The sequence below is a fragment of the Paecilomyces variotii genome, assembly GCF_004022145.1.
Source record: "Paecilomyces variotii strain CBS 101075 chromosome Unknown C8Q69scaffold_2, whole genome shotgun sequence".
NCBI classification, from domain to species: Eukaryota; Fungi; Ascomycota; class Eurotiomycetes; order Eurotiales; family Thermoascaceae; genus Paecilomyces; species Paecilomyces variotii.
The window spans coordinates 1-460891 of record NW_021167141.1 but is presented as its reverse complement, the minus strand read 5'-3'; the positions used below and the strand labels follow the sequence as shown (position 1 = coordinate 460891).

The 460891-nt window shown below is 49.3% G+C and overlaps 159 protein-coding genes across 159 annotated transcripts; 84 read left to right on the top strand and 75 right to left on the bottom strand.

Moving 5' to 3' along the window:
- Window positions 1-2419: 2419 nt before the first annotated feature.
- On the bottom strand, window positions 2420-5564 carry C8Q69DRAFT_397679 (putative cell morphogenesis protein Sog2; the record flags this gene model as incomplete). Its single annotated transcript, XM_028627788.1, has 4 exons — window positions 2420-4511; window positions 4570-4922; window positions 4978-5089; window positions 5173-5564. The coding sequence occupies 4 exons, from the start codon at window positions 5562-5564 to the stop codon at window positions 2420-2422; spliced, it is 2949 nt and encodes a 982-aa protein (XP_028487054.1).
- Window positions 5565-7447: 1883 nt separating this feature from the next.
- Window positions 7448-8714, bottom strand: C8Q69DRAFT_135240 (37S ribosomal protein S25, mitochondrial). The gene is made up of 2 exons (XM_028625355.1): window positions 8045-8714; window positions 7448-7962 (listed from the first exon to the last, which is right to left on the bottom strand). Exons 1-2 carry the CDS (start codon window positions 8473-8475, stop codon window positions 7617-7619), a joined length of 777 nt encoding a protein of 258 aa, XP_028487053.1. The 5' UTR covers window positions 8476-8714; the 3' UTR covers window positions 7448-7616.
- A 53-nt stretch (window positions 8715-8767) lies between these two features.
- On the top strand, window positions 8768-11607 carry C8Q69DRAFT_455356 (pentatricopeptide repeat protein). The gene has a single exon (XM_028629769.1). It carries the CDS (start codon window positions 8923-8925, stop codon window positions 11389-11391), a length of 2469 nt encoding a protein of 822 aa, XP_028487052.1. The 5' UTR covers window positions 8768-8922; the 3' UTR covers window positions 11392-11607.
- Window positions 11608-11655: 48 nt separating this feature from the next.
- C8Q69DRAFT_455354 (putative RecQ family helicase RecQ) lies at window positions 11656-13959 on the top strand. The gene is made up of 4 exons (XM_028629768.1): window positions 11656-11930; window positions 11992-12110; window positions 12171-12205; window positions 12268-13959. Exons 1-4 carry the CDS (start codon window positions 11686-11688, stop codon window positions 13666-13668), a joined length of 1800 nt encoding a protein of 599 aa, XP_028487051.1. The 5' UTR covers window positions 11656-11685; the 3' UTR covers window positions 13669-13959.
- On the bottom strand, window positions 13949-17071 carry C8Q69DRAFT_135128 (putative urea active transporter). The gene is made up of 12 exons (XM_028625354.1): window positions 16797-17071; window positions 16642-16713; window positions 16450-16581; window positions 16096-16338; window positions 15772-16016; window positions 15688-15716; window positions 15583-15630; window positions 15448-15516; window positions 14978-15394; window positions 14763-14915; window positions 14388-14657; window positions 13949-14321 (listed from the first exon to the last, which is right to left on the bottom strand). The coding sequence occupies exons 1-12, from the start codon at window positions 16940-16942 to the stop codon at window positions 14040-14042; spliced, it is 2106 nt and encodes a 701-aa protein (XP_028487050.1). The 5' UTR covers window positions 16943-17071; the 3' UTR covers window positions 13949-14039.
- Window positions 17072-17795: 724 nt separating this feature from the next.
- C8Q69DRAFT_135106 (hypothetical protein) lies at window positions 17796-20307 on the bottom strand. Its single transcript, XM_028625353.1, has 9 exons — window positions 19963-20307; window positions 19820-19899; window positions 19607-19768; window positions 19385-19406; window positions 19261-19313; window positions 19037-19201; window positions 18776-18984; window positions 18217-18724; window positions 17796-18165 (listed from the first exon to the last, which is right to left on the bottom strand). Exons 1-9 carry the CDS (start codon window positions 20156-20158, stop codon window positions 18142-18144), a joined length of 1419 nt encoding a protein of 472 aa, XP_028487049.1. The 5' UTR covers window positions 20159-20307; the 3' UTR covers window positions 17796-18141.
- Window positions 20308-20461: 154 nt separating this feature from the next.
- C8Q69DRAFT_455322 (putative mitochondrial acetolactate synthase small subunit) lies at window positions 20462-21932 on the top strand. The gene is made up of 2 exons (XM_028629767.1): window positions 20462-21449; window positions 21503-21932. Exons 1-2 carry the CDS (start codon window positions 20623-20625, stop codon window positions 21678-21680), a joined length of 1005 nt encoding a protein of 334 aa, XP_028487048.1. The 5' UTR covers window positions 20462-20622; the 3' UTR covers window positions 21681-21932.
- A 3446-nt stretch (window positions 21933-25378) lies between these two features.
- C8Q69DRAFT_504069 (hypothetical protein) lies at window positions 25379-28300 on the bottom strand (the record flags this gene model as incomplete). Its single annotated transcript, XM_028632559.1, has 5 exons — window positions 25379-25720; window positions 25857-26044; window positions 26098-26415; window positions 26467-27423; window positions 27484-28300. 5 exons carry the CDS (start codon window positions 28298-28300, stop codon window positions 25379-25381), a joined length of 2622 nt encoding a protein of 873 aa, XP_028487047.1.
- A 379-nt stretch (window positions 28301-28679) lies between these two features.
- C8Q69DRAFT_455313 (ornithine carbamoyltransferase) lies at window positions 28680-30154 on the top strand (the record flags this gene model as incomplete). The annotated part of the gene is made up of 1 exon (XM_028629766.1): window positions 28680-30154. A coding segment is annotated over one exon (903 nt), but the record flags the coding sequence as incomplete, so codon positions are not given.
- A 61-nt stretch (window positions 30155-30215) lies between these two features.
- C8Q69DRAFT_134982 (hypothetical protein) lies at window positions 30216-31331 on the top strand. The gene is made up of 2 exons (XM_028625352.1): window positions 30216-30637; window positions 30691-31331. Exons 1-2 carry the CDS (start codon window positions 30330-30332, stop codon window positions 31235-31237), a joined length of 855 nt encoding a protein of 284 aa, XP_028487045.1. The 5' UTR covers window positions 30216-30329; the 3' UTR covers window positions 31238-31331.
- C8Q69DRAFT_134894 (chaperonin 10-like protein) lies at window positions 31332-33144 on the bottom strand. The gene is made up of 5 exons (XM_028625350.1): window positions 32931-33144; window positions 32471-32876; window positions 32271-32388; window positions 32193-32208; window positions 31332-32122 (listed from the first exon to the last, which is right to left on the bottom strand). The coding sequence occupies exons 2-5, from the start codon at window positions 32684-32686 to the stop codon at window positions 31426-31428; spliced, it is 1047 nt and encodes a 348-aa protein (XP_028487044.1). The 5' UTR covers window positions 32687-32876; window positions 32931-33144; the 3' UTR covers window positions 31332-31425.
- A 697-nt stretch (window positions 33145-33841) lies between these two features.
- Window positions 33842-35610, top strand: C8Q69DRAFT_455299 (hypothetical protein). The gene is made up of 2 exons (XM_028629765.1): window positions 33842-34109; window positions 34163-35610. The coding sequence occupies exons 1-2, from the start codon at window positions 33888-33890 to the stop codon at window positions 35339-35341; spliced, it is 1401 nt and encodes a 466-aa protein (XP_028487043.1). The 5' UTR covers window positions 33842-33887; the 3' UTR covers window positions 35342-35610.
- A 279-nt stretch (window positions 35611-35889) lies between these two features.
- Window positions 35890-39373, top strand: C8Q69DRAFT_455297 (DNA mismatch repair protein). Its single transcript, XM_028629764.1, has 2 exons — window positions 35890-36375; window positions 36428-39373. The coding sequence occupies exons 1-2, from the start codon at window positions 36129-36131 to the stop codon at window positions 39169-39171; spliced, it is 2991 nt and encodes a 996-aa protein (XP_028487042.1). The 5' UTR covers window positions 35890-36128; the 3' UTR covers window positions 39172-39373.
- Window positions 39374-40574: 1201 nt separating this feature from the next.
- C8Q69DRAFT_134813 (hypothetical protein) lies at window positions 40575-41191 on the bottom strand. Its single transcript, XM_028625348.1, has one exon. The coding sequence runs from the start codon at window positions 41068-41070 to the stop codon at window positions 40633-40635; it is 438 nt and encodes a 145-aa protein (XP_028487041.1). The 5' UTR covers window positions 41071-41191; the 3' UTR covers window positions 40575-40632.
- Window positions 41192-44958, bottom strand: C8Q69DRAFT_134840 (putative ras guanine-nucleotide exchange protein). Its single transcript, XM_028625349.1, has 2 exons — window positions 44290-44958; window positions 41192-44234 (listed from the first exon to the last, which is right to left on the bottom strand). The coding sequence occupies exons 1-2, from the start codon at window positions 44830-44832 to the stop codon at window positions 41313-41315; spliced, it is 3465 nt and encodes a 1154-aa protein (XP_028487040.1). The 5' UTR covers window positions 44833-44958; the 3' UTR covers window positions 41192-41312.
- Window positions 44959-54265: 9307 nt separating this feature from the next.
- On the top strand, window positions 54266-55005 carry C8Q69DRAFT_455285 (hypothetical protein). Its single transcript, XM_028629763.1, has one exon. It carries the CDS (start codon window positions 54504-54506, stop codon window positions 54846-54848), a length of 345 nt encoding a protein of 114 aa, XP_028487039.1. The 5' UTR covers window positions 54266-54503; the 3' UTR covers window positions 54849-55005.
- C8Q69DRAFT_134758 (mediator of RNA polymerase II transcription subunit 5) lies at window positions 54950-58949 on the bottom strand. The gene is made up of 7 exons (XM_028625346.1): window positions 58085-58949; window positions 57757-58007; window positions 57639-57701; window positions 57081-57587; window positions 56861-57032; window positions 56448-56807; window positions 54950-56396 (listed from the first exon to the last, which is right to left on the bottom strand). The coding sequence occupies exons 1-7, from the start codon at window positions 58725-58727 to the stop codon at window positions 55291-55293; spliced, it is 3102 nt and encodes a 1033-aa protein (XP_028487038.1). The 5' UTR covers window positions 58728-58949; the 3' UTR covers window positions 54950-55290.
- Window positions 58950-62210: 3261 nt separating this feature from the next.
- Window positions 62211-63456, bottom strand: C8Q69DRAFT_134227 (hypothetical protein). The gene has a single exon (XM_028625342.1). The coding sequence runs from the start codon at window positions 63007-63009 to the stop codon at window positions 62365-62367; it is 645 nt and encodes a 214-aa protein (XP_028487037.1). The 5' UTR covers window positions 63010-63456; the 3' UTR covers window positions 62211-62364.
- A 3055-nt stretch (window positions 63457-66511) lies between these two features.
- C8Q69DRAFT_134233 (putative aldo-keto reductase) lies at window positions 66512-68367 on the top strand. The gene is made up of 5 exons (XM_028625343.1): window positions 66512-66897; window positions 67008-67100; window positions 67175-67188; window positions 67278-67972; window positions 68034-68367. Exons 1-5 carry the CDS (start codon window positions 66853-66855, stop codon window positions 68057-68059), a joined length of 873 nt encoding a protein of 290 aa, XP_028487036.1. The 5' UTR covers window positions 66512-66852; the 3' UTR covers window positions 68060-68367.
- A 1393-nt stretch (window positions 68368-69760) lies between these two features.
- C8Q69DRAFT_455262 (glutamate dehydrogenase) lies at window positions 69761-71199 on the top strand. The gene has a single exon (XM_028629762.1). The coding sequence runs from the start codon at window positions 69913-69915 to the stop codon at window positions 70960-70962; it is 1050 nt and encodes a 349-aa protein (XP_028487035.1). The 5' UTR covers window positions 69761-69912; the 3' UTR covers window positions 70963-71199.
- An 870-nt stretch (window positions 71200-72069) lies between these two features.
- On the bottom strand, window positions 72070-75107 carry C8Q69DRAFT_134199 (putative MFS transporter). The gene is made up of 3 exons (XM_028625341.1): window positions 74858-75107; window positions 74671-74802; window positions 72070-74597 (listed from the first exon to the last, which is right to left on the bottom strand). The coding sequence occupies exons 1-3, from the start codon at window positions 74999-75001 to the stop codon at window positions 72171-72173; spliced, it is 2703 nt and encodes a 900-aa protein (XP_028487034.1). The 5' UTR covers window positions 75002-75107; the 3' UTR covers window positions 72070-72170.
- A 4724-nt stretch (window positions 75108-79831) lies between these two features.
- Window positions 79832-80662, bottom strand: C8Q69DRAFT_504056 (allergen Asp F7; the record flags this gene model as incomplete). The annotated part of the gene is made up of 1 exon (XM_028632558.1): window positions 79832-80662. The coding sequence occupies one exon, from the start codon at window positions 80660-80662 to the stop codon at window positions 79832-79834; it is 831 nt and encodes a 276-aa protein (XP_028487033.1).
- Window positions 80663-85165: 4503 nt separating this feature from the next.
- On the bottom strand, window positions 85166-87379 carry C8Q69DRAFT_455252 (isoprenoid synthase domain-containing protein). The gene is made up of 10 exons (XM_028629761.1): window positions 86916-87379; window positions 86673-86799; window positions 86576-86594; window positions 86365-86516; window positions 86272-86281; window positions 86052-86208; window positions 85896-85985; window positions 85800-85833; window positions 85499-85716; window positions 85166-85413 (listed from the first exon to the last, which is right to left on the bottom strand). Exons 1-10 carry the CDS (start codon window positions 87230-87232, stop codon window positions 85338-85340), a joined length of 1200 nt encoding a protein of 399 aa, XP_028487032.1. The 5' UTR covers window positions 87233-87379; the 3' UTR covers window positions 85166-85337.
- A 1275-nt stretch (window positions 87380-88654) lies between these two features.
- Window positions 88655-92064, bottom strand: C8Q69DRAFT_455247 (putative ribonucleotide reductase large subunit RNR1). The gene is made up of 4 exons (XM_028629760.1): window positions 91799-92064; window positions 91515-91672; window positions 90509-91449; window positions 88655-90453 (listed from the first exon to the last, which is right to left on the bottom strand). Exons 1-4 carry the CDS (start codon window positions 91815-91817, stop codon window positions 88911-88913), a joined length of 2661 nt encoding a protein of 886 aa, XP_028487031.1. The 5' UTR covers window positions 91818-92064; the 3' UTR covers window positions 88655-88910.
- Window positions 92065-93034: 970 nt separating this feature from the next.
- On the bottom strand, window positions 93035-94011 carry C8Q69DRAFT_134111 (hypothetical protein). Its single transcript, XM_028625339.1, has 3 exons — window positions 93836-94011; window positions 93616-93764; window positions 93035-93529 (listed from the first exon to the last, which is right to left on the bottom strand). The coding sequence occupies exons 1-3, from the start codon at window positions 93928-93930 to the stop codon at window positions 93240-93242; spliced, it is 534 nt and encodes a 177-aa protein (XP_028487030.1). The 5' UTR covers window positions 93931-94011; the 3' UTR covers window positions 93035-93239.
- A 418-nt stretch (window positions 94012-94429) lies between these two features.
- Window positions 94430-95492, bottom strand: C8Q69DRAFT_455244 (putative panthothenate kinase). Its single transcript, XM_028629759.1, has 2 exons — window positions 95470-95492; window positions 94430-95415 (listed from the first exon to the last, which is right to left on the bottom strand). The coding sequence occupies exon 2, from the start codon at window positions 95299-95301 to the stop codon at window positions 94666-94668; it is 636 nt and encodes a 211-aa protein (XP_028487029.1). The 5' UTR covers window positions 95302-95415; window positions 95470-95492; the 3' UTR covers window positions 94430-94665.
- Window positions 95493-96738: 1246 nt separating this feature from the next.
- C8Q69DRAFT_134060 (hypothetical protein) lies at window positions 96739-98538 on the bottom strand. The gene is made up of 2 exons (XM_028625337.1): window positions 98366-98538; window positions 96739-98244 (listed from the first exon to the last, which is right to left on the bottom strand). Exons 1-2 carry the CDS (start codon window positions 98374-98376, stop codon window positions 96942-96944), a joined length of 1314 nt encoding a protein of 437 aa, XP_028487028.1. The 5' UTR covers window positions 98377-98538; the 3' UTR covers window positions 96739-96941.
- Window positions 98539-98792: 254 nt separating this feature from the next.
- Window positions 98793-100183, bottom strand: C8Q69DRAFT_455236 (putative aspergillopepsin). The gene has a single exon (XM_028629758.1). The coding sequence runs from the start codon at window positions 99785-99787 to the stop codon at window positions 98915-98917; it is 873 nt and encodes a 290-aa protein (XP_028487027.1). The 5' UTR covers window positions 99788-100183; the 3' UTR covers window positions 98793-98914.
- On the bottom strand, window positions 100173-104296 carry C8Q69DRAFT_495754 (hypothetical protein; the record flags this gene model as incomplete). Its single annotated transcript, XM_028632241.1, has 11 exons — window positions 100173-100615; window positions 100684-100803; window positions 100911-102620; window positions 102679-102976; window positions 103032-103172; window positions 103221-103325; window positions 103389-103680; window positions 103736-103850; window positions 103906-103974; window positions 104039-104096; window positions 104263-104296. The coding sequence occupies 11 exons, from the start codon at window positions 104294-104296 to the stop codon at window positions 100372-100374; spliced, it is 3186 nt and encodes a 1061-aa protein (XP_028487026.1). The 3' UTR covers window positions 100173-100371.
- Window positions 104297-105063: 767 nt separating this feature from the next.
- C8Q69DRAFT_441578 (hypothetical protein) lies at window positions 105064-106713 on the top strand (the record flags this gene model as incomplete). Its single annotated transcript, XM_028628761.1, has 9 exons — window positions 105064-105093; window positions 105181-105393; window positions 105429-105453; window positions 105562-105723; window positions 105802-105948; window positions 106020-106313; window positions 106418-106540; window positions 106597-106620; window positions 106709-106713. 9 exons carry the CDS (start codon window positions 105064-105066, stop codon window positions 106711-106713), a joined length of 1023 nt encoding a protein of 340 aa, XP_028487025.1.
- Window positions 106714-107374: 661 nt separating this feature from the next.
- C8Q69DRAFT_455227 (ankyrin repeat-containing domain protein) lies at window positions 107375-109199 on the top strand. The gene is made up of 2 exons (XM_028629757.1): window positions 107375-109080; window positions 109140-109199. The coding sequence occupies exon 1, from the start codon at window positions 107522-107524 to the stop codon at window positions 108701-108703; it is 1182 nt and encodes a 393-aa protein (XP_028487024.1). The 5' UTR covers window positions 107375-107521; the 3' UTR covers window positions 108704-109080; window positions 109140-109199.
- A 67-nt stretch (window positions 109200-109266) lies between these two features.
- On the top strand, window positions 109267-110980 carry C8Q69DRAFT_455225 (folylpolyglutamate synthase). Its single transcript, XM_028629756.1, has one exon. It carries the CDS (start codon window positions 109543-109545, stop codon window positions 110791-110793), a length of 1251 nt encoding a protein of 416 aa, XP_028487023.1. The 5' UTR covers window positions 109267-109542; the 3' UTR covers window positions 110794-110980.
- A 642-nt stretch (window positions 110981-111622) lies between these two features.
- Window positions 111623-116184, top strand: C8Q69DRAFT_504046 (cell division control protein 15, cdc15; the record flags this gene model as incomplete). The annotated part of the gene is made up of 10 exons (XM_028632557.1): window positions 111623-111784; window positions 111846-111980; window positions 112052-112081; window positions 112155-112219; window positions 112273-112705; window positions 112757-113572; window positions 113626-114528; window positions 114585-114789; window positions 114843-115293; window positions 115347-116184. The coding sequence occupies 10 exons, from the start codon at window positions 111623-111625 to the stop codon at window positions 116182-116184; spliced, it is 4038 nt and encodes a 1345-aa protein (XP_028487022.1).
- A 937-nt stretch (window positions 116185-117121) lies between these two features.
- Window positions 117122-119701, top strand: C8Q69DRAFT_495751 (ABC1 family-domain-containing protein). Its single transcript, XM_028632240.1, has 3 exons — window positions 117122-117835; window positions 117917-118527; window positions 118587-119701. Exons 1-3 carry the CDS (start codon window positions 117450-117452, stop codon window positions 119411-119413), a joined length of 1824 nt encoding a protein of 607 aa, XP_028487021.1. The 5' UTR covers window positions 117122-117449; the 3' UTR covers window positions 119414-119701.
- A 959-nt stretch (window positions 119702-120660) lies between these two features.
- C8Q69DRAFT_504044 (hypothetical protein) lies at window positions 120661-121002 on the top strand (the record flags this gene model as incomplete). Its single annotated transcript, XM_028632556.1, has 2 exons — window positions 120661-120720; window positions 120805-121002. 2 exons carry the CDS (start codon window positions 120661-120663, stop codon window positions 121000-121002), a joined length of 258 nt encoding a protein of 85 aa, XP_028487020.1.
- A 560-nt stretch (window positions 121003-121562) lies between these two features.
- C8Q69DRAFT_133753 (FAD carrier protein) lies at window positions 121563-123136 on the bottom strand. Its single transcript, XM_028625336.1, has 2 exons — window positions 122516-123136; window positions 121563-122468 (listed from the first exon to the last, which is right to left on the bottom strand). The coding sequence occupies exons 1-2, from the start codon at window positions 122985-122987 to the stop codon at window positions 121696-121698; spliced, it is 1245 nt and encodes a 414-aa protein (XP_028487019.1). The 5' UTR covers window positions 122988-123136; the 3' UTR covers window positions 121563-121695.
- Window positions 123137-123697: 561 nt separating this feature from the next.
- On the top strand, window positions 123698-124508 carry C8Q69DRAFT_504042 (ubiquinol-cytochrome c reductase complex 14 kDa protein; the record flags this gene model as incomplete). Its single annotated transcript, XM_028632555.1, has 4 exons — window positions 123698-123813; window positions 123996-124104; window positions 124171-124224; window positions 124416-124508. 4 exons carry the CDS (start codon window positions 123698-123700, stop codon window positions 124506-124508), a joined length of 372 nt encoding a protein of 123 aa, XP_028487018.1.
- Window positions 124509-125084: 576 nt separating this feature from the next.
- Window positions 125085-126360, bottom strand: C8Q69DRAFT_504041 (putative DNA-3-methyladenine glycosylase; the record flags this gene model as incomplete). The annotated part of the gene is made up of 3 exons (XM_028632554.1): window positions 125085-125145; window positions 125216-125338; window positions 125417-126360. The coding sequence occupies 3 exons, from the start codon at window positions 126358-126360 to the stop codon at window positions 125085-125087; spliced, it is 1128 nt and encodes a 375-aa protein (XP_028487017.1).
- A 5230-nt stretch (window positions 126361-131590) lies between these two features.
- On the top strand, window positions 131591-132943 carry C8Q69DRAFT_441570 (hypothetical protein; the record flags this gene model as incomplete). The annotated part of the gene is made up of 3 exons (XM_028628760.1): window positions 131591-131648; window positions 131736-132588; window positions 132649-132943. 3 exons carry the CDS (start codon window positions 131591-131593, stop codon window positions 132941-132943), a joined length of 1206 nt encoding a protein of 401 aa, XP_028487016.1.
- A 3244-nt stretch (window positions 132944-136187) lies between these two features.
- Window positions 136188-137808, top strand: C8Q69DRAFT_525074 (hypothetical protein). Its single transcript, XM_028633597.1, has 2 exons — window positions 136188-136419; window positions 136479-137808. The coding sequence occupies exons 1-2, from the start codon at window positions 136364-136366 to the stop codon at window positions 137590-137592; spliced, it is 1170 nt and encodes a 389-aa protein (XP_028487015.1). The 5' UTR covers window positions 136188-136363; the 3' UTR covers window positions 137593-137808.
- A 1752-nt stretch (window positions 137809-139560) lies between these two features.
- On the top strand, window positions 139561-141044 carry C8Q69DRAFT_441568 (N-glycosyl-transferase; the record flags this gene model as incomplete). The annotated part of the gene is made up of 4 exons (XM_028628759.1): window positions 139561-139739; window positions 139866-140545; window positions 140603-140818; window positions 140878-141044. The coding sequence occupies 4 exons, from the start codon at window positions 139561-139563 to the stop codon at window positions 141042-141044; spliced, it is 1242 nt and encodes a 413-aa protein (XP_028487014.1).
- A 2143-nt stretch (window positions 141045-143187) lies between these two features.
- C8Q69DRAFT_504037 (hypothetical protein) lies at window positions 143188-143898 on the top strand (the record flags this gene model as incomplete). The annotated part of the gene is made up of 3 exons (XM_028632553.1): window positions 143188-143273; window positions 143533-143755; window positions 143866-143898. 3 exons carry the CDS (start codon window positions 143188-143190, stop codon window positions 143896-143898), a joined length of 342 nt encoding a protein of 113 aa, XP_028487013.1.
- Window positions 143899-144198: 300 nt separating this feature from the next.
- Window positions 144199-146082, bottom strand: C8Q69DRAFT_455200 (peroxisomal-coenzyme A synthetase). Its single transcript, XM_028629755.1, has 4 exons — window positions 145422-146082; window positions 145328-145364; window positions 144405-145273; window positions 144199-144348 (listed from the first exon to the last, which is right to left on the bottom strand). The coding sequence occupies exons 1-4, from the start codon at window positions 145953-145955 to the stop codon at window positions 144247-144249; spliced, it is 1542 nt and encodes a 513-aa protein (XP_028487012.1). The 5' UTR covers window positions 145956-146082; the 3' UTR covers window positions 144199-144246.
- A 205-nt stretch (window positions 146083-146287) lies between these two features.
- On the top strand, window positions 146288-148144 carry C8Q69DRAFT_504035 (putative G-patch DNA repair protein; the record flags this gene model as incomplete). Its single annotated transcript, XM_028632552.1, has 5 exons — window positions 146288-146477; window positions 146570-147028; window positions 147086-147843; window positions 147894-147986; window positions 148049-148144. 5 exons carry the CDS (start codon window positions 146288-146290, stop codon window positions 148142-148144), a joined length of 1596 nt encoding a protein of 531 aa, XP_028487011.1.
- Window positions 148145-148381: 237 nt separating this feature from the next.
- On the top strand, window positions 148382-149617 carry C8Q69DRAFT_133286 (putative ubiquitin-conjugating enzyme E2). Its single transcript, XM_028625334.1, has 4 exons — window positions 148382-148746; window positions 148830-148990; window positions 149066-149089; window positions 149228-149617. Exons 1-4 carry the CDS (start codon window positions 148709-148711, stop codon window positions 149479-149481), a joined length of 477 nt encoding a protein of 158 aa, XP_028487010.1. The 5' UTR covers window positions 148382-148708; the 3' UTR covers window positions 149482-149617.
- A 977-nt stretch (window positions 149618-150594) lies between these two features.
- On the top strand, window positions 150595-153474 carry C8Q69DRAFT_455189 (putative asparagine synthetase Asn2). Its single transcript, XM_028629754.1, has 9 exons — window positions 150595-150950; window positions 151050-151100; window positions 151163-151188; window positions 151264-151290; window positions 151342-151377; window positions 151450-151598; window positions 151662-152923; window positions 152995-153099; window positions 153167-153474. Exons 1-9 carry the CDS (start codon window positions 150925-150927, stop codon window positions 153207-153209), a joined length of 1725 nt encoding a protein of 574 aa, XP_028487009.1. The 5' UTR covers window positions 150595-150924; the 3' UTR covers window positions 153210-153474.
- A 298-nt stretch (window positions 153475-153772) lies between these two features.
- Window positions 153773-155552, top strand: C8Q69DRAFT_516175 (outer mitochondrial membrane protein porin; the record flags this gene model as incomplete). The annotated part of the gene is made up of 5 exons (XM_028633382.1): window positions 153773-153820; window positions 153901-153934; window positions 153989-154077; window positions 154167-154874; window positions 154944-155552. 5 exons carry the CDS (start codon window positions 153773-153775, stop codon window positions 155091-155093), a joined length of 1029 nt encoding a protein of 342 aa, XP_028487008.1. The 3' UTR covers window positions 155094-155552.
- C8Q69DRAFT_133263 (DnaJ domain protein) lies at window positions 155552-156879 on the bottom strand. The gene is made up of 2 exons (XM_028625333.1): window positions 156502-156879; window positions 155552-156355 (listed from the first exon to the last, which is right to left on the bottom strand). Exons 1-2 carry the CDS (start codon window positions 156720-156722, stop codon window positions 155662-155664), a joined length of 915 nt encoding a protein of 304 aa, XP_028487007.1. The 5' UTR covers window positions 156723-156879; the 3' UTR covers window positions 155552-155661.
- A 332-nt stretch (window positions 156880-157211) lies between these two features.
- C8Q69DRAFT_455178 (methionine aminopeptidase 2-like protein) lies at window positions 157212-159361 on the top strand. The gene is made up of 7 exons (XM_028629753.1): window positions 157212-157541; window positions 157621-157755; window positions 157825-158417; window positions 158473-158736; window positions 158790-158951; window positions 159007-159093; window positions 159145-159361. Exons 1-7 carry the CDS (start codon window positions 157502-157504, stop codon window positions 159199-159201), a joined length of 1338 nt encoding a protein of 445 aa, XP_028487006.1. The 5' UTR covers window positions 157212-157501; the 3' UTR covers window positions 159202-159361.
- A 97-nt stretch (window positions 159362-159458) lies between these two features.
- On the top strand, window positions 159459-161148 carry C8Q69DRAFT_455176 (putative sphingolipid desaturase). The gene is made up of 3 exons (XM_028629752.1): window positions 159459-159834; window positions 159912-160190; window positions 160284-161148. Exons 1-3 carry the CDS (start codon window positions 159640-159642, stop codon window positions 161079-161081), a joined length of 1272 nt encoding a protein of 423 aa, XP_028487005.1. The 5' UTR covers window positions 159459-159639; the 3' UTR covers window positions 161082-161148.
- Window positions 161149-162118: 970 nt separating this feature from the next.
- C8Q69DRAFT_504028 (MSP domain protein) lies at window positions 162119-163347 on the bottom strand (the record flags this gene model as incomplete). Its single annotated transcript, XM_028632551.1, has 6 exons — window positions 162119-162586; window positions 162654-162737; window positions 162799-162914; window positions 162980-163124; window positions 163184-163254; window positions 163308-163347. 6 exons carry the CDS (start codon window positions 163345-163347, stop codon window positions 162119-162121), a joined length of 924 nt encoding a protein of 307 aa, XP_028487004.1.
- A 1577-nt stretch (window positions 163348-164924) lies between these two features.
- On the top strand, window positions 164925-166467 carry C8Q69DRAFT_133042 (putative UBX domain protein). The gene is made up of 3 exons (XM_028625330.1): window positions 164925-165107; window positions 165208-165554; window positions 165608-166467. The coding sequence occupies exons 1-3, from the start codon at window positions 165023-165025 to the stop codon at window positions 166112-166114; spliced, it is 939 nt and encodes a 312-aa protein (XP_028487003.1). The 5' UTR covers window positions 164925-165022; the 3' UTR covers window positions 166115-166467.
- A 1-nt stretch (window position 166468) lies between these two features.
- C8Q69DRAFT_133112 (RAD52 DNA repair protein) lies at window positions 166469-168816 on the top strand. The gene is made up of 6 exons (XM_028625331.1): window positions 166469-166569; window positions 166628-166916; window positions 166981-167067; window positions 167123-167302; window positions 167355-167529; window positions 167577-168816. The coding sequence occupies exons 1-6, from the start codon at window positions 166559-166561 to the stop codon at window positions 168638-168640; spliced, it is 1806 nt and encodes a 601-aa protein (XP_028487002.1). The 5' UTR covers window positions 166469-166558; the 3' UTR covers window positions 168641-168816.
- Window positions 168817-169833: 1017 nt separating this feature from the next.
- C8Q69DRAFT_516165 (hypothetical protein) lies at window positions 169834-173279 on the bottom strand (the record flags this gene model as incomplete). The annotated part of the gene is made up of 6 exons (XM_028633381.1): window positions 169834-172308; window positions 172361-172433; window positions 172500-172639; window positions 172693-172939; window positions 172986-173154; window positions 173220-173279. 6 exons carry the CDS (start codon window positions 173277-173279, stop codon window positions 170079-170081), a joined length of 2919 nt encoding a protein of 972 aa, XP_028487001.1. The 3' UTR covers window positions 169834-170078.
- Window positions 173280-174518: 1239 nt separating this feature from the next.
- On the bottom strand, window positions 174519-176458 carry C8Q69DRAFT_504024 (amino acid transporter; the record flags this gene model as incomplete). Its single annotated transcript, XM_028632550.1, has 6 exons — window positions 174519-174553; window positions 174611-174969; window positions 175021-175225; window positions 175273-175284; window positions 175334-175493; window positions 175541-176458. The coding sequence occupies 6 exons, from the start codon at window positions 176456-176458 to the stop codon at window positions 174519-174521; spliced, it is 1689 nt and encodes a 562-aa protein (XP_028487000.1).
- Window positions 176459-177248: 790 nt separating this feature from the next.
- Window positions 177249-179108, top strand: C8Q69DRAFT_504023 (hypothetical protein; the record flags this gene model as incomplete). The annotated part of the gene is made up of 3 exons (XM_028632549.1): window positions 177249-177539; window positions 177592-178275; window positions 178338-179108. 3 exons carry the CDS (start codon window positions 177249-177251, stop codon window positions 179106-179108), a joined length of 1746 nt encoding a protein of 581 aa, XP_028486999.1.
- A 338-nt stretch (window positions 179109-179446) lies between these two features.
- On the bottom strand, window positions 179447-182107 carry C8Q69DRAFT_455156 (putative choline dehydrogenase). Its single transcript, XM_028629751.1, has 4 exons — window positions 181581-182107; window positions 181135-181478; window positions 180863-181051; window positions 179447-180778 (listed from the first exon to the last, which is right to left on the bottom strand). Exons 1-4 carry the CDS (start codon window positions 181609-181611, stop codon window positions 179651-179653), a joined length of 1692 nt encoding a protein of 563 aa, XP_028486998.1. The 5' UTR covers window positions 181612-182107; the 3' UTR covers window positions 179447-179650.
- Window positions 182108-182823: 716 nt separating this feature from the next.
- On the bottom strand, window positions 182824-183990 carry C8Q69DRAFT_504021 (hypothetical protein; the record flags this gene model as incomplete). Its single annotated transcript, XM_028632548.1, has 5 exons — window positions 182824-182875; window positions 182925-183115; window positions 183167-183657; window positions 183716-183893; window positions 183955-183990. 5 exons carry the CDS (start codon window positions 183988-183990, stop codon window positions 182824-182826), a joined length of 948 nt encoding a protein of 315 aa, XP_028486997.1.
- Window positions 183991-184924: 934 nt separating this feature from the next.
- On the top strand, window positions 184925-186806 carry C8Q69DRAFT_132862 (putative mitochondrial cytochrome b2). The gene is made up of 4 exons (XM_028625329.1): window positions 184925-185204; window positions 185260-185765; window positions 185826-186495; window positions 186548-186806. Exons 1-4 carry the CDS (start codon window positions 185072-185074, stop codon window positions 186724-186726), a joined length of 1488 nt encoding a protein of 495 aa, XP_028486996.1. The 5' UTR covers window positions 184925-185071; the 3' UTR covers window positions 186727-186806.
- A 1982-nt stretch (window positions 186807-188788) lies between these two features.
- On the top strand, window positions 188789-190315 carry C8Q69DRAFT_132751 (hypothetical protein). The gene is made up of 3 exons (XM_028625328.1): window positions 188789-189338; window positions 189406-189494; window positions 189559-190315. The coding sequence occupies exons 1-3, from the start codon at window positions 189123-189125 to the stop codon at window positions 189992-189994; spliced, it is 741 nt and encodes a 246-aa protein (XP_028486995.1). The 5' UTR covers window positions 188789-189122; the 3' UTR covers window positions 189995-190315.
- A 4390-nt stretch (window positions 190316-194705) lies between these two features.
- On the top strand, window positions 194706-196794 carry C8Q69DRAFT_132533 (putative aspartic-type endopeptidase). Its single transcript, XM_028625326.1, has 2 exons — window positions 194706-195119; window positions 195175-196794. Exons 1-2 carry the CDS (start codon window positions 194919-194921, stop codon window positions 196408-196410), a joined length of 1437 nt encoding a protein of 478 aa, XP_028486994.1. The 5' UTR covers window positions 194706-194918; the 3' UTR covers window positions 196411-196794.
- A 679-nt stretch (window positions 196795-197473) lies between these two features.
- C8Q69DRAFT_441546 (L-lactate dehydrogenase) lies at window positions 197474-198804 on the bottom strand (the record flags this gene model as incomplete). Its single annotated transcript, XM_028628758.1, has 2 exons — window positions 197474-198624; window positions 198690-198804. 2 exons carry the CDS (start codon window positions 198802-198804, stop codon window positions 197474-197476), a joined length of 1266 nt encoding a protein of 421 aa, XP_028486993.1.
- An 865-nt stretch (window positions 198805-199669) lies between these two features.
- C8Q69DRAFT_441545 (HotDog domain-containing protein) lies at window positions 199670-201287 on the top strand (the record flags this gene model as incomplete). Its single annotated transcript, XM_028628757.1, has 5 exons — window positions 199670-199960; window positions 200016-200080; window positions 200141-200437; window positions 200497-200678; window positions 200734-201287. The coding sequence occupies 5 exons, from the start codon at window positions 199670-199672 to the stop codon at window positions 201285-201287; spliced, it is 1389 nt and encodes a 462-aa protein (XP_028486992.1).
- A 528-nt stretch (window positions 201288-201815) lies between these two features.
- Window positions 201816-202566, top strand: C8Q69DRAFT_504015 (VPS4-associated protein 1; the record flags this gene model as incomplete). Its single annotated transcript, XM_028632547.1, has 4 exons — window positions 201816-201926; window positions 202007-202267; window positions 202331-202401; window positions 202452-202566. The coding sequence occupies 4 exons, from the start codon at window positions 201816-201818 to the stop codon at window positions 202564-202566; spliced, it is 558 nt and encodes a 185-aa protein (XP_028486991.1).
- Window positions 202567-208172: 5606 nt separating this feature from the next.
- C8Q69DRAFT_132508 (dual specificity phosphatase) lies at window positions 208173-210307 on the bottom strand. Its single transcript, XM_028625325.1, has 4 exons — window positions 210111-210307; window positions 209770-209991; window positions 209050-209406; window positions 208173-208960 (listed from the first exon to the last, which is right to left on the bottom strand). The coding sequence occupies exons 1-4, from the start codon at window positions 210152-210154 to the stop codon at window positions 208507-208509; spliced, it is 1077 nt and encodes a 358-aa protein (XP_028486990.1). The 5' UTR covers window positions 210155-210307; the 3' UTR covers window positions 208173-208506.
- A 5703-nt stretch (window positions 210308-216010) lies between these two features.
- Window positions 216011-218661, top strand: C8Q69DRAFT_132383 (hypothetical protein). Its single transcript, XM_028625324.1, has 3 exons — window positions 216011-216708; window positions 216850-217914; window positions 217996-218661. Exons 1-3 carry the CDS (start codon window positions 216224-216226, stop codon window positions 218549-218551), a joined length of 2106 nt encoding a protein of 701 aa, XP_028486989.1. The 5' UTR covers window positions 216011-216223; the 3' UTR covers window positions 218552-218661.
- Window positions 218662-220245: 1584 nt separating this feature from the next.
- On the bottom strand, window positions 220246-222859 carry C8Q69DRAFT_455102 (putative nuclear envelope protein). Its single transcript, XM_028629750.1, has 3 exons — window positions 222491-222859; window positions 222128-222395; window positions 220246-222075 (listed from the first exon to the last, which is right to left on the bottom strand). The coding sequence occupies exons 1-3, from the start codon at window positions 222621-222623 to the stop codon at window positions 220503-220505; spliced, it is 1974 nt and encodes a 657-aa protein (XP_028486988.1). The 5' UTR covers window positions 222624-222859; the 3' UTR covers window positions 220246-220502.
- Window positions 222860-222983: 124 nt separating this feature from the next.
- Window positions 222984-223938, top strand: C8Q69DRAFT_441540 (t-SNARE; the record flags this gene model as incomplete). Its single annotated transcript, XM_028628756.1, has 2 exons — window positions 222984-223280; window positions 223417-223938. The coding sequence occupies 2 exons, from the start codon at window positions 222984-222986 to the stop codon at window positions 223936-223938; spliced, it is 819 nt and encodes a 272-aa protein (XP_028486987.1).
- A 164-nt stretch (window positions 223939-224102) lies between these two features.
- On the bottom strand, window positions 224103-225553 carry C8Q69DRAFT_132227 (holocytochrome c synthase/heme-lyase). Its single transcript, XM_028625321.1, has one exon. The coding sequence runs from the start codon at window positions 225196-225198 to the stop codon at window positions 224293-224295; it is 906 nt and encodes a 301-aa protein (XP_028486986.1). The 5' UTR covers window positions 225199-225553; the 3' UTR covers window positions 224103-224292.
- On the top strand, window positions 225368-226946 carry C8Q69DRAFT_132265 (diphosphomevalonate decarboxylase). Its single transcript, XM_028625323.1, has 2 exons — window positions 225368-225531; window positions 225630-226946. Exons 1-2 carry the CDS (start codon window positions 225464-225466, stop codon window positions 226774-226776), a joined length of 1215 nt encoding a protein of 404 aa, XP_028486985.1. The 5' UTR covers window positions 225368-225463; the 3' UTR covers window positions 226777-226946.
- Window positions 226947-231712, bottom strand: C8Q69DRAFT_132225 (IKI3 family protein). The gene is made up of 9 exons (XM_028625320.1): window positions 230406-231712; window positions 230260-230352; window positions 229650-230209; window positions 229448-229601; window positions 229053-229395; window positions 228731-228999; window positions 228543-228676; window positions 228213-228492; window positions 226947-228147 (listed from the first exon to the last, which is right to left on the bottom strand). The coding sequence occupies exons 1-9, from the start codon at window positions 231541-231543 to the stop codon at window positions 227117-227119; spliced, it is 4002 nt and encodes a 1333-aa protein (XP_028486984.1). The 5' UTR covers window positions 231544-231712; the 3' UTR covers window positions 226947-227116.
- Window position 231713: 1 nt separating this feature from the next.
- On the bottom strand, window positions 231714-232468 carry C8Q69DRAFT_132232 (cytochrome c subunit). Its single transcript, XM_028625322.1, has 3 exons — window positions 232158-232468; window positions 232058-232090; window positions 231714-231996 (listed from the first exon to the last, which is right to left on the bottom strand). The coding sequence occupies exons 1-3, from the start codon at window positions 232333-232335 to the stop codon at window positions 231971-231973; spliced, it is 237 nt and encodes a 78-aa protein (XP_028486983.1). The 5' UTR covers window positions 232336-232468; the 3' UTR covers window positions 231714-231970.
- A 42-nt stretch (window positions 232469-232510) lies between these two features.
- C8Q69DRAFT_455091 (putative ATP dependent RNA helicase) lies at window positions 232511-236297 on the top strand. The gene is made up of 2 exons (XM_028629749.1): window positions 232511-235758; window positions 235824-236297. The coding sequence occupies exons 1-2, from the start codon at window positions 232700-232702 to the stop codon at window positions 236002-236004; spliced, it is 3240 nt and encodes a 1079-aa protein (XP_028486982.1). The 5' UTR covers window positions 232511-232699; the 3' UTR covers window positions 236005-236297.
- A 103-nt stretch (window positions 236298-236400) lies between these two features.
- Window positions 236401-237755, top strand: C8Q69DRAFT_132179 (tethering factor for nuclear proteasome sts1). Its single transcript, XM_028625319.1, has 2 exons — window positions 236401-236668; window positions 236739-237755. The coding sequence occupies exons 1-2, from the start codon at window positions 236593-236595 to the stop codon at window positions 237599-237601; spliced, it is 939 nt and encodes a 312-aa protein (XP_028486981.1). The 5' UTR covers window positions 236401-236592; the 3' UTR covers window positions 237602-237755.
- A 1557-nt stretch (window positions 237756-239312) lies between these two features.
- Window positions 239313-241209, bottom strand: C8Q69DRAFT_441535 (hypothetical protein; the record flags this gene model as incomplete). The annotated part of the gene is made up of 8 exons (XM_028628755.1): window positions 239313-239533; window positions 239720-239768; window positions 239825-239872; window positions 239906-240085; window positions 240243-240377; window positions 240451-240597; window positions 240795-241018; window positions 241191-241209. The coding sequence occupies 8 exons, from the start codon at window positions 241207-241209 to the stop codon at window positions 239313-239315; spliced, it is 1023 nt and encodes a 340-aa protein (XP_028486980.1).
- Window positions 241210-244667: 3458 nt separating this feature from the next.
- Window positions 244668-246405, top strand: C8Q69DRAFT_132117 (hypothetical protein). The gene is made up of 2 exons (XM_028625318.1): window positions 244668-244803; window positions 244866-246405. Exons 1-2 carry the CDS (start codon window positions 244770-244772, stop codon window positions 246209-246211), a joined length of 1380 nt encoding a protein of 459 aa, XP_028486979.1. The 5' UTR covers window positions 244668-244769; the 3' UTR covers window positions 246212-246405.
- A 796-nt stretch (window positions 246406-247201) lies between these two features.
- Window positions 247202-249251, bottom strand: C8Q69DRAFT_132085 (putative bZIP transcription factor). The gene is made up of 2 exons (XM_028625317.1): window positions 248817-249251; window positions 247202-248128 (listed from the first exon to the last, which is right to left on the bottom strand). The coding sequence occupies exons 1-2, from the start codon at window positions 249097-249099 to the stop codon at window positions 247524-247526; spliced, it is 888 nt and encodes a 295-aa protein (XP_028486978.1). The 5' UTR covers window positions 249100-249251; the 3' UTR covers window positions 247202-247523.
- Window positions 249252-251300: 2049 nt separating this feature from the next.
- Window positions 251301-253420, top strand: C8Q69DRAFT_455076 (centromere protein Chl4/mis15/CENP-N). The gene is made up of 2 exons (XM_028629748.1): window positions 251301-253193; window positions 253399-253420. Exon 1 carries the CDS (start codon window positions 251447-251449, stop codon window positions 252953-252955), a length of 1509 nt encoding a protein of 502 aa, XP_028486977.1. The 5' UTR covers window positions 251301-251446; the 3' UTR covers window positions 252956-253193; window positions 253399-253420.
- Window positions 253225-255074, bottom strand: C8Q69DRAFT_132045 (hypothetical protein). Its single transcript, XM_028625316.1, has 5 exons — window positions 254394-255074; window positions 254173-254341; window positions 254028-254090; window positions 253733-253971; window positions 253225-253674 (listed from the first exon to the last, which is right to left on the bottom strand). The coding sequence occupies exons 1-5, from the start codon at window positions 254744-254746 to the stop codon at window positions 253494-253496; spliced, it is 1005 nt and encodes a 334-aa protein (XP_028486976.1). The 5' UTR covers window positions 254747-255074; the 3' UTR covers window positions 253225-253493.
- A 159-nt stretch (window positions 255075-255233) lies between these two features.
- Window positions 255234-256681, top strand: C8Q69DRAFT_132016 (hypothetical protein). The gene is made up of 5 exons (XM_028625314.1): window positions 255234-255393; window positions 255445-255451; window positions 255511-255634; window positions 255690-256208; window positions 256269-256681. Exons 1-5 carry the CDS (start codon window positions 255327-255329, stop codon window positions 256557-256559), a joined length of 1008 nt encoding a protein of 335 aa, XP_028486975.1. The 5' UTR covers window positions 255234-255326; the 3' UTR covers window positions 256560-256681.
- Window positions 256682-259520: 2839 nt separating this feature from the next.
- Window positions 259521-263112, top strand: C8Q69DRAFT_399057 (dDENN domain protein; the record flags this gene model as incomplete). The annotated part of the gene is made up of 4 exons (XM_028627832.1): window positions 259521-260181; window positions 260251-262572; window positions 262639-262893; window positions 262970-263112. 4 exons carry the CDS (start codon window positions 259521-259523, stop codon window positions 263110-263112), a joined length of 3381 nt encoding a protein of 1126 aa, XP_028486974.1.
- A 1033-nt stretch (window positions 263113-264145) lies between these two features.
- Window positions 264146-266062, top strand: C8Q69DRAFT_131895 (putative aldo-keto reductase). Its single transcript, XM_028625313.1, has 3 exons — window positions 264146-265049; window positions 265159-265638; window positions 265713-266062. Exons 1-3 carry the CDS (start codon window positions 264547-264549, stop codon window positions 265756-265758), a joined length of 1029 nt encoding a protein of 342 aa, XP_028486973.1. The 5' UTR covers window positions 264146-264546; the 3' UTR covers window positions 265759-266062.
- A 1156-nt stretch (window positions 266063-267218) lies between these two features.
- Window positions 267219-273299, top strand: C8Q69DRAFT_397416 (type I 3-dehydroquinase-domain-containing protein; the record flags this gene model as incomplete). Its single annotated transcript, XM_028627775.1, has 8 exons — window positions 267219-269254; window positions 270071-270157; window positions 270340-270488; window positions 270571-270594; window positions 270693-271208; window positions 271258-271392; window positions 271451-272478; window positions 272697-273299. 8 exons carry the CDS (start codon window positions 267219-267221, stop codon window positions 273297-273299), a joined length of 4578 nt encoding a protein of 1525 aa, XP_028486972.1.
- A 451-nt stretch (window positions 273300-273750) lies between these two features.
- C8Q69DRAFT_131782 (putative pH signal transduction protein pala) lies at window positions 273751-276906 on the bottom strand. Its single transcript, XM_028625312.1, has 7 exons — window positions 276833-276906; window positions 276503-276740; window positions 276356-276410; window positions 275392-276286; window positions 274760-275334; window positions 274296-274698; window positions 273751-274220 (listed from the first exon to the last, which is right to left on the bottom strand). Exons 1-7 carry the CDS (start codon window positions 276838-276840, stop codon window positions 273815-273817), a joined length of 2580 nt encoding a protein of 859 aa, XP_028486971.1. The 5' UTR covers window positions 276841-276906; the 3' UTR covers window positions 273751-273814.
- A 427-nt stretch (window positions 276907-277333) lies between these two features.
- Window positions 277334-279025, bottom strand: C8Q69DRAFT_131723 (putative mitochondrial carrier protein). Its single transcript, XM_028625311.1, has 6 exons — window positions 278546-279025; window positions 278417-278451; window positions 278286-278359; window positions 278010-278228; window positions 277617-277957; window positions 277334-277563 (listed from the first exon to the last, which is right to left on the bottom strand). The coding sequence occupies exons 1-6, from the start codon at window positions 278726-278728 to the stop codon at window positions 277357-277359; spliced, it is 1059 nt and encodes a 352-aa protein (XP_028486970.1). The 5' UTR covers window positions 278729-279025; the 3' UTR covers window positions 277334-277356.
- A 2029-nt stretch (window positions 279026-281054) lies between these two features.
- Window positions 281055-283111, top strand: C8Q69DRAFT_427895 (putative sterol carrier protein). The gene is made up of 2 exons (XM_028628450.1): window positions 281055-281851; window positions 281901-283111. Exons 1-2 carry the CDS (start codon window positions 281358-281360, stop codon window positions 282781-282783), a joined length of 1377 nt encoding a protein of 458 aa, XP_028486969.1. The 5' UTR covers window positions 281055-281357; the 3' UTR covers window positions 282784-283111.
- A 1314-nt stretch (window positions 283112-284425) lies between these two features.
- C8Q69DRAFT_455025 (hypothetical protein) lies at window positions 284426-285475 on the top strand. The gene is made up of 2 exons (XM_028629747.1): window positions 284426-284801; window positions 284968-285475. The coding sequence occupies exons 1-2, from the start codon at window positions 284655-284657 to the stop codon at window positions 285148-285150; spliced, it is 330 nt and encodes a 109-aa protein (XP_028486968.1). The 5' UTR covers window positions 284426-284654; the 3' UTR covers window positions 285151-285475.
- Window positions 285476-286198: 723 nt separating this feature from the next.
- On the bottom strand, window positions 286199-287169 carry C8Q69DRAFT_441521 (hypothetical protein; the record flags this gene model as incomplete). The annotated part of the gene is made up of 3 exons (XM_028628754.1): window positions 286199-286230; window positions 286289-286904; window positions 286969-287169. The coding sequence occupies 3 exons, from the start codon at window positions 287167-287169 to the stop codon at window positions 286199-286201; spliced, it is 849 nt and encodes a 282-aa protein (XP_028486967.1).
- A 1255-nt stretch (window positions 287170-288424) lies between these two features.
- C8Q69DRAFT_441520 (hypothetical protein) lies at window positions 288425-289094 on the bottom strand (the record flags this gene model as incomplete). The annotated part of the gene is made up of 4 exons (XM_028628753.1): window positions 288425-288528; window positions 288610-288709; window positions 288762-288923; window positions 288993-289094. The coding sequence occupies 4 exons, from the start codon at window positions 289092-289094 to the stop codon at window positions 288425-288427; spliced, it is 468 nt and encodes a 155-aa protein (XP_028486966.1).
- A 189-nt stretch (window positions 289095-289283) lies between these two features.
- On the top strand, window positions 289284-290793 carry C8Q69DRAFT_503989 (ribosomal biogenesis protein Gar2; the record flags this gene model as incomplete). The annotated part of the gene is made up of 3 exons (XM_028632546.1): window positions 289284-289317; window positions 289380-290028; window positions 290088-290793. The coding sequence occupies 3 exons, from the start codon at window positions 289284-289286 to the stop codon at window positions 290791-290793; spliced, it is 1389 nt and encodes a 462-aa protein (XP_028486965.1).
- Window positions 290794-290935: 142 nt separating this feature from the next.
- Window positions 290936-291914, bottom strand: C8Q69DRAFT_131576 (hypothetical protein). The gene has a single exon (XM_028625310.1). It carries the CDS (start codon window positions 291714-291716, stop codon window positions 291078-291080), a length of 639 nt encoding a protein of 212 aa, XP_028486964.1. The 5' UTR covers window positions 291717-291914; the 3' UTR covers window positions 290936-291077.
- Window positions 291915-293170: 1256 nt separating this feature from the next.
- On the bottom strand, window positions 293171-294075 carry C8Q69DRAFT_441517 (putative retrograde vesicle-mediated transport protein Get1; the record flags this gene model as incomplete). The annotated part of the gene is made up of 2 exons (XM_028628752.1): window positions 293171-293764; window positions 293902-294075. 2 exons carry the CDS (start codon window positions 294073-294075, stop codon window positions 293171-293173), a joined length of 768 nt encoding a protein of 255 aa, XP_028486963.1.
- A 264-nt stretch (window positions 294076-294339) lies between these two features.
- Window positions 294340-295905, top strand: C8Q69DRAFT_131552 (hypothetical protein). The gene has a single exon (XM_028625309.1). It carries the CDS (start codon window positions 294433-294435, stop codon window positions 295582-295584), a length of 1152 nt encoding a protein of 383 aa, XP_028486962.1. The 5' UTR covers window positions 294340-294432; the 3' UTR covers window positions 295585-295905.
- A 175-nt stretch (window positions 295906-296080) lies between these two features.
- C8Q69DRAFT_503985 (hypothetical protein) lies at window positions 296081-296453 on the bottom strand (the record flags this gene model as incomplete). Its single annotated transcript, XM_028632545.1, has 3 exons — window positions 296081-296127; window positions 296218-296302; window positions 296385-296453. 3 exons carry the CDS (start codon window positions 296451-296453, stop codon window positions 296081-296083), a joined length of 201 nt encoding a protein of 66 aa, XP_028486961.1.
- A 1984-nt stretch (window positions 296454-298437) lies between these two features.
- Window positions 298438-298767, top strand: C8Q69DRAFT_503984 (hypothetical protein; the record flags this gene model as incomplete). Its single annotated transcript, XM_028632544.1, has 1 exon — window positions 298438-298767. One exon carries the CDS (start codon window positions 298438-298440, stop codon window positions 298765-298767), a length of 330 nt encoding a protein of 109 aa, XP_028486960.1.
- Window positions 298768-300868: 2101 nt separating this feature from the next.
- C8Q69DRAFT_131392 (endo 1,5-alpha-arabinase) lies at window positions 300869-302458 on the top strand. Its single transcript, XM_028625307.1, has 4 exons — window positions 300869-300886; window positions 300975-301978; window positions 302102-302295; window positions 302369-302458. The coding sequence occupies exons 2-4, from the start codon at window positions 301110-301112 to the stop codon at window positions 302419-302421; spliced, it is 1116 nt and encodes a 371-aa protein (XP_028486959.1). The 5' UTR covers window positions 300869-300886; window positions 300975-301109; the 3' UTR covers window positions 302422-302458.
- A 1078-nt stretch (window positions 302459-303536) lies between these two features.
- Window positions 303537-305014, bottom strand: C8Q69DRAFT_503982 (amino acid permease/ SLC12A domain-containing protein; the record flags this gene model as incomplete). Its single annotated transcript, XM_028632543.1, has 3 exons — window positions 303537-303917; window positions 303987-304722; window positions 304803-305014. The coding sequence occupies 3 exons, from the start codon at window positions 305012-305014 to the stop codon at window positions 303537-303539; spliced, it is 1329 nt and encodes a 442-aa protein (XP_028486958.1).
- Window positions 305015-305432: 418 nt separating this feature from the next.
- C8Q69DRAFT_131422 (hypothetical protein) lies at window positions 305433-306415 on the bottom strand. Its single transcript, XM_028625308.1, has one exon. The coding sequence runs from the start codon at window positions 305914-305916 to the stop codon at window positions 305554-305556; it is 363 nt and encodes a 120-aa protein (XP_028486957.1). The 5' UTR covers window positions 305917-306415; the 3' UTR covers window positions 305433-305553.
- Window positions 306416-307021: 606 nt separating this feature from the next.
- Window positions 307022-308131, top strand: C8Q69DRAFT_131303 (putative progesterone binding protein). The gene is made up of 3 exons (XM_028625306.1): window positions 307022-307562; window positions 307626-307721; window positions 307796-308131. The coding sequence occupies exons 1-3, from the start codon at window positions 307454-307456 to the stop codon at window positions 307972-307974; spliced, it is 384 nt and encodes a 127-aa protein (XP_028486956.1). The 5' UTR covers window positions 307022-307453; the 3' UTR covers window positions 307975-308131.
- Window positions 308132-308287: 156 nt separating this feature from the next.
- On the bottom strand, window positions 308288-310703 carry C8Q69DRAFT_427886 (putative ribosome biogenesis; the record flags this gene model as incomplete). Its single annotated transcript, XM_028628449.1, has 2 exons — window positions 308631-310703; window positions 308288-308423 (listed from the first exon to the last, which is right to left on the bottom strand). The coding sequence occupies exons 1-2, from the start codon at window positions 310652-310654 to the stop codon at window positions 308288-308290; spliced, it is 2160 nt and encodes a 719-aa protein (XP_028486955.1). The 5' UTR covers window positions 310655-310703.
- Window positions 310704-310806: 103 nt separating this feature from the next.
- On the top strand, window positions 310807-312012 carry C8Q69DRAFT_131130 (mating-type switching protein Swi10). Its single transcript, XM_028625304.1, has one exon. It carries the CDS (start codon window positions 310930-310932, stop codon window positions 311911-311913), a length of 984 nt encoding a protein of 327 aa, XP_028486954.1. The 5' UTR covers window positions 310807-310929; the 3' UTR covers window positions 311914-312012.
- Window positions 312013-313039: 1027 nt separating this feature from the next.
- Window positions 313040-314937, bottom strand: C8Q69DRAFT_131127 (putative longevity-assurance protein). The gene is made up of 4 exons (XM_028625303.1): window positions 314621-314937; window positions 314225-314535; window positions 313870-314157; window positions 313040-313805 (listed from the first exon to the last, which is right to left on the bottom strand). Exons 1-4 carry the CDS (start codon window positions 314745-314747, stop codon window positions 313191-313193), a joined length of 1341 nt encoding a protein of 446 aa, XP_028486953.1. The 5' UTR covers window positions 314748-314937; the 3' UTR covers window positions 313040-313190.
- Window positions 314938-315685: 748 nt separating this feature from the next.
- C8Q69DRAFT_131135 (hypothetical protein) lies at window positions 315686-317478 on the bottom strand. The gene is made up of 3 exons (XM_028625305.1): window positions 317321-317478; window positions 317105-317261; window positions 315686-317012 (listed from the first exon to the last, which is right to left on the bottom strand). The coding sequence occupies exons 2-3, from the start codon at window positions 317131-317133 to the stop codon at window positions 315884-315886; spliced, it is 1158 nt and encodes a 385-aa protein (XP_028486952.1). The 5' UTR covers window positions 317134-317261; window positions 317321-317478; the 3' UTR covers window positions 315686-315883.
- Window positions 317479-317765: 287 nt separating this feature from the next.
- Window positions 317766-318657, bottom strand: C8Q69DRAFT_441507 (hypothetical protein; the record flags this gene model as incomplete). The annotated part of the gene is made up of 3 exons (XM_028628751.1): window positions 317766-318110; window positions 318168-318409; window positions 318471-318657. The coding sequence occupies 3 exons, from the start codon at window positions 318655-318657 to the stop codon at window positions 317766-317768; spliced, it is 774 nt and encodes a 257-aa protein (XP_028486951.1).
- A 1315-nt stretch (window positions 318658-319972) lies between these two features.
- Window positions 319973-320984, bottom strand: C8Q69DRAFT_503974 (JmjC domain protein; the record flags this gene model as incomplete). The annotated part of the gene is made up of 2 exons (XM_028632542.1): window positions 319973-319993; window positions 320052-320984. 2 exons carry the CDS (start codon window positions 320982-320984, stop codon window positions 319973-319975), a joined length of 954 nt encoding a protein of 317 aa, XP_028486950.1.
- Window positions 320985-321615: 631 nt separating this feature from the next.
- On the top strand, window positions 321616-324281 carry C8Q69DRAFT_131115 (fungal-specific transcription factor domain protein). The gene is made up of 6 exons (XM_028625302.1): window positions 321616-321843; window positions 321894-321970; window positions 322024-322069; window positions 322153-322906; window positions 322962-323213; window positions 323266-324281. The coding sequence occupies exons 1-6, from the start codon at window positions 321686-321688 to the stop codon at window positions 324229-324231; spliced, it is 2253 nt and encodes a 750-aa protein (XP_028486949.1). The 5' UTR covers window positions 321616-321685; the 3' UTR covers window positions 324232-324281.
- A 972-nt stretch (window positions 324282-325253) lies between these two features.
- C8Q69DRAFT_398020 (casein kinase II beta subunit CKB1) lies at window positions 325254-326372 on the top strand (the record flags this gene model as incomplete). The annotated part of the gene is made up of 3 exons (XM_028627796.1): window positions 325254-325424; window positions 325503-325890; window positions 326005-326372. 3 exons carry the CDS (start codon window positions 325254-325256, stop codon window positions 326370-326372), a joined length of 927 nt encoding a protein of 308 aa, XP_028486948.1.
- A 3945-nt stretch (window positions 326373-330317) lies between these two features.
- On the bottom strand, window positions 330318-331903 carry C8Q69DRAFT_130934 (hypothetical protein). The gene is made up of 3 exons (XM_028625301.1): window positions 331364-331903; window positions 330733-331301; window positions 330318-330670 (listed from the first exon to the last, which is right to left on the bottom strand). The coding sequence occupies exons 1-3, from the start codon at window positions 331539-331541 to the stop codon at window positions 330545-330547; spliced, it is 873 nt and encodes a 290-aa protein (XP_028486947.1). The 5' UTR covers window positions 331542-331903; the 3' UTR covers window positions 330318-330544.
- Window positions 331904-336947: 5044 nt separating this feature from the next.
- C8Q69DRAFT_454980 (hypothetical protein) lies at window positions 336948-338772 on the top strand. Its single transcript, XM_028629746.1, has 2 exons — window positions 336948-337531; window positions 337620-338772. The coding sequence occupies exons 1-2, from the start codon at window positions 337282-337284 to the stop codon at window positions 338480-338482; spliced, it is 1113 nt and encodes a 370-aa protein (XP_028486946.1). The 5' UTR covers window positions 336948-337281; the 3' UTR covers window positions 338483-338772.
- Window positions 338773-340749: 1977 nt separating this feature from the next.
- On the bottom strand, window positions 340750-342091 carry C8Q69DRAFT_398170 (cytosolic branched-chain amino acid aminotransferase; the record flags this gene model as incomplete). The annotated part of the gene is made up of 3 exons (XM_028627802.1): window positions 340750-341452; window positions 341504-341801; window positions 341866-342091. The coding sequence occupies 3 exons, from the start codon at window positions 342089-342091 to the stop codon at window positions 340750-340752; spliced, it is 1227 nt and encodes a 408-aa protein (XP_028486945.1).
- Window positions 342092-342617: 526 nt separating this feature from the next.
- On the top strand, window positions 342618-345393 carry C8Q69DRAFT_516104 (kinase-like domain-containing protein; the record flags this gene model as incomplete). The annotated part of the gene is made up of 2 exons (XM_028633380.1): window positions 342618-344031; window positions 344084-345393. 2 exons carry the CDS (start codon window positions 342618-342620, stop codon window positions 345391-345393), a joined length of 2724 nt encoding a protein of 907 aa, XP_028486944.1.
- A 413-nt stretch (window positions 345394-345806) lies between these two features.
- On the top strand, window positions 345807-348736 carry C8Q69DRAFT_454973 (peptidase family M49-domain-containing protein). The gene is made up of 3 exons (XM_028629745.1): window positions 345807-346242; window positions 346358-347237; window positions 347314-348736. The coding sequence occupies exons 1-3, from the start codon at window positions 345920-345922 to the stop codon at window positions 348427-348429; spliced, it is 2319 nt and encodes a 772-aa protein (XP_028486943.1). The 5' UTR covers window positions 345807-345919; the 3' UTR covers window positions 348430-348736.
- A 433-nt stretch (window positions 348737-349169) lies between these two features.
- C8Q69DRAFT_516102 (general stress response protein Whi2) lies at window positions 349170-351284 on the top strand (the record flags this gene model as incomplete). The annotated part of the gene is made up of 7 exons (XM_028633379.1): window positions 349170-349186; window positions 349252-349745; window positions 349802-349838; window positions 349894-350029; window positions 350104-350456; window positions 350514-350778; window positions 350829-351284. 7 exons carry the CDS (start codon window positions 349170-349172, stop codon window positions 350847-350849), a joined length of 1323 nt encoding a protein of 440 aa, XP_028486942.1. The 3' UTR covers window positions 350850-351284.
- Window positions 351285-351693: 409 nt separating this feature from the next.
- Window positions 351694-353565, top strand: C8Q69DRAFT_503967 (RSC complex subunit Sfh1; the record flags this gene model as incomplete). The annotated part of the gene is made up of 4 exons (XM_028632541.1): window positions 351694-352034; window positions 352128-353282; window positions 353334-353418; window positions 353467-353565. The coding sequence occupies 4 exons, from the start codon at window positions 351694-351696 to the stop codon at window positions 353563-353565; spliced, it is 1680 nt and encodes a 559-aa protein (XP_028486941.1).
- Window positions 353566-354576: 1011 nt separating this feature from the next.
- On the bottom strand, window positions 354577-355555 carry C8Q69DRAFT_454964 (hypothetical protein). The gene has a single exon (XM_028629744.1). The coding sequence runs from the start codon at window positions 355528-355530 to the stop codon at window positions 354850-354852; it is 681 nt and encodes a 226-aa protein (XP_028486940.1). The 5' UTR covers window positions 355531-355555; the 3' UTR covers window positions 354577-354849.
- A 1254-nt stretch (window positions 355556-356809) lies between these two features.
- Window positions 356810-358650, bottom strand: C8Q69DRAFT_495682 (MFS multidrug transporter; the record flags this gene model as incomplete). The annotated part of the gene is made up of 2 exons (XM_028632238.1): window positions 356810-358428; window positions 358494-358650. The coding sequence occupies 2 exons, from the start codon at window positions 358648-358650 to the stop codon at window positions 357035-357037; spliced, it is 1551 nt and encodes a 516-aa protein (XP_028486939.1). The 3' UTR covers window positions 356810-357034.
- A 301-nt stretch (window positions 358651-358951) lies between these two features.
- C8Q69DRAFT_503964 (cysteine hydrolase family protein) lies at window positions 358952-359636 on the top strand (the record flags this gene model as incomplete). The annotated part of the gene is made up of 2 exons (XM_028632540.1): window positions 358952-359368; window positions 359424-359636. 2 exons carry the CDS (start codon window positions 358952-358954, stop codon window positions 359634-359636), a joined length of 630 nt encoding a protein of 209 aa, XP_028486938.1.
- Window positions 359637-360408: 772 nt separating this feature from the next.
- C8Q69DRAFT_516096 (hypothetical protein) lies at window positions 360409-361893 on the top strand (the record flags this gene model as incomplete). The annotated part of the gene is made up of 2 exons (XM_028633378.1): window positions 360409-361345; window positions 361440-361893. The coding sequence occupies exons 1-2, from the start codon at window positions 360591-360593 to the stop codon at window positions 361891-361893; spliced, it is 1209 nt and encodes a 402-aa protein (XP_028486937.1). The 5' UTR covers window positions 360409-360590.
- Window positions 361894-362023: 130 nt separating this feature from the next.
- On the bottom strand, window positions 362024-364105 carry C8Q69DRAFT_454958 (peroxin-20 Pex20-penicillium chrysogenum). Its single transcript, XM_028629743.1, has 3 exons — window positions 363583-364105; window positions 362724-363524; window positions 362024-362598 (listed from the first exon to the last, which is right to left on the bottom strand). The coding sequence occupies exons 1-3, from the start codon at window positions 363694-363696 to the stop codon at window positions 362479-362481; spliced, it is 1035 nt and encodes a 344-aa protein (XP_028486936.1). The 5' UTR covers window positions 363697-364105; the 3' UTR covers window positions 362024-362478.
- Window positions 364106-364323: 218 nt separating this feature from the next.
- C8Q69DRAFT_503962 (putative nuclear pore complex subunit) lies at window positions 364324-365523 on the top strand (the record flags this gene model as incomplete). Its single annotated transcript, XM_028632539.1, has 5 exons — window positions 364324-364329; window positions 364421-364536; window positions 364594-364624; window positions 364701-365110; window positions 365199-365523. The coding sequence occupies 5 exons, from the start codon at window positions 364324-364326 to the stop codon at window positions 365521-365523; spliced, it is 888 nt and encodes a 295-aa protein (XP_028486935.1).
- Window positions 365274-367824, bottom strand: C8Q69DRAFT_130565 (putative MFS myo-inositol transporter). Its single transcript, XM_028625300.1, has 3 exons — window positions 367310-367824; window positions 366956-367252; window positions 365274-366870 (listed from the first exon to the last, which is right to left on the bottom strand). Exons 1-3 carry the CDS (start codon window positions 367522-367524, stop codon window positions 365739-365741), a joined length of 1644 nt encoding a protein of 547 aa, XP_028486934.1. The 5' UTR covers window positions 367525-367824; the 3' UTR covers window positions 365274-365738.
- A 104-nt stretch (window positions 367825-367928) lies between these two features.
- C8Q69DRAFT_503960 (putative translation initiation regulator) lies at window positions 367929-370615 on the bottom strand (the record flags this gene model as incomplete). Its single annotated transcript, XM_028632538.1, has 8 exons — window positions 367929-368280; window positions 368342-368810; window positions 368867-368953; window positions 369009-369182; window positions 369240-369543; window positions 369595-369675; window positions 369735-370466; window positions 370553-370615. 8 exons carry the CDS (start codon window positions 370613-370615, stop codon window positions 367929-367931), a joined length of 2262 nt encoding a protein of 753 aa, XP_028486933.1.
- A 3051-nt stretch (window positions 370616-373666) lies between these two features.
- C8Q69DRAFT_503959 (hypothetical protein) lies at window positions 373667-376936 on the top strand (the record flags this gene model as incomplete). Its single annotated transcript, XM_028632537.1, has 2 exons — window positions 373667-373684; window positions 373904-376936. The coding sequence occupies 2 exons, from the start codon at window positions 373667-373669 to the stop codon at window positions 376934-376936; spliced, it is 3051 nt and encodes a 1016-aa protein (XP_028486932.1).
- Window positions 376937-377952: 1016 nt separating this feature from the next.
- C8Q69DRAFT_454943 (hypothetical protein) lies at window positions 377953-379367 on the bottom strand. Its single transcript, XM_028629742.1, has 2 exons — window positions 379011-379367; window positions 377953-378956 (listed from the first exon to the last, which is right to left on the bottom strand). Exons 1-2 carry the CDS (start codon window positions 379109-379111, stop codon window positions 378191-378193), a joined length of 867 nt encoding a protein of 288 aa, XP_028486931.1. The 5' UTR covers window positions 379112-379367; the 3' UTR covers window positions 377953-378190.
- Window positions 379368-380418: 1051 nt separating this feature from the next.
- C8Q69DRAFT_454939 (putative MFS multidrug transporter) lies at window positions 380419-382971 on the bottom strand. Its single transcript, XM_028629741.1, has 4 exons — window positions 382239-382971; window positions 381049-382167; window positions 380911-380989; window positions 380419-380844 (listed from the first exon to the last, which is right to left on the bottom strand). Exons 1-4 carry the CDS (start codon window positions 382652-382654, stop codon window positions 380671-380673), a joined length of 1788 nt encoding a protein of 595 aa, XP_028486930.1. The 5' UTR covers window positions 382655-382971; the 3' UTR covers window positions 380419-380670.
- Window positions 382972-384622: 1651 nt separating this feature from the next.
- Window positions 384623-386583, bottom strand: C8Q69DRAFT_495673 (hypothetical protein). The gene is made up of 3 exons (XM_028632237.1): window positions 385697-386583; window positions 384886-385619; window positions 384623-384830 (listed from the first exon to the last, which is right to left on the bottom strand). Exons 1-2 carry the CDS (start codon window positions 386317-386319, stop codon window positions 385115-385117), a joined length of 1128 nt encoding a protein of 375 aa, XP_028486929.1. The 5' UTR covers window positions 386320-386583; the 3' UTR covers window positions 384623-384830; window positions 384886-385114.
- Window positions 386584-388515: 1932 nt separating this feature from the next.
- Window positions 388516-389554, bottom strand: C8Q69DRAFT_441486 (hypothetical protein; the record flags this gene model as incomplete). Its single annotated transcript, XM_028628750.1, has 3 exons — window positions 388516-388656; window positions 388773-388911; window positions 389211-389554. The coding sequence occupies 3 exons, from the start codon at window positions 389552-389554 to the stop codon at window positions 388516-388518; spliced, it is 624 nt and encodes a 207-aa protein (XP_028486928.1).
- Window positions 389555-389856: 302 nt separating this feature from the next.
- On the top strand, window positions 389857-392079 carry C8Q69DRAFT_441485 (hypothetical protein; the record flags this gene model as incomplete). The annotated part of the gene is made up of 2 exons (XM_028628749.1): window positions 389857-390113; window positions 390165-392079. The coding sequence occupies 2 exons, from the start codon at window positions 389857-389859 to the stop codon at window positions 392077-392079; spliced, it is 2172 nt and encodes a 723-aa protein (XP_028486927.1).
- Window positions 392080-392754: 675 nt separating this feature from the next.
- On the top strand, window positions 392755-394473 carry C8Q69DRAFT_441484 (hypothetical protein; the record flags this gene model as incomplete). The annotated part of the gene is made up of 8 exons (XM_028628748.1): window positions 392755-392814; window positions 392909-393068; window positions 393331-393338; window positions 393407-393452; window positions 393848-393988; window positions 394220-394237; window positions 394276-394410; window positions 394445-394473. 8 exons carry the CDS (start codon window positions 392755-392757, stop codon window positions 394471-394473), a joined length of 597 nt encoding a protein of 198 aa, XP_028486926.1.
- Window positions 394474-395830: 1357 nt separating this feature from the next.
- C8Q69DRAFT_441483 (hypothetical protein) lies at window positions 395831-397159 on the top strand (the record flags this gene model as incomplete). The annotated part of the gene is made up of 2 exons (XM_028628747.1): window positions 395831-395846; window positions 395928-397159. 2 exons carry the CDS (start codon window positions 395831-395833, stop codon window positions 397157-397159), a joined length of 1248 nt encoding a protein of 415 aa, XP_028486925.1.
- A 2138-nt stretch (window positions 397160-399297) lies between these two features.
- On the top strand, window positions 399298-402998 carry C8Q69DRAFT_503953 (ankyrin repeat protein nuc-2; the record flags this gene model as incomplete). The annotated part of the gene is made up of 10 exons (XM_028632536.1): window positions 399298-399326; window positions 399422-399506; window positions 399579-399698; window positions 399765-399815; window positions 399868-400008; window positions 400070-400117; window positions 400177-400194; window positions 400258-402490; window positions 402548-402717; window positions 402780-402998. The coding sequence occupies 10 exons, from the start codon at window positions 399298-399300 to the stop codon at window positions 402996-402998; spliced, it is 3114 nt and encodes a 1037-aa protein (XP_028486924.1).
- Window positions 402999-403467: 469 nt separating this feature from the next.
- Window positions 403468-404325, bottom strand: C8Q69DRAFT_503952 (hypothetical protein; the record flags this gene model as incomplete). The annotated part of the gene is made up of 2 exons (XM_028632535.1): window positions 403468-403619; window positions 403701-404325. 2 exons carry the CDS (start codon window positions 404323-404325, stop codon window positions 403468-403470), a joined length of 777 nt encoding a protein of 258 aa, XP_028486923.1.
- A 696-nt stretch (window positions 404326-405021) lies between these two features.
- Window positions 405022-406423, top strand: C8Q69DRAFT_130287 (50S ribosomal protein L3). Its single transcript, XM_028625299.1, has 2 exons — window positions 405022-405995; window positions 406088-406423. Exons 1-2 carry the CDS (start codon window positions 405206-405208, stop codon window positions 406189-406191), a joined length of 894 nt encoding a protein of 297 aa, XP_028486922.1. The 5' UTR covers window positions 405022-405205; the 3' UTR covers window positions 406192-406423.
- C8Q69DRAFT_130275 (cytochrome oxidase complex assembly protein 1-domain-containing protein) lies at window positions 406258-407237 on the bottom strand. The gene is made up of 2 exons (XM_028625298.1): window positions 406668-407237; window positions 406258-406601 (listed from the first exon to the last, which is right to left on the bottom strand). The coding sequence occupies exons 1-2, from the start codon at window positions 407142-407144 to the stop codon at window positions 406512-406514; spliced, it is 567 nt and encodes a 188-aa protein (XP_028486921.1). The 5' UTR covers window positions 407145-407237; the 3' UTR covers window positions 406258-406511.
- Window positions 407238-407439: 202 nt separating this feature from the next.
- C8Q69DRAFT_441478 (hypothetical protein) lies at window positions 407440-408304 on the top strand (the record flags this gene model as incomplete). The annotated part of the gene is made up of 4 exons (XM_028628746.1): window positions 407440-407521; window positions 407602-407663; window positions 407746-408082; window positions 408210-408304. 4 exons carry the CDS (start codon window positions 407440-407442, stop codon window positions 408302-408304), a joined length of 576 nt encoding a protein of 191 aa, XP_028486920.1.
- Window positions 408305-408622: 318 nt separating this feature from the next.
- On the bottom strand, window positions 408623-412308 carry C8Q69DRAFT_130273 (JmjC domain-containing protein). The gene is made up of 2 exons (XM_028625297.1): window positions 411916-412308; window positions 408623-411851 (listed from the first exon to the last, which is right to left on the bottom strand). The coding sequence occupies exons 1-2, from the start codon at window positions 412181-412183 to the stop codon at window positions 408730-408732; spliced, it is 3390 nt and encodes a 1129-aa protein (XP_028486919.1). The 5' UTR covers window positions 412184-412308; the 3' UTR covers window positions 408623-408729.
- A 386-nt stretch (window positions 412309-412694) lies between these two features.
- C8Q69DRAFT_454907 (UbiA prenyltransferase family-domain-containing protein) lies at window positions 412695-414559 on the top strand. The gene has a single exon (XM_028629740.1). The coding sequence runs from the start codon at window positions 413093-413095 to the stop codon at window positions 414398-414400; it is 1308 nt and encodes a 435-aa protein (XP_028486918.1). The 5' UTR covers window positions 412695-413092; the 3' UTR covers window positions 414401-414559.
- Window positions 414560-415915, top strand: C8Q69DRAFT_454905 (glutaredoxin-related protein). The gene is made up of 3 exons (XM_028629739.1): window positions 414560-415064; window positions 415130-415409; window positions 415486-415915. The coding sequence occupies exons 1-3, from the start codon at window positions 415038-415040 to the stop codon at window positions 415635-415637; spliced, it is 459 nt and encodes a 152-aa protein (XP_028486917.1). The 5' UTR covers window positions 414560-415037; the 3' UTR covers window positions 415638-415915.
- A 200-nt stretch (window positions 415916-416115) lies between these two features.
- On the top strand, window positions 416116-417080 carry C8Q69DRAFT_503945 (hypothetical protein; the record flags this gene model as incomplete). Its single annotated transcript, XM_028632534.1, has 3 exons — window positions 416116-416365; window positions 416438-416949; window positions 417006-417080. 3 exons carry the CDS (start codon window positions 416116-416118, stop codon window positions 417078-417080), a joined length of 837 nt encoding a protein of 278 aa, XP_028486916.1.
- An 849-nt stretch (window positions 417081-417929) lies between these two features.
- C8Q69DRAFT_503944 (hypothetical protein) lies at window positions 417930-419435 on the bottom strand (the record flags this gene model as incomplete). Its single annotated transcript, XM_028632533.1, has 4 exons — window positions 417930-418244; window positions 418294-419068; window positions 419129-419246; window positions 419312-419435. 4 exons carry the CDS (start codon window positions 419433-419435, stop codon window positions 417930-417932), a joined length of 1332 nt encoding a protein of 443 aa, XP_028486915.1.
- A 683-nt stretch (window positions 419436-420118) lies between these two features.
- Window positions 420119-421146, top strand: C8Q69DRAFT_503943 (hypothetical protein; the record flags this gene model as incomplete). Its single annotated transcript, XM_028632532.1, has 2 exons — window positions 420119-420315; window positions 420393-421146. The coding sequence occupies 2 exons, from the start codon at window positions 420119-420121 to the stop codon at window positions 421144-421146; spliced, it is 951 nt and encodes a 316-aa protein (XP_028486914.1).
- A 318-nt stretch (window positions 421147-421464) lies between these two features.
- C8Q69DRAFT_130125 (PRELI-like family-domain-containing protein) lies at window positions 421465-422513 on the bottom strand. Its single transcript, XM_028625295.1, has 2 exons — window positions 422259-422513; window positions 421465-422202 (listed from the first exon to the last, which is right to left on the bottom strand). The coding sequence occupies exons 1-2, from the start codon at window positions 422409-422411 to the stop codon at window positions 421783-421785; spliced, it is 573 nt and encodes a 190-aa protein (XP_028486913.1). The 5' UTR covers window positions 422412-422513; the 3' UTR covers window positions 421465-421782.
- A 1496-nt stretch (window positions 422514-424009) lies between these two features.
- C8Q69DRAFT_129811 (putative disrupter of telomere silencing protein Dot5) lies at window positions 424010-425406 on the top strand. Its single transcript, XM_028625294.1, has 2 exons — window positions 424010-424440; window positions 424694-425406. Exons 1-2 carry the CDS (start codon window positions 424137-424139, stop codon window positions 425071-425073), a joined length of 684 nt encoding a protein of 227 aa, XP_028486912.1. The 5' UTR covers window positions 424010-424136; the 3' UTR covers window positions 425074-425406.
- A 267-nt stretch (window positions 425407-425673) lies between these two features.
- C8Q69DRAFT_129718 (putative NADH-ubiquinone oxidoreductase 21 kDa subunit) lies at window positions 425674-426875 on the top strand. Its single transcript, XM_028625292.1, has 3 exons — window positions 425674-425884; window positions 425962-426455; window positions 426530-426875. Exons 1-3 carry the CDS (start codon window positions 425825-425827, stop codon window positions 426552-426554), a joined length of 579 nt encoding a protein of 192 aa, XP_028486911.1. The 5' UTR covers window positions 425674-425824; the 3' UTR covers window positions 426555-426875.
- Window positions 426876-427104: 229 nt separating this feature from the next.
- Window positions 427105-427713, bottom strand: C8Q69DRAFT_503939 (hypothetical protein; the record flags this gene model as incomplete). Its single annotated transcript, XM_028632530.1, has 3 exons — window positions 427105-427239; window positions 427311-427615; window positions 427698-427713. 3 exons carry the CDS (start codon window positions 427711-427713, stop codon window positions 427105-427107), a joined length of 456 nt encoding a protein of 151 aa, XP_028486910.1.
- A 1192-nt stretch (window positions 427714-428905) lies between these two features.
- C8Q69DRAFT_503938 (putative methyltransferase-domain-containing protein) lies at window positions 428906-429758 on the top strand (the record flags this gene model as incomplete). Its single annotated transcript, XM_028632529.1, has 2 exons — window positions 428906-429159; window positions 429260-429758. 2 exons carry the CDS (start codon window positions 428906-428908, stop codon window positions 429756-429758), a joined length of 753 nt encoding a protein of 250 aa, XP_028486909.1.
- Window positions 429759-429792: 34 nt separating this feature from the next.
- On the bottom strand, window positions 429793-432052 carry C8Q69DRAFT_129676 (U3 small nucleolar ribonucleo protein Mpp10). The gene has a single exon (XM_028625291.1). It carries the CDS (start codon window positions 431958-431960, stop codon window positions 429828-429830), a length of 2133 nt encoding a protein of 710 aa, XP_028486908.1. The 5' UTR covers window positions 431961-432052; the 3' UTR covers window positions 429793-429827.
- Window positions 432053-433183: 1131 nt separating this feature from the next.
- C8Q69DRAFT_454874 (hypothetical protein) lies at window positions 433184-434552 on the top strand. The gene is made up of 4 exons (XM_028629738.1): window positions 433184-433362; window positions 433431-433869; window positions 433968-434212; window positions 434290-434552. Exons 1-4 carry the CDS (start codon window positions 433302-433304, stop codon window positions 434475-434477), a joined length of 933 nt encoding a protein of 310 aa, XP_028486907.1. The 5' UTR covers window positions 433184-433301; the 3' UTR covers window positions 434478-434552.
- On the bottom strand, window positions 434553-435846 carry C8Q69DRAFT_454869 (putative NADH-ubiquinone oxidoreductase subunit B). The gene is made up of 4 exons (XM_028629737.1): window positions 435678-435846; window positions 435432-435624; window positions 435024-435379; window positions 434553-434963 (listed from the first exon to the last, which is right to left on the bottom strand). Exons 1-4 carry the CDS (start codon window positions 435718-435720, stop codon window positions 434869-434871), a joined length of 687 nt encoding a protein of 228 aa, XP_028486906.1. The 5' UTR covers window positions 435721-435846; the 3' UTR covers window positions 434553-434868.
- A 335-nt stretch (window positions 435847-436181) lies between these two features.
- On the top strand, window positions 436182-436833 carry C8Q69DRAFT_503934 (Sedlin; the record flags this gene model as incomplete). The annotated part of the gene is made up of 3 exons (XM_028632528.1): window positions 436182-436226; window positions 436298-436594; window positions 436645-436833. The coding sequence occupies 3 exons, from the start codon at window positions 436182-436184 to the stop codon at window positions 436831-436833; spliced, it is 531 nt and encodes a 176-aa protein (XP_028486905.1).
- A 621-nt stretch (window positions 436834-437454) lies between these two features.
- Window positions 437455-439745, top strand: C8Q69DRAFT_129588 (AFG1-like ATPase-domain-containing protein). The gene has a single exon (XM_028625289.1). It carries the CDS (start codon window positions 437602-437604, stop codon window positions 439699-439701), a length of 2100 nt encoding a protein of 699 aa, XP_028486904.1. The 5' UTR covers window positions 437455-437601; the 3' UTR covers window positions 439702-439745.
- On the bottom strand, window positions 439746-441289 carry C8Q69DRAFT_129641 (malonyl CoA-acyl carrier protein transacylase). The gene is made up of 2 exons (XM_028625290.1): window positions 440923-441289; window positions 439746-440833 (listed from the first exon to the last, which is right to left on the bottom strand). The coding sequence occupies exons 1-2, from the start codon at window positions 441032-441034 to the stop codon at window positions 439791-439793; spliced, it is 1155 nt and encodes a 384-aa protein (XP_028486903.1). The 5' UTR covers window positions 441035-441289; the 3' UTR covers window positions 439746-439790.
- C8Q69DRAFT_454862 (Non-repetitive/WGA-negative nucleoporin C-terminal-domain-containing protein) lies at window positions 441259-445955 on the bottom strand. The gene is made up of 4 exons (XM_028629736.1): window positions 445476-445955; window positions 445332-445401; window positions 441966-445280; window positions 441259-441914 (listed from the first exon to the last, which is right to left on the bottom strand). The coding sequence occupies exons 1-4, from the start codon at window positions 445767-445769 to the stop codon at window positions 441589-441591; spliced, it is 4005 nt and encodes a 1334-aa protein (XP_028486902.1). The 5' UTR covers window positions 445770-445955; the 3' UTR covers window positions 441259-441588.
- A 119-nt stretch (window positions 445956-446074) lies between these two features.
- On the top strand, window positions 446075-447409 carry C8Q69DRAFT_129293 (Fcf2 pre-rRNA processing-domain-containing protein). The gene is made up of 3 exons (XM_028625288.1): window positions 446075-446433; window positions 446498-446660; window positions 446887-447409. The coding sequence occupies exons 1-3, from the start codon at window positions 446285-446287 to the stop codon at window positions 447253-447255; spliced, it is 681 nt and encodes a 226-aa protein (XP_028486901.1). The 5' UTR covers window positions 446075-446284; the 3' UTR covers window positions 447256-447409.
- Window positions 447092-449092, bottom strand: C8Q69DRAFT_129121 (purine nucleoside phosphorylase I, inosine and guanosine-specific). Its single transcript, XM_028625286.1, has 8 exons — window positions 448917-449092; window positions 448500-448860; window positions 448365-448443; window positions 448220-448299; window positions 448096-448160; window positions 447842-448044; window positions 447513-447792; window positions 447092-447447 (listed from the first exon to the last, which is right to left on the bottom strand). The coding sequence occupies exons 2-8, from the start codon at window positions 448705-448707 to the stop codon at window positions 447409-447411; spliced, it is 954 nt and encodes a 317-aa protein (XP_028486900.1). The 5' UTR covers window positions 448708-448860; window positions 448917-449092; the 3' UTR covers window positions 447092-447408.
- Window positions 449093-449245: 153 nt separating this feature from the next.
- C8Q69DRAFT_503928 (30S ribosomal protein S10) lies at window positions 449246-452044 on the top strand (the record flags this gene model as incomplete). The annotated part of the gene is made up of 10 exons (XM_028632527.1): window positions 449246-449299; window positions 449356-449459; window positions 449515-449559; window positions 449620-450044; window positions 450110-450274; window positions 450580-451004; window positions 451066-451146; window positions 451229-451344; window positions 451407-451525; window positions 451593-452044. The coding sequence occupies 10 exons, from the start codon at window positions 449246-449248 to the stop codon at window positions 452042-452044; spliced, it is 1986 nt and encodes a 661-aa protein (XP_028486899.1).
- Window positions 452045-453583: 1539 nt separating this feature from the next.
- Window positions 453584-455401, top strand: C8Q69DRAFT_129130 (putative aspartic-type endopeptidase). The gene is made up of 3 exons (XM_028625287.1): window positions 453584-453856; window positions 453952-454270; window positions 454342-455401. Exons 1-3 carry the CDS (start codon window positions 453665-453667, stop codon window positions 455304-455306), a joined length of 1476 nt encoding a protein of 491 aa, XP_028486898.1. The 5' UTR covers window positions 453584-453664; the 3' UTR covers window positions 455307-455401.
- A 94-nt stretch (window positions 455402-455495) lies between these two features.
- On the bottom strand, window positions 455496-457217 carry C8Q69DRAFT_503926 (hypothetical protein; the record flags this gene model as incomplete). The annotated part of the gene is made up of 5 exons (XM_028632526.1): window positions 455496-455963; window positions 456053-456147; window positions 456226-456526; window positions 456618-457061; window positions 457134-457217. The coding sequence occupies 5 exons, from the start codon at window positions 457215-457217 to the stop codon at window positions 455496-455498; spliced, it is 1392 nt and encodes a 463-aa protein (XP_028486897.1).
- A 555-nt stretch (window positions 457218-457772) lies between these two features.
- C8Q69DRAFT_454834 (oxalate decarboxylase family bicupin) lies at window positions 457773-459897 on the bottom strand. Its single transcript, XM_028629735.1, has 4 exons — window positions 459573-459897; window positions 458886-459507; window positions 458300-458832; window positions 457773-458231 (listed from the first exon to the last, which is right to left on the bottom strand). Exons 2-4 carry the CDS (start codon window positions 459474-459476, stop codon window positions 457865-457867), a joined length of 1491 nt encoding a protein of 496 aa, XP_028486896.1. The 5' UTR covers window positions 459477-459507; window positions 459573-459897; the 3' UTR covers window positions 457773-457864.
- Window positions 459898-460891: the final 994 nt, after the last annotated feature.

Sequence of the window (460891 nt, the reverse complement as noted above, 5' to 3'; positions counted from 1 at the left end):
GGGAATAAGACGGCAGGCCTGGACAACTGTCACCAGCATTCTTTGCAAAGGAAGCGACAGTTCCCTCCTTCATGACCATGGACGAACGCTGCTACCCGATGATAGTGTTGTAAAGCACACGCTCGGCCTTCTGAGAGGTCGAAAGCGGACTTAGTCGGTCAAGTATGAAAGCTGATGCGTGTGTGGACGCAACCTTCCGCCCCGCCGTCGCGATCGTCGGGGCTTGCTGGAGCTATCAAGCTTCAAAATAGCTGTCAGCCACGCCTGACCCTGCCCGGTACGGGGAAAGATCAAGCAACAGCATCATCGCCTACCCCAGTGTTGTCTCGAGGTCGGAAATCTATATATCCCCCGGTCCTCAGACCGTTCGAAATATATCCACGAGAGCTCATGATTCAGTATATGCTGAGAAATTTTTTTTTTCTTTGACGATCACGCTGACGGTTTGCTGCAGCGACCATCCTTGTTGACAGCCACGCCGGGGCAGACGAACCAACTATGAACGCAAATGCCAAATGCATGTTCCAATAACGTGTCATAGTACGACGGCACTACTCTTCCAGCCCGACGGTTGAACCGCGACGGGGCGAGTGGATCAACTCCACCGAGAATTCACGAGGGCACATGTCCGTGGCGGAGGAGGCATGGCCAAGTTAACTGGCTTACACTTCACAGTTCATCGATTGTCGGAGCATGCAGCGTGTTGTCCACTATGCGAGCTCAGCGTGGAAATGATCTCCACGCAATCCTTCTTATCCACTGTCAAAACCCAGAAGAGTGACTCAGATGCGGCTTCACATTGTCTCTCTTCGGGAGTTCTGCTGCTGAGCGCAATACGCATCGTTTCTTCCGTAGCTCTTGCCAGGACATCAGACTCCTGAGGAAATGCGATGGCTGGCCTCTGCTTCAGGGGCGAGGAAGATCGACAAGCACAACGGTTCCCAGAACGTCATGTCGCCATCGTCTACGGCGGCAGAAAAGCAATTCTGAGACCGAATGTGCCGGTGGTTCACGAATAAAGGGGCTGGGCTCTCAGATTCTCGGCTGTGTTGGCGCCTCACTTTCCCTTTTATGTAGCCCACGATCCGGTGAATCCGCCTCATCATCAGCCGGTGGTCGGATCCTACCAGGAAGCTCAAACTGGCGGTAGGAAGACTGGTCTTGATAGAAGCACCATAGCATCATCGACACTACTGAGTGCAGAAAGATCTTGTTTAGCCTCCTCACCCGAAAGAGCGGTGGGATGAAGAATCGAAGCCGAGACCCGGAGCGGAGATGTGGCTGAAATAGTGCCCAGACAGCATCGGGGAACTTTGAGGCTTGAGATCACCGTACTAGCGGCCCGTGATACCGGGAAGATAAAAATAATGGATGATTGGTGTTGAACTAGAGAGTCAAGGATGAAGTGAGTTCTAGTAAGGCTTCGTAACTGCGCAGGATGTTCTAGAGATCCGATCCACCGTCTTATCAGGTGACTGCCTCTAGCCCATCTCGTTCGCAGGCAAAGCCGATGCGGTGTAGTAGCTGACAGCCTCACACGGAATATCGACCTGTCCCAGTCAAATAGCGTGGAGATGTGTACTGGTCTTCTGCATATTGTGGCTGAGCAGATCATCTTATTTACCTTGGCGGGTACGATGCTTGATAAGTTGATCCAGATGCTTATCGGAAAACGTGTCTCTTCACTAGCGCTTCCTAGTCAAAATAGAGATACGGACTATGCTGTATATGTATAATTGCTCTTCAAAGCAATCCGTCGCTCCTCGGATACTTTGTAGTTAGATACAGGAAGGAACAAGAAACGAATCCTGATATCTACAAATAGACACGAATGAGTCTCCTTCTGAACACTGTTTCTTTCCTTAGTCACTATATATAAAATTGCTGCTAGAATTACAATCTCTTAGGACAACAATCATTGCAGAATCATAGCTTCGTTCAAAAATGGATGCATGCAAAGCCAGTTGCTCAAAATGGCAACCCAAAATATAAGTTTCTCCCCAGTACCTAACAACACCAGCAGAAAATAAGGATCGACTGAATACTTAACTCGCATGTAAGACCCATACTCCGTCGTTCAATGCTTGCTAGTCACACAGTGGTGATATGGAAAAGTACAGCCGTTAGTGAAACAATTGATGGGTAGAGCCATCACCTCCATACAAAACGCCTTGCAGTGTCGAAGGAAAAGAAGAGAAACACCACATGGTCAATTTAGACCCTTCAAAGTATATACCTAGGAGTGAGCTCCCCGGTGAAAAGACAGGCGCAATCGCCTGTCAGAATAAACCATAACTCTGACCAGAGAGTTGTAGGCATCCCTGCTGATGATACCCCGGCACGACATGCGTGACAAGAAGTAATGAAGGCATCGATGCCGGACGAAAATGAACAGAAGAGCAGTAAGACTAGGCTACGATCATCGCCGACTGAAAAAGGGCGCTTGGATTGGCATCGAAAGTAAGGTATCCGCTCTCTGAAACACGTCGCCTACGAAAACTCTGTCACTGTATGTGCCTGCTGGAGTAGATGGCACGGTTGCCTGCGCAGCAGGACCGAGGGCAGCACTCAATGGCGTGGCTGGTAGAGGGACGGACTGAGGCGACAGACCAGAATTTAGATGTACTTGTGACGCAGATGCTGATTGCTGATGCTGCGCCTGCTGCGTCTGAAGAGGTGGACCGTATATTGCAGGGGGGTTCGTCGAATTCATATCGGCAAGGAAAGACCACGGGGAAGCCTCAATGAGTCTTCCAGCTTCCCTGCTTGCCTTTTGAACGGGGCGTAGAGTGATGATGATATCAGGTGGCAAGAGTTGCATGCTTCTCAGGTCCCGCATATCAGTCACGAGGTCGACGAATGACTGCATGAACGCCTTGCATAATTGCCAGAACTCGCGTTGATTGCGCATGCCACCACCGGGTTCCTTCACCTTCATATTCGACAGGCGCAGGCCGAGGGCTTCAGAGACTTCCAAGCAAGCCCGGCAGCGGCGTATCAAGTTAGTCCAGATCAACCGAAGATCTTCGGACTCTCGTGATTGCTCCGCAATTTCCAGACATCGGCTGAACTGACGACGAGCAAGAGGAAGCGCCTGAAGAGCTGCAGTATAGGCGGATGTCAGTTGATAGAAAATTTTCTCGAATATCCTCTCTTCCTCCATTTCGTCTAATCCCGTTACCGGGTTGATCCGGCCGACAGTCGATGTGGAAAGCGATCCGAAGGATTCTGCGGAACGCGGTGTGGCCAAGGACAAAGGAACCGAAGTATTTACCAAAGTGTTCGATCTACTTCCGGATCGACTACGCCCGCCGTAGCTCAGTATAGCAGAATTGGGAGGAAAGCCTGGAGAGGTAGCGGGGCCCTGATAGCTCGGAGTAGGCGGGAACGATCCTCCAGAGGGAGCGGGGGAATGCTGGATCGTGGTATCACTTCGAAGCCGCCGAACAGGCTGAGGTCGATCCCGCGTGGGAGTGACCGTCGGGCCAATAAAATGCTCGGACGTGAGTCCTTCCTGTGCAGCCTCCTGTGTTGGCCGTTTATCACCCATAGTGCGGATTTGCTTCTGTGTTTGAAGGACACCAAGGTTGATGGCGGCGTTCCGGAACTCAACCAGACTGCCATAGATCGTGAGCATTAGGGAGCGCACATAGCGTGAATCGCCATGAGCAACGATTCTGCTTATATTGTTCCGCAACTGAGTGCTGACATGAGTATAGGCCATCGTACAAGTTTCGCATTCACGCTTGACAGAGTCAAGCGCCATCCTGATAAACTCTGGATCTTCAGAATCGATGTTCTCAGCATTCTCCAGGGCTTCGTTGAGCTGATCCACGTGGGTGGAAGCATTGTAGAAGACGATCTCAAGACTATTGCGGCGCGACCCATCGCCTTTGATGACATTTATCAAAGCAGAAATGTGAGGTTGCATCTGGAAGAGAGCATATAGGATCCCCTTAGCGCCCTCGATGATCGGCTCTGTAGGCCCTTCCTCATTCTTCTGCTCCGGCAAACTGGACATTCGACGGACAAAGCCTTCTCTCATTCGCTTTCTTTCGCGCGGACTGCTTGGACTGGAGGAGTTGCTGCCGCCACTCGACAAATTCGATGGGCGAGTCCTCAAGATCGAGCCATAACTGAGACCGCGCAGATGACTGTTACGATACGGGCGCATCTCGTCCAGAGTAACCAGATCTGGGTTCTTTCTGTTAAGCATGCCTAACCGCCTATTGCGAGCGGTAATAGAAGACTGAATGATACCTTCACTGTTACTTCGGTTACGCTCGTTCACTCCAATAAGAGGGCTGGCGCCAGGTCGCTGAACGCCGCTGCTCGAAAAGATGGTACTCTGGCCAGAGGCGATTCGGTAGTGGGATCTCAGAGGGATTGGCGGAGGTCTTGACAGCGACGGGGATCGTGGATCCCCGGAACCATCACCAGTGCTAGGTATGACTGGAAACCGGCTGCTCGCTCCTCGTTTGACAGGCTTTGGTGTATCGATCATAGTTTCACTTTGCGGACGTATCAGCTTCCAGGATGCCATCGACAAGGTAGTTGAAGGATCCTTACCTTGCCTCGCTACCACTTTCAGGATCTGGGGCTGGAATTGGTTGCCTGCTTTTCAGATATCTCTTGAGCTCCGCAGTGACGGCTACTTCCTTTTCATTATCCGTCATGGATGAGGTGGCTACTTCCGCCTCCTTGAGTTCAAGTACCCGACGTAGAGGATATTTCAGAGAGTTCCCGGAGACCTTCAGAATCTGCAGCTTGTTCATCTCCGACAGTCCAACCGGAAGGTCATCCAGCCTATTTTGCATAATTGAAAATACCCGCAGTGATTTAAGTTTCCGGATCTCTTCGGGAATTTTGCTGATCTTGTTGCGACTTAGATCCAAAATCTCCAGTAGTGGCAATTTGTACACCTTATCACGATGTCAGTGCCGCCGAGCAAATATAAGACACAATTACTCGACATACCCCTTTTGGAAATTCACGGAAATTGTTTGCTCTGATATTCAGGTAGCGCAGATGGGAGCATTCGGCAAAGCGGTAGGGGATATGAAATATTTGATTGTTCGAGAGGGAAAGCCTGCGATTTGTTAACTTCCGCTATATGAATGGCAGTATATACGCATCCACTATCCAGGAAGGTGCTCCGTTGGGCTCTCGTACCTCTCCACTTCATCCTTAATGATGTCGACCACTGCCTCTGGAATCCGGACGATGTTGGAATGACCCAAGTCGATTGTCAGTTTTGGCCGCACCACATCACTGACCGGCTCACTTCCAGCCAGCGACCGTTTTGTTTCCAGCAAGCCGTTCTCGACCGCGCGACGGGTGAGTTCAATAGTCTCTTCTTGTGTAAGTTGCCTGGGCCCAATGGGCTTGCGGTTGCTATTATTACTGCCATTTTCGCCATTGGTAACACTGGTTTGCGAGCTGTCATCCTCGTGGCTGGACGATCTGTTGCTGTTCGACGCCTGTAACGGATAGCTTGGCTCCGGAGCGCCCCTAGGCTTGTCTTCTTCATCTGTGTCTTCACGATACCCTCGAGGGACCCTCATCATATCATCCGTATGGGGTATAGCGGTAAGCATGATGGGCGATCTACCAGGCGACTCCTCTCGAGTACCGTATTCCTTCCCTCAATTCAATATAAAACCTTCCGTATATTCCTCAGGTTCCCAGAGCTTGTCCTGTAGAGTCGACCAGGCACAATATACTGCATAGTCTGCGATATGATCACCGGAGACGTTAAGCAGCGACTTTAGACGATTATAAACGGAGATGCCATCGATTCTGCGTATATAGGATGTTTGTAGTGGAACAGTAGCTTTCGAGAAAACAAGCCGATAAAGCACGGGTTCTCAGTGCTGCTCAATGCATCCCGCCGCGGTTGACCGTGTCGCTTTCGAACGGGGAAATGGTCCGCGTTTGGCCTCAAAGCGACCAAGGGGAGTGTCGACGAGATAAGCGGTGGTCCTTGCAACAACAGAAGGTTTTCGACTCGAAGGTTCTTGAAGAGAGGAATGCTTTTGAGCTTATGGGTATGACTCTCCGAGGAATGGACGTTGGAGGTGGAGCGTGTGAGGTGTCGCCCTACTGCAGTTAGGACTCGGGATAACGTTGGGCGCGAGTGGCTGAAGGCCAGGACTCGAGGGTTGCCAGCGCCGTCTGTATCAGACGTGATGCACCATCTGCCGCTTGCTAACGATGGTCGATTCCTTTAGCACCAAACGTTCGATAGCGGGAATCTGGGGACGGGGACGATCAGTTAGGGATGGGATAAGTCCGATGATGGGCCTGGATGTCACGACTTGCTCTGCCTCAGGAACGCAAAACGGCCGCTACGCGGCGCGCTGCTGATTGGACGGCAGAAGGCTTGGCAGGAACCGCTTAGGGTTGGCACGTGATGAGATGGTTATTGGGATGTCGAGGAGGTCCAAGGAGATGTGCTCTCTTATACAATATTAAATGACTCTTCCTGAATGTTCTTCACAGTTGGAGTTCGCTGCTCTGCATTATCCGTAATGCAGACGCTCCGTACTGTACTTGATCTGACGGACCGCTGTCATACTAGGGTGGTCTGCCCCTCCAGCTCCAAAACTGTTCTGTTTCATTTGCCGCTGTGAAACGTCTTGAGGACCTCCTGGAAGACCAATGAGAGAGACTAATGGAGACCACAGGTCGCTCTACCTCTTTCTGCACTTGCAGGATCTCCGTGTACAGTGAAGATATCCCCATGAAATGCCCCGCATCTCTGGAAGACTTCGCGACTGTGTAGACTCTTAATAGACTCTATCCGCTTCTAGCTCAGGCAATAACCCACCCCATGTGGATGTTGAGATTCCGATGTAAAGTTGTTTCCCATTGTCAAAAGCATGCTAGTTTTTAGACGGATTCTATGACATATGCCGCTGGTACGTCAGTCTCTATTCAGCCAATTAAGAGGGTCATTGTTGGAAAGGGGCGGTAGAATAAATCAATAAAAAAAAAAAAAGAAAAGAATATCGTCAGCAACAGCATTTAACTATGCAGGCGGGCCTATGCCATTTCTCACGTATCAGAATATAGGGTTCGAGTCGCACGCCTTAACCACTCGGCCACATTGACATGGTGTATTAGAATGTAACCATCCGGCGAATATGAGACAAATAAGGAGGGGCAAAAAGAAGTATTTCGTAAGCGCGTTATGTCTCATAATAGCTCCTACCGCCGTTTGAATATTTTCAAAGTTACGCGGGCCTGAATTGTATGCGAGCTTCGTCGTCACGGGCATGAACTGGGATTATTTCCACCAGGCAGGTCTAATTGTGTGATATCAGAAACTGTGACACCACCTGCCTGCATTTCCCCGGTCAACTCAACTTTGACCTCCGCAAGCTCGCTGTCAACATGGTTTCTTTCCTTCGAGCCCCATAGTGCATATAAGAACGTGACTCCGTAATCAATTGTAGAGGTTTCGATTATATTGATTTGTCCCGAGCCAAAGACCATATCATTCGATTTGACACACAAAGACAGTAATATACATGGACACGGATGTCAATCATAGTTCTCGGAAGGGCCGTTGAAAAAAGAAAGAAAGATCAGGTAGAAAGAATACAGCCGCTCTATTATGCAACTTGAGTCTTTCCATCGACAGCCGGTTCACCGATAGAGTCGTCAGAACCAGTGGCATCTGCACCGACGAAGGCTGCGGCGCGCTGATCCTGCACTTGCGCCTCCGTCTTCGCCCACGCCTTCCAGCGCTCATATTCCTGGTTCTCCAGTTCCATACCAACCTCCAACTTGGTGGGACCGAATTCTGCGCCAGTGGCTTCTGCTTCCTCCGCTGCCACTCGTCGCTCGATGTCTTCACGGAGACGGAGTTGGTAGAATTCTCGTCGTGCAATATCATATGCGCGGCTCTTCGTCATATCGGGAACGTTGTTCAGAAGGTAAAGCTGACGCTGGACAACACTGGAGAGCGGTCAATGTTAGCATCACCGACGCAATTCCGGGATAGAGAGTCCACTGAAAAAGCTTGAGGGGAATCACGAACCTCTCACCATCCAATCTCTTCCCGGGCTGCTGCAGCCGGCTCCAGTCGTATTTCTCGAAGTCCTTGCCAGAGCTCTCGATGAGGACTCTCGGTCTCGCCAGCTCCCAGGGGTGGTCCCGGAAGAACTCCTTTCGCAGCTGATCCTCTTCATACTTGATCTCCAACGGCGAGAACATGCGACTAGGCTTTTTCGGCTTTACTCGCTTTTCCTGAACCTCAAAGACAACCTGTGGCTTCGAAGTTCCGGGCAAGGTCTTCACGCGTTGTCGCACCAATTGATGTTGTAGCGGCTGGTTACGGACCAGCACCTGAGCTGGCGGAATATCACCCACAACATCCACCCATTGCGGAAGCTTTGAGATCTTTCCGGCGGCTTTCTGGTTGAGAGCGGTCTGTCGAACCCGAAGAGCTGTAAGGTTGTACTTGCCCATGGCGGACCAAGAGAGGAAGGCCGCAGGCCTTATCCCGTCGTTTGCGAAATGCGACTGTAGTCGAAGATAACTCCTAGAAAAAGCCGGAACCCTGCTGCCCGGTGTTGAGAAAAGGGGAGCTATATGCGTTGGTCGAGTTCTTGGAGACGACGATGGTCGGAGAGGACTCGAAGCATCAGCCGCGCAGTTTGTCGTGAAAAAGAGGATCGCAAATCCGCGGCTCCGATTGGCCCAAGACCAGGCTCCGCGCGACGCAGACCTGCAAAACCCCAGACATAATTTCGTGGAGCGGCCACCTTTGATGTGAAAGTCCTCGCAAACTCAATCGTCACAACGGCTCCAGTTGTTCTCAACTACTGTACCGGAGGCAGAATACTGGAATCTCTGGAGCTGGGTAATCTCGACGTTGGACATGCATGGCTGACCCAATGCCACGATGTCAGTCTCATGCCTCGTCTCAACAGCTCCGCAAGCTCGACGGGCATCGGCGTGATACCCAGGCAGGGCCTGGACTGTCCTTCCTCTCTGAGAACGCCTTCAATGCCGCATACTGAATCGCATGCCTGCAGTACCTCTGTCAGAAGACTCCGCTCTCGAGGCCCCCGACCCTCTGTCGCGTCGATAGCGGACATCTTTGTCACGTCGCTGGTGATAGCAGGATTCTGTCGCGAACATTCTCCTCGCGGGAGGGGCCTAGCGCCAATATCAAAACCCGGTTTGGACGATAGAACGCCGGATTGGCGTAGGAAGAGTACAACGAGACACAGACGTTTATCGCTTGCGAGAGGCCTGAATTATTCGAGATCTCCGGCCGATTACTTGGCTCGACGAGGTCTGAAAACAACGAGAATGTTTTCGACTCAAGCCGCACCAAGCCAAAACGATGACACTGAACGACGTCCTTGGACTATTGGACCTGATGATGGATACAGAGAAGCTGCCGATTCAGAAAGGCAGCATCCTGAAGAAGACACTGAGAACAAACAAAATGGAGATGTGGAGGACTCTACACCAACCGCACCTTTACCTGCTATCGGGAAACGAGATGTCCTGATACGTGATGAAATTTCAATGGTCGATGACCCAAGTCTATCGGGAACACCTGCTGCTCCAACAGAGATACCTTCGGACGAGGAGATATCGAGACCGGACACTATACGTACAGAATCAATTCCGGAAGCATATGGGAAGACAGCAGGGATCAATTCCCATGATCAACAGCGTGCTCGATCTGAGAAGAGTTCCTCGAATGAGTCTTATACCTCAACCTCTGCCGCCAGTCCCAAGATGGGCAAAAAGGACACATCTCGAGATATGATTGAAAACCCAGCAGTTGAGCGGTTCGTTGCTGCATTATGGGACGAAACTAAGTCGACTCAGTATATTTTCAGACTATATAGGGAGATTCCCTCACCGGGCGTGGCCTACCTTTCCAAGCGCTCGCGCGGTTTCTTGCTACGCCGCTTTGCAGATCCTCCAGATCGGCGATGGATAGATGCTCGTCGTTACCTTGCCCTCATAGAAGATATGAATGCAGCTGGACTTCCCGTTTCTAGGGCGCTTTGGACCAGCGCTATCCATTTCGCAGGACGTGCATCCGGTCGAGTGTTCAAAAGGGACCTGCGGAGGGCAATTGGCATCTGGCATCAGATGGAACGAGTTGCGGGTATAGAGTCGGATAATGTTGTCTTCAGCACCCTTTTCGACATAGCCATTAAAGCTGGTCAGTATACGGTCGCAGATCGTCTGATGGAGGAGATGAAAACACGTGGTATTCCATTCAGGCGGTCCTTGAAAGTCTCTAAGATCTACTACCACGGATTCCTTCGAGACGTGGAAGGCATCCGCCAGGCGTTCGATGACTTCATCAAGTCCGGGGAAATAGTTGATACCGTGGTCCTGAACTGTCTCATTGTCTCTTTCCTTAGGGCTGGGGAACCTGGCACGGCCGAGCAACTATACGATCGCATGATGGAGGCACAGAAGAAATTAGAAAAGGAGCTTCAGGCTGGCAACCAGCGTCTGCCACACCACCCGACTCTCACATCTGATATGCCGACTTACCGGAAAAGGATGAAGGAGTTGCGCAGGACGCTGAATTTGTCAACGTCCCTCAGAGATGAACTTCCTGAGGAGCATCGTCTGCTACAGGCCTCCCTATCAATGGCTCCGGATACGAGAACTTTTCACATCTTTCTCTCGTATCATGCCTCACAGACGGGAAACTTGTTCGCATTCATGTCTGTTCTCAAAGATATGGAGCGCACCTTCGATGTCCCTCCCCGTGCTATGGTATATCTATTTCTCTTCGAGGGTTTTGCTCGATTCGGCCGGAAGAGAAGACAGTGGTCAGCTGAGAGACTACAAGACGTCTGGAAATCCTACCTCCGTCTCCTGTACGAAACTAGAATGAGTGTCATTGACCGGACTACGTTGCGACGTGACAAACTATTGTGGGAAAACCCGTTGAGCAATAGCATGGAAGAAGAAATGAGAGAGAAGCTTTTGAAGAATACCCCCAACGAACTTTATGCACCATTGCCTTTCCGTGAGATGAACTCCAAGAAGCAAAGCAAAGAAGACGCTCTTGGCGAGGAAGACCATTATGGGACTGATGAGACTGAAGAAGACGCTGACGAGGATGAAGCTGAAGAGATGCTGAAGAATCCAAGGCAGGCTGGAGTCGAAAAGGAATTGGGAGAACTGGAGAAGCGAATTGAGAACGGTGTTTTCCTTGGACGCAGAGTTATATTGGCCATTTTGCGCGCTTTCGGCGCTTGCAGTGGGCCTTATGCTGTCATGAATGTTTGGCTACGGCTCGAACGGATCTGGCAGCCTAAGAAGCGAAAGGCCGTCGATGTTATGGCCATTAAAGACGAACTGGAGAGGCAATTGTCTAAAGGTTCTTGGCGCTGACTGCAGTAGGATCTCTGCTCAGCCTGGTGTAATTGCATAGATCTGTTGTATACGCCATATAGCTAGGAGTCTATATCTTCGTACTATATCTGTTGGCATTTTATGTATATTAACTCGCGAAATCCCATGTGATCGTTATCAAACTGGCGATAGACTAAATTAATCAAAATCATCTGGCACGAGCGGATAAAAGCACAGCATCACAGGCATGGAAATGAAACCCACACATTTCAAGTAAAGGCTCTATATCCCGAAACTTATGCGGTTCATCTATGATTCCAGCAATTCATCAAGATGCGTCGTCGTTATTTCCTGCTCAGATCAGCAATCTACCATGTATCACGTGACATCGCGTGTCCCATGTCGTGCAGCGCGTTGCCTATCCGAGCTATCAAAGTCGACATCAGTTCTTATCGAATAGACATTCAAGATCGCAGGTTCAAAAGAAGCAATGCGGAAATGCTAGAGCGTACATTCGAACGCCAAAAGGTGGATCTCGAATTCACCCTACGGCGAGTCTTTGGTAAAACCTCGTTCCGGTAGTTCAACTCCGCGTCCCCGATTCCAGCGGCCTTTTTTGTGCTGATATAGATAGTCAAGGCCTCTGCAACGAGAGGTTATACTTGCTGCTGTTGAAGGCCATGATATTTTCTTACAAGCTGCAACGTCATTCGGCAAAAGTTTGTGTTTTCAGTTGCCTGCTGTCATCAATCATGGCGGTAAGTTGTGTAGTGCATGCATCTTATCTCTCGATAACATGACGTTAATATCAGGTGCAGTCACGGTTGTTGTATCTCCGCTTCTTGCGTTGATGGTAAGTACGAAATGACTTCATTTAGGTCTTCTGAAGAATTACTCTTAATTTCTACTGCGCAGATGGACCAAGTTTCAGCACTTCAGACACTTGGAGTAGCGGTGTCAACAATAAACTCGACTACTCCTTTATCCGAGAGGAGAAATATCGTGGATGATCTTCTCTCCGGGCATCCGATAATTCGTCTCCTCTATGTGACGCCTGAGCTTTGCCTGACGGAGACGTTTAGACGGACTCTCAAAACCATGCACGCGCAAGGAGAGCTGAAACGCATCGCTGTTGACGAAGCGCACTGTATCAGCGAATGGGGCCACGACTTTCGTCCCGCATATAAAGAACTATCATGGTTCAGGCGGGCATTGGTCAATCCTCCGGTTCCTATAAGTGCACTTACAGCCACAGCTACGCCGCGTGTCCGTACCGACATTATCAATCTACTCGGTTTGGACCCGGCTACTCTGAGGACATTTAACACGCCGTCAGCACGCCCTAATATCCATTATGAGGTCAGGTACTTTGCGGATAGTGAAAACGACGAGATCTGCACGGCAAAGTCTCAGCTGGACGATCTCCTAGCGTGGCTAAATTCTATACAGCGCCGGCGAGAAGCCAGGATGTCCACGGATTCTGGAGATGATACTGCTAAGCCGAAGACTCCTGGTAAGAAACTCAAGCCAATGTCCGGTATAGTATATGCCCCGTATCGCTCTATCTGCGAAAGTCTCGCAAAGGCACTGTCGTCCTCAGGTAACCGCATCCACGCCGTGGCCTACCATGCTGGCCTCCAAGCCGCAGAAAGGTCGCGCATCCAGGCAATGTGGACATCCAACGGACCTGTTGACGCAGCGGATGATGATGATACTGCCTTCTCGATCATTGTTGCTACGAACGCTTTCGGTATGGGAATCGACAATCCTCACGTTCGCTTTGTGGTCCACTGGAACACACCACGGAGTTTCGAAGGCTTCGTCCAAGAATCTGGCCGTGCAGGTCGCGATGGACGTGCTGCTATGTCCCTGGTCTATTATGGTATTCTACAGCGTGACCGGGCCTATGAACTTATGAAACGGGACTTCAAGAATGCTATCTCGAACAAGACCAAAGATGGCCTTACGAGCACTAAGGTCAAAAGCCACCGAGCTCGAATAGATAGTTTCAAAAAAGTCGTCCGGTACTGCGAGACGACGACACGCTGCAGACACGAAATCATCAAAGAGTACTCCGGGGACCTGGACCTCGAAATGATGGGCTCGCAAGTTCCGCGGGAATACAACTCAACGCAGGCAGGGCAAAACGGCTCCTTTCCCACTTCCCCGTGCGACTTCGCCTGCGATTTCTGCAAAGAGGGCGCTCAATCCGTGACGAGGAGGAAACAGAAAATGTTGACGGATATGGAGGACTTCGAACACACAGGCGCTCTTCCACAACAGCTGTTCGAAATGATGTTTCCGGATTTTTGCTAGGCCGAGCGTTCTGCTGCTGCAAGATATGACCGATGAACTTTATCCGCATATGGTGGTTATGCCTTGGCCTTTCTCAACCTCTGTGGATATCTACGATTTTTTAGGGACGAAATGATCAATTTGATTGGTCGTTATACGGGATTAGTGCTATGGTTGACTGAACATATGTTTCTATTAAATGGCGCAAGGAACACTCACGGGCGGAATAATGTACTTATTCTCATCATATTTCATTTCTAAACATATCCACAAAGCAGAACCCTTGAGAAAGGAGCTTCACGCTCTATTCTATCTTTGAACGATACCCCATATTCTATAAACAACCCGTTAGATGTTGTGGGTATATCGAGAACCTCATACTCTCTCAACCCTTATGAAACAGAGACTACATCTATGTTTTTCGACTTGTCCTCCACCCCCGCAGGCACCTTCTCGTTCCTTTCATCGTCAACACCACTCGATGAAGACTGATCATGAGCTCCTTTTCTCTCCTCAGGTTGATACTGACCCTCCCCTTTCGCTGTAATACTCTGCCACGCGAGCCTTGCCGCTTTCAGCAGAACATCCCTTCCATCAACGATGGGATAAACAGACGCAACGAGCAGGCAGAAGAAGAGCCATATTTCCGAAACAACCGTCCAACCAGAGAAGAACTATAATTTTAATCAGACAAAAAGAAAAGAGATACATGAGAAGAGAAAGAAGATGACCAAACTCACCGACTTCGTAAAGATATAATCCCTATACAATGGCAACGGCCACACAACCCACGTGACTAGACCTACGATGACGCTGAAAACGCTCGCGATGATACCAGCGCGTTTCATTCGGTTCAGTTCTTCCGGTGGGTACGGATGCTGGACGCTGTCCAGATCCTGCGTGTCTGCGATAGGGTTCGTAGCTTCGGGTCCGGTGCTGGAAGAATCTTCCGAGTAGGAGTCTTTTACTTCGTTGAGAAGGAGGAAGACGCGCCAGTCGAAGTTTTGAGGCTGGTGGGAAGCGTGTGCGTTAGTAGGTAGTCATTATGAAAGGTGGTGTTGTGTATTTGCGTGGATAGAGAGGGGGATGGTGGGTTTGATATGTATGTACTGTACTTTGATATATGTGATGATCACCGAGTAGATAGCAGAGGAAAATGTGGATGTGAGCGCTCCCCATAAACACGGCAGTTGAGCTTCAGTCGACATGACGGTCAATTCACCAGCGTAAGCGTATGCTGTCCCGAGCCATACTGCGATGCCGCTCGCCTTGGGGTTCTAAGTCAGACTCCATCTTTAGATACGCATACAGAACGATGAGAGTCACTCACCAAACCTAGGATAGGGGCAATTGTCGCAGCTGCAGCAGACTGTTGCTTCCAGAGAATCGTAAACGCCAATGGAAACATTCCCGGACAGATGATCGTTGCTAGGAAATATCCCATCCAATTCAGGTCGATACCGCCGTAATGCAACGCTGTAGCGAAGGCCGAAGCAAAGATTCCGAATGCGATAACCGACCAATGAGACACGCGAATTACTTGCTTATCATGAGCTTTGGGGTTGATGTATGTTCGATAGACGTCGAACGAGAATATGCTCGAGACAGCTATCAGTTCGGCAGAAGTTGTACTCGTTACACACATGAAGACCACTAAGAGCAGTGAAAATGCACCTCCTTTTCCGGCGATGGCCATGACGGTGTAAGGAAGGACGTATCCGGCGTTGATCTCGCTGGTAGTCATTTTCTGGAAAATGTGAGTGATGTATTGGCAAATTATCCTGTTTCGGAGTAACGAACTCTTGGATAAGTTGGGAAGATGGGAGTGTTTTCAAGCCCGATCGCTGCTAGACCGGCTGTAGTACCAACCTGAATGGAGGATAATACGTAAGCTTATGTAGACTAGAAAAAAGATGCTACTTTCGTGATACTTACAGCCCAAGGAACGGCGAAATAAGATATTCCTCCAAGCATGTATCCTGGCTAGAAGGCGTTAGTCACAGAATTTTTGGCTAACATAACATTTCCTTCGATGCCTACCATGGTAGCAGCGGTGTCGGCAGCAAAGCCTATTAATTAGTTAGGAGACTGGCTGCTGTCGAAAACATCTCCATTCAAACATACCCTTCTGCCAGAAACTGGTGTCCATAATGACCAAAGCGAAATCTCCAAAAGAGTGGACAAGTCCAAATATAATCGAGCTCTTGGACTTGAATGAAAGTATCGAGCCTTGATAGTTCCCTTCTATGTTACGAGTCTTATCCGCAGCAACCAGGATATCGTAGAAGGAACTCAAATCGGTAATGGCTGGATTTGTGAACGTTTTGACGGTCAAAAAGCAGAGTATGACCATTACTATGAGCGTGTGGCTGGAACATTATAATATAGTCAGTGTCCCACTCTTCTCCAAAAGTCAGTCCCTAACAAGATATTTGACGAAGCACTCACACATAATCAGTTAGGAAAGTCGCCTTCAATCCTCCTGATACTGTATACACCACGACTCCAAGAGGCAGAAGAAAGGTCGACGCAACAATGTGCATGCCAGTCAATGCGGTAATAACTCCAGCAGCTCCCAGGATCATAGACGTTACTGAAAGTAAATTGGTGACGAAACATAGGAAGATGTAAATGACATGGGCCGGGGTCCCATATCTGAGTCTGACAATCTCCAAAACAGTGTGGCCGTTCCTAGTGGTTGACCCAGCTGTCAATTGCTTGAACATAGACTTGGCAGTTCTCAAGCATCTGCTTTTTTTTTTCCTTTTCTTGTTTTCGAAGACGAAGAAAGGGATAACATACGGGACCTTGACTTTAGCGTGGATGGCAAGCACTGTCATCAAAGCAATCTGTATAGAAACGCCAGCGGCGTACCAGAATGGCGCTGCGATTCCGTAGAGGTAACCCTGGGCAGCTGTCCAGATAATGGCTGTACTTTGTGCGTTGTATATTATTTTAGTAGCACGTCATTAGACAGGAGCTCTGAAGACATACGCCCACATCCATGAGGATATAACAGCGGAAGCTGTTAGCCCAGTACCAACGCTACGATTGGCGACCATGAACCTGCAAAACCGCATGAGCATCAATTCCAAACTGCGGTTCCTAATCGAAGCATATAACACATTGATCTAGACGGGGAATCTTACATTTCAGTATGATCCGACTTTTCAAGTAGAAACTTCTCCAGAAACTTATTGACGCCAACCATTCCGATACCAAAAGCAAGACCAACACCAACAACTACCCCATACCCCGCCCCTTGGGGTAATGGAACCAGACTCTCTCCAGACATATCTATATCTGGGAAATGAGGTTCTGCGCGACCAGGGATCTATTGAGTATCACCATGGATCGAGTATGGCACTTACAACACAACTACGACACCGCGTCGCGAACATCGCATCTTCTTATGAACTACTTCAACCTACAGTCCTGGTCTATCTTGCGCTGCTATGATCACACCATAAGGCTCCACTTTCGGCCAACAGCTGTTTCGAAGGTAAGCGCAGGATCGCGTCATTTCTATCAAATAATTGGATGCAGAATACCACATGGACCTGTCAATCTCGTGCTTTGGTTACCGACACCATGAGATAAAAAGACTGATATCGGACACTGCCCGAGATAACAGCTCTGGAGCTTATAAGTCCTGCACGTTTTCCGTGGTTGTTGGATCCAGGTCAATCATAGCCTTGGCTGTTCTAGAACGGTGGAGCGCACGCTCCCTCCAATGGTGGGAACCTTAGCTATTGGAATATTTTCCTTCAGTGTTAGGTCGCAAGCACTAGTGGTAGATACCTTTGTTTTGCCCGGGTAGAATAAACAAAGCCAGCGGGCATATTCCGCAATGTCAAACGACAGTATTGTCTTCCGTGGAACGCCTCACCAACTACTCAAGAGCGACCTGACTTACGAATAATACGCACCGGATGCCATCTAGGAAGATACGTGTCAGGAGAACACTCTGTAGCGGAGGACAGTTGAGTGAGAGAAGGCGAAGCCTGATTGTCGAACTGCAGCTGTCATCAACACTACTAAATAGCAAGTATCGAATACAGGTGCTTACCAAAGCTGATAGATTTCTTCATTTTGCGGAAGCGACAGATTATAAAACGAAGAGCATTACAGTTGTGCGAATGCCACAGAGGCAGGTTTTTGTTTCTTTACTATCAGTAAACACAAAGACAGGGATTTTTGGGTACCATTAAAATCGACGAAAGCGCGGAAAAATTACAAAATCAGACTCGAGTATCGGCTCGAACACCGGGCACCTGCGCCAGGCGCTATACCTGAAAGACGCATCTCGTAAAAGGTCTGTCGATTAATTGCACTTCAAGATAGTCGTTCAGATAAGGCTGTGGTACGAGACGTGGGTGGCATTAAGTACCAAGATAACCTTGTCATATAACCCTAGTGATGAACCGGATAACGTACTGGGGAATGGATTTCCAAGTTTTCCAGATCTATGGGCGAGTACGATCGACTGATCGTTTACAAACCAGGAGGTGGCGGAACCTATCACGAGTTAGTCGACGCATCATTTTCACAATTTTAGGGGGTACATACGGCATTATAACCACTTCCCCCAGGAGGCGGGGGCGGCGAGCCAGCACCAGGAGGTGGAGGTGGCGGAGGAGCTTCACTAGACGGAGGAGGGGGTGGTGGGCTTTGAGATTGCTGTTGCTGTTGCTGAGCAGCCTGCTGGTAGTACTGGTAATAGGCAAGATAGTTCTGGTATCCCCCGTAGGCAGCATACGGATCAGCACCACCATAGTACTGGGCGTATTGAGCAGCGTAGTCGGCAGCACTAGAAGCGCCAGGAGCGGCAGGCGTGCCAGGGGCAGCAGCACCCGTCGGACTGGCAGAAGCAGGCGGAGAAGCATGGTGCGACTGGCTGCCATATCCTCCTCCATAGCCGCCGCCATAGGAGTGGTGACGGTCGCCGCGATGTTCATAGCCACCGTATCTATGCTGAGGAGGGTTCTCCTTGAAGCGCTGATACTGTTCTCTCACATTGGCCAATAGATCCTCACAAAGCTCCTTGGCCGCTTTAACGTCGTTGGGATCAGGTCCTCTGCGCCAAAGGTTAGTATAAGAAAGCAGTCACTGGAATGGGTCTACGTACGCCACGTGCAGGTACATGGGCTCATCGCTTTCTCTACCGGTGCTGACCTCAGTGAATCCCGAGCCACGACCCTTGATCTGGACCTTGCAACGGGTCTTCTGCTGGATATGCTTGACATAAGCGCCGCCCTGACCAACAACCTGTGCACGAAGGTTAAATCCTGGGATGGGCTCGAGGTCGATAGGAATGCGTTCTTCGGGCCATTTGCGCTGGGAAAGTTAGCCTCTTAACCCGGAAGACGGTTATATACGCATCTCATACTCGACCAAACTCGTCACGCTCAAAGTTCTCTGGCTCTCGACGGCGGAAGCGTCGTTCATCGACCAGATTGGGCAACTCCTGTTTCATAAGCTCCTCGATCTTGGCAACGGCTTTTTCCAAGCCTTCCTTGCTAGTACTCGTGACGTGCAGATAGAGCGGCGGGTTCTGTATGCGCTTCAATTAACATCCACAATCAGATTGTTCAAGCGTCGAGGGAAACATACGGCAGCTGTGGCCATGCTCTTATCCGGGTAATAACTGCCTCTGGTGGTGACATCTTTAAAAAAAAACCTGATGAGCTTCTATCCCTTCAAAGTTGATATATAAAATGTATGGAGTGAGGCGTACCGGCGCCAGTTTCTTCCTTGATCTAAATGTCACGCAGCCGAGGTCAGCAGATGCAAAAGAGGGGATGTGAGATGCTATGGTTATGTTTGGGTAAGCTTCTGGCACAGTCATGACAAAAGTATGGGGGGGAATAACGCGAGAAAGAGGTTAGTAGGCGCGGCCCATTGGCCACCTTGCGCCAAATGCCTGGGAATATCAGCGGATATAACAGGAACTATTTACCATCTTCTGCGTAGAGCCTTTTGTCAGCGTATAGCGGTTGCGCAGATCGTTGACCTCGATATCCTTGATATAATCTCCGTCCGCAATATAGATCTCATCGTTGAGCTTGCCCGCACTCTGACTGCCAGACGGCGAGGCTGATTGACCGACCGGGCTCGCGGTCTCCTGTATGTTAGCTACATCCCTCGCAGGCCGATGACCATTCTCGCTCACAGATCGGATTGGAGGGACATCGACATGCTGAATTCCCTTCTTTGCTTGCAACTGCGCGTTGATTTTGGCGGCCGCCGCAGCTGGATCGCGGAAATGTTAGTTTTCATGACAGGCAACATCCTGGAGGGGCAACGCCGGCCTACCTGCTGCTGCTGCGGGATCCTTCTTGTCCTCCGCGGCAGGACTGCGCGGTTCCCGGCTCAGAGGGCTTCTAGTCCGAGTAGATTCAGATTGTCGCGCTGAGGGCGATCGCGAACGGCGGTCAAATCTGGATCGTCGTGGTTCAGGCTCCGTTTGATCGAAGCGGGAGCGCTTCGTCCGGCGCTCCTCATCAGCCATGACGTCTTCAATGAGCGGAAGGTAACGGGAGAGGAAGAGGGCGATGAAATATAGTCGGATTATCTGATCGTGGGGGCAGAACCAGAGCTGCCGTGATTATATCAAAAAAGTCGCATACCAAGAAGCGTGAGAGGAAGTTCAAAGTCCATGTTTAGTGGCCGGCCAAGGCGGCGAGAGACGCTAGTACGAGCAATACCAGATCTCGATACGCAAAACGATCATGGCCAATTGTTGCGCCCACTGGACCTGTCCCAACAGAGACTAGCGGTAATTTACCGGTATCGGACTTACGCGTGAGTCAAGCCGACGTCGGACGGCTGACTCGAAAAGAATCATATCTCGTCTCTTTCTCCTCCAAAGATCCTCACCTTCTTTCCCCGGTTCCCATTCCTCATTGACGGGAGAGGATCAGAGGATCTGCGCTTGCTGTCTGCCTGTCTCCCGTCACAGGCCAGCTACGGAAAATGGCTTTCCGGCGCGCTTGGACGCTGTCCTCAGCGTCTTCGTCTTTGACAGCGACCTCCGCGGCCACGTCGAAGACCGCTGCCGCCCTGCCGCGCTTCACATCCATCAGGTCTTCTTCCAGCTCGACGTCTGCACTTGCATACAAGGCCCTGCACCGTCGTGCTCCTCTCCCGCTTCCGGTTCAGGACTCGTCACCCCAGTGGGATGCCCCCGCTGCTGTGTCGTCCATCCTGTACGAGACACCTCTTCCTCCGACGAACCCTCCCAAGCGCCATATCCTGAACTGCCTGGTTCAGAATGAGCCCGGTGTGCTCTCTCGCATCTCCGGAATTCTGGCTGCCAGAGGCTTTAACATTGACAGTCTGGTGGTCTGCAACACGGAGGTGGAGGACCTCTCGCGCATGACCATCGTTCTCCAAGGCCTCGACGGCGTTGTTGAACAGGCTCGTCGCCAGCTGGATGACCTCGTTCCTGTGTGGGCTGTGCTCGACTACACCAATGCCGCTCTCGTGCAGCGTGAACTGCTTTTGGCCAAGGTCAGCATTCTAGGCCCCGAGGTCTTCGAGGAGCTGCTGCAGCATCACCGCGAAATCACTACTCCCGAGGACGGCAGTTCTCGCCCTGCTCCAGAGGGCGAGGCTCAGAGGCGCGAGCAGCAGAAGGTTGCGGGATCTCTTGATGACACTTCTGATTTCCACCCGCGTCACCTTCCCCCTAGTCAGGCTCTGCGACACAAGCACGAGCATCTCGACGCTATCACTCGTCTGACACATCAGTTCGGCGGTAAGGTGCTTGATATCAGCAACAACAACTGTATCGTTGAGGTGTAAGTGCATCTATCCCCCTTCATTCAGATGGAAACAACTAACATTAGACCAGTTCCGCCAAACCCTCTCGTATCGACTCCTTCCTCAAGCTGATCGCCCCCTTCGGTATCCTGGAATCTACGAGAACGGGTCTGATGGCCTTGCCTCGTTCCCCTCTTTCGGATCCCAACGAGGAGGTCGAGAAGGAGGCCGCTGACGTTGTCGACGCTAGCACTCTGCCCCCTGGTTAAAAAGCATGTGTCAAATATTCAGATATCTTTCTCTTTTGTATTCAGCAACTAGTAATTCATGCCGGGGATAGATCCTTCTGTTTCATCCATGTCTCGTAATTTCCACCTAGTGTAGGAACTCGGACGGTTAAGCGATCGAATACGCCGATTTTGTAGGGTCTCTCGGCTGTAGTCATTCTTTCGAAGACCCATTTATCTATCGAGTATTTCCGTCTGATAAACCGCCACAACACTGTATCCAGTACATTTGGCGCAATAGTTATAATACTATTTCATGTTATGTTGGGAGGGAACTCGGTAACCACTGCGAAGCTCCGCTTTCTTCATATGAACCATTGAAGTATATGCCTCCTTTATATATAGGGCGCAACTCGGCCATTATTTCTATTAGTCGACGAACACAAGCTACTATAGGCGAACGCTTGATCTCTACTGCTTGCCCTGACATCTTGATGGGGGCTTGCAGAAATGGGCATTATTCGATGTACACAGCCAGTTATCTAGGACCTTGAAACAAGTAGGCCATCACTAGTTATCGCGTTTCTTACTGCAAAGAAGCAGTAAGTCGAGGAGGCCCATAGGATTATTCTGGTCTATACAGCTCCAGAAGCGCCATAGCTCCGTTAACATGCTTCGTCCATGCATTAATTGATTTAGGCGTAGCGGAGATAACTACCTACCTGAGGGATTACTTAGTTATGTAGCTTCCTTCTCACATCTGAAACACCACGCGAGAAAAGTATTCGCCAATATACTTTATACAAACACAGGAGAAGAGGAGCACTAAGTATTATTATATCCTGTCTGACTTGTCAAAGGATGTCGCTGAGCAGCATTGTTGTGATTCGAAGCATTGACGTATTGGCGTCTTGTAGATAGTCTCAATGAATTCGGAGCCCGTTATATTTGCAAGACTGGTAGCCTAGCTGGACAGAATCATAGGGTCTTGGTAAGAATTTTATGATGTGAAATCGACTTCCGCCCCGGCTAATCGGTCACTCTCTTGGTCTTTTGATCAATGTGCAGACTTGCTGGCCAGTGTTGGTCGCGCCCACTGTCTCAGTTTCTGCCTCCATCTCAAGAGTCAAAGGGAATAGTAGCCTTTCTCAAACGGCTCGGTTTTACAAACCCCAGCTGAAAGGGACATATAGATACTTTCTTACGAGAAAATTGCTTTGGTATGTAGAATCTTTGCATGTTCCCGGTGTCTACATCGAATTCATGGGAGCCATAACATGGTAAGTTTGTAGTTGTATTTATTATTCGCCGAGTTCGACCATAACAGCTGATAAAAGAGCGAATAGACCGCGTTAAAATTATGATTTAGTTTCCTTGAATCATACAAGTTCATCTCGCCGAAGAGAGACGGTTTAATAGAATGAGGCCACGGCGTCAGCTGCAATGAGAAAAAAACAATACATATGAGTTACCAAGTCCATAAGAGTTTCACTGTGAGAACTGGGACACAGGCTTAATAGGAATGTGCTGTTTCCTTACAAAGGATCCATGTACCTCGACTTGCTCCCTGCGCAGTGCGCGCTTCGCAACTTCGGTCAGAGATATGTTTCACGAAATGTCTTGACCTCAGGGCAACTCCACTTGTAGACGCATGTATTCTTCACCTAATTGGACAATAATAATCTAGCCATTGGTACAAATCTCGCAGATGCCGCAGTGGCGCTGACTGTAATTCTCCTCAGCCTTGCGCGAACAGCTGCATGTCTCCGAAAAGACCTTCTCAACAGCGCCACATACGTAGTGAATAATTTTGTGACACATGTTTGCTTTCAAGCCCGCCTCTTGTAGATTCCTGATAAGGCAGCTGATTGCTTGGTGGTATTTGGTTTAGATCACGAAAAATATCAAATCGAAAATGAAGCTGTAATCACGAGTCTGACTGGAAACTGGGATCAATAGTCAGCCTAACTAAGTATCCGGGTAAAACGACGCTTCAATAGTAACTTAAGGATATATTTCAAAGACATTAGGACGTACCTTAAAATGCGAAGACAAGGTCTTACCACAGTTGTGGCTTAAATCATGGACTTAACTCTGTCGGGGTACAAGTCCACTATTGAATGGAACAAGGCGCAGTGCAAGCCCATTTATGAGGTCGGCCTGGACTGTAGCTGTGAATGTACTCAGGTCTTCAGACACAGAATACTTGTTAAGTTTCTCACAAGAAGCCGTTGAATCAATGGGGAACAGTTACAAAGTTATCGGAATGACGAAGCAGTAAATCCACAAAGGAGTAAAATCTTTATCAGTAAGAACAGTTCATGACATGGATCATAGCAGCAAATATATAGAGATTTGATATCATTCCCGCAAGTGTACCATATCGCGCTTGCCTTGCGGAACACCAACATTCCCCCGGTATATTTGAAATGCTGTGGAACTTGAGCGGCAATTGGACAAGGCATTTGCCATGTCATGCATGGGTGTCCAGCGGCTATTTCCTTATAGGAGAACAGGTGATATGGCAAACAATAAGCGCTCCCTGCAGACCCGGTTGGCTCTCGGATATGAAGATGACCAAGTTGGTCTTCATATGATCCCAGGCTTTCTTGCCATGGGCAGTAGCTCTAATGCATTGATCAAATGACTGTGCAACATTAATTCGGTAAACTTGACCTTTTTATGAGGAGTTGCCATAAGGCAAACAGTTATACGCGGGACTCATCACACTGTATCACCGCCAGCTATCGAAACCTCAACTTGCCTCCCGCTGTAACAAGTGTACCTCGTTCTGTTAGTTTGCATCGGTGAAGTTCATAGATATATAGGTCCGAGGACGATGTAAGTAGATTCAAGGAGTACTGCTAGGGCGATGCGGCGACGAAGTATCGCAATTTGGACCTAGATGAATACTGACACGGCATATAACACAGCAATATCTAGACACCGAATCGAAAATGTATCCACTATTATATTATCAGTACGCGGCATCCTCACATTATGGAGACAGCCCCCGTCAAAGACGTCAAAGAGAACACAGAAACGTGCACGTACGTAGGACAAGAGTAACACTCCCCTACCTACCATATCTATGAGTAGACGCTAGCAGGCAGGGAAGATTGAAAACGAAAGATCCTGGGGACTGCGCAGCCTCGGCAAGCGGAGATAGGCGCGTCCCGTCCGATACCTACAGAGAGGTAATTAGTTTCCGCAGAAGTTCCGGGTCAAGGGGATTGGATGTTCGGTGATGGTTAGTAATGAGGTGCAATTTCTGGTCAAAGGTGATAGAACGAGGAGTTTGTTCCAAGACCGTTCTTTCCAGCCATCCGAGACCACGGGGTGAGCGATGATAGGTACGAGTCGATGGTGCGTTGTATAGCTGCTTCGTTGATCGACGGTGTTGTCGAATTAAAAGACAAGACGAGCCACCTCAGCATCATACTAGTTACTGAAGTGACACTGGGAATCTCGTTAGGCAAAATGGGGAGGAGAATGTCTTATAGATCATGAAAGAAATTGAAGCTGAAACCGCTCCGAGGATCTGGCACAATAACCTAGAGTCTGTGAATTGGTACTTCATAAGCAATCAATCGACGCAACCTAATATTTGCCATGTCGCGGATGAAATATCCGCGAAGAGAAAACCAACTGAGCTAGATAATGGTCCTATCCCTATACTCCAATAACCCCTCCCTGAAGAACAATGGCGGGGATATTCCGCAAATCATAACGAACCAGCGCTATATCCTGACTTTCGCTCCAATACCTTTACCCTTGTATAATATAACTGTCTGGTATTCCCCCATCCTAACGCCTATCTTCGCAAGAGCATCCATCCGTAGTGTACCACCCAGAGCTCTTTTCAAAACATCAAGACCAGCATCATTCACGTTTAAATCGACAGGGAGCCTTGGAGTCTCTGACTCGCCGGGCGGAACTGCAAAAGGAAGTTGATAAAGAATCTTCGCAAGGGCTTCTGTATGGTTGTAGAAAGCTACCGCATCGACCGAAGTCACAAATACAGTGGTCTCAGCGAACGGTGAGAGCAGCGTAAAAACAGCGGTTGAAGTCCACAGATGAAACTATCAAGCATAGATGTTAGCTTGCTGTCGTGATTTAGACTGGAATGGTCAAATGTGGTGACAAGAGGGACACCCCACCGGTATACACTGGTTAGAATCGCTAGAAGGCTGAAGTAGCGAGGAAAGAAGACAGTACCGTTGCATCCTTGATGAAATGGGGTCCATCATCAGCATCAGGATCGTCATCGTCATCGCGTGGTGCACCCGGTAACCGAAGCCTGGGAACTTGAAGATCTAGTCGCAATTCGGAAAACGCTCGGCCAAGCTGCGGTAGCGCAGGTATAGTACCCTCGTGGCTCTGGAGCGTCACAGTAGTGTTCATTCCTAAGATAATTTAGTCACTTAACCCAAGAAAAATATATCCCAAAGATACCGACCTGAAACGTATTGTGACAGCATGTCTCTACCAGCTGCTATCCCATCAGTGCCATTTGAATCGAATGGATTCCAGAGGAGTTCTAGAGGAACACCAGAATTTGATCCAGGAACAACAGAGACGTTTCGCATAATCAAATGTGCGACTCCTATTCCATTGTATGACAGGAGCAGGTCAGCCAGGGGGATCATCGCCGCATACTTTGTCGGGTTCGTGAAGTTGACCATTGCCTGAACTAGAACAGACGTTTCCGTCGTGTGTAGAAGTTTCAGGGATTCGACGCGGGGGTTTATGTCAGATAAAGACTGACCGTAGGGAGCTAAAGGATGTTCAGTCGTGAGGGTCTTCAAGTCAGTCGGCCTCGACTTACGCTTCACATTGATCTTGCCTTCAGCAGGTATCTTGCGTATCAGAAACTGCCCCAATGCCGTCTTCACCTCCGCATCAACATCTGCAGCCACCTTGAGGGAAATAGGCTGTCCTCCAAAGATCAAAGCCTGTATAGCTTCGGTGAATACATCCTCATCTGTAACGTGGAGCGGTGCATCTTTGATATCGAATACTACCAGCAGGCTAGGGGGCCCGTCGGAACCTTCAAGACGGGTAGCGTTCGCAGGCTGCCACTTCTTCAGATCTAGAAATCCAAGCTTGTTTCCATGATAGAAGACATCCGCATTAGCACGCACACGGGGTATATCCACAGCAAAATTCATTTGCTCGGGCAAATTGATTAGGACATTGACGAAGGCCGATATCTTCGGCTGAGCTTCAGGACTCCCTGGCTCAGCTAGGGGATCTGGAAGGCTAAAATGCACATTCGTCATTGAAAAGTTCTTGATCAGGTTGTCAAATGCATGCCCCGCGAATGGCAAAGGTACTATAACACTTTTCATTAGGTCCACTATCCAAGTGGGAGTCTCGTCTGACGGAGAATCCGCTCCGCGAACAAAGATGGTTGTCTCCAAGCCCTGGATATAATTTGCCACGAGCAAATCCAGCGGAGAGCTCTTCTGTCCTGGGCACACTTTGGTCAATTCGACGGGTAGATTATGGATCAGTCCACTGACGTCAAGAGCGGTAGGTTGTTTTGGTTGAATATGGACTGTCTCTGTGATGGCATCGGCCACTAAGATATATGGGTCTCCTGGCGAGCAATTCGGCACCAAGATATCGAAACCAAGAGGCGGGACGGTGAGCTTGAACGGATAACTATTCAGCACAGTGGCTGAGACATCAACAGCCATTGCTTGTTTGTTTCCAGGCATCTTTGCCTCATGGACATTAAGCTTCGTGATATTGAATTCCGGAAACTGGGGCAGGTCGCGGCCTGTTTGGGAGATTAGTCCTATACGCAGGGGTAACCGTTGACTGGAACTGGACGACCTACCTGAAAATGTAACGACATCAGACAGAACCTGAGTGCCTAGACTGAGCAGACCCGAACTTAGGGTAACAGCTGCGGTCGCTTTGAAGCGTAGTTGACCTAGCCTTCCCGCCAACCAGTCGTTGGCAATCGGTCGAATGCCGGCAATATCACCAGCCACCAAATCGGTGAGAAAGTCGATGTGATTGACATGACCATTTCTGACATTGGCCTTGATGGAGGGTACATATGCGGTTCCAATAAGCACGTTACCGTACTCGGGCAGGTAGACTTGCACCTCGGATTCATCCGCTTTGACTTCCCTTGCGACCCATGTGCCAAACCGACCAAGGTCTCGAACAGACTTCTTCCGCACACGAGATGCATCCAGAACGAAATCTCCCTGCACTCTAGCCCTCACGCCGTCTGCAGTAGATGAATGGATGGACAGATTGGTAGGTTTGAAGACAACTGCTTGTTCGGCATATTCCTTGACGGCAGCCGGCGTGACAAATACAAGAACGAGGATGGCGATGATGGTCGCACTTAAGACAGCTATAGCTAGATATGTTGGCAACCGCCGGTGAGCTTTGGATTCGTCGGTCGTTCGACAAAGCGAAGAGTCTCTCGAGGCTGGCGGTGAGGACCTTGCTTCAAGTGCTGAACCGTATCGGGATGCTCCATCGTCGTGATGTAGCAGGAGGGGTGTCGATTCTGTGGATGGAATGAAAGGACTCGGTTGTTGTTGATGCCCAGATCGACTAGACCTCATAGAACGCTGAGGTGAGGGTGATCGTGACGCCCTGTCCAGCAGGGGCGCGTTTGCGTCGTCGTCAGTCATAATGGTTGAAGGTGGATTAGCGGGGTCCGACTCAGAACGAGGATCTGGACCTGTTTCAAAAGGCGGGAGATGCTTCACATTATTATTCCAAGAAACTTTGGATGATGGAAGAGTCGATGACAGACGGTGACAACGGAGAGGGACGTTGTACCAGTACCTGAGGCAGATGTAATCTAAGCCTTCTAGTACTTATCTACGACGGCCGACCTCGCCAAGCCTCTTTTGTACGGGCCCCGTAAGGTTACTGGACCTGGAGATGACGTCCCCACGGTTTAGCGGCCGCTCGGGCCAACAAGCGGTAACCGGTTCGTATTGTGTTGGTACTGTAATTATTATTATTTACCGTATCAATTGAATATGAACTTGTGTCATCGGCTCGCATCCCGACTTTGCTATCTTTCGGTTTTCTCAGACTCACTCTTGAGTGCTTTCAACCATTCCACGCAGGAAAAAAAAGCGTTACAATTCTTGCGCATCCACAATGGCTTGCAGTCTGCACGTCGCAGCACGCAATGGTCTGCACAATGTAAATCGATTGACCAGCAACAACCAGCTTTCTCGAGCTGTCCGAGCTCGTCAATTGCGACAATATTCCTCCCCCTCGACACCTCCCACCTCTCCTTTCGCTCCTAGGCATCTGCTCTCAATTGCCGACCTCACACCGGCCGAATTCGCTACACTTGTCCGCAATGCCTCTGCCCACAAAAAAGCCATCAAGTCGGGATCAATTCCGAGGAATCTCCTGGGTTCTCTGTCAGGCAAGACGGTCGCCATGATCTTCAACAAGCGAAGTACCAGGACCAGGGTTTCTACAGAAGGAGCGGTGGTTCAAATGGGTGGCCACCCCATGTTCTTGGGGAAGGACGATATTCAGCTTGGGGTCAATGAGTCATCGTACGATACCTCAGTAGTGGTGTCGTCGATGGTGTCGTGCATTGTCGCCCGTGTTGCAAAGCACTCTGATGTGGCCGATCTCGCGAAGCACTCTACGGTCCCGGTTATCAACGCCCTTTGCGATTCGTTCCATCCGCTCCAGATTATCGCGGACTTCTTGACCATTCACGAGACGTTTCCTACGACAGGCAAGGCCGGTCTCTCCAGCCTGGGCCTGGAGGGCCTGAAGATTGCCTGGGTTGGTGATGCGAACAATGTGCTCTTCGATATGGCAATTGGAGCGGCCAAGATGGGTGTCGATCTCGCAGTGGCGACACCAAAGGGGTATGAAATTCCTGCTTCCATGCTTGAAATCATCAAGCAGGCCGGTGCAGGAGTCAGCTCTCCCGGAAAGCTCATTCAGACGAATGTTCCCGAGGAGGCAGTGAAGGGTGCGGATATTCTCGTGACAGACACCTGGGTGTCCATGGGACAGGAGGAAGAAAAGGTCAAGAGAATGAAGGCATTTGAGGGTTTCCAGATCACTTCAGAACTTGCCAAACGGGGAGGAGCCAAGGAGGGCTGGAAGTTCATGCACTGTCTGCCACGCCACCCAGAAGAAGTCAGCGACGAAGTCTTCTACAGCAGACGCTCTCTTGTTTTCCCAGAGGCAGAGAACCGATTGTGGGCGGCCATCTCTGCCCTGGAGGGCTTCGTGGTTAATAAGGGAAAGATCGAATAGATGATGAGAAGTCACGGCTGAAACCACTACCTAATAACAAAACGAAAGGAAAAGTTTATGCGTAATTTTGTTTTCTAGAAATCCTGTCCAGATAGACTTGTCAGGTAGTATATGCGAAAGCTTCAAGTGTTCCTGAATCCAGTATTCTTTCCGAATGCGAATACGAATACGGCAAACTACTTGCATGCTACTAATAATCAGGTTTCTAATTGGCTTCAAGGACGAATTAACTAAGGACCCCCTCCTTGTCTACAGCAAACACTGCTTTAGCCTAGCTTTTACAACGAGGAATATGTCAATTCACTTTCGATACTACGTCTTGCCCTATGTATGTACCTCTCCTGAATCACAAAATAGGTACCTGAAGTGTCTTGTTAACTCGGACCATTGGAAAACAAGAAAAAGAGAACGGCTATGGCTGCCACAACTTGCAGAAGGGACGTCACAACAGAGCTTGTGTACTGGAAACCTGCCCCTGGCAAGGTCATTAGCACAGACTTCACCACTCCTGGCGGGGAAGAGAGGTTCAATGCTCTCGAGAGTTTGAGGACCACCCACCCAGTCACAATCCATGATATTCGCGGCCAGGAGAACGACTTCACCCTCGACCGCAATGGGTTTCAGTATATCCATCACGAAGTTCCTGGACTGAAGGACTGTTCGAATGAGGACTTAGTCGCTGCTCTCCTGATTCCAGAAACCGAAACATTGGTCCAGAAATTGTGAGTGTCTCGTCTCGCCATCCTATGAAGATATTGGACTAATCATTGGACAGGACTGGTGCTACAAAGACTATCGTATTTGCCCATCGCATTCGCTGCAAGGCAACTGATACTGCCAAGCGGGGGGATAGCCGCGCCCCAGCTTACATTGTGCATTCTGACTTCACAGTTCCCGGGGCTCTGCATCACCTCGAAGTGAATGTAAAAGACCCAGCAGAAAGAGAACAGCTCACGAAAGGCCGGTTCTGCATCATTAATGTGTGGCGGCCCCTGAAGACCATCACCCGCGATCCTTTGACGGTCTGTGACTGGACCTCAGTGGATCCAGAGACGGATTGGATGGTTAATCGACTGATATTTCCTCACGGCAGGAATGAGTTTGGTAGTGTCGTCTATAATGATAAACACAAGTGGTTCTACCTTTCGCATCAGGAGCCGTCGGAACCGTTGGTGTTTAAGCAGTTTGACAGTAAGGAGACGGGAAATGGAGGTGTGACTCTGGCGCATTGTGCTTTCATCGACCCGGAGTATGCAAATTCCAAAGCTCGAGAGAGTATTGAGATCAAGATGTTTGCATTTATGCCGGAGGGGAGTTCTTGATTTAGCAACCCACCTACGGGCAGGAGGGGAGCAATAAAATCAGGTACTATAAAATACAGTATAGTTTCTGGTTTTGAACTAGGAAGCATGAGGCAAAACGAAATGACATTACCAGCATGTACACACATATTGCAAAATGGAACATAGTCCCACGATTCGGTAGTGAGACCTCAACCTAACAGTTCTAGTTATTTGGCTGCCTCGAGGCCGGGCGTGTCCCTAATCCTGAACACATACTTGACAGCACTCGCCTTGCCAGCCTTCAGATCCTGCAAAGCTGCCTCAACACCCTCCAGGCCACCCTTGCGTACTTCATACGGATGGCCCGTAAACCAGCCTTCCGCGAGGCCCTTTCCAAAATAACGGAAATACACATAACCAAAATCCTTATCTCCCTCCCCGGTCCCCTGGCCATGCACGCTACCTACCATTGTCATGGAGAGTCTTACCGTCTCTGGGAATTCCTTCTCCGCATCCTGGTATGGTAGGACGAAGGTGGCGTTTCCATGCGGGTCAATGACCTTCGCAATATTCTGGATACTACCCTTTTCAGACACGGCGTCGAGTGCGTACTTGACTGATTCATGGCCGCCAGCACGCAGAGCATTTTTGATTCCCTCAAGGACGGCGTCATCACCATTGCGGTAGTCGACGATGGTGTCACCCTTCGAGCGGTCGATGAGGGTCTCAACGTGCGAAGCGCCGGAGCCAGCCACCACAATCAGTGGGTGGATGTTGGCCTTCACGGCAAGTTTCAGAGCGAACGAGCCCACGGCGGTCGATCCACCATAGACAATCAACGGGGTGGGAGAGCGCGCGGGGGTCCATGGGTCGGGAAGTTGCAGACGAGCGAAGAGACCAAGTGCGGCAGTCATACCTGCCAGACTGCATTGATAGCTGTTAGGAGCTTGAAGGCGAGGTGAAGTGGGGATTATCTAGGGACATAACGACATACGGGATAGTAGCAGCCTCTAAGAACAGAATCAGTATGAGTTCCAAGACAGTAGTTATGGGTCAAAATATCGATGCTTACCCTCAAAGGAAATCTTGGCCGGGATATGGAACGTTGTGTCCGCCCATGCGACCGCATATTCCGCATAGCTACCACCGGGAGCCATCATTTCATGGAAAGCAGCAACACGGTCTCCAGGCTATAGATGAATGTTATAACGTTAGTACCTGAGACACCCGCAGACTCTATAAATACCGAGTTCATAATGCACAACGACTTACCTTGAACTCCGTTACATTTTTCCCAACCTGGTGCACGATACCAGCAATATCATCACCTTGGTTGATGGTCATACCTCTCCACTCCGGTACCTTCCAGTCTTTAGGATTGCTGCCAGACACCACGACCTTGATGACGACCTGGTCATCATTTGGGACAGGGATATCGGAGCCGATAACCTCCGTCTTGGGACCGGGGCGGATGATAACTTCAAGCATCGTGGAGTTGTATTTGCCTCTTCAAGCGCTCTACGTATATCAGAAAGGGTAGATCAAGCACTTTAGGTAGATAGTTAGTTTTTTAAGGTCCACGAAAGATGTATTAGCAGCAGCAGCGGCGGCGGCAGCAGTTTTTGAGTTCACGCAATGCTGTTGTTGTAGATTTGTAAGATCAAGCTTGGGATGCTTGCTAGCTAAGTAAGCCAGTTAACTTCTTACCAATCATGGTTGGGGTGTAACTTACCACATGCTTCTCTGCAATTCGATAAAACCGCTTGCGATAGCGTCACAGTTCGATCCACTATAACCCTTTTCTGTGGATGGTACGGATCAATTGATGCAATAATGAAGAGCGGTGATAAGTTAATTGCAATAGTATTATTATCTCCGTATAACTAACACTTAGTCCTCATTTTGTACTCCAGTAGATCTATATTTGCCCCATCCCTCGTGTTCTCGGAAATTTAGACTTTCCAAGGTTCCGCATACTTACTAGTGTAGCCTAGTGGTCTCTCGTATCTTATCCATCGATCGATATGGGGCTATGTATTTTCCGTAAATTCTTTTGTTGTCAGATATGATTATCCCACGCTACGGGCATGCATATTGCTGTCCTGAATCGGAGTCGGCAGCTGGTGCAGTTTGCCGGGAGCTTACAATGAACCTCAGTAAAGTATGTCCACACTCTACCAGCTATGTACCCATGATCGTCATATATGAAAATCCAAAAAGGGAGAAAATACAATGACTATCAAGCTTCAAATTGAATAGCATGCAAAGAGTAATTTATACTACAGTCGTTTGGTTGCGTATGTGGACTTGTAACCTTTTTGTTCACCTTTTTGTTCCATACGATACCACTCACTCCATGTATTTGGCTGCTCAAATTTTTCTGCAGTTACTCCAAAGATCCTGAAAAGTGTCTGCAGTTTGTGAAATCTGAGTGGGAACCGGAGATGGTAGATCTCTACGATTTTCCAGGAATTGGTCCAAGTTCACCCTTAGATCTTGGTATCGTACTGTACTGGGAGCGCGATGATCCGCTCCACACACGTTAGCGATCTCACCTGTTCGCAAGGGGTTCATCTCATGCCTCCATTTGACGTTCAATGGGTAATTATATATATGATTGTTCCCGGTTGTGGCTCTCCGCGTAAAAAAAAAAAAAAAAAAAAAAAAAAAAAAGCAGTCAACTGGCCTCATGAGTCGATCCGATCATAGCGGTGAGCAGATCTCCTCACGACGAGGTGTCGGACCTCTCGTATCCGGGGGTGTTCATCACATGTCAGGAGTCCAGACTCGGCACCGCCAACCTTGCGGGGGGATTCAAATCGATCATGTCCGACGTGTCAGTCAGTCGTTCAGGGAATTCACTCTTCTCACGAGTTCTCTATCACAAACCAGAAAGCAGTCGGCCATGGATGTAGGTTGACTCGTCGTCTCCAATGTCATAACTGCTAATGTTCGTACCCGCAGCCACTTACTCCTGCAGGAGGCTCGTTCCGGTCGCGTCGTTCCTATCCCTCTTTACAGCATATCTCTGTCGCTCCCCTGACCTCTCGCATCCCGCTCGACGATGATCCAGAATTTGAGGATTATTTTTCCCGAGACCGCAGGGAGCTGGGATCAACCTATACACCCCAGGGTGCCGTAAAGACGTCATATCTCTCCAGCGCCTCAGTTCCGTCGACACCTCCCATCCTGTCGCATTCGCGGAGCGGATCGCGTGTACGACAATATAATCGGAGCAGAAGTGCAAACCGTGGCCCTCTCAATGAGACCAATTTGAAGGGTCTCGATAGCAGTGAGCCACTCCATCATCACCATCCCCATGACGGTGACAAGAGAAGAACAACATCATATCGACACAAACACACCAGTGGCTTAATTCACCAGGATCCAGAATGGGTACTCCGCGCGGGTCTGGCGCTTGCAGCATCCACCCGTGAGGAGAAAGGTCAGAGCTGGTTGGTCAAGCGGGACAGCTCGACGAGTTTGGTTGAGCAAGAGCAAGAGACAGTACTACCATCTCGACACGATGTTATCGGACGAAAGTCAAGATCGGGCAGAGCCACTCCAGTCCCGGCTTCGAGACGAGCGTCCCGCTCGCGTGGCGGGAGTAAAAAGGGGAGCAGAGTCGATCTTACTATGACAACGACCGACTCGACGGTGGGATGCAACTATTCTCAGGCTGTTTCTCCGGCTGAAGCCCAACATTTTGTGCCGGACTTCGTGGATGATCACGTTCGATCCGAGATGGCTTCAATGCGCCAAGATTATTTGGAGGAGTATCTGTCATCATCTGCCTCAGAGACGGATTCGGAATACGATATTGATGAAATTGAGCTGCAGCGACTGACCCGCGAGCGGGGCTTTGGCCTAGGAAGTTGGCTGGACCGCTTTGTAGAATGGACCCTTTTTGGTGTCGATGAGGAGTGGCCGCCCACTATCGCGCCTGTGGCATCAGGTGCAGAAGAGTCTGTGACTTTTCGAGAGGATGCTCATGACGGCGAAGAGCAACATACTGAAGAGGATCATCATGCCTTGTCTTCCGAAGAAGACAACCATGGTGTGAATATTGAGAAGCCAGGTGACAAGGGCGGTTGGTCCGATGCGATTTGGTTCTTCCGTGTCGTAAAGAACGCGGTGGTATGATTAGGAAGGCTTGGGAAGGCCAATGTTCCCCTGGTCCTTATGTATGAATGAATGATCAAATATTCTGCGAAATATCTCGGAGCTCTTTTGGTTTGGAGGTAAAATCTCCGTGATCTGGCTGAAGAGCATCTCACCCTGTAGCTATATTAGTACTTACGTCTCTTTACTCGATCTGCAAACATCTGCTACTTGTCTTCTGTTGTCTTGTTAATGACCATTATGAATCGCTTGTGCCACAAATAGGAAGAACTTTCTATTGACGTTCGTTGAAAACTACTTGAAACATGTCCTAAGAATAAATATGGAGATCAGCAAATCCGTAATCCTAAATTCTACACAAAGAAGTCGAAGCTAGTAGACTAGTGGATTCTTGTGGTCAAAGGGGTCTCACATCCATATAGCTTTCTTTGATGGCGACTCACAAAGCCGCAGACCGACATTGTCCATCTATTGGCTGTAGCGACCCTCAGTGGTCAAGGTTGATGGTATCACGTGATATGATGGCGAGTCCGGGTCAATCTTTCCAGCAACGACATCGTCTGGAGATCAACCTTGGTTGCTACTCCCTTTTTCTGCCCTCAATTATGAAGAGCTGGCCATTCATTGACTTTGGCTAGAAAGAGGTATTTCTCTTCATTCTACCGGACTCATAGTCAGACAAGATCCCTTTCGGGCCAGGTCACAGTCATCCAATATATCAAAGGAGCGCCCGTAGCCTTGGAAGAGGGCTCACGTCTTCCGTACCGAACTCCGTGGTATCATATACTGGATGAGATGAACAAGTGTTATGTCTCAACGTGATGCGACTATCCAGCCCTTACCCGAAGATGTAGTTGCAAAGATCAAGTCCTCCATTTCCATCACCTCTCTGAACGGTGTCATTCTAGAACTGGTCAAGAACTCGCTTGACGCAGATGCCGGGACAATCAAGATCACTGTCGATTATCAGCGCGGCGGATGCGTGGTAGAGGATGATGGCCATGGTATCCCTCCTCGGGAGTTTGAGCGAGATGGGGGGCTTGGAAAAACATACTGTATGGTACACCTCGATTTTCATTGACTAATTACTAACTTACAATTTCGAAGGCACTTCGAAATTTGAGTCAAAGAGACTGACATATGGCCATAAAGGCATGTTCCTTGCCTCGTTGGCGGCTCTCTCATTACTGACTATAACGTCTCGTCACGTTCCACATGAGAGTACGAATTCTATCATCTTCCACCAAGGGAAGCTTGTTGCTAGATTACTACCAGCTCCTCCACAGCAGGAACTGGAGTTGAGTGACCATGGCACCAGAGTCAATGTTCACGACCTGTTTGGGAATATTCCTGTGCGTGTGAAAAGCCGAGCACTGGCTCTTCAGAAGCCAGAGGAGATTGACAGGGAGTGGGATAACTTGAGAAGGATACTCACTGCTCTCATGCTCGCAAATGACAGATCCACCAAGGTGTCTGTTTCTGATGCAGTCGGAAACAGGAAGTTCAGCATCCGAGGTCGGAGTTCCTCGGTTCTTCCTTCGGAACCTGCCACACCGATGATAGATATCGGACAGGTCACCTTCTTACTGAGAAATGCCGGCTTCCTCACCTCTCAGAATGGCGGCTCCTGGGCATCAGTGTCTGCGAGCACTCCCGAGTTATCTATCCAAGCTGCTATTTCGCTCGAACCGAGTCCAACGAAACAGGTGCAGTTCATGTCACTGGGAAAGCATCCGATCTTTCCACGAAACAATGCGAACGTCCTATTCAATGAAGTTAACAGGATATTCGGCTCATCTGACTTTGGTAATATGGAATCTTCAGTCAACAGCTCTTCTGATATGATAAGACTGAGAAGCACCCAAAGGGATACTCTACCAGGGTTCAAGTCGGCAAGCAAGACCGTGGCTCGGTGGCCCATGTTCTATATACGAATTGATACACAAGATGACGATGGGCGTGTTGGCGAAGAAAGTGACATTTTCACTTCTGATAGTTCCCTGCAACATATGCTGGACGTGCTGAGTGCTATGCTGCACCAGTTCTTACAGCAGCATTGTCTTCGGCCAAGGTTTGGACGCCAAAAGAAAGAGGAGACTCAGGTATCTTTTGATACTGAGGACAATGCCCAACAAACATCTGGTCGGTCAAAAACTTCCTCAAAACATAAATTACCTCCCGGGAGAGATCGAACACGCAGCAAATTCGGCCACAGCACAGAAGAGTCCTTGGATGACCGAATAATACTTCCAAAATTCAGAAACAGACCTTCATCAAGTACATCTTTGTATTTTAGCGGCTTGTCGAGGATTAAAAGCGGGAAAGAGTGTACGCTTGATGCTATCTGTGCCGGCCTCCCTCGTGGCAAACTGTCAGCTCCTCCTGCGCTCTCTAATTCTAAAAACCGCATATCTTCTGTTAATGAAGATATTGCAAATCATGGTTCCTCTACTTTGCTGGGGTCAGAGTTTGCTGACGATCCCTTACTCGAGAGTACTCCTCTTCATCATGAGACTAGTACAGTTGATGGTACACATGTATGGGTGGACCCGGTCTCAAAGACTCGCGTTTTGATAAATTCGCGAACCGGGCAGGTTGTGCCTCCAGGCCAGTCCACGACTAAGCTGACACGGCCTAAGGAAATTATTTCTAGACCGCATTCTGCCAGTTTTCTGCGGGACAGAAGCAACAACGCAGAGATGATCAAACGCCCAGCGTCGGCACTTCCAACTGTGGGCAGCGGTTGGTTAGATGATATAATGAAAAGGTGGAATAATCCAGTGTTGTCGCGATGGGAGAGGCCGATAACTGCAGTCGATCCTGTTGCGAGCCGACAAGCGGAGAGATCCTTTCTTGACAGAAGTCATCACTGCTCAGCTTTCTCGGCACAGGCTGAAAGCTTTACACCATTCAGGGGGAAGCTTTCCAAAATTGCGCTTCAGAAGGCAGAAGTTATAGCCCAGGTCGACTGCAAATTTATTCTTATCAAGATGACAACCGCATCTGATCTGGAGGTGTCGGGGAGCGTTTTGGCCATAGTGGATCAACATGCAGCCGACGAAAGGTGCCGTATTGAAAAACTCTTCGAAGAGATTTTTCTACCGCCGGCCCTAACTGGCGGTATTGGCCAGCATGTTGAAGTGCACACAACGGAGCTGCTGCCACCAATCGAATTTGAAACATCAGCAGTCGAATTCAGGCTGTTCAGAAAATACTCTGAATTCTTTACTTCATGGGGTTGCCATTATGAGCTTTCTAAAGTCCCGGAGACGAAAGGCGGTAAAGTCTCCCTGACTGCACTTCCAACTGGTATTGTGGAACGCTGCAGAATGGAATCTACTTTAGCTATAGATATGCTACGAGGAGAAATCTGGAAGCGTGAGGAGACCGGCAAGAATATTCCCGGGATCATTACGAGGACATCGTCCGCTGAACAGTTGAGACAACAAAAGGATGCCATTTCCCCGCCGTCAGATCAGGATGAGACGCTGGCGGATGAGAAGTCATCATTCTGGGTTGACCATATCGCCGACTGCCCTCAAGGGATAATTGACCTTCTCAATTCTCGAGCCTGCAGGAGTGCGATCATGTTTAATGACCCGCTGACTCTTGGTGAATCCAGAAATCTAGTCTCCCGCCTTTCTCGGTGTGCTTTTCCTTTCCAATGCGCACATGGACGGCCGACTATGATACCCATAATGGATCTTGGATTGCAAAATTCAACAGAGGATGAGCCTGGGTCGACCAACCCTGGCAGTGATAACTTCAGGGCTAAAGAAAACAGCATTGATTCAATAGAGGGACTTGGCTTCGCAGATGCATTCAAAGCTTGGAGACATACAGTGCACTAGTCTCGAATCAGGTTTTCATTTTTACTTTGGACATCATTTTGATATTTCTGGATATAGATTATGCAATGCCGTAAGTGGGCGGTGATAATCAAAGTTCATGCATAGAACAATACAATGCAATACCCTGGAGCGTGACTCACCTGCATTGATCCCCGTGAACAACTATATAACTCAACATACTTTAGAATGTGACTCGCGTTCCACGGCATACAAATTCTGAGACACGAAGAAGGGATATCCCCAAAAGCGACGAACTTATGATGACGATGAATTCAATAACCCCGGTTTGGCTGCCCTGCGATGAACTGACCTCTCACCACAACTACAGACGATGCCAAGGCTTTCAAGCTATCAATCGTTCCATGCGACATATGTCGTCGTGTCCACAGCAACATCTGAAATGTCATAATCCGTCATCAAAGCCACCACCAACCAACCAACCACTACCAAAAACTAAACAAGCACTCCCCCTTCCTTTCCCCCAACTCCACATTCGCAATCGCACTCGTCCTTCTTGCAGGTATAGAACGCGAAAGCTAACAATAACAGGGCTTTTCTCACTTATGCCGTTGTCTAAAGAAATGATCTACGAAGGAGTTTAAGTCAACTTATCCGAGGCGCGCCTCGCAGGGCTTGGCTAGGTAGGGGATTGATTTTGATTCGCAAATTCGCTGAACACAGAGTGGACTTAAACATACCCTTCCATCCATCCATCCATCCATCCATCCATCAATCAATCAATCACAAAGTTATGCACTGAGTCAATAATAAAGTAATTAATACACTCAACAACTAACGGCCGCATGAGTAGATGAAAGAAAATACATACGTCCTCATCTTAATTTCAGGGAAAATTCCACCTATGATTCCTTTCTCGTATGTCTCCATTATTGTACTGTAATAAGATAAGATTAAGGAGTATCCCTGATGCGTATGTAGTTATACGTACTGTAGATCCTCTAAACGTCTAGGATACCTAGGTAGGTAGGTAGGTAACTTGACTCCCTAGGAAACAGGCCTCGCCCTCCTCGTCTTGAGTAGAGCGATAATCTAATTTCAAGTTTTAGTTCGGAAATAGTCCGGATATGGGGGATCAACTACCTATACTCTAAAGTATGGTAGGGGGAGCTAGTCAGAGACACACGGAGATTTTGTAGGTACATAACTTCTAGTTAGTTAGTTTTTTTTTTTTTTTTTCACCTTGACGGCCTGGCAGGGATAATGCATGCTTATTTCTATTAGGGGCCTGAGGGGTGGCCTGAACTAAGGAGATTTCGAGGTAGGGGTAACCCTGGTAAGGTGTGAACTGACTAGTTAGTTGGTTGCAGGGGGATAATTTCGCCAAGATCGTGGCCACCTTATCCGAAACACTGAAAGTAAAACAGGGAGTAATGAAGATGAGTTGTGGATTCATTTTATTGGCATAGTATGCTATATTCCACGATGATGATGAAGGCAACTCTAGTTGCTGCAATTCTGCAAGTGTGTATTATGTACAAGGGGTGAGAGCATGCTCTCGGATGATGACAACGACCATAACAATAAGGGTAATAATATCGATACATGAAAATGGCAAAAAACATACAACGAAGTCCCAAAGTCATTAACATACCAATTTCCGAGAAGAGCCGTCCCTCCTGCGAGATTTCCATGAAAGACCAAAGCATGAACCATCAGACAAAGCCAAGGATATTCTGAGACCGAAAGAGTCAGGGAGAGTAATGGGACAAGACACAACCAAAAAGAGTAAATCGAAACGTCCAGCTGCCTAGGCTCTTGAATTTTGCTTTCGCCCCCACATGGCAGACGTTGTGGTCTAAGGACAAAATGCAGTTGAGCATCCCGATGCTTTTGGCGATCCCGTACTCCATGTTCATTTTCCCAAACCGCTGTGGCCATTCCAGAAATCGACAACCGCCCAAAAATATTAACAATCCCAAGTAAAAGCGATAGGGGTATGATGCGTCAATTCAATCAGCCAGAAAATAAAAGCAATAACCCGCATAAAAAGTCTCAAGTCGTAAGTCATAAAAGTAAATGTCCAGAGAGATCACCAACAGCTCTCAGCACATTTTGTGGTCAAGATTGATTCACAGTAGACAATAGAATAAGCCGAGAAAGTATAGAGAGTGTGTACAAGATTAACTTGTAGTCGTGACCCCCTTTGCTTTGGAACTATGCGTCCAAGCGAGGAAGTCGAATTTATCTTTCCCGTTCTCCTTGAACTGGATAGATTGGCTCGATTCCGTTGTAGCGCGTTGCATCTCTCTTGGTTCGAGAACGAGCGAGCGGCGATAATAACTCTGGAAGCTTTTCTCTCCGTTAGAGCGGACACGGATGAGTTGATCCTGCATCCAGGTTTGAAGCTCTGGCACTTCAGTCAGGCGGTAAGGGATCTGAAACCGCTGAAGCTCACTAATTATCTTCGCCGTCTTCATGTGCTTGTCGAAGTTTATCACTGCCATGGCTCCATCTTCTGTTGGGAGATTTCTCACTGGCTGGTTCCCGTGATCAACAAAGGTCAAGTCAGTCAGATACGTCCCAACAAATGGGAGACATGGTGGGACGTGGTTCTGTAAACGCTGTCGAAGAACTGCATAATTCCGGGAGACATCAACAACGCCCCGCAGATGCTCCAGGCTGGCCTTTGTCTTTTGGGAGACTAGCTCCCACGTACGCTTCAGGCGCGAAATGGTAGATGAGTTAAGCGAGCATATGATCGCCATAAGGGAATCGTAGTTATTGAGGTCCAGACATCTGCTGGCGATCTTCACCCACTGTTTGATGATGACGGCTCTCTTCTTGGGCTCTTCGAGCTGAAGGATCGAATCCGCCACCAGGTTGGCGAGATCGGTAGACAAAGTCGACATGGCGCGTACGTTGACCGCTAATGAGCCACTCTTCTTCATCCATTCAGTAGCCAAAAGCTCTTCAGGAAGAATAGAGCAGAAGATCCTCGACTCCTTGATCGTGAACTGCCTGGCTAATTCCAGAGGATCGAAATCCAGTATGCTGACATTTGGACCACCTTTTTGCCACTGCCGTAACATATTAAGTTGACTCTTTGTGATGATCGGCGGTGGAAGAGGAGTGTCTGGGTGCACATATTGCGCAATGGAGGTATTCGTCTTTCCGATGGAAGAAACAAGCCGTGGTACGACGGGTCCGTGCACAGCAGAGACCTTGTCTGCTAGTTCAAGAAGTCGTTTGCCTGCAGTTGGAATGGTGGCCATCAATTTTGTCTTAGCAAAGTTGACGATGAAGTCCAGGGCAACATTGTCACAATCATGGCGCCAGTGAGACTCCAGCCAGCCTTTAAATACGTTATACACTCGGAGTCGGACAGGGCCGGCTGCATGTGGCGTATCGCCAATGTAGTCATAGCGTTCAGCAAGTCCCTGCGCAAATTCCAGAGGAGACGCGAACAGTCGAAAGGTCAAATAGAATGTCGCAACAAACATAGCATCAGGTGTTGACTGATGAGCGGTAAGCTTTTCTATCAGAGCACGCAGACTACCGCCGACGACCTGGCCGTCCTTGAACATCAGTTCATGAGCATAAGTCTTCTCCAAAATGTTCGCTTCTGTTTCCTCACTCTCCTCAGCCAACGTCGAATGGCTAACGCTGCCTTTCAACGATGGTTCTCGATGCTGGCTATGGATATCGGGAGACGTTGCTCGTGTCGATGTCTGGGACATGCCACTCATTTCTGAGTCACGGACATTGCTTTTGTACGTGAGGTTGCTCCCAGTACTTGTGACACCCCTGCTTTCAAAGCTGTAGTCTTGTTGCGCATCAGTAGGGCTGGTCTCGCTGGAGATAATATGGGGTTCCAATCCAGGGTACGGAGATGCAGTCGAGTAGACTGAAGAGCGTTGATCGGTATTAGCTGGACTGGTAGCTGTCAACCTCGAGTAAAATGACGAGGGCGTAGTTCCATCAGTGAGGGTAGGAGTAAGCTCTCCACTTGGGATCTGCAGCGGCGGCGGTGGTAGGCGCATAGACGGCTCATGCGGCTTGTCTGTATTCACTTCCATCTCGTCGGGGTGTTGCGGCTGTGGAGTGCTCATATCAGGGACTTCAAACCCTTGTCCAACAGGCTCAAGTTCGAAATCGCCAATCTGTTCGAGGACAAGGCGAGCCTTTGCCACGCAGTTTCCAGCACCCCGGACACAGTCTGTAGCAGCATCTACAAGCCTCTTTCCTTCATCCGGCATGAATATTAGCTCATCGTCAGCAGCGTTGGCTGGGCGGAAAGCATCCCGAGCTGCGTGTACCAGCTCCGTTATCCTCTCATACATCGCATCCTTTGCCTCCTCTAACAATTCTGAGCGATGAAGATCGTGCTCGCAAACAGCCTCCACGACGGAAAGCAGGGCCCTGCAAGACTGTACAGACTGTTGAGTGGTCAGAATCAGTTCTGTAGAGGAACGTGACTGTAGATGCAATCCAATAAAAGATCCGAGCACGCCCAAAAATCCATCGTATGCCACTCCAAGCCGCTCCGATGCGAGATTCCCATTCCGTGCACCTGCTGATGGCGCAGAGTACGAGACGCGATGGGAAACTGAGACTCTCTTCGTCTGGACCGAAGCCGACCGGGGTTGGAAATCGTACATGTCGGTACGCGCTGAAGAGGCCCGGCTGGCATTCAAACGACTCCTGTTGAACTCTCTCGACTCTCGTCTGTCGGCGATAGATGCCATGACTGAACTGCCTTTGACTGCTAGCGGGAAGGTGTCCGACGGCGGCGTCAACGGGGAGTCGTACAGCGAGTCGCCAGGCTGTTCTAGATCTTCCATAGCTCTGCTAAGGCCGACTTCCTCGTTCCAAACGTCTAGAAATCTAACTCCCCTTGTTACTATTTTGAACGCTTTGAGGAGCATTTCATCCAGGATATTCTCGACGGCATCATTCAGAGGTGCGCCATTAGCGACATCTTGGAGTTTCTTGGCGATCTTGACCAAGGATGATAAGTCAGAAAGTAATATTTTGCGATTCCTGCGCAGTCTGTCGTGGTTCTGCACCAAGGTAGATTCCCTTGTAAGGCATTCGGATTTTTCCTACTGCAGTTAGCAAAAAGGCACGTCAATTCCTCAGTAATAACCGGAAACTCACCAGCAAGAACCTAACGCCAGCCACCAGACCTCTCATTAAGTCCTGATTGCCAAAATCCTTCAAGTCTGATCCGCACCCGCCTCGTATGATATCCCAGAAATCTGTCAGTGCTTTCAAGAGCGGTCGCATGGGTAGCTGATCATAGGCTTCACAGTAATTTGTTGGCAACCATCCCCGTGCTCCATTTTCGAGTAATGTCCCGTCGGCCCAGCCGTTTACATGGACTGAGTGAACTAAAATAATATCGCCTTGGTCCAGAGGGAGGGTTACTGTCGAAGGCGAAACGGAACCAGAAGGGTGGAATGGATAAAACGCGCGCAAGTAGTTATGAAAGACGACTCTGTCCGTTCCTGCAGGCTCCCTCGACTCCTCCATGGAGTCGTGGGGAGTTAAGGGCGGAGTCATCTGCAAATGTTGTTGTTGGCGGGTGCCGTAGTTGTTGTGATATGTGGATGTCGAGAAGGAGAGATATGGAACCCTAGGGCCAGCTTTGCCCTTTTTCGCAATATTCAATGGAGCAACGCTAGGTTCTGTATCTTCCATGCTCTCTTCACGTATATGATGTTCAATAATCTGTTCGTCGATGAAAGACGAAGTAGTTCGTCATTGACCGCGGTGTTATGCCCGGGATAACCAAACAAACATTCTCCAAGACAAGAAGGAAACGCTGTAGAAGACAACCATCCACGGATTATCCGCGAATGTTGATGTCGATTGACTCTCGCTGATAGTTTGGTGTAGGTCGGAAGAATCAAGGTCGAGTCAACGAACGTGGAGATGGGGCTTCGTACGATTAATGTTCCTACCCTGCATGCGCATCAGTGGCACTGTTTTTCCACAATTAGATACCCCCCATGGAAATGTGGTGGAAAGCAGTAGGGGGCCACAGGATCAAGCGGGGAATGTCCCGACTCTAGGGGTGGAGGGGATGAGGAATGTTGGAGCGCGACGCCGTTTACTCACCCGTAGTTATGCTTGCGCCTGTGCTGAGGCAAGTCAAAACGATGAAGCTCTTTTAGTCCAAAAAGACAGTCTCAGTCCTAGTAAGCTTGTTTATCTCAACAGCGCTGCAAAAGAGCGATCACGTAGATGATGAATTGCTAGGGGAAAAAAATCCGATATGCCGCCAGGCGATGGTGTTTCGATCGCGGTATGATTCTAGATGTAACGAGCCGACGACGTAGGGTATTGCGGACGCCAAAGGAACGTGTTTGTTGCCCCTCAATCACGCCGCGTACAAACGAGCGGCAGCAAGGAAAGACGTCTTGAGCAAGAAACTCAACGGTAAGGATGGTGAGGAGTATGTGCAGAGACGTGTTCGAGAGCCGAAGGGTATACGCAAGGACCGCCAGAAGGGGGTCTGAGAAGGGAGGAATGAACGCTCGACGAACTCGCGGCGAAACGCTTGCCACCTGCAGCAATGGATAAGATCCCGGGAAATGCGATATAATTAAGAGGCAAGACAGATCCACGAATGAGTATGTACATACAGATCGAACGATAAGAGGAAAGACAGTAAGTAGTCAAGAGAAAGGCGACGACGTCGTGGAGCGCCAGACGTCGGGGCGGACTACTACTCTACTTTACTCTACTCTAACTATGGCACTCCGTACGCTTCCCAAACTTCCAGTTCTCCACGACAACACTGACTAGAGCCAAGACAGAAATGACAGTTGGCCCGTGAAAGAAAACGGCTCGCTGAACGGTTCGAGTTCCAGCTGTTCCAGCCCCTGCCATGGGGGTGACGAGGCAAGCGACTCAGTATCCGCCCCATAATCCGATCCCGCACGGTCAACGCCATGGAGATGTGGTTGTTCTTCAGCCTCCGCCTATCTGCGCCGGTCCACCTTGGGGCTTGTGCTATAAACCGTCGAACAGGGACAGGGTTCGATGTTATCCGCCCTCCAGCCTAGAGAGGCTAAGGACTCAGGAGGCACTAGAGATATCCCTCTCTCCAGCGGGTCATTGTGCTAAGGTTCAACTAACTAGCAGCACGAATCCACGATGGTTCTTGTGACGGACGGCGCCTCCCCTTGCCGGGGACCACTTGAACAGATACAATATTGGGTCGCCGTCGATGGGTCGCCGTGGATGCGATCTACGGCGCAGAACAGCCCAGGCGTGCTCTCTTGGGGGAGCGAAGGGCCATGTATTATTATTATTATTACGCCGTACGCAGGCCTCTCTCTAGAGAGTATGGTATTGCTGTGCCTGCATTCGCTTCCCATGCAGCCTTGTCACTGGCTTTAACTTTTTTTTTTTTTCTTGTGCCGTGTCTGTTTTTATGCCCAATCATTTTTCTCCTTCATCATGCCTTTTTCTTGTGCTATTCCTGAATTCGTTTTTTTTTTTCTTATTCCATCACCCGCCCCGGGCCGCACGAGGACCTAGCATGAAGATAATGCAGATGGGACTTGCGGAGTGATCCGTGCTCTATCTACTCGCAGAGCTAGTTGGCAAAGTACAGACAACAGTGCCCTTCCCCCAGAACCCCAGAGAAGCTCAGCTCATCGTCATGGCACGGTTGCTGAGGCAAAGGCTCAAGACTCCAGGAGGGGCATGTTAGTGACGGCAAAAGTGTGGAAAATCATATCCTTTAGAGACGGAACCCACGAGGATGAACCATGGCCCAGGCCGAAGGGCCGGGGTCCGCCCTACTACTAACTAACGTCCTTCGAACTTTCCAACCGCTCAGGGGTTTCTGTACGGCGCATATTACCCGCCCGCGTATTATCAATCACACTATTCCGGATTCCTGGCTAGGCCTCGAAGTACAGCAGGGGTTAATATTATTATAGACATTATAAGTTGCTACCGTCATTTGTATGATTCCGGACCGCGACACTAACTATTCTCATCCGGAGAGTCATGCGAATAATACCGAGTACTTTGGATGAAAAGGAGAATGTCGCCTTATTGCTCGCTCGCCTCGTCCAGTCCGGAACAACCCACAGCTCAAACACTTCATGATGTGATACTAGGATATTATGCACGATTCGACACGATAAAGCGTCGCAAGTCTCCAGAAGAACAAGGGCAGACGATTATCCGAGGCCAGATCTAACCTTTTGGCGAATTCCGTCACATGAAGACTGAAAAGTCCATTGTTCGAGATACCATTGTGAACGAGGGTCTGACCTTTACAGTCTAGGGGTCGCATTTCATTATTGACATTCAGACCGCATATCGCACTCGAGACTCCGATCGTTATTATATGGACGGCTTTTGACCCGGAAAAAAATCAGAGGAGTTATGCGCGCGAAGCCCGATTTCAGATAATGCATCAGTAATCATTCTTAGGTGATGGTAACCGACTTCGCCACCAGTTCTTGTGTATCGCAGTAGAGCATGTACTGTACCAATGCACGCACGTCAGTCTGAAATGGCGGGGAATTCGACGCGTTACTGTATAATTCCCTATCGCAAACCAGCCACTCGGAAGATTGAGCTATTATTTTACAGTTCACTTTCCTTCCCGTGACCTAATGGAGACAGTGTGGTTCTCATTGTCAATCGTCGAGACTTTGCATTGCTTTTAGGTGGCGGGTGCTCTCCACATGCCAGTTATCGCACGAGGGCCGTGTCAGAGCATGGAATAAGATCTACCGGCTTCACATTTAAGCTCTGGGGTTCGGGAATCTGCTCTGCCGGTATCATTGCCAGTCCCGTAATGCCGTCTTAACTCTCACCTCTATATAATTCAATCACCAGGTTCTCACATCAGGTATGTTTGGCGAGCTTAATGCGAGACAATAATGTTAAAAAGCCGGAAGAAGTGAGGCACGCCATCTCTTCCCTGTACAGAATATCTATGCGGTGCTCGCAATTTGTTTTTCATGTCGATGCCCAACAGGAAGCGCAAAAAGAAAACATACGATTTCACTAACGGCTTCAATCGTTCTGCCCAACATGAATTGTGACCGGTCTCGTTGACAACAATAATATCCGAGTAGAAATCTTCAGTCCTGCATCCAATCTACCCGTGACGGTTGGCCTTTCTCAACCTAGTATAGTTAGCACAGGGAACAAGTGACTGCGGAGTGTACGGAGTACTTTAGCCTGTCAGCGCAGGGTCTGATTGTGACTAATACTACTGCATGAAGGCCATTCCGGTATAACCTCCTGTGGCTTGCTGAAGATCAGCAATCAAACCCTGCTGTCGAAATGTCGGGGCTACAATTTCCTGTCTGGGGAAAATTGTGCCCTAGATACTGCGTAATAGATAGATAGTACGGAGTACTTTTCCTTCATCTTTACCGAAGAACGACCGTTATTATTGTTTGGCTAATAATGGTGTGCCAGGTGTGGTAAGCTCTCTAGCTATTCAGTTATTCTTCGAGCTTATTTGCCACTACTGGTAGCAGTATAGGCACGTGTGTATCTTTGGCAGTCTTTTTCGGCGTCATCAGAACGGATCGTCAAACGAAACACGTACTGTACGAGTTAGGCGACTGTTGATGAGATCGCCCATATGGCCCAAAGGCGCGCGCCATCCAGGAACCAGATCAAAAGTGGAAACTCGAAAAACAGCCATGCGACGATCTTTTTTTCTGGGAAATCAAGATAACCGCTAGATAGTCCACTAGCATCTGAACCGTCTGTACTCCGCGGGTTCAGACTAGCTAAATAATGATGAGTGATAGCGGTAGGGGCGAAGGCGAATCCCAGGCTTCCCAGCAACGGTAACTCGCTAAACCCACGCCTGCCGAGTCGATCCCGTCTTCAGCTGTTTTAGCCAACTGACGGACCAACGTCGTGATGTCTCCTGGAATTGGATAATCTCGATGCTCGAGGGGCCGGGCCAAGGTTCGCGCTCCAACTGACAGGGAATAATTATCCCGTATTATTGAAAAGACGCCTGCCTTCACCATGATACACATCGAAGTCGCGATCACACCGTCTCCATTATTGTACAGTACTTGACGTCGGTCAGTGATGGCACATCCGCGCATGTCAGTAGAGAGGGATCGGGAAAAAATGGCAGACGGGTTTACAGGGCTCCGTTAGACATTGTTCTCGATCGTATCGTTCGCGACATTTCGTGGGGGAAGAAGATCAGAAAATCCCAGGAAAACAACGGCAGTTCGACACGTGCTCGCGCTCAGGTATGTATGTATGTGAAACTCTAGCTCTCACAATCTCACTGGAGGTCCTCAACTGCCGCCTCTTGTTGACCAAATCCTAATAGATGATTCATGTCCCCTCCATAGCTCCATGCAGATGAATTCAGGCTCATCACGCTCGCACGGACGGTGAGCCCGTCGACTGGAGCTCAGGGCCTCTGTGAACGATAGAGGCAACGCTCGAACCTCCCCGAGATCCACGCCTGTTCCGTCGAGTAATAATTTACTCCGGAGTCCGTAGATACTGTTCAGGATTCTCTCGAACTCTGGGTCCCACACGTTCAGCTCACGCCGAAAAGTGTTCAGTGCTACGCGAGACGTCGGTTCAGTGGAGCTCAAGCCACTTGAGAAGTTGAGAGAAAGCCGCAGCCTTATGAATCAATGACTCGTGTGTAGGGTTCTAGGCCATCTTGCGAACTTAGGCTTGCTCCAGTATGGTATCTAGTATAAACTTGCAAATGCAAAGTACTATGCTGGTGCTTCTGGGATATGCCTTTGGAGGTGTCGGTCTGGATGATAAAGCATCATGTCCTGGGAAGTACGAGCCTGAATAGCGACTTAAGTCTCTTCAATAATGAAGTCCACTTCGCATGCGTAAATGGTACGCGTTGTTGACCGATGATCTCACTAACCATGACTTGTGCGCAAGGTCAATGCATAGTACAGTACTATACTATGTTAAGATACATCTGTCTACAGCATGCTCGGCATAGCGAGTCGGCAATGCAATACTCACAGTATCACCGCGAAATAGAAATAATTCTTAGCTTCCTCATAAGGAAATATTTTTCAATATACACTAATGGCACGGGCGGCTCTGGCTCATTGCAGACTTGATCAGGAAGGGGTACAAATTATCGTCCTTCTTTGTTATCGAGCAGCATTCGAATCCCGTGCCGGTTGCTCCGCGGAGACGTCGTGATTTCTGCCTAAGATCTTCCATATGGTTATCTATCCAGACGGTTTTCTATCGCTCTCATTTTTCCGGATCAAGCGGTCAATTAATTTGTACCAACAGGGGGCTTGTGCGAATGGGTTCTTATCGGCCTATGTTTTGCTGTGACATCCGCCATGACGACTACGTTCATTGCCTCGACGCCACGAGTACTAACAACGAACCAAAGAACACCAAAAGTTTTAACTAATGGTTAATCGATTATCAATCTAACTAAATTATTAGCTGGGCAAACAGTCATCCGATCAGTCCAAGTACAATGGCTTGTAGAACTGCCGACCGCATGTAATGAAATGCGCAAAATTCAGGGTTGCAATTATGCCGATATCTAGACGCTCTCCACCTGCATCAGCAACCGACGTCTAGGCGACCGCCGAACGCGGCTATGCATGGCTGACAGTAGGCATAACCATGAAGATTATTTGCTCAGTTTTAGGCTTTATTTTGCCTTGATCCGAAAATTGTCATCCGCTTTCTAAAATGCTCAGCTGCTGATCGATAGTAGGAAACCACCCTGTCACTTTTAGCCACCATAGCCAATGTCTTTCTCTGCTCTGTTCGGGGTGCATTGCGTGGTTTTCCGCGATGGAGAACTGCGCAGGCACTTTTGAAGCGACAATCCTTAACAGAAGTAGAAGAGCCTCCGGGAAATTGGATTTGGCTAGTCGTACACCGGTTGAAGGGGGCCAACTTTATTTTGGTCATTCATCGCCTAAGCTGAGACATTGATCTTGCCGAAACAGCGAACCTTCTAAGAGATCACGCAGTTGCTGAACGAGGAATTTTGATAATATCGATGTCTATCGGCTTTCTCGAGAGTCAAATATGCTAGTAGAGTCCAGAAGCTCAGACAATTCCCCTTCAATGAGTCCTGCTCTCGGTCATGGAGTAGCTGCAAAAGTAGTGAATATATATTACTTGATGTGCAGACATATCCCCATCAGGACAAGCGTCTGAAGCTATAGGGTTGTCTCAAATCTCAATGGATCGCCTACACGTGCTCATATTGTCGCTCTTCCACTTTGTCGGGTCAAAGGCACGTTCATTGATAACAACCCGATTCCTGTTGCTAAGGAGCGTTTTCGTTTTATGCCATTGACAGAAAAAGGACCATAATAGAAGCTAAGTTGATCTCCCGCCTCGGACATGAACTCAAGATTCCGCCCTGTGATATTTTTCACTCTAGTTGGCTCTTCAATGAACCCTTTGATCGATACTGTGCTGCATGGATCGCCAGCTATTGAATTCCTGGATCATGGTGGAAAGCTTGCTCTTGAGTTTCTGGGACCACCGGAAGCTTCCGAAACTTTGTTATCTTCGTGGCAAGCCATTATTATTTAACATCATATCCGTCGTATCTACCTAGGTACGAGACGGGCCGAATATCGAGGGTAAGCACCCCAAAATATGGTACCCTAGTGCTAGCTCAGAGCATATGTACTTGGGAACGGAGTTCTAACTTGACGATGTTAGGTTTCACCATCTGTGTCTAGCAAACGTTGTTTTCGACACTGGTCGAGGTAAACAAATGTCCGACCGTTATGGCCATCATGCCTTACCGGTCCTATGTCGGACTTGTGCTATCGCCACCGGATATCGCTATGCTTTTGTGATTGTCCTTCAGTATAGTTTCAGGGGATCGAGAACATCCTCAATACGATCAACCAGAGAGTATATTTAACAAAGTTCCGAAGTGGGACGCCCACTCCGCAAGGGGTGGGCTTACGACGTGCCCCGACTTGTCTACTGATAAGGTGTGGTTCGTTCTAATAATCCCGGGTCAAGTCTCCCGGTCCCTTTTTTGGGGATCTTTCATGTTGTGATACTGAAGGGATCAACAGATTGTCGTGTGTCAAACCTTGAATCTCATCACTTCCTGCGCACTGTCTTTACGACGTCACTTGCAAATCCGCCCCGTTGATCACGCCAGGAACTCACATGGAGTGTTACTTCCGCTTATCAGCAGTCGTCAATTGTCAGAAATCGGAGGAGCGGATATGACTGCAAACTATATTGGACAGGTCCAAGAATTGTCGGCTCTTCATGACCCTCATCTTCACAAATGGCCGACCATACAAAGATATTCAATCTCTAATAATGGGCCAGGTGAAAAATTTCCTGGAAAAGCCCATCTGCCATACTCTACTCTAGAGTATGGTACTGTACATGGAGTTTTGACAGACGTGTAACACGAGAAAGTCTGGCTGAGCGCCATCAATTCTCCGAAGCCCCGCCACCCCGCCTTTTATTCCATCGGAGTCCAAGGTAAACAATTCACATTGTCTTTCTTTCACGCCACGGCGAACCTAGTCTGGCCGCCTCGGCCCACAATCAGAGACGTATCGACTTGCCACCGGGTCATTAAGGAAGACTATGTAAGGGGTGATTTATATTCCGAATTTTCATACGTCCTGAATTTTCATCGCTACACGGATATGGTCTCTCTTGCATTCGCGCGAAGTGATCATGCAAAACGCCAAAATAGGACAATTGTAACCTGCTTACAGTTTACTGGTATAATACAGTACTTAGGATCTAGTGGTCGGGTTTGAACTCAATATCTGGCTTGAATGCGCGGTAGCTACTGCTTATTAGCCAGAAAGAGATATACTATTCCCAAGATATTAAATGGCCTGCATCTTCTGGGAGCCATTGTGATTATGGCTGGTTAGTTCTTGACTTCTCAATTGCATCTATGAGGGCCATGTCAATGGTCTAGATACCCCTTCTAAGGCCACTTGGACTACTTCAAATCCTAAAGATAATAAAATATATCCCTACCATACCACTATCGAGTATTATTATATATAGAGCGTCCCGCCGTAAGCATTCTTGATGAGCAGAAACAAGCAATCTCGCTAGCCGAGATAAGTTCTCGCGCAGAATAACCTTTTATATCTATGTACATAACATGATTAGCGATTTCCACCAACAGTAGGAAATGCGCAACGATTGCTGGGATAGTTCGTAACGCATCTCTTCGGAGCCGTTGAGAAAATTCGATTCGTAATAACAGAAAATACAAAATACGATCTACTACAAAAAAGGCGACCTTCTTTCTGTTGTTACAGAGTTATATGCTGTATTTCTGAATAAGATGATTCTGTCGTTACATTAATGCACAAGATCAACAGTTGCTGATGAAATCCAAAACCAATTAGGAAAATATAGATCAGCCAGAAGATCTACCATCTTGATGTTCTTATTGTATGCATCATGTGCCATTTTAGACTACGGCATGTCGTCGGATACTTTTGGTTGGTTTCTCGAATGGAGTCCAACAAAGATACTTTATATCACATACAACATGTCTGGAGTACAGAAGCGACAAAATTCGAAAATAAGATAATTGTATCGAAATACGAAATAGAGGAATCGATCAGTTCAAAGGTGCAATGAAAAGTTCGTTCTTAGTCGCATGTTTACGTTTCGGCGTGTACTTAAGGGATGATATTCCACATTCCAGTCCCTTCAAAATAGAGTAGAGTAGTTATCCCCTCTCCCTGCCGTTCTTCCCTTACCATTCCCTTCCCTTGAATAATTGATCTATCGTCAAGGCTAACTCCATACACACAAAGGGAACAAGAAATCATTTATCCACTTACCACCTCCATAGTAACTAATTAATATCCTCACCAATCTATCTGACAGTAACATACCTAGGGACTAACTAACACCGTAGAAACTCTAAACTACAATATAGTTACTATGTACTACGAAAGCAGTTTCGAAACAAACTCAACATTCTTCCCCACCTCGAGCTGAAACATGCGAAAACACCCAATTCAGTATACGACTTACATACATACCTTCAGTAATATGTGGAAAGAAAGAGGTAAACTACATACATGGTGAATGTACATGGTATGTATGTACATTTCGCGTCTCTTTTATTTTTGTCTGCTCTTTTTACTTACCAGACGCGTCGTGTTTACCTCTATTCCTGCGCTTATGTACTGTATATAATTTATTTTCTCTCTCTCTTCGGCTGTTTCTGCTTCTATCATAAAACGTAATAACTCTCTATTTATCTATCCATTCATTCATTCATTCGTCTACCTATTAGATCTCCAATCAACCAAACAAACCCCTAGAACCACAAACTCAAATACCGAAACACAATCGCAAAGCTCAAGATGAAACTCACGCTCCTCATCCTTTCCGCCCTTCTTGGCCTTTCCCTCGCTGCTCCCCTTCCCTCCGCGGAAGAGGAGAAGAAGATGGTAGTAGCGCGTCAAAACCCTCTTTCGCAAATTGCCGATATTGCGGGTGGTCTCTTGGTGCCTGTTGATATTAAGAATTCTGGAATTGATAAATTGCCGGCGAAGTTGGAGGATGGTGAGTTTCTTTTCGGGTTATTTTTTATTTTTTTTGTTCTTTCCTGGTGGTTTATACGTATGTATGCTGACCGCAAGGGTTCGTGTTTATCTAGCTGTGGAGGACCACCAGCCTGGAACTCACCCTGGGAAGCAGGGGGCTGAGTCGCCTGGGAACCTGTAAATTCGTAAAGGTACAGGGATATATTAGGATGTAATACAGAGTGTTTAAGGTGAGATTCTTTGCATCAGCAGATGATGTATACGTTTGGAGATGCTCATTCTATCTCGGTTTCAGGATGTTTAGTTGTGTGAAACGGGACTGATTGGCACGAGAAGTAATAGTCCTGGATGGTATTTTTAGTTAGCGCGGTGATTTGGGAATCCATATGAGGAACAAGCACAGTACAATTAGAGACTCGGATATAGCTATGGTACTGCAATTCTACAGATCGATGTAGTCTCTAGTCATCACCAGTAAGTGACACCGTATGTTGAAATCCTAGCATACCATATTAAGACATTCCTCAAGTAGTATCTTGAATATATAACATCACATCGCTTCTGAGATAGACAAACGTAAATCAGCCATCGTACACGCAGTTTCCTAAAACATTCCTTCCATATCCAAGTCAAGGAACTCCGGATTACCAACTCCCATATCAGCGCTGTTTAGCATGTCATCAATGTTTGCGTGGAGACCAGCTCCGGAACCATCAAGACCCATGCCTTGGCCAACGCCGTGGTCGACCCCAGCGGCGGCTGCGGCTGCAGCTTCATTGAGCATCTGATTGATGTTTTCCGGATCTTCGTCACCTACTCCCCCTTGCCCAACTCCATGTTCGCCAGGGCCAAGGCCCATCTGCCCGTGTTCGCCAACGCCATCCAGATTCATATTCTGGATTATATTGCTAACATCGAGGTTGGTCACCTGGGACGGAGGCGCCATCAAATTGTTCAGACGGCGGTACAGCCGTACGATAACTTCTGCGCGCAGTGGATCCTTTTCCGATATTTTTGGCACGTCATCATGCTGGATGATGAGGGCGTCTCGGAGGGTGAGTATGGGACATCGAGGCAAAGCATCCTTGTTAGGATCTATAGGATGATAGAAGCTTTGGTCAACAGCGAAGGATTCCGCCATCGGGGAGCAAACCAGGGTCACAGCGACATCAAGTGCCAAATCGCCACTGCCGGCTTCGGTCTGTAACTTTAGTTCTTCAATCAAAGCCGCGAGCACTCGGGAAGCACCTAGAATTCGAATTCCAGCCAAGATCTGACGATGCGTATATGAATGAGGCGTCATGCTTATCACAGGATTCGTGCTCCAGAGGACAAGGGACTGGAAAGTGTTTCTGATGCTACCCAGCAGGCCACCACTGGAATTTGTCCAGCCTTCAAGCTCGGACCGATGACAGCTTCCTGTCCTTTGGAAAGACAGATACGGTTCGAGACCGTCAAGGATGGGCTTGATATCCGACCTAGACGGCTGGCGGGTGCGAACGTCTTTCAGCTGTTCTTCCAATGTTCGTGCCGTGATCTGTAGAACTGTCCGATGGATGGCCTGTGCTTCTCCTGAGATAGAACTTGGTTTCACGAGGGAGTATAGGACCTTCAGTGGAATCGTTGGGTCGCTTTCTGATTCCCAAATATAGTTTCCTAGCCATGTAAGAGCGACAACAAGTGACGGAAGCAGGAATGGCTCCAGCAAATCTGTAACTATCAGTGAGGACGCAACGTGAAACACAGAGGGTTTATACTAACATTCGAATCCTCCCTTCAGAGTATCAAACTCGAGCTTCCCGGCCTCACATGCGCCTAGGCTTTGACTGAACAGAGTAGCAACGAGCATGTAGAATTCTTGAGGACTACATGAAGACATGGACTCCTCGCTGATTCCTTCAGCAATGAAGAGAGCCGAAATCCAAGCACCTAGGTTCTTGTGTTGAGAATCAGTCAGATCATCCAGTTTCTGGCTGCTGGGACCGCGATCCAGGAGTGTTAGCACGAATGAATTATTAGTCGAGATTCCAAGGTCATATTGGCTTAAATTGTATCGATGCTTGAAGGCGAGCACCAGCAGTAGGATGCTCCCGAATTCATCATATACAGGCTGATTTTCGCCTATTAATCCCATTAGCACTAGGTCCTACCAGAACTACCTCGTCTATTCTCACCTTGGTCTTCATCCCAGTGCCACGCATCCAGTAAGGCACATAGAGGCTGCAGCACCGTCTTCGGACTGCGGAAGAGCAGTATAACATCGAGCGCCTGGGGCCGTCGAGACAAAGAGTTGCAGATATTTTTCAACGTCATGGTCTCTTTCTGGTCGCAGAGATTGTGCATAACCTGGTCGTGTTAGCTGCCGTTCCATCTTCAGATGATACAGCGCCTTACCTCCGTGATTGCAGCGACTATTGCGCCGGCGTTTCCTTCCATCGACTCGATCTCGCCGATGAGATGTTCCGCCCGCTCAGGATTAGCATTAATCTGAGAAACAAGTTCATCCTTGACGTATTGACCACTGGCTGAAAGAGTCTGCATCGGATTTTCGCCCAGCAAGCGCTCAATACTGGATTCAGGGATGAGCTTGTGCGTAGCACAGGCAAATAGGAACTCTTGTCGCACATCAGAAAGGACCGTGTTCCCCTGCATGGCGAACATCTGAGAGAATGACGGGAAAGCATTCGGATCAACCCGGTTGAGAGCGTTACTGATGCAGAGTTCCATAGGGATTGGCTCCATCGACGCAGCCGACATACTGGCGAAAAAGGACGGTAACTTATTCACAAGGAATGATCGAAACACGAACATCGTCCGACTGGACTCGTTCCGATACATCGCGTTGGAGAGTACATCAAACGCTGCCGTAATGAGTTCTTCGACGAGCACTCCATGATGTCCCTAGACTATCGTCAATACTCGAACGCACTAACAAGTATCTCATGGACTTACCCCATAACGGTTGGTAAGATAGTTGATCAACATGCTATCATCGACAAGAGGACGTCCCACCAGCTACGTTCCGTTAGCTTCAACGACATTCGACTCCACGTCTCTGGCTAACACTTACCATGGCATTAACATAGACGTACAAACCGGCTCTCGAGTTGACCACTGGCCCATCAATAACAGAAGCTTCAAATTGCAACGCATTCACATTGACACCATCCATCATCGACACTTCTAACGACTTGGACGCAGAATCACCATAGAGATTGAACTCTTTCTGCAAGCTATCCAGCCGATTCCGCAAAGGCAATGACACCCCCGCACAAAGTGGAAGATAGGCAGAAAGGGCCTGGCCCAGTTTCACTTTCCAGGCTATGCAAACATTAGCATCAATCTCTCCAAGAAACACGAATCCTTTTTCTTCCACTATATCGGATGGTTATTATCACCTTCAGAGTTTCCCATAGCCAGCGCTTCCAACGCCTTCCCCGTCGCCGACAACGCAGCAAGTAAAATACCCAGGGACTCAAACAACGTCATCCCATCGGGAGAATTCATCAAACCACCGGTCTGATGCTGCTCGTCGACATTGCCATTATGCCACGCGACAACAGCAATGATCCACTCCGCAACAGCAGAGAAGATATTCACGGCCTCCACTGTAGTCTTGGGTGAAAACCCAGCAGAAATCGTCATCATGGCATCTTGAATAATCCGGATATCAGTCATGAGCGATGAGGATACTTTCCTCCCTTTCTTCTTCTTGATTTCCTCCCCCGCCGCCGCTGTCCCACCCGGCGAATCCCCAGACTTATTATCGACAATAGTCGAATACTTCAGCGCGGAAGAAAGGACAGTCGATATTTTGACATGGCCCAATTTAGCTAACGAATCGACATACAGAGGTAGTAGCGGGTCCCACTGGACATCAGTGACGGTCCGGGACTCGAGAACCACATCCAGCAGAGTGGCTTCGGGCAGGGGTGAACGACGCAGTAAGAGCTTGGAAAGGCTCTTGAATTCATTGGCGTCGATCCGCTGGATTAGACATTGGTGGAGGAGTTTCCTCCATTGTTCCACCGCGGTTCCCATTTAGTTGGGACCGAGCATGCTATTATTGAAATCCAAATAAATCGGGATCGAAATCCAGAGGCTTTTTGTTTTTGCTTTTCTTTGTTTGGTTCAACACTTCAACAGTCTCATCGAGATGCTATCGAAATAGAGAATATTCCAGATCGGATGGAGATTATGACAGGCTCGATGTCCTAATGCTGCGCCAGAGCTAGAGACCACAAGTACCATGCCTCTTCAGACCACATACATCAAGGCTCCGTCTGTTTGGACCGTCGGAGCCTGAGCGAAACCAGATCACGTGGGTTGGTTACATAAGCAGGTGCACCGCCTCCCGCTTGGATCGAGATCTGATCTGTTGCCTCCAGGGAAGTTCCTTGCCCCCTACTTAACTCAATTACTACTATATCATTTCCGAAGTTTAAGCATGTAGATCAGCCTGCTGGCTTATTCTTCACCCTTCATATTTCTTGTTGCTTAACCCATTTCCCACAAGTCATGCAGGACTACTCAATTGAGATTTTCCAGTTAGTGTTGCACTGATGTGCATGAGCTTGAGCGAAGGGATGCAGTAATCTAGATCCGTCTAAAATCATGTATGTTCTGTTCCCTAACTAAGCGACCTCTACATTCTGGATACGATGTACACTGTATCAGGGAAAGTATTGTTCATTGACAAGGGCTGAAAAGAGGTCACTATTAGGCTAATCTGAGGACAGCGGTAGTGCGAGCTGGCTTGGTGTGATAAGCCACAACTGCAATGAATGTGAAGGCTGATAGAGTATTCCCCAATGCTATGCAGAGTCCAACTCATCGAGGGCCACTCTAACTGCAACATGAATATCTATAGGCACCCCATGACCGTATGCCCCTGCCGATTGAGGCGTCTATAGTTCTTTTTTCCCCAAAGTACTATCTTTCTCCCGAGAGACCCATAGGAGGCAATCTATTTCCATTTCTTCATGCGAGAGCATCCTGCTAATATGCGGCTATAACCTGCATTGGGAATAAGATGTTAATAATGATGATGTCCCTGAGCGTCATCCAAAACGTCTACATGGCTGTTACCGCCCCCCTCTCACTGACATCCTAACGGTTACGCTAGGGCCAGTCCATGACTCCACATCTGATACCAAAAGGCTCGCTTCGAGACACAGTCCACTGCCCCTCCAGTTCTTTACCATTTAGCAATCTGCTGTTGAAGCCCCAAAATGAGGGTAGCCGCACGGCCGAGGCGGGTTGTTGTGCGTTCATCCGTCTCCGTTCCTGGAAGGGAGGATTGCCAAAAACGGCCAAATCCCCGCCGAGAGCATCTCGATGTCTCCAGCACGGCGGGACTTACAGGTCGATTAACGCTGGTTCCTTGATCCCGTCACTACACTCTCTCGTAGGGCTTGACTCGAAGCCCTCTTGCTCTCTCACTTGCCCTCCGTGACATAGTTGATCGTGCTATCTCCCAACGGCCCGGGAGATGATCAGCTCCTAGGACACTGCCATGATCCATCTATTATCCACAGATTCCACAGCCATCTGATTAGCGTTCCCAGTCCACTCCTGAGAGCCCCGACACGATACTTTCGGCGACCGTTTCCGTTGGAACGAACTGTGCCACGAGATGCGGGGTTCCAAAAGAGGAATGACGATCACGATATCGAGAAGATCCAGAAACTCGATCACAGGTTACTACTACTGTGCTCATTGATCTCAATAGTTGGTTCCACGGTAGGTTCGCAGAAAGAGCTGAAGACCGCCAAGTGGCCCAAGATCCACTCCTCTACTCTCTCTTGCCACTCTGCTGGCTAGTAACGAAAAGGGGATCCAATCTGGCCCAATTCCAGCCGTCCGAAATTTGCCCATGTTCCCTCTTTGTCGTCCTGGAGAGAACATAGCATATAAAGGACGTTTGATATTCGTGGTGACGCGCCCATCTGTCAGACGATACGGACTAGCAAGATTCAGGCCGAAAGGCACAGCAGCCAACTGTCGACTCCCTGTAACAGATCAGAGCCTACCGCTCTCATATGTTATCCATGAGACGGGCTGCAGAGCCCGAAGTTTGGAAAGCGGGAGAGAAAGAGGGGCAGTCACAAAATCGATAACGGATACACTTCGACACTTGACACCTGACACCTGAACCGGTAGAGGCACATGCCTCCTGAGTCGCTACTTCGCTGAGGTCCTCATGCCATCTTTTCTCCACTATCTGTGACGCGTAAGGCTCCATTGGAGCAAAATCTACAGCATGAAACGACGTGCCCGTTAGGGTGGCTGTCGTTCTTCCCCACCGGTACAAAAATGAAAGCGACTGGCACCAGTTGGGGGTTAGAACCTGCAAAAGTCCAAAGCCGGTTGAACCTTATGCGCCTACCTTGAGGTTATTCTACTCGACGACGGTGTAAGACGGGCAGTCCACCTTCTTTTGGCGGTTCTTCTATTGTATAATCCGCCGTGAGTGCCATCCTTCTTATGTAAACGGTCGAATCATATGGCGGAATGGTCACTCAACGGCCTGCTGGCAGATTGACACCGTTTGTTAGCAGGGACCGGCCCACGACGGCGGAGATTTTAACCGTTGCTCCATCTCACTAACGGCCTGGACAGTGGCCCCCATTTACAGAGCCAGCCAAGCCAGGTAATAATTTCTCAACGGTGCATACGCATCAAGCTTGCAATGATCTTCGGGCTCGAAAGGAACACTTAGGTTGATCTTCGCGTGTGAAATGTGCGCGGGATACTGGAACTATGTTTGCAGCATACACGGAACAAAGTGTAAGGTATATTTCTCCTCATAATCAGAGGCGTTGCTCTCTTGATCACTTCATCAGCGTCTCTGAGCCGCTTCCGTAGGAGGCCGGTGTTACCACTCACGTAAGGTGCAGGACAGTTTTGCCCTTAGATTCGCCGAAAGCCCTGTCCACCTGTTCAGGGGGCCGTCGTTGAGCGGGGTCTCATCTGTTTAAAACTTCACACGAGAACAAGCAGTGGAGACGCCCGTAACTCGACAAACGGTACATGTTATCCTGACTGATTTGTCAGTTTTGGGGCCAGATTGGGATTTCCCCGCCACGATGGCACAAAGCCAGAGCAGCCTGAGTGCATTCGCACATGCTCGGCTGCGTACTGCCAGAGAGAAGCATTAAGGGGTATAGTGGATTAATAAATTACGATTCAGATCGTAGTAAATAATGTCTATATCGAGACACCAAAGAAAAAAAAAGCGCACACGTGGATGTCATTCGGGGAGAGAATGGGGACCATGGTATGGAGACATCATAATAATAGAAGGACAAAGAAACAGTTCCGGTAACCTCAAATGCCTTTGTGGATACCAAGGAAAGTGGAAATCATGATATGTAATGAAAACTCATGAATGTTATAGTCTCTCAACTGCTCCAAGAAAATGCCCCATGGACAAGTAAGGAGTTCCAGCGCCGTGGATTCTGGATCATTTTCATGGCCGCCAATGCTGCCACACAAGGTGTAAAAAATAAATAAAAATAGAAATAAGAAATGCATGATATCTCATTCACAGCGCCGTTGATGAATTCCAGATACTCGTTGTCTCGTAGCAAACATGGCGTTTTGAACGCACCAAACGCCGGACCGCTCTGTAATTGTTGTCCGTGGTCAAGGAGATGGAAAGCTCGAGATTCACGTTTCATGCTCTTGAACCTCGTGATCGAGAAATCTGCGAAGATGAATCGCGGAGGACATCAGGCGCCCGCGGTCCTACCATCCAATCCTCCATGGCAAGCCATTCGCTCCAGCTCCTCTCTGCCGCCTCGATTTCAGCATCTGCGGGTCCCTGTAGTGGGCGTAGGAAGGGGACGGTCTCCAGAGGAGGTATATCATAATCCTTTTTGACAGCAGCCCATCCACCACTCTTTGCCGCAAAAAGATAATTGCGACGTTCTTGCTCGTGAAGGGGACCGATGCCCGCGGCCCAGTCATCACCAAAGAACCCATGTAGAATGCCAGGAAAATCCATCCCGGTCGCTACCAGGCGTCGAAGGTAAGGAATCAGTGAAACGGAGGGAGGCAGAGGAGAAGCAGCAGATGCCGATGCTGTGGTGGAAGAGTTGAAGACTGGATTCGGCTGTCTCTGGAGAGGTAATTGAATGTTCAAGAACGCCGAGAGGGCCTGCACCGGAACGCTGTGCTGTGCATGATCCAGGAAGTATCGCTGGCAACTCTGATAGCGAGGGTACCATTCGAAGATATCGAAATTGGCATCATCCATTCCTTGAGATGCTTCCGACAGCCCGACCATCGTCGCGGGGTCGAATGGCGGAGGGGCACTCATTAGGGGGTTGGAGGGATATTGCGGCCGCTCTGCGGGACGTCTGCTGGATACAGATCTCAGCGATTCCGCCCGTACGACTGGCAGGTGGAGACGAAGGACAGGAGGGTAGGGTTGTTGTATGTATATAGCAGCAAAACCAAAGTAGGAGGGCAGGAGCCAGTTACTTGCGCGAAAAGTAGGCTCTACCGCGACGGATCAGGAGAGAGAGCCTATCCCGTCGAGACAGGGTCGAAGACCGAGTAGAAGAAGATGGGCGCAAAATATTTCTAACTGAGAAATTCGACTGTCTGTTGGGGCGGGGATCATTCATGGATATCTGCTACCGGAAGCCGTCCGAATCGGAAAGGGGCGACGGTCCACGTTAAGAAGGAGACGTCGCATGAGGGCCAGGAAGGAAAGATGATGAGGGACCAAGAAGGGAGTTCGATGGGGGAAACAATAGAACTTATGAAGCCCGGACATCGCATCGCATCCCAGATGGTTTTTAACAAGGAGGAGCAGGCTCTGCGGAGCTGAATAGAAGCGAACTGCAGTGCATGCCATCCGGGTCAGCTAGCTTTACAAACTAGTGTAGAGAGGCCACTCTAGAGTAGATCTGGCGCTGCTGCGAATCAGACAGGCTGATGGGGAAAGAAGCAACGATGGCAAAGATGATGCTGGTCTTCCCCATCGCCCAGTCCTTCGACCGAGTGGACCCTGGGACGATCGGGCCTTCATCGCCAGATCGATATCATCCGTGCAGCTGTGGCTTGCACAGGGCTAGGGGAATGGGGATAGGATTCCGGCCGCGGATTCGCCAAGCTAGAGGTTTCGCCATTCCCACAGCGCCGGTACCCTTCTGCTTGTTCGGGGACGATCTTTTTTCTTTCTGACCGGATCGATCTGGAGGGCAGATGGCAATCCGCAGTGGGCTGCAAATGACCCCTGCTTCACGCCGGGCAGAGATCCATGATGATCATCGTCCTTGCGATTCCCAACTCGCAGCGTCCACAGACGGGCCCTTTCCACTAGTCGTAGTAGTAGATAGTCATAGTAGTAGTAAGTATGACCTGCACCATAGGGGGACAGCAAGGACGAATTCGGACTCTGAGCGACGGCGTTTGCATGGCCCTTCCGGCGTGGAACGAAACGACGGACCGAGACCGCTCTTCATGGACGACCCGGCGTTACTGAGGAATTCTGCAGCCCACCGGCCGTGAGTAAGAGACAATTAATTGGCGACCCGCCGTTTCTTGGAAAGCATTGATCTTGAGAAGCAGTGACAGCCTCAATAATGTCCCTAGCGGGCTAGTTCAATGACACCCACGAATGGATCGCCCGCCCGCTGAGGGCCAAGCAGACCGAAAGCGAATGCCACCCGTAGGTAGTAGATAGATAGTACTGTAGCATGTCTGTGTGTTCGCGAGAACTGTGTCCCTGGTTGCTGTGGGATCTACAGGGTTCAATGGTGCGCTTCAGCTGCCAGCAAACGGTCGGGGCCGTGACACTTTGACGGCAGTTGGGTCAAGGGCTGACGTCCGCGAACGTCTTGTCTGGCATGTACAGGGGAGACGACCAGCAGATCCGCCATGTTTTTCCTGCCGCAGAATCGCCGGGAAGACAGGTATGGGGCCAGATTGAACCAGATTGAATAGATTGGTCCAACACGAGGATCCCCAGAGGCGGAGCATGGGAGAGGAGTCAGTTCGCCAGATCTCCACGCTTGCTGGAGAAGCCCGGGCAGATCTGGACGGTGGACTCTTTACTCGACCAGGTAAGAGTCGTGCCGTCCGTTGAGCGGGACAAGCAGTCCCGCTCATCTCTCACCCGGTCTATCCCATGAAGTCCACCAAGGGGGATCCAACATTATTTTTATTTTTTTTTGGCTCTCTCGAGTTGGTCTAGGACTCTAAGTTAGATGTACTGGCTACATTGGCCAATCGGTTTCTCCCATTACGGGAAACGCATCCTGAGCTTTTTAATTTTTAATTTTTTTTTTCCCCTGTGGCCTAGTGTTCTCCACCGAACCGGTAATCTACAATGAGTATGATAATAAAAATAATGGAAATCATTTCACAAAGAACACTTTATGTGGTTGAGATGCTATTCCAGATAGGGCAGTTTATTCTGCGGAAACTAACTCCGTGCATCCTCCGCATACCTACGACTTGCTTTGACAGCGGACGCAAAAGGCCGCATCGCATGTCCAGGAACCGCATCGCGTTGGCGGCACTCGCCACAGTTCGGTTTCAGCTGCTGTAGAATTTTTATCTTTTTTTTTCTGGTGTGAGCGCTAATCTGAGCATCCTCAGGGGTTAAGCGGCTTGCCACTCAAAATTTCTTTCTGCATCTCGATCTTTCAAGTAAGGAATGCTATTTATTACTACTCGATCCTTCTCCAGCTTATCCCGCGGGCGTTGAGCGGTATACTGGCAAGTAAGTTAGTTACACAATGTAGGGGACCTATCAGTCAGCTGTCGCCATCACCGAACCCCTGCAAGAGAAAAAAGAAGAGACAAAAACAAAAAGAAGCCCCATGACTAAACTGCTGCTTGCATGTTTTGTCGATGGTCATGGTCTGTGTTTTGCTCCCAGGACCCGAGTCGACCACTATTTACCCGTTTTGGAAACGATATCGCAAGCCAGCAATCAAGAGTTTTTTTTTTTAAACTCAACTAGTTTCATGCAGAGCGATAGCCGAACCTTAGTCTAAATTATTAATTGAGTATGCTCAGTACTGATTCCTGAAGCAAAATAGAACGCCAGACCTGTGTGGCCCTAATTCTCCACAGCTATCGACAACATGATGCACCTTTGGCGGCTCACCACGATGCTGTAGCCGCATCTGCAGTACTAGTCCCATCGATCATCCGTGCAGCTGTGGCTTGAATACTCGAGCCGTCAAAGTTTTCAGCTGTAGCTTGGAACTTTACCTAGCCAGATGCAGACCACGTTCACTGAATGTGCCACAACAGGGAAAAAGATATTGCTGCCACAAAAGGCATGTAAGGGGCCAAATGCAAAGACTTACTTCACAATGCAGTATAGGGCACGTAAGCAGCTTACTCTGGTTTGTCTCATCTCAAGAGGGTGCGGCGGAGACACCGACTGGGAGAATATCGATAGTGCCCTGTGCGAAACAGAAGAAGATCGCACCAGCCACATAGCGATGCAGAACTAGTTACAGCCACACATTAGTTAGAATCCTCTAGCTTACTATGAAGCCACTGTGGCTAGTCGATCCGATCCGCATCCTGGAATTTTGGCCCATGCAGGTTGGCACCGCCATAGCTTACTAGTAAGTATTTGGACCTGCAGCCATCATCATCAGCCACTGGTGTTGCTCTAGCCACAGCTTCCGCCGGACCCCGAGACCTTGATGAGGCTTTTGCTGCACTGGGAACAGACAGGTCCACAGACACTCAGACACCAGAAGAATGGGGAGAATCATGTAGTTGATCGACAGAACTATTTAGTCTCAAAATTGCGACACCGCAATATCATCCATTGTGATCAGTCAAGTCCTGGTGAGTAATGCTGATGGAAATCGATCATTCTGGCAGTTCTCATAGTAACTTGGGAGTACGATTACTGTAGCCTCCCGTGTCGGGCCCAGAACTGTGGCTTGAACGCCCCACTCTTGTTCCCCTCCTCTTTCGGCCCGTGACCATGCGTCATAGATCCCGTAGCCCAGGAATCCGGCAGACTTGAACACCAGCAACTACCTACCGTCGTCAACGAGATACACCGAGCTCTGAGCTTTCGCGTAAAGTTTCTGTTCATTCATTGTTGATCATCGGGATACGAAGAATCTCGGTGCTATCTTCAGCCTCGGATCCTGCGCTTCCAGTCCGATTGGTCAGCATGGCGTCTCCCAAGAACGTATTTTCCCTGTCGACGAAGATCAAGGTCAGAACTGGATCTCCATCCCTAATTCTAGCACTTTCTCATTCTTGAGGGTCAATTGATCCATCGGTTCATGGTTGCTGACACCGTCTGCGATTGCCTGTTTCGTATAGCTTCCCAATGGCGCGTTCATGCCGCAGATCCAGCTAGGAGTCTACATGACCTCTGGGAAGGAGACCGAGAATGCAGTCAAATGGGCCCTAGAGGTGAGTTGCTGGTCATCTGGATAGTCAATGTTTCACCACTGTGGACCAGACCAGCTGACGGTTCCATTGCGTAGGCCGGATATCGAGGGTGTGTCCAGTCTCGCTAGACCAGATCGGATCCTCTTGTCGGATCAAACAAGCTGACTCTGAGGCTTCAATGCTGGAATGATGAAACAGGGTCGATAGTGCTCAGATGTACCACAATGAGAGGGAGGTCGGCCGTGCCATCCTGTCCTTCCTCGAGAAAGAGAAGAACAAGCCCAATGGACTGACGCGGGAGGATATCTTCTTCACAACGAAGCTGGCTTCCAACAATGGCTACGACGCCACCCGTCGGTCGATCAAGAAGTCTTTGAGTGTTTCAGGGCTGGACTACATTGATCTCTTCCTCATCCACAGTCCCTATGGCGGAAAGGCTCAGCGACTTGAGGCCTGGCGCGCTATTGAGGATGCCATTCTGGATAATGAAATCCGCACGGGAGGGGTCAGCAACTTTGGTGTCCGACATCTGAAGGAGCTGCTTGGATCGAGCCCTCGCATCCGTCCTGCGGTCAACCAGATTGAGGTGCATCCGTTCAATACTCGCACCGATATCACTTCATTCTGTCAAGAGAACAACATCGTGGTGGAAGCGTATGCGCCACTGGCACGTGCGTATCGCAAGAGTCACCCGACCGTTGTCGCGCTGTCGAAGAAGTATGGATGCACTTGGGCCCAGCTGCTGGTGCGATGGAGTCTGCAGCATGGATACGTGCCGCTGCCGAAGAGCACGTCGAAGGAGCGGATCATTTCGAACGCGGATGTGGGCGGATTTGAGATTGACGAGGCTGACATGAAGACCCTGGATGGGTTGGATGAATACCTTGTGACGGGTAAGTATTCGGTCGTCCTGTTTTGTCTGCAAGGTGCGTACATACTAACTAACAAATACAGATTGGGACCCGGTCGACGCGCCATGAACAATGTTATCAAGACCTTGTATTTGTGCTGGGACACGGGAACCACACTCTCTGTCACACGGCAGAATGTATCGAGTAGAATAGGGAACAAATAATAGAGACGTACATTACTTTTTCCGTCGTTCACGCCGTGCCAACAATAGACTCAGCCTAATCTCATCTCATATCTCACCGTCAATTTATGTCAGGATCGAAGACCACGGAAGGAAGGATGTTGAAATAGCATCTGATACGGGACTGAGAGCTTGATTGCTTAAAGAGCTAGAGGGGATGAAATTTATTGACTATTTATGCCCATGGACGTCATCCTGAACGACTGCTGCCTGGAGCACTGCCACCACCTGTACATAGAATAGTAGTGGCGTTTTGCAGCTCGCCTCCATTGAAGCCGTGAGCGCTGACAAGTCATTGTATTATTTGTTTCAAGCCAGCAGAACAGAATTCCTTATACCTTTTCAAAGATGCTTGCGAGCGTATTTCCATAGAAACTACCATATCAACAGTCGTTGATCCTTGTTGGGTATAAATTCATCTGTGCCCTATTTTCGACGTCTTCTTCGTGTTGAGTTACATTAATAGTATCGAATCCAGATATTCACTGTTCAAGTTTCGAGAGCAAAGTGTGTGCTGCAAGTGAACCAGTTATCAGTTGGATAATACAAAATTGAATCCCGTAAGGCTGGACGCTAAACCGGAGACGCACGTGCCCTCCCCGGACACGAGACCAAATTTCCTTCATTGAATGCGGGGAGGAGGGGGCATTCTCCGTGCGATTTCGGCAGCTTCTGGGGTGGCCAGATAAGAAGCAGCCCGAGCGAGTGGGAAGACCGCAAACAGTGACAGAAGGCCATGAGTCGCGCCGTCCGACGTCGGACGGAGAAACCTGCCCGATCTGGCCTTTCCGGCTCCGGTGGCGAGCCCGGCCAACGGGCGATGTCGGGGCAGAACTGGCCAGCCAGCCAGCCAGCCAGACGCTCGGGATGGGCGGGCGGTGAGCAGCCGGCGGACGACCCGAGCATTGCTTTACCTTATTCTTTTCGTCGACGGAAACCCCCTCTGCCCGCCCATAAAATCCCTTCTTTCCCCGCCAGACGCCCCCTCCTTTTTTCCCTTCTTTTCTTCTCTTTCTTCTTCATCTCGGATTGCTTCTTTCTGTCGTGGTCGAGTCTCTGGTCTGTTCTGTCTTGTCTTGTCTGGAAAGAATATACGTTGGTATTCTCCCTCGTGATCGTCCTTGACTTTTTTATACATACCTCTCCATTGAGCTCTTTTTTCCCCCTTCAATTTTAAAAAAAGACTTTTCTTCAATCGTCAAAATGTCGAACCTTCCTCACGAGCCCGAATTCGAGCAGGCCTACAACGGTATGTGGTTATCCTGTTCTTTTCGTCTCTTTTTTTCAATCACATTTACCCCCCCTCCCCCAGAGCCACCCCCCACTCTCCCCCACGATGAAGAAGTGAACAGAGATGCAATGACGAGCCAGACGCTGACAATCTCCCCGTATAGAGCTCGCCTCGACCCTCGAGAACTCTACCCTCTTCCAGAAGAACCCGGAGTACCGCCAGGCCCTCAAGGTCGTCTCCATCCCCGAGCGTGTCGTCCAGTTCCGTGTCGTCTGGGAGGACGACAAGGGTCAGCTCCAGGTCAACCGCGGTTTCCGTGTCCAGTTCAACTCTGCCCTGGGTCCCTACAAGGGTGGTCTCCGTTTCCACCCCTCTGGTAAGTTTTTTTTCTGTCACAATTCCGCGCTCCCGCTCTCCCGGCTAACTCCCCCGCTCTTACAGTCAACCTGTCCATCCTCAAGTTCCTCGGTTTCGAGCAGATCTTCAAGAATGCCCTGACCGGCCTCAGCATGGGTGGTGGTAAGGGTGGTTCCGACTTCGACCCCAAGGGCAAGTCCGACAACGAGATCCGCCGCTTCTGTGTCTCCTTCATGACCGAGCTGTGCAAGCACATCGGTGCCGACACTGACGTGCCCGCCGGTGATATCGGTGTCACCGGCCGTGAGGTCGGTTACATGTTCGGCCAGTACAAGAAGATCCGCAACCAGTGGGAGGGTGTCCTCACCGGTAAGGGTGGCAGCTGGGGTGGTTCTCTCATCCGTCCCGAGGCCACCGGTTACGGTCTGGTCTACTACGTCCAGCACATGATCCAGTACGTCTCTGGCGGCAAGGAGTCCTTCAAGGGCAAGCGTGTCGCCATCTCTGGCTCTGGCAACGTCGCCCAGTACGCTGCCCTCAAGGTCATCGAGCTCGGCGGTACCGTCCTCTCCCTGTCTGACTCCAAGGGCGCTCTGGTCGCCACGGGTGAGGCTGGCTTCACTCCCGAGGAGATCGCCCAGGTCGCCCAGGTCAAGGTTGACCGCAAGCAGCTCACCGAGCTGGCCACCACTGACGCCTTCAAGGCCAAGTTCAAGTACCTCGAGGGTGCCCGCCCCTGGGTCCACGTCGGCAAGGTCGACGTCGCCCTCCCCTGTGCCACCCAGAACGAGGTCTCTGGCGAGGAGGCCAAGGCCCTGATCGCCGCTGGTGCCAAGTTCATCGCCGAGGGTTCCAACATGGGTTCCACCCAGGAGGCCATCGACGTCTTCGAGGCTCACCGTGAGGCTAACAAGGGTGCCGATGCCATCTGGTACGCCCCCGGTAAGGCCGCCAACGCCGGTGGTGTCGCCGTCTCCGGTCTCGAGATGGCCCAGAACTCCGCCCGCCTCAGCTGGACCGAGGAGGAGGTCGACAACAAGCTCAAGTCCATCATGGAGGACTGCTTCTACAACGGTCTCAACACCGCCAAGGAGTACGTCACCCCTGCCGAGGGTGTCCTCCCCTCCCTCGTTGCCGGTAGCAACATTGCTGGTTTCAAGAAGGTCGCTGCCGCCATGCACGACCACGGTGACTGGTGGTGAGGGCCATCCGAACAGCACTGGTTTGCTGATCCCTCTCTTCCCTTCTTGACTTGATACATATTTTTTTTTTTCTCTTCTTTCTCAATATAGAGATATAGACATATCTCTTTCATGGACTATATATACCTCCTGTTGGCGTGGAGCCGTGTGTTTTGGCATTGGTACTTCTAGCGATATATTTTGGCCTTTCGGTTAGCTACGGAATGAAAAATGAATATAGATGATTACGATCATAAACTCGATCTTTTTTTTTTCCTGGTAGAACGTGAAGACCGATAGTAATGATATTAAGTGGTTGTAGATCCATTCCGACGTCTCAGCCATATCCAGCGACAACGCAGCCTTCGTGCAAGTCATGTGGTATCCCGCCCCAGGAATCCCAACAACAACAACACTTAACTAATTACTCACGGTAGTTAACGCTTACAAGTTATATAGCAAGACAGGACATAGATATGTATTGCACCGATATATTATGCGAAGCATCTATTCTATAAAACAGCGAATAAGAATATGATAACCATGTATGTACTCTATATACTTGATAGAATGTAAAGAGAAGTAAGTCCCTTGACTAAAAATGATTCTAAAAAAGAGAAAAACAAAAAAAAAAAACTTGTCTTCTAGTTCCCCCCCGCATGTCACGTAACTTTTAATTTGGAGAAGGACCCAAAATAAAAAAAAATTAGAAAAAAAGCTTTTCTCCCAATGCAAGTGGATAGGATGCGAAAATTGTTGTCTAATGGTAACGCCGTCGCTTGAAAGGAAAAAAAAACATAACTACACATATTATAACTAAAGTATGTATGGGTGTGGAAAAAATGAAGTGTATCGTCACAAAAAAAGAAAAGAAAAGAAGAAAGAAAGGAAGAAAGAAAGGAAGAAAGAAAGGAAGAAAGAAAGGAAGAAAGAAAGGAAGAAAGAAAGGAAGAAAGAAAGGAAGAAAGAAAGGAAGAAAGAAGAGTATCTACATTATAAAAGTCACAAAAAGGATCTGATAGATTAAAAGGTAGTATGAGAAGATAAATGGGATAGATAGACCGTTGGTATCTGAAAGCGCAGATGCAGTTTTCTGCTGTGGATAAGAGAGTTTAATGTCAGGTGTGGGACATCTAACGAGATAGGGGGTATCAATGGATAAGAAAAGAGAAAAAAGTGCAAGGAAGAGATAGGGAAAATGAGAAATGTAGAAGGATGTTTGAGGGATTTTATGTGTTTGGCCATGGTGCGAGTTCGTGCATGATGCCACCAGTGCTGGTAGAGCCGGTCATGCTCGTGTAATCGCGTCGATGGCTGGCTGCTGGTCTTTGACAATCGGCAAATAGATTCGAGTTGCCGCTGCCTCGTCGGGATGCTACTCCACCGCGAGGGGAGTCGTCCTTTTCACCGACGATGTCTTGTTTTTGAAGATGTCGTAGCGGATGATGTCGACGCAAGTATTCGTTAGGCACCGGATCGACTTGCTTGCGGGCTGCTGGGACCAGATTCAGGTACAATGGGAAGATCGCGCCCGCACAGAAAACAGCGACGGTGACACAGAACGAGTATTGGACACCGCGCGCCCTAGAAGCGGCGTATTGTGGGAAAGGGAAGACGCTTCCACCGCTGATGGCAGCGGTCATTATGACTGCTGCGGTCTTGGTGTATTGAGCGGTGCCGCGCAGAGAGATTGCAAAGATGATGCTGAAGACGCCGCTTTCGAAAACATACACCATCAATGCCATGGCAATGCCTGCATAACCTGAAACGTTCATGCAGAGAATCGAAAATACGATCATGCCGATATATGCGACAAGAAGGATCCAGCGAGGTTTGAGGATCCACTGAGCAAATGCTGTCAGGAAGCGCCCGACTGCGAACACTGTATGACCGATTGTGAGATATTCAAAAGAACTGAGACTGGAAGATTTGGGTTTCAAGTAATCCACAAGAGGTTCGAGGTTGGTAGAGACTGTCTCCTGGCCACCGACATAGCAGAACATCGAGAACACACCCAGTCCGAAGGTGAGCCAAACGACAGGAATCGGCCCAACCTTGGCAGAGTTATCATCGTGGCGCTGATAAGCTAGTTCTTTCAGGTCCTCGTCGGATGCTTCCGGGATAGGCATATAGTAAAAGACCACTGCCAGGAGCATATCAAAGAGGGCAATGGCCAAGTAGGTCCACTGAACATCCACAAAGCTTGGCGCATCCTTAACCTGCTTGAAGAGCACCTTCTTGGCAAGCAGCGGAGAAACCACGCTGCCAATAGCCTGAACACCTTGGGATATGTTCAATCGGATTTCGGAGTTCTCCTGTGGCCCACAGAGCGAGATGAACGGATTCGCTGCGGTCTCCAGAACGGCAAGTCCACAACCCACGACGAAGTTGGATACTATGTAGGCCGAAAACGAGGTCAGGACAGCAGAAGGCCAGAAGATCAGACTCCCGCAGGCGTAGATGAACAAGCCCGTCATGAAGGTTGGCTTGAAGCCCCATTTCGTAAGAACCGGATAACCGACGAGGAACGGACCGACCAAATAACCGCCGTAGTAGGCGCCATGCATGCCCTGTGAGCTCCATGAGTCCAACTCGATGACCTTCTGGAACTGGTCGTTCAAGATATCCAATAGGCCGTACGCGAAACCCAATAGGAAAAAAAGGATCGTGGTCGATGCGATGGGAAGTATGGACTCTTTATTGGTCATCTTCAGCATGCTCTTCGGTTGATTCACATTGACGAAATCGAAGAAATGAATGTGCCGCTGCACGGTGCCACCGGCATTCGTCGTGTCTGCTTCTTCAACATTTTCCCTTCGCTGTGAAGACAGCAGAAATTCCATAAATGTACTCTGCCCTGCGGAGCTGTTCCTGATCGTATCGTCGCCGCTCCATCCCGTTCCAGTTCTGCTCCCACTTCCACTGCCAGTGACGCCGGAACCGGAGTTACGCAAACCAGGTGCCATAGCTCTTGGGCCCGGAGGAGAAGGGGTCGTGGCAGCCATGTCCGCGGATGGTCTGGGAGGCTCGACCGAACCATCATAGGTAACTTCGTCGGTGTCGCGAAGCATTCTGGGAAATATCCGAGATACGAGGGGCTTAAGACTCGGGACGCAGGCGCATATCATACCAACGTTGACTTCGATAGCAGACCACATAAACGCCAGAGAAGCGTACCAGGTGAAGTCGGAATACTCCACAGAATTGTTATAGGAAGTGTCGTACGCTTTATACGCCAAGAAGCGGGATGTCGAGGCGTTCTGCAGATAAGCGATTCGAATCACATCCACGACTGCGACGAAGAAGCCGAAACTGAAGGTGAGCACCAAAATGATCTTCTGTTTCTGTGGGAGGCGCATCCTCGTCAATATAGGCATGGGGAGAACGAGGATCAGGAGGTCCGTGATGATATTGACGGGAGCAGACGAGAGGTACAGAGTGACGATGTCCGTACATGTCGCATGAGCTGGTACTGGATAGGTGAAAGCTGCGCCCACCGGACGGCACTGAAAGAGGTTGACAAACGTCAACGCAAAGCCCGCGATGTTCACCACACCCAGGGTCACATAATTGGCCCACCGAAAGAATTTGTCTGTTCTAGTCAGGGTGAGGTAGAAGACGAGGATTGATGTTTTCATCGCCATTAATACCGGGTTCTAAAAGGAAAGAGCGTTCGTTCAGTATACGCCAGTGTGGGATTCTGTGGTCGCTTCTGGTTGCATTACTTACATAGAGCACCGTGAAGGTGTATTCCGCCCGGTTAAGAACGGGCTGATCAGCCGGGTTGACATCTTTCTCGTGAAGACCTAACCCTTTCGAGGTCGCGACGAAGAGGGAGACCGAAAAACCAAGGTCGAGCACCTTTCCACGAGTCAGTCGCAAACGCGGAGCGGTTGTACGGAAGCTCTGCACTTACCCATGCTAGCAGCATCAAGTAATCATGCAACAGGACCTTCTTGACAATAGCGATCCTTGATATGAAGCGCAATACAACAATGACCGTAGCAATGGCAAAGAGTATAATCGACACCACCAGAACGGCGGCTCTGCGGCTCTGCATGTTTGATCGACAGAGACACAGTGCCCGCGGGGTAAACCCCCAGCGCGAGCTGCTCGACTGAAAACCAGGACTACTTTGTTCTCATCCGCCATAGATCTATTTTGCTATCAGATCGGAACAACAAAGTCTCCATGGTCTCCGCGCGAAGGAATCCGAGGCGAAGAATGGCCGAGGTCGCGTGAGATCAATCAGATTCTATCGAAGCTTGAGATGTCAGTGCAACACAGGGCAGAGAAAAGAACAGGCAGTGCAACGATATTGACGGTCGTCTGCCTGGAACCCGGTGCAAGAGGAGCAAGAAACCCTCGAGGCAGAGTTCTGGTCAGCAGAAGGCGACGACGGAATCCATAATAATAATAATATCAGATCGGAATGTCTTGTAGAGTACCCCATGCCTAAGCAGTGTGGTGCGTGGGTCGTCCGTTGTCCAGGGCGGGTTAGCGACGACTCTCCAGTTGGTCGGGTCCCGCACGGCCGATATCTGAGTTTGTCAAGAGAGAATTTGATAGTAGTAGTAGTAACTGATTTCTCGTCGGTGTCTTATTTGTACGAATGCAGAATGGCTGTCGGGGACTGTCGATGTGACGGAGAACCGCGGATGGCGCCCGTGTTGGGCCCGTTACCGGCGCTTCTCTATGGTATATACTCGTCGAGTAAAGCACAGTATTCTAGAGTAGGATAGGATTGTTCTTCCCAGCCAAAAAAAACCGGTTTCGTTACAGAAGTGATGTATCTATTCCTCCCGTCGGATAGATCATCAGTGATACTCTTGTTGGTGTTCCTGACCACCCAGCATGCTGGTTCTCGATGAACGAACCTCTGGTTTTGCCTCTCGCTCTTTTCCTCCTTTGCTCGCACGGACTCTGCCCTGAACGTGCAAAAAATTTCTACCGGTGGAGAAACAAGCGCCGCAACGTTAGCAGCACGCGAGATGGCGAAGTTTGTTCGACTCGCAACCAGGGAACACGGCAGTGCTTTCGGGATCAGTATCCTCTTGGCCAGTGAGAGAGAGGAGGGTTGTATCCCCCAGATGGCCGCGTATCCGAACACCCCGCGACTGGCTGGAGAAGGGACACATCACGCATTGTCCATTCGAAGCAACCCGTCAGCGAAGAAGCGTTTTGAACATGACAGGCACGGCGGGCATGTCTACCGCAGGGATACTCTAAAAATCTTGAAAGAGCTTCACCAGTGCGTGGACCGGTAATACCAGATCGTCTCGTTGCAAGATAATCGTTCATCGTCAGAATTGCGTTCGACGAGCTGTCATCCCCCACATAGGAGTGGTCCGCGTGGCATTCCCCCTCGCTACGCTCAACAGGAACCTCCTGGTTGCGGAGATGATCTCGAAGAATAAACTTCAACCCGTCGGTCGTATACCGAGTTGGAGTAAGTTGGAGCAAGTTGGAGCAAATCTCACGTGGCTGCCATCCCTCTTCCAGCGATTAATTGATCAATTAGCGTCGACCGTTCGACAATAATAATAATAATGGAGACTTTTGACAGCCAATATTACGCAACTGCTCGTGTAGTTACCGCGAAGGGAAAGTAAGCACGAGTGGCTCATTGACAAATTTGACGCCCCGAGGCGTACAGGGATCAGGACAGCTGCACACTGCGCACTGCAACGTTGGAAACAGAATGTGGAAGGAAAATTTTTCTTTAAAAACTTTTCACTTCTTATCTCTCATCTCTCTACTAAGCCATATTATTAAAGATCCATGTCGAGCCGATGCTGATTTTCGTGGCAATAGATGATTGACTTCAGCCACTGACGCGAGAGGAGATTGATTGTGTTCACCGCTGAGTTCCGGCTACTTGTTCACCGCATCAAATGCAGTACGGTAGACGGGCTGCATGTCTGGTGAAATGGTATACTTACCTGACCAGCAGTGAAAAAGAAGACTCACGTCGAAATATCTCTCTCATGGCTAACGCCTAATGATGTTGGGCTTTTCTATGCATAGGCCCACTTGACATTTGAATTCGTTCGATATCCCGAAAGAGGTGATCCCCAACGGGATACATGTCAGAAGTTAAAATATTGAGCGATCCTCTAGGATTACTAAACTCTTTTAGTAGCTAGATACACTTACGATCCGTTACACCCTGCATCAATTCGAGATCTTTGAGGAAATCATCCAAGCAACTACCTCTTTCAGATTATGTGGTCGTACTTGTGTTTGGAAAAACAGACCTGACCAAAAATGCATCTGATTACACTCTATATGCTGCTGCAATCTCACAGCTCATATCTCACTATATGAACAGATACAGCAACATAAACGAACTGATGTCTATTATCTTTCAACTTTCCCACCATCCCACGGAATAGGAACTGGTCACATCGCTAGCATAACATGCTCTATTATTATTGCTTAGCTTATCCTTGCTGTTGACGTATAAGTATTCATCGTAAAACGAGTTTAATAATCGAGTAGAACTCTATGCTGATCTCTGCATATATAACTAACTACCTCTCATATTGTTACTAGTAAAGCTCACAAGCACTGGAAGATGTATACTAATAGCGAGTTTTAGTTAGATCTCCATCTTGAAAAAACATTCTTGATACGGATCCCAGCTGACTAGCTTCGATAGCATCTCCATCGAAGAAAAGTTTCTACGAAAAGTTCAGTAAGCCCTGCGCGGAGCTTAGGTAGTTATGCATGCGACTACCTCTCCTACCTACCTGGCGTTTCTTCTCATGGAGATGCGCCAGTATGGTTCGGAAAAGAAAAAAAAAAGGTCACGAAATCATACCCACTGAGGCGCATATCTTCGTCTCGCGATCGCTATTTGACGCGACTCTTGCTACGGTAGATGATACGTCTTCTAAGCAGGCGAGGCGGATGCCATTGGACTGTTAAGTGATGGGATAACTTAAGTAAGTGGGAGGCACGGTGAGAGTATTTTATTTTCGAAGAAAGAGGAGAGTCAAAGAATAATCAACTTGTTTTGTTGGTCTCTTTGAGGATTATTTCAAGCGGGGTGTACATGCATATGAGTACAGCGGCAGAAAGACGGCATATGTAAAGATACATAGTAAGATAAGAGCGTGACTATCCTAGATATTATACTTCAAAGGACGTTAATGTCCAGCCCAGAGGAACGAGCGACAGCAAACAACGAGGTTTTAAGTCAGATTGGATGAAGATTTGGGGATAGCCAGCTAGCCAGCCAGCCGGTTTCGAGAAAATACAGCGTAAATAACTAACTATTATCACACGGACTATTCTAGACTTACAAGATAATTATGCCCATCTCCTATCAGTATGTACTGTAGTCCTTTCTTTAACCAGCGACATATCGCATCAAAACAACGACCTAAATTACCCCATTTACTCTTCAGATATACCAAAAAAATCGAATCTGAACCAGAGTACTATCTACTATAAACCCAATCACACCTCTAATATGATAAATAACACATAGCAAATCAAATCAAACAAAACCAAAGCCAATTACCTATCGCCTGGAATAGTTAACGTATGGTACGGTATAATAAACTTTCTCCCCGAAACACCGGCGCGCGATGCGGTTCCTGACTGGGAAGCTTAGCCTCCCTTAACCTTAGGCTTATAGCAAGCAGGAATTATTGTTACTTACGCGGCCCTGCGCCTCAGCCTCGAGAAAATCCAACACATGTACAATAATAAGAAGGATTATATCCTAGCTAGGTGACTAGTTATTACACTATTATTATTATTAACGATATACACTTCTCCAAGTACCTAGGATGTAATTAAGTACAGTAATACTCTACAGAAAATCAAAACCCATAGAGAGCGCATCGCTATACAAGACAAGACAAGACAAGACGAGTTGATCAGCTAGTCAACCTATCAATATTCCACTTGGCATTTATTCTATCTTATCAATATACCTGCAGACAACGTTATACTTTAATCCATAGAATGGAATGTGACAGATCTTTATTTCGACTCCTGGCTCATTATTCGCGAACAAGAAACCTAGTTAGATGACGTGACGTATACATATATCGAATTCAGATGAAAAAAAAGGGGTGTGGGTAAATATAGAAAGTACCTAGCTAAGACCGGTCATTTTCTCATTTATGATATGCCTTTTAAGGGGGTGTTTAGCTGGGCTGAATGAAAGCCTGAGAGGGCTGACGCACTGTTCGAAAGCCCCTCCGAGTTGCCGCCGATCGGCAGGCCCGGTTCCTGACTATCGTTGCCAGAAGCGCAGGGCGGGATATCTACAGAAAACTTGACGCCCGGTGTTACGACGATCGACGTGAATAGCCTACTAGAAAAAGCACTCTGGTCAAATCAGATACAATTTTTCTCTCGTATGCTTCGTTAGAACAGCCTAAGACATATTTGAACATTTGACATTGCCCTCGGGTCCATTCTCCACTGGGAGAAAAGTTCCCGAATCCCATTTCCCGGTAACCCGTTTCGTTGCGCCTGTGTCCCGATCTTGCAGGGCACTTTTTCTATGTTCCGGCCATGTTCAACATGTCCTAGAAAAGAATGACAGAAGAAGCGAAGAAGAGCCCGAAAAAGTGAAAACTGCGAGACGACGTGTATACGTCTCTCGTCGCATCAATCCAGATGCTTCCGTTTTTGTTTCTGTTAATAGATGACAAAAAAATCGAATGAAAGTCTATTCACACGGAAAGAAAAGATCCCGGTCCTGAGCCATCGAGCCCGGACTGTGATCGCCGCGAAGTCCCAACTTGGGGAACTTCGAGTAGAAGACGAAGAGTAAAAGTGTTGAATGAAAATGTCCTATACCGGCCCAGCCCGTCCAGGTTCATGTCTACGAGCTAGGTACCAGACCGATCCGTCCACAGAGTCGATCTTAGTTGATGTACCACTTGACGTCGGTGAGACGGCCCTCGGCGAGGTCAGCCAGAGAGGAGAAGAAGTGACGGGACAGGTCGATGGAGTCGCCCTCGCATCCCATGCACTTGTCGACGACGGTACCCTGAGCGGTCTTGCCGTTGTAGCTGACGGTGACGGTCTTGCCACAGTACTCCTCGCTCATCAGGCCAACGGGGAGGGCCAGAACGTTCTCGGTGAGGCCGTCGTTGGTGGTGCCGCAAGAGCTGGGGTTGGTAACGAGGGTGGCAGTGTCGTAGTAGGTACCGTCACCGGAGCAAGGCGAGCTCTCGTCACACTGGCCACTGTAGCCGCTGCTGCCGCTGCTGGAGCTAGAGCTGCTGGAGGCAGCGGGAGCGCTGGAGGTGGTCGAGGAGGAGGTAGTCGAAGAGGTAGTGGGCTGAGGAGCGGGAGTCTCGACGGAAGAAGTGGTGGGAGCTGGGGCCGGGGCCGCAGTAGTCGAGGGAGCCGCAGTGGTCGAAGGAGCGGGGGCCACAGAGGAGGACTCCTCAGGAGCCTGGCTGGAAGTAGCAGTCTGGACCGGAGCAGCAGAGCTGGAGCTGGAGCTGGCGGCCACGGAGGAAGTGGCAGAAGCCTCCGCAGTGACGGTCAGCTCGACGAAGTCACCAGCGGAGGGCGTCGGGGTGCTGAAGGTCTGTCCAGGGGCGATGGTGATGGTGGTGTCGACGGTGGTCCAGACGACATCAGTGACGGTCTCCCAAACGACGGCACGCTTGTTCAGAGGGAGAGCGGTGCTGAGGACAGAGAAGAGGGCGCCAGCAAGGGCGAGAGACTTGGAGACAGGAGCCATTGTGTTTGGTAGAGAGAAGAGCTGACGGTTTCTTCAAAGAAAGGTGCAATGCGTAGTGGTGATGTGAGGGAATGAGATCGAATCGAACCAAGCGACTCAAGAATCAATAGAGATAGATGCAAGCAGGACTGAGGGACTGAAGTTCTGCACAGCAGGAAAGGACTGATAGCAGTGCACCCGAAAGGGAGTGAAATGAAGAAACGGTCAAAGGATTGACAAGGGAATGACTGTCTGGATGGGGAGCAAGAAAGAAGGAGAGAGGCTCCTGTGGGATCCGGACGCTTAAGTAGGGAACGCGAGAGAGAGAGAGAGAGAGAGAGAGGATGGAGAAAAGAACGGGATGGCGCAGAGAGTGGAGGAAGTGGCACAGGCACAAGCGTGTCTGGTCCATGGGATTATATTGGGGCTGGATGGAGCACATCCATTGGGGCCCGAACCAGGAGCTTTGTTTCGTTTCATCCTTGTTCATTATTAATGGTAATTATTATTATTATTATTATTCCCTGGATCAACTCTGGAAGTCTTCTCTGCTCGGCTGTGTCCTCTATACCGACTCTATCTCCCTGATCACCCGCAGTGCTCGATGTTGGAATCATGAACACCTGGGATATCACACCGTCCTGGAGACGCCCTCATTGTGCCGTGGATATCCTGAACGTGGCGCAATTGGTAGAAAGTCGAAACCCTCTAATATTAGCGCCGACACGCAGCCAAAGGTACCGTGCGTTGGCTCCAGGCACGACTCGCCTGTGCCTGCGCTAGAGCAATTAAGGCCCGCGAGTTTCCATCGGGCGCTTCCCGGGGATCATGTTGGTTCGGTTCAGTTCAGTTGAACAGTTCCACTCAAGGCGATTGAACCAGATTCTCAATGCGAAATAGAGTATCGGATCCCTTTCTGTGGACTCACTCTGGACTACTCTATACCAACTCCGGCCATATTCATCATCTCGACGGCAAGAATCCCCCCTTCCTTCAGAGTTTTCTATTGCCCAGCTTCCTGGATCCCGGCAACAGTACCGAGAAGCAAGACCACTCCCTGGCCAATGTCCCTGGGCTGGAATTACTATCGTTACTCACAGGCCGACAATCGCCTTCGCGCCACGTGTATCTGGCACTGACCAAGCCCGTATCGATAAGTCAGTCTCTGCAACTGTGCAAACCGTGAAGAATCTGCAGACTCCAGAGCAATTATTTGCTGGTCTGCAAAAGCCACGAACTTCAACATCTGCTTGGCGCTCCAGCACAGGTCGCCAGCCCTAACGGCCACTCTCCACCATACCCGGTCTAGATCTCCCCGCCTCAGATTCTTCTCGCAGGCGTCCACTGCGCGATTTTGCTCTTCTTGCAAACTCAAGCATCCCTCTGCAGTCTGGAGTCAGTCGCGTTCGCATACCCACTGCGACGTGGAGCAGGCTGGACGGGAGCCCCCTCTCGATGGGCGTGGACGATGGCCCGGTCGGTCTTTAATCGCCATAGGGTGTGGCCCTGGCGGAACGGCGTACAATAAGATCGAATGAACAAGCGCATCGGCTTCGATCATCACATTGCTTGCCCTTCTGATCATTGCGGTGTTGCGTGTGTCCCCGCTGCATTCTTCATGATCCTAGAATACTCTCGAGCCAGACACTTCCTCTAGCCATTTTGACGGGGATATGGAATCATATCCAGAGTGTCTGAGGCGCAGCTGCCTCTGGACCCTCTCTGCCGTTTCCTCTTTGCTTCTTCTCTCTCGTAAAGCTCCATGGACGATCGTCTCCGTTGCCACCATGTTGTATCATGGCTTCAGCCTGCAACTGGAACCACAGGACGACTTTTCCAGGTCTAACGCTGCCACCAGTGTTCTTTGTAAGAGCCCTCGGAATCATCAACGGTATTGCCTCTGGCCTCCGTGGGAGGGCAAGTCGGCCGACGGGCGATTTCGGATACCGTCCACAGTCGACATCCGAATGCTGTCAACCTTGGTTGACGCTCAATTACAATTTTTATGACCTCTCAGACCTGAGGCATGTGCTTTCTACCAGGTCTGTCAATCCCGGGCTCTTGCCTTAGACTTCCGCGTGTGAACGGTAATTAGTATACTCTTGCGGGATTCGCATATCTCTACTTTCCAACATAGTAAGACATCGGTTTACGAGATGGCTGCAACTCGGCTCTAACGTCCGTCATGAATACTACAACCCATGCGACGGGACGGATAGTTGAACCGCGGGAATGAACACGTTCCTGCAGGAGACCTATCCTCCATCCATACACTCCGGGTGACTTCCCTGTAGCGAACATGTCCTTCTGAGGTTCTCGACTCCAGGATCATCCTTGAAACCGTTTGAATCCTCGCTGGAAAAACAGGTCCTTTGCAACTGCTTTGAAATGACTGGCTTCCACGTCAACGCTGGAATAATCCACAGCTATTAGTATTCACCCTACCCCAGCTCATTCGATGAACCCAGCAAAGGTCCAAATCCAGACACTTCGACGGCTGGCTAGACTTTGCGAGATCCGAAGGACGGCCGTCGGGCGAAAACTGGACGAACGCCTAATTCCCCATGTCCAATGGAGGGGGAGCAGTATGAGCGCAAATCTCTTCACCGTAGTCGGCCATTGCCGCTCTAACATTCCTGCAGGCGGCGAGCGACAACACGCCAATGGTGGTGTAGGCGGTGGAAGACCATGACAAAGTGGCAAGTCCCGAGCAATACGGTTCTTCGAGCAGTTGGATCAGAAATGGCGTTCGATGGAACCTGATGCTGCGATGTCTCGCCGGAAATGGAAATGGTATCCGATCTATAACCAAAAAGGTGTGGTCGCCGGCATCCAGGTGGCTGCGATCACGTGAGTATATTGTCCGCCTAAAACATCCGATTGTTTCTCACCTCGACCGTTAGATAAGCATGGAAGAAGCAATTGATTAATTGGTCGATTCGTTATGGCAGTTTTTCTGGAGGGTTGATTTGATAGCTATCAGAATAGGCAGTTGAGATGTGTAACTAACTCCGAGTTGGCATTTGCAAGAAACGTACTTGAAGTGTCCAATCGGAAAGACATCCTACCGTCTAGCAAAATAGTACTCCCATTTGACGAAGGAGATTCTTCCTGGATAATTCCATATTCCTTCCTTGCAAGTTAATCTCTCAAACAGCATAAGCATACCCATTCAAACAATATCCCATACAACCATCATGCCAAAAATGTACATACAAACCATTCGAAACCCGGGGTAGTTACCAACCAAACTCGCCATATCTACTCCGTACTCCAAAGTAAGAAACTAAAACTCCAGTCCTGCATAACACGACACGCCACATCCTAAATCTTCACAGCTTGCCATCGGTCCATCGCAAACCTGCTTCTCAGATAGAAACGTCCCCTGAACAATCTCATCAAGGACCGGCTCCGCGGATTTCGAATAATTGTACCGTAAGGAACTCCTTCACGAATGCAGGACTGAGTGGACTTATGTGGTGATGATATGTAGTTGTATTTCTCTATATCGGTGAGGATGGTTTTTCTATGTCAGACCCAATACATACATTTCATTAGTTACAGTATCGATACTCCTTGTTTCTCTCTTATAGTCCCAAAAGAAAATCAACAACAACAACCACAAAAAAACCAGAACCAAGAACACAGTATAGTAAGTAAGTAGGTAGCACACATACACCCAAAACCTACACCCCACCCCATTCCTCGCCAACCTATACCGCCCCCCCCCCCCCCTTTCCCTCTCCACCATCATCCCCAACACATCCCCCACAACTAACCCCTGCACAGGCATCAAATCCCACATCCTCACCGCCCTCTTCGAAAGCTCATACTCGCACCACCGCACCCGATACGTGCCCAATGTATCGGTCAAGTCGGCCTGGAACATGTCGAGTCTGATAGATGTCCCGGTGCCTGGGAGGAGGTAGATCGAGACGTGACTCCCGCTGCGCGTGTCGGAGGAGAGGAATAGACCGATGGTATAGATGGCGATGCGGATCGTGTGGATAGGGAGGGTGGTGTCGGAGGGGTGGAGGGGGCGGGTTGGTTTGTTGTGCATGAGGTTAGGGAGAAGGCTGGGACTAGGTGTTGTATAGAATGAGATTAGGTATGTCTATTCTGGTTTCATATACGAAAATATGACTCTGTTGAGAATATATATCGATTAAGTGAATATGCCCTTATCTTGCTTGTTGTTTCTCGTTATTGCCAGTCAGGACGGTATTTTCCTACCAAATAATTAACTGTAGAGACACTCAAAGGTCGTGTTGAATGTTTGGTAGACACGAAGGGAAAATCCCTATAGGAAGTTAAGCATTTCATTGTGTAGCTTTGTTTGTATACCCGACCTTGAATAGAATTTGACGGGAATTCCCTTTCTAGCATGTAGTTGCTTGCTTAATCCTATTATTGTTGTCGTTGGTTCTGTTCGAAGAGGATATGAGAATGTAATTTCTAGGGTACTGCTGTATTTCCCCCATCTTATAGGTTAGGAGAGAGAGAGGGGGGGATAGATACTAAAACTTAAATCAAGAAGCTTTCCCTCATTATATTCGACAATCTATATATCTGATCTTCTCATTCGTATATAAAATAGACATATATATATAATTCCCAATCCGACACAAAGACGAGAAGAAAGGAGGAAAGGCAATTAGGCAATTTCTAGTATCTGAGAAACCATTCTACTCCCTCCTCAAGGAATAAGCTTAATCAACCTCTGTTTCCTCGCGATCTCATTTCCCTTTCCAAAGTAGCGTTTCGTGTGGAAACTAGGAAACAAACACAACATCAGCAACCGTCATACCCTTCAAGTAACTAGACATAAAAAAAATATACAGAAAGGCAATAACAAACCTCCAATTCAAATTCGCAAGAACCGTTTCCTGCAACGCAGCCACGTATCTCTGCACTTGCGTATCGATCTCTTCTCCCCACAGCGGCAGTTCCACCAGCGCAACGTACCATTCTTGGTATCGACGGGTGATTTCCTCGCCTAGGCGTTGGTAGGCTGCTTCTTGGGACAGGCCTTGTTGGCGGAGGAGCATGATGAGGTTGTGTTCGTCGCCGTTGACCTGGTTTGAGTTAGTCAGTACTGGTCTGTCCTTTCTGAAGTGGGTGGAAAGGGGTTGGGGGAGGGGTTAATATGGTAACGTACTGCTTCTTTGAGGTAGGACATTGAATCATTCGTTCTATTATCCTGTGTTAGTATGCGGCTATAGAACGGGATAGTCTAAAAGCATAGGTATCTTACAGCAGAACGATCTCCGCAGCTAACGCTTCGAGTTTCTGTATAGAAGCAGATTCAAATACGTAGTCTGGCAGGTTGAGGTTGTTGCAGTATCTGCGATATATGCCATGTTAATTTTGACAGGTTGGATATAATAATTTGATGACCGCTGCTACTTACTCTAGTATGGGATAAATCGGATAAATCCCAACAGAGCCTCTATGGTGGTCGATAAAAGACTCCAGGTCATGAGAAGCCTTGATTGCTTCAGGCTCAGTCTGTTCGAGGACTTCGTTCATGTAGAATAGATGTTTCTTGAGGAATCTCTCCTGAAGACCTGTTTTATGTTGAGTTTAGTTTTCAGATTGGGTTGGTAGTAAGTAAGTAATCTTAGACTCACCTTTAGAGCACTATTATGGGAAAAGAGAAAGAAAGAAGCAAGTCAGCTTGAACTCATATATAACCTCGGTCCTCTGGAAATTGATCGTGCTACCTTCTTGATCTCCTGGCATATCAAGTCAAAGGTCAACATCTCCCCTTGCTCTTCTGAATAAGGTGCTGGATCGGGACTCAGACGAGACAGAGCGGTGTCGATTTCCTCTCTCACGATGTCTGTTTTGTATTTCAACACTCCTTCGTCGATGCCTGTTTCTGGTATGAGCGAATTGAATCATCGAATGTGTATGGGACAGTCTTATTCCTACGGTCGTCGAAGACAAAAACCTTCCGATCCCCTCTGTCAGCATATAACAACCTCAATCAATGGCAGAGCCAAGTACGGAAAAGAAAAGAGGTACCTACCCATCCGACCCAATGGCACGCGAGACGAAAAGCTTCCTTATCGGCATCAGGGGCCCATACAGCAGCGAACCAACACAGGTCTGCAGCGACGAATTTGTTGTATTGAGCGCCATCGAGCTTGCATTTCCTTTTCCAACCACACTTAGAATTAGCCCCTTGCCCATCTATCCATTGACCCATTACACAAAACAAGAAATGATCCGAAGAGAAAAATAAAAAAGAAAAGGATACTCATAATCATACACTTTAAACCACTCCTCCACCTGCGGCTTCACTTCTTCGTAGAACGGATTGACTCGAGGTTTCTGAGCGGCCCACGAGACGAACAGATCCGGTATCCGCATCATGCCCTCTGGCACAGCATCGTCTTCATTTCTAACCTCCGAAGTGGGAGTAGAGCCTAGTATCTTGGATGTAGTCTCCTGGACAGGAGACTTCTCGGTAATTGGCGGTAGCGCTGCATTGTCGTAAGTGTCCTTCTTCACTCCTCTCTTGAAGCTAAAGGCACGTTTGAGAGGATAAGAAAGATGAGGCGCTTGACGGAGATAACTTAGAGCCATTATGATTATGTCCTGAGTTCGAAGCTGTAGATATTTCTTGAAAGCAGAAAAGAAAGATGTTTCAGAAGCAATTGATAGGACAATCAAACTACACTACTACACAGGTACCGTACCATCTTTATATACAGTCTTTCAAGGACAGAAAAGAACATCCCAACAGCTCCGATAGGATAGCCCCAATTTTCAGCTTCATACGTATCCAAAACTGCGTCTTCTCTTCTTCCCAGCTTTCAGGCCCCCACGTGGGGACTGTCTGTTCTATACCGTCAATAACGATTGCTGCGGAACGAACGCTTCCGGATAGACGCATGGCCATGGAAAGGCAGCAGTCTCCATCCACGTGCATGTAAAAGAAGGGTCCATGGGTCTAGACTGATTATCAGCTATCGTTATCATGATCAGCCTCGTCTTAGGGTTGTATCACGCGCTCCAATCAAGCTGGAGAATCGAGACAATTTGGAATACCTCGATAGCCAGGGTGTGTCGACAGCGTAGTCAATCTTCTGCTATCTACATTATAGCCTCATCGATACCTAGGCATCACCTGTCCGGCTAAAATAACCTGATTGACAGCGAATCCCCTCATCCCCAGCCGCGCGATATCCCAGCATCGGAGGCTCAAAGTCCAGCTAAGGTGGCGCGCCCCTCGCTACAAGCGCTTATGCCGGTGAGCAGATAACCAACGTGCATTATTTGAGAACTGTTGGCCGATAACGACTTGTCACAGTTTTAGTCTGGCACCTATGGAGTAGTTGTGCCGAGTATCTCCCCTGTGGTATATCTCCTTCCCGATGGACCGCCTTTTGCGAAATCATATCCAGGGTCTCCGTCAAACAGAAAGGCATTCGTAGATTTTATACCAATTATATCTGACTATGATATTATGACAGACGGTGAAGAATAAATTGACGACGTCTGCAATTCGCATGAGATGATCCAAATGCAGGGTCCTCACCGAATCGCGTAAGCACTAAATGTCAGGGTCTTAGTTACCACTAGGTACCTACCTAGTTGGCACTTGCTTCTGAACCTCCAGCTGGTTCAGCCCTAAGATCCACTGACGCAACTCGCAGGTGAAAAGAAGAGGGGCGATTGGTGCTGCTGACACGATACCCGCCCTTCGTCGTCTGTAGTTTGTTGGATCATGGGATGCCGATAACTAAAATTTACTGCTGATATAATCTCCAGCCTTGCGGATGTCAAGATAGTATTGACAGTTCGGTTGCCTAGCTGTAGATGACGAATGCAAGACTTTTGAGTCAGAAAGACTCAGAATTGATATGCTGTCCGTTCAGGGACGATGGCTGCACAGCCGGAATGTCATGCATGACAGGGATCGACGGAGCCGATGGTTCAGCGCCTACAACAAGTACGTAGTTACAAAAATCAACTCTACGAGATACTGGCGGAGCGCCGGTCATTGGCTAATGTAGAACTTCTGAATTATATTCTAGGAAAACCATGACACCATAACTACCATAAGATACATACATAATGCAAGACTCTGACAGGATGTCGGGGCATATACGTGGGGAAATTTTTGCAGTTCATAACATCGGTGACAAACAGGGAAAGAAAACCAGTAAACCATCAAATTCGTCAACATGCAGATCCAAAACCCAGCAAAGCAACGCGCCCAAGAAGGCAAACGACCAAGATAGGATGATATATTTCCTGTTTAGCCGCTGCACATAATGCAAGCCTCCTTGTTCTCAATGCTGCACTGGAGGACCTTCTGGGAGTAGATGTCATTCTCGCGCTCTTGGCTCTCGTCCCCATCTTCTTCCTGGCTGCTCTTGCCGTTCACTGCAGGTGCTGGCAGCTCCTCGTCGTGGTCGGGAGAAGATGCTGGCTCAGCAGCAATGGTACGCGGGCTGTCACGGACACTGGACTGCTGGGAGAAGGGCGGGAGGGGCTCCGAACTGCCATTCACAGCTGGAGCAGGGGTGTTTGGCTGCTTCTGATCATACATCGGACGTGGGACCGCCGAGTAGGAACCGGAGGACCCAGCACCAGGCCGCCTCTTGATGTTGTTGGTCCGTGCAACATTAGTGTCGGCAACCTTAAGCTGTTCCTGGTCGACGGTGAACTGGATAGGAGCAGAAGCAGCCATAGTGCGAAGGTAGTACATGCCGGTCTTCAGACCCATCTTCCATCCAGCGAAGTGCATACTGGTGATCTTGCCCATAGTAGGCTCCCTCATGTGGATGTTAAGGGACTGAGACTGGTCAATGTACGCGCCACGGTCTGCAGCCATCTGAAGGATGGTACGCTGAGAGATTTCCCACACAGTCTTGTACAGAGCCTTGATGTCGGCAGGAATGTTGGGGATGTTCTGGACGGAACCTCCCTCGGCAATGATGCGGTTCTTCATGTTGTCAGACCACAAGCCGAGGTCGACGAGATCCTTCAGCAACCAAGGGTTAACGACCTGGAACTCTCCCGCAAGGACGCGACGAGAGTAGATGTTCGAAGTGTATGGTTCAAAGCATTCGTTGAAGCCCAGGATCTGACTGGTACTGGCCGTGGGCATGGGAGCAACGAGCAAGCTGTTGCGGACACCATGCTTGGCAATCTCCGCCTTCAGTGAACTCCAGTCCCAAAGGTCAGTAGGGGTCTTGTCCCACATGTCGTACTGAAGGATGCCCTGAGAGATGGGAGAGCCTTCATAAGAGGAGTATGTGCCCTGCTCCTTGGCAAGTTCGACGGATGCAGTCAAAGCACCGTGGTAGATGGTCTCAAAGATCTGGATGTTGAGCTGCTTGGCCTCCGGAGAGTCGAACGGCAGACGGAGAGCCAGGAAGGCATCAGCAAGACCGTTAACACCAACGGCAATGGGGCGGTGGCGCAAGTTGCTCTTCTTGGCCTCAGGAACGGGGTAGTAGTTGATGTCGATAATCTTGTTCAGGTTGCGAACCACAACCTGGGTGACTTCGTGGAGTCTGCCAAAGTCGTACTCGCCACGAGCAGCATCAACGAAAGTGGGCAGAGCAAGAGAGGCCAAGTTGCAAACGGCGACCTCATCGGGGGCAGTGTACTCGATGATCTCAGTGCAGAGGTTAGAGCTGCGGATAGTACCCAGGTTCTTCTGGTTGCTCTTCTTGTTGCACGCATCCTTGTACAGCATGAAGGGGTTACCGGTCTCAGTCTGGGCCTCGAGAATGGCATACCAGAGCTTCTGAGCCTTGATGGTGCGACGACCTCTGCCTTCCTGCTCATACCTGTTGTAGAAGTCAGCGTCGATCCGAGATTACCGAAGGAACAGATGGAACCTACTTGTGGTACAGAGCCTCAAACTCATCGCCATAGACATCAGAAAGACCGGGAGCCTCGTTCGGGCAGAATAGGGTCCAGTCACCGTTAGACTCAACACGCTTCATGAAGAGATCGGGAGTCCAGAGGGCATAGAAGAGGTCACGTGCTCTGACCTCTTCCTTACCGTGGTTCTTGCGAAGGTCCAAGAACTCAAAGATGTCGGAGTGCCAGGGCTCCAGGTAGATAGCGAAAGCACCAGGGCGCTTGTTTCCGCCCTGGTCAACGTATCTTGCAGTGTTGTTGAACACTCGAAGCATAGGGACAAGCCCGTTGGAAGTTCCGTTAGTACCACCGATGTAAGAACCTGTAGCACGGATACGGTGGACGTTGAGACCAATACCACCCGCAGTCTTGGAGATCATGGCACAAGTCTTCAAGGTGTCATAGATACCCTCAATGCTGTCCTCCTTCATATCGATAAGGAAGCAGGAGGCCAGCTGCGGCTGAGGAGTACCGGCATTGAACAGAGTCGGCGAGGCGTGAGTGAAGTATTTCTGGGACATCAGATTGTAGGTCTCGATAACCTTCTCGAGGTCATCACCGTGGATTCCGACCGCAACACGCATAATCATGTGCTGAGGACGCTCAGCAACCTTTCCATTGATGCGGAGCAGATACGATCGTTCCAGAGTCTTGAATCCGAAGTATTGGTAGTTGAAATCACGGTCATAGACAATAGCGGAGTTCAATTCATCCGCATGCTTCATAATGATTTCATACGTTTCTTTCGATATCATCGGCGCCGGCTTATTATTCTTCGGGTTGACATAGTGGTAAAGGTCCTGGATGACCAGAGAGAACTGCTTCTTGGTCTGCTTGTGGAGGTTGGACACGGCTATACGCGCAGCGAGGATAGCATAGTCTGGGTGTGTGACGGTCATATAAGCGGCGGTTTCAGCAGCCTACGCAGAAAGAAAACGAAATTAGCATGCTTCCTCTAGGCAATGGACGGCCGGAAAGGTCCTACCAAGTTATCCAGCTCAACAGTGGTCACACCCTGGTAGACACCAGAAATGACCTTCTGGGTGATAGCAGCAGCATCGACGTGCTCCGGGTCGAGACCGTAACAGAGCCTTGACACACGGGCCGTGATCTTATCGAATTGTACACGCTCCTTGCGCCCATCTATTCGCCCGATCAAAGTTAGCAACAATTTTGGTGAGGAGTAGCAGTGACGATGAACGATGGAATTCATTCACAGGGAAGAGCCCCTCTTCTGAGAGTGAGCTTAGGACCTGAGGGAATACTAACCTCTCTTGTAGACGAACATCTTGACGTCTTATATATCTCGAGACGACGAGGTGGTATTAGAGAGAATCCAAAAGGGTATCTTAACTTCGATCCGTCAAGTGGCAAAGGACCAGTAAATGACGGAACAGTGTTAAGACGAGAGCACAAGAAGAACCCTTGGATAGGGAAAGGAAGAGAAGGTTGGGAGAGAAGACAAGGAAGAAGGAAGACAGCGAGGGGCAGGACAGGAAGTTATTTGATGTCTCCCCGGGGACCAGACGCGTGTCTGGGTAGAGGGACGCGATTTTCGTGTTTGGTGCTAAATGGATTTCATCAGCAGCGATGGGTCACGTCGCTCACGTGATGTTGCTGGTTGCCACAACACTGTTGGTTCAACGCGTGCAAATGCTGATTAATCTACCAAAACAATCCTCCGAAGCTTGAATAAGCTGATCGCGGATTTCCGGCAAAGCGAAAGGAGCTGGAATTTTGCTAGGTTTGGACCTAGGCAGAACAGTGGGTTTATTGTTATTACTTGACATCATCCACACCCTGATACAGTCCGATCTCGGTGTCTAGTCGCCTTCAATTGTAGTACTAGTTCAACAGATCAGAGACCGTCTGATTGATAAGATAGCAACCAACGTGAATGTGTCCAATCTTCGAGTGCGGAAGCAAAAATGGAAGCTAAATGTCTCCTCGAGATAGTATACTCTTGCTAGCTCACTTCTAAGCACCCGAGCACTGCCTCTGCCACTGTAACAAATACTTCTGCAAACAGAATGATCTCGTCGACCCCGATACCTCGAGTTCACGGATCATCTTTTTTTGAGGTAGAAGTGAGAATCCCAGTAGATGTGGATGACGGAAGTAGTCTGAAGCGGTTGCTATTAACGCATTACTGGCCGGTTCATCTGGCTAATCTGCCAATCTGCAATTGCGGCTATCAAGGAGCTCTGAAGCCGTCTGCCCAAGGCAGCAAAGTGGAATTAAGTAGACATACAGTCCCAAACCATGGAGTAGCGGCTGATAGAAATGACCCAGGGTTGTAATCCGATATGCTTTGGAGAAGTTACTTTACTTGTTCAGTAGATTCGGAACTTAGATAACGTAATGGACAATACAGCTGTGCAAAAGCTTTCTCTTCGACTGTTGTCGGGACACGCTCTTCTTATTCGCTGTATTCGAGCTTCGTTTATCGCCCCCGAAGCTGGCAGTTATGATGAAGAATTGAAGGGATGATCAGCTCTTTACTAGCCAAGTCTGTACAGTGTCTGTCGTTGGAGAATCTATGAAACATCTTCCGCGCGCTTTGTCTCTTGTACTAGAGACAGCCGTGAAGATAAAAGAGATATCCACATCTCACATGCTATCGGACGGAGTCGCAACATCAGACATCCATTGTGTTCACAAATCTCTCCATATATCTGAAAAATAGAGGCACCATAAGGGGCAACTGAATTTACAGCATAGCAGCGAAGCCAAGGAAGACAGCAGCCGCGAAGGAAGCGGCAGAGCCAACTTCGCTAGCGGACGCCGCACCACTGGCCACGGGAGAGCTAGAACCAGACGAGGAAGTGCCGGAAGAAGTAGAGCTGGAGGAAGTAGAGCTGGAGCCAGACTGAGAGGTGGAAGAGCCAGTAGCGGTGGCACTGGAAGTCTTCGTAACAAAGCCAGTGCTAGCGGCTCCGGTGCCAGATGCAGAAGCGGTCTTAGATTCGGTCGTAGACTCGGCCTTGGAGGAAGTGATGACTGAAGACACAGCAGGCATTAATACGAAACCATCCCATGCAAATGTATACGCGACAACAACTGATATAAATCAACGTTATACATACCGACTTTGTGTCCCGCGGAAGAGCAAATGCTAGAATAAGCCTGCATCGCGACTTGGGCAGTATCGTCGCACTTTTTGGTGATCAGGGTCTGGAGCTTTCCAGATTGGGGTCCGCAGAGGCTGGCCAGATCAGAAGGGTCGGACTGATTGCTATGTAGACTGTCAGATCCCCATACTGTGACCACGGCGCGCGCCGTTGGATTCATTGAAGCACAACATACCCGACAGCAGACAGCAAACAGCCAGGCGTCTCCGCAGCAACAAAGTTGCAGAGAGCCAGGAAGGAAAAGAACAGGGTCGACTTGGAGGCGAACATGGTGATAATAGCTGCGCTGTAGGCTGATTTGACTCGAAGAGAAGTGATAAGTTCGATAACCAGAGGTTCAGTGCAACGCGCAGGAATGTAGGCGATACCGAAACAGATCAAGGACCGGGCGGGAGAAGGTTAAACGACTGTATGAAAAAAGAGTGACTGTGGTTCAAACGAATGTGAGCAGTATCGTAAAGGAAGGTGGTTCTGCAAGGGTGAAGAAAGGAGCTCTCAGGTTCAAGAGTACGAGATTAAAGCGTGTTTCAACGCCGCGCCCCCAAGGGTCCTGGCGATTCAGTAGATCCCCGGACTTAAACGACCGTTGGCTTGGCATCTTGACCCAGGAACGGACTGAATGGCCCCTGACCCGGTGGTGATTCGTGAATATACTACTGGAATTGTGCCAAGACCTTGGCATCAGCTAGGTATGGACTTTTCTCCAATTCTGATTCTGTTCGACACCAAAACTGCCATGAGACTGAATCGATCTGTAAAGAAATAGGTTTCATGCTTCCATATGAATTATATAATATTCAAAGTATAGTTAACTAACTACTTGACATCAATATTCTTTTCATTCTTGTCACGTGACATCCTGCACAACATAGTAGCCTCCTGTTGCTGGAACGCTGTCAAACAAGGATGTACTGTACATCATGTCCATTCTATAGGTCAGGAGGCTACATTAAATAATGGTCCGTCATAAAGCTATGTCAGACCCGATAAGATAACCTTAGGCCATCATGGGTCCCAAGCTCGGTCATCATTGCTGAAGATAATCTCCTGGACATTCATCCTGTTATCCACAATCTCTCGCCCGTTCACCAGATCGTTTTCTCTTGCTCGCTTGTCCGCGTCGGCTTCATCTTTGGCTATGCCGGCTGCGACATGGCGACGAATCAATCTCTTCCGTGCTGTCTCAAAATCTACCTCCACGAACCAGAGTTCGTCCATCAGCTTGGCAGCTGTGTTCCAGGGTTCTTTATCTAAGCTCAAGTAGTTCCCCTCAAAGAAGATGACCCGGGACGTCGGAGGGATAGCAATGTCATCCTCGACAGGATCCTTGACCGCATGATCGAAACTGGGAGCATAGACAGTGGGGGTCTCAGGAGTCACTTCTTCTCGTAGCGACTTTACGAGTTTCAGGAATTTCTCCGGGTCAAACGTGAAGGCTGCACCTCGCCGGGCAGCAGCAAACTCCGGATCTGGCATTTGAGCCAACTGTGCGCGTGTCAGATGATAACCGTCCATCGGGACGGCGAGAGCTATTGGGGGTAGTTCCGGGTGTTCTTTCTTGTATAGCTGATTGATCCGTTCGGCCATGGCGCGGGCGAGCGAAGTCTTCCCTGATCCGGGAATGCCACTGATAGCAATCATCAACCGAGCATTTTGTGGTGTAGACAGTACCTTCCCTATCCAATATCAACGATTAATAAGTCATTGAGGACTTCCACTAATTGGGATCCGGACGACTACTCCTGCAGAGCATCACTCATTCACTCTTTAAGTTGCAATAAAAAAGAGCAATACATGCATCGAACTTACCCCATGTCTTTTCAACCAATCTATTTACTTGCTCGTCCATGTCGAGTTGTCTGTTCGGAGGACAACTCAGAAGCAGACGGGATCGGCAGAACTGCGACTTGGCTGATAGGACAGCACAATGTGTGCACACGTTCCTTTCAGAAAAGGCTAATATGAAAAAAAAAACAATCGAATTGTACCGGAAACAGGAAAAAGGAAACAAGCAAATAAGCAAATAAAAGATAACGTCCAGGAGAATTGTGTATTTAACAATCGGCCAGCAGCGCGGGGAATAAATGAAGAATGCGGAATACGCGGGGCGGAGTGGGGCTGCACGGAGCACTGCCATCCAGTTAGGCCATGACGTTGGCCGTCTTGATTATTATTATCACGAAATGGATAAGCTAGTAACTACTATCACAGTCGTCTTCTCCACGCATAGTATACCATGTTGTCTCCCAATCCATCGCATATGATAGAGTATTGTAGCGCATATGGTACTGTACAATATCCCGAGTTGCGACCCAGCAGTCGGCGCGTGTCCACACCCTCCAGTCTCACCCCATATTACTCCAGTTCACCCGGACGTACTCTCATCCAACAATACATGGACTAGCACTGGAACTTCTGGATTCAACTGATCTTCGGTGGTGTCACGCACTTGATGCACTTCTTACTCTACTTTTTGTTCTTATTTACCTATAGCGCTAGATTACTATTCGGGAAATTAAGCGCATTGAAATGAAATGAGACATTACCCCTGGTAACTTGGAATACCATAACCAGTATCTGTCTTTTACACCCCTCAAATCCAATATGAACCGCCCAATAAATAGATCCGCGGCAGAATCAAATTCATTCATCGACATCCCGTCCGGGACTATTGGCCGTAGAAAAATAGAAGGCGGATAATACAATGGTAGAATGGGGCCAAGTATGAACACAGGACGTGAACCACATACTCTAGGTGTAAGTGGATCAACGAGAGTAGAAAAGAAAAAGAAAGAAACCAAATTACATCTCGACTCCGCCCCAAGTCGCAACAAGGCATGTCCAGCCGCGAACACGTCGAACAGCAGGGCAAGCATGAAATGAGAATGGCACGTATGATCCCCCTTTTTTGTTGGACTTCACTTCAACCAGAAGAAAACCGTTCGCCACAAATCGTACACAACACTCCATATTCCCGAATCATATGTTCACGTGACGTGCTCTCGGGGGAGGTTCAGATGCTCAGCATCTTTCCCCGAAGCCATGGACGTTCCGAGTTATCTTCTCCCAACACAGAAAGTTCAAGCCAGGAAGGAAAGAGCAGGGAATAAATCAGACAAACAACAGACAGAACCCGCTCAAATGAAACGCCAACACCCCCGGTTATGTAGACCCCTTGTCTAAGAAACCCGCTGTCTCAAAAAAACTCTCAAAAAGGAATAATAATAATAATAATGAAAAACAAGTCGTTTCTAAAGCATCCATGACCTGGACCTATCGTTCTAGAGAGGTCCATCAGGGATATCTGTGCGCGGAAGCTCATCACCAGCGCCGAGCCTGCGGCCCATGGTGCGTGACAGTCCAGCTGCAGCCCACCAATCGTCTGGGATGTCTTCCCTATTCACAAGACGGTTTAGCATGGCTTGCATCTGTTGCAGATCGGGGTCGGCGGTCTCCTGAGAGAATGAGAAGGCAACGGCAGGAATCGGAGGCTGGCTGTCTTGAGTCGAGCCTACGCCGGCAGGACGACGGAGCGAGTCTAGCAGCCGATGCCTACGGTAGCGAGTCGTCGATGGTCGTGAGCTCAAGTCTGGCTCCGCCTCAGTATCAGAATCAGAGCTTGGCCAGTCGCATGGGTTCAGGAGTTCTGGGTAAGGATCCAGGATCATGTGCATCGCTGCGGAGGAGTCCAGAGACGACGGCAATGTGTGAGAGGAGTTGGTCGAAGTGTTTGTCGTGTTTCTTGACGCCCCCGTAGAAGCAGAAGCCGCAGCAGAAGTGAAAGAAGAATCAGCACTCGGTAGCTGTACGTCGGGCGTGATGGTGGTCAGCAGTGTCTCCCACGCATCGTGCTCCTGATCGTCATCCGGGCTGAAACTGCGTTCACGATCTCCAAGGCCATCGATGATGCTCCTACGGTGCGGATCCTGTGAGTTTGCTCCATTCACAGAGCGGTGGCCGACCCGGCGCAACAACGGCATACTAGCAGCCGAATCGTCAGATCCACCCAGTCCTGGAGCGTGCAACAGAGCCGATATATCTGGATGTGGCTGGGATGAGATTGTGCTGTGATACGCAAAAGCAGGAGCGAACCGTGGGGTGAACAGGGGGTGCTCCGAATTGCGATTATTTGCAGACTCTTCTCCCGATGGGGAACGGTTCGAGAGTTCACCCATGGCCCAGAGCGGACTGGGGACCTCGAAGCGTAGCGTCGACTCTCGAGGGATCCTCAGACGTCGTCCGGGATGGCCGTGGCGTAGCGCGTCTCTCAGAATCCTCTGACCTGCCTCCCGTCTTGTGGAATCCGACACGATTGAGCCGCCCGTGAGTTCGAGGAGAGCGTCTTCACCCTGGGTTAGGCCCAACGCTGGCGATCGCGTGTGACGGCGCTCGATTTCACGATTGATCTCTTCGCTCAACTGACGGGGTAGATTCGAGCGAAAGGTTGCACCGCTCAACGGACGAATGCTGCTGCGCGATGAGCGACGGGTGGTGGCTTGTCTCCGGATCGCAGAGCGTGCGGTCGCGGAGGGGTCGCCTTTCCCGCAGGCTCTGGCCTCTGAGGGCGAGGGTTCGCGATACATCCTGCATGGCGGTCAGCGTTGGGATCCTGTTACGGCGCGTGGCATATCTATCGTCTGGCGCTGAGGCGACGCGAACACACGAGCAAGCGCCATACAAAGCGAAGCGGAACGGATCAACTTACGGGATACCCATGGCGGCAAGGAAAAATTAGAGACGAAAAGGCTCGACTTAAAATTCGCCAGGGAACGCGACCACAATAACGGGACGCTACTGAGCGGGAGAAAGGTGACGGGGGAGTTGGGACGAGAGTTGTGGTGTTGCTGCTGGAGACAGCTGTTGATGCTGAGCTTTTCACAACGACGGATCGAGGAGGGCAAAGGGAAAAGCGCACGTCGGGGGAGTGTTGGAGAGCCGCGCGTGAGTCGGATGCCAGATGGGACGGGGCCGATGCCGAGATGGCTGGAGAAAGAGAAGTTAGAATGATCAGCCTTGACGCTAAAATTAAATTAGCTGGCCGATGTGCTTCTCGCGTGGAGATCGAGTCGGTCGGTCTGTGGCGCGGGTGGCGTCGATTGCCTCTCCAGCGTGGCTCGAGATACGATATGAGCTGTATGGTATACACATAGTAAGCCGATTTTTATCCCCTCAACGTAAGTACAAAGAAACTAGATCTAGATCCTAGTCGATCAAATGAACCTGCCAAATCATCTACAGTGATCTCTTTGCTTTCTCAACTATGTGTAACCGCAACCCCTGACGAACCAACGATGTTCGCCTCTGCAACAATCGAGCCATTATCCATGATCATGTCTACTATTACAGCCCCATCTCCCCCAGCCCCAAATGTCTGGTTTCCTATCGCCCTCGCCACAGTTCCAGTAAAGTTGACCGTTCCAAAATCCAAGAACGACACTCTCGACCCTCCGCTCTGATAATCCTCCACGATCCACTCCACGGACTGACCTGTCAATGTCGCCGTCGAGTGCGGCGCACTGACTGTCACCGTCGTGCTCTGTCCAGTACTTTCATTCTGTATAATCGTCACTCCTGTCAAGGCTGACGTAGAATAGACGGCCATAATGATCACGTCTCCTGCCTCTATCGCGAGATCAAGATGGATGGCTGGATCGGGATACCATTCGTACCAGGCTTTGTATCTGGCTTCTTCGCCTTGAAAGGCGACTATGTCAATGCCTGTCTGAAGGATAGCAGCTGTATTGACGAAGCCGTCGATTCCTACCCAGGAAGAGGCGGCCTGGACGTTTGTAGCTGAGGAGGTAGGGATCGGAACGGTGATGGTTGCGGCAACGGAGGTGAGAATTGGGGTAGACGGGAGCGCGGAGTTGAGAAGTGCGACACCGGCCCAATTGTGGCTGTAGATTGTGTGTCTGTGGTCGCTGGTGATGCTGCTCAGGTTTTGGGTCTCTGGACCTGGAAAAGCGGGCACGATGGGGAGAGATTTGTGGGAGAGAGAAAGGTGATGGGTCTCCATTCGTTTAGGGAGACGCTGGTTAGGATCGGCTTGGACTTGGGCAGAGAGGCTCAGTAGCACGACCATGGTCATTACCATTGCATCGAGTGCGGGAACTGGTAGAAGTTTCATCGTCCAAGGGTAGACTGCAGAAGATAGACCAGGGAAAGGAATAAAGACACGAAAGGTCTCAGAGAATTGGTCGGGCGTGAAGTGTTATTTATAGTTATCCTAAGACTTCAGACAATGGAAGTGACCCTTTGTACAGTACATAAGCTAGACTTGGTTAGAAAAGAAATAGGGACAAAGAGATCGCCTTGCAATATACCAAGCAAGTGGCCAACGATCTGTGGGATATGACGGGTGGAATCGAACAGTATTCGATATAGGATCTGGCTCGGGATAAAGAGGACTAGTCATGTACATAATAGAAGGAGAAAGAAAAAAGAAAAGAAAAAGGGGTTTCTATGCAGCATGACTTTCCCAGCCCCTGTCACTCCATCACTGTTTCTATGTGAGGTAAACTAACTTATATACTATGATCTATAACTATCATCCCTTCACCATTTTACGTGGCAGAATCCTCCAATGGTGGGAGTCAAAGCTGGGGTTCCCAAGGTCCCAGTGCCTGCAACAGCAGCGAAGATGAGGGTAAATCTGTTCACGGTAATGTATAAACGAACGAGAAATGCCATATTAGTCTGTGTAGTTCGAAACTACCCTGATGTAGCCACTGACCAGGGAATCTCTGCCAACGAGGACTGGGAGGAAGCTAGAGTGGCAGGGCTCATGGCCGTAGTCGCACTGCTGTCATTTGATGGGACAAACTGCGCTGGGCCATTGTTCTCCGTTTGGCAGCCACTAACATAGTCGACTCGCATCTTACATCCGTTTGAGAAGGTCACTTGGCCACATTTGCCACAGTTTCCTCCAGTCTTATCCATGAGGTGATCATAGGCACTGCGTCTCATTGATTAGCATCGCCTGAATGTCATAGCTACGGTAACAGACTGGATAGGTAGACTCACGCTTGCATCGTAGTGCCTAGTAATTGGCAGCCGTCACCACTCACGAAGACTCCACAGCCAAAGCCTGCGTTCTTCCCGTCGGTATAGCATTCGCCCGTATTGCTATTGGCCTTGGTTGTTCTATTTCATTTCGAGGACCATTAGCATCATGCAACGCTTTTAGGGAGAAATGCCACGAAAAAGCAGGGGATAACAGCTGGGGAAATAAAAAGCCGTGTTGTACCTACCCGTATACTTCGGTCCCTCTTATATAGCTCTTGGCTTCATCGCAGAATTGGCGGAGATGCAAGAATACCTTGCACTCTCCGGACATACCGGAGCACGTATAGCTGACCTCTTCCGGTGATGTATTACTTAACGAGGTAGCAGAAGGCCCAGTTGATGTTGAGGTTTCCGAGCTCGTGGTTTCCGAGCTTGTGGTCTTCGAGGTGCTACTGGTTGTTGTTGTAGTCCATGAAGCTTCCGCCGATCTGAAAGCGGCATCGATTTGACTCGCCACTGAAGCCATGAGAGCCGTGTTTGTGTCCTCCATGTAAGCTACGAATGGGTCAGAAGCGTGTGGATCGTCCGTGATAGTTGTGGTAGTAGTGGTGGCCGTGACAGAGCAGGCCGTGATCGTATCGCAACTGGTAGAAGTCTTGGTGGTAGACGTCGACCTGACAGTATCCGGAGCGCTATATACGAATTCAGTACAGATACCGACTTCCTCTTCTTGACATTCTCTGTCCCCGTTTGTACAGCCTTTCCCTTTGCACAATCCGTTTTGGCAGTTGGGTCCAGAGCACGAGACTTTATGGCAATCAGGTCCACTGCATGTCCCATCGGCCTTGTTGCAGAGGACACCGATGCATCCTATGGAGATACAGCTCAATCCAAAACAGCTTCCATTAGGGGAACAGTCACGGCCAGAGCATCCCACCTTCCGACAGGACTTTGAATGACAAGATCCCTTCTTGCAGCCATCTCCTATGCAACCTGTCTCTTCGCAACGTTTCCCAAGACACGCGCCTGTGTCTTGGTTACAATCGGTGCCAGTGCATCCAAAACTGGCACATAATGGACCGGTACATTTGCCATTCTTACAGTCAGGCCCGCCACATTTGTGTTTATGGGGCGGATCAGGGTCCGAAGGGTCAGCAAAGCCACTTGATTTACCGCCACCCACATCGCAGTCGTTCATGCAAGGGCTGTCGCAAAATGTAGTACATTTCTTACCACATCCTGCCGTGCATTTAGGACCGGGAGGTGAACCTTGAGTAAAGTGCACCGTTGGTCCAACGGGAACAGTCGTTGACAACGGCGTGGTGGACCACGGCCACGGAGGAACGAGAATTGTCCGGTTAGACGTGGTGGTATAAGAGGCTGTGCTGATGTTCAGAGCCTGGAAGTCGTCCGAAATCACAATTGGCCCAATTTCAATGCTAGGGAATAGGACTGTCGACCCGCCAGTCTGGTTGTGGGTTGTGATATTCCAGTTCCACCATGGAATAACCCCTACGGTAATCGGGGAGAGCGGAATTGTAGTTGTCTCGATTATCCGCGTGATCGTAGTCGTGACTGTGACAGACCCATCTGTAGTGATTGTTGTGGTCTTAGGGAAAGCAATTTCCAAGGGAGTGATGAATGGTCCCGGGTGGAGAGTCGTAGGACTCTTCAGAGTACTCGGGGGAAAGATCACGTTTATAGGGCCAATACCGGTGACAGTGTTATCGTGGGGACCAAAGATTTCCTGGCCCACGAGGAAATCACCGGTCCCATCACTGCCTCCTTCGGGGTTGGCCCCATCCATTGATGTATCGACAGAATCCAAGTCGTTGGGATTCCCCAATGATCCGGGGCCACCTAGATCCAATGCCCAGCTGAAGAGTCCACCAAGGCATTTACCATTGGCAAAGTCCGCCTTTTGCTTTAGCGTCTTTGCATTATCAAATGACACCCTATACAAGAAGTGTTAGAAACGCGATTAGGAAAAACAGGGAATGCAAATATGCATACCACTGGTTGTCATTCCAGGTAATCCAGTTCACGCCCGCTGTTTCGTCATATTTGATCGCAGGTTCATAATCCTCCAGAATGCGGTTTATTTCATAGTCGGAGAGTATCCCACTGGTCTGAGTACACTGCCCAGGCGCACCTCCGCCAGCGCCGTATGCAGACTTATCAAAATGGCATCCAGGAGTGTTGCAGTTGGTATTGTTCAGCGTAAAAGAACGACCGTATAAGCCTAGCCCCAAGAGAACCTTTCTAGGATCAATCTTGCTTCTCCATAGTAAGTCCAGGCCTTGGGTGATTTCTAGAAACCGAATCAGTTTGTTACGCACGCACAAGATTCGATGAAGAAGGCTTACCTGTAAGATTCGTATGCGGGTTGACCACGGAAGACGTGTATTTGCTATCTCCATCCCACGTGCCATGGATATCATAGGACATAAAGTTGAAATAATCCACGTAGTCGGCCATGGAAGTAACATCGAAGCCCTGAAGGTACCCTATCTCTTGTGAGCCATTTTCAACACGGGGTCTCCCTATTCACTCACAGTAGGAAGATGGTAGCGTGGCTGTAATGCCATATGTTTTACCACACGCTTCCTTGAGTTCTTTGAGGAAGGAAACATAGTTTTTCGTGTCCGCGCTATTGCCGCCTAACACCACAAGTCTCCAGGTCAACATCAAAACATAATCGTAGAAGGTAGACTGTCACTCACCACGATCAGATGCAGCAGGATATTCCCAGTCGATGTCAATTCCATCAAACCCATGCTTTTTCATAAAGCTAATTGCTGATTTGATGAATTTAGAACGGTTACCGGAAGAACGAACCATATCAGAGAAGATCTGTCCTCCGAGATCCCACCCGCCTACGGAGATATAGGTCTTGAGAGTGGACCTTTTCTTTTTCAGCGCTACAAAATCAGCCATGTTTTTCTCATCATTGGGATACATTGTTTTGATCTCAAATGTTTTACTGTCGATTCCAGCAAACGCGTAGTACAAGTGCTATTTTCTCGTCAGCTTGATGATGCGGGTAGCAGTAAATAGGAATAATGCTCACTGTCCATGGCCTAACGTCGATGTCCGATGGAAGTAACTTATCGCACAGGTGCTGGTAATTCCAAGCTTCATAGTAACCGATATACACGGCGCTGCTTGATTCCCCAGAGCAGGAACTGAATGTTACTATTAGTACTGCATTATCAAGTCGTAGAAGTTAAGATGACATACGGCTCAGGCACAGGCTCGCAGTTGCTCTGGCATCCGCCACCACAAAAGTCTTCACTCGTACCACAAAATCTGCCAAATATCAGAGAATTAGCATCTCCAATGATCATCGGAAAAATCTGAATGTATTCCTTACCCATATTTTGAGCAGCAGACGTTCAAAGGGCAGGTCGTGTTCGCGACAGCCGCATATGCTATGTTGAGTCAATACTACATCTATACTATGCATTCAATTTGGGAGAGTGATACGTACGCCCACATTCCGCCACTGCATTGCAAGTCGACACGCATACACCATCGCCGCAGAAATCCGGGCCAAACCCACAGTAGCCACTGGTGCTACAACAACCACTAACGCACTTTGATTTCGAGGAACAGGTGCCACTGCCACCATTTTGTGCGCAGAGTGATATTACCCCCAAAGAACCCAGAAAGAGCCCTCCAAGTAGGTGTCTTTTCATCTTGCTCTATATATGCAATAGACTTGGAACAAGAAAATGATGATCCGATGTATCTGCTAGCATGAACTGGTGAAGATTCAGTCCCCAGCAGTATATTCCCCTCCTTTGCGACTTGCTTCTTGTGTGGGCGGTCCCGTGCGAAGAGAGTTATCACGGTAGTATGATCTGTCGTCTTTGATCTTCTCAGCCGGTATTCTCATCAGCTCAAAAAGGGAGAAGCAGTAACATCAGACGTTTCCTGGCAAGCGATAACTAGTATATGAGAGAGAAAGCCATCATTCCCGATCGAATTTCAGAGCTGCAATGAGATATGCGAGTAAGAAATGCCTTGTGTGTCCAAATTCAGGACGAGGGAAGAGACTCGCTCGGTGGCACCAGTTAATTAAATATTCAGAACTGGAGAGGGAAGAATAAGAGTGAGATCTACGGAAATAAAGATACGGTCTACCAGCTTCCTCCAGTCAATTCTCGACTCCCCTCGTGCAAGCCTACAAATAGGTGTGACCTACAACTAACCGCGTACTATGTATAACAGAGTATCCCTGGATAGTATTTTGTCGCCGGGTAACTGCTTTGTCGTTGATGTGAGGAAATTACGCTGGTAATCTGCACAAAGGGCACAGAATAATCAGCACCAGCCACCTTGTTAAACCTCTATATAGATCTACGGAGTCAGTCTTCATTAGGGAAATGCGCTTACATGGTGGTGGAGGCAGTGCTCAGGCTCTTTGTATGTCTCAGCGCATCGATCATGACGGATTTAGTCATCGGTTCCATGCTTTTTTCATATATTATGCCATATATTCCTAATATGTAGATTGCGCTGAATTCTCATGTCATCCTCGTTCTTCTGTGTCGCCTCTTCCACATTTGTGTCTTCCAAAATTTATCGAGCTATAGACTTTGCACGATGGTCTCCAAATATAAGGGAATTATCATTCTATGGAACCTTTTTTGGGTCATGTCATTTATCCACCTTTGGCCTATTGCACTTGCACAACGGACGAGGACAAAGCTTCTATACGATGCGGTGAGTTGCCATGGGCACTTGCTTGATATTCAGAGGGCAGTCGATACCGCAGAAACCATGGTTTGTGATTTTTTTCTTTTTTTCCCTTTTCCTCGCGTCTGTTCTATTTGAAATTTTCCGTGAAGCTGACTTGTCCGGGGAACCTTTCCTAGCTCATCAACACCATAGATAGCATTCAAACCGTTCGGGATAACCTTGGTACACAGAGAAGACATCTTTCTCCCGGTGATAGGGCAAAACTGGATATATTCATGGCCTTGTACGGAATATTTGATGAGACAGACCAGCAGAGTATCGCGACGGTTCGCCCTAAAATTGAGAGAGTCTTGTGTGAGTTGTCATTGATTATATTCCAGAATTGCAGCAATTTTCTAATGGAGTTGCTCTATAACTTGTTTCTTTATTCAGGGTATGCGAGAGAATTGTATAGGGCCATGTATGAAGATACATTTAGTATTAGTATCTTCTGCAATGACGACCATTTGGTATCAAATGGTCTGCCGGCATTAACCAATACTGGGGCTCTAGCTAAGGATGAATACGGCAGACAGAAATGTATGTTCCCCAGATACAATCCCCTTCCAAGAATTTTGCAACGTGCTAAGCCCTTCCTTCACTCTGTTCAGATATTTATAAGAGTGCCGTGGTACCTGGCATTCAAACAGCAGAGGCTGGGAAATGTGATGCAAATCCAAATTGGCAAGCTTTAATGGTAACAACACGCAACCGTATAACGGATGTTTTTACCATCTGCGCTAGGGCCTGGCCTCGCTGGACAGAACATATTGATGATTATAAGGGTCTACATGTCAGTCAAATGTTGGGCCTTTATCTGCAGAACATTGATATAAAAACGCCGGAGTTGACTCTCATCCATGAGTTCACACACAGTGAATCATTATTCGCACAATGGGTGATGGGTAAGACCACTTTCTTGTTCTACATTCAGAACTGCAGCAGGGATGCCCGTATCCGCCAGAAAATTGGTAACTTATGCTGATCATCATATGTAATGGTTTCAAAGAGGACGAGGTAACATTAGACGACCCAGCACTTGGCTATACCGGGCAGGGAGCCTATGGCTTCGAGAACATCTATCAGCTGGCTCAGGACCCGAGAACTCAGCACAAAGCACTGAAGAACTCTGGTAAGTCCAAAGCTATATAGAGTATAGACCTTCGGCTCTAATCAATACTCCCTTAGATACTTTTGCTTTCTTAAACGGCGGTACGTACCTGGGGATAAAATTCCAGATTCAAAATGAGATTATACACTGCTGATCAAATAACTGCATGCAGCTTTATATCTATCCCAGTGTAACTGGCGCGATGGAAGGTGCCAAGACCCATCCAACGTTTGACGACAATGCTTAACTAGTAGATCGGTCTTGATTTGAAATCACCCAAGGAAAAGTTAACGGCGTATTTCTTGGGTAGAACTCCCGGTTAGTTAGCCTTCTAGGTAGTTAGTTACTTGACCTACCATATGTATCTTTTGTCTTCTGTCTCCGCCGATACAAGTACTGGCCGAAGCTTAGTTCAGCATACGACCACAAACTGTATGTATTATCATAACATGGGATAACACTCTTACGAGGAAAGACTCGATAGCACAGTAGTTGATTGATAAGTCCGAGTTAAACTGTTCATTGCTACAGGGAGAAGTTGATGCCCTCATGGGCAGTGATAGTCCCTCGACGAAAAGCTGGGTGTCCTCAACAAAGGCGATGGAAAAACTCCGAATGCATCCTGCATTGAGGCCAGAATCAAGAAGGCTTCTTTTTTTCTTGCTTCTCAGAAGAGGATGTTCCGTATGACCCTGCTGGCCTCCACCTGGCAAGATAAATCGGCAACAACCAGCACCAAGCATAGAACGGATGGTGACACAAAAGAACAAAGACAGGAGAACAAAGAGGATTCGAAGCAACGAAGGGCACCAAAGCCGGGCTCCCAGATTGACAGCCCCGCTCAGCAGCCCTTGTCTGGACCTCCGCAGGCAACTCGATATTATATTATGATTCCTTCCGCCCCAGGATTGTGTTATTTCCTCACCGACCAACTGTCTTCTCCTAACACCTCAACCTTACCTCTGCAGTACCGTTTCTCTAACACCATCTGAAACTTTGACAATGCATTTCTCCACACTGCCCACTGAGATTATCCTGATAATCGCAGAGACCTCAGATTCACAGTCAACCATTAATGCTCTAGCTCAAGCAAATCGCGCACTTTATTCTTTGTTGAATTCCTTTCTCTATCGGTATCATGTGCGACGTTATGAGCCAGCACCCGCCTTAACGTGGGCAGCGCGATATGGCCAATCGAGGACCTTACAGAACTTGCTCAGAGCGGGCGCTGATATTTATTGTGAGGCATTATGGGACGCAATGCATGGGCCGAATGAGAGTCACCCGATCTACAAAGCAGCATCCAACGGTTGCACCAGTATTGTCAAGATCTTACTAGACGAGGGAATGAGCACCAGGCTGACAGATTCGAACTACGATAAGATGCTGCGGCTAGCAGTATCAGCGAACAGAATTGATATGGTGAGGTTACTACTAGACCAAGGCGTGAATCCGTGGTACAAATCCAAGGATATGTCCATTATCTGCTGCGCTGCACGGCAGGAACATTCAGAGATAGTCAAGCTGCTGTTGCAGGACGGAGAGAATCGAGATCCCTTCTCGCACGGCATCATACATCAGGAAATTTCTCGAACACTAATGTCTTATTCGGAATGCTCTGGAAATGAGGAGATTGCGCGTATGCTTATAGCCAGTGGCGCCGACGTTAATTCCATACATCACGGTGGGATCTTCCACGATCTTAGCGCCACTGCTCTGGATACGGCGGCATGGTACAGGAGAGTGTCAACGCTAAAGCTCCTTCTGGCGGCAGGGGCGAATCCAAATCTCGTGAATAGTGACAGAAAGGGCCCTCTTGCTCTCGCTGCTGGAACTGATTCTTCTCTAAATCAGGACATAAAAGGTCAAAGAATGACAATGGTCAGTCTGCTTTTCGAGTACGGTGCGGATCCAGCTCGTGCTGGAGGCGGCGGCGCGTTGCTCTCTGCTGCGGGCAGTGGGAACTATGAAATGGCTCACTTCCTTATCGACAACGGCACTGTCATAAAGTGCCCCGAATTGGATGTTCCTCAACAAGCAGCTATGGACCAAGCAGTGGAAGAGCGCGATTTTGCAATGATACGAAGACTGACAAATGTCATATGGCCCCCTCGTCCGATACGTGGTTGCCCTCGAGATATCCGAACAAGAGAAGCATGCAATAGGGTAGGGATTCCGCCATAGACTATCTATGAGTGCTTTAAAGTAGGGATGCCGAACTAGGTCATATAACCATCTGTACATATACAGCGGGAATTTAGCCAAATAATGGCCTTCATTTGCGATAGCTAGGCGTGGTAAGAGATAATCAACAGCTAAAAAGGCTCCCATATTGACTGATCGGAGTAGTGAACCAGTTAGTTACAGGTTAATTCATCAGTTTCGTATGCATTACTATGAATATAATGGGCAGACCTACGCCGCAATCCTTTGCCGTAGGAAGGTCACAGGCCTCTATACCATCACCTTATACTACCTAGGTAGGTAGGTACTGTAGGTAGGTACCTAGGTACAGTACCTATTAGAATAATCAAACCTCTAATCAGTTTGACAGCTTCAGCCTGCTTAGAAATGTCACTAATATAGAATCACCAGATCATACCAGATCATCTAAAATTACCTTTATGAAGGACTAATCGGAGGGAGGCGCTAAATAGTAGCATAAAAGGCAATCTATCAGATACTCCATATTTTGTATGCGATATATCGTTAACTACGGCGCTCGCTGCTGGATCCCGGTGGATTACGTACTTATGTTTATGCCTTAGGCACAAACAGTCATCGTTGAACCTGACCTCTGATACGCTCCGGCGCCGAAATATGCGAAAAGGACATGCGACAAATTCACGGCACCATGCCGTCTCCTATGACGAATATCATATTCAATTGAGCTCCCTGATATTCCGCTGGACTGCTGGTATCGCAGTTGAGGTGTCGCATCCCACTTGTCGGTACCCCACGCCAGACGTGAGCCATGCGCAGACTGAGTCAGAGCAGCCTCGAACAACTTTCCGCCTGGGACAATGATTGAGCTAGGCTTGAGCAGAATATCCCGTCTCCTCCAGCATACGGTGATTCCATGGAGAGCTATCCATGTGGCTGGTACGAACGGAAAAGGGTCCACGACTGCATACCTGTCCGCGCTGCTCACCGCTGGCGGCGTTCGTTGCGGGCGTTTTACTTCTCCCCATTTGATCGACCGCTGGGACTGCATAACTATCGACGAAAAGGTTGTCCAAGAATCACTCTTTCGTCAAATCGAGGAACAGGTCAAGCGACGGGACGAAAGCCTGGGGATTGGGGCCAGCGAGTTTGAATTGCTGACGGCGACCGCGTTCGAGATCTTTAACCATGAACAAGTCGAAGTTGGGGTGGTGGAGGTGGGAATGGGAGGTCGTTTGGATGCAACGAATATTCTTAGGGACGTGTTGGTGTCGGTCATCTGCAAAATCGGCCTCGATCACCAGTCCTTGTTGGGGGACTCGATTGAGAGTATCACTCGAGAAAAAGCCGGTATCTTGAAACCCGGTGTCCCTTGTGTCATCGACGGCACAAATCTGCCGGAAGCAATCCGTGTCATAAAGGACCGAGTCAGAGAACTGGATATAGAGTCCGTATTCGTCAGACCGGAGACAGCGGACGGACTGTCGTCACTGCTTCCTCGTATGTTTCAAGAGCTCGATCTTGAGCCTCATCAACAGGCTAACATTTGCTGCGCCATTGCTGCTCTGAAGATGTGCCTCCCTCGGATCCGGCCTGAACTCACAGTAGATGCTCTACTACCGGAGCTCTCGAAAGTCCAATGGCCAGGCCGCCTACAAACGGTTGCTCTAGACCCTTTGGTTGCTCGTCAGGGACCCGTCCTGTTGGATGGTGCCCACAATGCCCAATCCGCTGAGGTCCTGGGACACCACGTCGATCGCAAACTACGCCAGACTGGCCGTAATGTTACTTGGGTTGTCGCAGCATCTCGCGGGAAAGACCTCAAAGGACTATTTCATCCAATTATCAAGCCTGGAGATAACGTCGCGACTGTTGCATTTGGCCCGGTTGACGGCATGCCGTGGGTGAAAGCGGTCGATACATCTGAACTCATCACGTCTATACAAGATATCCAAGGAATTGGAAAGACCAAGAATTTCGATACCGACATCGTTGGAGCCCTCAATTGGGCGAGTACTACATCACAAGGCGGTCCGTTGGTGATAGCGGGCAGTCTCTACTTGGTCTCGGATGTCCTCCGTCTACTCCGAGAGAGTAAGAAAGATCTATAGGAGGAATAATTCACCAAATCTTTAGTATCCAGTCACCAAACATGCGCTTGTTTACTCCGTTTGGAAGAGATGTGAGGTGGCTTTTGTCCTGGCTGGAATGTGGAACAAGGGATATCCCCGCATAGAAATAGTGTACATACTACAAGATAAAGAAGAGGCTCAAGTCAAGAATAATCCCATTCACTGCATGAGACTACTACGCTAGATAGGACCTTCTAGAGCTACTCCATCGAGCTACGTCTCGATCTGTTGCTAGCGTTCCGTAGGCATAGTTTTATGGGTCGACTTTAGGGCTATCGGAGCTGGGGGAGGGAGATCCCGACTGCGTCATCTCCCCTGCCAAATGCTCACTTGCGGAGGCCGAAAGTGCTGAGACACAACAATTTGCCTGTTGGAGACATATCTACAGCACGCCACGGTCAGTTTTGAATTCTGCTCATTTCCATTTCTATCCCTGTCTAAGTGCTCGATGGGACTGACTGAATGGCCTCTCATGGCTCTGAATGGGAACAGGTCTCTGATGTGCAACGACGTGTGCGCCCGCAGAAGCTTTCACGGACGCGAGAGCAGGGGTCCTTCATATACCCCGAATTAATACCAAAACACAGTGTTCGCGTAATTCGTCTGATCTCGTGCGCATTTTCACCCGGATTCAACCGACATTCGCACAGTGTTTGTGCTTTCGTTCGGTACTTTCCTGACATGACGGCCGAAACTGTTGGTTCTCACCATCCATCACACGAGATCTACTTTGCATAACGTCGTACCGGGCGGTCTTCACTTCTGAATTCGATATTGGGAAGCGAATTTCTTTGGCCAATCTGTGGCCATGGTACCGCGCTCCAGCGATGGAGACGAGGCTCAGCCTCCGGCATCACGCACTCCAGGTACACCGGCGAAATCGCGACATCCAAGACCAGGAACGAGTACAGGCAAGGAGGAAAGGACTTCAAAGTCATCTGCCAAGGATGTCGCAGAGCTCAAGGACTACGTACGTGCATTGGCTATTGTGGGATCCGACTCATCAAAGCTGACGTGGGATAATCGTGCAGCAATTGGGTGACTGTCTGGGGAAGGGTGCCTTCGGTTCAGTCTATCGAGCATTGAACTGGAATACGGGAGAAACTGTCGCTGTTAAGCAGATCCGGCTTGCTGATCTCCCTAAGAGTGAGCTACGAGTTATTATGGTGCGCATCTACGATGCTTTTCCACGAACCCACACCAAGACTGGTTGCTGACCACGTGCACTACACTACAGCTAGAGATTGATCTCCTGAAGAACCTGGATGTAAGTCTTGCAACTCAAGGGGGAGGGGCGATAAGCAGGAACCGTGGGTCAATAACTAACCTGTCTTTCTCAGCATCCAAACATTGTCAAGTACCATGGGTTTGTGAAGTCAGCCGAAACTTTAAACATTATCCTCGAGTATGTAACGTACCCCATCATATGAAGCCTCACGATAGACTGACCGTAGCCAGGTACTGTGAGAATGGCTCCTTGCACTCAATTTCGAAAAACTTCGGCCGCTTCCCGGAGAATCTGGTCGGACTATATATGTCCCAGGTCCTCCATGGGCTTTTGTATCTGCATGAACAGGGTGTCATCCACAGAGATATTAAGGGCGCCAACATCCTCACCACCAAGGAAGGTCTCGTAAAACTAGCAGACTTCGGTGTGGCGAGTCGTACTACTGGTCTCCACGAGAGTAGTGTCGTCGGTACACCCTATTGGATGGCTCCAGAAGTGATTGAACTGTCCGGGGCTACAACAGCCTCAGATATCTGGAGTCTTGGCTGTACGGTGATAGAGTTGTTAGAAGGCAAGCCTCCGTACTGGAAGCTACAGCCTATGCCAGCACTGTTTCGCATTGTCAATGATGACCATCCTCCGCTCCCGCAGGGTGCTTCTCCGGTAAGGACCGTTGGCCTCTTTTTGCCGCAATAATAATTCTAACTTATCCAGGCCGTGAAAGACTTCCTCATGCAATGCTTCCAGAAGGACCCCAATCTTCGAGTATCTGCTCGCAAGCTGCTAAAACATCCTTGGATTGTCAATGCACGCAGGACTGATTCAGTCGTACCGAAGAAGTCTACTGAATACGAGGAAGCTGTCCGCAGTGTCCAGGAATGGAACGAGGCTCTAAGGTCCCCTGATACCGGTACGTTACGCCGGACGGTGAGGTTTGACCACAACAGCCCAGCGCCTGCTCGCCCAGACCTACATCTTATCACTCCTGCGAAGGACTCAGCATCGACAGCTGTCTCAAAGAGTACGGCGGATAAGTTTCGCTCACCCGAAGGAACGGATGACAACTGGGACGATGATTTCGCAACGGCTATCTCGCCAAGTGCGCTTAAAATGCCGCAGTTCAAACCTCAGGATAATTTTGGTGGCATGCTCTCCTCCGAGAAGCTCAAGGCTTTCGCATCGCTTGATGGGACCACAATGAAGGACATTTCGGATAGTTTTGATGAGGGAGATTCCTCTATGAGCCTTAGGAGCGCCGGTGAGGCTGATCCTCTTCAGACTATTCGACCCTACCTGCGCAAAGCTTCGGATGAAGAGAGAAGTCTCCGGAGAAGTCCTGTGCGGCATAGGCCAACGAAAAGCGCACTTCCTGCCATCACGAGCGTACCAGTCATAACTCAAACTCCCCCTCCTCCCCCTGCAAGGCAGCCTCGTCCCACTGAGTTCTATTCGGAGAGCTCCGTCGAGGACTATTCCGACCTGATCGTCGATGATGAGGACGTCTTGGAGAAGAAACTAAACGCTTTCCAGGTAAGCCACCATGTGAGGTCTTCTGTAGATACACGAGACTGACCAAATTGCAGTTTGTGGATGATGATACCCCCCAGACTGCGTTGATGGATGCTCCTGATCTCAAAGGCAGAGTGCGGACTTCCTTTGCACCTCCGGGCAACAGCGTAGACCCAAAGCCGTCGCTGAGGAAACGGCTTTCTGTCAAACGGACACGGTCATCAATAGAAATACAAAAGTTTGCTGAAAATGAGAAAGACGAGGACTTTTCAGATATCCTTGGTGCTGAGGAAGGCCTTCTGGAAAAGCCCGACAGCGATGGAGGCTCTGATAAAAGCACCTTACTTCTCAGCTCGAAGCTCTCTAGCAACTCCTGGCTTGGTGACCAGGACGATGAGGATGACCCCTTCGCTCAGCTTGAGGAAGGATTTGACGAGATGGATCTCGAGGCTAACATTGCCCGTGACAAATATGCTCGGCTCAGGAATCAAGTGGAGGGTCTTGTTAGCTCATTGAAGACTTCCCAAGATGATGATGTTCTCGCCGATATTTCCGAGCAACTACTCACAATATTCTGCGATCTTCCGGACACTAAGAACGTCATCATCAGCGCGCACGGAATGCTTCCTATCTTGGAGATCCTGGATACATGTCGTCGTCGGGATGTCATTTCTAACCTTCTGAAAATCGTTAACGCGATCATCTACAATGACTATGAAATCCAAGAAAACCTGTGTTTCGTGGGAGGTATTCCCATCATCAACGAATTTGCTTCGAAAAAGTATCCGCGCGAAATTCGACTCGAAGCGGCAGCGTTTGTGCAGCAGATGTATCAGACGTCCACTCTAACCCTTCAAATGTTCGTAAGCGCAGGTGGTCTCAATGTTCTAGTGGAGTTCTTGGAGGATGACTATGAAGATGAGCGGGACCTTGTTCTTATCGGTGTTAACGGTATATGGAGCGTGTTCGAATTGCAGGTGAGTTCGACAGACTTTCATATGGGCAGTCTCAGTGGGCTGATGATAGTTTCTAGGGATCGACTCCCAAGAACGACTTCTGCCGGATTCTGTCTCGAAATTCTGTTCTCGATCCCCTATCTCTCGTTCTCAGCAGAGTGCTCGATGAGGATGGAGAGTTGGCTGAGATTTGCGAGGGTCGCATTGCCAACATATTCTTCATCTTCTCTCAAGCTGAGAACCATGTCAAGGAGATGGTCGCTGAGAGAACTGTCCTGCACAGTAAGTATGAGGTTATTCATTGAATCAAGGCAGAACGCTGACCATTTGTCAAGGGGTCTTGAAGGAGCTAAGACGCATGACCCCTATACATCAAATTACGATGTTGAAGTTCATCAAGAACCTCTCCATGCTTTCGACAACACTCGACGCACTGCAGAATTCGAATGCTATCGACGTCCTAACTGAGCTGCTAAGATCTACCATGAAGGGCCCCCACTTCCGGGAGGTCTCTAACCAGATCCTGAATACTATCTACAACATGTGCCGTCTGAGTAAATCGAGGCAGGAAGATGCTGCACTGAATGGTATTATACCTCTTCTGCAGAAGATTGTTAAGACAGAACGACCACTCAAGGAATTCGCGCTACCTATTCTCTGCGATATGGCCCATTCTGGAAAGGTCGGACGGCGAGAACTCTGGCGTAACAAGGGCTTGGCTTTCTATATCTCGCTTCTTTCCGATCCCTATTGGCAGGTAACGGCCTTGGATGCGATTTTCACTTGGTAAGCGATACATCCGTATCTATATCTATACAGTCAACACTAACACAGTGTAGGCTACAAGAGGAGACCGCCAAGGTTGAAGAACATCTTCTGGATAACCGCCATGAGAGGCCATCCTTCACAGATGCTATTGTCAGATGCGTAACGATCTCCAAGGCCAACGCCTTTGAAAATCTTCTCGAACCACTTCAGAAACTGCTGCGGCTAAGTCCCCCAATTGCGTCAACCCTCGCTCGACCTGATCTTTTCACCCGCCTAGGGCAGAAACTCCATCACAACAAGGCTGCAGTTAGGCTTAACCTACTTCGTATTATCTCGAGCATCTGTGACTCGAGCGAAGAGCAAGGCGATCTCCTGGCACGATATGGTCTGCTCGACGCTATCAGAGAATTGGAGAACGACCCTGCTATTCTAGTACGCGACATGGCTGGAAAGCTCGTCAGATCTAGCGAAAAGAGTGATAGCATGGGCGCTCCTAAGCGCAGGCCTCCTACCAGGCGGAGAAGCGGTTCTAACAGTTCTCCGAGTCTCATATCGAGCCATTCGACGCCTTCGAGCCCTCAGGTTAGCCGATCGAGCCAGTCTAGGGGCTATTTAGATCCACGTGAGACTCCGCGACACACCAGGAGCGGTCTCAATGGCTCTGCGGGACTCAGGCCGACAAGTCGAGATGGGAGTAGCCCTGTGTTCGCCCATGGAGGCAGCGGTGGTCCAGCGGCAGCCAGGAATCGGCTGCCGCGGGCAATGTCCAGCATGTCGAACCGGGTACCCCAGGTGGGATCCCTGAACACGGACGAGTACAGGGCACCGGAGCCGTCGACTCGTCGCTTGTCGATCGTCAATTTGAACGGACGTCGGCGAAGGGCCAACGTGGACTCCGAGTGGACATGAACTATAAAAATGATTGGCTTCTGTCCATAGTTTCTCTTGCGCATTCCTTTTCTTCAGTCCCTTCATTTTGCTTGGTCTGGATCTGCCGTCCTTCTTTCATAAAGGTTCAAGGAACACACACTGCTGACACCTAGTATCTGTCTCACTGAGTTGCATAGCACAGGCGCATTGGGCGGGTTACAGTCTTTTTTTCTTGTTACTACACATCCTGAAGGGACATTAAAAAATGCTTCTGTTGTTCCATTACTTGCGCAGTGGTCCCCATACTCTCGTTTAATCCGACTTTAACATGTCAATATTCCTCTCTGGGCATGCTGTTCTGCTGGAAGGTCGACTCTTGTCAAGTCGATTTCAGTCCAGATGCTTGCAGGCTTAATTTTGTTTTCCCTCCTCTCAGATTGTCTGTTGCTTCACCTTGTTAGCCTCCCAGGGAGTGCTTTGTTGGTCTTTGTTCCCTTCGGGGGGTGCATGTATGTCCAGGACTTCTTTTTTGAGTCATTTGTCTTTTGTTCGTGATTTTAATGCCCTGTATGACGATCACGCCCACGAGTATAAAAAAAATGATTGGTGTCGCAATTCGCATTGTCACTATATGATAACTGGAGACAGTGAGCAAGCTTTCTGGATTGTAGTTAGCAGATACCGCCTGCATCTATAGCATACTCACGCAGGTTACTTCAGATCCAAGTCCTTGACATCTGACTGGATGCATGCATGCTCCTTTTTTTATTCTACCGTTGACCCTACACTTGTGATGCAGACTCTGGAATGGAAGTATATAGTTACCTATACTAGGCCCTCAGCATTGACCAAAGTTGAATGAGGTGCCACAACCAGCAGGAAAAAGAGATACCAACACAGATGGGGTCCTATGAGCCTAGCATGGCTCTCTACTTAGATTTTCCCTGACAAAATTATAAACGGAGATATGAAGATGAGCATCAACAGTACTGAATACGGGACGAGTTGAAGCCGGCATCGGCCGACGGAATGCCGACCCGCACGGTGGATCTCGAAAAGGTACGGCGAGATTCGAGAAAGGACCTGACCTCGGATTCAAGACGCAGCAGAATCTTTTCGGCTTGTGACGTTTGAGCGCTTCGTCGCATCTCCTCCCATATCTCCATCCATCGTCTCGGGCTACCTACGATGGCTGACGTCTTTCGCGAATAGCTGACACGTGGGAAGTTTCTTTTTTCTCTCGATTGTTGCGGCAAACTTTGGCCTCTTTTTCGCCCCGGAGAGCGGCCGTCGTGTCAATCATCATGAGAGCACCAGTCCGGATACCGCTGAGTGCGTCTCGTTTCGATCCTGCGGCGGTCGTTCAGCAATTCGCGAAGTCATCCTCCTCAGTCGCGCCATCAACAGGTCTCCCATTCGGCTCTAGAGCCCCGTGGACATGTCGGCGGTGCCTACAACAACGGACGGTCACCTTCTCGAGAAGTTATTCTACACGGCTTTCTGAAGGCATAAACGATGCAGGCAGACGATCAGACTCGAAGCGGTCGCGTAAGACCGTGATCAAGTTTGCCGCTGCTGGTGGCGCACTGGGCGCGGGGGCGCTGGCGTTCTCGGACGATATCAAGCATGGCTATGCGGCAGCGGAGAGGTCAGGACGAGTTGTGAGCGCGCTAGCTATATGTATTAACGAGTAAGTGTCGCGTTTCTCGTCGGGGAAGTCATATCTGCGTTGTATGTAGTTGCGGTTACTGATACGTACGTCCGTTGTTAGCTATCGAACGACCCTCAACCAGAAAGCGTCCGCATCCTCCCCCGAGGAAGGCAATGAGTTGCTGCGCGCCTGCCACAAGCGCTGTGCTGAACGGACCTTGCGAGTACTCGAGAAGAATGGATCTATTTTCATCAAGCTGGGCCAGCACCTGAGCAGTATGGGATACCTTCTGCCGCTCGAGTGGACGACCACGTTCATCCCGCTGCAAGACAAGTGCCCTGTCTCTTCCATCGAGTCGGTCGAGGCCATGTTCGTTGCGGATACTGGAAAGAGCATTGATGAATTATTCTCATCCTTTGAGTCCGCCCCGATCGGAGCCGCCTCCCTGGCGCAGGTGCATATCGCCACGCTGAAGGAGACCGGGCAGAAAGTGGCCGTCAAGGTGCAGCATCCTGCTCTAGCGGAATGGGTTCCTCTGGATCTGGCTCTTACCCGTATGACCTTTGCCGCGCTCAAACGATTCTTTCCCGAATACGATCTCGAATGGCTGTCCCGCGAAATGGATCTCTCCCTGCCCCAGGAATTGGACTTTCGCAGGGAAGGTGAGAATGCAAAGAGAGCGAGCGAATACTTCAAGAAGAATTCCAGCGCGCCATTGGTGATTCCAGAGGGTGAGTTGAGCCCCCCTCAACGTATGGTCAGCAGCTGTCATACTAATCGATATGAATAGTCATGTGGGCTCAGAAGCGCATTCTCGTTATGGAATTTATCTCTGGCCACCGCCCGGACGATCTGGCGTATCTGGACGCAAATAACATCGACCGCGACGAAGTTTCCGCTGCACTGGCACATATCTTCAACAAGATGATCTTCGGTGAAGATGCGCCTTTGCACTGCGATCCTCATGGCGGCAACATCGCCATCCGCAAGAATCCTAACCGCCGCTCTCCCAATTTCGACGTGATCCTCTACGACCATGGCTTGTACCGTGACATTCCACGGGACATGCGTAGGAACTATGCTAAACTCTGGCTGGCCGTCATTGAATCGGATGTGCCCAACATGCGCAAGTACTCTCGCGAGGTGGCCGGTATCACAGATGAGCAGTTTCCCCTGTTCGCTAGCGCCATCACAGGCAGAGACTATACCGTCTTGACCAAGAAGTCTGTGACCTCTACTCGAACTGCGGAGGAGAAAGAAGAAATCACGGGTGCGTTGGGAGACGGCATGCTCCAACAGCTGGTTGAACTACTGGGCCAAGTACCAAGAGTGATGCTCCTGATTCTCAAGACCAACGACCTCACGCGCAGCTTGGACGAGAACCTGCACACTCGCCAGGGTCCTGTTCGCACGTTTGTCATTCTCGCAAGATACGCCACTCGCTGCGTCTTCGATGAACAGATGGAGAAGATCCGCGAATGCGGAAGCATGTTGTGGCCGCGTAATTTCTTCCGCTTCCTCTACGCCTGGGCTGGTTACCTCCGCGTGGAGCTGAAGCTGGGTCTCTATGAGAGATACCTGATGCTGAAAAGTCGCCTGGGCATTTCCGCCCAATGAAGGAGACCTTAACGTCATCATTTTCATCCTTGCTTCTGCACATGCTGATGAGTGATTACTTGCTGTCACATGGAAAAAGGACGGCGCACACGTCCGTCTGCATCAACGCTGGCGTTACGAGGGTACTCCGGGGCGGTTTATATCCAGCCGCGCCCATGGGAAATGCTCTTCGATTGCATATATGATTATAATTAGTTAAATTTAGGCTTATTCGTTGTACATTGCAGAGCATATAGAGGTTAGACAATTAGACTCTATATCACTCAAATCTCACTCAATCAACCTTCTCTCACCTATGTATAAACATCCAGCTTATCTCGTAGATCGTAGCAACTAGGAATCGTAGGCAATATACTATGGCCTTTAAAATGGCTACTTAGTTGATGTCGCAGAATATCGATACCCTTGTCAGTCACGTGGAAGCACGATAGTCTGTCCTCGGCGTCGAGACATCCACTCCGATTAACTAGACCCCGTCAACCGCTGTTGGTACAACTTGATGTGAACTACGACCTTGAAGAGCACTTTATATTGAACCGGTCCGATATTGATCCCTCATCCCAACCATCCAAGCGCCTAAGTATCCAGGGCAAGGAAAGGAGGATATCCAAATCAGGAGGTATGGTATTGCGTATGCTCTTTCTTCACTCTACTGTGGTATGATAGTTTATGGCTATTCTCAGTATCTTAAGAACAAGCATAAGCATATTTTTCATATTCAACGTTTATGCCTCTCCTTGTTCATTGTTCATGAGAAGTAGAAGAGTCTAGATTGTTTGTTTTCCTTGTATGTTTACTATGTTTTCTTTCTTCGTGTGAGCCGTTTATTGAACCCCTGACATTTCTTTTGTTGAATGGTTAATTAGCATGTCGCATACGGAATAGTCGGGACTCTTTTCCTTTCTCATCTAGTATTTCGATTTTGTTCTTTTCTCTTGGTTAAACTTACAATTATCATTCCTCAACGGGAAGCTTATAAAATGAAGAACCATGGGAGCCATTAACTCGAAGCTAATACGTCTTTTCTCAGGTATTGAAAGATTTATTATCCTACTCTGGTCCTTTGAATCGATCTTATTTATCTTAACCGACCCAGCGCTGACGTTGGGGTGATAGCAACGAGGGCTGACTGCTACGAATCCTCCCTCCATCCTCTATCTACAACTAGTCTATGCCCTTCTTCCCTCGTCGCAGGGAAAGGAACACATCGCAGATAGACGATACAGCTTGTGCACCAATCTACGAAAATGAGCAATAATCAGAAATCACACCCCTCGGAAGTCAAAACACTAGGACGTAGTCCGAAGGTGAGTTTTGAGTTTTACATATTCTTCCCCCCGCCCTCTCTTTTTTTTTTACTGTTTCCTCGTGGTGGCTAACTATGGGAATAGTCCCTCACCGCGCCTTTAGCTGCTTTCACTATGGCGATTGTCCTCGGTTCGTGGTGTATTAGCTCGATCCGATCTGCACGTCGGGATGCGCGATATCATCTATCTGATCGTGATGAGGGTGCTGCTTCTTCTTCTCGAGGACAGGGCTCCGAACCCGGGTGGTTGACGAAGGCGTTGGAGGATAGTAAGGGGAAGTAGATAACTCCCACCCCGAAAGAGGAGGGTTGCGGGGTAAGGAGTAGTTTACCATGGATTGCTGCAGGCCTTTTGTTTGGTTTTATGTATATCTATTTGTCATTGCTGATTTCTTGTCCCTTCTCTTATGCTTGTTCTGGATATAAGGGTTGACAGGACCATCTATTTCTAGCCGCAATATCCGTCGCGGCCGTGGCCGGGAAGCCAACGCGTAGTACGAGGGTATACATGTCTGAGAATAGAAACCCCCCATCCCATCGACGACGGAAAGAGATTATGGTTAACTGCAGAAAGAAACTGTACATGTATTGAGGTGCTTGACGTGAAAGGATGTAAAACACGCAACAATAATAACCGGCAAGGAAAGGTAGTAGTCTACAAAAAGAGGACAATGAGTGTCTAGACTCTATGGTAATGTTACTTGGCTCCATCAGGAATCGCAACAGATGATTGGCCGAAAGATTTCAGTGCTTTTTCCGGACATCCGGGGATAAATTCCTTATTGAGAAATATGTTCCCTCTGATTGCTTGTCTCGGGCCATGTATCTTCGTCATTCCAGCACTAGATATGGCGTCAAAAAGTGCCTGAGACATTTTGCCTACTCAAGCAGATGGCGGCTATAGATTGCCGTCCCCATTTACGCTGTCTCAGATAGCAACGCTTGACTGTATCCCCTCAGTCAAGTGTCAGCTGCGTCATAGAACAGCATCCCCATCTCCTGTCTCAATTGAAGTGAGCTTCTTCTCGCCCTCGTGCTGGACCCTCTGTATCGATTTCTGCAGATATTCGTAGGTAAGCATAGTCGTCATGGCCGCTGGTACGGCGCGAACCAGATTGGTTCCAATGCCCGAATAGAATGCACGCCAGCCCTCCTCTTGCAGTATCGTCTTACACGTGCGAATAACGCCTTGGTAGCGAGGACGGTTACGCATGCCATCCGACGAGGATGGACCAGAAGGCCGACCGCCGTCTTCAGGATGGTGCAGACCGCCACGAAACGTAATCTCCTCGGGGGACGGTGCTGGAACAGCCCTTTGTTGCGTCTGAAGCCTCGTCCGTAGAACCTCATGAGGATATGTCATGGTGCTTGCGCAAACTTTGCTCAGGAACGTCGCAAGAGAAATCCCTACCCAGTGAGAACTGCCATCTTCAGGGTGTTCGCCGATACCATATCCCGTAAATGCCATCTTCAGGTACTCGTAAAGCGGGAATTGAATGGCCACATGCGTGAGTCCCAACAAGGCCGGGGTGAGTCCGGAGTAGAAGGAGCGAATACCTTCAGTCATGTACATCTTCCGAGCGGCGTCTAGTGTGTTCTTGTAATGCCATGGGGCTACGTAGCCATCGGAGATTTTGGCCACTCTCTGAGACATCAATCTCGTCTTGATGACCCAGATCGGATTCGTAACGACCGTCGAGCACGCTCCTGCTGTGATGGAGGCATAGCCACGTGCTAGCCACCAATTATCTGTACAAATGTCAGTCAACGTAATAAACGGGCTGGCATTGACCGACCTGTCTTCTCATGGTAGAACTCCCGAGATCGGTCATACACCGTCAGGTATACAGCCCAGGTTGGCAGGTAACCCATCAGCATCGGGCCCAGACCACGGTATAGACCTCGAACACCTTCTTCCCGCCATATCATCCTCCCGGTCCCGATCATTCCACGGTATAGATTCGACGGCTCTATCATCTTCCCACCTCTCCGTACAAATCCTCCCTGCGCCTGCAGCTTCGTCTTGATCACATCCAGTGGACATGTCACAATCCCCGATGCGACACCTGCTGCTGCCCCGCACAGGGGCGTAATATATGCGTGCGGAATCCGCGTGGTCCATATCTCGAAGCGCGTTAAAGAGGTCGCATGCGGTGGAGGAGTAACATGCAAATAGACATCTGAGGGAGGGTAGACATCCGCGTCTGGAACTCTGGGACCTTGAGAGCTGCCTGCAGCCCCGGTGGCATCCTCGCGCTCTTGAGACATTGTTGTACCAGGTCTCCTGCGAGTTCTTTGTCCGTCTTGGTCACCGGGGGCTCACGGACCCGAGCATAGCGGTGCTCGACCCGGAACCCAACACCTAACCCTCGCTGACAGGAGTAGAAAGATTCCCCAGTCGTAGTATTCACAGGATGACGGATCAGCTGATTGAGGCGACGATTCGATCTGCGAAACCTGGGACGTCGAGTAAATGTGCGTGTGACCTGTATGTGTCTACCCCGAAATCAGATAACGTCGTGCGGGGTTCCTTTCAGTATACAGCTCCACGATGGAGCAGGCCAGATCAGCAATTGAAAGAACTCATTCCCCCAAGATGACAACAGGGTGGTCGAAGTGCAATCCGAGAAGCCGTCGAGTGTGAGAAGTGAGCAGGAAGCAGGATGATGTAGGCGGGATGAGCGCAGACTGTCGGCAGTACAAGTGGAGAAATCCGTGTTGGCAGCCTCAGGCACCGACTTGGTCCGAAATCCCGACTGCGGCTCCGCTCGGCGCACCCGTCACGTGTTGATGCCTCGGGCATCCAGATTCCGTTTTGGGAAGCCGTCCGGCCGGGCTTTCGTTTTGCACAACCGCCAACGTCGTCGGGTCATCTTGATCTCCAGTCTGGCTGACCCTTCCCGCGATTCTTCTGCCTCTCCACCCCAACCACCAGGTGCTCAATTGGATTGATACGCCATCGCGTGACATCTATCACCATGTCTGCGCCTTCTCTCGCCAACTACATCGTCAAGCGCCCTGCGCTGACCCGCTTCCTGATGCCCATCGCGGAGTGGTACACCAACGCCGCCGGCTACAGGAGACTCGGATTGAGGTAGCTCCCCTTGGTTCCCCGGATCAACAGACAGGATTGTTCGGTGCTCGAGGCAGCAGATGCAATGGTGCCAGCAGGAGCATGTCCAATTGGTACCGTTCCGCTGCTCTCGACATCCATTCAATCCCGAATCCTTTGCGACGTTCTCTTCCCTCTTAAGGGCCCGACACTGATTGCTTCAGATTCGATGACTTGATCCCCGAGGAGAGCGAATCCGTCCAGACTGCCATCAAGCGTCTGCCCCCCAAGGAGGCCTACGACCGTGTCTTCCGTCTCCGCAGAGCGTTCCAGGTTCGTTGAGATATCCTGATTATCATAACCTGCAATCGCCGCTGACCATGGACTCTTTCCATACAGTTGTCCCTTTCCCACCAGCTTCTCCCCGCTGCTGAGCAGACCAAGCCCGAGGAGGTGAGAAATTTCAACTTTATCAGTTCCCCCGTAGCTCCAACATGTCTTCTGGCCCACCGACCAATCCCGTTGCACGAATTTCAAACCCCGGCTATAACCAGCATTTCTCGAACAACGCGCACGGGGACGATACTACGTTGATGGGGAAGCTATTTTATGACAATCCGATGCTAATTGTTCTGAAATTACAGGATGTCGAGTACCTCAGCCCCATTATCCGCGAGGTCGAGAAGGAGCAGGCTGAGCGTGAGGAGCTGGACAGCATCATTGTGAAGCGGAATTAGGAGGATAGAGTTGTAAAGGGGAGTGCGCAATGTGAATGAATGGACAGCTGCTTTTTAGATTGGTCTGCTTGGCTTTGCACTGATCGTGCAATGCTGAGCGACCCAGCCCTGTCCTGCATTCTTCAAACCATGTACCCGTATTGTACAAATCAATATCATGTCATCGTCTCATTTGTTTAGAACTGCTTTCTCTTGACAATTGTCACTGTCGAAACTGATCCCGCTTGTGGAGGGCCACCAGGAACCAAATCGTCACTATTTCTCTCGTCTAGGCAAACCGTCCAAAAATGACCCCAAGCTAACTAAGCCTACGAAGGCTCTTCAATTGCACCCAGCGTGATATCACTAACCAATATACGTGTCAAGCATTCCGTTGCTATGTCTCCAAAAAGCCGACCTAACTAGAAACAAGCAATCCGGCCGGCTGGTCAAACCCTGTCAGATATAGCATTCAGAAAAGTATATACATCATACCGCCCGTATTCTACAAGTGCGACCACTTTGTATCAGATGTGTGAAACACGCTTCCAATGACCCAACTCGGCGTCTGTGTCTAATGGGTTCGCCCTCTTTCATCTATCCCAAGGCTTCTACGTTGACCTCTTCGACGCGCCACATATACCACATAAATAAACTCCTGAACTCCGTATTAGTGCGTGTGTTTTTAGAGATTGCCAGTTTTAGACTGATTGGTTTACTCAACTTACCTATACGGGGAAAACTTAGCCGCCAATTCCAGCATGTCCTTCTCAGACATATATTTATACTTCCCACCTCCCTTGGCTTTCAACTTGCTCACGTCTCGGCCTACGAAGGCAGCGCAGCCTCTCCTATGCATAGTGTTAGAATAGGTTCAGGTCAGAGCGAAAGTCATGAGGCAAGAAGACTTGATCGGGGAAATCACTTACTGTACACCCAGATCAGTGGTCGAGAAGACATCAGTCCGTTTCAGACCAAAGAGAGCGAACATCTCGACGCTCCACTTACCCAACCCGCGGACAGCCACGAGCTTCTCAACAAGCTCCTCATCAGAGGCCTTTAGCAATATCTGCGCGCTCAACTCGCCAGTCGCAAATTTCTCCGCCAAGCCTTGGATGTACTCAGCTTTTCGCTGTGACAGACCCGCTGTCCGAAGGGTGGCAATGTCGCACCTGGCGACTTCTTCTGGGGTTGGAAACCGCAGCGTTCGCAAGACTTCGTCTTCCACATCGTCGTTGAATAGAGAAACGAACTTGTTCTTGATTGATTTAGCAGCTGCACCAGATACCTGTTGCGAAATGATGCTACTGGCTAGACTCTGAAACGGGTCGATCGACTCCGCCAGTCCCTCGGGCGAAAACATATGACAAGGGTGCTTGTCTATAAGAGGCTTCAACCGCGGCTCTATGGAAATTAAGTGATCAACTGCTTTTTCTAGGAGATTCCCAGTCGTTGCCGTCGGACGTGGCAGACCAGTCTTGCTGGGAGAAACGTCTTCTGCTCCTGGTTGATATGCCACCAATGATGACCCATGTGGCGTGAGGAGAGCTGCATTTGTTCTATGAGGGTCAACAGGACGGTCAAGAGGCGGTGGTGTGGACTCCAGTTTAGCTGTGCCGTTTGTAGACGAGGCAGCATCCTTCGTTCTGGTCTTTAGATCTGATGCTCCAAAAATAGCCGCATATGCATCTGTAGTTTCAGATGTGGCCGTCGTTTTCTTCTTTCCTGCCTTCGGGGCTGTCTTTCGTGCTTTGCTGACCCCATTGCTCTGGACCTTACCACTCTTCACTTTGGTGGCATTTGACGACGGTTGGGCTGTTGCTGACTCTAGTCCACCAGCAGCAAGCAATCGAGCTGAGCGCCTTGGAGCCATCCTAACAAATGATGAAAACGACGCTATAGGGACGACGGGTCGGAAAGCATGAGCATAGGCAAAAAGGAGTCCGACAGCCACTTTGAATGTTACAAATGTAGCTGTACTCGAAATGTGAAGTGGACGATATTGCGCGACTTATGACCTCATACTGCGAGAGATCTCAGCTCCTATCGTCAATGCACTGCACGCTCTCCTCTCATGGTACACTAGATAGACATAGTTATCAACGTCCATTACAGCACGTCGGATCTTGATGTCTAGAGCTGCTTACATGAGCAAAGAATTGCCCAGTAACGATACGAGACTCGTGACCCGTCCCCAGGCTTGGCTTCTCCGGTCGCGAAGAGTGACACCTGGGCACGGGACCATGACTTCCCAGTGGTTACAGACTTCCCATCTCTAACGTGGTAAGCAGTGATAAATAGATAATCTTAACTCACTCAAGGCCTGGGGATTCTAAGTATCAAGGAAATTCGCGTAACTCGATGTCCTCGTATGATTGGAGCCGGCTCCCCCTGAAAAATCACCAATATGAAGCAATTAAGCACAGCCCTCTATTCCTTAGCATAGCCTCCCTCATTAAAACCATCTATATCAACCTTGTGAATCCCCAGACTTTTCTTTAAAGTAATATGACATCTCCCATATCATTTAATTATTATTCAACCTCTGTCATTCTCACTATGTCGGTCCCGCTTGGTTTCGATAATATTCTCTTCATCCTGAGGAGCTGTCGCTCCGGATTTCGATTCCTAGCGTCGCCATTTAGACAAAATCGACGAAGCAAAGAGTCGGAGCGAACCTAAGAATAGCAACAGCTCTTTGGCTGATTGTTGGAAACTCCGCATTTTCTGTTACTGCGTAAGCTCCCTATGACTTATCCATCCACTTCTAAATAGAATCTCCAGGGAAATCTATAGAGTCTCAGATCGACTTTCTAACGATACAATAGACGATGGTCTCTGATAAGATCAGATCGTATAGAGACTGGTAAGCGACAACGCGATCGGTTACTCAAACACCGGCAACCGAAAACTGATTGAGGGAACACACAACAGGCGGAGGCATATGTTGATTGATCAGAGAGGTCTTTCTTTTCTCGGGTTGGACCACCATGAACCATCACCACCTCTTTCCACCTTGGCTATATAGTCTGGGAATAGGGCTGATTGGCAGGTCAATTCACTTGTGCCTTTCGCTGATCTAGTGGTAAACCGCCTACCCCAGGCCGATATGGATAAAAGTAAACTTAAAATCGGATATCCTTTTTCAAGCGCCAATACGAACAAGGATGTCAAGGATGGGCAGATGATGTAACGCAGAAGTTGTGAACGGATTATAAAACCGCCTTATAAATATCTGTGCCTGTAGTAGTAGACATTGAGGACGTGCTTTTCAATCTTCCAGCTCGAAGTTGTAACATGACGTTTGACTGTTAACTCTGCCTTTTTCTGAGACGTCGATAGGTACAGCACCAGTGATGTAGGCTGAATGAAGGCGATTCAGATACTTATTCTAGAAGAGAATAGGCCACGCGCTTTGCAGGTTTCTTTTTCCTTTTTCCTTCTCTCTTTCTTTCTTTCTTGCTTGCTTTTTCTTGGTACCCTAGTAATCTTCATCGAAATCTCATGGCATCTTGCATCGGTCCGCCCCTCATGTTCCTCGGGAACGGTAACTGGGCGAAGAATGGGACAACCTACTGAGCTGAGCCATTATTAATAGCAACCACACCCATGGTCCTGCAACAGTATCGTTCAATTGGCACCCTGTTATTCTCTTGCTGGGACCATCATCCGATTCCCCGCTAGTTTTCTTAACAGTTCACCGCCACACGAGTTTATCGGAAAATATATATATATGCGCATGATGTAGGTTGACACTAAACATCTGCATCCGGAAGGTGTCCCCAAAATCATATGATATTATGTATTATGGGCAGTGGATTTCTATGATTTGAGGTTTTTATTCGCAGAAGATCATAAATCAGTGGGTTGCAATGCGAGCGGTAGTAGTGTAAAGTGCTGCTACGCGCATGCGTCGTTTTATGTAGCCAATGGAACAGGTTCGATAAGTAGAAGGATCTTCTTGACACTTATTTCTTCTTGATAAGCAGAAGCAAGGGAGACTTTGTTGTTGACGCTGACATTATTTATTTAGTTATAGAACAAGTGAGGCATTTCATATCCCTTTCTGTTCTCGTGATCATTTCTCCCTGTGGCAATTAGAGAGAGGTATGTGATTGCGATACCCGCTGTCAAAGTACCATAGTTCACTAGGTATGCACAGTGATGATAATCATTTATAAAAACCACGGCGGGTTGATCTTTCTTATGCAAAGCTCAAGACTGCAGACTTGACATGCAGCTCGTATCATGTAATTATAATGGCGATATCTCGAACAATGCGGATTCAAATAGTCTCGACTCCCCTCTCGATGTTGCTAGGGTAATAATAATAATAATAATGGCTGGTATGGACCCCTCGTGCAATGTCGCAGCCACTTTTGCCACCACGCCTAGAACAACGTGCGTTGTTTGGATAATATCAGAATACCCACTAACTTATAAAAGCCCGCGACAGCTTGGCTTGTTGTTCGATGGTGGGGGGAGCGTCTTAGTTAATTATGGTATTGTGTCGCACCCGAGGAAAAGTAGACATTGGCTGGTTACTTCTAGAACCAAAACCCTCCTTGGACGCAGAAATATCCTTAACCCCCTGTCCCACAAAGGAATTCGGGTAGCGCCCGAGTAAACAGTCCGGATGCCTGAAGTCTGATGCTATCAAAATCGTGAGACAATCGCCGGAATTTATATCAGGAAACAATAGCTTGCAAGGTCCGGTGCCCCCGTACAGAAGAGTAGATAGACGGTATAGACGGTACATCATGATAATAATAGCCCGTCACTACTAAGAGTTCTCGATTCTGGACGCATCCATTTTATCATTTTTGAACCTGCACAGTCCTTACACATGTCTATGCATACTATAGCGTAGGAGTCCGGTACGGCCGGGATTATGGGCGAAATTCTTTAGCGTCCATAACCCCGGTCGGTTGAAACGGGCCTCAGTCCCGTCTGCAGACAAGCCTTGCTGGAAGCCTGCAAGTCGAGTATTAGCCGGCACGAGGAAAACCGGTTTGTCTTGGACGATGTATGGAGACACGAGAGCAGCGACTTCAGATCTATAATTTCGCTAAGCGATATTAAGATTGAACTGCCGAGGCGCAATGGATCTATGTAGAAGGCCAGCCAGAAATTAGAATAGACATGCAATCACGCACTACCCTCATTTTAACAGTTCAATAGCTGATCTAAGCGTATCTGGTCGTTTCTGTTCTTTCTAAAGAGGGTTTGTCCCCTTTGACCTTGTTGATCCAGTGGCAACTGTTGACTCGTTCGGAGCTGTTTTTTTTTTTTTCTCTTGGCACTGTGTGCATCATGATAATCATCTCGGGATGATCACCATTGACAAGAACAAGAAATAATCATAAATAATTACGGGGCGCGATCACAACAAAATAATAGAGAATCCCGCGAGGATCTGAACCGCAGTTTTGGATACATCTTTACACTAGTGCCTAGTTTGGTCTTGGTCGACTGGGGGCGCGGCCAAAGTCAATCAGACGGGGGCGTAGGCTAAAAATTGACATCCTATTTTCCTGACCAGACCGCGAATTCCAGTACTCGGAGACGGGCATCAGGGGATGACGCAAGCAGTCTGTGTGCCGCAACCGTGGCAGAGACAGAAGGTAAAAAAAACAAAAAAAAGGAAAAATCAGATTGTGTGATTTGTTTAGCGGAATCATGGGGAATGGAGAATCAATACGTTATCTATGCATGGTACTCGAGTAGTTTGCCTGTCAGTTTGGATCGATGGGAAAGATGAGAATACCACCACGGGATGATAAGCTATGGCGCAAGTTGTTTGGAGAGCACAGGGCTGCAATTTCGCAGTCGTACATCATTGTCGATAACGGTAAGTCAGTGGGCCTGGATTCCAGGGGACAATCTGATCGCCCACCAAGCGGCAAACCAGAGCTGGGCGTCATCATTTCTCCCTCCTTTTTCTTCTCCGTGGGGACGTCGGGCTGGATCACCGTCACAACAAGCACCAAGAGGCGGCAAATAATGGGCGATCCGATCATCAGGATCGGTCGATAACCGTCGATGGAAATCAAAAGAAGAGGTCCGCGCGGCTGGGCATCAGGGTGATAATAATAATAATAATAATAGTATGACGGCTGGGCGTCCGACGCGTGCGTAGAGAGTACCATAATAGTAATAATAATACCATACAGTAGCATGAGCCGACGAGGACCAACATACATGGCTGACATGGTTTGGTTTGAGAAACAGGGGCATGACCCATCCTGTCTGGGACTGCGCGTGGTGAGTGGCTCGATAGCAACTCAGAGGAGCAATGGGAGGCCGCATTGGCGAATCAGCGCACAGGTTGTGTCGGTGGGTGGAGCGCTAGCTGGAACGGTTCATACCATAGGAGGACGGCGCCAGATTCCCCGGCACAGGGGGGCCCATGGCTGCTGAGCGTTGAGTGGCCAGACAAGCATGGCCCCCGCCTGCTGCCCAGTCCTGCTCCTTGTCCATGACTCCATCCTCCCCCCCGAGACCCAGAGGGGCAGCAGGCTCGCTGCCGGCTGCCAAACACCCCCAATTTCGCACACGCCTCCTTTCCGCCTCCTCGTCTCGCAGTGAAAGACCTCCTCGTCCCTCTCGTTGCCCAGAAACCTCTCTTCCTTTTCCTTCTTTTCTTTCCCATTCAACGTCGTTAGAGAGAACGCACTTGCCCAATTGGTGCTATTCCTTCGTTGCAGGAACGCCAGCCACAGCTTCTCCTTCGTTCGAAGCTTTCTTCTTCCACTCGTTCAGATTCCCTTTTTCTTTTCGCACCAACCACCAGCCGCGCCCCAGCATCCTCTTTTCTGAAACACCCTGTTACGCATTAAATTAACGACGGGCATATTATCGATTGCCAGTCCATACTCCATATCACCTTTTAATAACGGACCTTAGGTGAGTCCTCGAGTCGGGCAAAAAAAGCTTGTCCTTCGTTTTGCCCCTGTGTTTGTTGTGGCTGCTGTCGACGTGGCCGCCGGAACGTGCCTTTTGTCAACAACAACCTTGGCCAACTTTACTTTGTCTCTCGCTGTCGTCTCTCGTTTCTACGAGCATTCAACTAACTGAATCGCAACCATCATTGTTTAGACAAAATGGTTGTTACCAAGTACATTCTGCCCGCCCTGGCTGCGGCCTCGACTGCTTTCGCAGGTGAGAACTCGCCAGAACCCGTCTTGACGCGAACAGCGAGCCGGACAACAATCGATTGAAAGAATTTGCCGGACTGACTGGTTGTAGTTTCTGATGCTTGCGATGGCTCGTCCGACCCCATCACCATCCAGAACCAGGGAGATGCTTCAGCTCTGAGCAGCTGCTCGACCGTCAAGGGTGACATCGTTATCGCTGAGCACACCACCGGTGGTATCTCTCTGGACGGTGTCGAGCAGATCACTGGTAGTCTCTCCGCCAACGGAGCCGCCAACCTCACCTCCCTGTCTGCTCCCGAGCTCACGTCTATCGGAGACACCTTCAAGCTCGAGGGACTGATCATTCTGACCGACCTCAGCTTCGGCTCTCTGACTTCCGTCGGTTCTATCGACTGGGCTGCTCTGCCTAACCTCCAGGCGCTCTCTTTCACTAAGGGTGTCAGCAAGGCCGGATCGGTCTCCATCACCAACACTGGTCTGACCAGCCTGAACGGTATCACTCTCGACAGTGTTGGTAACTTCGACATCACTGCCAACACTGCCATGGACACCATCAACGTCAACGACCTGAAGAATGTCACTGGTCTCCTGAACATTGCCGCCAACGCTCCTTCTCTGAAGGTTACTCTGCCCAACCTCGGCGGTGCTCAGAACATCACCATCCGCAATGCTAGCAGTCTCTCTATTCCCTCGCTCAAGGAGCTGTCCGGCCAGCTCGGTCTGTTCGGCAACACCTTCAAGGAGTTCTCCGCGGCCAACCTGACCAGCACTGGTGACCTGGTTTTCGACAACAACGGCAAGCTGTCCAACCTCTCCATGCCCCAGCTGACCACGGTCAACGGTGGTTTCACCATCAGCAAGAACGATGATCTCGAGGACATCACCGGCTTCCAGAAGCTGCAGACCATTACTGGTGCTCTGGACTTCACTGGAGAGTTCAACAAGTGAGTGGTTCCTGCGTCCTGCGTGTATATAAAGCACAATAACTAACATCATTTTCTCAGGGTCGATCTCCCCGCTCTGAAGCAGGTCAAGGGTGGTTTCAACATGCAGTCCACTGGTAACTTCTCTTGCTCCGACTTCCAGGACATCAAGTCCACCGTCCGTGGTTCTTTCACCTGCAAGTCTTCCACTCCTGACCCCACCACCTCCGACGGCTCCTCTGGCACCAGCTCTGGTACCAGCTCTAGTTCCTCTTCCTCCTCTACCGCCAAGTCTGCTGCCAGCCTCGTTGACATCAACGTCCCCGCTGTTGCCCTCATTGCTGCTTTCGGTGCCATGCTCCAGGCTCTGCTGTAAATGCAGTAGCCTTGCATGCTTTCTTTCTCAAGGTCCTGTAGAGCTACCCTAATAAGGAACCGTTCCATATCTGTTTTTATCATCCCTGTTCTCATGATAATAATCAAGTGTTTTTGAGCGCAAATTCAACCATTGGGTTTCTTCCATCCCTATGTTACAAGCAAACGTGTCCAAGAACTGGGGTTGAGGTTCGGCTGAATGGCAGATGTCACGCTATTGGGGTCGCGGGTGGGTGACTTCGCAGTCACGCGCCGGGCTAGATAGTGATGATGGAAAGACATGGCACCCAGTCCGGTTCGAGGTAATGGGGTTTTTTATGCGTGATAAGGGCAGTAATCAGAAGGCAGGGGTGCGGTTATATTGCGCAATCCTCTCACATTAATCGACGTTCCTTTTCAGTTCGTAGTGTGTATAGCTAGTTTATTTCCTAATCCAGCCTTGACTGTTAAATATCGGATCCTTGCATGTCGGATACCCCCCTAATGCTGTCAACCTGCCACGAGCTTGTTCGCCCCTTCACACTGTAAAGATGCTCCGGCACTCTCGCCGTATTGGCAATTTTACTCTTGTTTCGAGGAGGCAAGAGTAAAAGGCATGGTCTATCTGGGATCATTGTATATCTGGCCGACTAGTTTGTCTACTTGCTTATAGATAACATAGAGGCTTCCTTGGTTCTTTCCACCATAGATACCAATTAGTATCGCTAATCCTGAGTGGTGACGGTTCTTGTTGGCATAATAATAATATAACAATGATACTACTCTGCGGTCACGGGCATCTCCGTCAGTCTGGATCTGACAGACGTCACGGCCCGTGCCCCGCGAGGCCCGAAGGGCGATCGTGTCAGATCCGCCAACTTACTCCTGAGTTCTCTAAAGCCACCCTTTCCACAATTTGTCATTGACCAAGGCGGCTTAATTATGCAGGAGAGTCCGAGGCCCTTTCGGGGATTCGGGGACTGGCGAACATGGCCCTACTCGTGTTCCTCAGTCCATGACTCCATCCCTACGGTGGACCTTGCGTCTGAGAGATCGTGCCTGGAGGGCGACATTATGCCAGGTACGCGAGAATGAGCTTGCTACACAACGGTCCTTGTACCGGTTCCCAAACCCCTTCTTCGCAGGGTGCCTCATAAAACAGCACGAGCAGCCCTCGTGTCTTTCCTGTGTATTCAATGGGAGAAGGTTGACCACCAGAAGTTGTCTGCATCGCTCTCAGATACTGCCAGAGTCCAACCGCAAGTCTACTTACTACTCTTCATCAATAATGGAATACGAGTAGGCGAACTGCCAACTTCCAACTTTGGCGAGTACGATGCACCGGTGGAGTTGCCATGCGGTTCCGTCGTGTGCTATATCTGGTCTAAGAAGCAGGCTCAGTTCGATTGCATTGAGCAGTCAGTTAGCCCACGAGCAGGCTCTGTCTTGCAGGGTCCGGACGGCTCTCGGACAATTTAGACTCTTAAGAGTCCTCCGGGCCGCCATCCGCTGACACCAGCGAGTCGTGCTATCTGAAGCCGCACACGGCTACAGTGAGAAAAGAGTTGTGCAATTGGGCGCAGACGACCGTGTGGCTGGACTGATCATTATCTCAGCTTCCCTTAGTGATCCAGACGGCTGGGGCCAACCCCGGGCAGATTCTGGCAGAAACGAGATCGAGTCTGAGGAAGACCCTTTCACCCCCTGCAGGTCGTGGCGTGAGAGAACGTGGGTCTATCTTGGTCCTGCTGGAGGGGAGCAAGATCTGGAGGGAGCAGCAGGCGATGGAAGAATATGACAGCTCTTATCTGGACGTGCGGCGTTACTAGTGAGCCGCGCATTATTTACAAATCCCGTGGACAAACAGGCTTCGCTTACCCCCTCCCCCGCCAGAGTCCGCACTCGCAGTGTTGCACGATCTTTGGCTGAATTGGCTCTCCCTTCCGCCCCAGTTCGAGCTGACTAGCGATTCTTTTGCGCTGCTCTCACCCGCTAGCTGGTCAAGCCCAGGTCCCTGGGACCCTGAGTGTTGGGTCCGGCCCCGCCGACGTCAAACCCGGGCCGCTATCGATGAAGACAATGCTCTTGATTGTTGCATGTCAGTCATGCCTTACATACGGATGTTGACCATGTGCTGCCGGTAGACCTTGGTGCCTCGTACTGCCCTCACCTCCTAGCAGCAGCGACGGTGTGATCTCTCACTGCTCGTTTCCCCTTTCCTCAAACCCCTCTCAGATAGCAGTCGACTAACTAGGTAGTTCAATTGGGACACACGCCCTGGGGGGGAACAAGATGACTTCCATATCGAACTAAGAGGGAGAAAGATGTGCGCCAACATAAAGCACCTACATAATGATTTGGAAGCGGAGATCTGACCCAAGCACAACTGACGGAGAAGATCGGGGCTCTCTATAGTACTGTACCATCGTGCTGAGGTCGCTACCCACTCTTCCCACTGGTAACATTATAATAATCTATGATTATTGGATTAATGTGCTGCCAACTGCACCGCCACTGCTGAGCACCGCCTCTTCTGTCTATTAATTTTCTTCAGAGCCTCTGCGAGAGACTGGTTATCTTATCCTTTTCTGGTCGTGAAGGTGCCGGGGCCACGCCGTCTCTATACTGGAAATGGCGTCTAGCGGCAGGACGGGGTCGCCACACAGGCGACATACGAGCGTTTCCGGGGCCATTGCGGGTGATGACAAAAAGCGCCTGGAGATCTGAGACACGATCATGACCTCGTTCTGGTACCCTGTGCGCGATCTCCATGCACCCGAAAGACTATTGATGCAAGGGGAATCTATACCTTTGGCCGGGAACCCGTGAAGCCGGTCACCAATCATATTATTCAATGGCCATGTTTTCAGAAGTAGATCAAGCACGCAATGCCTTCATTGGCGGATCTTCCTTTCTAATTTCTGCCAGTCTGTGAAGGGATCCCACACTGTACCACTAGTGACTGGGGCTGGCCGAACTCTGCGGCTTTGCTTCTCGATTCCCCGCCCTCATGGATGTGTGGATAGCAGTGCCGGACACACTTAACTTTGCACATTGATCGCTACTATGATCTGTTACCTTGTCAAGCCTTCCGCAGATCCCGCAGGTGATACGTCTTGGATCCCAGAGAGGCTGGCCCCGGCGTTCATGCAGATAGCATCGTCCCAGCCCGAAACAAGTGCCCGGGTCCCTGATAGTTCGTTTACAGATTGGAAACATATATTGCGTTCGAGTTCCCCCATGAGTCTGTCTCTTTCTGCTGGACACGTTCGCTCAGGTTTTTCTACTTGGTCATTCTCTACCGCGCTACGAACCCACTCTATGTCTGTACAGTAAAGTTGTTTATATACATATCTGTCAATCCCCACCTACAGACCAAACGCTATCTGTACTCGCTCCTTGCACATACGTTGCTCCTACGCATCGACCTTGAACCATTACGATGTTTGAAAACATGGATATGATTGCCGGCGGTGTTGCGCGCCGTTGTTCACTGCCGTGAGTGACTACAGTATCCCTTATCTAACCATACAACCTGTTAACGGAGATGAATACAGGGCCCTTCGCTCCATCCACTCTCAGGAGCGAAGCAACATGGAGAGGCCTGATGAGCGCCGACTTCCTCCTCTCCCAAGGGTTGAGCCTCTGCCCCCAGGCCCATTTAACCCGTTCACGCCGAACATCCTTGCGCCTAGCCCGGCAAGTTCCCAGGACTCATTTCCTCTGAAGTCCCCATGGCTGTCTTCAGACTACGCCGTGTCGCCTCCTTCTCCGGCGAGCTCTACTGAGGGCTCCCTGCGCGAGACCTTTTCGACTCAGAAGGCCTTTGGCTGGCCTAACGATCTATCCTATGCTGAGATTATGGCACTGGTTGCGCCGAGGAACATCAATCGCAAACCGCCTCTCCAGCAGCTCTGCGGACGCAAACGCAAGGGCAGCGAGATGTCGGGCGATCTGGATGATCAGAGGGAGAAGCACCGGATTGCCGAAGGAAACCGCCGCAAGAACCTGAGCCAGCTCCACCGGGAGCTGGATAACCGCGTCCACGACTTTTTTCTTGAACGGGCCGGCTGGAATCCTTCGAAGAGCCTGCCTCAGTCCAAGGAGCACATCGTTCAAGGGGCCATTCACCTCATTGACTTCATGCTGGTCATCATCGTCCACTTGCTGAAGCAGGACAAGAACAAGGTCCCTCCGCAGCTCTCGGAGAACCTGCAGGCTAACATTCGTGCCATGCATCTGCAACAGCAGGTGAGCAGCCTGCAGCAGCAGAACGAGTCGACTCAGCAGCAGCTGAGGACGGTCAAGCATGAAAACGAGACTCTCGCGGAGAGAAACCGGGCTCTCGAGTTCCAGCTCAAGTCGTACGAGCAGATGTTCCGCCTCCCGAAGACCGAGGCCACCAGCCCCAGGCCTCTGGAGGCCATCCCGGCAAATGAGGAGAAGAAGATGCTTCCGGGCCTGAGGGTCTTCTGCGACGAGGTGGCCGCGATCAGTCCGGAGGCCGGGGCCAACACTGAACCTCCCCACACTGGTTCGTCCCAGGTCTTCGGACAGTCGTTCTCGTTCAGTTTTAGAAGCACCCCGCCTGCTACCAGTCCCTCGTCGCCCGTGTGCCAGAGCTCCTCTCGTGCTTCGCCTCTGTCTGGGCGGGGGTCCTTCTCTACATGAACGAATTAGGGGATGACAGAATTGACGAGCTTACGATACATATCAGGAAGAACGTGGCACGATGGCACGGCAGGACCGGGAGTCATGGGAGTATTTGGGATATGGAAAGACTTTTTGGGACCTCGACGGAAACCTCTGCGTCGGGTCAGGGATTACCTGTAACATTATACCACTGGGAATTGTTTTTTGTTTATGTGTTGTCTTTATTCGGATTCTCTTTTTTTTTTTTTTTTTTTTTTTTTTTTGGATTTCGTTTGATATCTATCATTGTTCGGCTGCTCTATACCTTTTGATATTCGGTGTATATATGTTTTGTTTTCTTTTTCTGTGAGATTCCTCTTGATCCTATGTTGATGGCGCAGAGAAGTAAAAAGTTGTCCTGGGGACAGACTTGGGGGTAGTCCGGGGTGAAATTTACTTGTGTGTACATTAGTGACTTGGATAATATGGTGATTGCGTGCAGCCATTCTGGATTCTTCTGTAGTTCTTCGTGTTTCTCGCTAAAGTCTCTAAGAGGTGCTGCAGCCATTGTGCGATTTCCCAGATAACTAACTAGGCATCAATCCTCTGCAAGAATTTTACTTTGAACGAAAATGGGTCTTAACGCATGAAGGACGATGATAGTCTGGATACGACCAACAAAAATTGCATCTCACCAGCTGAACTTTGCTCCGGGGGCCCAAACTCAATGAGAGCCAGCCATGGAGGGGATGAACCGAGGTTTCGTTAACGACTTTTTCGCCACCGGATGAAAATTGGGAACTATCTATTCTATTCTATTCTATTGCTGGATGCTCGATGCAAGGGGAGACGAGACGTGCAGCGGGGAAGATGGACCGCCGCAAGGCAGTTGAGTAAGTAACTCGACGATAAGATTTGACGATCGATGCAGAAGGAGGAAGAAAAAAAAAAAAAAAAAAGGGTTCAGATGATAGTCTAGAGTAAGTAAGTAAAGTGATTAATGCGTAAGTAACGTACGTACGTACGTACTCTAGAGCGCATAGTGTGATGATATGCATTATGCATTATGCAATGGGGGAGATGGAGTTGAGCTATCTCGTAAAGAGATGATTATGTTTGTGGATACAGCGATGCAAGGCTTAGGTAAGATGTATAACTAACTAATTAGTTAACTAAGTTGGTGAATTAGGGTAATTTAATAATTATTCCTAGTTGTGTGGTTGAGGAGATGAAGTCTAGATACTACTAATACTACTACTGTCAGTCATAATGGGACAAGCGTCCAGGGATCGCGTGGCATGTCTGGAGTCTACAGATGCCCGTAGAGCCCAATAGGGGGTTGGATGGTTGTTAACTTGTTGGTCTTTTCTTGTTCTGGACTCTTCTTACTTGGTTAGATCCATCGGTGGAGAGAGAAGAAGAAGAACAAGAACAATAAGAATAATAACAATAAAAAAGAGAATATCTGATAGTTTGTCCATCCCATGACTATCACTTCTTATTATCCTTGAGTTCTTGTTCTTCTTCTTCTTCTTCCCAAAGACATCCCATCCCTCGTTCTATTTTTTGTTCCCTCCCGCGGCGGGTCTGGAGGCCAATCTCCGGTCGACCATCTCTCTTCCTCGTGCTGCAGACACTCCTAACTACTACTACTAACTAACCTCGAACCTCACCCTACAAGTCTGCCCTTTCTCTCTCCATCCTTCCCCCACCGCCCTGCCATCGTCTATCCGGTGCCACTCCATCGACAATCGCCGCTGGGGCTGATCTGCCTCCCCCCGAGGACTGTCCTCAAGACTGTCTGTTGCTGAAGGTATTATTGACCTGTTGGGAAAAGAAATCGCCCCGAAGACGGTCGCCGTTCCGTGCACAGGCCGGCCTGTTGTTGTCGGCCACGCAGCAATCAGCAGCAGCAGCAGCAGCTTCTTTGGGTTCCTTCTTCTCTGTCCTGTTCTAGCCAACACTCCTTTCCTTGTGCCCAAAAAAAAATATACACACATAGCAGCCATGCTTCTTCCCAAGGGTGGTGTTGGTGTAACGTGGAAGTCCGCCAGGGCCAGGCTACCGCCATGGAGAGCGCTGGTTGTCCTGCTAACGCGGACGCGCTTCCTCATTACCATAGCCGTCACCGGTCTGGTCATTCTGCTATGGCGTGGTATTAGCAAGTCTGCGGCGGAGATGCAAAAGTATGTTCCTTTTCGTTTCCTCTTCTCTCTTTTTTTCCCTCTGTCTGGTTGGGATCATCTCGCGACAGGGAGGATGGTTCATGTGAAGGGTTGAATCGGTACTAACATGGTACGACCATCAAACAGTTTCTACTGCTATGGCTCCTCGAAATCACCGATGGAGATGTCTATCAACGAGATGGTCGAATGGAACGCGCATCTCCAGACGCCCGTCATCTTCAACCACCACGAGCCTTACGAGGTCAACTCGTCCACCATCCACAACGTCGACCTGAACCCCATCAAGTCCACCACTCAGGCCGTCGTCAATCGCGAACGCGTGCTCATCCTGACGCCCCTGAGAGATGCTGCGCCCTACCTACCGAAGTACTTCGACTTGCTCTCGATGCTGACGTATCCGCACGAACTGATCGATCTGGCCTTCCTCGTTGGTGACTCGACCGATGACACCTTGGCCGTCCTCTCCTCGGAACTGAACCGCATCCAGGCGCAGACGGAGGACAAGATCGCCTTCCGCAGCGCTACCATCGTGCAGAAGGACTTTGGCGCCGTGGTTGACATGAACGTCGAGGACAAGCACTCCTTCGCTGCCCAGGGTCCCCGCCGCAAGGCCATCGGAAGAGCCCGCAACTATCTGCTCTACTCCGCTCTGAAACCCGAACACTCCTGGGTGTACTGGCGCGATGTCGACATTGTGGACAGCCCCGAAAAGATCATTGAGGACTTCATCGCTCACGACAAGGACATCTTGGTTCCTAACATCTGGTTCCACCGTTACAAGGATGGTCGGGATGTCGAGGGCAAATGTAGGCTAACCCCCCCCAAATTCTGAGTGATGTGAGAACATCGGCTAATGAATCCAGTCGACTACAACTCGTGGATTGAATCCGACAAGGGCCGCAGGCTAGCAGCCAGCCTTGACAAGGACACCATTCTCGCCGAAGGCTACAAGGAATACGACACCGGCCGTACTTACCTCGTCAAGCTTGGAGACTGGAGAAAGGACAAGGATGAAGAGGTTGAGTTGGACGGTATTGGAGGTGTGAACATTCTCGTCAAGGCGGACGTTCACCGATCAGGTACTTTGCATTTCCTTCTCTTCTGTTGCAGGACCATGTGGATGCTAACTGAAATCCAGGCATCAACTTCCCAGCCTACTCCTTCGAGAACCAGGCCGAGACGGAAGGATTCGCCAAAATGGCCAAGCGCGCTGGATACCAGGTGGTCGGACTGCCCAACTATGTCGTCTGGCACATCGACACCGAGGAGAAGCCTGGTAATCTCGGAGACCGCAAGGCTTACTAGTGACGAACTCGTGACTTTGTTTCATGCTGCGAGGGCGTCTATCTGACAGATGTGCGAGGTGATCGATGGGCATCTTCGACTTGGCTCAGCATTCGGATCTCATCGCAACCCTCTGGGATTCGACTTCCTTCCGTACGGTCTTCGGTTCTTCTCCTTCTGAGAAGTCTAACCGGACTCCCGGCGGATTCTTCGTCGGCTCATCGGTCTTGTCGCCCGTCTGGACAGTGTTTATGCGCCCAGCAGCCTAATGATTGCGGTAATAAGATTCCTTTCTTGTCGCAGTTTAGGGATTCTCTTGTCTTCATTTCCTTGGCGCTACGGAGGAGAGTATTCGAGTTTTGTGGTCTCAAGGTTTCCCTATAGGTGCTGATCGTCTCCGAGTCTTGCCTTGTCAGTCGCACTTCTCTCGCCTGTACCTTTCCTTGCTGTTTCCGGGTGGAGGCCTTCAGGACCGCACCGGTCATGGCTATAAGGTCGTGCCAACTTCCGCTGGTGTGTTGAAATGATGCGGTCTCTGCTTGGACCGTCGACCCTCGGGATCAACAGCGTTATTTCTTTTGGGTTGGGCCTCTCCGGATTCCATTCGCCTTCATGTTTCTCATATCCCCCCTTTTCCTTGATTCGAAGCAGCTTGCTCTTTTTCTTTTTCCTTGCTGTCATGTTTTTGCCACTTCCCACACTGGCGCATTGTTCTGGTTTGTGCAGGAATTTGCTTTCTACGGGGTGTGCTTGGCGGTGGGCTGTTCCCACCGATTGTCAGCGGAGCCAAGCCAACGCTGGAGTTGAATAATCATCATCATTTGTTTTGCATGGAGATTTAAGAGAGGATATGGCAGGGAGCGGAAGCAGCAACACATATGGCACAAAAAGCCCAGCATGTCATTGAGGAATGCGCGGGTCCTTTTCTTCTAAACTTACTAATGGGCGGGCGGCCGGGGGATGGAAGGGAGAGCTGAGCTCCTGCAATTGTACTGTATGTACTTGTATATATAGGCTACGCTTCTTCTGTCGGAAAACGATGCTCGGTCTGTTTGTTCCAGTGGTTGCTTGTGTGTGAAACCGCATATTATTGTAGACTAAGTTGCGAGCAGTTCCGTTCACCAGTAGTCTCTGGATATTGTTGTATTTGAAGCGATCAAGCACTCACAACTGCGCCTCTTGCTGCGATATCGACGCGCAGTCCGTACAGTAGTAAGTACATAGTACTATACTAACTCTAGTAGTGCTGCAGCTCTCCACATTCTGTAGAAGTTCTATCAGTCCCACGAGCCCCACAGTCTATACAGGCGCTGACTTGCCTTGGTTTTCTCGAATTACCGGTCAAGTCAGTCGTCCAACTACCTCATCTCCTCCTTACTGGTCTGACAAGTTAGGAGTGATCATGCTCTGCGCCCTACGTAATACACTAGAGAGATATACATTCTTGACTGGCAGTCTGGTACAGTCTGTTCTAACTCCTGCTACACGGTAGCTTCGTCAATTGCGTCTTTGTTTCCCTCGGCTTTCTGAGCGGCACGCGGCACTAGATCCAAAAAGGAGGGGGGAAAATCATAAGGTTCCAATTCAGACGCCATTCTTTGGAGGTCTTTCTCTATTTCGATTCTTGTCCTCTCCAGCTCGGTCGGAAGCTATCCGCTTTTGTTGTTTTCTTGAACTGCTTTCTGTCTATCTGGATAATCGGACAGAAAACAGCAGCAGCAGAAGAAAGAAAAAAAAAAGGCAGCAAGACAAGGACAATAACAAAACAGTGCCAACTGGAGCCAAGACCTGTTATTTAACGACAAGGGTATTATTATTATAACATCCAAACATGTCCATCTTCTTCTCCTCAGCCGCCAGAAGAACAACAACAATAATAACAACAACAACGACGCAGCCCCTCCTCCTGGTCGTACCCACCGCGTTCTTCCCGATTTCCCCACCAAGTCGGCTTCTGCCCCGATCTCCTCCCGCTGCTTATTATTCTTCTGCGTCTTATAATAATCCTCGCGGGGTTTTACATTCTTCTTCTTTTTATTCTTCTTTTTCTTTGACAGCGCAGAAGAAGAAGAATATATATCCTCCTCGTGGTATACTTCCGCTACGAGTTCAGAGAAGATTTAATAGGTCTATTACTACAACTACGGACACTACGACTAGCGACATGTCTTCTTCTTCGCAGAAGAAGGAATTCCTCGTTATCATCCCGGATAAGCCCGGTGTGGGAGCGAAGAGGATTGAGGTTCGGCCGTGAGTTTGTCCTTTTTCTTTTGGCTTTTTTTTTTCTTGTTGTGGGATTCTATCCCAGTTCGTTTTATTGGAGTTATGCTCTATGCTCTATTGTTTCCAGGGCGATTCTTCTGGAGTAATACATATCCGGACATCATAACGCATACATATCGTATCATGTCAAACCAACCTTCCCCATTTACATACATACATACATACATACATACATACATACATACATATAACCCCCAACTAACATAACCTCCCTCCCACCCCGCAGCACCCACAAATCCGGCCTCAAACCCCTCGTTGAATCCGGCTCCATCGTCGCCGGCGGCGCCATGTTCCAAGACCAACACCCCGCGGAAGGCCAAACGCCCAATTTCAAAGGAAGCATGATCATCGTCATGGCGAATACCGCCGCTGAAGCGAAGGAGATTCTTTCCAAGGATGTTTATGTTACGGAGGGTGTGTGGGATTTTGATGCTGCGCAGATTATTCCGGTACGTAATATGTTCCCCCACCTTTTTTTCTTTTTGCTTTGGCTTTTTTGTTGTTGTTGTTGTTGTTGTTGTTTGGTTATGAGGAAGGTTGAACTAACTGATTTGTATAGTTCCAATCAGCTGTGCGGATGCCGCTTGCGTAAGAATGTCGCTATATGTCTTTGATGAAATATATCTAGTGGGGATCTTAGGCTGAATTGAATATGGGGCATCTATCTAGGTCCGAGTCCAGAAATGATGTACATAAGAAGAGAATGGGGAGAATCTAAGTGGATTTTCTTCAGTTAGGGGAGATATTCTCTTAAGGCTTGAGATTTGATTACTGATGATTCCAGTGGGTAATGCCATATATTGGATAAATTGCAGACATGTATGTACGTGACTTATACATGATATTGTAGACACAGGAAGAAAGGGGTACGGGTTATAAACAGCCTGGCATCTACATATAAATATATATATATATATATATATATAAGAGCTTAACTGGATCACAGCTTGGCACTGGTGTCTTTCTTCAGCATGGCTTCTGCCACCTTGCGGCGCTGGACTTTGCCGGTTGCTGTCTTCGGGATCTCCTTGAGGATCCAGATCTGAGACTGGGTTAGCATTCGGCGGGATTGATCAGGGAGAGGTATATGGGACATACCCTCTTGGGGACCTTGAATTTGGCCACCTTGGTAGCCATCCACGATTTGAGCTCCTCCGTCGTCGCACCCTTGCCCTTGAGGACAACGGCAACGCCGATATCCTCTCCGTAGTGGCCTGGGTCTGGAATGGCGAAAGAAACAACCTCTCCAACGGCCGGATGGTGCGCTAGTGTGTTGTCCAGCTCGATCGGGCTGATCTTCTCGCCGCCCTTGTTGATCAGCTCCTTGATACGACCCGTGATGATAACGTAGCCATCAGGATCCTTCTTTCCTTGGTCACCGGTCCGGAAGAAGCCTTCCTTAGTGAAAGACGACTTGTTGGCTTCCGGGTTGTTGAGGTAGCCCTTCGTGACGTTCTCTCCACGGACGCAGATCTCTGCCTCTTGGCCCTGCGGAACTTCCTTGCCCTCCTGGTCGAGGATCTTGACCTCCACTCCCTGGCCGATACCCACGCTGCCGGGCTGGCGCTTACCGGGAGGAAGAGGATTGCTGGTCATTTGATGAGCAGCCTCCGTCATGGCGTACGCTTCCAGGACTGGAGCATTGAACGTCTTCTCCAACTCGTGGAACGTCTTAGGAGACAACGGCGACGAGCACGAACGGATGAAGCGGATCTCCGGCTTCGGGTTGGGCGGCGGGTTCTTCAGCAGGATCTGATGGATAGTTGGCACTGCAGTGTACCAATTGGCCTTGTGGGTGATAAAGTCCGTCCAGAACTCGTGCGCAGAGAACTTGGGGGGAACAACTGCGGAACCTCCTGCGTGGAGAGGAGCCAGGAACGCAGCCAGCAGGCCGTGAACGTGGAACAATGGCATCACCAGCATCGTCCGGTCCTTGGGACTCAGATCATATGTGGCCTTGATGTTCTCTGTATCACTTGTCAGCATCTTTCCACCGCAACGTACTGGATCGCGCAACATACTCATGGTTCTGGTGAGATTCCTGTGCGTAAGCGGAACCTGGTCAACGATAAGCATCAGTATCGACTCAATCCACAGGGAATATGATGTTCTTACAGCCTTCGGTCTGCCTGTCGTCCCGCTCGTGTGCAGGACCAGAGCAATATCGTCCGGAAGCGCTGTCTCGATCTTCTGGTTGCCTTTGCCCGCCAGCTTTCCGGCATCCTTCACATCAAGCACGACTTCCTTGCCGTCCCAGTAGCATTCCGCAATGGCAGCCTGGTACTTACGGGCCGCCCTGACGGCAGGGCCATCCTTTTCAAACGAGCCCTGCGGGACGAGAGCCAGAGCAGAGCTGAGGTCATCAATGTAGAATTCGAATTCCTCCTGCTTGTAAGCCGGGTTTAGGGGAGCAGCGATGCCGCGCTGCCATGACGCAGCCAGGAAGGCCACGATGAATTCATACGAATTGGGGAGAGCAATCGACACAGCATCTCCGGGACGAATGCCCAGTTTCGCCAACTTCGCCTGGAAGGTGGCCACTGCGGAGTTCAGCTGTCTGTAAGACACCGTCAACGCCTGAGGCTTGCTCGGGACGATGATAGCCGTGGCAGAGCCATCGGTAGCAAAGGTGTTTGCTAGAGTCGCCATTCTTCCTCAACAGAATAGTGTACGTCCAGCGGGAAAAGAAACGAAACGAAACGAAATGCAAGATGGTACAAGAGAGAAACAGAACCAGCCCCAGCCCTGAGCATCCAACGATCTCCCCATCTCTCTGCCTCATCCGGGGAGCGGAGATGACGTTGCCCCAGTGCGAAACTGCCGGTCTTTCCCGCTTCTACTTCGGGAATTCGGCCGACTCGCGGCGAAACTGCCCGCTTTTGGCCGTCCAGGCATTTGTGATTCTGCATGGCTTGTTGCTTGAACTATTAGATAGTTGCCAGTCGATCATTTGGCCAGACATCTCCATCTGCGCTTACAGCATGGCTCCAGAGGCTACCCCGTCGAAAGGCGGCGGCATGCTGTCGCTGTACGCCAACCTGCTTGATCCTGAAGCAGATGCCTCGTCTACTCCGGGGACGATATCACGAGCACCCGTCGTCTTCAAACAGAGTCCAGAAGGCGACTCTCAGCCAGACGAGTCCGCTGCAAAGAAGCAACAGATCAATTCCGGTAGAGCCTAGACCCTTCTTTCATGAGAGACCTCCCTCTTGTCGATTTGATTACTCACTTGTCCCGTCGCGTTGCTTGCTTGGGGAATCCAGCTGCTCTTCGCTTTCAACCTACGAAAAGACCTCAGATCTCTGCTCAGAAACCGAAACCGAAGCCTACATTGCCGAGAGCTGTTCCTGGGACGTCGCCCGCGCCTACTTCCTCAGCAGATGCTTCTGCGTCCAATAACGCGGCCATTCGAGCGCCGGTCAAGACGACGTTGGCGGACTGGGCTGCAACTGACGATGACGATGTGAATGGATTCTACGGCGAGAGACGTCAGCGCGGCGGACGCAAAAAGCGTAAGAAGAACCGCGAGGCAGAGACGGTGTTTCAGAACTGGGACGATATCTATGACCCTTCTCGACCGAATATCTACGAAGAGTACAAGCATAGTGAGGAGAAAATACGCGAGGTCAGGGAGTGGAAGGACCGTCTTTATGCTCATCGCATGGCTAGCCGGAATAGCAGTGCTTTCGACAGTGACGAAGAGTCTTCAAGACCGATGAACCGTATGCTCACGTCCAAGTCTAGTCTCTCCACGGATCTACGTTACTGATTGTTTCTAGGGCAATTCGCTCCTCCTCCTGGTCTGAACTTTGCACCACCTGCAGATCTCAACAAGGTGTCGCCGCCGCCGGAGCCGCCTACGGAGGGCCCTCCGCCAGAACCTGCAGCGCCGCTCCCTGACGACCCGACGGGCGACGATGCTTATGCGCGACGTCTACGGATGAGTGGCATCTTGCCAGCTGCCGGACCTTCTGATCCACAGCCGCCTAAGCCACCGTCACCTGCACCACAACCTACCCGTTCTCTTTCTTCGATACAGGCTCCTTCGGCAACCATATCTCGTGCGCCTGTCCGATACTCTCTACCACCGCCTCCGGAAGACATCCCCGCATCAGAAGCAGAGCTGGAGGAAACCTTCGCAAAGGAGCAGCCTGTCGATGAGCCCGAAGATGGAAATGCTCCTCGGTCGCTACGTCCAGGCCAGAAAGGCTTTGCTGAACGTCTCCTGGCCAAGTACGGCTGGTCGAAAGGATCAGGACTAGGTGCCACTGGTTCTGGAATCGTCAAGCCGCTCCAGGTCAAAGTGGAAAAGCAGAAAAAGAAACCTGACTCTGAAGGTGGTGGGTTTGTTGGGCCTGGCGGCCGGGGTAAGATCATTGGCAGCGCCAAGAAGTCTGAGGATGAAGGCAAGTTTGGTGCTATGAGTGAGGTCATCGTACTGAGAGGTATGCTGGATGGCCTGGACTTGGAAGCAGAATTGGAGAGTAGTCAGGACGGAGGCCTGATGCAGGAGATCGGCGAAGAGTGCGCCGAGAAGGTGAGTTTATCCAGGACCGCTTGGCAACTTCTATCTGACCTTTATAATAGTATGGACGTGTCGAGCGCGTCTTCATTCATCGTAATGCTGGCGACTCTGTTCCTGTCTTTGTTAAGTTCACTAGCCAGCTCTCTGCTTTACGGGTGAGTTTGTTTGGCTCCGCTATCCTGCCGCCCATGGAACCCTGACTAACTGTATCTCATAGGCTGTCAACGCTCTTGAAGGACGAATATTTAATGGCAACAAAATCACGGCCCGATTCTTCAGCAATGAGAAGTTTGAAAAGGGGATTTATGAGTGAGCTGGTTATGTACTATTATTATGACGTTCAATGATACCTCTTCCAGCCAGATCAGTTACCTTCGGCTGTTGCGTTTGATATGCGGGAATCCAAGAGTCGTGGACGGATGCCATCCATTCTAGGCTTGCTATATTAGGAATCAACCTTGTTTTCCCTAGCAATATGTGTAAAGGAAAAAGAACATGTATGACTATGATATTTCTGCTAAGTTACCAGAGGGACGTCCTTTAGAGAGGCAATCACGTGACGTGTTTTCTAGATGGGTCTGCGGAGCGCCGCTCGTGGGGTCCAATACTGTATCGGCCGTGAAGGTCTGGATGGCGGCTTTCTTCATGAGCATTCACTGAGCAGATCGGAGCCTCACCACTGCCGCTCCACTGCCACGGCCTTTATCTGACTTTCTCTTTTCCTGCAGTTTTTCTTCACTCCCTCTCCTACCGTCACCCAGTGACTTCTTTTCAACCTAACACCAGATCTAACTATCTGACGTCCGTTTGCGCCTGCGCTATTCGCAACCATCGTCGCCTCTTGTAGACCAGTCTCTTGAGCCGAAAATCTACCAAAATGTCGACGCTCTGCCAGAACCGGCTTATGGAGGAGAGGTATGTGTTATTGCGATCTGAGTGGCGATTGAATCGCACAGCTTGAGAGCCCCAAAGCTGACCGTTGCTGCTTGTCTATATAGGAAGCAGTGGAGACGAGACCACCCGTTCGGCTTCTACGCGAAACCCTACCGGACGCCACAGGGTGTATTGGATCTGAAGAAGTGGGAGTGTGGTATCCCGGGAAAGCAGAAGACTCTCTGGGAAGGAGGACTGTTCAAGCTAGATGTGACTTTTCCGGACGGTGAGTGTGGTTTTCTCTTTCTCTTATAGCTTGCGCTTCGGTCAGACAGTGGACTAACATGAGGGAAATTGGCAGAGTATCCTACGAAGCCTCCAAAGTGTATGTACCCTATATATAGCCCCCGGCTCGAACTCGCGCAGGATGCAGATCCGCGCACTTCCTGCGCGCACATTTCCTTGTGTCGAAGAGATGGTCGCCAGAAGAAATAGAAGCTAACCTACGTGTTTTTCCGTATAGGCAAATTCGTTCCTCCGCTCTTCCATCCCAACGTTTACCCTTCCGGTACCGTCTGTCTCTCAATCCTGAACGAGGAGGAGGCATGGAAGCCAGCCATCACGATCAAGCAGATCCTTCTGGGTATTCAGGATCTATTAGACGATCCCAACCCGGAATCGCCTGCGCAGGCTGAAGCATACAACCTCTTCAAGAAGGATCGTCCCGCGTATGAGAAGAAGGTGCGACAGGTTGTGAAGGAGAACCCGGCGTTGTAGGACTACGGTAGAGATGGATCTGTTATTCGACAGGCCCAGAAAGACACTTCTTAGTGTATGTCGAATCCGTGTGCAATTGGGTGTGGAATGAAATGGGCAACGGAAGACGAAGAGTGACTGAAATCTATTGCCAATGACTCCTTGGGACAGATACCGGTCGACACGACAAGGGCGGATGAGATCAGCCAGCCAGTCAGTCAGTCACCTTCTGTCTCTGTCTGTCTTGCATCGTGTTGCGTTTCTCTTCGGCGATTTCTGTGTTTACAGCGAGCATGGCGTCTACGATATTTGCTTTTATGAGATGGGGCTGGAATCAGAGAGCGGCGTTGGTGTCTAATTCGATTTCTTCAGATGTATTTGCAGCCCTGCTTAATCCATCAGGAGTGTTTGTTAGGTGTATAGAATTCTCAACACCAGATGCGCTTCTCAATCAAAAAAGAAAAAGAAAAAGCAGTGGTAACCTGCCAAATTACTCGGGATAATGCGTCTCCTCTGTCTTTTTCGTTTCATCATACTCTTTCTCCATAATGTCATTTATTAGGGAATAATGTTCAAAAATACATTTTTATACTTGTTCATTCCGGTCAGCAACATACTTCCTCTTTCTCCCCCCCCTAAAATAATAATACATACAAAAAGTACAAGTACCATACAAGTACGATGATGCAACTACGTAGCCAGCTACAAATTACAAATTCCAGAACCATCTCTCATTCGTTGGAAGAGCTTAAGCACGGGCGTCGTGGAGAGACGAGAGCTCCCAGGGATGGGATGGCGCAGGGGCGGGAACTTTTTGCTTTTTTTCCCTTGACTAATAATGATAAACAAAACAATGGTTCCTAATTACTGTATGGTACTCCATAGTCTCAAGTTGGAATAGGTACGTAGTGGGATTTTACTTAGTCAAATGTGCTACAGTAATGGTTTTTTTCGCCACAGAGCTGTGGGAAGGGGAAAAAACGTGGAGACCGATTCGATTCGCTCGCGTGAGTCATACATAGGTAAGTACTGGCCGGGGAGATAAGCTGTAGGGATTATTATTAACTTATACTCTGATATTATATGATTTCTGGGAGTAGAGGTAAGGTTCTTTACTGTCAGTAATAATGCTGTAGCTAGTAGTAGCTAGCTTAGGTAGCTTGTATGTAACTAAGAATAAGCATGATATAAATGATATGGAGCGAATGACATGCACTGTAAAAATCCATCTTATCGGGTGAGTCAAGGCCGACTTCGCCCCTCGTTTTTGCCCCTCCGCCGGCTTGGAACGCTCTTAAAATTTCCCCGTCTTCGGACCAAACCCAGCCAAAAGACGTTCAACTTTCTTGTCCTTTCCACACATTCTCTCGTTCTCCTTGCGATACGCCTTGTCGCATTTCTAGACTCCAATTCCTTCCTTTCTAGGCTTTGGTCCCTGTTTCCGCCCAAGGGGAGTCGCTCAAAATGTGTGGAATCTTCGCGTGCCATAAGTATGTCACTCTCTCTCTTTTAGGGCTTTGTCGGCCGGTGCGCCGGACAGAGTGGCACCTCCCCCCGCGGGATGGACAAGCTGCTGACTGAAATTATAGCCATTGCGATGTGCAAAAGTTCAAGCCTACGGCGTTGCGTATGGCCAAGACGTGAGTCGCTCCGTGATGATTGCCAATTTGGGGAATGTTGTATACTGAAATGGCGTGCATAGCATGCGTCACCGTGGTCCCGACTGGAGTGAGTCAACCTGGCATCATATAGCGATTAGAGGTCTCCTGGCACAGGATAACTGACAGCAATCTTCGCAAACAGGCGGTAACTTCTCTGCGAACCAAACGAGTCAGTAATGGAGGTATCCTAGCCGTCAATTCCCTGCTGACCGGCTCATAGTTCTCGTCCACGAGCGTCTGAGTATCGTCGGTGTCGGTACGTACAGGAATCGCTTGAGACGTTGGAAGTCTGTTAGCAATGGCTTGCTAAGAAATCATATGATTATAGACACTGGCGCCCAGCCTCTGCTCAACGATGACGAGACCCTGGCCCTGGCGGTCAACGGTGAAATCTACAACCACCGCATTCTCCGGAAACAGCTGAAGACGCCATACAATTTCAAGACACATTCGGATTGTGAGGTGATCATTCCGTTGGTACGTTCGAATCTGTCCATCCTTTGTGTGTATATGGACGGTCGACTCACTGGCTGGTCCTAGTTTACGGAGCATGGCATTGACGCCCCCAAATTCCTCGACGGTATGTTCTCCTTTGTCCTTTTCGACAAGAAGGAGAACAGGGTTATCGCGGCTCGTGACCCCATTGGCGTTATCAGTTTCTACCAAGGATGGGACTCCAAGAGCCCCGGCACTGTTTACTTCGCCTCTGAACTGAAGTGTCTGCACCCCGTGTGTGACAAGATCGTTGCCTTCCCCCCTGGCCATGTTTATGACTCCAAGACGGGCCAGACGACCCGATACTTCGAGCCCAAGTGGTGGGATCCGACCAACGTCCCGTCGCAGCCCGTCGACTACAAGCTGATCCGAGAGACCCTGGAAAAGTCTGTCCGGAAGCGCCTGATGGCTGAAGTCCCGTACGGTGTCCTTCTTTCCGGTGGTCTCGACTCCAGCTTGGTGGCCTCAATCGCACAGCGAGAGACTCTCCGTCAGCGGGAGGCGCAAATGAATGCGAAAACCACTGAGGCCGATGATAACTCTGGTCTGGTCGGTATTGATGACGAGAACGACCTGTCAACCGTGACCACTTTGGCCCAGCTGCACTCTTTCTCCATCGGTCTTCCCGGTGCCCCCGACACCCAGGCCGCTCTTGAGGTCGCCAAGTTCCTTGGAACCAAGCACCACGCTTTTACATTCACCATTGAGGACGGACTGAGCGCTCTCTCCGACGTCATCTACCACCTGGAGACCTACGATGTGACCACAATTCGCGCTTCCACCCCTATGTATCTTCTCAGCAGAAAGATCAAGGCCATGGGTGTTAAGATGGTGCTGAGTGGAGAGGGAAGTGACGAGATCTTCGGAGGCTATCTCTACTTCCACGCTGCTCCGAACCGGGAGGAATTCCATGCGGAGACGGTGCGCAGGGTGAAGAACCTGCATCTGGCTGATTGCCTGAGAGCCAACAAGTCGACGTCCGCGTGGGGTCTTGAGGCCCGTGTTCCTTTCCTGGACAAGCAGTTCCTTGAGGTCTGCATGGGCGTGGATCCCCAGGAGAAGATGATCACCAAGGACCGGATCGAGAAGTATATTCTGCGCAAGGCGTTCGACACCACTGACGAGCCTGATGTGAAGCCGTACCTTCCCGAGAAGATCCTGTGGCGCCAGAAGGAACAGTTCAGTGACGGTGTGGGCTACGGCTGGATCGATGCCCTGAAGGACAACGCTGAGCTTCACGTTACGGATGAGATGATGAACAACCCCAAGCCGGAATGGGGCACCGATATCCCTGACACCAAGGAAGCGTATGTTTTTTTTTTTTTTTTTTTTTTCCCTCCTTCACCGTGTGGTGGGAGCTCACTGCTAACGGAACTAGTTACTGGTACCGCATGATGTTCGACGAGCACTTCCCGCCGACCTGCGCCTCGACAGTCGAGCGATGGACGCCTACCTGGTCCAAGCAGACCGACCCCAGTGGACGGTATGACTTGCTAACCCTCTGCACTTGTGAAGCCACCATGGATTATTTTTGCTGACTTCTTTCTCAGGGCCATCGCGATCCACAACGCCAAGTATGAGAACACGCAATAGATGCCATGTACAGATCTTGATTGAGGGGAAAGCAAGCAAAACATCCATCCATACTGTCATTAAAAAGGAGAAAAAGCGCGCGTCGTTTGGTTGATCATGTATAGTCCTGGCGCTGGAAAGCAGTAGAATTCGGGTTGTTTCACGCATATAGTACTATACTCCTGTCACTTGGCCCCGTGCGGGGCAAGTTGCCTGTTTTAGATCTCATTTGTAAGGCAATAGTTCGATAACTATGACTCGTTGCATCTCGTGCAAGACAATAATAGTACGTAGTAATATTATTCAAGTCTTTAAGTTAGTTACTTCCAGTTGCTCCTTGTGTCCGCCGAGGGGTCACGGGACTGGCGGTGGGCGGCAATGACCGGGTGCTGCAACGGCCCAATCAGGCCGCGCATCTGCTTTCCCGTGGGCTCCCTGTTTGGCGACATCTCATCCGGTTCCCCCAACTTCTCTGCCTTCTTCCGTCCTCACCTTGCTGTCAACATCCAAGACCTCCAACAGCTTCCCTTCTCCCTCTCTTTAGGATCATCCAGACGTCGTCGTCGCGTCCCTTTGTATTCACAATGGCTGCCCCCGCTGCTTTCTCTGACATCGCCAAGGCGAGCAACGATGTATGCCTTCCTGAAATTTCCGATTGTTTGTTACTCGTTGCCGAAGAGCATTGCAAAGACTGATTGCGCGCCTCCCACAGCTCCTCAACAAGGACTTCTACCACACCAGCGCCGGTAAGATCGCAGAGCCCAAGACAATGACCGCTCCAAGCTGATTTACCGCTACAGCCAACCTTGAGGTCAAGTCCAAGGCCCCCAATGGCGTCACCTTCACCGTGAAGGGCAAGTCGGCTCACGACGGCCCCATTGGCGGTTCCGTAAGTTATCCAGCTCAATCGCGCTATCATTGCGCCTGTCCTCGTTGATAGAGGCTGATTTGTGATTTTTTTCTATCCGCTACGTACAGCTCGAGGCCAAATACGTTGATGCGCCAACTGGTAAACATCCCAAAAAACGAAGAAAACCACCCGATCCCAGGAGCAGCCACGCACGGGTCTTGCGACCCACGATATCTGTATCGTGTGGTCGCTTTTCCTCTGGCTCCCTGACCTTCCAAGTCTCATCCCGCATGGTCGAGCATGGTGTAATGCTAATGGTTCGTCCGTACCCAGGCCTTACCCTCACCCAGGCGTGGACCACCGCCAACGCCCTCGACACCAAGCTTGAGCTGGACAACAACATTGCCAAGGGCCTCAAGGCTGAGGTTATCACTCAGTACCTGCCCAGCTCCCAGTCCAAGGGTGCCAAGCTCAACCTCTACTTCAAGCAGCCCAACCTGCACGCCCGTGCCTTCTTCGACCTGCTGAAGGGCCCCACCGCCAACTTCGACGCCGTCCTCGGCCACGAGGGCTTCCTCGTCGGTGCTGAGGGTGGCTACGATGTCCAGAAGGCTGCCATCACCAAGTACTCCGCTGCCGTTGGCTACAGCCTTCCCCAGTACTCTGCTGCCATCACCGCTGGCAACAACCTGACCCTCTTCTCTGCCAGCTACTACCACCGCGTTAACGCTCAGGTCGAGGCTGGCGCCAAGGCCACCTGGGACTCCAAGGCCGGTAACACCGTCGGCCTTGAGGTTGCCAGCAAGTACAAGCTGGACCCCTCTTCTTTCGCTAAGGTCAGTTGAGCTTTGATATTATCGCCAATAGTTTTCTCCAGCGACTGACCATTCTTGCTCTAATTACAGGTCAAGATCAACGACCGTGGTATCGCTGCTCTTGCCTACAACGTCCTCCTCCGCCCTGGTGTCACCCTTGGTCTCGGTGCCTCTTTCGACACCCAGAACCTGAACCAGGCTGCCCACAAGGTTGGCGCCAGCTTCACCTTCGAGGGCTAAATGTATAATTCCGGTCTCCCATCGATCTGCCGGCCTAGCTCAGTGCTATCTTGAAGATCCTTGTCGCCAGACAGCATGTGAGGCAGGATTAAGGTTATGGCGCATCTTTTGGAGCACCACACTGTTCATGTCCTGCAGCCGGAGGGCAGCCGAACGGGTCATGATGGGATGCGGAGCTCGGCAGGGTTGGTTTGGAGGTCAACCGTGTACCTATCATACTTCACGGCTATTTTATTGTATATCAATGCTAGAGCTATTTAGTTTTTACGACTTGTGGGATAGATTCTTCCATCTCGTAGAACTCCATTCTTTAATATTGGTTACATTGATGCCATGTTTCAACGTATGATCCAAATCATCCCTGTAATATGGCGAATACTCGTCCGCCGATTCGAGCAGTAGATTAATTCACAGCTCCGCTCCAAAAAGAAAAAAGGAAAGAAGTATATATCCATATATATGTACAGTGAATAAGATCAAAAGTATGCACCCTTATTGCAATTCGCCAAGGGCCGCAAGACATCCGTCCACACGACAAGGAAGCCAACATAAAAAAAAAAAAAAAGAATTAATCCTCTTTCTTTCTGGCTACCTTCTTCGAACCAGAACCGCCTCCGATACCGAACATCCCGGCCGTCATTCCTGCTCCCGCAAGGATGCCACAGACAGCAAGAAACCTTAACAAGAGACTCCCACCTATATTCTGATTCACATCCAATCCCAAATCCCGCATCCGTCGGCGCTGCCGCCGTTCGTCCTCTGCCGACTGTGTACGGAAATGGCTCCTAGCATTGAAATGATGCACCGGATTCTGATTAATAAACGACGTCGGATCTTCTTCGCTGGAAGTAGCGCCCGCGCCACCTCTCGCTGCAGAAGACGACGACGACGACGCGCCAGCTCCAGCCCCCGTCCTCCCCGTTCTGCCATACCCTCCATGAGCGTAGAAACTCGGCGGGGGACCCCTGAACGGACCTCGTCGCTTGCTCAGCCCGCTGGCAGGTCGCGATCCGACGTATGACTTATGCAGACTCGATCCATGACTACTGTGCGAGCCCATGGGGTGTTGGCCGGGAGTGGCGGTGCTATGCGTCGAGGAGGTATTGTGCGCTATGATGCCGTGGTCGCGATCATAGCGGGCGCGTTTACTGCTGTTTCCGAGAACGTTGTAGGCGGAGGAGATGTTGGCGAAGCGGGCGGTTGCGTTGGGATCGTCGCGATTGCGATCGGGATGGTGTGTGAGGGAAAGGGCGTAGAATTGTCTGTGCGGGGACGAAAGTCAGTATATTATATATCTAATGGCTGCTGTCTTGATATCAAAGATAGGATCTGAATATTGAATATGAATATGTGTGGAGAGAGAGGAGAATTGAATAGCTTGTTCTTCAAGGGTAAAATTTAAACGCACTTTTTGATCTCCGCCGTGGATGCGGTCACGGGGACATTGAGAATCTCGTAGTAATTGGGCTCAGCGTATGCTGGTGCCGTAGTCGAGAAGAATGCTGCTGCGCAGACATATTCTCTGCTTCTTCTGGAAGAATGACGATTGACGAAAGGCGATGGTGACGATGGTGATGGTGATGGTGACGAGGAGAGAAGAGAGGAGATGGTCCTCAGGCGAGGCGACATGCCTTGTTAATTCACATCTAGGAATTAAAAATAAAACAACACACTTTGGCCACTGTTGAAAGAGAGAAGAGGTCTGGATATATGAGTTAGGTTTAAAAGGAAGCTGTTATAGTCCCAGCACACGACAGTTCATATAGAGAGAGAGAGACAAAGAGAGGAGAAAAGCCGCGCTATCGGCGATCCTCCCACTGGCGTCATAACGGGGAACTGGGCGCTTCGGAGATTACGCGGGCCTGTAATATTACGCCGTTATCTGATCTGTATCGTACGTTACGAATCTTATCTGATCGTCCGATGGTGCCTGCATTCGGGCGAGGTTCGGAGCGGAGTTTGTTCGTGAGGGGAAGATTCATGCTGCTTTATGAGTTGGAGAGAAGGGGAATTGATTATATAACGTGAATGATTGTAGGTTGGGGATGCGAGGATGGTATAGGCGTTGTATTATTTGTCGCTGATGCTTATGTGATATGCCGAAGTGCTGGGGAGCGGTTTTTTGCGAGTTTGCTCTATCGTTTCGAGGGTACAAAACGGAATGCACGTATCTATTCTTTCTTCAGTATTGTCTACTCCGTACAGAGTATCTAAAGATGCGATTTGCCCCTAGATCTTCCAGCAAGATGTTTGTTGTTGCAGAGGTGCCACCAAGGCTTGGCGGGACGAAGCGGCTGCTACCGGTCCATTTCCAACTCCCCTCGTTTTGATTATTCTTTTCGTCCCGCACCGGATTTGCTTCCGCTAGCAGCTTCAGGATCAGCAGCGCACATTTCGCACACTGCACGATGGCTGCCCAGACGAGTGAAGAGCTGGAAAAGCTCAACCGTGCGTCTTCCCAGGTTGTTCTCCGCCTTTTTTGAAAATTTCCGTGTCGTGGACTGATAAGATATCTTGGACTACACAGTGAACGGCGAGAACGGCAGCGCCAAGGCCAACCAGGCTGCCAACGGTCCTTCTGCTACTGGAGATGCAGAAAACGAAGATGATGATAGTGACAAGGAGGATGAAAATGGTGCTCCGGATGCTGGAGCTACCGGAGGTAGGACTTTTGCAAGGATTTCTGATCTACTCGTTCGAGTTGATGGCTGATGGTCATCCTTTGAAATAGCCGCCAAGAAGAAGAAGAAGCGCAAGCCCAAGAAGAAGAAGGGAGGTGCAAAGGTCCAGAGTTCTCCTCCCCGTGTCCCGATCTCTCAGCTCTTCCCGAACAACAAGTATCCGGAGGGAGAGATTGTCGAGTACAAGGACGATAACGCCTACCGGACCACCAATGAAGAGAAGCGTTACCTCGACCGCATGAACAACGACTTCCTGCAGGAGTACCGTCAGGCTGCTGAGGTCCATCGCCAGGTCCGCCAGTATGCTCAGAAGAACATCAAGCCTGGTCAGACTCTCACGGAGATTGCGGAGGGCATCGAGGATTCTGTTCGCGCCTTGACCGGCCACCCAGGACTGGAAGAGGGAGACAACATCAAGGGAGGTATGGGATTCCCTTGTGGTCTCAGCATTAATCACTGTGCTGCCCACTACACGCCCAACGCTGGAAACAAGATGGTGCTCCAGCAGGGAGACGTGATGAAGGTCGATTTTGGTTCCCATATCAATGGACGCATTGTCGACAGTGCTTTTACCATGACCTTTGACCCGGTCTATGATCCCCTCCTGGAGGCTGTGAGGGAAGCTACGAATACCGGTATTCGCGTGCGTTGATCATGCCCATATAGCTTTGTGAGGATGGCAACTGACCCCGACACAGGAAGCCGGTATCGACGTCCGCATGTGTGACATCGGTGCTGCCATCCAGGAAACGATGGAGAGCTACGAAGTCGAGATCGGCGGTACTACCTATCCGGTGAAATGTATCCGGAATCTGAATGGACACAACATCAACCAACATGTGATCCATGGTGGAAAGAGTGTGCCCATCGTCAAGGGTGGTGACCAGACGAAGATGGAAGAGGGAGAGGTTTTTGCAATCGAAACCTTCGGCAGTACCGGAAAGGGTTACGTGCACGACGATGTCAGTTCACCGGCTTTGGAATTCCACAACGCTCATCTCTAACGTCTCATTAGATGGAAACTTCTCACTACGCGAAAGTCCCCAACGCTCCTAACATTCCTTTGCGTCTCTCCTCCGCAAAGAACCTCCTGAGCGTGATCAACAAGAACTTTGGTACCTTGCCGTTCTGTCGTCGGTATCTTGACCGCCTGGGACAGGACAAGTACCTCCTAGGAGTAAGTTTGATTCGAGGTCTCTTGATAGGACAAACTCATCTAACTCGCTTTACAGCTGAACAACCTGGTGTCTGCGGGCATCGTCGAGGATTATCCTCCCCTGTGCGATATCAAGGGTTCCTACACTGCCCAGTTTGAACATGTATGATGCCTTCCCCTCACTGCTTTCGATTGGAAACTGACGTGCTCTCAGACTATTGTGCTGCGACCAACCGTGAAGGAGGTCATCAGCCGTGGCGATGATTACTAAAGCGTCACATCTTAACTAAATAGTTAAGTAGTTAACCAACTATCCACTGTGTGGATTCGGTAGACTACGACGCTGTTGGGTGGAAATTCACCTCCACAAAAAGGAAACAGACAGGAATAAATAGGAAAAGAGATTATATGAATCCAACGACAGATTTATTATTATTTTTTTGGCATGACCTTTTTATCTCTTCTGTAGCAATAAGATGTAGATCTGTGGATTGTCCCTGGCGTAGGCGGCACAGCGACCCATCTCTACAGTCCGTAGCCCCACGTGGAAAGAAAGATCTCCGAAGCCGACACCGCCATCCCCGAAACTTCTCAAGCAATGGCTGGTCGTCAATTCTCATTTCACAGTTGCTGTCAAATACTTTGAAAACCTGCTAGTCGCTCTTGTGTATGGGATAGGGATACGGGACCATTTCACAACCCTTACAACATGCCGTCGCTCGTTACTACGGAGTCCGCGCCTCACCTCCGCGTGTCCGCCGGGAAGGACCAGGCACCAACAGACGCAGGAACATCTGCCAGGGCACCACCACCAGAAGACTCGTCCGTCGATCACTTTTTCTGGACATATACAGAGGAGCCGCATCGATCACGGCGTCAAGCAATTATCAAGGCGCATCCAGAGGTATAGTACTTCTGCAAATCCTCTTGTGAATGGTGATATATGGATAGATAGCTAAACAAAGCTTTCGTTCTACGCAGGTCACCAAGCTCTGTGGTCACGAACCGCTCACGAAGTATGTCGTCCTTGGTGTCGTCTCCCTGCAAGTCCTCTGCGCTTGCCTTCTCAAGGATACATCCATGCTGGACTGGAAATTCCTCGCAACGGCATACGTGATTGGCGCCACGGCCAACCAAAACCTCTTCCTCTCCATCCATGAGATATCACACAATCTGGCGTTCCGTTCGCCTATGGCAAACAGACTACTGGCTATCTTTGCCAATCTGCCCATCGGGCTGCCATACAGCGCTGCATTTAGGGTAAGTCTCCATGAATCGGTCAATTGGGATAGTGAACCATTCTGCTAGATCCATTGTCAATCGGTACTTGACAGCTGACTTATGCTTCTTTAGCCCTACCATCTGACACATCACAAGTCCCTGGGAGTTGCAGGACTTGACACCGATCTTCCTACAGCTTTTGAAGCTTGGTTCCTCGACTCCCTGCTCGGCAAAGCCTTCTTCTGCACGTTCCAGATCCTCTTCTATGCGGTCCGCCCTATGTTCATCTACAGCCCGCCGTTCACCTCGATCCATGTCCTGAATCTCATTACCCAGTTTATCTTCGACTACAGCATCATCAAGCTCTGCGGTTCCGCGCAGCCACTGTACTATTTCATACTGAGCTCGTTCTTGGCGGGTTCCCTGCACCCTTGCGCAGGACACTTTATCGCCGAACACTACTTCTTCTCCAACGTCCAGACGGGCGGGACTGAATCGATTGAGGAACAGAAATCTGCTGGGAAGAATGAGCCTAAGAAGGAACACCCCCTGGACTCTCTCGCGCCGCCGGAGACATACTCTTACTATGGCCCCCTCAACATCCTTACCTACAATGTTGGCCTGCACAATGAACACCATGATTTCCCGGCTGTCCCTTGGACCCGCCTGCCAAAGCTGCACCAGATCGCGAAGGAGTTCTACGAACCGCTGCCCTGCCACCGCAGCTGGGTCTGGGTCATCTGGACCTTCATCCTGGATAGCAATGTCGGAATGTGGTGTCGGGTGAAGAGATCCCAGGGTGGCCGTATCGTTGGTGGAGGTGGACAAGATGCCAAAAGATACGGCAGAAGCGGCGAAACCATCTCAGCTGCATCTGCCGCCAAGGACGACGATGGTGATGGATGGAAGGAGAGTGAGCTTCAGAACTAAACGAGATCTATCTTATCAGATGTATGCTCTGTATACAGGGGGGTTTTGTCTGGCGTTTGAAATGGTTTTTTTTTTTTTTTTTTTTTTTTTTTTTTTTTTTTTATGGATTCTCCTTGGGCGCCTTCATGGCTCTTCCTTATAGGAAGAGTGCGTTTGCCTGGAAGATACCTTTCGCAAGTCGTCACATCTGGAGGAATTTGTTCCTATCAAAAAGATACGGCAACACGGATCTGATCTAGTTATCATGTGTAACATCAACGTCTACGAGATGCTACCGCGCCACTCCGCAGAGAATCGAAACATATATATGGGACGTTTACCTTACCACACATTAAAGATATAACGATAGACAAGGGAGAAAAAAATCGGATTCTGCTAGTCTAGTTCCAAGATATGTCATGTGTGCCCATGAAAAATCAAGCCATAGTTGCGCCAAGCACGTATCCCCCTACCTTATATGAAGGGCGACACCGTGTGTTCACAGTTTTTTAAATCTTCTCTGGCAAAAATGAATTAAAGGGAAAGAAGAGAATATGGGAACCAATATGCATGTTCAATGAATAATAAGACTAGGAGGAACGGAGGATGGGAGAATTGGTAACTATGATACGTTGGAAGGAACGGCTCCGCCAGGACATAATGAGATGAGAAGTTCGGTCATCCGATACCTCTTGATGCAGTGTTCTTTTTTTCTTTCTTTCTTTCTTATCTGGATGGATTAATAGAAAATGAGGTTTCTTCCTGACTGGTCTCATATCGTATTCTAGTAAAAATAAAAGATTCAGTAGACGCTCCAGCGACTTACGGAAGAAAGTAAGAAAGAACAGTGCTACCAACAAAAGTCAAACGGCGGCGTTCAACCAAGAAGGGGAGAATAGGATGCTAGTGCTTGGGACATAAAATAAGGGGCACCGAGACATACCAGTAAGAAATCGAAGAATGGAAAAAGACAAGGGAAAAGACGAAGCATACAACAGACAGAGAATACAGTTGGAGTGAATTAAAAAGGGGGGAATAGAGGGGCAAAAAAGGAAATGCTAGAAGAAAAAGTAGGCCAGCAGGAAACTGAGAAGACAAAGTCCGGCGACCACCTGGACCGGAACTCCCGTCACTACTGACTGTGGGTGCTGTTGCTGCAACTGAGGAGTGGCACTCTCTTCACCGGCCGCGCCGGCCTTTCTCTGCCTTAGACCTCCGTCCATAAGCTGGCTCTTGAGTTTCTGGATCTGAGCATTGGCTTCTGCCAGTTGTGCCTTGATATCTTCGCTCGAAGTGGGTATTGCACTGACGGCACTAGCAGCAGTGGCCTTCACACTTGCAGCAGCAGATCCGAAGGCGCTATCATTCGAAGGTGAGTTAGGCTGCTCGCTTGTAGATCGGTCGCCAAAGTTAGGCGGGGGGATAGGGGAGGCATCGTCAGCAGGCTTTCTCGACAGGCCGGTGGCTGGAGTCTCGAAGTTGTGGGCGGTTGGAGAGGTATAGGCGGGCGGTTCCTCCTCGTGTGCCTGGGTTAACTACATTAGCTGAACGATCCTGGTTGCATAGAAAGCTGCGACACCTGGGAAAACATACAACTCCGTTTGTCTCTCCATCTGCTGGGAGAAAGTTGACGCGGATCTTGCGTTCCTGAATGGATGACTTGGCGGATTTTTCAAACTGCGGTTCACTTAGTGACTGAATATCGCAGACATAGGGATATGGTGTTATCTAGACGTACGATGGAGGTCACATTCGCAAATTCTAATTCACCAGAAACTGATACCGACTGCACGAGGAACTTGTCCTTGCATTTGGCGTCCAGTGGTGGCTCCTCCTTCATCGCCTGTAGCAACACTATACAGATATGTCAGCCCCAGAGAGCCCGCAACATACTGGTCTGGATGCGATCCAGGACTCACCCTGCACTTCGACATTTTTCCCGGGTTCTATCCGACCGGAATTGGGGCGCACACAGTAGCTGAGAGGGTCAGGTAATGGCTCAAGAGAAATGATATCAGCACGGCGCAGAGAGTAAACATACTGTTTCGGAGCAGTCGTCTTGACCTGTTGCCAGCCGTGAGCATGCGACCAACTGAATAAAACGATTCTAGACGAAAACATACCTTGAATGCAACGGGTTCCGGGTTGGGGTTGCGCAGATGCAGCGTCTGGCTGACCTCGCGGTTGAAGGGTCCTGTGCGCAAGTTACTACGTGTGCTCCTTTCGATAACAGACGGGTGAGCTCACTTTTGAAGCCCAGTTCAGCGGGATCTATTTCGACGGACATGATGAAAAGCGAATAAAATACTGGTGAGAAGAAGCAGAAGAACTACGGAGCAAAGTCGACACGACAGGCAAGAGGAAAGGGAAGCTGGAGATGTGTGGTCACCAGCGAGCAGACGACGACGTATGGGCGATTTGCTGCGCCATTTCGGTTGGCTCCCGATCATGGCACGGAGGATTATGTCAGCCTCGCGGTCAGGTGATGTCATCCGCGGGAACGCACGAGCAGTATTTATTATTATTATTATGATTATTCCTCTATCTAGATAAATAAATCCTCCCATTGCGAGGCTTCGCCAGGCGCGTTTCCTCCAAGTTGGACGACTCTAGATCAGAGTCCCTGCTATGGCATCGTCCAGACGCACTTTTGACCAAGGTACCCACCATCCGCACCAGATCGCCTCCTGGGAGAGACGTGGGGAAGATCTCAACCATACTCCCGTCCACGCTAATCCTGGGACAGCGAGTGTGTGGACGTCGAAAGAAATTAAACACTAATAGATGTGTTCCCCTCCAGTAATCTTGAAGTCAGCATGATCCATCATCCACTGCCGCTTTCCTGCGTCTGGTTTATGCAGGCGAATATATCATAATACACATTACTACCCAACTACCTACATCGACCCGGTGCAAATATTATTGTTGCCGTTGGTTTTACATTCACTAGTGATCTCCATATGATTGACGCCTCTGAACTCGTGGGGATATGACTCCAGTATCTCGAAAACCCAATCTCAGTGGTGTGGATGTGAGCTACAACGGCTTTACGAGACTATATCACGACTCCCACAATATTCAATCTAGAACAGCTCACTTTACGTATGACTGCTCCGTGGAATCTGCGTTGAGATTCAGTGTAGTGTAGCTTTTTATTCGAACAAGCTGCTTGGTAGGAGTTGCTCCAGACTGTCGATCAGTTCCCATACCCTTCCGAGTCTCGACAGTGTACGACCAGCGATCCCTGCTGTGGTTTCATGGACCAGGGAATCAAAGACAAGAAAGACAGTCTTCGGGAGACAATAGAGTCGTAGCGTGATGTACTGCATTGATTCCTAAGCCACCATTAATGAGAGACACCAAAGGGCGCAGAAAGTTGCCCGGAGACATGCCAAAGACGGCATCTCATTGTTAGAAATCGCATGATTTGATTGTCCTCTTTTTCGATTGTTGGGAAGCTCCACCAAATGATATTTCCCCATCGAGGTGGAGCTATGAGAGTCGAGAACATGTCAATGGACTAGTCTACCCACGAAGCGGATGGAGAGTATTATCTGAGATGGCCATAAGATAGCTGGCGAAACGGAATTCGCAGTTCAAAACAAAGAAAGCCATTGCTGGACGCTCCTCTACCATAGAAATCAATAATAATGTCCAAGGCCGGATGTTCCTGGTGGGTAAGCTCTTAGCGTCTACCGAACACGGGTCATCCCGCGTTATCAACCTCGCCGCCGATTGATACGTCACCTGGAAGCTACACGACATCTTCGTTCACGCAGCTCTCGCGCGTACTCTGCAAGGAACGTCTCTCACGAAGATCCAATTTCCGAGGTCGCTTTCACTAAAGCTGCCCTTCGCTGGTCCCGCTACTTGAGTCAGCGGAAACATCGTACCTTCTACCCTGCTTTGAGAACCCTCCCCAGCAGCTACTCACCATCCGCCACCTCGAGAAACCATCAAAAATGGCACCATCAGATCTAGACCAGCTCATTGAAATGGGCTTCGACAAGGAGAGAGCACAGATCGCCATTTCCAAAACTGGTGGCTGTAAGTCCAACTCTACATTCCTACAAGCTCAACACGAACACTCGTTTCTTTGACCCCCTCTTTTTTTCCCCGGCCACTTCTGACGAGCTTGTCTCTGTAGTGCAAGGTGCTCTCGAATGGCTCGAACAGAACCAGGATAAGTCCCTCGATGAAATCAAAGCATCCGCCACAACTGCTGCCGAAGATGAAGAAGGTCCCGCACTCAAGCCGGGCGAACAGCCTCGAAGCTTGGTTTGCAACGACTGTGGAAAGAAATTCCGAAGCCAAGCACAGGCAGAGTTCCATGCTTCAAAGTCCCAGCACGTCGACTTCTCTGAATCAACGGAGGAGATCGCTCCTCTGACAGAAGAAGAGAAAAAGGCGAAACTGGAGGAGCTGAGACAAAAGTTGGCCGCGAAGAGAGCAGTGCAGTCAGAGCAGGACAAGATTGACCAGAAGAGAAACGAGGTACGTGGTTTCGCTCTAGTGCTGAGTCTCCTATCATTACTAACTTCCAATAGGAGATTCGGAGAAAGAGCACAAAGGAGAGTCAGGACCTGAAGGAGGAGCTCAAGAAAAAGGAACAGCTGAAGGAAGCAGCAAAGCGCCGTAAGGAAAAGCAAGAAGAAATAGAAGCCAAGCAGCGCATTCGCGCAAAGATCGAGGCCGACAAGGAAGAACGAAGGCTGAAGGCTGAACGGGAGAGAGCCGCACGCGCAGGCCAGGCTCCTCCACCCCAGCCCGCAGCTGCACCAGCTCCAGCGACCTCTGGACCGGTATCCTCAAAGCCAGCTTCTGCATATACCGAAGCTCGCCTTCGTCTCCAGACGCCCAGTGGGAATGTCATGAAGACGTTCCCTGTGGAAACCACTCTCTTCGAGGTTGCTGCAGCGTTGAACCAGGAACACGGCCTGAACGTGCAGAGTTTCACGCAGAACTTCCCGCGCAAGGTCTTTAATTCTGAGTATTTCGGAGAGACTCTCAAGGAACTCGGCCTCGTACCTAGCGCGAGTCTCATCGTGCAATGAATGCCCTAGAGAGAATCCCTATTGATATTACTTCTTGATATGATGATACTCATGAGAACATGATAGTTGGCGTGGTTGCTGGTGAAATGTTGCTGTAGATTACCTAGACTCATCTTTCATACCTTTGTATCCTGTCTGCCAGCAAAGTTGGACGATTTGTAGTGGTGACATCATACGTGCTAGTTTCTGATGCGCTGAAGGAGAATACAACCTTGACTTAATGATCTCTCTATCTAGTTTTTGGACGGTGACTCCCCTCCATGTTTTGGTATGTCTTTCTTTCTGAATCCCCACACAGGAATAGATGGTCTGTTATCTCCACGTGACTTGGCGATCCCGCCGCGTTGCTGATATAAGCATTTCCGTCGCGTCTACACGTCGTGTCGGTGCCTGCTGATATCCCACGACTTGTCAATGTTAGTTCACATTTGAATCAATTAATATATGATGCCTGCGTAAGTTATATGAACTCGTGTATCGAATGGATCATCACAGAGCTAACCGTAACTCAAGCGTCGGCGATCAACATCGCCTTGGCCCGCCTGGTACTATGGCTTCAGCTATCACGGCAAACCCGTTTGAAGAACCGCAACGCCGGATCAGCGAATACACTGCGCAGGAAATCGCTACCCTTCAATCGCGCCTCGATAAACAGCTAGGACCGGAATATATTTCGTCAAGACCTGGTGCTGCAGGTCAGAAGGTCCACTATCTTGCTGCGGAGAAGTGTATCAATCTCGCGAACGAAGTTTTCGGTTTTAATGGCTGGTCCAGCGCTATTCAGAACATCCAGATCGACTTTGTGAGCTCCGATTAAGATAAGGCACAATCGGTCGCTGGCAATATGGCTGATACGTGAGGAATAGGTCGACGAAAATCCACAAACGGGGAAAATAAGTTTGGGTCTGTCCGTGATAGTGAGAGTGACATTGAAGGACGGGACATTTCACGAGGTATGGCATATTTTGAATTGGTCTGAACACTATAGCTGAACCACGGACGCTGCAGGATATTGGGTACGGGCACATCGAGAACTGCAAAGGCAAAGCCGCAGCTTTCGAGAAAGCCAAGAAAGAAGGGACGACGGATGCCCTTAAACGTTCACTGAGAACGTTTGGCAATGTTTTGGGCAACTGCATATACGATAAGGAATATCTGGCAAAAGTGACTAAAGTCAAAGCTGCACCTGTATGTGATATCTCTTTCACCCGTCGAGCGCTCAGTGACTGATATTAGACAGGCAAGATGGGATGTAAGCAATCTGCATCGCCACCCCGACTACGCCCCAGTAAAAAAGGAGCCAGTTGAAGACAAAAAGACTGACGATATCGACCTCCCTCCTCGACCCGCGCGGGCTACCAGTGCTAACACAAAAAGCAATACGTTGGCTCTTGATGGGGATGGCGAATTTGGCAGTATGTCATCCGGAATTTGTCAATGTAACAGACACTGATGATATCAGGTGACCTTTTTGACGAGTCGGATTTTGTAGCCACAACTGAGGGCAATCCAGATGAAGTGATGTTGGAGCCCGAACCACCCAAACCACAACCACAATCGAGACCGAACGTTACACCTGCACCTCAACGGCAGGGCAACTTCTCGCGTCCTCCTGTTCGAATGCCAGACATTGTTACCCCATCTAAACCAGAGAGACTTCCAGATGCAACTATTCCCCGACAACCGCATCAGATGCCCTCCAACTTTCCAAACCCAGCACCACGACCAAACCCTTCTGTCACAAACCAGCAACAGACGATGCAGAGAAGACCCACACCGGGTCCAGCCCCGGCCCCGGCCCAGCAGCCGCAACAATATGCCCGGCCAGGAGTGCAACCTCCATCGAAATATAGTCAAGAAGCAACAACAAGTGCCACTGGTGGACCGGGGCCTATGAATGGGAGACCTCAAGGTAATAATACGCAGGATACAGAGCCATCTGGCAGTCCCTCTGTCTCTGGAAATCAGCGACCAGGAGACCCACCCAGCGTCTTCTACTCTGCTCGAGCAGTTGATATGTTACGAAATAACAATGCTCCTCCATCAAGTGTGCCGCAGTTCGACCCCCGTGCGGAGAGCCCCTCAATTCGCAAGACTGCTGGTGTGGACCATAACAAGAGCCTCCCAATATCAAAACCCATGCTTGCGCAGCAAGGCATTACTCCCACGGATAATACGCGGGACTTTGTCAATCCTTCTGCTGATCTGAATCGGAGGATAGGAGCACCTGGCAGCACTGGTATTGGCAGTCCGGTGTCTAGAGGTCCGAGTACATCCTCGTATCGGCCACTGACACGCCCAACTGTGGACCCTAGGAACGCTGGAGTCAACATAGGCCCGATCAAAGGTCCCTCTGTCCCTCAGAACATGAATGGCAAGCGACCTCCGTTGAATGACGTTACGAATGCTGCTCCTGGTGCCGGCCCCGGTGTTGCGACATCGGTTTCCGGTCCTAGTGATCCCAAGAGACCGAGGATCGCGGACGCTCAGAATGTCTCTGTAGCGCAGCAGCAGCAACAGAATTAATCCTCAGTGACGAACATATGAAGGATCTATATTGCACGTGACGTTCATATTTCTTGGGGGGCTTTGTTAGGCTTCGATTGATATAATTTCGAGGAATGGCGTACGGGAGGGCCAGGGATCGGATCATTCTTCAAGGCGTCTCGCTCACCCTTGCTCCCTTGGGTGTTTGATTTCGCGTCACATTATTACTTTGACGTATGCTGCTATATCTCTACCACACATTGCTACTGGCATCCGGTGTCAGAAGACGGCAGCAACAGGGCTGCTGTCTGGCCTAGTCTAAGTTTATAAACTACCTGGAGTCTACAGAGTTTGGGGCGTTGGTGGTCGTCGTTCGACGCTTTTATAATTTTAGCTACCACCAAAGTGTTTCCGTGGTTGTCCTGTGCTTGATAGATATTTACTTTGTTGAATATAAATAAGGGAGTCATGAGTTTCCCACTCCTTACTGGGCCCGGTGCGACCTGTATGCATACTCTTCCCACCGATGTAGTAATCGAGGGTCTTCTGACCAGACTCCGTACGTCTGTGAAGCGTTGCAGTTCATTGTTAGATGCCTACGTAGATGAGCTATAAACTTCGATCCTAATTTTCCTTTCGACTCGATATTAAAGACACTTGACTTTTCAATTTGGACTAATGATAAAGTGCTAGTAATAATACATGACAAGGATAGAATCTGTGGAGGGATCTCTTTCTTTTTTTTGGTTTAGTTTGGTAATGATTCTCCTCGTGGGAAGAAAGAAACATAGTAGAGAGAATAGAGAATTGGAAATGAAAGACAGCACAAGCAAGTTGCTATGGTGGCTGGTCGATCGAGAGATTTCCGTGATAGTTTTTTTTGTTTTGTTTTCCTTTGCTTTTTTCTTTTTCTTTTTCTTTTTCTTTTTTCATTTTTTTTTTCTTTCCTTTCGTGGACACCCAGTTCAGTCATCTGAAAAGATCTGAAGCTGACAGGCGTTCAAGGTTTGGCTCCTTTTCTTTCTCCTTTTTATTTTTGGTTTTATTGAACAAGTTGGCAAAACACATAGGGGAGGGACATTAGGGGATCCATGTGAATGAGACATGGTGAGATGAAAAGCAAATTAGAAAGATGGATCAGTTATTAGCTGCAAAGTGAAGGTTTTCTGCGATATGATTATCCGAGGGTTAGCCCTGGAAATGAATCTGGGGGGAAGAAACACATTGAAATCTCGAATAATGGACCACATGGTGAGGATGTTGGCCAAGAATGTCGATGATATGCTAGTGAATGACTGCTGATCAGTCCCTGAGGACGAGCTCACGATAGACCTTGGTTCTCAGATTACTGCGCAGATGATAGCCGATGATGATAGTGCAGCAAGATCTCTCTTTGGATCAGTGATGAGCCTCGACTCAATGTGTGCAGTGCCATACTCCCAGTCTTCAAGAGTGGCAGTTTTTTTCAACGGAATGGCTAGTAAGGGTCCGCATATTTCGAGGCCATCAGCCCAGAGGCCTTTCTAGGATCGTTGCGTTGAGTGGATGTGTTACGCTGCCCCGTTCTTGGAGAAGAAAGGGTTATCGGTGTATGCGCGCTTTGGTCGCTTTGCTCTCTCACGGAAGAGGGAGGTGTAACCGTCTCAGGGTACAGAAGCTTTTTGAAAGCAGACTTGGGAGCATTAACTGCATACTGCTGAGTAGCTGCTGATAACGGGATGTTGGGAGATTTAGTAGTCTCCTGAGGGGCACGTTCAGATTGGGGTGGGTTAGTGCTGGAAGCATATTGTCTCGTGGCAGCTGACATAGGAATATTAGGCGTAGCTCGCGTGGTGTGTCCCGGGCCCTTGGAGGGAGTCTCGAAGACATTGTCAGCATATTTCCTCGGAGCTGCAGAGGCTGGAAGATTGGAACTGTGGGTGCTGGTCTGGCGCTGAATAAGTGTAGCCGAGGCGTTGCTGGCATACTGCCTGGTGGCTGCCGACATAGGAATATTTGGGAAGGCAGATTCTTTATTCGCAGGTCTGCTGGACGCGATGCGTGAATCTTTGAATAAACCCTGGTCATTCGTGCCCATTTCCTGATGACCTGAGAAAGGCTTGTTCTCTGCCTTAGTGTAGGATTGCTCTGCCGCCGTGGAAGAAGTGAAAAAGCCCTCGAACGCAGGAGGTTTCATACTAGACAAAACACTTCCACCGGCTTGCGTTCCACCTTGATGAGCTGGTCGGTTGTGTTGGCTTGAAGCGAAGACTGTCGAGCTGTTACCGACGGACGGTCCTAAGTCACTTGTTAACCACTCATTCAGAGTTTGACAAAGGTAGTCAACATTACTATCATGCATCTGAACCGAAGCACTTGCAGGACGAGCTGTGGAATTGGAGATATTGGTTCCATGCCTTCCTGGAAGCAAATGGTCGCCTATGATAGTGCTCTTAGTATCACGAATATTCTCGCCTGAGCTTCCAGGGCTTTCTGATTCACTGGAGGTGCTGATCTTCCTGGGAGACCTGTAATCCCAACCACTGGAGCTAGGCACGAAAGGTTCAGCAGTGACAGCTTTCTGTAGTGGACTCTCGGCCTTGGGAGTATCTCTTATTGTAGGAGTGTTCTGGGTTGTCTCAGAACACTTCTGCTCGTTGAACTCTGGCTTTGTGGCGGATAGTGGTGGTTGATGCACTTCCTGACCTGCTCCAGCTTTAGTGTGAAGGAAATTCTCAGTCTCTGCTTTGCCAATTGTTTTGATTGGAGCTTCAGATGGACTGGAAGCTGCCTGGGTGCGCAGCGCTGAGAATATCTTGGCTTCCAGCTCCTGCTTCCGCTGTTTTATCATGTCCTGAAGTGCACCGGCAAGAGGCGAGTTTGCCACCAGATCATTAAGCATTGATATCTCTTTGAGGTACTCTGCGATGGCTTGCTCATTAATTGTGGATGCTGAGATGTTGGAAGCTTGGCTGGAAGCCATTGCTGCTGGTTGAGTAGTAATCGCTGGTGCAGGAGGCTGGGGTGAAAGTGTGTCCGTAGAAAGAGTTGGCTCCTGGGAACTCTGCTTAAAGTCGATGTCCATCAAATCATCGACCGCAGGGCTTTTTGGGAGAGGTGAAGTCGGTTGTTGTGACGAGAAGGTAGATGCTTTCGAAGTTTCAACAGGGAGAGATGGTGCGGAGCTGAAGTCCAGAAGCAAGTCACCGCAGGGCTCTTCAGGTGTTGGTTTTAAAACTGCTTTCTTGGATGGTGGGGATTTGGGAGAGATGAATGCAGGCTGGGGAAGATTGGAAGTGAACCCTTTTAGAAGGTTCTGTGTCTTTGTTTCTGTTTGTGTTGATGGCTGACTGCCATGCCGCGAGTGGTGTTCTCTCACATGGGGCTTGACTGGCATCTTTTTCACTTCAGACTGCGCACCCTCAGAGGCAAACAGTGGCTCCATGGTTTTATTTCCTGTTTTCGCAGCAGAAATTGAAGGCTCAGGCAGATTGACAGACTTCTCATGTGAAGTAAATGCCGCCTTTGTAACGTCTTCAGCTACGTCGAACGTAGTCTTACTATTAGACTCAGTCTCCGGTTTTCTATATGCCGATTCCTGAGCATATGAATCCGAGTCTGCTATGCTGGTGCTTTTTTGACTGGCTGAGGCCGTTGAGTCTTCTCTCCGACTGCGAACTGCAGCTAGAAAGCCTTGTGGATCCGCCAGGAGGTTCTCATAGTTCTGACTTTTCATAATTGTTAGGGAGATAAAGATAAGTGACTGAGACGGGGTCTTACTCTGGGATGACTGGACGTCTGGCTTTGAGGTTTGAAGGTCTGGATTGATAGCGCTGGGCTGGTGGCTTTGCACCTATAGTTTATTTGACATTAGCATATCTGTAAACAACCTCATCTAAGCTTCCTGAGATTATATTACCTCTGCTCTTGCTCTTCAAGAAGTATTCCCTGTCCGGATCGACAGCAGGATCAAGAGGACGGTTTCTAGCACCTGGTGTCTGAGGGATATGGTGTCCCAGTTTGGCAACGCTTCCTTGGTTATTCGTCCTGCCTGGAGAACTAGAAGTAGTCAGCTTCAGCAATACACATATGGGACAGCATAACCGGTGTACCTGTGCAAAGATGACATGCGACCGCGAGTGCCTATGATACCACCACCACGACCCCTGTGGCGCGAATCTCTCCCCGAGTTATTCCCTGTGCTTCTCAGGAAGTTGTCATCCGTTGCTGCACTGTTTGCATAAGACTGGCCACCATGTTCTCGTATGGTCGCAGTGAGCTGGGCCCTGTGGCTTTGGCCATCCATGAGTCGGTCCAAATCTTCCAAATCGCCAGTATCTCCAATATCCTGGTAGACATCTGAGTTTGTGAGCGGATGAACCTGTAATATCGATGGAATACATACTGGCCCATGCCGCAAGCTTTGCCTTATTCTTCTCGGCCATCAACTGTGCGTCCGATCCCTTCCTGTTCGAGATTCGACTTGCTTCGACCTCCTCCAGTCTAACATTTGCGAATCTGTTTGGTTTATCCACCGTCGATATGTACTCACGCCTAGCTGTTCCTAGATCCGCCTAGTGACCGTTATTTAGTGTCAGTCGTCCTTACAAGGACATGCAGAGCAATTGGGGGCGCGTACCATTTGCAGCTCTTGGAGGCGCCGCTCGCTCAATGGATCCATTTTCTCTGATATGTCCATTGAGTACAGCTACCTGGGAACCTAGTTGAGGGCTCGAAAGACGCCAGGTGTAGAAATAGGACCCGTAGCTTCTCCCGTTGCGCCAACGATCCGTCAAGGCCTTGGAATAACTCAATATCGTCGTGCAGTTCCTGCAGAATTGAAAGCAACGACAACTGTGTTGCAAAAGAAGAGGATATGTCAAAGTAGAAGAAATAACCTCGTATCAGCAGCGAACAAGATAGTTGCGGTTTCAGTCAGCGAGTGAATCCACCCGTATATGCGTACAGGTCAGCAGCCGAGAGAAAGATGCTGGAACGTCATACAGAAAGCAGGATGAACTGCACAGATGTATTTCAGGAATCGAGATAAAGAAGCTTTAGTTTATCAAAGAGTTGGATGGGTCGGGTAAATGCAGCTTTGCTCCAGGGTCGCTAGGGCAAGCTGAAAACAAACAGAAGACGACCGTCGCAAGTTATCAGAACGTGTGGGCATCCCATATGAGATTAACCCAACACACAAGTCGTCTTTTCAACTTCCCATGCAAGATACGTTTGTTCATTCCCCAGAAAAATGAAAATAGATGCGATATTTGAAAGACCATCTAAGACAATACAACAGTTTCAGCAAGAAGATAAAAAGACAGTCTTTGGCTTGTCTTATAAGAACCTTCGAGAAAACAAATTAGACAATTGTAGAGTTGTCATGCCTGTCTCTAGACAACAATAGACACAGGTGGACACAATAAGCTTAAAGGAACAGTTGTTACTGCAATGCACAATTATCCACCCGCATTGTCAGAGTTCTTCTGAAGTCTAGATTATTAGTGTATATTGTAGCAAGAAGCTGATATCTCGTCGTCTTATGTTGTTCGCCTAAGTTCCAGTAGTGCTAAGGATATCAGCTGCGAAAATAGGAGCTCACACAGACCATGTAATACCTGCGCTCAATAATATAGCCCATATGTTAGTTACCCGGAGATACATAGGAGCCCAGCACATTTTCATATCAAACCGATCCTCTGCGTTCTACTAAGCTCGATAATGAGGCCGGTTGGCAAGATATCATCCCAGGAACCCCAGTTACATCCGGAGCGAAGCGGAACTTCCCACATTGGGAGATTGTTAGGTTTTCGCTAAAGTACATGAAAAGAAAACATGCCCGAAGAATACTGCCTGCTGATTTTCCAGGATCAAAACATGATGCTCTGCGAGATGGCCTATGAGAAGTAAATGCATAAATCTATCATCTGAGCGTTGCTTAAGAAGTCGAACAGGTGCTGACTCCACCCTCGTCTGCAGGAAAAGATTAATCAGTAAGTTCAAAGTTCAGAAGATGCCGAGGGAACATACTTCTAATCATTTTGGCTACAGCCTGGAGGAGACTGATACCCATCACCACAGTGCCAAACGCTATGCAAAGGTAGGCTGGAAGCTTGGCCCTCCAGCTAGATTGGCTCAGTTTGATGTAACAGAGTGGCGGCAGAATGTACGCCAGCGCACAAGCGCTAGTAGCTCCGATGAGTTCAAATACGGCCCCCAAGTCACAGGTAATCAAAGCTAAGCCCATAGAGCTAACAACCAATGCGGACGTAAATATCAAGTGACGGCTTGGGTTGAAGGGTTCGTCGGGAAAATAATAAGTCATCATAACCTCACGACAAACGAAGGCCTCCAATGGTAAAGTAGTAAGCATGTTCAGGCCGAAGCAACTACACGGATCAGTTCTACAGCCGCAATCCAGGCACTCGGGGGACACCTACAGCCGTGCCACATTTACCATGATGTTGTCTGACGGGAAATTGTTCAGAACGTTCCCTTGAGTCTTTGACCCGAAAGACAAGAACCCTGCCAACGCCATCGCTAGGCACATTAACATAGAGACTCCGGTCGAATAATGCGTCACAAGGGTGAAACGATCCAGTGTCGGCTTTTTGAGGGATCCGTATATCAAAAGGCTATTATGATCTGCGTAGAGGTCAGATATTGTAGAGAATTGGGTATCATTGACATACGGCAAACAAACGCTACGACTAGTCAGCATATAGTCTCGTCAATGCCCGCTGGAGAACATACCGAAGGAGATAACGCCAACAGCTTGGAAGAAGCCTGAGTTAACAAATATAAGACCCTTGAAGTCCCCTCTGGACTCAGGAGGTACGCGAAAGCCTTGGGTAATCACCGTGATCACGATTACCGCCATGCTGATCAGGGCCAATGTTGAAGCTTTTGCGAGCTGAACGCCGTCAGTATCTTCGCCACAATATTATGTGGAGATTTTACCTTCGCTATGTCCCTATACAAGGATAGGGGATACGAGATACCCAGCACAAAAAGCATAATTACGAATCGTCTATCCGTGAGCAGCCATAGGAAAGGCATCTCCTGAAGAGATGGGAACAAGGCGCTTAAAACATGCGGAATGGTGTCTCCAACAATGATACAAAACGCAATCATGCCACCGAAAGCGAATGCCCATTGCGCAATTGAAATTGCAATGAGGCCGCTTCTCCCGAAGCAATGTTGCACGGTTGCCTGAAACGAATCCGCTCCACTCAATTTGGAGTTGACGACTATCAGTCGGATAGTCCAGTCCACGGTAATCGTCAGTCCAACAAGCAATACAATGCCCATTGCCAGTCCTGCTTGGCGAAAAGCATACGGTTGCCCAATGATCCCGGCGCCTATAATACTGTTTGCCATGTTCATGAACGCCATCCGCAGGCCACTTCGTGGTCTAGCACTCTCCAGATGTTCCTCAGGAAAGAATTCTTCCGACGTTGCAACCGTCACACTTGGGGCTTCTATGCCGGTAAGCAGTGGTGCTCTCTGACCAGTACTGCTTCGTGTCTCTCGATTCCCAACTCGAAGGTAATCCTCCTCGTCCATCCATGACCCATCCTCGGAAGGGAGAAGACGGCCGTTAGACGACCGTTCTTCCTCCTGCTCTTGTTCATCGAGATCGAATCGCACGCGATTTGGCGTTCGAGGTGTGCGCCGCTGACCATCTGGAAGCGGTCGAGTGATCGAGGGCTGGCGCTTGGGGGGTGCGGAGCGAGTAGACGGAGGATTGGCGGGCCCAGGATGGACTACGAGGTCGTCCTCGTCATTAGAAGATGCAGAGAGGAGGGAGCGAGCTTCCTCCTCATCATGGCCCCTCTGCTCGGTCAGGCGAGCATTGAGTCTGTCATCGCTTGGCATAGCTAATTGTTGGATTCATGATGTTCCATCTAGGCCATCGTGTCCAGTTAGCTTACGACGGTCTATCAGTAGAGCTGCGATTTCACGTGATCCGTATCGGCCTCTTGGTGGCCTGAGCGAGATGGATTCCCTTTCCCCCTGATGATCAATTCTATCGCTTCGTCAAATATTAAGTAGACCGTCGGTCGCGTGCAGTCTTGTCGAGAGAATGAAAGATAGAACAGCGAGCACCTGTGGCCTTAAGGTTGAGATACTCTCTAGTCGACATACGAGTATGGTGTTTCATAGAGAAACATAGATGAAGAACGGACCGACACTACTAACTACCTACCTATATACCTGTCTCTTCCTTTTCCAAAGATGTTATATTCCCCGATAAATTACTAGCTCAATGACTCTCGTTGTCTGATAAGTAGGAATGACTGACCTCTAGCTGGTCTTGAGTACTCGGTCGCATACCCATCCCTTGAGGAACCTCCTCAAGCCCCTCCCTTTACAGTCAGATAGACCATATTTAGTTTACTTCCTTCCAAGTCTTGCTGTGGATTCTCAATTATTGTCTGTTTCGTGTCTCTCTGGCCGGTGTTCTTGGTGGGTTTGTTTATGCCAACGGGTTATATGCTGTAGCGCTTCCCTTTTTGAGAAAGCTGTCTCCTGCTCCACTGCCTCAGGTACCTAATTTATCAATGTCCGTCATTCTCCACTCGTGATGGGCATAAATTGGACACGATAATATTCCAGGATACTGGTCTATCTTCTGGAGATGATATGCTCTTGATGCGTACTATCGATGGCGACTGCAGGAACGTCTACTGTCTTGGATCTTGGGTCCAGCACGTTGCGTCTATTAGATTCAGATTTGAGACTGACATCATATGTTTTCACCAAGTTCATCATACCGGAAAACTCCCCTATCTCATCTGACTCTGACAGACTTGGAGAGATTCTCAAGTCTAGACAATGCTGGGTAGCTCCGGCACCAGAACTCATACTGCGTGTCCATGTGCAGGGGAACAGAGATTCTCAAAGCCATGCGTCTTCTTACTTGAAGCTGGTATCTGAGATGTTTCAGTATGAAAAGGTCTGACTGAGAGTTTTTAGAGGATTTCTCAATTACTGAAAAGCCATTCCAGGTTTGGCACGATCTTGGCCTTACGGTCGCAATAAAGAGTTGCGAGGATGTACTGGACCCAGATGTCGCAACAGATTTGAGCATGGCATTCAACATACAGGAGAATTCCCTTGCTACAGCAGTACGGCGTGTACCCCATCAACTCCTGGGTCTTTTCCGTGCTACCGCTCAACCTCCTCCAGCTATCCCGAGGGTTACTCTTTCTGAAGTGCACCTATCTCTCAACTTTCATTCATCCAATGGGAAACATAATACGCCTACTATCGCACGGTCAATCATTGGAACTGGCACGGTAGCGCTCTGCGTCATTCAACCAAGGTCTGACTTACCCTGCGATGAAGCGCTCCAGAGCTGCCCCATTCTAGGATATGATCCTTCATTCCCCCCTAGTAAATCAGAGATCCGACCGGCTCCTTTTCAATTACAGTTCGAATCACTTGGACGCCATTTTCAAAGTTCTGGGATGCAATTTAAATACTATGCTACGGGTTATGGTAATACAGAAGATAATTTCAATTCCAGTGGAAGCAGGGTTGGGTTCCACAGGCTCCTTGGAGTTTGCCTTGATGATATTTTTGCGACGACTCATTCGAAATCTACTGTTGGTGTCGAGAGTATCAAGGAAGAAACTATATACAAGCTTTCAGACGTTGCTCCTACTGTCTTCTCTCCGGGATACCGCGAGGTAAGTCTGAATTACTTCTCAGGGAAGAAAGTAATAGCTTACTGACGCTTCTGCTTCCAAAGGCCATGCAACAAAGAGCATGTTTTATTCCAGTAATCGCCAAGGCAATGTCCTCGATAATCGAAACTGTCGACATATTGACTTCTTCGCAGAGACTGTCTTCTCTCCAGGGACATTATGCATCGCACCACGGGACAGACCTCGATATTGATGAAGTACCGAATGGAAAGGCAATGCTCAAGTCTCTGCTTTGGAAAATTGCGCAAAAAGGTGTCTATCGTGTGAAGGCCGCTCGCAAAATGCGTGGCTTTGCAAGTGTCAACAGAATAAATTCTCCAGTCTTTGAGAGCCTATTTGCGGGCGATGACAGCATCCTCGAAGACGATGTCAACTCGGATAATGACCTACTTGACGATGAAGAGTGCGAAGATGATAATTTGACGTCGATGCTCGAAGAAGATCTCTGCTCACCTGCCCTTGAAGAAGACATGGGATACGAGGAGGACCTCTTGGACACGCTCCAAATGTGCGAGAACTATGAGTCAGGCGAGGAAGAGTATCAAGACCATGATGATCTCTCCGTCCTTTCTAGCAGCGACATCCTTGACCCCAGCGGCCAAATAGTCTCATCGCAGCTACCGGGTCCGGTACTTTCTTCATCTCCTCTCTCTTTCGACCACTTCGGGCTTTCATTGAGTCATATTAAGCAGGACTTAGAAAGATTCTATGCAGGACCAACTTTACCGGCAGAGAACGGTACAATGGCTCTCGACAAGCAGCATATGCGAGATACCATGTACTGGGACGATATTGATGAAGACATGCTACATTGACAAGCAGCTGTATATGAGCAAGTTTCTTTCACGGATTATAAACAAATCTCTCAATAGACTCAATGTATGTTCAGTCACCTTGATTTTTCACAAACTATACTCTATACTAATTCAAGGTCTACAAGCGCGGTCACTCAGTTTCTCTCAATATAATAGATCGAGATTAGCCTTCTTTATCTCTCTGAAAGTCCTTTCGCACATACTCGAGGTATCTCGTAGAGAGATGTCCCTTTCACAGACTGTCCATCACTATGGGTTGTAGTAGACGACATTTCCCTCTCAGGACACTAGCTGCCATCAAGGCAACTGTGACACAAAACTCAAGGATGTGCCACCCCAGGATCCAGTGGACCCGGCTCAAGTGAGTAGGGAATGCCCAACGCTTTTGCGATGATGGACGCAGCTTTCTCACCGACCGCAAGAGCAGTAGAGTACGTATTCGCGGACACATTACTAGGGCAGATAGAAAGATCTATCAAATCGTACATTAGCCTGGCGAAATTGTTTCCTTAAAACGATCAAGGAACTAGGATAGAGGCGTATTAAAAGAAAGAAAACTTACCGGCGATCTTTAACTGTTCCACACCATAGACATCCAAATCTTTATCAACGACACCTCTCTCCTCTCGCGGCTTCATCGCACACGTACCCATACTATGCCACGTCGTTGAGATGTTATTTCTAAGGAAGGCTCTTATTGCCTCGTTGTCTTCTTCAGAGTACGTGATCGGAACAGCATGTCCTTGTTCTCTCGAGGCCTCGTCGATAGCATCGAATCCGGCTTTCGAGCCGGCGGGAAACGAAGGATGTCCCGTTTGAAGAGGTCCTCGATAATGCGCCATCCGACGTGCAATTTCCCTCTGTTTCTTATACCCCCACACGAGCTTCTCCAAGTCTGCAGGATTGTCGAAAAATCCACAATCAAACTCCGGAGGAGTGAGCGGATTGCGATCAGTGATGTGGACGGAGCCACGCGAGTATGGGTAAGGGGTATAGGGACCCAGGCTGAAGTGTTGGGACTCTCCGAGATTGGAATGATCTCCAAAGTATACTGCCAGCGAGGACATGAGCAGGAGCGGACGCTCAGCACGGGGCTTGAAGTCTTTCTCCCAAAGGGTCTTCAGACACTCTGGGAAAGACTCTGCTTCTTCGTCCGTGGGTCGAAGCTTTCCCACGCAGTCGAAGCCGTTCCACCCAAGGATGTGTCGTCGAGGAGCGGCGTTTTTCTTCTCTAGGGCCTCCTCGAGACCGAGACGACCGCTGACTATGCCGTCCAGAGTTTCCTCCGCGCTCGCACTTGACTTGTACGGATAGGTTAAGGCATTGTGGTCTTGATAATTCGTTCCGACTCCGGGGAGGTCAGATATTAGTGGTATCCCCAGCTTGTCAAGTAGTTCTTTGCCACCGATACCAGACCTTTCCAGGATTTGCGGTGTGCCTAATGCACCGCTGGCAAGGACGACGAGTCGTCGAGCGCGGATTTCTTTATCAGTTGTGCCATGTCGGTACTTCACCCCAACAGCTTTGTGGCCCTCAAATAATATACGATCGACTCTTGATTCGGTCAGGACTCGAAGACCGGTATCTTTTGCGTCGAGAATTGGGTAGAGCATTCGATGAGGGACGTCTTGCCTTAACCCCGTGTCCTGGTCGATATACTTGTTCCATCTCTGTATAAGACAATAATAAAGTTAGCTGCTTCACTAAATAGTAGCACCGGTGAAGAGCTGGGTGAAAGGAAAGTAAGAACATACCCCTACAGCATTCGACGTCCTCAAATCCTGCACATCGACCGTCTCTGGGATTCCAAGTTGCTTGCACGCTTGCAAAAAATCCTCCTGGAACGGTCTCTGCGCGTACGTGCCGGCGGACACGCTAATTTCACCCTCATAGCCATGCACCGATTTATCGATTCCGGGATTCGTGTCTTGAAACCGTTCATACTGATCCAGCGTCAGCAAACAAGAATGAAAACACAGAAAGAAAAAAAAAAAAAAAACTATATATATAAATATATCTCACGCACATTTCTCAGAAAAGGAAGCATATCTTTCCCCCTCCAACCGTCTGCCCCCCAATCATCAAAATCAATCATCTGCGCTCTGGAATATACCATAAGGTTTATCGAGCTTCCACCACCTAGACATCCTCCTGCTACGATGACGAGCTCTCTTCCACCTAGTTCTTCTCTTGCTCGAGATTTGTAGAACGCTGCTGTTTTTGATGGGGGAAAGAGGTTATGTATATACATGGCAGGATTGACGATGAGAGGGTTATTCCTTGTTTCGATGCCAGATTCGAGAACGACGATCGAGAGTGTTGGATCTGCTTTTGCGAGTCGACATGCGACTATGAGGCCGGTGGTTCCTCCTACATTGTCATATCTGGATCAGAACAGTTCGACCTCCATATATGTTAAATGATGAACGGGAATGGGATCCAATCTGTTGTTCTGTGTTTGTTTGGACTTACCACCGGCTACCACTATGTCGGCTTCCTCCATTTTTTTATTCTCGATATTGTTAGAAATATGATAAGAAATGAGTATTATTCCCTGCCTCAGACGGGGATAATCTTCGAAAATATCGAGAGAAATAATACACCACAAGAATCGGATCGCATTTTATCCTCTCGTCAAGAGTTTGCGTTCATATATTAATTTTCAGCCCCCAATGCGCGGAATGAATAGCGGCGGCAGGTTACATACCTACATATCAGTCAAAACCCCATATCGTAGCCTTCGTCAGCATGGATACGAGGTTACAATAATAATGCACTCACACCCACGATGTCACTCAAGCTTAAATGCTAGTAACCATTGACAATGGCTCATGTCGCTCTACTAGGCCGATTGTGGGGATCGCTCCCCCATCGTCCTCCCATCTCCATCTCCTGTCTAGAGTTCAGGAATCGATTCCCAAATGAGGGGTTTGTAGTTTAGTACTGTAGTCTTTCTCTTGAGATGTAACTGATCTGATAGGTGCAACATACGATCATGTGGCTAGGTAGTTTGACAACGGTTTTTTGAAGGTGGCTGCGGCACAGTCAATGTCTATACTTAGGCGGTATCAACAAGCGCTTATGCAACGACAGGCAACGTTGTATACGAGAAAATAATAAGCACTAAATATCGGCTTTCTGCCACTCGACCAAAAAGGAGAACTCCTAGTTGGCGATACGATACTCTACCTGGACCTCTAACACTAAATATAAAAGAAAAGAAAAACATGTCTTGAATTGGGTTTGAAATCGGTCGTGTTTGCAAGGTACATACATAGAGCCAATCATCACGTGCATCACCTAGAGAAAACTGCAGGGATCGCTAGCCAGTTAGGTGATGAGCAGTTTTCTTCGACTATGAGATTGGTGTAGGTTAATATTGTGGCTGTTGAAACATATGCTTATAACTAACTAACTACATGCTCATGTAGTAGAGTATAGATACGGTAAAGATCTCCGGTGTCATGTTAGCACGTTTTATTCCGGAAAAGGTAGTCTAGACCCGCTGGTCAATCACAACATGCAGATGCGACCAAGGAAAAAGCACCCGGGGCCTAGTTGTTAAAGCCATGTGTATGAATGAGGGTCCTCAATAGGCGTCCAAATCCGTTGTCGAGGAAGTTGCGTCGTTTCGTGAACGTATGTCTTCTCTATAATGCTTCTAAAAACCAACACTAAACAACTAGTCTAAAACCGTGTCGTATATTGTCACGGCTTATGAGGACTTGACGCCCAATCCGAACATCTTTATCGAGTTATTCCACGCACTGGATATGTCAGTCACGACCTTAGAACGTTCGAAAACTGGGGACTTACGTTTCGCAGACCTCCTCGACTGAAATCCCCTTCACGTTGGCAATAACTTGCGCAACATGACTGATGGCGACAGGCTCATTTCTGCCCTTCACCATGCATCCCTTCTGAAACTTCTCCTTCTTAACCGCCTTGGGTAGCTCCGGGGCCCCTTGTAGGTACTTCGCTGAGGCGTGTGAGGGTCGAATCTCACACTGGACCTTGTCAGCCAAAAGAGTTCCCATGTCAGATTTCTCCGTACTTACCCAGGGACCATCAGTCTCTATCTGTATTCTCTCCAACGGAATCGCCTTTACGACTTCCAGATTTTCTTCCGTCTTCATACTACATCCGTTGACACCGATATCGAGACCCATTGCAACCAACCTCTGCATCTCCTCCACCGTGCCCGTAAAACTGTGAACGAGGCCCTTCTTTGGCAATTTGTCGAGTCTAGAGGCAAGCAATCGTTCGAAGTCCTCACTGGCCGCTCGCGAGTGGAGGAAAAGCGGAAGTTGGATCTCGACAGCCAGATCTAGTTGTGCCTCAAAGTACTTCAGTTGCGGTTCTTTTGCGCTCAAGAAGAGTCGGTCATAGTCGAGTCCAATTTCACCAAAAGCGACGGCAAGACCTGATTCTTTAGCTTCCAGGGCGAGGGCTTTCAGCTCTTCCAGCAACTTTGAGGGGCCACCTGGGTGCTTGTCGAAGTGGTTTGCCTGACAGGGGTGCACTCCAACAGTACCGTAGCATAACCCAGCTAAAGGAAACAAATGTTAGAGACGCCTTCTCAACCCAGTTTGGCGGAATAGACGTACGATAATCACGAGCAAGTTGTACAGCATGCCGCGATTCTTCCAGGTCCGATCCAGTCACCATGAACTTCTCGCAGCCAGCTTCACGAGCGCGCTGTATGATGTCTGCTAGATCATCATCATGGACTTGCTTGCCATTATAGCTGCCCCTGAAGACAGGGTCACCAAGGTTGATGCCAATCTGAGATCGCAGTCAGTTACATGTTACAGAAAGCATACAGTAGGAATTCGTATCAACCTACATCGACATATCTCAACGTCTTTGTTGTTTCACTCATCTTTGAGTCAGAAGCACTAGTTTGCAGGTGCGAAAAAGAAGAAAAACCTCGGATATTCAAACGAACTCCAGTCTTGTTATGCTTCAAGGCCGAGGATAATCCACAGACAGATTTTGTGGACCCTAAGCAGGAAACGGGAGATGCGGGTTTAATCCAAGGTCTCCTCAAAATACTGTTCCTGGCAACGAGAAACTGCATTAGTAGGTATAGATATCCTGCATCCAGTCATGTATATCCACCTATGTTGTAGGGAAAGCGAGTCTGACATAATTACGGCTAATTCGACGGTGTTCAAGCCACATGTTCCCGCCACATGTTGCTTATCCACATGTGGCTAAGCACTCGCATACAAGTCCGCTGCCGGCGTTCGGGGATGCGCCGACTCTGTGCCCGAGGCAATTACAATACGAGTGGTAATTATCCGTTTTCTTGTAAGCAGCAAACCCGTCATGATAGTCAGTGATTAAAGTAACTGATGTTTAAGATACATATCGATTCGAACATTTTCTTTGATATACCTTTAAAAGCCCATGATGATTCTGCCTCACAGTCCCACAAAAGGCTAGCTATCTTTAGATCTAGAATGCGGGAGCCCCGCTTGTAGATAATGAAAATCCCGGCGAAATGGCGAATTGTCTGTCTCTCTCCGCCTTTTTCAATGTTGTCCGTCTCGATGCGCCTATGAAAGCGGTGTGCTGGCTGGGCGAATGGAAGTTGAGAAATGGGCACAGCTACGGAGTCCAGACACGGGGGTGATCCGAACTTAATAAATACATGTCGCTTCATTGGCCGTCATATCATCTCTCTAGCAGGGACGTTGCGATCCATCCGTTATAATCAACGGCTTTGCATTTTCTCGCGCGAGACGGCGGAATCTCCGCTCGTTCTATAAAGCTACAGGCACACGTGTCTTGCTTTCTCGGCTGGTTCTTTGTTGCCGCGAGATTTGGAACTGGTTTCCAGGAAAAGCAGCAGGTACTAAGCATTACCTTGGACACCGACAAGCCTGACTTTAGCCAGGGGGTTTTCGAATACTGTCCTGGAGTGCTTTCGATCTCATTAGCTTGCCATCTCAACAGAGATGGCTCAGTCAAAGCTGGTATCTGCGCAGGAAGTCTCGCAGCATGCCACTCCTGCAGATTGTTGGATTGTGGTAGACGGTCAAGTTTGGGATGTGACAGACTTTCTTGAAGAGCATCCTGGAGGATCTGCTAGTGAGAATAATACCTCGTGAATCCTTCCATCTGTACCCACTAAGCATGTGAACAGTTATTTTGAAGTACGCGGGCCGCGATGCCACCAAGGCCTATTCCGAGATCCATGCCCCCAACGTTCTGAGGGATAACCTAAATCCAGACAAGTTGAAGGGCACTCTGGATGCTTCCACTATCGATGAAGAGTGGGTTAAACAACCTCCAACAGAAAACCCAAAGGTGGTGCTGGACAATGAAAAGCCACCGCTGGAAACCTTGATCAATTCGCATGATTTCGAGCTCGTCGCCTCGAAGACAGCTACCAAGAAGACATGGGCCTTTTATTCCAGTGCAGCGACGGACCTCATCACTAGAGATGCTAACAAGTCTTGCTTTGATCGGATCTGGTTTCGCCCTCGGGTCCTGCGTAACGTGCGCTCCGTCGATACGCGAACGAAGATTCTCGGGATTGACAGCAGTCTTCCTCTGTTTGTGTCACCCGCAGCTATGGCGAAACTGATTCACCCTGACGGAGAATGTGCCATTGGAAGAGCATGTCAGAGTAAAGGTATCATGCAAGGAGTAAGTTCTCACCAGTCGCAAGTCTCTGAGAAGGCAGTCAGCTTACTGTGGGGGTATTAGATATCGAACAACTCCTCATACAACATGGAAGAACTAGCCGCGGCTGCTCCATCTGGAAATTTCTTCTTTCAGTTATATGTAAACAGAGATCGACAGAAGTCCGCAGCGCTGCTCCGTCAGTGCTCGAACAATCCCAACATCAAGGCGATCTTCGTCACGGTGGACGCTGCTTGGCCAGGCAAACGTGAAGCAGATGAACGTGTAAAGGCTGATGAGAGTCTGTCGGTACCAATGGCACCGGCAAAAGCATCCAACGACAAGAAGGGCGGCGGTTTGGGACGCGTGATGGCTGGTTTCATCGATCCTGGCCTGACATGGGCAGACTTGGTCTGGGTCAGAGAACACACGCATCTACCCGTCTGTCTGAAGGGCGTCATGTCGGCCGACGATGCCATCCTAGCTATGGAGGCCGGCTTGGACGGTATCCTCATCAGTAACCACGGTGGCCGGAACCTGGACACCAGTCCACCGTCCATCATCACCCTCCTGGAGCTTCACAAGCGTTGCCCTGAGATCTTTGACAGGATGGAGGTCTACGTCGACAGCGGCATCCGACGTGGTACAGACATCCTGAAGGCCGTCTGTCTCGGGGCCACTGCTGTCGGTATGGGGCGCAGTATGCTCTTCGCCACGAACTATGGCCAGGAAGGTGTCGAGCACTTGATAGATAGTATGTCCTCATGTTGCGTTCTTCCTGAGACTCTTGGCTAACGATCGAACAGTTATGCGCGATGAGCTTGAAACTGCCATGAGAAACACGGGTATCACAAGCCTTGACCAAGCCACTCCAGATCTGCTCAACACGGGCGACGTAGACCATCTGGTACCAGGTTCTCGCTCGCATCCGTATGCTCGGGCTGTTGCTCGAGGTCGTGGACGGCAGTTGGCGTCCAAATTGTAGACAGATACACAATAGAGAGAGAGCTATGATTGGTCATCTTATATGTCGTCATTTGCTGATTGGTTCTCTTCTACTTGGAGCGTGCGCAAGATTGGTAGTTAACGTGAGGCTGTATTAGTATTATCGAAGAAAGTAGGATGGAACAAAGAGGCTGTATGATCAGGGTTCCCGACTGTTTCGTCCCCGACACTGCCGCCAGAATCGACAGTCGATTCGAATCTGACCACAACGGATCGAGGCAGACATCAAGTCCGGTGACGACAGCACCGAGGTCATGCCATCTACACTCTGTCCTGACTCCTGAGACGTCTCACACCAGATGCCGAGGCCCAGCGGAAAGTCTATATGCTGCACTTTTGATTGAAGAGAGTCAAGAGACAGACACAGCTTTCTCCTACTTTCAGAAAGATCCATTCCCCCACTCATCGAAAAGTCCGAGCTTGGTCCGAAGGTCCCCATCTGATCCAGGACCGGGTAAAGACCGTGAGATGGATCAAATGCAGGAAATTCGTCGATCGAAACGGGTTATCTACTGATTACGGCGAACCGATCAGTAGAGACGTCCTCTTTTTTTTAATTTTTTAATTTTTCTTAAATTTTATTTTATTATTTTCTTCATGATTTCTTTCCATCTTTCCATCTGATCCCCACTCCCCGGACGACCGGGGATGATGAGTTGTTCTTCAAGCCTTCCGTCTTCCGGAAATAAGCACCCCGTTGCATCTCGGAGCTTTTTAACTATGGAGTCGTCTCCGGAGTACAGTGATCCTCTAGTATACTCTAGTCGTGCCTCGGGCAGATGGCATCGTGCTGCGTCACCGGCGAGGTGAGTCAGGGTCTTCACGTGACCTGTCGATGCTTGAGCCTTGGGGAGACCAGTCGCAACTCCGGAAGGATCCGGTGGAGCGGCCGCCACCGGAGAGAGCTGTTAATAATCTGGAGAAACTCTCCGTTGCTCTCCATGAGTGTCTGGTATCTACTATCTACCATAGGGAGTAGATAGATGGACGAAAGTAGTATCACTGTTAGCCCGTCATATTTGGAGTAGGCTCTGGCTCTGCGGAGAGTGCAGAGTACAAGACGACCACCACTGGTTGCTTGAAGTACTACTAGGAATGCTTCCACTTCCATTGAGTTCCCCCTCATGATCTGATCATCCCCTCACCGCTTCCCCTTCCAGAAGCAAGTTGCCCCACTCCGGGGACCCCTGTTCCTCAACGAGTCTAGAGTAATGCGGGCCAGATCCCCAACGTGATTGGCCCACCGGATCGCCAGGGAACGCCAACGTCTGGCTTGTCTGGGGAGAGCTTCCTCCGCCCTGCTGGATCAACGCGACAATCTGCTGTTGCTGGTTCACGGATGAAGCTGCTGCATTCCCCCTTATCCCCGCCTGGGGAGATGGATATGATTATGGGTGGATAAAATGGATGGATGGAAAGAGAACAGACACAGAGACAACGAGAAACTCTTTGCTGGCGTCATCCTGGATCTCCATGGATCTCCATCCCATAACGCTCCGGAGCGGCCAATGATCGTCCCATCCGGAGTACTCTAGATATGGTGGCTGTCGACACCCACACGGCTGATGAGAGAGCAATTGTGCCGGTGGAAGATTATTGTTGGTCATGGGGAATGTTCGATCTGCTCTTCTCTAGAGCTGTGTAATTAGTAAAACTGCTCCGTACTCGATTAGTTACATATTCCTGTCCCGCTCGTAGTCACGTCTCACGCCTTAAAAGGAGCCAGGAGGTCCGTCCCAAACATCTCGTGGCTACTTTGGTCTGAGATCTTTTCCGCACCGTATTTCCAATAATAATCCATACAGGCACACTGCAAAAAGCAAAAGAGAGACAACAGCCAAGCTTCCCTAGCCTCAACCCCTGTTGAGACAGAAACATCACTCCTGCGCACGACCAAGACGGAGCTCGCAGAATACTGTCTCACCACCAGCACAGGTATGTCTGTGATATCAAACAATGTCCACTCGTGGCTTCGATAGTCTCTCCCTGTCCAGACCGCCAAGTTTCTGGGCTGCCTTACTGATCAGTTATCGCAGCTCTCCCCAACACTTTACCGCAAGCATCCAAAAGTTGACCGGAACCACGTCTCGGTGTCCCGTTTCGATCAGCTTACGCTAGTCTAGACTCTCCCTGACAGTAAGTGATAATTAGTTATATTGCTTATTTCCCCCCTCCTGATATTTTGTTGCCTACCACGATTGCCATTATTGTTTATTTCTTCTCGAAGCCCCTACACCTCCTACACCTCATACACCTCACTACTACTACCAATACACCTGCAGCTCGACACTGTCCACGTTACTCATTGCATCGCGCAAGCTATAGGCTCATCGATTCCGTCGTATCGTTATCTTAATTTCCTACACATTCATCTCAATGGCTGCTCCTCGATCAACCTCCCTACGTGCCCTGCGCGCGCTGTCCCAGCTGCACTCTGCGCCTCTGCGCCGTTCCCTCCACATCACAGGCGCTCAATCCGCGCAGCCCGCCAACGCAGCGGACAAGACGACACTATATGCTACCCGCACTCTTGCAGACCTGAAGGCAGAGTGCCAGAAGAGACGGATAGGATCCGCTGGCAGCAAGGACGAGGTACGTTCAATGCGTCTCAACAGTTCCGACAACAAAGCCAGAGATGCTGACATCACGACCGCATTAGCTTGTTGACCGCCTCAACAACCATGACATGCTCCAATCGCGTGCTTTCAGCATCGCCATGAGAAGAATCGATGGCAGCGCATTCAGCGGGTATGTTTCCATCCCGGAACGGAACGCGATGCGGCGGATTCCCGCTAACCTTGACTCTTTGCAGCACCCGCCAGTTTAACACCTCGCGCGCCAGCAAGGCCGTCCACGATTCATCCACCATTGACTTTGCCTATATGCCTTCGATGGCCGACGTCGACGCAACCCCCTCCGTCAGCGGTCCCCGCATCCCGACCTTCCCCGATAACTACGGACACAAGATCGAGACGCAGACCGACTACGTCTCACCGATGAAGCCTCAGGTCCACGCGGTCGGCGAGCTGTCGTCGGACTCGGCTGTGAGTGTCATGAGCGACGTAGTTGACAACCACGCCGTGGACATCGATCCCTTCTCGCTGACCGAGGCTGTCGGGAAGTCTCGGGGCAACGCCATCCGGGCTCAGAACAACGGACAATCGCAAGAGACTGGCATCTTACGGGATCTGTGGAGTGGCATCGTGGATGACATTTTAGGGCCCAAACAAACTAGTCAGCGCAAGTGAGCGGCGACGTGGTGGTTTCCTGTGACGAATCTCTCTTTTATTTTTTTCCTCCCGTTCCTAGCGATAATGCCAATTTGTTGATCCTTGCCCCTTTTGTTTTCCTGTGACCGGTTGCTCCGTTCCACTTGTTTTATTATGAGCGTTCTCTCTTTAGCGGGATAGGAAATGCAGGAAGCAGTGTAAAGAACCCGTGAGATTTTCATTCTGTGGTTGACTACTGCCCTCAGCCGGATCCAGTTTTGAGGATCTCATTTGAAATTGAATCTATTCGATATACCATTTTCACTATCCTCTTTAAATCGAATATCTACGAATTATCCAAAACATAGTACGTACATACAAGCTCGAAACTCCCGAGAAGCAACACTATCTACGGAGTAAGCAGCCTTAGCTTATCACCCCGTATCGCGACGCCAACATACTCCGTACAGCCACATTAGCCGACTCGGGACCACCCCATGACCACCCATCTCTAGCCGCATACATTCCACCTCCGCAAAAAAGAATACGCCCCCGAGAAAAAGGATCTCCTCCGAAAATAAGCTCATCGCTCATCACATGACCAGTTCTATCACGCATCCACAATCACAACTCACTTGAACTTGGGACAGTGGACAAGCGGTGAAGACACCGCGTGCGGGGTAAAAGGAGTATACTAACTATACCTGCCAAAAAGAAGTCATCAATAATGATACAGGATAATGCACTTACTTCATTCAGTGAACACTGCATTTGATCCATGCATCCCTGTAGGGGACATTTGGCAGCTGCAGTAACTAACTACTAGTAGATTGTAGCTAGCTAGCCAGTTAACGGGTACGAGAGATAGTATTATTAATTTCAATGGACGAGTGGATGGATGGACGTCTTGCTTCGCAGATCTACATACCATACTATACGTAATCAGCTGAACTCGATGCGTGAGAGAGGGGGAATGAATGGTAAAATCTCCACGGAAAGATGGAATGTGGGGGATTTTTTTTGTTTATGTATGGTACGTACCATATTTTCTGGGGTCGGAGTACTGTAGGTGTCCACTTAGTACACTGTACCGTAGAGGGGCAGGGACTGGGGTAGTTAGTTAGCGCGAATACAAATATGATGAGTGATGGTTGGCTTTGGTTATCTGTGGAGTAAATTGGTGGGATTATAGGACTATCCTACTATATGTGTGAAGGAACAGGGTATATACTGTACAGTACTTCTGGTATGGTAGTTGTATTTTACTTGAGTCTTGAAGAAACCTATAGCTGTAGATCATAGGTAGTTTAGTGAATCTGCAGTTCTATATACACATGAATTCATGGAGGAAGGGATATCTGGAACTTGAGACTTTTTTTTTTCTTTCTTTCTTTCTTCTTCTTCATCTCATGCGTCTTTTGTACTTTCCCTATCCTTTTTTTTTTCTCCATTTTATTTTGACAAGCAAGTAAGTGATAAAAAGCAAGATAACTGAATATAGTTACCTAGAGAATGTCAATTCCTCTACTGTAAACGGCATTGATATACAAGGCCAGTGGAGCCACACACCTAGTTCAGATTAAGTTACTTATAGTCGATATAGTATGACTATGTACTGACTGAATGTGGGGTAGACATGCTAAGCTCTTTCTTCTTTTTTTGCTTTTTATCCACCATGCAGTTTATCATATGGATTAGACTCGTGCTTCTGCATTTCTATTTGTCCTGATATTATCAATGGCTAGTGCGGTAGATTGCTTCCCGACTTTTTTAGCAGTTACTTTACCGTATTTAGTCGGTCGGTCGGACGGATAGGCGAGCTGTGCAGAAAGTGAAACAACAATCCAGAATCGTGGGGGAAAAGTCGAGATGTGGTGTGATTTGATGCATGTAAAAGAGAGAGAAAAAAGAAAAAAAAATGGAGAGGTTGGGGATAAGCTGAAGGGATATGGTTATGATGCGGGGAATATCTAAGTAGATACTGTTACTCAGGTAGTAAAGAAAGGGAGCTAGCTATATTTTGCTCAATATACAATGTCGATTAGTTCGAGTTGCGCTTGTTGTCGTTGCGGTGTGTATTTGTTATTTTTTTTTTATGTCGATCTATCTTCATTGCGTGGAATTACAGCAATAGAAATTGTGATTATATTGGCGATGCAGAGCATGCTAGATTGTCATGTTATTGTTATTGTTGTTTAGTGCCTCGATGTTTTAGAAGTTAGATCAAGTGCCTTTCCTTGGTTTCTAACAGGAAATATATGTATAGTCTCAATGGATGCACAATCCAATCCTTCTGGCAAGGTATGTGAGGAAATATCGTGAATGGAAAATACAGTCATAAAATCCCGACTTCAGAGACATCTGATATCCTTTACCTCGATCTCCTAAGGGCTGGGTGTCTTAGGAAGAAGGTCGATACTGAGGCTATTTGTAGTTATCTATCTCAATTAACAAATGGCCTGCGGACAGTGTCATGATCAGGCAACATATGCGGTTATACAGTATTATATGAGAGGGTAAGAATTAGGCGTTAGAAAAATATCAATAGCTTGTTCTTTGGCCTAGGTTTTCACTGTGCCCTGTGGAAAACGATAACCTATCTATTGTTCTACCTTCTGGGTATTCTTAAAACGAGTAGAGCTTGATAGGACTTTTCCTGCCTTGTATGTGGGAAAATGTAAAATAGACGAACCGTGGCATGTTGCTGCGTTTACTCGAAGGTATTCCGGACTGGCAGTAAGTCAGGTTAAAACATATAGCTGTTTCCATTGGAAAGCACTGCTAATTGTTCGATACAGCGAGTCCGATGCATACTATGCTGTACAGTACAACCTTTACTAGATCAGTATAAAGCATAATCCAGGAGAATAGGGCACGTTATGGAGATGGTCAATAAATCGGAGAAAGGCTGGTCCTGCGTATCATAGATATCTTCTCTGTCTTGAAAATCGGCATTGAGCTTGCATCGCGTTCTGGAATGCCCATCGAACTGTGCATAAGCTAATGCCTGCGATTGCATGACGGCTTCTCTCACTCGCACCCCGCTGGTCGGTCCATAGAATTTGATAGATCCAGTCGCAGGTCGCGGCTTTGAATATCGAACCAGCTCCTCAATCCCCATCATGGCGCCTGCCATCGAATAAAAAAAGAAGAAAGGAAGAAAGGAATCGCTGTTCAAGTGAGATTTGATTCAAAGTTCTGCTTCATGTGGTCGGACCAGGATTGCAGGTTGCATCGCGGACGAATGTAAACTGCCGCATCGAGATTGCTGCAGATTGGTCTAGTTCGTTCGAGATCCCTGTAACCAAGCTGGCCGAGTCTAGATGCGGAGGTTAGCAGCTCCGTGTGCCGTGCAGTTCCATCCGATCGCCAGGTTCATTCAAGGTGGACAGAGCGTTCTGTTCTCATCAACAATTGGCACAGTGTCGACATGAAACAGGCATCCAGAGTTGTCCCATGGGTAACAATTCCAAGATATAATCATTTCGGTTTAATTGACCCTGAGAGCATTCCCACCAGGTCAGACGTAACCGATGGAGATCAGAGTTCTAGACCCTATTTGCCCGTGCATTGTCCAGACTGCGATCGACATGGCCGAGTACGTGTCACCCCGGACAGGCGAACAGTTGGAATGATACACGCCAAAGACTATTACTTGCTCATTTTCCTCTTATCTTGACTTCCACAATCATCAGGGTTGCGCGATGCACACATGAGATGGATATTCTATGATTCTGCCGTTGCTGCTAGTGTGCGAGGCCGCCGTTTCTTGTTGGTCAACGGTATCTGAGAACGGTCTGCTTGGCTTCAAAGCCGGCTATCTTGGTCGACTGTCGATGCTGTCATTGTGGGGGTGGGTTCATCCACCTGCGTGTAAGTTATCACCTGCGACAGCCCACTGCGGTTGGATGCGATCAATCAATTCCATGGTGTTGGTTGCAGCTGAAACATCAGGGTCCGCTGTGCGTGGTCTATCAGAAAATTGCCTGCCACTTTCAACGAACACATTATGAAAGTCCTTATGATGAGCTGCACATCAGTTGGGCGCAAGTGGCAGTGAGCCAGCAATCAATCATTGATTATAGTCGCCTTGACCACCATATCTGCATTTAGCAAGTCTATCTCAGTCAGTTGGTTTAAGGGGTGGAGCTCAACACGGCCGACGAACAATTCAACCCGCTGCAACCCGGACAAAAAAAGCTCAGAAACCGCGTCGAGCTACGTGCTGAGATGCCGCCACAGACCTTGGAAGCAGAGCGACTAAACATCCAAACGGGCAAAGACGGCCAGGGGCAAACTCCACGGATCGGCTGATAAAGATGACTGTTTGGCTGACGGGCGGCTGGTGCGCCCCCCTGGTTCCTTGGCTGGAGAACGCACCGGCCAGTTGGGTGTAAATAGCTAATACGGAGTAGAGACTCTCTTCTATCTCGACCTGGACGCAGTCTTCATCTTCATCTTCATCTTCATCTTCATCGTCAATGTACCTTCCTGTCTCTTCTTTTTCATCCTTTCCTTTAATTTCTGGTCCTCTCATTCATTTGTTTTAATTGCTTGCTGGACTGTGGGGTCTTCTCTCGTGGCTAACCCCTCGTCGGTTTCTGTTTTCCCTCGTTTTCCCCTCCAGTAAACCCGGTCTTCAAGCACATTCACTATCCAGAAAATAGATCTGGTCTCGAGATTCTCCATTGCACATCTCGAACCAGCAGGAAAAGAAAAGAAGAGATAGATCGGTCATAAACGGACTCCTTTGGCTAGTGCAATCAGACAATTGTGAACTAACATCTGTTGGTCTGCACCTGTACATATATCAGCCCGGTTTTCTCTGTGTCTCGCTCAGTGCAATTTGCGTTGAAAATACGCATTTCTGTTGCGAGTATCTGACTTGCTGAGTGGCTTCGTCAGAAACCATCAAATGCTGCCTCCAGCCACATTCAAGAACTATTAGATCCTTCCCCGGATCATGCATCTCCCATCATGTGTTCTGCTCTCCACATTCCTGTCCACAGGCGTAACGGCCTTCTATCCTTACTCGTTTAAACTCGATATTTCCAGCGGCAGCTCATCGCCAGGAAAGCTGAAGAGTCGATTCTTCCCATGGACTCTGCCAGCCAATGCTGACAACCATGGAATCAGCTTGGATATCAAGAAGGTGCCGAACAATGTTCGTCAATTGGAAACCCTTCCTAACTTTGACACCCCAGCTGATGTGTTTGCAGGTGATCCGTCGAGATAATAACTATCCAGTGATCAAGGGAAAGACCCCGACCATGTCTCACAGCGTCGCGATCGATGAAGACGGCCACGACTATTCATACTTCTCCGTGGTGGATTTCGGGTCGCAAGGCAAGGAGATGTGGATGCTGTTGGATACCGGTGGTCTCAACACATGGGTCATGGGTACGGACTGCACGTCCAAGGCCTGCGCACAACACAACACTTTTGGACCGAGCGATTCGTCCAGTCTACAGGTCACGTCGAACTCGTGGGATGTCGGCTACGGAAGCGGCAAAGTCAGTGGAGTCCTGGCCAGCGACAAGGTCTCGTTTGCCGGCTTCGAGTTTACAATGACATTTGGCTGGGCGAAGCAGACATCGGACGACTTCCTGCAGTATCCGTTCGACGGCATATTGGGTTTGGGCCGATCAGACAACAACCAACTTGGCACCAAGAGCTTTATGGATGCTGTCTCGGATGCGAAGTTGTTGAAGTCGAACATTGTGGCTCTCAGTCTGCAGCGTGCTTCTGACGGGGCCAAGGATGGTGAGATTTCTTTCGGCGCTGTCGACCAGAACAAATTTGCTGGCGATATTACCTACACCAACACGACCGGAGATGCCTCCTTCTGGCAGATTCCCCTGGATGATGCTAGTGTGGATGGTAAGGCGTTGAATTTGACTGGCAGGTCTGCAATCATCGACTCGGGAACCTCCTACATCTTGATCCCTCCTGCGGATGCCAGCGCTCTGCATGCTCTTATCCCAGGCTCTTCGCCCTCGGGGGAGGATTTCGTCATCCCATGCAGCTCAAACAGCACCGTGGCCATCACATTCTCCGGTGCTACGTATGCCATTTCCCCCAAGGATTACGTCGGTTCAACTATCGACAATACCGGCAACAACTGCATGTCGAACATCATCGGCCACACGACCTTCGGGAACACAGACTGGCTAGTGGGCGACGTTTTCATGAAGAATGTCTACTCTGTCTTCGACTATGACAACAACCGAGTAGGGTTTGCCAACCGTGCTGATCAGACTCCATCCAATTCGACTACCCAGCCCACCGTGGCATCCAACGCCCAGGCTGTCTCGACGTCTAGTTCCACGGCTACGGCTTCGGCTTCGGGCACCTCTCCGCACCAAGCAGCGAATGGAACCGCGGGTACAACTTCTGTCAATCTCCCGCTCCTCCTCGCGGGCTTTGGAACCATGCTCTGGCTGTCGCTTCTCTAAACGCTAGGCAGCTTGAGAATCAAAATGTCCCCGAACGTTCTCCGCGAGCATCCATCATTGTTACTGAAGTGGACATTCGATATACAAGAGCCTTGTGGACTACACTACAAGCTCCATGTCCTAGGTCCGATGCTTCTTTTGTACTCTATTGCGCACCCTCTCTGAAACGTGCATAGCCTCTACTACTACTTCCCTTCCTCCCGACCTAGCTGTACAGTCGGTCTGGCTGCATATTGCAATCTATATCGCCTTTTAATGTTTCCTGTCTCATCTACCTGTCCTTAACAGCGTCTATACGAGCAAGTGGAGCAAGCACCATTACGGCTTGTACCCCTTGTGGCACTTTCGTTTTCGATCAACTCCATCACTGTCTTTCATGCTGGCTACGGGTGCATCCTCCATGCGGGGGGCCGTCACCCATCCTATCCAGCTCATCTGTTACACTCTGCATCTAAGGTGGCACTGTTTTCTCTCTCTTTTAAATCGGTCAACCAAGAGCATAAAACCGATTTTTTAAAAATAGGCCTTGGTTCGCTGGATTCGGACCTAGAAACAAACACGCAAGGAAGGAAAGCCTCTTATCCCTATCCAAACAAACCACTCACTGCGTTTCCGCAGAAACACTCCGTGTTCTTTTCCCTCCTGATCCTGCTACTTCACCCCATGCAGCCTCGTGGCTTCGCGCTAGCCTTTGTCTTTCCCTGTCTATGAGATAGATTCTGAATCAAGAATAGCTAAGTTAGGTGTATATTCACTACGATATACGGAATGGAAAAATGCAAATGGAATTTAGGAATATTTCTTCTTCCCCTGTATTTCAGGGACCAGATCCAGACCTGCGTCTACTCTATAATACCTCGTATCATCTCGATATGTAGAAATTGTATCATTCATTACTATATGCTGTGCTCGTTACATAGTCATCATACTGTTCATCAATCCACATGTGTTATCTGGTGATTTGATCCCGAGAGTAGTCAGAACTCGCTCCGCTCTTGTCCTCTGGCCATGACACATAAAGATCTTGGTTTATGTCTTTGTGTCTCTTATAACTGATTCGGGTTTAGATGGCCGATTTATCAGCAATCAAGGTATACCCCTTCGGGTACGATTCGAGAATATCCTTATTGAAATCCTTCACGCTATTGAATCCACCCACGCCCATGAGAATATCCAAATCAGCAAGAAGGGATTTCATGACGTGTCGAACACCCTCTTCACCCATGATACTGAGACCCCAGACCCAGAGACGGCCGATGAAGACGAACTTGGCACCCAGCGAGAGGGCCTTGACGACATCACTGGCCCCACGCACGCCAGAGTCGAACATGATATAGATCTTGTCGCCGACGGCGTTCGCGATGTTCTCGAGGGCGTCGAGGGACGCAATGGCGCCGTCGACTTGGCGGCCGGCGTGGTTACTGACCACGATACCGTCGACGCCTAGCTCGACGCATTTCTTGGCGTCAGCGACGGATTGGATGCCCTTGATGGCGAAAGGGCGGCCGCCGGAGATGCGCTTCCACTCCTTGATCAGCCATGGGATCTTCTCCCAGGACCAGGCGCGGCCGTGCCAGACGCTGTCGATCCACTTCGCGGATGCTGCGACTTTGTCTTTCTCTGGGTCGATGCCGGCCTCGCGGCATCGTTTCTGGAATACAGGGTCGCTGAGACCAAGGTCCGCGCCGATGCCGCGGTAGAAGGCGTAGTTGGAGTTAGCGACATCGTCATGTCGCCAGCCCAGTTGCCAGGTATCGGTTGTGAGGATCAGGGCGTCAAAACCAGACTTCCAGGCACGGTTGAGCAGTGAAAGGGTCAGTTCGTCGTCGTGTGGCATGTATAGCTGATAGAAGCGTGGGCCTTTGCCGTTCGCTTCAGCGACTTTCTCGATCGGTGTGCTCCCTGCCGTGGAGAGACAGTATGGCAGATTCAACTCGCCAGCCACTTTGGCAACGGGCACCTCAGCAAGGTTGTGGTAGATCTTGTTGATACCGATAGGTGCGAATCCAATGGGGGCGGAGACCTTGTGGCCGAAGATCTCTGTAGTGGTGTCTCGGAGGTTGGTGTCCACGAGCTGGTTCGGGATGATACGGTGACGGAAGAATGCCTGTCGGTTGGCAAGATGTGTGTTGGACATGCCAGCATTCGAAGATGCATAGTACCATCCTCCCAGACTGAGGACTTCCTTTGCCTTTTCTTCCAACTTCTTGGGGTCTGACGAGCGCAGTTGCTGTTAGTTGAATAGGTTTAATATATATGGGAGATTGAAAGACACTAACCTGTGTTGAAAGGGACAGTCTTGCCCTCATTCAGCTTCCAGAAGTTCTCCCTTTGGTAGAGACCCCATTGAGGGGTTGTCCTCTTCTGAATGTTGGGGTTGTTGGGGTCACTCATGTTTGTTGATTTCCTTTGCGCTGGCAGTTATCAAACTTCTCAATAGATATTTACTGAGCTTCAATATTCTGAGAGTCAAAAACACCCTGGCAGTGCTTGATTTATATACCTCAGCTCAAGTACCAGATCACATAAGCTGGTGGTCGCTTTTGTATACTTCATAGAGTCGATGAAGTCATTTTGACGATCTGTCGGCCGAGAAGGGCGACAGCCAGTCACAGACAGCTCTCCTCCACATATCTGATGGTATATCGACTTGTGGATAGCTTTGTAAATCAAGCTTTCGATCTGCGCTTCGGTTCCTGCGGTACCGGATGCGCTGTTGTAGCTGTCTCGGGCGAGTCGGATATCGGCTCGTGGTTGCATAGGTAGAAGTGGCCCTGTTCCTGTATAGATGGAGCCATTGTTGCTGCAGTCTGTCCCCATCTGTACCATTAGTCACTTAGCGTGTCCAGTTGATGTATATCGGCTGCCTGGGAAATGATCGTGAAGATGCGCATCGAAAGAGTTCATGGCGGGATGATGTCATTAGATATTCCCGAAAGATGCCGTTTGCGAAATTCACAAGCGCGCATTGAGCGCACTCTGGGCGCTATACCGAGTCCGTGGTAAGAGAACATGGCGTATCGAATGGAAAACTGCTGTACGGATAGAAATGAAACAACAACATTGTTCATGACGGCGGTGCTGGGCGATCAAGGCTAATTGATGTTCCCGTCTGACGGATCAGTCTTCACCCGGAACGGGAAAACTAGCATTGCGACTTTAGATTCCGGAGTCATTCTGAATCATCCCACAAGATAGTAACTAATAATCGCAAACCTGCTATCACCATCCTGCAGTAGAACCGTACTGAAAGGGAATCATGTTCGGGATCGGTAGAAGGACGGCTTTGGCCAGTTCTAGGCGCGCCGTGTCTACACCATGCACTAGGGCCTCGAAGCAGTTCCAACCTCTCCTGTCGAGGGACTTCCATCCAGCACAGGCTAATGCAGCATCTCGGCCGACATGGCTGCCAATGCGTGTGAAGACGCCTTGGATTGATGCCCTGACGAAGGCTCGAGAGGATGCTGCCAACTCCCAGGGAAAGGCTCCGGCGGAGCACTCGGGGCCCGATCTTACCCCGAGAAGGATGTCCGATAGCTACTACTGCGCGGTGAGTGTGCATGGTTCATGTAAAACTGGATACTCTGCTCATTAGAGCTTTTCAGGTGTTGCCCCTGGCACAAGACAAATGGCTGCTGGACTCGTATCTCAATGCAACGGGCCGTATCAGGTAAGTCCAGACGACGGGAATGCTTCAAGTTTAGAGCATCAAGCTAACTCCATCGGACAGATTGGGAGCTCTGTTTATGGACCTTGATGCATTTGCGGGTGTCGTTGCGTACAGACATACCGGCGACGCTGTAGCCACGGTGACTGCTGCGGTGGATAGGATCACCATTGAGAACCAACTCAAGGAGATTTGTGATCTAGAGATCAGCGGACAGGTCACTTATGCAACTGGCAGGTCCAGTATGGAGGTCTCCCTCCAGGTAGCCAAAGCGCCCGCAGATGGAGAACAGGTGAAGCCAGAGGACGTTCTCATTACCTGCGCTTTCACCATGGTGTCCCTCGACCCTATCACGAGAAAGTGGGTGTTGAAGCCTACCTGCATGGAAACATCGAGCTCTTTACTGATATGCTCCATAGGCCTGTCCCTGTTGCCCCTCTCAAGATAGAGACGGAGGAAGAACGGCGTCTCTTCAAAAAGGGAGAAGCCAACTACAAAGCTAAGAAGTCCTTGCGACAGCGGAGCTTGCTGGAACAAGCGCCGAACGACGAAGAGAGCAACCTTATCCACTCAATGTGGATGAAGGAGGCTTCATGGTCGAGTAAGCAGTCTTCATCGCGAGGCAAAACGAGTCAGACCATACTGACTCTCAATAGACCCTAACGTTCCGGACAAGCGACCTTCCAACGTAGTCTTTATGAACGACACGGTCCTCAAATCAGCCATGATCATGCAGCCACAGCACCGCAATCGTCACAACTTCATGATTTTCGGTGGTTTCCTCTTGAGACAGTCGTTCGAGCTGGCCTTCTGCTGTGCAGCCTCTTTTGCTCACGCCAGGCCGACTTTCATCGCGTTGGACCCGAGCACCTTTGAAAACCCTGTGCCTGTGGGCAGCGTGTTGTATCTGAGAGCGTCAGTTTCCTACACCGAGCCTGAAGGTAAGGAGGGTGATGAGACCAAATTCACCAAGGTCCAGGTCAGAGTCGACACCAAGGTTCGCGATGTTGAGCACGGAACGAGAAAATCGACCGGCATGTTCAACTACACATTCCTGGTAGAGAAGGACATCCAGGTCATGCCGAAGACCTACGATGAGTTTATGATCTGGATAGATGCGAGAAGACGTGCAGAGAACGCGAAAGGCATTATGCCCGGCTCGTTGGGACAGCACGCTCTGAAGGCGATGGAGAAGGGCTTAACGGAGTAGTTCGAGACTTACTCTAAGTTTTCGTTGTATCCGTCCCTTAATCTGTCCGTCATGAGGGTATATTGTGCTTGCATTAGGGAGGGTTTTTCATTTTCACTAATTCGCATATTAAGGCCGTAGTTTGTGTGATAGAAGAAACAGATATTAGAGTGTGGTCAACACATTGCCTGAAAGCTGATGCTGAATAGCCATCAGAGGCCAGAAAGATAATGGTACAGTAATACAAGATTCATTTGTACTCAACCCCGCAAGGAGGGTAATCATTCTACGACCAATGTATTCCGGACGCAAAAGATGTTCTCTGTCGTTGCTGAAACTTGCTTGTCGTCCCTAATTCAATCACATGACCTATCTAGATCTATCAAGATCGGAGCCCGCAATTCCGCCCGACGACTGGAACACCCCGCAACAGTACCTCTGAATAGCTATTTTCTCTGCCATTTCGGCGACAGTTCGGCCCCAGAATACCAGAAGCAGTGTCGGGGGATTTCTGGAATTGTTCAGGAAGGAATTGTAGTCCTCAGAACGATGTCTCTCCCTAATGTGTGGCACTTACGCCGCGTGGCGGACAGCTCCGCCAAGGCATGCTACATCTGCTATAAACCGTCTACAAGCGTGTTGATTACGCCTGACAATAAAGTAAGAGTTCCCTATATATCGGTCCATCGCATAAATCTGTCCGGTGTCCTCAGTAGAGCTGGTTTCTCTGACTTATGCAGGATTTCTTCTATGTTTGTCCTGCACATTTGAAGGACCGGGGGTTCTGCTCTCCTATTGTCGACTCGGAAAAGGAGGCGGCAAAGAAGAAGGAAGAGGCACTAGCACTCGAGATCGAAAAGGTGAAGAAAGAGTATGAGGAAAAGCAGCGAAGGAAGAAAGAAAAAGAAGACAAGGAAAAGAAGAATGATAAAGGGGAAGACGGTAAAGATAAAAAGAAAAAGGAGGAATCAGATGATGCAGAGAAAGAGAAAAATGAGAAGGTGCTTTCCCTCGAAAACTAAACGTATCTTTGCTTCTAAAGACAGGTGTTGACGCTGAAACAGATCGACGCCATCAAAAAAGCGGCAACTGAATCCAAACCGGACGATACTCCACGTGTTTTCTCCCTCCACAAGTACGTCACGAAGATGGAGATGTCCTGGTAATGTAGACTGACTGATTTAGGAACTTTTATCAGATGCGAGTTGACAGGCTCCGCAACATCGAGCTTGCAAAAAGGAACCGTGAGCGGCTGAGGGATTCGGCACTCTTCCCATCCGTCCCGACTGGAGAACCCTGAGCTGTGGCAAGGTAATAGGCCAACTATCGCAAATATAGTATCAGCATCAAGCAAACAGGGTTCCTATTATCAATATGCATATATCAATATGCATACGTCAATACGTACTGAAAGAGCATGCCACTGAATTCGGGGGAAAGGAAGATACACCGTGAGATCACGATAGATGTTCTTGTCTTACTCCCATGACCGACAACGAGAGAGGATTACAGACCGTACCCCCAAAGTCAACATGGTTCCCCTCTCCTATACTGCAATGGGATGACTGCTAGGTCAGCATTGGGACTGACCTGCAGTGCCATCGTGACGATGCATCGCTGTTTGGTTCGTCGGACATTCACCTGACTAGAAAATTCGATATGATCTGCAGTAACTGGTAAGCACTATTATCGCTTACCCGTCTAACTCTTCGAAATCTCGGAAGTTCCCGGTTGACAAAACGGGTATCTGCAGCTATTCCAGGGATATCGACCATACGACAACAGCAATTAGACCATGAAGTAATCGGTCCAATATTGCGGGGTCAAGCTCTAGATTCAAAGTTGATAGTCATATACTCCCAACGTGATCGGCAATATATCGACAATGTTCAATTTAGTCCGCCAAGATGAGTCGTGGAGAGATCTACCTTATTGCCTCATCTATTCAATTATTTCTCTAGATAAATGGAAAAGTGGTGACACAAACCTCGAGGCCGATGCTATAGAGCAGATCTCCAACTATATTCAGCCTACGCTCGAGACTCTCTGGATAATGAAAGGTTACCTACAATCAGGTAGTGACTGGGGCCGCTGTCTGGTCCATCCAATGAAGCTTAGTCTACCATTGACTATCTCGACACTCCACAGGTCATATTTTCCGATAGTACCAAAAGTTATGTGTCACTCATCAGCCATACCATGGGTCACTGATCGTCTTGATTGTTGGGATGGCGATGCGAGTCTTTTTACTTGGTGCTAAACGTCTGATGGCTGTCAGAAACCTCTCCCATGGCCACAGCCAGCCTTAGAGATCATGATCCTTACGAGAGAAATGTGGAAAGCACGGACAACTGGACCGTCTATGAGCATCTTAGTGCTCAATATCATGGGGGCAGCCCCCGTCCCGAAGGTAAGCGCTAAGGTACTTGCTCCGCATCTGTGGCCGGCTAATTGTCACTGGCGCATCGGGTAGACGTACAAGCTTCCATGCCTATGCGTGACAGCATGCCTCACCTTATCCTCGTATCCATATCAGCCCTAAACAGCAGTCTCCGTCAAAAGGGCCGCCACATGAGCGGTTATGCAACCCGATTGATACAATATTGCAACCACAGGTGTGAGACTGTGTGGGTGAGCACGTACAGCGTGCGGGAGACTTTGTCCTATTTCCTATGATGTCAAAGTGTGGCGAAGAATCCATCCTTGCGCTCAAAAACGGAATAAATATCGAAGCTACCCTTGTTGATCTATCCTCCCCGCATCTACAACACGAATATGGAAAATTTAATATTATTGCTGTATAAACTAAGGGTCTGATCGCCATTTTCTTTACTTATTCTGTCCGTTAGGCCGACCTTCTGCTGCGATCACCAGAGCTATATGTATGGCCACGCCCTGCAAGTCCACCAGGATCTTATCTGCATGCATTATATTGATACATGCACTACTTCTAACCCATTCTCCTCGATGACGGCTGTAATTTACCATCACAGGTGCTTATCCGCTCAGACCATCATGCATTGATTCTCTCCAGGCAGAGGACACCAACAGGTTGCATACACTAGCCACCGAAACCGAGTCCTCGAGAAACTGTTGTCATTTGAGATATCCCCATGCTGCAGATGGCTCAGGTAACCATGCATGTGTATTATGTTGCAGTTATAGTACTTGCACGGTCTATATTAAAACAATCGTCCTGCCTTCAATGGTATTTCTTGGGAAATACGTGATCGATGCATATGTCTGAGTGGGCATACTGCAATGCATATTTGCTTCAGCTCTTCAACGATCCTTTCTCTATGCTGTCCCCCCTCATTTGTCTTTGCATACCTAGACTTGCCGTACATCAGCATGCATGCATAGCACACACACTTATTTAGCAGTCTAACTATGTGTTGTCGTCTTCTATAGACTCCCTCCTTCTCAAGGATAGCTCCTTGTCAACTTGTCTTCCGTGAGCGTCAACATAGCAACTTCTTAATTCGGTTCGGGCTATCGATTAATGGTATCGTAAGTTGTGGTTCAACTTCAGTTTAGGCATATACCAGAGATACATCCCATCAAGCAGACAGAGTTAAACTTGATAATCACAATATCAAACTAGATTCCATGAACCAAGGCCTTTCTGATATTGCTATTATTTTTCTTGGGTTTGTTTCTTTTTAATGAATCAAATACGACAGTATAGAGAGTATATAGGATGTGCTATATACTTAAAATCTTCTATTGTCCTTTATGGATAGCAATATCTTGAGGATTATCGCCCAAGTATATAATATATATCGCCGTTTTTTATAAGCTAGCCTGTTTAGAGAGTAAGTATATCAAATAGCATAGAAGTAACGTCTCTTAGATCTATCTCTAGGGTGAGATTTGAAGCTATATTCATCTCCTATAGCGTATAAAAAAAATCTAGACATTGCTATATCTTTCTTGGGTTTATTTCTTTTCAATAAACCGAATACAATAGTATAGAGGGTATATAGGACGTGCTGTATATTTAGAACCCTCTGCTGTCCTTTGCAGATAGCGATATCTTGAGGACTAACGCGCAAGTGTATATATCTACGTCGCCGCTTTCTATAAGCTAGCCTATTTAGAAAGTATATCTAATAGCACGAAAGCAACGTTCGATTTAAACCATCTTGCTTGAACCTAGCTCTAGGGGGAGGTCTAAACCCATATCTATCTCCTATGACATACAAAGAATCTAGATCATTTTTCTACCCTATAATATATTCAGGACGTGCTGCAAACGGATAATTAACAAATTACCTGGACATTCGCTTTATGCGCCGATAGAATATACTATCCATTCTAAAACTAACTATTGCAGTTAGGATTATATTCTGTGGAACAGATATATTATGATTTTACTTAATTATGCGAGCGCGACTAAATTCCGATATTAGTGCGAAGGACAAGATAACTAGACAGTGATTAGTCTATTATAGCCGTCCAGTATAATAGGCAGTAATGATTTCCGGAGCAATTCTTCTCCTTTTATTTATATGATAATAGAATCTAGATAGATCTAGCTATAAATTATAGAGCGATCTCGCTAGTTTAAGTACGTGATTAGATCTCTGTAACTGATTGGTCACGGGATTATTGTACTGTACACATGCACATATACTGTAGAAGAATAAACTTGGTTAAGATATTATTTTTCTTCCATCTATCGGGTAACAAAGATAGAAAAACATCCGAAATAGAAGGAGAATGTCGGTTATGTCATACTCTTACCTATAATTAGTTACGAGTTATATCCACACACTGAAACAAAAACTCCTTAGTTTCGAGGTCCCCGAAATCGCCGAATCCGAAATATGAGCTACGCTACGTGGATACCGAATTTGGGGGGTTTGACGTTATTATTGTGATAGTTTATTTATTTCCCCCTGAATTGATGCTTATGCCCAGACGCTATCAGTTGTCAATTTCTTTTTGGCATTTCGCCTCCTTCATTGAGGAGACAGTGATACAACTAGCATTGTTCGAGGATTATAGACTCCGAAAGGCTACGCTCGTTTTCAACTTTGACCCTGGGTTTGGGGGCGTCAGACTGAACCTTAGAGGGCTGATACTTGTTGGATGATTGGGTCTAGCCCTCGTACACTGCCCAGAAGTAGGAACCCTGGGATGCCATGGTCCCTGAATTGGCCAAAGTGGCCGCCGCAGTGGCGACTCTGGCCAACAACGCTGGAGATGATTGGGGGTTCACTTCAGCTTTTGAGTAGGTAACTCCCATACCAGGAAAGGGACTGGAGAAATTTTGTTACAGATGGAGGAGATGAAGGATTTATCGCGACTTCCGGCAGTGAATCCCGGTTGGCGCCATAGCCCTGGTGCGAAATAGGAGAGCAACAACAATAAAGTGACCGATCCACAGAGTGACAGAGCCTAGAGGTGACTATTAGCCAAGACGCGAGAAGCATTGCTTTCTGCGTGTCAAGGACGGGCAAGTGAATGTGCGGACCAGAAAAGGAACGGTAGTCTACACCTTGATCTACCATTTTAGTTTTCTGCTGCCTCCGAGCAATCTGTGACACAACATCCAAGCTGCTTCTTCCACACAACTGTCTCCTGGGATGTGCTGATCAGTGTCCGTTGTGTAGATAGAAGCGCAAGGATCATCGTTTTCGGATGTCAGATCCCCTTAGCTCTGGTCGGCTACGGGAATGGGCTAATCCATGCATGTTTTTTCTCCGACTGGCGGCAAAGAGGTAATTAACAATGCCCTTGAATAAGGCTTGGAAGGAAGCTGGTGACGCGCCAAAAAAAAAAAAAAAAAGGACAATACAGTAGGTTAATCGACGGCTGGGACATTTCGGTCCCGCAAACTGGCGGTGCGCCTAGCGGCTACAGTTTGATTCTCACTTCGCGCTGACCGCTCTTTGCGGTCAACATTGCTCGTGGGCGGTGGCGAGACAGAAAATCTCTATGACGGCCTGACACGTTATAGAACAATCAATTTCAGTTCATCTGCGAAGCCGGTTATGATCCGGCCGAACTTGACAGGCAACTAAATCGATAGAAGATCCCCGATTGCACAGGGGCTGACGAAACTGCCGAGCGCCTCAAGCGAGCAGTCCAATAATGAAGCTCATATCCTTCCCTATGGCGCCTGCGGCGGTCTTAGAGCTCATACTGAGTCCTTAGCCGGCGAGCAGGGCCGTTTTTCTGACTCGTGCGATACACTAGACTGCCATGGCGCGACCGCTCCAGCTTTTCCCGGAGAATACGGATGAATACCCTGCAAGATCTTTGCGCTGCCACAGTGAATTCCCTCGGCGACCATTCTCAGTATTGAGGCTGTTACCGATGGCGAGGCTATAAAGTTATCATTCGACTTCTTCAACGCTGGTTCGACACATCCAACAGCGTCAGAGCCTGAATTACCTCTTGAGGATGTGCAACGGAAGGATGTAACAAGTGGAGCCCATGGGTGAGGTACCGTACCAAGCTCGCGGGTGACGGAAATCCATGAAAGCCACGAGCTGGAGCATGCATATGGGGTAATGATTTGCAGGATCCAAGCGTACGCCAACAGACGGTGTCTGCAAGAGCCATGGTTGCTGTCGCGCTGTGGCCTCAGGCTCTAACATGAAAATATTCCATTGACAACTCTCGTATTGTAGCCCGAGGCAGCAACTACTTGATCTTAAGAGGTGATGTCTTTGTCTGCTTTACGCGCCGAATATCAGATAATGGTAAGGCCTCTGGGAAACATGATGGCCATGATAATCATTTTGATCTCTATGTCGGATCTATGAACCTGAAGAGGTTAACGGCTCGAGATTTCGGTCATCATCCAATGTCTGCTGTTGGTATAGGACGCTCTCCGATCGGCCAATGTGCAGGCCCGATCTAACCATTCAAACCTGCGTAGTCAGAATAGATATGACAGAAGGACTTCTGTTCTAGTCTTCCTGCATTAACCGTTCGTGGTAATCTCTGACGCATCTGGCAATCATTTGCCTGAGCTGTACCCTAGAGTGAGGTATCCCGAAACGTATGCTGTCTAACTCCACGGCCATTTGCCACTGGGGATCACTGGATGTAATAGACTGCTGCGCTTAATGATCCTATGAAGATCGGATCAGTCGCTGGACTGAATGTCAACAGTTTCGCCGCTGCAACTAACAGACCTCGCTATCAGCGAGGGGTCTGTCACTGGTCGATATTGGCGTGTCCGAATGCATGGTCACCTAATTTTTTTTATCTATTGTGATTGTCTTCAGAGGTTATTTCGTCCCGTCCCTGGAGCTCCCGCGTCGAAAGACCTCATGCCGGGCGGTAGACGGATGCCCATTGCACCAAGCCTTGCATTGGGCGTCGCGTTCCCCTTTGGGGACTTTCGTTCCAGAACATCAACTCTAGCCCTTGCGACTCCCATAGCAGGTACGATCCATTTGCCACAACTGCACTGCATTCCCTGCCATGCAAATTTCCCGATATTAGATCCACAGCTGGGGTTTGGACATGTCAGACGGCCTGAAAGTGGTGCATCTTCTGCTTGCTGGACAGAGTCTGAATGGTCAGCAGGAGGCGTCGACGGGAAAAGAGATGGCCTCATCCAAGTCAGAGCATGCAGAAAGATATGAGCACATTCGGGTTCCACTGCGCCCCGAGACTTCTTCTGGCTCGGCTTCTCATGGGGTATGATAAACGGCGTAGTTGCCAACATTCGCCTATATAGCGCCAGATAGGATTAGTGTTCAATTTCGAGTGACAATGTCGAGTGGGCAAATATAATCTTCTGAGGTGCATGGAGGCTTACCGGCATTTTCGACATTTAATCTCTGTCGTTTGTCCACAATAAGATTCAGTGCTGACTGGTTGTTCATCTTCGAATCGTATGGCGTCTAATTCTGGAGCTCGACCACATGCAACGCTCTCCTCGACTTCGCGATGATAAAGCCATCTTTGATAAATCGGATGTCCAGAGACATCATCAGGACAGCCCATTTGATGATAAAGAGTCAGTTGCTGCATGAAACCCTCATTAGGTTCACATAGTGGTCTCCCTTCTCTTATTAGAGCGAGAGCAGCTTCTGGGTTTGTCGTGTGACGATCTCGGTGGAGAAGGAAGGCAATACAGATTGTAGCGGAGCGAGACTTGCCCATCGCACTGTGGCTCCTGTTAGTCAAAACTATGATATCCAGGATAAGTACACTAGAAAGTCATAAAACATCTGGGACAAGTGGGCTAGAGAAACCCCAACGAAGTATGGTGACTCGAGACTGCACATGATCTGATATTCTTGTACATAGAAGTCACATGACATGAGACATCCCCGACAACAAAAAGGAAACTATGCCGCATCATTTCCATGATCCACTAGTACTCGGGCGATGATGGCAAGAAGGATATAGAAAAGAAGAAGAATATAAGAGAAAGGAGGTACGAGGGATCGGTAAAGAGAGGAAATTTACAGGTAGGGGGATCAATTTGAGACATGATGTATTGCCAAATTAGGAAACCAGGTATTCTACTCACCAATGGATTAGGACACTGCCACCTTCATCAAGTCCCGACTGAATGAAAGCGATGGCGCGCGGGAAATGCTCCAAGATATTTTCATCATCGACATCGTCGACCTCGATAGCTAGGTGCTTGTAAGGAGCAAAGAGATCCTCTGATGGCTGAAGCCGCAACACGGAGACAATATGTGTAATATTTGCTCTAGTTAATGCGGCCTTGTTCTTGAGAGACAGGAAGCTAAAGCACAGCGGACGCTTGTCAGCACGTTCCAAAAGGCGGCTTGACCCGCTGCAAGGCCAGCTCAGGTGCTGGAAGGCCAAAAGTGTCTTGAGGGAGGTCGTTCTAGGGTTACCCACCCGCCTATGTAGATATTTTCACCAGGAACTTGATTCATCGCCATGGCGACAGCACACCCATCCAGATAATGAGAGAGTGACGTCCGCAAGATGAAATATGGACTGTAACGTGGGTATTATTTAATAATAGCCTGATACCGTCTCCGCGCCCGCTGGGAAGAACTGGGGAAGTTCTCTTCTTCAGAGACTTTTCCTGGCCAGGCTGCTTGACTAATCGAGTAACTAAGGGACGGATAGTTTTAGCGGGGCTGGCGATATCTGCTTAGGGCACAGGGCTAGGGCTAGGGCTAGGGCATGCCATGTGATGACGCCAGATCCAATCTCGTGAGCCATGGTTAACCCGCTTCTAATTCCCCTCATTCACCAGGACTACCGGTAGACTACCATACGATGGACTCTGGAGACACAGCGAATATCAGATGTCGCGACTCTTGAGTCCAAGCAGGCCCATGGGTCTTGCTGCTGACCCATCTCCCGTGTTTTTGGGGATTATCCAATGACAAGATCCATCTGCCATGAGGATGCTCCATAGCCTATTATTATCTCAAGGCATGATTCGATTGTGGTTCACTGCAACAGCACAGCCCTGTTGAGACGTCATGTATTTCCCGCATTCAAGATCTCCCGAGACAATTCCTAGTTCGATGGGTTGTGAAAGAATCTTGGTCCATGGCTCCATGCAGATCTGGTAGTCTTCAGGGGCTTCCCATATAGCCATACATGTCTCGATAAAGAATAGCTGGTTCTCACTTAGCTGCAGCCCCATCGTTAGACTAATCCCTATGAGCTCTTTGCTGCTTGGAAGCAAACCAATCCTCACATAACAGCAAAAGGAGTTCCGTGACGTATTATTATTATAGATAAGCAGCTACGCCGCACCTGTGCTTCTGTCTGACTCTGACCAGTGTCTTTGAGGCCAGATGACAAGTCAGCTGCACCAGTAACAAGGAATCCTATAGTCACACTATTTCCCTGTTCTGAAAACGTATTTTGTAGACGGGGCTTGCGCCCTCCTCGGAGGCCCGGCATCCCCATTGGCACCATCTACAGTGGTTGAAAGTATATCTCAGCAGCAAGCCAGTAAGGTGCAGGATTCAAGCCTTCTCCGTACGAAAAGGAACAATTTTCGATTTCCGTTGATTCTGCGGGTCTGCAAGAAGCACCGTAAGTGTAGCTTAGCTTAGCTGCTCACTATTTCCAGACAAAATAAGCCTAGCACCAACTCAATGACATGACAGTCTTGGCTAGACCTCCTTGGGTACGTGGGGTATTCTTAACAGATTATTGTTATGAATATGGTGAGACTGCGCGACTGCTAGGTTACTAGTCTGCCCTGCGTTAAGCTAGACCATCGGGATTTGGAACAACGACGTCGGGTAATTGCACTTTGTTTGTTGCACATATGGCGAAGTGTCTCGAGGACTAACCAATCTTGAAAAATGATAAATATCCTGGAAGCTGTCGCACCCCGCACTCGACCGGTAAGCTGGACACATCAGGCTTTCTTTGTTAATCGTTTCGACCGCAATCTCCGTTGAGACCGTGCCCCAACACATGAGGATCGTCTGATATCCCGGGTAGCTCCACTGTGTCAGGGTAGAGCTCTACTCTGGACGCCCCGACTCTCTGCAGGGGAGCGAAGAAAGACAAGACCCCGGATGATGGAGCATGCTCAGGGCCAAGCAGAACGAACGATCGATCACTGATGAAATACGGAGTAATAGAGACAGTATCATAGTAACCCAAGTCGGCCGTAATCATGATGACGAACTGTCCGTAGAGCAAGGACCACAGGGCGATCAATCAACGATATATCTCCGAAGAAGTGCCCAATCCGGCGGAATGGGATGCCGGTTCGTGGAACGCCACAGCCTAAGGGCACCTGGAGGTCATGGTTATTATTATTATGATCATTATGACTATTATTATTGTGATGGGTGTCGGTGTGGTGGTGTGGTGGTTATGGAGGTCATCTGGAGGGATCACTGCGGCAGCTCATTAAACGTCCCTTGACTAGAGCCGTGTGCACGGGCACGTAGCCGCAGCCTCTTAAGGCTGACGGCGCCCGGACAGTAACCTAGCCTAACTTTATATTGCAGCGGCGCTTCAGGGCGCACCCTGCCGTCTCCCTAGCCTGCCTCGATAATCCTCATGCGCCCTGTCGCTGCGTGCGACCCGCGGGATTCGATGCAGCCCAGGGGGAAGCAGCAGGCAGAGCAGTAGTGCGTTCCTGTCTGACAATCTTCCGGTCTTGGGATGCAGTCAGGGCTCCAGAGAAGATTGCAATTAACCCGTCAGCGGATAGCTTTGACATCCCGCTGGAACACCAACTTCTCTCTGAATTCGCCATCGAACGACAGACCTGTCAAGTTTAATTGGCACGGCCTGCCGACAAGTTCTGGGCCAGCGTCGCATGCCCGAATCAAATACATCTGATCGACGCGCTGACCTCAGGAATTTTTTGGTTGTGAAAATGCTTCCGTTGGAGTTCAGCTTGGGACTCGATGGGGGGCCTCGCAGATGGGCTCCCAGCAGCGCTCAACTTCTTGCTGAGCTTGTGTGGATCCGTTGTCCAGTGCTGGCAATCGGCGCTTACGGGGCATAATAATGGATGGGCTGGGTGTCCACCTGGACAGTTGCGTAACAGCTTCTTTTGGTTAGGGAGACAGGCACCTCTAAACGGGTTGACAATAATCTCTTTGTATGTAAACATGGGCGTCTGCCGTCAGAACTTCGATACACCACTGATGATGTGACCATCCTGGTTTGACACTTGGATCCTCGAGCATTGTTTTCTTTTCCCTCAACTAGGCTCCGTCATTATCAGCAGCAGCAGCCAGCGTCACTCAGGACAACTGGAGAGACTCCAGAGCGTACCCTGAATCGATTGCCATGCGCAGGGCAGACCAACAGGAATGAAGGACCTGGGACCATTATTGTGGCAGTGCAAGCTCCTCCAGGTGGAGTCGAGTCTAGCGCAACGGGTCATGCTTGACAAGGCCGCACTGAGTGGATCTGAGACTTCTCTAGGGCAGCCTTGGTCTCCGACTGCTCCTTACTATTTAACAGATGTTGCAAAAAAGGTACCACTAGGAGAAATTCGGAAAAGGGTGGTAACGAGCTTTCTGATTCTGAACAACAACAACAATAATAATAATGTCAACACATAGTTAACATACTTTGCGGGTATCGATCCTCTTGGATTATTACTTACTTGTCGACGGGGGCACGGAAAGGAAACCCTATCAACCCAATGGCAGGGTCGAGAGAAATATTAAGTGAAGCGCTTTTTCCATTCTGATCCTCTCCATACCGAACAACAACCTTTTCTGGGTTGCAGGGAGCTGCGGCGGGGGGTTTCCCGTCAGCAATGAAACAACAATATTACCCGTAGATAGACCCAGTCATCCGGACGCTGTAACATTCTGAATCGATGGTCCCAAGGGACAGATATGATTAGAGTATTCCATGTACCCCGTAAGTATACGCGACCATCGAGCTCTTTACCCCCTGCTTATCGATGATGAAAGAGGTCCCGCTAGCCCTGTGACTGCTTTGCCGCCATCGTGCACTGCATGATTGTTCGGGGCGAATCAGTGAGCCACCAGAAAACGACAGCGTACTTTTCTACACACCCTCCAAGTCAGCCATCGCGTGGCGGAATTAGTTAAGGATTCGTATGGTCCTGAACGGTCCAGAGTACTTGTACTGTACAAGCACGGCCAAGGAACACCCATAGTATGATGCCGTAGTAAAAGGATCCCTGCTCATGTTATTTTTATCAGTGTCCGCAGAGAGCGTAGATACGGAGAGAGAGGTACCTATCTAAGTGTATGGAGACTAGAGATTCTGGTCCCGTGGACGAGGAGGAAATTAATATTTTCTGTAACTCCGTAGTAGTAGGAATAATAGTGTCCTTGACCATGTTATGGCTTGACTTGCCTTAATGAACCGTTGCCTCCTACTACTGCGAAGTGCTTGCTCTCTTTGGACTGGATAGCTCTCCATCTAGTCGAGTAGCTCGTGTTCACCGCTCCATGGAGGATTCTCATAACCTTCTAGCGTGTCCGTCGGCCCCGGGCCCCAACGATGATCAGACGCGTCGTTGGATTTGTTCCCCTCGGGACGGTCCATGGTACGAAGGAGGGACGAATAATGGCACACACAGACAGTCCTGCTCTGATGTACGCTCCTGTCAGTGCCAAATACACATGCTCTGTTTGGGTTTCTGCGGTGCGCTGTCTGGGGGGGCGTCTGTGCTGGGCTGCATGTATCACCGGTTAAATCTGTCTTTTCTAACAACGGACGGACGGGTCTGATACCATTATTGCAACGCAGACTGGATCATCCTCACCAACCCCAAGCGAGTCTCTGAGGGTTTTCCTTTTTCTTTCTCTTCTGTCCTTTTGGCTCTGAGAAGGGCGGTAGCTGATCTGCCCAAGGCCTGTCCACTGGCGCACCACCGTCCAGAAAAAACGCACGGCTCCACGACGGCTATCCCGAAGCGCCAGAACGAAACCATCCCCAGTTAAACCGCTTGGTGTCACGGTCTGCCCTACTGCGGCCACCCTGGTCCTGGTTCGAGAGAAGTTAATTCAATTCCAATAATCGAACGTGAGGGTCCTGGGAATCCACCACGCCCTGCCAGCTCCCGCCAGCCCGCAGCCCCCATGAAGCCTTGCCTGGCCGTTCCGGCGCGGGCCTTTTCCAACGGCGTGAGTTCATGTCTCCAGCTAACAGCACAGTACGTATCACTAGACCGTCTCTGCTCCAGCTAGAGCCACTGGACTGTCTCTCTTGACAAGTGACAGTCCTGCAAATCGGCCCTGGGGCTTGTCGCCCACCCTTCCGCGGGCTTGGCATCTGCGATCCTGGCCCATCTGCTCGTCTCGTCTGTTACACCCCATACGGTGTACGGACTCGAAGCCAGCTCCCGCCATCCCAGCGCGCGCTGGGAGAAAAAAAAAAAAAGAGTGCCCACAGGAGCTGCAGCTGGTGCGGATACCGATGCGAATGATAGTCTCAATCCTCTTCGGATCTCGCTCGTTCTCTTAACTCTCCTTCTTCCCTGCGCGCGCGCTCTCGACCGGAACAGCACACCCTGCAGTGCGGAATTCGGCTGTTGTCTTGCTGGTCAGCGGCGAACCAAGAGCGTTCACTGTCAACATTCAACAAATTGCGCCCCCCCACAGGTGGCGGGTGCAATCATACTCCCTGTCTAAGAGAGAGAAAGAGAGACAGCTCTTTTCCGCGCTGTGTCTCGAACGGAAATATCCATCGACGACTGGTCTGGCTTGCGGGCTTGGGAAACTTTTCTGCACAACCGCGGCATATAGTATACTTAGGCTACCCTCGCGTCTCTGTCATTGTATTGGACATTATCCTTACGGGACAAAGACAGAGAGAACCCAGAAGAAAAGCAGTTTTTCTTCTTTGACAGGCTGTTCCTGATCCGTCACTGGTTGGCTGTCCACCACTACGTTCCCGTCTTGTACACACGCACGTTTGGAATCTTGATGCCGTTCACTATGCTCTTTGGCCCTTCCACTTGACCCCGCTATCCACGGTCTAACTCCACGCTGGTTGCGAAACAAAGGAAAGGGTTCCATCTGGGTGTGGTAGATACATCGACCTCACTTGATGAGTTGCAGCGGCAGACTGGATCCCCCGTTTAGAAGCCCGAATAGGGTACGTTGTTCAGCCCTACTGTCTGACAAGAGGCCGCAAGTCCATGTACCAAGCCTAACCTTACTCTTTCTAATCCAGATACAAGCGCCAAAACAAGACTATTATATCATTTCATTTCCTTCTATTAACGGGATCTACCGCGCGCCACTCTCGTCTCTTGCCCCGGCGTTCTTTTGAACAACCCACCATAACTTCTACAGGAAGCTTTTTTTCGATATTTCTCACCGACGGCGCCCATTCGGTCCTATCTCTGCCCCTCAGCTGGGCACAACGAACTACCCGAACGGAGCCGTTCCACTTGCCACCACGAGACAATTGCGAAACGCCCGTTCATCGTCCTATGCGTCTAGCTGCCGAATACTGAGAGATCATTTTTATTGCTCTCCACCCCTGGATGTTTGGCTTGAGGCAACTTTCCCTCGAATATGGAGTTCCCGCGGCTGTCCTCCCCGCCTTCGATCCACGTCCATGATTTCAACAACAGCTATGACCGCCGCATGTCCACGGTTAATTCATCGTCCCATCCTGTTGGTGAACAGTCCTTCTCATCGCCTGGGCCGATGAGGATTCCTACCAAGAATGTGCAGGACTTTGCTCCTCCTCCGCTTCCGCCTCCACCCCATATAAACGCCCTGCAATCGGGTCATGATGCTGGCTGGATTCACGCGAATTCACCTGGGTTTGGTAGTTTTGGAAAATTGACCCCAATTGACCCTGGCTCAAGCCTGTACGGAGGTCATTCACGCCCAGAACCACTGGCCAGAAGTGACAGATCAATGGTGTCTGAACTAGAAAGAACTAGTGGTACACCTCTATCCAAAAGTCCACAGCCTCCTATTAAGATTGACCTTCCTCACCGGACCGATGAGGGCTTTCGAGGTTCTGTCTCTTCAAGCATGCCAGGACCAATGTAAGTACCAGGATCAAATTTTTTCGTTTGCAGTATACCTTATTCTTTTTTTTTACCTGAGCATTGATTGTCAATTGCGCAGTATGGTTACATAGAAGGAGAGTTGTTATTGAATTGGTTGTGCTGACGTGGTGGAACCAGTCTCGAAGGTGAGCGGGATTTCTCTCGCAAGAGCGTGAAAAGCTCTTCAGATGCATACGACCAACATCTCCTCTCGAAAATCGGAAAACCACACTCTCCATCACGACACCCCGGTCCTTTGGGTATAGACGCCCGGAATTCGTTGACAGCGTTGCCTTTCCATCCACGGAGTGCGGGAACCCTTCCCTCTCCTGGCGCTCCCGACGGCCCGGGAGGTTCGTTGGAGCTTAGATGGTATAATAACTCCTCTGGAGGTATTTCACCAGGGACAAAGCTCGGATGGAAAGACTATATGGACTGCCGGAGTCCTAGTGTTGAAAGCAACGCTCCTTTCGGGCTTGACTTTGAGAATGCTGCTCGTCGATCTGCTGGTGGTGTGACTCCTCAGTCTGAGGACACGTTCAGTTTACCTAGTCGATCGAACCGGGGAAGCTATGACCAAGGCGTCTTTTCGGATGTGGAGGGCGACTTTTCTGCTGAAGATTCTACACAATATCGGCAGGGCCCCTTGGGAGAACGTACTCCCCCTTATCTCGACGGGGCGTCAACTCAGTACAAGCAGCAAGGCATGAAGAGAAGAGCGTCGACAAGCAACGGTGATCGCCAAAGGCGGACCACAGAACATCCATTCACTAATTCAACTTCTCCTAATTCCCGCTATCAAGTCTGTCCCGGATCACTGTCATCGGCCTCTTCTGCAAGCCTACGGACCGGCTCCTATGCTTCATCCGCTGGATTGTCATTGGGAGGCAGCAGTGTAACAAGCATCTCTTCATACGATCGTCTCTCCCCTGGAGGCATATCGCCCGGTTCGGAGTTCGAGCAGTACCACGAGAAGACAATCCTCAATCCCAGTCCTCCAGCATCTCTGATCGGTCAACCGGCTGCCAGAGGTGCCCAGTACTGCGCAGTGTCCGAGGCTCAGAATGCAGTAACGGCACGGAAGATGTCCGTACAGACAACGTTGAACGTGTCGAAGCCGACAGGCCCAGGGATCCAAGGCATGTTCATTTGTGACTGCTGCCCAAAGAAACCAAAGAAGTTTAGCAGCCCTGAAGAACTGAGGTAAGATATACTTGATTTACTTTTTTCTGTGAAGATCCCGCGTGTTGTATAGCGCCAAACTAACGTGGATTCACCTTCCAGGGCCCACGAGTCAGAGAAGCAATACTCATGCCAGTTCTGCAACAACCGGTTCAAGAACAAGAACGAGGCTGAGCGTCATCAGAATTCGCTCCATCTCCGTCGTCATTCTTGGTCTTGTGCTGCTCTGTCGGGCTACCAAGCTGCTTTTCACTCCTCTATCTCACCAGCGGCCCAAACCAGTGCTGGTCCCTCCCATGATACTTGCGGATACTGCGGCGAAGACTTCCCTAATTTCCCGCAACCCGACTGGGACCGCAGATTTGAGCATCTGACCAGCGTGCACAAGTTCGGGGAATGCAACAATGCCAAGAAGTTCTACCGCGCGGATCATTTCCGGCAGCATCTGAAGCATAGCCACGCAGGCACCAGCGGGAAGTGGACTAATATCCTCGAAAATGCGTGCATGAAGGATGAACCACAGGCTGAGTCCAGACTGGGAAGCATCAGTGAACAAGGGGGCCGAGGGCCCTCAAGTGTGAACGGAGCCGGTACTACGGTCTCATCAACAGGAACCCTCAGCTCAAACACCATCGATGAAGTAATGGACGAATCCTAGATCAGATCATATTCTTCCCTCATTCGCATTTACGGTACCGTTCGACTTTGGGGAAAGGAAACGTTTCACCCCGCATTTTTTCCTTCTTGGCAGGCGTCTTTCGGCTATTGCAAATATGGGCGGCGATTAATATTCGAGACCTTCTTATCCTTCGCTTGTGCATCTTTTTACCATGTTCGCTTCCGTTCACTTGTCTAAACACCGACTTCGTTCTCGCAACTATTTGGATTCCCAAGGACCTTTTCTTTTTTTCTTTTCAAGTCCTCCGATATTAAGCATTTCCGCCATGCGATTGGCAGATATTGAGCAACATCGTCTTGTGACGTTTTGACGAGCATTTTGTGTGTGGTGTTGCAATTTCAGATTACGAATGGACAACTTCTGGAGTACAGAGAGGGCGAGTTTAGGCAGATGGCCTAAATGGTAGGCCATCATGCAGACAAAAAGGAAAAAAAGAAGAAAACAAAAGTACAGGGACTGTGACGTGACACGACCTTTTTGTGTGTTTGTGATTTCGAGGTTGGGAAGTAAAAGAAATTGGGGAGTTACCGGTTCTTCGTTTTTCATCTACCGGAAACTCATTCTCTGGACGTTCTTCCAAAACAAAAAACTGATTCGCGATCTTGGGCGCTTGCACGCAGGCTTACCTCACCTCTTTCCTGCATGCACTCTTGCAGCCAGAGAGAATTATAGCCATCGGCAAGGCAGCTCCGTGGAGAGGCAGTGGTAATATTATAGTCGTGATGAATCAGCCATCATGGCCATTGCCTTACGTACTGTCATCCAAAGTGCGAGACTGATCATTGTGGGGGTTGTACATACATAGACTTACATATGTATACACACATATATATGGGTGCATATAGTATTTATTCCGTCTTCAATAGAACAGCATAGCTGCTGATATGATTCTTGAATCCAATAGCCTCTTTCACCAACATGACCCGAAACTAGAATGTAGTGGTAAGTAACTAAGTATACAGTTCGCCGTTCAATCCAACAAATCCACTAGACGCACATATCCAATTTAGTTAATCACTCTACTTTAAATACTCGCCCTATCCTTATACGCGCAAAACCCTGCGCACGATCCCACATCATAACAAACCAGCACTAACAGACTTACAGCCTTGTTGGGCAATGGACAGTGGGCACACTATCTAGAACCTGCGCTACAGAAGGACGCCCAGACCTTGAAACCTGCATAGCATCTCTTATATCCTTACTACTAACTAAACTGTGTTATGATGCATGTATACATCTAACCCCATACCATATCATAAGATAATAACGACACACTCACACTCACACAAACATACCAAAACAAACCGAAGCGTTATGTCCCCAAGACCCATTCTGTGATAAGAATATCTCAGATTTCTATACTGTATAAATTCAAAGTTGATAGTATCCTATCCTATCCTATCCTGTGTGAAGTACTTTCTCATATAGTTACCTTTCTCGGCAGGAATCGACAGGGCCGAGCGTTTGCCGTGGGATCCACCGCGGCTCGGCCCGCGGGGATTTTATGACCCGGGTTTTTTTGTTTCACTATTTCCCAAATAGGAAGTGCGTGTTTACCCTACTACCGATGTGGTGAAAAGATGAGATAGCTATAATTAAGGACGTTCGGACTAGAAATGTCCTGCGTTCTGATGTGAAGGTGAAAGGTATATATATATATATCTTTTTTTTATCAAGTCAATTCCCTTGTTGATGCTAATGACAAATGCAACTCGACTCCCCTTCGCCCTGAATTCTGTTGCGAAGACAAAGAAAACCGAACCCAACTCCCACTCTCTTCTTGGGCCCTAGATACATAAATAGAAAGCTCGCGCATCTCTGGATATCAGAAAAAGCCAATGCAGAGAAACTTTTCCAACGCACGCGGACAAACAATAGCCGCATGTCTATCTCATAATACAAGATGTTATCATCGTTACATAGCCTTTCATGCCTCTTCCTCCACCATACCTGCTGCCTGTTTCGCTAGTCTCAAGTCCTTGCCCGCAAGCCCAACTTGGCTGAGGTAGGGCTTGTATGCAGTGAGCAATTCCGTAAGCGAGCATTTCAAGGAGACCAACACAGCATCGACTTCCGGCACTCGGCGAGCTTCCGCCTGCGCTTCAGGGTTGCTAGACGGAGGAAAGGTGACGTCCGTCCAGTGGACTTTAAGGCCGCCGTTAATGAAACCCTCTAGAGTCACGATCGTGTCTGCAAGGAGACGTACGACACCCGGGAAATCGGATTGCACCTTGCCGTAGGGGTCTTCTTCCAAACTGGAAACAAAGAGGCAAGCCAAAGACTCTGCAGCATCGATGATAGAACAGAGAGAATCGTAAGGACTCCCCAGAACAATGCCACGTAACCGCCGTGAGTAGGTCTGCCTGAAAAGTGCACCAACTGGAGACCGTAGGATCTGGGCCGTTATGGGATGCAGCTTGTCCGGGGAGGAAGCTTGATCAGAATCAGTTCCAGTCAGCAACTTTGGCTGTTTGGTTGATGCGAGGAGCTTCCTCTTGCCCTCCGGGCTCAACATGGCCATGGACGCCTTATCAAAGATATCGCGAGCTTTGGCTCGAGCAGTGGGCGTCCAGTCCGGCGATTGGCCGTATGACTTCACGACGTTACCAATAGTTTCCTCGAACTTTTCATTCTGTGATCGCGCCTTTGGAGATGGGGCAAATATGTCTGCTTGTTTAGGCGGAGCAGTCAGCTGCGGCAATGTCTGGAGAGTCGGTTGAGGCCGGCCTTTCTGCGCTGGCTTCTTGGCTATGGCGGAAGGCGGGTTCTGGTATTCGTTAATTCGAATTCCAATGCCATTGATCACGGCCGTCGAGGCATTCAACACCTGGGTCCAGGTCGCGCCACCTTCACGATCGATATCGCTGAAGATGGCCTTTCGACGTTCAGGGTACTGTTGGCTGATAATACATAATTCCCAGAACGCAAATGTCTTCACGACCTCCTTTTTCGCCTTCAATCCATTGAGTAAGCTTCCATTCGGATCCTTCACCTCTGCTGTCAGCGTCTGACCCCGCTTCATCGGACCCTGGGCTATGAAAGCCGTGAAGAACAGATTGGACGTCCGCCAAAGTAGAATAAGCAATGCGCCGGATGTCAGACAACGCCAAAGAAGCGTAATATGCAGCGGAGGGATCAGACCAGGAGGATCCGCTGCAGACCGGGGGAAGTTCCAGAACAGCTTGGCGAACGACAAGGTGTAGCTCCACGCGGTGCGTCTGAGAAACAGCATATAGATTACAGGTCCTGCAACCGTCATTATGGAACTCCAGGCGAAGGAATCAACGACAATCTGCGGTAGTGCACGTTGAATCCTTCTCACAACAGGAACCACCGGGTGAGTTTTATAGTCCTTTGTCTCCGGAGTGCGCTTCGCGACGGGAACATCGATTCGATCGATGTCTGTGTACAGGTGGATCGATGATTGTAACACCGCAAGCAGAATATGAGAGATGTGCAAGTATATGGGTCTTTCGTTCAGCGTGGCCCGTTCATTGTGTCTGCTAAATATCAGCATCGCAGGCCATAGTTCATACCGCAAAGAGTGCTTACCGTCCTGGCTTGACCCATCCTAGGTCTGCATCACTCGAAGACGACCACACATATACTTCACTGAACCACCAGGCAGAGAAGAAGTACCAGCCAAACGTCTGGATGATATGCAGAGGGAATAGGTGCTTTATGGTGCCCAACGGAGAGCTCGTAGTCCTTGCGCCAATGTGCATCTGACCGACACGGAGAACGAAGACAGTAAGGGGACAAATGAAGAGAAGAAGGGTGCGAATGCCACAGGGACCAAATGGAAACCATGCCCAGAAAACTAGAGAAACAATGTCAGATGCAATTCTTTGCGCAAAGTAACCCCTCGAATGGTTCGAATTGAGGAAACGGAAATGGATCCACGACAACACTTACAGGACGACTTGACACCAGTAAAGAACGCGACCAAGTAGCAGACAGCAAGGGAGAGGGCAGAGGCGTGGACGAATCTGCGATGCAGGGCGGACGTCAGGATCCGCCTGTACGGGCGAGGCCTTGCGACGGCCATGGTGATGGAGATGCAGAACCTCTCGTTGATGTTTGCGGGAAAAGGATTACTGCATGATCCAGTTGGTGGAAGAGCAGCCCCTACAGCTGCAGGAATAAACTCCCGTCCGAGAAGAAAGGGAGCGAGCGCGCACCGGCAGCGTCGAAGCGATTGATCGGTTTATTATTATTCTTTGGAGCTGCGATATGTTTTTGCAGCTAAACAGAGTAACGGTCACATGACCACCGACGTCAGGCTACTGCCTGATCTTCCGCCTTCCTTCTTCGTCGGCGCATCAAGTCGTTTTATATCCCTTGGGGTTGATTTCTATCGGCCTCTTCTATGGAAGAAGAAGAACATTACACTGTATATTCTGCCGCCATGTCTTTCGATCGTCTAAGTTCTCTCGAGTCGCAGCCCACGACTGTCCGGCGCGGGGATGACCCTCAGTATCGCGATGATCCCGAGTTTCACCGTCTCACGGAGAGTCTCTCGAGTCAGCTATTCACTTTAACATCCAATATATCCCGTCTATCCAATCAGATCGCATTGCTTGGGACGAAGCGGGATACCGAGCGTGTCCGGGAACGAGTACATGACCTTCTAGAGGAGACGCGGGCGGGATTCAAGGAGGCCGGTGATGCCATCAAGAAGGTGCAGACATGGGAGGATGTCAATGTACGTGAGATATTGTCATTGTTGCTGTCTATTTAACTGTTGCGTTTTTCCAATCATTGGGCCTGTCCTGCGGAGCAATGCCTGCCTGATATCCCCTTGATAACGATAAGACCATTGCTAACAGATATCGATATAGCCCTCTCAAAAGTGGACTCAGCAGAAGCTCTCCTCTGAATTCAGATCGACTCTGGAAGAGTTCCAAACAGTTCAGCGTCGAGCGCTGGAGAAGCAGCGTGCATCTGCTGCGGCCGCGCGCACCGCTCTCGATGAGGGTGCCCCGACTTCTCCGTCGGCAGACGCCCACCAACAACAGCAGCAGCAGCAGCTTGAGGAACCGCGACTTGCTAACCAGGATGAAGTCGATTTCCAAGATGCTTTGATCATCGAACGCGAGGCTGAGATCCGCAACATTGAACAGAGTGTTGGCGAGTTAAACGAACTATTCCGGGATGTCGCGCATATTGTGCGCGAGCAAGGAGGCCAGTTGGATATCATTAGCGAGAACGTCGAGAACGTTACGACAGACACTCGGGGCGCAAATGTCGAGCTACGCAGTGCGAGCCGATACCAGAAGAACGCAAGAAACAAGATGTGCTGCCTGCTGATCATCCTGGCTGTGATCCTGACGATCATTGTCCTAGCGGCAACTCTCGGCTGAGCCCAGGGAAAGGATCACTTGTTTGCTGTCCGTTGACATAATGTTCATGAAATTTGATGTCTGGTCTACCTGTCTATCGTCTGTATGATTCCCTTTGTCTGTCTCGATATGCTCGTTGGACCGCTGTTCTTTTTGGTCTCGGTTCTGTCACACCTGGTCGGGTCTTCTCTTGGTTTCTCTGCGGGCGCGCTATGGGAGCGGAATTTCCTTTGTTATCTGTCGGTCCTTTACCAGTCATCGTACATAGCCATGTTATACATATACATGATACACTGTTCAACCCAAAACATGCCTATACTCCTTTTACCTCTAGTGCCAATTCCGTAATCCGAGGGGGCCTGTTTCACAGTCGTTTTACGACAACCCCATAAACCGACTGAATCTCATCCTGCATCCTTCCAATGTGTTCAGCTTCGGTCGTACGTCCAAATAGAAACTCAGTTTGCCGGGACTGGCGGTGTTGGTCAATCCCTGGCCATTGCCCTGTGAGCCGGATGATTTCCCTTGGTAGAAATCAATCACATATTCGATCCGCTCTCCTCCACATCTTTCTACTACCCAGTCATGTCGGTCGAATGGCCGTTGGTATCCCATCAATCCATTGATCCGCGCGCGTGGACTCAAGAACTGCGGATCCACGCCGAGACCGCGGAAGGAATAGAGCTTGGGACCACCGCATTTCTTGCTCCCCGGATCCGACGTGGGCGCTTTCTTCTCCCAGTCTAGAATCTGTTGCCAGGCGCGCTCATTAACAGCGTTATGGATCGGAATGATCGAAGCTACCGACGTAGCCAGTTCCTTCGCAGATGTTACTGATGTGCCGGTATTATTCTTGCGGAGAAGCGCTTCAAAGAACTGTCTCTCAGAGGGGTAAATCCAATTTCCCGTGGCAGGGTCATGACCAGTTTCCGTCTCTGCGTTGGAAGGAGTGCCGTGTGATGCCGCGGTGGCAGAGGGAGCGGAATGAGCGTATGGTGATGGACAAGCAGCGGGACCAGTGGATTCTCTGGATCCAGGGTCCAAGGCGCGCGGAATACTGCTGACTTCACGATCAACTGAGAGCGGCCGCTGCAGTTTTGTAGGCTGGTCGTTTTGTGACTCTGCTGCGGTATCTGCGGAGGGCGGCAGAGGATGCGGAGCGCCGCCGGAGGCTTTGTGTTGCTGTAACCAGATCTCCCGGGTCTTGTGGTCGACGGGACATGATGCGGCCGGGGCAGACGCCGCCGGTGTAGCTGACGGAGTGCTGGCACCAGCACCCATTGGGAGGATTGGGATGTTGATGAGAAATGAAAGAAAGAAAGAAAGAATTATTGACGGAGATCTTCGCGGGATCAGGAATTGAGGCTCAGCGATTGGAAATGCCAAAAAAACTGGCAGCACGGACCGCTTTTCTCACCGCCTTGGCTGATTTGGCGTCGCTTCAGGGGGTTATCGATCATTGATATTGTATGATATTGCATTATCCTCTTCGTTTCTCCCATTTATTGCCCTGCTATTTGTTCATTAAGACAGAAAGATATACAACATGGCTCAGAATGATAATACTGTTTACCGGGCCAGTACAACGGCACCTGTTAACATCGCTGTCATAAAGTGAGTTCCATGTCAGCCTACTTTTCCTGCTACCCCTCCTTCATCTCCAGACTAAACTGGAGACAATGATAACTATAGACTAACGCACATTAAAACAGATACTGGGGAAAGCGAGATGCAGCTCTTAATCTCCCAACTAACTCTTCTCTCTCCGTCACTCTGTCCCAGCAGTCGCTGCGCACTCTCACCACTGCTTCTTGCGCCGCAGCCTACCCCGCCTCCGACACGCTGACACTCAACGGCAAGCCCCAGGACATCCAGTCCTCCAAGCGGACATTGGCTTGTCTGTCAAACCTGCGCGACCTTCGTCGCGCCCTGGAAAATGCGGACCCCTCTCTTCCTAAGCTCTCTGCCTATCCGCTGCGCATCGTCTCCGAGAACAATTTCCCTACTGCCGCCGGTCTGGCCTCCTCTGCTGCTGGATTCGCTGCCCTTGTCCGCGCCATCGCCGACCTTTATGAGCTCCCTCAGTCACCTACAGAACTCAGCCGTATTGCCAGACAAGGCTCTGGCTCCGCATGCCGCTCCCTGATGGGCGGCTACGTCGCCTGGCGCGCTGGCACCAAGGCCGATGGAAGTGACAGCATTGCAGAGGAAGTTGCTTCTGCATCTCACTGGCCTGACATGCGAGCAATGATCCTCGTCGTCAGTGCTGAGAAGAAGGACGTCCCCAGTACTGAGGGCATGCAGACCACTGTTGCGACATCTTCTCTCTTCTCAACCCGTGCTGAACTGACCGTCCCAGCGCGCATGGCTGCTATCGAAGCTGCTATTCGTGACCGTGACTTCCCTACTTTCGCAGAGATCACCATGCGTGACTCCAATGGTTTCCATGCCACCTGTCTCGACTCCTGGCCCCCAATTTTCTACATGAACGACGTCTCCCGCGCGGCGGTCCGTATTGTGCACGACATCAACCGTGCAGCTGCCAAGACCGTCGCGGCGTACACCTTCGACGCTGGTCCAAATGCTGTTATCTACTATCTCGACGAAGCCAGCACTGTTGTCGCGGGAACGTTCAAGGAGATCCTCGGACAGAAGACCGACGGGTGGGAAGGCCCCTTCGCCGACCGGCTAAAGACCGTGTCCAAGGGTGTGGACCTCAGCCAGTTGGACTCTCGTGCTGTGGACGTTCTGAGGGATGGCGTTAGCCGGGTTATCCTCACCGGAGTGGGCGAGGGACCCGTCAAGGTTAACGAGCACCTTGTCAGTGAGAAGGGAGACATCCTGTCCAGCGCAGCTTGAGTAATGATAACTCGAGATTCAACATCGGGAAACGAAAGAAAAAAAAAGCGAAGGGAAAAGGAAAGTACCAGATTGAACATTTATCATATGCGATACGCGACGTGTGATTGACTGGAGTACGACAGCCTGTATAGTTTTAAGGCATGATAATAGATCGCACAAAGATACCCGTTATAATGTCCTGCCTCATTACTAAACACTTCTGCATGACTACACATATACGCAGCAGAGCTGGCAGAGGTAATATTTGATGTATTCAGAAACCAGCCTCAAACGATGCATGCATTGATCCATATATCAAAAATAAACACCAACAGACCAAGTATATTTTTATTTCTCCCTACAGCAGCGCCAATCCCTTGAACTCTTTCACTAGAGGCGCATCTCTTCCCTTAGAACCGACTCCAACACCATGCATAGAATCCCAGAGAACACCCTGGCCGCCCAACGGCCGCGGGATCTCCTCGACGACCGGCCGGTTATTTCCATCTTCCCCATCCGTCTGCTGCTGCTGCTGCTGCTGCTGCCCCGTCGGTTGGACCGGAATCTCGAACACCTCATCTCGACACTCAGAGCACATGTTCAATACTTCCCGCAGGGCCTTTTCCACCGCATGAGCCCGCTCTCTCATTCCACGACGGAGAAGAGCTTCAGATAGCGACTGCACCTCGTCGATCGAGGAGTTGACACGCTCGATGAGTCGACGGACGCTGTTGACTAGGTACTCTTCCTCGTAGACGGTGCCTTTCTTGCCGCTGGCGCGTTTGCGCTCTTCCTTACGACGCGTTCGGGACGTCTTGCGAGAATTGACGGTGCCGCCGGTGTATCTGGTGAACATGGTGCGGCCTGCAGCTGTGGAGGCGTCTGTGGGTGCGAGGGAGACGTTGTCGGGGATGTCTGCTGCGGCGCCTTCCATGGTAGGGTCGCCGCCGTAGAAGGCGAGAGGGTCGTTGGCGCGGCGCTCGCGCAGTTCGCGGATGCGAGGGACCTGTGCGTTTAGTTGGGCTTTGCAGTCGGCGAGGAGGTCGGTGGTCGAGCTCATTGCGTCGGCTAGACCGGTGTCGACGATGTCTTCGACGAGCGATTTATGACCGTTCAGGACAAGCAGGCGAGAAGCATCGGCGAAGCGTGAGCCACGGCAAAGCAGACGGGCTGCGGTAGGGATATCGTGGAGGTGTTCGGCGTAGATTTGTGCTGCTGAAACGTAGTCGCGAGTTTCCTCGGTCAATGTCGTGGCGAGGGTGATGGTCAGATCTTTCAGTTCCTCCTCCGGTAGGGGGACCATAAGCGCGCAGTACAGGGATTCCCGCCAGCGGTGAGCAAGATGGTAGCATTTGTAGGCCGATTCGTATAGGCCAAGGGATTCATAAGCTGGAGTTTGTTGAGTTAGATCTAGTTGATATCGAGGGTTGTATCGTTTCAGAGCTGAAACCTACCGATGGCTGCTTCTTTGTAATTCGATTGGTCGTAAAGATAATCTGCGTAGGCTTGGGTCATCTCCCGCAGCTGCTCTGGCTGGTACTTGTACAACTCGAGTGCCTCCTTGTACAGCGTGTGCTTGATGGCATAGAGCTTGAGTTCCTCGTGCTCTTTGAGAGCGTGAAGATGCGTCAACGCCTTCGAAAATCTTCCGAGGTAGTTGTCGATCTCAAAGCGTCGCCGCAGTTCAGGCAGCTCCTGCAGCTTGCGAAGGAAGGGGAGATATTCTCGGGGATCCTACGAACCGATTAGAGTCCATCTTACAGAAAAGTCCCCGCTGTACTTACTCTCTGCGCCTGCTGAGCCACCAACAAAGTGAGCTCTAAGTCGTAAAGACCGAGAGCGTAACCATACAGGTGGTTGGCGTCAGTTAAGAAACACATATGCTCTATAGCCTCCTCTGCTTGCTCTTGGCTTTCTTCTACATAAGATTGTTAGTGCAAATTTCACAGGAATGCAAATTAAGGGAGTATACCTCTGAGACGAGCAACAAGCTGCAAGCCAGACTCGATGTCGGGTGGCAACTTGCATACATGCGCTGTGATCAGATTTTGCAAGTTGGTTGCGATTCTGTTCTTGAGAGCTTCCAAAAAGGCATCGCAGATACGGTTGACTTTGTTCTCCTTGGTTGACTTCGTCTGCGGCTTTGATGGAGCTCCGCCAGGCAGCTGGGCCTGTTCTTGTGCTTCGACTTTGGATATCTTCAAGGTATCCTTATACAAGGTTTGAGACACGTCTTCCTCCCTGGCAATAGACGGTGAGCAGGTTCCCCGGCATAGGATATTAGATTAACGTACTTTAGACGAGAGAGGAACTCGTCGATCCATTCGACTTTCTTGATCTGATCCACGAACAGAATTATGTTCTGCATGAACTGGTCGGGATTATAGTCGTGGAGGATGTTCATGTCGACCATCTGGCTTCGGCAGGCAAGGAACGCAGAACGGTAATCCTTTCTGTCGATAAAGTGTCGAATACCGGCCAGAACAAGAGCACGAGGATAGATAGTCTCAATATTACCTCGGGGCGCTTGAAGTGTGACGGCAAAGGTTGACGGCATCACTGTGACCAGGCGGGATCCACGCTCGATACTCCTACAGCGTTCATCGGTCTCAGGAGTGTCACCAGGCACTTCGATTTCTGCAATACATTAGCTTCTGTGACTCTGTATTTAAAGGTAAGAGATCGTCACCTTCAACACTGGTAATGTGAACAAATTTGATGAGGTGCTGGGTAGTCGTAAAGATGATATGCGCAGGCGTAATATCAAAGGATGTGCAGTTCTTCGCGAGGAGGCGCTTGTTGGCGTAGAGAGAGCCTGTCCTAGACATGGTAACGAGAATATCCTGCTCATTATCAGTGCCATTCGCTGCCATAGTAGGGGTTGGTCATACCTCATCGTCAGGGATGTGTATCGCTTTCGCCCAAAAAGTATCCGACCCCGGGCTGCCATTCCACGCACCCACGTCAACATTGTCATCAGGTGACACGTTAATAGTAGAATAAGAGACCGGTGTGTTTGGCTGTATAGTATGAGAAAACCAGAGTTTATCGTGTCCGAGGCTTGAGAATATCGATCGCAGTTGCTCTGACCCTGACGCCTGGTGTACAACCTTGGTCACACGAGTCTCAAGTGTAGTTCTCTCAATTTCGGCTTCATAGGGTGATTTGTGGACCAGGATGTACACCTCATTCTCCTTTAGGAAGGCGATCTGGCGCGGTCGACTCTCAGGGTCTTCCGGTAGCGGATAGCTTGATTCCAATAAGGGAGCTGGAACAGGCCGACTCTTGAGCGACCATATGAAAACAGAGAAACTCTCCCTGGTAAGGACAGCGATTCTTGTACCCGTCTGGCTGAATGAGACGTCGACAATATTGGAGTCAACGGTGATCTCACAATGAGCCATGGGGGGTGGTACACCCGCCAGTCTCAAGGGGGTCAATTTCAACACCTCTGTACACTAGTTAGAGCAATTATATGTAGGAATCGGAGAAGACACATACTTCCGTCGATGACGCCAACCGCACCGGTATCGTGAGGGCTCACAGTAGAACCGTGAGAAACATCGAAGACGAAGTCCATATCGAGGATTGAGCCTACTTCTCATGAGCCATCTAGACACTCAAAGGCCAGGGACAACATAACGTACCTGCTGAACCAGCCACAAAACGCAGTGCCTTTTCCTGGTGCCACCTGAAAGAGAACAGAGAGGGGAAGTCTGGGTTTGTCACGATGGGTATTTCCTGTTTTAGATAGTAGTGATAGTTGCCCATAGTCCACAGTTGCAGCCTATCCTTGAACCAGACTGCGAGTACAGTGGAATCAATATTCCATGACAAGGAGATATCTGATGCCCATGTTGCTCGCTCTTCCACAGTGAGACGCAGGGTGAACTGGCCATGTCGTAGCCCGTTTCTCTCGAAGAACACGACATCAACCCGATCGTCAAGTCTCTGGATACCAGCAATCAAATTCCCTGCTGGTTTCCAGCTCAAAGCACCCTCAAGGCCATCTACTGGCTCGCTGACACTGTCCAGCGTTCCTTCTCTTGAAAAGACTCTGATAACTCTTCGGACGCCGGTCTCGATGCTGTTCACAGCAACAAAGGCTCCATCTCCTCTCCAGCTGATAGTCGTTCTGCCATCGTCATTACTGCTTAGCTTTCCCTCGTCCACCTTCTCAGGCATGGTTGGATCTCGCATAGCTTTCGCTCTCTTTCCTTGGAACTGCGTCTCTTTCTTTCCCCAACCAACCGAGACATGACGGGAAATCTTGAGGTCGTCGGCTGTAAGCTCAACCAGGACAACATTCTCAAACTCCCTGGTCATGTATAAGAAAGTATTCGCTCTTGTAGTGATGGCCAGAAGTTCCTCATCAGGCGACCATGCCGCAGCGGTGATTCCAACATCAACGGAGCCCACAATCTCGATCTTGTCCTCCCCCGGCTGAGGCTCCTCTCGCACGATGACAATATCACCTCCCTCCAGTACCAGACATGCCGTTAGGTTGTCTGCGAAGTACTGCAGAGAAAGTATGCGGTCGCATGCCAGTTCCGGGAGCGGGCATGGCGCATCCCAGGATGCGATCGACTCAAACTGCTCCGCAGTAACAGGTCCGGAATATTCAGCATCCTGGCTCTTCCTTCTCAGATCTATGATTGCATTATTTTCCGTCGGTCCAAATGCACAGATGACTGAATCCGACGCGGCATCCCATGCGGTGGCAGTCAGTGGCAGTTCGCCTTGGAGTTGTACCTCCGCGAGGCGCACGTTTTTCAAGTTGCGCATCTTCAACCAGCGATTACCCCACCTCCATGAACAGACGAGGAGTTACCTACAAAAATGAAAGACGGGCCTCCTGGAACGGAGGGTGAGCTCCAGAAAGATAATTTAATGTTTGCTCGTTGCGTTGACCCCGGGGATTTCAATATCAGAATTCCGACCCAAAATTTTAATTTTCTTACGGGAGAAAGTGAGCTTCCGGCCAATGACTTCATCCACATTTCAGATGTTACTGGTTTCTACGCCTGTCCGACCCAACACATAGATCTACGCAAAACCGTGACCATCGGAAAAGATGCAACGTTCCAATAAATTTCAATGTGTCTGTCTAGCTTTGTACAGGGTGTCCCGTTGCTCAAAGAATTGGCCTCCCGATTACATCTCTGTCGCTCCGACAGCCACGACGGGGAATCCAAGTCCAACGACGAGGACTTTAGCGGGTCTTGTAAGTCTGCCAAACTGTAGAAATATATGTCAGATTTGAACGAGGATGCAGAGTGATAGCGAGGACGGAGCATACCAGCAATGGCGAAGGGAGTACCGAAACCGGTAACTAGAGTTATCATTGTCAGCCGCCAATCCGTAGCACGATCCGTAGCAACAATGCGGCGGCTACTTACCCATGAAGGCCCAGTATCGCAGCCAGAAGAAGCGAGTGAGGGGGTTGAAGGGGATGGAAGTGCGCGGGCCCTCGGCGTAGTGGTACGGGCTGGCGAGCTGGGCACGAGTGGTAGAGAAGCCACGGCGGGCGACGAGGTTGGCGGCCATTCTGGCGCGGATAGCGGTAGCGGCGTTCATCTTGGGTCAATTAGCTAGGAGCAATTGACATTGAGCTGGTTCCAACTAATAATAATACCGACCTTGAAGAAAGAGCAGACAGCAACGTTGTCGGGAGACTTTCACGATGGAGAGAGTATCTAGCAGGAGTGGAACGAGCAGCTTGAACGGCCTTCCGGAAGTCCCTGCGCACGTGATCCTTTGCTGGCAGAGTTTTGCCGCCTTTCCCCGCCTACGGGCTCCTGTCGAATCAGAGGCGCCGCTGATACCAGACGGTCTTTTGAAATAATTTCTCGCGACAAAGAAGAATCCGTTTCTTGTCGAAGAGCGTCTCCCTCCCCACCGTCCTGTCTCCCTCGTGTCCTGTCAAGGGATTTCGTGGACCATGGATGACCTCTTCGATGTCTTTGAGGACCAGCCTCAAGGACTGAAGCCTGCGGACGATGTTCAAAGACCGCGGCCGAAGAAAGACAAGACCAAGAAGCGCCAGGCTAATGGGGATGTGAAGGAGAATGGTGCAACGGAAGAGAAGAAGGACGAGGCAGCGCTGTCTGCTCCGCCAGCTGCGGATGCCGATACTGACATGACGGAGGCACCTAGCGCACAGAACGGGCAACCAGAACCCAAGCGACAGCGTCTCGATCAAGAGGCAGAACCTCTGGTCGCAGACACGTTCGAAACAGAACAGGAACGTGAAGTCGCAGCATCTGGTCTTGGAGAAACCGGTGATGCATCAAAACGGGTGGTGCTCTCGCACCAGGTCCGCCATCAGGTCGCCGTCCCGCCAAACTACCCATACGTGCCTATCTCGCAACACAAACCGCCGGAGAACCCCGCAAGAACATGGCCCTTCACTTTGGATCCCTTCCAGCAGGTAGCGGTCGCGTCGATCCAGAGAGAAGAGAGTGTCCTTGTTTCGGCCCATACTAGTGCAGGAAAGACGGTGGTGGCCGAATACGCCATTGCGCAAAGTTTGAAGAACAACCAGAGAGTCATCTATACGAGTCCGATTAAGGCCCTGAGCAATCAGAAATACCGAGAGTTCGCGGCGGAATTTGGCGACGTGGGTCTGATGACTGGTGATGTTACGATCAACCCAACAGCTACTTGTCTCGTCATGACGACAGAGATTCTCCGGTCTATGTTGTATCGCGGCTCTGAGATTATGCGAGAAGTTGCGTGGGTGGTCTTCGATGAGATCCATTATATGCGCGATGCTACCCGAGGTGTAGTCTGGGAGGAGACTATCATTTTGTTGCCCGATAAGGTCCGATACGTCTTCCTGTCCGCTACCATTCCGAACGCTATGCAGTTTGCCGAATGGATCACCAAGATGCACAATCAGCCTTGTCACGTTGTGTACACCGATTTCCGACCAACACCCCTCCAGCACTATTTCTTCCCCGCCGGTGCTGATGGTATCCATCTGATTGTCGACGAAAAGGGCGTCTTCCGTGAGGAAAACTTCCAGAAGGCCATGAGCTCGATCTCTAGCAAGAAAGGTGATGATCCTGCAGATGCCATGGCCAAACGGAAGGGTAAGGGCAAGGACAAGAAATTGAACAAGGGCGGCACCAAGGGACCATCGGACATCTACAAGATCGTGAAAATGATCATGCTAAAGAACTACAATCCCGTCATCGTTTTCAGTTTCAGCAAACGCGAGTGCGAAGCCGGCGCTTTGCAAATGAGTTCATTGGCTTTCAACGACGATTCGGAGAAGGAGATGGTTTCGAAGGTTTTCGACAGTGCTATTGAAATGCTGTCTGAGGAGGACAGGAATCTCCCGCAGATCCAGAACATTTTGCCTTTGCTCCGTCGTGGAATCGGCGTCCATCACTCGGGACTGCTCCCTATTCTCAAAGAGACCATTGAGATTCTTTTCCAGGAAGGTCTCATTAAGGTCCTTTTCGCCACAGAAACTTTCTCCATCGGTCTGAACATGCCGGCTAAGACAGTAGTTTTCACAAGCGTGAGAAAGTTCGACGGGTTTAGTCAACGTTGGGTGACACCATCTGAATTCGTGCAGATGTCTGGTCGTGCTGGTCGAAGAGGTCTTGATGACCGTGGTATCGTTATCATGATGGTTGGAGAAGAGATGGACCCAGCAGTGGCCAAGGAAATCGTCCGGGGCGAACAGGACCGACTGAATTCAGCGTTCCACTTGGGCTACAACATGATTCTGAATCTCATGCGTGTGGAAGGCATCTCACCGGAGTTCATGCTCGAGAGATGCTTTTATCAGTTCCAGAACACCGCGAGCGTGGCAGGTCTCGAGAAAGAGCTTCACGAGCTGGAGGCACAGCGGGCCGAGATGAACATCCCAGATGAGGGAACGATTCGCGAGTATTACGACCTCCGGAAGCAACTTGCAGGTTTCACGGAGAATATGCAGGACGTTATTAGCCACCCCAACTACTGTCTTCCCTTCATTCAGCCCGGAAGACTCGTGCAAATCAAACACGGTGACTACGACTTCGGCTGGGGTGTGCTGGTCAACTACAAGGAACGGAGGGCTCCGAAGAATTCGACAGAGAAGATTGAAGATCACCAGAGATACGTGGTCGATGTCCTGCTCAAAGTCGCCAAGGGAACCACCTCGGGCACGAAGACCCATCAAGATCTTCCTAAGGGAGTGAGACCGCCTGAGGATGGAGAGGAATCTCGCATGGAAGTCGTCCCGGTGGTGCTGAACTGCATCAAAGCCATCTCCCATATCAGAATCTTCTTGCCCAAGGACTTGCAGTCTCCGGACTCGAGAAATGGAGTCGGGAAAAGCCTAGCTGAGGTGCAGAAGCGCTTCCCTGATGGGATCGCTCTGCTTGACCCCATCGAGAACATGGGGATCAAGGATGATTCGTTCAAGAAACTGTTGAGAAAGATTGAGGTTCTCGAGTCACGACTCCTTGCTAACCCACTCCACAACTCGCCTCGTCTGCCCGAACTCTACGACCAGTATGCGAAAAAGCTCGAGCTCGGAACCAAGATCAAGGCCACCAAGAAGAAGATTTCGGATGCGATGTCCGTCCTGCAGCTTGACGAGCTCAAGTGCCGTAAGCGTGTCCTGCGTCGATTCGGTTTCATCAACGAGGCGGAAGTCGTGCAGCTCAAGGCACGAGTTGCGTGTGAGATCAGCACCGGCGATGAGCTCATGCTCAGTGAGCTCCTGTTCAACGGTTTCTTCAACAAACTCACGCCGGAGCAGGTGGCTGCTGTTCTGAGCGTCTTCGTCTTCGAGGAGAAGACGAAGGAAACACCTGCTCTGACCAAGGACGAGCTGGCCCGCCCGCTCAAGGAGATCCAGGCTCAAGCGAGAATCATCGCCAAGGTCTCCCAGGAATCGAAGCTGGCCGTTAACGAGGACGAGTATGTACAGAGCTTCCACTGGGAGCTGATGGAGGTGATTTACGAATGGGCCAACGGTAAATCCTTTGCGGACATCTGGTAAGTTCCCCTTGGTGGCCCCCCACTGATCCATCGGTTTGGACGGGATGCTAACGACCCTGCAGTAAGATGACGGACGTCTACGAAGGCAGTTTGATCCGGGTGTTCCGTCGGCTGGAAGAGTGTCTGAGACAGATGGCGCAGGCCGCCAAGGTCATGGGCAGTGAGGAATTGGAGAACAAGTTCGAGACGGCGCTCACCAAGGTGAGAAGGGATATCGTTGCCGCCCAATCGCTGTACCTGTAAGCCTGGGAGACATTCTTGGTATCTCTTTATTGTGCTGTGTACATTTCTGTCTTTCTCGTTTGATCCTCGTGGGTGCTTGTAAGGCATAGCTTTGGCGTCATGGCAGGTCAGGACCTGTGAGGCGGTTAACAGTAACAGGAAAAGCTCTGAATGAATGAAAGAATTTTAGCCACTGGTCCAACGGCCAGATCGGAAACCCAACGGTCTGAATCGTAAGCGAGCTGTAGGTTAGTTAAATTAGTTGGTTAATTAATTAATTAATATTAATATCCACGTAGTGCTTGGGCGTTTGCTGGCCAGGCGTTGGGCTGAGGGTGCACAGGCGGCGCGCGTTGCCTACCGCAACACCTAAAGGGGAGCTAAAGAGCCTTCGTTTTGGTGACGGCTGCTCCATCACCACATCTCATCCACCGCCTCTCTCCCCACTTTCTCTTCCGCATCCTTCTCGCCTCTCCCTTTTTTTCGCTTCTTCATCATCATATCGACATACACAGACGTCCATCCACTCGTCCTCGGCCGTACAGGGTTCTGCAGGTGTCACAGCTGGTCCTGTCCCCCGTTTTCGCCTTCCACCCACCGTCCATCACGATGAACAGTCTGGTGGCTACGCCTCCTGTTCCTCCGCACTTCTACGAACATACTCGTCTCTCTCCCACTCGTTCCAGTATGTTCTTTCCATATTTTTTTTTTCTGAGAATTGATCAAAGATAGGAAATGCTGACGATGCCCTCCAGTGTCTACACCTCAATCCTCAAGCAGTCGAAAGCGGAAAGCCGACGAAGACAGTAACGATCATGATGTTCGAATGTCCGCCTCCCCGACCAACTCGCCTGCCTTTTCCCATCGTCCTCTGCTTGCCAATCGTCCGATGAAACGGTCCCGGCCCAACGTGTCTGGCCGTCCTCTCACTGTTCCCCGTCTGCTCGAGACTCTTGATACCGATGCTCTACGCTCCGTCCTCCGCTCCATGTGCGAGCGTCATCCTGAGCTGAATGACGAGGTTGTACACACGGCTCCACGGCCCAGTGTCTCCTCTACGCTTCACGTTCTCAACAACTACCAGTCTACCCTTCGATCCTCTTTCCCGTTGGGTGGCGATCCCACGTCCGACTACGCCTACAATCGGGTGCGTCAGCATCTCACCAACCTGTTGGATGCCCTGAGCGATTTTACACCCCATTTCCTTCCTCCAAACGAATCTCAAGCATCCACATCACTCAGTTATTTGGACGGCGCCACAGACATCATTCACTCGCTTCCGAGATGGAGCTCGCCACAGAATAACATCGAGAAGGATTCCGCGTATGAGGAAATGTGCAAAGCATGGATCTTGGTTATCAGGGAGGCGGCCAAGCGAGGCGGTGGGATCCAGTTACAATATGGTGGATGGGATCAGAAATTGGCCAAACACAACCAGATCTCGGGAGGCAAGTTGCAGAATGCAGTCAACGAGCTGAGCTCGATTCTGGGCTGGATGGGCGGCCCTGGGTTTCAGGGTCATGGAAGCTCTTCTAACGCCGATCCTGGATCGATCCGGGAGCAACTTCTGTCTGGGACATATGGTCACGGAATGCCTCTAAAGGTCGGACCGTGGTGATCGAGTCTAAACGAGCCGTCAACTCCTTGCCGGCCTATTGTGCGTCTCTCTTCCATGAGTATTGTCGAAACGCTTTGAAATAAACCAGCGGCCGACTTTGACTTACGAACGATCATGATACCTCCTGCATCAGCCTTTAGAGAATCGAGGGTCTAATTGGCGTTTTTTTTTTTTTCTTTTTCTTTTTTCTTTCTCTTTCTTTACGGGGAAATTTTATCTTGGAGTCTGCCTTCTATTTGCGAAACGTTAACTCGATCATTTATATCTTTCTAAGTTCCCCGGCAGCATCTGACTTTTCATTCCCGGTGTCAATCAACACGCACTCTCTGATTTCCATCCAGACCGAATCTTTCCTTGTGGTTATTTTCTTTGTCATTTGATTTGCGTTCTCTCGCTTTTGCCGTTCTGTGAACATTGTGAGGGTTAGCTTTTTGTATTAGAGACTGCGGTTTCTCTGGGAGGAATTCTCGACGGCCTGGCATCCCTGTGATTCATGTGCATCTCTGAAAAGAGAGAGCCGCCATATATGGTGGCCCGATGGCTAGATTGCCGGCAACTGTGCCGGATCTGGTCTTGGACTGGGGAGGAATTCCTAGGAAAGGAATTCTGCTTTTCCCAGCGCCAGAGGTATTAGACTAGGATACCACCATCCCCTGAACCATTAGAATGGACTACATGATAGCGTGGATCACTACGCAACGGTGACAATTAGAATCAACAAAGGGTGAAAATATATATACCAATTAAAACTACTACTGCGTATTCTTTTCCAAAATCCGGTTTCAAGCAGTTACATTTCGTCCTTCCCCTCCCCTTCTCGTCCATGTGATGCGACTAAAATGCGATCCTGCAGTCCGTGACCACCCGGATAGCGATGCCTCCTCCTTGATTGGTTAGGATCACCGCTCAACTCCTCGCCATCACCAACATTCCACTGAGGACCTGGCAGGTGACATGGAAAGAACTCATTTCACAGCCCATATCAGAGAAGGAGAACAAGGGTATCCTCTGCAGTAGTAGCTATAACCGAGTCATCAAAGTAAATGAATCTGTGGATAGCGTCAGTGAGTTCAATAAGTTCGTTCTGCTGCGGGAAGAATATATCTGTCTCAGATGGTAGTTACCAGGAGACTACCAAATATGCCCTGACCGGGCAGTATTATTAGTTGATCCGTGGCGTTAGTCGGTGTAATCCTTATTTCAATATGTAGATATCAACAATAATAAGTTCAATAAGCTCTGCCGTGGGAAGGACAGTGATCTCCTCAAGGAAAGGGTATCTCGATTGAATTGTTTGATCTGATCACATATATACATTACATGTAACTATTTTAAATGTACTGTACATAATACGCTTGTTGTATTGCTGTAGGAAAAAGTGAGAGTATTGTCTAAATTAAGTCCACGGTTTCCACCAGATACTTATGCTACTTAGTTAAGTTACCGGCATTGATCCAATCTTCCTGTAAGATTCGCCGCGCTATAACACATCTTCCATCTCGTTCCAGATCGTTGTCGTGCATCACTTGTGATCTGTCAGATCCAGGCAGACCAAATAGGAGGATATCCTCCTTTCCTGTCAATATATGTTCTTTTAGAACGAAAGAGATGGAAGGTGCGCTGCGACCTTTTCCGCCTGTTCTTGGCGCAGCGAGATAGGTGATTCAGACACTATCGGATTCGAGACGGTATGGCACTGAGCATACGATCCTCATCCTTGTATCTTATCTTTTTCGAAATGCATCGTCGAAAGGCCCGTCACGAGGTACAAGCCACTGGTATCATTGTCCGTGTTGACTTCTTCGTAGATCAATCCGACTGCCCAATCCATATCCTTGACGTTCAGATATTCAACGACGATGGTGCTCCTTGAGTGAGCGGAAAACGGCTCATATACTTCTCCTCGCCGAGTCAGAGTTCGCATTATCCGATCTTGTGTGAGCAAGAAGTTACTCCCGTTCGCGAGAAGGAGTGATGGTTTCCATACATAAGCATCAACCATCGTCTGGCGGATTCAAAATTTCACGTCCGCTCGTAATAAGTAATACCGCGCTGTTCGAATAGATAACTCGAAAACCCCTGCGAGATGGCGCAATTCTGTCGCCTTTGCCCGCTTACGCGCAGCTTCCTCCTCCTCCCTGCTGGCTGCTTCCTCAAGACGCTTGGCCTTCAAGAACGTTCCAATATCTTGTGTACTTTGTGCTTAGTAACTGCCAGGCTCACAAGCTGTCGTCGTTGATCCTGCAGGAAAAGCTTGACAGATTGTTCATCCTGAGCAAGAATAAAGTACAACTCTGCCTATACCTCTGCGGAGTCCCATGAAGCCTGCCTAAGAAGGGCCTTCCCAATGGCAGTCACTCCGTGGATGAGAAGATCGAACGGGCCTTCTCCCCCCTGGTCTTCACGTATCCCGCTGATCTCTTTGTAATTGAAAGAGTAAATGGCGACCATACCAGAGCTTCTCCCCTTCAATGTCACTATTCTCTGGTTATCAGACATTAGTATCTGTCCACGCTCCAAAACAATATCACTCCCTCCGAAAGGCTCTCCCACAATAGCTCCGCTGTGCAGAGGCATAAGGCTCCATCCCTGTATACCTCTCGGGATCGTGATCTCACTTCCTTCACTTCCTCCTACGCACCCTCTCCTGTAGCGAACTTATAAACAGTGATTCTTTTCTCCGAAGAGAGCCAGCCAGACAAGGTAATATGCCACATCTTGTCCAATGATCTTCTGCAAAATGTTTCGGGACATATTCTTTATCCCTGCAAGCCAGCTAATATAACACATAGATTTATTGCTTTCCTATGTGAAACAAAATCACGTATCCCAGATATAGGCCTACTTACCAGACCCTGCTCTGTCTTCAAGGAGCTCTTTATCTTTTTCTTAGCTTCCTTTTTCTTCTTCCCGATTCTCACAGCTCTTGGCTGGCGCCGATCAAGACGGGGAGCCTCGATTGACAAGTGAGCGCCAGTGCTCACGTGGATAACATTCTATCTCCCAGTCAGTATCATCCTCTTTATATGATGTTGGTGATATGTCTGATATCACGTACCTGGGGCTGTGCTATTGGTGGATTCAATCTGGTTCGGAAAATCGGTGATTGCAGTTGTAGTGTTTGTTTTAATAGTAAGAGGAAGCCAAACACTCGTTAGATCAAAGATACCTGTATATGATTTGTCATGATTACCATCACAATTTGCTCGTCTTCAGTTGCAGCACATCCTCTGTGTTCTCCTCGTCCGAAGAGAGCCAACAAAATCAGGTAGTAGGTCAAGTCTTGAGAGATGATCTTCTGGAGGATATACCGTGACGTAAGTAAGATCCCCGCTGACTCCTTCTGGTACATCGCCGCTTGTTGGGATATCGAATAAGTGAACATTACGACATAAGCTCTGGAGGTTAGACCCAGCGCTGTTCACGTAGTATGAGCAAATTAGCACATGATGGGAGTTCCGTTTGCTAGAAGGCCTGGACCAGCATCTCTAGCTCGTAATGATCGAGCTCTGAGTGGAACACATGCGCGTCGATGCCACAAAGGTGCAAGGCTGCACCAATAAACAAATGCTGGGCGGGATTAACGCACCAGATAACTGACTTCTCATTATGGAGAAGGATCTGATCGCATATTACCGGCAGCATTGCACGCAGCTTTGGTGATCCGCGAAGGAGGTATTCCAAGGCAGAATGGTCAGAAATGTCCTTCTCATGAAGGATGTCGGAGAAGGCTTCCTTCTCGGCGTGTTTTATCAGTTCGTGTACCTTTTTGCCCTGGCAGAACCGCATTTTAAAGATCCCTGTCTCATCCCATGTTGCAAAGTCTTCTGAAGATGCCAGGTCGAGTTCTATAATGTTCTTCTTTCAAGTTATCTTTGGAGCTGACAGGCAGCATACCTATCGTCCCCGAAAAGTTGTACTCCTAATCCGGTCTCCATGATACGGCCAATATCACGCCGTTTGTTGGGGCTGATACGGTCCAAGTCCTCCTGCCCGAAGTACCACCACTTCCTGACGGCCGTGGGGATATACGGCTCCGTTGTCTTGCCTCTGGGGGTCAACGCCCAAGGCGAACAAGGCTGATCTGCTATCTCCAAGACATCATACTAGTCTTGGGTGAGAAGGGGTCTGTATCTTTGAAGGTGAACACCACTGAGGATGTGAACCCCGTTCAGGGTATCCCTCTGCTGGACCTCGTGCTTAAGCGGGTCTGTTGAAGATCTCAGTATTCGTAATCCATCGTAGGCTGCTCATCGAAGGAACTCCCAATCCGCAGCTCGTAATAGGGGCGAGCATGCGGTCTGTGGTCCGTTTGCGTGGAGACTCTCTCGGGGGAGGACCTGGGAGATGTCCGGGCAGCACTCCGTATAATCAGACGGAGATGCGTGTAGATAACGTTTTCTCTCAACCCTCTTGTGGTGCCCCGGGCGGGGGGGGGGGGGGGGGGGGACAGGGCCATTCTGACCATCGGGATTCGTTGTTAATTCGGAGGAACGTAAACCTATATCCATCTGAAAAGCAGCCGGAAATGCCATATTTCCATATCCACAGAGGACCTCTCTCGATGAGTTCTTGGTGAGCATCCCCAACGGCATTGTCGCAGTCGCAATCCTTGGAACTGAAAAGTACTCGGGATAGTCTGTCAGCGACTCGATGCTTAGGACCAGGGATATAAACAGACGGAACTAGGACGTAGTACAGTTCTGCCGCCACCTCCAGAGAGTCCCAATTGGCTTGACCAAGGAGCGCTTTTCCAATGGCCGTTGTCCGGTTGACGAGAATATTAAAGGGGCCCTCCCCCCTGATATTCTTGCACCCCGTTCATTCACTTCTTTATAGTCGAAGCAGTATACACTGATCGTACCTGAGCTCCTTCCTTTCAGCTTCACCGAGCGTCTGTTGTCAAACATTATCACCTGGCCCTTTCCCAGAGCGGTGTTTGACGACCCAGTAGGCGTAAACTCCCTCATGGTTATCTCCTTGGACAAACATTCGTAAAGGCTTGTTATGATCTATGTGCCAAATGGCCGGTTTCTCAGGGTTCTGAAGCATATAGGCGTACTTGCCACTGAACCGCACAATAGCAAGTAGCTTATCTTTTATGTGTGGTACTTCCGTTCTGTAGATGATAGCGTCATGCTGTTATAGAGTTCCACTCTTCCTCAGCAAGGGCATCGTCTCGACCAATTGTTATGGCGACATCCTTGGACATTCCGCTAGGCCATATAGTGTTTGGGTTGTCACGATTCGCGATGAACAGGTCCCACTACCATGCTGTTATAGAGGATGGATAGCTCTTGGTTCTCCCGGAACTGGGTGGCATATAATCCCATGCCGTATTCATTTGGAAGAATGTGCTTGAAGGAAGTAAAAGAGAGGACTAGGTAGAGCAACCCTTCTTGGCCACCCTTCTTTCTTTTAACAACTCTCACAGCTCTTGGCTGGCGGTTGTTATATACTTTCATTAATCGACGCCGTTTGAGTCGTCGTACACGTCCAACTTCCTAGCTCGCTTCATTGTTGGGGTCCTGGCCAAGTGCGGACGATATCTCTGCCAGTCTGTTGTGGAGAGCTTCAGGAACTGGTATGAGCTCCTCTTCAGGTAAATTCCAGATCTGATAGTAGCATCCATTCTTTTTCAAGCTGAAAATCCTCTCAACGTCCGGGAGAGATATGGCAAACGCTTCCTGGGTTTCTGAGAATATCAATTTCAATGCAACACGGGGCGAGAGCTTCGCTTGTTCGATATAATGATCTGAAGTTGGTATATCAAACAGATGGACATTCCTGTAGAGGGACCTGCAGGGCCAAATTTGCGGAGTTCATGTAAAAGGAACAAATCAAGTTTATATAGGAGTTGCGTTCACAATAGAACGCATTTTGCGGGAACAATATATCCCTGAAGGTAGTCAATAGAATGATGATGTCCTCCTCCTCAGGAGGGGTAGGAGCTATAAGCTATGGAAAGGCAGTATGGAGTGACTGCAAATACATGATCTGGTATACCATTGGTCACTATATAATATATTCCATCAACGGCAGAGCACGTTGTATATATACTGAAAGAGGGCAAGAGAGGATAGCCCAAGCTATTATACCAAGGAGAAGAATATGAAAGAGATACGTTATTAATTTCGCTCTCTGCTATATAAAGACAGAGAATAAGTTCTGATGGATGGAGAGCGTTGGAGATTGGGATCAGGAACGGTAGATGCGACATTTTATACCACGATAGGATAGAGAAAGAGGGGGAAGGGTAAATGTGAATTTGCCTTCTCTCTTTTTGGCGGGGAATCCAGTTCGCATTATTCATAATCATGCTTCAATGCTCAGTGAAAGGGAATGCGAGGATATAGCTTTGCGTATCAGTGAAAGGAGCCATAGTTACAGCTATTATATGCAATATACCAAAAGCGGTCAATTGATTACAGGAGAGCAAAATGATAGATAACTCTGTGCAAATGATACCGTGATATTTCATGTACAGTTATCTGCTTGTTGGAACGACCGAAAGGAAAAGGGGGTTGCAAGGAAGGATGCCGGATACAGTACACGGAACGACGAAGACTGATCATACCATCAAGAGAAGCACTTACTAGTAGTTGTTCATTCATATATATTCACTTCAGTGCAAAAACAGGCAATTCGCAAAGCTACTGTAAAAGGCATGTCTTAATTGAATATCTTGCTTCTGCATGGATGATCAGTATAGAGGATGGATAGATTACCGGGCGTTGGAATGCCGATGTTAGTCAGCATGGGAGCATCCGGAGTCTGCCAGGAGGCAAGTCGACAGCTCAGCGATGACTCCGCCATCAGCCTTGTGAGAATAGGATCTCATTTGCACCTCAGATACCTTTATAGTGCTTTTATGCATCACAATCTGGGACTTCTATTCTGTCTCCGTAATCCAACTGGAGTTTCCAGAAGCCCGTTCCCGCGTACATATACCTCCCTACGTTGATCTCCTCTCTCCTCAGCCCACCTTAAGCGCCGCCTCAACTCCGCGGGTGAATACGAACCGCGGGTCTCGAACGCTGCTCGTTTCGACGTTCCTCCTTTCCTGCAAGTGCTGAGCTATTTTTGGAAAGACTCTCTACAACCCATTACACAATTCTCCGGTCTGTTCAGCGCTCTACAGACCGTCAACTTTCTTGCGAAGAGACGAATGGCCACGACCGAGGGTCCGGCCAGAGCACACGGTACGCTACTTCCATAATTGCAAGATATCATTCAAGGGATCCCGAACTGACGGCCATGGAAGACCGCCATGGACTCCGTCGGCCTTTCTCGAGCTGGATGAAGCGTCTTGCCAATCTCAAGAACTCATCCGTCTCAAACCATGCGGGCACGTCAAGTAAACGCGGCGGTTCAACGACAGGTTCGAAGAGCAAGAAGTGCAAGAACAATCCATATCCTCTCTCAGGAACGATCAATACGAACAGCAGAAACGATCGGATATCTTGGGCGGAATCCACTGACTGTGGCACTCGCGCGTCACGTTCGCAAAGCCAGCCCTCCTTCACGGAATCGAACTACGATGGCCCAGTTCCTGCGACGAGTGCAAAGTCGACTGCCCCCACACTCTCTACGACCGCTGAAACTACAATATCAGATGCAGGATACTCCAAAGCAGGTACATTGGCAACGACAGTAGGCGGCGGGATCAGTTCCGCGGGAGGTGGCGAGGGGAGCACGTTCTCCTCGCCAGCGCACTCAGTACGGTCTTTGACCACAACTCTGACGACCGTTCAGTCGACTGCACCTTCAGCGCACCTTTATGGTGTTCAGAACGGGGCTCATGGGGGTGGACTGCCACATGTGAGCTCGACGCAGAGCTCTGCCAGTCAACCGCTGGGCGTCCAGTTCACTCACCAGTTCCCGCCGTCGCCTGCAAGTGCGGTGCCACCTCATTTGGCGCCCTACACATACAGCACAGCGACTGCGAACAATATGCTGACCGATAATGCCTCGATCCTAACGCTTGCGTCCTCATCGAAGCGTCGTCGTCGGAACTCGCTTGATACGAACGCCTCGGTGCGTGCTTTGGCTCCTTCCTCGGTCTTTGGCGGCAGTCGTGAGAGTCTACCGCTGAGTGTCCTGAGCGGGAGCGTTGTAGACAACACGAATGCATCCGTCTTCAATGCCTCTGGCGTTGTTCCTCGTCCTAGCATTGGCGGTCTCGCGGGCACTGAACGTGCCAGCATATACTCTGCAACCGGTACTATGGCCCTTGGCACTAGTGCTGGCGACAGAAGCAGCTATTATGCAAACAAGCAGAGCTCAGGAACGGGAGATACGGGCAGTATTAGGAGTGGCATCCAATCCCACGTCCGCCACGACAGCGCAACCGGAAGCCTGGCGGGAGGAGTTGGCAGCCCTCTAGCGAGCCCTGCAGTGATCTCTTCTGGTGCTACAGGTCGCATCAGCAGACGAAGCTCTGGATGGGCTGAAGTTACGGGCGTAGCTTCTGAAGACGAGGAGACGGAAGGGAGCAAAGACGATGAGGAGAGCACAGAAACTCAAACTCAGATGAACCTATCTCCCGAGACTACGAAGGAAGAAGCAGTCCATAAGGAGACCGATACCAAAGCTGGAGAAGTCAACTAGGGATCGACACGACATTCCACGATATCTGATAAAGTCTACTTCTTCGAGTACGGGCAAGGCGCCAGTTTCTTTCATTTGATTTTTTTTCTCTACGACGGATGAACAAGGGTTTGGAACAGCGACGGGATTGGGAAATGGGGTCTCTTTGTTTTTATGGGTTTACTTTTTTTTTACTTTGTTCCTACTGCTTATTTGCTTCACTTTATACCTCTATCGCTTGGGAAACTGACACTGACCTATCGACACGGGGGCGTTCTGGGTTCCTGCTTCTTTGTCCTTTTCTTCTTTTCCTTCTTCTTCGACTACCGGGCTTATCACCCTCAGTTACCCTATTTGCAAGCGCAGTAGAGATTGATTGATTGATTGATTCATACTGTCAACGGTTCAATGGACTTAGTATACCTACGTAGTTACCTACTACCATACCCCCCCATTGATAAGATAATGTATTCTTTTTTTTCTTATCGACGAATGAAGGAAATTGAACGTCATCTTATCTTTTATAGTTCAGTCCATCTTTTCTTCCTTCCTAATATATCAGACGACAGGGAAATCTTGGTACTTACTTAGTTAACTACCTAGTAGATAATTACCTAACTAATAGTTCTGTAGTTTCCGTTTCCGTTTCATTTTCATAACTGATATTGATATTGATATTGATAATGAAAGAAAACATGGGATGGTTATCTAGATTAGGTAGTTAGCTATGCTGATTTGCAATGGACAGCTGAGTACCTAGAGTAGTTAGGTATAGTTCCCGCTCTTGGGAATGACATGCTTACTTACTATTTCTACGAATTGGAAGATATCAGTGAAGAATTGAAGTGGAAAAATTGCACTGGATCGGATTTAAGAGCCATGCGTTCGTCTTTTTTGATTAATTGATTTATTGATCTGAGAGTAAGAGAACAGCAAAAGAGAAAACTCGTCCTCATGGTTTCAGGGACGTCTAGGGAGGGAAAGAACCCTAGGAAGAACGGACATCATCACCTCCATTTCATCATTCATTGGCTCTGCATATCTCTCAATACAGCTGCCAGCCACACATAAAACGCCTACGCGCCAACCTGATTGGGGCCGTGGCCGTCGAGGAGACCGATCCGGGCCGTGCCAATCATGCGCCCGAGTGTTTTTTAAATCACAAATACCAACCAGAATATATACCACCCAACTCTGTATGAACCCACAGCAGACCGCCCGACAGCATCGAATGCCGTTCACTGACGATGGAAAATATAGCTAATATGCACACGCAGAGAAAGCAAGGGTGTAGAGGAATGTAGCAAGCACCGAGAAAAAAAAATGGAGCATATTAAGCACTGGCGCTCACATCATTGACGGGCTTCACAGTGCTAACCTTCTCACTGCCGGATTTCTGGCTGGCCAGGAACTTCTTGAACATCAGTGCCAGCTCGGAGCCATGCTCTTCCGCTTCAGCAGCAGTACCGCCGTTCTTTTCCGTGATGAGATCCTTGAGCCACTTGTTCTCCCGCTCTAGTTCCTGGACTCGGGCTTCCAGGGCTAGATTCTTCTCGGTGGCTTCCTTGACCGTGCGCTCCAGGGCCTGCTCACGTTGCTTCTTCTTGATGCGGAATCGAGCGCTGGCCGCGGTGTTACGACGACGCTTGTCCTCCTCAGCAGCCGCGCGCGAGGCCTCCTCTAGGCTCCGAGGGCCGTCATGCTGAGTGGATTGCTTGCGCTTTGTGCCGGCAGTTCGAGATGGGGCAGGAGTGGAAACTGCAGTTTGCGGCTGTGGGGTTGGAGCGGAGATTGGCGTCGCATGGTCCGTAGGCGATGTGATGTTCGCCGCGGGCTTGTTGTGAGAGGGAAGAGCAGGGAAAGGAGGAGCCTGCATGTGCATCATTTGCGAGTCGGAAGCGTTGAAGTCGGTCTGAGTGAAATCCGGAAGGTTGAAGTCTGCTACATGAACACAGTTAGATCAATCAGGTTCAGGCATGATCTGATAGCAGCAGGAGCGCAGTAAGAGCCCGTTCGCAACGAAGAAAGAAAGGCACCACGCCAGACTAAGGGCACTCGAGGATCCAAAGGGATAGAGACCCTTGGACGCAGCCCACGACCACGAAGACCATGGAAGCAGGGCTCGCGGACAACACTTGGGCTGCGCAGTTGGGGGTATAGGATGTCACGTGAAATGGCGTGATATAGTACGCCGGGCACGTGTGACCGTGCCAATCATGACGTGTGGAAAATGCCGATCTAACGAGAACGAACTGGATAGTGCCATGCCGTCGACAAGCCATGCGGAGAACGCACGGAGGGTTGGTGAAAATTGTGTGCTTGGAATGGCAGAAAAAAGAGTGCTGGAAATGCACGAGGTGGGCATTGAACCGAACCACACGAGGCTCAGTGGAACAGTGTGACACATGGCAACGCATCCATGGAACCAAGTTGAGAGAAATCATAGAATAAGAAAAAAAAAAAAAACAGCACAGAAAGCAGGTAATTAAAGTGAGGCAGCCCCCCTGCTCCTTTGGGGAGAACATGTGAAGTATGCAGGGACATGGGGACTGCAGGACAGGCCTTTCTCGAATCAAGAACCACCGATAGTAGAACGATAAGAGAGCTCCGGCTTTTAGCTACTCACCATTCAACAGGTCCATGTATTTCACGTCTTGCTCCTTACCGACACCAGCCTTGTCTCCATGGTTCTGACTGTCCTCGGGGTCGTACAAGGGTATGTTCATGTCCAGGTTGTCGAAGTCGAGGAATTCGGCATTCGTGAACATCGCCAGCTCTTCATCGAGATTGAACGATTCCTGCTGTTGCTGTTGCTGCTGGACCGCTTGTTCAAACGGCGACGGAATCGTATTGAGATCCTCGAGGAACTGCGAGAGGTTGGGCGCTCGCCGCCCATTGTATCCGGACATCTTGCTGAATTGACCACCCGTCGCGGCCTGTTCCTTAGGTTCAAAGTATCCTCGTCGGAAATTCGTATCTGATCGATTTGACACTCCAGGTGGAGATGTGAGACGTTGGTCGACGATTGCTGACTGCGCACCGGCGAACACTCGGATAATGCCCCGCGGCTGACAGACGGTGCGGTCTCACGGCGTTGGCGACAGCGGTTCAGATGCGTTTTGTTCTGTCGTCCAGGATGGCATTCGACAGAATCGCGAAGGCGTCGGTATAGCAGAAGAGAAGAACAGAGAGACGCGGAGGGGGAATGGTGGGATGAAGAGAGAAAATCGGATGCTGGACGCGGCAGAGGAGCCTTTTGCGGGAGCCAGTGCGGTGGGGGGGCTTTTTCCGCGGGCGGAGGCGAACGGACTAGTTAACAGTACGGAGAAGGGAGTCCAGGAATCACCGGGATCGCGCTGTGGCCTGTGTGAGTGTCTGGTAATTATTAATATTAATCAATTGTTAGTTAACTTGCCTTTCTTCAAGACTTCCAAGTTTGAGATATTCGATTCCAGTTAGTTATTCTTGATAGATTAAATTGATTGATTGATTAATTAATTAATGACACTGCTTGCCACACAATGACATCGACTCACGATCACTGCCGTTCTCAGCCGATGCTCGGCCTCCGACGACCGGGCCAATTCACCCGGCGTTGTCCGTGCGGGAAGAAGAAGAGTAGGAGTAGTATATCATAGTAGTAGTCTCATCTCATACTGTACAGTAAATAATAGGTAGGCAATTAGTCTATACAGGTAAGAGCACCTCCTAGTTATCCTATTATTCAGTATCATTACTTAATTACTTCTCTACTCTACAGTATGCTGCTATATTCGTCCTTTCGTCCGTCCAGTGTGGCTGGCCATTCTTGAATACTTGAACAATGACACTGCTACCTGCACGGTATAGTTACTTCTTATCTTCTCTTGGCTTCTCAGGAAGTTCCAGGTGATCAGCTCTCCTTTTGAACAACTGTGATTACCAATAGTCCTTAAAGCGGCGCCTATAATGCCCCCCCGGATGAGGGGTTACCCCGTCAGATTCATGTCGAGCTCGATTCCCCTACGGGACAAAGAACAAAGCCAACATAGACACCCCAAGAATCAACACCTCGAGAATTAGACGCCAAGAAGAAGCACTTAGACAATCATATTATGAATTCTGCCCGTGCTTTAGCTGCCTCGCGTGCGACCTAGGAGATACAAAACGCCATGTTTGATCCTAGCGCCGTTCGCGCAATTTCCGCGTGCTATGTTGCACAATATCTCAGAAATAATAATATTAATATCTCGGAATGATACACTTGGCAGTACTACCACTGATTACTGCGGTGAAACCCCACGGTTCTCTTCTTTTATTCGTCTGGTCAAGTCGTATCTCGCATAAACTTTTTATCAAGACAATACCCCGGTCGCCCCAAACCTCCTCCAAGAGCCCGCTTCGACGTCCATGGACGATGTCGTGCTTGGTCATCCGTGCTGCTTAGTTAATAACTATCCTCAACCAGTGCGGGGTCTGCTAAGATTTTCAGCTTTTGTGCTCGTCAAAAGACCATTTCCTGTTATGGTGATTCTCAGATGCATGTATGGCGTCCAGTCTGGGATAAACCAGCGCATCATTCCGTTCCACCGACCTGTTCGTACTGACTGGGGTTTTTCTGCAGCTCTTACTAATCGTTATTCCTTCTTATTATTTAGTTCGTACCGGTGGCTTTTAGAAGTATACAGCGAAATATTTCCGACTTCTCCATATCTGCGGTTCACTGATATTATGCATAGTTAATGGATGCATAGATATATCGTCTAGATAACTATAAGGTTCTTTCGCCAGGTCTTCAAATGAAGACATGCCCATGTCAAGAAGGATTTGAAGATTCGCTGAGCAGATAATCTGCCCAAAAGGCCCTTCCCGTTGTATCTTTCTTGCTCGGGTTAGCAAAATACACGACTATTGCTCCGTATCTCTTTTCAACATTTTTCAGCGGTCAGCATTTGATAAGTGGAAGAAAGGTAAAAGAAGACCTGGAACGTCCAAGAATTGACTTCACTGTAACTATTGACTTGTATGCTGCCTAAATGTATGGGAATCGTCTTATCAGCACGTGACCTTACTTATCTGTAAGTACTGTATTTCGTGTTTGCTCGACGGTTTCGCGTCGGATAGATAGTTCGACATACATACATACATACATACGGCGCGCTCATTCAATTCCCTATGGTTACTGCCCAAAACATTGTTTTCGGAATGTAAGGCTACCATGAAGAAAGTTGTTATGTAAAAAATCGCCAACCCGAGTTTCTGCTGCCATACGGTGAAATGGCGCGTCTCAAGACCGTCCGCGCGCCCACAACCGCCAGTCTACCGAACAGCCTCCGAATCCCCTCCACGACCCCATCGCTGGTTAAAACCCTCGGAAAGATTTCTCGACAGTCCCTTCTGGACCTCACGTTCGAATGGCTGGATGAGAAAAACGTGCAGTCCTTCCCACCATTCCTCGAACGAGATCAGACGGAGCGCGGAGACGATGAGGAAATCAACCCCTACCCCGCCGCGGTGACGGTAGAGGATGTGCGTGAGGTGTATCGCGAATTGCAGAGCAGGAGGGGCGGAAAGCGCGAGGTTATCGATCGGATACTAGAGGGAGACTGGCGGCATGGAATCACACTTCGACAGCTGGCGATGGCGGATCTGCGCTACGTCGAGGACCACCCCGCTGGTAGTCACCGGTGGACGGCGTTGAAATTGGCTCCTATCCGAGGAAGCAAGAGCAGTAGTCCAGACAGCGGTGTTGATTCCGCATCAGATATAACAGCTTGCATCCCGCGGTTCCATCCGTCGACATTTCTGCAGAATCTCCAACGCGAGATATCGTCCCTGGTGAAAGCGCATTATCATATCTCGCGCTCAAAGTCCTTACCATTGACTTTTCTCCGCATATTCATTACCGATTCCCCATATCAATATCCTCGACAACCACCGGAGATATTCACGGATGCTTCAAGAGTGGTATATGTTGCGTTTCCGGATAGTTCTCCGTTTCTATATACCTCCATCGCGGCCCCGCCGGGGACAAAAACCGCCCCTGCGGCTACTCATCCCCTTGCAACTGATACCCGGACTCTACAGCATATTTTACGAGAAGCTATCCCCAAGGCCCTATCCCGTCCTCATGAGCGATACACGTTGGAACCGACATCGCTTACAGCGAAGAGTCTCCATGCGCTCCTGGCGCTGCGCGGACCCGGAAGGACGAATAGCGCAAATGGCGCTTTCAGTATATTCGCCGACGCGGTATTGGAAGGAAGTCCTCTTGATCCACGAGCCTCGAATACCGTTGCCCCAGAGGAATATCAGAGTGAAGGATCTTCAGAGAAACAAGACGAGGAAGTCCAAAAACCGCCATCTACGGATGCTAAAGACCAACAGACACAAACACAAACACAAACGAAGCGATCGAATCTTCGACAGTCGGACTCAGAACAAGACCCCGAAGGATCAAAGCGACGCAAACTAGCAGTTTACTCCCGTTTCGGTACGGCCGGAACGCCCGCCTCAGCAGCCGCGCTCGACAGGCTCGATATCCGCCTCTTGGATCCTCCCGTTGCAGAGGACGAAGTCCTCGATGATGATGTCGTTGACAGCACTGACGCACCAACAATGACACTTACATTTCACGGCTCAGATGTCGTCTCCGGCCTGCGTCGTCTCGCGGAGCTAGGCGTCGCAGATCCGGAGCGCATGCCGTCGTGGATGACTGGCGAAGAGGCAGTAAGCGTTGCTGCTGTGAAAGGAGGGAGGAGAATTGTTCCCAATAATGAACGATGAAATGTAATTCTATTTCAGATCGATTTCATTGTCATTTTCCTTTTTTTCTTTAGATTGTCTTCTTGCTGTGGGTCTCGCTTTTCCCTTTTGGATTGTCGGATTGCTTGTATACAGACAACAGGAAGCTTATGTGTGGTGTCGGGGAGGATACCCGGCGTTTTGCGGAGTAACTTAAATAGCAAGGACGAGGGAAAAGGATATGATGGGGCTGTCCAAGAGACTTTATATTGGGGACAGCCTTTTTCAAGATTTCAAACCTAGTTGCATATCAATGTTCGTATTCAAAGCCCAGGCAATTAACTATAGCACCTCTTGACAAGCAAATTCCTAATCGAACTCGTCTCCAAAACGCCTTGCTAAACCGCCATTCCACTTGTCCATTTAAACGCCCCGTGACGAAATCGAGCACACAAAAACGGAAACGTCAACTATCAGACACTAACCTCTAGCTCAGCCATAAGAGTAGTATCGCCGGCGTGCCCAAGGCTGATAGTAGGTTGAATAATCTGCAGAGAAAGAAGAAAAGAAAGATCATCAGTTAGCTTTTGATCCGACAAGGGGACTGAAAACGGGCGAAATACAGAGACGGTCGCATACCACGTTCACCAGAGATACCAAGTTGATCAGCGACGTTGACGTATCCTTCGTTGTTGATCCTGCCATGTTGTAGGAGAGTCGAGAGTTCAAGTCCTTTTTCGTCGGCTTGCCAGTCGGAGCGGCTGTAGACGGTCATCAGTATAGTCTTACATTGACGTGTGATTGTATGTTACTGCTCACCAGTATACACAGCGGACTCCGTTTGCACGCTGCGTCATGGCCCACCGCTGGAAGCACACCTTGTGCACGTTGTTGCCGCATGCCGCTTTGCACCAGACTATTTCTTCGGTCTTTGGATCAAATTCCATGAAGCAGATCGGGCAATCACCCTCGATCGGTTTTCTCTTTCCCGACGTATCTTCTGCGGAGGCATTCTCTTGCGAACTCGAGGGCGCTCCTTGGAAGATCTCGCGAAGTTCCTTGAGACGGTCAGACCATGATCCTCGTGAAGTGGTATAGTGATGGGACGACTTACAGAGGACAGGAAAGCTAGTTGATATTGCAGATGCTCTGGGGCCTTCAGAACATTCACAAGAACCTGGTTGGCCATTAGCAATCGAATGTAAGAATAACGTAGGTGATTAAGTATAATTAGACAAGGTCAAAAGATCCATACGTACGTAGATAATGTGTTTACACAAGTCAGAACGTTTGAGTGCATCCGGACAAGAGCATGATGGCACCTTCCCTATATTGACTCGATATATATTGCCCGTAGTGCCAACCATGTCGAATTGCCCCTCGGGGACGGTATCAGTACCCGTCCTGGTCTGACCGACAACATACATCCTACTGAGGTTAGCAGACGACGATGTGTATGGACCAGTCTAGTAACTCTTACCGTTGAGTAGTAGCTCGCATCAGCTTTTCTATAAAGCTATTTGGAGGGTGATTGCGGAATCTCCTAGCACGGCGCTCTGTCACTTCCTCAAGGTAGGACGAGCCTGTCGTTGCCCTCTTTCGGGGCGAAGTATATACCGGTGACGATTCATCAGTCAAATCGATGAGATCGACTCTGCCTGAGGCTGCCATTGCAGCATTTCCCTTCCTTCTTACCGATCGGGGTGATATGGGAGCTGCACTAAGCTCTTGAGCTGTAGCTCTCTTCCTCTTGGCAGACGCTGTCTGCGCGCCCGTGCTTGCACTTGGAGCTCCCCGTTTCGTCGGGGTCGACGTCGTCCTGGTAGAACCCATGACGCTAGTAAACGAGGGTCCTCGAAAGAAGTATCAGGATAATATGCGACGGTGCAGAAGGATGCTGGCTGATAGTGATATGTTGCGGAGTGGCGATAAGATGGAACGACCATTCAGTGCCAAAACCGATGATGGTATCCAATAGGACGCGCTTCCGCTCAACGCGACACGTGCTGTAATTTGCAGCAGACGATATAGTTAACAGTCGCAGGACCACTACTATTGACACAACAAAATCCTGAAACCGAGTGGTCCAGTATGTCAGATAGGCCTGTATTATTAGTGTAACTCCAACTGCGATTATTACGTCGTTGGCGGTAACTTAAGCGGTCACTAAGTTCTGTTGTCATGATTATTGTTGAGGAGTTCGAGTTTCATTGTTATCGGAGTTTGTTCGATTTGCACATTTTGTTAGGTTTGATCTTCCAGCGGCGCGTCTAGCCGCGGTTCCACCGGGGAATTGATTAGATGTCAAGCAACTTGCGATAAACGGTATTTAACTAATGAGTTCACAATATCTCTAGTCATCTTGTCAACGAATATCAGAATCTAACATCAACTACAAAATCATATCCATATTATGGCACGAGCACGCGCTCACTCAGGGGCTGAGGCCCCCAAGGAGCCTCATGCAGTATCTCTTAAAGGTATGTATCAATGGACGTTCTAATAATGTTGCGTGGCTGATTGAAGTTCAGTTTTACGGTACGCTGAGGATATCCCAGTTCTGGTTCTTGTTCGAAGAAAGAAATTGACTCTTTCAGACTATCACGACCATCCTTCTCATATCAATGTCCATTGCCTGCTGCAAATACTAAGATATCGCCAAAGGCGTCGCTGAGTTACCCATCAAATGAGGGTGACAATGAATTCATTCTTAGCCCAAATGTACGCGAGTGGCCTCTCACACGCATATATTTCAGTTGCTGACATTTACGGAAAGCTTACTCTTCCTCCCACCTTTGGATCTGCCTATGTTGGAGAGACGTTCGCATGTTCCTTGTGTGCAAACAATGACTTGCCGCAAGAGGAGTCCTCAAGGGTCATTACCTCAGTCCGCATCCTTGCGGAAATGCAGACCCCTTCGCAGATATTCCCCTTAGAACTTACACCACCCAGCAGAGAGCTTCAGACAGAGGGATTAGGGAAAGGTGAATCTTTCCAACAGATCGTACGGTTCGATCTGAAGGAAGAGGGGAACCACATACTGGCCGTCAGCGTTAGTTACACGGAGACTCTGATGGCAGACAACTCGCAAGCCGCAAGCGGACGTGCAAGGACTTTCCGCAAGCTCTACCAGTTTATTGCCCAGCCTTGTCTTAGTGTTAGGACTAAGGCAACTGAACTGTTGCCTCTAGAGGTGGACAATAAGTCTCTAGGACCATACGGCAAGTCGCGGCTGCTTCGATTTGCCCTCGAAGCACAACTGGAAAATGTTGGAGACGGTTCTGTTGTCGTCCAGGTTGGTTACTCTGAGACGCCTACTTGCTTGCGGAGAAGCCTGTCGCTTACTGTTATGTAGCAAACAACGCTAAACCCGAAGCCACCTTTCAAATCTCGTTCATTAAACTGGGACTTCGATAGACCAGATGGTCTGAAGGTTCAAGCGCCATTGCTCAATCCACGTGATGTCCTGCAGGTTTCCTTTCTTGTTGAACAAGAGCCTGGTGAGCAGGACGGTCTGGATGCTTTGCAGAAAGACCTGAAACGAGATGGTCGCGCTACGCTCGGGCAACTGTCTATCGAATGGCGAAGCGCCATGGGTGACAAGGGATTCCTGACCACCGGTAACCTGCTAACTAGGAAGCGATAATAATAACCCAGCAGGAACTGACGAGTGACTCCTGGAACTTACTGCTCCTGCTCTCACCGCAATGGGGGCCTCTCTCACCATGACCAACTCCAGATATGCAGAACGCATGACATTCTATGCCTATGGGCTGCTCTACGAGCGATGGGCCCGGATGTGAACAGATAGCTTGCCGCCCGATGTGGACTTTTAGGGACGGTTTATCGAGTCCCTGGTTGTTTCAGGCGCAGGAAGATCCAGCTTGGGATGTTCGATGTCTATGCTCTGCATCGATGGGCTCTTGGTCCCTGCATGGGGCCATTCTCCGCCCGTCAACCAACCTCTGGCACTTGCGGCATAATTTCTATTTATGTAACGTGTAGGGGAGAACAATCCCGTCCCCAGGGAAACATATCCGAGACAGGTCTCGAGAGCAATGCGGTCTCCTTCGATAGCGCTGTTGGTATAGAAATCGAGCTGCTGCTCCTTCGTTTAATCTAACTAGAGCAATCAAGTAACTAATCATGACACCCGAATATGGGGCGGAAACTAGTCGCGTCACTGAGTCAACAGGGGCTCCCCAGATGAAACGGGAATTACTAGCATAGCGCGGTCCATCCACAGTTATTATTATCATATTATTATGCCTCCCTTCGAAGTTCGGTGTTACCTCTAGTCGATTTTATATTCGACTACAGATGGATTTGTGTGTGTGGCTCCCGCAATGGCCTCCAGGAAAAGGACACCGTCCATGACAGGCGATCATCGTTTTGAGACGGGCTCCAGAGCATATAGTTGGGGTTAGCGGAGGATATTTCCTGCGGATCGAGCCGGCCAGTGTTGTATCTATCGCTTTCTTGTGCCGACGGCGTGTCTGAAAATGCTTGGCCAAGGAAAGGATCTCCCATGAGAACGGCAGTTGAAACGCTAGCGATTCAAGACCAAAGCGTTTTCGCCGTGCAGCCGTAAAGAGGCCTGAGCTCCTGGGTTCCTAGTTGAGGTCCAACTTGGCTAGTTCAACGCCACTGAGGAACGTTGCGGTTATACTTTACCTTTGCAAGTAAACTTGGGAAGACGCGGATGCTAATAATAATACCTGGTCCCTGACAGATGGAGTTGTACAGGGCCGCTTAACGTATTTTCCCAATAGACATGTAAACAACAGGCTAAGACTGATCTCCTTGAACTTGAAGGGAGAAGACTCCAACCGCAGACCGGGGAACCTTCGCTTATTCAAGCAATAGTTAATGGCTTCTGCACAGTAGAGTTGTTGGTAAGCAGACATCGGTGTCCGTCCGGCACTAGTATACATCTTGTCGAAGACTCTGCCCATACGGTTGGATGGCAGTTATCTACCGCTGGCTGCCTCATGCCGCGTTGCATTTGCATAATGATGATTGATAATGATTGCAGCATTCTATTATTATTGCTTCTCGCCGATGTCGTGACACAGAGGACACGGCCTCTTAAGGAGTTCTCAACTCGAAAATAGTTCCTGTGGGGTCCAGACAAGAGCCTGGCTCCCTCAGAGCCTAATTTTGCTTAACGCTTGTCCTCCACAATCGTCGAAACAGCAGCTACTTAGTTGCCCTGGCGGGAAACTATGGGGACGCAAGACACTCCTTGAGTCTTTGCTGCCTGTCTGGGAGGGCAAACGGTGAGGAGGAGTCAGGACGAGGGAATAATAAGGCTAGAAGGACGAGTCCTCAATGGATCGTTGATCGTTCTAACGATGCAGATCATCGCACAAGGCATGGAGTATATCCTATCACCCGAAGATCCTTTACCCAGTCTGCTTATCGTTTGAACTGCTGGGCTGCTGGGGAACAATCGATGACCGAGACTTGTCCTATGTCCATCCAATGATGGACCCATCTTGTCCACCAAAGTATCTCCGCCACCACAATCATCGGCAGAGCGCTTCGCTGGATCGGGAGAGCCTTTCAATCCTAGAGTAGGAGAGTATGGACTATGGAGTAAGTTACGCTGGTAGAGAACGGGTGAAAGATGGGGACAGCATTGCGTAGCGAACAGAAAACTGAGTTTGGCCGCTACTTATTTCCCTCCTCGTCACCGTTTGAAGACGAGAGAGAGAAAAAAAAAAGTGTTGTCGAGACCTCAAGAGAGGGCAGAATAGCCATTCCACTCGATTTTTTTGCGCCCTTTTCACCCCGCCCCCCCGGGAGTTCTCGCGAACGCTGGACTAGCCTGGATCTCCAGCTACGGACAAATTGACAGCAGTACCGTATAAAGAACGCATCTGGTACACACGACATCAGCTCCACTGAATTAGGATCGGAAGTGTGCTCCCAAACCGTTATCCATGGTTAAGTTACGTGACCCTCCACCAAGAGTTCGCAGTCTCCCGTCTTCCAGGCCGCACCAGGAACGAGCAACTGTTTTGCCCTTTGAGACTAAAGACGGCCGCCAGACGGAGCGCTGATAGCTGCCTCTAGTGTGCCGCTATCTCTTGGGGCCTCGGTCGTATCATCCTTCTTCCTGTCAAAGCCCCCCTTGCCCACCTGCGGCTAGCGGTCTTCCCTTGTGGCGGGCGATTGTCTTTGGCGGTGGTTCCTGGGGCCATTGCCGTTGTGTGCGTCTGTTCCAGCGTACAGGCACGTTGTGTTTCTCCAATTTTCCATTTTGTGGAGTGCGCAGTCTTTCCGCGTGTCTAACTTGGGCCTGACAGTCAGTCTAACTGGCCTCTTCACGGCAATTCTCCTCTGCCCCTGCAGAATCCCCAGAAACCGGTGCGCGCACACCGCAGTGCCTCGTCCACACCACGTCCCTCCTTGCTTGACACCTTCTCTCCTGGAGGACTCGATTGGAATCAATTTCTGTGGACGGCGTCTCTCGTGGCTGGCGGTGTGATTGATGTGATTGTGACAGACAACCCCTGGTGTTATAGGACGGGTCTATATGAGACCTTGATACTATCGCCTCGTCCATGCTTCTAGCAACAGCCGCCGTTTCCATCTCGTCGACATGCCTCCAACGACCTCGACTCCTGAGACATCCACCGCGCCCCTCGCAGATTTCTTTTGGATAGCCGGTGTCGATGGCTCCGAAATACTGGATACCTTCTTGAGATTGGGAGAGGAGTACAATCGTTCGCATAGAAACAGTGCTCCTGGCCCCGCCCTCTCCGATACGATCGAAGAGGATGCCGACGCCGAAGAGGAAAGTGGCTCTGTCCCTCTGGAGGACTCTTCTCGACCAGAATCGAGAAATGGAAGACGGAATTCGGTTCAGCGTCTGTCGAGGCTATCAAACGAAGCGTCGATGTCAATGCGGTCATCAGGGTCCGATCCAAAAGGATCCCACAGCAACCGAAGCAGCATGACAATCAGAGGGGCTGGAGGAGCCGCATCCCCGAACAGGACCTCATTCCTCGGTGACTTTGACTTCGATAAGGCGCTGCTGAAGTTTGCATCAGAGAGAGAGACCTTCCTGTCCGATCTGAGCCTCAGTGCTGGAGCCATCACGAACACACGGCCAAAGCCGAGGCCGAGAACGCAGAGGATCATCTCAGATGAGCAGTTGCCGCAGACGAACCCTCTGAAATCAGGTATCGGAAGCGTGCGTAGGCACATGTCTTTCAGGGATATGAACAGCATGAAGAGACAACCTTCCGTTGCTCGTCAAGGTAAGCTCCCCATGCACCTTCCGCCCTTCTCTGTTGCCAGTTTGCTTACAATACGTTTTACTCTGACAGCATCCGTTCGAACCTCGAGACGCATGAGCAACTACAATTCCGTGATTCCAGTTCCACAACCGTTGGACACCTCACCATCAATGCATCCGCTCAAACGGAGATTCGAACCTGTCCTCCTCGACAGATATCCTCAGAAGGGAGCGCCTGATGAGAACAACCAAAGAGGAAAGTTTCCAGATTACGTGCCAATGTTTGCCTTCCCAAACGACATTAGTATCGTCTCTTCAGATCAGCGGCCACGGTCCACCTGGCATGGATTCATCATGACCGGTGGCGACGGCTCTAAGTTGCATGCGATATGCGTGACGGTGTGGATCCCTTTGAATCCACGGGCTGCAGAAGAATTAGAAAAGCGCTGCGAGGAATGGCGGAGAGATAACATGACAGGGGAGGAGAGAGAATTGGCTGCCAGTCTCGGTGAGAGGCTCGCGGCAGAGAGAGCCAAGCTATCACGCCTTCTTGCCCAACTGCCAACAGTTCAGTCTGGCTCAGCAGACAGAGAGGCCTTGGAGGACGAGATTAGCTCTGTGGAAGAGAAGATCGGACTGATGACTGATCTCTTGCGGCCTGTTCGTCATGGAGCAGCCTCCAAGATTGAGGGTCTCACCGATGGGGATACGGGATTCTGGATACCTCGTGCATACGGTATCCTGGGCAAAGATTCATCAATGACAAGTTTCTGGAAAGAATGGTTGAAGGCGGTGATTGTGCCAATGACCGAAGGGGGCGTCGCAAGAGTGCCTCCCAGTTCGCCCCGGACAGGAGTCTGGCAGCCTCTCGAACGCTACGTGATGAATCTCTGCACAGAAGCCTTCAGTCCAGTTTCGTCGAAGACGCAGGTCGAGATCGCAATCAGGGAGCTGCGCCTCTTTGCACGGAGAGAGGCAATCAACGAATTGCCGGGATCTCGCAACACGGACTTGTATGCGTTATTCAAGGCGCTTTCAGTATCCAACATCATCCTCCTTTTTGAATACGCTCTTACTGAATCGAGGATTATTTTCCTGTCGTCTCACACGTCGATGCTCTATCTGGCGACTAGAGCTCTTATTGATCTCTTATTTCCACTACAGTGGACCGGGGTCCTCATTCCCGTACTGCCTGCTCGTCTGATACAGGCAATCGAGGCACCCTGCCCTTATATTGTTGGAATCGAGCGAAGATATGAGAAAGTCGAATTACCATCGGATGATTTCGTGCTAGTCGACCTGGACGAGAATGAAATTGAGAGTACAGCCAAGCCAACGCCGTTACCTCGTCACCAGCGCCGGAAATTGCTGTCTCTTCTTCAACTAGCTGCTCCCCACCATAGCCGGTACGGAGTCAGCACCGGTCCACCAGCATACGCAGTTGAGACATTTCCTTTCGATTCATTTATGGCAGAAAACCCTGCGATTTTTGTATCGAAAGCGCAACCGACACATCTTGCGAAGTATGTCAGTATGAACTCAAACGCTTTTGGTCAAGAGCCCGTCGCTTCGGGATCGCCCCAACCTATGATTTTCAATACTTTCCTCTATGCGCAGAACCAGTATGCGCTCGCCAGACGTTATTCTAATAAATCAGGCTCGGACCGACCAAGCACAAGTTCGACGACGAAGACCGGCTCTCCGCCATCCCCGCGAACTGGTTCGCCAACCTCAGGACACTTCCCTCCCCTGCCCTCTACTCCCGCATCCCGTAACGACTCCGGGTACGCTCTGCAAGCATCCTTGAGGGAGAAACGATCGGGACATTTCGACACGTCCTCTCGTAGGAGCTCCTCCTTTGGGCGCCCGGGAGTTCCAAGGCGACCCAGTGCACCGTTCCTTGGTCATGCCTCCAATCTCTCAGTGACGACTCTGAGCACAGATTATGGCGGATCGACGTATGCGCCATCAGTGTACGCTCAGTCCACTATTGCTGCTTCGACTATCGTCCCTCAAGCGACAGCGCAGGCTGTCTACAACACGGAGAGTTCCTGTTATGCTGAAGGGCATTGCTTGCAGCTGCAACCCTGGGACGAGAAGGCTACTTGCTCCTTGTGTGATGAGAGGGCAGAAGAAGGAATGTACAGATGCACTGCGTGCAAGATCATAGTACATGGCCAGTGTGCGCCTCAGATTTGTATTGTCTGTCCTGCAGCTTTCCATCCTGAGCAGGTTCGGGCTGCCTTTGTCCGATGCTTTGCCAGTCTGTTCTACACGTACAAGAAATATCTTGTGCCTGCTAGTGGCGATAAAAAGAAGTCAGGCCTGACTTACAGTTTCAACATGGAAGCATTCCTCAAGAGCTTACCGCACGAGCATGCAGACTACATGGCCGTACTCCAGCAAACACAAGGTAAGTTACCCGGTCTTATTGTACTTCTTTTGCGCTTGGCGCGGCGGTCTCTTACACACATCGAAGGTTTCAACGAGTTCATAAGTGAGCGTGAGAGAGCGAAACCGAAGTCAAAGGATCCGAGAATCAGCTTGTTCGATGAAATTATCCTGTCAAAGCGTAATCGTGGCCGGGCGTCTATCTTCTCTGGCCGTACCGTCACCGATTTCCTCACAGACACGTCGAACCACCTCTGGCGATCGGCAGCTGCAACTTCTTTCCCATCAAGCAGTAGAAGCCAGCAAAATCTCTCGGGTGATTACGGCAGTCTCACGACCAGAGGTAAGGAACAAACCGACCCTTTGTAGACTTCGGAGCCCACTGTAGAGAGAGAACTCGCTAACATTCAAATCGGCAGCACCTGCGAAACTCGACATATCTTTGATGAAGGAACCGCGAATGGTGCACGGACAGCCCCGTATGACGAAGACAACGAACAATGCACGTCGCAAACCACTGCCTAAACTCATGAACGGCTTGTCGATATCACCCCCTTCTTGAATCGTCTTAGACACGGGATTGCGCTCCTGAGTTATGACTGGGACAAGAGGCTCGGTGTCTGCCTATAGAGATCTCTCTATAGTTTCGAGCCGCATTTTTTCTACGCATAAATACCTCTTAATGTCTTGAACACTTCTTCCGTCGAACCAGAATACGAGGGGATCGAGTTTCTTTTTTCCGGATTCTTGCTTCACAGGGCAGGGCCCTTGAGCGTTATGGTCCTCGGTGTTTCGGATGAAGTTTAATGGTCTCTTGACTTCTCGCACGATCTCCGACAGTGGTGCGGTAATAATGATACAGTATGTTAGTAGAGGCGCTGCTGGGCGGACATATCTCTCCAGCAAGAGGCTTACGTCCACTTGCTGTTACGCATGTCTGTTGCCATGAGTCTCGGCTTTCCGCTTTCCAAAAGCACGCTTGTTGGACTGCATACGAAAATAACGGATTCGCGCTTGCAATTGTCGCCTAGCTTCTTGTCTGTATGTTGATTGGTCTGGTCCATGCGAGATGGGACCCTTCGTCCCAGTTGCACAGGATGAGACTGGGTGGAAATCAGTTGTGCTGCGAGCAAAAAGTACATACGTCTCCGACTGGGAGCCGACGCTGGCACTTGAGACGCGAGATCGGCCATAGGGAAACCTGGGTCTTGTCTTGCCCGTCTTGCGTACCTGGACTTGCTTGGCTCTCATGTCCTTGCTATTTCTTGGAAATCTGTTACCGATCGCTAAATACTTGGCGTCAAATTCTCCTGTTTATGTTTAATACCCGAGAGCTTCTTGTCTGTCCATTTGAGTCATCTCTGCGACTGTTGTGCATACTTGCAAAATTGAGCCTCTGCCCGTCGAGAATTTTCTTGTTTCCAGTTGTTTCACGCTTTCTCGCCCGATAACCCCAGTTCCCCTTGTTTTGGCACGTCCATCAGTTCTAGATAGGAGTATGATTGTGATGCGCGGCATATATCCCCAATCCACGGTGCATTTTCTTGAGCTTGGATTAGATTGCTTGATATTTTATTTCTGTTGTAAGAGGACGTATTATTATTAGTTATTCGGTAGAACTGCCTTGGTCAGCATTAATTTGGAGCAATCTACCACTTGGGACAATCGGACTTTGAGAGCGGAGATAGCGATACGCCGGAGGGCCCAAAGAACGTCGAGGCGAGAAGGAATCCATTGATGGACCGTGGATGATGATGGACTAACAATGTCCGGTTAGCACTGTGGATATGCGCGTTTCGCAAGAATGGGGTGGCTCGACTTATCCCCGAACTCTTGGAGGGGCTGGCTTGTTCGAGCCCCACCGATAAAGTAGGCAGTATATATACATATATATATATATACCCCTCCGGATAGACAGAAGCTGCCCAGAATGTGAAATACGGCACGATACTATACCGGTGGTTCGTTTCATTATAACTCTGATTGACTCCTCACGATGGTTCCGAAACTACCAACTCGCCAACTGGGCAAGGATGGACCTCAGGTCGTTGCCCTGGGATGGGGAGCTATGGGCCTGTCCAGGTTCTACGGCCCTGCCAAACCCGACGAGGAACGTCTCAAGTTCCTGGATTATGTACACTCGACCGGTCTGACCAACTGGGATACCTCGGACATGTACGGCGACAGCGAGGACCTGCTTGGAAAATGGTTCGCTCAGTCCGGCAAGCGGGACGAGATCTTCCTTGCGACCAAGTTCGCCGTCACGAAGGATAAGGACGGGAACTTCATTCTGAGAAACGATCCGCCGTATGTTAAGGAAGCGTGTGAGACGAGTCTGAAACGGATGGGAATCAAGACCATTGATCTCTATTATTGTCATCGGATGGATGGCGTTACGCCCATCGAGAAGACGGTCCAGGCTATGGCGGAGCTGAAGAAGGAAGGGAAGATTCGGTATCTGGGACTATCGGAGTGTTCTGCTGAAACGCTTCGTCGAGCGTGAGTGGACTCTTTTTTTTCTTTCTTCTTCTTTCCCTACTACTGACAATAGTCAGTTCGGGAGTTGGAAAATCATAGTTATATGCTGATGGGAAAATTGGTTTTGCAGATGCAAGGTACACCACATCTCGGCCGTCCAGGTCGAATACAGCCCTTACAGTCTGGATATCGAAAGCCCACGTACCAAGCTCCTTGAGACCGCTCGTGAGCTCGGCGTTGCTATTGTCGCATACTCTCCTCTCTGCCGTGGATTCCTCGGAGGTAAAATCAGATCACCCGACGATTTCCCAGAGGATGACTTCCGAAAGACCCTGCCACGTTTCTCGAAGGAGAATTTCCACAAGAATATTAAGCTTCTCGATATCCTCAACGGGATCGCTGATAAGAAGGGTGTCCATGTCAGTTCTCTGACGCTGGCGTGGCTCATGGCTCAGGGAGATGACATTATTCCCATTCCAGGCACGACGAGTGTCGAGAATCTTGACATCAATGTGAAGGCGCTCAGTATCAAGCTGACGCCGGAGGAGAGTACGGAGATCCGAGCTGCAGCTGAGAATGCAGAGGTTGTTGGCGACAGATATGGTCCTGGGTAAGAAAGAAAAAGATTCCGAATCCCATGTTATGCATAGTTGTGCAGTTCAGTTACTAACAGGAATAATTTAGCCTCGGGGATCAAGTATTTGCTGATACCCCGCCTTTGGAGGAGTAAGATGGGTCATGAATCGAATGGACTGATATCGTGGTCGGGTTCATACGCCAGTTTCATTGGATTACGGCTGCCGTCAGGTTTTACGTTGAAAGAGAGCTGGGAATGAAATGCACAGTGTTCATCCTAACTGTAAAATGAGTCGATGGATCTAATTGGAAGAAGCAGAAACCTGGAATAGTAATCTCTACCTTAGTACACTGTCTCTAGCTGTCAACGGACGGAAAATCCAAATAGTCAGATTGAATTGGATATCCAGGACTGTTCAGGGGAGGAAACAGACACTGCGTGGAGAAATCCCGATAGCCCGTATATCCTTGGACTGGATCATTCACAATCCTAGTCTACCTACTGAATTTCGAAATCTCCTAAAAGTGCCGGGGTGCGTCTGACAGGATTGATCAATATATTTACTCATATTTAAGTAGACCGCGTGTGTAATCCACGATATACGTGTTTGTATTTGAATTATTGGGGAGGGTCATACCGATATTATTCTATCAGACCACACACTGCTTCTACCAATTATTGGGCAGTGCTTATTATCGACCTGTGTCTGGAAAGTCTTCCCAGTTGGTGAAAGAAGCGTAACGGGCGAAGCGCAGCGACAATGGATTCCAACGAAAGGTCTCAGTTGAAGAGAATCTTAAACATGGAATTAAGAACTAACAAATACTTCCATCTATTCTACAGACGTGGTTCGGATTCTCATATAATGTAAGAATACAAAATCAGGCTGCGATTGGCGGAGAAATGCGATCCAGTCAACGCCCACGCGGGGAATTTCCCGGGCAAATCCCACCTTTCGCCATCTCCAGTTTGAGCATCGACAACCCCAGGAGCCTTCGATTCCCCGCGTTTGCAGTCGTCCTCCGTCGGATCGAGTTGGTTCCTATGCTGCTGCTGTCGTACTATCCCAGTGATCATCGGAAGGAAAGGAGCTGATCTTCCGGTCGGGTCCATCTCAATGGTTCTAATGTCTCCAGATGCCGCCTAAATGGCCCCCCGGTCACTGTCGAGGCGATCTTTGGGCTAAACCCGCAAGCTCACACCTCAAGTATTACTGATTACGATCCTGGTTATCCATTGCCTTATCAGTCTGGCACTCTCTACGCGGCCAATTGATTCGTGGCCAGCCCACACATTCATCTATACCCCATTGTGTGCATATCATTAACCATTTATCCTGTCTATCCCCGTCTTGTCCTGTTGTTAGCATCATCTTATCGATATTCTAAACCCCATACCCAGCGAGAGTCCGTGTGAGTTTTTGCTGCTGGTTGCAGGCAGCAGCGGAACTGTGTCTGTTGTTCTCCCTTTATCTCTTGTTTCTCGATGACTATGGGTGTTGCTCTTGCTGAGTACTGCCTATCTTTTTGTGCTGTGTCGGGAAACAGACCTTGAACATATCCAACCCGTGGTGTTTCTCAGTGATGGGAAACTAACAACCACGGCTTCCAACGATGCAAAGTGTTTTCCATCGGCCAATGGCCACAACTGTGCAAAAGGGTAATGCAACCCCGGCGAAGAGCATCTCATTCAATGCCTCGAATACTGCAGTTGCCCCTGCCCCTGAGACCTCAGGAACTGTCGTGATTGTATTTGAGCCTGGACATGACGACATAGTTCGAGCTGTATCAGAAGTCCTGGGGAAGGCATGGACAACAACAACCTCATTGTCACATCTATCAGGAGCCAGCGATGCAGTGGTGGTCGGTATTCGATCCGTTGACCTCGCCAACAGCCTGGGGGAACGCCCGAAGTCAAATTTGATCTTGATCAACACACACTGCCTGGATGATGGGGGCTTCCCGGACGAGAAGCTCACAGAGTGCTGTCATTATGAGTTTCTTTACTCGAGAAGTGCATTCTTCCGGCGGTATTTGGCCCGATTTCTTGCTCTAATATTAGGACAAACGAGGCCTCATGAAGACTTGGCCACGAAGAAACGAACAAACTTCATTTCGACAACCTTTCCCGATGTCCGCGCAGCTTTGTCTAACCTTGACATCCTGTCAGTCGGATCAGATGCTGTCGAGATAAGAGTTGATTTGCTGCAGGAACCTTTACCGGATGGCTCTTACCGTCCGATTCCCAGTCTGAAATATGTCGGGGAGCAGGTCATGCTGCTGCGCCAGCGAACCGAACTCCCAATCATTTTCACGACAAGATGTACCAAGGAAAATGGTAAATTCCCCATGGATGATCCTGGTCTGTTCTACAAATACTTGAACCGAGCTATCCAATGGGGCATCGAATATATCGACGTCGAGTTGTGGCTGCCTGAAGATATCAGACGGCGTCTAGCGGAAGAGAGAGGGAATAGCATCATCATGTCTGCCTTCCACGACTTTTCCGGTACCTGGAAATGGACCTCCGCGGAGGCGCAGCGGCTGTTCAAGGAAGGTGCCAAATATGCGGATATCGTGAAGATGATTGCCATGGTGAACACGATTGAGGAAAATTATGAGCTCGAATGTTTCCGGTCTACGATCAAAGCCAGTTGCTCATATCCACTGCTTTCCGCTGTTAACATGGGACAGATGGGTCAACTCTCTCGTGCGCTCAACACCGTTTTCTCTCCAATCACGCATCCTCTACTGCCCATGATAGCAGCTCCTGGCCAGCTCACTGCTGCTGAGATCAATGAGGCCCTCCACATCATGGGCCAGTTGCCCAAGCGTGACATGTACGCCATAGGCTCGTTTCGCGCAACCCCTCAAACCATGTTCATGGAAAAGTGCTTCAATGAACTTAGTCTCCCGCATAGCTTCAAGTCGATCGACCGAGGACCTAAGGAGTCGATTGAGGCGGTAATCATGCAACCGAATTTTGGCGGCGCATATGTCAGCCCACCACTCCCGAGTACGGCTTCATTTATTCCTGCGACGAGTGATGCGGCACACGCGATCGGTCTGATCGATACGATTACTGTGAACGACGTAGACGGGCAGCACAAGTTCGTCGGAGAGAATGCAGCATGGAAAGGCATACGCGCGACTCTGACACGAGACTATGTACCATCCGCTTATCGGGGCCGTGCTGCGATTGTGATATCTTCTTCCCAGACCGACGCATCTGCTGCGATTTTTGCTCTACGCAGCCTCGGCATCGGCACAGTGTATACTGTTGGATTCAAAGCCACTGGGCCCTTAGCTCAAGGCTCAGAGCCATTCACCTCAATCCAGTCAGTCAAACTTGTAGGGCAACCGTTCGTCATCGTTTCTGCACTGCCGCCGGAGAAGTCGCTCCTCGTGCAGCCGTTGCTGCGGCATTACAGTTCCAATGGCCGCTCATCGCCACTCTCCACTAAGGGTAAGGTATATCTGGATCTCACCAGTGGCCCACGAAAAGGGGACCCGATAGCTGTAGCTGCCAGCGCGGGTTGGACCGCATACGGCATTGACGATGTCAATGCCTGGACGACGGTGGAAACATTGCGATTATTGGTTGGTCAAAATGTGCCATTTGACTTTGTGCGAATGGCATCCGGCCGCGGGTTATACTAGCGTTTCCATCTATTAGAGATATTATCCCACTGTTGGCATTGGGGTGCTCTATCTAGTTCAGAGTTCTGCGACACGTCCGTCTCCGCATTAGATTCAATTTCCAATCTGCTAGAATTAGTGTCTATACCAATCAGCTTCAGAAAGATTTCGTTAGGGTAGGGGCCCGGAGAACAGTGTTGTACTGACCACTATATTATTGTTAAGCTGAACGACAGCGCTGACCGCGTCAAGGTCCCATTTGCCCATTTCCTTCGTGAGATCTAATCGCAAGAACAAGCTTTCACTACGTGACATGCATCGTCATGGCGATGGGAATGGCTTCGGTTGGCTGATTTAGCCTACGACCGGATAACTAGATGCTTTTAATTTAACCGTAAAGTTACGCTCAAGCCTTGAGATGGACCGGTGGGATTCTGCAAATGGCTAACTGCACTACAGCACTCTCGCTTCATATTATTGATTCGAACTGGCCCATGTTGGCACGGTTTCATCAACTGAGGGATATGAGTCGGTTATGTCGGGTATGATCCGTTCCCCCATGAGGTTCTCTAGCCATGCTTTTCTCCGCACTTCATTCTCCTTAGTCCATCGGAGCCATCAGCGCCGAAGCTGCTAAGGTTGTTTAATTCTCGATTCTCGATTTCCCCCGCATTCTGATCTCCCCGACTCGGCAGGTCCTCCGGCTGGGAGATGGCGCCGTCTCTCCAGTGTCGCTCGTGGACTGGTCAGTTTAAGACCATCCCTGTCGCCGTTGGTCTTTCTGAGCGCCGAAGTTTTCCCTGACTTCCAAGCTATTGTCTGCTCAGAGCAGTAGAAAAGGATCAAGCGTCCTGCACAGGATGCCCAGGCCGCACAACGCCACGAACATGTGCTCCATCTCCGCCTCTTGGCCGGTCGTATGCGTTGTGTCTCTGCTCGACATATATGCGAGCCATTGCCCTCCTCAGAGCCCGTATTCGTGAGATGCACTACTTCTTCGCCGTCGAGGACGACCGTGCTACCTCTCTGGCTTGCCCCCGGGCCATTTCTACCCTTATAAGTGCCAATGTGATTGCTACCCTCGAGCGTGAAGTAGTATGTCGCGTCCGCAGGTCAGCATCGACCGTCTGGCTCCGCGACGGGTGACGTCCGAACCGCGCGAGGCGATGAATTGCAAGTCCTGTCGGAAAAGAAAGGTCTGTCGCATGATTGTTGCATGTCGGGTGCATTTGGTTGCGATGCTCCGTCCCGGATGCCTTCATCAGTTTCTGACCAGGTCCACCGCATCCACAGATCAAATGTAATCGGTTGCGGCCAAGCTGCGAAGCCTGCAAGGTGTTTCAATGCCCTTGTATATACGGTAGCTCTCCCTTCTCGTGTTCTCAAGCATTTCACGAGAAACCGTAATTGCAACTTCGATAGATCAACAGGTGACTAACTGATGGCAAGATGCAACTCCTAAAAAGCGAGGCCCTAAGACGGATGTCCTAGAGGCTCTTTTGAAACGAGTGGATGGCCTGGAAAAGCGCCTCCAAGAGGAAAGAACGCCAGCATCTCCAGTTTCACCGGTTAAGGCAACCGCAGATGAACACAGTCCTCATGATAACCAGAGCACTGTCAATCCTGGGGCGACGGGGTTTGCGTTCACAGAGGTTCAACAGTCGTTGTCGACATCTCGAATAGAGACCAATCTGTCTCCGCACCGTACCAGTATGGATGGTGGCTACGGTGCGTCTTTTGCACCAACGCAAGAACGCCCTCCGCATTTCCAAAGCCAGCAACTCCCACACACGGTGCTAGATACCTTTTTCTCGCGTATTCATGGCAAACCGTACTATATCCTAGATGAAGCGGACACGCGGCAAAAGCACAAACTCGGGCAACTGCCGCCTCCTTTGTCAATGGCAATCCATGCTATAACCATAAGGTTCGCAGATATAGTCCCGCTAAAAGAAAAAGAGACATGTTGGCTCACTTTGATGGCTTAGCTATGGAGAACCATCTCTGCGCTCAGGGTTAGAGTACGCAGTGCAGTCAAAGCGAGCGGTGGACATTGACGATCCTTCCGTTGAGACGCTTCAGACGTTAATATTGCTCTCTCTCTCTTTCTTTGCCCATGGGCTAGGTAAGAAGGCATATATGACTCTATGTACGATTGCTCCCTCCCTCCACAACTTGGTAGTCATGGCAGCTAATCATGAACGTAGCCAATTGTATCACCGTCGCTATCGCTTTGGATTTGCATAGAGAGGCGCCATCGAAGGTCAATTTGTCTCCATCTGAACGGGAAATGCGTCGACGACTATTCTGGACTTGTTATGTTCTCGATAAATTCGCCGCATGTGGCTCGAAACGACCATGTCTAATTTCTGACGCCTCCATTGCCCTCCGCTTGCCTTTGTGGACAGCTTCCGAGGGTGGGTTACACGCCGAGGGAGAAATGTTCAATACCGGGCCGAATATCCATTATTTTTCTGATCCCCGCCGCAAAGCCCAGGGAGCTACCACTTCGTTGATCGATATCACGCGGATTCTAGGTATAACTCATCAGTACCTAGTAGCTGGAGGAGTAAAGGGAGATTCCCATTTCCCTTGGCACTCTTTATCCAATCTTTCCAAGATCCGTCAAGAGCTCGATATCTGGGCTGCAGGGACGCAAGATGTGTTCTCGTCAGTGGACGCTCTGTTCGGCCACCCGGAAAGTACGACGCTGCTACTGAGCAAGCTCATCTATCACTTGGTGCATTGCTTGATATACAGACCCTTCTTACCCATAGACCTGCTGGAGCTCCGCGGTACTGGTCAACATCAGTCTTGGCAGATAGGGGCCACAAATTTGTGCTTTTCGCACTCCAATGCTATCGCTGAGCTGGTTGACCTCGGCAGAAAGTCACCTCTTATCGAATGGCCGGCTTTCGTGGGGTACTGCGTCTGTACCGCTGCGACAGTACACGTCCATGGTGTGCATTACAAGGGACAAGAGGGTGAGGTGTTCTCTTCAAGCGCGGGCTTCCTTGCAAGAGAGATGCAACAGCTATCGTGGCTGAGAAACATATGGGCTGGAGTACAACACCAAAGAGAATTGCTTCAGAATATTTACACCTGCCACGCTGAACTGGTGCGGACATTGGCTACTAGCCCCATGCGCTTCTCGCCTGTCTTCCATCTTGAAGACTTCTTCGATCGTTACCCTGGTCTTGCCGTCGAAGGCTCTCACATAAGGTTAACCGATTCGGTGGCAGAGTTTCGCGAGAGGTATGCTTTCCTGGCCCTACATTTCCTTTTGGTTTTCACAAACTGACTTGCTTTAGTGTGCCGTTGCATTCCCTTGATGTGCATAATCTGTATCTCAGCCAAATAGGGATGACCTCTTCTCGTCTGTCACAAGCTCCTTACCAGATGCAAGGGCAGAATCCTGCAATGCGGTCTTCGACATTATCTTCCTTGGGTCAGCGCGACATGCAGCAGCTACCAAAGGATCTCATCCCTACAACTCCATCTTCCGCAACAAATCCCCAATTATCGTTCCTACAAAATCCGCAGCAGACCTCCCATGCGTCAATCTCAACAGCAGACGCTAACGCTTTCCCCGTCCTCGAGGAACTATCTAGTACCCAAAACTTGTTTACACCATCGGCATTCGGGCTTTCGCCCCCAGGGTCGTTGTCTGATACCCTACTTCATATTGCGGCCACGCCGCCGTCGAATCCACAATACGCTACGTTCCCATTTGACGCCGTTCGCCGAGAACTTGCTCATGGTCCTGATGGTGTCTCTACCAGTATGACGGCCCTTACGCCCGGAGCGATCTCACAGGCGAGTGGTTCTCATGCAACCGCCGCCAGCGAGAATGGCTCTTCGGAAAAGGACCCTTTCCTCCGCCTGCTGGAGCAATTGGCCGAGAACGAACAAAACTCGCTGGGAGGTCCGAGTGAACTTGACTTCTTCCTTGGGGCCGTTGAAGGAAGTAACGATATACTTCCTAGCCCTGGTGGTGATTCTGGACGATCTGATGACAACGTAATGCATACTGAGGAGGATACTGAAGCCGTCTGAGATGCGATGGAACGGCAACATAGTCTATATTAGGACCCCTCCACCCGCAGCGTTCAGGTCCTAACTGCGGAGGGGACCACGAATGCGCTTTTACATGCACTACCGTATACATACATAATATAAATCCCAATATACCGTATACATACATCAGATGACAGAGGACATATAGTATATATAATACTCCCAATATTGTATACACTCTTCGGGTAATCCTCACTTATCTGTATGTACAACGACGAGAAGATATATAGAGAAGAAAGAAAGAATAGAAAAGAATCTAAATGCAAATCAGGCTATGAAATGATAAAAAGTTCTGGTATCAAGAAATGTTATAGTCGTATCTTTATATACTCTTGTGGTTCTTCTTCTTCTTCTTCTTCTAGATGATTTATCACCTGGACCTCACCTGGCTGGCAAAGTTTTTATTCAAGACTGAAAAAATAAGAAAACGAAAAGAACATTCCGCTTTTATTATGTGAGCCTGACGAAAACGAATCCAAAAAAAAAGAAGTAATTTACGAAAACCGCACGCCACGACTTGGATCCCATTTCCCTTGCATCGGAGCACTTCCCGGTGTTTGAGGCTGGGTCGACGAAGGAGCTGCTGATGCTGGGGTCGGTCCTCCGCCGAATCGGATTCCCATTTCGGGAGACCAGATTCCCGATGTTGCAACGGGGGGAGGAACGGCTGATGCGCGAGTTGGTTGGGGAGCCGTTAGCGGTTCTCCTGTCATGACGGGTCGGGAGGGGAGGGGTTGTAGTTGTGGCTGGGGCTGTGGTGTGGGTTTTTGTTGGAGTTGAGGTTCAGGAGGAGGTTGGGTGTAAGGTGATGGGTGGTGGTTTGTTGGGAGTTGGTGCTGAGGGCGGAAACTGGGTTGGGATATATTCAGAGAGGCCATTGCTGCTGCGTTGGTGATGTCGCTGCATGTTGTTGTTAGTAATTGGAATTGTCTCCAGGGGGGAAGTAAGTAAGGGTTGTGAGTTGGGTTGACGTACGATTCTAACTGGCTTGCTTCCATTCTCCGCTGGTGGATGAAGGCTTTGGTGTCCTCTCTGAATCGTCCTACGATCTTGGCTAGGTCGTTGTAGAACTTCCTTCCAACCTCGGTGTTGGATATAATCTCCTTGTACTTCAGGTAGCCGTTTTCCAGTTCCTGGAGGGCCTTTTCTCTGTCCTTGGTTGACGAGTCACCTTTGCGAGCCTTGGTGAAGGCCCGATTCGCCTCACGCACTCGAGCGGCGATCTGATCTTGCTCGTTCTGCTCCTGCTCCAGCATCTCGAGATCAGAGTCGTAGAGATGGAGCCTCTCTTCGAACAAATTCTCGAATTGGCTGGCTTCGATGGGCTGCATGGGGAACTCTCGCTCGAGGCGGGCTGTTTCCTTGAGTAATGCTTGATCTGAAATTACATGTTAGTTAGTAGCTGAGAACCGCACATGCAACAACTTGGGAGACCCTACTGATGTCATCGGTCCGAGCCTTATCCTTGACGGCTTCGATCTTTCGTTTCCTCCTATTCTCTAGACGACTAACCTCGTTCAAGCAGCTCCTCAGCCTGCTCGATTCCTGCTCTACCTGTGGCGTGATATCCGCCCTGCGGCTGCTTGGAACATATGCCTCCAAATCCCTATTAGTTCCTGTGAGCACTCTCAAGACCGCCTCTGAGTCCCTCAGCTTGCCCTGAACAAGATCGTCAGTACTCTGTGCCGACTTGAAATACCCAGCGATCTCGCTGGCTGTTGTGTAGAGATTTTCGCCAGCAACCTCTGACGATGGTCTGGTCCAACGATCCGTGCCATATTTAGCACGGGCGGCGTCGTCCTCGGCCTTTTCCGCAGATAAGAACTCGACGCCCTCATTATAGACGGCGCGGTCATTTGCTTTGACTTTCTCTACGTCTTCCAGAGACCGGCGCAGACGGTACAGCCCATCCTGCTGCCGTAGTTCTTCGGCATGCGATACTAGAGCGGGAGGCAGACCCAGAGGCCTTTCCAGTGCTTGAAGAGAACCCGGTAGGTTCAAGGATTGTAGGAGACTAGAGAAGATGTTAGCACTCCTTCAGAATGTAAAATACGAGAGACAAAGCACTCACTCTCGCAACTTATCCGTCATTGACTCCAGCTCTCCAACGATCTTTTCATTGACCAACCGGTCACGACGATCCGAATATATGCTGGCAGCGACGTGAACGGCATATGGAACAAGTTTGACCAACAGAGGCTGACCCAATGGCCCCTTCTCTCCGAGCATGGATATAGCATCAGTAACCTGAGGTGGTGCCTTTGAAGCCACCATGGATGCGCGATCAATCGACTTGAGTTCCGATTTCGGTGGGACAGGCTGTAGATAAATGACATCGTTGTCTTTCTCTGCTCGCTTCAGATCCTCCGCGACACGACTCTTGAGCCCGTTCAAGTCGCCAAGGACGACTCGATTGATCCAGCGAGACTCCTTAAGAGCCTCATTGACACATGTCAAACTATCTCGCAACCGCGCGACTTCCTCGCCATATTTCCGCTTATCCAAGCAGTCGAGTGATTGCCGATACTGAGCTGCAGCTGCAAAGTGATGATGCTTGGCCGTCATATGGTGGATCCAGTCCGTGCTGATCGCATTCGATTTGATCGCATAATCACCAGCCTCGGCATAGAAATCGGACACCTTCGCAGCCAAGCGGGCAATGGAAGCATCTTTCAGCCCGTCCTTGACTGCCTTCTGCCAGAAACATTCCTGTGCCTGCGCGAGCATCAGGGATTCCAAACTCTGCAGCGTCATCTCGTCCATATCTTCGGGCGGCGAAGAGCGTAGATCGGGGACTATGTCGGTACGGAGATGTGCCAGGACACCAGCCGCCTGGCAGAAGTAGTTGCATGCTTGTTTCAGCCCGTCGGAAGTCGTTCGATTCAAGGAATAAGCAAGCTGTGAATAAAGCGCGGCAAGGTTGAACAAGACGTTCGCGAGCTCGAAACGGAGATTATTCTGTGAGACTACAATTCTCCCAGATTAGTCCCAAAATCCATCCACTTTCTTTGAAGAACGCTCAGGTCGGGACTCACCCGGTCTAGACGTATTGAATCCAAACGCCGGATACCACGAAAAGTCCACACCAACCTATATACGGCAGATTCCAAGTCAACATCACAGTCGCACATATATTCACTTGTATACCACAACCAAAAGGACCGTTTCTTTGTTTATCTTACGTCGATCGGAAATTTTCCACCCAGCCATTTCAGCTGAGCGGCGTAGGTGACCAGCCGACTGATACCGCTGACATGGGGCTCCTGGACATTGACGGCCTCTGTGCGCAAGCGATCCAGGACCATCAGGTCATCGGCGAACATATCAGGTCGCTGGTCATATTTAGAAGAGATATATTGTGTGATGGCATCGGCGAGGGATATGGTATGGGTGCGCCGAAATGGCAGTTGCAGAATATTCCTGTGGGTAAAGAATGGGTCAGCGAGGGTCTTGACATTTTCCCAGATCTCATTCCATTCGATCTAGAGCTAAGCAGGTGATGGAGCACTCACGAAGCCATCCTGGGTACCGGGTCGAGTAGGGCAACGCGACAGCAACGAAATTCCGCAGTATTCGTCTCTTGTTTGGACAACGAACGGATCTTTGGGGTAAACTCGGCGGGATGACGTCGGGTGATCGCCTGAGGCTGCAACGCGGGGTGCCTTGATTTCTAGATCGATCGATCATCCATGCTTATCAGATATTACTCTACTAGACTGTTTATAATTTGATGACAGCTTGTGCTTCAATAGGTTAAAAGGAAGTTTCACATCAGAAAACGATTTATTGGATAATCATTGTGGTCGTCTTCATGGACCACCGTTATGTGGAATTTGCTATCGGCTGCTCAAGAGCGCTGGGCTCGAGCCTCGATGTATGTACATAATACAAGACTATTTAGAAAAAAGAATAAACCATGCACATGATGAAAACTTAGATCCCACCATATTTAGTGGGCAATATCAAATGACCCGTCTGAATCTCTCATGAGATTCATGTGTGAGAACAAAATGGCCGTCCATTTATAAGATTTCGTTTAGTCGTCCAGCTCATTGATCTTGGTCTTGATGTACTCGAAAAGGGTCAAGAGGATCATGTTGTTAACGCTGGTTCTGATCAGGCTGACGGATAAACCCTTGTAGATGTTCGATCCGGCTGTGGCTGCGGACGCCTCGCCTATCTCCTTGGTTTTACCGAGGAGAATACTTTGCGCCCGAGTTTTGCGTGTGTCGAGGGGATACGTCTGAAGCTCGTCAGCATTCACAACTCTCAAGAGAAGACATGGAATTCACTTACGCATATCCACGGAATGGTTCCACTGAGCGCTCCAGCCACCATGGGAGCACCAAAGGGCGACGATGGCTCCGTTCCGATGTATTTTGCGACCAGCTGCTTGGTTGTTTCATAGACACCAAAGTAGATGCCGGTGCCAATCGTGTCTCTCATAGCATGAAGGTGGAAACCCGTGTAGAGCCCGCGGATTCCGTGACGACGGATGATCTGCTTAAGCGCTTCGACTGTTCCTAGACGAGGCTGCTTGCGGAGAGAAGGGTCTCTGACAGCATCCGGTGATGCCTGGGAGCGATGGGTCATCAGGAAAGAAGTCTGGACGACATTCTTAGTCAATTCGAAGGGACCTGTGACCAGATAAGTGAATGTGATTATTGAGAACCTGCATAGCGCACTTACAAGCCAGGAAAGATGTGGTAATGCCGGCTATCATGCCGGAAGCTGTAAATGTGAAGACCGTGGTCAGAGTTGGGGTGCTTCCAGGGTGGTTGTAGTAGAGTAAAGGCGACTGTCCCGTGGTCGCTTCGAAGCAATCAGAAATAGAATGTTTCGCGACTTGGTACGTAGAGAAGGACAGCACGCGCACGCCAGTAATACTGAGCAACGGCGGCAGAAATCCTAGCAATCGGAAGCGTGTCAATGATTATCCAGAAAGACTGGAACGCGCATACATACCTGCAGTGTATCCGCGGAATCCTTCCGTGCGCCATATATATTTGGCGCATTCGACGACGTTACGGAAATTGTGGCTAGCAGTTGTTAGCGATATACCAGGTCCATCTTGTTGCCTTTGGTGTTGAACTTACGTTTGCATGCGAGTCTTGATGTTTTCCAACGGAGTCTGCGAGGAAAAGATGCCTCGGTCAGTATTGCTTATTTCTGCGGCCGTTCTAGGGCTCTACACCCAGGTCTCGAGCTTGATCGGATCCACGTACCACAGCAAGCGACGCGCAGATGGTCGAAACGCCCGAGGCGATCTGGGTCCTGTACCGCTTCAACAGCTTGTTGCGAGTGTGTTCGTCCATGATTGATGAGGACGATGATGGGTTTATGGCTGCTGACGGGGTTGTGGACAAAGAGGAAAAGGCTGCATGTCCAGAGTGTTCGTTTGGAGTCATCCCTGGATGTGCCTCATTTGGGGCAACCGTGTGATTCTATCGATTGTTTGTCGCTTAGTCGTCAAGAACTCCCGGTCACTGGTTCTAACAATGAAATTGTAGCGGTTGCCGATGTATTGTTGTCCCTCTGGTGATGGGCTGGGGAACCCTATGGAACGCAAGCGGTCTCTCAGGGTGCGAGCAGACCGTTTGACGTCCCACAATTGTCCATGAATTGGACTGCTGGACCCTTCCTAGCTTTGCTGATTCTCTTATCTCCAACACCCAAGACAGGTACTGGACAAAGGAGGCTATAGGATACCCCCAGAGAACTGCTTGACACAAAGCCGTTGCTCTCTGGAAGAACGGTAGAAGCTCGCGTCTAAAGTCGGCCACCACCTTCAATTGCTGACCAGGAACAGTCCAATAAAGGTTGTTCAGTATTTCAATGTCCTGCAGCACCTTCGTACGATCATTCAAGTATATTTTCCGGTCCACTCCTGTGGTTTCAAGTCGAACTAGGTCCAGAACTAGCGGGGCGGAAACAACATCAGCATCCTGTATACTCTTCTGGTACACTCTTTTTTCCTTGCTCTTGGGTCAAGCAGAAGTGCGCAGAGTAGGCTGGAGTATGACCTTGGACTTACCTCAGACAGAAACACGCGAACAGGATCTCATCAACCCCCTCACTATGGACATGAAGCGCGAACGGAGGGGGTTTTCTGATCGAAGATGAGGTCCGCGAGTCGGCGACGCTGGGCGAGAGTGGGCCGTGACGGGCGGAACTGGACTGGCTTAGCTAAACGCTCCAGTGACGTCTTGATGAACAGACCCGGTTAAGCATAAATCAAACCAGAGCGAGCTTCATCTTCTTCTTGCCAACCGATACGGCATATCTTGGATGGACGCTACCCCGCGGAAACCAAGGGTCTGATGGTATTCCCGCAATGGCGCCAGACCCAGCAGGGGCATCATCTGCATCCTGACAGGGCAGCGTGGTAGATCCTGTCCGCGCTCTCGCGACCCCGCCGACATCGAGATGTCCTGTCCCCAGTCCCAATGCTTGAGATACAGTACTATCACCTGTCTACTGTACCATAGGGGGTGCAAGGCAGGGGTCCCCCGTGGCGTTGGTCATGCTTACTGAGACCGAGAAGCACAGGACACGCGACAGTCGAGAGTCAAAGAGAAGAAGAATGGTGAGAGCTTCCAGGCTACGTCCATGCCAACCACGATGCGCGAACCAGCACAGCGTATCGCTGGCAGTTGCTACCATGGCTGGCGACGGCATTGATAGACTCGGATACGTTACAGAGGCCGAAGAGCAGATCCAGCACAAGCCTGGACCGGAGCCCGTTGAACGCATCCGGGATCGTACCATGAACCGGTCCGAAACGCTATGCAGGTTTTCATATTGGGTTCTGTAATAACAGCGCAACGATAGGCCAACGGGAGCGAAAAGGCGACCGTGCTACCTAGAGGCTAGAACAGTGTGCTATATCCCTGAGACGGACCGGGCCTGGCTGATCAGCGCATTTCTACACCATCTAAGCAGTAGAGCAATAGCGGCGTGGAAGTTAATGCATGTATCTAGAACTCTTCTCTCTGCAGACTTTGTCGAGGAAGGTTAAATAGTTAGTCGTTCTACGTAGCTTCTCAGTATCAGACACTTTCCCGTATGAAGGCCAACACCAGATACCTAGGTAATTGTGCCATTAGGCTCCTCGGCCGCATTTATTGCCTTAAGGGGGTGATATTCAGTTGCTTTAACAATGATAATGCCTCTTAAGTTAGTAGTATATAGCAACAAGTAGAGGATGCTCCTGCTAATTTCTAACCGTAATTATAGCCTGCCGGCTATTACGGGCTGGCACATTTTATATAGTTATATCACACCCCACACCCCCGGGGACCGAATAAACCCTTACAGTTCGGAGAGAATCCAAGAGTGTTAAAAACAATTGCAACACTTTTGCAAACGAGTGTGAAATAAGCTATCAGTCATATCATGTCGGACTCATGTCAATTTCACCCTTTGAATAGGTGTCAACCACAGCACATTTCTGGCAGCGTCGCGTAATGACTAGACTAGTTATGCATAGCTGCTCGGCAGCACATCTTCATCAACGACACAACTCAATAGATCTAGACGAACAGCGGTTGATCATAACACATGGCTAAACTGTGCTATAGACATTGAATTCAATAGATACTCCTCTGTGACAATGCCGTGTGAAGAACGTTAGCTATCAACTAGATAAGTTAACTAGTTAGTTAGTTACTTGTCGAATCTGAATAAGCGTTCAAATGCTCAGGGGACCAGCCGAGCAGCCGTCGGAACCTCGGTCGTCCCCGCAAACCAAACCGCATCATATCCCCAGACAAAGAGCACCCAGCTACTAGTACTCCACGCAGGCCATTCGCTACTTCTTTTCTCTAGAATAGCTATCTTACTCAGGACTGATCCAGGCCTCGGCTATCTACTTGCGGCCGTCGTTTCTGAACTTCCAAAGGAGATCAGCCTGCCGCATACTCTCGGCTTCGGTTGTATATATATTTACCTGACGGGTGGAGATTCTGGCAGTCAGCTCTTTACCCACCATCTTTACCTATTCGACGCGGATACCCTAGACCAGTTCGAACCGCTACCATGGGCAAACAACAAGCAGGTCCCGCCTATGTCCTCGGCGTGGGAATGACCAAGTTCATCAAGCCTCGAGGCAAAGTTGACTATCATGAGATGGGGTTTGAAGCCGGTGTGAAGGCGATGCTGGACGCCCACATCAACTACGATGATGTCGAACAGGGTGTGGCCTGCTATGTCTACGGTGACAGCACTTGCGGTCAGCGTGTCTTCTATCAGTTCGGCCAGACTAAGATCCCAATTTACAACGTCAACAACAACTGCTCGACCGGCTCGACGGGTCTGGCTATGGCCAAGACCTTGGTCGGCCACGGCGCCGCTGACTGCGTCCTCGTGGTTGGCTTTGAGAAGATGAATCCTGGCAGTCTCCAGTCTGCCTACCAAGACAGAGAGAACCCGATTGGACCGCTCGTTCTGATGATGATGGAGACGAGAGGCTTTGGGAACGCCCCCGGCGCTGCCCAAATGTTTGGCAACGCGGGACGAGAATACATCGAAAAGTAAGAGCATCCGGATCTACTGTTATAAAAGTCGACTAACAATCTCAAGATATGGAGCGAAGCCGGAAGATTTCGCAGAAATTGCTCGCATCAATCACGAACACTCCAAGCGCAACCCGTACTCACAATTCCAAGACGAATACACCCTGGAGCAGATCTTGCAATCGCCCAAGATCCATGAGCCTCTTACAAAGCTGCAGTGTTGCCCGACCTCGGACGGAGCCGCGGCCGCCGTCATTGTCTCCCAGGCTTTTCTCGATGCGAGACCTCATCTGAAGGAACAGGCCGTTTTGATCGCCGGCCAGACTATAGCGACAGACGCTCCATCTGTCTTTGACCGCAGCGCCATTGATTTGATGGGCTTTGAGATGACGCGCTATGCCTGCCGTACTGCTACCGCGGAGGCCGGCGTTAACGTTAAGGACATCAAGGTCTGCGAGTTGCATGACTGCTTCTCAGCTAACGAAATGATCACTATTGATGCGCTCGAGCTGTGCGAGCCTGGCAAGGCACACGAGATGGTGCGCCGCGGTGACATCACCTATCGCGGCAAGATGGTCATCAACCCGTCGGGAGGTCTCATCTCCAAGGGCCACCCTCTCGGCGCCACAGGTATCGCACAGTGCGCCGAACTTGTTTGGCACCTGCGTGGCTGGGCGAACAACCGCCTCATCGACGGCACGGACGCAGCACTACAACACAATCTTGGCCTGGGAGGTGCAGTGGTAGTGACAGTGTACAAGCGTGCTGACGGCAAGACTGCCGCACTGGTGCCGTCGGATGTTGTTGCTAAAGTGAGCGGTCTTGGATATAACCCTGCTGTCGAGGCCAAGGGTTTCACGTTAGAGCAGGCCAAGTCGGTGCTAAGCAAGAAGAATTTCAACGACTGGCCGCTGGCAGATACCCATGAGAAGGTTCTGTCTCGATTCTAAGCCATCAGTCTGGAAGATTGTACAGAGATGCGAGGATCAGAGTACTCCACAAGTTATCTCCGCAGTCAAGTTAGTGTATACCCCCAAGGCGTCGGGAAAAAAGTAAACACGGCACAAGGAATAACCTCCTGTGTGGCCATTCCATGGTCCATGTTGAGACTGAACATGGCTACTTAGGTACTTAACTAGTAGTGAGGAAGCCGAGAGATAAAGCTCGTTTCTGCCACATTTTACCGCCTATAAACCAGATCCCACTGATTTCGCTGACATAATCACAAGCTGCTCCACAGGCTAGCGAATTAATTAATAAAATTTCACCTTTTTTTCCTTTCTCCCTTTCTCTTCCCTTTTCTCTACATAAAACTTCATACATTTTCCGGTCTCCATACCCTTGTCGATGGATGGCCTTGCTCCGTCAAAGCTACTTCATTCCGTCTACAAATTACAGAAAGAGACCCAGAGTGATTTAGGCTCGTTCTAATCCCGCCATCGCCTCTTATTAGGCACTTTGTGTGCTTTGATTTGAAACCACGAGGTGGTTGGGTTCGCTTTTGAGCATACATCACCATGGTCTACATTTTGCTTGCTCTTTGTAGAGCAAGGAGATCATGTTAATCTGGGGATCAATGATGCATCTTCAACAGCTCCAAAGGAGACTGATGGGCTAGCGAATGCTTTCCTCGTCCGGAGCTTGCTGCATTTCAAATTGTTGCTGAACCACTTCTGAGCCACTAACAGAAACAGGAATCCACTCATCGATAACCATGGTCCATAAGCATGTATGGCTGGTTGGCAATCCGTAGCTTGACCCTTCCTGGTCGGCTTCTTGTGATGTTTGGAAGTCGATCGCGCGGGGTTGTCTACGGAGCTGCGCCTCGATATCTACCGACCACCGTAAAACATGTCGATATCGACTTTACAGACGGCATTTTCGAAGTCTCGTCCGTCCTGCCCTGATGACAGTCGAGGTCAAAATCGTGCCAATAGCGAGATTCCGAGGGAAGGACTACGTCCTTTCTGTTCGATATTCTCACTCGTGTTGCGGCGGCCTCTTAATAATTCATGGGGCCGTACGTGTCAATAGAGCGAGATACATTCCAAGGATGCCAATTATGTATTTCTGTAGTCATCAGACGGCCTGATGGTGTAGTACTCTTGGAATGCTTTAAAAGAGGAAGCGCGCGGAAGTTTTCTGGTTAAGGCTTCGGATATCTCTGTCCGGTCCTCCACTCCCTTTCAAGCCTTCAGGTACAGACAGAGAGGATCTCCAACGAGAGCCCTTGTTGGTTCAGCTGAACTCACATAACAGAGTCATGCAAGGGCGATAAGGCAGGCGGTGTCGATCAGTGCTTGGTTTTGCGGTTCCACGAGGGATAAGATGGAGCCAGCTGATAATGATGTGCATTACCATCTGTTACAGGGCGGCCCATTGGAATGTGTAGTAAACCATCCTTGACTTCTACGATCAAGGACCTTCTCATTTGCTGCTGAGAGATTGATCGACTCTATGTCCATTCCAGTCCTCTCTCCATTCGCGGGAGGAAACATTTCCCTTGCTGCTCTCTCAGGGACGAGCTGACGAGTTCCTCTATACTAGCTACCATACCTCAACGATGATCCTTCATTGATTTATGATCCCAGCCCGTAGATTCTCCACGGTGGCTCTGTTTAATGATCTCCCTTTAGTACCTGCATCTCGCGTTTCATGCTTATAAAACCCCCGTCGTGATATCTTGCTCGGCATTATTCTCTCTTCTCCAACTCCATCGACTCTATACGACCTCTCTCTTTCCGGATTCTTCTCGCCTATCCACTCCTTTTATTTATCGTCTTCGATTCCCAATCAAGAAAAACCTACTTCATTCTTCACAATGGCTCGCTTCAGCATCGTTGCGGCTCTCATGTTCCTGGCTGCTTTGTCCAACGCCCTGCCCACCGCAAATGACTTCCCCGGTTCAGTCGACGAGGCCATGAACAAGGCCATGGAGGCCGCCGATCAAGCTCTTGAGGTGCGAGACGTAATTCTCTCCCATTTTAGATATCATTCCCGCAAGAATAACTTCCCCGTTTCCTTTCCCCTGCCCTGATCCCCCCGTAACATCAAAGAAACCACACGAAACAAATCCATCCATACAATCTCATCTAAGAAAATCATACATACTAAACAACTATACCTACCTACAGGCCCAGCAAACCCCCGCCCCTACTCCTGCCAGCGGCGAAGACTTCTTCCCCACGCCCAGCCCGACTCCTTTCGGACTGGCGCCAACTCCCACACCTTCTCCTTCGGCTGCCAGCAACCCTCTCAATGACATTCCCATCATCGGACCTCTGGCTGCTGCTCTCCTTGGCGGTGGTGGTCAGTAAACGAACCCAAAGCAAAACACGGAACGTTAAAACGAAGAAGACTGAATGAAAAGGGCGAGAAGAAGAAAAAGGGGGTGTTTCTTTTCATTATCATGGACTAGCTTGGCTTGGCTAAGCTTATGCTGGTCTGGAACTACCAACTACAACTACAATTACCATTTTATGATCGTTCAGCATGTATTCCATTCCGGATTTGATGATGAATGAATGGGGGAGGGATGTGAAGAGAACCTTTTATTATACCTTAGCTAGATAGCTTTTATTTTGGGATTTTTAGGAATTAATGAATTATCATTTAAATCTTGGATTTGTTGGCAAGTTTGCTGTTATATATAGGTGGGGTAATTGATGGTTCTTGACAAAATGGATGGATTATTGAGGGTACTAATATAGCGGTCTGTATAAGTCGTTGTTAGTTAGTAGTACATTGCTCATCAACTGAGCAGGGGTACGTGGAATGGCCTGGCTGTAGTGGGAAGAGAAGTTGGAATAGCACGTGCCGTCCCCCTAAGAGTATGTCCGGAGGTGACAGACATTCCACTTGTTCTATACACCTAGGTTATATATATGCTATGCAGATACACATTACGCTGGAACCGCGGCTAACCATGAACCATCAAACCGTGTAATTGTGGTATCAAACCATATCCGATTACATCTCTCCCGGTCCCGAAAAGAAGGGCGCAGGAATAAATAAAAGAGGACAGAGGAAACAAGAAGCTTTAAAAAAAAGGGAAGCACGAACAGTGAGGCATTTGACGGGGGTAGATAAAAACATTCAGTGTATTTATTACATCGCTCTGCGGTTCTCAATCGTGTGATTAACACGGCGTTAAATATTGTAGAAAAAAAAAATACTGTAGGTTCAACATATGAGATGACCTTCCAAGAAAACAGGCCCCTTTAATAACATGTGGCTCAGCCGAAGAGGATACCGCAACACTGGGAACTGAAAAATTGGTGCGTAGGCCATCATCTCCCATGGCCAGCTCGCGCTGCTAGGGATACTATGTTGGGGTCTCGCTCAAGTTTCTCTTGGTTAGAGGAGCTACTGGCCCGCAACGGCGAGGGGCATAGAACCTATATCAGACATGTTAGACTCGGTCAGATCTATATTATCCCATCGGTAATAACTCACCTGACATTCCACCCAGCATCCCCAGGCCAGCACCAGCTGGGAACGCGCTGATTCCACAGAGGCAAGAGCAGTCGCAGGCACCGCCGCTGACAAGAGTACCAGAGCCCTGCGCAATGCTAGCAGCGCTGGAGGAGGAAGCAGGCGGAGGAACAGCAGCAGAGGTAGCAACAGCAGCCACCGAAGAACTTGCGGCCACTGCCACCGAAGAGCTGGCGGCGACTGCTACTGAAGAGCTTGCAGCCATGCTCGAGTCCATTGAGACGGTACCGTTGATGGACATCGCAGCAGCCTGGAAAGCAGCCTGGGACTTGTCTGCGGTGGGGTTGATACTGAAGACCATACCCTTTCCACAGTGGCCCGTCTGGCGACAGTACATCCAGACGGGTTCAGTCGACGTGACTTGGAACATCATCATCGGGGGCGGGCTGACAGTGTTGTCGGCATTAGGCATGAAGCCAGAGTCGACGCCGCCCTCCATGGCCACACAGGGCTCGCTGAAGGAGGACTGTGTGACCGTGTGGTTCTTAGACATGAAGTTAAACTGGACCATATCACCAGGAGCGGCCTGGATGGTATCAGGGGTGTAGACAAGACCAGCGTCTCCACCAACAGTCACCTACGTAAGATATATCAGAAAAAAAGAAATACACGCATGATCATCTCCCGGGGGTGTTTCTCACCTGATGGACCATACCAGCCTGCATCATCGGGCTATTGTAATATTGAGTCTGGGAAGACCCTCCGTTGTTCGCGGAAATGACGATGATGGTCGTGGAACTCGAAGTAGAGACACTGATGTCCTGGCTTCCAACTGAGATAGACTGGTCCATGGTGGCCATCGCACCTGCGACGAAAGGAATCCAAGCCCAAAATCTAGCCATTATGATAATCTTGTATTTTTTGCTTTTCGACAATGCCGAAGATCGAAAATCTGAAGCGATTTTCCAGCAGAATTCACAGAAATCCGACCAGGGAGTGGAGTGCACTGCAGTATTAAGAACCGAAGGAACGTGCAATATATACTTCTCGAGGGCCTGCTCGTGACACGAAAGGAAGAAAAGAATGGAAGTGAACGAGAGGGACTAAGGAGAGAAACGTAAATACAGGTAAGACGGTTGGTTTGGGAACGAAGAAGAGGAACAGAAAAGAGACAATCGCGATGACCGGTGGGAAGGCCATGATTATATCTCGCGTGAACTATAAAAGGCATCAAGTTTTCCCCAGCAATCTCATACGCCCGAAAGTCTCAGGAACCAAAATCCGTAAGCTCTCCTGTTCCACAAGCAGAGATCTCGCCGTCCTCCACATACCTGATCAGCAATGGTACACTTTCGAGGCAGTCGATGCTTGTGCTTAAACCGTGCACGGCAACCGTAAAGGGTTATCCTGCGTTAGCGGAGGGGGAAAGCGTCGCGCGTTGCGTCTCGGCCTTCGTCTGCCGCGTTTCGAAAGATCCGCCGGCGTGTCGCACGAGCCACGGCAGATTCCAAGAAGGGTTCGATGGAAAGCCACCGGGTCCATCTGTTCGCCTTCTTTGACCAAGGCCGACGGTTCTGCAACCGCATCAAGCTATACTGGCTGACTTACTGTTTCGCTTTGGGGTTCGAGAGGCACCGAAAGAGGCAACTTGTCTCAGGGCATGTCGATCCGTTCCCCTTCATCTATATAGACACTTCGATGGGCTGCTAGTCTACGAATAGATCTCCTCTGCGCAGTGATATGGACATTAATCCCTGTATTTATTATGAATAATAGCCAGGCTTTGTCGTGGCTTGTCGTCCCTTTTTCTAACACTGGCACCGGTCGTTATAGCTTCCTGATAGCTTCCTGCCCCATTTGAACAGTACTGCGCAGTACAGCCATCGGTTGAACTTTTCTTGATCCAAACACCCACGTGGGGAACGAGGAGGGTGTACTGCTATCTTGGTGTGTCCTCTGCTGGCAGTCATGGAGCTTGATATGGGGTCCTACCTACCCGTCCAAGAGTGCTGCGGTGCCGCAGATATTATTATCGACCAAGATATTAGAACGAACGGTAACTTCCGAATGAAGCAGTATGCCAACGAAACTTTCTGTTCGCCTATGCCTGAGACTCATAGCGTCCCAGCAGAATCCCAACTGGGACTGTGGCGGACATCAGGAATTGCGCTGGTTGGCTCGTCGTTGTCCTTCGTGTAGTCCGGTATAGTAACCGGCATAGTACCATGCCATTATGAGATTTTTGAGGCTCTCATCCTGACCTTCAGATTCAAGCCATAAAAAGTAATTGTCAGCTCCCGGTCACTCCGCGCAAAACATTTAGGGAGGAATCGTGGTCTCACCTTGCAGGAGGATCTCGGGCATGGCGTTTGGTCCACTAGGAATCGGATTCATACCCTGACCCTCTCCTCCTTGGGAAGGCTGTGCACTTGACGATTTGAACTGCTGCCTGATCAGCAAGATTCTAGAGGAAAGAAGGAACATATCCACATACGTCTTCAGTCGGTTTCTCAGACTCGTCATCAACGGCCATGGCAGGCTCCACCTGTGCCGCTGCGGTCTGCGCATCTTCACCGTAATCGAGATCCTCTGATGCACCAGCCTGCCTTAAAACATCTTCGATATTCTCCCCCTTCGCGTGGATGCTGTGGTAGAGCTGGCGAATGGTTAGTATCTCGTATCTCGATCACGTGAACCGTACAGATGCCCATAATGAGCGGCTCACTTTGTATTCTTCGACGGCCTCATCCCAGGATCTGACCAGGGCTGAGTCGTCCCATATCTCCTCGTGTGTCAGCTCTCGATTCGTGTTCTTCTTCTTCCCCATGACATTGATCTGTTATTGTGATGGTTGATGTTGCGGAGACCCATCAGTGATCGCTGCGGAGAGCTTAAAGCTCCATGTCTTGGCGCCGCCTCGCCAGAAAAAAAAAAGTTTCCGCACTCTTTCGACTACCGTGCCTGATCCCATCCAAGTCGACTTCAAACGCTTCGTCGTATAACCAGCGGAGCAAAAATGGCACCGGAGAAGAAAGCAAACAAGCGCAAAGGTAAACTTATGCTCACAACTTTTCCTTTGCAACGCTCCTCGTGCCTTGCTAACAATCTACAGCGGCATCCGCTGCGGCCGCTGCGGTATCCGACCCGCCTGCGAAGAAATCGAAGAAGACCGAACCCAAGACCGTCGAATTGTCCAAGCAGCCTGCTAAATCAGCTTTGAAGAAGGCCGCCGCCCCCGTGGAGACTAATGGCGCATCGTCCAAGCCGTCCTTGAAACTCAATGGCGAGCCTGCGAGACAAGTCAAGCCCCGCAAGCGGGCAGCGGATTTCCTCAGCGACGATGAAGATGCTCAGTCCAAGACTGCTTCGCAGGAGATCAAGAAAGCCAAGTCTGCTAAGAAGGACAAGAAGAGCGAACAAGAAAACGGAGACTCGAATATTGCGGACACCGAGGAAAAGGAATCGAAGGCCAAGAAGAGCAGCAAGCCCAAGAAGAAGGAAATTGTCAATGAAGATTTCAGTGATGTTTCTAGCTCAGATGCTTCTGAGCAGGAGGATGATGAGGATGAAGATGACCAGACTGCCGCACTCATCAAGGGCTTTGAGAGCAGTGGTGACGAGGAGGATGCTTCCGGCGACGAAGGCTTTGATCCCGAGAAACCTGTTCCCAAGATTCCGGACTCGAAGAAGCTCAAGCGTAAGCTTGTGAAGAAGCAGAAGAGCATTGCACAGCCTGAGGAAACTGGAACAGTTTACGTTGGGTACGGTATTCTATGTGAGCTGTTGTTCTACTACACGATACTAATTCGGTACATCACAGACGTATTCCTCACGGTTTCTACGAGCACCAGATGCGCGCATACTTTTCGCAGTTCGGTGAAATCACTCGCCTACGTTTGTCTCGCAACCGTGTGACTGGCCGTTCTAAGCACTACGCATTTATCGAGTTCGCCTCGTCCTCTGTCGCTAAAATCGTTGCCGAGACCATGAACAACTATCTGATGTACGGTCATATTCTGAAGTGCAAGTTCGTTCCCAACGAACAGCTGCATCCCGATATCTGGAAGGGTGCCAACAGGCGGTTCAAGAAGACTCCCTGGAACAAGATCGAGAAGAAGCGTTTGGAGAACGGCAAGGTCCGATCGAAGTGGACCAAGAGCATCGAGCAGGAGCAGCGACGGAGAATTGCCAAACTCGAGAAGCTCAAGGAGCTCGGATATGAATTCGAGATTCCCGAGCTCAAGAGCGTTGACGAGGTCCCTGTGCAAACAAAGGAGAAGCCTGCTCTGGAGGCTCCTGAAGCGGTTGAAGCTGAGAAGCCCAAGACTATCGAGGCTTCTGCTCAGGATGTTGAAAAGCCGGCCAGTGGCACACCGAAGTCGAAGGGAAAGGGAAAGAAGACGAAGGCTGCCGAACCAGAGCCTGTTGAGTCAAAGTCGAATGAAGCCGCTGTGGAGGCTACGGTCTCTCCTGCTGCCAAAAAGGCCAAGAAGACTGAGAAAGCCAAGAAAAAGTCCAAGGCATGAGGGTATTCACGCCTTACATTTCCTATATTGTTACTTGAATCATTGTATCTATGTGCTTTCACATTTGGCTTTCCTTTACCCGGTTGTGTTCTGTATGCTGTGGCGTCAATGATAGCACTTCATTGCAGTCTGTATTTGGGAACTAAAAAATGGATACCACCACGGGATATTTACTCCAGAACTTTCGCAAAAGTACTCAGAATTCACATGGTCTCATTCAAGTAACGCGACTCTTAGCAGGGTGGGAACGAAAAAGATTCAGCTGATAAGGCCCTCCAATTTCCTTAAAATGTCATCACATTGAAACCATATACCGTTTCACCCAACATCCGCAGCTTCATCGGCATCATATCATCATTATAATGCTCCTGGATATCTCCCTTCTCAACCGCATATGTAATCCGACACCACGGATCTCTCATCGCCTTCCGCTCACAAGCATTCCGTTTCTCCTCGCACCACCACCTAGGCAGAATCCCCGCCCTCTTAAGACCCCCCGCATCTTCCTTTTCCTTCTCCATCTGCTCCTCCGCAAGATCAAGAAACTCTTCGAAATCATCCAACGGATCCTCCAATCCATAAAGACCATGAGCATCACCCCGAAACTTATAATCATCCTCAACACGCATCCGATACACATCAATCAGCTGCTTCATGGCGTCTTCTTCCGGAAGCGAATCGAGGTAGATATTATTGCGAATCGCGCCCCATATGCACCGGTTCTTGTGGTCTGCTTTCCAGTGCGCTTTCTGACACTCGCGAGAGCAGTAGATGGTGATATGGCAGCGGGCGCATCTCTTTAAGGTCTGTGAAGGAGTGGGTGAGGCGGGCTCGGGTCTCTTGCATGCTGAGCAGGTGCGGGTTTGTGGTATAGAGGGGGCCATTACGCTGAGCATGTTTCCTTTGGCGTTTTCGAAGTTCATTTTGGATGGAGTCTGTTTTTTTGGGGGGGTTGTGTCTTTGTTGAAAGAGGGGTTAATGATTTGATGGAGAAAAAAATAATACAAGTCAAGTGGATGAGAATCATATAAATCAATACTGAAATTACAAGCGGTGAGCCGTGGGCTGCTGCGGATCAGATCTTGCCGTGTTGGGGAGGTTGGGCGACGATTGACAGGGATGTATATTCTATACCTTGCTTACTAGGATGTAGGAAGCAGTTCCATACAGGAATCATGTTATTTCTGGTCTGCTGGTGAGTGCTTTATAGTTGAAGATGCTTTTGATATGGATAGTTCTTTCATTACCAGCAGGTCTGACTCTCTTTTTTACTAGGTATGTAGTATGTACCGAGTTAGAAAGAAACTGAGAAAATCGAATAGTAAAGGTCACAACTTTTTGTTGTAGCGCCGTTTTCACAACCATCTGTCTTATATAATCTAAAATCATACGCCCCCAGAAAAAGAGATCGAGAACCAACATGGACGATATTCTATATATCCCAATACGGCAAGCGATATAAGTCACATGACTACCCTAAAACAGACTAGCGCCAAATCCACTTTCCTCGAACAAACCCGTTTAAAAATTCCCGTCCCACTGATCTTTTCCTTTTTCTTTCTTTCTTTTCCCAACTCCTCGCTCAAAGAATCGCATTCAAAGCTCACGCACAGAGTTTTCCTTTCAGGAAACTCATACCATCTCAAGCTTTGGGAGAAAGTCCCCGGACATCCTGCCCGGTTTCTCTTTCGAGGAACTGGCTCTGTCAGGCAATGCGGAAACGCGCCGCCATAGAAGCAATTCGATAGCGGCTTACGCCCTGTTTCCTTCCCCTGCTTTCGATCGTGCCCGACGCCTTCGGTGGAAACAATTGTGGTACGGCGTGAGCGGGGAGAAGGGTTTCAATTGGGTTGCTTTTCGTCGAGGTTGTATAGTCATGCGATTGCTCGCGCGGATCCTTCGCGGTCTGCGTGGGTAACTCAATGGGGCTCATTCTTGAGGCGAGGAGTTCATTTCAGATTTTATTTTTGAGTCTGTAGCTTATAGCAAAGCGGTGAAGTGGAGAGTTTGACGGATCTTGAGGAAAGATCTGGTGTCTTGCTTCGCAGAAACCCTGTCGAAGGGGTCGGACTCTATCCTTTTTTTTCTTTCTTTTTTGTCTCCATTTATCTTCACATTATTTGGGTATGTTCGAGTGATGATATACCAATCATAGAGTCAAGCACAGAGATTCCCTGGTATATACCTCGGCGTCGTTGACGATAAAGATTGTTAATCATATCTGACGAACATCGTAATGCCCTCATTTTGATTGGAGGCGGCCGAGCTTCGGTCGTATGGAATGACTCTTCCGTTATATACATTCATATAGCCATTCAAATATTGAAAAAAATTACAAAGAGTAGTATTTTTTTTGTCTTCCTTCATTATAACAAGATTACTGCGTCTTCTTGTCGGCTTCTTTGTCACTGCCGGCAGGGACAGCCTGCGCCTTTCGTGTCTTTGACGGAGCCACCGCAGATGCGACGATATCGCCTGCCAGAGAGATGGCCGCTGCACAGGCGCTGCCCCAGACCTGGACGCTGACTGTGCCCATCGGCGCCCGCGGAAAGGCCAACACCCATTCCACGTAGTAAGGGAACCACCCCGGTGGAAGCTCGAAAACAGGCGTCTTTGAATAGTAAAACTGCAGGAACAGCTTGAATCCATTGGTGCTAAGCCAACGTGCGACTTTGACGGTCCACTCGAAAGAGCTCTTGTTGGCACCGATGATCTTGTCTGGAAGCAAAAAAGTCCACCGTATTAGCCATATACTCTCTGCAAAGAACATGACAGTGTACATACTCAATGTCTCGAACTCCTCCATGGTCTTATCGTGTCTCCTCCGCAGCTTCGCCCACTTCGCAAACTCATCCTGGGAGCTTGTCGCGTTCATCTCTCGCTTCAACTGTATCACCTCACGTTTGAGTCGCGCTTGTTCCTTCGCATTCCTCGACGTAGCGGTTGGGAGTTTGAGGTAGACGATCCATAACTATATTACCATAAAATCAGCTCTCCGTGCATTTAAGAGCAGAATATAGACTCTGAGTGCCCGCTGAGCGCATATGCGAACATGTGGCATGATGGAGCTCCGAAAAGTCAAAACGGGAAAGGAAAGGTAGCTCGTACCAGACTGTCAATCGTAGCTGCGCCGATCGTGTTCACGAGGTATATTGCCAGATGGACAAAAAAGATTATTAGAATAAGAGACAGCATGGGATCCGGTTTGTTGTCTCGTTGCGCATCCAACTTGCCGGCTTCGGGCGCCCACACGCGCGCAGAAGGCTGGCTCGCAGCGCTCATGACTGCAGCTTCTTTTCGTGTGTCTTTCTCTCCTTCTTTAGCAGACTGATAACACGAGCTGAGTCTTAGAGAGACTTGAGAGACTGACACAGTCCGTCAGCGTCGTTTGCAAAAGAGAAAAAAAAAAAGGACAGACGGAGAAGAGGAAGCATAAATGACGTTTTGAAGGTCAAGCGACACTGAAAGGGAAAGGAAAAGGCCAGGCGCGCCGGGGAGGCGCTCGGGCCACGCGCCGTTCTCACTAACTAGACTTACAGCTCAAGGGTTGTTCGTTGTCGGTCGAACTACTCTACAAACTGACATGCTGGACATGCATCTTGTCGCGTGAGTTGCAGGATTCCCTTCTCCAGAATACAAATGTCAAGCCCGGAGCAGTTCTACGAGCAGCTCCAGCAGATCTTCTCAAACAGGAACAATCAGATCCTGGAGTTTGAAATCATCCCACCGGCATTTGGCTCGCTCCTTCAGGATGGCAACAGCATAGGTATTGGCAAGAAACCCTTGGCGCAGGCTTTTATCATTGCCAGGCAGAAATTCTTCCGCGGTGGGAGCCTCGCAGGGGATGCTGGCACGGAAGTCGGCTCAGCTGAGGCTGAATCCGGTGTTCGAAATGGAGCCTTAGGAGACAGGTTCAGTGATGATCGTGCTATCGCCACGGAAGTCATGCTTCTTTTTGACTGTGAATATCTGACAGCATGCAACTGGAGGAAAAGACGTTTGACGGCCTTGATTGAGAGCGAAAGTTCTATGAGTGTGCCGCAGGAAGAGCGTGATAGACGCCTTATCGAGCTCCTCCAAACAGAACGTACGCTCATGGCGACTTATCTTTGCTCACGGTTACACCGGCACACAAAGTCCCCGACCTTGTGGCATCATCGATTCTGGGTTTTGAACCAATTGATCAAAATCCAATACGGTAACTGCACGGGGAATGCTACGATTCCCGAAGCAATGCGCTGTCTGCTGGAAGACGAGCTTAATGTTGTGCTTCGTGCCGCTGAGCTGCACCCTAGGAACTACTATGCCTTTAGTTATATGCGCCAGCTACATGCTATCTTATCTCGCCATCTGGACAAGGTTGGAAGTCTGGTCGGAGATGATCCCACTGGCGGTTCGTCGGCGCTGGCACGATGGATGATCGATCAGTGCCAGAGATGGTGTCTGGCTGAACCGCAGGACATCTCCGGATGGAGTTTTCTCCTCTATCTTTTGGATGCTGCTTCCTCCGAGGACGCGCAGAGGAACACAGTCAGCAGGGTCCTTCAATTCGCGTTACATGTTGGTTGGGAGGGGGAAAGTCTCTGGACCTTTATCGATCTGGCGGCCAGGAAGTTTCCAGTTCTAGAGACGCTGCAGTCGTTCGGCTTGCTTGAAAGCGATATTGGCAATGGCAAACCATCTCGAAAAGGCGCACCAATCGCAACTTCGTTATTGCCGAAAGGCTGGAGAGCCTGGTCCACAAGGGCAAAGTCTCTATGGAGCAGTCACCAAGTCCGGGGAGATGCATAAGCAACAAGCAGGCGTGCAAAGAACTAGTCCGCCCTGCTGAGACGTTTGTTGGTAGTAGCCGCTACATCTATCTATATTATCCCGGAAACAAGTGTTACGATACGTACGGCCCACAGAAAGGCCAGAATCTACGGGTCTCAAGAAGATGAGTCGATCTTTGGAATCCCGGGTATGGAAGTGTGGTGCAACACCGTCTGGGAAGAACGCTCTATGATGCTGATGGACGCCTCGCTAACAACCAAAAAGCAAATGAATCCGACGCTTTGGGGCCAGACCCTGAAGCCACATGTGCATCGTAATTCTTAAATGGGTATATCCTTAAGCGACACTCCGACTCTGTGCCTATGCCGGGCGGCCCGTCGGCTGTATGCAGGATAAATTATTTTTCTCCAACATAGTCCTTTCTGTCGCAGACTGACTCGAGACCGGCGGTAGGAGAGAGGTCGGATAAAGAAATGAAGGGATCCGGACAATTCTGGACCGCCCAAGACGGCCATCATTTCTTGCCGGCGGCAGCAGCAGCAGCAGCCTTTCTCTCATCGGCTGTTTGGAAAAAAAAAAAGTCAATATCACTTCTCCGTAGTACCCTCAAGTGGCGCCCGTCTTTGTGAAGAGTATTCAGGGAACCCGTACCTAGTCTCTGCTTCTCACGCATGATAGCGGCCGTGTCTTCCTTCGCTCTCTGGAACTGGGAGCCAGTCATCTGGTTCTTGTGTCTCTGTTCGATCACCGACAGTCAGCAGTCATCCTAAACCCAGTGGAGGCAAGTCAGAAGAGCGCCTTGATGGAGAATCACTCACCTTGGCTGCCTCCTGCTGGGCGGCCAGGTTCTTCGCGCGCGCCTTCTCTCTCTGGTTGCCGCGGGCCATCTTGATCAAACCGCTATTGGCCGGGAAGTATGAAAACACCTAGCGACTAATAAGAGGAGGAAGATTTGCACCGTCACAGTACGATGACCCGGGCTGGAGGGGAGATGAGTAGCGGGGAAGGAAAAGCGGAGGATAGAGACTCACTCTCGGGCGGTGTGAATGGGCTTTTATACAGGACTCGGGGACGGCAAAAAAGTGAAGGGTTTCCCACTTTGTCTTCGTCGCCGACTTTCCGACTCCCTATTTGATTTGCCCTCTTCGTTCTCATTCATCCTTGCGAATCGACGCGATTCCAGGCCTTTGCTGAATTGGTTGTCCAGCTGCGATCGCATGCTCCGATTGGCCAACCTCGCCCAGATCTCCCCACTTGGCTTTGTGCGCGACCGAAAGATCGTCTCCGGCTGTCATTTGGATACATGCCATACTTCTCATCCTCGACGGTGAACCATATGATAGCAGGTATACAGCCCTGTTTAGACATGAGGCATGCTATACTATACTATATTCTAGCGAGCATTAATTATACCTGGGTGGCTTGAGTTTCGTGATGTCAAACGGTGACGACTGCAGCTACCCGTTCTATATAACCGCATTGATACATAGTTCGTGTAGATCGGAGTAGTTAGAACGGGTCGTCTCACTCCACCTCCGGCATGAGTCTATTATTGATGAAGATATGTCAGAGATCTTTGTTTAATTACACGACACCTTTAGCCCGTATCCTACCTCGTACGAGGAAAACTATGATATTGCTGTGCAAACAACTAGCTAATCCAGCGGCTACATATAATCCATGCACAGGGAAGCAGCAAAGATCGAAAGTCATATAGATCAGCGCGGAACAATGCGTACCTAATAACATGGAAGTTTGCGTAGTCAGGATACGTAGTTACTCGGTCAGCATCGAGAAGGTTTACCTCCAGTAGTAGATAAACATGACGACCATTCTTTTCTCGAGTGGAGTCATTAACTTATAACTTATTGTTACTACGTAGTATAAATAAGACGTAGATCGTGACACGAACTAATCAGGTGCGGTGCGGTGCTCTTCTCAGCACGCTATTCTGCTAGCATTATCTTTATTTTGATGCGATGCTGATTATGGTACGTGCTCCTGGGAATAAGAGTATTTTACCATATACGGGGCGGTAAGTAACAGGCTGTATGAAGACGACTGTTGGCTCTGCGGATAGTAAAACGAGGAATATACTGTAAATGGAAAGGGAATATCATCGGGATATCATTAACTATTCAACTTATGTATCCAACTGGAGACAGTATACGAGGCATGTGTTGGGGTTTAGGTACTCTACGGTATTATTCATCAGTGGACCAACTCCGAACTACTCTGAAGCTCAAACCGATCGTGTAGAGAATGATAACATCGCCAGTACCAATATTTATTCGAACCATTTATGTTCCCTCCTGAGTATTTGCTCACCCTTTCTAAAACCACCCAGCAGAAAAGAGGGGGAAAAGTGCTGCGGGGATTCTTTGCGGTTCCTTCTAGAAGCCTCTCCAGCCTCTCCCGCCGCCAGTTAGTGCGTCATGAGCGCTTAATCGTGTTAGGTGCCGTCCCAATCATCAATTCTTTCATTATGTTCAGAAGGAAAGAAAAGAAAAGAAACAGACTCTATGAAAGGGACTGATGTCAGAAATACTTAGAGTAGAGGGGTTCTTGAAGCAAGATCATTAGTTACCTTATTATCACCTTAATGGTGGACCCCCAATGAGACGTGGTCTTAACAACCAGCTGATTATTTACTGTCTCGTCCTTGCCGTTGCGATTCTTCTTCCTACTTCGTGTTATCACTACTCCTCCTCCTCCACGAGAGATATGTCCATTTATCAAAGCTTGTATCGTCGAGCTGCGCAACTATTCTCTGCTCCTTCTTCTATCCCACGAGCGACGTTCCAGTCTCGGTCATCCACCGCCACTACAACTACCACTACCAGACTCTTTTCTCACACCTCATCAACCAACATGGCCGCCAATTCAGACCCCAAGACCCAGCAAGAAGCCTCCTCGTCCACCGAAAACTCCACCACCAACGCCGACTCCTCCCCTCTCGCCCTCCCACCTGCCGAAGAGGACGCGCAGAAACTCGACGTCTCCGGCTCCGGCAGCTCCGTCAAGCTCGACCACCTGGGCCCGTTGGTGGTGAATCGCGATGGAACGCTCAGCCGGATTGCGAACTGGGATAAAATGACGGAGATCGAGAAGAAGAATACCCTGCGTATTCTGGGGAAGAGGAATCAGTTGAGGAGGGACGCGCTCAATGCGGCGAATAATGAAGGGGAGAAGGCTGAATAAAGCTTGGACAAGTCGTGATTTGAGACGACGTCTGCATCGTTGACGGTGATGCGCCGGTGGGATGTGTCCTACCCTTTTTTGTTTTCTTCTTCTTCGTCTTGAGTTTTATGCATGGAACGAGATATACGAATGTACCTATTACTCCATAATTTCGGCGTTTCGGGGAATTAGCTCAAGGAGAACAAACAGTTACGGAGTGGTCATTGCGTTTTCTTGTATGGCGCACGAAAGCCAGGGAAAAACAAGCATTATATCATTATTGACCATAGTCTATAACTAGCTAATGTAATTTTTTGATGTGGAAAGACAGGGCCATTCAACATAATCAAACAAATCAAAGTTGATACCAAGAAATAAAAAGTCAAAAAACAAGTCTCAGCCCTTGTTCTTTTTTTTTTTTTTTTTTTAGTTCCAGAATAGCCTTTCGATAACAATATTTGGAATTGTTTCCCCATGTTGTCGGATAGGGTGTAACTTCTCTTGCTGCCTGGTCAGGCTAACTGTTGACAACATTGTTAGGACAGCCGATGGAAATACCATAAGGCGACGGCGCTTAATTGAACTGCCAATGGGAGATTACGGGTGAGGACGAACGGACGAGGGGAATAAGATGTACGAGCAGTGGGTTCTTTTTAGTCCGTTCATCACGACTAGAAGTAGGGTTTAGGGGGACCTTGGGCGAGGTGGTACTTAGACCGTTGTCAAGGTTGGCCAAGGTTGATATCTTCACCGAGTCAGAAGTCTTCGGCAGGGATTTTGACCGATTCTTCCTCGAATCCCTAAGTCTCGGCCTTTTTTATCATAGTACTTTCGTATCTAGTCGCTTTGATAACAATAACGGCGGTGTGACAGCTGCAAATGGGACGACCTCGGGTCGCACTGGTGTGTAACTTAACTATTATTGATTGAGAAGGGGATGAGTGTTAGTTTAGCCAGCTTTAATCGACCTCCTGCGCCTCAGGTATAATTTGCACGATTATTATCGCCGGGATCATCATTTATCATGGCTAGTGCCTGAATTTAAGTGTAACACTGATCCCTAACTTGGCTGTTTCAATTCGTTTCAGGTATTAATTAACCCCTGCGAAACCAGCTGAGCGCTTGGCGGCGATAAGGAGGACCAACTCACAATCTCGGTTAAGAAGATCAATCAGACTGAACTCCGAGCCATGACCCTATCTAGTGCTGACAACACACTGATGCATATTATTTTAGTTAGTTGAGAATAAATAATAATAATCAGCCGCAAGGAGAGAAGGTTTTTAGACGAGCCAAGCCAGCACAGCCCGGCAAAGCCGGATTCCAGGATAGAAGTCCTACGAGGGGACCACAACGGCGCCAAAGCCTGTTGTTTCGCCATCGCTATCCCAATTTCATAGTGCAAATCCATCCAGGGCTGGGTGCAGATCGACCGGCGGTTAGAACTTAGTGGCAATCATTGAAGACGCCGTCGGTGTCAAGCTTTTTAGTGCGGATTCTCAACATGTATACCAAGACAGGACAAAGACAATCTGGACCATCAACGCCATGTTAGAACGACTCTCGTTGGTTTATCATTTGGTGTTGTGGACAGCATCTCTTCTAGCCCATGACAGGGATTCGTCGATCAGTCTCCTCTTGGCTGCCTATGGATCTCATAGTTTCTGCCTGAAGAGGAAAAGAGGCGAGAATATTGGCATTCTAGACTTTCTGGGTTTTCTACTTAGAGTAGTTAAAACTGGCTGCACGTTGGTCTCTCTTGGCTTGTTAGGCAATCAGTTTGGCAGGGGTTGGGATTCGTCTGGGCCTTTGCTTTTTTGCTTCGCCCCCCTCGCTGGCGCTTATATGCTTATATTGGTTTTTATTTTCCACTCACCTTCGTTTCCTTACCCATTATTGTCATTCCTTTCTCTTCTAAGGCTTGTCAGGGATACAGCCGGCTGTTCTCCAAGTTCTGTATGCCGCTAGTCGCTGGGCCTTAAGTATTCTACCAGCAGGCCATACATTATATGCGTCTTTTTTCTCTTTTTTCTCTTTTTGACCTTGCACTAGCTCCCACTCTCCTTGATGGATTCTTTGGTCAGCGTTAGTCTCGGGACGACTGGACCTGTCGTATAGCGCCCAGTGTGCTTGAGGAATCGTATGTGATGCAGTTTCTAAATAGCCTGACTGAGTAGCATCGTCGTAAGCCGACCATTGACTGACTTGACTGACTGATATCCCACTAGAACCATTGTTCCTGACCATTGAATGCCAGCTAGCTCGGATTTGTCGTCAAATGCCAATGCTTTTGAATAAAAAACCTTGCGGCGCATCTCTATTACTAGCACACCAACTTCGCATCGTCTTTTATCATTCTTGTCATGTTCGCATCCATCGAACATAGAGCTTACCAAATGGTTCTCCTATCTTTGGTGGCCTTGAGCCTGGCTTTCATTTCTCCTGTGAATGCGGCCCCTCCTGTCGCATCAGGAACAGTCGGCGTTGGAAGCCCCGTACAAACAACTGGGTATCCAATAGCCCTACAAGGAAATCTTCAAGTCCATGACCCCAGCGTTATCCGCTACAACAACAACTACTACGCCTTCACTGGAGGGGTATCTATCCCCTATTTCAAGGCGAGTAACATGAGCGGACCATGGGAATCGCTAGGCACAGTGTTAAATGGACCAAGTGTGATTCAAAGAGAAGGCCGAGAAGACCCATGGGCCCCAAACGTGATGGAGTACAACGGGTCCTTTTACTGCTATTACGCAGTTAGCCGGGATGGAACACGGGAGAGCTCCATTGGAGTAGCGATCACTGCGGATATCGACCGGGGTCCTTGGACTGATCTTGGAGAAATCATCGCAACGGGTACGGGTCTCTTCAGCAGCAACTATCCTTACAGTGCATCGAATGCTATCGACCCTAGTGTCCTGATCGATCCGAAAAATGGTCAACCATACCTGGCTTGGGGGAGCTATTGGACCAATATCTGGCAGGCACCTCTCGCCTCGCAGTTGACGTCGGTTGAAGACAGAGAAGACCCCGACGCGGTGAATCTTGCTTACGACATTCTTCCTGGAGAAGATAATGCGTTTCTGAAATCATATCCGGCTACGAGAGAGCCGGATGGAACACGTCCTGTCGAGGGGTCGTTTATGTATTATCGAGAACCGTGGTATTATCTCTGGTTTAGCCATGGACAGTGTTGTAATTTCGAGTCGACTCTTCCTCCAGCTGGTGATGAGTACGTTGATATTTCACCCATCCATCCATTCATTCCTTTTTCTTTATATATATATATATATATATATATATAAACACCCACCCCTATTACTATCAAATAACACCAGAAACTAACCTCGCACAGATACTCCATTCGCGTCGGCAGATCCGCCACCATCCAAGGTCCATACGTAGACGAATCAGGCACGAACCTCACAGACGGCGGCGGCACCATCATATATGGCTCGAACAATAACGGCGTGGTCTACGCACCAGGTGGACAGGGAATAATGAGTGGAGCAGAAACTGGTGATTTTGATATACTTTATTATCATTACTGTAGGTTGAGTTGGACCCCTCCCCCAGTTTCCTGCAAACTTTCTTTTATACTAATCCATATATAATATAATAGTAAACGAGGACATTGGTCTAAATTACGATGTGAGAATACCCGGAAATAGTTAAGCGTGGAAACAAAAACATGCTAATTGACGTGTGTGTGAGAATAGCAAGCCCAGCTCGGATACAATTATCTTGACTATGTTGATGGTTGGCCATCTGTTATGTATGCAATCCTTATCTCCTTCCTTATCTTCCGTCTTTCTTCTCGTGGGCTGGTCCATGAGAAAAGTACAATTTCGTTGACTAACCTCTCTCTCTGTGTGTGTGTATGTAGAGCTGGTGTTCCAGTTACTGTTACTGAAACAGCGACTATGATTGTGATGGCGACTCCGACTGCGTCTGCGTCTGCGACTGTATCCGCATCTACATCTTTATCTTTATCCGCATCTGCATCTGCATATTCATCAGCGTCAGCATCCGCAAATCCAATTTCAATCACAAACCCCGCAAAGGCAGATACAACAGCAACTCCCACTTCACCTTCAAAATCCAACGCTGCTCCCAAGAACATACTCCAGACTCCAACATATCTCATAATCCTCCTCCTCCTATGTATGTCACTTTTGTTTCCATGTCTATCTATCTATCTCTCACAATCGCCGTTTGCTAACTAACACCTATCTATCTAGTTGTCTGTGCATACATATAAACATTTATTCTTAACGATTGCTCTTTTATAATATACCCGTCTTTTTGTTTTTTTTTCAGCATAAGGTCCTTAGGACCCCTGGACTATTTTGGATACCCGATGGAAAGAAAACTGGATTTTTGCATTTTTTTTTTACTTCTTCATATTATTTTTTTTTTATAGATTACTTTCTTGGCGAGTCAAGCACTGAGAGCCGAATAATAGATGCGCACGACCGATAAATGTTTAAAGTTAAGAATTAATGAGCATAGATGAATTATAGTTGACAATCCATGTCCGCTATGCATGTGAATAAAAGAAGAGAATATATTGGTAATATTTATGCATCAACGGAGCTACACCTCTCGGTTGAAACTGCTGTAAATGCCAAATTCAAATGAGCTCATGGAGTAAACTTTAAGTTCTATCATCTGACTATCAACCGAGAAGGATATTAAACCACTTGACGAATGCGTTTCTTAAAAAAGGAAAATTATCGTTAGCTTACCCATCCCACCGATGAGAAAAATTGAGGAAAACGACTGGACACTCACCTAGGAGGAGTAGGTATATAGTTCTGGGTATATTCATCAATCTCAGCGACTCCGGTCTTGAGATCAACTTTTTCAGGCTTTCTGAATTCCGTTCGTCGGATAAGCTTCCACCCAATATATAAAATGGGGAAGACGCCGATCATGGTGTAGGAAAAGAAGAAGGTTGGGACGTCCCAGTTCCCCGGGAGGAAGACGGTGTAGCCACCAACAAACGCCATGGTGAATGTGCCCGCCAGGGCATACCAGGCGAGGAATGGCTGAAAACGACCCTTGTAGGGCAAGGAATCACGCGAGATGCCCTGCTTGTCCAGTGCCTTCTTGAACCGGATGAATGTGAAGGAGATAACTGCGTAGTTGATAAGTTGGGAGGCCGTCACCTATCCACCTGTCAGAATACGTTGACGATGACATTATGAATCTCTGAGGGGGGTCGTTGGATTGCATACAAGATTAACGAACCAGTCTAGCACGACCGAAGCGCTATTAGATACCTGCAGGAAGCTCAATAGAGCAATCACCAGGACAATAGTAACGCAGTAAATGGGTACTCCATTCTTCGTGCACCGGGCCAGGACTCGGGGCGCTTTGCCCTCGAGTGCCAGACCGTACAGACTTCTGCTAGCACAATAAACATAGCTGTTCCCTGCGCTAAAACAGGCTGTGAGAATCATGGCATTGACAATGTGCGGCAGCACTGGGATATGCAGTCGGTCCATCGAAACGACATATGGCGACGCAGCAGCGCCTGGTAGCCCCTGTTCAAAGGCTGCTGTCATCGTAGGATCATTATACGGTACCAGTATACCAACGCACAGGACTCCGAGAACGAAAAAAGCAGTGAGTCGATAGAAAACACCATTGAACGCCTTTGGCATCACCTTGCGTGGATTTTCCGCCTCCCCAGCAGCCATAGAGACGTAATCGGGCCCTGCCATAGTAAAACTTGCCGTGATAAGGCACTGCAGAAATCCGAGCCATTTACCCAGATGCCCTTCTTTGTAATACTCTGCAAAAGAGCCCGGGTTCTTCCAGTATCTGAACCCAAAGCGATCACCCAAGGGGTTGCCCCCTACCATGGTGATAAACGTGTACAGAATCAGACCGGAACTAAGCAGCACCTTGCCTATAGCCAACCAGAACTCGGATTCACCGTACCACTTGACGGCAAAGATGTTGAGGAGACTATGACCAGGTATTAGAGCTCCCGTGTACGCAGGATTATCGCATTACAGGTTAGACAGCGGCTTTGTAGGGACACTCACGCGTAAAGGACCAGTATGATCGCAATGATTCCACCTACAGGGACTGCATCGCTCCAGTAATTGATGATCATGTTGCACGCGGTGACTTCGAAGGGCACTAACGCAGCCTCGAAGATGAAGAAGTTGTATCCGGCCGCGACTCCGAAAGCCTCGTCGACATAGCGGCCCGCAAATCGAACGAAAGGCGACGATATCGGCAGATATGTCACCATTTCGGCCATACCTATAGATCGGAGGATCCTACATTTTAGCACATGCTTACTTCCAAGGGCTATAGATCTTTCAGAGGGAACAAGCTAGCAATCCAGATACCATCTCAGATGGAACCGAACCTGCGCAGGACAGGCGATGAGACGAGTTTGGCGCTTTTTGGGCTGACCGGGTTCTCATGCAGGGGCGCTCTCGGTAGGAGGGACAATACGTCGCCGCAGCCGGTTCGGTTGGGAGAAAGGCCGTGGATAACATTGCAAGGGCTCAGTTCAAGAACAGGGCAGTGGGATGTCTTACAGACAGTAATTGCGCAGATAAAAGTACACCTATACAATAGCAGTATAAGATTCGACGTCCAAAAGCAAGAAATCTCCAAGCTGATTCCATTCTGATCATCGGAAACAGGATTGTCCGCTGTGCCAACATATAGATTGCAGCTTTCCTGGATATCAAGCCAATTCATTGCAGAACCACTCCTGGATCGCAACTTCCCAAGAACCGTGGAGCATAACGATTAATAGAGCAAGCAATGAGTAGGTACTTACCAGAATGCAAATGCTATGAATAAACTTGCGGGGCCGCCATGCATCAAGCCTTGCCCGATCTGAACGTATAAGGCTGTACCGATAGTCCCACCGATACCGATCAGTTGTATGTGTCTCGGCTTCAACCTACGGTGTGTATGATCGGTGCCCTCCTGGATGGAAACGTTCAAGACAGAATCTGCGTTGTCTTCGACAATTTTGGCCTTTTCGCTGACTGTTGTCCCTTTGGCCCGCTTCGAGGCTAAACTGACTGACTCCGGATCAGGCACGATGGTGGGGTAATCACCATTATTACTGATGGCAGCAGCTAGGGCCGTATGAGAAATTGGCCCATTGGGGGCCTCCGAATCGACTGCCATCGGTCAATGGCGGCGCTGGCAGAGCAGAGCAGAGCAGTCGGGAGGGCAGCAGACGAGAAAATCGAGACAGACAGAACCGCGCCCCGTTAAGTAGAAATAGCTCCGGAGAACGGTATTTATTGTCCCCAGACCAGTGGCATGTCATGGAGACAGATACAATGGGGCGAACCACTAGGGGCAAGAAAATAATAATGAAAAACTGTAGAAAACGGAAGACTCCATGTGCGGCTTAACCTGATATGCTCCACCGGGACAGCGCAAGTTTTCAAGGTAACAGCAACCCGCTGCCCTCATACTAGTCTAGAGCAACGAAAGCAACGAACAATTGGCTATCGACGGTTTATGACGGCCACCCCCAGTCTTTGCCCGGCCCCTCGACGCGGGACCGGACGAAGCGTTGCCGGGAGAGGAATAGGACCCGGATTCGATTTTTATCGGTTTTCTGGGCCGAGGTATGTTCTTCGGTATCTTCCTTATGCGGCGAACAGCGATATAACGATACCGCGCTCCTTTGTTAATCGGATATTCTGCTCGTCCATCATACGGGGAGACTGGAGGAAATCGACATGATGCGCTTCTGCATGGTGTGGTTTGTAGGAACCGAACCAGACCTCTGTTCAATCTCGTAGTCCACCTTGACAGACTGGGCTTCTCATCTTATCAGATTCTCCCTGCAATCCGGGACAGCTTTTCCCTGATAGGGCGAGCATTCCAGCCATTTATCTCTTGGCCATGTCTGGAGTGCCAGATAAGATGCGTAAGACGCTCCGCAAGGAGTCGAGAGTATCTCGTAGGACATAAATAAACTCAGATGTTCGCGTAAAGATCAGGATCGATAGAGAGAAATCGAGGAGAAGTCTCCCGGATGGAATGATGATGAGAAGAAAAGGAAAAGGAAAAGGAAAAGGATGAGAAGAGAAGAAAAGATTGTGCTCGTGTTGTACTGGTTGCTTCTACGGAAGAGGAAGGTGCGCAGTGGTGACCGTACTGAAGATTCTCTATAACGAAGAGTATACTGCTCTCTCTTCCCAGATGCAGTCTATATGTGGTTTATAACAATAGAGTGGAATAACTATAACTTCTGACAATATTGCCATATCTATAATCCTAGTCCATGAACAGCGATCGTCTGCATGCCTAGGTCCATCGGTTTCCAGAGGCTGCATAACTATGACCTATCAGGCAACAGTCATCTACCCCCTGATAATGATAATATGCAATGAATATAGCACCGACAGATTATATGCCGCTAGGGCAAAGAAGTGCAATCAAATCACCTGAATATGTTTGGTTGAATTTCTCGTTCCCGAGAGACGAGCTCGCCATACTTAATTAATTAACCATGGAAGACAAACCCCGCCCTCTCCGAAAACCCCGCGTTTGTTTTGCGGCTTTCAGTCGGAGCTTTGCTTTCTTCGACGGAAACATTATTATTATTCCCGTGAATGCGCATCTTGTCTGGCACTTCCCGTCGCACATTTAGAGTAATCAGCTATTGAGACTCTTTTCGGGTATCCCATTGGAATTGGCAGATACAATGTCGAGCCACGAGCCGGAACCGAAACAATTCAACCCGAAACAGCCTGTCCAGCTGGACCCTCCCAAGGACGACCCCATTACTTACGAGGAGCTATCAAAATGTGATGGTGAGTGTATACCCCCATCGATTATCGATGCACGCAAACGTATACTGATCGCAAAGCACCCAGGCACCGACCCGAGTCGCCCAACCTTGGTCGCTATCAAAGGTGTCGTGTTCGACGTCTCTCGAAACCCAGCCTACGGACCTGAGGGACAATATCGCGGTATGTTTATCACCCGGAGAAAATTCACAACTAGAAGTTTTCCAGCAGAAGCTGACGATGTGGTTTCCCTGCAGTTTTCGCCGGCAAGGACCCTTCACGCGCACTCGCCTCTTCCTCACTGAAGCCTGAGGATTGCAGGCCCGATTGGTATGACCTCGATGACAAGGAGAAGACGGTCCTGAGCGAGTGGTATACGTTTTTCAGCAAGCGCTACAATATCGTTGGAAAGGTGGTGGGTGCTACGAATACGTGATTGTGCTATGGGCCTCGTTGTAAATGATCTAGTAACAAATCGAATACCCGAGAATAATGGAATGGTCACGGCAAGATAGACATACGCTGTTCAATAGAGATGATCTTTGTTCCTTTTGCATTTCCAGATCAGATCGAGTTGCCTGCAGTCTGCTACAACTCTGGGACCGGATCTACTACTGGCAACTATATTCGAAGACATCTAAGGAGAAACACGTTCGTGGAATTGGTGCTCCAACCAGAAGCGCCGTAGAATATATTAGACATAATGAAGGATATTTTCAAGACATAAACTTTTCCCTAGACTTTGTACATCAGGCCTTGCCTTTCCGCGTCTTTCTCTGCATCCTCTTCTTCGCGATGATGCGATTCCTCTTTGCAACACCGTTGTCCTTTTCTCCGCGATCTTTACCCTTCTCCTTGTCCCCCGTTTTCTTCTCGTCGATGCCGCTCTCGGACCTCTTCCGTTTCAGTCCTTGATTGAACTTCCCTGGCGGCCCTTTCTGGTCTCTCTTCTGGTCTGCTCTCTGACCGCCCCTCTGGTCTCTTCTCTGGTCTCCTCTCTGACCGCCCCTCTGGTCTCTTCTCTGGTCTCCTCTCTGACCGTTCCTCTGGTCTCTTCTCTGGAATCCCTTGCGGCCTCCCTTCTCGTCGGACCGAGAGTCATCGTCCGTCTTGTCTGTTTTGCTGGAAGTGCGGACCTTGGCTTGATGCTCGTTTCTTCGCTTGACGACCTGGGCATTCTCAATGGCAAATTCAACAATGAGACGCTTCTTCTTCCCCTTCTCGCCGTTTTCGGGCTTCATCTCGACAGCATGGCCATTGAGCCAGCGAAGACCCATGAGGGCATTGCGGTGAGTGGCGTACTCGATGAAACCATAACCTCTGCTTCTTCCGGCACTGCTCTTTTCATCGATTTTGCTGCCGTCCCGTCCCTCAAAGACGATCTTGGTCTGCTTGACGATTCCCTTGCCCTTCAGTTTCCGCTCCTTTTCGGCTTCCCTCATTTCGTCGGCGCTTCGCTTCAGCTCCTCCTTGGACAATGGCTGACGGAGACCTGCTTTGACGTCCTTGGCAAAGCCAACGACCGCTTCTCTGGCGAGAGCCTTCAGGTCTTTGGAGGTGATATGTCGTGGGATGTTACGGACGGAAAGACGGGTGAGACTGAGATGGAGCGTCGGGTTGTTCTTGATGAGCGTCTGTCGCTGCTTGAGACTGTCTTCGCGCATCTTGATCTCCGAAGGCGAAAGCTTCTTGTAGAGAGCCGAGTTAGAAGGAATCGTACCCTCGGACAGAAGATAGAGACGACGCTTATCCGTGTCTCTAGCAAGTCGCTTCGTGACACCTTCCTCCTGCAATCGTGAAGCCTGAGACTTGCTGACAGCACGCGTGACCTGCAGAACACGACCGTCCATGGTGTATTGTCCGGTCGGATCAGCGTTCTCATTCTGTAGAACAGAGTGCTTCACTATCGTGGATGGCTTGGATTTATCCTTCTCGGCCAGCACCTCAAACTGCTTAGGGGCGTTCCGTACACATGAGACCGCATCTTCAACCTTGTAGAAGCAGACAAAACCGGTTCCCTTGGGCCGCTCCGTCTCGGGGTCAAGAACAACTCTGGCATATCTCACTGGTCCGAACCGGGTGAAATGATCATATAGTAAGTCGTCGGTGCTCGTGAATGGTAGGTTTCGAATGAAGACTGTCGAAGCATTTCTTTCATCTTCCTTCTCTTCTTCTTCTTCTTCTTCCTCGTCATCATCTACATCCTCCACGTCATCCATGTCCACATCTTCGTCCTCCTCAGAGCTATCTTCGGCTTCTTCGTCGGAGCTTGCGTCTTCCCACTGATGTTCCTCATCTTGAGCTGATGCGGCGGCGTCGTCGTCTCCGTCGACCTCCGGTTTGGGGTCGGCGTCTTCCTCCGCAGTCTTCTGTACATTTTCCCAGGTTTCCTTGTCGACTGCCCAGTCGACAGCGATTGTCCTACCATCGACCTCCTTTCCATTGACACCTTCAAGCGCCTTCTCGGCATTTTTCCTGCCTCGTAGAACCACAAATCCAAACCCAGCGAGTTGATTTCCCTTCTTAGGGAGGACCGCATGCTTGACCTTTCCGTAGCTTCTGAACAAAACAGCCAAATCATCCGGCTCTTTGATACTCCACGGCAAGTTCCGCACGATCAGTTTAGGCGGCTGGGTCTCCGCCTTCCGACGTTCTCTCTCCTCCTTCAACTTGAGAGCCTCAGCAGTGGGATGACTCTTGCCAACAGTCTCGTCGACCTCTCGGTGACGAGGCTCGGCATATTCGACTTTGATTTTCTTCCCATCGAAAACGCTCCCGTTGAATTCCTCAAGAGCACGCTGCGCATCTTCGAGATCGGCAAAGGAGACGAAACCGTAGCCTTTCGATTGCTTCGTTTCCGGGTCCAGAACGACAGTTGCATGCTTGATCACATAAGACTGCGAGAAGTACTCGGTCAAACTCTCGGTCGTCGCGGAGGCGGGCAGAGATCGCACGAAGAGCGTTTTCCGCGGTGGACGAGTAGTAGCTGCAGCAGCAGATGGAGTGTTTTGCTGCTCAGTAGCGACTGTGTCATTTTTGATAGCTTCTTTAACGGCATCTTCGACCTGGAAGCTGCCGCTCTCCGAAAGCCGTCTTCGTTTGCGTGTTTCTTCCATTGTTGCAACTGCTGAATTTATTTCTTCAGATGGCGGGCGGCAGAAAAAGTGAAAAGTAAGTTAGTTTTGGCGGCGAAACCAACGCTAGGAGCTCCGGGCGGTGAGATAAGACTCTTGGGCCGATCCGCGATAGTAGTAATCATCAACCAGTCTTAAACTATTCAACTATTCCACTGATCAATACCTAGTTAATTAGTTAACTAATCTTTCCTCAAGCTCTCCATTATTTAATACAATAATACCAATCTCAACACGATCCTGGTCTACCTCCCAGGATGGATCCAACTACTTCCCAAGAACCAGAGAAATCCACTGAAGCGCCTAACCCACGACCTTCCTCTACTTCTACACAGCCAACCAAAGTCCAGCAACCGAAGCCTCAAGCACTACCCAACAGAAATGCCCCTTCTGCAGTCCTCGTCTCGACCAGACAGAGGGGAAACCCGATCTTAAACCATATCAAACTCGTCCCGTGGGAATACGCCGATATCCCAGCTGACTACGTAGTTGGCAGCACTACATGTGCGCTGTTCCTGTCTTTAAAGTACCATCGTCTACATCCAGAATACATTTATTCGCGAATCAGACTGCTGGCAGGTAAATATAACCTGCGTATCCTCCTTGTGATGGTGGATATACCGAATCACGAAGACAGTCTGAAGGAACTGTCAAAGACGTCGATTATCAATAATCTGACTTTGATTCTATGCTGGTCTGCGCCGGAAGCTGCTCATTATTTGGAATTGTTTAAGTCTTCGGAAAATGCGCAGCCTACTGCGATTCGCTCTCAGCAGGCGCAGTCTTATCAGGAGAGTTTGATTGAATTTGTGACCGTGCCAAGGAGCATCAACAAGTCGGACGCGGCGAGCTTGATCTCGAACTTTGGCAGTCTGCAGGCTGCTGTCAACGCACAGCCAGAGCAGATCAGCATGGTACCGGGCTGGGGAGAGAAAAAGGTACGACAGTGGTGCGGTGCCGTGAGAGAAGGCTTTCGTGTGGAAAAGGCGAAGAGACAGACCGCGCCTGTTAGGAATCCTCCGCCTGTGACTAGTGCGGCAGCCCGTCCCCCCGAGAGACAGGAGGAGCAGGGTGAAGAGGAGGCCATGCTCCTTGCTGCTCAGGAGGCTAGCATTAGAGAAGCGGAACGCAGAGACATAGAGAGCTCAGAGGTGCCAAATTCTCAGCGTCAGGAGGAGGAAGGGGTGAGTGAAGGTATCGCGGCAGCTCTGGCGAAGCTTCGAGAGAAAGACGGATCATGACTTCCCATAAAGAACAGCAAAATGATATGATCCTACGCTGCTATGAGCCTTGGCACTGATGCCGTTGAGAAATTGACTAGATACTGTGCACGTCCTCACGACTATAAAAAGGGGGGCTGAACTTCCCCGGCAGCCACATGGTCCACTTAGCCGGGGCACCGACGCGGTCCTAGACTACTGCAAGACATATTCGGAACACTAGGCGCTAGGACAAAGCTCAAAAGAAGCGTGCTGTCCGTTTTCGTCGGGGTTTTCGAGGTCTGAACCCCTTCTGAACCCCTTATCAGTGTTGAGCAAGACAGTGGTCCGCGGTGCACCATTGTCTACTACTTGGAAGCCGCTCGAAGGAGCGAGACAGGTGGTTCGAGACATGAGATCTAGTCCGTTCCTAGAGAATATAGGGGGTATATGGCGTCTTGATGGATATAATAACGGTCTTGGAGATCACAAATGTATCAGCCATGGACAGCTGTTAGGTCTACTTTTACAACAGGCATCAAAGACCATATTGGTACAGAGCAGAGATGGACAGCCAAGCGGCTGAACTGAGGGACGAGTCCTGTTCAGTCGTTATTCATTGCCATATAATTCAAACCAAACAGCTTAATTGAAGCATGTTTTCTCGTAGAGTTCTCACGTAGCACACCTAGCTCAATCGAGCCACAGGTGATTTTGGCCCAGCAGAAAGAGTCTGGACCACATACACACGAACGAGGCAAAGGAAGGAAGACCAGCGCGGATAGACAACCCGTTCCATGTCAAATTTCTCTTTTTACATCCCGTTAAACCACTTAACATGCCGACCTTGACGTGTGTTCATCGAATGCAGATATTTCGCAAATGACAACATGATGATCAGGAAGGAAAAAAACACAAGCACAACATACAGGAACAAACATTGCGACCGGGTATTCATTTGCATCGCAATCTCTTCAGAGATTGGAATCGGAAACACGTGAGCATTCGTACAGGGCATTCAATCCCTCTGTCAAGCCGTAGCCGACATTCAACTGCAGCGAGAGATCTTATAGACGCTGAGATCATTCAGATCACCAAGAATAGAACAAATAAGAAAGTGTTGCACCATGACAAGAAAGGAAGTCCGCCTCGTCGTTACCATCGAAAATTGACGTGAAGGTGTAATTGCAGGTTGAAAATAACAAGCCCAGATTTGCTGAAGAGGGCATACATTCGAAAGCGACAGCACGCTTAAAGATGACGAGAGAAATAAAATGAAGACAAAGACAAAGACTATCATATGCCAGAAATGCAAAGGGTTAGGTGGGCTTGTCGCATCCGATACGACCAAGCAGGGCTTTCCTGTCGCTCTGATCACCGAGTCGGATTCCTCCACGGCCACGGCTTCGAACAGGACGACTGCTCGACCTGCGGAATGCTGCCTCCGAGTTGGAGCTGCTGTCACCAATGCTGTTCTTAGCCATCTCCTTTCGCCTCATACTGCTGACTTGGGAGTCCGACTCCACCTCGTCTTCTTCATCGTCGCTTCGAGTGTCCTCAGCATTTCCTGTACGCAGAACTCCAACGACCACGCGAATGACCATTCCAAACCAGATCAAGGAAAGACCTTGGAGGAACAGGAGGAAAGAGAGAAAGATCCACTTGACACGACGGTTCATACAGATTGGGCCATTAAGATCTTTGAAAGGACCCAAGAGATGGCCCCAGTTATCCGGGTATCCGTTCGTTGAGATCATCTCCGTAGTGGCACCGGAATAACAACCGTACGCCATCTGATCCGGGACATCCTTGTAGATCGACCAGCAGAGAAGCGGGTACGCTATGTGGCGCGTGACGAGCCATGTAAGGACGAATACACCGAAGACGATGTTGCAGGCCATTTCGTACTTCAAGTACTTCAGAATCTTTGCAATCTGCCCAGCATTGCCTGTTAGAATATTCGCTTGAGGGGCGCTGGCATCTTTTGAGGGTTCTTACCGGCAGAAGGAGGTCCACAATGTCCATCAGGCAGAGAACAACGTTGGAAACGTTGTAAAAGCTATATATATAGGCGGAAGTGAGTAGGGTGATCGTGGCAACATGATGAGAAAGCATCTGGTAGTGATCTTTTCTCTTCTCTTCAACGTGGATCACCAAAAGCTGCTGCATCCAGAACGACAACTGCGTAAGAAGATACCACTTCATGAAAACGGTCATTTCGCGCGACGGCCAGTCGGACCAGACGGCCTTGAAATCGAGCCAGTAGTTGGAATGAGACCAGAGATACTAAAAGCGGGAAGTATATCAGTGGATAGGTTCCTTTGTTTTCCGCGGAAGTAAAGAGAAAACGAACCATTCCGCATGACCAAAACAAGCCATAATAAATGGCCATCCAAGCTTGTTCCGCAAGTCGGATTGAAGCTTTCCTTTTCAAACCCCAACGTCGGCCCATGGGCCAGAACACCCAGTCGATAGCAATTGCGCGCACTGCGGTGAAGCCGATGGCGGAACAAATAACAAAGTAGATATCATCCCATCCTTGAGTGTAGAGGCCGGTATTCGGTTGGTAGTATTGAAGCTGGAAGAATGGCTCGGTATAAGGCCGCAATGATGGGTACAGGTTATGAACCGCCAATAGCATCGCCAGGATTGTAACAGAGGCACCTGGCGACCAGTCAGTATGGATTGCAGTATAAGAGATGTGCCAACCCAGGAAGAAACAAGAATCTGCAGCCATTGATTGACGTACCAATCTGGTTTTCCAACAGCCATTCTCGAAAAGTGGTTTCTTTGGGATTCCGGTGACCGCTAGATGTTGAAACACATGCGTTGAGTTCCGTCACCGATTGCGACGGGGGAGACGTCTCTTTGGACATGATAAGGATCTGAGATTGAGATAACCTAGAGTTGTTTGCCCTATGAAATGTAGCCGTGCCGATCCGTCAGTGTGTGAGGGGTCGATACAAGGGGAATGTGCGTGTTTATTGTTGTGAGAAGTCTGGTGATTCTGCCGCAGGTTCCTGAACGTTCGATCCTGTACCTGACAGGTTCCGGACAATTGGAACTGGCACAACAACAAAGACAGACTGAGAGTCACGACTGAAGACCAAACAAGAGATGGAGGGGAGCAGACAAAGCTGGACAAGCAGCCCTAGCAGGAAAAGAGCACAAGGCAATGGGGGCGGGAGAAAGCGCGTAGTGTCTTGTGGTGAGGAGTTGATCGTCTCGTGGAAGATGCCCCGATCTTCGCTGCCCCCTCACCGCCTACACGCCAAAGCCCCAATGATGGCGGCACGATGCTCCACGCTCTCTCCACATCTCGAGGACTCTGTTGAAGCTACTGCGCTTGAGACACGGCGGACAGGGTCACAGGGCATCTGAAAATTGCTCCAGTGCACAGCTGGCAGTGTCTGGCGTGCCACTGGTTCGTTTGGTTCCCTTGGACAATCGACAAGTCCATGCTTGGCAGAAGGGACCAACGGGCTGCCAGGTATTCGTCTCTCCTCCCGTTGATCAGATGGAGCAACTGTCTGGTTGGGCTCAACCATTTCTCTATGGACTACGGCGCATATTCTGCAAGAAAGCTTACTCTCTGCGAGTACTGTACTATACTCCATCCTGACTGGAGATCGTCATGCTGCAGATGCTAGGCCCATGGATCATGGTGAGACTACTCTAGCTTTGTGACGAACAGTACTTCGACATTTCTCGACTCTGCGAGTCTCTGTTTCTCTATCCTTCGAAGTTCGCACTGATAATTACATTTTCGGCAAGAGAAAACGGTTGATCTTACGGGTCCGTTCTGAATCAGTGGGGAGCCAGTCCAGCATAGATACCTTGACTTCCACGTGGAGGCGCGTGTCACAGCTGCGTGCTATACCCTATAGAGTATCGCTTTTCACTAGATAACGCCGACTTGTCGCTATATCGAAGCCAGAAACCAATAAGAGAAACATTTTTACAATCTATTTGTCTTTGCAAAGGCTCTATCGCGCATCGCGGATGTCAGACCTCACTCAGGGCGCTCGACGGCGTCGTTCTCCAGACCAGCTGTCACCTCGTCGACATACTCGCCCGCCTGGACACCTAGCCTTGATAGATCAATGCCTCCGCGTGCCTGTCCATTCATAGCTCTCGACATGGCTTTCACGACCTCTTCTTCCTCCCAGATGCTTCCTGAGTTGCCGTCTGCATTACCGCCAGAACCCTCCATAGCCACCACTGCGCGCCAGTACTCATCGTCCCGGTTCTTCAGCACCTTCTGCCTCACCACAGCATTGCGTGTTACGCTCAATGCGTGCAGCTTCGAACTGGCGCTTGTCAGTGACGAAGTCGCTGTTGAAACAATCTGATCGATCTGGTCCGCCTGCGAGGGCGGGCTGAAGAAGAGGCGACCCGTGGCAGAAACGTAGATCAGAGCGGCATACACAGCGTCCAATATAGTGAACGCCAATGGCCGTCCCAGAGCCATTCGATAGTATAGAGCCGACGGCGGCGCCTGACCAAACTTGACGGCAGTAGACGCGGACTGCACAGGGTCATAAGTCGCCATTATATACAAGTCAACCGCAGCAAGGGCAAGGCCCGCAAGAGTAAACGTATTCCTCCACTGCGCCGCCTCCTGACCCGCAAAAGGCGCAGACGTAACCAAGCCGACAATAAGCATATGGAAAAGATGCGGCACCAGCACATTGAACGGCAGATAGTAAAGCAGATAAGACTGCAGACTACCCGGCGAACAGAACTGGCAATTAATCAAAGGCTCCGCCCCAAAGCGAAGATAAGCCTTCCTCGCCGCCATCGAGGTCAACTTGGATCGTAACAGCGTATCCTCCTCCGTAAGCACATTATCCGCCCGATGACGCGCCAACCGAGTAAATATCACCTCCGTCGGAGTATTCAGTCTCGAACGCGTCAGCGAGAATATATTCGCAGCCGGAGCATGCGGATTGACCGGTAAACTGAGCAGGAGAAAAAGGACGATAGCGAAGAATAAGACATTCAAAGCGCGAGTAGCGAGCGGAGAAAGCGGGCGCGGCGGAATCCTGCCTGCCTGCGACAGGGAGATCCGAAGGCCTCGATAAAGATTTATTGCTCGCGGGATGATAATCGGTGCGAAGAAGATGAGGAGTGATTTGATGCTGTGCACGAGCGGGGGTGTTAGCTAGAATAATAATGATAACCAACAATAGATAGAGGTAGAGTAAAGGCGAAGAGTTGCGGATGGACGTACGTCTGGAAAGAGATCCCTACTTCAACCATCTTGTTCCGAAGTATGTGACTTCCACCGTCACATGTCTGGATAGCATAAACCAAAGGTCAAAAAGTGCTTGCTGCGGCGTCGTCGGAGGACGCGAGGGCTTGTCGTGTTATGGAGTATGGAGGTAGGACTGTGTCCGTTCGGAGTAAGCTATCAGGACTCCGGAGGCAAGGTGGTGCCAAGACTAACTGGCAAGCTCCTATGGTACGTACATACCCCGAGTACTACATTTCAATGGTGAAAGAATAAGGAATATATTTCGATTTCATCTGATAAAGATACATATTTCGTCATTTATATTCCTTTTTTCTTCTTTTTTTGTTAATAACAAAAATAAAGACTTGCCGATCCTGAGCATTTCCCGAGTATATGGATGGACCTGCCCCAAACTACGCTCCCGCTCAAAGAACCATGAGAATAACAGTTTATATGTACATGCGATATTAAAAATAAAGCTTTCGAAAGTTGAAAGAAAGTGGTGGATCCAGTGCTGCAAATATGATCTGGCATATTATCAGAGGAGTCACCGCGGTTGGGAAGGGGATGTATCAATGTCCTAATTGGGAGATTTCCACAACAGGGAGCTGGAGCTAGGGCTACGTCCTGATCTCAGGGACGAGGTCGAATGACTCTCTTAGATGTGACCAGAGTACATAGCGGGATGGTGTGCCAAGTTCGGAACTGAGACATCATTCTCGTCCCTGGAATATCGCGACGAAGAGGCGTCCTGGAACTGGTGGTTGTGGTTGATGGGCGAGGAGATCTTCAAGGGGAATCGAGTTGCGTTGCGCATCGACATGGATCTGGTGCTCGCGGTACTCGGACGGTAAGTTGGAAGTGTTTCTTCGCGATTCATACCGAGTTGGAAGGACTTGTTGCTGCTCGATCGGGTGATGAAGACTTTCTGGGGAGCAACGGCGCCATAGGCACGGACATGACGCGCAGTCACTCCGGCCTTTCTGTCTGCAAATATGAAACTCTGAGTTTGGCATGATTAGCTTTCGGACTTCGTATACTATACACGAATCGGACTTACGGTCAATAGATTGACGAATGCCATGGTAATGGCGAGGATACCCGCCGCGGCTACTATTCTCCAGAAGGCAAGCCCCAAGGCTTTCTGGCTCGTTTCCGACGAGTTGAGATCTCCCAGCAGGGAAATCCCAATAGTGGCCATTGCGAATGCGAAGGTCGTAAATCCCGACTCCTGTCCCAGAAGGGGCCAGTGCTTGTTGAAATAACCGCGAAGAATATTTAGTTCAGATATAATGAGAAAAACTGCCATGGTCAGCTAGCTAATACTACGAATGATTTTTGCCTTCTATGATGGAATACTCACTGCTAATACTCGCAGTAATGACATGCCCTACGGCCTCGAAAAAGAAGAAGCTGTTGACTAGTTTGATTTTGACAAGCATGACGGCGCACGCAGCAATGATCGTAAGGAACACGATGATATTCATGACGCGGATAGTATTGAGAATCACATAGCCTGGACCAGCCAGGGATCTGTCGAAGATGGCCATTTTGGTCAAGCCTCTCGATGACGCCGGACAGATTGTCGTTGAATGAAGGACACCGTCGGTGAGTCAGTTCGAAGAGAAATTATTGGTGTATCGCAGACAGGGTTCGTTTTCCCTTTCTTTTTTTGCACTGAAGTATAAAGGATGAAATACAGAATAATCGATCAACGAGTTAGTCTTTTTGGAATATGAAAAGATATAGAACGGATCTGACCAGCAGCAAGGAACGTAGACGATGACGAGAGAAGGAAGAGAGATAGAGAAAGGAAAAGTTGTATGCTAACACCGACAGCCGTGGGAATAAAGCACTGTACAATAGACGCCCAACGATGGGTAATAAGGCTATTCACTGTGACTCTTTCATCTTCTGGGGGTCAACAATAGCGAGTTCTTGACAGCTGAGCACCCGAGCCAGGGCCCGAGAACACAACCAAGCGGAAAGAAAATCATGGTGAGGCCATGAAACACAAGGCAGAAGATATCCGGCATCAATAGCCATTCATGCGCATCAATAGGGAGCTGGCGCTGTAAAATGGTGGTTTCCCATTGAACCCTTCAAGACATGCTGCCTTGTCCTCTTACTGGTCCCTGTGAATGCGACCTGATGTCTATCGCGCTATAGACGACACTACCAGGGCCAATATGACGATCGCGATCATGGCGTTTCAACGCCTCGCTGTTCAGGTTAGATCATTGGGCTGCAAGTAACGTGTCATTGAATGGTCTTGAGGAACTCGTTGGGTTTATGCCTTGACGCTGAAACGGACTCTTATCAGGGGAGCGCAGCCACTGGCCAATATCGATCTCTAGCCGCCGGAGAGATCCAACAGCCTATCTGTACCTACGAAGTCCTTTGGAAAAGCATTGTCCAGTAGATACCTGCTCTCGCGTCGCTGATGATACCACAAATAGTCTGATGGTAACTGAGCCGATTTCAAATACTACCTTACGGTAAGAGATCTCTCGTTCCATGGCCCGACACCGTTCCGGAAGCCAGAACGAGGACTTACATCTTGAACCATATTTCAGCCACCGCAAATATAGGATATGTAATATGCCGTAAGGTGGAGAGCTGCCTACAAATATATCTACGCAACCGATCAGCGCAACGTAAACTGATGATCCTGTTATTGCTGATTTTACTTGCAAAATGCTGTCGTCGCATGCTGTCTCGTTAACTCAAAGTAAGTCCTACGATGCAGCACTTGTACTCTGGAATTGTTGAACCGGTACTGCACCTTTTGAGTGATGTACTGCTGGACTGAGTGGATGCTTAGAGCTGGTTGCAGGGAAGTCGGAGAAGACGAGACGAACAGGGCTAGCGGAACCACCAGTTTACCTAGTGATCAAAATGTGAGTTCTGGGGAGCAAGGCATAAAGCAGAAACAGTAACGTACCGATGCTGTGACCCCGTCGCCGATTCCTTTGATGCTGTGCCACCAGCCGTTGGGGATGAACAGTCCATCACCCGCCCCAAGGCGCGCTTCGTAACTTTCGCAGTCCTGTTTAGAGTCTTCGGCGCATACGTGATTTCCATCATTATCACCCCAGACGACCTTTTCCAGGAGGACCCTCTCCGGACCGTGCATCATCTCGTCGCCTCGAAAGACAGCTGCTGCATGGCCTACATCCTGGCCTAATTCCTGCCTCACACGGGAAAACACGCGCATCCCCGCCATTGGTGACAATAGTCTGACGACTTTCTCACCGGCCAACTGGACGAAGAGGTTTGGATTCGGATCCCGATGGAGCGGTGTATAAGTGGGAGGCATCCCCATCCAAATATTCGCATCGTAAATATCGCCCCTTCCTGCCTGCGCCACCAGGTCCGGCGTTGGACAACCATCCCGGAGAGACGGAGGGAGGTCGGAAAGCTGGCATTGGGCGAGATAGAGACGCGACGATTGCGCTTCGGCCGCCTGTGTCCATTGCAGAAAAAGGCTCAATGGAGCGTTGAACCGCTGGAAACTGCCGTCATCAGCACTGGTAAGTTCCAGAGGCACAAGAGTCTCTCCTGACTGCTGCAGGTATTCGTAGTTCAATCGAGTTGCGGATGGTGAATCTCGAACGAACCATCGCTGGAATGCTGGGAGGTCACGGAAATGGCCGCGCGGGAGAAGGGCTGGCCGTTGCGGTTCGAAGCACATATCACGGAAACGGTTCACGCTGCCATCCTCAAGGATATCGACTGGGCGGTACGGTGAGCCTGGGAGAGTGGCATGGCCTCTGCAATTGGTCTCCCAAGGACACGACCTGCGCGATCGAGAAGCCTGAACAAAGGCCCGCACCAACGGGTGATTAAGCATCCGCCAGCATTGCTGATGCCTCATCCAGCCGTCTGCTTTAGGCCCTGAGATCGTGGAGCTGTTAGATGACTGGCTGGTACGTGAATTCGCACGACAGGGACAGTAAGTAAGTAAGTAAGCAGTAATAATGGAAGAGAAAGACGCGAGATCTTCGTACGTCGGGACTGATTCCGCGCTCGGAGCCTTGGCACGTGGCATAGAAGTCGGCCCACAGCGATTTGATGGAGAATAATGGATGATTATCATCTTCTGGTATGCAACTTGACTAGTAGTTCCCTGATCCAAGTAGAGATGCATATATCAATGCAGGCGATTCTCTGTGGCTAGCAAGCCATTCAATCTATGAGGGCCCCTAAATACCAAATAGAGACAGAATGACCAGATTGTCTAAGGCCAAGCAGTGAAGCTCTGCTGAGATCTCAGCCAAACATATTCAATACATAGGATTCCCCTCGAGCTTCAGGACTTCTGATGATCTTCGCATCGTGCAGGTATCGACACGTACTCGATCTTCTGGACGGCTCGCCCTGCTTGGCTGCCACGTCTGCCTTCGATAATTACCTATTTATGTACTGTACATTATTCCCCGAACTCCAGTGGATCCGGGGAAAACCCCGCAATTTCTTCGTTCCGCACTCTTCTCTCCTGTCCGACCGCCAACCTTGCTGGGAAAGCGTCTGATCTTCCCTCTGAATACAGAGTATCCATACTGACGTCGCGGTGCCATGGCTTCTGACTCGTCTCATACAAATGGAGCATCATTGATGACTCCCACGGACGCTCAGGCGCCCTCACCTGGCACTGACAGCACCAAGAGAAAGGCGGAATCAGGCAGCGGAACGCACACGCGCGCGAAGCGGAATCGGTACATCTCGATCGCATGGTAGGCCTACCTTTCTCCGCCCTATGTTATTCTGCTGACAGATCCTATAGCAATGAGTGCAAGAGACGCAAGATCAAGTGCAATGGCCAGGTCCCCTGTCAGCGTTGCGGCCACCTCAACCTCGAGTGTATGCAGTCCGCCTTTGTTTCTATCCGGGTCATCGCTCACGATATCGCACAGGCCAATATGCCCCGAATTGCTGTTCTAGCAACTTCAAGGACTCTGAGTAAGTATTTGCTCCATTGATTTTGCCAGGAAATCTCTTATTGCGTCGTCTAGCATGCGCTGACTGTAGCGTTTGTTTCGCAGGGAGTTCAAGACGATGAAACAGCAGATCGATTCCCTACAGCAACAGGTGAATACACTATTTACCAATCTCAATAGTCTTCGGGTCAATAAACTGCCATCGGAGACACCCACTTTCGACGCTCTCTCCCGTGATGGCTCACACTCGGCTTCGCTGCCTCCGCATGCTTTCCCATCGATTCAGCCTTCTCCGGCAAAGTCGCGCATGAAACCTCCTCATTTCCGAGGGCCAACAAGCTCTGCTTTCAACTTCGACGTTGCGAAATCCAGTCTTCGGACTATGGGGATAACTCAACTAGAAGATGCGCATGACGATACGGCGCATGCGACTCCGGCCGGCAGTCCCCCCCAGCAGTTACCCGCAGCGCCAGTATTTTCGGTTCATCCGTCCAAAGATCCCATATGGATCATTAAACGCGAGGAGGCTATCAGGTTGTGTCGTGTCTATGAAGAGGAGGTCGGGATCATGTATCCCTTGATTAACATTGAAAAGGTCATCCAGCAGACCAATCTCCTTTACACTTTCCTCGAAGCAGCCACTCGCACCGGGTTCGCGGAAAGAGGACTTCCTGGTTCCGACTGTCTTCAGGATGATGACACGACTATCTTGAAATTTATATTGGCGACGACCATGATAGTAGAAGGAAATGGGGAAAATGAGCTTGGGAGACGACTTTTCGACAGCATAGCGCCTGTACTTCAGGCCAAGCTGTGGGAGCCGGTCGATATCAAGACAATTCAGCTTTTTGCTCTTGCGGTAAGTCTTCTGACCTATCACTCGTCGTTCGACTGCTGATGGTAGCCTTCTTTAGGCGACGTACTACTTTCATACCGACGATGAAATAATGGCTTACCGCCTCATTGGTATGACAGCTCGCATGTGCTTCGAGATGGGCCTTCATCGGCGAGACGCCATGCTGAAGTCTTTTCCGAACGAAGAACAATGGACTGAGGTGACCAAAACCTTCTGGTCGATATATTCCCTGGATCGACGGTGGAGCTTCGGTACCGGGCTACCATTCGTATTCCAGGACGAGGACATCGATCCTAACCTACCCGAGCCGGTGAGTAAATATTCCCATTCCCATGTCTCTTGCATTTACTGACCTTTATCAGGATGGTACGGTTCCCTATCTAAAGTGGATGGTCGTTTACAATCGCCTCTGCTCCAAAGTCTGGTATTCCGGTCTCGGATCGGAAGGGACAACGGACATCAGACGTGATGAAATTGGCTTTCTGGACTATCAGGTGCTCCAGTGGTATAAGCAGATACCGGATAATCTGAAGTTCTACGCGGTGGAGTCGCCCCAGAATGGAGAGTCCATCAGCCGTGGCCTCAGGCGGCTACGTGTACTTCTGTATCTACGTATGAACCATCTGAGGATTCTTATATATCGCCCGGTCTTACATTCGGCGGCGAGCATTGCTGAAAACCGAACGCACGCCCAGGCGGTCGTGGATATCGCCAAGGACACAGTTCGGGTCCTGACGCGGCTGAATCAGACGTCAGATATCTACCGCACGCAGCAGGTCTGCTTTAACTATTTCCTAGTCGCCTCTTTAGCTGTCCTCTTGCTCGCTGCATGTCATGCGCCCGTCGACTTTAACCGACAGGTGCGAGACGAATTCTATATGGCCCTGGATCTGGTCAACGGGTTCAGTGCTAAGTCCTATGTCTCAAAACGCCTCTGGAAGACGATCAAGGGTCTCAGGAAGACGGGGGAAAAGCTCGGCCTGCTAGCACGTCCGTTGGATTCGGAGACCCACGACGCTCACTCTACGGCTGCAGTTGCCATGGCTGGTCTGGCCGGTCACTCTATCGACGACCTATCCGTCTACGGGCAGATAAGCGGAATTAGTGAGCTTGGAAACAGTCCAATGAACGGGTTACAGATCAGCCACGAGTTGACGAATTTCTTTGAGGCAATGGGAGGTTATGGTAACTTTGCGTCCCACTCGGGAGCAGATGGTATCAACGGGTTTGTTGGGACAGAAGGCGAGCTGTCAAATACCGGCGAAGGGCTGCCAGCAATTCTGGGCGGCGGAGGAGAGTTCTCTCGAGTGATGAGAGAATTGTTTTAAAGCACAAGCGTCCTTACAGTACTTACTCCTTAGGCCCCATGTTGGTATATATACGAAGTTTGTTTATGTCTCATCCAGGCAGATACCCCTGAACATGTCATTAGTTCTTTGCTGCACCTTGCCAATTGCATCTGTGAACCTGCCCTTCTTCTCGTAGCGCTGTATATATCTTCATCTCGCTGCTATCTGGGATGACTCTAGAACTGCGTCTTCGCTGGAGTCTAGATCGCCAGCACGTGATGCAGCGCCGATCAGGACGGCGGGCAACAAGAGGCGGCGAGAATGCAAACGTCAACGCCCGCCAGAACGGGTTGCTGTGCGATCTTTGCGGAGAACTCCAGACCCTTGATGTTGGTATAGAGCTTCTCATTTCCGCTCGAGAGACCGGGTTCCCCGAGCTTTCTTCAGAGGCTCCCGGCCGTGTTCCCCTCCCAGTGCCCCGCGAACCTAGTTTCGGCATCCGATCCCTGCACTCCGTCGACCGCACAGGCATCGTTTCCAGATACTTAGGAACTGCACGAAAAGAACGGTAATTACCATCCAAACCCCAGTCTGCCTCTATGCTCGTCGCAGGAACTCCTTGTGGCTGACTGAAACCAGGCCATCTTGGTCAACACATGCTCCAGGCCAAGAACTGGAGTGTGACCTGATCATCCCGCAGCTTCGCATTTCGTTCTCCCTCGTCGCACACAACCGTCACCGCTGTTATGATCCGTCTATGATACGGCGATAACTCATTTCTTTCACTCTACGTACAGCCCTTGATTTTCGAGACGCCTTCGATCGATCTCTCCCGCACAAGTCCGTTGGCATAAGCGGTAAGGGGCGGTCAGTGCTATTTTTCACCAAACGCCTGACAAAAGAGGGGCGAACCCTCCCACCTCCCTGACGGTTGCGCCATCAATCCGGTGAACATCGTGTCGAGAGAGACAGAAGCGACGCTGGCTGAGGGCCTGGAAAGGCTGGACTTGAGTCAATTATCGGCATCAACGCAATCAACGTCCGCCTTCAGCTCTTTCGCCATGTCGTCGTCTGAAGGCGCCCCCGAATCGTGGATCCCCTCGTTTTGCTCCCTGATAGGCCATGAGTACTTCGCGGAGGTGTCCGAGGATTTTATCGAGGATGACTTCAACCTGACGGGGTTGCAGTCCCAGGTGCCCATGTACAAGGAGGCATTGGAGATGATCCTCGACGTTGAACCGGAGGATGACGAGGATGAAGAGGAAGAGGAGGAGGAGGATGAAGAAGAAGATGAGATCTTGGGCGATGAGAAACCGCTGGGTTACCGGAGGGCTGGAGACCGAAGGCATATGCGCGTGGCAAGCGACTTGAGCGTCATAGAGAGTTCCGCAGAGCTGCTTTACGGGTTGATCCATCAGCGCTATATCACCTCTCGACCAGGCATCCAGCAGATGCTGGAGAAGTACGAGATGCAGCATTTCGGTGTCTGTCCCCGTGCCTTTTGCAATGGATGCAAGGTCCTGCCGGTTGGTCGTACGGATACCCCTGGACAGGATACGGTCAAGCTTTTCTGCCCCAGCTGCCAGGACATCTATACGCCTCCCAATAGCCGGTTCCAATCTGTTGACGGTGCATTCTTCGGTACGACATTTGGCTGCCTGTTCTTCATGACCTTTCCGGACTTGGACATCGGGCCTCGTCTGGATCCTACGATGTCTCCCACCTCGCCAATTACCACCAACACGAATCAGTCCCGTTCTTCCTCTTTGACCTCCTCTGCTGCCATGACTCTCACGTCCCCTGAGCCGCTAGCAAACCAGCCGACACAGATCAACGGTATGCTGACGTCCAACCTCGCTCCCGGCCTGGGCCGTGGCAAGGTGTACGAGCCGCGAATCTATGGTTTCCGAGTCTCTGAGCGCGCCAAGTCTGGACCCCGTATGAAGTGGCTTCGAATGAAGCCTGATGATATCAATGAGCTTAATGAGGCAGCGATATACCACGCGACTCATGCTGACGAGGAAGGAGGCGATGATGGCGACACGGAGATGAGTACAGTTGGAGCCACAGCACAGCAGGCAGCGATTAATAGGAGGAAGAAGGCACCTCTTCGGAGACGCAGGCCGGCGGCCTCGAGTAATGTCGGCCAGATGAGTCTTAATGGTGGAGAGGCCGGTTAAACGAAAGGGAAAGAATCTGTTGAGAAATACATTCACCAACGAGTAGGACATGGGATTCTAGGCTGAAGAACGCTTTTTTTTTTCTTTTCTTGTCTCAAGTCATCTGTTAAATACAAATTTTCTGCTCTTCTTGAATTCAAATCATGTCTCCGGTGTCTTACCATCTTCACACTCGTCAATCCATCCCAAGTGCCATTTTCCATCCCATCCATCCCATCCTCTTACTCCCGCACCCTGCGATTATCGATGCCTTCATGTTTTTACTTTTTTTTTTATTTTCCAAAACCTCGACATAAATGATCTTTAGTGCATGGTTTATAGTGGAAAGCGGGGTGTTGTTTTCCAGAGAGCCGGTTAGGGTGTTCTTCTCTTTCTTTTTATAAAGTTAAAAAAAAATGAAATAGGTTTGCGAGAGGACTAAATTAGCTACAGTTTAGGGGGTGATAATATGTACTAGGTATTATCTGGGTAAAGATAAATACAGATCAGAGAGGTATGTGTGATGGGGATGGTTTTACTGATAATGCACCATTCAGGGTCCTTTGGGGTATGTCTCTCTCGCTCTCGCGTAGATAGCTATGTCTCAACTACTCTTGAGGATAGTTCATAGCAGTTTGTTTGTAGAGTAGATATAAATAACTATTTGTGGATATGACGCGATAAGGGCAAATGGCAATAGAATAGCAAAGTCGGCAATCTCTCCAATCAATAACTCAGGAGTCTCTTCAACGTCTAGGTCGATCCTTTTTTCGATTCCAATGGTCTAAAAGAATACATAACTTAGTATGAAAATGAATAAGTTTGTCAATCTGTATAGAATCATTCATTGAATACCGCTGCTTATTTGGTAACAGATATTATACGGAGTTAGTGTATTTATTTTCACTTTTTCTTCTATCACGACATACAATGTCCTCCTTATCTTAATATAACTCCCGCTCAGGTAGAATTATCATATAATCTCTCTATCTATATGGTCCTCTATTACTTTTTGCGATAAGTTATCTGCATATTTTGCTCGCTATTGGGCTATGATTATATAAAAACCAACGCCTCCTAACTCGGGAATAAGTATACTCACGCGCGGATATCTTCTAAGAGAGCTAGACAAGGAATACCACTATCCTAACTTGAATTGAGAGCCGGTGACTCTGCAAATCAATAAAGTTAATGTGAAAATAACGTTCGTCTGCTTACCTTGTGGGAAGTTCCGATCGGGTCGTTATATCGATTCTTTTGAGGTTACGCCGTTAAGTACAGGAACAGAGAGAGCTGCGCCTGCGTAGGGCCCAAAGAGAGGTAAGTGAGTAGGCTAGTGATTAGTTTCGCAGAGATTAGCAGTTATCATTTGTTGTTCTTCTCTTGGTTATCAATTAATCTGGGAATGGGATGGTTAGTAGTTAGATTCTGTAGCCCGATGTATGTAGATATCGATTCTTCTCTTCAAACTACATAATCTGTTTCAGAAAGTATAGATTTGCATGTAATGAAAAGCGCTTAGACGAGATAATCGTATTGGAAAGGGACAATCCATGTCCCTTTTCGCTGGCATATGCATGATTCATAGCCCAGCAAAGGATACGCCACGATCGTTACTCCCTCCTCGCTATCGCCGGACTCCGAACAACGTGTTGATCTTCAATAACTATTAACTCCGAGTCGGAGTCCCAGCGATCCGAACCGAAAGACTAATCCATCAAGGAATGATGCCTCATTATCCATAAGAAGGATCGAGTGGAGTGCGGTGGTTAATATTCTCCAGTAAAGTATGATTTCTTCATTTGGCACGTCTTATCGCGACTCATTACTGGTAGATATTATACTCTGCTGTCTTTCCAAGCTGAAACGGCACCAGCAGCGCTGCTTGGTCGGTCCATTGGAGTTCGGCGTCCGATCCAATTACGGTAGGATACGATACGAAGAGAACGGGACAGGCGTCTCGGGGGCTTTTTGACAGATCATCATCGGCCCACGAGGTAGCAAGGATCCGAACACGCAGTGGCTGGCCTTGTCCAGTTGTTTATTAACGGTCTGCCTAAGAACCTTATCATCTTTAGGCCCCCGAAGGCTTGTGGAGGCCGTGTTGGATTTGTAAACAAGTCGATTTTGTCGGGGTGAGCGAGAAGGAGGAGTTGATTATTGGATGGGCTGTCTCTGCTGTGCTAGGATAAGTTACTGTACATAATTACTTATATGGTGTAATATTCAGCTTTACTACTTACAGACTCCTCAGAGTCACAAGGCGCGAGGCTCTGAAGAGACATACATAGTCCAAATAACATGTTTGGCCTAATTGTCTAGCAATGGGCCCTTGAAGTATTCTCCACGAATACTACTACCTTTTGATCTACGAACAGTTCACAACTGTCATTGCAAGCGATATTTTTAGAACGATCTTCTTCTCAGTCCATAAAAGCACGGGCATTGTACTGTACCTAACTAAACGGCTGTACCAGGCCATCTATTTCGTCATAGAATCTGGGGACTCATCCAACGTAGAGCAGAATTCTATACTTACTTCTCAATCTACAACATTAGTAAAACAACCCCCCCACGTGGTACCATAAGGTATAATGGTTGCTAGAAATTGCCTCATTTACGCTACTACGCCTCTTCATCGAGCTGAAGAACTATCCCTCCCTCGTTCCTTCAATCAAGCCATCACTGAATTTGGCCCCCAACCTTTTCACGGTCTCGGTTAACTAAACCGTGGCTTAAACCTGGCGCTTGTGTACGCCTTACCTGCTACGGAACCAGGCGGCCTGAATTATAATATGCGCACGAAACGAATCCCACTAGAACATGACACGAATGCAGATCGTCAGCATTCAAAATTTAATGTGTTTCCAGAAGGACCAAAGAAGAGGGAGAAGAAACAAGAATGCCTGCGTAATAATATAGGTATTATGATTCCCCAGACTTGAGTTAAAATGCAGGTGTATAATAAGTAAGTAAGTGTGCACTGCCCGCACCCGGCCGGAAGTAATTAATACTGGGGCGGATTTCAGTCAGTTAGTTTACTTACCCTGTGGAATGATACGAATTATACTACAACTAGAGCCACTAATTGGCATTTTGAGGCTTTGAAACTACTAGCAATGTATGTACGTCTGTTGCCTGACGTCCGTTTCTTGCAAGCATCTCAATCCTTCGCTCCTACCATACCACCATCTAGCCCTACTCACCCAGTCTTCCTTTTTTTTTTTTTGCGGATAGGGCTGAGCGAAATGGTCGTACGACAGGATTCCTAGTTATGCATCTTCCCGCCATGGCTTGTTCAGCTCTGTATCACGGATCGCGGAGCGTTGCTTGTCCGCTTATCGCCGGGAATTGCCCCGAATCCGATATTTCCTGTGACGTTCACTAGGATTTCCTGGCGCTAATAGAATGGCTTTCTCTCTCTCCGGGAGTGCGGGTTGAGTTAGTCAGTTAGTTAGACGGAAGGAGGGGAAAGGAAGGCGGGGGATCCTTTTGCTTGCTGGGGTGTATCTGCAAGGCGTTCCATGGGAATCGGCGGCTGGTGATCTCCGAGTCCGAACTTGTATTACTGATGTAAATTCAATCCTTTTGGTTCCGGAGAAGAAGGCTTTCATCTCGTTGAGGCTGAGGTTAGCTGCAAAAGAGGTGGTTTGAGAATAAAAGGTTCTCGAAGGGATAGAGAGACCCACGAAATTAGGCAGAAAGGCCCATTCTTTTTCACGGGCATGAGAACGGCGCATGCATAGCCTCGTTCGTATTAGCGCAGGCAGGGGTTCTGTGTGAATAGTTAGGTAGCATGTAAAAGTCCGGCGTTTTGGGGGCCAAAGGTACTACTTGAGCGGGTTCCTTGGTGTATTGGTTTATGTATTTCTGGTAATATCACTCAACAGTGTTGAATTGTGCTGGATAGGTAGTCTTTTGACGAGTGACTGCATAAGGCAATCACCAAAAAGAAGAAGAAGAAAAGCATGCGGCTGCTTCACCACCGAACCAAAACCGATAAAAGTATACAATATCTAAAACAGAATCAAGCAACGCCCACCATATGCAATCCATTCCGCGTCCCTATGAACGAGTGAGAGTGCAAAGAGAAATGATATCATCTCACGCTGTAAATATAATGATCATATACAAAACCCTCCAATGACTGGTCATCGAAGATAAATTTGAAATACAGATAATAAAGAAGCAAGTCAAATAAGTGACAGATGTGGTGGCGAGCAAGGAACAGAACCCGGAGTCACTGGGTAGTTCATTGATCCTTCGGGAGACGCTGATCCTGAGAGATCGTAGGCGAACGAGTACGTCAGGGGCGGCGTCTTAGTACCAAAACGTCAGCACTGCCATCGATCGAATTGCTGGGATGGCGAGGATAGCTCACATGAACGGTTGCTTCCTGAGAGGGAGATGAGGATGCAGGAAGATCAATACCTGCCATTGTGGCATAACTCACGCTGAATGGGCTAAGCACGTCGTCCTCTGCAAAGGCTGGGCGCCGTTTTGCGGGAGGAGTCGCAGGCGCCATTGCAGGAAGAGTCGAAGGCAGAGGCTCGAGGTATTGGCCATGCATGGAGATATCTCCGTACGGACCAGGCATCGAATGGTAGACGGACTGCTGAGGGTATGTCGCTTGCCCGTATGTTTCCGGATACGGGTAGGGAGGGTATGAGAGGACCGGAGGCGGAGACGTCGACAACTGTCGCGTACATCTCTGAGTGAACAGAGAAGACCGCTCTTCATGAGAGTAGTAGTTATCGTCGTGCTGACCATGCGTGCTGCTCCAGTTGGCTTCTCCGTGAGACTGCACATGAGCGCGGTTATCCTGAGGCCGCGAAGCTTCTGTCTGCTCTGTCTTGCTCTGGTCAAGCTCCTCGTGTGACTGTTCGGGAGAAGCTGAGGCTGAGGCAGCTCTTCTCTCGAGATCCTCGAGACGGCGCTTTAGCTTCTTGCCTGTTGCGCGGTTCGATTAGTACATAAACACCATTGAAGAAGCAGCGACTGATGCTACGTACGATAGTTACGCTGAGCAATGCGATTCTGGATCCGACGTCTCTCTGCTAGATCGGAGATCTTTGTCCAGTCTTCATTTGGGTTGGCATTGGCGCTGAAAGCGCTACTTGTGCCATGACTCGACGAGTATCGCGAGCCCGTTGGCGGGTAAGGGTAGTGGTAGTTGCCGCTGCGCTGCATGGTGGGCTGAGTATGCTTTGCAAGTAGCTGGATGGATCTGTATAGACACTTGCGGAGAAGAGTGAACGCAGGCTGTTATATGAGTTTCTGTATGGCAGACTATCGTGGGGCGTTCGAGGTATTTAGATATCTTTTAGAAATCAGGCGTCCAGCTGCAACCACGAGGCTTGCTGCTCGAAGTGAAATGGGTCCAAACATGTCGGACAACATGAAGTATTTAAGCATACCGTACGGAACTCGTCCTCTAGCAGCCGATCAGCTGGAAGAGCCCCAACTGTGGTAGAACCCACCGAAGCTGTCTGGTGCATGCCCCTCCTGTACGATGGATGCGTCGCTATAAAAGGGCATCCGTGGCCCAGCCCGGCGCAGGGATCGTGGATCTGCTGGGTAGGCTGATCCAGGACTGCGGCTGTTCGAGGGACCCTGTCCGTGATAGAAACGGACTGTAACCAGGTCCGGGTTCGTTCGAATCGCTCGTGGTCATTGGAGTCAAGGCCGTTGCGAGGCTTGCACCGGTCTTGAGAGGACGGTCTCTTTTGGGACATGGCGCTGGACGCTGCCTTCGCTAAACGTTGTCCTGCCACGACCCTATCTCGCCAACTCCCACCGTTTGATGTCGTCAGGCCAGTTACCAGCAGACTTTCGTGGTCGATCCGTGAATAGAATGAACGTCTCTTTCTAGGGCTGCAGGCCTGCAGAGACGTCTTATCCCCCCCGCCGTCGCATGCTTTGCCTTTTGCGGACTGGAGGCAACCACGTTGTCGAGCGAGCTCTTGGGATTTGGGATCGCCATACTGGCTCAATGCCTCCGCCCTCGAGCTTCTCGAACGACTGTTGCTGCTTTCCCCATGCCGTTCCAGTGGTACGGAGGCTTATGACCGTTTTCCATCCCGTTAGCCAGACAAGAGAGTTTACCACAGCCCGAGAATTGACATTTCCCGGATAGCTGGCTCAGGAGAACCATTTCTGTTTGTTTTCTCCCCCCGGAATGAAGGCCGACATGATAACAACGAGCGCAAGGGGACGATATCCCATCTGCGAACTGACCTCCGATGATCAGCGGAAGCGGTGCACGACCTAGTTGGTACCTATCTCATCTCATGTCTCTATCTATGATGTGTGGCCTTGCCAGGGGGGCCTAACGATGGCCTAGTCAAAAACAGTCTACTAGGACAGTGCTCTGCTACGTGCACGACGGGATTCTAAACGACGACGCACATCAAGAGGCATCAAGCAGGTGCCCAAATGCCGCAAGCTTCCGTGAAGTTTAAACAAACCCGCTCGGTGCAGTTTCAGCCCCCGTGGGCAACTCTATTCTTGTTGTACAAGGATGCCCGCTTCCTGGGGCGGAAGTTGACCGACCCAGCAGGTTGGGGAGATCAGCTAGTAGTGGATTCGAGTCGCTGGGATCTATCCGCGAGGGATGAATAATACATGAACAGCTGGGGACAACATGCTGATGTTTGGCGGTCTGCAGAAACAGCCCAAATCCAAGCGGTTTTTGTTTGGCTGCAGCCCCGCGGTTATGTGCGGTCGCCTATTGTTCCCTGCTGCTAGGGCGACACTAACAGACAAGAATAAGGCTTTGTCAGAGGATCTATATTTGAACATGCCTTACAAAGACTGTCTAGGCGGTCAAGATTATTCACTTAACACTGATGCGGACGCTCCAAGTTGAGTCTGACAATGGTAACTGTCTGCATGCGGAGCCTCACGGTCTACCGCCATTGGCTACCCTATTTGACGTCTCTTCAAGCAGTAGTCTATTTAGTCTGGCAGGGGCTACTTAGACCGCTAACTGATGCTCTTGAGTCTGTCGATGTGACTGTTACTGTGCTTGATCCGAAGAAGCATGCCTGCAGTGATGGATGTCATATGCCTAATCTGAATCAACATCAAAAGTGTTCATGCTCTTCCTCTTAAGGGAACTCGTTCCTCATCTGTTCTACTGGTCGACAGACAGTGCTGGATATTGACGATGCACTGTTACTCGGAAATTCCCTGGAACGCATCATGCATTCTCTGGACTGAAATGTCGGTTTCCATAGGCAGCTGGCCAGGGATCTGAGGATCTCCCTTGTATTCAGACTCGAAGACACTTGCGTTCATCTCCAGATATTTGAAGCGACCGCCGAAGACAGCTGATAAGCAATAAATATCACAGCCAAACTGTATACTATTTGCACGTGGCTCTAGAATACCAAGTCAACATCTACGATCAATGTTCCCACGACGGCTCAGGAGAGGAACCGTATGGATTGAGGGGTGACACATAGCATCACTATAGAAGACCTATTGTTACTGTTTGGCACCAAAGGGATGGCAGGCTCCACCCGACTCCAGGCGCTGCTGAGAACACGGACGCAGCCTGACTTCCCGACTGTTCGGTTTGACAGGGAAGGCTAAGATTAATCCACTATCCGAGTATCTGGATACTGGTCAGTGTCCAGGGATTGCGATAGCCATGCGGGTTGTGTATGACAAAACAATAATGGCCGCCCAGTGATGCTGTCACAGGGCGTCCCTTGGCAATGCTGCTGGAACACTAATCAGATGGGTAAGCAGTCGAGCAAGCAGGAGACGCAGTCACCGCGTCGAATATACTCGAGACTCCAGATGCCAAATGCCCCAAGCCACCCCCATTCGCCGATCCACGGGAGCGCAGGCGGGTGGAAGATGTCCATGATCAGGTCAATTTCCTAATCGGGGCAACGGCCAGACCGTTAGCGACTGGCTCGCAACAAGAAACACTAATGGAGAGGTCGAGGTCGAGCTTCAGCGAGGTGAGTCAGCTATGGCGCTAGTCAATTTCACTGCGATCCTGATTGCCTACTGCAATTAAGGATCTGACTCCCCAAAGGCCTCCGATCACATACTCTATCTACAGTTTCCACTACTACTTGACAGCCGGCATGTCAAGACCCACGGCAACAGTGATTATTCGCATCCCCTGAGAATCCGAATGTTGAATGACAAATTTCGCTAGCTACCACCCACCATTAATTTACAAGCACATTGACTGACCTAGGAATCGAACAATCAATTTCCCCGCGGGGTCGACGTGGCCAATGCTTCTTCCCGTTTCGGAATTTGCTAAGCGGCTGGAGCTCAACAATCGGGGAAAACAATTGGATTTTACAATCATCATTGACTTACTCGCTATGCCGATTCCTCCTAAGTACTCACTATTACTCAAAACACTGGGACAAAGAAGAGACACCGATAACACCCACGCTAGCGGCGGTATCGAACGGACCTCATAGCTATCCGAATTCTAGGAGGGTCAACGTGTATGGAGTCCGGGAGTAGAAACGGCCGCAATATCCGACAAACTACTGCACACTTGACGACTGACACCTTATTCTTTAACGCCGCAGGCATATCGCCAGCACTCGGTCGAAGATTCGTCCATGGTGGAGGCAACTAGCAACCCGTATTCGGCCCCCAAGGCCCGGTGTGCGTGGCAATAATAAGTAGGGACACAACGTCTCCACGCTGTAGGGCTGAAGATGACCGCCTGCAGCTGGTCGGCCGAATGTCTGCGACCTTTGCAAATGATAACTTCGTTCCGTTTCCAGCACCCACACGTGGTCTGTCTAGCATGTCCGCTCCAAACTCATCGATCTCGCCCGGCGTCTTCCTAGTACCTATTGTTGCGGCGCATCTATCATCCCGCATTCACGGATCCTGCTTTGTCAGAGAACCGCAGGGGCAACGTGAAACGCTGAGACTCCGGATCTAGTGGGATTTGATAGTCACATGCTCGGATAGTATGTACAAGCAGAAACATTGGATGAATGAAATGCTCAAGGCTATGGTATACTACCAAGGCGTCGCAAATCCCCCGTTATCGCCATTCGTCGATACCACGTAGCACCCACCATAAAGGACAAGACAAGACTGGACCCTGAACTCGACCCCGTAGGTCGAATATTACAGTCACAGTCACAGTCACGGTGTACTAAGTACTAAGTTGACCTAAGGCTGCAAACCCCGCCCAGCAGGTTTCTCCCTCATGGAAGGTGTCGCACCCCACTTGGAAGCAAGAGACTCGACGAGAGAGTTACGACGTACATAGCATAGCCACTGCAGCCGAGTCCTGACAGCAGATCTGCAGCTAAAACACCAACGACCTACCTAAATCCTACCGACGGGGACACTAAACTAGAAACATAAAATGCTCGTCTTAGTTGCGCGGCTGCGGCGAGGAATATTAGTCCCAGACTCCCAGGGCCTTGTTATGTGTATACGTGTATGCGCCGCAAATCCACCTCGAGATAGAAGAGAGTAGTAAGGTAGTAACCTAGTTTAATTTGATCGGACCGGAGACATCTCCAAGATTAGAGATTTAAAACCATAAGAACTCTGCTTTTTATCAGTAAGTTATCTAGTTATGTCTGTGGAGAGGGGCGCGGGTGCGGCGCATACAGCCACCCCGCTGTTTCAAGCTTTAAGGACCTTGCTGTTTCTGGCTCTAAGGAATTATCTCTTTATTTTTGGGCTGCCTTGGTTTTGTGTTTCATTGTGGTAGTAACGCTCCGAGTCCGAACTTTCTCCTGTCCAGAAACGTGACCCTTTTGCTGCGCTTTATTGGGGTTGGCTACCACTCCCCCCTCCTCCTCCTTTGGTCCTTGTTGCTGTTAGCTTTGATCTGCTATTTCCTGATCTCCTATGCTAGTGCTTATCTTCTTCAACACCTCCTGTTTCTGCTCGTACCTATTAGTACCTATTCTTTTACTGTTTCTGCATGATATTGCTGCATATAGGTGTCCCCCTCTCTTCCTACCCCTGTTTATATTGGACCTGCCGCCGCAGACTGATCATGTCTGATAATGTATCTAACGAATTAATTAACTTGCAGGCTAAAGTTGTAGAGCTAGCGTCGAAAAGAAGATCAAAGTTTAAAATAATATGCGCTGTGAAGCCCTAATCAAGGCAGGTAGTGTGTGATATAATAATTTGCCAAGTCTTTGTTTCTATTGCTATAGGTAGGAACGTTCGAATATAAACTTTTAAGTTGATATTAGACTCTAATGAGCAGGTTTAAGGAATCACACTATCTTTAGTAGATAGGGCTTGTTAAGTAGGTATAGGAATTGGGTAGATAGTGCTTGATCCTCTTTTAGTTTAATAGGAAGGAATAACTGCGTAGATGCTGTTTCATCACAATTATCTTCGATATGGCCTTTGAACTAATGCACTTGTTATTAGTAGAGAGACTGTAGGCTTTATAACTTAAAATTCTAGGGTCAATAAAGTTAGGATATAAACTTTATAATAAGGGTTTTATTAGACAAGGTTATAGCTACCTAATTAATAAGGAGCTTAGGGAATAATTAAGAGTCTTGGAAATTGGGTTGCAATACCTAAAGAGACTACGAACTTAAAGAAAGGCCACTTTATTGTGTCCGAAAGCTCGACTAGGCAATAGCTCCTTTCCTTGATATTTCTCACCGGAGTGTGATTAGTCGGATTATCTTGAATATCATAACTTTCCTATATAAGTACTTAAGGGAGCGCCAGAAATTGCTTATCCTATTGGCCTCAAATACAATTACATAAGCTCCTTTGGGTCGACGCTAAAAACGAAGTCTCAGAGCGTCTCTGCGGCCGCCGTGGTGCTAGCTAGCTAGACAGGCAAATGCAGTGCGATTGACCGACGGACACTACAGTATATGTTGGTGGTTCATAGCGTAGCACGGCAAAAGCCTTATGTCATGGCAATTGCCTTCTAGCCAACATGCTTCAATTTATCTCACGGCTTCTCGGGGGCCTCGCGAGATCCCGGCTCGTGAAATGGGTCATACGCCTAGTGGCATTCTTGATGCTGTTGGAATGGGGCCTCAATTTTCTAAATCGCTATGGCGTGATAGATCTGGAGAGCTGGTTCGAGACACAAGACGGGCTTGCGTACGATGCGAATCGGGCTGGTACCAACCCTTACCGAGATCTGCCAGATAACCAAGCGGTCCTTGATGCAATCAAAGAAGGTAGGTAGTTACACTCCCGTTCTGACCTACGCAAGTTCATTGCCGATTATGCGCGTGTCTGTACTGGCGGGCTAATAATATTCACTAGTCGCCTATATCTCCGACGTTTTGAGGGATACGTTTCTTCCTACATCTCTGCCTGATGATGACTATGCTTTGTGCTCGAAATACCTACGAAGTCTCGAGACGCGGGCTGACGTCTCGTGGCTTGTACTGGAAGAGACGGGTATTGATCGGACAGTCTCAGCCATATCCAACCGTAATACGACACGGAGAAATCCCATTCCCGACGAGCCGTTTTCACTACATGAGCGCTTCAAGAAGTTGCATCAGCACTGGTGGGCTCTTCAGAATGATCCTGGAAAGCCAGAGCGGTGGGAGAAGTGGTTTGACGAAACTTATCTTCCCCCATTGCTCAAATCGAAGTCGTTAGAAAGCACACAAGACAGCGAGCCGTTTCAAATTCAGTTCACCCCCGACCAGCAAGCCGATGCGGACGCCAAATTTACCAAATATCTCGAAGAAAGGGAACGGAAAGTGTCGTACCTTAAGATCCATCCACCGAAACCGCTAGGCTTTGTCCCGGTGCCGCGAGATTCTGAATTGTTGCGAGGTGCCTGGGGTAACCTTTTCTCAGACGGTGTTGTAGAAGCCGGGCGGCCGATATCACCTGGCATACTAACCGAAAACCCGACTTTTAAACCGATCTATGGATCTTTATGGTTGGAATCGGTTCCATTTGACTGGGTCAGTCCTGCAGATAAGGACAAACCAGCAAAGAGTGACGAAGATAGGGAGAGGCAAACAACTGAGCTTCTAGCTGAGATGGACAAGATGAGGGAGAGAAGAGCTCGCCAAGAGCAATTTCAAAAATCGTTGATTGAGGAGAACGAGCGAAAAGAGAGAGAAAGGATAACTGCTGACGGGGGTTCTCTCAAAGGTGAGCTCTGAGAATCGAAGGTGTAAATCATCTTCAGGCCTTCATGTTCCCAAGCAGATAAAATTATAAGATTTAATCAAGTCTTTCTGGTTCCAAGTTGGGAGGGTTCGGCTTTTTAATATTCACGGAGTTCTTGAGATGATCGTGCAGATGGTACGAGGACTGGGGAAGCCACCGAGAAGAGAAGAATAGTTCATTGTTAAGTATTGGACGGCTCATTTCTCGTCACATGACAGCGTACACGAGTATCTTCACCTAGGCTCCGTTGTTTTAACTCTATTCTGCCTATTTTATTCAAGGAAATCAAGTTCACCCTGTCATTTTCCTCCAGTTCAGCATTCAAAATGAGACGATTTGAGAGAATATACGATGTAGTAGAGCCCGTTGAAGAGTATCGCCGTGGAGGCTATCATCCAGTACATCTTCACGACATTTTTAATCAGAGATACGAAGTTACTGGAAAGTTAGCATTTGGTCAATATTCAACAGTATGGCTTGCAAATGATCAATGGTCTGTTTCTGAAACTCACTGCTCGGCCGGTAGGTACCTAGCTGACTGTCATATTTGAAGGGCCACGCGACATGTCGCATTGAAGATACTTAAAGCAGATGCATCTGAAAATAACAATCGAGAACTTTCTATTCTTAGTCAATTGTCTATCACAGAACTGGATCACCCCGGGAAAGCACATATCGTTGAACTATTGGATCATTTCGAACATATCGGTCCAAATGGAACTCATTCATGTCTTGTATTTCCTGTTATGATCTCCGACGGCAAGGAAATGACTCTCACTGGAGCGCGACATCGGACAGACTACGTACGAAATGTTACTAAACAAATTCTACTTGGTCTTGATTTCTTACACAAATCACATATTATCCATTGTGGTGAGTGCATTTCACAATTTTTCAGGTGGTACTCCGGTTGACTCACTACAGATCTACAACCGGCAAATATTATGTTCACGCCTGCTGGAGTGATGCCGAATGAGATGTTCTTGCAGCCTCCGGAGTTCAGTCCTGTCAAATGGCTAGAAGGAACCAAAGCCGATAATAGCGCACCTAACTATCTGGTATCTTCGCAGCGACGTCGAGGTCAGCTGGACAATATAGACATTTCCACAATTTCAGTCAAAATAGGTGATCTAGGTGGAGGTAATGAATTCATTATACTGCCCAAATCGAAGATTGAAAGAGGCTCATATATTTCTAGCTACGTGGGATCAACAATGCGACCAATGGCCGGTGATACCAACAGCCTTGCGTTCCCCTGAATTGATCCATCGGAATCCGTGGGACGCTAATGTCGATATTTGGGCTTTGGGTTGTGTGGTAAGCTATAAGTATCTATCCTTAGAAGCCGGTTCTTCCATCTAACTTTGAAGCAGATATTCGAACTGGCGACAAATGAGCCGTTATTTCCCCTAGGGACTTTGGGCCTTTCGGCCGAACAGATTGACAAAGAGCATGATTTTCTCATTGGCCAAATCCTGGGAAACAATGGTCAGGGAGTTGGACGCTTTACTGAATACCTAATGGATCGGTTACCCGGATTTGATACGAAGGATGCGCAGCACTTTGCGTCATTCCTTTTGCTGATGCTTCAGGTGAATCCAGGCTGGCGAGTATCTGCGAGCAAATTACTCAATCATATTTTTCTTGTGGGGGGATTGGAGAGCTGAAATATTTCTAAGACACCTAGCACACAGGTGTGTATATTCGTTACTGCATTGCGCAAGTTATAAGTTTTCGGCAACGATGGAAAGAAATGGTCTCTTTACATACTGGATAGAGGCCAACTAGTTAACTGCTGTCTCAAATATAACCGGCATAGTACTCGATGGCTCTGATGGCAGTATAGCGAATCTCAAGTATAGTACGCTAAACTTTCATCGGGCAGAACCACGCCTTCCGGCTAAGTGCAGTTTGTCGATACAATCAAAAGAGCTGGATAGTGCACTGCTAGGCGTGTGATAGAAAAACGGGACTAGTGACAAACATTTATCAACGTTTGAGATATATAGAGCCACCTGCAAGAGAGCTCTCATGGTATTTGTCACTGACTTCAATGTGACTGCTGACTCTAAGATGCTGTAATCTACAAAGCAGGAAATAAACAACGCTATTTGCCCCTTTGGCAGAAAATGAACCATAGCTGAAGAATCAATGGAAAAGAACTCTCTTCTCCCCTTCCCGCCTTTTACCTGTCTAGATGACATAACTATAGATCGAAGTCAGCAATTGAAACCCAACGGAATCATGAATGGCGCCTAACTCACCTCCACTTGTGCTCTTCATCACCATACTGGATACTCTCGATCCAGTTCTTCATCCGAAGAGCGATCTCGCCGGCTTCTTCGTTCTCCTTCAAACCACAGTCCACCAGCTTGCCCTTGTAGCTGATCTTGCGGACAGGGCTCACAATAGCAGCCGTTCCGGCTCCAAAGACCTCAATCAGGCGTCCAGTCTCCGCGGCCTCCGCGACTTCCGACATCCGGATTTTCCGTTCCGATACCGCCCATCCTTCAGGAAGCAATCTCTCACGCGCGAGCTGGAGAACAGAGTCTCTAGTGACACCCTCCAGAATGGTGCCATCCAGGGGCGCAGTGACCAGCTCCTTCTGGCCAGTCTCCTTGTTCCTCAAGGCGATGAAGAGGTTCATCGTGCCGACCTCTGTCACGTATTCCTCCTCGCCAAACAGCCACAGGTTCTGCTGGAATCCTCTCGACGCGGCCTCGAGCTGGGGCACAATGCAGGGCGCGTAGTTGGCACCCAGCTTCTTGTCACCAACACCGCCTGGCCAGGCACGCACGGCATAGTCCGTAGCTTCTAGCGACACAGCCTTAAATCCTGTAGGGTAGTAAGGGCCCACGGGACTGGCGATAACGAAAAGAAGAGCAGAGCCAGGAGGACCGACACCCAGAGTTCTCTGGGTACCAATCATGGTCGGTCTGAGATATAGCGAGTAGCCTCGGGAGCTGCAGACACGTTAGCCGCGTGGTCAGTAAAGTTCAAGCAACTCAACGTACTCTGGAATGAATTTGCTCTCCAGCTTGGCGAATTCTCCGATCAGCTTGATGAGAGCATCGCCCTCAAACGTTGGCAGGGCAATTCGTGCAGATGACTTGTTCAGACGCGCCATGTTCTTGTCAGGTCGGAATAGTCGAATTTTACCATTCTTGTCCTTGTATGCTTTCATACCCTCGAAACATTCGAAGGCGTAGTGGAACACGCAAGTCGCGGGATCGAGGCTCAGGTTCTGGTAAGGGGTGATTCTCGGAGCCAGCCATCCATCGGAAGCAGTCCATTCGATAGAGAGCATATGATCTATGAACAAGTTGAACACCGTCAGCAATTTCTCTAAGAACACAGTCTATACGAAGAGGCGTACCGGTGAACGTTTTTCCAAACACAAGCTCCTGCGGAGGTAGCGGCTCCTTTGGTGTCGTCGTCTTCGCAATAGTCAACTTCGACGGATCAAGCCCAGGCAGTGTCGACTTGCTGCTGTAGGTCCTCTGTCCTAGTCTGCTTGCAGCGACACCCTGCAGAGAATAGATGGAAGCCACATTTCCGGTCCGCAGGCCAGAGCCGCAGACTAATCGATGAGATAGCCTCATACTGCGGAGTTCCTGTACTACTGATCGCGAATGGGATGAGTACGAGACAATTAGGCGGGAGGTGAATGCGGCGGGAAAACGTACAAAGAGTGAGATATAATCCAGGAGATAATTGAGGCGGTCAGAAAGGAGGAGGCTCGTTGCGATGACTCCTCCGGAGCTGGCGCCGTACAAAGATCATAATAATGGATAATTATTGTCGCCGGTCAGCCTAACTTAGCTTTTCCCGCCTGAGGAATCCGAGCCGACGTCGGCGTGCGGAGAGGTCTCTGATTGGTAATAGCCCACGAGACAGCGATACGGTCACGTGGACACGCATCGTTCGAGCCCGACACATCATGAAGCCGCCACGGGTTGGGAAAGCCAACAGTACCTATTTACTCTGATAGCATGTTTCTGACAGAGTAGCGGCTGGATGACCCTGCTTCTGGTCGGGGCCCGGCTCTACAGACATGCTGACAGCATAGATACCCATACTATAAGAGGTCTGACCTGTTAAAATATCATTGCATTTGGTGCATTCATCATGTTTTCATCTGCGCTAAAGTCGTTCACTTCCAACATCTCATCTAATTATCAGATCTCTCCAACTGCAACCCTGGTCTCTGGCCCGTGGAAAGTCTATGATGGAAAGAAAAAGTCCACGGGGAATGCTGCATCTATTTTTGTTTTTGAGCGGAAATCGCTCGACTCTCGATCCAGTGGGTTTGGCAATCGCTCCAGCAATTCCTCAACAAAGAAATTGCATGATGAAGTAGTAGAGCGTCTGAAGCGGGAAGCTAGCACTTTGTCGCGCTTGCGGCATCCTTCAATTCTTCAGGTATTGGAGCCCGTGGAAGAGACGCGAAATGGGGGTCTGATGTTTGCGACGGAGCCCGTCACTGCCTCGCTGTCTGGCATCTTGCAGGAGAAGGATAGAGAGAGCCGTTATGCAGCAGGGGCTAACGGGGCGAGAACTGGAGGAGATGTTGAGATGGATGAGCTTGAAATCCAGAAGGGTCTTCTTCAGATTGCAAAGGGATTGGAATTCCTACATGAATCTGCCGGTCTCGTACACGGAAATCTCAACCCGCAAGCTATCTTCATCAATGCAAAGTCTGACTGGAAGATTGCTGGTCTTGCATTTGCTGGACCTGCCGATTCCTCTGAGACGCCGTCCTCTGTGCCACCGCTGGCCCTCTCTGAGATATTATATCATGATCCACGGCTACCCAGTTCAGTTCAACTCGACCTCGACTATACCTCTCCTGACTTTGTGATGGACTCCCATGTCACTCCTTCCGCCGATTTGTTTTCCCTTGGTCTGGTCATTGTCTCTATCTATAATTCCCCGCATGTGTCCCCGCTTCAGACGCATTCGAACCTGAATACATACAAAAAATTGCTCAGCTCCCCTTCAAGTACACCTACTAAGAGCAACGGATTTCTCAGCTCGAAACCATTGCCTGATGATCTTGCTTCTCACGTGCTGCCCAGGTTGATAACACGACGGCCTGCTCAGCGTATGAATGCTCGGGAATTCCAGCAATCACAATACTTCGACAATGTTCTGGTGTCAACTATTCGGTTTCTGGAATCATGGCCGACAAAAACGCCGAACGAAAAGTCTCAGTTTTTGCGTGGGCTTCAGCGTGTACTAGCCGGGTTTCCAACGTCAGTATTGGAGAGGAAGGTTCTAGGGATACTACTGGAGGAGACGAAGGACCGTGAACTTTTATCGCTCATTTTGCAAAATATTTTTAAGATCATTGAAAGGTCGCCGAACAGTCGTAAGATATTTCCTGAAAGGGTGATCCCACGACTGAAAGAGATATTCCTAGCCAGCGGAAACAAGGCTGCAACTCGGGAACGGGACACGAACAAAGAGGCCGGTCTCATGGCGGTACTTGAAAATATGAACGTCATTGCAGAGAATTGTTCTGGCAGGGAGTTTAAAGAAGGTTCGAATCGATGGGAAATTATCCAGTGTGAACAAAACTGACTCTGAAGCAGATGTGTTGCCGCTTATTCGACTTGGAATGGAGTCCCCAACTCATGCACTTGTCGACGCTGCCATGAAGTGTTTATCAGTGATACTTCCTGTTCTCGACTTTTCCACCGTCAAGAATGAAGTTTTTCCGCCAATTGCAAGTACATTCAGTAAAACGGCCAGTCTTGCTATCAAAGTCCGTGGCTTGGAAGCTTTCGTGGTGTTGTGTGGTGGGTCTATCAAAAGCCCTTCGATCCCCGAAGACGATCTATCTGGAGTCGTACAAAGTGGCAAGTCCAAAAAGACGACATCTTCAATCTTGGACAAATACACTGTCCAAGAAAAGCTTGTGCCCCTCCTTAGGGCAATCAAAACGAAAGAACCAGCTGTAATGATGGCGGCGCTGAAAGTGTTCCGCGAGGTCGGTAAAATCGCAGACACAGATTTCCTTGCCTTGGAAGTTCTTCCCGTGCTTTGGAACTTTAGTCTGGGGCCCCTCCTCAATCTGAAGCAGTTTGAAGAGTACATGGCAGTTATCAAATCATTGTCCGCGAAGATTGAACACGAGCAAACGAAAAAATTGCAGGAACTGTCTTCCACTAACGGATCAGACCTTAGGAATGGGTCCAGGAATAATTCTGCGGTTTCCGGGCTAAGCGGTCATTCAGCTGTTGACGAAACCAATGATAGCTTTGAAAGACTCGTTCTCGGTAAATCTGGCACGTCTAATGCTGCCAGCAACGATCTGTGGGACGATTGGAGCTCACAACCTTCGACCGTAACGAAGACGTCCACTCAACCGTCTACACCAACGTTCGCTTGGTCGTCGAACGCGAAAGGGACCACAAGCCTGGCGAACAATCAGTCGTCAATAGGACATGTGGGCATTCCCTCTCGTACGATCACCCCTGACTTGAATATGAGCGCCTTTCCATCTCTTGAACCCGCAAAGAGGCATACAGCGTCTTCTGTTGCGTCCCTGTCCACGGGACAATCACCAAGCTCGATGTCGAACTTGGGAAGCTTCGCAAGGACAGCGTCTAGCTCTTCCATACCCACTGCAGGAGGGACAGGGATGCAATCTAATTACTCAGCATTCACTATTCCTCCGCCTCCTTCGACAACGATACAAACAACAACGACGACAACGACACCACGGCAGTCCCAGACCATGTCTATACCGACACCACAAAACACGACTAGCTTTGGGTCAACCCAGAACCCGTGGGCGAATCTGTCAAGTCCCAACGCGTTATCCAACAATTCTGGCTCGTTTTCTGCAGGACAGCAGCAGCAGAAACAAGGTCTGGATAAATATGAAAGTCTTTTGTGACCAGGCTACCCTAGATTTTGTTCTCTTGGCGGGTATGCGGCATTGAGACTCGAAAACTGCAAGCTTCTTTGTGCAGAAATTCCTTGATGCCAGCTGCGTGAGGGTTGTTTGATGATCTACGAAATATCAATTCTTGGATTAGGCTCTACAAGGCCTGCCTCTATGTTGTATGAGTTATTCCTGTTCCATTGACGTTTTAGTTGTTAGAAGATACCATTCCTGCAGCTAGAAGCAAATATCTCTGAGGTCAACAGTTGAGACGTCTTGTACGATCATATCATATCGGCGAGTAATAAGTATTAGTCTATATTAACAGGACGAGAGCTTGTCCACGTGTGTAGAGTAACTAGCTAGTTAGTTAACTTAGTAGGTACTCCGTACTATAGTGTAGTATCGGCGTACAATGCGGGGAAGCTGTCCGCCTTCCGGCAGTTTCACTCCAATTAATGCCAGGCTGCACCGCAATCGGGCTTCCGTTACAGTAGGCGGTGCAGCAACCCCTCCCTCTCTCTCTCGATCAACTGCTATGGTCCCTCTGAGAAGCTTATCCAGAGCTGCTGGACATGTCCACCATCTAGCTCTGCCCCGACCTTCATCTTTCCCCATCGTTCATCGCGTGCAGCTATTGCAGCAGCATCTCAGAGAGTCCAGCTCGACGAGCGCCAGTACGACCAACAACTCTCTTGATTCGTTCACCCCGCTTGGGTCGCGGAGAGTATCGATGGATGCCAAAGCAAAGCAACAATATCTCGCGGATTCTCCGCCGACGGTGGTGAGGCTAGAAATCAAGCCGCACTGGGAGAAATTGAAGAGTGACAGGTCAAGAAAATACGCGCACTTCCTGAGCAGGTCAGTGTTGTTGCCCTCAATTTGTATCCCTATCTTCTGGATTTTCATTCTCTTGATTCGGTTGCGATGCTTCTTTTCAAACCAAGTTGCTGACGTGTTCCGATTGGACTCGCAGAGCTGCCTTCGAAGGAACTCGCGTGACTTTGCGACAGGTCTCACCCGAATCAGAGCCGATATACGACCTGATCATCTCTCTCTATCACGCCAGCAAGGGTAACTGGTCAGATCTCGCTCAGAAGACAAATGTTAGCCAGGAGGATCTGCGTTTCTTCCTCGAGTATGCCGCCCAATTCCTGGGCAACTGCGGCAATTATAAAGGCTTTGGTGACTCGAAGATCATTCCGAGAATCTCGCCAGCTGCTCTGAAGGCACTGGCTTCCGCTAGTCCTGAAGCAACGGCAGCTTGGGAGAAGGCGAACACTTCTGGAGGTGGCATTTACGAGACTGATGATCCGGCTCTGATGCATCTGGGTTACCCAGAGAGCAAGCATATGACCACGTATTATCCCGATTCTCCGTCGATCACGAAGGATGAGATCACTGCGATTGGAGACTTCCTGGAGAAGAAGGGCCTCCCGTTGGAGAATACGAGACTTAGGAAGACCAATAATGGAGACTTTGAACTGTTGATCGCATCTGCTATGCCCTCGCCTCCGGCACAGGACAGGGACCTGGGAGATGCTGCCCACTGGCAATTGGAGGGCAAGCTTCAGGGGAAGAAGCTCACTCTTGTTTTCGGTGACTATTCCGAGGAGATGGCAAGAATTGCCAACAGCATAGAGCAAGCCGCTCTCAATGCTGAGACCGACAGGCAGAAGAAAATGCTCGAACAATATGCTAAATCTTTCAAGACCGGTTCCATCGAGGCCTTTAAGGAAAGCCAAAGGATCTGGGTCAAAGACCAGGGCCCTGAGATCGAGACCAATATTGGTTTCGTGGAAACTTACAGAGATCCTCATGGGGTAAGAGGAGAGTGGGAGGGGTTCGTCGCCATGGTATGTCACTAAGTCTAGGATGACGATGTTTTTTACTCTTTTTTTTAATTGTCTTCATGGATACTAACGGTTCTAGGTCAATGTTGAACGGACGGAAGCGTTTGGAAAATTGGTATCCAGTGCCGAGGATATGATCCCCAAGCTGCCCTGGGGCAAGGACTTTGAGAAGGACAAGTTCCTCAGCCCAGACTTTACTTCTCTGGAAGTATTAAGCTTCGCTGGCAGTGGGATACCTGCCGGTATCAATCTGCCGAACTACGATGATATCCGTCAGAATCTGGGTTTCAAAAACGTCTCCCTCGGAAACGTGCTCAGTGCCAAAGCTCCAAACGAGCCGGTTCCTTTTATTCCTGAGAAGGATCTTGAAGTATATCGTAACTTCCGTGACCCGGCATTCGAAGTCCAGGTGGGAATCCATGAGCTCCTCGGACATGGTACGGGCAAGTTGCTGCAGGAAACGGCACCAGGAGAGTATAACTTCGATGTGTCCAACCCACCTATCAGCCCGGTCACCAATAAGCCTATTTCGACGTGGTACAAGCCAGGACAGACGTGGAGCTCTGTTTTCGGTCCCATTGCGTCCTCTTATGAAGAGTGTCGTGCAGAGTGTGTGGCTATGGCCTTGAGCTGTGACTTCAGCATCTTGAAGATTTTCGGTTTCGGAGACGGTAAAGAGGACCTGTCCAACGAAGCTGGTGACGTCCTGTTTGCGGCTTACTTGCAGATGGCCCGCGCTGGTGTTGTCGCCCTGGAGTTCTGGGATCCTAAGAGCCGAAAATGGGGCCAGGCCCATATGCAGGCCCGTTACAGTATCCTACGAACGTTCCTCGATGCCGGGGACGATTTCGTAAAGCTCGTCTATACTAAGGACGATCTCTCGGACCTTGAGATTCACCTGGACCGCTCCAAGATTCTCACACACGGACGGCCTGCGGTGGAGAAATACCTGCAGAAGCTGCATGTGTACAAGAGTACTGCTGACTTCGAAGCAGGCAAGAAGTTGTATGATGAGATCACTCATGTGGACGACTGGTGGGGAACCAAAGTCCGGGAGGTCGTCCTGCAGAAGAAGATCCCCCGCAAAGTCTTTGTTCAGGCTAACACGGTCTTGGAAGGGGACAAGGTAGTCCTGAAAGAATACGAGCCTACGCTCGAGGGCCTGATCCAGAGCTACGCAGAGCGTAATGTCTAGGGCCTACACACTAGTCTCGCTTTGTCCGAAGACTTAGGGAAGAACCATAGAATAAATATAAGACTATTGATAAACAGTAAGGAGAAATCCTTATAATTTCATTGTTGAAATCAGGTTTTGCCGTATGTAAAAGGTATCATAGGGAAACAGGTCATCTTGGTTGACCTAAGTGTTGATTAAAGCTTGGTTTTCGAGAGGTCGCTCTTTTATGTGCATCTACATACATCTCCATGCATGCTGCGAACAAGAAACGTAGCAACCTGTTCAGATCATCAATGCAATATACAATAGATATATCCTCGTCTACAGTGAGTACTTGCTATTTTTCCAGCCGAGGAAGCGCAACGAGGGACCACCACTCCATCTAATGCAAGTAACAGCACCGAGCGTAGCATTGGAGCACAGGACCCGAGGCGGAGTACTTAGCTAGACCACCTTAAGACGCCCGCGACCTCACCACCAGTGCACATCGCTCTCCATCACGCCAACCTCCGTCCCCAGACTTCACCCCGATCCTACTCTTCTCCGCGAGCTTTATTGGATCTGCCAGCATTCCACAGATGTTTTCCTGATCGCTAGACGTCCACCTTCTGCAACTTCGAGCGAGCTATCGACAGTGGGACCGCCCCTGATCACATGCGTTACATGACCCAGCACCTCTGCGATCTCCATACTGCGATCGTTACAGCGTCAATCATTGTCGATCTGGTGGAAGCTCAGTATTGCTGCCAGACTCTCGCATGACCGCTCTCCTAGAGTACATCCGTCCCCCTACCGACATTCGATCCAATAACTAGTATTCGCCTTGTCGGATCCACGCAGTCCTCACGGCTCGCCTGCCACGGCGCGGCCACCTCCTCCGATCGACTCCATTGAGGAGGACGCTCCCTATACAGATCCACCGCTAGACTCACCAGACTCGCGACCCTCATCTTCGAAAGCGGTGTCTCCTGGTCCACCTCCGTTCTCCTCTCTGTACTCGACTCACGACTCGGATATCGACTGCTTCGACGCCGTTACAGCGGAATACCCCTCAGCGTCTATCTCAGCAACTGCACCAGCGCCTCCGTTTGAAGAACTCCCAGAGGGTTCACCTGCATCGCCAGTCGTTGCTGACACTAAAGCAGCCCTATCTGCGGGTAAAGAAAGGACAAAGGAATCATCAGGGAAGTCGGAGGAGGCAGAGCCACCACCACCCTATACAGAAGGATCCAGTCCGATCGAATCATTTACGTACGTCATGGCAGCCGCTGGAGGTGCCGCGAGCATCATCACCCAGGTGCAGCAGGGAGGGCCACCGATCAACACTCTTGGGGGTATGAAGGATCCAAATCATCTGGTTATTGTTCGTACTAATAGGCTGTTCTGGTAGATATCAGTGCCGATGAGCATATCACGCTGGACCTTCGGTAAATCCATTGTACCATCGCAAATGCCTTCTACATAGACTTACCGGGATTTTAGAGGAACCCGCTTCACACTCTCCCGAGATGAGTTATTAACGCTCCCCGAGTTTGTCCTGTTGTCTCTTTTCCCGAACGGTCTACTTCCGGACGGCCACATGGGCACTTTCCATGAAGGCGACATATACCCAGTTGATGTAAGTTACCCGCTTGGGATCTACAGGATATCTTTTCGATAATTTTGAGCGTGCTCCTCTGACCTTTACTTTAGTACGACCCCGCATCCCTCCAGTATATGCTGGACTTCTTCCGTTCGGTGGCACAATCGATTCCATCATCATCCCCTTCTCCGAACATGTCGCCGGACTTGGATGCGTCGATGGACTCGATGCAGGGTTCTGCGAGAGATATGCTTCAGGACAGAGCCGGTATCATCGTGCTTCGTGAAGACCTTGATTTCTACGTTATCCCTCCGCGACCGGAAATTGACCACCCCGAGATGATCGAGGTCAAGCGTGCTGCAGCCAAGATCCTGTTGAAACAGGATGGAATCTTTTCTGGTCTGAGGAAAAGTGATGAGGCTGGCAGCACTGAGCAACATCTCATCGAAATGTTGACTGCGGGGTGAGTTCTTTGCGAAGGCTTGAATTAGTTCATTTTTGATTATCTAACTCGTGGTAGTGGCTTTAATCATGAAGATCGCTGGGGTCATCGAGCTGGCGAACCCAACAAAGCGGTCATCTGCAGTCTTGCACTGGCCAAGCTCAGGACTGACATCAAAGGTGACCTGGCTAACAATAACACCCTGGGAATGGCTCAGAAGCTTCTCCTATTCTGGCGGAAGCCAGCCAGACGATGCTGGTGGGAGGGAGTGGAGCTAGAGGGCGTTGAAGGTATCGAGGGCAAGTTGAAGGTGTGGATTCGGAGAGTATGGACGCTCGAAATGGTGTGTCTTCTTTTGCTATCTTGCCGTTCCTGTGCTAATGTCATTTACAGAGCGTTATTGGACTGCGGTAACACTGGTCTTGGGTCTTCTTCTTCTTTTTTTTTTTTTTCTTCTTCTATTGCGCATCTTTTTCTTTGGAATCCCCTTGTAATTATACCACTGAGACAGCGATTCCGTGCCTTTTCTGGTTTCTATCTATCTTCACTGAGTTTGAAGATATACTTTCTTCTCTCTTCCCCTTCGGGCCTTTGCAGTGCCCGAGTAAGCATCTAACGGCAGCAAAGAAAGGCGTCATGGTAAGTATGGATGCGTCACTTCTAGCTTCAGTTGGCAAAAACATAGTATTAATACTACCTACCTAGTTGGATTTCTTATGTAGGGTTGCTTGGTTATTGGTTTGGCCCACACTATTAGCATTACACCACTTGGAAAATTCTTTCTTTTATCTCCTAAGGAAGAAATCATCAAACATACATTCATATTGGAAAAACCCCTTCTGCACTCGAGTAACTGAGTATTTTTCCACCTTTCGCGTTCTCTCTCTGGCATACCGCATGTCACGTGATGCTACTGCGTAGGCGCGCGACAATCGCAGAGAAAACGCGGCGGACGAGGAAACCCCCAAAGAGCAGCTAAGTAGGCGGAGCTAGACCACTGTGAAGCCCATTCTACACACCATTTAGCGCGACCTCCAACGCCATATTCCTGCATTTCCGCTCTATCAGCTGGATCTCTAAGGTTGCCCGGGTATATTAACGATTACAAAACATTTGCGCCCTCGCAATCGTCTCCGCCACGACCCAAGCTTCGCCCTTCCGCATCTACTGAAGCTTCTGGCGCCTCGTTCCGATCGCAACAGTTCGTCAATCTTTTCAACAAGGTCATGTGCGAGAGAGGCTGATCGAAGCGCCTATGATGTCGCCGGTTCGAGGTTATATCAGCTCATATCCGCCGCGAGTGCGCCAATATGGGAATGCGCTGCTCACGCCCGTGATCCCTCCAACGCAAGCGGCTCCGTCACGAACAACGAAACGTGGCACAACTGCTATCAACTATGCGGAGGATGGCTTCGATGACGATGATTTCGACGATAGCGATGGTCACCGGAGACCTACAGGTCTCAGAAGTCTGCGCCGCGACGAGTCGAGCATGGACAAGGTTCCCTTGAGCGAAAAGGTGGGGAAAGAAGTCCATGCTCCTGTTCAGGTGCAAGGAATCTTCAGAGATTGGATGATCAAGAGGATGTTGAGACCAGCGTATGTTTTATTCCGTCCTTGAATTGGGCTTTTTTTTGGCTTGCGCAGCTCGTTCTTTCTAACACTTTTTTTTTCTTCTTTGCGTCTTTCCAGATGTGCAGACCAGTTGCAGATTCAAGCGCAGCTGCCTCTAACCCTCATTCCCATCCGTATCGATCTCGAAGTCCCAGCGCATCAGCCACTAGAACCTTTCCCACTACCCCGCGGAATCATTGAACCGGGCATCAACCCGACCCTCCCAGGTTACAGAAGACCAGAGCCAGCTCCGGCATACCGGATAAAGGACACCTTCTTGTGGAATCTTCACGAGGCTCTTGCGACGCCGGAGGAGTTCGCGACTGGATTCGTTCGCGATTTGGATCTGCCCAATCCTCCAGCGATGACCGCAGCGATTAGCACTCAGATCCGACAGCAGCTAGAGGAGTACGCAGGTGTTGCGCTGCATCCTCTGTTCCAAAGTACACCGGGAAACAAGCCTGGAGATGCTGCTGCTCCTTCCAGGGACGTGTCTGTGACCGCAGTTCAGGGCAATTCGAACCGACCTAATGGTGTGACGAAGGAGGCGCTTATCAATGACAGCGTACTGAACCCGGACGATGCCTACAGATGCGTAATCAACCTCAACATCAATCTTCAAAACAGGCTATACACAGACAAGTTTGAGTGGTCCCTACTTCATCCTCCGGGCATGGCGGAAGACTTCGCGAAAGTGACCTGTGCGGATCTTGGTTTGGGTGGAGAATGGGTTTCCGCGATATCACATGGGATCTACGAAGCTGTGCTCAAATTGAAGAAGGAAGTGTGCGAGAGTGGAGGTCTCATCAGCGGAGTAGGTGGCTATGGCAACGAGATTGACAACCAGGCCGCGAACGGAGCTGAAGCCGGATGGCGCTATGATCCTGATGGCCTGGGAGATGAGTGGGAGCCCAAGGTTGAGACTCTGTCCAAAGAAGAGATCGAAAAGCGTGAAGGCGATAGGGAGCGGCAAATAAGACGTCTGCGGAGAGAAACGGCAAGATTCTCGTCGACCGCTGGTATCACGCCTGACACTTCGAGGCAGATTGGCGGTGGCTATTTCGACGCCCCTGATCCCGACACACCGCTGGGCAGAGGAGAGAGGAGTAAGCGGAAGAGACGATTCCGCAGTCTCAGTCCGTTGGCAAGAGGAGGAACACCTGGTGGCCGCGGAACTCCTGATACCAGCAGCGGAGCTGGATACGGCGGTGGTAGTGGTACACTCGCCGACTGGTATGTTTTACAGTGACTCCGATCTGTTCGTGATTCTAATCAAGTTTACAGGGAGCGATCCACCTGGAGATGTACCAACTGCATGGTCTGGGGAACGTCCGTCTGGGCGGTCCGAGATGGTCCAGCAGGTCCTAGAGTAAGTGGGCCCTTGAAAATGTCCGAGACATTGACTAATTATCGAAAGTCTCTCTGTCATAACTGTGGTCTCCTCTTCGAGCGAGATAGAACTACGCCGGAGTGGTCAAAAGACTTACATCGTCACGATGTCCCCTTGGTTCGATGAGCCACGTTCCTTGGACTATGGTATTTTGTTACGTGCCGTGAGGCTTCCGTTGCTCCAATGCGTGCGTCGCTATTGAGATACGGTCAAATTGTGCTGCGGCACCGATAGTCACTCACTTACAGCTGTTCTACACTTCACTACATCTGCCGGGGCATGGGTTGCTGTTCAGCTACTTTGATCACGAGAGAGCGCTTTCTGATGTCAGATACCTGGTCGTGATATTCTCCGGAAGTGATGAATGGCTACAAATCCACCTAAAATCATATTATCGGGCATTGAGGCGGTAGATCGGAAAGCAGGGCTTTTTGCTATTTTCTTCTAGTTATTATTGGGCGCAAGGTCTATGTCTGGGTGACCGATTTATAGTGGGAAGGCGCTTTCTTTTTTTTCAATTTCTTCTTCTTGCTATTACCATCCTGTACTGTACAAGGTATCATTTCCATTGATTCTGCTTATTACTTCTTTTTCTTGGTGCTCTTCTTCTTCCTCAGATTGTTGCTTGTGCTTTTCTCATGCTGTGGTGTTAGAGAATAAGCAACTGTGGACGTACATGAGCCGGTTCCGCCAAAAAAGCAATATCAATGATGTCCAAGGGTTTCGGGGTTGTTGCTGTGTTTATTTTTCTTTAGTCCATTATCGTGGTCATTTTCATGGTCCCCATGTGTTTTATTCTAACTCACTCACTCACTAGAAGAGATATCAAGGTCTGAAACCAAGTTTGGGAACGTGGGTTTTGTTTTCTTGTTTCTTCTAGGTTTAAGAGAGGTGAAGGGAGGAAGGATATTTCTAGGGGATCCATGCCTTGTTGAAGGGAATCGAGTTATAGATATGGGTAGAGAAATGTGTATGGACGGATGTAAAATTACCTAACTAGGTAGCTAATGAATATGTAGGGGCTGAAGTTATAGATTGCATTTCCTTTTATATTCGAACGGGTTTGTGTTGTAGGTTTTATGGTCTTGGTGATATAGATGTTTATGTGCATTAAGTATATACATTTGACTCTCGTTTCTCGTTTCTCGTTCGAGGGAATGAATTCATTTGAACTATCTGACTTTTGTCAATTCGCTCCGGGCGAATGATAATGATATCAGCCGGACATTCCGGTCTTTCCCCCCTGCTCTCCTCCTTCAAAACACAATCTGGAACGATATGATTATACAGAATTTGTACTCATACCAATATGCGTTATGCAGAACGACTTCTACCCTGCCCAGAGCCGAATCTCTTCGCTCTCGGGATCTCGACCGGTTCCTACATTATCCCATTAGAATATATCCCATACTAACATGTTAAGAGGACAAGACATACCGATACAGCCCTTCTCTTCCTCTCGATAATGTGCGCAAACCTATCCACCTCTTTTGCCGCCTGCGCAATGTCCCCGCTGCCATTTCTCCCGGCAATGCTACCGCATACAACGTTCTTGTTTCCCTGAATGGTAATACCCCCCTTGATATCGATCTCAACAGAGCCGCGGTTACTACCATTGGTTCCATTGTCCAAAACACCCGAGGAATGAAGAGCGGATATAATAGCAGTAGTGAGTTCAGTTACTTTCGCCCGGTTCTTTTGCTGTACGCTCGTCGGCATCGTTCCTGCGACTTCTATATCCGGTTGAGAAACCCCGGACTCGGAATTCGAACTGCTAGCGCCAGCAGAGAGAGAAGGAATGACAATCGTATTCCCATGTCCGATGATGTTGGTAGATACGTCAATGCGAATGGTGATTGGGACGGGGGCACGAGTCTCGTTTTCATGCTCTTCATGCTCTGGTACATTGAGTGTCTCCTCTGCAAGCGAATAGGGCGGAGGTGGATAGATGCTTGGGTCTTCGAGAATGGCTCCTCGACCATTGGAGGAAAGTCCTCTCAGTTGGTCTCGTAGTTCATCCATCCTGTCCTGGAACCAGCGGTGATTCACTGCGCGCTGGGTCGCCATGGTACTATATGGTGGTAGAGACATTTTCTTTCTTCTTTGCGAAAGTTGATGCTTGTGGTAGGTAATGAATATAAAGGACTCGTTGGGTCAGATGTAGATTGAAGTATTCCGATTGCAAAGGCAGCTGCTTAGATAGAGCAAGTATGCTTGATCTTTCTTTTGTGGTGATAGAGTCAAGAGCCGAAGTAGATTGAGGGGATAGAGCCAAGTATTTATATCCATTTATATGTATAACACAGAATTGTGTAAAACCCACAACAATGGGGATTGCTCTTGTGTGTTGAATACCAGGTTCAATAGAGACATTAGTCTGAACTCTATATTAGTAGCACTTGCAGATTTCTGGAATATATGATTGAATGGTAGGTAAATAGGGACAATAGAAGCACAGATAGAGACCAAAATTGGATAGTATACACGGGAACATTATATGAGGCTGAGAAAGGAGCGCCAGGAAAAGGGGAGACTGGAAAGTTATTGAGTTGGATGTTTGATTTCTATTCAAGATTTCAGCAGCTGGTCAAGATTGTGAAATTCCGCTATTGTTCTCTTGTTGTTGCACTCCGTCAATAGCACATAAGTCATGTGATTGCATGTAATAATGAAATGGATTTTATCACATTGACAAGTAGGAGATAAGAGTATAAGGTAGGCTCTTCCTAACTAGCCATTGTTAATCAATTTAGGGGCGAGAAGCCTATGGTCCTATGGGTTGTGGTGACCAAGTTGCAGAGAAATGCTTTGGTGGGGGTATGTATATACAAACGAGAAGTAAACACCGAATATGCTGTTTTAACTATCGCCTTTTGAAGGTCGTACCACTCTTTCTGAGCAGAATTTCTGATTAACATCGTTTTAGGTTCAATACACAAACTATTGATGAAGGAAAGACCAATCCAGTGGATGGCACGGCCATATAGAACGAGCTTCAAAAGAATTGTGCTACCACCCAGCAACAATGTCTCTTGTATGGACTGCTTATGCCAGCTCTCCGAGTTTGTATTGATCAATTGGGCGAGGCAGAATGTGTGATGGAAATGCAGCTGTAAAATCAAGGGACCCGATATCATTATGGAAACGATGCCCCTGCATAGCCGCTCCACACTTCGCCGGTGATTATAGAGTACGTAAAGATTGTGCACATGAAAATGAAGAAAAGCCTGGTGCGCATCCGGCTAGGCTGATGATACTCATGTCGAATAGCTCTGGTTCTATGAGGAAAATGTACGATGCAGATTACGTAGTACAGAGGCCCGAATAATTCACGTATAGTTTTTCTATCCGATGGTCTATTAGAAATTAACCTATATTTTATTACCCTATTCACCTTCTCCTGGTAGTTATAACTACACAGGAAAAGCATATTCAACGAAGACTTTTAGAGTGATAGTGATGTGCAACGCATGCCAACGCTACAAGGCTTGACCTTGTAGCCCAGGGTAGATCCATATAACCAAGCTACATGAAGGTTTGGGCTGGATTGACCGTCGTTCATGAGCACGATGCGACTGTGGCCGTATTAGTCTGTCTAAGCAGAATTCTTTCCCTCGACCCTCAATGCACCCTCTTCCCTCTCTTTCCTTCTCCATCCAGCGGCAAACTTCCACTGAACTGTAGGACCGATCAGTGCCACCAATTGTACAGCGGCACAGATCGTGAAGGCCACTCCCACACCGACGCCATTGATCATGGGCATGATAAAACTCGTCCCACCAGCGGCAAATAGACATCTCGCAAGATTCAAACTAGCACTGGCTGCTGCACTCCTATCGGGGAAAATATCCACCAAGTAGGTCATGATAAGGGATTGTGTCGAGATAGCAGTCCATCCTGTAATGAAAGTAGAGACGATAGGGACCGCAATGTGCACTTTGTGAGGATATTGGATAGCCCAGCCGAAGAGAATGATAGATAGGCACTGTAGAATAGAGAAGATGGGCACGAGTCGAAGACGCGCCTTTTCAAGAGGGAAGTTATCATCACAGCTGGCCCGAGAAACCTCATTGTGTCGCTCGTTGTCAAATGAAGCCTCATACCTGGCCTTGACGCGGCGATAGTCGATATCAAGGATCTTGCCCGTCACTAACGTTCCGACCATCGATCCTACGCCGTTGGCGATGAAGGTCAGACAGATTTGGATCTCAGTCAAGCCATACTTGTCTTGGAAAAGCGACGACATGGCAGTGATACTCATCTGCCAGACGGCATAATAGATAGCAAGAAAGGCGATAATAGGAGTTGCGTATTTGCTGAAGAGGATTCGGAAGGGACCCAGAAGATCAATAGTCTTCTTCGCCGCGGGAGGTGAATCCTGTCCTTGCTGCCACTCGACTTTGGTTGTTTTCTGATAAGTATTCAGCGGGTATTTCACCAAGGGATTCGATGGTAGCCGGCTTCCGTTGGCGACAATCGATCGGAGTGTCTCAGGTAATATCAAAATAAGCACGCAGAGAAAAATACCACTATAAATGGTTAAGAACCAAAAGATTGCTTTCCATCCCAACGATCCAGAAATCGCACCTCCAATCACTGGGCCCACGGCAACAGGAACAAGCAACCCTGCTTGAAAGATTCCCATATAGCCTCCACGTTCTGCGCGAGTGGTAATGTCACCGATCACACCAGACCCGATTGCAATCGTACTGGCACTGCCTGTACTTTGAAGGCATCGTAAAACAATAAGAGTAGCGTAGTTTTTCGTCTCTGCGAGTCCAATGCATGCTCCAAAAAACACAAGAAATGTGCCCATGTATGCTGTTCGACGTCCCTTCACGTCGGAAATTGGACCCCAAAGACTAGGCGCTAGGCCCTGGAAGATGAGATATGATGTGACAGTAAGGTTGACAAGTTCAATAGAGACATTGAGGTCGTTTGCAATTGTTGGTAAGGCAGGGAAATAGATGTTTGATGCGAAACCAGAGACTATTTCCAGAACGTTAGCGTGGTAGACTTTTTATGTAAAACTACTTTATGGCTCGCAAACTTACAAGTCGCAGCGGTAGAGACAATGATAATAATTAGCCATTTTTGTCTTTTATCAAATATGCTGAAGGGTGGTTCGGGAGTGCGATCTCTCTCCGGTGTTGTTGATGCATTCGTCGCGGCGTCGCCATCGGCAAGTTTTGGATCAGAAGTAGAAGACATTGTGTCCGTTTCTCTCTTCTGTATAGCTAGAGTCTAGTATTAAAGGTTCTCAAGAAAAATAACAGATCGGAACAGGGCAGAGGATGCTGAAATATATGGACCATGAATTGCAGGAGTGGCAATCGGAGTTCCGCCAGCGGCGTTCGGAGTTGAGTTATAGATCTTCAGGGGACACTCTTTCAATTTGCGAGCTGTTAAATGCTCCAATGGACCATCCTGATTAATCTGAAAATTAATACATCCACTCTACCGCTTAGTTTTCTTGCCTCTACTCGGTAACTCCAAGCGTCTCTTACTCATTATGGCTGCCTCTGTGACCAGCAGTTCCCTGAGCTTCGGGGAGAACTATGCGATTCTCAACTTGGACTGGATGACGGGACTTATCAACGCCGTCAAAGATACATCCGAAGGGCAGACATTGATTGAGAACTGCGTAAAATGGAACGACGCTATACACCAGACATTTCCTCGTCCTCTTACCGTTTTCTCAACCCTCTCCTTCAGCCCTGGCCAGCCTGAGGTCAAGCCTAACTCGCCATTTGCCAAGCTGATTGCTCCATACGGAGACCTCTCAAAGGCCTCTCCTGAAGTGCAAATCGACGATCATTTCAAAGTAGACGAAAAGGATATCGTTGTTGAGAAAACAAGGTGGTGCGCTAGCATAGGCAACGCCTTGGAACAGATCCTACAAGCGAGGAATATCAATACTGTTATCATCGTACGTGACAATTACCTCCATGTCTAACGTTGTTCTAGTAATCTAAATGTTACAGTCCGGCTTGAGTCTTTCGGGTGTTGTGATGTCCACCATCTATCGGTTGTTCGATCTGGACTACATGATCTATGTTATCAGGGACAATGTGCTGGAATTACCGGTCAACCAAACAGCAGAGTTCACTTATGTGATGCTCGACATGCTTCTACCCAAGATGGGCCTTAAGGTTATCTCGCTTGGTGAGGCTCTGCAGGCGCTGGGGAATTCCTAGATCGATTTTCTGGTAGTACGTGGTGTGAACTTAGAGTTCCTTTCCCCCTTAAATACACTGCCAGACCAGTGACTTCGGATATTTTAGTATGAAGTAGAATCAAGTCCGTTCAATATAGACAATGTTTCTCGTTGATGTCTAGCTAGACCATCCCGGTAACTCAAACCAAAGGTGTTGTCCTCTCCTGCTTGGGATTAGAGTATAGAACAACGACGCTGTGAGTACATTCACATTGGCCAATCACATTCCCCATGACTTGTTCAACTCCGGTAGGGTCCCGATTTTCAACTCCGGATCTAATATCAAGTCCGAAAGGCTCTAGAAAACAGCTGAAGGTAAAAATCACTAAACAGGCCAAATGAAGAAAAAGCTCATGTCTCGCAGTACAAAGTCGGAATGAGAACTCAATACATCTTAAGATTAGCAAGAAGAGGAATCGAATCTAGATTTGCTATATCAGATGGTTCGCACGGAGACAATAATACACATGGAAGAGCGCCACCATTTTGTATTATCACATCACTATACCGAGAAGGGAACATAGATCCCATGTATAGTATAATTTAAGGACAAATTTTATTCAGAGATATGACTGCCAATCATCAATATCAGAGGAATTCAACCCCTGGCTATGTCACTAAACCAATGCGGATACAGCGGAACTCCGCATCCGCAATGGCGCCGGAGTTCCGAAAAGAGAACTAAACCATCAAGTAGGTACTTTAGTTGTACATGAAGCTCGCAGAACATCACTCGAATACACCTGCTGCTGCTTCTAACCAAACAGCTTTGTTCCTCATATTGAAATGCCATAGCTATAGAGCTATTGGTAAATCCTAATGCCCCTATCGTGGCATTTCTCGAAGGATTATCAACCCAACCTGGCTGGTAGCTTACCACTTCATCACTGTGGACTCTCTTCCAAAAGTTCAGTCAGGCTCCATATCAGCAATAATGAGAAGCTCGAGATATTCAACTTCTCGACAAAAAGCCTGTCAGCAATGCACCAGTGCTAAAGCTAGATGTGAGCGCAAATATGGACATATCCGCTGTACGAGATGTGCACAACGGGGTCTGCCCTGTGCTTATCCCCATGCAAATGCCTCTGAAAGGCAGCGGCTGAATACTAGGACAAACACCGACTTGGGTGGTGAAGCGCGGCCGGACAGCCCATTTTCATTGTCAGATTCGTCATTAATTGGCCCCGAGAGTGGGCTGCTAGCAATGAATGCGAGCAATAATGATCCGAGAGCTCAACTGCTAAATACTCCAAGCACAACTGTTAGAGTCTTTTCATCTGAGGATGAACGGCCCATCACTGCTACCACTACAACCGTTTCTGATGATGAGCAGAACACTATGGACTTCTCGGGCCTCGATCTAGTCTGTCCCATAAACGCTGATGATATCGAGAATCGCTGGATTCAAATGTATATTCCTATTCCTGGACAGACGATCAAGAACTATCCTATCGGTGTCACCGGCTTCGCTTATGATATTCTAAAGTCATATGCAACCGTTTCAATAAATGGCCGTGGTGCTCTACCGTTCATTCATCCGAAACAGATTGTTGCGCAGCCAACAGGGTCACCACTTACTACTTGCTTAAGCTTGGTTCGGATATGTTCAAATCCACTACCAGGCAGTACAGATGCCGCAGCTACCGTTCTACAACGAGAGATGCACAGCCTATATGAACTACGGGACGGGTATAACGATGAGGCTTTATTTGCTGCGTTCCAAGCCTATCTTATCTATTCAATGGTCCTCTTTTTTCGACTTAATCAATCTTGCAATGATTAGGTACTTTCGCGGCATTATGACCAATCTACAAGAGCTGGCTTGCGCCTCGGCTCGTAATGGACTTGTATGCGCAGCAGATCAGCAACGAGCCCGTCCACGGTGGGAAGAATGGATCGTAGCCGAAGCCAAACGGCGGACGTTATACGTGATGTATTTATTTGATAGCATCCTCTCTACTCGGGAAGGTCTTCCTACCTTCCTTGGCAGTGAATTACGTGGTCTGCCAGCCCCGGCTAATAGACTATTGTGGCAAGCAACAACTCGCTATGAGTGGGAAAGAGAATACAATATCCACATGGCCGAGTGGATGGAGGGGAGTCTAACTATTGACGAACTTTGGCCAACCCCTGCCGAGTTAGGCGAACTGGGCATTGAGAGGAGCCGTTGGCTGGAGAACCTTGATGAGTACGGAACTATGATATACGCCATCACGAGTTGTACTCATAACCAATGACATAGATATATCTGTCATGGTTTCGACGCGCAAAGAGCCGTGCAGGTGATCGGTCGTACCATCCATTTGCAGCAGGTTCTTTTTGGTCATCTTGATTTTCCCAATTATAGAATAGAACCAGATGAAATGATGGAAGTCATAATTGCCGGATTTTATTATATGCTTTTGATCACCTCGCCAGAAAAGACGAGTCTGCCGGCAGCAAGTTTCTGTTAGATAATAGCTACATACATGCAAGTGGGATATGAAGTGTGTCTGATAAGCAATCAAGGTGTCGGACCGCGATCACGAATCCTGTAGCAAGTCCAACCTATACAGGGCCAAGTGCTTCTAGGTCTTTTCGAAAAAAGCAGGACATAGGATATACAATACCGCGATCGATTGTTCCCTTGCCGGGCCTTGGTATCTCGTAAAGATGACTTGTGTCGGTTCCCTCAGATGGAGACTCTAATAGGATGGTATCATCCGACCCTCCAGTATCGCTCAGGATTCCTCCTACACGGTTCCGAATCCCGTTACCAGCACCGCGCTCAAAATCTAGTCCGTTAAGCTAAGGAGTCAGGTCATTCAGTCCGTCTTGACCTGTCAAGACCTACCAGCATCATCATCGCCGGTTATATTGGCCGCCGGTTGCGATTCATGATTAGACGGTGATCGATAGTCTGCCGGATAATACTTGCCGCCAGGGTGAAGTGATTGCTCGACCTGGAGACCCATTAGCGCTAATGAGAATCAATCTAGAATGCTAAAGTTGTACCAGCGGATATGCCGCGCCTCCGAAATTCAAAAAAAATTTACGGAGTTTTTTGAATTTACGGAGGAGTACTGACATCGCGGAATTCGTCTCCCTCCACGCGCACCTCCCGGTCACGGATCCGACGCATAAGGGCAAGGAAATTGCTCTCTTTGAATTTCTGACTCTGGTCGTGGCTGACGCTTTCGAGTAGCTGGCCCGCCGTCTTTGCGAGCGCATCTGAATCATCCACCCGGCCCTCAGTGCTGTCCTTCTCCACGTAAGGAATCGTGTCAGAGCCAATCCGTATCTGCTCTAGAGGTTGCTCGGTTGAAACAGCATCCACTTGTGGCGTGCTAGCAACTGTAGTGGTTTCTTGCGTAGCAGTTGTCTCCTGTAACTCCATTTCCGCTCGCGCTTGTGCGAACGCAGCCTCGAATGATGATTCGTCGAAGACCTGCGTCTCTGCGGGATGAGCATTCTGCGGTGCTGCTTGTGTCGCATGGGGAACAAAAGAACTCATCCCACCAGTCATGGGGTAATGCATTGGTTGTTGGAACGCTGGACTGTGAGATGGTTGATGAAGCTGGGCCGGACTTCCCTGTTGCTGTCGCACAAACTCCTCATGCCAACCTCTCTGGGAAGGTCCGGCCATGGAAATGTTTGCTGGTTGGAAATGATGCTGAGCATGCATCGGGGGACCGTCAGACACCTGCAGCCTTTGAAAGTCTGCTGCCCAATTGGAGCTCTCCCCCGCGGAAAACATAGGGCCATGTCGACTGTGTACCCCGAAAGGGACAGGATGTTGCAGACTGGGGGGTGGCCCTGCTAGGTTGGCCTCAAAGGCTTCGAATTCGGAATCTAAGACACCGGCATTTAGATTTGCTGATCGGAAACCCTGTAAGAGAATATCAGACACTGGATCAGATAGAAATGCGGAATCGACAGCTGCTTACTTGTGCAGGAGATGGACGGGCAGTCAAGCGATCCTGCTGAAGCGTCCGGTCTGTCGATGCATGCTTTCGGAAATTCTGTAGTGGATTAGAAGGACCGCAGACCGCGTCAGCCATGGTGGCTAAGGGAATTCGAGAAACAGAGCGCTCGTTGTATCAAGAGACAGTAGGTATACAAGTGTGCTTCTGTCCGAGGTAATGACTAATCGATGAGCACGGAAATACCAAACGGATCGCCAAACGGAGCGCACAGAGAGTATCGAGAAGCAGGAACGGGGAAATAACTGTACAATAATGCTGCTACGACAGAAAGAGAGCGCTAGAAGCAGAGGAGGGCATTGGAGTCACAAGAAGGATGAGGCAAATACCGGGGCAAGAAGTCGGCATCCCCGCGGACCGAGGTGCTCACGTGGGGGAAAGGTCCGATAAGATAAGAAGGCGTGCGGCTCTCATGTTGCAGCCTGAGCAACAAGGCAGAAACGGACAGATTGGCTGTTCGCGCGTCGGGGCTCCTTTCTCCCCAATCGAGCATCGTCAATAACATCCCTCCGCGGAACCCCTTTGTGTTCGATTGCAGAAGGGGATAGAATCCTGCTTTCTCCTCCGAACCGAATTCTCCTTTATCCTCTATATTTCTCAACACCGCGAAGATGGTCAGTCCTTCTGTTGACGCAGACCAGAGCTCTTGTTATTAACAGTCTACTCCACCAGGCCCAAGTCATCTCCAACTCTGGTCATGATGATATGATTGTACGTGCCAATTGTCGCATCGGATCAGAATCCAGAAGGATGCGCCTTCTTCCCAGTAAAGCGAGGGGTACTGACTGCGATTAATTTCTAGCACGATGCCGGTCTGGATTACTACGGCCGGAGACTTGCAACATGTTCATCCGATAAGACGATTAAGATATTCGAAATTGAGGGGGAATCACATCGATTGGTCGAGACCCTGAAGGGGTAAGGGCAGTTTCGCTTCCATTGTTCAGAGTGGTAGCTGACTCTGAGTGCGCAAAGACATGAAGGCGCAGTATGGTGTGTCGCATGGGTACGTGCAACATCCTCCGGTCTCGAAGTTGGATTCTGGGAATAATGAAGAGGTCTGACTGGAAGCAAATGTACAGGCGCATCCCAAGTTCGGTACCATCCTGGCTTCTTCCTCCTACGATGGCAAGGTGCTGGTCTGGCGCGAACAGCCTCTGAGCACAACTTCCCCCGCAAGCAGCTCCTCATGGAGCAAGGTCTTCGACTTCTCCCTACACACAGCCTCCGTCAACATGGTCTCGTGGGCACCACATGAAAGCGGATGTCTTCTCGCCTGTGCTTCCTCCGACGGCCATGTCAGCGTGCTCGAGTTCCGTGACAACAGCTGGACCCATCAGATCTTCCACGCTCACGGGATGGGCGTGAACGCAGTTAGCTGGGCTCCTGCGGCTTCCCCCGGCAGTCTGATCAGTGCCAACCCTGGTCCTGGCCAGCAGAGGAGGTTCGTCACTGGTGGCAGTGACAACCTGGTCAAGATCTGGGATTTCAAGTTCGTTAACCTACTGTAGTCCCTGGAGACATCGTATTTCGGTGTGTCTGTTAAACGTTTTTGTTGCTGACCATAAAACCCTCAACAGCGCCGAATCGAAGTCATACACTTTGACGCAGACCCTGGAAGGTCACACTGATTGGGTCCGTGACGTCGCCTGGTCCCCAAGTATTCTCTCCAAGTCATACATCGCCTCCGCCTCACAAGACAAGACCGTCCGGATATGGACGGCTGACGCCTCTAACCCCACTCAGTGGACCAGCACCGTGCTCGAGTTCGACACCGTTTTATGGAGAGTCAGCTGGAGCTTGAGCGGTAACATCCTGGCCGTCAGCGGCGGCGACAACAAGGTCAGCTTGTGGAAGGAGAACCTGAAGGGCCAGTGGGAAAAGGTCAAGGATATCGAGGAGTAAAGATTTAATGTTTTCTAGCATGAATGGTGGTTGGAATCTCGTTCATATTTCCCATCCTATTATCGCTTGATAGATGGCGGATCTTACACAGCAGCCCATTGCTCTGATTCAGTGCGGCCTTTCTGTACCAGCTAGCCCAAAAAAGAAAAGACAGCAAGAAGGAAAAAAAATATCCATAATTTCTATACAAAGTCTATAATGGTGAAATCAAAAAGCTACGCTCTCCGTCTAGCAAGACTCTCCTGGACGCCGTATCCGTCGGCAAGCAACTCCTTAACTTCTTCTAGACTCAATCCACTCATCTCGGGATAGATAGCCCATACTCCAACCCAACCAGCAACACATATCGCCGCGTAGATGAGAAATGTACTACTGGGGGATATCCACTCCATCAGCGGCAGGAAAGTAAGCCCAACAATAAAATTAGACCCCCAATTCGTGGCCGTCGCCAGCGCAGAACCGACGGAACGGACGTTTAGCGGGAATAACTCTGATTGCTGCCAGGGCACGTTTCCGAGGCCTGAGGCGTACGATGCGGTATAGACGATTAGGGACAAGAGGATGATTATGGGAAGGGATGTCTTTCCTTTCGTGATGTCGCTTCCTTGATCTCGGAGCTGATGTACAGATGGTGCGTCTTTCAGGTCCAAAGGTAGGAATGCGAGAGTGCATACGATAAGCGAGACGGTCATGATGGGGATCGACAGCAGCAAGATGCGGCGTCGACCGATACGGTCGATCTGAGAGAAGGCGAAGAGGGTGAAAAGGAAGTTGGTTACGGCCACCGAGAGAGAGATTAACGTTGGAGATGAAAAGGACAGCAGAGAGAAGAGCGTTGCGGAGAAGTACATCAGACTGTTAAATCCACAAAGCTGCTGCACACCCTGCAGCATGACTGCGATCGTCAAGGCTCTTCTGTTGCCGCCGATACGGAATAGTTCTGACATGCTGTGAGTGGCTTGGTCTATGAAGCTGGACGGTTTGTTGTGGTCGACGCCCATTTCCTCTTCCTCAAGGGCAACCTCTCTCTCGATATCGCGAAAGACACGCTCCGCCAGCTTCTGCATATCGGGATCGGAGCCGTAAATCTTTCCCAGGACGGCTCGCGCCCTAGTTTCCTGACCGGCCCGGACGAGCCATCGCGGTGTCTCAGGTAAGAAGAGTATGAACATCACTTGGAAAAAGGCTGGGAGAGCTCCCAGACCAACTATCCATCTCCATCCTCCGGGCATGGATGAAAAGAGCCACCCGACCACGTAGGCGACTACTTGTCCGCCAGTGATCAAGAGACTGAGTATGGTAACAAGTCGTCCGCGCATTTCCGAAGGAGCAAGTTCAGATATGTATCTGTTCCACACAAAGACAAAAATCAGCATTCGAACTTAATCCCACCGCCATTCCGCTCCTCAGAAGAGAGTTCCTAGGCACTTACAGTGCAGTAACCAAACTAGCAGCACCAATCGCCAAACCCACAGCACTGCGTCCGGCGATCATGCCCCAAACGCTGCTTGTAACAGCCTGCCATAATGCACCAATGGCAAAAAGGCCATCTGCGAATAATATAACTTTCCTCCGTCCTAATCTGTCTGCCAGCAGACCAGCTATCGGACTGGCGATAAGCGCAAAAAGGCTCGTACACGACGTGATGATGCTCTTGTCGGCGGTCGTAAGTGGACGATTGGATAAGTCGGAACCGATGGAAACAAGCATAGAGGAGATCACTCCAGTGCTAGATGTCTTGTCAATAACGACGGCCTATATGCGATAAGGGATTTGGATGCCATACTCATAGCCGAAGAGAAGTCCGCTGATGCCCGCGGAGAAGGTCAAGATCCAGACGAAAAGACCGCCATAGCTCTTAGAGACGAGAGGCTGCTCGGGCTCATTGTGTTCGAGCTCATCCTCATCCTCGTGCTCACGCCGTGGAGATCTCCGCGCGTCATTGTCGTGGACCAGCAAGGGAGACTCCGCTCCGCTGCCGTCATGGTGTTCGTGAGCCATGATTTCGAGCTCTACCTCACCTCAGACGAGCAGGAGTACGCCGATATCATGAGGAGCTATGAATATAACATGGAATCGCATATGTCCAGTAGCGGTATAGGGTCGAGTAAGTCGAGTACCCCGTGTTCGTGGATTCCAGTTTCCGTCTAGCAATTAATGCTGGTGCACCCACGCCGCCGTCATCGTCCCCAGGCTTCCCGGCGATCCCTTTACCGACTATCTCACCTAGCGTGGCCAGAATGGCTAACTTCAATTGCCGCCACGATCTTCTAAGACTACGCGTGGATAGCTGATAGCATGTTTCAATACGCTTGAAATTTATTTAAGATGATGTGACATGGTCATAATGTATGCTCGGCCAGATTGTTTTATCATCTGATCTCTATCGTAACTAGTTTTGTCTCTTAGTGAGCTGCCACCACACCAGCCTCGTTTGCTTGTGAAGTGATCTTCTTCTTATAAGCATTGACATCTCCGTCAAACTTCTCCACGGTGCCCTTGTCACAGACCCACAGACTGGTGCAGACATTCTGCAGCAATGTCACGTCGTGGGAGACCATCAGGACACCTCCCTGGAAGTTCCGCAAAGCGTCTGACAACGCGTCCATGGCTTCGATATCCAGGTGGTTAGAAGGCTCGTCCATAACGAGGATGTGCGGGTTGGTCAAAGAGATACAAGCGAATGCTACACGGGACTTCTGACCTCCGGACAGAAGCTCCATTCGCTGGAGACCAGTCATACCGGTAATACCGAATCTGCGAAATACTCAGTAAGAGATCTTCCTATACCAGGGCGACGTCTCCAAGGGATACTTACGCTCCCAAATGTCTCCGGTATTCCTCATCCGTCTTACCAGGATAGGTTTTCGCCATGAAACCGACCGCACTTGCCGTAAGATCCAATGCATCAACGTGGTGCTGAGCAAAGAAGCCAATGCGCAGTCGGGGATTCTGAGATATCGTGCCGCTGGACGGCTGTAGCTGGCCGATCAGCAGTTTGAGAACAGTTGTCTTACCAGCTCCGTTCGGTCCAACAATACCGATACGGGAATCCAGTTGGACATCGAGATCGACGTTCTTAAGCAGAGGCCGATCAGGGGTATATCCGAAGGAAACACCGGACATCTGGACGATGGGCGGCGATAGTTTCTCGACCTCTGGGAACTTGAAATGCACGGTGTATTCGCTCTCGGGAGGCTGAAGCACAGGCATCCTCTCGAGTTTCTTGATTCTCGACTGCGCCTCAGAGGACTTGGCGGCGTTATATCTGAATTTATCGATGAACGCTGTGGGCCACCGTTAGTTGAAGAACCTGACCGGAGAACGAAACAAAGAGTCTGACCTTGAAGATGTGCTCTCTCTGCCATTTGCTTCTCATATTCGCGCTTTGCAGTCTTCCTCCGCTCTTCTTTCGTAGCGTAGAAGGAATCTATGAAGAGTTAGCGGCACTGTCTTACTAGCTTGCGAAGGTTGCATATAATTACCAAAGTTAGCTCCTCTATAGTAGTCCAACCGCTCTGAGTGCTGGTGGATGATATCGGTTGCGACTTCGTTAAGGAAAGCACGGTCGTGAGATACCACAAGGACAGTGCTGGGGTATCCCTGCAAGTAATTGGATAAGAACGTAATGGATGGGACATCCAACATGTTCGACGGTTCTGTAAAGGATTAGTGCTTGACTCTTAAAAGTTATCAAATAGACAACGGCGGCATACCATCGAGCAACAGCAAGTCCGGCTCACAGAACAGAGCACGCGCCAGTGCCAGCCTCATTCTCCAACCTCCAGAGAAGGTCTTCGTAGCAAACTGCTGTCTTTCGGGAGAGAAACCGAGACCAGCGAGAATGCTGGCAGCTCGAGACTCGGCCTTGTCTGATTCCATCTCCGCGAGCTTCGTGTGAATGTCGCTCAGAGTAATGTCGAGACCCTCACGCTGGTGGTCAAGCTTAGCCGCATCCTTGGAGGTATCCGCCAACGATGCTCTCTCCTCATCAATAGCCGCCAGCTCCTTGGAGATTTTCTGTTCATGCAGTTAGCACTGGGTGTGTACTTGACGGGCGAGATGACAGACCTCCTGCTCCTGGAGTAGATGTTTTCGCCAGACATCGGCATCCAGCACAGCTTGCAATGCGGGAGTATCGTCTCCGCGAATCTGCAGATTTCATCAGTCATGTTCCAGAAGAATTGAACGCTATTCAGAAGCCGACATACCTCCTGCTCCACGTGGAGGATAGAGATATGGGTCGGAATAGCAACTTCTCTGCGACTCAAAGCACGCAGCAGAGTACTCTTTCCGATACCGTTCTGACCAACCAGACCGTAGCGATGACCGTAAGCCAGTGTCAAAGAAGTATCCGTCAATATCCGCAAGCCACCAATAGAGATGTCGATTCCGTCCACCTTGATGTCCTTGCTCTTGGACTGCGAGTCCGCGCCCATTTGCAGAGGGTTGACAGCCATGTAGAACTCTTCATAGGATTGCGTCGAATCAGGCTCGTTGAGCAGTCGAGATGCCTCATATTCCACGTTCTTCATGACCTTCTTCTCCTGCTTCGCGCGAATCTTCTTTTCCGCCTTCTCAAGCTTCTTCCGATCCACACGAGATTCCACCTTCCTGGTATTTGCAGACTCTAGATCGACGCCTCCGCCAGCCAGTCCGAGTGTCGAGGACATGTTCCGCTGCGATCCCACATTGATTGCTTGGTCGAGCTTCTTAGCCGCAAAGGGTATTTGTCTTCGCTCCGCATCCACGCCATCAGCAGCACTCAGAGAGTTGATGAACTTTTCCACCAGGTTGCGGATCGCTTTTTCATTTTCTGGCGAAAAGTCTCCCGATGCCGAAATGAGCAGTTCGGTCACAGCGTCAGCAGCTTCAGACAGAGGCGATGGTGCGTTTGGGTCGGCATCTTCGACGTAGGCTCTGGAGGCATGGGTCAGGTAGCCCTGGGGTCTTCGTTAGCAGACTAGTTGAAGAACTTCGCAAGTCCTTTCTTTGTCCATCTTTGCAAAAGCTTCAGAGAGTCACGTACCACTGAGTACTCTGAAATTACATGATCCAAGCCGGGGATCTGCGCCTGAATCTCGGCGTCCATTCCGCGGGGAAATTCGGTGCGGCGCACCACGATATCAACAATAACTTCTAGGAATCAACGCAGGCCAGGCTGTGCTCTCTCAGCCGAAAATTCCGTGATGACAGATTCTAGACGATCTGTCAGATTGTTGCGTAGAACTATCAAATGGCTAGCGACAGCTTCGTCCCCGATCGAAATGTTCCAGACGAGTGGCGGAGCAGCAGAGTTTGGTTTGTGGAGAAGGATGGTCAAGAGTATGGGACTGCTAACTAATAATACTGCTAAGAGCTTCTTCTTACTACTGCGAAGTGACCAATATGTACACAACATCACCACCAATAATCGCAATGATCATCTTGAGCTTTTCAGAATAAAGTAATATGTACTCCGTAAATCCACTGTGGGAGTACTTGTATAGCGATGTCCCGGAAACCAAAATCGCGCTGACCTGGACGACGTAGCTTTGTTCCCCGCAATGACAAGATGTCAAACCATTTTACGGAGGTTGTGTTCCAATTAGAAAAAGGCAGAAATTCAACATTAATGGGAATAGATTATTTACAGTTTCTTTGGCGTTTCAAGATACTATTGTTTCAAATCTAAGGGAGCGGTGGTCCCTAGCGAACCGCTATCAGACATGTCCTGCTTCTGCATCACAGGAGAGCTTTTAATATTTTGGAACCTAGTCTAAGCAAGAGCAAGTTAAGCAAAGTCGGGCTAGCAGTGATTAGTAGTAGTATAATGAAATCAGATGACACCAAGCAACACTTTGCCTATATTGGGATAATGATATACACAAGCCTTGGGTGTCAGCATTATTATTGACCCTAGGAAATAGCATATAATAAGCATTTTGCGGAAATAGGTGCCGATGATGGTGGATTTACTAGTTACTATCTATCTATCTATCTATAGTGGCTGTGTCCCGTCAGGGAAATAGACAATAAAGTGTAGTCAAGAACTCTGTCTCGTCAGAGAGCAGACTATTATAGTAGTGCGGCCTGCTGGATGATCATGATCGCCTTTGTGTATCTGCAAGTTTTGTCACCTTAGTCGTATGAGCTAACTAATTGACTAGTTAGGATTCGTCATGTTCGTCATTATCGTCACTACTGCCTCTCAAAGCATTATTTCTGTATCTACAGTACGACTAGCCTGGTCCTCTTTGCCGGTACGCAACGGCAGTGCAGATGCCACTTCAACGCCGCTAGGAACGTGGCTCCGGAGGTTCAAGGTTCCCTTGCGCATCACTGGAATGTGATCCGAAGATAAAAAGCGTCCATGTAAGGCCGGTATGCCATTTGGCCTTTTTGCCAATTCAAGTGCGTCGGTAACGGTCTTTGAGGTTGATGTACGGGTGCAAGCACACAAGGGAAGACGATCCAACACTATTATTTACCGCCTTGGATTCCAATTTCCTTCTGGCCTCTGGTTACAGATAAGTCTTGGCTGCTTCGCAGTATTGGATAGCACCTTGCGGCGTTCTCCGGGGACATGGGCGCTTGAGAAGACAGGGGAATATTCCCGAATGGTGGCCAGTGAACCCGCGGTCGACTTGTCCGAGAAAGCGATTGGCAAGAGATGGCTTTGTGGAGATCCCTGACGGTCGCTACTCGCGTGCTACGTATAGATTCTTGAAGCTGACCTTGGCAAAGAGCTGGCTTGGAGCTGCGATAGGTCCTGTTGATCCCGGCTCAGCCTTTGATCGTCGCGCGCGGCAGCGAAAAATCTCCTAAGAGACCCACGATGAACGGCAGGAGATCTCTTTCGAGGAGCATCGTCCGACAACCGACAGCTGCAGGCCATCCAAGACACCTGCACAAGGGGAGCAGACGAGTGAAGTGTCTTGTCCATGGGGCTGACTGAAGAAAACAAAACCGTCATGCTGGCAGAAATTACCACCCTCGAGAAAGAGAGTCAGTCTGGTAGACGTGAAGAAGAACAAGAATAAGAATAATATCATCCCTTGCAAGGCGGAAACAACCTCTTCACTATTACCGGATCGGGAACGCTGGAGCTGAAACCTCTTGGATCGCAAACAACTCCTATCTAGCTCAAGCATAGGCACAAGCCACTCAGGGTCCACTGTGACCAAGGCATCCGATCCCTAGAGATCTGGTGCATGGGCCAGTAATGCCACTAGCGACCTGTCTCCGCGTCTGACGCTCACGATGCAGCTTGTACGCCGTAAGGGGGCGCGGATCGTATTGACAAGGTCCCATGTCGCGCTGTGATGGTCGTAAATAGTCGCTGGTCCAGCGTCAGTCTGCTGCAGGTTCTCCTGCTAACAATATCAGTAACACATTATTGCCTTGGAGACAGGCGCCCGCGGCGCTTCCCCCCGGACAACATCGCCATCCAAACAAGGGACGAAACAACATAGTCGAATCGTAGCAGACTCCTCGATCGATAGTGCGCGGTGTATTCCTGCAGAGCCGCTGTGTAGACTGTAGACTGGGCCGATCGCCCGTCGAGACGACAATAATAATAACAATTGAATTATTTCGTGATGGTCCGCTTTGTTGGAGCCGGTTTGGGGATTTCCATCATCGCATCCAGCCTCTATTGTACCCGCGCCGCCTCGTTCTTGTTTCCTCGACACTCCCGCGTCGAGGGGGCCGTCCTGGCTGAAGAGCCCCGACCTTCTCCACGCGCTTAATTGCTCCGTGAACCGATCAGATAGTTAGATATCCGCCTGGGAGATCTCGGCCCATTTGGAATAACATCCCAGCTGCTCTTCCCCTCGCCCTCATCTCGTCTCGGTCGGCCAGATTATTATCGTTCACCTCGCAGACACGTCTCCGCGTCCTCAACTCGGTCTCTCCGCCAACACAACTCCCACGATCGTTTTCTGCTGGTCTTTTTCTTCACGTCGATCTTGTTTCTCCCTGCAGTCGTTCCGGCGACGGTCGTCTGCCCCTCTCTTCCTTCCCGACTCGAGGTGAACGCTGGATGGATCACATTTGCTAGACTCATGGCTATCAGCATGTGGATGGATGGTTTCCGGGACACCAGATCAGTGTTTTTATACAACTCCTGCGGCGCTTCTCCCTAGTCTCGCGCTTCTTCATCATGGACCACGTACCGACGGTGAGATATCCCTGTGTGTGTGTCGCTCTTTCGACCTTGTTTATGCCTCCTACATCCCTGCCCCGCGGTTTGCCCCTTCCACGCCTTCGTCTACCATAAACCCGCTATTACTTGCGAATACGGTGCTGCGCAGAAGGGAATCGTTTGCATTCATCTGATCTGCCTCGAGGTCCCTGCGCGCTGCCACGAATTTCATGCTAACAGAAACACATCTTGCAGCTCTGTGCCATTGGCACGGTGGGGATTGCAGCCACGGGCTTTGCGCTGGGTCATCCAGGACAGGATAACCAGACAACACCAAAATCGAAGGGGATGAGCTCCAGACACGCTCGAGCTTCCGTGGGTTCACTGCCGCTGGGAATGGTGTCGCCGACTCGAAGCCCTTGCTCCGTGCCTTCGTCGCCATACTACACAGAACCAGCCAGACGCAACGCCCCGTTTAATGTCGCCGCTTTCGATTCTGAGAAAAGCACGGTCGATCTGGATAGGCACCGCTCAAGCAATTTCAGTGCAGCGAAGGAACTGATATCCGGAGGCGCGAGACGTCGCCGTCGACAGACCTATACTGGTCCTCCTGTCGGGGGTCTGCAGGAATCATCTACGGACATCAACAACGGGCGCCCTTCTTCCTCGTGGATACGGCGACTGTCAGTTATGTCGACGAAGACTGAAGATCAGATACTCAGTTCCAGGCCTATGTCGCCTTTGATGAACGAACCGAGCACTCCCACATCTCCGCTATCCCCCACCCAGCGTAGGGAGTCGAACAAGTTAGTCAAGCGCTCAACGTCCCAACATGTGATCTCCGGCCGTCCAGAGTCCTCAAGGTCGACGTTCTGTGGCAGCGCATTGCGTAGACCTGCCACAAGTTACCAGAGATCTGCGCACCTGAGGCAGCAATCGATCCTTGGCGGAGAGTCGGAATCTACGATTAGCTATGGCCGTCGTCACAGTGAGATGCGATACGACGTGATCAACGAACGAACAGAAGTTACATGGAGGCCTTATTTCACTTCATTTCCTGATAAAACCTTTGAAAAGCTCACTTCAAAAAGCTCGCCGCGCAGACGCCAAGATCATACTGTACGACGAGTGGTAGCCGACTCAGATGTCCCACCTACCCTGCTGCTAGGCTCCTCAGTGACACATCCAGACCATGCAAATGGGAGATGCCGTTCTTCTTCACATCCACCTCAGTTTATTAATCCCTTCCAGTCTTCAGAAGCGCATCCAGAAGACGCGGCCTCCCCGACTGTTCGCCAGAGGCGGAAGTCCAAGCAATCATTTACCTTTAATGGATTCGCTGCTGGGAACTCTCTGGCGTCTTGGGCAACTCGCAAACGGAGCAGCCTTCGCAGAGGTCGGAGTGGCTCTCTTCCTCAGGGAGAAGTGCGAGCGTATTCGACGCTGCTAGAAAGACAGCCAGAACCCGTCCGGCCAGGTACTTCAGCCCTGCCGCATAGAAGAAAGGACGTTATGGACCCCTCTCTTTTCCGGCGACCTGTCACTATGTCACAGGCAGATCCGCCCTCCTTCACGATGACAGGCCTTGCTCGACCCCCAGGAACCTTCAGTTCGAATATCCCACCAGACACCCTACCAGAATCTAATATGGATGCAGCACGAGAGGGTACTGCTTCTCCCACAGAGGCTAGGCCATCTCCACAATTCTCCAAACCCACAGAGTTATCGTCCCCTACCATCCAGCAAACACGCGGAAAAAGACATTCGTCCGGTGTTTCTGAACCGCCCTCCACTGTGCTAGGATCCGATGATCGCATCTTCACTTCTGGAGAAGAAGATGAAACCGACTTCCAGAGTGACACCGCCTTCGATTCCTTCCGCACTCATGACACTACTAGCACCACTTCCTGTACTCGTGGTCCTTGTATTGAAACGCTCTTTGACAAAGCAGATATGGCTCCGTGTGGCCCATTCTCAGCCAGGCTATCGAATCCGTTCCCCAGGATATCCGAGAGTGATGCAGGTTCTATCCATCTATCTCATGCACCTCCATTGGATGACAAGATCACTTCCGTTCCATCAGTCAAAGAGGTTCCAGGACACCGGTCCAGTTCATCAACGGATTCATCGCAGCAGAGTATGAACTCGTCCTGTCAGGACGAATCCCGCTATGGCTCTCTCTCCAACGGAGCGAAAGATGCCGAACTGGACAGATCGAGAGAGTCATCTGGGACATATTCAACAGCTTCCATCCAAGAAGACTTCCGCAAACCGGTCAAGAAAAAGTCAGATTTGGGGACTAGGGTCAGCCTTTTCGACTGGTCTGAGCAGCCGTGGAATGATCGCGATTTCCAAGATGTTGAATTTCGGCCACGCACAGTACATGGTAAACAGGGCACTGACACGAGAGGTAGTCGCACTACAGGTCGTAGAGGGCCAAGTGCTTTACACCTGCGGAGCCAAAGTGTTCCTGTTTCGAGAGAACCAGCATTCTCCACTGACTCAAGGCAGTCATCCGTGAAATTCGGCACATGGGGTCTTGGAAGCAAAGGCGTCACAGAGGACTGGGACGGTGATTTTGAATTTGATGACTCTGATGGACAGTCCATAGATGATGACACGAAAGCTGTTACCGTTAATCGCCAGCGGGGAATGAAAGTACCAAAGGCTATCATGGACCGTCAAGCGAGCGTCCAAGGTCAATTTGGTCAGGTACAGGAGTTAACGCTGCTCGTTGAGGAACTCAAGCGATTGCGTCTGCACGCTAATCTCTTGCAAATAACGCAAGGGCCTTCAAATGAGCTGTGGAAAGAAGCAGAAGGCATCATCAACCTAGCGACACTCGACGATGATGACACCGCCTCTTTTCCAGATACTCCGCCGACCACAAGTTACGGGTTTGACGACTTCGATGTTGAGGCCGCAAGCGGTAGTCCCGAAATGTCCTTGTCGCGCTCTTTGCCAACAACCTCATATCTATCCTCTCATTCTTCTAAGGACCCTTCGAACGCAAAGTCCATACTTGAGACTATTTATCAACAACGCGGCACACCGGAACTGCTTGGCGGCGACGGTCAGCCACGTAAGTTACCCTTCGACACGGACTCTCTCCGAGATCTTGTGGCGCGGGCAGGAGTAGTCACCCGCGCTTTGAAGGACGCAATCCGCGAAGCAGAGGGTGTGGCCGCGACGTCGGGAAATGGACAGCCTCCAGACCCTGCATTTAGCCGGATCTTCGATCACCCCGTACCTGAAATTTCCCATCTTCAGCTGGTTGAGAGGACCTGAGAGTCCGATCGACACCGTCAATCTTCTTCATCTTTCATTGAAATGTCTTTGCATTCGACATGACGAAGGAAAAGACAGTTATCTTGATCATGATCTCCTTGGTCGGTGACAGTGGAGACTGCTGTCTATAATTTTTTTTTTTTTTTTTTTTAGATTTCGCCGTTTGCATGAGTGAGGAGTTTGTGTATCCTTTTCATTGGGTCGGTTGCAATACGGTCTTCATGGTTTTTCTCAGGCATGTTGGTGTACGAAAAGACTAATAGTCGATCTTTCCTTTAAGTCTCTTTTTTTTTCCTTCGGTTTCTTGTGTGATTCATCACCCTTGGCATTTTCATCTTTTTTTTCAAGTCCTTTAGGAGCGTTATCGTCTCTGCTTCCAACAAGTGAAGCCTTTGTCCTACCAGCTGATGGCACGAAAAAGTGTTCTGCATGCTCGACTCATGACTGTGATAGAGTACATGATTCTAATATTGAATGAAAGAAAGATAAAAAACATCATGATACATGATCAAGACATTCAGTATCTTCATCTTCAATTTTCACAAGTAGTTACATTGTTGCCATAGCACAGTATAATCACCTAGTATATATATATTCCAAGGGGCTAATAAAACCCCCCATCGCCTTTTGCTATTGCTAATTATATGGCTCTATAAAGAAGGGATCTTTATAAAATCTCAGCTTTCCTAGTATTTTATCTCGGGAAATAATGATCCGTCAAGTGAGATGGAAGTCGACGATGCTATTTTATAAACACTTTTGTCTAGTTTGAAAGATATAAAGCATATAGATAGATAGAATGCGAGCGCGTTACTATAAGTCTTCAAAAAAGGTATCTATCCCCCAAGAGAAAGATGAAGAATTATAGAAGAAACTCAGGTCCTGACCCCAGCAACTACATTGCCTATACATGTTCATAAATTGATGATATTATTACGATAGAATTTCGTTACCACTCAAAATCCGGGACAAGACTCTATAGCAATTATTTCATTCGGCATAAAACGGTAAAAGGACCATCTACCAGTCCGATGAGCTAAGGAACAGAGGTTAAGGGCCTTCAAGCGACGTTGTCTCAAGCTAAACTAAGAAATATGATGTTATGGAATACAATTCATTCCCACTTGCCCTTCGTTCCATCCTAATTCAGCATCGCCATTATCAAATACATAAGTCACTGCTTGTTCCACTGCGTCCGAGCCGTCCCAACCGACATCTGGGGGGTGGTTGATCTCGCGGTGGTCTTACAGTGATTCATTCAGTTGAACTGGTCGGCTTTGGCTCGCGTCTGGGCATCTGGACATTACCCTGGCGAGCTGTGAGAAAGCCCGATGCTTGGGAACGAAACCCATGCGTATTCATGAGGTTGTTCGACTCCACGTAAGCGACAAACCCATACGCGCCCTCATGGTTGTGTCCCTTCAGCATATCGAAGACAGCAATGGGCATTGTCATCAAGCAGAGAGCAGAACCGGTCTCGAAGACAGCTTCAATCTTGATGTCGGCCACATCTTCAGGAATGGCACGAGCCAGCCATGTTTCCCACTCTGAAACGGAGGGAATAGACGTCTTTCCTTCCAGTAGAACGGAAACGAGGACTTTGCCGTCAGCTAATTCATCCCCTTTCTTCAGGGCTGCAAGTTCCCGTGGCATGTGCCTCAAAGGGCGTAGGGTGATCGACTGTTTATTGTCGCATGCAATATGGACAAACGTGTAATCTAAGCCGCTCCCTGGTTGATTAGCTTGATTAACAAGCTTCGCGTGGATCTGGGCTACAGTCATCTCGGGATTGATCTGGCTCTTGAAGAGATCTATGAGCCTGCGAGTAAAGCTTCTCTGGATGATTGCAGAGGCCGGAGACTCAAATGCAGATGCCACGAGATACTCCGTGTTCAGCCCAGTCATCGCTGCGGCGCTGGAAAAGCAAGAATCCAATATAGCAAGTGTGTCTCCCTCGATAGACAGGTTGGCTTCGATGAACGACCACGGGATAGCAGGAGCAGCAGGGTTCGATGATCCACTATATTGTCGTTATTAACTTGACTAATTCATAATATGAAAGATAGATACTTACAATAAGACAAGCTGCTGAGGTACTATTCCGTGCTGAGCATAATGGCTATGCCCTTGGTAGATAACAATGGCAAGACTGCTGGCATTGTCATACTTAGCCATGAAACTTCCCAGCTTCCTCTTCACGCCTGTAGCCGCGGCGTTGTAACTGGTCGCTGGTATGATGTATGATTCGGTCGCATAGTTAAAAGTGGTTTTGAAAGTGTCGAGGAGCTCTGTCTCTATCTGGCCGAGGTTCAAGTCGTCGTTCACCCACCGGAGCGAGAGCACACCGACATTTTCGTATTTTTTGTCCGAGGTTAGAGCATTCTGGACAGCAGATTCAATCTTTTCCACGGCATGTTTAAACTCCTTCTCGTGGTTGAGGGAGTGAGACGCACGTGTGATGGAAATGCTCCCCATCTTGGAGAACGAGAAGACACACAGGAGAGAAAAGCGTCCTGAGGTTGACTGGAGAGTCTCAAGAGGTTCTGTCCAGACAGGGCAAAACAGACATAAGGTTCGCCTGGAAAGGACGGAGAGATCACGAAGGAAAAAAGAACAGCGTCCTGAGGTTGACTGGAGAGTCTCGGGGGGTTCTATTCAAACAGAGCAAAACAGGAGTGAAGTTCGCCTGGGTAGGACAGAGGGAGGGGGGGTCTGGGGTGTTCTGATGAGAAGGTGATGGGAAGGTGATGGGAAGGTGATGGGAAGGAGAAGAAGAAAGGATGGGAGGGAGAGGTGAGGGAAAGGTCTTTATAGGAGATGCTGCCTGCCTGTCACTGAACCTCTGACAGGAGGAAAGTGCTACTAGGCCACTTCTGTCCCCAGTCCTCCTTCACTGTCAGACGGTTCACATACAGAGTCACTATACACATTCACTCATAGAACATATCTTACAATAGGACAAGTATGGAACTTCACAGCTCCTATACTTGAACGGGACACTGGATCAATGATCCATGGGTCCGAGTCGAGTGAAGCCTGGTATTCCCAAAGAGAGGCTAAGGAAGCACCCAGCTGAGTCGTTTCTTTCTTTAGGCTGCTAAAATAAAGGGAACAAGTAGATATACTAGTAGAGGCAGTGGGCACCTAAAGTTTACTTGTGCACATACTAGTAACCTGTAAATTTCCAGGTTGAGATAGATTATTTCGTTAGGATCAAGCTTCTTTGTCTGATTAGGAGTTAGCTATAAATTTAGAGTCAGCCCAGATTGTACATACAAATAAAGAAAGTTCTTTCCTGGATGGTTCCTATGACTTGCTTACTTGCTTTTGTGCTTGAAGGTCCAACAAGAATGAGATGTCCAAACTAGGATGCGGAGGGACAGATAAGATAAGATGTTTATTCGTATACGTGGATAAATATTACAGGGATCCATCATAAAAACCAATGTGTATATGAGCTACATGAGTTATAGAACTTTGGAGAAAATTATGGCATTAGTTCATCTCTAATTACATGACATAGTATGTGACATCGAATATCGGTCATAAAACGAAGACACAAAAACATAGATTAGATATCACAAGATAAACAGCGCCAACGGCATGCTTCAGCTCATAAATGCATTCCACAGATCTAAAGCATAAGAACGGCCTGATGCAAATGGGTATCTAGTCGAAATTGGGACAACGAATTACTTTTTGTTTGGACGAGAAATACCTTCGAGTGGCGTAAATCATGCTTCGCCCGTATGTTCCTGGGCTTGTACTGCTGGGATAAAGGTAGGCGCAAATCGGCTCTTCGCACGCAACTTAGGGCCGTAGATGTAAAAGCAGACCGGGATAGGGACCAAAACAGCGGCCGCGCAGCCGAGCAGAGTGCCAGCCCAGTTCACTCCCAATCCATGGAACTGCCAAACAATTAGTTTTCTACTCGCCACAAGCAGGTCAAAAAGAGTGTGTAGAGATTAGCATACCATATACTGAGAGAAAAGCGGAAATCCAGCGCCTGCGAGGGAACGCATAAAGGTGTTCGCTGCGATGGCAGAAGCCGCGCTAACAGCAGTCAGTATCTGAATCAAATACTAGAAGAGAACGTCCAGAAGAGAACCTACAATAGCAGATAGGCATCGATAATGTAATTGAGGGACTGCAGGAAGATTGCGAGCAGACCAAATCCAGTCAACAGACCAGACAAGGTAGGCACAATCCAGTGAATGCTAGCCTTGTAGCCGGCCCAACCAAACCAGAAAAGGCCGCCAGAGAATGCGACGCCTCCGATCATGGCGGGCGGCAGACGCCATTCAGGGATAGGAATACCGTTGTTGGCAGCCAATTTTCTGTTGTACGACGGCTGCCCAATGAGAATGTAGACTCCAGCTAGTAGTTCGCCAACGACCATGCCGAAATAAGGAAGACCACCAACACCCTTGTTCATGCCGTGGACCTGCTGGAATACGATCGGGTATGCTGTCATGAACAGGTAAAGAAGACCGTAGATGAATGCCATATAGATACTGAGAAGAAGCACGATTGGCTCGGTGAACAATATCTTCATGGGACGGCTGAAATTCTTCTGGATGAGCTCGCGGAAGTCGACTTCAACTTCCTCCTGTTTCGCATGAATTCCCCAATTCCTCGTACGCCGCCGAAGTTCTGCAGCCTTGCCAATAAGGACAACGGGCGGATAGGTCTCCTGAAGGAAGAAGAAGTCAAGGACCAAAGCACTAGCTCCCATGATGCCAGAAAGGTACTGCGTCCAACGCCAGCCCAAATAGCTATCCACGATGAATCCACCGATGAAAGGAGCAAGAAGGGGGCCCATGAAAACAGTCATACTGAACATCGTTATAGCGAGACCACGAGTACGGTTGTCGAAAATATCGGAAAAGACCGCGGCAACGACCGCGATTGGGCAAGCTCCGAAGAAGCCTCCAAAAAATCGACAGATCATGATTGTCTGCAGGTCCTTTGCGGTTGCAACGGCGAACTGAAAGATGGTAAATCCAAACATCCCGAGGAGGATGGGTAATCGACGACCTCTGAGCTCAGATAAAGGGGCCCATATAACGGGGCCAGTTGCGAAACCTAGGACATATAGCGAAAGGCCAAGAACTCCAACTTCTGCGGAAACATGGTATTTAGAGGCGACATTGGTCGTAGCAGCTGAAAAGATACTGCTCGCGAAAGAGGCAATGAGCGTCGTCCAACCAAGCATAAATGACGTTGCGATTCTAAACCGAAGCGTCAGCGAGGGGTTTGTTTTCTCCTATGACTTGGGAGTGACTGGATTGGGAATACTCACTTCCTTTTGGCAGACCAGTTCTGCGGGTGCAGAGGGTCATCAGGACCATCGAATTCCACGACATACTCTTCCTTCTCTGGCAGAGGCGGCGGATATGGCTTCCCGCCACCAAACGCTGGCAGAGGCTTTAGATGCTTCGAAGAACGGGTCTTGAGACTTGCACCAACTGTAGCACTATGTTGACTTCTCTGCGTTGCAATGCGACTGAGAGCGGTTGCCTGTCGTTCGAGGTCAGGTCCGGTTCGTATTCTGGACAGGGTAGCTTCGTCATAGGAAGATATGGACGAAGAGTCGGAAGAAGAGCTGGAAGCGTAAGATTCGCGGCGAGCATCATCACCATGCTCCATGGACTGACGAGCAGCATCACGGCTGGCTTGCAGCTCTGCCTTCTCGATATCTTGGGATACGATATCCATGAAGATTCTCTTGCAAGGTACTGCAGTACCTATAACTAGCTCAGAACACCTAGTACACCTAGTATCTGGCTCTCAAGCCAGTGGACTTGTCGAGAGGTTTCTTAAGGCACAGCACCTCAACTTTGCAATTTGGAAGATAAGTCAGCAGAGGCAGAGGCGGCAGAAAACAAATAAATACAACGCTGGGCAGTCATGGCATGGCGAAGTCCGAGCTTGGTTGGGGAAAAATCGAGGATGGCGCCGCCTCAAAGCGGTCTTGGGGCCGGCAGTGGCGGCGGAGTTGTGAATATCCAGGATTCTTTTTGAGTCTTGACAGATCTTCCCAGCTAGACTACGTGCATATCTGCTCTATTTTTCTCCTAGAATTATATAATATGCTCTGACCACTATCTACTACAGCGATTATTTGCATTCCCAGCCTTGAGGTCTCGAGGTGATCACTGCTGCTGAACTGCCATATTTTCTTCAATTTGCCTCTATGACTGCTCTGGAGGCAAGTTATGTCATCGATCATGTTTAGATAACGGCTAGCATCGGCAACATGAAGACGGAATCGAAGTGGATAATACGAGCAGAAGGAAAAGAAAAAGCCATGTATCTCCGTCTGTTCTTCTGTCTCCACATAGTTCGACTACCGATGTTAGAGAGAGTTAACTACATAATTAGATATCCTATCTAGAGTATGTACTTCCCGTAGCCCCACCGAATTTTCCTACCCGAATGGCTGTCATTTGATTACTTTTTTCCTTGTCCGGCGGTCTAGACTACTTAGACTATTCGTGAACTCGCTAAAATACCCATCAGCTTTTTTCCAGCCCTTTTTCTCCTTCTTCCTTTTGCCGGTCATATTGCCGTTCAATAATCTTAATGTTACATGTCCTATGTAGTAGTACATAGTACCATATTATTATTATTTATTCATAGTACCTGCATTTGCAGCAGCGAATAATAATTATGGCATAAACTAAATCCGCCAAATGCCGAGAAGGCGGTGGAAAAAGATGTCTAGATACAAAATAGTCAATAATTACTAAATACTTGCTTGGGCACCACATCGAAGCTCTAGAATTCTCTAGGCTTATCTTCCACTCTCCGTCCGCGTCGATCCGTGCTTTTTTTTTTATTTCTGCCCAACTTCGCTTCGGCTATGTATCAGTCAGCTGTAAATGTCATAACTAGTTACTATACTCTTGCTCTACTATGTACTCTGTTGGATATCGGCAATAATAATAATAATAATGTTCTTAGCTGTCGCACTACCAGTACCGGACGACGGCGTCTCTCGGAAAGAGGCCGATAGGTCTGTGAAATTTCTTGTGCCAAGAAGTTCGAAAATATATTACCGTAGTTAGTTAGTTTGCAGGATATTATTTCCTTGGTTTTCCACATGCATGAATATGAATAGATGATTCGATGGGGCAGAAACAGTCATACTCTAGCAAGTTGTGTAGCTATTCTATAGTATAACTTAGCATATTATTATTTATTCCCACAACACAACACTATGGTACTGTGCACTGTGCCACAGTATTCTACTCCGCATGGCCCGACTAGGCAGAATTAAAGTTGATGGCGCAGCTTGGAACACACTGAGAGGCTCAAGGAGTCAAGGAACTATGCAATGCAAGCTCCATCTATAATAGTATATACAACTTATGGTATATCATACTCATACTACTTAACTACCTGTAGAGCATCCTGCCCTACTCTAGCCTCCAATAACACCACCCTCGGCCTACAACCGTCCGATAATATGCAAAAACGTAACTTTAGATAGAGCACATATATATAGTTGCATCACAGATCGCTAGACCGGAGTAATGTACGCCTGCGCGTCAAAAGTACATACAAAGTACATACATTAAGGAGATACAAATTTCTATTCTGATCGCGACATGGACGGAGCGAGGAATGCGGGGCCCAGCTAACCCCCCCCCCTCCCTTTCCCAAGGCCATGCACATATGTACGTACTGTACAAGCCACATACCACAAAAGCCTTATTATTAGATCGATCGATCGATCTGCGTTTCGAACTTAATCTGATGTTTTGAGTAAAGCTTAGTGGGCTGTGCAGCACCGATATAGTTTTGGGGGGCAATGTCAAGCTCTGTCTTAGCTGTATTGGGATACGTGGATTTATAAGGTTGGAAATCCTCGGTGACGACTCCAAGGCTGGTATGAGATGATATAACTGCACGAACTGAATCATACACTCATACTTACAATTTAGTGCCTAGAGCCTCTTTATTCGATCTATTCCATAGCCAATACAGTATAGTATGAGAGTTCAATTGTCGACGCACCTCCTAGTAACAATTTCTGCAACATTAGAATTAACTATACTTCACAGGAAGAATATATAATCCGAAAACAATCCAAATATATACATAGGCGCATCCACAATTCATTTGGCATAAGAAATGCGAGTTTTCCATAGAATCACCGAGGCGTTCGCTCCACTAGGCCAACTGCATGACCAAGCCTTCCTTCAGTGCCTTGATCTCCTCCGCACCCAGTGGATCCTTCTTGGTGAAGCTGGCGTTTTTGCGTTCAGCAGCAGACATGGTGGTAATATCGTACTCGTCGCCACCAACATTTTGCTCCTTCGCAAGCTTTTTTAGCTCCGCTGCAAAGCCCCACGGATTATTCTTTTTGGCCCTGGGATCGGGCAGAGAGCCCTTACCAGTCGCTGGCACTGGTTCCGGCTCATCGTCTTTGGGTACATCGTGAAGGACAATGTTGTGCTTTGCGGCATACGCATACAGATACTTGGGGAGATCCTCAAAGCTATCCATGTCCTGGGCGTATGAATCAAGACGAATGGCTAGCCCCATTACCATTCCGAGGTTTTTGATCTCGGAGCCCGGTTTCAGGAGATCGTTACGCTCGAGAGTTGCCATCATCGTCAGAAACATCGTTCGGACACAGTGAAGGAACATATCCAAGCCTTCGCTGTCATCGATCCTGGTTGATTCATCGAATATTAGAGGGGTAATGATGCAGCAGTAGTGGGAGAAAAAAAAAAGGTCGATAAAACCTACATGAATAATGGCATAGGGTTGTATTTATGGAAGAACAGAGTCGTAGCCTCGCAGATATACCACTGTTGTTTCCAATCATCCTTGGCCTCCTCGAAATCGAGCAGCAGGTTCCCAACCATCTCCAGGAGCCCATACCCTGCGAAGTCGTTATAGATGTACATGCCGAACAAGTCCGGGTCACGCAAAGAGCACATAGTGGCAATCGTGTTGAACTTCTGTATGCCTCCGAGGGAGTAGGTGTAAGGGTGGTCAGGGTGGTCTTTGCTGGACTTTCTGCAAAGACAAGTCTTGCCGCGGTCGCAAGAAGGGCGTCCATCACCCTCATCATCATCCTCGTCCTCGTCGTCCTCGTCGTCCTCGTCGTCCTCGTCCTCGTCCTCGTTATCATCATCGGATCCAACAACTGGTCGGCACCGACAGACAAACTCCCAAGCACCGGCGGGATCGTGCATCATCTTCTTACGGTATTCCGTGTCAGCGTTTGCAGAGCCGGAAAGGCCCTTGGACCATCGCTTGCTGCGAGGCACTGGGGGCTTCTCGGGCGTATTATCGGTGCTACTAGCTTTGGACTTTTTAGACGCGCTTCCAGCGGCCGCGTCAGCGGCCTTTCTCTTAGGGGGCATGTTGTTAGGTTTTCCGTAGGCACTTGAGAATAAAGTGAGTGAGTACAATGGTTGTAGGTCCGTCGACGACGACTCGATAGGGGACGCGACAGATAAATCATGAGAGCGGGCGGAATATAACGCGTTCCGGACGCGCTCAAGAACATGATGAGCTCAAAAACACCCCACTAGAAAGAAGTACGTTGGCCAGCAACCCATAATCAACGTCATTAGTTATTGTAAACTCCACATGATGATCTTATACCGGGGTCAGGGGCAGGCATGTTGAGAGGTGTTGATCTAAAGCGGTGAGAAGCTTGCTTGGGCTATTATCTAGCTAGCGGCCATATCGGCCTGTTATTGGAGCGTGCTTTTTGTCTCCTATCCGTACATCCTATCCTTTTCACGGTCATATATAGGCCCAGGAGCGTTCGTTTGAGGTCTACCCTGACATCGTCCTTAATCTCCAAATTGATGGCAAATATCTTAGTTTGATAGTTATAGTTTATTTAACTATCTAGACTGTGAGTACTACGTACTGTGCTTGGTTTATCTTAGTAACCGGAGAATTCTATAACTATTGCAAGTCTTAAGAATTATATCCAGGAGAAGTCTCTAGTTTGAATTCGTAATACTATTGGTTTATAGCCTATTCTTGGCATCTGTTATATTACAGAATTAGACAAGCGGATTAAGTTCGATATCACGGGACGAAACCGTGATATTAGAGCTCAGTCTAGACTATAAGCGGGGTAAATAAACAACAGTTCTAGATCTAGTTATAAAATAGCAATAACTAGCTAGGCTGAAAGAGCGTATTAGATCTTATCTTACTGACCCCGCAGAGGATAAGATAGAATAGATCAACCCCCCTTGAGAATACTAGTTAGACGGATCAGCGATTAGTTCTGTTCCTTACTTCGCTATATCTTTGGTTTTACCTGCGTGTAGCCTTTAACTCGACTGCGTCTGGGCGTTCAAGTTCATTCTCTGTTTCCGCAACCAGTCCTTCTAGTTGTTATAAAGAGCTCGATCCTTTTTAGCTCTTTACACTGTCTATATAATAGTTTCTTTGCGGTCGTAAATTCGGTAAATGTTAACGGCTGATTAAAACCTGAACAGGAAAAAGGAAGAAAGACCTCGAAGCTGCAAAATCCCGTTAATTCTATCTGGAGCGAAGCTCGCTGAGTTTGAATTCTCTGGGAACTAGCCCAGCCTATATATATCTTTATGGGTGGAGCTAGAAAGGCGTAGGAGAAACCCGACAGGAGATCTGCCTGTAGGCAGGCTCCGACATTTCATAATACTGGCCAGATATCTAAATGTACAATATATGCAGGATATTTGAATTTTGAGTATATAGCACGTCGAGTTCTTTGCAGAAACAAAACTGAATAGTCATAAGACGGAACACTCGATATCTATAGGTCTTATGTGAAGTCTGATGGAGTTCTTGCCGGCTAGTAGCGAATCTTTTTATTTTAGAAAGTCTCGATATACCTAGAGGCCTTCTAGACAGAGATCAATAATAGCCCTTAGTGGACCGGAAGGGGAACTACAGCAGTTGATCGTGACCGCGTTATACATACCGCACCGGGAGAAGCCTAGCAGACTATTGTGGGGAAATAGAAGTTTGATATTTATAGATGCATAAGGAGAGAAGATATCTTCGGGACGATATTATTTAATCAATGCTTAACACAGGATCAGAAATGGTACAACCCCTTCATCAATGTCCAGTGAGACGGCCGGGTGGTTGTAGTTGGTTAGATAACCTGCGAGCAAATGTTGGGGATCTTAGCATATGCGGTGACAAGACTCAAGAACCCCCTGATAGTACTCTAGAGTATGAATTGTGAAGAAAATAACTTTAGGATAAGCCACGAGTATCGTGCATTGTACCAATTGCTGCTATAGAGCGGCGACGTTAAATGGAAAAGAGAATTGAGACAGGTTTACACACTTAATGCGAAAACTGAACACAATTGCGGGGCAGAGTTAGTGCATCCATGCAATAATATTAGAATAATCCTATATCCTATATTGGGAAGGTCTGAACGGATGCACATTATTATTATTACAGTATTATTATCCATGGATCCCTTCCGCCCCTTGATTCTCTAACAGCATTATTATAGGAACCACTATCTAGTTATTTCTGTAAAACATATTATCTACTGTCAAATTGTTAATGAGAGCGAATCGAAGTTTCAAACCTCAGGCGATGACAATAATGACAACTGAGGCAAATACGATTGCGACGCATCGATTTTCGATATTTAAGCTTCGTTGTGACGAGGTCGCCATCAGAGGATTGACGTTGCGTACAATTGCATGATAACTCTCTGAATCTGCATGCTCGATAGATGTTTAGCTGTATGTTTCTATTCCCAATTTCACATACGCACTGCACTCATTTCCCCTCAGGGGAAGCTGGAGAAATTGAGACGCTTCCCCTTCCAGTCCGAGCGCACCTGGAGCGCAGAGAAAATCGGCAACTCGGACGGCGGTGGCTTGAGGCTTGAGGCTTGGGAGCCTTGAGGGTTCTCGCCAGTGTCGGAGAGCGTGAACTTGCGAAGGGACAGTCCCTTTTCCTGACGTTTCGACGGGCTGCTAGGAGACTTAGTGTGTAGGTGACGGGTCGATAGCCTCAACCATCCCTGGTGGTTCAGTGGAGGGAGCGAGAGGGATCGGCTGCAATATCGGGCGATAACTGGCCGCCGATGGAGGCGTTCCTGACGCTAACACGCTCCGGCGCAGCCCCAAAGTTGCGATCTCACCTTCTAAACAGTTCAGGAGCAAGCAGGCGTCAGACTACTTCTGGACTCCTGGAGACATGGACGCCCCGTCTATCCCAGCTAGCAGGGCCCGTCAGGCTCGCTGGCCACGGCCACTGGCTCTGGCGACTTCACCTCCCTATCTCCACGCCTCCACCGCGCGAAGACTCCCGTCTCGATCCTGGATTCAAGGTATCGATTCGAGTTAGATACGGCGTGGAACTGCCTCCATAGGCTCCGCACACGCTCAGAAGAGTAAGGATACAACAGGCCCTCTGGACTGCTCTCGCCCCGGCCTTTTCCCGACCCTCTCCTTCTCTTCCTTCTCCTTCTTTCACTGTACGGTTCCTCAGGGCAGCTTTCTCATCTTCATCCTCTGTCCTGCTTCCACCTGGCCGTGAGCCGACGTTCTTTACCGGGACTTCTATTGTCCCAGACACTCCTTTTTTTGCAGTAATTGCTACTGCTACACCTGTCATTCTTTTCCTGAGCGAATCTTCGACGTCTGTGTGGTTACGTTTGTCACGCCAATCGTTTATAATCAAATCAATCGTATCTACAAATCGCCGTTATCGTTCTAATGATTTGGGCATCAATTTTACCGCTTCCGGTCTGATATCTGCGTGGAGGAAACCCTAATCTAATCGTACTCGTTTGGAGGCCCATTCTGGTGCTTCTCGCGTCTTTCCTTTTTTCTTTTGGTTGTGAGTTGGCCCGGCGGACCTCAATAGCTATCCGAGAGGTGACCATCTGGTCCGGACAGAGATAGCAACAAGGCAACATGCCTCATCCACACTCACTCCGCCATGGCGTCCATCTGGGAAAACGTGTTCCGCAACTCCGCCCACACCGCATCCCTGAAGAACGCCTGCCCTTCATATCAGTATCGGACAGCCCGACTCTGGTGAAGAGGGCTCCTGCTGCAACCACAAGTTCAGGGTCATATCACTCCTGTGGGCCGAATGACAATTCAGCAGCATGCGAGAAGCCGACCAGTAGTGTAGACACTGCTACACTACCCGTTGTGCTGGGTGCTGTGTATGTTCCATCTCAAATATCATAGTTCAGTCGAGGCTAATTGATCTACAGAATCCCCATCGTCTGTGCCATGATCGTCTTGTTCTTCTTACACAGACGACACATTAAGAAGCTGCGCAATGAAGATGCAAATGACAAGCACAAGTCGCTTGATTTCGGCATGGATGCGGTGGAGTCAGGTGCAGGAACAACACCCGGAAAGTCTGGAGGAGCCGAAATGTCACAGGCTGAGAAGTCGGATCGTAAAGGTGGCAAGGGAATGTCACTGGACATGATGACAAGCCCCTATCTTCTGCCACCAGGCCTGCATGGCTCTCGAGAATCCCTTCGATCTCTTTCGAGGTCTATTAGCATTGACGATGACAAGTACCGACATGCAACATCATTCCTGGGTGACAATGCTTCTGTGAGATCGTATTCGCACTTTGGCAAGGATGATGCTTCTAGCGTGGGAGGTGCCAGTAGGCTTGGAGGGGATGATATGAACCAAAATCTCCTGATGAATGCTCAGCGGATGTCACAATCGTCCCCGCCGCGTATACCAAGGCACAATGATGCTGCAAACCATCTCAACTCGGAGGAGCCTAGCAGGGAGCCTCGTTTGCCATCGATGGCCTTTATGCCTCAGCAGATGCCTATTCAGAACACCAGCACACAGCATGACGAGAGCAACGATTACCCCCGCGAGGCCACTCATGCAGAATCTTCGGACCTCCCCGGACAGGCCGTGTCCACAACCGTTCATTCGGCTGAGGCTGAAGTAGTCACTGAACAAGTCGTTGAAGAAGTCGCACATCGGGAGTCATCGCCAGAACTGAAGTCACCCTTCTCAGTCGAGAGCTTTTCTGCGCAGATGGTATCTGATTCCTCTGCACCGTCCGAATCCGTGCAACATCAACCTCCAAGAATCTCTCTCCCCTTCAGTGATGCCGCCAGTGATTATGGTGATATGCCCAAGTTTGATTCGGACATTCCTGCTGTGAATGTTATGGCCGCGGAAGAGGAAGAGGGCATGCAGCAGCAGCAGAAGAAGGATGCCAGCGATCATCATGAGCCAGCGTCAGAGCTGGCTCCTGCGGAATACACCTATGACACTCGTCGGCTGACCCTGGGCGTCCGGCCTCTGCCCCCTGAGGACCCATCAGACAACCCTGAACAGCGTGCCAACCGAATCCGATCCTTCTACAAGGAATACTTTGACGACAACAAGCAGGGACCAGAGGGAGCCTACTCTGAACCGTTTGGCCCCGAATTCTATGGAGATGCCGCCGTCTACGACCCGGCCACTGGCGACATCCTGACAGGACCCCCACGACCATGGGCGGAGCCTGTCAGTCGCCGGGCTATGACGCCGCCGCCTCGCGCGCCTCCGCGATTCCAAGGCGGTGCCAGACATATGCCTACAGGTTCGGGCAGTGGTTTCATGCCTCCGGGACCGCGCGCGTTCTCTTCAGCTTCTGGAAGGATTCCGGGACCGCCCCGAGGACCGCGGAAGCCGCGTCCTCCGCCAGAGCCTCTCCATGTTCTGCCCACTCCACACGCATTGACGGACGACTCGATGATCCTCCCCATTGATTTTGCACCGCCCCAGACGTTCAAGGATCGACAAGAAGGTCGACCGGAGAGCCCAATGGGCGGGCTCCGGCCGTACTCCCCAGGAGTCAGGGCCCATACCCCGCTGGTTTCTTCCTTCGACGATCTTATTGCTATGCCTAGCCCACACGCCCTGCGGAAGTCAGGAACATTTACGGCTCTCGACTTTGCACCCCCGCCACGTTTCAAGAACCAGGACACGGGGAGTGACGCTGGAAGCATTCGCAGCAACCGGACCGGAATCTCCACTACTCATGCGAATAACATCCGTATGGGTGCGTACCGTGTCAGCCGCCTTCCAGCCGACACCGTTGGCACGATGGATGACCTTGCGACCAGCCTGCGCCCCAAGTGGGATATGAATAACCCCTGAACAACGGAACACTGATATCTCGTCTGATCCTGGTTTCTGACAGTTCTCTAATGATGTCTTCAGTGTCTTCCTGAAGTCAAGTCATGACCTGCTTGCTCCATCTTTCCCTGACATACAACTGGGGTTTCACTGTGGGTATTGGTGCGATTTCTCTTTTTTCCATTATCTTTGATGGCCTAGGCGTACATAGACTTGTTTCTCATCTCGATTGCATTTCCCTTCCTGCCACATATATCTCTATATATTTATAGGGACTTCCATTATTTCTTCCTGGGAGGCCCTTTCCATCATCTATCTATCTCATCCTACTTCTTCTTTAAAACCAAACCTCCTTTTCTTTAGACTGCTCTGCACGCGCCGCTTGACTAGGGGGATTTTAAGCCCGGGGGATGGGCTTCTGGTGTGCGTTCTCTGCAAGCGATCTAACTTGATTGTGTGTAATTCTTGAAGTGGCTAGTGTAGGCTGATAGGGTGCTCTTATTCAACGTGCTTGGAATCTTTCAAGAACTCTGAATCAATGGGGCTGTTTCGAGAAGCGGTAGTTCTGACACGCTTTTACTGTAGATGTATAATACGTACTCCGTACATCGTATCGTTTAGCACGACTACTTTCTAAGAATCTACACTAGGTTGCAAGCGATATGACGTATCAATCGAGAGCGGGGATTTGCCAACATGGCACCCCGGCGGGCAAAGAAACCGTTGGCCAGTCGAGGGCTGATATGTATGACTGTAGTACGTAGTAGTGATCCGAAGCCGTCCCACCGCCAACGTTACGAGTACGCCGTGATATACGCCGAGTAGAGGAGAGAGTACGACACTTACCTAGCGTGATGTGCCACGAGGCAAAGCAAGGAAGACGCGCGAGGAAAACTATCGAAAGCTCGTCAACGGCGGCGTCCAGACTTGCTTTGCAGATCGGCTAGGTAGCGAACCTCCTGAACTTGCCTCTATTGGGGATTTTTTTTTTGTGGTCGTATTTCTCGTCTGTATGTATTATTTTGCCATATTATTATTATTTCATTATGATGATTAGAATCTGCAAGATGATGCGCAGAATAATTTATAAATATTATTATTATTCTCGAATTGACTTGGCTCGTTGGGTCCCGGAAGTTGGGTGTACCAGGCTATTATTAGAAACTTTTTTCGTAAGTTGTACGTGTGCCTGGTTCGAGTATCAAGTAGTTAGTTAGTAGTAACTTAGAACCTAGTTGGCGCTCGGGTAATTCATTATTATTATTACCCCAGGTCAACAGGTCTGTTCCTATCGTTGTCATGCATTTAACATGGTAGTCAATTGCATTCTTACCTCGCGTTCTTTTAGATTGTTCTTGTCGGTCTGTTATCTCCTCCGGATGAAAGAGAGGGGAGTAAGTTAGTTACCATAAGTTGTAACTTAACAAGCCGGTTCCTGGTGGCGGATCCGGATCCGACTGACTACTGTACCACTACTGCACGAACTAACTATTTCAATTATAGTATAACTGGCCGAGAATAAGGCGGGTCAACCGTCATTGCGTGTGGGCGGAGCGCTGGCTCCCAATTGCTGTCGTTTGGTCTTGTTACATATTATGTGGTATTCTTTCTGTGGGTGTTCGTTCCTAGTTAAAGAAAAGATAAGCAGACTGGAACGGACTGCGAATGGATACGTGCTCTCTTTATGTGTTGTCTGTTTTGGTCCTGGAGTAGTTACGGGGTCTATCTGACTGGATAAGAGGTAGAGTCTAATTTGTTAAAGTTTTTCTAGTTCTTTTCCGTTTTGCAGTTTCGTATCATTTCCTTTTCCTCTCCCTCAAACGGTGGAACAAGTTGGAATGGGAAACAAATAAGAAAATGGGTGTGCGTGGAAAAGAAAAAGAGGGTGGTACTAATAACCATGGGAATGAGATATATCCGATCAAACGCGGTAAGAACAGAAACAAGTGCGAAGTTTGGCACTGCGGGAAAGCCGCCGTTTGACCCGATCGGGCAGTTGAAGTTGGGTTCCAAGGACGCGTTCCGGAGAAGTTCCGTTGTTATTTTGTTATTATTATTATTATGATTCCTCTGTTGTGTTATTGATTTATGAGTATTGTGTGGTTTATGTGGTTATTATTGTTTGTTGTTTTTGTTTGAAAGATAGTTGGTACTGTAGTAGTAATTCATAAACTTGGAAGTAAGTTATGTTCGTATGTACATACTACTGTACTTAAGTATCCATGGGGCGCCGGGGCCGGCTATGTGTTGTTCCCGGACAGTTGGATTGGGAGTTGCTGTTCCTTGGACACGCTGGAAAGTTTACAGAGGATTTCCGCAAACAGACAGTTGCTGTCAATAACAGCGCAAAATGTATGATACTACTACTAATCTAATAATAATACAGCTGTTCAGAGATGCGATTGTGCCTGGTGATGACTCTTCAAACCTATGCCGCTTTCATCCGAAGAGACTCGGTCGCAGCCGTGTGGGTGCGTTGCAGAAGTACCATAGTGCAGTGGTTATTATTATGTACATACCATACTCATTTTATTGTGCGTTAGGGGAAGGTTGAATGGATGGAAGAATCACTTTTCGAATTAAATCTCTGGTAGCGAGGGAAAACCTTGGAATATCGTCCACTGAGAAAAAAGGCCAGAGGGAAATAAAATCATAAATCATCATATTGCTTGCTTGCTTGCATCGGATTGTTGGAATCTGATCAGCCCTGCGAATGTCTCTCATGCCGGTGGCTGCCAGCTAGCCTTAAAGTAAATTAATTAGTTACCCCGATCTCGTTCTCTCACATGGTTTGCCATCGCGGCGCACTGCCCAGAAGCGATTCTAGTTCATGACTACTGCAATAATACAAGTAATATAATAATATCCCACCAGCCCAGACCAAAATCCACGCCCGGACCCCTTAAAAGTCACTCTCCTCCAGTTCCCGCTTGGCCGTGACTATCCCAATAGTTATTCTTACCCCCCAGAAGCCAAGTGACTGCTGCTCGTTGATAATAATATCATTGACTCCTTCTTCCTTTTCTCTCGTTCAATCACCCCCGGATTGGCTCTGAAGATCGGTCTGCGTGTGCCGGTCTAGGGAAAGCCCGGAATCGCCGGTCTTGTTTTGGTCCTTTTCGGCCCCGGTTTCTCGCTTCACGCCGCTACTGCGAGGCGAACTTGGTCCAATCTCCAGTCCAACGGCAATATCGGGGGGCCTTGCAATCCTTTTTCACGGTACATTAGTTATCCTGGACGCACGGAAACTCAACCCGCTCGTCAGCTCACCGGGTTACGATCTCATCTGGTGCTTTGCGATCCAACTTATTGCGCTACCGCAAAACTCAACCAGTCGGTGACACACGCTGCAAATCTCAGCGCCTGCAGACTGCGACCGCGTTTGGAGGCAGCGCGCATCGGCTATCTGACTACCACCCATTCATTCCCTTCTCTCTCTCCATGGTAGTCAGACTTGCAGTACGCTGATATCCCTACATCGGCTCCGTTCCTCTCTTGCCAATTCGACCGTGAGAGAGACGTATGTGATCGACCACCGTCGGGTGAACGTCGGCAGTCGCAGTTTTTCGATCTCGGATACTACCGAAAAGAGTTCCGCTGCATCTTCCTCCTTTTCGCACGCATCACCGTGGGATTAATACACCAGACTCGCTGACTGCCTGATCTGGACAATCCCCAACAGAGGGAGTGTGTCGGACAGAAGGCCGTCAGGTTTTGAGGCTGAACTGATACAGCAGAGGCCCAGTAGGAGAGTTGTCTCCTGACCTTCAAGATGGCCAGTCTCGCAAGTATGAGGACTCCTCCCTGAATTTGAGACAGAGAATGGTTCCAAGAAAGTGTCGTCCAGTTGCTAAAGGATATCATCGCAGGTTCCGTGGTCGCGGCCGCGAGCCCTGTAGCCGACCCAGCGACGTCGCCAGCTGCCACTCGAGCCTCTGTAGCGGCCACGACGCCGACCGCCGCAACTTCTCCCACGACGACATCGGACACTTCGTCGTCTAGTACGTCGACGACTTCATCCACGACGGAACCAACGTCAACAACGTCAGCAACGTCGGCGACGTCGGCGACGTCGACATCGTCCACGTCTACATCGGCTACGTCCTCCAGCTCGAGCAGTTCTACTGAACAACCGACCACTTCTTCGCAACACACCACTTCGACCGAACCGTCGACGACAGTTGCACCGGTGGTTACGACTATCGTCAGCACCCAAACGGCAGGTACTGGTGGCGCCACGACTATTGTCATCACATCGACCGCTTCATCACCGACGCAAGGCCAAGCAACAGGTACCTCAACGGGGACCGCTGCTGGATCGTCTTCCACTGGGTCGGGAGCGACAATCTCGGGTAAACATTCGGGTGGACTTTCTCCGGGGGGCACTATCGCAGTGGCAGTCGTCGTACCGGTCGCTTCGGTTGCGTTGATCATCCTAGGTCTGCTTTTCCTGTGGAGGAAGCGAAAGGCAAGGAAGCAGGCCGAAGAGGAGAGGAGGAAAGAGGTAGAAGAATATGGCTTCAATCCCAACAACGACCCGAGTCTGCCTCCCATGGGTATGGCTCCCAATTATGGAGAGGAGGACACTTCCGGATATCGAGGATGGGGAACGACGTCTAATGCCCGCAAGGCATCCACGAATCTTTCCAGTGGCGCAGGTATAGGAATGGCCATGTCGGATGGTGATAATGGAACCGGATATCAGCACGCTGCCACCCCGAGCGACGGAACAATCCAGTACTCGGAGGGTAGGCCGCACTCGGATGACTCTGTGGCTGCCCTGGGTGCAGTTCCTGCTTCCAATAACCGCAATCCGGACATTCACCGTGGCCCCTCGAATGCCTCGTCTGCATATTCCGCAGCGCAACACTCAGAAGGCTCTGAGGACAGCCGTCTCGCAGGAATGCCTCCAGCTGCCAACTACTACGATGACAACCCGTATTACAATGACATTAATGGGCAGCAAGGCCCATACGGGGATAACCCGTATGGTGGTGCTCCACCTGTGATCCGTGACGTCCAGGCTCGGCGTAACACGCGGATCGAGAATCCGTCCGTGTTCCCCAAGCAAGGAAACGCCGGTATCGCGCAGAATTTCTAGAGATTCCCATGATTTGTCCTTCTTTCACGCTTATATTTCTATACGGACCCATTTCTCCCTCTCTCTCCCCCTCCCTCTTTTCCTGGAGGGGAGACATTTCATGATCTTGCCGATAAAAAAGGTGCCGCGGCAGTTGTCTCGAGGCAAAAATGCGGCCCAATTGGTCGCATTGTTATTTAGTTCCTTTTAATTTTGCGGGCCAACGCGGTACGATCAGACCGCACCGTCGTGCCCTGCGGACTTTGCCTTCTATGCATGACTATTAGTACTACTGTCACCGATCTTCTCCTTATCTCCCGTCCTTCCTGCCACCCGTGCATTGTCGGAAAGCTATGTGTCACTATTATGTTTGACTTTGATGTTATACCTTTCTCCTTCTCCAGGGATTTACTTCTCTGTCATGTTTTTATCTACTTGATTCTATATCCGTGCGCGACCTCTAACCCACGTGTGAAATGGGCGGTTGGCGCGCAGTCATCGTTGAGATTTCCTATCTTTCGATCTTCTCTTCTTCTCTTCTATTATTTTTTTTCTTGGTGATTATCTTTTGTATCTGTCTGCAGCAGCATAGGCCAAGGCCGTACGGGGATCCGTACACTACAATACATTATTACCACTTTTCTGATCAGTCTTGTCTTGTATCTGAACTGGATCAGTAGGCAACGGGTGAGGTTTGTGTATTGGCTGATATAGTAGCTTTAGTTCGCTATATCCGCCTAAGTTATTAGGATCCACTTTTCTGTGTGAGTAGAACTCTAGATACAGAACATGTGTAATTATATCCTTGCTAGTACATACTACATAGTAACTCGTGTGCGACGGGGATGCTGTCCCTAGGTCAATTATATGCCAGGAGAGCGAGAAGACCACGATCGATCTCAGGACGCAGAATGCTTAGCAGAAAGGAATAATTTGTCAAGGTATGTATGTATTATTATCACCAACTCCATCATCAGAATAACTGGTTTGATTGATCGTATTGTGCTACAGGCTAAATACATAGATAGATTGACTAAATTACCTGATCACCGGCCGGGATCTCGATCTGATGACCCTGCGTCATGGAGATCCTGGCTCAATGGCTGGAATGGGTTAAGCGCGGGGTTTCTGTTCTGTGCAGGACTTGACAGTAGTAAACTAATAATAATTAATAGCGACTGATTGATTGATTGATTCCTGCAGTGGTTAGTTAATAATAATAATATCTAGGAGGGTCTTGAGTTACAAGCCACGTCTCTTATTTTAATATTATTATTGCCTTAAAGACATACCATAATCCTCTAGTCGAACTGGGGACGCGCCAAACCCGTCGGGTGAGCCTGGAACGTGCTGCAGCCGGAAGCGATGATTGGTGCGCGGAGATCGAGCTTCTCCGGACCTCAAGCGCAGTTGCAACCACCAAAAGAACAAGGTCCGTTCAACCTATCCTGGTCCTCAGGGAGTGGTGTTCCTATCTATCTGGTCCTTGCTCTGCCCGTTCTAGGTGTGTTTCCTTTTTCTCTGGCTTCTTGTCTCGTTGGACTGGACGCTTCTGCTCGCGGTAACCTCGTGTGCCTGGCGTCTGCTGCGCCAATAGTTGCGGTTGCCCTGTACTTGTTGTATCTCTCTATCTTTTCCCCTTGTACTGTACCAAGCTAGGGAAGCAGAAAGCTCTTCTCTAGCAGCTTGCGCCTCTTGGTCTCCGCATAGTTGGGCCCACGTGCAGTGCTCTCTTCATCAGCTGGAGCTCCCTGCTCTGCTTGACTACTTTTTACCCGCCACGGCTTAGCATCACTCACCCTGCCGGCCGCCTCTCATCATTCCCCCACCTCGCGTGCATTGTTCGTTCTCTGATCCCCTCGAGAGAGAGAGCCCCTCATGATTGCTCGTGGTTTTGTGCTTCTGTAGCTGCTTTCTTCGTCCGGCAGCTTTTGTTCTCTCTTTCTTCTGCCAAACTGGGAGAGCTTGGAAACGGCTCCCATTTTTGTTCTGATAGTCTGATACGGACCTTCCACGGCCATCTATGACTTGATTGTTTTCGGATCGGCCAGTTTTTCGAGCTTTCTGATCTCTCCCTACGACTTCCCGGTCATCCTGGATCATCCGCTCTTTGCTGCAAAGGAACTGAGAGCTTGGCTCTCACCCCATTCACCGTCAACATGTGCGTTCTTCCACCCTTCGAGGGGCCGTCGGGGAGCTGGACAGCTGCGGGCAGCTTCCCCGTGGCCTCGTCGACTGTTGCTTCGCACGGGAACGCCCTTCTGACCTGGTTGCTATCAATAGGAAGTTCGGAAAGCAGATTCAGCGAAGGCAGCTTGACCTTCCCGAGTATGCTGCCAGCTTTGTCAACTACAAGGCCTTGAAAAAGGTAGGCCCTTGGCTTTCTCTCGCCGGTGACAGTGGCCAGCTTTGCTTACTCAATTGAATCTGCGGTCTACAGCTCATCAAGCAACTGAGTGCAACTCCGACGATACCAGCCCAGAGCGCTTTCGAGCATGAACACCCATCGGATCCTCAAGCTGCGCTGCGTGCGAACAAAGAGGTTTTCTTCTTCCGACTGGTACGCTGACGCACTTTCTGGAGCACCCCCCATCTGTCTGTCTGGATAGCTACTGACTACTCGTAGGAACGTGAGATTGAGAAAGTCAATGCATTCTATCTCCAAAAAGAATCAGAGGTTGACCAAGCCATTTGTCGGAATTTTTCGTCACGTTACTGACGGACGACAGTTCTCGCTACGGTTAAAGACGTTACTCGACAAGAAGAGGGTGATCCAGTCGCGAACACATGCCAACTCGAAGGTCCCGGCAAATTTTGTCGCTTTACTCGAAGGATTTCAACAGTTTGATGGCGATCTGAATAAACTTCAAGTATGTGCAAACTTCGCAGCGAAATGGACCTCATTTGCCCTTGAGCTGACAGTTTCGGCAGCAATTCGTAGAGATCAACGAGACCGCCGTCTCGAAAATTCTGAAAAAGGTTCGTTGATATGATGGGATTCTCGTCGTGCTGGATAGTATAGCTGACGATAATGATAGTGGGATAAAACATCTAAGGTCCGAACTGCACTCTTTAGGTCCTCTCGAAGCCCCTGCATCTTCCGCTAACTTCCGTCCTAGTCTCGCATGAAAGAACTGTATCTCCACCGTGCTGTCGAGGTCCAACCCTGCTTTAATAGAGAAGTGCTGCGCGATTTATCCGATCGGGCGACGACCGCTCGACTGGAGTTGGAGGCATGGGCCGAAGGAGAGAACATCCAGTTCGACGCAGCCCGCCCCTCTGAGCGAACCGTGCCTGCGCAACACATCGCCAGCGAGGGTGATGAGTTTGACCTGCAGGTCCTACAGACAGCGACTACGGGGAATCTCCAGACTCTGCGAGAATGGCTGACAAAAGTACAAGCCTCCCCGGACGCTCGAGACCGGGTCACGCGTACCTTCTTGGCCGCAATCAGCGACTTCTCTGACGACGTCCTGGGACTGCTTTTGGAGAGCGGCCTGGTCGACGTTCACGCCGAGGATGATATCAATGAACGGAACTGCCTGCACGAGGCTGCCATCTCAGGGCGGCCTTTTGTCCTCCAAGCTGGCTTGTCTGGCGGCGTTGACATTTCCAGGACCGATGTCTACGGCAGGATACCTCTCCACTATGCCTGTATGCACGGCAGGGTCGAAATGGTCCGCGAACTGCTTGCTGCTGGTCCTCACACTGTGGACTTCATGGACCATGATAATTTCACGCCCCTTATCCACAGTATCGTCCGTGATCAGCTCGCCTGTGCAGAGCAACTGCTCCACCACAATGCGAGGATCAATCCCTCCTCGGAATCCGATCACATCCCGCTAAATCTAGCCTGTCAACATGGTTCATTACCTATTGTCAAAATGCTGCTCGAGAGAAAAGCGCTTTTGCTCCCTGATGCCGAGGGCCTGTATCCTCAACACATGGTGGCGAGAGCATCTCAATCTCCCGAGCTGCTGCTGATCCTGAAGCAGCACGGGGCTGACCTTGACCAGCGGGATAAGCTCTACCAGTGGACGCCTCTTTTCCACGCCGCGAGTGAAGGATGCGTGGACTGCATGCGGACTCTATTGGAGCTGGGCGCTGATCCCGATGTTATCGACGAGAAAGGTCTTTCGGCAATGTACTATGCTGCCTGGGAGGGACACCTGGAATGCATGATATTGCTGTGGTCCCAACATAAGGACCACAGGATCTCGCAACGGCCTGCAGATGTTTTGAATGGAATGGGGTCGGTACCTGAGCCAGCGGAGGACATAACGATGTCAACAGATCCACAGACGGCCGACGGTATACCTGATCTTTCTCTTCCGCCGCCAATTATACCACTCAGACGTTATGGTCATAACTTCCTCGACACAAAAGTCATTGTGCACATCCACTTTGAACAACCTGGTTTCGGATCCATCATATTTGATCAGGCTGGACGCTATCCGGCCGCTCGGCTGACAATATCGTCGAAGATGTCAGACCTGATCCCTCGAACCATTATGCTTCCCATCCAGGAGGATGCCAGGACGGTATCCTTCCAGATAGATAGCCTTGATACGTTTGCGGTCGATTTCGAAATCTTCCCCACCTTCGGCTCAAAAGTCATAGCCAAGAGTGTGGCCTTGCCTGATGTGTTCAGTGCCGAAAGATCGAGCGCTGGCTCCTGTTGCCTACCCCTATTCGACCCTCGACTGCGATCGATCGGCCAGATCCGCTTCAATTTCCAGGTCATCAAACCGTATTACGGTGACCCTCTTGAGATCACCCATTTTGCCACATATTGGAAGGCCACTAGTGCCCTTGACTCTGAACATAATGGGCTGGTTACTGGTTCCAGTTTGTCGGGCGACTATGTTCAGCTCTTCGTCCAATTGACAAAGGACAGAGTGCCTGTCCTCTACCCACGATTCGCGATTGACCATCATGGCATCGACATACCTGTCTGCCACTTGTCCTACGACCAATTTAGGAAAATCGGGCTTGACAAAGGCGTCAACGGATCCGATATTCTAGAATCGTTGAAGGGCAAGACGGTGCATGACATTGCTGAGGTACACCAAGCTCTTGCCGGATGTTTCGTGCCCTTGAGCGACATCCTCCGCCATCTTCCAATGGGAATCCACGTCGATCTATCCATCTTGTACCCTGGTGTTGCCGAGGAAAGAAGTCTCGACCTGACGTCGTTGGCCGATATCAACACATTTGCGGACGCCATTCTCACGGTGGTGTTCGACCACGCCCGAGAATCCAGAGAGAAGAACCCGGATTTCATGCGTTCTATCGTCTTCACATCGTACAACCCGAACATCTGCAGCGCTCTGAACTGGAAACAACCCAACTGTAAGTTCTTCTGCGATCTTGTCTTGTGACTGTCTGTAGCTAATCTAAATTCGGCAGATCCTGTACTGCTCTGTAACGACCTGGGCAAGATTCGAGACTTGTCTGGGGATGCTAGTGGTCAACCCGTTATCCGGAGCAGCGGCCGAACCTCGATGTCCATTAAGGAGTCCGCCCGGATAGCGCAGAGCAATAACTTCATGGGACTGATCTGCCGCTCGAGTCTTTTGGTATGCCTCTCTATCCATTCATTGTTCCCCTCTTTCCATGGATTAGTGCTGATACTCTGCAGAATGTTATGCCAGCACTGGTAGACACCATTAAGGAGTTAGGTCTGGTACTCGTTGCAGATACCTCTGACGAGACTGAGCAACTCACTCGGACCGGTGCTCTGGCGGCGGCTGGCACAATGGGCGTAGCTGCTGAGTGGGCGTATCGGATGCCTAATGGAGTCAACGGCGTGATGAAAGGCGATGGCGTTCTGAGATTCAACGATACGATCGACATGTGATGCAATTTCCTCGCCCCTTATTACTGTATATATCCCACCATCTTTTGTTTGCTATTTCTAGGATACTGAAAAGGAGCACTCAGTCACTGTTTTGGTTTGATGTATGCATCTACTTGTGCATCTCTCTATGCATATGCTGGCAGGCTTCGTGGAGCGTGATATGTCCGTCTACGATAGAGTGAGATACACACCATGTCCTTCCCCGTCTGTTGTTTCTCCCTGTTTCCCCCCTTTTGGGTTTTGGTTTGCAGATTTTTGGAGATGTTGCATTGAATCGCATGTCAACAGGTTCATATGCTCTGTCAGGCGAGGAAAGAGGATATCATCTGGACGCAAATGATTAAATAGCTTATCTATTAATGTACAATGGTGCATGTGTTTCTACTTCTGGTTCCGTGAATGTTGGGGGTGGAGAGTTCGTCGCTGTATAATAATATATCCAATCCGGACTTCTTCGCATCATGACATCTTACACGTTCTTGGGCTTGCGCTTGCCGATGTTCCAGCCCCAGCTTCTCAAGGTCTTGACGACCTTCGGGGTAACGGCCGCTGTCAGCGGCACGCGCAGGAAGATAAAGCTCTTGTGAATGGCATATGCGAGGGCAAGTTGTGTCCAGATACCTAAGGCAGGATCAAGTCAGCGGATTGACGCAGTCCAAACAAACAGGCTCATGGAACGGGGACAATGGGAACATCACATACTAGCACCCTCTCCAGCGTTCCTCTTCTCCGCCTCCGCCACTCCATGATCAATAGGAGCCTCACCCTGCTTCTTCTCCTCTCCCGCAGCAAAGGGCGAAACGCTCTTAACCGTCGACTTCACCGTTTCCAGAATAACATGCTCCCAATGCCCTATCCGATCGACACCCAGAAGCCTTACCGCGGCGAAACAGAACGGGAAATCCAACGCTGATAGCAGCAAGTATACACCTAGTGCCGACCAGCCATATTCACGAGTTAGCTTCTTCAATCGCTGAGATAGCGAATGAGGCTCCTCCTCGGGGGGTTTTGTTGTATTCGTAGAGTATCCGCGTCGGGGTGTCCGGCGGCTGCGGAAGGAGAAGGAAGAAGAAGGTCGAGAGAAGGGTGATTGTCTCCTGCTGGCTCGATAGGCTATTTGGGGAGACCGTTTGGTGAATGAGCAAGCACAGGTTGAGAGAGAGGATGCTTGTGTCGTAGGAGTAATGGTGCTGGCAGCGCGTCGGGCGAGCTGACTGGAGGAATTGGACACAGCTCTTCTGGAGAGAAGGGAAGAAGAAGAGGATCCCTTGCCCTGGAGGACAAAGAGCTCCGCGTATCGTTGGAGAAGCGGTCTGAAGGTCGACATGGTTTGAGAGGGGGGCATTATCGTGTTTGTATCGTCGTAGCCTGGATAGTTCTTTTTTTTTTTCTTTTGCCTTATTCTTGACTCTTCCCGCGAGAGAAAAAAACAAAGATGGAACCCTCCCGGAACTTCCGTAGATTCGAACACGATCGAGTTCCCTAGACTAGTAGCGGACAGACAGACACGAAGGGGAAATAATAAAACACAGGCAAGGAAACGACGTGTGAGTAGAATGAAGCTGTTGTTCAATTGGGAGGGGATAATAATATTATGTTATATAACTCCTTCGGTGAGATTTCGGTGACGTCCCTTTTTTTTATTTTCCTGGACGACTATTATTTAAGTAGTTAGTTAGGCCCGCGCTCTTCCCGCTTTACTTAGTCTTGTTGCGTTTTAAGGTGATTGATTAATTTGGTGGTGCTTTGCAGAGGTGAGTTTATTCGTTTTTGCTTTTGGATGTTTTTTTTATTATTAGATTGGATTGTTATTATTATATCTTTGATGCTTTCGATGGCTAAGTTGGGTTATTAGTTACTGATTGTACATGGAAGTGGATATGTTGTGGTTGTAAACGTCCCTAGGAAGTTATGCGTGCAGCATTCATATCATCAATTCCAAGACAACACCAGGGAGAAGCGTGAAGAGGCTAGATAGGATTGATTCATTAGTCTTTTCATTGAAATGGCATTTTGCATTGATATTATTATTATTTGATCTCCATCTTAATTAGTTTAGTTGATAATATTGATCTGCTCGATCTGGATTGTCCCGGACTCCGGTCTTGGCATCTCCGGCGGTATTCGCAGAACTTCCCCGAAAATCTCACTGCTTGGACTTTCACGATCCCAACGCTCATCGTCTGGACACGATCAACTTGCCCACAATGCCGCCACGGCTTCCGCTAGGGCTGAAGCAGGCGCTGTCGCCTCTTTGGGTCCCGTCGTCTCTGGCCCAGAATGTCTCCAGACGATCTTTTGGTATCCGGTCCTTGGAGCCTCCTCGACCGAATCGCTTCAATGTCGGCCAGGATCTGCCGGTGCTGAAGTCGACGAACACGGCGGCTCTCGAACGCAAGGCCGCTACGACTCCTCTCCGAACGGGCGCTATTGCTGTCAAGAAGGGCATGACCGCCATCTACGACCCCGAGACGGGAAAGCGTACCGCATGCACAGTCCTGCAACTCGATCGAGTCCAGGTCGTATCACACAAGACGCGGCAACAGCACGGCTACTATGCCGTCCAGGTCGGTTCCGGATGGAAACATGCCAGCAACATGACGAAATCGCTCCTCGGCCATTTCTCCGCCCATGGAGTCTCCCCGAAGAGACATGTCCATGAGTTCAAGGTCAAGGATGAGAGCGGCCTGCTCCCCGTCGGACAGGTCATCAACGCGGACTGGTTCCAGGAAGGGCAGTTTGTCGACGCCCGCTCGAATACGAGGGGTATGGGTTTCGCGGGTGTGATGAAGAGACACGGCTTCCACGGTCAGGATCGCAGTCACGGTGTCAGTTTGACGCATCGTTCGCTAGGTTCCGCCGGTCAGGGTCAGGGTGGTGGTTCCAGAGTGTATCCCGGAAAGAAAATGGCTGGAAACATGGGTAATGAGCGGAATACCGTCCAGAATCTCAAGGTGTTGAAGGTTGATCCTGAGAATGGCATTGTTGTCGTGAACGGTATGTGAATGGTTTCTTGTTTGGGTGTCTGCTTTTGCTTTTTTACGGGGGTTCTTTTTATACTGACTGATCTCTCTTTCTTTCTTTGACAGGTGCTGTCAGTGGTCCCAAAAACACTGTCGTGATGATTCAGGATGCTATTAAGAAGCCTTGGCCTGAGATTGCGTTCAAGCAGGCGGTTGCTCAAGCAGCTTGAAGTGGAGACTCTTTGTTGCCCTTAGGTTCTTCTATCTTGTTTTTTTGCCCCCCTTCGGTGTACTATACATCTCATATCCGGTGATGGCGCTCGCATATAGGATACAAATGATTCCCATTACTCTCTTCAACACGCGCATATACAAAAATCTCATCCCATGATGCGGCAGCCCTTCAAAACGCCAGCTTTCCTTTTAATAAGAATTGAAAAAAAAGTAGTATCATACAAAACTCCAGGCACGATGCATCAGGGACGTGGTATAGCTGTACACTTCCCGTCTCGGACTTCCGTAGTCGATCAATTCGGTGATAGAACGTAGTTTAAGCCTTGAAGGGATCTTCCTCGTTCTCGTTGAGAAGCTGCACGACGGTTCCGTCTTTTGTTTCCAAGCTCCATTCCTGAGTACGGAACTAGAATAATCATATTAGTCCAGCCATCAAGACGACTACAGGAGACCTTGAGATCTAACAACTTACATAGCTCATCCGGTCCGGTCTAATGCTTCTAAACCGCATCTTCCCCTCGCCCTTAGTCCCCTTCACCCAGTATGTGATATCAATACGACCATGCAATTGGTCCATCGTGCCACTAATCCAGGGAATCTTGCTCGCAAAGTATATCTCATCGCCTAGAATCTCGCGCGCTTGCGGCGACGTTCGCAGAGCATAGAGGGTACTGCTGACGACACTCGAGGATGATTTCTGATAGTTGAAAATACCGAGCATGGCTGCGCCGACGACGACCGCGAAGATAGGCAGCGTCCGCTTCCAGCCGCGACCGGAATTCACTTCGGGCAATGCTCGATCAGGACGGCGGTCCATCAGAGGTCCTGAATTCGCGCTCGGAGCGGGGATCAATGTACGCCGTGATACATTTCGGCATCCCCGGCTGTTGGAAAGTCGAGGGCGGATAATATGAGTCTGTAAGGTCCGGAGAGACATTGAGTGCGACATGTTGTATGGTATGTGTATGGCTGGGTGGAGGATCCTATCTTTCGTTTTTCGCGGAGGTCACTCACTAAGTAGCTAGAGAACTTAACGACGGCGTTGGTTGCCAAAGAACTAAGGTTCGCCTTGAAATGTCAAACAGTCCAAACTCCCACGTGTAAATGCAATATCTACTAACTACCTAACCTACTACGACTATCTAACGACGTTCCATGACAATACTTTTTCTGTCTTTCCTCATATAAGCAGGATTATCTGATTATTCGACAAATATAAGGACAGTAGTAAAAGAAAAGAAGAAATGGCCGCTCTCAGAATACGAAAGACGTTCCGGTATCCAGAAGACTCGGACGATGACGCCCGTCAGGAATTAGATGAAGAAGGTAAGTGCTATTAGTTATTATTTATTTCCGAGTATTTCGTGATACATATATACAATAACAATACTGATAAAACTCCATAGAACAAGAGCGAATCATCAACGACTTGCGATCGCGCGATGATGCGCGAAACGCTGAATACAAAGTAAGTTATGAACCAACTTCCATTTCTATTTAAAATGAAATGAAATGAACAAATGAATATCAACCATAATAACAAAAAACAGCTCGTCTTCACCATCGTTCCCCTCGTCTCTATAGTCGCCTTCTTACCAGGCCTATTCTCTTCTTCTGCAACAGCCTCAGAGAGGATTATTTCTTTTCTCAGTACTCTTTCCCTCCTCGCGAGTGCGTATATCATGCGACATATCCCGCTTCCACGACCGGATCCGAAGGAAAAGCGCCCAGTGAGGAATCTGGGATACCTCGAGCTTGTCAGGGAGCATTTGGTTGCTGTTAATGTGGGGCTTTGTGCGCTTGTCACCTTGCTTGCGTATGCGACGGGTTATGGCTATGGGATTAGTTATGCTGGGGTGCCGCGGTTGTCGTATCTTGTTCCTGGAGGTAGGTTTTCTCTCTTTTCTCTCGTGTGTCTTTCTTATTGCTCGATTCGTCTCGGTTTGATCGTTGTTGTTGTTGTTGTCGTCGGAGCATAACTGATATACTCATACTGACACGAACTTGATCATAGTTGTATTCGGGATTATCTGCATTACGCGGAAATTGATGCTTTCTGTCGATGTGGGACAGCTGGAAAATCTCAAGTATGATTATAAGGGAGCTTAAATGGGTTCCCTTTTGCGGTGGGAGGCTTGGCTTGTATTGTACTATGTTGTATGTACATATGTTGTTCATGTTGTTCATGTTGTTTCGGCTTCTTTTGTTTTCCTGGCGCATGTGTTTGAATGGAAATGAGCTTATATATCTCTACTTGTCTTCTTGGGGGAATGGAAATTGTTCTCTTGTTTTCGACTGCTTTTTTTTTCGCGTCTTGGGCCAAATATAACGTTGGTGATTTAGATGAAATTTACGACTAGCAGCTGCTCAAGAAAATCAAATAATGAAAGCTGGACAGTTCAGGAAACATGTTGACTTGAGAATTCAATTACTCAATGGATAGCTGTAACTAACAATCGCACGACTATCACCACAGGTGATATGATGAGAATCTATGTGCTCCCTACATCCAATTCCTAAAGTTTAACGTGAGATCATTTTGATGACCTTCCTCCTCGTTTATTAGCGCGTGGCGTAAGATTGGTTCCCGACGCCCCTTTCTTGCCCGGTAGATGTGCAGAAGAGCTCAGTGCCGTTGGCCCTCCGTTCGGGAAGACAGGATCGGGCCTCTCGTCAGGCGAGCTCCATTCCTCCTCTAGATCATCGAATTGGCCTTCAGCCCATTGCATGGCCAGGAGCTTGGCTCTGCGGTTCTCTTCAGCTTCCGTAAGATGCACCCGCTTCACTGGGCTAGGTTCGTCGACTGCTACAGGATATGCAACATCATCCGCAGATCCGTCTGAATCATTGGAAGCTCCTGACGGCGGGGAAGGCCGATACGTTAGAGACTCCGGGTTAACGGTGTCTGGCTGAATTTCCTCGTCACTATCGTCGCTGCGCAAGTCATCAATCTCGACTGGCGGCGCTGCTGGCGGAGCTGCCCGGTTTTTGGTTGCACGGGGCGGGTTTCTCTTCTTCTGGATGATGATAGACTCCTCCACTGGCTTCTGGGAACGGCGTCTGTCACGTCTCACGGGAGTGAACTCGTCATCGTCCTCACCACTACGAGTCCTACGCCTTCGCCCTTGGGTTTCGGGTTTCAGGGAGAAAGGCTGCTGGTCGTGGCTCAAAACGTCGGACATAACCACGACGGAATCCTCAAGCATCCTTACCGCTTCAATCGCTGTGGAGACCTGATCCTGCTCCGCTGGCTTATCTGATCTCTTCTGTTTGGAACCAGTTTTCTTGGATGACGAAGACTTCCCTCTGCTTGGCGCAGCATCACCCGGTCCGTCGTAAATCATGTTGAAGCCGTTCTGCACTTTGATGTGTTCGCTGGCTCGCTTTCGTTTCTTACCGTTGCCGTTGCCGTCTACTGTCGAACTTGCTTCGGTGCGGGGATCGTGCGAGTTTTCCGCTATTTCAGATAGCGGTTGCCAAGGTGTCTGTTGGGACGCGTCTGGTGCGATTGATGGCCCTTCGGGGTCCGGATACTCAAACGTTATAGCTTCGGTTTCTTCATATTCGTCTCTCATGCCCTCTCTGAGAATACCATTCTTCGGAACGAAGAACTGAGGCTCTTCTGACCCACCACCCAGGGCCGGATCTATGGGGATATTAGTTCCGTCATTCCCTCGAGTGCCTGGTGCCAATGCTGGATCAACAGGGATTCCTCCATGATCTGCCGCATCTTCCAAACTTGGACGTGTAGGCTCGACATAATCTTCACCAAGAACCGGTTGGTCTAATTTCAGCATTTCCGCTTCTTCCAGACGTCTTTGAAGACGACGACTGTTATGGAAATCGCCATCACCAGCCTTTTTGAGCCATACAATATTAGAATGACTGAAGTCCACTAAGCTCTCCACGCTCCGGGGATCGGCTATCTTCCTAGTGTCATGTCCCAGCAAGGTACCCTTAGGCTCGAAAGGAGTCACCGTAGGATCCCTCCGGCAAGCTGCACAGCTGCAGATCTTCTGACACTTCGGGCATTGCCACTTCCGGTTCTCCATAACCTGCTGTGGCATGATGTCGAAAGCTCTGAACAAACTTCCATAACAGTAGCTCGTTTTGCATTTCTCACAAGTAGCAAGTTTCCATGTTGCTTCAGGATACCTGCAAGTATGACATGTACGTTTTCCCTTAGGCTCTTTCTCAGAACGAGTCTTCTTCCGTTTTCGAGGTCTACCCTCATCGTCGACATCAATGGGGTCCTCCTCTGGTTCTTCCACGGTCTTTGGTTTCGTGACGTCGACCCAGGGTCGTTTCCGCAGCTCCTCCTGACAGACCTCTGCCAGGGTCCGTATATCTGCATCGTGAATGTCTTTCCTTTCTTGGTGGAAAGACTTGATCGCATCGTCTGTGAGGCCACTTAGATTGATTATCTGCTTTCTCCACAGTTCATGCTTCTCCACGAGTTCTTTCCAACGAAATTGTTGCACCCACTTCAATTTTGAAATGCAAGCGCAGCTCCTGCCCATAGCATAACATTCCATGCAAACATCGTAATTATCTTCCTCACCAGAGGGGAGTTTGCCAACGCAAGAGGGACAAGTCAGAAACCGGTTGAAAATGTTACACCTGCAGTATGAACATGTGACATAGCTGTCATAAGGGAGAAACTGAATGTTCCTCTCCTCCGGTCGCTCAATGGAGAAACTCTCCGATAGGAGGATCCTCGTATAGAGTGCAAGTAACCGTCGAAAGTCTTTCTGCAACTGACGTATCTTGGGACCGCTGAGGTTGCGTTCCTGCACTTGGCGAAGCAATTTCGAGTATTTGTCAAGAGAGAAGAAAATGATAGCTTTGTTCTTATATTGTTCGTCACGACACACCATCCTTGCTCGCGGGAGAGCTTCAGTCAGGGCCAATTCCAGGGTCTCGACGGTGGTGCGATTCCAAGCTACCTTCATCGTCCTAGTTCCCCTGTTCCAAACCTGATGTGGCGCGAGCGGGGGGATAAGGATGAAGTCACCAGGTTTCTGCTCAACAACATATGTCTTGAAGGGAGCCGCCTTCCATGCGTTGATTTGAGCAAAATGCTTTTCAATCTCGATGTCGTGCCCGAGAGTAGATAACCAATACTCTGAGACAAGGTGACGGTCTTTGCTTTCAGTCATGAACCAGATAGAGCTGCCTCGTTTTGTCGGTTTCCCGTGTTCTACGAGGCCAGTGGAAGCCTCGACCATTATATTGTGGCCGAGGCTGGCACACATCTCCCGGTGCGCTGGGGTGTAAGTACCTTCATGACCAATATAACACATTAGGTTGTCTGCCCGCATTTCTGGTCGAAGACTGCTCATTAAGTCTCCTGCCTTTGCGATCCCTTTTCCCAGCCTTGTCCCAGCGCCGTGCGGATTTGGTTCCAGCTTTGCTCCCGGCCCGCCAGCATCTCCAGTCGATTCATTGAAGTAGAATAGCAACGGAGGGATGAGCTCCCTAAGCTTATCGTGCCAGACAGGAGGGCAGTCGATGTCTTTCAGATAGACTCGCTGGCGCTTAGGGTCTTTGTAGTTATGCGCATTCCACTGTTCGGTCAAAAACGGAAGGTTGTTTAGATAGTGGCCAATAGTCATGGGGATATTTGACTTGCTCGACAGATCTCGCGCGATCTCGGCTGCGGGGTAGAAGAGACAGCGGTTAGGGATATCTGGGACACAAACGGTTAGGGGAGGACGTACTCTTCGCGGAATGGTTGTCTCTCAGCCATTGCTCTGAGAAAGTCCATTTGTCCAACCGGTCTTCGTACCCCTCTATGACCAGCGGTTTCCCTCCTAGAACCACATGCAAAAGCACTAGCTTCTCGAAATTTTCCAGTCCTTGTTCATCGATCGCGTCGCAATGGATGCGAACCGCGAACTCAAAGTTCGGCGTAGACTCGACGAGCGCCGTAACGTCAAGGTCCGGTGGCAGAGGCTCAAAGGCAGCACAGGGGCGCTGCGCGGGCATCTCGCGTGAAATATCACCAGGAGACAACGAGGCTAGACTTGGTCAAATCAAGCCGAGAACGGGTCACCAAAATAGATAGCGCTCTCTCCACGCGTCGCCGATATTACCGACGAAAGGACGGGGTTCCTTCATGTGAGAGGACAAGGTGAACGATCAGCGAGAGTAACTCAGACCTGAGTTATCACTTCATAGTGAGAGCGCAACGCCGGGCGCTCAACGATTGTTGGAGGAGCGAAGGTAGATGGGCAAGTTAAGGAGACTCTTCAAATTTGGGTTGGTGGCAAACTGAACAGACAACAGACCCTGTTGCGAGAACCCTCCTAGTCTTTGGATGAAGAGTGAAGGAAGAGGAGTGAAGGAACGCAGATGAGCAGTGAAGCATGGATAGCGAGGTCGGTGATAATTGTCCATCTATCTCGACGCGGCGGCGTGCAGCGTCGGCGCGATGCGCTAGTCCTATTCTGGCTGTTCCTGCCGGTCCGATCAAAAGCTCCAGATGTGAAGCCGAAGTGATCTATCTAGATAGTGAATTGCTCCTCGTTCTTTCACTCTTACTGCAAACCTCGTTCATTACTGTGTTCCTCAGGTATCAATTGGCCAATACTGTCCTTAACGCATCACAGATTTGGCTTCACTGCCATAGAGCCAATTCACCAAATAAACTCCGCTCAACACCCGCAGCCGGCCGATTTATCCTCTGCACGAGCATAGAAGTGACGAATTGACGAATTGACCGCGCGAACTGACCCCTTCTATCTGTACTGGAGGATACCTCGGAGACTGCATATATATCGTTCAATATATTGCGAAAACCATGTTTCTTTGAGCTGAAAACGCGAACCGCTTATCCCCGCAACGCCTACCGAAACCTCGCGCGCGAGAAGATCTGCCTTTACTGCGTATAATTATATGATGGCATCTCCTTTCAGGTGTTCGGGTGTGACTGCCCCTATGCGCCTTCACTGTAATCTGAGGGAAGCAGGGGGTAAGGCCCCATTGCGCTTGGGAAGACATTTTGCCGCCAGAAACCTCGCACCTGTGTCTACGTCGTTTATCTCCAAAGCCCCGATGATGGCCAGTGCATGCCACCTTCGAGTCTCTCAACAACCTTGGAGGCTACATGCAATCTCCAGGAGGCTGCTAATCAGGGAATACAAGTCGGCTACCTCGTCACAGTCCCCCACTCCTGCCTCCCTCCCCGTCACAGAAAAGGAAGAATCGCCTGTTGTACAGTACGTGCCACCGCAGACTGGCTTGCTCGCCTATTTGCCCAAATCATGGGTACCTTACGCTGAGCTTGTGCGTCTGGACAAACCAACCGGAACATATTACCTCTTCTTCCCTTGCCTATTCTCGACTCTTCTCGCGGCGCCAATGGCAACGCCGATGGCTACACCGACGGACGTGATCACGACAACAGCTCTATTCTTCAGTGGTGCTTTGATTATGAGAGGGGCTGGATGCGCTATCAACGATCTATGGGACAGGAATCTAGACCCCAAAGTCGAGAGGACGAAATTGCGGCCCATTGCTCGAGGAGCGCTGACTCCCGAAAGAGCCATCATCTTTACCGGAACGCAGTTACTAGCAGGTCTCGGTATCCTTCTTCAATTCCCCACGCAATGCTTATGGTATGGCATACCAAGCTTGCTCCTCGTTTCAACATACCCGCTCGCCAAGCGGGTGACCAATTACCCGCAGTTTGTCCTGGGGCTTACCTTCTCGTGGGGTGCGATCATGGGGTTCCCGGCCCTTGGAGTTGACCTTCTCTCGAATCCCAGTGCCTTGCAGACAGCAGCCGCCCTGTATGCCAGCTGCATTTCCTGGACAGTTTTGTATGATATGATCTACGCACATATGGACATTAAAGACGATGTGGCAGCTGGTATTAAATCTATTGCGCTACGCCACGAGCACAATACGAAGACTGTGCTATCTGGCCTAGCCGTCGCACAGGTGTCCCTCCTTGCTGCAGCAGGTTTGGCAGCAGGAGCGGGCCCTATCTATTTCCTCGGCACATGCGGTAGTGCGGCTCTCACCCTCGGTGTGATGATCTCACGGGTCCAGCTGAAAGACGTGAAGAATTGTTGGTGGTGGTTCAAGAATGGATGTTGGTTTACCGGTGGTGGAATCACATTAGGGTTGTTGGGTGACTACGTCGCACGGCTTCTGGGACTCTATGATGAAGAGACGAAGTCCAACTCTGAACTTGCATGAAGCCGCTAAATTTTGGACCAGGGTCTTTTGTGGCAGCTTTGTCGATCTGCAGGCCTCGCTCACGTGTATCAGTATTTAGTAGGAGATGGAGTATGTATAGATAGATAGATTTAAGTTTATCAGGATCCCAAATGCAACCGCCAATTTCGATATCAGCAGATAGGACCAGCGATCACGTTTCTAGCTCTGTACTGAAGTTATATTAGTTTCTCAATCCGAGTCGTAGCGCAAGTAGATATCGTGTTGTCACTGTCTAAAGGTAGTGTCCTCACGCAAGCGATACATGTATACTTCATCCTTGGATGGTTGTCCGCTAGTTTGGCGCCTTGCATGTCGCCTCTTCCAGTCTTCATTTGGGCCAATAACGGTATCGGTAATAATAATAATGGCCTGGTTCCATGCCCCGACTGTTGTTCTCCGCATAATGTTCTGCTAGTGTACGCTTAAGTTACCTAGTAACTTATTGACGCCACTGGCGGTTAAGTAAGCATCCCATCCGTCGGTCCTTGGAGTCCAAGAATGCCGTCATAAAAAAAATAACCTCGTCCAAAACAATTTCCAGTATACAAACTCTGCTCTTTTTCTGCCGGGGCATCAGGTGTCTCTTGTTATTTCACCTCAAAGGTTATTAGACATCATGTTCTGCAGATCTGCTTTCCCATCGGTAAGTTCATCTGTTGCTGCTATTTTGCGCGCCGCAAGTTATTCTGACTAAAGATCTATCTGAAGGCATTCCGGCAAGCTACGCGCTTGACCTCTGTCCCTGTTCCGAAACCGTTCTTTGGTCTTCGATTGTCCCCTCTCCAGGCTCGCCTTCTTTCGTCGGAGACAAAAGCCGCCATCGACAAGGCAGTGGCTTCTGCGCCGGTTGTTCTGTTCATGAAGGGCACTCCCGAGACGCCCCAGTGTGGCTTTTCTCGAGCAACTATACAGATTTTGGGCCTTCAGGGTGTCGACCCGAAGAAGTTCACTGCTTTTAACGTCTTGGAGGACCCGGAACTTCGACAAGGTATGTATGCGCTGTGTTCCTCCGCCTTCTTCCGTCGTCTTAGATTCACGGAGAACTGATGGTTTTGCGTCACTAGGTATCAAGGAGTACTCAGACTGGCCGACCATCCCGCAATTGTACGTTGACAAGGAGTTTGTCGGTGGTTGCGATATCCTGATGTCCATGCACCGGAACGGAGAGCTTTCGAAGCTCCTGGAAGAGAAGGGAGTCCTGGTTGCGGCGGAGTAAAGGATTCATTCATTCAGAGGGTGTCTGTCGTTTGCTCACGATATATTGATATCGTCTATACCTGTCTTGTACGGTAGCCTGAATAGAGGGCCTTTTGTGTTATTATGAGAAGAATCGTGGTCCAGTCATCTATCTGTCTGTCTCGTTTCTTGGTCTTCTTTCTTTTCTTATTTTTCTTCCTATTCTAGATCCCCGAGAGCATGTACGTATGGGTTTCCGTTACTAGTTGTACAGTATATTTATCCAGATTCTCTACTCATAGTTCAGTTCAAAGGTCACGTTACTTCCTCGTGCTCTTCCTTAGAAGCCGAACTCCCCTCTTACGAGCTACATGCTTTCGAACATTATCGGTTTGTCATTTCTGTATCGACAGAAAGCTGTTCTGGAATACCTTTTCCTGTTTGTCTCCTTGGCAGGGGCCCGGGATATTCAACGACTTTGATAGAGCAAGTTGTCACACTCTCCGCATAGAGCCAAAATGCCAGCAAGGCGCAAAGAACATAAACCAAAAGCTCTTTCCAGCGTTCCTTCTGAGTACAATTTCAGATCTCGTGCCCGGTATTCAAAACCATCTACCCAGAAAGATGCTCTTAAGGGGAAGACCAAAGTCTCCATCAGAAAGCCCGATGTATACAACACCAGGACTACTACTACTACAGACATGCCGGCCTTCACTAGGCCCGAAAGCCCTCTCATATCCAAGGAAGAGCTTCTAGAAAATTTCACCGGTGAGATAGACAAAATAGGAGCGTTCTAGCAAGATCATCCATGGTGGACTTACTGATTGGAATGGATTTCAGATTCCCTGAATGACACCCGCACTGCGATAAGGAGAGATCTAGAACTATCCCTCGTCCAGAAAGAAGAGGAGGTTTTAGATCTCCTGATGAAGAAATACTCTTCTACTCAGCAATACCTAGCACGATCATCATCACGCGGAGAGAAGACACTCGCAAGATCGAGACCATCAGGACGATCCCCTGAATTAGTGATGCCTTCTAGTGCGAATCTGCAAAATCTGCGCGATGAGCTAGAGACCGATCAACGTCAACTTGACGGTTTATGGAAGGAATGGGGTAAGACGCAGCAAAAGATCGTCTCTCTAGGCGTGGAAGTTCTGGGACCAGCTCGCTTTAACATACTCGAAGATCAGCTTCGTGGTTCTTTTAAAAAGAAGTTTAATTCTGCTAAAGCATCACGTCAAGAAAGCGAAGGAGACAAAGAGGACTTGCAACGCGCTTTTCGTGAGGACGTTGAGAAAATCAAGGACTTGAGCAAGAAAGCTATAGCTAAGTCTAAGGCGAAAGCAAAGGTGAGAATTAAATTGAATATTAATCTCCTCATATCTAATTGTGCTGCTATGAGCAGGCGTGGCGAGTTGAGAAACGGAAGTATTGGGGGGTTATGAAGGACCTCGCCCAGAAACTCGTCGCTCACTCTTAGTGATTGTGGGACTGGGGAATTTGAATCTGGTGACTAGATTACCAACCTTCTAATACTGGTCCTTGGAAGACTGCTAGTGAGATAAATCTGCTCAGTGTATTTGGAAATCATTATTTGTCGTGCTAACATGTAGGCGCCGAGAATGTCAGATTATCCTATTTACTTCGGCCTATATCCATTATAAGTGCAATATCCTAAAGTGGACTGGCAAGTTATGCCATTAAGCGTATGCCATTTGAATCTTCTATATGAATCCGTCAACTTGATTCCACTAACTCGAGACATGTCCAACGGAGTTAGGCAGATAGCACGAGATACTTATTCGATATCATATAGTTAACCTGCGCGTTATGCCCTAGGACCTTGTTTGTCTGTCGTTAATACTACCACTACCGGCTATAGAGATAGATATTAGTAATAGCTATCCCAAAATAATGTCGTTTGGTCTCACTTAATTCGTCTCGGTTCAACTCTCTGGAATCGAAATCAACGCAGATATCAAGAGTGCATAATAGTTATATGGGCACCTCAAGTGCCAATAGCTGAGGCGTATTATATAGCAAGTTGAGTGCTTATTCTCGAGTAGCATGCAGTATCATGTAAAGCAGTATTGTTCTGCCTTCTCATTATACAATGCCCTACCTTTCAGTCCCCGGTTGTCACCAATATTCTATGTACAGACTATTACAAGGCTCAAAACCATTCTATACCGGACCCTATGTCCACCGTCATCGGATATGGATGACATCTGCGATGTATCGTCAGTCACAGGCTAATGATAACTGTGGATGAGCCGGGGTTATGCTGGATTTCTTACTTCGATCTGGACCTGCTCACCGGCCTTCTTCACTAGGCCTGAGCCTCCTTTTGTTTGACTGCTTCTTCCACGATAGCTTTTTGCAGCTTGGCTCGCTGCCTCTCCTCGAATGCTTCTCTGCTTTTCAGGATTCTCTGGACTATTTGACCAGCATTTACGTCCTGGAAGTCGTGCCTCTCTATTTCCTTGAAGATACCCATCTGCTTCGGGGCTGTGTATGGGTCATATGTAAGGGGAATGAACGTAGTTGGCCCATGATAAACGGCGCTGGGCACTCCCGTCGGCATCGCCTGTAAGTAGGATTTACTGGGGGTGAAAGGGGCCGAGAATACGACCGCATGGATGTACTAGGAACTTCAGCAATTATCCAGCAGAATGGAAGGGGGAATAACTGACCTTGCACTGAAGAACGCAAAGGCCTCGCTCAAAAATGTTCATGATCGGATAGTTCAGCCCCTTCCAGTGATTGATCACGGCATCATCATGTATACCGGCGATAACGTATGCGGGTTCGTAGTCTTCACCGTGCTCTTTCAATCTCTGTTCCCTCTGCTGAGGCTCGTACCAGCCCCGCTGCCGACCTTCAGCCTCCTCTAGTGCCACAACTTGCCGTAGGAATTCAATGTGGCCGGATGAGAAAAGATCGAATCCTCCGTCTACATAGACGACCCGCTGACCAGGTCTTGGCGGCTTCCCAGCGACGAGTTTGTCGAATACTCCGGGCTCTTCATTGGTGTGATTGAGCTTGGCCGAATCCGATCCAGTCCATGTCCAAACTTCCGGTCCTGGCTGTAATCCGGTCTGGTCGGTGGCGTATTCTCGAATCCTCTGCAGGAGATCATCCGCATATGCCTTCCTCTCTTCCGGGCTGCCAGGTCCTTCTTCGCCTGAGAGCGCACCCTGGAAGGACTTGATGAAGTGGCCTCGTGTGCAGAGAAGCATCCGCCCGACCAGATCTGTAGTAGAAATACCAGGCGTCCTCTTCACCACAAGAAAACGGCCAGCGGCCTTGACAAAACGATAGCAATCTTCACCATTGCTATCTGAGGTTATATCATCTCCATGGACCACATAGAAACATCCGTAGTGCGAGACCCAGGGAAGCGATGTGACGTAGGGTGCGTGAGGAACGGCCTTCGTAACCCATCGACATGCCTCGACAGCTGCCACTCTGAACTGGGAAGATCGTCGTCAGCACGATGTAGTTGGACGTATCAAGGTAACAACCGACCGTTCTTTGAGAGTCATGACTGTAGGCCCTTTGTTTTCAAGGATCGCTTCATCGGAATGAATACCAACAAACAGCTCCTTTCCGAGTCGACGGGCTTGGAGCATTGCGCCAGCGTGACCTACACATGCCGACTCTGTTAGCAAACCCGCATCTTATCAACCGAAGATTGTATCTGGATCTTACCATGATGGCTAAAGTCAAAGCATCCGTCCACCCAAATGCGATCCTTAGATATCGGGGTGTCCTCCTGAGGGTCGACAGGCCATTGCCCGTGCGACGGGATGACCTCGTCGGCGGATGAAGCCATATGCAAGGAGGGTAAGTAGTATGGCGGTTGGAGATCGAGGTCGACGGAAATGAATGTAGTAGCACAGTCGCGGCAAGAAGTAAAGGATAAATCTGAAGAATAAGATCTGAAAAGATAATCCCCCTTCGGTCTTATGGGCAATGTGATAAGAAGAATGGAATTGTTATCGAATTATTGTCCCCTCATCGAGGTTCAGGAGGGGAAACCACACTAGCCAATCGGCCCCTGGAGCTAACCTCCGAACCGCGGGACCTTCAGGTGCTCGCGAACATCAACTTAGGGACAGATTCATTGGATTTAATTAACTTCTCTGTCTTTTTGGATCATCCCAGACAATTTCACTCGGTGCCACCCCCTCGGAGTCTGGTTTCCAAGCGTTGGGACGCTGCATATCCGGGGACGGTCACAGCTGTGCTTCAAGTCTTAGGTCGACTTTCAATAAATGGTCTAGATTGGGGGAATAGGGGCGTCGCAAGGGACGTCAATTTGAGATATCTGTGAGTAGAGACCCAGCAGCTATCTGGACCCAATCATGCTGCAAAAAGTACTTTCGGCTTTTCTTTGATTCTAACTAGATCCCATGCGCAGATTGGAAACTACTGCGCACTCCGTTCCGGCTCTGGCTGCGATCAGCGAAGACTGCTGCGATTATCACCGCCTCTATACCTGAATTTACTAAGATGATGTCGTCAGGGCTCTCTCGGAGAGATACCAAGTCCTCAGTCGCGGGACAATCAGCCCAGGACGTCGTTCCTCCGCTCCCTCCTCCGGCCGTTAGTGGTGGAGGATCATTGGGACCGCAAAGCGCAGCTGCGATCTATCAACACATTCATGACATGGCTTCGAAACGGATATCGACCTTGGATTACCTTAGAAAAGCGTTAGTGGAATCCATGCGCTTTCCCCCTACAAATACTGTTTTGAGCAAGAGTTGCTGACGGGACTATTATGATAAAGTCATGAGGGCCGCGTATACTGGTTCAACACGGTCCATTTCTCAAAGGCAGATCTCTCGCGCATGTCATACTTCGACCAGCGGAAGCTCACACGTCGCTCAATCAATTATCTTCTCCTGGGATTATCTCTGCCGCCGATTCTTGATATCAACTCTACCCCCTTTGAATATCTCCGTTCCCTGAACGCCTTGCTGCTAGAATTCGAGACCTTTCAGCAGGTACATCCTCCCGATGGAGGCTCGTCATCGACGCTCGCGAGGGCCCGTATTCCTCAGATGTTCAAGAGAGCAGCGGCGCATTCCAGCATCAAGACGAGAAGATCCAGCTCTGCCAATGAGATTGGACTTCCTATGCAATCAGGTGATAATTCTGATGCCAAGTCTATAACGGGAAACTCTTCGGGCGCGGCGTCGTCGGTGATGTCGTTTCCAACTACGGAGTTTTCCGACCTCCTGCCTGGAGAAGAATACTCGTATCTCCTTACGCCGTCTTTGCCCTTTGATCCTGACTTCTTCGAGACCTTTGCAACTCTATGCGATGTGCTGATAGACTGCTACACGCGGCTCGTTTCCTTGGTGTCCAGTCCTGCGGTCTGCACCGCTGCTCTGGGGGAAATATTCACGAAAGCGGACGCCAGGTTGCGCAAGGTCATCGTGGCCGGGGTAGTGCGTGAGTTTGAAGATGCGAGCAGGAGCGGTGCGAAGAATGAGATCTCTGGAGTGGGTCGGGTGGTGCTGGGCGGTCTCCTGGGATGAATATGTTCAATTGGTTTGGGATAGTTTTTGGTTTCAGCATCGTTGTTTGATCCAGCAAGGCGTTTATTCCTTCTCGAATGTGTTTGGGAGACTCGCATAGTCGGTCATGCTTAGCATACTCTAATGAGACACATGATGAATGAGCACGGTGGAGAATCGAAATAGGTATAATCTGCTCCAAAGCATAATATATACAGGTGCTTCCGACAAAATGATAACTCTATACAACAATAAGAACCATTGCGTACACCGCATCCCATGTAGTAAAAGAATCGCCAGAAAAAGCTCGCTGCTTGAAGAGACAAAAACTAAAACGTCTATCTAGAAAATGAACAAAAGGAACCCCTATCTACCCATGCTTTATCGCATCCCAAGTAACGAGTGTAAGACTATCTAAAACAAAAAAAACCCCCCCCTGCAGACGCCATCTAGAAATCGACTTTTCTCTTCGTCTCAAAAAGACGGCCAAAATAGACAAATGGTGTAAAATCAGAAAAACGCCAAAGAACTCACGTTGCGATGCTGATCGTCAGGACGTATGCTAAATATGCAATCGCTTGGTTAAGACCATGGAGAATGGGAATGGAAATAGGAAGGACACATCCACGGCAATTCCGTAGAAGGTTTGGCAGTCATCTAGGACTGGATTTTCTGGTTTTCGCGTTCTCGCTGTTCGCTGAACACTCTGCGGCTCATCTCGAGCACGGCCTCGAATCCCTCACGGCCTCTCTTCGCATTCTGGCCGAATCGCTCGACGCTAGCTTCTTCGATCTTGTTCTTGATCTTCTGCCATCCACTGCAGAGGGCAGTGATCTTGGCCTCTTGCTGGAAGTCGGTTTTCGAGGCTGGCATGGATGGAGACGGCCGATAGACGACGGTTTCGCGAACATTCAGGACGTTTGACCAGGTCAGGTTGGTCGAACACATCGTGACTTTCTTGGTGATTGGATCGACGTAGGAGACTTCATAGACATAAGAAGTGGCGCTGCCGCCGAAGAGGGAGAGCACCCATTGTGGCACTGACTGATTACAGGTGATCAGACGTTCCGTGCGTAGCTGGACCCAGAACTGTCAGCCAGACGATCACCTACAGCAGGTTGAAGATGACTTACAATGCCTGTCTGCGGGTCCACGACCCTCGATAGCGTATCGGCCGCAACGACATGAGTGGACTTATCGTTCCAGGGACAGTATTTGCGCCAGTTTGCCGTGGAGACCTCGTCCCAGGAGTAATCAAAAGTGCAGTTGGAGGAAAAGACCTTCATTTTGAGGGTTGGTAGAATGGCAAGAAGAGGAGAAGGGCGAGTGAGTTTGTTCACCGGAGAACCGGCTCTGTGCGCGTGACCCGAAGTACTGGCGGAGAAACCAGTTGTAGAGATGGGGAAACGGACGAGTGGAAGAGTGAGAAGAGTGAGAAGAGCGAGAAGAACGCGATGCTCAAGTGCAGACAGAGAAGAGATCAAATTGCGTTCAAGAAGCAGCAGAACATGGACGTCGTGAAAGAGGCAACGAAGACGATCTATGGAGAAAGAAGTCGAGGTTCCTTTTGTTCTTCAGTGAAAAGCGGGAGGCGGGTCTATTTGGATTCTGCGCCAGGCAAAAAAAAAGTCTGGGCGAACGGCGTCCCTGAACCGCCCGACCGCGGAAGCCGGGCCAGGGAACTACGCCCTCAGGTAGGCTGCTCGCGGCCTCATTTCCACGGTTCTGTCTCCCATTGTCTTCCTGTTCGTCCTGTTCTTCCTCGAGTATATTCGAGTAGTTGAACACGATAGGTCTCTGATATCTCTTGCCACTTCCCAGCCTCCACGGTGGTCGTGTGAGCAAAACTGGCCACCGGCTCCGACGCCCATTTGGGAATCTTCCAAGGTTCTCTATCGGCCAACTGGAGAAGACTAGAGTGGTTCTAACCGTTTCTGCGCCCGCAAAACTCTCCATCCTCACAGCGATTATCATTATTACTATGTATGATGCGAATTAATTATCCAATAACAGGTACAGGTATTTATTATCCCAGTCCGCCCTGTTATTTCTGGCAAATCTCGTTGGCGGATCAGCACGCAAAACGTCATCCTGGGGAGATAATCTAGTTTCTGACGTTCCGGTCGCAGTAACGGAGAATCATAGCCTCAATGCACAAAATAAAGTAATTACATACATACATGCGTGAACAGAATCAAAAAGGACAGTGCTGACTAAATACTCATAAGCACACCGTTATCTCACATACACCATCACACTATAGTCTGTACACCGATTCTGCATGTAAGAATTTAATCCAGGCAAGTTGTCCATCACGTCAAAACTAGAGTGTTCGTAGATCTGCTCCACCTGCAGTGTCGATCGGGATTTGTTTCCTTGACCTTGGGAACCTCGTCTGGTTTTATGGTTCTCTACGGACGAGTACAAACAAGCCTTTATGATCTCATCATCTTGGCAGCTTAACGCTTGCCATATGGTGCAGGACTCTATAACTACTACCATACGTCCTGAGTACGAATTTAGGGGGGCATAAGTAACGGGGTCCTCTTGCGTGATGTATCAACTGAGGATGGAGTTTGCCACGTGCATAGTATGCATGTAATGACTCATATTTCTGGGTGTAACTATCAGATAGTGATTAATTGATTTTTTTTTTTTTCAATAGTGACAGGCTTGTCAAGACACGATACTCAACCCAGTTCAGTAACTCCCTCTACTAGTAGTAGTCGATATCTCCGCGCCGGACACCGGGGTTAGCGGGCCCTTGGACTAGAGTAACTACGGAGTAGAATAAGTCCAGAACGCGTTTCCCGCGCGTCGCAGCTGGAAAGGTCCGTCGCATATTACTCCTTATCGTTTGCTATAACTCACTGCCACCACTCAAGCTTATTATTCCCTTAATCCCTCACTTTCTATTGCAAATCGCTCCTGGCAAGTGCGCTATTATCTGTCTTTGAAAACTCCAGAAAACACCCTGATCACATAAACATTGGTATCGCGCCGCTACCAACATGGTCGAACTCAGGAAGCGCAAAGCACCCGCAGAGCCCGCCCCGACGGAGAAGAAGCCCAAGGTAACACAGAAGGCAGCTACCAGAGGTCGACCTCGAGCATCGGCAAAGGGAGCCCAGAAGGACTCGGCCGCTCAATCGTCGAAATCTAGCACTCCCTCGGTGGGAGATACCATTCAACTCGATGGGTTTGGAGGAGAAATCGAAACGCACGAGGGTGTCAAGACGACGCTGAAGGCATTGGTTGACGAGAGTGAAGCGGGAGTTGTTCTTTTTACATACCCCAAGGCTTCGACCCCTGGATGTAAGTATTCCTTCTCGTCCTTCGATCCCGTTTCCAACGCCCCTATTTGCCTGGTAGAAGTCCATGAGATTTGTCTTGAGCTCCAACTGCCCCAAGGCGTGATTCGGACTGGAGTTTGTAAGCACGGCGAGATTCTTTATTATTCTCTCTTCCCTTTGTGTTCGTATACTCCTTCTGCAAATGACCAAGACTGTCAAAACACATACGTCCCGGAAGGAAGAAACGATGAAGTTGAAATTAATAATGATCCAAGGCACAAGGCAGGCATGCTTTTTCCGCGATGATTACAGCGACTTGACCTCCACCGGTCTGGCTATTTATGGGCTCTCCAACGATTCACCCAAGGCCAACACGACCTTCAAGACTAAACAGAACCTTCCATACCCTCTCCTGTGTGACCAACAGGCTAGCCTAATTGGGGCTCTCGGCTTCAAGAAGGCACCAAAAGGAACGCTCAGAGGAGTCGTCGTCGTGGATAAGGCCGGAAAGGTCCTGATCTCAGAGGCTGGTGGACCGGAGGCAACTGTTAACGCCGTGAGAGCGCTAGTGAAGAGCAAACCAGATGAGGGCAAAGACGAATCCAAAGATTCGGAGACAAAAGCAGACGGCTCGTCCGCCCCGGACAAGTCATGATGTTCGGTAACTCATCAGGTACTGTTGCAGCAACGACCCTTATCTAGGTATTCTAGATATAGGAGTTCTTAATCGCATCTCTCTGTGCGCGAGGCATCTATATGTCTGATGTACAACATCGAACATTAGCCCACGGAAAGATGAGATCACAGTGGGTTGTGGTAGAGTATTTAAGTATGTATGTACATAATTTATCGCACGGTTTTGAATCCACAGTGCTAGAGCATTGTTATTGAAAGGAAGTGTTTCAAAAGTATTCTAGACCTATTGTTGAACATAAGTCCCTCAGCATTTACTCGGATCAAGATTCAATGGCAGGGAGCGAATCACAAAGCATCCAAATGCGGATAGTCATCTGCAAAAACCGCAACATAGTCCAGATATGCAAACCATCCTAGATGAGATCGAATAAATGTAATGAGACAACCAGAACGAATTTACGGTACGCTCGAATCCACAATCTGTGAATTTTCCATTGTGCCCCCTCTCTTTCGAAGATCTTATTACATCAGAGTGCCCCGAAGTGATATGCATTTCCCTCTCGGAATATAGATTTCCCGATCCCGACAACTGCACCTCAAACCACCTCCGTTCTCGTTCGGATATCAGAGCATCAGTTCGGTAAGCGTTTGAATTCACGAGGTATGTAGCCCAGCAGTCGTTGCTGGCTCAAGCGGCAGTTTCGTCTTCGTTTCATTCTCTCTGATGACTTCGATACACAGGAAAGTTAGCCTCTTCTAGGCGTGCCAACATGACTCGGGATGCGCTGAAAGTGGGCAAATCGCTGTCAAATGCGATTGCCGTCCACAAGGTGAGTCTCCTGCGGCTTATCCTGCCTTTTCTTTTCTTTTTTTTTCTACTCGATGCCGGATTACTGACAGCTTGTAGAAATATACCGTCCAGTCGACCGGCATCTGGGAGCGTATTCGCCGCCTTCTAGCCGTCGACCCTACCCGATCTACCGGTGTCCCATTGAACCCTCAGTACCGTTGGCCTACGCCAGGATCTCTCCCCCCGGAATCGTACGATGACCCTGTCACTGTTCCTGCCGCTGATATCGCCGACAACCCCTACTGGAAGCGAGACACGCGCAGAAACTACCCGAGACTGAGCGTGGTTAACCAGGCGGATGTTGTGGGTCTCCTCAGCGTAGGAAGCAAGGCCGCACCAAAGGAGGATGTTCTGCAGATCGGAGAAGCTGGTCAGAAGCAGCTGGTTGCGGTGAAGCAGGAAGGTGAGGAGCGCGGTCTTGCCGCTCTGTTCGAGAAGGACAAGAAGGGTATTCAGGGTATCCTGGGACCTAACGGATTGCCGCCTCTGCCTGCCAACTTGAACCCGGAGCCGAGATACAAGCTGGGTGCCGAGCAGGCTTATCCAGAGAAGTACGTATCTGAATCATTGGGACTGAGAGCTAGAATGATTCGAGAGCTAACTATATTTTTTTCTTTTCATGCAGATATCCTTGCCGTACCTTTGTCTAAATATATTCTCTCTCTCTCTCTCTCTTATTAGGTCGTTTCTCGAAGAAATCAGTTTATTATGTCATCACATTGGGACCTCTTGCGCGAGCCAATCTGTCATATTAGATTTCCTTTCGAACGGCCTCCCTTGTCATCTGGACTCGGTGGTATGGTTATGTAGATTCTGTGTTATATCTTGCAAATGAGAATAGTATTCACGGCTATAGTGAGTCCTATCATTCTAACCACTGGTTCTTGTGCGTGAGGAACATCTTTAGAATATAGGTAGGGGCGGAAATGTGCGACTTTTCTACCTGTGAATATCCAATCGAACGCTGCGCAGTGGACACGACAGTCTCAATAATTATTACAGTCTCGACATTATATTTGAACTCTTCTCTTACGTCAAAACACAACAGATGAACGACACCGCAAATTCTTTATTAAGAGGAACCTTGTTCGTCCTGATTTATACAACACGGTTGCTCAATTATGATAAGACATGGATAAGAAATCGTTTCCCGGGTCTCGTCCGAACCGTCATCAAAGGACATATACCGCAACAGTTTATTTAATCAAAAGGGTTGGTACGCGTTCCCCACCAGGTGAGGAACAAACTGAGACCCACGGTCTCGAACACACGGCTGACGGCACCGACAGCAATGGTGTCCAGGGGTCTCTTCTCGGTGAAGATCTGGGAAATGAACTGTATGGTTTCAATGTCAGTTAATCAAGCCCAGTGCGTTAAGAACATGGCATGGCTGGATCGTGACATACGCTTGGAGCGGAGCTAGCAAAGAAGATCAGACTGCCCAGGTAGGCGGCACCCTTGTAGCTGAGGGTACCGGTTGCGTTGATCAGAGCGGCAACACCGTAGGTCTGGACAGCACTGCCGACCAGAGAGCTTCCCCACGCGGCAACAGCGCTGGCGGTCTCCTTGGACTTCAGGAACTCCTCCTTGGTGTTTGCAGCCTGAGCACGGTGGTAGGTGTCACCGAAGACGGGGGTAAGGATGCCCAGGGAAGCGGTGTGGGTGAAGACAGCTCCCAGCGCAATGGCGGAGGGCTTCACGGGAGGGAGGTCTAGATGGAATGATGATCAGTTTCTTGAAGACATCCATTGGATTGTGGAAGGACTAGGTAATGTCCGAGGGGAAGTACTTACAGTGCAGGGTAGCCATGGTGGGAGGATGTGGAATAGGTTCAGAGGATTAAGATGTTCAAGATCAAGACGAGATGAGATGATCGGATCTGGCAGTAATAATAGAATCGAAGACGACCAGCAAGGGCGACATGAAGCCTTTTGAACGAGCCGGGATGGAAGTCACATGGTTTGGCTGTTCCCAGGCTGGATCCAGCCGGGCAATGTGATGACGTCGTCATGACCGCAAGTGGACATGCGATGATGAGCAATGAGCACGAAAGTCCATCTTGGCAAGCCTGTTTACAGTATGAAAAAAGAGTCCAACTGGGGCAATAATAATTGGTATACAAGCCCTCGTTGACGTCAAGCCGCGGCTGGACGCAAACAGTCATGGCCGGCGACGCTAGTTACCTAGTTACATAGCATCAAGCTTCTTGATTGCCAAGAGAAGAAATAAAACAAGCCATCTGCCGTAGTCGGCCATGCCCTAATCATTATTATTGATTTCTCACTGAGACACTCCGTACCTGGATTCGTCCTATATTATTTACCATACCCATTAATGGATCCCAGAATGTGAGCGCGATGGCTGCAGCTCCATCAATTGGCGTTCTCCTCTAGACTATCTAGGTCGCAAGGACTCCGCGCTAACTTGGCAACTTCCCGGTTACGGAGGTAATTACGGGACTACGGAGTAATTAATTGATATTGATTTCATGTTCTTGCCCTGCTCTACCGCGTCATATCCCTGGGCAACGTCTAGGGTTCCTGAAAGGTTCCCTGCTCCATTGTCTTTTCGCATCATATTTCATGTTTCTTCATAGTACATACAGTATAGATTCGGGAAAGATCAATCGCTCGCCAGGGCTAACTAGCCTGGAGAGCACTAACTAACCATTATTGCCGTTACTGGATACGTACCTAGGTAGGTATCTAGGTAGGTAAATTAAGTTACAAAACCGTATCGATACTTAGTCATCATCGTTCCCCTCCCCGCACGCACGGTCATAAAAAACGCTTCCGTTTCGAGATCCAGATCCCCGCTAAAAATATCACAGTAAATGATCCATCTCTTTCCCAAAAGAGGATTCTCCCATTCTTCCCGCTATCCTTGGATTTTTGAGTCGTTAACGCTTCCCAGCCACCTCCTGCGTATCCTATTCCTGCAGTCCCCTGGATTCCACACGCGCTAGTCTCGCTCCGTGCACGATCGTCCCGCCTGTTCCTGCATGGAGGACCGCGTCCACGATTCGGGAGAATCGGACCAGGATTCTCCCTTCGCTATCAGCGAGTCATTGGTTCCTCCAAGGGAGCAGAAGACCGCGGGGACGACAAATATCGATTTTGATGGCCTGCTCTCTGAGCCTCTAGTACTCCAGGAAGATCTCAAGGAAGGATGCGGTGGACAACTCTGGCCGGCGGGCATTGTGCTCTCAAAGTACATGCTCCGTCGGCATCATTCAGACCTGCGTGGTAAGACTATGTCTGTATGCTCCATCCCAACGCTGTTTCATTGCAAATGCGGATTCTTCATATGCAGACTTAGTCTTCAATGAAGTTTTATGCTGACAGAAACCACACAGAGTTGAATTAGGTGCCGGGGGAGGCCTTGTCGGGTTAGCTGTCGCTCGAGGCTGCTCAGTTGACTCTCCCATCTATATCACCGACCAGAAGCCCATGCTTGCCTTGATGGAAACCAACATCAAACTAAACAACCTGTTGCCGCTGGTCAAGGCCAGCGTGCTTGACTGGGGAACCCCTCTCCCGGAGGACATCCCTCACCATCCGGCCGTGGTCCTAGCGGCAGACTGTGTCTACTTTGAACCTGCGTTCCCGCTCTTAGTAGAGACACTACAGAGCCTCATAGGCCCTGAGACCGTCTGCTACTTCTGCTTCAAGCGACGACGAAGAGCGGATCTCAGATTTATCAAGCTTGCCAAAAAGGCCTTTGATATTACTGAGGTCACAGACGATCCGGACCGTCAGACTTACGCCAGAGAAAACATCACCATCTGGGTGATCAGATCAAAATCACCCGCCAAACAGACTGGGGCGAATCGGTCTGCGGAGACTTCAACCTGATCTTGATAGGTTGCTGAGTGGTAGATTATAAAAAGTCGAATCTGCAATCATTGACTATGTCGAGACTATTTACAATTTGAGCACATCCCCCTTTTTACCCGTAGCAGATCCCGCCAGACGTCCTTGGACATCCCTCATCTCGCCATTTTGACCGAGCACCTTGACATCACCCTTCTTCAAGTCTGAAATAACGCGTTGCTTCTCCGCCGCCTTGCCAGTCTGACTGGGAGGAGCATTGGCATTTGCCTTCTTCTGCTTCTCCTTCTGGCGGCGTCTATGCCTGAGCTTCTCCTCTCGGCTCATTTCATCCTTGGCCAGAGACGAACCTCCCTTGAGGACGACTTCACCGGCATTGTTGCTACCTTCAGGAGCATAGATCTCCTGCGGAGCCAATGCACCAGGACCGCTGACAGCAGCGCCCGCTGTCGGGCGTGCATCCTCCATCGTGATCGTTGCCACGTCTGTAACCACGTTGATAGTCGCTTGCGGTGTCTTCGGCTTATAATGCCAGTTCGAAAGAGAGTCCAATTGACTGCTTATGTTCTTCCATAACTCGGTTATTTCGTCATGCTCGCGTTTCAATTTCTTGTCCTTTTGGCTGACGTAGCTGCTGTCGGTGGCACGGAGGTGGTCGGCTTCGTATAATTCAGCGAGACTCTGCTGCGGCTTAGAATCATCAAGTTCGACTCTTCCTCTCTTGGTATGCGGCCCACTTATAGCATCTGGGCGACGACGGATCACTTCATCGAATTCCTTGGCTACAATCCTCCGCTTGACGAGCTCTTCGATGTCTTCGGTGGTCTCGTGAGTAACGACAGGCACGGGTTTGCCAATTCGCTCAAATTCTAGGTCCTCCTCGATCAGAGAATTGACTGGTCTGTCCGTCGCTCGTGCTTCTCCGGCAACCATCCATTCTTTCTTTGCGACATTCTCCGCTTCCAGCCGCCGGATCTCGCTCGCAATCTTTGCCCGCTGCTTCTCATGGGTCGAGCGGATATTTCCAGAGGCTCCATCCTGACTCTCTGCACCGGATTCTGCCTCAGATCCCTCAACTTCACTCTCATCTTCAAACAGGTCGCGGCGGACATCTGCCATTGCCCGCTCGAGCTCGTTCTCGATATCCTGCGGCTCTGGCTGTGTCTTAGGTAGGGCGCGCATGTGTTTCTTGGAAACCTTTCGCGGTGGTGGCGCAAAAAAGTCGTCGTATTTGATATTGCTCGTATCGATCCATGCAGTATCACCGCCAGCATCCATGTAAGCGCCATCATCATTGTCTGAGTCAGACATCTCATCGAGGTTGGCATTTCCGAAAGTTGGGCCATCCTCTTCATCTGACTCGTCCTCTTCATCTTCCCTCGTAGAAGACTTGCCCCTGGAAATGGACGATGGCTGCCCCAGAGTGAGGGGATCGGCGTGCCAGTCAATATCTTCCTCGTCGTCATCGTCATCATCAGGGGCCCCCATCATATCCTGTCTCTCCAGTAACTCTGTCTGTTTGTTGAAATCATCGATGGAAAAGAAGCCGTCGTTCAAGCCATGTGGATCTTCCACGTAGAAATCGCGATTCTCGTCATCATCTGACGAAGCGGCAATATTGTCCTCGTCCAACGCTTCTTCGGCATCGCTTCCCATATGCGACTCCTCCAAGCCATCTTCTTGCAGTTCAGATTCAGATCCACTGGCACCACTGTAGTCGAGTTCCTCCTGCGACTGTCCAGAAATGATAGAGGCATCATCTTCATCGTCTTGGTCCGAGTCAAAATCATCATCATTCGACGGCGCTTCTCTGGCAGCAGACTTGGATACCCTTGCACTTTCGCTAGCAGGAACAGACACGACAGAAAGATCCCGTTTAATCTCCCTGTCCGTAGAGTTTAGTATCCTCGCTGCTTGTTCCCAAATCTGACCAATACTGAATCCGTCCACATGGAGCTGCTTCAAGCGTAGGACATCTTCCGTGTAACTTTCGCCCAGCTCCGACCTCTTGCGCTTTTTTCTGTTTTCCTGTTGACGCGCACTCTGAATTGAGCTTACGGCTTCAGCCAGAGAATCCAGATAATACCTCGCGGACGCGACTGAAGACGCATAAAGGTCTGAGGTAGGCCGAAGGAAATTGTGAGGAGCAGAAGACACAGATTCAACGATCTTCAGCGAAGAATCGCCGACCGGCTCTGTGGCTGAATTCATCACTGCCACGGGCATTATGGCGGTATGCGATACCGCCGGGTCAGATCATATAAGATCCGTACGTGAGATGGGGTAGTTAAAATATAGCAGAGTGTTAAAGCATGTGCTGTACGACAAAAAGCCCGATAACTTTTTTTTGGTCCGGATGCCAAGACTCGGTCGATTTTTGCGGGAGGTTTCCGTATCTGGTTAGTCTATCTACTCTAGCGTGCTGCGTCTGGGTACTCTGGGCTGAGAGCGCCACTTGTGCCGCTCTTTTGGTGAGCAGTGTTTGATGAACATGTTAGAAAACATGATGAATTAATTCTCAATCTCCACGCCCGCGAAACGATTGAAGCATCAGATTATAGCGTGTTTTGGACAGGATTTCATTCAATTCGAAGCGGTATATCCACATCTGTTTCAAAACCACTTCTTCGCTGTTTGCCCCTGCGGTCCTCCCCGCTTCTCTACTTTTAGTCCCCAGCAGCCTTTTTCACGATTTACTTTTTGATCTATAATCTGTCAGCGGTAAGAAAAGGGCATAAAAAGAGCTATGGGCTATAATTACCTGGAGTGTCTCTGTTCTAATGGTGTTTTGCGAGATGGGTAAAGAACCTCTAGCCGGTTTCCGGTTGCCGCTCTGCTACGTATCATACAGGAAGGACTCTTGAGAACTGAATATCAATCCATCTGCCGCTAAAGTATCATGAGAATAGGATACTCACTACGCATCTAGCAGCTTATTTTCTCAAGAACGTCGATGTAGACTCGTCTATGGGGGAGGCAAAGATGTTGCTTTTCTGTCACGTGAAGATAACGTCACAGCAGTCATGAACGATGAGAACACAGGAAACTACTCTATATACCCCCGTCAATCATAGGTATTTCCACAGCCTCATATCTGACTCGCAGGTATATGGTCGAGAAGGTTACCAGAGCTTCTCATGGGTGCATATTCCCGCGGAATTGTTCTACGCCATCAATGAAGAAGACCTACCCAGCCAATAACTGGACGGGCTCTCAAGGAGACTGCTGTAATAGGTAGTTAGCATGGCTTTCAACAGTCAACCTTAGAACACGTCCTAGGGATGAATCTCCGTAGGCAAATCTGCAATGCACTGGAAACACACTGTTTGGTGGCCCACATTTCCAAGCTTAAGCATTAACACTTCGAATGCGTATGTGGAGACGTCACAGTGACGGAGAGTCCGCAGCCCTGGACTATATTTACAACTTGTCAGGCGTTGATTCTACACAGCTATATTCAAGCTTCTTTTCTTTCTTATTGACATTGTGACAATAAGAATAATAACCTTGAAGTCTCGCTATATCAACTCTTGACGGGGATAGGGTATAGTCATTCAGAGAAACAAAATGGATACTGAGAAAAGAAGCGTGAAGCCGGCCAGTGGCCCGGAGTCTCAATTCAAACCTGGTATAGTCATGATCACATCTTCAGGAACCTCAATTCTTTTCTTTTTTTCTAATTCGTGACGAATTCAGGGCACAAGGTCCCGGTTCATCATCAGAAACATCCTGGACTGCAGTCCGATATGGATGATCCCAAGCCCGTATCGACACACATACCCACCGAAGATGGAGGCTATCAGCTCTACAAAGCCGCCGGGAAGCTCCAGGGTAAGAGAGCTATCATTACTGGCGGTGACTCTGGAATTGGACGCGCTATTGCGTTACTCTTTGCTATGGAAGGAGCTTCAAGCCTGATCGTTTACCTACCGGAAGAGCAGTCAGATGCAGAGGAGACGAAGAAGAGAGTGGAAGAGAAGGGACAAAAATGCTACTTGCTTCCGCTAGATCTTCGCAAGAGGGAAAACTGCAAGAAGGTGATTGATACGGCCTTGCAGACTTTGGGTGGCATTGATACTCTGGTCAATAATGCCGCTTACCAAAATATGCTACCGGATATCAGCGATCTATCTGAGTGAGTAACCCCCAACCCTCCGGTTTTGGTGATAGCTATCCCATCACGGAGAGCAAGTGTAAACGAAGCTTTGCTAACTGTATCTATCTATCTTACAGGGAGCAATGGATACGTACCTTCGATACGAATATCCATCCTTTCTTCTATCTGGCGAAGTACGCACTGCCTCATCTGAAGCCCGGTTCGACGATCATCAATTGCGCTTCAGTGAACCCGTATATCGGCCGTGGTGATCTTCTCGATTACACGTCCACCAAAGGAGCGATCGTGGCATTCACCCGAGCTCTATCCAATCAACAGATTAGCAAAGGCATCCGCGTAAACTGCGTGTGCCCCGGTCCCAGTATGTTTGTCCAAAAAAACAAGAGCCCCATTTGAACAATTCTCATCATGTACTGACATAATGATTCTCACGCACAGTTTGGACTCCCCTTATTCCAGCGACAATGACTACTGAGGCTATGGAACAATTCCACGCTGTACCCATGGGCCGGCCGGGACAACCAAGCGAAGTAGCGACATGTTTCGTGTTTCTCGCGTCCCAGGACAGTAGTTATATCTCAGGACAATGCTTGCATCCCAATGGAGGTGTGATGGTCAATGGCTAGAAATCGTTAAGAGTAGACAGAATTTGGAAAGAGATGTGGATATCCTCATCGTTCATAAATAATATATCGAGTGATGAATCTCGTAATTCATACAGCTTTATTTAGTAAAGAAAGCCACCTCAGTCTTGTGCACTTTAGTATTACACTTTTCCAGAGACGCCTACTTTTGAGGCGAACCGGACGACTCTCATATATTGAACAACTATAGGCAAAAAATACAAAAGGAACACTTTAAGATAGCCCACTAGGCCGAGACAACCCATGCTGAATAAGACTCCCCCGTCGCATGGACAAAAGATCTAATCATGGGACACAAGAGAAACGACAAGATGATCACACACTGGCTCGATCCGTTATTCTTGGTTAAAGCACCTGTTCCTAGCCAAGACAATTACTTCCTGTACCACATCCGTGTGATCCTTGTATGTCTCATCTTCTTCTGAAGCTGGAAAATTCCGTACATGAGAGCCTCCGAAGTGGGCGGGCCTGCAAATAACTCTGTCAGTTACCATTTAACCTCGGGGACGGTTTAATATTAATACTTACACCCAGGCACATAAATATCGACCGGTACTATCCGGTCACAGCCACGGGTGACAGAATAACTGTAATGATAGTAACCTCCACCATTGGCGCAACTGCCCATACTAACCACCCAACGCGGATCCGGCATCTGATCGTAGACTTGTCGTAGCGCGGGAGCCATCTTGTTCGTCAATGTACCGGCGACGATCATAACATCTGACTGACGAGGAGAAGCTCTGAAAATGATACCCAAGCGATCCTGATCGTATCGAGGAGTAGAGAGATGCATCATCTCTACGGCGCAGCAAGCCAGACCGAATGTCATCGGCCAGAGAGAGCTCTGACGGGCCCAGTTTGCAATTTGATCGAGGGTCGTCCTAATACCGGTCATCAGCATCCATAAGGGAAACACCTGACGATTGTACCTACAAGGCGAATTGCATCGCACCCTCCTTCTTCTCCTGGCTGGGCAGAGGGACCTCTCTGCGGACCTTGCCAGAGGCAGTGAGCTGGGTAGAGGCTCCGTCATGGCGCTGCACAGCGCTGGCAGATTTGGTAGAGGAGGTGCTAATTGATGCAACTTGCTGGGCACGCGCGAGAGAGGGGACAAGGAAAGGTTGTACTATTCGGAAGTTAGCAGTTTCATTTGTGATCAAGCGATGATGAAAAGCCTACCGCGCAACGCCTCAAGCGCTCTCGTACGCGAGACGGCCAACATGGTTAATTATGGCGACAGATTCTGTCAGAGACCTTCTAGAAGAACTAGCACCTTCCTAGGGTCTTGCCAGGCGTGCGAGAAGACAATGGTTAACGGTCGCCACGAGCAGGACGAGGGGAACGGACATCAGGGTAGTGAGGATCCGGACCCAAGACGTTGCGGCTCAACTCGAATGAAAACGTAGTATTTGTCGTACTTAAATTACTGATAATAACCGTATATGGTTAGCCTTCATTACTATATGAGTCCTGGTTGGTTTATTTAACCGAGAGTAGTCAAATTTGCGGTAATGACGAGAAACATGATTGCAAATGAATTGTATGCGTTATGATTGGCGGACACTTCTGGTCAACCGGGCAGCTCCCGCCGTCACTCAACACGAAAGAACTCCGACTAAGACTGACTATTGTTCCATCCACATATGCTCTAGACACAGCTGATATCGCCAGCGAATCTCTCGAATGGCGGTCCCTTCAATTGCTTGCATCGGGGTCATCGGAAAGAATGTACGCAGATATTGTAACTCGTACCAGGTCGCTCGACGCTTCATCTTGCCATCTCGCTAACAGGGCCGAAGGATGACCCCGTGCATATCTCGCTCTTCCCACCTTACCAGGACGCGCGCGTGGAGTTCTCGTTCCTGCTCAATTCTTGCCTAGATATAATTCAGATTAGGCGGAAACATACCTCAGTGGATCAAGATCTTGGTCTTCTGCATGCTATCGATGAAAGACTCGCAGCTTATGGATGGTTGACCACCACCGGTCTAAAGTTCCTGATCGTAGTCGACACAGTAGGCAGAGTGCCGTCATCGGACCAAGAGAAGCGCAAGGGCAGCGCCACGACTGGTCTTCGAGACTCAGATCTGAAGCCGGTGAGTACAACCGGCTTATTTGTGAGGGGATGGCTAATAATCTCCATCAGGCATTCCGAGCTCTCCAGACAGCATTCATCCAGCTGATGCAGAACCCGTTCTATGCTCCCAGTGACGATCCCCCCATCGTCAAAGCTACACTTCCGCAGAGTGGTTCCGGACACACCGTAACACGGAAATTCACTGATGAAGTCAAGCGCATTGGTGATACCTGGGCCCCCGGCATGTCTACGGTCTGAACATATGGCACTATTGCAACAATGAAGGCCAGTATCACTCATCCAACACGCCGCATCAACACAGATTTTAGATTGGTCCTCGTGGAGTTCGCAGACTCGATTCGCCGGATATTGCTAAACGCGTATTCTTCTCTGCGGATATTTGGCATTTTATTCTGGGTTATGGTGTAACCAATCCACCTGTGATTTACTGACACATGTGGTGGATACATGTGTGCCCCTTTCACCCGAATACGGGGCATAAGTGCACGGTGAAGTGCTTTAGAATATGACCGCCAGGGTCCATCAACCGTCCCTGTACACTGTCTGATTTCCACTTAATGAGCTTGGACGAGATGGAGATTTTATTTTCCTGGGGCTTCGGGATCCTGACATGATATAGTATCCTTGCCTGGGACACTTAACGAAGCATGCGAGAAGGACAAGCGCAATCATGTAATGGCTTATTTTGATAGTATGATTTTCAGGCGTCATTTGTCATACAAATAACATACAATGCATTATTCCAGCAAAAGTTTCCAATTGCATTGCTCTATCTTTACTTCCGCTTATCTGTCACGTGGACAGGCGAGTACATCAAGTGTAGACAGGATGCGCAAGCTTGCGTCTCTCAACCCCGCCAACACCGTTAATACTGCCTTATCGAGTACATACTACTACTGTACATATCGTCCGCATCAGTATTGATCGCATTGCCTGTGAATATCCATCATTTTGAAATCGGCATCAGGGCCAACAACGTTTACGGCTTTCTTCGGAGGTCCAGCAATGACCGCCTCGGGTCCAGTCTCAACAAGCTTGACAATCACAAATCCGCTGGTACAATATAGGACACTCGTTGCCACCAAACAGCTGAAACCCGATCCTGCTCAGCTTCGCGTCGCCGTCCACTTGCAAAAGCTCTACTTTGAGCTCAAAGACTACAAACCAGATCTTGGGTACCGAGACCGTCTGGATAGCATTTCTCGGATCATAGGGAAGTCACAACGCCCGGGTGCGGAAGTCAAGTCGATACGGTCATGGAGATCCTTCTGGTCAGGCCGGCAGCGCGAAGGCCCATCGTTGGACCTTACTCTGACAAAGAGTGACCTCGAGTCTGTGTACAATGTCAGGTCTCCCAAGGGTCTATTATTGCATGGAGAAGTCGGCACGGGGAAGACGATGCTCGTTGATTTGCTCGCCAATTCACTACCTACTGAGCGGAAAAGAAGGTGGCATTTCAACAATTTTATGCTGGAAATTATCAGGGAACTGGAAAAGCAGCGACTGCAGTCACCGCCTCCGACTCCATTTCGTGATCCTTATGAGGAGAACTCGGTCTTCACCCTGGCTCGGCATCTAGCATCGACTACGCCTATTATTTTTCTGGATGAATTCCAACTTCCGGATAGGGCCTCGTCGAGGATTTTGTACTCGCTCCTTCTGGGATTTTTCCAGATGGGTGGTGTCATCATAGCAACCAGCAATAGAATGCCCGAGGATCTAGCTAGAGCGTCTGGAAGGGGGTTCCGGTCTTTTCAACGTATGAAAGACGGGGCTACACAAATGGGTGCTTCGATACCAGACTCTGGTTCAACCATCGACACAAACGAGGCTGCGAAATCAAATGACACGCCTCTTTTCTTGGAAATCCTCAGATTGAGATGCCATACTTTGGAAATGGAAGGTTGTAAAGACTGGAGGAGAGAAGATGATAATGGTCCTATCCATCTACAGTTGTCACATGATGATCCCACTGTGAACACAGACTCTACTATCAAGCGGGACACAGCTGTGCGAGAATATAGATCAAAGACAGATTTATACTGGACCGATACGCCTACCTACTACTTCATCCCATCCGGCCAACAGAAATCAAGTGCCGGTGAAGAACACAAGTTGTGGGAACATGTAATCGGTATTGTTCTCTCTGAAGCGGGTGGAACTTCGGAACAATGGCAGAGAAGCCAAATGACAGTATACGGGAGAGAACTTCATATTCCAAAACAGCAGGCTGGGATAATGATGTGGGACTTCGCGGAGCTTTGCGGCTCAAATCTTGGCCCAGCAGACTATATATCTCTCGCGGCATCTTACCACACGTTAATTCTCGATAATGTGCCATCATTGTCATCTGACCATCGAAACGAAGCAAGAAGGTTTATCACCTTGCTGGATGCTCTCTATGAAGCGCGCTGTCGATTGCTTATCCGGGCGAGTGCACATATTGACGATCTGTTCTTCCCAGAGAACAATCGTGACCAAGCAAATGAATCCAAAGAAGACCGGGATGACGACAACATTTGGCAAGAGAGTCTGTCGGAAATATACCAAGACATGAACTTCCCTTTCCGTCCCAACATTGCATCCTATGATGAGAAAGAAGGCCCCTCGGTAGAATATAAGGCTTCACCGATCAGGTCAACAGGCGGTAAAGCGAGTCTATCTTCATCAGAATCGACGAGTCCGGGTCATGAGACACAGTCAGAAACACATGTGCGCACTGTGGAAAACCGAGACGGTCTTGATTTCACGCGGCCCAGGCTCTACATCGGGGAGGATGAGAAATTCGCCTTTAGACGAGCACAAAGCAGAATCTGGGAGATGACTAGCTCTCGTTGGTGGAGTAAGTCAACTTCCGAGTGGTGGATGCCTCTGAAGGATCAACATAGACATTGGGAGTCACCAATCTCCAAGTCAGATAGATATCTGGTCGATGCTTCACAAAGTGGAACGGACCTCCGTGGTGAGAGCCAAGACCGTCCTAGCGCTCCAAGCTTCAGCTGGGTACACGCTTGGGGTATGATAAAATGGGGTAAAAAGGCTGGAAGATGGGGACAGGGCACTGAAGGTATAGACCATGCAGGGCAACGTCCTAACAAAGACTGAAAAGGGATGTCCTTCGTGACTCGGTGACTCCATAGGACGGCGGCCATCGTATCATGTGATTTCCGTGTGCTGTGAGAGCTACGGTGTAGTCATGAATCTGTAAGCTCGGTCTGTTCAAGAGCCAGCATAATGTCCTCGACCTCTCTCGGATCGGATATTCCCCAGACGCCTCCGCCCTTGGCCATGACTCTCCCAACCTCCTTTCCGACCAAATTACGGCCGACTTTACCCGGTCCTATGCCGATCCACCGCCTCACGCCACAATCTTGGTCTAGATATTTAATACTATCCCACCACCTAACAGTTTCGATGCACTGTCGCGATAGTAAATCCTTGAGTTCTTCTCGTGACCGGAATGGAAGAGCAGTGACATTAGATATGCATGGCACTGCCGCTGGGAATGCAACAGTGGCATGCTCGAGTGCATTCTTCATATAATGTGCCGCGGGTGCCATAATAGGACTGTGAAAGGGACTGTCACTTTTAAGTCTCACAGCACGGGGATCGTGGCCTCCAAATTGGCGAAGTTGGACGAGGAGCGTCTTGATCCGGTCAATACTTCCGCTAAGCACAATTTGGTTTTTAGAGTTAATATTCGCAATCATAACTTGCTGGATAGACGGTAGTTCGTAGCTCGAGTCATCCTTTGAACCAGAGGAGCTAGAGCCCAAGAACTCCTGGATTGTCGATATCAATCCATCAAGATGCTCTGGCTCACACACCAAAGCAACCATTCCATAGTCTTCACCAGTCTGCCTCGAAGCATCATGGGTGCATTGAGCCATCACCTCCGCGCGACCTCGGACCATTTTGAGGGCTGGTTGCAATTCGATGTAACCACCGGCAACTAAAGCGGCATATTCACCAAGGCTGTGCCCAAGAGTCACGTCAACACGGTTTCTTGTGTCAAAACCGAACTCTTTTTCCAGTATACGCAGTATCAATATCGACGTGGCCATTATCGCAGGCTGTGAGTTCTCCGTCTCATTTAGTTTCGAATTTGGGCCGTCGGATATTATACGGGATAGAGAAAACCCCAGTATGCCGTCAATTTCATCCATGAAGGGTCGTGCAGTTCGCGGGAACTGCTCGACCCAGGGAGTAGCCATGCCGACGCGCTGGACTCCATGGCCTGCCGAGTGTTAGCATTAAGCACCTTTTGAGCATCGAAAGGGGCCCAACCAGGAAAGAACAGGGCTGTGCGCAAATCCTTTCTCGCACATTGAGAGTAGTACGATACAGTTGGCAGTCGACTGATTCTCCACGTTGAAGCCCACGACCGGTTAACTGCTTGTGTGAATTGTATCCGGTGTCTTAGCCGGACCGCCGACATCCTTAAATCGACTTGTACAGATACCCAGGATCAGTAGGGCGGCAGAAGGAGGCGTATATCAGAATAGTCAGTGTGTTAGACATGATGAACATGAGTAATGTTTAGCCATGTTTGCCAAAGACAGGTAGAGCGATTTACAAGCATACAGGCACCTTACACAGGTACAGTCGGGCAGTTCAACATCCCGAGAAGTCATGTGGACGGTCACATGACTTTAGTGGTCTCCGTAGTCTAGATTCTAACAATATAATAATCAACTATATAAAAATTAATAATCCTGTCTTATTAATCATACTACTATATTAACATTACCCAACTCTAATAGTTGCATCCATGTAAAACTGTGGACAATTACCAATGGTCTACTGCTAACTGACTACTGCTATTCAGCGATTTAATAATCCCGGCATGCAACGAGCCACTAAGCACTGCTCGACACGAGAAAAGATCCGATCCTTTGCAAACCCTCCCCCTTCCCAGTGCGTATGAAGTACAAAAAGCAGAAGAGAAAAAGACAGACAAAACCCTCTCAGCACCAAGACTCAAGCCTGACATCAAAGCCAATTCAGTTTCGCCCTCTTCTCTGAAGTGGAAGGCGTTATGGAAGGATCATGATTGCTTCCTGTGTCTTCTTCAATAGTACTCTTGGATACTTCAGATTTCGCTGATGCCAGAAGCTCACTAAACCAGAGCTCGAGCTTCCCTTTCTCGACGTACTGACGCAGGAGTTCTGCTTCCACACTCAGATCCCGCAGTATGCGAGTTCCTTGGTCTGGGTGAAATCTCGTCTTAACGATGGCGGGATCCGGCGTCCATTTCAGAATTTCTGAAGGCGAATGCAAGCCGCATATGGGTTCATTGTTTGGACGACCCAGGCGTTCTGCTGAGTGTTAGAAGTGAAGTTAACAGTGTCGATATAGATGAAGCTCACCTTCAGCAAGACATTCTGTCAATGTTCGAAATAGAGCAGTGTTGGAGACTTCTGCTTCAACTTCCTTATCCAGTTTCTGCCCTGTATTTCCCAATGCCTCCCAATTGTCTCGAATCATACATCGACGCCAGATTAGTTTTTGCAGAAAGTCATAGAGCTCAGGGTCTGTTTTAGCATATCCGCTCAGCTGGAGTGCGTGAAGAGCAAAGTAAAACTCCCGTCCCGAAAGTTCATCATGCTCGCCCTCAAGGAATTGCACGTCATCCATCAAAGTTAGCAAATCGATCAGCTGGTCGACATTTAATACTTCTCGAGCCACTACCTTCGCAAGAGTGACCTCAAGAACTTCATGAAAAGCTGGTCGGTCCTTCTCAAGGTAGCCTCCAAAGTGTTCCACAGCCAACTCGATTTCAGCTTTTTGGTCAATGGCGCCGTGAAGCGCGGGCGAGATGTGATCGTACACTAACTCTTGAATCGTATTTATTTCAGCACGAGCATCAAAGCGTCTGATTTCTTCCCGGGCAACAGAGTGGTCAAAGTTAGCGCTCTTTTCCCATGCAGCCAGGCGGCAAAGCTTAGCTATGGATAATTCTGCGCGTTGGCTCCAAACGTCAGACTCATCCTCCAAGGCTAACTTTTCTAACGACGATGACGCAGTGTCATAGTCTGTCTCCCCAGTAACATCGTTGATCCAGGATAGGCGACGGTACGCGGGGACTTTGCGGAGAAAACGCGTAACATAAGGTCGATACTCGGACATTGCTAGCAGCATCCCTGGTTGTCCAACAGATATCTGCCGAGAGAAGAACGCATCTGCCCAATGTCCACCAAATCTCTCGAAATATTCCGTAATCTTGCGTTTACACTGTTCCAAACCTTCGTTGCGTGTTTCATCACTCGATTCGCCTTTTCGTAGGTTGTCTGCTTTGGCCTGATCTTGGAGTTCAACTATGAGCTCCACGAGGGCACTCATGTCCTGAAACTCTTCAGCCAGAGACATAGCTTCCTTCAACTGGCCGATTCCAGCCAATTTGAAAAGCTGCCATTTTCGTTGTCTGATATGGTTGTTCTCGATGTTCTTACTTTCGTCAACCAATTTCGGGTCGCTCTGTGCAGAGAGCCATCGAACTCGTTCACGATGCATCTTACCAAATACGCGAAGTTGGCGGAAGCTATTATGTGCGACTTTTTCCACAGTCATGGGGTCCGTCGGCTCCCCCCTTGAGACCTGTCGTTGCAACCAAGATCTACAGCTATCGAGCTCCAGATCCAGAAGATGGCTTGTTTCGATATACCCCATTCCATGTGAGGTCCAGAATTCAGGCAGATCCTCATACCCGGAGAGCAATATGCCATCCTCCAATGATTCTTCTCCAAGGCCGTATGCACCAAAATGTTCTTCTCTGAAACGGAAAGCGGTCTCCAAGGCAGCGAGAGAAAGCTCGCTTGCCTCGAGAACCTGATCGGCAAATTGTTGGCCTTGCTTTGAAGCACCGCCTTTATGATCCCTGATCGCGTTGAAGAGCCATGGAATGATGTGTTCCATCCGGAAGGTATCATATATGAACCAATGTCGTACACTATCATTTCTGTCACTCGCTACTTCGGACCTGGTCTTGAACTTCTCATTCATCAACTCGACCACACGATTCAAATAGGTCGGTTTCCCATTCTTGCTTTTCCTGAACCGCTCTTCCACTTTCCAAAGAGCTCTTTGGGAAGCTAGTTTCTCAGCCGCCCACAGCAGATGCCAACGGGTTAGCCTTGATAATGGCACACCGTGCCGTATGAGATGGAAGACCAAGTCATCGAGCGCTTTCGCTCGAACACTCAAGTGCTGTTCGATGGACACTGCTGCTGCAGATATAAACCTCGAGGTCGATCGCAACAATTCGTCGCAGATATCCAATGCGGCTTCTTCAAGCTCCTCTGCTGGAAAGTTCAACCAGTTCTCGCTCAGGAAGTCCAAAGGGTTCTCCGACATTGCACCGTAGAAAATGGCTTGTTCAAGCTTATCTTTCGCAGTCATCTGTACCTTTTCTAGAACATTGTCTGATCCAGTATGAGGTGATGCTGCAATGCGAATGATACCGAAACCGCGGAGCATCACCAAGCAGGCAGGATACACTCGATTGTCGCTTTGCTCTTCAACACTGGTCCCAAGGACTTCCTCCTGTTTATCGGCTCTGAGTTGAATGCAGTCTTGGAAATAACCGGACATATGGCGGGACTCCATCAGTAACTGAGACGATGGTGATTCTCGAACTGGAATGAGTGAAAGCACAATCACAGAACGTTCCAAAACAATAAAAGCCGTATCTCCCAACTTCGGAATATGTAGCTTCGCCTTCGATTTCCCAAAGTGGGGTGGTATATTGCGCGGCTCGACATGGTGCGCCGAGACCACTCGTCCATCGTTACCAGATATATCGATTTTGAGAACGGCCAATGTCGGGACTTCATGTTGCTGTGCATGGACGACAAGGGCGAAGACGGATACGGAGGGATCCGTGTCCGGGTTAGGTACATGATCCAACCCATCTTGTTTAGGCGCGCAGACAAAATCCAGGATTTTAAGACCGTTCTCAAACCCAGCATCTAGAGTGTTCGTAGTAGCCTCGCATATGGTACGCCTGAGGTCTACTTCCGCCTTCATTGTGCTCCCATTGTTCCAATGGGTGTCCCATATCTCAAAAATACCAGTGGAAGTCGCAATAACGATATCCCGTTGGCCTCGTTGCGATGATTTAGCGGGTCTTGCGGCGGCGATGTCCCTTTTCCACAGCCCACCAGTGAGAACACTTTTGATCCCTCCGAGAAATCCACTGCCGCCGAGCTTGGAAGTGCTGCGGAGAAAATTCACAGTCAAGGCTGCCTTTCCCTGAGGATCTCTCAGGGTAACGTGTGCCACCCTCCCGGATGAGAACGTGACAATAACCCCAGAAGGTTCTGCATTTATGATCTCTTTGGCATATTCTCCCGGAAGCATTCCAGAGATCGAGGTCTGAATCCCATTTTGTTTCTGCCTCACTAAACCCAGGACTACTGCATTCGAAACTGTCTCCCAGTAGATTATTTTCCCAGTTCCAGGTATGACTACCAGAAGACCTGGGGGAGCGACGGTCGCATTCGGTATGAGGACTCCACATGGGGTAGCACCGGCCGGACTCCCACTAGACTCTGGGATTGTGAGAGTAAAGATATCACTAGGCGAAGGTGAAGATGACGGTACTGCATATGGCCAAATGATAGCGTGTGACGGTGTTAAGACCAGTGCATAGCCCTGTTCAACAGTGAAGAAGCTCCCTGGAGGAACTGTAACAGGTAAGTATCTAGCGAGGACTGCATATAGAGAACGCATCTTACCTGAGTCGGCTACGCGTAATTGGTCGGGAAGCGAAGGTAGCTGGGAAACGGTGTAGTGGTCTGTTTTAGACTGCAGTGTAAGATGGGTTAGATCCCAAACCATTTCACCCGTTTCAACAGACTGCGTTGGAAGGATTTCCTCACAAGTATCACTATCCCATCCGCATCACTCCTCTTCTCTGGTCTTTTTGGACCTCTGAGCGCAAGATCTTTCTGGACAACAAACCCTGCTTTATAGGCGTTTGGATCAGCATCGACAGAAGACTCTTGCTCCGACGCCGTAAAGGGGTGAGGCTCAAAAGTATCTTCTCCGAGAGCCGATCGCTGCCTTTTGGCTTTCGGGAGCTTTACAGAGTCATCCGAGTTTGTCCTTTGCCGTCTCCGAGGATTTCTTAATGACGAGACCGCTGAGCGTACAGTCGCATCAGGCGCAAACATCGCTGCAAAGTGAGATGACCACGAGCATCGAAGGTAGCTGATAGCAAGTGAAGAAGTGATGTAGATGCAGATGCAATATTCCAGGAGACACAAAAAAGAACGACGCTCACAGCTGGAGTTGGCAACCCTTGGTGTGTAGAGAGTACTATACGCAGGTTGAACAATTGCAGTGTTGTTTTCAAAGGCGGTGTACATAGAATACTGAGCTATTCTGCCGTAATAATTCTAACTAACCATTTTGGGATAACCTCATGACTAATCGATCATTCCCTGTTGAGATCACATTGGCCCACAGACTAAGAAAATTCTACTCTTAATTTATTTTCCTCCATCACGCAAAATATTCTGTGCAGCTATCATTTCACTGCTGGGTAAATGTCACTGTCTCAACTGTTCAAATAGTGCCAACCACTCTTGGTGGCCGTCCAGAGTACATACATACTGCCTTGTCTACTGATTCGATTTGAGAGAGCTTGCGAACGCTGGCGAGCTCTACCTTCCATTTGCCCTCCAGCATGGAGAAGCAGGACCAAACAAATGTCTTAACGGATGAGGACATTGAGCAGTTGCTCTCACAAGCAGAGACTAGACTGCGAAATGCGCAGGCTACGGTTAATGGAGTCACCCCTGTAGGCAATGGTGCCTCGCAACCCACCTGGTCAAGGTAAAATCCTGCCGCTCCATCTTCCATGGGAAGCTCACGAGCTTACACAGACCCCAAACTCTAGTATTCTCAAATTGGACTCTTGTCAAACTTCGTCACCCTATGTACAGCAGCGAGATGAAATCGCTACCGTTGACACGTCGCGAATCATTGACCGCGCCCAGAAACAGCAGGCGGAGACTGTGTATCCAGTAGAGAGGATCACGGCGAACAGCCAGATCAAGAAGGTTAGTACATCCTCTTCCTGCCACGTTGTTACCTGGATTGCCATGAGGAAAATTATCCCATCTAGCCCTCGATGCAGTCACATCAGCCCGTATTGGGTTGACCTGCTTCCATGAGAGTTCATTATTTATTCATAGTTACTCTGAGCATTAACGATCATTATCTTTTCGATACTTTCTTTATGACGTCGCCTATATAGCACTGAATGTCTGCTGACGTATACATCAGGATAAACAGACTGCAGGAAGCGACTGGTTCGATCTTCCGAAGACAAATTTAACACCGGAGCTGAAAAGAGATCTACAAATGATTCGCATGCGTTCGGTACTGGACCCTAAAAGGCATTACAAAAAGGGGGTCGATGAGGGCGGCATTCCAAAGTTCTCTCAAGTGGGAACAGTTGTTGAAGGTCCTACTGAGTTCCTTAGTTCCCGAATACCAAAGAAAGAGCGCAAGAGAACTTTCGTTGGCGAGGCTATGGCTGCGGAACGACAGTCTGGGCGTTTCACAGCTAAGTACAGAGACATTCAAGCCGCCAAGACCAGTGGTAAGAAGTCTTACTATAAGAACTTACTAGCAAAGAGACGAAAGAGGTAGATGTGCAGGTTTTTTAAAGACGTTCTAGCAGGTCTTGTACTAGATCATGCCGCGACTCTTAAGAAACCGAAAAATTGCCTGGTGAACTAATAACAATTGATCTCCTAGCTGGGCTCAATTATCTCACCTCAAAAACCATCCTTCTCTTCGACTTCACTCGAAGGTGTCAGAGATGACCTGTGCAACCAGTTTCTAGCATTGTGACGTTAGTGACAATGTTACAAGCCCGCGGGGGCAGTCCCTCCGTTGGAGCTCACCTGCATGTCGACGGCCGCTAGACGACCAGCTTCTAGAACTTCCTCATGGTTCGCCTTTCCCTCACCCAAGATTGTGTCCAGCTGGTTTGCACTCGAATGTTGAAGGAGGTGGTCATCGCCACGTGGGACTGGAGTAAGCACTGCGTTGTTCGTGACCAGGCTCAGTGCCAACACTCGCAGTCCGCAGTGCCTGGCTACTACAATCTCCGGCACTGTTGACATTCCGACAATGTCGGCGCCGAGCTGTCTGAGCATTCGGCATTCTGCTCTTGTTTCATAACTGTCTATGCATTAACCTATAAGTCCATATCTTCAGGTATGAAACACACCTTGGGCCTCCGACGAATGCATATATTCCCTCGTGCAGTCTTCGCTTGCTCTCAGGAGAAACTTGCTTCTCCCAGGCTCGGTGCGTGGAGCGACGGAGTTCGAGATCGTAGGCGTCTGACATCGGTGGGAAGCGAACTCCAAATTCGTCCGCATTGGGACCCCGCAGTGGATGTGATCCTGCCAAGCCGGCCAAAAAAAGATGCTACACGTTGTTAAATACTCTGGACTAAAGTGACAATGTCAAACAACTTACATCATTTATGACCACAATGTCTCCCACCGCGTATTCTGAATTCAGGCCTCCTGCAGCATTGGTCACTTTGGTGCTAAATCAGTGCCCAGAACTTTCTGTAAACAGTTGTAGAGGTGGCACCTACAGACTAGTGTCTTTACACCAAGGAGTTTAAAAACACGGATCGGAAATGTAACTTTCTCCATAGAATGGCCTTCATAATAACTACGGGACTGAGTCTTAGCCAAGTCACAGAAAGACAGCGGTTTTCGCTTGATATGAGGACTCACTGCACACGGCCAACCATCAAGACTGCCGGAATATTATGACCGAGATATCCGAAAACCAACTTACCCGCATGTCCAGACACTGACGAGGTAAGAGACAGGGTGACTGCATGATATTGTGACTTCGTGGAGCCTTACCGGTAGGAAGAGGAAAGTGTGGTATCGATGAATATTCATATTCGACCTTTGAAGCTTCCTGGATAGTATTTGCAAGCCCGCCTAACCCTGAGCCGCAAATAACTGCAACCTTGGGGCTTCGCAGACCATCTGGAAGGCCTCTTTCAAGAAAAGCGGCAGCTTCTTTCGCCTGTTCAAAGCAGGTTGAGCCACGTCCAAACTCAGCCATGGTTGGTCAACGGACGTAAGTAGCAGAAAATGATGTCCAAAGCCCCGAAAATGATTTGGTGAATAGTAATGTACAGATGCGAATTGTACACAGTGTGATTTTTCGCAGATCTGGGCCAGTGAACAGTGACAGATGCAGAAGTTTGTATGAGATCTGAGTTGGGCTCGATCAGCTTATGAACCGACCACGAAATGGGATAGTCCACTTGCTCCAATTCCTTGCTGGTGTTCTCCGTCGGATAATAATAATGTCTGCCGATATGAAGCAAGGCAGCCTCAACCCACAACTATCAATTCGCAGGTCATAGTGGGGAGTCTAATACTGCTTGACTACTGGGATGATTCTGCTGGTTGGTGCTAGCACTCTGTAAGTTTTTATTGGTTGTCGGCACTAGGGGACCAAGGCGGTCAATAATCCTTTCGTGTCGGGGAAACTTCAAGTTACCGCGAACACCTCTGAAAAAAATAGGCTATGGCTGTCTGAACAGCTTCCACCATTGTCCTCAGAGCATATATCGTCAGGGTACAGATTCCACGCTATGCTGTCAACATCGAGCCTTCGTTCCCTTTTGGGTGCAGGGAAGAGGCTGAAGGTAGATCCGCCCAGCAGACCTGCTCCCGGTGTCCGCAAAGCTCACATTACATTAAGGTCTCTGGGATAAGCCGGGCGTTTGAAACGTCGGCCAAGATCGAATCTGTTCCTGCGAAATCACAATCACCTGAAGGCGAAAAATCGACAGCGCCGTCGCACACGTACGGACCTTTGGATTCTACTGCTAAGCGACACAATGAACTGACTAGATAGCAGTACACCCGAGGCTAGCCAGCAACCAACAGTGGATGTAAAGGAATGGTTTGTATATGTGATGCTGCTTGCGTATTTGAATAGTTGAAGGCTTACACCTTTTTCCAGGCCCGCACGCTTAGACGACATCGGTGAGAAGTTCAGATTACCTCGAAGCGTGCAAGCCGTCTATCTGCGACCCCTCCGAAGAAAGGCAGAATACGGCCTTCCCGTCTGTGACTTGCAACTCCGATCTTATAGTGTGCGAAACGTCGAATTCTTTGCCGATTTCGCTGTCCGTGCAGCTTACTATCTGAAACTCCCTGTTTCTGGACCTGTTCCACTACCTCGTATTGTCGAACGCTGGACAGTCCCCCGCAGCAATTTCGTACACAAGAAGAGCCAGGAGAACTTCGAGCGTATCACTCTCCGGCGGCTGATACAGATCAAGGATGGTCATCCTAAGGCCGTGCAGGCATGGCTTGCGTTCCTTCGGAAACACGCGTTCTACGGGGTTGGTATGAAGGCGAACGTGTGGGAATACGATACTCTTGGTATGGTTTACTCTCGTCTTTGCTATTGCAGGATCGCCGACTAACCTCTCCTTTTTCTCTCGCAGATGTTGCGAAATCTATGGACGAATCACTTCCAGAACTCGAGAAGTCCCTCGAGCCTTACTTTGAGAACTTCGGTCAACGAAAAGATGCCGCTGCCAGCGCCTCTGTATCCGAGATCCTGGGCAGCGAACGCTTCTCTCAGAACAGGGGCCCATTGACCGATACACGTAAGGGTTAGCTCTAGGCATACTTTCCATTCTTCTCTTCTAGCCTTGTCTTGTATAATCTGGGATTTGTCATTTACACTGTTATCGAAGCAGAATGATTTTCTGCAGGAATTAAACGCATATTATGTATTCTTATATATTCTATCTTTGCATGGAGGGAGTAAAATTAAATACCAAGCCGAATAGGGCGGTTTCTTGTCAGGACATCATAAATAGAGTACATTTTATATGGAGCCGGTTAGATCACGTGCCCGGCAATCAATGTCAAATGTCTACTACTGCATGCTGAATCCCGAGCTGTACAGTTAACGACATTTACTGCAGAGCACAGGGTCAGATGGCCACTCTGTTCGCTCGACAGGGAAAACGCTTCCCTATATGCCAAATCAGAAATACGGGAAGTTCGCACCACATCCGCTGTCTACAGACCTCGACTTTGAACTCCAGTCCACCTCCGAGCCAACCTCCGCACGAAAAGACCATTTTCTCCGGCATTCAACCCACTGGTGTGCCGCACCTGGGAAATTATCTGGGGGCGCTCCGTGAATGGGTGCGATTGCAGAATGACAGCGCTGCGGGCACCAAGTTGATATTTTCCATCGTCGATCTCCATGCATTGACCGTTCCCCAAGATGCATCACGCCTTCGGGAGTGGAAGAGAGAAGCGTTCACGATGCTCCTTGCGATTGGGCTCGATCCCAACCGCTGCACGATATTTTATCAATCCGCTGTATGTTAGCTCCAGGTTGTCCAAGACTACCATGTTACTATACTGACGGGTTGCAATCCAGGTATCCGCCCACGCTGAACTGATGTGGATTTTAAGCACGGTAGCATCGATGGGGTATCTTTCCCGTATGACTCAGTGGAAGGTGAGGCGCTCAATGGCCTTGGTGGTGTTCACCTCTGATGAAGCACATTAGAGGCCGTTATCCTGAAATTAACTCGACGTAGAGCAAGCTCAAATTGCCGGAGGATACGAGCCTGGAACATTCGGCTGCTAAATCGAAGCTGAGACTCGGTCTTTTCTCTTATCCCGTCCTTCAAGCGGCGGATATTCTGGTACATAGGTATGTCACTGATGGTTTTCTGGTCGATTACCACTCATGAGCTGACTTGTGCATTATTACAGAGCGACGCATGTGCCAGTCGGGGAAGATCAGAAACAACACATCGAGTTCACGCGGTATACCGCCAATAGTTTTAACCATCTCTATGGCCCTATATTTCCATCACCGGAGCCTCTCATCTGTGAGTCATTGTTTCCACGACTTCCCGCGGTTAACTTCGGATATTAATTTTCGTCTTCAATGAGCAGCGCCCGCTAGGAGAGTGATGTCGCTCAAGGAACCCCATCAGAAGATGTCCAAGTCGCATACGGATGATCGCTCAAGGATCTTGCTTACCGATTCACCCGAGCAAATCCGCAAAAAGATCAAGCTAGCCCTTACAGACTCCGAGCCGTCGGTCACTTACGACCCAGTACACCGACCAGGAGTCTCTAACCTTCTTGAGATCTTGTGTCACTTGCAGTCTGACAACAAGTCGTGTGAGGAGGTCGCCTTGGAACATAGATCGACCAGCATTCGCGCACTTAAGGAACTTGTGGCAGATACACTGGTGAACCATCTCAGTGGAATCAGGGAGCGATTCTTTGCCCTGCAGGATCAGAGGGATTACGTCGACAGCGTCGCTGAGGCCGGTGCGAGAGCCGCGCGGGCCAACGCTGACTCGACAATGAAAACTATTAGGGCCGCCATGGGCCTCTGATAGCTGTATCATACTACTACGCCTGTTTCCAGTGCAGGCCGGGCCCTGCTCCTCGCGCGGGCCGTGTATCAGTACGTCCAACATTATATTGAACAATGTTTATATTCCCCTCTTGGCTTTTCCTTCTCTGCTTTTGTGTGTGTGACTGTGCATAGCCTTTGGGCATATTGATAGCATTAACCGCCTAGGTATGTCCGATGTATGAGCCCGTGTAGGATCTAGTTACCATAGCAGATCGTAGACGATGGTCCTCAGGAGGGCTGCGCAATAATCAGATGATGGCGGTGCCAGTCGCGCGCTACCCCTGCTGCGCCTTGCAGGGCACAAAGGACGGCGCGTGGGATAGCTAACCACGTACTGAGCTATCCACGTACTGCCAGTGTGGTAGAGTGGCTTCCTGGGCAAATGGTATGCACACCAATGAGCCTCGCAGGGCTGAGCTTCTCTGCATGGGGAGCGCCAGTGTGCATGCGACTCGAGTAAGAAGCTGCAGCAGAGTTGATATAAGGTATATATATAACACGGCGCTTGCTGGTGCACAGCGTACCTACCATAATAACCAGTAGTTAACCAGTAACCATACGTAATCAAAGTCAAACGGGCCAACGAGCAGCTCTGATTGGTTCCGCATTAGGCTGAGCGACTCGTCAACGATCCACGTCATCGTGCCGGAACTCCGGATTTGCTGCTCATCAGCATTATTTTTTTATCTATCTATCTATCTATCAGCAAGTTAATATTAATTATGAGTGATCTCGAGGGTATCTACAGAAAGCGACCCTGCAGCGGCAATAATTACTTTTTCTTCGATTGGTGAAGTTACAAGAAAATGAAAAGACCAAAAAAGGAAATCTCCCAGACAGGGTCTTACCAGTAGAGGTTGACTAGTACTAAGTACCTGGTCTGCGACAGTACTAAGTATACCATAAGCCTTCCCAGGCCGGCGCCTTTTTTAGTTCAATTTAGTATCATGTAGTAATGTACGTACATACGTAGGGCCATGATGACGCTAGCAGCAGGGCTCCGACTTCTCCGGTTTGCCTCCCGAGCGAAAAGACAGGCAGATCAGCCGTTCGCGGCCCTCAGCCTCTTGGGGGCCACACACGACTCTCAATTAACGTCCTCATAGGCAGTGTTCCCCCGGTGGACCATGGTTATGGAGTATCTGGTTCCCGGAATCATGAAGGATTATTATTATTTACACCCTGCTTCTCACCTTGGTTACCAGACGAGTGGGGGATGGAGCGCTCAGAACCGACTGGGCAAGTCAAGTACCTAGTGACTAGTAGTAGGATTGCTGAATGGCCCCAGCAAAGGAAGTAATAGTCAACGGGTCCGGCAAGATCCAGCCGACGTCAACCATCGTGGGAATAAAAAGGACGATGGACACCCCAGATCGGCCCTGTTCCCCTACCGCTTCGATAACCGGTGTCATTCCTCTAATCATAAGCCACTGACTCCTCTCTGGGCATTTCTCTTTTCCTCCTGTGCTCCACGCGGTCTGGTCTATCGTCAGTGTCCGCTTCCTTCCCTCAGGGGTTGGCCCGGTTCACCTGCGAAACTCGCCCTCTTCGATCGGTCCGCAGAAACAGTTCCAAGTGTGAACGACTACCCGCCGTCATGAAGGTCGTCACCTTCCTCTGTCTGGCGGCTTCTCTGGCAGCATCTGTGGATGCTCTGGAGTTACGCCAGAGGGATGTGCCCGCTGTCGTTGGACTGGACTTCCAGCGCAAGCACGTATCTGACCCTGTTACGCGGGACCGAGTAAGGAGGAAGCGCGACAAGACGGTCACCGAGACCCTGGACAATGAGGTACGCTCCCATCCCGATCAGCGGCCGTGACTTCGAAAGATTAAACTCACACCCCGCTCTGGACATGTTCGCCGTACTGACTCTGGCTCCGCTAGGAAACTCTCTACTTTGCCAACATTTCGCTGGGCACGCCCGCACAGCATGTGCGCCTCACAATCGATACTGGAAGCAGTGATCTATGGGTCAACACAGCGCAGTCGAGCCTATGTTCTGAGAGAGCCAAGCCCTGTGCCATATCAGGGACCTATGACGCAAATTCGTCGTCGACATACAAGATCGTCTCCTCTGACTTCAACATCTCTTACGTGGATGGTTCAGCGTCAACCGGTGATTATGTGACGGACACTGTTCAGATTGGCGGGGCCACTCTCAAGAACTTCCAGTTTGGAGTCGGCTATGTTTCAAGTTCTGCTGGTATGGCTATTACGTCCTAGTGGAAGATTCGGTCATCGCGAGGCTAACGATGTATTGGTTTTCTTTTGCAGAGGGTGTCTTGGGTATCGGCTATACGACCAATGAAGTACAGGTCAACCGAAATGGAAAAAGCCCTTACCCCAATCTACCCAAAGCCATGGTCAATGCCGGTTTGATCAATTCGAATGCTTACAGTTTGTGGCTGAACGATCTCGATGCGAACACAGGTTCGATTCTGTTTGGTGGCGTCAACACGGAGAAATTCCACGGCACGCTAGAGACATTGCCTATCCAGACTGAAGGCGGACAATATGTCGAGTTCGTCATTGCTCTCACTGGGGTATCGCTGAGTGCCAGCTCGGGTAATAAGACTTACAACTCGGGAACTCTTCCGGCAGCTGTGTTGCTTGACTCTGGGAGCAGTTTGACGTACCTTCCGGACTCCATCGTTGCCAGTATCTATGACGATCTACAGGCGACGTACGATTCTTCAAGCGAGACGGCATACGTCCCTTGCGACTTGGCGAACCAAGATGTGCACCTCACATTCACATTTACCAAACCGGCGATCAATGTCGGCATGAGTGAACTCGTCATTGACCCTGGCGAGAATGCCGATGGTTCCCGGCCTACCTTTTCCGACGGTACGCCAGCGTGCATTTTCGGTATCGCCCCTGCCGGTGACAGTACTGCAGTGCTGGGGGACACTTTCTTGCGCAGTGCTTATGTCGTCTATGATCTCGCAAACAATGAGATCTCACTGGCGAATACGAACTTCAACTCCACTAAAGACAATATCTTGGAAATAGGCACTGGATCTACTGCTGTTCCCGACGCTACTGGTGTGCCAAACGCAGTTACAAGCGTCAATGTTGGAGGTGGGGGTGCCCGAATTGGAGGACCATCAGGTACTGGCGTCATAACCTCTGGCGGCGTTCCAACCCAGACGAGCAAAGGTGCGGCTCCGGTGCAGACGGCATTTTCAGGACATATGGCTGTTGGAATCGCAGGAGCTGGATTACTCCTTGCACTATAGTAAATTTACTGGAGTCTATTTTACTACAATGTACTGTACATTAATATCTGGCCCAAGTAAACTTGGAGCTTTACTCTCTAATGCCTCAGCTGTGGCCTTTACATAGAAGGATTACATACCAAATATTATCCTACATAGACATGTTATTTTTTGAAAGTTTCGACGGTCAGAATTGATACCATTTCTGCCTTAGATACACCAAAATACAAATGGCCCGCTGTCACTCGTTTCCAGCATGTTGATCCACTTGCCAAACATAATGTTGCCTCCAGGGAGCACAACGCCCTCATAGCCAAAGGCCCAATGGAAATCCGACCACGAAATAGGTGGCCATTCTTCGTCTGGAAAGCGGACCTCCTCCTGTTGGTCTTCTGCGTTCTCTTCGTTGTCCTCAGAAGGAATAAGCTTCAAAAGCTCCCGGTTCGGATTGTAGATTGTGAAGCATATGCGCGTCCAGCCTCTGAGTCCTCCTTGCGAAGATAGAATTTGCTCGATAAGTCCTCGGACAGGGTAACTTGTGCGATCATTCAAGCTGTGGAGGCTTTGAAGGCCGCGAAAATAGCGACGGCGGCTATCCGGTCCAAGTAAAGGTATGATATTATCAAAAAGCGCTGGCCATTCCTCATCAGAGTCGCGAATCAAGTGTAAATGTAGATGCTAGTTAATTGAAGAACGTCCAATTAGTCAGTCTGTCAGTCTGTCTGTTGCAGTCGCATTCAATTTCATTGACAATTATTCAAACGTACCAGAGGAAGAATATCCGTCCAGTGACTATCTAGGTCGGCGCATGTCTGACGATCTTGTAGACTGCTCAGATCAGGAGGACGCGGATGTATGCAAGCTACAGTATACAAAAACGGTGAGAAGATCATTCATCAGAAAAAGTAGCCGGATCGATTGATTGGGTTCACATCCTTACAGTAATATCCTAGCCAGGAACTCCCAAGGTTGATATTGTGATGTATGCATTCGGTCCAGGGCTGGGGTCTCTTCTCTTCACAGAGGCTGGCGAATGATTTGTGGAATGTCCCTTCGTCGAGGTTAATAAGATGTCGCTGCCAAAAGTTCCGTATGTGCAATAGTTTTCTGAGGTCCAACTCCTCAATGGAAATGAAGACGTTCTCAGGGGCGCTTCCGTAGGAATAGACACTGGCGATGTCATAGTCGGTTCGCAGGCAGCGATACGAAAGGTTTAGATCCAGACTAAGGTAAGTTAAGCACTGTATATATAACTATCATTAATTCCACAAGTCTCGTGTCAAGAAAATGCAAATTATCCTAGGAGGCTAGGTAGGTAGGGTTAAGACTTACCAGCTGCACGGCGCAGAAAGAATCTGAGCAGACATCTGGACTGCGCATGGCGAATCCACTAATCGGTCTTTCCAGAAAGGCGCTTTTCGAAATAACCTCACGAATCCTAGTAAGGTTCCTCGACACAACACTACCGTCACTTGTGTATGGTGATGAGAAAGATTCCTCAAGAAGAAGCTGAATGACCTCCAACCACAACTTTTGTTGGCCACTTTCCCCGTCTTTGAAGGAAACTGCTTGTGACAGTACGATAGAGCGCGTTTGGTATTCGAATTTTATTTGCGCCGATGATTTTCCTCGCGGTAGGTCGTACTTCTCTTTGAATCGCCTGCGCCAGATAGAGGACGTGGTTGATAGTAAGATCGCGTTCAATGAAGTGCATGTCAGTGAGAGATTGATGAGGTCCTTGTCATCTTCGAGCAAGAATGCGATGTCTTCGATTATCTGCAAATGAATGAGTCAGTATGACTGTCCAGGTCATGACTCTGGGAGATACTGGGAGACACTGGGCAATACCTCGATTGGTAATGTCAATAGAGCACTTTTTGACAGGAACTGCATCTGGGGATAGGAGATGATGTTCTGAGGATATGGATACATCGTTAAATCATTGATGGCATGGTACTTGGTTATCTGTCCGTCATCGGTTGTGGTAGCAGTGAAATAGCAGCAACAGTAGGATGAGAAAGAGGTAGGAAAGGAGAAGTGGTAGCGCTACGTCTTTTGGCTCGAACGAAGTGAGAGCTCCTCGTCAGCTTCGACTGATATCTGCCTAGCTAGACTTCGAGATGGGAGGCTCGTCGTGGTGGTCTGGCTCCCTGTGTAAATTTCTTTTGCGGAAGCATTACTTGCATTTCACATGGAGCTTATCTTATATTGCCAGTTATCTTAAGGTTTGATATATCTAGATGATTGTATTACTCCTAAATAGAATATTTGAACTTTTACTTTTATTAGTTCTTTGTATACCTGTAGAGATAAATATGGGTTCAACGCAAGCAATTCGAGATTCAGGTTACACTGTGCTTCAGAGCCATTTCATATTCGATATTATTTACTTATTTATATATTTTTAAGTTCTACTCTTTGTTAAACTTTTTGTCTTTTCGTGATTTCTTACTTTTAGGGATCAGAGTATCCGTTCAACTTGAAGCTCCGGATATATCATATGTATGTATATTTCAAATGCTATAAACAGTACATCCGACTTAGTATGTACATCAAGAGCATTATGTCGGCTGTTTTTCTCATGCGGTGCCATTTCCGCTAGCAAGAGCAGTCAGGTTTGTGTTCCCTTGCACTATATACTGCTTGTTTGGAGACAGATTGTCAAGTACGCTATCCGGCAGATGCAAATGGTCTTGGACAATCTGTCTCGGAGTGAGTTTCAGCCATTGGCCGACTGAGATATCAGTGAATCGAGGTGCCTGTAAGACCTCCAGAAAGACAACATCCTCGTCGCCCGTGTTTTCAATATAATGGGACGCAGTAGCAGGAACATAACTGACATCGCCAGCAGAGAAATCAAAAGTCGCACCTGAAGTGGGCGCGACGTATACACTGACACGGGCGCTCCCGGAAAGGAAGAAACCCCATTCATCACTGGTACCATGCCTAGATAGAGAGAGAGTTTTCATTAGCCATGCCGATCATAGTTCCTTTCCTGTCGAGAGTTTACCTACCAGTGGACTTCTCTCATGGCGCCTGGGTGAATAGTCACCAACGCTACGCTGAACATCTCGGCAATGGGAAAGGTTTGCGGGTCAAGAATCTTGATGCTTCCTCCAGGAACCTCGTATGGTGCCTGCTTAGAGAAATGGTATGTGTAGCTCTGAGAACCCGAGGCTACTCCACCAGGCCCAGTGACATTCTGCGAGCTCAGGGGCCCGGCTGGAGAGCCGTTGAAAATATAGAGCTGATCCTTGGGCAGTTCATCGAAGGCTGAAAGCGGTGCATTAAGGTCCTTTGACCATACCTCCTTCGGATTGCGAAGGAACATCTCTGATATGAGACCGGTGCCTCCATCATTAAAGTCGCCTTCGTCGAACACGAGCATAAATTCAGCACCCTCATCCAGAGCCTGAAGAGAATGAGGGACACCGGCGGGGAAATACCACACATCCCCAGCCGTGACATCGTCAACAAATGTCTCGCCATCCTCGTTCATGGTCTGTACGCGGACGCTGCCATTCATGACCAAGCTCCATTCATTTGCCTGTGGCAGGGTTAGCTGTAGTTTCCAGGAGCACACTCTCTTTCACCGGTTACCTTGTGCCAATGTAGCTCTCGATACGCCCAGGGTGACAACTTCATGTCTACTCCGGCCATAGCCGTTGCAACTGGCAGTACGTCTGTATTCTCCTGTCGCGACCACCCAGCACGGCCCGGCAGAATACGATTATGCGACAACCCCATCGGCCACTTGCCCTGGGGTACTTCGCCGCTGTCCGATTCTGGGGGAGCCAGTGTGTCGGGATTAAGACGGTCGTATCCGTATGTACGTGGTCCCGGATCGGTACCACCCAGATCACCTCGAATTGGCTGCGGGTTCAATGTGTCTTTGAACGTGAACGGAATGCCAATCTCTGCGTCCGCACCTTGGCCAGGCGCAAGCTGGTATGAGGACTTGGGAACGTCACCACTGCTTGCTCGATTGACCTCGTTGGCGATTTGGCCAAGTAGGGTCTTACTGCCCCGAAGCGGCGCACCACCGTTGGACTCGTCATCTCCAGCTGCTCCAGCCCAGTCACCCACGGCAGAAGAGCTCTGAGATACAGGCACTGCGTAGGCTGCATGGAGAACACCAACCAGAGAGACAGCTCTCAGGTATGAGATGAACGAAGGATGCTGGAAATGCATAATGAGAAACAAGGACTCTCGATGTTGTGCCCTGGCATTGGATTGAATGAAAGTGTTCCTTTGATCTCCGACGAACTTGGGTCTTTATATACTTACCACCGTCATGGTGGTTTATGGTCCGGAGCGCTCGCAACCGTAGGACATGGAGGTACCATAGTCCTAACTCCCAAGTCAGTGACTCACTCGGGGGTAACTATGCACAAGAACAAGACGGGCAGTGCCGCAGTATACTCCGTTTTCGGCTTCGTCGATACCGGGCATCGACTAATGAAAGCTTGGTTGTACCTCTCTCCACCTCTGCCGGCGCCGTCGAAGCTTGGCCTAAAGCTTGGCCTATTCGTGCTCCAATCGATCCCACGATAGAGCTCCATCTTCTCCTCTTGCGATCCACAGATCAGTCAGATCACAATTTATCGTGAGGGGATGCAGCAGGGGTCCGTGAGGGGGAAAAGCAGAAACATCTCCGAACTTTGCTACATACTCCGTAATAATAGATAGTTCTCGAAGAGTACCATACTGCAGCACTCCGGCAAACATGCCGGCTGTCCCGAGAGTTACGTGGATCAGGGCGCTGATCAGTGATTAATATTGTTTCACCCAGGTTAACCTTTGAACAAGGCTAGCCTTACCAGATCCTCTTCTCCCCCACCATGAACTAAAAATAAGTCCCTTTTCTCCTATATAACTATTTTGACGGTCTTGAATCAGTTTATTCAACTCGCTGGATTCCTTTAGAAATTATAAGCATAACAAATCTAGATAAAGGTAAGGTATAAAATGGTCGCTAAATCAGAAATAGGCTTTTTTTTAGAGTCGTTAACTGATAAATTTAGTAATTTGAATAGGATACTGTTGCGAAGTCCAACTAGTATACGCCCTCACTAGCGCCATTTTCTGCTACAGTGAAACAAGAAACCTAACTAGTATGCAGTGCATCCTACCACCCCTTATAGGGTAGATGAAGGTGGAGACAGAAGACGAAGAAAAAAGACCCGAAAGTGCTCCAGATGAAAGCAACTAATCCCGGATCTCGCAGGACTGAGACACTACGCGTATAGCGGTCATGGAAAGAAAAGAAGTACATATACACTAAGTGTTGTTAGGTATGCAGTGTCCGTGTCTAGGCCGTATCGATACAAGGGGATACCCCGAAAATAATCGCAAATATCTCAGTCATCACGGCGACTGAGTTCGTACAAGGTCTCGGTGGCATTGTCTCCTTTGAAGCTGACCCTCCGCAGCAGCGTGGGCATCATGCGACGCTAATAAGCGGGACGGGCTGATGGTTGATGGGATCTCCGGAGCGGTAGCAATACTAGGCCCCTAGTAGCACGATTCGACCATAGGGCCAGAAGGTGCAGAAGCCGACGGCGGCGGCGAGTAGGAAGCCGTTGAACGCGAGGAACATCCAGCGT

Excerpts from the sequence above, each read along its gene's own strand:
- C8Q69DRAFT_455189 (XM_028629754.1), top strand. The coding sequence starts at position 150,925 with ATGTGTGGAATCTTCGCGTGCCATAA. Across the intron at positions 150,951-151,049 it reads GGAATCTTCGCGTGCCATAA|CCATTGCGATGTGCAAAAGT; the intron begins GTATGTCACTCT and ends CTGAAATTATAG. Across the intron at positions 151,378-151,449 it reads TCTGAGTATCGTCGGTGTCG|ACACTGGCGCCCAGCCTCTG; the intron begins GTACGTACAGGA and ends ATATGATTATAG.
- C8Q69DRAFT_131127 (XM_028625303.1), bottom strand. The coding sequence starts at position 314,747 with ATGTCCAAAGAGACGTCTCCCCCGTCGCAATCGGTGACGGAACTCAAC. Across the intron at positions 314,158-314,224 it reads TGTTTTGGTCATGCGGAATG|TATCTCTGGTCTCATTCCAA; the intron begins GTTCGTTTTCTC and ends TCCCGCTTTTAG. Across the intron at positions 313,806-313,869 it reads TTGTGGACCTCCTTCTGCCG|ATTGCAAAGATTCTGAAGTA; the intron begins GTAAGAACCCTC and ends AATGCTGGGCAG.
- C8Q69DRAFT_134813 (XM_028625348.1), bottom strand. The coding sequence starts at position 41,070 with ATGGCCACAGCGGTTTGGGAAAATGAACATGGAGTACGGGATCGCCAA.
- C8Q69DRAFT_135128 (XM_028625354.1), bottom strand. The coding sequence starts at position 16,942 with ATGTCTGGAGAGAGTCTGGTTCCATTACCCCAAGGGGCGGGGTATGGG. Across the intron at positions 15,517-15,582 it reads ATTTCGCCGTTCCTTGGGCT|GTTGGTACTACAGCCGGTCT; the intron begins GTAAGTATCACG and ends TCCTCCATTCAG. Across the intron at positions 15,395-15,447 it reads TCTTCCCAACTTATCCAAGA|AAAATGACTACCAGCGAGAT; the intron begins GTTCGTTACTCC and ends CACATTTTCCAG.
- C8Q69DRAFT_495673 (XM_028632237.1), bottom strand. The coding sequence starts at position 386,319 with ATGCCCCCTAAGAGAAAGGCCGCTGACGCGGCCGCTGGAAGCGCGTCT. Across the intron at positions 385,620-385,696 it reads AACCCTATGCCATTATTCAT|GATCGATGACAGCGAAGGCT; the intron begins GTAGGTTTTATC and ends TGAATCAACCAG.
- C8Q69DRAFT_454907 (XM_028629740.1), top strand. The coding sequence starts at position 413,093 with ATGATGGCATCTCCTTTCAGGTGTTCGGGTGTGACTGCCCCTATGCGC.
- C8Q69DRAFT_134233 (XM_028625343.1), top strand. The coding sequence starts at position 66,853 with ATGGCGTCTCCCAAGAACGTATTTTCCCTGTCGACGAAGATCAAG. Across the intron at positions 66,898-67,007 it reads CCCTGTCGACGAAGATCAAG|CTTCCCAATGGCGCGTTCAT; the intron begins GTCAGAACTGGA and ends TGTTTCGTATAG. Across the intron at positions 67,973-68,033 it reads GGATGAATACCTTGTGACGG|ATTGGGACCCGGTCGACGCG; the intron begins GTAAGTATTCGG and ends TAACAAATACAG.
- C8Q69DRAFT_130934 (XM_028625301.1), bottom strand. The coding sequence starts at position 331,541 with ATGCAGCGCAGCGGCAACTACCACTACCCTTACCCGCCAACGGGCTCG. Across the intron at positions 331,302-331,363 it reads CATTGCTCAGCGTAACTATC|GCAAGAAGCTAAAGCGCCGT; the intron begins GTACGTAGCATC and ends ACCGCGCAACAG. Across the intron at positions 330,671-330,732 it reads CTCAGGAAGCAACCGTTCAT|ACGCCGCCCCTGACGTACTC; the intron begins GTGAGCTATCCT and ends TTTGGTACTAAG.
- C8Q69DRAFT_455244 (XM_028629759.1), bottom strand. The coding sequence starts at position 95,301 with ATGATTGCTATCAGTGGCATTCCCGGATCAGGGAAGACTTCGCTCGCC.
- C8Q69DRAFT_133112 (XM_028625331.1), top strand. Across the intron at positions 167,303-167,354 it reads CTAAAGTCAAAGCTGCACCT|GCAAGATGGGATGTAAGCAA; the intron begins GTATGTGATATC and ends GATATTAGACAG. Across the intron at positions 167,530-167,576 it reads TGGGGATGGCGAATTTGGCA|GTGACCTTTTTGACGAGTCG; the intron begins GTATGTCATCCG and ends TGATGATATCAG.
- C8Q69DRAFT_134111 (XM_028625339.1), bottom strand. The coding sequence starts at position 93,930 with ATGTTCGCCTCCAAGTCGACCCTGTTCTTTTCCTTCCTGGCTCTCTGC. Across the intron at positions 93,765-93,835 it reads TGTTTGCTGTCTGCTGTCGG|CAATCAGTCCGACCCTTCTG; the intron begins GTATGTTGTGCT and ends CAGTCTACATAG. Across the intron at positions 93,530-93,615 it reads TTCCGCGGGACACAAAGTCG|TCATCACTTCCTCCAAGGCC; the intron begins GTATGTATAACG and ends CTGTGTCTTCAG.
- C8Q69DRAFT_455252 (XM_028629761.1), bottom strand. The coding sequence starts at position 87,232 with ATGGCTCTAAGTTATCTCCGTCAAGCGCCTCATCTTTCTTATCCTCTC. Across the intron at positions 85,986-86,051 it reads CCGATTTATCCCATACTAGA|ATACTGCAACAACCTCAACC; the intron begins GTAAGTAGCAGC and ends CATATATCGCAG. Across the intron at positions 85,834-85,895 it reads GCTGCGGAGATCGTTCTGCT|AACGAATGATTCAATGTCCT; the intron begins GTAAGATACCTA and ends ACAGGATAATAG.
- C8Q69DRAFT_129641 (XM_028625290.1), bottom strand. The coding sequence starts at position 441,034 with ATGTCGGCGGTCCGGCTAAGACACCGGATACAATTCACACAAGCAGTT. Across the intron at positions 440,834-440,922 it reads TGTATCGTACTACTCTCAAT|GCCATGGAGTCCAGCGCGTC; the intron begins GTGCGAGAAAGG and ends AACACTCGGCAG.
- C8Q69DRAFT_455200 (XM_028629755.1), bottom strand. The coding sequence starts at position 145,955 with ATGGCGACTCTAGCAAACACCTTTGCTACCGATGGCTCTGCCACGGCT. Across the intron at positions 145,365-145,421 it reads CGACAGGCAGACCGAAGGCT|GTTCCGCTTACGCACAGGAA; the intron begins GTAAGAACATCA and ends ATCGTTGACCAG. Across the intron at positions 145,274-145,327 it reads GAATCTCACCAGAACCATGA|AGAACATCAAGGCCACATAT; the intron begins GTATGTTGCGCG and ends CAAGTGATACAG.
- C8Q69DRAFT_129293 (XM_028625288.1), top strand. The coding sequence starts at position 446,285 with ATGGAGAAGCAGGACCAAACAAATGTCTTAACGGATGAGGACATTGAG. Across the intron at positions 446,434-446,497 it reads TCGCAACCCACCTGGTCAAG|TATTCTCAAATTGGACTCTT; the intron begins GTAAAATCCTGC and ends CCCAAACTCTAG. Across the intron at positions 446,661-446,886 it reads CGAACAGCCAGATCAAGAAG|GATAAACAGACTGCAGGAAG; the intron begins GTTAGTACATCC and ends CGTATACATCAG.
- C8Q69DRAFT_455285 (XM_028629763.1), top strand. The coding sequence starts at position 54,504 with ATGAAACTCACGCTCCTCATCCTTTCCGCCCTTCTTGGCCTTTCCCTC.
- C8Q69DRAFT_132265 (XM_028625323.1), top strand. The coding sequence starts at position 225,464 with ATGGCTCAGAATGATAATACTGTTTACCGGGCCAGTACAACGGCACCT. Across the intron at positions 225,532-225,629 it reads GTTAACATCGCTGTCATAAA|ATACTGGGGAAAGCGAGATG; the intron begins GTGAGTTCCATG and ends ACATTAAAACAG.
- C8Q69DRAFT_455322 (XM_028629767.1), top strand. The coding sequence starts at position 20,623 with ATGGCTTTCCGGCGCGCTTGGACGCTGTCCTCAGCGTCTTCGTCTTTG. Across the intron at positions 21,450-21,502 it reads AACAACTGTATCGTTGAGGT|TTCCGCCAAACCCTCTCGTA; the intron begins GTAAGTGCATCT and ends ACATTAGACCAG.
- C8Q69DRAFT_132508 (XM_028625325.1), bottom strand. The coding sequence starts at position 210,154 with ATGGCGATGAATCAAGTTCCTGGTGAAAATATCTACATAGGCGG. Across the intron at positions 209,992-210,110 it reads GAAAATATCTACATAGGCGG|CTTCCTGTCTCTCAAGAACA; the intron begins GTGGGTAACCCT and ends GCTGTGCTTTAG. Across the intron at positions 209,407-209,769 it reads GGCAGTGTCCTAATCCATTG|CCACAGTGCGATGGGCAAGT; the intron begins GTGAGTAGAATA and ends GACTAACAGGAG.
- C8Q69DRAFT_130287 (XM_028625299.1), top strand. The coding sequence starts at position 405,206 with ATGCCGCCACGGCTTCCGCTAGGGCTGAAGCAGGCGCTGTCGCCTCTT. Across the intron at positions 405,996-406,087 it reads TGGCATTGTTGTCGTGAACG|GTGCTGTCAGTGGTCCCAAA; the intron begins GTATGTGAATGG and ends TTTCTTTGACAG.
- C8Q69DRAFT_131135 (XM_028625305.1), bottom strand. The coding sequence starts at position 317,133 with ATGGTTGAAGTAGGGATCTCTTTCCAGAC. Across the intron at positions 317,013-317,104 it reads GTAGGGATCTCTTTCCAGAC|CATCAAATCACTCCTCATCT; the intron begins GTACGTCCATCC and ends GCTCGTGCACAG.
- C8Q69DRAFT_133753 (XM_028625336.1), bottom strand. The coding sequence starts at position 122,987 with ATGTCTCAAGAGCGCGAGGATGCCACCGGGGCTGCAGGCAGCTCTCAA. Across the intron at positions 122,469-122,515 it reads GTTCTACCATGAGAAGACAG|ATAATTGGTGGCTAGCACGT; the intron begins GTCGGTCAATGC and ends ACATTTGTACAG.
- C8Q69DRAFT_455247 (XM_028629760.1), bottom strand. Across the intron at positions 91,450-91,514 it reads CTGTTGAGCTGGATAACTTG|GCTGCTGAAACCGCCGCTTA; the intron begins GTAGGACCTTTC and ends CTTTCTGCGTAG. Across the intron at positions 90,454-90,508 it reads TTTGAGGCTCTGTACCACAA|GTATGAGCAGGAAGGCAGAG; the intron begins GTAGGTTCCATC and ends CTTCTACAACAG.
- C8Q69DRAFT_132016 (XM_028625314.1), top strand. The coding sequence starts at position 255,327 with ATGGCACGAGCACGCGCTCACTCAGGGGCTGAGGCCCCCAAGGAGCCT. Across the intron at positions 255,635-255,689 it reads AATTCATTCTTAGCCCAAAT|CTTACTCTTCCTCCCACCTT; the intron begins GTACGCGAGTGG and ends ATTTACGGAAAG. Across the intron at positions 256,209-256,268 it reads ACGGTTCTGTTGTCGTCCAG|CAAACAACGCTAAACCCGAA; the intron begins GTTGGTTACTCT and ends ACTGTTATGTAG.
- C8Q69DRAFT_134982 (XM_028625352.1), top strand. The coding sequence starts at position 30,330 with ATGGCTGCCACAACTTGCAGAAGGGACGTCACAACAGAGCTTGTGTAC. Across the intron at positions 30,638-30,690 it reads GAAACATTGGTCCAGAAATT|GACTGGTGCTACAAAGACTA; the intron begins GTGAGTGTCTCG and ends ATCATTGGACAG.
- C8Q69DRAFT_131422 (XM_028625308.1), bottom strand. The coding sequence starts at position 305,916 with ATGGCAGTCGATTCGGAGGCCCCCAATGGGCCAATTTCTCATACGGCC.
- C8Q69DRAFT_495751 (XM_028632240.1), top strand. The coding sequence starts at position 117,450 with ATGAGAGCACCAGTCCGGATACCGCTGAGTGCGTCTCGTTTCGATCCT. Across the intron at positions 117,836-117,916 it reads CTAGCTATATGTATTAACGA|CTATCGAACGACCCTCAACC; the intron begins GTAAGTGTCGCG and ends GTCCGTTGTTAG. Across the intron at positions 118,528-118,586 it reads GCCATTGGTGATTCCAGAGG|TCATGTGGGCTCAGAAGCGC; the intron begins GTGAGTTGAGCC and ends CGATATGAATAG.
- C8Q69DRAFT_455176 (XM_028629752.1), top strand. The coding sequence starts at position 159,640 with ATGCCGTCGCTCGTTACTACGGAGTCCGCGCCTCACCTCCGCGTGTCC. Across the intron at positions 159,835-159,911 it reads TTATCAAGGCGCATCCAGAG|GTCACCAAGCTCTGTGGTCA; the intron begins GTATAGTACTTC and ends CGTTCTACGCAG. Across the intron at positions 160,191-160,283 it reads CATACAGCGCTGCATTTAGG|CCCTACCATCTGACACATCA; the intron begins GTAAGTCTCCAT and ends ATGCTTCTTTAG.
- C8Q69DRAFT_131723 (XM_028625311.1), bottom strand. The coding sequence starts at position 278,728 with ATGACTCCAAACGAACACTCTGGACATGCAGCCTTTTCCTCTTTGTCC. Across the intron at positions 278,229-278,285 it reads ATTCCGCGGATACACTGCAG|GATTTCTGCCGCCGTTGCTC; the intron begins GTATGTATGCGC and ends TCCGATTGCTAG. Across the intron at positions 277,564-277,616 it reads GAACCATTCCGTGGATATGC|ACGTATCCCCTCGACACACG; the intron begins GTAAGTGAATTC and ends GACGAGCTTCAG.
- C8Q69DRAFT_130565 (XM_028625300.1), bottom strand. The coding sequence starts at position 367,524 with ATGGCTCACGAACACCATGACGGCAGCGGAGCGGAGTCTCCCTTGCTG. Across the intron at positions 367,253-367,309 it reads GGACTTCTCTTCGGCTATGA|CACTGGAGTGATCTCCTCTA; the intron begins GTATGGCATCCA and ends CAAGACATCTAG. Across the intron at positions 366,871-366,955 it reads GCTAGTTTGGTTACTGCACT|ATACATATCTGAACTTGCTC; the intron begins GTAAGTGCCTAG and ends TGTGTGGAACAG.
- C8Q69DRAFT_455262 (XM_028629762.1), top strand. The coding sequence starts at position 69,913 with ATGGGTGGTGGTAAGGGTGGTTCCGACTTCGACCCCAAGGGCAAGTCC.
- C8Q69DRAFT_132179 (XM_028625319.1), top strand. The coding sequence starts at position 236,593 with ATGAACAGTCTGGTGGCTACGCCTCCTGTTCCTCCGCACTTCTACGAA. Across the intron at positions 236,669-236,738 it reads TCTCTCTCCCACTCGTTCCA|TGTCTACACCTCAATCCTCA; the intron begins GTATGTTCTTTC and ends GATGCCCTCCAG.
- C8Q69DRAFT_134227 (XM_028625342.1), bottom strand. The coding sequence starts at position 63,009 with ATGAGTGCCCCTCCGCCATTCGACCCCGCGACGATGGTCGGGCTGTCG.
- C8Q69DRAFT_129121 (XM_028625286.1), bottom strand. The coding sequence starts at position 448,707 with ATGGCTGAGTTTGGACGTGGCTCAACCTGCTTTGAACAGGCGAAAGAA. Across the intron at positions 448,444-448,499 it reads ACACTTTCCTCTTCCTACCG|TGTCTGGACATGCGGGTAAG; the intron begins GTAAGGCTCCAC and ends TTACCTCGTCAG. Across the intron at positions 448,300-448,364 it reads TTGATGGTTGGCCGTGTGCA|TTATTATGAAGGCCATTCTA; the intron begins GTGAGTCCTCAT and ends TCAGTCCCGTAG.
- C8Q69DRAFT_131576 (XM_028625310.1), bottom strand. The coding sequence starts at position 291,716 with ATGAACTTCGAAAACGCCAAAGGAAACATGCTCAGCGTAATGGCCCCC.
- C8Q69DRAFT_129676 (XM_028625291.1), bottom strand. The coding sequence starts at position 431,960 with ATGCCCGTGGCAGTGATGAATTCAGCCACAGAGCCGGTCGGCGATTCT.
- C8Q69DRAFT_454980 (XM_028629746.1), top strand. The coding sequence starts at position 337,282 with ATGCTTCAATTTATCTCACGGCTTCTCGGGGGCCTCGCGAGATCCCGG. Across the intron at positions 337,532-337,619 it reads CCTTGATGCAATCAAAGAAG|TCGCCTATATCTCCGACGTT; the intron begins GTAGGTAGTTAC and ends AATATTCACTAG.
- C8Q69DRAFT_454958 (XM_028629743.1), bottom strand. The coding sequence starts at position 363,696 with ATGGCTGACGCGGTCTGCGGTCCTTCTAATCCACTACAGAATTTCCGA. Across the intron at positions 363,525-363,582 it reads CCCGTCCATCTCCTGCACAA|GGTTTCCGATCAGCAAATCT; the intron begins GTAAGCAGCTGT and ends ATTCTCTTACAG. Across the intron at positions 362,599-362,723 it reads AGGGAGACGAATTCCGCGAT|GTCGAGCAATCACTTCACCC; the intron begins GTCAGTACTCCT and ends ATGGGTCTCCAG.
- C8Q69DRAFT_133286 (XM_028625334.1), top strand. The coding sequence starts at position 148,709 with ATGTCGACGCTCTGCCAGAACCGGCTTATGGAGGAGAG. Across the intron at positions 148,747-148,829 it reads AACCGGCTTATGGAGGAGAG|GAAGCAGTGGAGACGAGACC; the intron begins GTATGTGTTATT and ends TTGTCTATATAG. Across the intron at positions 149,090-149,227 it reads TCCTACGAAGCCTCCAAAGT|GCAAATTCGTTCCTCCGCTC; the intron begins GTATGTACCCTA and ends TTTTCCGTATAG.
- C8Q69DRAFT_454834 (XM_028629735.1), bottom strand. The coding sequence starts at position 459,476 with ATGCATTTCCAGCATCCTTCGTTCATCTCATACCTGAGAGCTGTCTCT. Across the intron at positions 458,833-458,885 it reads GAGAGCTACATTGGCACAAG|GCAAATGAATGGAGCTTGGT; the intron begins GTAACCGGTGAA and ends ACCCTGCCACAG. Across the intron at positions 458,232-458,299 it reads GCCATGAGAGAAGTCCACTG|GCATGGTACCAGTGATGAAT; the intron begins GTAGGTAAACTC and ends CTCTCTATCTAG.
- C8Q69DRAFT_454905 (XM_028629739.1), top strand. The coding sequence starts at position 415,038 with ATGTTCTGCAGATCTGCTTTCCCATCG. Across the intron at positions 415,065-415,129 it reads GCAGATCTGCTTTCCCATCG|GCATTCCGGCAAGCTACGCG; the intron begins GTAAGTTCATCT and ends ATCTATCTGAAG. Across the intron at positions 415,410-415,485 it reads GGACCCGGAACTTCGACAAG|GTATCAAGGAGTACTCAGAC; the intron begins GTATGTATGCGC and ends TTGCGTCACTAG.
- C8Q69DRAFT_455225 (XM_028629756.1), top strand. The coding sequence starts at position 109,543 with ATGATTGAGCTAGGCTTGAGCAGAATATCCCGTCTCCTCCAGCATACG.
- C8Q69DRAFT_131130 (XM_028625304.1), top strand. The coding sequence starts at position 310,930 with ATGGATCCAACTACTTCCCAAGAACCAGAGAAATCCACTGAAGCGCCT.
- C8Q69DRAFT_454874 (XM_028629738.1), top strand. The coding sequence starts at position 433,302 with ATGGATACTGAGAAAAGAAGCGTGAAGCCGGCCAGTGGCCCGGAGTCT. Across the intron at positions 433,363-433,430 it reads GGAGTCTCAATTCAAACCTG|GGCACAAGGTCCCGGTTCAT; the intron begins GTATAGTCATGA and ends TGACGAATTCAG. Across the intron at positions 434,213-434,289 it reads CTGCGTGTGCCCCGGTCCCA|TTTGGACTCCCCTTATTCCA; the intron begins GTATGTTTGTCC and ends TCTCACGCACAG.
- C8Q69DRAFT_132751 (XM_028625328.1), top strand. The coding sequence starts at position 189,123 with ATGGCTGCTCCTCGATCAACCTCCCTACGTGCCCTGCGCGCGCTGTCC. Across the intron at positions 189,339-189,405 it reads CCGCTGGCAGCAAGGACGAG|CTTGTTGACCGCCTCAACAA; the intron begins GTACGTTCAATG and ends CGACCGCATTAG. Across the intron at positions 189,495-189,558 it reads GATGGCAGCGCATTCAGCGG|CACCCGCCAGTTTAACACCT; the intron begins GTATGTTTCCAT and ends GACTCTTTGCAG.
- C8Q69DRAFT_455025 (XM_028629747.1), top strand. The coding sequence starts at position 284,655 with ATGGCTCGCTTCAGCATCGTTGCGGCTCTCATGTTCCTGGCTGCTTTG. Across the intron at positions 284,802-284,967 it reads AAGCTCTTGAGGTGCGAGAC|GCCCAGCAAACCCCCGCCCC; the intron begins GTAATTCTCTCC and ends ACCTACCTACAG.
- C8Q69DRAFT_130125 (XM_028625295.1), bottom strand. The coding sequence starts at position 422,411 with ATGAAGGTCTTTTCCTCCAACTGCACTTTTGATTACTCCTGGGACGAG. Across the intron at positions 422,203-422,258 it reads TGGACCCGCAGACAGGCATT|CTACGCACGGAACGTCTGAT; the intron begins GTAAGTCATCTT and ends TTCTGGGTCCAG.
- C8Q69DRAFT_130275 (XM_028625298.1), bottom strand. The coding sequence starts at position 407,144 with ATGTCGCACTCAATGTCTCTCCGGACCTTACAGACTCATATTATCCGC. Across the intron at positions 406,602-406,667 it reads GACCGGACCGGATGAGCTAT|TTCCGTACTCAGGAATGGAG; the intron begins GTAAGTTGTTAG and ends TGATTATTCTAG.
- C8Q69DRAFT_132383 (XM_028625324.1), top strand. The coding sequence starts at position 216,224 with ATGGAGTTCCCGCGGCTGTCCTCCCCGCCTTCGATCCACGTCCATGAT. Across the intron at positions 216,709-216,849 it reads TCAAGCATGCCAGGACCAAT|TCTCGAAGGTGAGCGGGATT; the intron begins GTAAGTACCAGG and ends TGGTGGAACCAG. Across the intron at positions 217,915-217,995 it reads AGCAGCCCTGAAGAACTGAG|GGCCCACGAGTCAGAGAAGC; the intron begins GTAAGATATACT and ends TTCACCTTCCAG.
- C8Q69DRAFT_454869 (XM_028629737.1), bottom strand. The coding sequence starts at position 435,720 with ATGTTGGCCGTCTCGCGTACGAGAGCGCTTGAGGCGTTGCGCG. Across the intron at positions 435,625-435,677 it reads AGCGCTTGAGGCGTTGCGCG|TACAACCTTTCCTTGTCCCC; the intron begins GTAGGCTTTTCA and ends ACTTCCGAATAG. Across the intron at positions 435,380-435,431 it reads GGTGCGATGCAATTCGCCTT|GACGACCCTCGATCAAATTG; the intron begins GTAGGTACAATC and ends GACCGGTATTAG.
- C8Q69DRAFT_131552 (XM_028625309.1), top strand. The coding sequence starts at position 294,433 with ATGTCAAGCCCGGAGCAGTTCTACGAGCAGCTCCAGCAGATCTTCTCA.
- C8Q69DRAFT_131782 (XM_028625312.1), bottom strand. Across the intron at positions 275,335-275,391 it reads ATGACGGATAAGTTGCGAGA|TCTCCTACAATCCTTGAACC; the intron begins GTGAGTGCTTTG and ends CATCTTCTCTAG. Across the intron at positions 274,699-274,759 it reads GGCTCGGACCGATGACATCA|ATCAAGCATTACTCAAGGAA; the intron begins GTAGGGTCTCCC and ends ATGTAATTTCAG.
- C8Q69DRAFT_131895 (XM_028625313.1), top strand. The coding sequence starts at position 264,547 with ATGGTTCCGAAACTACCAACTCGCCAACTGGGCAAGGATGGACCTCAG. Across the intron at positions 265,050-265,158 it reads GCTGAAACGCTTCGTCGAGC|ATGCAAGGTACACCACATCT; the intron begins GTGAGTGGACTC and ends TTGGTTTTGCAG. Across the intron at positions 265,639-265,712 it reads GGCGACAGATATGGTCCTGG|CCTCGGGGATCAAGTATTTG; the intron begins GTAAGAAAGAAA and ends GGAATAATTTAG.
- C8Q69DRAFT_455356 (XM_028629769.1), top strand. The coding sequence starts at position 8,923 with ATGCCTCGTCTCAACAGCTCCGCAAGCTCGACGGGCATCGGCGTGATA.
- C8Q69DRAFT_455091 (XM_028629749.1), top strand. The coding sequence starts at position 232,700 with ATGGATGACCTCTTCGATGTCTTTGAGGACCAGCCTCAAGGACTGAAG. Across the intron at positions 235,759-235,823 it reads AAATCCTTTGCGGACATCTG|TAAGATGACGGACGTCTACG; the intron begins GTAAGTTCCCCT and ends ACGACCCTGCAG.
- C8Q69DRAFT_455076 (XM_028629748.1), top strand. The coding sequence starts at position 251,447 with ATGGCGCGTCTCAAGACCGTCCGCGCGCCCACAACCGCCAGTCTACCG.
- C8Q69DRAFT_132045 (XM_028625316.1), bottom strand. The coding sequence starts at position 254,746 with ATGGGTTCTACCAGGACGACGTCGACCCCGACGAAACGGGGAGCTCCA. Across the intron at positions 254,091-254,172 it reads TGTGTAAACACATTATCTAC|GTTCTTGTGAATGTTCTGAA; the intron begins GTACGTATGGAT and ends ATGGCCAACCAG. Across the intron at positions 253,972-254,027 it reads AACTAGCTTTCCTGTCCTCT|GAACTTCGCGAGATCTTCCA; the intron begins GTAAGTCGTCCC and ends GACCGTCTCAAG.
- C8Q69DRAFT_132085 (XM_028625317.1), bottom strand. The coding sequence starts at position 249,099 with ATGTCCGGATACAATGGGCGGCGAGCGCCCAACCTCTCGCAGTTCCTC. Across the intron at positions 248,129-248,816 it reads ATACATGGACCTGTTGAATG|ACTTCAACCTTCCGGATTTC; the intron begins GTGAGTAGCTAA and ends TTCATGTAGCAG.
- C8Q69DRAFT_129718 (XM_028625292.1), top strand. The coding sequence starts at position 425,825 with ATGACTCGGGATGCGCTGAAAGTGGGCAAATCGCTGTCAAATGCGATT. Across the intron at positions 425,885-425,961 it reads ATGCGATTGCCGTCCACAAG|AAATATACCGTCCAGTCGAC; the intron begins GTGAGTCTCCTG and ends GACAGCTTGTAG. Across the intron at positions 426,456-426,529 it reads GAGCAGGCTTATCCAGAGAA|ATATCCTTGCCGTACCTTTG; the intron begins GTACGTATCTGA and ends CTTTTCATGCAG.
- C8Q69DRAFT_132117 (XM_028625318.1), top strand. The coding sequence starts at position 244,770 with ATGGCCACGACCGAGGGTCCGGCCAGAGCACACG. Across the intron at positions 244,804-244,865 it reads GGGTCCGGCCAGAGCACACG|ACCGCCATGGACTCCGTCGG; the intron begins GTACGCTACTTC and ends CGGCCATGGAAG.
- C8Q69DRAFT_132225 (XM_028625320.1), bottom strand. The coding sequence starts at position 231,543 with ATGCGCAACTTGAAAAACGTGCGCCTCGCGGAGGTACAACTCCAAGGC. Across the intron at positions 229,602-229,649 it reads TACACATCCCTGACGATGAG|GATATTCTCGTTACCATGTC; the intron begins GTATGACCAACC and ends GATAATGAGCAG. Across the intron at positions 228,677-228,730 it reads GCTTGTTGCTCGTCTCAGAG|AAGAAAGCCAAGAGCAAGCA; the intron begins GTATACTCCCTT and ends AATCTTATGTAG.
- C8Q69DRAFT_129588 (XM_028625289.1), top strand. The coding sequence starts at position 437,602 with ATGACCGCCTCGGGTCCAGTCTCAACAAGCTTGACAATCACAAATCCG.
- C8Q69DRAFT_129811 (XM_028625294.1), top strand. The coding sequence starts at position 424,137 with ATGGTCGAACTCAGGAAGCGCAAAGCACCCGCAGAGCCCGCCCCGACG. Across the intron at positions 424,441-424,693 it reads CAAGGCTTCGACCCCTGGAT|GCACAAGGCAGGCATGCTTT; the intron begins GTAAGTATTCCT and ends TAATGATCCAAG.
- C8Q69DRAFT_132227 (XM_028625321.1), bottom strand. The coding sequence starts at position 225,198 with ATGGGTGCTGGTGCCAGCACTCCGTCAGCTACACCGGCGGCGTCTGCC.
- C8Q69DRAFT_454964 (XM_028629744.1), bottom strand. The coding sequence starts at position 355,530 with ATGTCTCTACCACCATATAGTACCATGGCGACCCAGCGCGCAGTGAAT.
- C8Q69DRAFT_132232 (XM_028625322.1), bottom strand. The coding sequence starts at position 232,335 with ATGAACGCCGCTACCGCTATCCGCGCCAGAATGGCCGCCAACCTCGTC. Across the intron at positions 232,091-232,157 it reads GCGATACTGGGCCTTCATGG|TTACCGGTTTCGGTACTCCC; the intron begins GTAAGTAGCCGC and ends TGATAACTCTAG. Across the intron at positions 231,997-232,057 it reads TACTCCCTTCGCCATTGCTG|TTTGGCAGACTTACAAGACC; the intron begins GTATGCTCCGTC and ends ATATTTCTACAG.
- C8Q69DRAFT_135240 (XM_028625355.1), bottom strand. The coding sequence starts at position 8,475 with ATGGGCAAGTACAACCTTACAGCTCTTCGGGTTCGACAGACCGCTCTC. Across the intron at positions 7,963-8,044 it reads AAGAGATTGGATGGTGAGAG|TGTTGTCCAGCGTCAGCTTT; the intron begins GTTCGTGATTCC and ends ACCGCTCTCCAG.
- C8Q69DRAFT_131115 (XM_028625302.1), top strand. The coding sequence starts at position 321,686 with ATGGCTTCTGACTCGTCTCATACAAATGGAGCATCATTGATGACTCCC. Across the intron at positions 321,971-322,023 it reads CGGCCACCTCAACCTCGAGT|GCCAATATGCCCCGAATTGC; the intron begins GTATGCAGTCCG and ends GATATCGCACAG. Across the intron at positions 323,214-323,265 it reads ATCCTAACCTACCCGAGCCG|GATGGTACGGTTCCCTATCT; the intron begins GTGAGTAAATAT and ends GACCTTTATCAG.
- C8Q69DRAFT_455156 (XM_028629751.1), bottom strand. The coding sequence starts at position 181,611 with ATGGAGGAAGCCGACATAGTGGTAGCCGGTG. Across the intron at positions 181,052-181,134 it reads TGCTTCCTTTTCTGAGAAAT|TATGAACGGTTTCAAGACAC; the intron begins GTGCGTGAGATA and ends ACGCTGGATCAG. Across the intron at positions 180,779-180,862 it reads GGACGTCGAATGCTGTAGGG|AGATGGAACAAGTATATCGA; the intron begins GTATGTTCTTAC and ends TGTCTTATACAG.
- C8Q69DRAFT_134894 (XM_028625350.1), bottom strand. The coding sequence starts at position 32,686 with ATGCTTGAAGTTATCATCCGCCCCGGTCCCAAGACGGAGGTTATCGGC. Across the intron at positions 32,389-32,470 it reads AAAATGTAACGGAGTTCAAG|CCTGGAGACCGTGTTGCTGC; the intron begins GTAAGTCGTTGT and ends ATTCATCTATAG.
- C8Q69DRAFT_133263 (XM_028625333.1), bottom strand. The coding sequence starts at position 156,722 with ATGTCGCCTCGCCTGAGGACCATCTCCTCTCTTCTCTCCTCGTCACCA. Across the intron at positions 156,356-156,501 it reads TCCACGGCGGAGATCAAAAA|ACAATTCTACGCCCTTTCCC; the intron begins GTGCGTTTAAAT and ends GTCCCCGCACAG.
- C8Q69DRAFT_135106 (XM_028625353.1), bottom strand. The coding sequence starts at position 20,158 with ATGGCTGATGAGGAGCGCCGGACGAAGCGCTCCCGCTTCGATCAAACG. Across the intron at positions 19,900-19,962 it reads GGATCCCGCAGCAGCAGCAG|CTGCGGCGGCCGCCAAAATC; the intron begins GTAGGCCGGCGT and ends TCCGCGATCCAG. Across the intron at positions 18,166-18,216 it reads GGGGAAGTGGTTATAATGCC|GTTCCGCCACCTCCTGGTTT; the intron begins GTATGTACCCCC and ends AACTCGTGATAG.
- C8Q69DRAFT_525074 (XM_028633597.1), top strand. The coding sequence starts at position 136,364 with ATGTTTGAAAACATGGATATGATTGCCGGCGGTGTTGCGCGCCGTTGT. Across the intron at positions 136,420-136,478 it reads GCGCGCCGTTGTTCACTGCC|GGCCCTTCGCTCCATCCACT; the intron begins GTGAGTGACTAC and ends AGATGAATACAG.
- C8Q69DRAFT_455178 (XM_028629753.1), top strand. The coding sequence starts at position 157,502 with ATGGCTGCCCAGACGAGTGAAGAGCTGGAAAAGCTCAACC. Across the intron at positions 158,737-158,789 it reads AGGGTTACGTGCACGACGAT|ATGGAAACTTCTCACTACGC; the intron begins GTCAGTTCACCG and ends ACGTCTCATTAG. Across the intron at positions 159,094-159,144 it reads ACACTGCCCAGTTTGAACAT|ACTATTGTGCTGCGACCAAC; the intron begins GTATGATGCCTT and ends ACGTGCTCTCAG.
- C8Q69DRAFT_455102 (XM_028629750.1), bottom strand. The coding sequence starts at position 222,623 with ATGGCCGTCGCAAGGCCTCGCCCGTACAGGCGGATCCTGACGTCCGCC. Across the intron at positions 222,396-222,490 it reads TACTGGTGTCAAGTCGTCCT|TTTTCTGGGCATGGTTTCCA; the intron begins GTAAGTGTTGTC and ends TTGTTTCTCTAG. Across the intron at positions 222,076-222,127 it reads GGATGGGTCAAGCCAGGACG|ACACAATGAACGGGCCACGC; the intron begins GTAAGCACTCTT and ends GATATTTAGCAG.
- C8Q69DRAFT_454943 (XM_028629742.1), bottom strand. The coding sequence starts at position 379,111 with ATGGCTAAGTATGACAATGCCAGCAGTCTTGCCATTGTTATCTACCAA. Across the intron at positions 378,957-379,010 it reads CCTCAGCAGCTTGTCTTATT|TGGATCATCGAACCCTGCTG; the intron begins GTAAGTATCTAT and ends ACGACAATATAG.
- C8Q69DRAFT_455354 (XM_028629768.1), top strand. The coding sequence starts at position 11,686 with ATGCGTCGTCGTTATTTCCTGCTCAGATCAGCAATCTACCATGTATCA. Across the intron at positions 11,931-11,991 it reads TTTGGTAAAACCTCGTTCCG|GCCTCTGCAACGAGAGGTTA; the intron begins GTAGTTCAACTC and ends TAGATAGTCAAG. Across the intron at positions 12,206-12,267 it reads CTCCGCTTCTTGCGTTGATG|ATGGACCAAGTTTCAGCACT; the intron begins GTAAGTACGAAA and ends TCTACTGCGCAG.
- C8Q69DRAFT_455299 (XM_028629765.1), top strand. The coding sequence starts at position 33,888 with ATGAGTCGATCCGATCATAGCGGTGAGCAGATCTCCTCACGACGAGGT. Across the intron at positions 34,110-34,162 it reads GAAAGCAGTCGGCCATGGAT|CCACTTACTCCTGCAGGAGG; the intron begins GTAGGTTGACTC and ends TCGTACCCGCAG.
- C8Q69DRAFT_427895 (XM_028628450.1), top strand. The coding sequence starts at position 281,358 with ATGGGCAAACAACAAGCAGGTCCCGCCTATGTCCTCGGCGTGGGAATG. Across the intron at positions 281,852-281,900 it reads GGACGAGAATACATCGAAAA|ATATGGAGCGAAGCCGGAAG; the intron begins GTAAGAGCATCC and ends AACAATCTCAAG.
- C8Q69DRAFT_134758 (XM_028625346.1), bottom strand. The coding sequence starts at position 58,727 with ATGGGAACCGCGGTGGAACAATGGAGGAAACTCCTCCACCAATGTCTA. Across the intron at positions 56,808-56,860 it reads GCACTGGGATGAAGACCAAG|GCGAAAATCAGCCTGTATAT; the intron begins GTGAGAATAGAC and ends TGGGATTAATAG. Across the intron at positions 56,397-56,447 it reads TCTGAAGGGAGGATTCGAAT|ATTTGCTGGAGCCATTCCTG; the intron begins GTTAGTATAAAC and ends TGATAGTTACAG.
- C8Q69DRAFT_455227 (XM_028629757.1), top strand. The coding sequence starts at position 107,522 with ATGCATTTCTCCACACTGCCCACTGAGATTATCCTGATAATCGCAGAG.
- C8Q69DRAFT_454862 (XM_028629736.1), bottom strand. The coding sequence starts at position 445,769 with ATGTTTGCGCCTGATGCGACTGTACGCTCAGCGGTCTCGTCATTAAGA. Across the intron at positions 445,402-445,475 it reads CGGATGGGATAGTGATACTT|TCTAAAACAGACCACTACAC; the intron begins GTGAGGAAATCC and ends CTTACACTGCAG. Across the intron at positions 445,281-445,331 it reads ATTACGCGTAGCCGACTCAG|TTCCTCCAGGGAGCTTCTTC; the intron begins GTAAGATGCGTT and ends TACCTGTTACAG.
- C8Q69DRAFT_454973 (XM_028629745.1), top strand. The coding sequence starts at position 345,920 with ATGGTCCCTCTGAGAAGCTTATCCAGAGCTGCTGGACATGTCCACCAT. Across the intron at positions 346,243-346,357 it reads TACGCGCACTTCCTGAGCAG|AGCTGCCTTCGAAGGAACTC; the intron begins GTCAGTGTTGTT and ends TTGGACTCGCAG. Across the intron at positions 347,238-347,313 it reads GGGAGGGGTTCGTCGCCATG|GTCAATGTTGAACGGACGGA; the intron begins GTATGTCACTAA and ends TAACGGTTCTAG.
- C8Q69DRAFT_129130 (XM_028625287.1), top strand. The coding sequence starts at position 453,665 with ATGAAGGTCGTCACCTTCCTCTGTCTGGCGGCTTCTCTGGCAGCATCT. Across the intron at positions 453,857-453,951 it reads CCGAGACCCTGGACAATGAG|GAAACTCTCTACTTTGCCAA; the intron begins GTACGCTCCCAT and ends TGGCTCCGCTAG. Across the intron at positions 454,271-454,341 it reads CTATGTTTCAAGTTCTGCTG|AGGGTGTCTTGGGTATCGGC; the intron begins GTATGGCTATTA and ends TTTCTTTTGCAG.
- C8Q69DRAFT_134840 (XM_028625349.1), bottom strand. The coding sequence starts at position 44,832 with ATGGAAGATACAGAACCTAGCGTTGCTCCATTGAATATTGCGAAAAAG. Across the intron at positions 44,235-44,289 it reads CTGGCGTTAGGTTCTTGCTG|GAAAAATCCGAATGCCTTAC; the intron begins GTGAGTTTCCGG and ends TAACTGCAGTAG.
- C8Q69DRAFT_131392 (XM_028625307.1), top strand. The coding sequence starts at position 301,110 with ATGTTCGCATCCATCGAACATAGAGCTTACCAAATGGTTCTCCTATCT. Across the intron at positions 301,979-302,101 it reads CTTCCTCCAGCTGGTGATGA|ATACTCCATTCGCGTCGGCA; the intron begins GTACGTTGATAT and ends AACCTCGCACAG. Across the intron at positions 302,296-302,368 it reads TATACTTTATTATCATTACT|TAAACGAGGACATTGGTCTA; the intron begins GTAGGTTGAGTT and ends ATAATATAATAG.
- C8Q69DRAFT_134199 (XM_028625341.1), bottom strand. The coding sequence starts at position 75,001 with ATGCAGAGCCGCAGAGCCGCCGTTCTGGTGGTGTCGATTATACTCTTT. Across the intron at positions 74,803-74,857 it reads ACTTGATGCTGCTAGCATGG|GTGCTCGACCTTGGTTTTTC; the intron begins GTAAGTGCAGAG and ends ACTCGTGGAAAG. Across the intron at positions 74,598-74,670 it reads ACACCTTCACGGTGCTCTAT|AACCCGGTATTAATGGCGAT; the intron begins GTAAGTAATGCA and ends CTTTCCTTTTAG.
- C8Q69DRAFT_455297 (XM_028629764.1), top strand. The coding sequence starts at position 36,129 with ATGTCTCAACGTGATGCGACTATCCAGCCCTTACCCGAAGATGTAGTT. Across the intron at positions 36,376-36,427 it reads GGGGCTTGGAAAAACATACT|GCACTTCGAAATTTGAGTCA; the intron begins GTATGGTACACC and ends ACAATTTCGAAG.
- C8Q69DRAFT_454939 (XM_028629741.1), bottom strand. The coding sequence starts at position 382,654 with ATGGATATCGTATCCCAAGATATCGAGAAGGCAGAGCTGCAAGCCAGC. Across the intron at positions 380,990-381,048 it reads ATCGATGCCTATCTGCTATT|CGCGGCTTCTGCCATCGCAG; the intron begins GTAGGTTCTCTT and ends GACTGCTGTTAG. Across the intron at positions 380,845-380,910 it reads CGCTTTTCTCTCAGTATATG|TTCCATGGATTGGGAGTGAA; the intron begins GTATGCTAATCT and ends ATTGTTTGGCAG.
- C8Q69DRAFT_131303 (XM_028625306.1), top strand. The coding sequence starts at position 307,454 with ATGTCGAGCCACGAGCCGGAACCGAAACAATTCAACCCGAAACAGCCT. Across the intron at positions 307,563-307,625 it reads GGAGCTATCAAAATGTGATG|GCACCGACCCGAGTCGCCCA; the intron begins GTGAGTGTATAC and ends CAAAGCACCCAG. Across the intron at positions 307,722-307,795 it reads ACCTGAGGGACAATATCGCG|TTTTCGCCGGCAAGGACCCT; the intron begins GTATGTTTATCA and ends GTTTCCCTGCAG.
- C8Q69DRAFT_132862 (XM_028625329.1), top strand. The coding sequence starts at position 185,072 with ATGGCTCAGTCAAAGCTGGTATCTGCGCAGGAAGTCTCGCAGCATGCC. Across the intron at positions 185,766-185,825 it reads GTAAAGGTATCATGCAAGGA|ATATCGAACAACTCCTCATA; the intron begins GTAAGTTCTCAC and ends TGGGGGTATTAG. Across the intron at positions 186,496-186,547 it reads TGTCGAGCACTTGATAGATA|TTATGCGCGATGAGCTTGAA; the intron begins GTATGTCCTCAT and ends ACGATCGAACAG.
- C8Q69DRAFT_130273 (XM_028625297.1), bottom strand. The coding sequence starts at position 412,183 with ATGCCCGCGCAGCGCCCCTGTGCTGCCTTTGAGCCTCTGCCACCGGAC. Across the intron at positions 411,852-411,915 it reads AGACAACCATTCCGCGAAGA|CCGAGATCGCGCGAGATCTG; the intron begins GTACGTCCTCCC and ends TCTACCCCGCAG.
- C8Q69DRAFT_455236 (XM_028629758.1), bottom strand. The coding sequence starts at position 99,787 with ATGAAACTTCTACCAGTTCCCGCACTCGATGCAATGGTAATGACCATG.
- C8Q69DRAFT_132533 (XM_028625326.1), top strand. The coding sequence starts at position 194,919 with ATGCATCTCCCATCATGTGTTCTGCTCTCCACATTCCTGTCCACAGGC. Across the intron at positions 195,120-195,174 it reads TCAAGAAGGTGCCGAACAAT|GTGATCCGTCGAGATAATAA; the intron begins GTTCGTCAATTG and ends ATGTGTTTGCAG.
- C8Q69DRAFT_133042 (XM_028625330.1), top strand. The coding sequence starts at position 165,023 with ATGGCACCATCAGATCTAGACCAGCTCATTGAAATGGGCTTCGACAAG. Across the intron at positions 165,108-165,207 it reads CATTTCCAAAACTGGTGGCT|TGCAAGGTGCTCTCGAATGG; the intron begins GTAAGTCCAACT and ends TTGTCTCTGTAG. Across the intron at positions 165,555-165,607 it reads TTGACCAGAAGAGAAACGAG|GAGATTCGGAGAAAGAGCAC; the intron begins GTACGTGGTTTC and ends AACTTCCAATAG.